Source organism: Pogona vitticeps, chromosome 3 (genome assembly GCF_051106095.1).
Source record: "Pogona vitticeps strain Pit_001003342236 chromosome 3, PviZW2.1, whole genome shotgun sequence".
NCBI classification, from domain to species: domain Eukaryota; kingdom Metazoa; phylum Chordata; class Lepidosauria; order Squamata; family Agamidae; genus Pogona; species Pogona vitticeps.
The window spans coordinates 115539959-116092830 of record NC_135785.1 but is presented as its reverse complement, the minus strand read 5'-3'; the positions used below and the strand labels follow the sequence as shown (position 1 = coordinate 116092830).

General features: G+C 40.8%; 10 protein-coding genes, 2 long non-coding RNA genes and 1 other non-coding gene across 63 annotated transcripts; 6 read left to right on the top strand and 7 right to left on the bottom strand.

The window, feature by feature from the left end:
- Window positions 1–3254: 3254 nt before the first annotated feature.
- Window positions 3255–40650, top strand: PITX3 (paired like homeodomain 3). The gene is made up of 4 exons (XM_020791205.3): window positions 3255–3430; window positions 33887–34013; window positions 37870–38075; window positions 39726–40650. The coding sequence occupies exons 2-4, from the start codon at window positions 33905–33907 to the stop codon at window positions 40269–40271; spliced, it is 861 nt and encodes a 286-aa protein (XP_020646864.2). The 5' UTR covers window positions 3255–3430; window positions 33887–33904; the 3' UTR covers window positions 40272–40650.
- Window positions 40651–48806: 8156 nt separating this feature from the next.
- Window positions 48807–73751, bottom strand: NOLC1 (nucleolar and coiled-body phosphoprotein 1). Of its 4 annotated transcripts, none has more exons than XR_002300349.3 (15): window positions 73594–73751; window positions 72014–72069; window positions 71419–71543; window positions 69065–69186; window positions 67061–67229; window positions 66285–66406; window positions 63123–63276; window positions 61698–61832; window positions 58163–58252; window positions 56552–56671; window positions 52050–52577; window positions 51060–51163; window positions 50688–50768; window positions 50293–50504; window positions 48807–49834 (listed from the first exon to the last, which is right to left on the bottom strand). XR_002300349.3 is itself a non-coding variant. In XM_020791181.3 (14 exons), the coding sequence occupies exons 1-14, from the start codon at window positions 73702–73704 to the stop codon at window positions 50346–50348; spliced, it is 2076 nt and encodes a 691-aa protein (XP_020646840.3). In that variant the 5' UTR covers window positions 73705–73751; the 3' UTR covers window positions 48807–50345. The 4 variants fall into 4 exon arrangements, 2 of the variants coding, with proteins under 2 accessions (XP_020646840.3, XP_020646841.3); XR_013543897.1 differs by having other exon boundaries at window positions 50293–50500; XM_020791181.3 differs by having other exon boundaries at window positions 48807–50504.
- Window positions 73752–90891: 17140 nt separating this feature from the next.
- Window positions 90892–140634, top strand: PIK3AP1 (phosphoinositide-3-kinase adaptor protein 1). Of its 3 annotated transcripts, none has more exons than XM_072994942.2 (17): window positions 90892–92090; window positions 100962–101369; window positions 111495–111634; window positions 113933–114077; window positions 119009–119151; window positions 121823–121952; window positions 122371–122567; window positions 125171–125360; window positions 126253–126330; window positions 127149–127331; window positions 128383–128448; window positions 129951–130153; window positions 133877–133949; window positions 135045–135200; window positions 136572–136642; window positions 138276–138391; window positions 140276–140634. In XM_072994942.2, exons 1-17 carry the CDS (start codon window positions 92006–92008, stop codon window positions 140340–140342), a joined length of 2451 nt encoding a protein of 816 aa, XP_072851043.2. In that variant the 5' UTR covers window positions 90892–92005; the 3' UTR covers window positions 140343–140634. The 3 variants fall into 3 exon arrangements, with proteins under 3 accessions (XP_072851043.2, XP_020646821.3, XP_078247270.1); XM_020791162.3 differs by lacking the exon at window positions 90892–92090 and adding an exon at window positions 92254–92633; XM_078391144.1 differs by lacking the exons at window positions 90892–92090; window positions 100962–101369 and having other exon boundaries at window positions 111495–111639.
- Window positions 140635–143329: 2695 nt separating this feature from the next.
- On the top strand, window positions 143330–166329 carry ORC2 (origin recognition complex subunit 2). 2 transcript variants are annotated; one of them, XM_020791165.3, is made up of 18 exons: window positions 143330–143724; window positions 144384–144487; window positions 146101–146195; window positions 146896–147039; window positions 147282–147368; window positions 148903–148995; window positions 149462–149493; window positions 150817–150874; window positions 151846–152033; window positions 152570–152668; window positions 154571–154680; window positions 155884–156016; window positions 157126–157222; window positions 159471–159617; window positions 161316–161487; window positions 163235–163296; window positions 164692–164810; window positions 165586–166329. In XM_020791165.3, exons 3-18 carry the CDS (start codon window positions 146111–146113, stop codon window positions 165667–165669), a joined length of 1710 nt encoding a protein of 569 aa, XP_020646824.3. In that variant the 5' UTR covers window positions 143330–143724; window positions 144384–144487; window positions 146101–146110; the 3' UTR covers window positions 165670–166329. The 2 variants fall into 2 exon arrangements, with proteins under 2 accessions (XP_020646824.3, XP_072851044.2); XM_072994943.2 differs by having other exon boundaries at window positions 143350–143489.
- A 12344-nt stretch (window positions 166330–178673) lies between these two features.
- Window positions 178674–221448, bottom strand: TM9SF3 (transmembrane 9 superfamily member 3). The gene is made up of 15 exons (XM_072994946.2): window positions 221227–221448; window positions 209573–209768; window positions 205768–205890; window positions 200745–200905; window positions 198191–198268; window positions 197254–197385; window positions 195375–195541; window positions 192564–192658; window positions 188358–188488; window positions 185316–185455; window positions 184293–184361; window positions 184033–184179; window positions 182790–182873; window positions 182599–182675; window positions 178674–181055 (listed from the first exon to the last, which is right to left on the bottom strand). The coding sequence occupies exons 1-15, from the start codon at window positions 221308–221310 to the stop codon at window positions 180988–180990; spliced, it is 1752 nt and encodes a 583-aa protein (XP_072851047.1). The 5' UTR covers window positions 221311–221448; the 3' UTR covers window positions 178674–180987.
- A 6448-nt stretch (window positions 221449–227896) lies between these two features.
- EIF3F (eukaryotic translation initiation factor 3 subunit F) lies at window positions 227897–241446 on the top strand. The gene is made up of 8 exons (XM_072994951.2): window positions 227897–228229; window positions 230471–230541; window positions 232479–232558; window positions 234665–234802; window positions 236170–236261; window positions 239444–239580; window positions 239684–239797; window positions 240529–241446. The coding sequence occupies exons 1-8, from the start codon at window positions 227929–227931 to the stop codon at window positions 240604–240606; spliced, it is 1011 nt and encodes a 336-aa protein (XP_072851052.2). The 5' UTR covers window positions 227897–227928; the 3' UTR covers window positions 240607–241446.
- On the bottom strand, window positions 239454–245395 carry LOC140705850 (uncharacterized). Its single transcript, XR_012085424.2, has 2 exons — window positions 245330–245395; window positions 239454–239606 (listed from the first exon to the last, which is right to left on the bottom strand). It is a non-coding gene; the product is annotated as an uncharacterized LOC140705850 (long non-coding RNA).
- Window positions 245396–245504: 109 nt separating this feature from the next.
- Window positions 245505–270524, top strand: ANXA7 (annexin A7). The gene is made up of 13 exons (XM_020791199.3): window positions 245505–245635; window positions 256135–256189; window positions 258341–258563; window positions 261215–261310; window positions 261734–261777; window positions 262768–262870; window positions 262989–263083; window positions 263718–263831; window positions 264813–264983; window positions 266892–267062; window positions 267477–267552; window positions 269787–269899; window positions 270196–270524. Exons 2-13 carry the CDS (start codon window positions 256136–256138, stop codon window positions 270316–270318), a joined length of 1383 nt encoding a protein of 460 aa, XP_020646858.3. The 5' UTR covers window positions 245505–245635; window position 256135; the 3' UTR covers window positions 270319–270524.
- Window positions 270525–278040: 7516 nt separating this feature from the next.
- PPP3CB (protein phosphatase 3 catalytic subunit beta) lies at window positions 278041–334337 on the bottom strand. 19 transcript variants are annotated; one of them, XM_078391142.1, is made up of 16 exons: window positions 333372–333499; window positions 331234–331399; window positions 315783–315983; window positions 311976–312100; window positions 305813–305924; window positions 297997–298142; window positions 296619–296758; window positions 296459–296482; window positions 296271–296365; window positions 295410–295535; window positions 294654–294731; window positions 293837–293863; window positions 291295–291379; window positions 289600–289697; window positions 284115–284144; window positions 278041–280352 (listed from the first exon to the last, which is right to left on the bottom strand). In XM_078391142.1, the coding sequence occupies exons 3-16, from the start codon at window positions 315808–315810 to the stop codon at window positions 280174–280176; spliced, it is 1293 nt and encodes a 430-aa protein (XP_078247268.1). In that variant the 5' UTR covers window positions 315811–315983; window positions 331234–331399; window positions 333372–333499; the 3' UTR covers window positions 278041–280173. The 19 variants fall into 19 exon arrangements, with proteins under 19 accessions (XP_078247268.1, XP_072851050.1, XP_078247267.1 ...); XM_072994949.2 differs by lacking the exons at window positions 331234–331399; window positions 333372–333499 and adding an exon at window positions 334014–334337 and having other exon boundaries at window positions 296459–296536; XM_078391141.1 differs by lacking the exons at window positions 331234–331399; window positions 333372–333499 and adding an exon at window positions 334014–334337.
- Window positions 334338–354178: 19841 nt separating this feature from the next.
- USP54 (ubiquitin specific peptidase 54) lies at window positions 354179–490301 on the bottom strand. Of its 25 annotated transcripts, none has more exons than XM_078391125.1 (26): window positions 490068–490179; window positions 440043–440236; window positions 434976–435758; window positions 432596–432765; window positions 428405–428497; window positions 420318–420452; window positions 419111–419224; window positions 418923–419005; window positions 418365–418470; window positions 416916–417062; window positions 416566–416715; window positions 414854–415022; window positions 413048–413218; window positions 411708–411839; window positions 411169–411537; window positions 404735–404960; window positions 403919–404058; window positions 396122–396295; window positions 393776–393895; window positions 392507–392693; window positions 388671–390106; window positions 379820–379938; window positions 377258–377395; window positions 367323–367512; window positions 366819–366839; window positions 354179–355587 (listed from the first exon to the last, which is right to left on the bottom strand). In XM_078391125.1, exons 5-26 carry the CDS (start codon window positions 428435–428437, stop codon window positions 354938–354940), a joined length of 5010 nt encoding a protein of 1669 aa, XP_078247251.1. In that variant the 5' UTR covers window positions 428438–428497; window positions 432596–432765; window positions 434976–435758; window positions 440043–440236; window positions 490068–490179; the 3' UTR covers window positions 354179–354937. The 25 variants fall into 25 exon arrangements, 21 of the variants coding, with proteins under 21 accessions (XP_078247251.1, XP_078247252.1, XP_072851053.2 ...); XM_078391126.1 differs by lacking the exon at window positions 490068–490179 and adding an exon at window positions 465765–466115; XM_072994952.2 differs by lacking the exon at window positions 432596–432765 and having other exon boundaries at window positions 490068–490301.
- On the top strand, window positions 385782–389968 carry LOC140705851 (uncharacterized). Its single transcript, XR_013543895.1, has 2 exons — window positions 385782–385912; window positions 389790–389968. It is a non-coding gene; the product is annotated as an uncharacterized LOC140705851 (long non-coding RNA).
- Window positions 478334–478499, bottom strand: LOC140706156 (U1 spliceosomal RNA). The gene has a single exon (XR_012085862.2). It is a non-coding gene; the product is annotated as a U1 spliceosomal RNA (small nuclear RNA).
- A 6403-nt stretch (window positions 490302–496704) lies between the features above and the next one.
- Window positions 496705–539853, bottom strand: MYOZ1 (myozenin 1). 3 transcript variants are annotated; one of them, XM_020791202.3, is made up of 6 exons: window positions 539670–539853; window positions 526645–526737; window positions 520907–521088; window positions 500727–500997; window positions 500050–500215; window positions 496705–497324 (listed from the first exon to the last, which is right to left on the bottom strand). In XM_020791202.3, the coding sequence occupies exons 2-6, from the start codon at window positions 526718–526720 to the stop codon at window positions 497093–497095; spliced, it is 927 nt and encodes a 308-aa protein (XP_020646861.2). In that variant the 5' UTR covers window positions 526721–526737; window positions 539670–539853; the 3' UTR covers window positions 496705–497092. The 3 variants fall into 3 exon arrangements, with proteins under 3 accessions (XP_020646861.2, XP_078247260.1, XP_020646863.2); XM_078391134.1 differs by lacking the exon at window positions 539670–539853 and adding an exon at window positions 528577–528657; XM_020791204.3 differs by lacking the exon at window positions 526645–526737 and having other exon boundaries at window positions 539670–539790.
- Window positions 539854–552872: the final 13019 nt, after the last annotated feature.

Here is a 552872-nt window from a genome sequence, read left to right as displayed (position 1 = left end):
AGCCCTTTCATGGGGAAAAACGTGAGCTATAAATAAAGCAAATAAATAGATAAACCATTTAAACACATTTTAAAGGATGTTTTGTAGTGGTTTGTGGTTTGGATTATTTTTGTTTGTTAAGGTGATGAATAAATATCAGACTAGCCATTGTCCCTTTCATTGCGGAATGTGTGCAGAACAGTCCACTCTCCATTAAGTTTCCCTCTTGCTGCTATATGTGCATGATAGAACCCACCAGCCCTAAGGACAAATGAAGAGCCCCTTTCCAAACATGCTGCAAATCAGAAATCAGAGATTCAGAAATAGGACTCTCTGGCTGTGGAGGCATCACGATCTGTGTTTGCAAACAGGATTCTGGTCTAGTGAGGTTATATAAGAAATTATCCCAATATTTTCACCACATAGGGTATAGCAGGCAGATTTGGTATATTTCTATTCCACCTTTTTCCATATGGAACTTGTCATGGCATGGTGTATATACCAGGAATTATTATGTGGGGAAGAATAAAAGAGAGATTTTGAGTATACTGTATATGCATAACAATAAGCCTCTGAATAGATCCGAGTTTCATGATGGAAAAGACAGAAATATTTAAGAATCTTGTGACACCTTCAGACTAATAATTTTTATTTGGCCTAAAGTTCATGGACTGCATCCCACTTCATCAGATGGGTGGAAGTGAATAAAACTTGTTAATCTTTGAGGTGTGGATGGATTGTTTGTTTTGCTGCGAGACACAACATGGCTACCTCTCTGGAAATCTCCGTATAGGTAAAATGAAAAAAATAAACTGTTCCTTGTACAAATTTCAAAACAAAATGGCTAATACCTTTATTGGACCACTAAAATATACTGTGTGTACAGGTACAGTGTCAGTTTTAAAACAAAAACAAACATTTATATAAATGGTTATGTTATTTTACAACTAAACTTTTTTGTTCTCAAAGTGTCTATTTGTCTGCTTCCCCTCATGTAAACAACCACAGTTTAGACATCAGAAATATATCCTATGATTTAACAAGCCACTCTAGAGAAGATTCTAGGCACCCTAAAGAAAATCACCAGGACCTTTGTTTTGCTTCCAATAATTAATATATGTGATTTTAGTCATTGGGATTATATGGAAAAGATTCAAAAGTGTTATTTAGGGAAGGTCTAAATACCATTTTTGAATTTTCTGCCTTGGTGGTATTCCAGACTATATTGTGATTACGCCATAAAAACAGAATCTGTGGTCACTCATCAGTTATTAATGTTGTATATTCAAACAACTGAACAAGCATATTGAACTGGCATAGCAAATGTACAAATTTCTTTGCTTCACACAAAAAAGGGAATACTCGTATCAATCACACTGCTATCATTACTCCATGGCACTACATTATTCTACCCTCTCTACTTTCAGTTGAATCCTTGGCCCCTTCAGGGAGTCCAAAGCCTACCCATGGCACCCATTTCTTTTGCAGCAGAGCAGTGGCATGAACAGGGTATAATTTGTGAGAGGAAGGATCACTTGTGAACTGCTAGTGTAGTGAAATGACATGTTCAAGAAATGATCATCTTGAAAGGGGATTGTCCTGAAAGCGGAAGAATCCCAGCGGCAGGAATGTGCGACCTGTGGCGATTTAACCTTAGCTCTTTTTTATATCTATATTAGAAAAATATGCATGGAGCACAATGTGAAGGCATCTCTTAGGTGGCAGCCAGTTAGTGGTGCAGATGTTAAAACCCAGGCTGAAAAACTCCCAGTTCTGAACTTGTGGGCATATTGACAAGGAAATTGTATTACTGACATTGCTGGGGGAAGAGCATCATTCATAAAAATGCTTTAAACAAACGAAGGGACAGGCCATGCTATGCTATGCTTGGAATGTAGGATTTGAAATGACCTGACACTGGTTTGGCTAAGCAGACACCACTCTTTTAATTATCTGCACTGGTCCTGGAGGAGAATGTATTCAGGTGTGTTGATCTGACAGGGAGCTTTGGAGCACAGCCCTTATTGCTTTTACATGTGGCCCAATCAACCTCTGACTTACAGCAACCATAATAGGTAGAGTTTTCCAGGTACAGTATGTGAAATATTTCAGGAGTGGTTTTAGCAAGAGAAGAGGACTCCCTGGAAAAGACCCTGATGTTAGTTTAGGAAAGTGGGAAGGCAAGAGGAGAAGGGGACGACCGAGGATGAGATGGCTGGACAGTGTCTGCGAAGCAACCAACATGAATTTGACCCAACTCCGGGAGGCAGTGGAGGATAGGAGGGCCTGGCGTGCTCTGGTCCATGGGGGTCATGAAGAGTCGGACACGACTAAACGACTGAACAACAACAACACACACGCCCCCAATATGTTTCTGTGGCCAAGCAGGGGTTTGAACTCAGGCCGCCAGACTCCTAATCCCTCATTCTAACACCATACAGGCGTTGTATCCTCCGGAAGGGCAAAAAGCTTGGGGAGTAAGAGTCCCTCTGTAGATACAGTATACAAATATTATTTACTGAACATGTTGCGGCATCTGTGCATTCCCTAAGGAACCGGGAAGGAGAAGCCAGCATCCGGCTCCTCGGTCAAACCCGGTTCTCCTTCTGATGGCCCAGGGGTAGCGGGTGGGCTGTTCCTGCACCCTGCAACAAGTCCTTTCCAGGAGGGGAGGCGGGTTCATTCCTCCCAAGTTTCTATCAGGCGCCGAGACGACAAATGGGACTGCCCTTAACCGAGGCCGTGCGGGGCCCCAGGTATCCTCTTCCCATGGACGGAGCAAGAAGGACACCCCTGTTACCGGTTTCGCTCCCACCGCCTAAAAGGCTCTCGGGTGCGGGCGAGAAGACCCTTTTCCCACGTTCCCTAATAAGCTCCAGACGCGTTCAGGTCCCTCGGAAGAAGCCCGTTTCTCTCCTCGGAGAGAGCGGACCCGGCCCTCCCGGACTTTCCCCTTCCCGGGGCAACTTCTTTGCGCCCTCCAACATCTCCCTTCGTTCCTTCCACCCATCCCTCCCCGTCCACTCAGCCCACGGAGCGCCTCTTCCTTTTCCGCAGGCTCGCCTCCTCCCCTCCCTCCTGGCCGGAGCCGGGCAGGCGCTAGGGCCGCCGCGGGCGGGGAAGGGCGGGTCCCGAAGCCCACAGGGTGGGGAGGGGTGGGGGGGCGCTTGGCTGGTGGCGCTGCTGGAAATGGGGCGGGCTGGGAGCGCGCTGCCCGATGGCAGCTGCCTGGGGGCGCCGATGGCCTCATCCATAAAGCCGATGGCCTCAGCCGCGGGGACGCACTCGACGGCGGGCTCGTCCTCCAAGCTGCTGCGGAGCGCCGGCGGCCCAGGAGAGCTCCAGGGGGACGCCGGAGGGGAGTGGAAAGCCGGCAGCCTTGGGGAAGAGGAGGAGGAGGAGGAGGAGAACGGACGGCCCCGGCTCTGCCTCCGCGCGGGCTGCCCTCGATGTAAGTGATCCGCTGCGCCCACGATGGCTGGCTTGGTCCTCCGAGGCTGGGATTAGGAGGGGACGGTCGTCCTTTCCCCCCCCCCAGCTGAAGGGCGCCCCTCCCCACGCGCGCACACACGCACCCGAGCCATCGGCAGAATTTGAGGACGGAGAAAGGGGAGAAAAGAGCGGGACGGGGCGGGCGCTCCTCTCGCTGCGCCCCGCCGTCCGCAGCGGGGTGACTTGCTTGGCTGGTTGGCGCCCGGCGACCCCGGGGACGCGGCCGTGCCTGGAGAGCTGCAGCTCCAGCCCGCGGGAAGGCTTTCACGCCCAGCGGCCTTCGGGTGCCTCGGAAGTCCGAGGGCGAGTCGCCTGGCGACCCGGAGGGCTGCGGCCGGGGCTGGAGGAGCGGGAAGGGGAGCCGGCGGGCGGGCGGGCGAGCTCTCGGGCTGAGCCAAGCGGCATTGGCGGATCGCGACCGGCACGCTGGTTTTCCGTTCCCTCGGCGGGCAAAAAGTCGAGCAGCCGAGGCAGAGAGAGAGAGAGAGAGAGAGACGCGGGAAAGAGTTTGCATTTAAACAAACACGCGCGCGCGCACCCCCAACAGCTGGCTGCCGTCTCTCGGTGTGTTTTGGGGCGGGTGCGCGTGAATCGAGCCTGGAAGAGCAGCAGGGAGAAACAGCTTGAGGTCTGGATAAACAGACGCCGGGTTATTTGTGTAAAGACGGGACTCGCGCGCCTTTAGAAGCAAAAGAGGTCTTCCCAGGCTCCCAGCAATCGCGGAGGGACGATCTCCGACGAAAGCGGCTTCTTGTTGTCTTGCCAATCGTGGATACAACGAGACAGGGCGTTTTGTGGTTATTGTTGTTGAAATCCACGGAGGATTTCAGAGTTTGGTCCTCTAGAGATTACCATAGTTGTCCTGTGAGGGAGAGTAGTTGCGTTGGCGTGATTAGCACATTTACTATCACAAACATTTTAAAAAAAACACCAAATGCCTATTGATGCCAATTTATACATTCAGTTATTTTATTAGTATTTCTTATTATAATGAATTTGAACATAATTGCTTGCGGCAAATCCAAGGCGTTACCAAAACTACGTTTTCATTTAATCGTAATAATATTATTTAGAATTTTATATCCTGTACTTCTTCCTACTGGAAAGCATGTTGAGTGTCTCTACAAAGCATTAATAGAAATCACAATATCGAAATGTTTGGCTTACTTACAAGAATTATAATTTGGCGAGTGACATAGAAGAACGGATTTCGTTCGTTGGGTTTGTGCAGTTTTTTTAGCCGTAATGCCATAGTATGGAAAGTGGGCACCTTGCGGGTTTATAATATATTCGTTACGCCCTCCTAAATGACTCTTTTGCGGAAACGATCTTGATGTTTTGTTTATTCTGCGAAACACACTTTTCTATTCGGCGAACGACACTTTTAACATTTGATTACCGGAACGTTGACATACAGGGTCGCGTCTCTCATGAGGCTTCTTAAAAATTATCAGTTTTTTTCCCTGACAACACTACCTATGGTTGTTTGAGGGACCATAGATTTTGCTAACACAGCGCTAGAATGTATGATTACGGGAATAAGAACTCGACACCGATTCTGGGAGAAGGAAATCCAGGCTGGCCCCGTAGCCGGGAATCCCCCACTTAATTATGGGGAGGGGAGCGAGTCCGTTTTCTAATAATTATCTCTCAGTTCCACAGTCCTTTCTTGTTGCTCAGACCCTTGACCTGAAAAGACAACGTTCACCAAGCTCTTGGAGCAGGATTTCGTTTTTGCAACGCTGTCGAAAGGAGAAAAGCATTCGCCTGCTCTTCTCTGTCCTAACGATCTTCTCCAAGAGGCCGAGATGAGGCCCCGCTTCAATGCGCTTTTGGCGGCCGAGATGACGGCAGCCGCAAGGCAGGGAGAGTCCCGCGCTGAAAACCCGTGATTCTGGTCGCCGTCATCGACCGGGTTCCCTACTTGGGTTCTCTTGTTTTTAAATACCCACGGAGAAGTTGAATCGACGGGCAGATGGTTCTTTCTCGGGTCTTTCCGAAGAGGCGAAGGAAGGATCCTTGTCCGCTCCCGCCCGCTTGTCCAAAAAAGTCCTTGGTCACCAGCTAGCTGTACGGGAGCTTTTTCCGCGGCAGGAGTTGAAGGGGAAGCTGGTCCCGATCCGTAGCGGGGCCCGGTTGAGGATCGATCCGAGGGCGTGGAGATGAGCGCGTTTCCCCTCGGCCGCCACAGCCGCCTCCCGCCTCTGTGGGTCTCCTTCCCGCCCGCCGCCTTCAGGGACGCGTGGCCGGCAAAGCCGTGCCGCCAGACGGGCCAGCGCTCCCCCTCGGAAACCGCTCCCCTTCGGGAGGAAAGCAGCCACCGCTGAAGAGGCCGCCTAGACGAGGAAGCCCGGTGTCCCGGCCCGGTCCCTTCTTGGGGGGGGGGGCAGCGGAGCAGCACCCACTCCTCCGTCGCTCCCGGTGGCAGCCATTCTCTCCCCCCCCCCCGCTCCTCCTCCTCCACGCCGTCGCAGGCGAGCGGTAGCCCCCGGTGGCTGGCGACCCTTTTACTCCGGGGGGGGGGGCTGGCCGGCTTCAGACGATTTCCTCGCCTCCCGACTGCCAGGGGAAGCGGCGCGGTTGTTTCCCCCCCCCCCCCCCCGCGTGTCAGTGCTGTCTTGGACCTTACAGGCGCTCCCCGCTGCACAGCTCGCCTTGGTGGCGGGGAAAGGGTTAAAAAGTTCCCCTTGCTCAGTGGCAAAGCAAGGGGGAAGGAGGGCTGGCGCTCCCTCCTCCTCCCCCCCCCGCGCCCACTCTTTTCCCTAGCAGCTCCCAAAACTCCTGCTTGCCCACCAGCTCGGGATCCGGAGAGGAATCCTGACTCGGATATAGGGCTGAGGTTCTGATTTCTCTGCGCTAGGAAGCCAAAACACCAGCGTGAATGGATTCCGACCGGAAGCTGTTGGCCGGTCTCAGTTTTTCTCCTCTGTCTTGGCGCTTCTGGATGAAAGACAACGCACCTCAGCTAGTGATGAATACACGCTTCCCCAACAGGTGGGCCCCAGCGCCCAATCCAAGGAAAGCCTTTAATGGTTTTCCTGGGCTTAGAACAAACTTCAGGGATCAGGATCAAGGAGGAGTGCCTGGGGAGGACTGCCTGAGCCTCCTCCCCTGTTGTCTATGCCTGCTTTCTATGGAGGGTTTCAATCCTATTTAATCCAGCGAGTAACTCAATGCAGACATGCTTTGAATGAAGACATTTATCAGTTGTGTGAAGTGATGATAAGCTTACCTGCCGGGAGCTCAGTCCATTTCTCTAAATTACCACTTTTGTAAACTAATATTGGAATATTCAAAAAGGAAAAGAAGAGGGGCTATATTAAGGGGGGGGGGAAATGTCACAAAATTGTTAAAAATTAAGCAAGCATTTAATAATTGTAAGCTTAATCATAATATAATTACATTAATCATTATTAATAATAAAGATGCCAAAATATATTATGTGGCAGTATTAAAATAAAACATCAACTTAATACTTAGGTCACACGTGCATTTTTCAGTATCTTATTTTATGTTTTGAAAAACATAATCGCTTTAATACATTCCATATTAGCTTAGAATTTTGCCATAATTATAACCTATAATATTTTCTTAAGAACTCATTAGGTGGCCTGAGACCTGATTTCTCTTAATTACAAGTTGCAATCTAGCCCTAATAAATTATAAAATAAATTTATTTTTATTTCAGTACAGTAGAGTCTGTCTTTGGTACACAGTCTCCAATTGACACAGAGATGAATTCTAGTAACCATTAGTATGGTACACAAAATCATATTATCACAAAGCATATAAAAATTCCATGGAATTATTTATGTGCACTGAAGTGCCAGATTATCTGTGGGTGGAACAAAACACATGAAAGATTCAAAACTGTTTTTTTTTAGGAGATAAAATGGAATAAGTGTGACTTCCTAAATATAATAAAGGAAGGAGAAAGATTTAAATGTGATGAATTAGGGAATCCAAGAATTCTTCCTCTTGACAGACTGGCTTCTGCTCTGATTGTAAATCGTCGCCCTATTCTGTGACATATTTTAGAACCAACTCTTTTAGCAGCAGTGCCGATCAAGAACAGTGGCCCCATAGTATGACTCGCCTTTTCCCTTTTAATAAAAGTGCAATTAAATAATTTTAGACTCAATTTTCTTCTAGTGGGAGGTATCATTGAAAATGTAGGGCTTATAATGCCTTTCACATTAAAACATGCTGACTTAGCCTTGCTCTCTCTCTCTCTCTCTCTCTCTCTCTCTCTCTCTCTCTCTCTCTCTCTCTCTCTCTCTCTCTCTCTCTGTGTCTGTGTGTGTGTGAGAGAGAGAGAGAGAGAAAGAGAAAGAGAGATGGAATAAGGGGCTTCTGATCTTTCTGTGGAGTGATGCCCAGAGCCTCTGCCTTGCTTCGATGGCGCTACTGTTTTTGAAACTGGGCAAGGGGGAGGCTAGATCAGCTATTTTGGGAACATTGTCATCATTTATTTGTTCATCAAAACAAATTATAGAACACCCTTCCTCAGGATACCTGTTTATCCTTCTGCCAGCAGGTGAAAACATTCATTTTTAAACAGATGTTTGGCATCTAAATTTGGACACTTCATGGGATAGCATATACTGTATAACATTCATATACTGTATGTTTTAATAATGCTTTAATGTGTTTTAGTCCGTCATCTCACTTTTGAATGATTTATTCATTATGTTTACTGTATATATCTATTTTAAATGTTGCAAATCACCTTGAGTTCCATACACAGGCAGTATATAGATATGTAAGTAAACAAATAAATAAAGTTTTAAACACTCCACCTTTCCAAAGCTCAGTAAGGCTTCTAACTAGGGGGAGGATTTCTATGACATGTCATATATATTTTTTCCAGTCTATTTTGAACATAAGGGTGGGTTTTTAAGCTGTTTGTGAATAATCTGGTGAGAAAGGCCAGATTACTCATAAACATGTTTGAACTTGCTTATGGGTTCAAATGTAGGTTGCAGAGAAAATGTGAAATGTCATACAAAACCTCCCCCTACTTCTAAAAACTAAAACTACAAAATTAACTTTGGAAAACATTAAATAGCAGTGGCTAGTATCTTATTGCTGGTCCCATTTAGAGTAGATTCTTGTACTCAAAGGCTAATATCCTGTCGGTGCAGCTCCACATGTGTAAGACTATTGATGTAATCATCTGTGGCCTTTTATTTTTAATTACAAGTTTCAAACTCCTACCCCCAGATTCCCAAGTTCCCATGGGATTTCTTTTGACCTGGGGAAGCTTCCAGGGGTTGGTCTCAAGACATGGTAGAGCTCTTAATGTCTAAAAATCTCCACCAGTCTCGAAGGTCATTGCACTTCCTTAGAGCAACTGTATAAAGAATCCTTTCTTCACAATGAATGTCTTCACCTTATGTCGTACATAAGTCTACTTTTCACATCAGGGACTGTTTAGGGTGATATGAAAAGAGACAGTGAATATTGCCAAATGGGTGGCTCTCTCACTAGCATATTTCAAAACCCTGCACAAGCATTTTCTCCTGTTTTCCTTATCTGGTCTTCTCAAGTAAGAAGAAAAGATAGAAGAAGCCGTGGGAAACAAGGGAGAGTTATTAGTGGAAGGCACCATCCTGGGAAGGATGTTAAATTTCAGTGACTGAAGCGGGGCGATGGCATGTTGAAAGCCTCTTCTGGGGATCATTCGGTATCCAAAGTACTTAACGTATTTCAGGAGGAAGACCTAGCACTACAGATTGGGTGATAAAGTAAACCATCATAGTTGCTGCAGGATAGATTGGATCTATTCCTATTTTGTAGACATTGAAGCATCTGAGGCATCTCCAAAGACAGCACCATACAAATTGTGTTGCAGTAGTCTATGTTACAAAAGCATGAGATAGTATGGCAATATCCCTCTTTTCCAAAAGAGATGTAGTCCACATGGTGAAAGATCTCATCACAAGAACTGCACATGACATTGAGTGCTGTCCCTTGTCATCTCTGCTTCATCGACTCGCAACTTTAAGTTTAAATGCTCACATCATCCCAGTCAACCCTCTCCATGAAAGCAAGTAATCTGGTAGCTGACAGGTAAGTATAGGCACCTCTCCCCCCCCCCCCCGATCACCATATGTATATAAGTTGTTTGCTGTGTTGCCAAGAGATTGAATTTACAGGATGTCCAGAGACAGCACTCAGTCTCCTGTCTGGTTATGGACTGTTGATACTGGATCTTTTTTACTCCCACATGCCAGACAAGGCTCATTTTGGTTCCAACAGTGACAAAATCTGTCAATAACTTTTTTGCCATTCCTCCAAAGTATTTCCTTCCCCCCACACTTGTTTCCAGGATGGCAAAGCTCAGTGTTTTGATGCTTCCAAGTTTATTTCTGCCTTTAATTGTCCTCAGAGCACCAGTGGGAAGCCTTTTCTTTTGCCTACCACGTATATAGGAATTTGCTGTGGAGAAACGGATGGATCCATGAGCTTTTCTTGTCCCAAATGCACAGGATTCAATTCATTCCTTGATTCCTCTCTTCTGTTTACTGGCTCTCTTTGCTCTTCGGGGAGTTTAATCTAAATCCAAAGAGGGGGACCAAAATGTCTCAACGCATGCTGCCTCAGCTGTGAATCAGGCTGGGCTTATAGCCACCCAGACTTCCCCACTCCCGTTGTGTTTGTTTTGTTTTTTGGACCTACCACTGACTGCCATTCGTTCTCTTTTTTTATAGTTGTTGACATGAATCCTGGTAAGTCTCATAACCAACCATGAAAAAGAGGGACAGAATATTTGCCCCATCTGGGAGAGTCTTTTAGTCGGGTTCCATATTAGGAAATACTTCCATCTGCCTTGCCCCTATGAAGCCGGTTCTTTCTGGCATAAGCAGTGTAGTGGAGAGTAATCTTTCTGACATCCTTTCAAGCAGTTTTAAAAACAATATCGGAAGCTCTGCGAGTTTCTGTTGTTTCATCTTGGCACAATGCAACAGAGTGACCAGCTCATCATCCACTGAAAGGCATGGGAATTTTGCAGTCTACTGAATGTAAACAGAAGGTTGTACACTATGATCTTTATACCTTCAGTTACTTATCTGTCTATAATCTACCAAAGTTTTGATATTTTTCCCATTAACCTTCAGGGAGAAACAGGAGGAGACAGAAAGTTCACATCTACTTTGGGATTTCAAGGTCCGGAATTTAGTACACTGTGGTCCAAAGTGTCACTGGTGCGCCTTCTCTGTTAAATGCCTCTACAGAATCTATTACAGAATATGATTCACAATTCCTTTGGGAAGATGAATCCTTATGGCAAAGTTCTAATGATGAATCCTTAGGATGAATACTTAGGGTAAAGTGATAGTATGACCATAAAAGGACACTCACTGTCCTTTGGGTCTCCATTCCATGATCACACTTTGCAAGGTTGTCCCCACAGCACTTTTGGGGGGGTCTGTGTGTCTTTCTGTCAATCTGAAGAAGCCCTTTCTGTCAATTCTTCCTGCCCTAACCAAAGATACATCCTTAAATTGCTCATTGGTCCCATCAAACTTCTTCCTCCCTTGTTTAGCATATTTTCTCTTATCAATTATCAGACAGCTTTCTGTGCAGTTATTATGGCACTTGTGTGTTTGAATGGATCACTTTTACCCATGACTTGCAACAACATGTGCTTTAACTGAAATACTCCCTTTGACATCTTCCAAATTTTCCCAGGCATATAAAAGAAATCCTTGTCCACAACAGCAATGGCTAGTGACGGGAGAATCAACAAGAAGGTGTTCTTGTGCTAATCTCCAGAAGCATATAATCTACCAGGGCTACTAATACCTTAGCTGATACCAGATTATTATGTGGAAAAATGCCTCCTTCAAGAATGCTTAGAGCTGCTCCAAGTCACTTTCTCTAGACAAAGAAGGTTAATTTGGAACTGGATTGTAACAGTACAAATCTGGCTTTTGAGCAGGGCTCTTCCTCACTGGGAGAGAAATGTCGCCCTACCTTCTCCCAAGGAGACACATTGCCAGATGTAGCCAGAAGCAGATCTGGCATTCCTTGCCTTATGTTAATTATCTGTGATGTGCAAAGGGCAAGGGCAAGCTAATGCTTTGGCTGCTCAGCTATAGGCTTCTTGTGAACATTCGGTGTCAGACTTGCAGACTGGAACTCATCCAAGCACAAACAGCAAGCAAGTGCCAGGGACAGCCCAGGCACGGACTCCTGTCATCACCGTGGTCTCCAAGACTCGCTGAATGAGAGTGATTTTATCAGTGAAGTGTGCAACATGCCACAATGGTCCATGACATCTTACATATTATTTACCACCTAGAAAACATTCACTTGATGACAGTGGTGGAGGAAAAGAATGCCCCTCTACCAGTCTTCATGGCCTTTTAGATGGCGGTGGTTGACCCTTTTCCCCACCCCCACCCCGTCAAAGGCCACATGCTTTCAAAACTAATCTGCTTGGGGCTTTATTCTGTCGGTAGGCAGGGATAAAGCCAGCAATGGAATGGAGCCAGAATCATTGTGGGAAGAACCACCGTATTCCTCTCTCTCTCTCTTTTTTTTCATGACCTATAGATAACATATTTATCGTAATCTATTTTTGGAAGAAAAATGTAATGTAGATGTTCCCTGTGTAATGTAACTGGGGTTTTTTAGCAGCTAAACTACAGCGTACATACTGAGATCATCTTTGTGTATAAAAAATAACCTATATTTTGCTGAATATTACTCCATCTCCTGAATCTTCAAGAAGAGTGATGCTGAAAGAGGATTGACACATATATCCATTTGTTCAATTCTACTTCAGCCTTAATAACAATCAAGTCACCAACAGCAAGTATTTTGTTGTTGTTGTTTTTACATGTCATCAACCTGCTATAAATTAGTACCATGTTCAGGATGGAGGCTCTAGAGATAACATGATGCACCTCATCCACTGAAGAGCAGATGAAATGGAGGCACAGCCCAGGTAGTTACCTCAGCAGTGGTTCTGATGCCACAGCATCAGCAGAAAAAAAAACAGTTTAAGGACAGAATTGTACTCTCTCCTTATTTTTCTGTTTGAACCATTCTCTGCTTGGTCTGTAAACCAGCAGGAACTCATCTTGCATACCTCCCATGAACATTCATAATTATGCAACAAATTGGATGTTTTTTCTGTCACAACTGCTTTTTTAAAAGTACATTCATTCTCTCTCTCACTCTCTTTCTCTCTCTTTCTCTCTCCCTCTGTATGAAGTAATACATTAAAATATGTCACTCTTACACAAAAGTAGCCAAGGTGTTGGAAACACCTGCATATTGACGCCATGATTTTCTGAATGAAATGTATTACTTGAATCATTTCCAGTCCGATTTTAGGCCTGGTTTGGGGACAAAAATTGTCTCCTTGGTGGGATTTACTCTCTTGAGTTATATCAGGATATGGATAAGGAATGGTATCTTTCTGATTGGTTTGGATCTCTTCAGTACCATAGTATCCTTCTGGCCAGTCTGGCTGAGATGGATATAGACGTATGACGATGCTATTTTTCACTGGTTCCGTTCCCACTTCAAAGGAGGGATCCAAAGGGTATGCTTGGAAGCTATGGTTTGATTTCATGGCCTTTGGCCTGAGCTGTACCACCAAGCTTTGTCTCTTCACTGATACTTTCTGATAACTGTGTGAAACAGTTGAGTGATGTCACCCAGACGTTTGGGCTGAGACATACCAGCATGAGAATGATGCACCACTCTGTTTCTTATCCCGAGCATCTGATCCCAGGGAGGTAGTGGAAATGATAAACTGATACTGTACCTGGAATCATTTCAGCGAAGGGTCATAAGGAGCAACCTGGAAGTTAATCCAGATCAAATACTGGATTAACTACTGCTAGTAAAGAATACTGGGGATCTAGGTAAGGTTTTACAACCTGTCTTAGGTGGGAGTGCACTGCATTTAAAGAAGCAGGTTTACAGCTTGGAGGTACTTTCTGATTTGTCACATTTCCTCATTTTTGACTCGTGGCTAGTTGCGGACTGAGCAGAAGAGGCACCTAACTCTGCTACTTTGCCCTTCAAATCCTTTGTGACAGCTCTTGTTGGCTTTGGGTTTAACAACAATAGTAATAATTGTAACAGAACTGCAGAACTGGAAGGGAACCTAATGCTGATGGTAGCCTTTCAAAACCTACGTAAATGGCTTGGGACTGGTTTATCTTAGGGGCTACTTGCTAAAGGGCAGTTTGTTGCTCAAGGAGGCAAGAGCAGTTTACCCCAGAATTTCTCTGTGAGTCTCCCCCACTCATGCCTGCCAAAAACTAAGCTCAGTATCAGAGGTTCTCGGTGCCATAATGGGAGATTTAGAAAATGAGTGCAGGGATTTTTTTTCATTATGCTACCATGACTCTGGAATCTCCTCCTGATTAAAATTTATCAGGCTTCCTCATGCTTATATGTCATTAGAAATCAAAAGATACTTATTTCAACCACATTTTTATTGTTGTTTGATATGGATCATGATGTCTTCTGCTATTGCTCTTACTAGGTTTTTATTTTGGTTTGCTTTAAGTGTTGATATTTTGTTACTGATTTTTGCAACTGTTGGGCTTGTACTATATAGTTTATGAACATAGTGCATGTTATTCTTGGGACTTTTAGCAGAAGAGCAGGATTTAAACAAATATTCTTATTTTTCTTTAATATTGAAATTATTTTGGTTGTATTTGTCATTACTATATTATTACTTTTATTTCCTGAGGAAGTAAGTTTCTTGAAGCACATAATGAAAGTGTACGCTAGCCACAATGGTTTCAGCTCTGTATTAATATTTCCACCCTAGAAAAGACAGATTGGCCGGGGGAGAAGCAGAGTGCTTTGGAATAAAGTTGGTCATATTTTTGAGGGGCTAAGCAGCAAATTCAATTCAGTTGTGCACAAGGGAGTTTTTATATGTTTGCCAACAACTTCACATAGGTAACAACATTTTATTTACCAGCTGGATTACTGTAATGTGCTCTTTGTGGGACTGCCTTAGGAAGGTGCTCAGAAACCTCAGCAGGTCCAAAACACGGCAGCCAAATTTTTAACTGCGGCTGGTTATAGAGATCGCATAACCCCTCTGTTAGATCAGCTCCATTGGCTGATGATTCCAAGTGCTGCTTCCAGGACATGTCTTCCTTTGTGAGCCTGCCAGGTGTTAAGGTAATCCTGGCAGGCCTTTCTCTTGGTCCCTCCACCCTCACAGGTGGCCTTGGTCTGGTCACAGGAGAGGACCTTCTCTGTCACAGCTCCCAGGCTCTGGAACTCCCTCACAAAGAGTTATCTCTTTAGGCAAGCTTTACCTTGGTGACAACAGGAGACAATAAACAGAATGATTTACAGTATAGTTTGTTGCTTCTAAATCTGTTTTTCATAATGCTTTTACTTAAAATTTTAATATGTTATTGATTCTTCTTTAATGTTTGAATAATTTACTGTTTTTAGTGTTTAATATTGTTTTTTTTAAAGACATAAGCCTCCTTGAGTCATTTTTTAAAGGAAAAGGACAGGGTAAAAATATTTTAAATAAATACATTTCCAGCCCTGTCTTTATCTAAAACATGATCATATAACGTTGACTGGTGTCTATTTGGAGCTATACAGGGTGGCTTTAGAAGACATTGCATCTCTAAAAGGTAAATAGGGATGGTGCCCGGGGAACTAGATTAATGTCACATGGTCGACAGATGGTAATCAATCTCCTGAGAGACATGTATGTGTATATATGTGTGTGTTTTAATGAAACACAGCTATGGAAGGTTCCTGGTCTGATTAAAGAGACTATATAGTTTCCTCAAAGGTGAAAAAGTAGTGTGTATGTGATTTGGGGAGCGATACTGTATTAAAAAATGACCAGAGGGAAAAGAGTTAAGGAATTCCTCCCTTGTGGTTCTTATAGGTAAACTGCCAGTCAGATTCAGATTCAGAAACCTTTATTGGCATACTGCGTACAGTAAAACAGACAAATACAATAAAATACAACTAAAATGTTCAATGGGTAACGGGTGGGAAGGGCCAGCCAAGAGCATATTTAGGGCTCTTCATTCTGCGAGACTGTGCTACGACGTCTCTGCATGATGGCATATACATATCTGCCAGTCATTGTCAGCTCCTTTTTTTGTTTTTTTCCCCTTTTAAGTCAAAATATGGTCTCACACTGTAAAACATCTCTTTTTACCAAAACTCACCTCCATGAATCTACAAAGTTGGGATACTTTCTTCCTGGAAGGGGATCATACTAAGGGCAGAGGGCCTTTTAAGTAACTGAAGCTACTTGGGACTAGTGAGTTCTCACTGCAACTGTTAGGAACCAGAAGTATATGGAAATCTATGACATTCAGAATGAAGCCTGAGAGACATATACCGCTATGCCTACACTAGCAGGGCTGCTATAAAGGGCAACAAGGAGAGAAATAGAAGTGGCCCTTCTAATAGGAAAACTGAGGTGACCACTTCAAGAAGCAGGTCCTGCCATATGTCAATAAGTATTGGAGAGAACTGCATGCCATACAGCCTGCCCTCTCCTCCCCACAAATGAGGCTTCTGCCTCCAGGTATCATAGAGGGTGCTATCCATCACCATTGCGCAAGAGAGTCACCCCAATAAGGATTTGTACATGGAATGAGAGAGACTGCCATCATATTCTTTGTCTCAAGAACCCAAATGTCTTGGGTGGGCTGACCCCTTAAAATGCATATTACATACAGACAACCTATCCTAAATCAGTTGAAAACAGAAATTCTTTCTAAAATCCTTTGAGAACTCACTTATTATCAATTTCATATACTGTATGAGGTAGCCATGAAACACTCTCAATAATCTACGGGGGACAAAATGGGATGAGGTTAAACCACCGGTGGTTGCAAGGGAGTTGTTCTTTGAAAATGCATTATTCTGCCCCCTCAACACCTAAAAAAAGAAGCTATGCAACAATTTTCTTTTCTGTACCAACCCTGCTACAATTTGTTGGGAGCAGTGCCAAAGGAACATACTCACAAAAAGGGATCCTTTCAAAGAGTGGCCTAAACTCCAATGTGACTGTAGAAGACAGACAAGAAAAGGACTTTATAGCTAACAGAGGGTGTGATCAGATGGGCATTTGTCCTGCTATTTGGTCTGCTCTGAGGACGAGCAGGTTTGTTCCTTTTCCTGGTGATCAGATGATTTAACTGCTAGAGCGAACCTGTCAAGGTGTGAAATGTTATGTATATGAAGTGTTAAAATAATGGGGAGGGGGAAGGGTGTATAGAAAAAGTAGTCCTGAAAATGGAAGTGTTCTTAACTTGAGGCTTGAACAATAATTAACTATAGTCATTGCAAAATACTTAGCCAGCTCTCCAGCCAAGCAAAGTCACTGAATATCATAACAATCCTGATAGTTGAACATATTTATGGTACAATGTATAAATATGGAAGTAGAGTTTGCAGGTCTTATAACTATTATATTCTGGTGTTCCAGGACCTTCGTATTAACCAATACAGTATCCTGGTTTTACAGTTCGTTAGTATGACAGCCCTTTAGTCCTCCAAGCTCTGTAAGACTTTTAGTCAACACAGTGACATTACCATCATAGTGGCAGATTGCCGGATTCTAAGTTGCAGATCTTTGGAGTTACAGTTAGATTTTCCTACTAAAAATGTTTCGTGGAACTCCAGACTCCTGGACCTCCAGGCCCCTGTAATAAAGGATTGTTTATAGTGGAAAGAAAAGATAAACACATCAAAGAACTATAAATCTAGGGGGGAAAGACACACACAGAGGAATTCAAACCATCATCACAACTCTATGGGTACCAGACATCAAAGAACAACAATAAAGTTGCAGAGCAGCAGCAGGCTTTATTTTCAGAAGCTAGCAACAGCAATCATCATGGCTTTTCCTCCATAGATTCATACTGGTTTGACTGGGTGACCACTAAGAATTTTTTGTGTGTGCATTATCAATATGCTTAGAGGCTAAAAATGCTTTTTGCTTTAGGTATTCTTGCTTTTAAGAACTTGGATTTTTGGAGAAGTGTTTTATGCTGTTTCAATGTGCCTCTGTTAGGCTATAAACTCCTTTATTTTTGGATTAAATTATTTAAGTTATTGTCTGTTACATTTATAGCTAAAAGCTTCCAGCTGAAATATATTTTTCTGATTTAATTTCTGCTTACAACTTAAGTTTTGTATTTGAACATACAGTCCTTTTGTTTGCAACTTCTCATTGTTGTAACAATTTCAAATGAATAGCAGTCGCATCTGAAGCTTTTCACAAGTTACAAGGATGGATTTTTAAGTATTTGTGCCTGCAGTTTTTCTGTAAGTACACGACTTTTGTATGTTTCCAAAATCTGAAGTATTTTTGTACTTATGGAACATAGAAACTACGTAGAAATAAAGCTCATAGAATTAGACAAGCTGATGTTGCCTGGTATCATTGCAACGTACATGATACTAAAGATGATTTTTTTTTGAGTATTTATTTAAGGACAGGGTAGGGTGTACAAAAAGTAAGGGGGAATAGGGAAAAGGGAAAAAGGGTTAGGGGGATAGGAGAACACAGAGTATACAATCATCCGATCACTTCATATTAGAATAACAAATCAACTTTTTGGTTTTTCACAGTTTGATTACTCTCCTGCTTTCATCTTATAATTTAATTTTAGTTTAATTCTATGTTACTCCAACACTATCTGATAACTGCAGCCATTTATACAATACATCCCATCGGTCAGTTTCCTTTTGAGTTGAACAGTCTTTTAGCCCATCTGACAGGATATCCATTTTTGTCACTTCCCATATTTTCACAATACGTTTCTCTTGTTTCAGTATCTCTGCTTTCTTAAGCTTTTTAACATAATACTTTTTAATTTTTGGAGCTGCATAGGTCACTGGATAACTCTTTATCCCATCTATGTTACCTGGTGTCATGCCCAATAAAGACGGTTCTGAAGTTTGTGCAACTTCATTTAACTGTTGTTTGGCATCTAATGTCCCCTCTTTCATCACTTTCATCAGATCTTCTATTTTGCTAAGACCTTCATTCACTTGCTGAAACCCTGTTATTATTGTCTTTTCCATAGTAATCTGCCATTCCTTTTCTAATTCTTGTACAACTATTTCAAAACTTTGAGATTGAACAGACCAAGTCTCCATTTGTTGTTTTAAATTTCTGGAGGCCATCTCAGGCTTTCCAATGAGTGGGGTTTGTATAGATAGTACTATGTCCTTAACCACAGTGATCACCCCTTGGATATCCTTCAACAGTTTCTACAATTTTCTCAGCAATCCAAACCCATAATCATAAACCTCCCCTTAAATATCCCTCCAATCTTTATCCAAATACTATAATATAAAAATCAACTTTTAATATTCAAATTCAAATAGAACCGTGGCGCAATTATTTCTTCTCCCAAGTCTAGCAAGCTGCTATTATTAGACTCACACGCAGTCCAACAAACCAAACAGTTACAGAGTCTCAGACTGTCCAGTAGTTGCCCTTGAAACCCGTCTTATGATCTTTCCATTAACCCATTGATACTCCTCAGTCCAGTCGACCACGTCTGCTCCTTCTTTCTTCTTCAGAAAACCACCAGATTCTATTATCAAAAGTTCACAGAGTCCAGGAAAGGGAAAGGAAAAACACATCCAAGCCAAACTGCATTCATAAAACTCAAGTCTCTTGAATCCTGTCCGGTGGTATTACCGTCTGAGATTTTTTTTTCCAGAAACACAAAATTTTATTTTTCCATCTCACTCTCTCGGCTTTGAAACCAGTCTGCTGTATTAAGAGTTAGTTAGTTAGTTTCACTTTTGAAGCAGACTGATAAGATAGGCTCGCCGCTGCTTTTCTTCTTTCAGCCAAATATTTTCATTCTTGTTTTCAGCTTAATGGGGCTGTTTCATAAATCAAACGCTTCAACTTACTTAGTTGTTATATATTTTAACATTATATTGGTTGTTCTCTTCTCCCCCGGGTTACTCATGGCTCTGTGGCAATATGGCTCCCACCTCCGATCCGTGCTGGGTGATTTCTTCACAGGGAAGAAGTCCAGGTTTGCATTCCATTCTTCTCCTTCTGCTGCTCACCAGCTGCTTCAGAGAGAATTCTCCTAGACTCTCCTTTGATCCCCATTTCAAAAAGGGGATCCCGGACTGGACGGTTCCAGTTTTTCCAGAGAGCTCTTCTCTGGAACTACTGACAGCACTGCAACAAAGCCCCGCCTCCATCAATACTCAAGATGAATTTTGATATGATTGCAAATGATAGCTGCCTTGAGTCCCCTTATCAGGAAAAAGGAACAAATTAAACTAAATAAACCAACCAACCAACAAAAAATGTGGTTTCATTCTGGAATTAATTAGGATAAATGCTAACTGTGATGAGCACAGGCTTCTGATTTTTCCCTGGAGGTACATACAGTTCTTTAAGACTCTTGGGGAGATGTTCAGGCATCAGAATCCCTGAAATAACAAAAGAACACATAACCAGAATTTTCTTACCTGCACCAGTTTGTGTCTGTGTCAGAAGCTACAACTTTCTTAGTGCAGATTGCTTCATTTTAGTTCATTTCCAGCACATGCAATTGCTGGAAATGAACCAAGGCAGAGACTGCTGCTTTAAATTTGCCTTCTGCTTTGAGTTTCCCAGTACGGTTAAGTGGCTTAAGAAGACAGCAGCCAGTTTGTAATATTGCAAAATTAAATACTTTCTCTGCTCCTCCCTGGACCCAATTTAGTCTGCTCCAATTGAGGCCATGCATGTGGACCAGCCCACAGATGTCCTGAAGCAAGATCATACATTACATACAGCTTATTTTACTGGTCCTGCCTTGTGTTACACTACTACATTTTACCTATAATAAAATTAAGTAACTAGGGAGGTAAACAGAATTTTATGTGTTATTGTATGAACATGTGGTAATTTTATTAGCAAACTGAAGCAGTCTAATAACATGAGTTTACGTCTATGAATTAAGAGTAATCAGTCAACATGCTTGTGGTAATGTAAAAGACAAAAAACTTCTCTGAATTGTTGCAAGAAATCCATTCCAGATAAAAGAAAACAAACCTAGACTTGGGGAACAGAAACCTCTAAAGTTGACTTAAATAGGATAAAGCATGATAGTGATGACGGCCATGGTAGTAGCCTCACAGCCGGCCATCTGCTGCTACACAGCAGTGAAAAGACACTGGGACCTGCTGGGATCCACTTTTTTTTCCAAATCGGGTTTCCGCAAGTAAAATTGCTGTAGCCACCCAAACAACACATAACGTGCAGGGGTCAGCAAGAGCCAAGACTGGGAGCTGTGTTTGTAGTAGAAGATGACTTCAATGAAGTGCTAATAGGCGATTTCCACCTTTTAAAAAAGAGAAAGGTTTCCTAAGTGACCTAGTGAAACTCTGTTCCCGCATTGCCCTGAAAGCCTTGTCTTTTGAAAAAGACACTGTTTGTAGACAAACAGGTGCTTGGCTTGGAGAGAACTTCGCAGATGAGCTCCTCTTTGCTTTCAGATCAGGCAATCACATTGTGTGTAGATGGTGGACAAAAGTGATGCTAGCCCATCCGAGCATATTTAGACCACCCGTCTTAGCTTTTAAAAAAAGAAAGAAAATAAAAGAAAATTCTCCACTAAAAGGAGACGATTCCACAATGAGGTTCCCTGTGGTAAGCATTATGTCATGGAGTTGCCAGCTTTTGTACTGTGAATTCATCTGTGCCTAACCTGTTGCACATTGTAGGGTAAATGGCCAGTGCAGTCACTCCTGAGTTTTATTTCGGACGATCTTGAATGGACTGTAGCCCAGCTGGCACCTGAAAAAGTAGGCTGCAGTTTTTGGCTTTAAACTCCTCTGAAGATCGTCCATTGCCCTTGTAAGCTCTGCTTCTGAATGTTGAGAGGGAGATGAAGCTTTCAGTTACACAGTGCAAAGGGAAAGCTGTCTGTATATGCTCAGAAGAACTCCCATTATCACCTATTATTTCTGCTTAAGAATCCACTGTTTGATCTTGAGTTGGTTTTGGTGTCCCTTACCTATAAAACTGAATCAATGTCCTCTTCATGTTATAAATGCAGCCAGGTAGGTTTGATCTACTGTGTATTACATTATTTACCTGACTGTTTTTTTCACCTGGCTGACATGCTCTGCTTTCATGCACTTTTTGTTGCCTGTTTTCTAGCTGCATGTGACACTTGGGATTATATGGGTCCATCAAGCTTAGCCATGGTACAGATCTGCTAGATTCTGCCACTGGCTTCACCCACATATATCCAAGATTGACCCGGTTTTTCATCTGTGAAACATTTGGAGTTACTAATTTGTGTGCAGGTTCTTTTCTATCAACTTATATGCAGCATTACTTTTAACAGCTCATAATGCTATATTTTCCATTTCTATATAATAGTTATCTGGAAAGGACAGTCAGCTTCATCCAAAATGAATAAACGAGCTGCATTCCATTTAAGTTATACCTTCACTCCTTGGATTATTTCTTAAGGACATTTTCATCAGCAGCTCCACAGAAAAAACAACTAAAAAGCAGAGCGAATAAGCAGCGTTGTGTATTTCTTATATGATATAAAATCCCAGGAGAATCACAACTGTTCTCCCTAATCACAGATTCAGTGTAATGATAATTGCCTCAATCTTTCTCAAACCAACTTTTTGCCCATTCCATTAAGACAACAACAACAATCAAAATGTTACTAAGAAGCTCATTCCAACCTCAGAAAGCTGTCTGGTGATATGTCCAAAAAAGATAAGGCTCAAAAAATTATTTACTAGATCTGAATGTTGTCTCTTTAAGGTACATCTAGGCACATCCAAACTTCTGGCCAAAACAATAAGAACCTCTGCATCCTGATTGACCAACATTATGAAGCAACACTACTTCTTCATTTCCGCATCCTTGCCCACTTTGAGGGCTGCCAATCCATCTGGAGGAGTGCCAGAGGCGTTAGATCATCATCTAAGAGCTCATTAAAATTAAGGTTGAGGGGTATAAGGACTTTGGCAAATTTCTTGTAAAAATCACCCCATGAAACCAGGCATTTTAGCCTTTTCAGAATCCTCTCTCTGATACCTTTTGTATCTCTTGAAGTTCATTAACTATGAGCGCCATCTTAATTTATGTAGAAAGGCTTCTAACTGCATTATGATGAATGACCCCTTTCTTAAGCAGGTCAAAACTAAGTGGCATCTCACAAGTGTCTGGCACATTTATTCATTCATTCATCTCATTCTGACAATTTGATGCAGTTCTGGTTACCTTCCACTATCTGGGTTGGCATTCTTTCTTCTCTTCCAAAGTCCTGTATAACTTTTGCAGCCATGACATTTCGCCGCATGCTTTTGCTACAGCAATGTACACTGTAGATGTCTACAACTTACCCATGAGATAGGTCCCTCCCCAAACATGAATACGAATCCATTAATGGACTTTTAATCTGTGCTATCCCATACCCAGTTTTCATCCTGCCTGGTGGCAGGTAGTCTTAGCTTGCAGTCTATAGTTCCTTTCAAACACGTAGCCATTCTTTTAACATCTGACCAGTCACCCTGTGTTGGTGACCTTAAGTTTTTTACTCAGTATTCCTGCAGCAGTGGCCATGTTAATCTAGTAACTGTAGCCAGGTACAGAAGTTTTCTTGTAGGTGTTCCATGTTTGCTGTTGCTTGGCAAGAATGACTCTCTTTCTTTCAAAAAAAGTATTTTAATGAAGCATTTTCATAGTGTAGGCCTCTTGGAGATGCCATGTCTTGACAAGTTCAATTATCTTCTGCCTCTGATTGAAAAGATATAATCCATCTCCTTCCTTCTCAATTGCGGATGCCTGAATAGTATGTTGTGTTCCACTTTCCCCCCCATTTCTTTGCTAGGGTGGTGTACAATCTTCTTGTACTTCTGATCTGTCTGAGTTGCAACAATCAGAACATCAACACAGGCCAAAATAAGGGTCAGCTGTCCATTTCTGCTTCCAGTCTACAAGCACCGGTCTGCCTCACCTTGTTTGAAGTCATACTGTAGCAGGATCTTGTTCTCCTTTTCATAAGATGCTTCAGTCCATTTAGGTCTCTCTTTAGTTCACATACTAGATTTGTTTGCTTCTGGTTGTTGAAGAATGGTGGTTGTTCCATGTAAAGCTCTTCTGCAACCTCTGCACATAGGAATGAAGTTTTGACACCCCAGTGTTTGGCTTTCATGTGCTTGGAGTCAGATACAGTGTGTGACTACCCTGGAAAACACTTCACAGTTTTCTCTGGGATTAGCATGGGTGAATTTGAAGTATTTTTCAATGATCACTTTACAGTGTAAAGGTTAATGTGAATCAGGCCGTACTTTTATCCTTTCAGATCAAGACCTTTTCCCTCTGCATTGGGGGAGGGGGGCTTCTGCTTTTTTCTCATAGCAACAATTTGGACAGTGTTTTGCCTGTGTGATCATTTGTTCCGTTCTACAGAAGGACCAGAGAGGCACGACGTGGGGCGATTTCTGGTGACATAGTAAATAGAGGCGTGATGTTTCGAGACAGTAGAAACGTCCATTTCTGCAATCTTCCTCTCTAGTTGCCCCCAAATACTTTATCTTTTTAACCAACTACAGTATTGAGTCTAGCACTTCAGCTTCTAAAACAATCCTTAACCTGTATTTCTGCTGGGGGAAAATCAGCATCATTGGAGGTTTTCCAGTAGAGTAAAGCCTTTAGGGTGATCCAAGGCCATCCTTGGTTGCTGAGCACAATGTTTATTTACTGGTCTCAGAAAAGTGTGTATTTGTGGGGGAAAGTTGATGAGCTGCCATCTCTCTCCTGGGCAAAAGACATTCTCATCTAGGCTGAAACTACACCACTGTAATAAAACAGGAAAAGTGTATTTGCTGTGGAGTAGATGCAAACGTTAGGTGCAACCCCACTTGTGACACATGGCCAAGTTGCAGTGCTTTGTTATTCATTTTAATCTGGTATACTGTGGTGTGGGTGGTGCCACTGTCAGCATGGTGGCTGGGAATATCATGTGACAGGAATATTGAGCCCTGCTCCCAGGGTGGATTTGGTTTTTTTTTTAAACATGTTTAAGTGCATCTTCAGATGTGTGGTTTAACTACTGGTTTTAAAAAAGAATTGATCCTCTGCATGTTTGTACAGCGGTATGAAGGGAAAATAATTCAAAGACTTGATGGTAATCGAGGGAAGAATTAGTGGCATGGCAAATGGGTGAGGGGGAAGGGTGGGCAGGCAACTGGCTGGGAAAATGGGGTGGTCCTGTATGACCCAAATCTGTAGTGTAAACCCTAAACAGAAAAGAGACCTTTGGGTAGTGTGGGCGGCATATAAATTAAATAAATAAATAAATAAATAAATAAATAGATTGGGTATCAATGGATGGCTTGGCGGCAGATGCTGCAACAGGAGTTGTGGTGGATTTGATCCAGTTCTTCTGCAGAGTATAGTTTCATCCTTGGGCAACATAACCTGTTGGAACGTTTGGGACTTCAAAATCTCAGGCAGTAGCAATATTAATATCAAACAAAATGTGAATTAAAAAAATGGAAAAGGATACTCAAGGCAGATATTTGATATTGCAAAGTAAAATAAAAGGAGAAGACATTACACTTGTAAATATTTATGCACCCAATGAGAGGAAGAATTTTTGACAATACAGTGGTGCCTCGCACAACGGGCACCTCACAGAGCAATGAATTCGCTCTACAAGGCCGGTTTTGCGATTGCAAATGCGATTGCAAAACGGTGCCCGCATAGGGAGAAAATCACAGAGCAAAGGTCAGTAAGCGGTTCGCTTACGGACCTTCGCTTTGCGACCCGCCGATCAGCTGTTCGGCGGCTACAAAATGGCCGCCGGACGCCCCAAAATGACCACGTGCAGCGTTTTCGCGCCCTCGTTTAATGCGTTCCAATGGGTTTTTACGTTCCATTCAACGATGCTTTCACACAGCGAGGGTTAATCCGGAACGGATTAACTTCGTTGTGCGAGGCACCACTGTATATTGAGAAGGTTGGAAAAATTGAAGAAAGGTTTAGTGATATTAGCAGGAGATTTTAACATGGTAATGAATATGAAGAAGGATAAATCAAAGTTGCGAATTGGGGAAGAGAAAATTAAATGTACAATATTAAATAGATTAATTAATAAAACTGATTTGAAATATGTTTGGAGAGAAAGATTTATACGATCTGAAGAGAAACCAGAGTATTGTTTGGAGAGAATTAAAGGATGAAGAAAGAAAGTTCTCCTTCCACTCACAGGTGCATAACACATATTCAAGAATAGATTATATATTTGTCTCTAAAGATTTACTGCAAAGGGTAAATGATACAGCCATTTAAGTCATCCAAATATCGGATCATGCCAGAGTGAACATGGAATTGATGTTTACATATGATTATAAGGGGGTAGTAAGATGGAAAATTTATACGAATATTTTTCAGTATCCAAACCCGATTGAAAATTTTCAAAAAGACTTAGAAGAGACATGGGAAATAAATTAGAAGCTAGGAGGTCAACCTAAAATAATCTGGGACACTATGGAGTCTGTGGAAAGAGGGTATGCATGTAAAGTGTCTTATATACTTAAAAAAAAGCAGGGGGAAAGAAAACAGGACTTAGGAGATAATATAAAGGAATTAGAAAAAATAGTTATAAGAACTAGAGATAAGAAAGCTATAACAGAATTACAAGCAAAGAGGAAGGAACTGGAAGGGATTCATCTGGAAAAGGTACAAAGAAACTTATTTATTTATTTATTTACTTATTTATTTATTTATTTATTTATTCTATCTATATCCCGCCCATCTGGTCTGTACAACCACTCTGGGCGGCTAACCACTCTGGGCGGCTTAATTTGTCTAAAAAGAGATTTTTTTGAATTTAATAACAGGAACTCTAAGTTATTAGCTAAAGCAACTTCTATAAAAAAAGAATAAAAGTAATATAGGAGTAATACAAGATTTAAATGGAAAAAGATTTAATAAAATGAAGGAGAAATTGGAAGCATTTCAAACATTTTATAAAACTTTATATACTTGTAAAAATCCTTCTATAATGAAAATTGAAGATTACATAAAAATAATTTTAATAAAAAACTGTTAGATGATGATAACAATAAAATGGAACAGTTAATTACTGATAAAGAAATAGAGAATATTATAAATAACTTAAAGATAGGAAAGACCCCCCTGGAACAGATGGATAAGGCCCAGAATATTGATTGTTTTAATTTTGAAACCAGATAAAAATCCAATAAATATGGAAGCATATAGACCCATATCACTGATAAATCAAGATGATAAGATATTCACAAGAATAATGGCAAAGAGATTAAATAATTTTATGCGGAGTTATATTGGAAAAAGATCAAAATGGATTTATACAAGGCAGACAAATGTCAGATTTAATTAGAAGGGTACTTTATTTATTTGTTTGTTTGTTTGTTTGTTTGTTTAGTTATTTAGTTGTTTAGTTATTTAGTTAGTTAGTCATTCTATTTGTACCCCGTCTATCTGGTCAACAGGACCACTCTAGGTGGCTTCCAGACAGGTAAAAATGCAATAACATATACATATAACAAGAAATAAAAATATACAGGAATAGACATTAAACAATAAACAATGAACAATAAGGAGTAAACAACAAGCAAATTCTTCAAGATGGCAAAAATAACAAAGAATATATAAAGAAAGAAAGAGTAAGTGTTGTCTGGAGGGAAGGCATGCTTAAACATCCACGTTTTTAGATGGGTCTTAAAAATACCCAGCGACGGGGCTAAAGAAACTAACTCTAAAGCCGGAGTACTATCATTAGACATATTTAAAGCATTTGATTCAATGGAATGGGAAATGTTAACAATATTAATTAAATATCTAGGGTTTGGACCTAATTTTAGGCAGATACTTCACCAATTATACTTGCAGAATACAGTGGAACCTCTACTTACGAACTTAATCCATCCCAGAAAATGTTCGTTAGTTGAAACGTTTGTAAATAGAAGCAAAACTTCCCATAGGAATGCATTGAAAAACATTTAATCTGTTCTGGCTATTTCTGGTTCTTATCTAGAGGCACCATTCTTAAGTTGAAGCAAACTGGCTGTCCAACGAGACCTTACAAATAGCAGAGAAGAGAAGGGGAACAAAATGTAAGGGAGATAAGAAAAGTTACAGAAAATTGAATGCAGACTTCCAAAGAATAGGAAGGAGAGACAAGACGGCCATCTTAAATGAACATTGCAAAGATATAGAGGAAAATAATAGAAAGGGAGAAACCAGAGATCTGTTCAAGAAAACTGGAGATATTAAAGGAACCTTTGTGCAAAGATGGACATAATAAAGGACAAAAATGGTAAGTACCTTACAGAACCAGAAGACATCAAGAAGAGGTGGCAAGAATATACAGAGGAATTATACCAAAAAGATCTGGATGTCCCAGACAACCCAGATAGTGTGGTTGCTGACCTTGAGCCAGACATCCTGGAGAGTGAAGTCAAGTGGGCCTTTGAAAGCGTGGCTAACAACAAGGCTAGTGGAGGTGATGATATTCTAGTTGAACTATTTAAAATCTTAAAAGATGAGACTGTTAAGGTGCTACAGTCAATATGCCAGCAAGATTGGAAAACTCAGCAGTGGCCAGAGGACGGGAAAAGATCAGTCTACATCACAATCCCAAAGAGGGCAGTGCCAAAGAATGCTCCAACTACCGTACAATTGCACTCATTTCACACACTAGCAAGGTGATGTTCAAAATCCTACAAGGTAGGCTTTAGCAGTATGTGGACTGAGAACTCCCAGAAGTACAAACTGGATTTCAAAGGGGCAGAGGAACTTGAGACCAAATTGCTAACATGCGCTGGATTATGGAGAAAGTCAGAGAGTTCCAGAAAAATATCTACTACTGCTTCATTGACTTTGCAAAAGCCTTTGACTGTGTGGAGCACAACAAACAATGACAGGTTCTTAAACAAATGGGAGTGCCTGACCATCTTATCTATCTCCTGAGAAACCTATATGTGGGACAGGAAGCAACAGTTAGAACTGGATATGGAACAACTGATTGGTTCAGAATTGGGAAAAGATAATTACAAGGCTGTATATTGTCTCCTTGGTTATTTAACTTATATGTAGAATGTATCATGTGAAAGGCAGGACTGGATGAATCCCAAACCGGAATTAAGATTGCCGGACAAATATTGACAACCTCAGATATTCAGATGATACCACTCTGATGGCAGAAAGTGAGGAGGAATTAAAGAACCTCTTAAGGAGGGTGAAAGAGGAGAGTGCAAAAAATGGTCTGAAGCTCAACATAAAAAAACTAAGATCATGGCCACTGGCCCTGTCACCTCCTGGCAAACAGAAGTGGAAGATATGGAGGCAGTGACAGATTTTATTTTCTTGGGCTCAATGATCACTGCAGATGGTGACAGCAGCCACAAAATTAAAATATGCCTGCTTCTTGGGAGGAAAGCGATGACAAACCTGAACAGCATCTTAAAAAGCAGAGACATTATCTCTGCATAGTCAAAGCTATGTTTTTTCCATTAGCGATGTAAGGAAGTGAGAGCTGGACCATAAAGAAGGCTGACTGCTGAAGAATTGATGCTTTTGAATTGTGGTGCTGGAGGAGACTTGAGAGTCCCCTGGACTGCAAAGAGAACAAACCTATCCATTTTGAAGATAATCAATCCTGAGTGCTCACTGGAAGGACAGATCCTGAAGCTGAGGCTCCTATATTTTGGCCATCTCATGAGAAGAGAAGACTCCCTGGAAAAGACCCTGATGCTGGGAAAATGTAAGGCAAGAGGAGAAGGGGATGACAGATTACAAGATGGTTGGACAGTGTCATCGAAGCTACCGGCATGAATTTGACCCAACTCCGGGAGGCAGTGGAGGACAGGAGAGCCTGGCATGCTCTGCTCCATGGGGTCACGAAGAGTCGGACATGACTTAACAACTAAACAACAATAACAACAATAGACATCCAGTGTTAAAAGAGAAGCATGGAAGATTGTATTTTTCCAGCATACCCCTTAGAGGCTTACTGTACAACTTCACCATACCCGGCTGTGCTTCATACCTGTTTTTTACTTGATCCAACAAATAAATCACAAGTGATTGCATTCTCTTCTTTAGTTGACATCATCACCTCTGATTGCTTTTTAAAATTCATAGACTCAATTACAGGAGCTCCTTTAAGGTGCTATCTCTAGGGCTGTCAGCTCTCAGAGTGCCAGCTGGAGATTCATAAACGGAAAACTTTACATCATGGTGCATAACTTTATGTTACTGGATTTTAGCAATCAAGCATTCCCTACCTTGGGACTGCGTCCAGCTGCTGGCACCAGGACCATCATAAATGACATTATTCATGGATTTTTCTGATTCTTCTGTTACTGACTAATTATTTATACCATCTACCCCAATAAAGTTCTAGAAAATAATAAATCATATTAAATGCAAACAAAACAGCATAGAAGTATTCATTTCTATGCTGTTTTGTTTGCATTTAATATGATTTATTATTTTCCAGTTGTGAATTTAAGTTTTGTTTTTGAACTCTGCATGGGCCATATGGCTATTTCAGGAGGTGGGGTGGTTATTCATATTGTAGGGTTCTTGTAAGCACGATTCGTGTCTTCACCTAACTTTTGCCCTCTCAAACTCCATTTAATACCATCTGCAGTATTCAGATGAAACTGCATTGGTGACACAAGCAACTCTTTTCTGTCAACAGTTTTCTCCAGCTCCTGTTGACAGGACTCTTCTTTAAATGCAGAGGAACCTGGGAGGCTTTAAATGTTTAATCTCAAATAAGCCTGAAATACTAAATGTATAATTCGTTTGAAGATGGATATGCAGGTTTTACAAGAACTGTATATTGAAATCTTGGATTTTTCCACAGGCAGATTTCACTTCGGACCTTGGAGACATTCAAGCCTTGCTTCTCTGTGTGAACCAGGAATGGCTAATCTAAACAAAAAAAGATAACTTTTTCTGTATTTTCTGTCATCTCTGGTTTTATCAATTAAAGTGAGAAGAACACATGAAAGGTACTGCAGTTCTTCAACAGGCCACTTCTACCTGATCTGGGCTCTCTAGAACATTTTACAAAATCATAGGCCATTTATCATAATAAGAGACATAAAACTTTTTTATTTATTTGTATACCTATTAATGCTTTTGCAATGGTAGAGCTCAGAGGTTTACAAGAGAAAATTAGGATTCTATAAAACAGAGGAGATGAGAAATGTTCTATTACTTAACAGAAGAATTGAGCATTCAGTCTTAAAAAGTGCTGCGTGAACAACAAGAGATGCAGGATTTATGAATATATATATATATATTAATATCAAAGGTCCCTTGCCTGAAATGCAGGTCACACCTGCTAATCTAAAAGGACAAGGACATGTAAACTGGGAAATATTCCTAAGGATAGGTTGAATCTGGCCTTTAAATAACACGCACCTTGACTAGACCAAAGCAAATGGGAAGCCCGTTCAGATAAGCCAAATGGAACAGGAAGAGAGAGGTGGGTAATGCATGGAGTTTACAGCTTGCCCTGCTAACAGGCTCTCAACTACTTCTGAGCAACAGGCTTGCAGTGGCTGTTTATCTTCTAGTGATTAATGGCCTCCCTTGCTTCCTGTTTTAATTCCATTACTATCCAGAAGTGTAGGAAAATTGCACTGGTGTCTTATCCTCCCCCATTCTTATATACAAGAAATGCATGAACTTTGCTTGAACTTTTGTCACTTTTCTCTTTTGGTGTGCTTCTGGCCCAAGGTTAAAATCAAAACCAATCCGTGGTTGCTGCTCTACTCCTCGGAACATAATTGGACAGACCGGGACATGGATGGCAGCTGTGTACATAGGCATGATAGCACCTTTGTAATTTCCAAGTTCACTTGCAAAGTTACAGAGTGGGAGTCAGCACAGTGCTCTGAATCCTTCCCAGTCAAAAAGGTGGGATCACCAGAAGTCAAGCAAGATATGGCTTTCTGGCTCCCGAGTGTGCTTCTGAAGAAAATAAAGTTGATAAATGGGGAGGCTAGTTTAAGTATCATTCAGTGGTTAAAAAAAAATACTAAGAGGCAGGTGTGTGGGTGAATTTGCAAGCCATGAGAAAAACAGAGATTGATCACAAGAGGAACTAGACATATCTCTCTGTGACCTTTGGTTTTTTGGAAACCGAGGCAACAAAGTAAAGGGGATCTTGAGGCAATCCCTTCAGAGGTAGGGAGATACTGCCTTGCTGTAGCTGGACACTATGTAAAAGGCTTCTTTTAGCAGGTGGGAGGGGGGGGGGAGACTCTGAATCAGAGCAGTGCCCTGTCAATCCCTGTCCAGAGGAAACTGTGCTCTTGGCAGATGCAATCAAATGCAAATAGCTGTCAAAGAGGGGGAAATTATCATCTACAAACACAGAGAAGGAATTCCATCTGCTGCTTCCTTGAGAAGGGGCCTTAATAAATTCAGAGACAGCTAAATTACACACATCTTAATCAAGTCTTAATCCAAGGAATTAATGCGTTGTGCGTTTCTGCATAATTCCAGGAATCACGCAAAAACCATGACAATAGCAAGAGCTGCAGATGGGCTCTCCTTCTTCTTGCACAAAATACGGCATGAAAAGGTACCCGAGCAAACACAGCTCCCTTCACAACATTCCACATACAGGTGCACCCTCTAAAAATGACAGAGCTCTGTGTGTTTGCATGTGAGTGTGTACGACTGTGGGGCATCCTGGTTTGTGCATGTGTGCATGCCGGTATGTGTCACACCACTATGATTGCCTCCACATACTTGGGGAATGGGGAAATTCATGCCACCTAAAAGGAATTCCCCTAAGAAAGCTTGATTTTTCTTAAACAGGGAAAAGCGAAATGTTAGTGCTTTTAAAATGCAATTGTTTAAAACATATGCATTCAGAATTATTTGAACCCATCTACAGAAAGCGTAAAACAAAGGGAGAGATGAAATACATCACTGGTGGTGTAAAGGGAAGATGTTAACTAATTCACAAGCAGATACCATATCTACTCCAAATTTACCTGTGGTCAGAACCAGGAACTTTTCCCCCCATCCACTTTTTCTCTCTCTATGATAATTACTAATTGCCCTACAATTAATAGATCATTTTTGTCCCCTTTGTTGAAAGAAAGAAAGAAAGAAAGAAAGAAAGAAAGAAAGAAAGAAAGAAAGAAAGAAAGAAAGAAAGAAAGAAAGAAAGAAAGAAAGAAAGGAAAAGAAAAGACTAGCCAGAAAAAAATGTGATATTTCTAGAGATGGTGTAGAAATTTATTTCAATTTATTTTGGACTAGAATTTATCCAGTTCACACAGCCTGGAAGTAAGCCCAAGCGCAAGGACAATTTGCAACCAGAAATCTTAACATTTACAAGACTGCACCCTAAGTTTAATAAATGTGTATGTTTTGGGAGAAGACAGGAGGGGTGTGCTCTGGTCCATGGGGTCACGAAGAGTCAGACACAACTAAACGACTGAACAACAACAACAAATGTTTTGGGAAATTGTACAATAAAGAAGCCTCGTGGTGCAGTGCTTAAACTGCAGTGCTGCAGCCAAAACTCTACTCATGACCCTGGTTCACTCCTATGTGGGCAGCTCGAGGCTGATTCAGCCTTCCATCCCCCCAAGGTCATTAAACTGAGTAACCAGCTTGCGGAGGGGGCAATGAAATTGTAAACCACCCAGTGAGTGCTTTAAGTGCTATGGGGTGGCATATAAGCAGCAGCTTTGCTTTGCTTTAAAATACATACTTTTAAAAAATGTACAGAAATATACTGCAGTCAGTCAGAGACAATATATTTAGAAAATGTATAGAAAAGTATGCCTATTTTAGCGAATGTGTACAAAAAGAGCTATGAATTCCCTTACAAGAAAAAGCTACACACCTTGCAATCTATTGAACACCTGATTTAGAAGAGACTTCCGTGTGGAAATTGGAGGGCCTCAACAAACCCAAGTATTGCACAGTCACATGTCTCTCTACAATAGTTCACACACAAGGAATCCCCCCCAATACATTCTCTACACAGCTTGGATTAAGTCCTGGTGAACTCAGAAGAATGACCCTCACTTCCTTTTTAACTTTAAAGTAAGAGTGTGGGTACCAATCTGTACTGGAATAACTGCACGGCATAAAGAAAGTATACACTTGTCCCCCTGCAGTTGTTCCTTCTTAAATTCCTCCATCCAGCAGAGTGTAAAAAAGGGGAAAGGACTCCACCAGTGACAGTCTCAGAATTTCAAAATATTCTGTGTGCTGTCCTGTCCTCACACATTTAACCTACTATGCAGTTTAATTGGAAATAAGTTCCAGTGAGAGTAATTTACTTCCCAGAGATGCCACTTCCTGGTAAGTGCCACTCACACGTCACCCCGTGTATCTCTTCAGCTCTTCTCCAGCAGGCAGATGGAGTTCAACCTGCTCACTGACTCAGAAGGCCACAGCCCTCCTCTCTCCCTCTCAGAGTCTGGGACGCCTCAGCATGAGCACAGCTGCAAAGGGCAAGAACACAGCGGTGAGTAGAACGGTTGTCTTGCTCTAAACACCAGATTATCCTCATGGCACAGCTTCCCAGATGCTTGGCTTGAGGTTAGTTTCTTGTGTCTTGTGGGGCCAAACAGCAAATGCAGCACAAACAAAGTGCCCATGATAACTCTTGAGTTTATTATGAAAGTTTATGGTTCAACATTAAAATTTACATTTTTTTCCAATGTGCCAAATACCTGAAACAATCAAATCAAACAATCCATTGTTTCAAATTCAGTAGCTAAAACCTGTTGCATAGGATAGTAAGTTGATGCTAGAATAACTGTCATAAAAGGTTTGTTAGGAGTTTTAAGCGGCCCCGAATTTGGCGCGGAAACAGGCTGAGTCAGGTTGTCTGAACTACAATGATTTTTATTCAAGTATAACAACGGAGTATCTATAACAACTTCTGTGGGCACGAACAAGTCCCAGTCATTTAACTGTCTGTCCGTTCTACTGTACTGGTCACGAACATAATCTCTTCTCAAACTGGGGTGCCGGTCCAAATCTCTCCTTGTCTGTAGGTCTTCTCAGAGTCGTGCTCCTTACCGCGCATATAGTGCTGCAGCATGGATGGCGGGCCCAATCCCCCTCCGGGGGAGACTTACTGAAGGTGGAATCCGGCCACACCACCTTCTTCCAGGGGCCACGTCCCCTCGGGAACACTACTATTGTCCATTCTGTAGTCTCCTTTATAGCAATTCCCCCTTTATTCAGCACAGAATCAGGCGCCAAACCACCAAACTTCAGGTTGGGGAAGTCCTTCAGTAAGTTACTGACATCCTCCAGCTGCTTCTCTTCTTTCTCTCCCTTTCCAGCTCCTGTTCCCATTTTTATATCCTCCTCCCATACATCTATCCATCTCCTCCTCCCATACATCTATCCATTGCTCCTCCTCTTTCCCTTTCCCCTCTTCTGACAAACACACTTCTATTTTAACTCTTTCCTGGTCTTTCTCCCGCTTTGACACTTCCCTCTCTTCTCCTTCCCCTTCAATGTCTTTTCTTTCTGGAGGAGAGGATGCACTCAAGTCCTCCTGCCCTTCACAATAAGCCATTGAATCAATAGGGATTTGGTGAGTTAACTACTCCATAAGTTCTATTGATTCAGTTCAGCAACAGGATTGCAGTCACTGAATTTTGAAAACAACAAGAACTCCCCTCACACATGAAAAGTTCATTTGCTAGTTTCATGAGAGTTTGCCTCAGACATAGAAAAACAATGTCCAGCATCCTGACCTAAAATATGCCAGCTAATGTAATCAAATTGAGATGAGCATAGCTACCAAGTTTGGCAGCCATTTCCTCCCACATCAGTCAGGCATGAAGGGATCTGCTCACCCCTCAGTTTTCCTGCCCTATCTCCACTTGTCTCAGAGGGATCTGTGTGATCATTGGACAGACAGGTGCTAATGAAGACGGGGTGGAGATATATGCCAGGAAGAATATTTTGCCATCTCATGAATAAATGTAAGCTTGATTTTTCTTGCTAGGCCAAAGAGACATTCTAAGCGCTCGTAATGGAATAAGCAGCCTTTGAAGGACATATTATAGTTGAACTGCAAATAAATGCATAACTGACCTCAGACTTGTTGCTTCCTGAGATGGAGAAGCACCTGGCCTCCTACCTCCTCTGGTGAAGGTGCACAATACCCAAGGATATTTGGTCTCTGAGACAGAAGATCTCCATAGTCCCTAGCAGTAAAAATAAATATTATAATGAACAGGAATCTCTCATCCTAGCCATCTACAATTAAACAAGTGGACTTTGGGATTTATTCAGAGTTAAAATTCACACGTAAAATGGATAATGCCAAAATATATAAATGGTCACATATATAAAGTTACAGCAACCACATTTCTCTAGAGGCAGTTCTAGAATGTGTATGACTAATTTATCTGTATGGTAGTAGATATGTGGAAATGGTGTTCCCAAATTAGGAGGAAAGTATTAAACATTACTGTCAAAATTAGAGAGGAAAAGGATGGTGGCGAGATAATATATTGTGACAGATTTGTTTTAGTACATTTAGAAAAAGTGGATCTATCCATGAAAACCCACTGAAATAAGGGCTTTGCTACACATAAGACTCCTGCTTTTGCATCCAGTTTAGCATGCTTGAAATTAAATTAAAAATCTCCCAATTGCACAAAATACAGCTAAGTGCACATTTTTTTTGGCTGAGAAGTGGGCTTTTATAAACATCCATGTGGGGGTTATTTACTTTACATTGATTCTGGTCTTGCTTTTTAAAAAAATCATTTGGCATGTGTAATTGCTTGTGCTAGAGAAAATAGACTCTGTGGGGGTCTGCAGGTTTTGCCAAGTTTTGGGTGGTAAATATAATGGCAAACTCCAGATATAAACTCTTCCTTCCCTCCCCCCCACCTGCTTATTTATAGCTCTGCATCATTTTAGCACTATGCCATTTGCATAAAAAATTAAATATTAGAAAACATGATTTAGATTTATTTATTTATTTATTTACTTACTTACTTACTTATTTTGATTTATATCCCGCCTATCTGGACTACTCGTCCACTCTAGGCGGCTAGATGAGGCATGACGATTCTTAAGGGACAGAAGAAGTGACCATTGCAGTAGTTGTGGGCCATATTCTAGGCTGCTGATGGTGGCTTTGCTGAATAAAAAGCTGCTGAGTTCGGCATCAGCTGTTTCAGCGTAGGCAAGCTCCACCTAAAGTAAGGCACAAGGTATGGCTGAGGTGAAGAATTGTTCCCAATATGGAAGAAAAACTGGGAAAACCAGGATCCAGAGTGGCAAAATGCCAAGATACCACACAGCTTATAACAACACTAAAAGTTATTCTATGAGGATGCACACACCAGCACAAAAGTCACATGACATTAAATCAATTTCTAATAACCCAAACCAGCTTCTAATTCAACAGTGTACAGTAGTTGTGCCCTGAATCTGTTAGTCTTTAAAGGGTTACAGTCTGTTGCACACACACACACACACACACACACACACACACACACACACACACACACACACACACACACACACACACACACACACACACACACACACACACACACACACACAAAAACCTTTCCTCTTTAATTTTGCCAACATGCTGAGGTGGTCTTAACATGATTACTTCTTTGGAAATAGGTACAAGATACAAAAATGTATGTTGTTCTTCTGTCTATGTGATACAGACCCCCACCCGCCCATTTAATTGTAAAGGAGCTGAAAATGAATGCATGAAATAAATGGGCAGGTGCCCCATCTTATGTGTTTTTACTCACAGATATGTTTGCCTAAATGAATCGGGATGTACTCCCATAAACAGAGTAGTGGTTCCCCACCTTTGATCCCCAGATGTTCTTGGACTGCAACTCCCAGAAGCCTTCCCCCCTAGCTGTGCTGGCTAGGATTTCTGGGAGTTGTAGTCCAAGAAGATCTGGGGACCCAAAGTGGGGAACCACTGCTGTAGTCTTCATAGCCTACTATACTACGGGTAGGGTGGAAGACCGTAGAGCTCTCATTAAGGGGAAGCATCTACCTCCATGTGCTTCTGTCAAAGCATTTGTATATGATGAGATACATAAACACAATTGCTCTGCACTATCAATACATGCATATTTTTACTTAATTTTTTGCCTATTTTTGGACCGCAGCATAAAAAAATGGGTCAATCTGAGTTGTGAACTAGGGCAAATAAATGGCGCATCAGGTGGTAATAGCATAACATTTCCTCACCCGGAGACTTCATGCTTCTTAGGCTGCTTGTGTAAGAAAATGAATGCTTCTTGGCTCTGGAAAAGTTGCCTCACTGAGAACATCTGTAATGCATTATCCTGTGTTTGCTTTCTTAGATACAGAAAAGTCACAGCAGAACCAGACTGATGACTCTAATCCTGAGGATGGCTCTCTGAAAAAGAAACAGCGCAGGCAAAGAACTCACTTCACAAGCCAACAACTCCAGGAACTGGAAGCCACTTTTCAGAGGAACCGCTACCCAGACATGAGTACCCGAGAGGAGATAGCTGTCTGGACCAATTTGACTGAAGCCAGAGTCCGGGTATGGGTATTTAATATTACTGTACCTGGATTTTCTACTGAGCCAGTAAATGAGTGATGGGGTTGAAGGCAACATGAAACTTGAAAAATAAGGCATGGCTGTTTGTGTTAGAATATGGAATTTCACAAATGAGGCTTGCACAATTAGTCACACACGCTGACATTGCCTCTTTCATGCTACTTTTAAAGGTCCAGAATCCTGTCTTCCTAACTGGAGGACAAGCCACATCAGAAGCCAAACAGAACAGAACAGGCCACCCCAGGTGCTTGAATTTTGAACCCTCTACACTTGTACGTTAAGTGCAGAATTTAGAAATAATCCTGTTGGATTAGCTCAGCATAAGCAGGCGATTCTGCAAGTGATTGCTACCTGTGTTGCTAGCTAGCTGTTGTGCTCCTCTCTTTCCTTAGTTCAGAAAGACAACGACACGCCCAAATGCACACTTGCCAGAAGGGAAAGTCTGCAGCATGATTGCCTTTGTGCTTCACTTTTTCCTAACAGGATTTTGGCCAGTGTATTTACATTAATATGTTAATGCTAAATTCTTTACCTTTCATATTAAATGCAAGAAAAGCAAACACCAATTTACCTTTTTAAAACAATGTTTACTATATTGTGTTATGTTTGTATGACCACACTCTTCCTCTCCAGATCAGTTGTCTTATGAAAGGAAAGTCCAATGCTGCAATGAAAAATACTGCATAGGAACCTGGAATGTAAGATCTATGAACCTTGGTAAGCTGGATGTGGTCAAACAGGAGATGGCAAGAACCAACATTGACATCCTGGGCGTTGGACTTTCCTTTCACTTCCAGGCACGTCCACAGCTGAGCGTCCTTTTGGCTTTGGCCCAACCACTTCATTAGCTCTGGAGCTACTTGTACTTGTCCTCTGCTCTTTCTCAGTAGCATGTTGGATGCCTTCTGACCTGAGGGGCCCATCTTCCAGTATCATATCTTTTAGCCTTTTGTTTCTGTTCATGGAGTATTCTTGGCAAAGATACTGGAGTGGCTTTCCAATTCCTACTCCAGGTGGATTGCGTTTAGTCGGAACTTTCCACTATGACCTGTCCATCTTGGGTGTCCCTGCACAGCATAGCACATAACTTCTCTGAGTTACTCAAGCCCCTTTGCCACGACAAGGCAGCAATCCATGAAGGAGTTGTAATGGCTAAAGCCAACCAAATAAACTTGTATTTGATTTGATTTGTGCCCAATATGGACATTGTCACTTAGGGGTGTACTCACTTTTGTTGCCAGCAGTTTAGACATCAATGGCTGTGTGTTGCATTATTTTGAGGGAACAGCACGTTTACACTGTTATACAAGCTGTATTCTCACTGCTTTACATTGTAGCCAAGTGTCATTTCTTCAGTGTTGTCACATGAAAAGATACACTAAAATATTTATGAAATGTGAGGGGGTGTACTCACTTCTGTGATTTACTGTGCATTGGTACCCAAAACAGAAAATTTGGAAAATTTACTTTTCTAGACCATAGCTCCGCAAATCCGTGATCCAGTATGACCACTCAGCAAAAGTTTCCCAGAGCTACTGCCAGCCAAGCAAATAAATCTACCTGTGTTCTCATCCTCTAAAGCTCTACTACTATGCTCTGAATGCTGACTAGAGCCCTTCTCTCCTCTTGCAGGTATGGTTTAAAAACCGAAGAGCCAAGTGGAGGAAACGAGAAAGAAACCAGCAGGCTGAACTTTGTAAGAACAGCTTTGGAGCCCAGTTCAATGGACTGATGCAGCCTTATGATGAGATGTATAGCGGCTATTCGTACAACAACTGGGCTACCAAAGGCCTTGCGGCCAGCACCCTGTCCGCCAAGAGCTTCCCCTTTTTCAATTCCATGAATGTCAACCCTCTCTCTTCACAGCCCATGTTCTCAACACCCAGCTCCATTGGATCCATGCCCATGCCCTCCTCCATGGTTCCCTCAACGGTGACTGGTGTGCCAGGACCAAGCCTCAACAACCTCAACAGTCCTGGCCTCAACTCTGCTGTTTCATCCAGCACTTGCCCGTATGCATCCACCGCCAGCCCCTACATGTACAGGGACACGTGCAACTCCAGCCTGGCGAGCCTGAGGTTGAAAGCTAAGCAGCATGCCAACTTCACCTATCCATCGGTGCAGACCGCAGCCTCCAGCCTGAGTCCCTGCCAGTATGCTGTGGATAGGCCAGTATGAGGAACTAGACCTCCCACCCCCTGCTCATCAGGAACTTGGCTATTAACCCACGAATGCCACCCACTCTGCCAGACCAAATACCTGGAAGATCTATTTAGTTACAATAAAGTTACAAACTTTTGACTCTCTTCTTTTGGTAAAGCATACAAAATTGTTCATGGCAAGTCCATTTGGGAAAGAGGAACTTCTGCCAGGTTTGGAGGGAATTTTCACTCTGGCACTGTCATGTGAGTGGGTGCCAGTCCAAGAACCGGCAACCAGTTCGTGCTACAATACAGAAAGAGACCTAGGGGGAAATGGTACAGCTTCTAACTCCACTCATAGCATCTGTCTGTGCGGTGCTCCTCTTTCTGTGTTATGTGACTTCTGCTCCTTGCCCCTCATGATGTACTCGGGGCAGCCACGTCCTGGATAATGCATATTCAACTAGTGTTTACACTTGATTGTGAAATGCCATTGGTGCAATGTTTTGTCTCTTCTTTCACTTTGAAGAATGTGGCCTTTTGTAGTCAAGAAAATAAGGTTTTGCTCCAGTGTAAAAATAAAGGGTGTATGAAGGCAGGTGCTAGAGACACAACGAGTCATCAGGGGAGTCTGGGGCAGAGTTGAGTGGAGACACCTGCTTGGACAACGCTACAAGCTTTCCTCACGTTAATACTGATTTTCAAGACTTGAGAGGAGGATACCAATATGTGAGCAAGATTACAGAGCTTTGATATAAGGGGGAGGGCACAGCAACACAGGAATCTGAGAGCCCCTAAAGGGCCAAGAGCCTGATCCTCCTGCTTCACTTTCCCAGGATGGCTGCGTCAAAAAGGGCAGGGCTCCTGTGTCTGTAAATAGGGAATTTCAGCAGGTTGTGCTTCTGCAAACAAGTGGCACCTACTGAAATTTCCACTTCTCTACAACGGTTAAATATACGGGAAGCCTGTCTTCTTTTTTCATATGGTCATCCTGTGGGCACCTCTTCAAATAGGGTCAAGGGTCAAGGCACCTCATTCTCTGTTTGATTTCATTTTCTACCGAGGCAGGAGTGAAATATCAATACTTACACACACAACCTTGTAACTTTCCTTCTGCAGTAAATGGCTTCCAAACTCCTAAAATAAATTTCATTCAAAATAAATAAAAAAAGAGGAAATCCTCATTATGCATGTCTATTTATTGGCTGAACAGTATAAAACTATTATTTTGGATGAAAGAGTACTGCTACTTTTTATGAAGGTGGACATTTTTTGCTCCTTAATTACAAATCTGTCTTTCAAGCTTGGAATTCAGTGAATTTAATTTAATTCAGTAGGCCAGTGGTCTCCAACAGTTTTGGCACCGCGGACCAGTTTAGCATACGTGTGGGGTGGGTGAGTCTGTGCATGTGTGTGGGGAGGTGTGTGTGCATGTGCATGGGGGCCATGCGTGCTTTCATGCGTGTGTCTATGCGTGGGCGGTGTGTGTGCATGCATGTGGGACAGCGTGGGTGTGCATCAGGGGCGTTCATGTATGCGTGTGAGCATGTGGGGGCATGTGTGCATGTGTAGGGGGTCCGTCCGTGTGTCTGTGTGTGCAGGGGGGCGAGAGATATGTCTCCATGGCCCAGTCCTGCCAAGGCCATGGCCTCGTACTGGGCCACAGACCGGGGGTTGGGGACCCCTACAGTAGGCTACTTATTGGAATTAACAGAACCAACGTGAACCTAAGAAAATGGGGGGTTTGCACTGACACAATCCTCTGCAAGTGCAGAGAAGAACAGTGTCACATGTATGTCAGCATATACGTTGCTGCTGAGCATGAAATATTTTGTGTTAGTTGCCCAAATACTCCTGATGTCACCCATTATCGGGATAACATTACTTGATATATTTATTAATTGTACAGTGGTGTTTCTGAGCAACAAAAGAAGTGAATGTTATTCTCACTTGTTACACATTTAAGTGAATGTTTGGCAAAGTAGCACCATAGCTTATCACAAGATTCTAAATTTCCATAGTTTGGCAGTCTGCAAGCACACCAACCATGTGCTAAAATACTGGGCTCAAATTTCCACCAGTTACATATCACTTTTCATTTAGAATTTAACATTTGCTTGTACCCTTTTTCAGGTGGTCATACTTCAGTCTCTGGAGTCTGTGGGTTTGAATTAATATGAAGTGCACTGTTCCAATAACCCAAAATATTATGTAGAAAGTATTTTAAAAAGTAGGAAAATGTGTAATTGAATCAACAGAATTAAATAACAAAGGAACACTGAAGTAAGGAAGCTGCAGAATGGTTATTCCTTCAGGAGTGAAGGCCCTTCTTAAGCAACCTTCCCTAACCTGGTGCCCTCTAGGTATTTTAAACTAAAACTCCCATAATCTCTTACCATTAGCCATGCTGGCTGGGGTTCATGGGTACTGAATTCCAAAAAAAAAAAAAATTATGAGAACACCAAGTTGGTGTTAGAGTTCAGTTGTTTTCTGGTTTCCCTCATGACAGGTGACTCTGCAAGCTCTCCAAGCAGAGAATTCTAGAAGCATGGTGACAAAACAGAGAGAGGCCTGGTGAGTCACTATACGTTTCCTCTCATAATTTTATTACATTAAGCTTGACGGGTTGGTATTGAGAGGTCTTCCTGATGTTTAAATATCAACATCAGCATTTCGATGTATGTCTTGAAATATAATTGCTGGGACTTCTACGATATAGCCCCTCTCTTGTCAGTTCAGGATAGATGTAATATCAGCTGTAGGGTCTGATGGCAATTTTTAGAATATATATTTTAATTGCATTTTAGTTATTTTGCCCTTTTATTTTGCCTTTTTATTGTATTTTAAATGCTGTAAGCTGCCCAGAGACCTTCGGGTAGTGTGGGCGGCATATAAGTTAAATAAATAAATAAATAAATAAATAAATAAATAAATAAATAAACAAACAAACAAACAAACAAACAAACAAACAAACAAACAAATAAATAAATAAATAAATAACTGCTCCCCTTTAAAAGTCCTTCATCACGGATTTGTGTGACTCACTGGATTTTAGGAGAGAGAACTAGGTGTCAACAAGCACACTGAAGGCAACAAGCTTTGCTGATAAATTCTTTGCTTATATGAGAAAGTCTCCAATTCAGTCCTTTGTGCCTCTAATTGCAGAATCTCTGCTAGGCTGACCATGTGGCAATGGTCAGCCCAGCAGAGTGCCCAACAATGGGGTAAAAAGGCCAATGATGTTACTTAGGAAATTCTTATGCCTCATTTTGCTCAGTCCATTTCAGCACCAGTCCACTTATTAGACTTATTCCTATTTCTGAGTAATGGGAGTCTGGGCTGACAACCTAGGCTTCAACTGCTGGTTTCAAATCTAGTTCTTAGGATGTTTGACTACACATCCAAACTTGCAACATACTATTATTAGCTACTGAGCATGTTTGAAGACGTTGCTGGGGTTGTCTATTGAATAGAAGGTGGTGGGAGCAGAGTTTGGATGGGATTACAGTGCATGTTTTCTCACCACATGGACGAGTTCTGAATGATCACACACACTGACTTGGTTCCTCCTTGATCATGGTGCCTCTCTTCCATTTAGACATAGCATTGGGACAGCATGGGCAAAAAAAAAAAACTATAGTGACTACACAGTGTCAGTGGTTACACTGTGAAGTTGGCTTCTGCTCAATGTTATCACTACAGTTCAGTTTTGCTCCAGCAGAAGGGGGACACAGCAGTGACCACAATGTGTCCAACAAACAGAAGGAGTAGTGTAAGGGTAGGATAACATCCAGAAGAGTCCTGCTTGGTTGGACCAACGTTGTTTGTTCTGGCATTTTGTTTCCATGGGGCCCATCCAGTTGCCTTTGGGAAGCCCACAGACAGGATGTCCATAGTACCCTTCTACAGTACTTGTATCTCTCAGTGACCATTATTGAGAGGCATAATGCCTGTGCTACTGGAAGCATTATGTAGCTGCCGTGAGGAATAGCTATTGATAGCCATGCTCTCTACTAATTTGTCCAGGGTTGGGGAGAATGTGGTCCTCCAGATGTTACTGGATTGTAATTCCTATTATCCTTCATTACTTGAGTATGTTGGCTAGAGCTGATGGAGCTGCAACCCAACAACAATCTAGAATGCTGCATGCTTCCTGTCCCTAAGTTTGTATTTTGTTTATTGTTCATGTGCCATCAAATTCCTTCTACCTCATGATGAGCCTAGTAGGGTTTCTGAGATGAGAGATGTTCAAAGAATAGTTGCCACACTTCAGTGAGCTTCCATGGTCAAGCAAGGACTTGAACCCAAGTACCCTGAGTCCTGTCTCGAGCTTCGATCAATTGTACCACGCTGAGACTCTTACGTTGTCTAAACACCCTTTTAAAACCATAGCCATTGCTACATCTTCCAATTCTAAATTCCATACTTCAGCAATGGACTATGTCATTTAGAAACTGAATGTTGTATGTCCATTACATCTTCTTTATATGAACGTTAAAATTTGCTCATATACTTGCTACTTTTCCCATTAGGATTTGCTTATATAATTGTTACTAACACCAGCTGGATACCAACTCCTCTGGTTCAACATTGCTTTCTGGAATACAACGAGGGTTAAATCTGTAACACATAGAATGCTGAAAGTCATTGAAATGGTGTGATGCTTCCACAATATCTCCCAGAGTCTATGGACAATGTGTTAGGTAGTTTGCACAAAGTTTTGAGCAGATATGAATGCCACATGCTGGTATCTTTTGATGTTCTCAAAATAATTATTTCTAACCTCACATATAATGCATTTTATTGAAAGAAAAGGCATTACACCCACACAAAAGGCATATATTCTTCTATCAACATGCTAAAGATCTAGCATTCCACTAAGGGAAACCTTCCATCTTCTTAGAAAATGTTCAGAAATCAAGGCCTTTCTATACATTACCAGTTAACTTACATCCAAGTGTCTAGATAACAAAAGGGAAGGGAAACCAGGGTGGCACTAACATGTTTGTAAATCATTCATCAACTTCATTCACATCCTAAATGGACCTACAGAGATACGTACTGTACAAAATAAAACAACCACAAAAAGATGAACAAATGCAAGAGTAAAACATATGACAGAAGGCCTGTCCAGATGGGAATTTGGAACAATCTGGTTTGCACTTAAAAGGTTCTTATCTTCAGTGTGATCTATTTTATCTCTCACTTAAGCGATTCATCCACTCACACTGGAGATGCTTATTTTCCTCTGAGAAAGCTCCACATAATTGTTTAGCTCCCTGGATTTCTCATGTGCAATTTTACCCACTTTACTCATAAGGAGGCAGCAGCACAGCAAACTCGTGCCGGTGGTACCAGTGTGAACAGGAAACGTTGGGATGAAGGTTGTGGACACAGAAGGAAGTGGACCCCCCCACCACCACTTTTTCCTGTCTTTCTCCTCAGCTAGGACTCTGCTGGGCTATGGTGCCTTATGAGGGCGAAGCCCCGGGAGTAAATATAGCCCTCTTTCCTGCCTTTTCTCACAGTCATTATTCACCAGGTCACAGTGGCTTTCCTTAGTTACTTAGTGTTAATTAAAGTAAGTGGCATATCAAAAGATGAACACATCCACTTAGTATGGTATTAGAATTGTGTTGCATCAGTTAGGGAAATATCTTTTTAAAAAGATGAAAATAGAAGGTTTCTCCCTCCTTTCTTTTAATGCCACATCCTACCTATTACACCACAAGGTTGCCACCTCAGATAATTGCTGCCCACAGCAACATTTGTGTGTGAAGCAACCATCTGCACAGGCTACACAAATTAATTAGGAGTGCACTGAATTATACCACAAAGAATACATGCCATAGCCCTGTACCAGAAAGGTGCACAGCACCTCACAGAGGGGCAGGATGGATGTATCTAAGTAGAAACACTGTTGTCATTTGGTTCAGACAAAACCATATCAATCTATATACCACAAATCTTGAATTTCAGGAAAGGGACAGAATAACATGAAAAAGATTGACATTGGCGTCAGGTCACATAAACTGAGGTCTAGAACTCAGACATCTTCATCAAGATCCAGGACCTGTACAGAAGCCCCTTTGTGTCAACAGTGCCCACTGGCTCCAACAGCCACACAGAGGTGCCTGTGGGGAATAGGTGGGGTGAGCAGGCTCCTTGTAACTTTCAGCTTGCCCCATGCTCTTGCTCCTAGCATTGTACAGAGCAGCCTTATCCACAATTTTCGGTAGATTGTTCTCACTTCTTCCTGCCTCTCTAGTCTGTCTTGGGGAGCGAGGAAGAGAAAGAAAGATAATTTTCCTGAACCCTCTTTCACTTGTGAAATCAACTTGGTGTGCCTTTGTACGATGTAGCCCAGATGCAACCACAACTTTTAATTACTCTGTTAGTGCCAAACCACCTCCTTTCCAAGTAGGGAAACTGTAAACTTCTGGACGCTGGCAACAATAGTAATTTTGTCTTCTTGCTTGGATTAACTTGATACAGAACTTAACCCAATGCAAAATAGTTTATAGTACTGTATTAACTTAGCCCATACAAACATATTAAATCAAAGGCTGTGTATACAACAATCCACTTTTATGACACAGGTATCATTACTGCTACACTTATCTCTCAAAGAGCCAAATAAATAAACCCACTACACATCTCGGTGAAGTGAAATCACCTCAACTTTCACCATCCTCATAGCTAGCCAATCAGCATACAACTGAATTATCAGTATCTGATTCCTACATGATTTTTTGTTTTACTTCATCTTTTCTTAGGATAACCAAACAAAAAAGAATACTACACTTTAACACCAAGCTTCTTCTTAGATTAGATTGTGTGAGCATCTGATATGTATATAAACTACAGCTGAGTTGTTGTCACTCCCTTGCTTCTGACAGCACTTTAGGATGGTTCACTGCCAGCCCCAAACCCCACTTAGCAAGCGAAGATGCTGCTGCCTATTGCCGCCACCACCCCACTCCTGAAAGCGGAGGATATGTCAGCTAGCCATTCCTCTGGGCCTGTGAGATACATTAGTTTGCCCTGGCTGTGTATGTTTGTGTGTTTCCCTCCTTGGCAAGTAACACCGGGAATCTTGGAAATGCACTGCTTCCATTGAACTTGTTTCAAATTAAGAGTGTATTCTCCAAAACTGGCACAGCAATTTAAAAAACAATGAAAAAGGAGGAACCCTAATGGTGATACAAACCATGTGACCACGTGCCTTTAATCACTTTAAAGAACACTGCAGTATATTACATAGTATTCCAGTAAGGTAACCCTGCTACAAGTCAACTGTTAGTCAAGATTATGTAAGTGCACTGCAAATCTGCTATATCTAAATGCTTAGCTATCAAAATCCTCATTTCACCTTGGCTCTTCCGCACTACTAAAGATGGACTACATAGGGAGTTAGGCGCAGAATTTACTTGGGGCAGAAGATAAATGGCTGTAGCAATGTACTAATGTTTGAAGTATAGAATGACAGACTGAACTGAGATCTCAACTTCCTTGCTATTAGGGATGTAATTCCATGTACATGCAGTTTACTGGGGCCAAACTGCCAAGACGCACTGCTGCCAAGGTTCAAAGATCTCTTTACACATGTAGTCTCACAACACATGTTTAGATAGGTATCTAGAGAGTACATCCAGTAAGGATACAGCAGACACAAGTATTTGTGTATTTATGTGTAATGAAGGGATCCCAATTTCAGTGCAGAACATACCTCAAGACTGCTGTGTTCCTTGGCTGTAGAAGCAGTGGACAACTGGAAATTGGCTCCTTATCCCCTCTTTGTTCCACATCCATACTCTGTCGCAACATGCATTTTCAAACAGACAGCCAAGAGAAAGCTAGAGAATTCCTCCATCATTCCACTCTGCCATCAATTATTTGGTGCTTAACAGTCCATAACCTAAGGTAGGCTTCACATAAGAAAATAAAGTAGAATGCCTCACCATCCAAAGCTAGCGTGCCAACATATGGGTTGAAAAGTAAATGGATACCCAGTGTGTTGTGGTGGATACCGGAACAGAATGGGACTCATGAGGCCTGGGTTTGACTTCTTGTTTGGCCACGGAAACTCACAGGGGGTGGCAATGGCATTGATAAAACTGCTCCTTAAATACCTCTCTTTGAAAACCTAATTAGGATCGCTGTAAATCAGTTCCCACTTGGCTCGTAATACATATAACAGAGATGGAGAAGTATATTACTGTGAAAATATACCCTAGACTCAGAAGCCAGTGCCTGGATAGCCTTCATTCTACCAAGCGGAAATTAATCCTTCATATATGCATAGCCCAATGAGACAACCCAACAACATTTAACTGAGGGTGAACAATGTGCCTCATTCTACAGAAGGGCAGGGGCAGAGAATAACTGCTAGGCCTTTTCAGCCATGGGTAGTAGAGATCAGTAAGCTCCCAACTCACATTTTCCTTCCTCATCTCATGTAGGTTCATGCAAGATATATTTTGTTTTTAAAAGTATAAGTATTAGTATATATGCATCTAAGCTATGCCCGCCTTGTTTCAGTCACCCTTTTAAGTAAGTCTGGACAAAAATCTGAACGTTTACAAAACATTTTTATTGTAGTAGATGCAATAAAATTTCCAATATTCTCAATTTAAAAATGAAATCTTGACAGCTCCATGTACTTCCTGTGGAACTTTGATACATAACAAGAACAAACCAAGGCTGTAAATAGGACAGACTCTTTGGGACACTTCATAACCTTGTTATTTGAACCCCACATACAGTTGGGACAATGATACAGATTATGGACAAATTCTGCATTATGTAGGAAGGGCAATTTTTAAAACTTTCTCAACAGCAAACTCAACAAACAGTAAAACTGTTATTGGGTTGTACCACTTTATACTACAGATAGGGAAATCACATGATTTAATGTTTCTACCAATTTAAAAATAGTGAAATTCCCCACAACTACCTCTTAGTCTCTTACATTCATATATATATGTGCGTGTAAGGTAGCAGTTTTCATACACACTAGCTTCCTGTAGCAGACTGCCCTTTCTTTAAGCCTCCCTTGCTGCAAGGGATTCTTAGGGAAACAGCTTACTTTTTCAGGCTCAAATGCAGCAAGATTATGCTAGATTTGCATGACTAGATTTGGAAGCTTCTCACAGTAGATCTTCAACAGGTATGAGCCTGGGTAGGAAATGAAGCTACCACACTCCTCTCAAAACAGAACAGACATAAAAACAGAGTTCTTTCTCGTTCTAACTATATACAATACAAATAAAATAGAGTTTGTTATGAGCAACACAAGAGGTCTGCAGAATGACTATACAAGCCCTGTTGCTTCCCTTTGACAGTATCATGCGATTATCAATACAAGGTTACAAAAAAGGCAATGTATTTTGCACTTTCGGATCATCTTGGTCTCTGGAGAGACCGAAAGAACAGTGACACATGTTTACAGATCTCATTGTAAAAGAAAACAAACAAACAAACAAACCCCCAAAAAAACAGATCCAACATTTGGGACGGTTAATGATTCTCAGTTGTAGAAGAGATTTGTCTGGATTCAGGCAAGTTGCTCAGCTCTTGAATGACATGGAAGTTTAAAAACTATCCCAAATGAAGAGAAGATTGGGAGAGAGAGAAAAGAAAGCATAAGAGCAAATAATAGTTTTACTTTAAAAGCATCCACCATAGTATTCCAAATTGTACAAAAAACCCGCAAAATTACTTCCTTAGATTGCAGGCAAGATTAGATTCTTTGCCAAATGCAAAAGAAGATATGTTGGTACATCTAATGTTAAATTTGTTGGAAAAATGAAAAGACTGTTCAGCCTAAACACATATTGTTTTATCAGGTTTGCAGGAGCTATGCTCCTCCCACCTAAAATTAAAGTAAAACGATACATAACTGGAAATGTCCAGAAAATCCCACAGGAACAATCATACATCTCCATTAAAAGTCACATTTTTAAAGTTTTGCCATTTAACTTAACTGGCAACTTTCTGCTCAGATTAATAGTAGAGGTGGCTATGTTAAGTCAATCCTTTGCAGAAATGATATTCACCATTTCATCATTCAAAACGGTGAAGCATGAAATTCTGTTGAAGTAACTGAAACTTAGTCACTCTCAAACTTGATGGAGTTTATCTGCGTAGAGATAGCGCCACCACAGTAACTTCCCCTTTTCTTCTTTGTCTTTTCATGCCGGAAGGATTTGCCCTTGGTAAATTTTAGGACTTCATTTGCTTTCTCACCCCAGTCACCTGCAGCTCCTTTCTGAGACAAAAAAAGACCATTAATGATTAGCAGTCAAGCACAATATTAAACAGCTACTAAAAGGTGTTTATTTGTTTGCTTTTTTGTGAGTCACAGTCTCTTTTAGACAAGCAGTTCCTAGATAGCCTCTTAATTCTTACATTTTGTATAGACTGTTTCATGTACGGTCAAATCTATTCTTACCTTAGCATCAAATGAATTGTCTGCTACCCGTGCATCTACTTTCACCTCTTCTACTTTTACTCTGCGGAAAGGACTAGACTGCTGTTGAAAGAAAATTTGTGTTTTTGTTATTTTCTGCAGCCATCATTGTGACAATGCAAAGCATGAATTCAAAGTATATCTGATTCCTGGCCATACATCCTCTGCCCTAAATAGCAAAAACCTTCCTGGACTAGAGACTGCTTCCAGAGTTTCCAGCAACTAGAACCTCAGACAGAACACCACTCTTATTTACTGTAGCACAAGGATCATCATAGATGAACTCAGAAATGAAATCTTTTTCAGCTCTTGCCAGAAATGTCCATCACTAGATTCTGCTTTTTCATTACTCACCCGCTTTGTCTTGGGGAACGTATGTGGAGTTCTGGGCTTCATCTTATTGCTCGGTGTCTCCAACTCCTGATCACCATCCCTCTTCCGTTTCTTCTTGGTGGGACCTGCCACAATTCCCATACATGTTAGAATACAACACAATCACATCTCAGTCTAGGGAGTGTAAGAAATGCTTTTCAGTGATCTTTGTATCAAGCAACTTTAATGAACATTTGTGACTGTCCAAATGTAGGCAAAATACTTGTGAAAAGCAAATACACACAGAGTATTAATTTTAAAAAGCCATACTTAAGTATAAGCCAGTTTAGAATGAACACCATAGCATGGATTGCCTTTATGAGAATGAGCCCTCTCATCCTCTACTGGAGCATCTAAGAGAATACTACAAGCTTTTGCCTCCATTTTAAATTAACCACAGCTCAATATGGTTTCAACCCCCATTCCCAAAACTGTGGTCAGTCTCAACAATAATCAATGCACAGAAGACAGCTTTCTAAACCCTATTTTGAATGTCAGTGTTCATTAAAAAGAGGAGAAACTACTAAACTTCTTGCAGTTGTACTAGAGGTGTAGGGGCCTGCCCCCAAGGGACTCACAGGGGATAAACAGGACAGGACCTAGTATTCTCCTCTCTTCCCCTCCCCCCCAATTTTATATGCACACCAGTATGCAAGCACACATGCATTCTTCTCCCACCCTGATAATGGTCTCTGGGTATGGTGGAAACATCTCCGCCCACTGTGTTAACATTCCACTGCTATCCCAATCCAATGCTCAGCTGATCAATGACTAGAACAGCTGCATACAAGACAGAGCACTCCTCGGTGTTCATTGTTCAAGTGCTCATTGGACAAGATGTGGTGAATCAGCTACCAAGCAGGACAGGACATGGAGGCATATGGAAGTCGATCGCACATCACCTTTTGTGGTACACTGTCTGAACTGGCTGATACCCTATGTTTAACACTTCCCCAAGGACTAGTCACCTACCTCCATTCACGGTCCCTTCATCAGAACTGCTGCTCTCTGCAACACAAGCTGCTTCAGCTTTTACATTCTTTGATGCTGTCGGTTTGCCTGTTGAGTTCAATGAAGTCTTTGGTTTCTTTTTCTCAGATGAACTGCAGCTTTTCTTGAGTTTCTTTTTCACTCCTCCTGTCTCTTCAAGCTCTTCATCACTGGAGCTATCTGAAGAGCTGCTGCTTTCAGCTGCTGCCTGCTTACTGGCCGGCACACTTTTGCCTCCTCCCACCTTGTTAGCTGGCTTCTGGGCAGGTTTGCTCTGTTCTTCTTCACTGCTTGAGCTACTTGAGTCTGAACTGCTTGATTTAGAGGCAAGGTTACTGGACTTGGCTGGTTTAGCCGTCTTTGTGGTACAGATTTTTTTAGGAGTTTTGTTATTCACAGTGCTGCTATCTGTTTTCTTTGCCGTCGCTACCCCAGGAGTCTTTTTCACTATTTTTGTATCTTGTCTTTTTGCAGACTTCACAGGAGCCTCATTCTCAGAGCTATCAGAATCTTGGGGGTGGGGGGTGGAAATAGAGTTTACAATATAATTGACAAGAACAGTCTATAACACCAGAGACAGCCTGTCTACACTGTTGTCACAGTTTAGATTTAGCCTGGAGAAGACAGTATACATATGAAGTGATACATCAGAACCTCAACATTCTGAATATCTGGAGAACATGAGAAAGAAATCCAGTATTCCAAGAGAGGGATTCAGTGGGAAAGTAATGAAACACTTACTGCAAGACACTTATTTTATACAGAGGAAGGACACCCTTACAGTGAGTTGTCCCTCCCACTCACCCTGATCTTTATTGAGCTGATAGTTCCCTGTAATGGTGAGGACAAGCTGGAACTTCAGGCCTATTTCAAAGGCTCCTCTTGACAATAAATAAGCATGACACAAAACAGATAACAGAAGAACAGAGAATGCTGGGCCAAGAGGATAGTTACCCAGTGCTTCCCCATAAGACCTAAATATGCCACCAAACTCCAACGTCTGGTACCAAGCAACCTAGGTGGAGAAGAATCTCCTTCCTCCCTATGTAAAGGTCTGCAATAAAGTGCCCAAGTTACTTTTTCCTATGAGGCAAAAGGACATCCTTTGAATAGAACTTCCTAAATTCAAGAGTCCCCAGGTAGATCTCAGATGCTGTTGGTCAAGATTTCTATCTGTAGTTAATGATCCCCTACTGGGGAACCACTTGTTGAAGGACCTGGCCTGAAAAAGTGCCTCCACAAATTCAAAATGGCCCAGCCCATAGTGCCTTGTAAACAAAGGCTGTGCCCTCTAAGTAGCTGCCTTGCAAATGTCCAGGAGAGGGACTTGAGTATTGTAGGCTATCAAGGTGGCTGCACTTCCAGTAGAATTTGTGGTTATGCTATCTGAGATTGTTTTGCCAGAGGTTGTATAGCAGATGGCTATGCAAGCCTTAATCCACCTCATCTAGTTAGAGTTTTAAACCCTTTCTTTCCCATGTTTTTAAGTTGAAATGAAATCAACAGAGAATCAGAGCATCTAAAAGCTCTTTTCAAGTAAATCTTCATAACCCTCCACATATCTAAGGTGTGCCATTCCTTTTCTAAAGCGTGTGTGTGGCTTTGGACAGAAGGTAGGTGGGATAAACCTAAGCCTGAAGGAAGGTTGAATTGACCTCTGGGACATGTGAAACATCCAACTAGAATAACCACTGACTCTTGTTTTAATTATATAGCTCTGGCCTGGCTGAAAGAGGATCAAGTTTGGAATCCCTCCTAGCAGAGGTAACTGTGGTCAGGAACAGAACCTTCCACGATAAATGCTTTAAAGACATCTTCAGGAGGAGTTCCAAAAGTGCCACAATAAGGGCTTTGTTGACAATAAGTCTCCAGGAGGGAAACCTAAGGATAGGGGGAGCTTTTAGAGATATACCTCAAAGAATCTTCATAATGTCCTGATCCATGTATAATGAACTGCCATTTTAATGGAGGTAATACTGCCACTAGAGCCACTAAAGTATTTGCAGAAAGACCCTTGTCCATTGCTTTCTACAGAAAATCCAAAATATCTGAAATAGAGGCTTTCTACACCTATCAACCCTTTGTATTGCACCCGCCATGGAAATTCTATGGATGAGATTCCCTGCTGTTATGGGCTTCTCTCCACAAGCAACACTGAGTATGCAATGGCATGAAGCAAAATCAGCCCTTAAACAGAGAATAATGGACATGGAAAGGCAGGTAGATGTTAGTAGATGCCCCAACTTTAGAGTGATAGACACGCACAAATATTGCTTGCTCCCCATGGCCTATTTATCACAGCTTGAGACATAAGTTTAGGAAAGCTTTTACTCTGGCTAGATGTGAGGCCTTTCCCTCAGTGGTGTTGGAAGGCAGATTTAAGAAGATCTTGAGGGAACAGAGATTGTGCCCTTGTGGATCTGGTGAGATAGAATCCATTGAGCATATGATGCTCAGATGTAACAGGCACAACAAGATTCGAGGAAAATATATTACACCTCTCTTAAAAGACATGACCAGCCAATCAGACTCGGACTACTGTAACCAATTGTTAATTGATCAAAACCGGACTACTACAGAACTGGTAGCAAAATTTTGGGTGGCATGCCATAGTAGCCAGGATAGCCAAACTTAGACATTGGTCTTACATTGTTATACTTGCAGCTTTATTGCTTTTTGCTTATTTGATTTGGCTTTTTGCAGTATATGTCAGTACTTGAAGCTCTGCATTTAATTTTGTTTTAAGTATATGGCTTGATGCTGTAACAATAATGTATGTATGTACTGTATGTATGATTCCCTGCTGGATGCTAACATACTTGAGAATATGTTCCTAGAACCCCTTGGTTCAGGATGAATTTCTGTTCAACAACCAAATGAGAAGCTGCAACTATTTCAGGCCAACATGGCAAACTGCCTTGATTGAGAAGGTTCCTGGTGACTGAGGGCTTTAACTTGCTTACACTTACCTCTAGCTGGGTGGGAAACTACGCTCTTCCAAAAAGATGCTAGTATGACCTTCTGCCTTTACCCTTTGGAACACCTTCCCTATCCCTATGGAAGGAAAAGGCATTCAACAGATCCTGAGGCCAGGGGACTGTGAAGGCACCCATGCCCTCTACTCCCACTGACCAGTACTCAGAGGAGTATCTGCTCTGCTCATCTTGTGTTTCACTGGAAATGCAAATAGGTCTTTTAGTGGGCTGACCTGGTCAAGGTCATTCTTGCCAGGTTTACTCTGGAGAATCTATGTCTTGCCAGTTCAGCCAATCTGCCCTGGTGTTCAGTCACCTTTATGAGCTCTGTCTCCAGGGAACAAAGGTGAGACACCAACCCATGTGAGAAGGGAGGCCACCTCTGTCATCAGGGAACATGACCTCATCCCTTGCTTGTTACTGATATACACTTCGACTGTCATGTTGTTCATGTGAATCATTTCCTCCCTAACCCTGAACTATATTTTCCTAACTGCATCAATGGAACTTGCTGATGTTTTAGTACATACACTTGCAAAAACAATTTCTCAGTAAGCAAAGGACAGAAGTGAGGAGATGAAGAACAAGTTTCCTATCAAGGTGGAGACAGGAACTTGACTGAAGTTCTGGGTTGTCCTCACCACCAGAGGGAGCCAGCAGCTTAATAAAGATTGGTTATCAGCTTCTCCTCATTGAAGCGATTGGGAGGGACAAACATTACAAGGATGTCCTTCTTGCCCTGTAAAATGCCTACCTGTTAGGATATTACCCCCTAGATCTCACAAATAGAATGAGCACATCTTGTTGATCAGTTTCCCTAAATGACCCACTGGAATACCTCGTAATTTTAGGACCTTACAGAAGTTTTTAGAGACTTGTCTATTCCGGTATGTATTTAATTTTAATATATTATGCTTCTAATTCAGATTTTCTCTGTAGCTACTCTTTTAACGCTTATATCCTACTTCGTATTTGAATTATTTAATTAATTGTTGTTGTTTTTGGCTTTACTTACATGTTCTGTATTTTTCATTAGGTGTAAACTGCTGTAGGAGGATTTTACCTCAAAACAGGTATTCAGTTATCAAACACTGCAAGGGCATAACAGTCACAATCCAGAAACAAAAATACTGATGACCACTCTAAAATTCTTTTTCAGCATACTATAAGGAGTTTCCGCCGAAAGAAAACTGACCTACCTTTAAACATTTTTGCTTAATTTACACTGTCTCCCTATTTGTGTCCCAGTATGTCTGTCTTAGAATCCACACAACTAAAACAAGTCCCTGAAAAGTGATAATACAGCATTACATAGACACCTTGCTTATACTCTGATCTAACAGCTACTTTTAAATAAAATGTGAGAAATTTACATCAGTTCTGCCTTTTAATTCAGAACTTTTAGTACTAACAGCAAACAGTCAAAGATACTGATTAATTCCTTCTCCTGGTACAGCGACTGGAAATTATCATCACAGAACTGTACTTACGCCTAGCTACTAGCAATACCTGAGCTATCTGAGGAGCTGGTGTCTTTCTTCAATTGAGCTGGTTTGGCAGTACCCTTTGTTGTAGCAGATTTTGCAGCGAGCTTGACTGGTACCTTCTTCTCTTCTTCAGAGCTAGAATCTATGGGGGAAACTTTTTTTTAATGTGTGTGCATATTTGTCCTTGAGCATATGTTCTTCTTAAGCTTATATTGCAAAGCAGGATGTGCCAACAGCCTTCTGACCATATAACCAAACCAACATCACTACAGTATAACACATAACTATAACCTTAAAGTGGGAATTACTAATGGTTTGTTTTTGTTAAAAATATTAAGATGACCAAGAAAATAGGAAAACATAAACAATGTGTTATGCATAGCTTGACATCATTAAAACAGTTCTTTAATTAGCCACTTACCAGAATGGTTAGAGCAAACAGCAACTATGTTTAACTGGGCAGACTAGCAAGTTGCTACATTCATCCCCTAATTTCCTCTATTATAAAAAACAGTCCTACCATAAACAGGATCCTTAGGCCTACAGAGAGAGAAAACTAATTATGTATGTGTAAAAGTGCAGGTAGGCCTACTGTGCTTAAATCTATGAAAACTGTGCTTCAGCCAGGGGACTGGTCCCAATGCTTCTCTTCCTGACAGGAGGAAACAATGAAATGAAAAAAATCTCTCTTCTATGTTTCCACTTAAGAGTGGGTAAACATGGCTCAGAAATGGCATGTCAGGTTACACATGTTACAGGCCTCTACTTTTCCGGACCCAAGCAAGGGAGTCAGAAAAGAACAAGCTGTTTAGATTGCTATTTTATGTTCTATACTTATGCCTTTGCTTCAAGCACATGCCTTAGGGGCACAGCATTAAGCATGCCACTGTAGATCTTTAAAAAATCTGGAAAAGAACATCAGGATAGGAAGTGCTGAAGTACTCTTTCCAAGGCTATATATATTCCTTAAATAAACTAACAAAAACTAGTTCAGATAGCGTAAGGACTACTTCTATACTCCAGATGTATCAGTTGGCAAGCGTCAAAATACTACCTAAGCCTCTCCTATGCTGGCATGATTCCTTTGCCAGTGAAAATTCACAGGCACAACTATGTCAGGGAGTCCAAAATAGGTGTGATGGGCCCTCAGATCCTGATTCTGGCCTAGCATTAGTGGCACAACAACATTCTGAATTCAGAGGTATTCTAAGTTTAAAATCCTCTTGCAATTTCCATGGAAAGCAGATTACTCTTAGTAATGGATACCCAAAAGAAACTCCCACTCAACTCTCTAGAGCAGTGGTCCCCAAACTTGGGCCTCCAGATGTTCTTGGACTACAACTCCCAGAACCCTTCACCAGTACTTCTGCTGGCCAGGATTTCTGGAAGTTAAAGTCCAAGAATATCTGGAGGCTCAAGGTTGGGGACCACCACTCTAGAACATCCAACTACAATATTCAGTAGCATGCAAAGTATTCCCTTTTACCATGTAATTCTGAATTAACTGGATATATTGAGAGCATATTAAAAATAGTCTTTCTCATTACTGCCATGCTACCTGAGACAAACTCTCCCATCAATAAAAGGCTGCAACACCCATGGATCCAGAGACATTTGTATCCAAGACACTCACCTGAATCACTCTCTGAGCTAGTCTCTCCTTTTTGGGTAGGAACAGGAGCAGATTTGGGGGTAGGTGTCTTTTTAGCTACTGGTTCTTCAGCTATAGAAAACATGAAATGCTTTCTTTATATGCTTTTCTCCAAGACACCGTGACAGTTCAAAGCTAGCAAACAGTCTCCAGTTTTACAATCACTACTAAGCAGGAGTCAGGGAGTTTCACATATACACATGAATGCAAGGGCAATAAATCTACCTCCAAGCTGGAAAAGCAGCAGATTTTGCACTTTAGCTTAGAAGGCACTAAGGACTTAACACATGACTCAATTTACATACAAACCAGATATCTAGTTAATTCTAAGCCAGCTTTCCCCCCTGAGCATATCAGTTTATCAGATTACCCAACATATGGAAAAATATGTAAATGAATCAAGACTGAATAAGCTCATCCAGCTAAAGTGATGAACTCTCCTACACAATCCTGAAAAAAAAGATTTTTCCTGTGGATGGGCTCTCTTATTTTCTTGAAACAATAAGATTTATAGTCTAGGCCAGTGGTTCTTAACCTTTGTTACTCGGATGTTTTTGAACTGCAACTCCCAGAAACCCCAGCCAGCACAGTTGGTGGTGAAGGCTTCTGGGAGTTGCAGTCCAAAACTCCTGAGTAACCCAAGGTTAAGAACCAGTGGTCTAGGCATACTTCTCAATTCAGTTTTACTCTTCAGCAACATCTGCAGCCAGAGGTATATATATTTTATTAATTACATGTGACAAGCTACCGTATTTTTCGCACCATAAGACGCACTTTTCCCCCACAAAACAGGGGGGGGGTGGAAAGTCTGTGCGTCTTATGGAGCGAAGAAAACAGATTATATTTTCCTGTTTTCTTCTCCTAAAAAATTGGTGCGTCTTATGGAAAGGTGCGTCTTATGGAGCGAAAAATACGGTAATTGTTTTAAACTGCTATGGTGAATGATCTATATGGGAGACGCAGATGAGACTGTGAATATTGACATCTCAGCAGCATTTCACGTTACTGACAGAATCTTCCTGTATCCATTCAAAATACAGGGTTTGGAGTGTTTCGCTGTAGTGATTTATTTATTATTTATTTTATTTATTAAATTTATATCCCGCCCCTCTAGACCATGTCTACTCGGGGTGGCTGTCTTATTATATTTAAGGGGGTCTATATTAGCAGGTTCTCTTCCTGTCTTATTTTATTTAAGGGGGGAAGTTGCAGGTGACTTTTCTATTTAATCTTTGGATTTTTACCCTTCAGAGTTCCTCAATCTTCTCTTCAAAATGACTGTATAGTTTTAGTAAAGTCACAAATATCCTGGACCACACCTTTTCTCTGCTCTATGCTCAGTTGACAGCAATTTTACATTTGCATTCATGTCTGAAGAAGAGACAATCACCCACCCACCCAATGTAGCTGAACTAGAAAAATAAACCATGATGGCACTTCATCTGGGAAAGACTGATGTGAATTACATGAAAACAGCAATTTGTACATTTTTTAAAATGCAACCCTTTTGTTTTATACTCAGGTGTTGTATGCTTTGTCTGATACACTGGCTTAAGTCCTGCCACACAGTTACACAAACAGCTTAACTATTTAGAGGGAAATTATTGCATCTTAAGGTATCTCTAGACCTTATCTGTTCAGTACAACACTGACCAAAGTATAAAACTGAGGCCCCAATGAAATTATAACATAACTCTGTATACAACAGCTGTTTGCAGAGATTTCTTATTTCACAGCAATTTGCTTCCAAAACTAACAATGTATATTTTTGCACAAGATTTCAGCCACTGAGTGAACCCCTTCCTGAAGAACACAGTCTTGCTAATATAGAGACAGGGTTTTTTTTTATTTCTTGGACTACAGATACCACAATTCCACTTTCTGGGAGTCCTCCCTGATTTACAAATACTTTACATTTAGATGTGGCTCACTGGAGATAAAATGCCATCAATGGAAGCTTTTGAGGCTTAGCTAGGCCTAGCTCCATCCAAGGTTCCTATTTCTGGGCTGGTGCTAGCTGGAAGCTTTCTTTTTGAACAAGAAGCCAGGTGAAGTTAGACCTAGTTAAGCCTCAAAGCCTTCCAGTTTAGGCTTCTTCTCCTACATGAGTCACATTTAGGGGTCTACAAATCCAGTAGAATTACAAAAATCTCATTCCCGATAATTTGGCAACCTTGAAGATCTACTACTATAACGTTTGTCATTGCTTCAAGCAGGCGTCTCTTAATTTCGTGGCTGCTGTCACCACCTGCAGTGATCATGGACCCCAAGAAAGTAAAATCTGTCACTGCATCTATATCTTCTCCTTCTATTTGCCAGGAGGTGATGGGACTAGTGGCCATGATCTTAGTTTTTTTAATGTTGAGCTTCAGACCATTTTAGTGCTCTCCTCTTTCACTCTCATTACAAGGATCCTTAATTCCTCCTCACTTTCTGCCATCAGAGTGGTATCATCTGCATATCTGAGGTTATTGATATTTCTTCTGGTAATCTTAATTCTGGCATGGGATTCATCCAGTCCTGCCTTTCACATGATGTATTCTGCATATAAGTTAAATATGCAGGGAGACAATATACAGCCTTGCCGTACTCCTTTCCCAATTTTGAACCAATCAGTTGTTCCATATCCAGTTCTAACTGTTGCTTCCTGTCCCACGTATAGGTTTCTCAGGAGATAGATAAGGTGGTCAGGCACTCCCATTTCTTTAAGAACTTGCCATAGTTTGCTGTGGTCGAGACAGTCAAAGGCTTTTGCATAGTCAATGAAGCAGAAGTAGATGTTTTTCTGGATCATCTGGCTTTCTCCATAACCCAGCGTATGTTAGCAATTTGGTCTCTAGTTCCTCTGCCCCTTCGAAATACAGCTTGTACTTCTGGGAGTTCTCAGTCCACATACCACTGAAGCCTACCTTGTAGGATTTTGAGCATAACCTTGCTAGCGTGTGAAATGAGCATTTTATTCATCTTTAAAAACTTCCAGTGAACCACAGATCCCATATAAAGAATGCTAGATGGTCACAACTGCATTAATCCACTATTTGCCAACCTTCAGACAGTAGAGGCATGCCCACTAGAGGCCACCGTTCTGTATTTGTGCTGCTAAGTCTGCACCTTCTAAAGGTGTTGCTGCATAAGGAATAAGAATCATACCCGATGCAGATGGTGAAAATGAGAATGGAAGATGTATGGGAAAGGAGCAAAAAGGTCAGAGCAGCAAACCATGAAGATTATAAGGCAGTTTCCTCTATGGGCAGTTGTTCTAGGCTGAGGAAATTTTTTAAATTACTATGTCTTGGGATGTACTTATAGCTCAATACACCCCAGTACATGTTTTGGGAATTACTGCATTGCTTAGTTGTCATTATTTTCAAGTTCCTTTAAAAGAACATTTTAACATTTTAGAAATAAGTAGGTCTTCAACTGGCAGGCTTACCCCTAAGGGAAGGTACATCTCTTAAAAGTAATCCTTCAAATATAAACATCAAGTTAATCATGTATAATTCTTTCAAATACGTACTTGTTTTTTTCTTCTTGAACATTTGTTCCTTTTTGTCAGTTTGCTGCATCTTTTTCTTAGAGGTTTTTACAGCAATCTGTTGTTTGCCTTTTGCTGACTCTAGGGAGACAGGGGGTGGCACAGCACTATATTGCCCTGTAAAGACACAAGTCAGTAAAACTGAATTATATCAATAATCAGGTTTTGTCCTTTTCTACACAAAAAAGTACAAAACTAAGATGAAATTATATACATCTCCATATACAGTGGACCCTCGATTTACAGATGGCTCGACTTACAGACTTTTCGAGTTACAGACTTCTCTGGCCGCAAAATTTAGATTCGACTTACAGCCGGAGAATCGACTTACAGACCAGAAAAAAGCCAAAATGGAACAAAAATAGAATAAAAACTGCCAGTTATGGGATTAATCGGTTTTCAATGCATTATAGGTCAATGGAGATTCGACCTACAGACTTTTCGACTTGCAGCCACCGTTCCAATACACATTAATTCCGTAAGTAGAGGGTCCATTGTATATTTTTTACATCCTTTAACACTTGAAGCCAAGGGGATCCATGTAGCACACAATAAATTGCTTCTGGATTTTATAAATGACATAGATTTTAAAAGGGGATGATGGTGGATTTAAAAAAAATCAAAGATAAAAACATGATGTCCAAAATGTTACATCATGAAATTCAACTAATAAATTTCATGTTTTAAGTTATATATATTTGTGTACCTGGTATACAATCAAGTAGTTTTCACCTTACCGGAACCCCTATGAATCATTCCTTTCCTATGACTAATAGCTCTACTCAGGTTCTATAGCCTAATGGTTACAACTTCTTTTATTGAATCAGAATTATGTGCATCAACACAAAGTAGAACACAGTCCTTGCAATTTCACTCTACAGCTATTCTTCCCTTTTACTTGCATTATTTCAAGTACTGTACCAAGATTCTTTTGGAGAAGGTGGTTTTTGTTTGTATATAGAGAGCGCTGCAGTGGCAGGCAGCTATTAAAGGATAACTAGTGTCTAAAATAAAGAATAAGCAAAGGGATTAAGTTATTTTTCAAATACATTCAAATGTGAAGAAGCCATCACCATCAGAAAACCTCAAGTGATAGCAATTTCTACCTATGTTTCATTAAATAAGAAGCATATGTAATCTGTGCATTGATTGAATTTCTGCAACACCTACCATTAAAAGGTTCTCTAAAATGGTGCTTCCCATTAATTAGTTCTGTTAGCTGAGCTACTAGGCTTCCATGAAATGTTCAAGCAAACACGGTAATTTTTATAGTACCACACTAAGTAACAGCATTTGCTTTCCATCAGCACAAGTCAAGTTTCTGAAGAACAAAATTTTAGACCTCAATTTCAAGGAAAAAAGAGTCGCTATCAGGGCCTCAAACTAAAATATCTTTCAGTAACTCACCTTTCTTGGGCTTTGAGGGTTTCTTTTCATCCTCTGAACTGTCTGAAGAATCCTCACTACTGCTGCTGCTGCTGTCCTTCTTCAGAGTTTTGCCTTTATCCGTGGGTGGTCGAGGAACTTCAGGTTTTGACTGTGGAACTTTCTTTGCCTGGTTCTTATTACAGGAAAAACGATGTCCCAACACCTCACATTCAATAAGGGTGCAGTTTCCAAAGGCTAATAATCTTTCAGTTACTCCTTCCGTACCAAGCTATTCATTACTCAAATACAAGTATCATACCACATAGAAGTCTTCTGGAACACCACCACATAGGATTTAGATCACTGCTGGGGAACCTGTAGCTCTCCAGATGTTGCTATAGCACAACTATCATCATTCCTCAACACTAGCCAGGCTGGCGTAGGCTAACAGGAACTGGAGTTTAAGACTTATACAGACCATAAGAGAAACCAATTTTATGGCTTCTTGAACAATGATATAATGTTACAGAAGCTTTTCAAGCCAGAGCCCACTTTTATACTTTGGTGGGTCAAGTTACCTATTGTGAGTGCAGAGATGGAAACATTTTGTGCATGTATCTGTGTATACACAAAGAATAACAAGCTTCAGCAATGCAAGAAAAGTTGTAGGCATGCCATAATACTTCAAAGTGATACTTGAAGCATTCTGTTTCACAGGTATACTCTCTATGATCATTAAAGCAGGCTAGCATTACTAAGCCACCCTGAAAATACATATTTAAGTATTTACTCAATAAAATGAAAATGTTCATGCTGCAGCAGAGGAGCTGCTGTTCCTTCTATGCTGATTTCAAATGGGATCCACACCTCACTATGTGGGCAAATTTGCAGACTGAGCTCTTTTAAAAGAAGATGAGCTCTGATCAATTACTATATTTTTTCCGTGTATAAGGTGAGAGTTTTTATTTAAATAATTGGACCAAAATTGATGGTCGTCTTATACAGGGCAGGCAGCCGCTTTCCCTGCCTTTTGTGAAGCTACAGAGTAAATCAGCCATGAAAGGGCAGCACACTTGCACCCCTTTGATCGTGAAGCAACCATGAAAGGGTGCCAGGACCAAAGGGGGTGCGCGCATTGCCCTTTCATGGCTGCATTACCCATTTCCTAAGGTCTGCAGAGCTTAGAAAGTGGGAAAGGCAGCCAGGAAAGGGCGGGAGGAGGGGCATGTGCGCGCGCTGCCCTCAAATTTTCTAATTTGGGTGTTAGAAAAGGGTGGGTCGTCTTATACTTGGGGTTATCTTGTAAATGGAAAGATATGGTAGCTTTTTTTTTAAAAGAAAAAAGTTACAGGCTAACAGTTTTATGCTGCAGTCAGTTGCCTGAAAGAAAGCCTTGAGATCAGTATGGTATACTTCACAGAACCAAGTTACTGACTGGTTTTCAGGATCTTTACAAAAAATCTGACCAATTCACTACATATTTGGTACATACCGTGTTTCCCCCAAAATAAGACAGGGTCTTATATTACTGTTTGCTCCAAAAATGCAGTAGGGCTTATTTTCAGGGGATTTTTTATTTTTTTTTCATATAGAACAGTCTGCATTTATTCAAATACAATCACATCATCTTTTTCCAGTTGCTGCACAATGGTAGAGGGTGGGGTTTCACTTAACTAGGGCTTATTTTTGGGGTAGGGCTTATATTACAAGCATCCTGAAAAATCATACTAGGACTTATTTCAGGTTAGGTCTTATTTTGGGGGGAAACAGAGTACTTTTATTTATACATAAATATTTAGCATTCTACTGACCATATATAGTTATGATAGGCACAAAATATTGTTTAATAGGAATCTCTACCCACAACAGCCAAAGCATAACTTTGTTTAAATATACAACATATCAAGATCAAATTAAAATGATCAGCAATAAATTATGATTTCAAATGCGAACTACACCTTAACATATCTGCTTAGGCACAACTCAAATGCCAAGTTAAATGAAATCAATGATCTAACCAAAACTAGACATAAAAGAATAGCATGTATTATACTGCATTTAAGACTAACGATTTCTTTCCACTGTGAGCTTTCATGGATTAATAATGGACTGTAACTTGCAGAAGCTCACACTGAAATGGATTTGTTAAAGTCGCCACAATACTTTTGCTTTGGTTGTTAGTGAAACAGACTAACAGGGCTATCTTTTTGAAAACTGATTGAATCAAGTATTGCAATTTCGGCCATTTTCAATATCTTGGTAAGGTTAACACAACTTGCTCACCTAAGGAACTTTTTCTCCCCCTAAACATTTATAACATAAGCTGCCTCGGGAAGACCATTATCTTCAAATAGGCAAATTAATATACATACAGTGGTCCCTCGCTTAACGATTACCTCATTAAATGACAAATCCACTTGACGAGGTTTTTGCGATCGCTACGATGTTTTAAAGGGAGAAAATCGCTTTATGATGATCGGTTCCCTCCTTCGGGAACTAATTTTTCGCTTAACAATGGTTTAAAAACAGCTGATCGGCGGCTCTCAAAATGGCTCCCCGCTGTTTTTAGGATGGATTTTTCACAAGACAGGCACCGGAAAATGGCCGCCCTATGGAGGATCTTCGCTGGACGATTAGGTATTTAGCCCATTGGAACAAACTGAGCGGTTTTCAATGCGTTTTTCCCGCTTGACGACAATTTCGCTGTACAGCAATTTCACTGGAACGGATTAACGTCGTCAAGCGAGGCACCACTGCATTGGCCAAAATCTCGTTGCTTCCTTATGACTGCAGAAGACAAGTAGCATAACTTGCAGTGTCTTCTTGCTACTAATTAACAAATCCAGTCCCCACTTGGGGTTTCAGGTGTGCAAAAAACCCACTGGACTGGAAGAACTTGACTTTCCAGAGGAAACAGGATTATGCAACAGGATTTTGGCCATTAAAATATCTATCTGTCTGTCTGTGTGTAATGTATGTATGTGTTATTCTGCACACAAAGGAATAGTGTGAGTGTGTGTTATTCTGCATACATTCCTTTGTGTGCAAAATAAATTCTTCTGCTTCTTTAGCCATTCTGCTTCTGAAATACAGTAGCTTTTCATTCCCATGTCTGTAAATCCAAAACAAATGAACTCCAAGCAAAGTAAATACTAAGAACACAAATATAATGGTATTTTCATAGAAGGACCTACTGCTTACCTTCACAGCTACCTTCTTTTCTGCATCAGAATCTTCACTGCTGCTGCTGCTGCTGTCACTGCTGCTACTACTGTCTGCCTTGCCATTGGCAACTTTGGGCACTATCTTCATTTCTTTTGTAGCTAATTATGATAAAAACAAAGAATATTCTGTACAAAGGAGCAACAGAAATAGCTTGGGTCTTTGCTCATATTTGGCATATAGCTCCTAGTACAGCGATCCTCAACCCCTGGGTTCCGTGGGTCAGTGCCGGTCCATGGGCTTTCCAAGACTGGGCCGCGGAGACGGATCTCCGCCCCCCACATGCACGCATGGTGGGTGTGTCGCACTTGGGGGTGTGTGGCATAACACGCCCCCCCCGAGCCTGCCCCACAACCAGTCCGTGGTTCCAAAAAGGCTAGGGACCATTGTCCTAGTAGATCACCTCCAACAGATCACTGCCACATCGAAGGCAAATAGACCCCCCCCCCCAGCATTCACAACTTCTGTTACTTTCCCAAATGTTGACCAGGCAGAAGCCCTAGGAAAAGAAATTTGTGTTGTCCTATTTTAAAAAATGTCTTTTGTGTTTTTTGTTAGTTTTTGTATATTGGAATATTGGGACCAATATGACTGATCTTTAATAGAACAATTTTTAAAAAATAGTCAACTTTGTTTCATTAAACTCTAAATTTAATCAATCTCAGTGAATTCAAAAAGAGACAGAAAATCATGTAAGAAAAGCTTTTTTTTTCACCAACTTTCTCATTTCTGTCTGGCAAAAGTAGGTGAATTACCTGATTTTGAAGATGGTTTTGCTGCTTTTTTAAGTCCCACTGACTTTGGTGGCTGCTTCTTTGGAGCTTCATCTTCTGAGCTACTTGAATCTGAACTAGAACTGCTAGACTTCTTCTGGGGATTTGTTTTTAGATTGGGTGTCTTCTTTATCTTAAGATCCGGTCCCTTCTAAAACACAGCAAACAACACAAGTCATATAACTAGAAGCATTAGTAAGGTTGATTACATTTGTGACCAAGGTAAAACCTAACCCTAGCAGAACATGTTCAGATCTAGCCTTGTATGCCTAATTCACAGCATGTGCTGACCACATCTGTTGGAACCTACCACTGGTGCACTTGAATTGAGAGTGGAACCTAGAATACATTGCCTTCGTATGCTCCTCTTCATTTGCAGAGGAAATGGTAGGCAAACTGCCTTTGACAGAAAGCTTATCCACCATTACTAATCTTCTCAGTGACAAATAGCAAGACTTCCTTAAGCACAGTTTTAAATCTACCATCAAACATCCACCAAAGAAAACCTGGCATTTTAACAATGTATTCATTTAAAATATATTTATCCATCTTTCTTTTTAAAAGAACCCAAGGCAGCTAAGCTGATGTGTACTGGCCATCAACCATTTGTATCTTAACAATGGCATGGTTTCCCCTTGTCTCCTTTAAATATATCCTGTTAGCAAAGCCTTTCCCAAGTGACTACAACCTTTTATTTTTTACATTCCATCTTCTGGTCTTTATCTCACCTCAACAGCCAAAATTATTTACCGTTGTGTTTAAGTTTTGGGTAAAGGACAGGAGTTCCTTATAAGAGCCAAATTACAAATGTAAAAAGCATAAAAAGGCACAGTGTAAGCCCACCTATCCAACCAAGGTCAAGGGGTGGCCCCTCCTCCATTCCAAGATCCACAGACTCAACACACTGAAGTTTAAACAGAAAGGAGCTTATTAACACATGGGGGGAACTTAAACTTGGTAATTGGCAAGTTCCTTGAACCTCCACAAGGAACCAGCCAAGGGGCTATTCGGTGACACTAGCTCCCCTCACTGTCTCTGTCCACTCCACACCTGCAATTAATGACACTGAAGTAGGAAGGTTTCTAGCATTTCTTAATGGCAACTATCACAAGGAGCCAAAATTGGAGGCCCTGAGGAGTGAGCTGGTAGGCCTGTAATAAAGGCAAGCTGCAGAGCTCGTCACTGCCTGGCTCTGAGTCTGGGCCTGCTACCTCTGCTACTGAGGAAGTCATTGGCACTCTCTTCCCCGTTCCCTTCTCCAACATCAAAGTCATGCCAGGGCTGGTTCCCAAGCCCATGACCCAGGTCTTTCTCTTTCTCCTTTTTGTACTCTCAGCTGGGCCAGAACCCACATCAAAAGGTCATCTTTGTATATGTAATCTCACTTGCTTTTTGACTCGGGGAGGGGGCTCTATGTTGTAAGTCCCCTCCAGCTGCTCTTGCAATTTATCCCAGACCCCTTCTTCCCAATCAGACAGGTCCTCCCTCATGCCTGCATCCTCCTCTCCTGTCTGTCGGTCTACCTCTTCCAGGTGTCCTCTTATGGTCCCTATATCCAAACCTCCTTTCCCTCCTTCCCCCTGCCCTGAGGGTTCTTCCTCTTTCCCCCCACCTCCTTCAAGGGGTTAATTCCTCCCCTGCCTTCTTTGTCATCTCTTCCTCCATCTCACTCTGGAATCCTGGGCCCTGCTCTCCTCATTCTCCATGACAGATAGAGCCTAAGCTGCATTTTCCACCCATCAGAATGAAAGCATTTGGGGGCTCAATTACACCTTGCACCCTTAGGCATGGAACAGGGGCAGATGGTCCACTATGGAAGCCCTTTTCAATGTGTTCATGTCATCTTAAGAGACCATCAAACGTGAGCCAGCAGAATGAAATACATTGCTAGCCACCTGTCATGGCCGCTCAAGAAGCTCTTCAATATTTTGTAGATTTCAGACTATCTCTATGTAACCAGACATGTAAAATTGACTATTTACTAACCTTTGTTGGCTTCTTCTTTTCTTGCTCAGAGTCTGAAGAGTCACTGGAGTCATCACTGCTGCTCACTGCACTGCCAGGAGCTGTCTTTACTGGCACTTTTATTACAGTGGCCACTTTACCAGCTAGATGGGGGGGGGGAAGGAAGCAAATAATTAAGACAACTAAGAATAAAACATTAGTTTCTGCATCTTAGCAATAGGCAGCATTTAAGAAAAACTAATACTGCAAAGGAATAAAGAGCAAGCCTAAGAAATCCATTCTTCTCCATTCATCATATTAGTTCAGTCCTGAAAATAAATCAGTGTTCACAGAATATGACCTGAATGTGTCAGTGTTAGTACCGTGTTTCCCCCAAAATAAGACAGGGTCTTATATTAATTTTTGCCCCAAAAATGCATTAGGGCTTATTTTCAGATTTTTTATTTTTTCATGTTCAACAATCTATATTTATTCAAAAACAGACATGTCATCTTCTTCTGGTTGTTACACAATGGTGGAGGGCAGGGTTTCACTTAACTGGGGCTTATTTTTGGAGTAAGACTTATATTACGAGCATCCTAAAAATCATACTAGGGCTTATTTTCAAGTTTGGTCTTATTTTCGGGAAAACAGGGTATTACTGAAGTAAAGCGTTTCAAAAATTTGCCACAGATTTTCTCAAGGAGGCAATTAACACATATAATAGTATGAAGAAATAAAAAGCTACCAACCACACTCCATTAATGTACTATTGTATCCACTTTGTGCCAGCTGATATTAACGAGAGCCATGCCTCCACTTCTCAAGTGGAGGTCTGATGAGCACATGTTAAGCATTTAATTGTTTTCTCTCAACTAAATTCTGGGAGAATTTGTAATGTTAGGGAAGTGCACTTCAATAACTGACAACCCACTTACTATTTGACTGTGGACTGCCAACCATTTTGATATAGGATTACAATTAACACTTAAGGTGTACACACATTACCCTTATAATTCACTAATTAAATCCACTCAATAACTTCTATTTGCACTTGGCTATTCATTGTACATGCTACAAGGAGCACAGGACTACTACCAGAACTGCAAAGACGCTATAGTCCTGCTAAGAAAATACAAGCAACAGTAAATAGTAAAAGTAAAGCATATCAAAGAGATTTATGTAGTGAGGTATGGAAATGAGAGCTGGACCATACAGAGGGCTGACCACCGAAGAATTGATGCTTTTGAACTGTGGTGCTGGAGGAGACTCTTGAGAGTCCCATGGACTGCAAGGAGATCAAACCTATCCATTCTGAAGGAAATCAACCCTGAGTGCTCACTGGAAGGACAGATCCTGAAGCTGAGACTCCAATACTTTGGCCATCTCATGAGAAGAAAATACTCTCTGGAAAAGACTCTGATGTTGGGAAAGTGTGAAGGCAAGGGGGACGACAGAGGACGAGATAGTTGGACGGTATAATCGAAGCTACGAACATGAATTTGACCAAACTCCGTGGAAGACAGGAGGGCCTGGTGTGCTCTGGTCCATGAGGTCATGAAGAGTCAGACACGACTTAATGACTAAACAACAACAACAATCAAAGAGATTGTCACTTTCAACCAGAATTGCTCCATTTTGCACTCAAGTGCAGAATTGTCTGCGGGTAACTAGGCAAAGAAATTTTGGAAAAGCTGGGTTTTTTTTTTTTTACCTTTTAGGCCACACATAGACTGCACAGTAATGTTTAGGCAGCAGAGTGGATAAAAATAAATTATTTTCTAAACAATCTAAATAATCTAAATAAAAAAATGATTCTTGCAGTTTGAAAGAACTGATATTTCAACAAAAGGAACCTGCAGATACCTATATTTAACCAAAACAATGAAGAGTCCCCTGGTATCTTAAAGAATAACATTTTATTTGTCAAGAACTCTCACAGACTGCAAGCACTTCAGCAAACGCATAGACTATCTTTTCAGCAGACAGATAGGACACACAGGATTAGGAAGAATTGAGATGCTGCTGAGAAGAAACATAAATGGCACAGACACAATTATCTTATCAATGGTTTAATAAGCAGTCAAAAGGAGGTAATAAGGACATTGCATAAATTAGCAGATTCACCCATCTGTCAAAAGAACAAACACTGAACACAAGAAAGTGGGAAAAGCTGTTGTCTGCAGGCACTATTTTCAGGCTTCCTGAAGGTTTCTGGTGGGCTTCTGTGAAAAAACAGTATGTATGGATTCCTTGTGTGTTTCAGGGCTTTTCCTAAGTTCCTAGGATCGGAGTGTGACCATAAACTGTCCTTGAGAATACATAAGCAGCACTGAAGTAACCCTTCAAAAGCATGAATACTCTGATCTAAGCCAAAACAAACTAGCAAACCTCACCTTGTTTTCTGGCTAGGGGCTTCTCATCTTCACTAGAGCTGTCAGAACTGGATGAAGATTCTTTCTTTGCCTTCTTTGCAGGAGGACCATTGAGAACAGCCTGCCGCTTTTTCGCTTCAGGTGATCTGTGAAGAAATATGAGGGCCACTATTCTTTATTAAGCTATTGGTGATATTGTTTATTAAATCAAGAGAAGGTGAATGAAAATTAGTAAGTAATTTCCTATTTGAACTTATCCTTGTACCAATTCTAAAAGTTGATTTACTCACTAGGTTTTCCATGGTATCTCTTTCTACAGAGATAATGGATTTAGAGATTTTAAGAGAAGCAACAATTTACCAGAAAAAAGGGTTTTACAGATCCTACTGGATGTGTGCAGTGCCTTGTTCAGAGCTATGAAGAGCCTGTTACAGTTAAGTACTCAGAGTTTAAATAACTGGAATTACTCCCACATGCGTCTCATTAAATATGTATCTCTGCTACACATTTAACACCTTTCTTCCAGCAACTGTATACCTATTAAAATATCAAGTAAGCAATTAAACAAAATTGGAATCAAAATAGGCAATTTTCCTGAATAACTTTCACTACTTACTTGAGCCAGCAGTTGAAGACATCAAGGAGAGAAGCAGCATTGGAATCCTGTTCTGTCTAAAAGGCAAATCCAATACAAAATGCAGAAAACAGTAAGATGGCATTTTCTGGAAGACAGCTTTGACAGTGACTGAATCTCACAGGTTATGGGCAACTAGTTATGCAACGGCTTTGTCAAAAGGTAGCCACCAGGTATGCAGTTATAACATAATTTCAGGTATTTGGTGAGATACTATTGTAAGCTGTTTATAACTATTCAACTAAATGGCTAATACAGACCCTTTTCTCTCTCTGATGATTTAACTAACAGAATATAGAGCAACCTCAACAACAAAAAGTAAACCAACTTGTTTTACCTGAGGCAGAAAGGTTGTCTAGCAGCATAATATAAGAATTAGAACAAAAGATTTCTCCTTAATTCTTCTTTTAAAGTACATTTTTAGTGTTAAAGCCCCATTAACCTGTCCGTTTATTGAATATAACTTCACAAGCCTTCAGGTAAAAAGCATACAATACTACAGAAGAAAAATGAAAATAATGTTACACTATGGTTCAGGCATATTATGTAGAACTGCCACAGCTCTGGCTTGCTGCATATATATAAAAATTTACCTCTCATTCTCCGTGTATCTGTGTGCGTGCATGCATGTGTCTGTGTATTCAAACTTCTGTATCACCCAGAGTGGTCTCTGTAGCCATATGGGTGGTATAGAAGTTGAATAGTTGAATGAATGAATAATAAATAAGTAAATAAATGGAGCATGAGAGGTGCATTTTATATAGAACGAGGTAACAAACCTATCAGACACAGCATGAACACCGAATTCAAAAGTACACCCTCTTTTTGCCACGCACTGTAACCAACTGTTGCTGCCAACATGTTCCCTTTTAGGAACCTCACTAACCTTATGCAAATTCTCATCTCTCCAACCTACATAGTAATCCGTGTGCTCCAACTCTGCCTAAAATCTACTCCTCCTCAGATGAAAGAGCTTTCCACCTTGTGCCACCTCCCTCCTAAAGGTCGTCATGCAAGGCAACTGTGGTTAGGACCTTTCTGATGACCATTCCTTCCTGGTTTATAAAAGCTTAACTCCTCTTCTTACGGCACTACTTCCAGCTCCCATTCCCGCCGGTGTCTCACAGAAATGGCACCAACATCCTCCCTGCCAGCCCGACTGCGTTCTGGCTAGCGCCCCACTTGCGGCTTTCATCCAGCGCCCCCTTTTCTCCCCAGGGCTCCCCTCCTTGCCTTCCTCCACCAGGCCTCCCCTCTCCGTTTAGAAACCCAGCCGCCCCCACCACCACCAACCCCCGCCCGGTACCCCTGAAAAGCCACACAGGCCCAGTTCGCTCATTTTAAGCGGGGCTCTAACGCTGCAGGAGAGAGGCCAAACGGACGCGCTCTCTCTGGGATGAGCTAGACTACAAAGCCCATCAAAACAGAAGGTGCAGTCCAACTCGCATGCCCGGGGAAGGTTGGATCGGACAAAGGCACCCGTGAGGCACCGCAACCGGCGTCCTTCTCCTCGCCCCGCCGCCCCCTCCTCCGCCCGCGAGCCCACCCGGCCGTTGCCTCACCACGCCAGTCGCCTTTCGGAAAGCGCGCGCCGCCTCGTCGAAGCGATTTTCCCTCAGGAACGAGAACACTAACGGGAACAAGTCGCTGGGCACCACGCGGGCCTTCGCCATGTTGCCACCGGAAAAGGAATTTCCCTCCTCCTCCTCGCCCAGTTCTGTGATTCGTGCTTCTCGTTTCAGGAAAACATAGAGCTACACCCAGGAGAGGGAGGGACGGAGGGGTACCGCGTAAGAGGAGTTTTTCTCCTGGGAAGGCATTAATTTTCCAGCGGTGGAAAGTCACCTGCGCGTTAAAAAAAAGTTAGCGACAAGACGTAGCCTTTAAATTTGCAAAGAGATGGACGGGTTAATTCCATTAATTCGGTTCAGGATGTAGAACAAACCCTGTGGCACCTTAAAAAGTGTTTGAAGAAGCAACTCGTAATACAAGAAACGGTTGGGTTGGGTTTTTGTTTTTTTTTTTTACAATGCAATGCAGCCCCGCATGTACTTTCCCCCTTTAATAGCCTGTCTCTCTCTCTCTTTTCTTTCTATCATGTCTCAGACTATTACAGTGATAGATATACTTGTTCTTTTTTTTTCTTCTTCTCTGAGTATAAGGGAAAGCCTTGCCTACTTTTTCATCAGATGCTAGTCGATAGCAGAAGCAATTGCTGTGTGTTGTATCTTCTGCTATCTCCTCTTTTACCTTGATATGCCTGCTCATTCTTTGACTCGGCTTGCTTTATCTTTTTTCTCCTGAAGTTAAGTCATTTTGTTCTGTTTTACCAGAAAACTCTTTTTTGGTATGTATTTTTTCTTGTATATTTAGTAAAGTTTATGTTACATTTTTACATACAAGCTCTGTTTTCTTTTATTAAGCTGTGCATAACAAATGGGTGGTTTTAAGTCTGTTTGATATTTTATAGTATATATAGAGTTACTTTATATATATTGTTTGCTGACTTCTATTTTCATTTACCTCCGTTGCTCACTGAGTATTCTACATGGCTGTGGATACTATGGTGGTCCTTTTTGAGCCAACAGTTCTCAACATTTTATCTGAAATATCTTTAATAGCAAATAATCCAATAGAAACTCCTGTTAAAATCTATTTGGAGCTTCCTGGCGCAGTGGTTAAACTGCAGTACTGCAGTCAAAACTCTTCTCATGACTAGAGTTCAATCCCAGGTACAGTAGCTAGCTGGTGGTCCACTCAGCCTTCCATCCTTCCTAGGTTGCTAAATTGAATCCCCACAAGGTGTAACCTGCATAATTACCGTAAATTGTAAAACCCCCAGAGAGCGCTTTAAGTGCTATGGAGTTATATATAAGCAGCACACTTGCTTTTTAAAACAATTGTACCTTAAAAATAAATAGGTTTATTTCAGCACGGATTTCTTGGATTACAAGCTGCTGCCTCAGACACTCTTTAAGAGGCCACAGAATTTTTGTTTTTATTATACTAGGCTTCTCAACCCCACTCCTCCAAGTACAAGTAACAAAAATTGTTTGTGTTCTTTCCAAAGCAGGTATTATTTCATGTAAATTTATTAACATCTTAAAAATAGCTCTGCTTGGAGCTACATGATGTAGCCACCTTACTCAAGCTAAGCAGATCTGAGTCTGCTCTACACTTGGATGGGAAATTGATTGTAGAGTCCATCCAATATCCCACCATATGCACCAGCTTGAGCTCCCTGATGAAAATTAAGGTAATGTAATACATATGTTAAAAATAACTCGCAGTATTAATATTGGCTTACAACAACCCTGCAATGTTGTCCACTGCTATTGCGAGTTAGAGGTCGGTGAGACTGAAACTCTTGGATTTTTATGCAAAAAAAATCTTCCTCATGAAACACTGCAACAGAAGTTGATCTTACAATTATGTCTTTGGATACATCTGAATCAAAATCCAACACTCAGTTGTGTCCATTAGGCCTTTGTTCCAACGAAGGAGCCGTAACTCAATGGTAGCACCCATGCTTTGCATGCAAAACTTTCTAGGCCCATTCCCTGACATCACCAGGACTGGGACAGAACGGTCTGAAGCCATTACAGTCTTACCAGTTCATTGTAGAGCAAGAAAAGGTAGAAGATACATGTGGATTAACTGGTAGAAATATTTGAATGATTTCTGCAAAGGTTTTTTTACTCCCAATGTTTTAAAGCAGCACGCTTTTAACAACAGTAACAAAATGACATTCAACCTAAACTTGGTTGGGAACATGCTTCTGGCAAGTGTAGCAACAGGATAAAAGTTGTGTTTTACATTTTATTTATTTTATTTTATTTATTTATTTATTTTATATCCCGCTTATCTGATCGGTTAAGACCACTCTAGGCGGCTAAAATGACATTTAAAAGAAAAGGGGCAGGAAGGACAAAGCTTATTTTCTAGCTGGATAGACTTTCAGAAATAATGTTGAGCTTTAACACACTCTATGGGCCTCTTCTTTTAAAAGTAAAATTAAAATAGCAATAGCTATCCCAGCACCACTGCCAAATTTCAGCAATGTGACAGTCAGTTTGGTTAGGGTGAACTAATGCACCCCCTTGCAATCCTAAATTAAACTAATGCCAATTCATTTATATTTTCTCTTCTGTCTGCATAATAACAATAAAATGGTGATGTGAGGTACGAGTGTTTGTATGAGTGAGAGTGCCGTTACAGGCAGAGGGGAAACTATATTTGGCTTAGCATGTTTGAAACTGATTTAAAAATACACAACATACATGGAAGTGTGGGGTTTGTTTGGGAAGTGAGTTTTGGAAAGTGAGGTATTTTACTTGGTTGCAAGAGGGTTGTTTATTTTAAATTGCTTGTGAAATCAATTTATTTTTAATCATTTTGGCATATGTTATTGTTCTGACTTCCATATTGCCCCTTAGTGCTCAGAGCAATCATCTGGTCAGTTTACAACATACAGTGGTGCCTTGCTTGACGACATTAATTCGTTCCAGCGAAATCGCTGTAGAGCGAAAATGTCGTCAAATGAAATAAAAAACCCCACTGAAATGCATTGAAAACCATTCAATGCGTTCCCATGGGCTGAATACCGGCTCGTCCAGTGAAGATCCTCCATACGGCGGCCATTTTCGGTGCCTGTAAAGCAAGGAATCCATCCTAGAAAACAGCCAGGGACCATTTTCTTCAGCCGGTGGCCATTTTGAAACCCGACGATCAGCTATTTGCTGATCATCGTAAAGCGAAAATCGGTTCCCGAAGCAGAGAACCATTCATCGCACAGCGAAAAAAAACCATTTAAAACATTGTTTTGCGATTGCAAAAGCAATCACAAAAACATCAATGTAAAGCAGATTCATCGTAAAGCAGGGTAATCGTCCAGTGGGGCACAACTGTAATTATGTAAACAACAGACCTCTGTCAGTCTAATTTTTATCTTGGGGTCTGCCACTCACTGTGCTTCCTCTCCTCCTTCATCCCCTGTGTGTGTCTCTCTCTCTCCTTTGCAAGCCTAGTGAGAAGGAAGAAGACAGTTTCATGTGGTCAGTTTCAGCCTGGGTTCCCACCTTGGCAAACCTAGGCCATATAAGCCAAATGTCTTCAGTCAGTTTCAGTCCCATCTCTGTTTCCCTCCTTTCCAAGCCTAGTAAATCTAGTCAAAATGTCTTCAGTCAGTTTCAGCCGTAGATTCCATTGCTCCTTTTCTTTCTCTACACCCTGCGGGTATGTGTGTGTCTTCTGTGTGTGCCAGGCTGCAGGGAAACCTTTGTTTTAACTTTGTCTTCTATCAGTCATTCTGTGCTAGCACTATGCCAGATTGCAAAAAATTAAAAGAATATTAAAAATAACACACCAGCAACAGCAGCTTGTGGCTGTGAGAGGCAGCCAGTGCGAGGGTGGGTGAGCACAGGATAAAACTTCAAAATGGAACAGTTCTAAAAGCTCATGTAGCCCACTTGGCAAATAAACAACACATTGCGAAAACAGATTAAAAGGTTTCCCAAGAGGATGCACACAATCTACCCCAAAAACACATGACTTTAAACTGATCCATCACCCAATTTATTTCAATAGTGTAGCTGCACTATTGAAGAGAGATGGTGCAAGAGTTTGCCATTTTTCCAAAGGCAATTGTTCTGCTTTTCTTGATCCCCAACATGGTAGATGTAACAGCCTTCTTATACCTCACAAAGGGGCTATTACGTCACACTCAATCACTCTTCTGTACCACTGCCACTAGCCATTCCCTCAAATGAAGCTTCAGGCCAAAGTATGATTTAAAAATAAAACTAAGGTTTATTGTGTACAACAAAAGGAATGGTAAATCACTTGTATGTAAAGAATAAATCAATCACTATAATAATATAACAATCACACACACACTCTCACAGACTCTCACTATATAGCACAGATCTTATCTCACAGTATCTCTAAACCCTAACCGTCCCTAACTCTAAAGCCCTATCTGCCCCTCTCACACAATTCACTCCCCTTATATACAACAGCTCCAGCCCTTAAGTCCCAGCCTCAGTCACGCCATTGGTAGATGACACACAGCTTCAGCAGTGACGGGCAGGTGATGTCATAGCTGTATGTAACAATACCTCCCCCCTTTAAAAGTTGTTTTGTGGCGTAAAGCTAAGGTGCTTTTCACCCAAAACAACTGGAAACAACATTAAAACAATACATTTTCCCCACATATCAACACTTACCATTATCATATTAAGCACACTCTTACATAACCATATTACTCAAAATATACTTACACATACTAAATCAATTGCATATATATATATATATATATATATATATATATATATATATATATATATATATATATATATATATATATATATATATACATACATACACATAACAATATTCCAATAACCACCTATTTTCATAACATATTAAACACAGTTATTAACTTCAAGAGTCCAAACTTTTTCATCTGTCGTTGTCAGGTCTTCGGGATAAGGTGTCAGCAACACAGTTCATAGTCCCTTTGACCACCTTAACCTCGAAGTCATAGTCCTGTAAAATTAAAGCCCACCTCATTAGCTTGCTGTTTTGGGCCTTCATAGTCTTTAACTACATCAGAGGTGAGTGGCCTGTATACAGAATGAAGTGTCTTCCCCAGATGTAAGGTTTTAATTTCTTGATCGCGTACACGATGGCCCAACATTCTTTTTCTATGGTCGACAGGTGTTTTTCACCTTTCTGAAGTTTCTTGCTTAGGTAGGACACAGGATGCTGGTCTCCGTTGTCATCACACTGGCACAGCACGGCTCCTACCCCAGTGTGACAAGGTTCGTCTTTAGCCGGGGGGGGTTGGGTGGTAAAGGCGGGAAACAGGCGCGGAGGCGAGTTCGAGTCTTGAGAAATAACAACTTTATTAGCATGAACACTTAATTCCACTGGATCGAACGGATCCTTCAAAACTTCATCGTTCAACAGAGTATATTTCTTCGGTCTAACAACTGGCTGGCACATCTCTTCATCTACCAAGGGGCCGGGCCAAACCGCTCGCGATCCGTCAAGGGCCTTAAAGGCGCACTCCTGACGGCGCAGATGGTCCCACAGCAGGGGTGGCGGGCCCAATCCCCCTCCAGGGGTTTCTGTTGGAACTCGGGACCCGGGCGGATAACTCTCCGTCCCCCACCATGGTAGCCCACCGGGAAGACCGAGACCCTCCATTCCAAGGGTTCGTAAGTCCTACCACGACCGCTAGTTGAAGGAGGCTCAGGCAGCAATCCTCCTCCTCCCGGTAAGCTTTGAGCGCCTGGGGTCCCGTCTGCTAGGCTCTTGGCATCCTTCAGCCAATCTGTCTGCACCCCTCTCGTTGTACATCTCCCCAGCTCTCCTTCTCCCAGCCAACTAAACTCCCGCGCAATTTCTCCTTCCCCTTTCACCTCCTCCCACATGATCAAGTCCATCTCGGCTCCGCCCTCATCCACCAAGCACACTTCGGTAGGCCTCCTCTGTAGTTCTTCCTCACTCTCTATTTCTACCAGTATCCCTTCTGTACAGCCACTCGCGTCTTTCGGGCTTTCCTCTTCTGGGGACGGCACACTGGGTCCCACTCCTTCACACGCCCCCCTCTCTGAGTGGGCCGTCCTCCAGGGAAGGTTCTCCTTCTCCCCTTCCTGTCGAGAGAAATAGTCGGCATTAGAGTGTGCCTTCCCCTTCCTATACTGTACCTGAAATGAGAATGGTTGTAAGCTGAGATACCACCTGGTCAGGCGGGCATTGGTATCCTTCATGCGATTAAGCCACTGCAAGGGTGCATGGTCTGTCACTAGTATGAACGGAGCCCCTAACAAATAATACCTCAGGGCGTGTACTGCCCACTTCACTGCCAAGGCTTCTTTCTCAATCGTCGCATACTTTTGTTCCCGATTACTCAACTTTTTACTTAAGTACATTACAGGGTATTCCACCCCATCTCTCCTTTGAGACAACACCGCGCCAATTCCCCTGTCAGAAGCATCTGTTTGTACCCAGAAAGGTAACTTGAAGTCCGGAGCATACCTAGAAGGTAAGGTTGCCAAGATCTCCTTAAGCTGTCTGAACGCATGTTGTTCTGCTGTACCCCACATAATGCCTTTCCCTTTCCGTTTCCGCGTCAAATCTGTGAGAGGAGCTGCCACCTCCGCAAAATTGGGCACAAATTGTCTGTAGTATCCGGCTAGTCCCAAAAATTGTTGGACCTCTTTCTTAGTTTTGGGTACCGTCCACGATACAACTTTGTCTACTTTATCGGACACCGGTTGTATCTTGCCACCTTCCACCTGAAACCCTAAGAATTGTACCCCTCTCCGCGCGATCTTGCACTTATCGGGATTCACTTTCAGCCCAGCCTTCTCGATCTCCCCGAGCACCCTCCTTATGTGTTCCAGATGTTCTTCCCAAGACTTACTATAGATCAAGATATCATCGATGTAAGCCCCCGCGAAATCCTTAACCGGGGCTAAAACTTGATCCATTAACCTTTGGAACGTTGCGGCGGCGCCATGCAACCCGAATGGCATTTTTTTGAACTGGAACAACCCCTGGGGCGTCACAAAGGACGTTTTCTCCTTATCTTCCTCTCTTAAAGGTATCTGCCAATAACCTTTAGTAAGGTCAAGCGAGGTCAGATAGACTGACCCGCCCAATTTTTCCAATAGGTCATCCACTCGGGGCATGGGGTAAGCGTCAAATTTGGAAACTTCGTTCAATTGTCTAAAATCTACACATAGTCGCATCTTCCCGTCAGCCTTTGGCACCATCACCGGGTAGCTACGCCAAGGGCTCCGCGAGGGTTCTATAATGCCCAGCTGTAACATTTCCTCAACTTCCCTACTTATAGCCTCTCTAAGGTGATACGGCCAGGTTCTGTTTCCTGATCTCGTAACAACCCCTGCTGGGGTGTGTATCTCATGTTGTATTAGTTGAGTTTCGCCTGGTACCCCTGAAAACAAATGCTGGAATTCGCCCTCTAGCTGCAATAAGTCTTGTTGTTGTGCCGCAGGTAAGGTCTCATCTATAGGTAACCGGCCCTCTATCTGCCCCCAAGAATCAACTTCTGGCCCGAACTCATGCTCCTCTACTTCCCCCCACAAAGCCTCTCTTTCTTTCCACTCCTTAAGGAGGTTGACGTGAAAGATACCTTTCTTCTTAGTCTTGTCTGGCATATATATCTCATAGTCGACATCTCCTATTTTTTGTACCACCTCATACGGGCCTTGCCAAGTCGCGAACAACTTGGCTTGTTCAGAAGGCATCAACAACAAAACCTTTTGCCCTGGTACAAACTCCCGCACCTTCACTCTTTGATCGTATCTCCTCTTTTGCCCGGCTTGGGCCTGGCCAAGGTTGGCCTTGGCCAGTCCCGCTGCTGTTCTTAGATGCTCCCTCATTTCGATCACTTGTTGAATAGTTATCCGCGCATCGTCTGGACCTTCCTCCCACCTCTCTTTTACCAGGTCCAGAATACCTCTGGGGTTCCACCCATACATTAGTTCGAATGGAGAAAACCCTGTAGAGGATTGTGGTACCTCCCTTATGGCAAACATTAAGGGTGCCACCAACAGGTGCCATCGTCGGGGTTTCTCCATGACCAATTTCCGCAACATGCCCTTTAGGGTCTTGTTGAAACGTTCCACCAAGCCGTTGCTCTGAGGATGATACACGGCGGTGTGAATGGGTTTCACCTCTAGGAGGCGCCACAATTCCTTTAAGGTTTGGCTCATGAAATTCGTGCCTTGGTCGGTGAGTATCTCTTTGGGGAACCCCAGCCTCGTGAATACCTGCATCAACTCCCGCGCTAGCACTTTGGCCGTGGTCGATCTCAGTGGGACCGCTTCGGGATACCGGGTGGCATAATCTATGATCACCAGCATATGAGTGTGTCCCCCTTGTGACTTAAGCAGCGGTCCCACAATGTCTAATCCAATCCTTTGAAAGGGATGATCCATGAGAGGCAATGGGATTAACTCAGCCCCTGTGGGTGGCTTCCTTTGGGTTTTCTGACATTGAGGGCAGGTTGCACAATACTCTTTCACCTCCTTCCGCAATTCAGGCCACCAAAATCGCTGCTCTATCCTTGCCCTCATTTTTTCTTCCGCCAAATGTCCCGCCAAGGGAATATCATGAGCCAATTCCATAACTTTCGATCTCCATTTGGAAGGTACCACCAACCTTCTACTTGCATCCTCATGCACATAATACAACAGATTATTATCCATTTCCCACCCCTTTTGTCCTCTTACAATGGTTCCCGATGGCTGAGCCGCCAACAGGGGCTCCCGCAGCGACGCGTCATCCTGCTGCATGGCTCTCACTTGCTCTCGCGACGTTCTCTGCAAAAAATCGGACTGATCCTTACTATCCTCCTCATCCCCTTGCAGCCCTTCCTTAACCGACCCCACATTGCGGGAGCCCACCCAGTCCCGACCAAGCAACATTTCACGCGTCAGTCCTGGAACGACCCCGATTTTCATGTGTCTCTCGTCGTCCCCTACTTTCACTGTAGCCCACATAGTTTGGTACTTTTTAAGGTCCCCATGGATGCATCGCACCGATAGTCCTCCGTCCTTCTTATCGCCCGGCAGGTCCCTCACCAGGGTCGTCCCGCATCCCGTGTCTATGAGGGCTCTTTTTTTCATCCCATTCACCCAAGCGTCTATTTCCCATCGTTCCGAGGTCGGGCCCTTAGTTTCCACCGCGCGCGTTAATCGCCCCACCCACGAACAATCAATCCCGGGGCAATTTCTTTTCACGTGGCCCGGAACCCCACAGGAATAACAGATGATCCTCCCCTCTTTGTTGTCCTTCCCTACCACTCCCGGGGTGTAGAGGGGGCGTCCGTCCTTGCCCTCTTTCCAGCCTGTGCCCGGCGCGTAAATCCTTTGATCAACTGTAATAGGCCGGACGGGCTTGGGTGCGAATGGCTCGAAACCTTTCCCGCGCGCTCTAGCAGGTCCGCTCATCTCCGTGCCCGCCTTCGCAGTAAGGTTGGAAGTTGAAAGCGAAACTTCTCCTCCTCGTGGTCGCTGCCTCTCCGCCCAGGGGGCGGTCACTTCCTTGTTCGCTTCTTCCGTGTTGCTGAAGTCCTCCAGCAGCGTAATCGCCCTCTCTAGCGTTTTGGGATTGTTCTTCTGCACCCAGTTTTTAGCGTTGGTTCCTAAGGACTGCACGAGCTGTTCAAGCACAACTGCATCCACTAGCTTTTCACCATCGTTTTCGGCTGGCTTCAACCACCTCATTGCATTAGCCCTCATTCTCTGTGCAACCGTACGCGGGTGGGTTCCTGGTTTCCACTTCAACTCCCTCAGTCTCTTCCTATAAGTTTCCTCTGTTAGGTTCAGGGTGCTCAAGATAGCATTTTTCACTGCGTCATACCACGTTGCCTCCTGAACTCCCAAGGTATCAACCACCTCCTGCAACAGGCCGGTGAGACATGGTATGAGCACCAGAGTCCACTGGTCTCGTGGCCACCCCGCAGCCGTGGCCACCCTCTCAAACGTATGCAGGTACGCTTCAGGGTCATCCGTGGCGGTCATCTTCTGTATTCGGATTGGCGCCGGCCCCGCCACCAGGCTGCCCCGTACGCTGGCAAGATTCCTGCCGCCCCTCTCCTCTTCGCTCCCTCTCCCGCGCATCTGCCGGGCCATCAAGATTTGCTGCTCAGTCAGGTTTTCTATAAGTCGAGCTTGTCTCTCCATTGCTTCTCGCAACCGGTCCACCTCTTGGTTTCCCGCCAATTCCGTCCCCCCGGCCCCACGTTGGGCGCCACTGTGACAAGGTTCGTCTTTAGCCGGGGGGGGGTTGGGTGGTAAAGGCGGGAAACAGGCGCGGAGGCGAGTTCGAGTCTTGAGAAATAACAACTTTATTAGCATGAACACTTAATTCCACTGGATCGAACGGATCCTTCAAAACTTCATCGTTCAACAGAGTATATTTCTTCGGTCTAACAACTGGCTGGCACATCTCTTCATCTACCAAGGGGCCGGGCCAAACCGCTCGCGATCCGTCAAGGGCCTTAAAGGCGCACTCCTGACGGCGCAGATGGTCCCACAGCAGGGGTGGCGGGCCCAATCCCCCTCCAGGGGTTTCTGTTGGAACTCGGGACCCGGGCGGATAACTCTCCGTCCCCCACCATGGTAGCCCACCGGGAAGACCGAGACCCTCCATTCCAAGGGTTCGTAAGTCCTACCACGACCGCTAGTTGAAGGAGGCTCAGGCAGCAATCCTCCTCCTCCCGGTAAGCTTTGAGCGCCTGGGGTCCCGTCTGCTAGGCTCTTGGCATCCTTCAGCCAATCTGTCTGCACCCCTCTCGTTGTACATCTCCCCAGCTCTCCTTCTCCCAGCCAACTAAACTCCCGCGCAATTTCTCCTTCCCCTTTCACCTCCTCCCACATGATCAAGTCCATCTCGGCTCCGCCCTCATCCACCAAGCACACTTCGGTAGGCCTCCTCTGTAGTTCTTCCTCACTCTCTATTTCTACCAGTATCCCTTCTGTACAGCCACTCGCGTCTTTCGGGCTTTCCTCTTCTGGGGACGGCACACTGGGTCCCACTCCTTCACACCCAGCGTTGGATGCATCGGTGTAAATGATGAACTCTCGATCGAAGTCTGGAGCACGCAACACAGGGTGGTTGGTTAACGCCTCCTTCAACTTCCCGAACGCCTCCTTGCAGTCACTGGACCATGGGATGCAGTCATCACTCCTTTTCCTCATCAGCTCAGTCAACGGTGCTGCAATCTCGCTGAACCTGGGGATAAATTTTCTATAGTATCCCACTAAACCACTGGCAATGGTGCGGCTAAAAAAAAATTGTAAATAAATAAATAAACCAAGAAAGGATCTAATCTTTTTCTTGGTATTGGGTCTAGGCCAATTACGTATTGCCTCTACCTTGGCTTCTAGGGGTTCGATCACACCTCCCCCTACCATATGACCCAAATATTTCATCTCAGGGCTACCCAGTTGACATTTACTTGCTTTTACTGTCAACCCCACTGCTTTTAACCATTGCAGTACTAAATCTAGGTGACAAAGGTGATCCTGCCAGGTGTTGCTAAAGATCCCTATGTCGTCAATGTAGGCTACTGTAAATGCACTGAGACCTTGCAGAGTTTTGTCCATCAGCCTTTGGAATGTAGCTGGGGAATTCCTAAGGCCAAAACTGAGGACACGAAACTCGAATAAGCCGAAAGGGCTACAAAAAGCGTTTTTTTCTTGATCTCTAGGGTCTATCCGCATTTGCCAAAACCCTTTAGTCAAGTCTAAACAGGAAATGTATCGACAACCCCCAATGATTTCAGTCAGGTTGTCAAGTCTGGGCATGGGGTAAGCATCTGGTTTGGTTACTAGGTTTAATTTTCTGTAATCCACACAGAACCTAATGCTTCCATCCGGTTTGTCCACCAGAACTATTGGAGCAGACCAAGGGCTAGACGATGGCACAATAATATTTTCTTTTAGCATCTCATCCAGCTCCTTGCGCACCTTGTCCACATAAGGTCCGGTTACTCTGTATCGGGTTACTGCCTGTGGGGGTGCATTTCCAGTATCTATTTTATGCATTACTCCCTTGGCTAAACCAGGCTTGTTTGAGAAGACCTGTTGATACTTAGTAAACAACATCTTTATTTCCCTCTGCTGTTCCAGGGTGAGTGCAGGGCTAATCTTCACCTCCCCTGGGTTGAACTTTATTTCCCCCCTTCCTTCCCAGTATGGCAAATCATGTTCTTCTTTATCAGCTGCTTTCATTGCAAAAAGCACTTTCTTTTCCTCTCTGTAGTATGGCTTAATGGCATTTACATGAACTACCCTCCTGCCTAGGTGTTCATCTCCTTCAATAATATAATTAAGATCACTCATTTTTGAAATGATCCTATAAGGTCCTGCCCAGTTCAATTGTAGTTTGTTCCCCTTGATGGGCCTCAACATCAGCACCTCATCTCCAAGGTTAAACTGTCGTTCCCTAGCCTTTTTGTCATACCAAACTTTTTGTTTGACTTTCTGGGCTTGCAGGTTTTCAGCAGCCAACTCTAAATTTCTTTTGAGGTTGTTCATTAACGTGTCTATATATGAGACTACATTTTGTGGATCTTCTTCTACAATCTGTTCCCAATAAGTACAGCCGAAGGCAGTTGCGAGGAAATTCCAACACGCCAATTTCCTTGCCAGCCCTTATAACGAACTAACACTTCGGCTACAGGCAAAAAAACTATTTCTTCCCCTATTCCTTTAATTATCATACTCTCATTTGGTTTGCATGGGACGTGGTGGCGCTGTGGGCTAAACCGCAGAAGCCTGTGCTGCAGGGTCAGAAGACCAAGCAGTCGTAAGATCGAATCCACGTGACGGAGTGAGCGCCCGTCACTTGTCCCAGCTCCCGCCAACCTAGTGGTTCGAAAGCATGCAAATGCGAGTAGATAAATAGGGACCACCTCGGTGGGAAGGTAACAGCGTTCCGTGTCTAAGTCGCACTGGCCATGTGACCACGGAAGATTGTCTTCAGACAAATGCTGGCTCTATGGCTTGGAAATGGGGATGAGCACCGCCCCCTAGAGTCAAACACGACTGGACAAAAATTGTCAAGGGGAACCTTTACCTTTACCTTTACATTTGGTATACAGTGGTGCCTCGCATAACGATGTTAATTGGTTCCGAAAAAAAAGGTTATGTGAAAACATCGTTATGTGAAGCACCGTTTCCCATAGGAATGCATTGCAAACTGGTTAATCCGTTCCAATTGGAACGGATTATCTGGTTTTCTCCCTCCCCCCGCGGCTTGGATCTGACCCACGGTGGCTACCTCAGCCATGGCTGGACTCCCTAGAGTCTGGCCATGGATGGGGTAGCCACAGCAGCTCGGATCCAAGCCGCGGGGGGAGGGCGGTGGGATTGGAATGCCTTTCAGGCATCCTGGACTTGGATCCCACCCGCCGCCGGTTACCCAAGGGTAACCGGCGGCGGGTGGGATCCAAGCCCGGGATGCCTGAAAGGCATCCCAATCCCACCACCCTCCCAGCCTCCCCCCACGGCTTGGATCCAAGCCGTGGGGGGAGGCTGGGTGCAGACACCCCCCCACCCTGCAGCCGCCGCTTGAAGCCTCCCCGTGTCGCTTTCCCCAGCCGTTCTCGGACTTCCAGGCGTCTGAGAACGGCTGGGGTAGGCGGCGTGGGGAGGCTACCGGCATCGGGGACAGGGTGGGGGGGATCGTGAAGGCTTGAAGCCTACCCACGCCGCTTACCCTGGCCGTTTTCGGACTTCCAGAAGTCCGAGAATGGCCTGGGTAAGTGGCGTGGGTAGGCTTCAAGCCTTCCCGATCCCCCCCACCCTGTCCCCGATGCTTGTAGCCTCCCCGCACCGCTTTCCCCAGCCATTCTTGAACTTCCAGAAGTCCGAGAACAGCCAGGGGAGGCAGTGTGGGGAGACTGCCGGCGGCGGGGACAGGGTGGGGGGTGCCTGGAAGGCTTCCAGGCAAAGACCTGGAAGCCTTCAACACCCCCGTACCCTTCCCCCGCCGCCACTGAGAGCCTTCCGAGCTCTCAAAGGGCTTTCTCCAATATCAGAGGGGGCCCTTTGAGAGCTCAGAAGGGAATTGTCGGCAGGGGACGGTGGCTTCGGGGTCCTTCCGAGGCCGCAGCCCACTGCCCACATTTTCCCCCAGCTGAGCGGCGGGGCTTCAAAGCTCCCGCCGCTTAGCTGGGGGAAAATGGTGCCTATGGGGAAAAATCGCAAAGCGATTTTTCCCCATAGGCAAGATCGTAGTGCGATCACAAAAGCGATGGCAAAAAAGCCATCGCTATGCGATTTCTTCATTAAACGGGGCGCTCGTTATACGAGGCACCACTGTAATGTGATCTTGTGGTATGATATCAGGGTGACACAGTGTAACCTGAGAGCACGTGTCTCTTAAAGCTAAATAGTTGTGGTCTAAAATTCCTATATTATCACCAGCTGCTTCAAATAATTGGGGATCAGTTCTTATAAGTAGACAATGTCTAATCTCAGCCACAGGAAGATCAGCTTCACTATTATCAGCTTCTGTTGAGAGCTGTGCTGGCGTTGCTATGGCAACCAACCCCTCCCTTGGGGAAGTTATCTGTCCCTTCTGAATACAGTAAACAGATTTAGTCTTGTTTAAATTCATTTTCTGAGGTAAAATTTCTTTATTTTCTTTAGCTTTATAACATCGGGTCGCAATATGGCCTTTTTCATGGCAAATGAAGCAAATTCTGTTACTCCATGGACCCTTTCCAGCCCCTTTTTCTTTTCCCTCCAAATTCTGGCTTTTGGCTTGGCCCTGTTCTGAAGTCTTTCCCACAAAATGGCCGCCCACTTTCTGCTGGCTTTTAACTTGTCCCTTGGGATATCTATTGTAGTCCTCCCATGTTTTTCTCATACTCTTTCCCTCAGAATACATAGGTTTTCTGATTTGTGAGATGAAATCTGCAATCTCAGCTGCCTGTTTCAAATCTAGAGGTTTCTTGTCTTTGACCAAATATTTAATTTCACCATGTAGAAGGGAATAAAACTGTTCCAATCCTATAATATTTTTAAATTGCTGAATTGTCTGTACTTGCTCCTGCGCTAACCATTTATCCAAATATCTAGCTAAATTGGCACCTAGCTGTGAGTAAGACTCATCAGGCTTCTTGGTTAGTGTTCTGAACTTTTGCCTCAGGTGTTCAGCATTGATGCCATACCTGGCAAACACCAACTTTTTAAATTCAGAATAATCTTTAATCATTTCAATAGGCATTTCAGCGTAAACCTCAGCGAGGCTTCCACTTATTTGAGATCTCAGAATAATCATTTTTTCTGACTCTCTGACTGAAAAATCAGCACACGCTCTTTCAAAAAGAGTTAAAAATGCTTCTGGACAGTCTCCCTGTTTAAAAGTAGGGAATTTCTTTAGATCTGTTTTTGACAACTGCCCTTCTTCGGAGTTGGAATTTCTATTATTGTTATTGTTCTGGTTCATTAATTCCATTCTCCTGATTTCAAAAGCCATCCTCTCTTTCTCTACCTCAAGTTCTCTCTGTCTTATTCTTTCCTCTTTTTCCATTTTTTCTAATTCAAGCTGTTTCATTCTTTCCTCTTTCTCTAATTCTAGCTGTTTCATTCTGTATTCATGTGCTTGTGCTAACTCAAACTTTCTGAGGTCTGTTAAATCTTCTCTAGAGGACCTTTCCTCTTGAGCTGAGGAAAATCTTTCCTCTCCCCCACTAATTTTTTTGTTTGAACTAGCTGCCATTTCAGATGGTCTTGGTTCAGCTTTTCTACTTCAGGTTAAGGGCATTTTATTTCACCAAAGGCTCCTGTTTCAATATTCAAGCCTTGGTTTAAAAGTCACTTTTTTCCTTTGCTATTGGTCTGTGATATAAAGTTGCAGCCTTTTCCAGCACTGTCAGCTAACAACTGTAACTAGGCTTCTGCCCCTTAAGCTGGGCCTCTTGCCAAAGTAAGTTTACTTTTATTATTCTGCCTTTGGCACCAATCTTAAATTCACACAGCTCTACCTAGGTTTAGCTGTTTAAATGGAGTTCCCTCAGCTTTGCTGCACTTGGCCTTTGCTATGTCCCCTCAGAGTTTCCCTAAACTCAGGACACGCTGGCCAAACCACCACAGCCTTTGCTTTGGGCCACTCCACACACACAAAATGGACTCCACAGAGCTTCCCTGTCTCAGTTTTCTCTCTGAAGTTTCAGCGCCCCTCTACTAGTCTTTGCTCCCCTTGAGCCAAAGCCCTAGAAGGTGACCCACGCTCTCCACTTCAGATGACCCTAACTGAAGACCCCTGCTCTGGGCACGTTTTTGCCAAGGCTTTACTGGACTACTCGCATCCCGCCACTGGACACCAATTTTATTTGTAACAGCCTCCTTATACCTCACAAAGGGGCTATTACGTCACACTCAATCACTCTTCTGCCACCAACCATTCCCTCAAATGAAGCTTCAGGCCAAAGTATGATTTAAAAATAAAACTAAGGTTTATTGTGTACAACAAAAGGAATGGTAAATCACTTGTATGTAAAGAATAAATCAATCACTATAATAATATAACAATCACACACACACTCTCACAGACTCTCATTATATAGCACAGATCTTATCTCACAGTATCTCCAAACCCTAACCGTCCCTAACTCTAAAGCCCTATCTGCCCCTCTCACACAATTCACTCCCCTTATATACAACAGCTCCACTCCTTAAGTCCCGCCCTCCGTCACGCCATTGGTAGATGACACACAGCTTCAGCAGTGACGGGCAGGTGATGTCATAGCTGTATGTAACAGTAGACATTCATGAAGAATGTGCTGGGGACCTGTTCATATTTCAGTCATGGCACAAAATGTACGAGGGGGGACTGTTGAGTGGGCCTTTTTCGTAGCCAGCTATAATGTTTACATAGATGAGGGACAAAGAAGAATTAAACATGCTAAATGTTGGCCATTTCAAGGAAACCAGGAATAATTCGGAGAACCTTCTTCACAACACTTTTATAGTCCAAACATTAATTTCCTGAAGTTAACAGCAGAGAAAAGAGCAGTAGAGAAAAAAAAGCAATTCCATTAACTTAAAGCAGGCATCCTCTGTGATGTGGTGCCATCCAAGCTAACTTGGTGAATGGTGTGAGACCTGAGGTGAGGCTATAGAAGCGCTCGCCGGAGTGTCATCCTCCTTTAAGAAAGAAAAGGAGACCCAAACAGAGGTCAGGCACCAGAGAGTAGACACCCGTGAATTGGAATGGGGTTTTGAGAGACTCTCGGTGGCCACTCAGACAGGACTAGAAAAGGTGGGAACAAGGGTGAAGGAGCAACCGTTTGTAGAGGCGGGACATGGGGATATAAAAGGGGAACGGGACACCATACCGGGTGGCTGGGAACTGATATGGGTCGAGGATCCCTGGGCAGGGAGGTGCAAGAAAGTGAGAATGCCTCAGGAGGAGGCTGATTATAGGAGAAGAAGGGGGTTGCCTCCCAAACTGTCTTATTGGGGGAAATCCGAAGCCAGAGAGTGATGGAGACGCTTAAGGGAGGAAAAGGAGGTGGTGGAAAGGGAAGAACGTGAAAGACGAGCATGGCGTCTGGAGGAGGCTCGCCGGAGGAGGTATTTACAGGACCTTGGGACCCCTATGCAGAGGGAACCGACCCCTTTGACCATGAGGGGGGAGATGAAGAGACACTACCCTTGATTGAGGTGGACATAGACAATAAAGACCAGAGTGAGACCAACCCTTTCACCAAAGGACCCTGGTATGATCCAAGTTATAACCCCTTCCTACAAGATTTATGGACACCCTCGTTTGACCCGTTGGCGACGAGAGAAAAGAACAAAGAAAAGTTTATCGTGGATACTTCTTTATTTGATGTTCCAATAAATCCCAGTTGTTTTTCAAAAAACGGAGCATCCTGTATTTGTGTCCAATCAGCCCGAAGTTACACTCGAACCTTCACAAATGGGTAGAAGAAATCATGGAACCTAAAGTCCAACACATTAGATGGCACAAGGTTATGACAGATTAGAAGAAATGTAAACGTGTAGGGGTGTAATTATAGTGACAAAGTCAAGTCCTTCTTACTCTAACTTGCATTCCTGTTCTCCTTAGGAATTCCCCTCTCCTAAATCTTAATTACTAACCACTCATCATATTAGCTGAGAAATGTAATCCTAGATCACAAAATTTTATTCAGGATAACATAAGCCTCCGATCCTATGCAAGCTCATCTGACTGGAATATTGTATTTGAGAATGGGAACAAATTCCACTGAATTCAGTGGGGCTTAAAAAATGTTACACAGGTCAGGATTACACTGCTAGTCCCACTGAACTCAATGAACCCTACTTGTGTAAGGAATAAGCTGTAAGGGACTAACCACCAGCCCAATTCGGATTTCAAATTTAGCTGATCATCCCGCCAACCTAAACTGAACTATTGTCCCGTGATGAGGAACAAATGACACTAAATGATGGGAAGGAAGCAAGGCAAGTAGCGTTGGCGATAGGGATCAGCGGAAGAAACAGATCTGCCTGTATGCCTGGTATGTGTTCATTGAGGAAGAACCTACAACTGCTTGAGGGGGCAATACTAAGGGAAAAGGCTGCTTCCTGCCTGATGACTTGTAAAAATCACCTGCACGGTGGCTTGGTCTGTACAAGAGCTTCTGGAGGGAAGCAGTGACCTGTCCGTCCGGACTCCAGCCATCCGGAGACTGGACGGATCGCTGGGCAGAGGGCTGGTTCCCCTCCCTTCCCCACCCCCGGCCCCGGTGGACTCCGGCGAAGCGCTTCACTTTTGCCTGTCGCAATTGTCGCGGTCAAGGCCACTTTTAGACGGGAGAGGGGAAAGTGGAGGAGCGCGGAAGGAAGTGATCGCCCGCCCTCCGCAAGCTTTCGTCGCCGCCGTCGAAACTGGGCAGCTGGGCTCCTGGGGGAGCGCTTCCGCCGGGCGGCCTGTCCCGCGGCGCCGAGGGGGCGAAGCGGGTCGTCTGCGGAGGAGGGCGGGCCCGCGCCGTCGGTTTCCCCTGCTGGCCGGCAGGCGGTCCAGCTCAGCGGCAGGGCGTCGGGCATGGCGGAGGCTCCAGGTAAGAGCCGAGAGGGGCGCTGGGGACCCTCCCCCCCGAGCTGGGGAGGCCCGCCGTGTGAAGAGGGGCTCAGGCTGCAGAAGTGCTCTTCCTCTTCCTTATTATTACTTCATTAATTAGTACTCAGCGTCTGTCTCCTAGGCTTCTTTTACCTCCCTAACATGGCTGTTTCATCACCCCTCTATCTCTCGTGCGAGGAGCAACTCTTGCGGGTTAATATGTGACCAGCGAAGGCTTCTGACCTGTATGCATATGTATCTGAGCTGGGAGTAAATCTCACTCAGTTTAATAGGGATGATTCCTGAGCAGGACACGACTAGGCTCGGACTGGAAGTGACCTCTGTAATGTTCCCTTAGGGAAGAAACGTGTTATCAGCTCCAGAAGTTCCGACGGACGCCCGGAAAAGCTTGGATGGGCTTCCAAATTTTCTTTTGCCCTGCCACCTGCCTAGTCAAAATGCCCCCCCGGACAGAAACTCCGGACTAAGTCTACAAGGGCATTTCCCCTCACTTCATAGTATCTTTCTGAGGGATCCGATTCCCTGGTTTATTTGCCCTCGTGGGACAACTGAACCCACCACCGGACGGGTAGCTATTTCACTCAGGTTTCAGATACAGTACTAGAGTGTGAAAGGCTACAGCCTTTTGTAACTCAAAAATCAATTAATCCACACAACTTCCATCTTGATACAGTGCACGGCTGTTCAAAAATAAATCCCATTGTATTCATTTGGAATCAGATCCTATCCAGTGTTCAGGATTTTAGTCTTGCATTCTGATGTGGTTCTTGTCTACCCAAAGGCAAGTTACTATGTTCTGTGTGGCTTTCTTTGCGTAGTCAGGTGTGCCTGTTGTCATTGGAACCAGCGGAGTCCGTGGTGCTTGCTTCCACACAGGACTGTAATTGTACAACTTTGATTCTAAGTATATTTATTCAGATGTCAATCGGAAGTTTACATCCCACGAATCTTAGTAGGGCTTAATCTGAATTGAATTGCAATTATGCAGCATGTTCTTGTACATATCTACTCAAAAGTTAGTCCAATTTAGTTTGGTTGGGCTTACTCATAGGTAAGGGTGTTTAGGATTAACCCCCCAGTTCTGGATTTTCTATATATCTTGTGTGGATTGCCATATATATGCAGTGTACTAAAGGTTAGGCAGCTGCATTTATTACATTGTAGTCCCAGTGAGGGTTCTGAATAATCTTTACAGCTCCAAATCAGCAGTTTGGCGCCCTTTCTTGTCTGGGTGTACAGATTGGGTGAAACCCACTGTTAGAAATGTTTGTAGGAAGCAATTAAGCTCAGCAGCATTTGCCAGAGCCCTCTGATTGCATCACTTGCAGTGCTTTCGTGCTGACTGTAACCTCTTTGGAAATTCACTAGATATGTTTGTAGCTCTTCCTGCTGTACCCAGATGTAAGCAGAGCGGTATTTTGTGTGACAGGAGTGGTATCACATATTAACACAACAAAAAATTCAGCCATACCCTGTGCAGGTTTAGCTGCTACTAAAATCACCATGATCAAATGAAACTAATCTGCTAAGGATTGCAGTCTAACAAGAAAGCACAATTGGGTTTCTCTTCCCTTTTTATGTGTGTGCTTCTGAGACGGGTAATGTGTAAAAGGGAACTCATGCACATCTCTTATGGGAAACCACATGAATTGTCCTCACGTGAGCAGAACACTCACATTACCCACATCTGCAAAGAGATGAACTGCAACACAGATGAATGCATTTTTTCATAATGCATTACTTGCAGATCTTGGCATTCAGTGCATCAGATGTATTATGGCAGCTCATGTTTACAGTGTAAAGTAACACAGCACTTGACCAAACTCTGGGAGGCAGTGGAAGACAGGAGGGCCTGGCTTGCTCTTGTCCATGGGGTCACAAAGAGTCAGACATGACTTAATGACTAAACAACAACACAGCACTAAAACATGACTGTACTCCAACAGGTTGAGTGTGAGCTACCTCAGATCCTTCTGTTCATTACATAAATGTAGCTTCTATTGATATTTGCCTCTATTTACTTTTTTTACCCAGTTTGCCAAGCAAAATTATCTTAATTATTGTAAATATAAAGTCTTCCCAGTTGCTCTTTTTTCCCGCCAGTAAAGGACCTGTGCACTTTCCTGGGATGGCAATATTTCTGAGTTCACAGATGGATTTATATTTTGAGAACTGGAGGATTAAACATCTCTATGTTTCATCTGCTAGTTCTGGTATTCCTGTAGGCTAATATTAAAACCCTCAAATAACATCTGCACACCTTTCTCTGTTTCATCTCAGAGGGGCATCATGCAAACAACATGGCTTCACATCAAGGCAGATATTTTTCCTCCCTCCACTCTTGCACTTTGTTGCTTATTCTCAAATTCAAAAATGTAGAGATCTAAAGAGTTTGCTAGCATTTCCCCCCTCCCTCGTTAACCTAATAAAAATTGCCTATGAACTCTCGAGATCTCTACATCTCTTTCTCTTAACTGAGAACAAAGGTAGAGGGCTAAATTAATGAGGGTGTTTTAGCCCTTTATCAATACTCCTGCTTATAGAACTGCTTGTACATCAAGTCGGCAGACCATACAATTGTTCTGAAATAAGTAAAAGGTCTCAGGAGATCTAATTATAGATCTCTGCTATCAGATGTAGATTGGCTTTTGTTCACCTAACACTTTCTGTACTTTTTGGAGTACTGACTGGACTAAGGATAGGAATTTCCCTCAGAATAACTTTATTGGGAGTATATCTCACTGAGTTGGATTAGCCATAGTTGGGAATCCAGTATCCCACTGTGTCTCCCAGAAGGAGAACTAGCCTGAATAACCCTAGGAAAGCTGATCCCAGAGGACCGCCGAGAAGAATGGAATGGTAAATTGCTTCTGAATACTATATACATAGGGGGAAAAAGTTGCCATAAGCCAGATCCAGCAATTGTTATAACACAATGTTTGGAATGGGACTAGAGACCATTGTGTACCACTGCCAGCAGCATTGCAACAGTGTCTAACTTGAAGCCTTTTGTTCTTGCTCTAATGGGTACTAGCAGCTTGCCAACAAAATGTGGCAGGGTGACTTGCCACATTTCAGTGACAAGAGTTGAGGGAGCCTTTGGGGCATAAAAATGACCCACACATGGTTTGTGTGTGACCCATGTGTTGCATGATCTAGTCCAAAGCCCAAATATGTGCATAGGACTTTAGCTGGTGACAACATGACAGCTGCAAATGGGCTTGCAACTGCACAAGCAACTCTGTAGTTTTCTGGGCTAAGTTGAGCTGAACTGGTGTGATGGTCTGGAACATTTGTACAATAAACAATTCCAGCTGTATGGGGAACAAAAGTGTCACCATTTGCTGAACATCTTTTAAGCCAAACACGGTGCAACATAATCAAACTAGGATCCTGCTGCGTGAAGGGGATGAGTGACAGGAGACTGAAAGTACCACAAGGACAGGTGTGCGGGAGGAACTGTTGCTTCCTCATGTGTGATTTTCTTCCTGAAACCTTTTTCTTTAAAGCCATTTTTCTTTCACTGGGAGTTACTTTTGCTTGCGGAGACCTACTCAACAAGGAACAGCTTTCAAAGAGTCATTTCAAAAAAGGAGGGAAGGCACGCTCCCCACTTCTGGCTGTCCAACTTGCACTTCACGCATCCCCCATCAGCTGATATGGAGGGGTTCTTCACTGAATTCGGGTGGGCAGGAACAGCCTGAGACATTTTGCTGCCTATGGCAAAGGCAGGCTGATGTTCCTGTGTACAGAAACGCATTGTGGCTACCTGGCATTGAGCAGTAAGAGATACGCAAATAGAACAATGGCAGAATTGCACAGAGAGGGCCAGGCTGGGCACAGCATTGCTGGCAGGAAAGGAGTAGGCAAGCGAGGCAGCTTATGAGAGTTAGGGGTCCTGAAAAGCCACAGGGGACACATAATAGGATTGCTGGCTCATTGTAAGAGAACTATGTTATCTGTAGTTTATTCTGGTCTTGTGGTAACTATAAGGGACATTTGAGAGCCAATCCAAAGAGCACGTGGGAGGTTAATTCGATGTGGTGAACATTACAATCTGATATGACTTTGGCTGCAAGGTATAAGCAGCACTTTGGCTGCAGGTACATACATACAATAACCATCTTGTGCTGACAGCCCCTGCTATGCTAGCTAGTGAGACACTGCCATGCAATCTCTTTCGTATATCCTTCCTGAAACAATTACCTATCACAACCTCTAGTGATTTCTGTGGTCCAGCACACTAAGGGAGATAAGTGGGGAGAGGGGGCTGCATTTTTGCATTGTCTTTGCATTGGTTGTGCGGTTTCCATAATTTATTACTAAGTCTGTCTGCTGTCATTTCCTTCCCAGTTGCATGTATCATTATAGCATCTTCTTCTGTAGAAATAAATGGAGTAGTTGTTCACAGTCCAAGCTATTTTTACTTTATCACTGGGCCCTGCAAATGGTTCTTCTGTTTCTTAATGATATTGGACTATCAAACTGTTACTGAAGAAGACTGACTTCCAAATCCATGCTGCCATTTCTATCTGCAAAAGGCTAATGCAAGCCTGCTGTTAAGTCTCCTTCCACGAGGGATATAAGTTTTGTGGCAAAGATTCTAATCTTCAGAAACATCTGTGTTGACTGACTGTGATTACAGGGTGTGAGCTTTTGTAAATTGATGGGAGATACAGTGTAATCCCTTAGTGTCTTGTAGATGGAGTGGAGTGGCTATCTGTGGTCTAATGCTAGGCAGACCTAGGCATGCCCTGCTATCTGAAGCCTGAAGAGCTTTCAAACCCCATTCTTCAGTTCAGTGAGCTGTTTTCTCCTAGCGCCCATGAAGGTCTTTTAGGAAGTGTGGTTTCCTGTAGAAGAGAAAGCTGAGAGGTCTTGATAAAATGTTTATTAGTAGCTGTAGTTCCCTGCTCCATCTCATCTGTAATAAGTAGAGCTTAGGAAAGTTCCCTTTTTAGACCGCAATTTAGATGCCCCAATCCAATATGTAGTCTCAAGTAGAGTTGTTGTTGTTTAGTCGTTTAGTCGTGCCTGACTCTTCGTGACCCCATGGACCAGAGCACGCCAGGCCCTCCTGTCTTCCACTGCCTCCTGGACTTGGGTCAAATCCACGTTGCTAGCTTTGATGACACTGTCCAATCATCTCATCCTCTGTCGTCCCCTTTCTCCTCTTGCCCTCACGATTTCCCAACATCAGGGTCTTTTCCAGGGAGTCTTCTCTTCTCATGAGATGGCCAAAGTAGAGTAGACCCACTGAATAAATTGGAGTTTCATACATATTGACTAAGTCAGTCAGTGGGGCTCCTCTAGTGGCATGCTTCCATAAATTTTACATCCTAGAGTTCCCACCGCAGACAGCATCTACATTTCCAGACCTTGCTTTTAGAGTTCATCTTCTTGTGTTCCTAGAGTTCAGTTTCAAGGATGGAGCTGAAGTTGTACTCCAAGAGCACAAACTTTCCAAATCCCAATAAGGTGGAAACAAATGAATGTTTGTGAAGTCTTAGGTGTGTTCAACATATCTTGAATGCCAGGTCTCAGTAGACTATAGCAGATTCAGCAGGAAGACGTCAGCTGCTGGGCTGAAAGTATGATTCATGCTGTACCTTCTTGTCCAGCTTCCCAGAAATCTCAAAGCATGTGAGAGAGTTAATCTGTGAACTGTCAGTATTTTATGCCAAGATTGCTTTTGAGCATAAAGGGGATCAAAGAACAGCTCAACAAAAAAAAAATGAGGAAATGAAAGAACTTCCTGGTTTTGCAAGGCTGATCTCATAATGGTTGATAAAAAAAATGCTAATTGCCTGGTATATTATTAGTAGTTGTTTGCTGTCAAGAAGAATGGAATGGTAAACTACTTCTGATTAATGTCTACCTTGAAAACCCTGAAAATGGTCTCCATAAGTCACAATTGACTTGAGGGCACCTGATTACTATTATTATATTACTAGCAAAAGGCAGAGTTCAAATATTTTACTATCAGAAATTGAGGGAGGCTTCTGTGTCGAGTTTCTTTGGTGTTTCACATACTCTGAAGAAATGTACATTGGAACAATTTGAGCAAAACGATAGGACCTTAATAGATCTTGTTGCATCCCATTCATTCTAGTACTGAGAGAATTGTTGTATTTACTTCTACTTAGAAAAAAAAACCTTGCTGCTAGGATGGAGACAACTTAGAGCAACCTGCCCTTCTTTCAGCACCACAAAAGATAACAGCTGTGGAATAAAATACACTGAATGCAAAAAAAAAAAAAAAAAAATACAGTGAGTAGAAAAAACCCTGCTGGACTGGAAGGGAGGGATGTTTTCCCATTAATGGCTACATTCCTTCAGGGGCAGTATGTGTATTGGGGGACACATAACAACCAGGGGATGGAGCCAGAGCGGGCAAGAACCAGAGGCTGAGGCATACCTTTCTTTCTCTGTCCTTCTGTTAAGATTATGGTCCTATATTCTTCTCTCTTTCTCCTAAAAGACCTGCTGTGTTGAGGATGACCTTAAGATGACTGCCCCATACCCCTTCTCGTACATAAACACTCCATCCATCTTCACACTCTGCTCCTTCCCTATTCTGAAACCTTCAGGTTTGTGCGTCAGTTTTTAGTTTCCAGTTTTGTGCCATGCGCAGAAGAGATATCATTAATTTGAAAAATTAACAGTAGCAAATAGTACACAGGACCATTTGACTTCTTCTCCATCCTCTTCCTGCTACCTTCACTCTCTTCTCCCTTTCCTCCTTGTTTTTACTGCCCTCCGCCCCCCTGCCCCCCATTTTCAAGCCTTCATGTTTTCATGTATTTTTCTTATTTTGGGGCTTGGCTTTTTCACTGTGGTGCAAACATGGTAACATTAAGAAATACACCTACAACTCAAGAAAAAAAACTAACTTCCCAGGAAAAGTAAACAGAAGTAGTGTTAAGGCATGGAGGAATGGAGATTATCCAGCAGAAAAACATCTGTAAGAAAACATAATCAAATCACGCAACCCCACAAAGTGAATGATCATCACTTATCACTGTAATATTAGGGTTCACATGAGCAGATCCTACACAAGAGCAAATTAGAACAAAGTGCAACAAAAATACACCACTGTTGAGGGTGGCACTTAAAAGACACTGAAAAGCAACAGGTTCCACATTGACTGTGTTAACACTAGCTACAGCCTTGCATCATGTGGACACAAGGATGCAGCACCAGGACCATGGGTACAAGGAAAGTTGAAGAAATGCTGATTGTGGCTGGACTCTCTCAATGTTATCCTATTCTTTCCATGTTTCCTTCACTCTTCTGTCAGGCAGAGCATCAAGAGTGGGAGTCCTTGTGTCAAGGAGCACAAGATGCAATAAAGCACAGACCCATCTACTTTTCCCACAAAAGGGGATAGCAGTGTGCTTCATTGGGAGCCACTGCTTCAAGATGCTGTGTAGGTCTTAAATTGGCATTTCTGAACAGAGATCTCACAAGTCACTGGATGGGTGGGTGGGATAGCAGGTCAAGGTGCAGCAGGGTCAAGGAGAGACCATTGCTATGTGCGGCACACAAGCTAGGGGTGGTGTCTGCGTTGGCAGTTCTCTTTTCCCATTTGATGACTAATGTTGAACTCGAGGAGAAGGAAAACTCCAATTTCAAACCTCCACTGTCTTGTGGCTATATCCACTCATGGAAAAGGCTTCAGGAGTTAACCTAGAGGCAAAATCCGGAGCTGGAGTCCTGAAGGCAGCTCGTGTCATTCTGCCAACTCCTGCGATGTTGCTGGAACCAGTTTTATTGGCTCTTGCCTTTCCATTGGACCATTTCAGCAACGTGGAGAGGGGGGATTTGCTGCTTGGGTAACAGCCTATCCTCCATATTACTTTACCCAGGCTTCATGCTCTGGAGAGGACACTTCTCGATACAGAGCATGTTACCATGGTCTCTCGAGACTGAAGGATGCCTATGTGTGTGTTGACCTCAGTAGCATTTCTGCAGCATAGGTATGCCATATTGCACCCTGTTTGCACTGCTGATGAGGAAGCTGATAAATATTTGAAGTGCAGGTGTTGATTAACCCTAGGAAAGCTGATCCTAGGATTAATCAATGCATTGATTAACATTATGCATTAAATAGTGAAATACTGTAGTACTAACAATGATACATACTTTAATAAAAGTTTGATTTGACAAGATTTGAAATTATTTTCACCTGGTCAGGATGTTATCCTTATTCTGTTGATTCTGTTCTGTTGCCAAGCCTGACAACTCAGATGCTGCATCATAATATTCAATTTATGAAACATCTCTGTCTTATTCTATTCCTCTGCAGAAGAACACTCCAGTGCTTGTGATGTGCTGATTGTGCATGGGAAAGACACTGGTGAATGGTGCCATTATCTGCAGAGCCTCTTCCACCCATGCCAAGAAGTCCAGAGCTATCTAGTGGAGAATGGAACTGCCGTTTCCACTGGGGACTTGGACCTCTTTAAGAGCAGCAAGTGTATCATTGTTTTACTGTCACCTGAACTAGTGGAGAACTTCTATATCCCAGCTGTCCTTCAGAGTCTGCAGGATGTTCTTCAGCCACCACACAAAGTGGTGAAGTTTTTCTGTGGTGTCTCAGAAACGGAGACTTATGAAAAGTTCTTCAAAGACTGGCCTCAGTGGGAACAGCTCACTTATGACGATGATTCAGATGCATATGTCACAGCTGTCATGAAGGCTATTTCGGAAAGAGGTGAGCCACCTGGGTAACGTATTTGTTAAAACTTTCTTTTGGTTGTGGGTGTGCCTTTTCTTCATTCATTTATCTCCAATGAGGTGAAAAATGCAAAAACTGTTCTTCTCCTAAATTTTCAATCAGAAGTTCCTCATAATTAAACATTTCCCCTCCTGCAACAGAGGATGTGGCAAATATTGTGTTCAGCCTGCATAATGGGAAATTCTGAGTTTACACTCTGACAACATGTCATATGTTGATACTGCTTCCTGCTTTTCCATATGTGACAAACTTAATTTAGATTTGGATTTGCTAATGAGTTGGTCCTAATGAAGAAAAACTATGAGTGAGGAGGTGGTGCCTGTCTTAATGGACCAGCACTGATAGATAACAAATGCAGTCAATCAACTGATGCTTCATTAGGACTAATTTGCATGTTATTAAATAGGATCATCAAGGCTGCCCAAGGTGCTTTTCTGCTTCAGGTGAACGATAAAATACCATATTATTTTTCACATATAGTAAGAATTGAATCTTAACTACAGCATTAATCATGTGACCATATCCTCCACATATACCTGAGGACAATGAAGTCACCCAGGATATGTGGAGCAGGATGTATAACATCTGTAGCAGTCTCTTCCGGTACCTCACTGCCACTCGCTCAGCATCTGTTACTTGAAGACGCCACTTAACTTTGTATAAAGAGCAAAGCTGGCCCCAAGGAATTTAGTTTCTAGGGTTTATTTGCATGTTTGCTTCTTTGGCACCATTGCGGTCTAGGAATCTTTGGCCTGGATCCAGCTGTGTTGATCACTGATGGAAGCAGTTCTTTTAGTGGAACCAGATGCAGGCAGTTACCTTCCCCAGCAAACCCTCTGTGCACCTTCAAAATCTGCTCTGGAGAACTGAAAAACCATCCAGAGGAGATTTTCAGGTAGCTTGGAAGTGCTGTGGGGAAAACTATTCCTTCTGGTCCCATCTCTTCAGTGGACTGGTATCTGTTTTCTTTTTTCTTTTCTTGGCCTCATGCAGGTCATCTTGTCTAGTTTGTGTATAATCTGATGAACCCTTTTAGAACCTACAAAAAAACAAGCTTTTCCCCTCAGAAAAAATGGGAGGGGTGGGTAGGTTCTGAGTTTTGAATCAAGCTCAAGTCATTAGAACTCACCCCCCTTCCAAAGTCAAGTCCAAGTTGAGTCGCTGGTGTGACTTAAGTCCAACTTGACAGCGAGTATCGCAACTCGAGTCCCCATTCCAGAAAAATGGTGCTGGACATGGGGGTAGGGTGGGGAACGGGAAGGGATTTATTTTTTTAAAATAGTTTCAAAAGTATTGCTCACGTGTATTCAGTTGTTGCAATCGTGCGACCATTGTTTATGCAGGAGATAACCAGATCGACTTATTATGTAAACAGTTTCTGCTTTAAACCAGAAATGTACAATCTGGTCCTACAGCCTACATGAAGTTTTCTTTCCCCGGTGTGGTGATCCACCACCATTGCATTCATATTGTTATTTTTATCCACTTCTGCATCTGGACCAGTAGGGGAGAGGTGGAGAGTACTCATTCTGTGCCCTCCCAGCAAGACGTGTGCTTGTGTGCACAGGTACGCTTGCTCATACTATCCCTTGATTGGAAAAGGCCATGAATCCTGAGAGAAGGAAGATATGTAGATAAAGTTTAAACACTAAGTGGCTTTGGATGAAGTATTTGAGTTGAATATTAATATTCGTCATCACTTCCCTCATCTAAAGAAATACCTTAGGTTACTCATGCAAATGGTATGTGGAATCCTGTTACTATTCTCCTGACACAGCTGCACAGTTCTGCCCATGTCTACCTTGGGGTGTTCCTTGTGAGGTATTTATTTTTCCTCCTTCCTTTTTTTGCCCCCTTGGCTCATAGTAGAAATCTGTAAGTACTGTCGGCTGTATTTGCAAAAGACTTTCAGCTCAGTCATGGTTAATTATTTTTGTGAGAGTTAGTAATTATGGATACATAAGACTTCTGGAGACATTTACGCCTCTTCCCACTCCTCTGATGTTTGTGGAAATTAGATTTGGAACCTTTTATAAAGGCATTCTGAGGCGGTTTATGACAAAAATGAAAACAAAAAAGTTTATGCTACCTTGAAAACAAGGAGATTTATGTCAGGCTCCAACTAGAGAGCAAGAAAAATTAGAATTGATCTGCTGTGAAGTGGCACCTGGGAAGTTAGGTTTCCCTTGGTAAGTTCACTTTAACTGGCCACATAGAAGAGAGAGAGATAAGAAGAAGAAGAAAATGCCAAACAGCCTTGTTTGGAGCTTGTTAATAGAGCTCTCCTCTAGCTATCCAGGAGATTTGCAGAGGACATGGCTACAGGATAACTACCTTAACAAGCTGTAAACAAGGGCCACATAGCAATTTCCTCCTTTCCCCCCCCTCAATGTTTTAACATTGTTCCCTCCCCCCAGATGCAGCACAATTGTCTTCCTCCTGCCATGCAAGCAACATCACTCTGCCATAGCCAGAGCCTTTGCTTGAAAAATAGACAAAAGGGTGGGTATTACATCCCAGTTGAGTGACCCAGGTCTCTGGCTGCAGTGAAGAATGAGTAAATAGGGTGAAGCTGGCTCTGGCTCTCCCTCCTCGTGAGGCAAAAGGCAAGGGGAAAGGTGCTTGAAGGCGATCCCCTTCCAACCAACCACCAGCACCCCTGCACACACTTTTCTGTATCAGTTCAAACAATCAGAGTGCCTGAGCTACTGTGAATGGATTTGCTTTCCAAAAATAAATAAATAAATAAATAAAAAATAAAAGCAGAAGCCCCAGTAGTGGTGGACAAAACTACTGGTATGGGGGGAGAGTCCAAACTCATTTGCATTCACTTTTCTGTTGTGTGGTCCATGGAAAATAATGAGGAGCAGTCCATCCCAATTCCAGAGTGTTTTCTGCATTATATATCAACGTAATTGCACCATCAGTGTGATTAAAATCTACTTCCTCAAACATATCTTGAGAAATATACTAGTATACAACTCACATTAAAATATAGCAGTTAGTCTTTAAGGTGTCACAATGTTTTTGTCTTCTTTATTTTTTTATTTTGCCTGATAGGACAGGCTAACATGGCTACCTCTTCTAAAACTACTAGTAAAATTAATGTTCCTTTGAAAATGTTGTTATACAATACTGCATAGTATCTTAATATTTCGCAAACATTTGTAGGAGTCCGGTTAGCAGTGATGGATGCTTGAGAAATGATCCACCCCATGTGAATCATGGGTACATATAATAGACACTAGACATCTAATCATGTTTGGTAGGAGGTGAAATTGATGAGACAGTTCCAGGCAAACATGTGTAGTATTGGTTTATAAATGTGAATATGAATATCATGGAGTGGCAGAAAGATCAAATGAAGCCTGAATGTCCACCAGAGGCTAGAAAGATTGAACTGAGACTATCATACTTGAGAATATACTGTAATGAGAAGACAAAAATGCTACGAAAAGCGGAAGGCAGTAGGAAAAGAAGATGAACGCACATGAGATTAATTGATTCAATCAAAGAAGCCAGGGCCTTTGCTTTGGAAGAATTCAGCAGAGCTGTTCATGGTAGGACCTTTGGAGGTAATTAATTCCTAGGTTTAACATAAATCACAGGAGACTTGACAATATAGAACAACCTAAGCATGAATGCTCTAAAGGTAAGAGTAGATTAAAGGTACAGATGTAAAGATAGATGTCGGACAAGCTTCCCTCATGGCAAACACTGAGGAATATCCAACTATGGATTTCCATTCCTGAAGGAGTAAATTCCAGAGAAACTGGGAACAGCTTGTTTCACATCTCCACTGAAGCCTTCATGTCCCCCCAAAAACAGATATAGAAGGCTGCAAAACCCTCTAAAGCTGATGATTATGTGACACAGAGAGGAGCAGTGAGGAAGGCAGGTGGGGGGGGCGCGGAGAAATTCCAAACATTTAGAGAACATTTGTTTTTTTGCCTCTAAATCTTAACCGCAGAAGAACAAGGCAAGTGGTAGTGTAAGAATGTGTGGCTTTTGTGGATGGTATATTAAACAGCAATACGTTAACAAAAATTATGGCTCAGGATAACATCTTGTTTTCTGAAACCACAGAAGCCATCAAAGGAACTCCAACTTGTAACTTTCAGATGTCATGATCCTTATCACCAAGTTATTGTTTTTTGCACGTCTATCATCCCCTCCACTGTTAGAGAGTTATGTGTGTTAGAAACAGAACTGTAACTAGAGTGAAGCAACCAAAATCTATACATTAATATAATGGTAGACTGACCGGATGGTTCAGTGAGTTTGATATCTTGCTGCAGAGTCAGAGGTTGGGAATTTGATTCCTCCCTCCCAGAAAAGAACCAGGCTGTGTGGTCTTAGGCAAGGCACACACACACACCAAGTTGTGAATGGTAAACCATTTCTGAGTACTCTTCACCAAGAAAACCCTGGAAAGAGTTGCTGAAAGTTGGAATTGACTTGATGGGGCATAATTGTTATAATGGTGATTGTTAGGAAAATAAGGAAAAACACCTCCTGGCCCTATTAAGCTTTATTTTATCGAAAGCACATAATTCCTCTTTCTTTGGCAAAATCCAAAGAAACAAAACAGAACAATAAAGACAACAGCAGGTGGCACCTTAAAGACTGACCATTATATTTTAATGTAAGTTTTTGTGGACCCGTCCACTTTGTCAGACATTAAGAGACAGAATGAAAGGAAATGAAATGAAATGCATATGAAATATCAGTTTCACATTCTAAATGTTCATTGGTTACATGCAGTAATTGGGCCTAAGTTTGTTTTACAGTCCTGTTGTAAAACCACTTACAGTAAGGAAGACAGAAAACAGACACCAGGTCTGAGCGGAGATGAGAGGTGGGTGGCGGGAAGAGAAAAAGAAGGGGGTTGAAGAAGCAGTAAATCTCAAAAGGGGAAAGAAAGAGTGAAAAGTTAGCAGAGGGATCATGTGTGTTAATGTAGGGGATATAGACAGTTTTTACCTTAGAACGTAGTGATGAGAGATGGGCATGGTAGTAGTGAAGATGTAGTAGTAGTCGGCCTCTTTTTTTGGGAGGCAGACACAATATTCTCCTCCCCCTTTTCCTGGAGGACTTGTTCCCATGCTTCACAACAGAAGCGGTGGAAGAGGCAGCTGCTTGCCCCAGGTGCTAGTTATGGCTCTGATTAGAAAGTGTCTCCAAGTTGTGGTGATTTGTTTCCCCACTGTGCCTCTCTGACAGGGGCTGAACTTGATGCTCTATAGTATACCAATGACAGCGAAACATTTTGAGCCTGAGTGCCCAAACTGGGGGGGGGGGGGGACCCAGTGGGTGGCGGCAGAAGCAAAAGTGGTGGTGCAAGGGGAGATCCTAGCCATGGAGGTGCCTCCAGACTCCAATCCAGATCCGCCTCCAGTCATGCCCAACCCCGCTAGCGCCAGCTGCTCCAGATCCTGGCCCGCTGCCTGTCGGGGCACTAGCATCGCAGCTGCAGCTGCCTCCTCAGGTTTGGCTGATCTGGCAACTTATGGCTTGCGTGCCCACAGAGAGGGCTCTGTGTGCCTGCTGTGGCACGCGTGCCATAGGTTCGCCATCGCTGATAAGTTCCTTCCAGCTCTGCAGTTCTAAGGTGGTGGTGGTGGTGGTGGTGGTGGTGGTGGTGGTGGTTGTTGTTATATAAATGGAGTAATTAAGTTCCCCTGAGGTAAATGGGGCTGCACATGCTATAATTCTCATGATTGTATCTTTGTAGAGAGATAACCTGAGTATCTGGGCTGGACAGATCCTGTAACTGGTGGCTTCATTTTCAGGGGCAACTTTTAACCCACTAGTTATTTTCTGTCTGGATTACTGCAATGAGCTCTATGTGGGGCTGCCTTTGAAGAGTGTTCAGAAACTTCAGCTGATTCAAAATGCATCAGCCAGGTTGCTGACTAGCACTGGTTTCTGGAGCTATATAGCTCACCTCTTCCAGCAGCTTCACTGGCTACTAGTCTGTTTCTAGACCTAATTCAAAGTCGGGTTATGACCTATAAAGCTCTATATCCTTGGTTCCAAGCTATCTGAAAGATCATATTACAGTATATGAGTCTCCTACACTTTTAAAATATTCTGGGGAAGCCTGTCTTTCAGTCCCACCACCCTCACAACTTGTTTGGTGGGGATGCAAGAGAGGGCCTCCTCAGTAGCTGCTCCCAGGCTTTGGAATATATTGCCCCAAGGCTGACCCCCACCTCTTGCCCTTCCATTGTCAGGCAAAGACTTCTCTTTAAGACAGGCTTTTAAGCAGTAGTGGAGGAGTTTGTAGCAACTGCATGATTTTAATTGACTGTAAGCTGCCTTGAATCCCTAGCAGGGTGAAAATGGCAGGTAAATAACAATTTTTTAAAAAGAACAAAACAAAGCTGAATTTGTTAAAGATTTTGAACATCTCTGTTCAATCACTAAACCAAATCTAGAATGCAGCCAAGAAATCAGAAGAAGAATGAGACATGAGAGAGAAGATATGGAATAATTATAGAAGATAATCAAATACTGTTGTTGTTGTTTAGTTGTTAAGTTGTGTCAGACTCTTCGTGACCCCATGGACCAGAGCACGCCAGGCCCTCCTGTCTTCCACTGCCTCCCACAGTTGGGTCAAATTCATGTTGGTAGCTTTGATGACACTGTCCAACCATCTCATCCTCTGTCGTCCCCTTCTCCTCTTGCCTTCACACTTTCCCAACATCAGTGGCTTTTCCAGGGAGTCTTCTCTTCTCATGAGGTGGCCGAAGTATTGGAGCCTCAGCTTCAGGATTTGTCCTTCCAGTGAGCACTCAGGGTTGATTTCCTTCAGAATGGATAGGTTTGTTCTCCTTGCAGTCCAGGGGACTCTTAAGAGTCTCCTCCAGCACCACAATTCAAAAGCATCAATTCTTCGGAGGCCAGTCTTCTTTCAAGTATAAAGATGTATTACTGGAGATCAAGGCCAAGATCATCAACACTATTGTACTTCCAATTATTATGTATGAATGTGAAAGCTAGACACTAAATAATGCTGGCAAGAAAAAGATTATTTGATTCTTTCTAGCTTTCTAACTATTGTGGATACCCCAAAGTACCAGAAAGATAAACAATGGAGTACTAAGTCAAACCAACCCTAAACTTTCTCTGGAAGCAAAAATGGCAAAACATAGGCAGTTGTACTTTCAGCATATCATTAGAAGACAAGCCTTGCTGGATAAATCCAATAACTCTAGGAAAAGTTGGAGGCAGCAAGAAAAGAGAAAGACCAAACATGAGATAGTTTGACTCCATACAGAAACCCACAGGCTCAAGTTTGAAATTGCTAAGCAGGACTTTTGATGCTGGGACATTTTGGAGGTCACTTATTCATATGGTCACCATAAGTCAGCTGCAACTTGACAGCACAAAGCACCCACAACATTTGCAAATAATGAATTTTCTCAAGATAGGACACCTGCAAAAATGTTACAATTCTGGAAAAAAATGCTTTCTGACATTGATCATAATAAGAGGAATCAATGTGAAGCTCAGAGGCAATTAACTCCATGTTTGCCAAATATTTTGATCAAACAGTAATAACCTGCACCCAGTGCTTCCAGCTACTCCTTGTTTAATTTGACTATTATTTATGCTTTGTCAGTGTACTGTATTTTTTCAAATGCACAATATAATTTAGAAGGGGGAGCGAGGTAAATGGAAAGCAGCTCCCTAAAATCAATATAGATATAAGTAAATGAAGGCAAGTGATCTTTCTAGTAAAAGGGGCAAATTGCACAATTTTACAAAGAGTGAATTTTCTCCCACAATGTTTGCCACATCTTTTTTTTTTATTTTTTTGGATTTATGATGTCTTGAAGTATGTGCAGCTCATGCTTAGAGCGCAGAGGGTACCTCCTCCCAAAAGTTTGAGTGAGGTATCCCCTGTCTCAGTTCTCGGGATGTACCAGCTGAAAGGAAACATCAGCATATGTAGTTCTCAGAAATGGTGATAACATTATTATGACATCAGCAATACCACAAAACTAAAAATATAATGAGCTGAAACACTACAGTGAAAGTAGGAACTATTGCAATAAAACTATTATAATAAAAATTGAATAAATATTCTTGTAAAGTCAGAGGAAAATATCCAAAGAGCTTTCTGGGAAGGGCAAAAACACTTTCTGAGCATCTGTGAGCTTGGATGGTGAAATATTTCAGCTTGAATACCTTATTATTAAGGATCATCTGCAAGGATCTGTTATATTGAGCCCTGACTGGTTTTACATCTCAAGGTATATAATATGCATTGTGTATCCTAGTGAGTATCATGGAGGTGTAGAGGACTGCTATAGGGAGGTAACCACAACCACCACCACCCCGCAGTAGATCAGGATTTTAAGCTGCACCAACTCCTTGCATCTTTGTTAGGATGCATTAATTTGCAATGCAATCCCTTTCACTATTAAGCTGTTCTTTGCTTTATATGTAATATTATTTTTCCCTTCTCATATTGGTTTGCACTAAAGCACAAGCATGCAAACACTAAACAAAAAAACAATGAGTAATGTCATACTCCTTTATTTAGGATTGCTGCCGCTGGTGAAGCATGCACGACCTCCTTTTTGTTGGGATGGGGTACTATTGTGAAATGGCAATGGATGCTATGTTATGACAGTGGAGAACCACAGAGTCAGAGCCACTTCTAGCTGCTAGATGGGAAACAAAGCCCCCCAGAGGTTGTTACACAGCTTAGAGATATATTTTGTTCCATGATAATTTGGAATAAAGTCCTCAATATGGTTTTGTAAGTGTTGGCAGGACCAGCAATACAACTCTTCCTCTGCCCCTGCTATGCTATGACTGGTGGGGGGAGGTGTAATCAAATGGTTTTCACATACTGTATGGTTTTCCTTTCTGCTGATTTAAATACATTTTATTATCTGTTCACTCTTATTCAAGGGACTGAACTGGTGCCATTCAACACCTAAATGGCTTTTCTCTGGAATTAAGTACAATAAGGTGTCTATCCTGCAGCGCTTAGAGTTATTTTAAAATTCTTTTGCACACATGGCAAGCACATAGATTTGACGTTAAGGTGACTAAGAGACAGAGGTTTGAGGGAGACGTTCTCAGAAGAGAGGGTGAGATGGGTTATCTGCTGGTATGTTCAAATGACCAGAAAAAGAAAAAGAATCAGCTGAGAATCACATTACTCTTAAATAAGAATTCCCATCAGTAATTCTCATTCTTTAAATTATAAAAAGAATTTCTAATTTTGCACCTCTACTTATATATTTAGCATATGCAATTTTGATGTTTTTCTGTCCTTTTTTTTTGGTGACTGTGTGAAGTAAGATGGGGTGGCCTCCATCATTTAATATCCTGTGAAATACAAATGGATATGGGTAGTTAGGCAGTGCTGTCAAGGATGGGGCAAGAGTTAACTGGTTAGCCACAGCCAGTGGGGAATCACACAGTTTTACTTGCCCTCCTGTGAGGGTTGCTGCAAGAAAAAACAAGAGTCTGTGATCCATGAACACCTTTGACCACACACATTCCCTAATGGGGGGGGGGAGGGCAGTGGCAGGAATGGTGATTGTGGCAACACAAACTCCCCTTCCTGCACATGACTTGGAGGGAGCTCCATTCTCCCCACTTAGTGTTGTGATGATGAGATGTGGCTTATTTAGGTCATGACGTGGAGCCTACTTCTGGCTGCTGATGGGAAGGAAAAGTTCATCAGTGGGCAAAAGAAGTCATGCAGTTGTGTGATGCATTACACAGTGGGGTGAAGGGTGGAGGTGTATATCCATACATGCAAGAGAGACAGGAGGGATGGGAAAAGTTGCTTTCTTGGACTACGACTCCCTGCATACTCTGCCAACCATGGCCTCTGAATGGTTGTTTACGTTTCCCCTTTTCTGAGGAACTGATTCTCTCGTCCCTCCCAATTCATTACTAATGTAATATGCCTCTTACTTGCACAGACTGCCTATCACTTCTGAGTACTTAGCTCATTCAGTTTCAAACACATGTGCAGTTCAACTTCCTTTTAAGGGACTTCCTTAGTTAAGCATTTGACCAGAGCTGAAATGCTTTTGGAGATAACATTACTATTTTTGCTTTGTGTAGATTCTGCTTGTGATTCAGTGACTGCCAAGGTGGACGATGACAGAAACTCACATGGTTCTTGTGATATTACAATGACCCAGCAGGACGGGAACAGACTGGAAAACTTAATTGCACTGCAGCCAGATCGCATATGCTGTGGGGTACAGTATGTCTCTGTTCCTCCCCAGTTTCTATGAGAGGGCAGAATGAAGGGAGGGATGCTGTGCTGTGAAAGCAGCTTAATACTGCCAGGATGATCCATGCTCCCGGCCTATGGCTCCACTGCTAATACAAATTACAATCCTGTGTCATTGTGACTGGAAAAGAAAAATGATTCTTGTCCTCCCTGCCATTCTTTGTTGTTGTCCCCAGGGGTGTCTTACATACATGTGTCCATGTTTATAACAGGACCAGATCACATGGCACATATCTACAACTATGTGTAATGCAGAGAGGAGGGGAAACCCATTGTGGAGCTGGCAGTATCTCACTGTTAGGTGGCAATAGGAGCACCAAGCACTGTTTTCAGAAGGTATTAGCGACTGGGAGTTGTATTGCTGGATTGGATAAAAGTGCTACTATAAGTAACTGCAGCTTCACTTAAAAGTGAGTAAATCCATTCAGTGATGTCCAAGTCTTGGACATCTTTAATTCATATTTACCGTAAGTCAAAAATTATTTGTGATACCTAACAGGATAGCAGGAAGAGATGGGTGACTGCAAGAAAGGAAGGCCACGACCCTCCACCTACAAGACTTGTGCAAGGCTGTTAATGACTGGACCTTTTGGAAACTATTAATTTGTAGGGTATTATATTTAAGGAGTAATTTTCCAGTGCCCCCCAATGTGTTTCCATGGCTATTTGAGGATTTGAACCCAGGCCTCCTGAATCGCAGTCCATTACACTACAGACTACCTTACAGTGAATCCAGACTGGAATGGATCAAGGCAGATTAAATAGTATCCGGATACTAAATTTAAAATTATATTTGCTACAGGAGATAAAATAACGTGATTCATGTAAACTCTAGAAGTTACAAGCCATCCCAAACATTTAAGTGTTAAGAATTATTCCACAGGATTTTGAGTTTTAGACTTTAGCTGACAAAAGGGAAGTGAGTCCTGCAATTATTTGGAAGGAAAGGGGGCTGGGAACATCTCCCTTAATTCTTGCCATTTAAATATGGAATATAGTGCAGTCAAGAAAGTACTCTCCATTGTTGCTAAGGTTGCAAAAGAATAAGATAAAAGGAATCTGTGTGCTGTCTATTTAAGAATGTCCTGTGCTTTAATCAGGAGCTAGTGTGGTGCAATCAATAGAGTGTTGAATCTGAATCCAGACACCCTGAGTTCAAATCCATGCTCCACCGAAGAAACTCATGGGGGGTGGCAATGGTAAACTACTTCTTGAACATTTCATGTAACCTGAAAATCCTATTAAGCTTGCCATATATGGGAAGCAATTTGGTGACACATAGCAACATACTTTAGCCAGTCCACTTCCACATAACGTGGCCATTCTGACAGTGCTATGGTTGCTTTATCTGCTTCAGGTTCTGTGCAAATAACTGGGTCTGAGCCTAAGAATTTTTGGAATAACCACCTTATGAGGAGTTATGCCAACAGTTGCACCTAGTATGACCACTGGCAGTGGAACTGCTAAAATCTGATGGAAAATCCTCTAAAGAGTTTTGGAGCCTAACTTGATTTAATGGTCTGTGGAAAAGGAGCCAACCACCTTGACCTATGAGGCAAAAAAAGCAGAGGTTTTTTAAACAATTAGAATAATGTGACCACAAGGATATATTCATGTGGAGGTTTGTCTCTATTTGGGATTTTTAATTTAGTTTTTATTGTTTGTTTGTTTATTCCAAAGACTGAACTAGAGAATGAGAATTAAGTAAAGAGAGGGTGGTAGGAAAAGGCTTGAAAACTGTGAGCAGCAGGTGACAGTAATTTGAAATGAAATAATTCCAACCCCAAATCCCTTGAAGAACATATACACAACATTTGGCTGGGGCTACAATTATCTATGTTTTCCCCTCCCTCCCTCCCTCCCTCTATTGCTCACTCACTATCTTGCTCTGGCAGGGCTGGACCAATTCCTAGATTCATGGAAGAGATTGCTTCCTTAGTCACCTCTCCACAATATTAATGGATAAATTAGCATTTTTGGATCTAATTTCAGGTTATCTTTAATGTATTTTTCTTCTCCACTCCTTGATATTGAGGTGCGCGCGCGTGCGCACACACGCACACACACACACACGCACACGCACACACACACAGAGTGATAGGCTAGGTGTTGAATTCATAGATTGATGTTACTGTTCTATCATTTATTATAACATTTCTACATTTTGTGCTTCTAACACTGCATGGCACTTCAAGCACATTCTGTGGAGAATACAAGCCTTTCAATATTATTTGGTGTTCAAAATGTGATGTTCTCTTTCTAGGTGCAAACAATGGTTTACTTCATCTTAAAATGTAAGTTGGATAGCCAAGTAAAATTGGAAGTAGAATTTTGTCCTGAGAGGTCTCAGTCAATGCGAGTACCAGCCAGGATGGAGAATGAATATACAGTCTCAGTTTGCACACCTGGTAGGTACCAAAAGTAACATCACTTTATTAAAATCCATCTATGTAGCAGAAATAAAAAAGGGGGGAGGAAAGTTAGCAAATTGAAAGATTGGATAGAGAAGATGAAAGATAAAGAGGAATTAAGAGTAGTATTGGAAGGGGGAAATTGTTTAATTTGATCCAACTTGACCAGTGTACTAAAAATGAGTGGAAAAAATGGGAAATGTAGAAATCTTATGAAATTTGAGAGATGGTTTTATTAAGAGAAAAACAAGATGATAAGTCTTGATAAGACGTTAATAGAAGTGGGAAACCAATATGGTGCTCTTAAGGCATCATAGGAAATGGATTTGGAAAGAGAAAATAAGTACCGAAGTATGGGAAATGTTAGGGATAAAAGGTTATTAAACTGTATGTCAGTAAAAATAAAAGAAAATTATTATCAACAAGTTTGGAAATGATATTTTCAAAGGTAAGATTGAATGGTATGGGTAGTAAATTTTCAAATTTATGTTTGAGATATGATACTTATGTAGGTACTTACTTTCAAATGCAATGAGAATGCAAAAATATAATGAAATTTGGGGAGTTAGTTTTTGAAGAAATTAATGAAATATTGGAGTTAAATGTAGAATTTACCCTCAGAATAGCACTGTTTTCAACATTTCATAAGGAACAATGAAATTGGTAACAAACTTTGTATATGCAGCAAGATTAATTATATTTAAGAACTGGAAATTAAACAATGAATTTCAATTAAATGATTGGTATAAAGTATGAAATATTGCTATTAATGATAAGCTAACATGATATTTTAAGTTTTAAAAGAGTCTGACAAACAAAAATACCTTTAGTAATATTTGGGGAGCTTTTTTTGTTTTAAAGATTTTATGAAGTTTCTAATGCAAGGGATACAGAAAAGGGGTTCAGGGGAAGCAAACTGATTTTACAATTTTTTCCAAATTACTCTATTGACATTTTGGAACTTCCTGTAATTGTTTACTCAGTCTTACAGTTGTTCATTCACTTGTCTGAAGTAGATACCTCAAAGTCAGTGTTCACTACATGAGAATTACGTAGTACATGTTCAGGAAGTCTCCATTAATTATATGTCTTATCCATATCTCTAAAGTTCAGAACCATATACCATCAGTTCATTTCTTTCCTTATGTAACAGAAAGTTTAATAAGAGATATTTAGAGAGCTTTTATTGATTATGTATTAATTAAAGGGAAGGGCCATGTACCTTCAAAAGAATCGGTGCAGTATTGGAAGGGGAATGGGGCATCATAAATGAAATAAATGTAGCATGTCTTCAAAGGGTCCTGGTGGAGTGAGGCACTTTGTGTGTGTATGTATTAAGGGTTTTTTTATTTGTTAGTTTTGTAAAAAATTTGTGTATTTGATTAGTAGAATTGTTCCTCATCTTAGTCATCTTAATTGGTACTAGCCAACATACAAGCAGAAACACCTACTTCCTCATACCACAGCTCCAAAAAAGAAACTAATAGAAGTTATTGATATGAGGCCTCAAATAGATGAGGGGTAGAACGTATAGAGCTAAAACAGTCTGATTAAATGATGTTTCCTGTTTTTGCACTTCTAAATAAAGTATGAAGTGGGTCTCGTGGGTAGATACATAAGCTCCAGATGTGGAGAGAGCACCCGCCACAGGAAGCAGAAGTTCATTTGTACTTCCTGTTTCCCCTGCTCTCCGCTAAAAGTTTCCCACAAAGCAGTATGGGAACTTTTATTTTGTATATGAAGGCGTGTGTGTCTTAAAATAAAATGTTATGTTTCTGTTCGATCACATTGATTTTTATTCAAATTATGGTCTATAAAGTATGTGTATGAAGATTTAATTCACAAATCCTAGATGAAAACAATCTTTTTGTACAGGATTTTGTCTCACTAAATATACCGAGGCAATCCCTTGCATTCATGTGGTGTGCGCCTGGTTTAGTTTTATGCAGATCTTGGTAGTATGGTTTGTCACCATAAAACTGCAGCAGACTCCTATTTAAAGGTATAAGTGCATTGACAAATAATATGAGAATTGCTCCAGAATTGGGACAGTTAAACCTTTAGTGTTTTCTGTTAACTACACAACATACAAGCAAATCAGCCTGGAGTTTTCCACCCCAAACTGTACTCTTTTCCTTTGCCACTGTGGCATCTCTCCCCCCGCCCCCCATGCAAATGCATTTGCATCATTTCAGAAGGTGTGATTGCATGTGTCTATGTAGAAAAGTCCTTGTTTCCCAATTCAATGTCTCAGCCTTTTGGCTTTTACAATTTCTTATCTCCAGTTGCCTCATATTTCTGTCCTATTTCCCTCTTCCCCATCACAGAGAAAATAGAGGAGGTAGATTTCTGTTTTGCAGTCTGAGCCTTTGCAAAGCAGGGATGTGATTTTAATTTTTGTTTTTTAAAAAAGGCTAGGTGCCAGCACTGGAACAAAGCTGTATTACAGCACTTAGAATTAAAAAAAAAAAAAAACCAAAGTGAAAGAAACAGAAGAAGAAACTGACAATCAGCCCCTTTTGGGCACTTGTTAAGGTATCTCTGCTATAGTTATACCTCCTCCAAATCTGGATGGCTACAGCAGAAGCTGCCTTAAAAATTTTCAATCAAGAGTTGATCAGCAATTCCTTCTACTCTCCCTGCCGAGTCCTGTCTGGTCAGCTAAAGCAAATTCAGCTGGGGATACCCAGCTTCCTAGATGCAGATTCACAGTGGATCCATGTGGATTTTTCCAGTGGTATAATTGCATCTTTAGTAATTTGTCAAAACAGACCATTAATAAATCCTTTAATTTTTTTTTTCTTAGATTTCTACCCCACCCATCTAGATCAAAGTAGAGTTCCCCACTGAGTGATTATCGCATTTATGTCACAAGTTCTGAATAAAGCACTAAACCTCTCACAATCTGTTGTAATTATGATTAAAGAAAGCTGGAAACACTGAATAAAATCTCTGAATATTTTTCTAATTATTTCGTTTTTTGGATGTTTTAAAATATACATACTCCACAATTTTGTTTCTTTTCTTCCTGCTGTACTTTTATACATGTGTGATGGGGACTTTTCTTGTAATACATAAAGTGTCATCACAGTTTCTAAAAACAGCAATCAAAAACTGTTTGATTTTGGTCACATGATATCCTGACATTCATTTGTAGAAATGTACTCTCATTTATCCTTCACCTCATGCCTCAAGGAGGATAAAAGTGAACAAACAAAACTGACCCCTGTGTATGCAGCATCCATTTTCCAATATAAGAAAGCAGATCTCCTGTCACAGAGACCCAGGAAAAGGAAGGATGGACAATAGACACTTGGTGATCTCCTGAGCTTGCAGATGAGGGTTGTTTATTCATGATGGCAAGCTTAAGGCAAATATTATATAGACCAGTGGTTCTTAACCTTTGTTACTCGGATGCTTTTGAACTGCAACTCCCAGAAACCCCAGTCAGGACAGCTGGTGGTGAAGGCTTCTGGGAGTTGCAGTCCAAAACTCCTGAGTAATCCAAGGTTAAGAACCAGTGATATAGACCACTATTTCAAGCTCCTCTGTGCTGGAAGCCCACCACATAGCTGTGTTCCACAGAAACAAGATTAATACGAGGTGTATTGACATTGTTACTTACTTGCACAGGTATTCAGTTCAGTTTAATTTAGCGCAGAAACAATGTTACACTATTCACTTCCTCTTCTTTTCTTACCAGAGGCTAGGAGTCATCGTACCTCTTCTGACTTGGAGATGGTAGCTATAAAAATATTTTTGTGTCACTTCCAAACCAGTCTCTGAGGCTCTATTAATTAATTTTCCTCTCATTGTTCTTCCTGTACAGTTTATTCCGTAGGTGTGCTGCCACGAAAGGTGGAACCTGGTGATACAGTTAGTGGAAGGAATTTAAATAGGTTGTCTAGATTAAGAGACAATACAGTATTGACCAGAACTATCAGCTACTGTATTGGGCATAGCTCTGATTTATACAGATCCACCCATTCCATTTAGAATCCTTCTCTCCCAGTCTTATTTACCATTTTGTTCTTCACTGGCTGAAATCACTAAAATCTTGTTGTGCAGATCCACGTGCACAATGCCAAGAACATCAGCAGGAGGGGCCACTAAAAACTGATTAAAGTCTCCCTCTGGAAATTTTGGGGTCTATGGGACTCCATTGCATTGTGTACATGTTGTGGGCATGCAGAAATCACCTTTAATCAGCTGCAATTTGCTCCTGTTGCTAATGTCATCACCACTGCGCATGCCAAGCTGCACAACAGGATTTCAGATATTTTTATTTTATTAAAATCACAGGAAGGATAGGTGTAGTTGCTACATGTGCTGACCCTGTAAATTAAAAAGCAAGCAACCCAATGTGGCTACCTTGTATAGACCATCTAGTCTATATGCCTAGAGTGGTCATATAGACCAGATGGGCAGGATATAAATAAATAAATAAATAAATAAATAAATAAATAAATAAATAAATAAATAAATAAATAAATAAATAAATAAATAAATAAATAAATAAATAAATAAATATAAACAAACAAGCAAACAGAGATTGGTTAATTGAGTTGAAATGGCAAATCTTCCTGGAACTGCTTAACATAAAAAAAAATACAGTACAGGTAATCTTCTCAATATGTCAGTTACACATCTACAAATAGGACCAAATACTGTTAAGCTTAAGACAGGCAAAGCTTGATCTTACAAAGGTTGTTTTGAGGAAACTCCCATCAGCAATAGCCAGCTTACCCAATGGTGTGAGGAGCTACAGGCCAACAGACTCTGAAGGCCAAACTGTGGTTCAGTTTAAAAAACTATTGTACCGTACAGACATTCACAAACAAATGGATTCCCCCCCCCATTGCTTCTTCTGCAGTACTGCGTTTTCTTCTAGTCATTGTCTACTGATTAATCCTTATTTTATATTCCAGATTTATCTCCTGGAATTATATGTGTGCGATTGTTTTCTGGTGATTTAATGATAGCTGAAACAAACATCACCTATTACACTACTATGGAAGAAATTAGCAACTTGCTGACTTCTGCAGCAAATCCAGTGGAATTCATGTGTCAGGTAAAATGTTAAAATGCTTTCTGAGGTGAAACTGAAGAGAAGTTAAGTCAGTGAGTACCCTATGAAGGATAAGTGCGTGCTCATTTTGAGATATGATCTAATCCAGTGTGACAATAAATGTAATTGCTTTGGAGGTGATTTGTGAACAACAGAGGTTTCAGCTTCTGTATAAGATTCAGTGACATTTTTAATAGTTTTAATGAAAATGTAAGCACTTATTTAATCTAGCATCTCGTAAGACATCTTACCTCAAAGTGGGGCAGAAAAAAAACCTGGATGCGTAAATGGGTGGTGGTGGCTGGTTTTGCAAACAAACGCAACCTAGACAAATAATGCTCTTGGTTGATCCACCATGGTTTATAATGTCAAGGGGCAAGGTAGTGGTTATTATATTGGAATTTAGTTGAAGAGACCTACGATTGCATGAGAAAAGGAAAGAAGGGGCACAAATGGCATTAAATTACCAACTTCGCCTTTTCCAATAATCTCTTTTCTCTGCTTCACAAATACATATTTTGTCTTAGTGTCAGAAAAGCTATTGTGTTTTCAGGTCCAAGAGTAGCAGGAATTTGTAAGGCTGATGGGTCTTAAAATCTCATTGAAGACCAAGACACCACCACTCTGAAATACATAGCATTACATCATGGATAGGGAAAATATATATATATATTATTTTTTGGGGAAAAAACCATTATTGGAAAAACCTTGGATACCATGAAACTCAAAGGGAAAAAGTTTGTTTGGAGCTGGAAAAGATATGGTATTATCATCCATGCTAATCAAAATGTCCTGATCCTTCATGCCAAGAACCACTGGCTGTGCCATATTTCTGACTAAGCAGCAGATTTTAGGGAGTTGGACCAGTGATCCCAGAACTGATTGGCTGGGTGGTATTGGCATGTGTGGGAGGGGGAGCTGATTCTGTTTCTTAAATTTTTTTGCTGAATTGCAGAAACAGGTAAATTTGGAAATAGGCTTTCCTATATTTTAACATACAGTGTAGGGGTTTGAAGGAATGGACACATAGTTGAGGAGCTAGTGGTTGGAAGTTTGATTTCCTACTGAGTGTTCCTGGAGGAGAGCCAACCTCTTTAGCCTTGGGGAAGCTGCACAGCCCCAGAATGCACCCAGAAGAAGGGAAGAGTAAACCAGTTCTGAGTACTGTATACCTAGAAAATTCTGGAAAGGGTCACCATAACTTTGAATCAACTCAAAGCAAAAAGCAAAGCAAAGCGTGCTGCTTATATACCACCCCATAGCGCTTCAAGCACTCTCTGGGCGGTTTACAATTTTTAATTATATAGGCTACACATTGCCCCCCCAGCGAGCTGGGTACTCATTTTACCGACCTCGGAAGGATAGAAGGCTGAGTCAACCTTGAGCCGGCTACCTGGGATTTGAACCCGAGGTCGTGAGCACAGTTTTAGCTGCAGTACAGCGGTTTAACCACTGCGCCACGAGGCTCCTGGTGCATTATTATTATTAACTGTGTTAGCAGGCAACAGCATGGTACTAAGGTGACCTGATGGCTAAAAATTAGGAGTAATTACACAGGATGCTCATGGCAGGCTGAAAGGTGAAAAGTCAAAACTGAATGTTCTAGCAATGCATTCAGGATAAAGAAAAATAAAATCTACAGTTCCCCTTGTGTTACTTTAAATGTAACAGTGCTATACATATTTATAATATTTATTATGGCCTCCCTGAGGGATTCTTGTTTGTTTATTTTGGGTTTTCCGAGCTGAAACCCCTTTGTTAAATCGTGATGCCTTTAGACAGACAGCTCAAGCACAATGCAAGGGCTATCTAAAAATATGTCAAAATTAATGCAAAATAAACTAACTATAGCCATTTTTAAGGAATTGTTCTTCAGAGGCCAACATCTTGTTGCTTAGCATAGTAAATTGCACTAGAGTAGACCCATTGAATCGGTGGGGACTTAGTAAGTCAGTAAGTCACATTGAACCAAATGGGTTTACTTTAACTGTGACTTACTGTAGCAGAGTAAATTACAGTTAGCATAGGCCTATTTGAATCAGTGGAACGTACAGAGGAGTTGACTCACTAAATCTCCACTGTTTCAATAGGCTTACACTAGTGTGATTTACAGTACTTTGCTGAGCAACAGGATTTAGGCCATAGTGTGTTGCACATTGTATGCAAAGCTCCTGGCTGAATTTGCAAAAATTCAAACAAAAAAGAGACTATATGTAACTCTTGCCATTGCATCTCTTTGTTTCATGTAGCTTGATTCAGGAAACAGCTAAGAGCTTCTGCTGCACAGTCACAGCTCCCTCACTATCCTGTACTGAGAAGCCATATTGCCAAAGGCAACTTAGGCTGTCCCACATTTATAGTTTACTTTCTTCTGTGAATGTATTTGAAGAGACTATAATCTCATGCAGTGTGTGTAAGAGACAGAGATAGATGTGAAATGGCTCATTTTGCACAGTAGCTAGCACCTCACAATCTGTTTACCCTAGATATTCAGCAGTGCAATTTACTTAAGTTGCTCATGCCTTTTAAGGAGCCTCCCCCCCCTCCCCAGTGCACCTAAACAGTTCCAAAATGGGGATATTCCTGAGATTTTCAGTTGACGGATAACTCGTTGTAATATTCAAAATCATGTCTTAAATATTCCCATTATTAATGGATTTCCTCTGGTATTCAGGCCTTTAAAATAGTACCTTACAACACAGAAACTCTCGACAAAATTCTGACAGAGTCGTTGAAAAAGAACCTCCCTGCAAGTGGTTTACACCTCTTGGGCATCAACCAGCTGGAAGAAGAAAATATTACAAGTGAGTGCTTTTGGGTGGAGATGGAGGAATACTCCATGAATACTAAAATCAGATAAAATTGTATTCTGTGGGAAGGTGTAACATAATCTAAGAATAAAATATGGGAGAAAGTGTGCCTAGCATGCTTGGCTATCTCCTCTGGTATAAGACTCTAGAGTTAAGGTGGGCAACAGATAGCCTGTGGGCCGTATTGTGGTCCCTGGCCATTTTTGCTGTGGTCTGGAACGACAGCTAGTGCAAATGGGATAATAGCATAATGTGATCTCAGCCAGTCTCAGCAGCCTAGTTGCCCAGGTTGAGGATTAACTGAAGTCTCCAGACCATCTTCAAAGGCAGCTTGTGTTCCTTTTGTATTGCTCTGAACACCTGCTGGCAGAGCTGAGGCTGCCAATGGATTGCCCTGTCTTTTTTTGTCTAGGCCAGAGGGATGAAGAGCTGCCAACTCTTATGCATTTTGCTGCAAAATATGGGTTGAAGAATCTCACTGCCCTTTTGCTGACATGCCCTGGAGCCCTGCAGGCCTACAGCGTTGCCAACAAATATGGCCACTATCCTAACAACATTGCAGAGAAGCACGGCTTCAAAGATCTCCGGCAATTTATTGATGAATATGTGGTAAGAGAGATTCCCTCCTGTTCTGTGCTTCCCATGTGGTGGGGACAGAAGGGCAGGGATGTTGGCACGTCTTTCAGACTGAGTCCCAAGTCCGAGTCTTTGGTTTCAAGTCCCAAGTCCAATTCCCTATTAAAAACAAGCTTCCCTCTCCCCAGAAAAAAGGGAGCAGGTGAGTAGGTTCTGAGTGATGAGTAGAGTCGGAGTAATTGGGAAATAAAAAACAGTTGAGTCTGAGTGAAGTTCCCAGTGTGACTTAAGTCTGACTTGACAGCATCCCCATCCCTGCAAAAGGGCTAGAAATGCACAACTGTTGAACTCCATAGGATGGTCCCTGACTTTGAAACAACAGGGTTATATGCTTTGTGGTCTTCATCCTTTCGAAAGTGATGCTAGGCCAGTATTTAAATGCCACCCCCTTCTGCAGGGGATAAAGATGTGTTTCCCCTGAAGGCCCAGCACACATAGATTCCATTTTGACAGTAACATAATAATATAATGAAAGAAAGATCTTAAGAACCATACCCTCAGTTACTCTAGAAAGTCCCTTTAGAATTAGGGCCTTGAGATACCAGCAACTGAGCATATAAACATCATAACTCTTAGAAGTCTAGCAGCTGTAGTCCAAAAAACAAAAACAAACAAAAAACAACCCCTAATTTCCCAAGCCCTAATAAATTTTAATATGAGAAAAATGACTTCTGTGAGTAATGGTTGACATGTCTAGCTTTCCTAGTGTTTATGAGACCAATATACTTTACAGATGCAAAAATCTTTATTTATTTATTTATTAGTAAAATCAATCTATGCTTATTAAACATCGTGATACATTGGTTCAGTTTATATTCATTTGTTAATACAGATTAGGGCCTAATCTCTACACTCTGTTTCTTACCATTGATAGAACAGATTCCATGTTTGAAAATATTCTGAATTTTTCTTCTGTTTAATTTTCAGTGTGTGTCCATTTCCACACAGTCCAAAACCTTCTTAATTATTTCTTCATCTGTAGGTATTCCCTTATTTTTCCAATGTTGTGCCAGTACAATCCTAGCTGCTGTCAAAATATACATTGTTAAAAATACATTTTGTTTATCCAAATTTTCTGTTATTATACCTAATAGAAACAGTTCTGGTTTTATGGACCAGGGACTAGACGCATCGGGGTGGCCCATAATGCAAATACAATCTAGATATGAAAGGGATTAAAAAATGTATGATTTTTATAAAGAACAGACAACGTTTGACCAAATAATGTTAACATCAGATGATAAATTAATTAAGAAAATATATAAATTTCTTTTAAATTGGAAAATGGAGGATGAACAGGTCAAAGAAATGATGGTTCAATGGGCAAATTTTTTGGATATAATATTGACTTTGAAAAATGGCAAACACTGTGGTCTAGAAACTATAAAATGACAATAGCAACATTTTATAAAGAGAATTTATATAAAATGTTTTATAGATGGCATTTAGCATCTGATAGTTTAGCTAAAATATATTCTAACAGGTCAAGTAAATGCTGGAAATGTCATAAAAACTGGAAGTTATCATCTTTGGTGGACATGTGATAAAGCAAATATTTTTTGAAAAAAATACATATGTGGCTTGTTAAAATAATTATAAAATGTAGATTTTAAGCCAGAACTCTTTCTATTAGGTATAATACCAGAAAGTATTGATAAACAAAATGCATATTTAATACTGCATATTTTAACAGCCACAAGGATTATTTTGCACAATACTGGAAAAATGAAGAAACACCTACAGATCAAGAAATAATTAAAAAGATATTGGACTGAAATGGATAGACTGACAGTGAAAATCAAAGGAAAGGAAGATACAGAATATTATCAAATGTGGAACTTGTTTTATCAATGGTTAGAAGCACGTTGTATAGATTAAGAGCTTAATATATATTATAGTTGTATTAACAAATGAACCCAGGTGCCATGATGTTAAATAAGCATAGATGGATTTTAATAATAATAATAATAATAATAATAATAATAATAATAATAATAATAATAATAATAATAATAATAATAATAATAATAATAATAATTTAAAAGAATCAGTTTTGGTTTAAAGTTTATATATATAACATTTTAACAAGCCATGTATGTATTTTAATCCAAAAGTTTTTAACTTTATCACAAGTCCCTCATACATGATAATAAGTACATGCTTTTTGATCGCATTTCCAACATTTATTAGACACATTAGAAAACATTTCAGCTAATCTAGCAGGTGGTAGGTGCCATCTATAAAACATTTTATATAAGTTCTCTTTATAAAATGTTGTCATTGTCATTTTACCCTTTCTATTCCACAGCTTTTCCCATTTCTCTAATTCAATGTTATATCCAAAAAAACTTTGCCCATTGAAATGCAACAGTCTTTTGCAGGTCATTACTTCTCCTCATTCTCTAAGCTTTATTCGTGGCCTTCCTGTCTGTAGGCTGGGTATCGAACCACTGCCTTTGAACCTAGAGTTGGAGAATCATTGTGTAAATTTAGTAGGAACGTGTGTCGGATTGGAGTCAGTGCAAATCACCATCATTGTCTCAGAGAAAAGTCTGTTGTTTGCCTTCCTCTGGTAGGAGACTGCAGACATGCTGAAAAGTCACATAAAAGAGGAGCTGATGCAGGGTAATGAAGATGATTCTGTTTATGAGTCCATGGCTCACCTTTCTACTGATCTGCTGATGAAATGTTCACTGAACCCAGGCTGTGATGAAGAGCTTTATGAATCCATGGCTGGCTTGGCTCCCGGTGCCCCAGAGGACTTGTGTATGTATGCAGTGCTCCTCTTAGATTTCACATTTAAGTTGTGGTACAAGACAGTGTGCATACATTTGTGTTAAGTTGAAATACGTTCCCTGCTACTCTCATTACAAGATGCTAAATGAGGAGACATTTTGGAGAGGGAAAGTGCACAATGGGGGCAGAATGCAGATGAAGTTAATTGCACCTAGTTCCTAGTAAAATAATAAATTAAGTCCCATTGGTTTCATTACTAGCCAAGTGAAACTCATTTGAAAGAACAAGGAATAGGGCCTGTGGGCCCCAAGGTCACACAAATGCAAGAGAGGGTGATACCTTTTATTGGATCAATAAGAAATCAAACAAATAGCAAGCTTTCATGGATGAAACCTGATGCCTCAGCACCCCTCCTTCATGTACAGTGATGCCTCGCTTGACGATTACCTCGTTAGACGAGGAAATTGCTTGACGATTAGTTTTTTAAAATCGCTATTGCGATCGCTAAACAATGACTGAATGGGCTTTTTCCGCTTAATGTTGATCGGTTCCCTGCTTCGGGAACCGATTTTTCACTTAACGACAATCAAAAACAGCTGATCGTTGGGTTTCAAAATGGTCGCCCGCTGTGCAAAATGGCTCCCCGCTGTGCTTTAGGACGGATTCCTCGCATTACAGGCACCGGAAAATGGCCGCCCTATGGAGGATCTTTGCTGGACGCTGAGGTATTTCGCCCATTGGAACGCATTGAACCGGTTTTCAGTGCGTTTCAATGGGCTTTTTCATTTCGCTTGACGAGGATTTTACTTAACAGCGATCTGAACAGAACGAATTATCCTCGTCAAGCAAGGCACCACTGTATAGTGCAGAAAAACTGTCGACAAAAAATGCTGCAAATAATATGTGAATTTTTCCCCCGCAGATGTAGAAATGCTTCAGTCAGATGCCAGCAGCCCCTTTTCACAGACGACGACTTACATGATGCACAGGTTCTTATCAGGTGAGCACATGTGGAGAGAGAGGTCTTAGTGTTAATAACTTAATTTCTGATAGTAGTCAGAAGCAAAGAGACACTGAGGTCATCTGTATGAATCTGGTTCTGAAATGTGTTATCAATCCAGAATGTCCAATCAAAATTGCAGTGCTAGTTCTCCATTCTACCCTCACTTGTCCTTTCATAATGGATGTATAATTTAGTACTCTGTCCAATCCCCATAGGCTGAAATTCTTGAGAGCTCAAGAAATAAAGCAGAAGAGATAAAAGGAGAATAATGTGCTAAGATAAAGTTCATTTATTTCATTTATTTAAAATATTTATATGCAGCAGGACTGGGGCCATGCTGGAACCATGCAACTTTAGTGCATGCAGGATCGGCCCCATCCCTCTGGGGAAGAAAATCATATCTAATAACAAAATTTTATAACTAATATTCTAATTAAGTTTACTGATTTTGACACTTCAGTTGCGTATAAAATTATTATGAGAATGATTTATTTATTTATTTATTTATTTATTTATTTATTTGATTTTTGAAAGTCTAAGCTGCTTTCTCTATTTTACATTCAAATAATATACTTTTTGGTAATACTTAATCAGAGATAAACTTCCTCTCTAACATGGTAATCTTTTTAAAAAAAATTCTGGCAGGATTTATTGTGGTAATGCTTGGGATTTGTTTCACAGTTAATGCATTATTTAACATTTTCTGTTTAACATATTGATTAAATCGGCTTTTTCAACAGTGTTAAAGTTCAATGCACCCAGTTGCCTACAGTAGATCTGCATGGCTTTGCTTTTAGTTTGAATTTGTCCTCTAGGTGTTAGCACAGGTGTGCCAGAACTCAAAGAGGATATATACCATCAATGTGACAAAGAAGAAGTGTACCACACTGTGGAGCAGGACAACTTCCCTCAGGAATTGGTCAATAGGCCTCCTGTTCCTGTCCCAAGACCTGATCCCTCCTCCAAGCCGCAAGACAAAGAGTCATACATTTATAAAGGTAATTGGCAGGCTGAATCAGAATTGAATGACTACTATTGTGCAAAAATTAAGTGTTATAGCCTAGTGTGAGAAAGTTCAACAATCCCATAACAGTAGCTGTTCGAAATATTTGTCTCTTTTCTGAGCTAGGACCAAATGTCAAGGCTCCTTTTTATATAAATTTATCAGTCTTTCATGGGTTTTATAAGTTAGAGGATCAGAGCAACAGTATGATACTTTTCCCTATTCATTACTAGCAACACAAAGAGGAGCTACTAGAGATGGGCACGAGCCATCAGTTTAGTAGTACAAATCAGTTCATTTACTGGCTGAACAGCTACTCAGCTCTTAAAAGGCCTGCTTCCTCCAGCGCAGTGGTCCCCAACCTTGGGCCTCCAGATGTTCTTGGACTTCATATCCCAGAAGCCTTCACCACCACCTCTGCTGGCCAGGATTTCTGGGAGTTCAAGTCCAAGAATATCTGGAGGCCCAAGGTTGGAGACCACTGCTCCAGCGGGTACCCACTCATAAGCAGTGCCTGGAAGAAGCAGGGCAGGGAGGCCAGGTGGGTGCCTGCTGAAGGAGGCAGAAGCACTAAACACCTGTTTGGCCAATAAACAAACCAGCACCAAACTGCCGAACTGATGGTTCATCTCCAGCTCTAGAGCTAACAGTAATGATAAGTGCAGCATTTTTTTTGTCTGGCAATGAAAGTTGGCTGGATTTCCTATGGGTCCAGGTAATTCAAAGCTTCTTGTTGGGGAAGAGTCTTTCTTTAGTTGCATGTATTGAAGACTGGTCTGACTCCCCCAGATTGCCCTATGTCTTTAATAGCTTGTCTCCAGGAAGATTTCTCTATTTATTTGGAACATATAGTTTGATATAATTTTAGGTATTGATATAGCTTCTCTTTTAAATTGGGTATTTCCATTTTGGGGTTACTATGAGTTTTGGTTTAATTCTGCCTTTTACTGTATTCTTTTTAAAATTAAAATTATTTTTGTGTGTGGCTAGTCAAAGAACTATGTTCTGGAGTACATTAAAATGCTATAAATAAATTCTCTGTCTAGTATTTTCAGGAAAAGATCAAGAGAGATCTGGAAATCTCTATGTCTCTGCAAGAAACATTAGGAAAGGTAAGTTATATTACAGGAAGTTTCTCATTGTCTGACAAACCTGGGTGTAGTGACTTCTATTAATGATTAAACCTAGTGATTGTATTAACTTTCAAGTGAGAGAACTCTGCTCCTGTGGTCCAATGAATGTGAGGAGCAGGCTAGCAACCAGGAAAAAAAAAACATATTTGCAGCATACAATGCAAGAATGTGTTCTACAAACTTCCTTTTTTTAGTACATTGAGAAGCAGCAAATTACATCTCTTGCCTCTCCAGTGCATATCCAGGCAAAAGGTGGCCCAAACTATCCTGCCATATAAGGCTTGGAACAAAGCACATCTGTCCTCACTCCCCCATCATCAGAATACCCTACCAGAGGCAAAGGGGGAACTGCAGCAGTGACAAAAGATGGCTTGATTCCCAGGCACCAGCTCTGTATAGAGCTGCAGATGAGAAAGAGGAGGAGGAGCCTCTAGTACCAACCTGCCCTCCATCACCAGAAGCATGCAAACAGAAAGTGGCTGAAGCCCCTGGCATTCCATGCCTGAGAACTGCTTAGAAATAAAGAAAATCCAATCAATAAACATGTAATATGCTTTGGAAATAACAGGAAATCTTTGTTGTGACCTGAACCTTTCTGCCCGTGCCAGTTCAGGACATTTTTACTCGCTTCTCCAACCTTGTTGCTTTATTAAAACAGTTTCAAACGAATACACAGTGAGATAAATGTGGATTCACTCACTGTGAAGTCACACTGGGGAATTTAGATTTACCCAGATCTGTTCCCATTACCTGGCAACACAGATGAGGAAAGTGGCTAAACAGCCTTGTTTGCAGCTTGCTAACATCCTTCTCCTGTAGCCCTGCAGGAGATGCAGTTACAGGAGAACTACATTAATAAGCTGTAAACAAGGGACAAGTAACAATTTCTTAATCTCATTTCCTCCTCTAATTCTCTCTCTCTCTGTGTGTGTGTTTAGGTGCCCCAGTAAAAACATAAGTTTTTGCATCATGTAGTCAAAAACCAAAAGAAATACAGATCAGACTGTCCAAATTCCATAGCAACTGCATTTTTGTCAAGGTAGTTTCAGCCTGAATCCTATAAAAACTTTGACGTTAGATCCGGAAACAGAAGGAAATGTATATAAATATGAAAATTTCCCCAGCTAATTTGTATTTATTTATTTATCAAGAGAAATGTTGTATCTTTAAAGAGCACCATGTAGATTCCATATTTTCAGTAATTCTCCGAAAGCTCTTTAAGATTGATTGACATTTCAACAAGAAAGAAGGCTGCAGCTAAGAAATGGCTTTCTTAAGCTATGTTTCTAGCCAATCTAGAACCTAACCCAGAAAGTCTCTACTCGTATTCTGAATCACAATACCACAAGCATCCTTCATCAGAGACAGACAATATTGGTTAAGCCATGTGACAGAAACACAGAATATGCTTACAACTGCAGAATAAAAATGGATTTTCTTAAGTACTCAGGGTTTTTTTCCCCCCCTCTTGTCTTTTCCAGAGCCAGCAGTTACAGCTTCTATCCAGTCTCAAGCAAGTATATATGACCCATTTGCTGGGATGAAAACCCCTGGCCAAAGGCAGCTGATCACTTTACAGGAGCAAGTGAAACTGGGAATGCTCACAGTAGATGAAGCTGTTTTGTGCTTTAAGGAGTGGCAACTAAACCAGAAAAGGAGATCAGACTCTTTTCACTTTCAGCAGGTTTGTGGTGAAAAAGTGCTTTCATAGGTAAAAGAAATGTAGAGACCTCATACCAAATCTATTTACCAAACCTCTATATATCTTAATGCTTTGTTCAGCACAAGGTTTAATGGACTATAGGTGGTCTATGAAAGCTTCCGCCATATAAAAATTCTAAAACTCATTTATTTATTTATTTATTTATTTATTTATTTATTTATTTATTTATTTATTTATTTATTTATTTATTTACTTACTTACTTACTTACTTACTTACTTACTTACTTACTTACTTACTTACTTACTTACTTACTTATTTACTTGCTTGCTTATTGATTGATTGATTGATTGATTTGATTTGATTTGATTTGATTTGATTTGATTTGATTTGATTTGTACCCCGCCTATCTGGGCCAATGGACCACAAGGCTATTCATAATTTTCACAAATAGATTATAGGCTAACATGGCTGTCCTTTTAACAAACGTTTCCTTTCTCTTTCTGTTACCACTGAGGTGAAAGCTAAAACCACTAGGAAATATGAAATGGAGGGTGCTATTGAAGTCTTCTGCTGTCGGCTTCCCTGTGGGGCATCTGTTGGGTACTATATGAATCCTAGACAAATGGGCTTTTGGTCTGATACAGCACAGCTCTTCTTACATTGTTAGCAATAATATTCTGTCAGTTTTAGCTGTCAAATGTTGAGTCCTTACTGGAATTTTCAAGTGTACACCAAGCCAGGGGGTGTGCATTCACTGCCAACAATGTCAGAAGAGACTCCTTAACTGCCAGTAGAAAATGATGGAATATTTTGACATTTGCCTTCCACTTCCATAGCAAAGCAGTAGAATTTCATCCAGAGAATGATACATACACAAAATGTACACAAAATGATACCAACTAATCATAACAAGTGACTGCAAAAATAATTTGATTTTATTTCACAATGGAAACTGACCTGGCTGGATATCTGTCCAGGAGTTTTTAGAATTTTCTTCTGAGGTTGAAATACAATAAATCTGTGAAGGACTTTGAAAATTGGATACATTTTTTAATCAGTTAGCCCACTTCTCACCTAAACACAAAACAACAGTCATGGCTGTTTTTCAACCAGTTCTTTAGGTACATATTCCTTGGGGCACAAAGCAATCCAAAAGCCTCAAAGAAATTCTTTCGTGTAAGTATCTGCATTATCATCAGGTGCTGTGATGAACCTTTTTTTTGTAAAGATGGTAATTGGTAGTGTCTCATTGACCCAAGTGATCGATTCATACATACTGTGTATGCAAACTGGTGCTTGATCTGACTGTAGCTGTGCATAGAGAGAGGTGGCTTTACTTCATATTTCAGTTTCTGCACTTTGTGGATTCGAAGGAGAAGGAGTCGACATTCTTTCCATCTCTGAAGAACCCTCCTTCGCTCAGCTGATCATTGGTAACATCTGAACTTGGGCTTTGCTGCTGCTACTGTTCTCATTTTTTAAATCTGAAATGTACTTGATGTTCTAAACACAAGATGATGATTCATAAATTTTGTTTTTAGGGAGGAGGCTAGAGGAATAGTTGGTATTAATTGCTACTTTGTGCAACTTGATGTAGAGCAGCAAATGATAGTCAGAAAAGGTGGGATGTGTCTACCTTGAAGCCTACATGGATATAGATTCTGCAGTAAAAAAGTTACAATCGGCACCCCAATTCAAACCATTTCATTTCTCACCCAAAGGTTTACATAAACACCCAGTAGTACCATTTTGCAAAGAAAGATCCACACACTACAGAGTGTGGATCTTCAGAGCAATATAGAACCTCTAATTTTTGCAACAAATACCCATAACTTTTCTTTAACCTTCTCCTTAAATCTATATGTGTTGTGCCCCACTGGTGTGTATAAATGAACATTTGATCAGAATACTTCATGAAAGGAACCCGATTGAGAGATTATTCTCAATACAGATGTCTGCATGTGCCATGCACTGGGCTGCGTGGGGTAGATGCACTCAAAATTCATGTAACTTTGTGATGGAATAAAAATTCAACACCTTTCAGCTCAGAAGACAGTTGCTTGGATGCACACAGTGCATCTAGAAGTCAGATTTCTTCTAGGCTTTAGGACTGTTTTGTGCCCTTGCAATAAATTTGATATTTATTATCAGGAAACAGCCATGAGAAGTCCTTTAAGTGTGGCTGAAAAGTAATTAAGTAATGACAAAAAGAAACTAGCATCCTTTTTCCTGCAAGGCAATGATGGGACATTTTCTGGTATTCTGAATTATGGATGCAGAAAATATGTCCCACATTTATGAATCAGAGGTGGGGTTTTATTTTGACAGATTAAATTTTTAAGGCATCTCTGTGGCACCAGCATTCTCCTCTGTCCTCCTCCTCCAATTCAGTTAAAACCTGACAATGTCCTTCAATTTTGAGGAGGAAATTTCCTCAGCATATGAGTCACTGATTTCCTAGATCCAGACCAACACTATCCACCCTCACATGTGCTACAGAGCTTAAAAGGAAGCACTATACTATAAGCATCTGTGCAAGAGACAAAATGTATCTACAGCTGCCCTTTGAAAATATCAAATTTGAAAGATCTGTGGAAGGTGCTGAACCCTGAGAATGACAAGTGTGAAACCAAAATATCTCAAAGTAAATTTTTCTAAGAAACATTCCAATACTTTTATTTTTCTTACTCTCCTAGAAATAGGAGAGTAAATAGGTGGAGAACCTATTTTCAAAAGTTCTCCACCTGCCTCCCTGCCACCAATACTGCTGTGCTCTAGGCATAACAGGGGAGATATAAAGGTGGCCAGCCTCCCAACAGAGTTGCCGTTGTTTCCAATTGTCGTGACAGAGCAATAATGCCTTAGGGAATGAACAGCAACGTTTTTGGTCTCCACCTCAGAGAAACTGTTGGAAAACTCACATTTCTCTGGAGGAATTTGGTGAAATTGTTTCCCATTTCTGTTCCCAGGAAAAAAGGTGGAGAATTTTCAAAAGCCCATTTGCCCACAACTGTGTTTGGAACACATTCAAAATTGCAGAGACCTTGGAATGTGTATCTGCAACATCAGAGAAACATTGACTGGAGGCCAGAGAAGGGCTGACAATTGGTGGCAGCCCAGTTTCTCCCACCACCTCAAACACCATCCTCTGTTTTGCTTTGGAAATAAACAAACAAAAAGCAGGTGGGGGGAGGATATGTTCTGTGCAGAACAGCACAGGCTGCTTAAAGGGGCCAGTGCTTTCCTTTACAGAGCTCGGATAGCCTGCCTGTTCCTTCTCCAATGGAGTATTTCCATGAGATGTTACACAGTCAGTTGCATGTATTTTTGAACGAAGAAATTCAGCCAATATTCAGTTTGGATGCAGTTTGAAGTTGCCATTTTTATAAGCCATTGTCAATAGTTTACCATATTCTTTCTTGTGTATAGGATGATATTGTTTTCTAAAATATTTAGATTAAAAATTTAGGGTTCTCTTATACATAGAAGTAAGGAGGGGGGAGAGATCAAAGCGCTTTGATCCCCGCTTTTCCCGCTCCACTTTTTGCAAAGAAAGTGGATGGGGAAAGCCCTTTGGAATTGTTTTGGTGAATTGTTTTGATGATTCCTGCCTTCCCTCTCCACTTTCTTCTGAAGAAAGAAATTCTGGGTTAGAAAAGGGGAGGCGTCTTATACGTGGGGGCATATTATACACGGAAAAATACGGTATTCAGGTCCTTGAAAATATCACTTTGCATTTTTAGGAAAACCTTAAAAGACTGCGTGAAAGCATTACTCGACGACAAATGGAGAAGCAAAAGGCCGGCAAGAATCCAGGTAAATATGCAGCAAATATGTGACTAAACTCAAAACTCTGGCAATTGCAAGCTATTCCTTCCTGATGGTCCACAGCTGAGCACAATAGAGTTATGATACTATGCTATTCGTCTGGGCCTGGTTGATACATACACATTTTTAAGAAAAATCTAACTGTAAAGCCGAAGTCTTATTTATTTAAACACCCATTATTTAGATAGCATTGTACTGCAAGATTAAAATAATTTAAAATCAATAGGTAATAAGGACAGCTTGGAGGGGCGGTGGTGGTCTTATTTGTATCTACTCTGGACTACATATACAGGCTTCCAGGAAATTGATTTTTTTCCTTCCTGGAAGTACTATTGGGATTTGTTTGAGAATCAGCAAATTAAAAAGGGCAAGGAGATGAGGAGATTAAAAGGGAGGGGTAGAAAGAGAAGTATTTGGGGGGCAGGTGGAATGTGGGTTTTGAACAATTCATGTTTCCTTCCCTCCGAAATACAGAAGAAGGATGGAGGGAGATGTGTAAAATAATGAACAGCTTTTTTACACTTTTTTGGCATAAGATTTATTGTAGTCACCTACCTAAAATAGCAATTCAACATCTACTTAACTTGTTAAAAATTGCCTCCTCTAAGGTAAACTCATTAACCATTAACAAAAGTGCAAAGGTTTTTCTGCTAATGGTTGTTGTGGATTTTTCAGAGCACAGAGTGCTGTCCTCTGAAGATGCTGGTCACAGAGACTGGCGAAACGTCAGGAAGAACAACCTTCAGAATACGGCCAAAGAGCCCGAAAAGCCCACAACAACCATTAGATCCCGGCCGTGAAAGCCTTTGCGAATATGTTTTTCTGCTAACTTTTCTATCTCTATTCAAAATACACGGGAGTGCTTTATCTCAGGTAGTGTCATACAGCAAAACATATTTGCAGTTTTATCTACAGATTGGCTATTCTGCATATATGCAAATAGGCTATACTGCAGGAATGGGCTATATAAGAAGTTAGGTATAACCTGAAAGTTTAAATTTCTGTGATTTTAAACATTTTGTGCTGAAGATGGTTCCAAAGCATATGCCTTCCTACAATTCAGACATTGTTTTTTCTTCTTAGTCTTAGAAATCACTGTGCCTGTTGGACATTCCCAGAATGTTGCCAAGAAACCAGAATGTGGCATATATGAATTTAGTCCCCGGAAAAATATCTTCCCACCAAGTAAAGAGATCAGGCGAGGAGACTGGAAAACAGAGAGCGCATCAAGCACCACAAGTAAGCCATGAAGCCTTTAGGGAAGAATGAGAAGACTTAGAATCTCAAATGCCCCAGTCGTACTTAGTATTATTCTGCCTCAATGAACCAGTTGCCACGTCGCTGTGTGTGCTCTATTCCTCTTCAAGTGCAGCATTTAATGTGAGGCATGTAATTCAGTATCTAAAGGAGCTGTGCATTGTTTTGTTTTCAAAGAACACCACATTTCTAGCCACAAAAGTTCTGAAGATGAGGAGCACATATGCATGACAGTGTTTGGTAAAACTCTGAAACAAGAGAGGTCTGAATGGGTTTCAAGTGGTCAGGTGAATGGCCTTGAGGCCATTCCACTTTCATGTAGAGAGAATTTAGGGTTTTTTGGTGCTGAATTTTGCATATAATTTTGTATGTTTATAGCAGGCTATGCATACAGTGACTTGTATGTCCCCACATGTATTGAGGTCTCTTATCAACTCCCTCCCTCCCAAATTGTACAGATTTGTTTTCTGTTTTGGTCCTTCTTTGAGCTCCACTCTTCTGTGATAATTTGTGGCTGCCACTGGTTTTCTTTTTAATGCTTTTGTCACATTATTCCTTATTTTAGTGTTCTGTTGTGAGGTTTTATTTTTAATCATTTGTAAATCCCACAGAATGGTGCTTTGGCACTAATGGGGTGGTGAAAGATAGACAGACAGACAGACAGGTGAGTCTGTCCAAACATAGAATAGGTTTTGTAGTTTGGTTAATATTTGGATTATATATTATGTTAATATCATATGATTTAAAATTAATTAATAAGATTACAGAAAATATGTCTTTCCCCTGGGATGACAAACCAAAGGGTGTTACTAGTGGAGGAACCTTTACAGGGAGATCTTCCCCTAATTCAAGAATCACAGTAGGTCTAAAGAGAATGATAATTTTAGGACCAGGAGATAGGACTTACAGGTGATTTCTCAAAGGGGAAACTGAGTTTATTGGTCCCTGTCATGTTCCCGCCTGTCCCTTGGTTGTTTCACCAAGCAAAGGCACAAGCGATGTGTCGTTCAACTGCCACCGGTTGATTACATCAACTTTTTTTCACTATTAATGACAGAGGTCCTGGCAACGTTATCATTTAAGAACCAAGTAGAAATTGTTTATTGTTACAGGTGATAGCAGTCCAGTCAACGTCATTAACTCTCAAATAAACAACCTTTTCTCTTCACTCTCAACCGCCTACTCTCTCTCCCTCCTTTTCTTCACCTCACTTAACTCCTCCCCTCATCAACTCCTATTAGTGCATGCAAATCTCAACATAAATATTAATGAGCAGGGTTAATGCTACACTCCCATTCATAAAATGCTGGAGAATCAGAAGCAAATCGTTGTCTTGTTCTCCCATCTAACCAGGTAGTTCAAGTACGCGTTCCAGCACACGGAGTATACTTAGTCTCAGCAGTGGGATAGATGAAGACAATGAGGTAACTTTATCATTCCTCATACCTTTATTCTACCATAGTTTGACAACTGTTCTGAACTATTTTGATATAAAGATCATTTTTCCAGATTCTATCTGTCTGTGGATTTTGGATTTTTTATCAAATCGTCCACAAAGGGTTAAACTGAATGACTACATCCCTACTGACAAGATACTCAGCACTGGCACTCCACAAGGCTGTGTCCTTAGTCCACTACTGTTCTCCATTTATTCATCGGATTGCACCAATAACCATCCCAGTAATAGGATTATCAAATTTGCAGACGATACTACACTAGTAGGACTTATCTCTGGGGATGATGAGTCTGCGTATCGGGACGAGGTATTACAGCTATCCCGCTGGTGCAAAAAAAACAATCTTTTATTTAACATCCAAAAAACCAAGGAATTCATAGTGGACTATAGGAAAAAAAGAGCAGACATTCAGCCACTGTATATAGATGGAGTTTGTGTGGAACAGGTGGTTGAATGTAAGTTTCTTGGGACTATCATAACAAATGACCTGACTTGGAGTGCAAACACCGCTGCGTTAATCAGGAAGGCACAACAACGGTTGTATTTTCTAAGGATTCTTAGAAAGCAACAATTGACTGAGAGTTTGTTAATCACCTTCTATCGGAGTTCGATTGAGAGCATATTATCCTACTGTCTCTGTGTATGGTTCACGAGCTGCACAGTGGCAGAGAAAAAGGCAATTCAAAGGGTGATTAAGATGGCCCAAAACATCATTGGCTGTTCACTCCCCTCTTTGGAAGAATTGTATAAGAACAGATGTAAGAGGAAGATATCTAACATACTGAAAGACTCCTCTCATCCGGGATATCAGCTCTTTAAACTATTACCATCAGGAAGGAGATTCAGGGTATTGAAAGCAAGGACAAGCAGATTCAAGAACAGTTTTTACCCAAGTGCAGTATTGAGTTTAAATGTGGGGCCATAGGTTTTTGGTGGATTTTAATTGCTGAGAGAAAACGGGGTATCTATATTTGGATGGTGAAAGTTATGTATATTTTAACTTTTTTTTGTAGTGTTGTCCAGTTTTACCTTGGGGAAGAGCACCTCATTTCGTTGCACCCACTTGTGAGCGCAATGACAAATAAATTTCTTATGTCTTATGTCTTATGTCTTATTATTCTGGGTAACTGCTGTACAATGCATAATTGGTTGTTTCTATCCTGCCTAAATTTCTAGCCAGACAGAAACTAGACAGAGCTTGAAAAAGAAATAGAAGGAAGACTTAAGCAGAACTGTTGCTGCTGCAGTAGTTGTATTGCTGCACATTTTGAGAGAACTGAGAGAAAAAAAGGATAACCTTAAAATTGCTGAACTCAAGAAAAGTGCACTTTAACCTTTGCTAGAGGACTAAATCAGTAGTGGGTTGTACCCTGTCCCCCTCAGAAAGAATATTACAGGCAAGGGGAAGACCAGATGCTTTCCAGCTATCCACCTGAGGAGTAACTGCATAGAGCTAGCTTCCCTCCTTATTCCCCAAAAACCAAACATACTTTCAGTCTTGCTTAGGGTTTACAATGTTTATGCCATCTTCAGGAAAAAAAGATTTAACAAAGATAAGACTTCTGTCCAAAAATGACTTCCATATTCAAATCTTTATGTAGGATAATGAGACACCAGAAATGAAGAGAAATTTCAGCCCTGGGACCCAGCAAGTAGACAGTCAACCTACCTTGCCACCTGGAAGACCCCCTAGAATACCTCCTCGAATTGCTAGCAGGTATATTAGCATTACTGTTATTATCATCTTGATGCTGATCATTTACTCATCTAATGCCAGATGTTGCCATAAAAAGATCCAGTAAAAAAAGCAGAGAGTACATTTCTTAATTTTTACATTTCTGAAAAAGATCATTTGTAGTCTTTGGCAATTACATGGACACCACTGTGGAATTAATGGAGGGAAATTCATATTGATGTTCCCTTTCTCCCACCTCTTGCTTCATGTTGTTTGCTTTATTGTGTGTGCTCTAGAGTCCATCTATTCTGTTTTCATTCACTTTATGTATTCACATTTCCACTATCAGTGTGCTAGGAGAGTGCTTCAGTAACATGGCAATTTGCTTTATTTATGTGCTTTACATTATTTCCCATTGACTTCATTTTCCCAGCAGTTCAGTAATGTACCTATTAGCTAATACTACAATCTCCTTGGGTAGGAAATTGTGATTTAATAAGCCATAAAGGGCAAGACTGGAGCATAATAGGCTGCATAAGGCTCCAATCATGCAAAGACAGCTCTAATGGAATTGCATTAATTTTGTGACCGAATAAATATGCCACAACATATCAGTGGTTTTACTCTATTTCTCCCCATCTTGATTGCAAGAGCCAAGAACAAAATAAAAATGTTCTGCTGGATGGCACTGAGGGGGGTGCAGAGGTGGTAGGTGAAGAGAGGTTTCTTCACCTTCATCATTGTCACAGAGCAGCCCCAGTGGTAGGCTCTTTCTTGTGTTCACTCAACACCAGCATTTCTTCATGTCTTCCAACCATCTTTCCAGTTGCTTCATTGTTTTCAGGTTAGGTGTGCCTTCTAGAGTTGCATGGGCTCTGCTCAGTGGAATACATCTTTTGGAAACAATCATGTGAACCATCTATGTTTATCCCTTTATTCAGAGGGCAAGTACAGCTTTGTCAGAAGCATCTGCCATGCCAGAATCCATTAGCCTCTAAGGGCTGAGCTATTCGTGTAACTTTTCTGTCTTTGCCAAGTGGTAATACCACTGAGGGTCTAAATTCAAGTGATTCATTGATAACAAGGAAATACATGGCAAATAGATTATTTTTAGATCACTGTTCACCTCTCAAGAAAACCAGTTGTAAAGTATGCCCTGCTTCATGTTTTGGGGCAATTTCATGTTGGACAGCTGCCTGATTCTTATGGCAACAATGAAGTCCTGAGCCACTGCACACAAGGTCATCCAGGCGTGGACACTGAAGGCATCTGGTACATTCATCCAGGAAGCCCTGAGCATGAGGTTTAAGATGCTTTAATCAGCTCAGGCAGGGCTCAAGGGGTGTTTAAACAGGAAGTGTGTTATGACTGTTGAAGCAATACGTGAGTGAATAATATTGGCTGCCAGTTGCTCTTTCTTTGAGTATGCAGTTTGTAACTTTTACCTGTAATTGTTCGAGTCTACATTTTTATGTAGCTATTGCAAGAGTACTGCTGAAGTTTGTCGACAGGTTTTATGTTTTACTTATAAATAACAAATGAAAAATATACTTCTCCCTGAAAAAATGTGTGGTGTATATGCCTTTAACCATTTTGGGCTTAACTCTATAGTTTGCATCCCAATTTTAAATGAAACTGCTTGTGTGTTTGCTCATGTGCATTCCATATCTGATTTCCTCATTCTTCCCCCCACCTCTGTTACATCCCACCCTACATTGTGCCCACCTTAGAACAAAACCCTATTTCCTTTGTGTTACGCTGTAAAGTACCATGTAGACTGATATTACAAAAACGCCTTAGTTTTTGTCATGCACCAACTGAAGCTGAAACACCAAGACAGCCTCTTGAGCTTTTTCATTTGTGCAGGTGACCCCTTATATACCATTAAAATCATTCTTAATCTGTTTTTCCAATATTTTGTTGCAGGCCTCTGAGTGACAGCTTCCATCCGCCTCCACCTATACCACCAAGAGGTCGCAAAATGGCACGCTAAAACTTGGGGATAATACAAACTTGAATGAGGGAGTGTACGTTTTTATTGTTAAGATTAATTCTTCAGTAGAAGTGACAGAAGCCTCTTCAGCATAAGTTTTTTCCTCACTCAGATGGATAATTTTGGCATAGGATACTTTTTAAACTTAAGTTAAGGTTGAAAGGACAAGAAGTTGGGAGTCTTCCAACAGACAAGGCCTTTTCGAAGAAATGCACTTGTTACATATACGTATGTATATAGAAATACAGGTTCTTCATATGTTGTGAATATTAGTAAAAATTATGTACAAAGATTCAGTTTAAATATAGTTTTTCACGTTCTGTGTACTTTTTGCAGGGAATTTTATGAGGGCTACAAGTAAAAACTAAAATTTATTTTTATTCCATAGTCAGGGACACAGTAATGCTTCTTTGAAGCACACTTTTTTTGAAACATGCACAGGTTTTTTTTAACACACACAAAAATGGAAATCTTTTTTTAAAATGACTTGCAGGATAAGGTTCAAAAAAGTGCTGCTGCTTGAAGCCATCTGACTCTAAACGTTTGTTCTGAAGTAACTGCTGTGCAGGCCACATTTCAACTGGAGCTTGATTACTATACTCTATATGTACCCTACTTTGATAGTGGCAGCTAGATCATTCTGGGTGTTTCTTGATGTTCAACAAAAGATTAGCACTGTTCAGCAAGATGATACATGCAACAATTATGTAAGTGTATATAAGCCAATAACCATTTATTTGCTGGAACTTTTGCCACAGCCTCTCTGCTTTAGCATCTCAAAGCAAAGTGTGCTGCCTATATACTGCCCCATAGTGCTTAAAACACACTCTAGGCCGTTCACAAGGGAATTATGCAGGCTACACATTGTCCCCTCAGCAAACTGGGTACTAATTTTACCAGCCTCGAAAGGCCAGCTACCTGAGATTGAACCTAGGGTTGTTAGCACCATTTTGGACGCACTACAACGGTTTAACCACTAAGCCACAAGGCCCCTCAACTATCCATGGGTGTGTTTGTGGATCTGAATTGGGGTGCCCGCTCCATATGTGTATGAGCCATGCATGATCTAAAACAATTGCTCATTAGACATTTTAAATCATGTGGTAAGCCAACACGTGTAGAAGAGGCCCTTTGTTTCAACACTTATACCCAAAAAGCTGGAGACTGGACCAGAAAACACAGCCTGATTACTTCTCTCATGTGAATTGTATGAGAAGAGAGTACCCCCAAAGGATTTATATCTATGTATCAACATTCCATCTACTTCTGATGTTCAGGCTGAAAAAAACTCCACTGAGCATGCACAAGAGGAACATACTGGTACACTCAAGGGATCTCCAAGGTTTGTGAAACTCTCTAAAGAATATAAAAGATGGGGATGAAGATGGAGGGAAAGAACACAGGTACAACCATCCTCCATCCAGAATAGGATTCCCTCCTGCTCACATCATGCAGCTACTTGAAGGATGACTCTAAAGAGAGGAAGCAAATGCTAAAGAAAAGGGAGAAAGACAGCAAAAAAGAAGTGGGGAATAAAAGCTGCATAGGGAGTGTGAACAGATAAAAAAAGCAGGGTCTCTGATCCCATTCACATTTACCATCAACCACATCTACATTTTTTTCAGGATTTTCCATCACTGACATACGAATGGCGTAGTCTCTGGCTTTGATGAGGAAATGTGTCCTGCAGGTTGAAAATGATCCCCCCGGCCCTGGTCTGGGCACCTTATTGGATAGACAGTTTGAAAGAACTATGCCATCCCATCACCCTATCTGAAAATTCAACATACTGGTTTTAAGCAGGGAGGTTGAGGATGTAGTGATTCAGTAGTGCAGAAAAATGTTCTGCAGAGGCTTGGAACCATTAAAACTATTTGTGATTATGAATTCTTCAGCCTTGATTCACCAACTGAATTTTGTGGTCACTTACTAGAGCAGAAGTATTGCAGTGGATCAGTAGTACATCTTACTTAAAATAAAGGCACTATCCTTTGTTGGACCATTCCTATCCAGCGTGTTTTAAGCGTGTGAGGATGGCATATGTATCTCTGGGGATGTCAGTGGGGAAGAGATGCACACCAGTGATATGTCTATAAGCCTGCATATAAAGGTGCAAGAGGAAGAAAGGAAGGTTTGCGAAGGGCTGTGGGTGGATGGAGGCTGAGGAAAAAAAAGAGAGAAGGGGACATCTGACAGCGCCTCTTTATGGTGGGTGGGAAAAGGACTAAGCGGTTGCCTGTTTACATCCCACTCACGAAAGAGGGTTTCCAAAGGGATACGATGGGCCAAGGATAAGGTGGAGTCCAAAGTAGGGCATTGAAAATATATTTTATCTATTCACCCAATATCTCAATTTTTTAAAAATTCAGAAAATCAAGAGTAGCCAAGGAAACGCGGACGGGACACCTAGTGTCCCTCTCTGTTCATTCCTATGCAACTCCAGATTGCCTTTTATCCAACTCCGGGAGCCGAAGAGTTGAGACGGAACAAAAGATGGGGTTCGAGCACTCTTTCGCCGCTCCCCGAGCCCCGTTAATCGCTCTGACTCGTTGGTTCCCGACCTAGTTCTTGAGTTGCAACCCCCCCAGAAGCCTTCACCACTAGCTGCGCTTGCCAGGTTTGGTTTTGTGTGTTTGTTGTTGTTGTTGTTGTTTGGGGGGGGGGGAGGCGGAGAGCTGCAGTCCATGGTTACCCAAGGCTGGGAACCCCTGGTCTAACTTCTGCCCGCCGCCGCCAAGCCTCCTCCAGCTGCCTCCGTAGCCGCAGCCACCAACGGGCGCAGCCCTCACGGAGTTCCCTCTCTTTCCCAGCTGCTCTCTCTTTCTCTCTCGGGGCAAAAGAAAAGAGGGAAGGCATTAAGAGGAATAAACAGTTATGGCGAAGAAGGAAACGGGTCACGAAGCAGCGCCTCGAGAGGAAGGGGTTGGGACTTCCTTCCCCTGCGGAACCACTTCATGCAGGCGACGTTTTCCTGGGGAGCTCGCTTCGTAGCAGCACCGGCGGCTTTCGTGGTGGCTTTCGGAGATCGTGGTGCCGCCAGGCTCCCCCTGGCCAGCCCCGTGTGAGGGCGCCTGCCGTGCTTCTTCCCTCACCTTCTCTCTTAAGGTTAGGTCTACACACAGCCATAAGACGGAACGGGACAAGAAGGTATTGCTGGACTTTCCACTCTTTAAAGAGCTTCTGAAGTCAGTTGCTCGCCTTCTATAAAGAGTTGGTCCAGACAGAAGGGATCTCGCCAGATGTTTGGATAAACCTTTTATCTTAACCAGGGAAGGGGGAAATTCAGTTCCTTAGGCTGTTTAAAATGAAAAAATAGGGTACTACAAAAGTGACGAATGCGTGGCCCGCTGAAGGATTGCAGTTCTCGCCAGTCCTGGTCCAGGTAAGAGTTGATGGAGGTTAGTTGGTAGGCTGAGTTTCAGCTTGTTGTAGGGTTTGGGGAAAATAATATATGAACTTAGTCACTTGGTCCTGAAAGCATTAGGAGAGTGAAGGTCTTTTTTTTTCCTGTAAAACAAGGTGTACAAAGCTGTACTAGTAATGTCTGCCTACTGGCAAATTTTAGTTGTGTACCTATGCCTGAATAATTTGTGCAAGATGGCAACATGCCTAATTTGGATGAGATTGTTTTCACTGTCTAAAGACTGAAGTCAGATTTGTTGCCCCAGTGAATCAAATGCTCACAGTCTTGTCTATTGGTCTGGGTGTGGTGATGAAAAAAAAAAAAAAACAGATGTGGAACACAGTTTGAATAAATGGGGGAAAATATATCTATGACTTGTTTACGGGCAGTCCTGAACTCCTGCCTCTGTATGACCAGGTCAAGTGGCTTTCTATATACACTGAATAGATTAAAATCTAATACAAGGTAATCAGGAAGTTTTTGGAAAAAAAAAAGGAAGAATACAGTATTTGGTGGTGTGCCATGTTTTACGTTATCCATCACATATGTTTCTAAACAGTTTTTCCTCAGATTCACCCCTCAAGATAATCACATTTGAATTCCCTTTATATTTTGCATTTGTTCACACTTTGTTTCAGATACTAAAGTGTGCAGAGATCCAGGAAAAGATAACTTGGATATACAACTTCCTTGCCTCTTTAGATAAGCAACTATCTATCAGCCATGCTAACATTTACATGAGGTATGTATATGTTTTATTTTAACAGCTGTAGATTGAACCTTAAGGGTAAAAGATGGGTGGGGAAAGGTCAGTGGGATGCAATATCCATCACATTCCACTGATCTGTGACTTAATCTGATGCAGAAGAAAGTAACTTTGGTTTTAATGTAATTGCTGAAGTTGAATTTATCAAGTCAGAAATAATGATTTTAATTTATCAAGTCAGAAATAATGAACTGGCAAGCCTTCTCAGGAGGGAGGAGACAGACACGTACATCATGAATCTCACAGAGCCACTTTCAGTCAGTATCTTTCAGGGTTACTTGGGGATTTTGTGTGTGTGTGTGTGTGTGTGTGTGAGAGAGAGAGAGAGAGAGAGAGAGAGAGAGAGAGAGAGAGGTGAATCTGTTGATCATATATTCTAGGCTACGGAATCATCTTGATATCTACTTGAAATTTTAAATGATATTCCACATAGTGATCTGCCACTATGTGCAAGCAAGCATTTTGTACCACTTTCTGAAAATTTACACTGGTTCAATTTAAATGGTATTATGTCATTGTGATTTTTGCCTCTCTCATTATAGTAATGCAGCTTTGGGGGAATTCAACATTATAGCATAATTATAAACCTGTTTCTTGAAACAAATCTTGCTGAGTTAAGCAAAACTCAGTAGATTAAAATCCTAGGTGCTGTGATGGGTCTTGCAGGGTTTGTTTGTTTTTGGGTCCCCCCCCCCAATTTCCTATGGGTCTTGCAGGGTTTCTTTGCTTTTTTTTCCATTTCTGAAAGGTCTTGCATGGTTTGTTTGCTTTTATTTCCCCCCCTTTCAGCTGGAACGGATTAAGTGCATTTCCAATGGGTCTTGCAGTGTTTTTGTTTTATTTTGGTTTTTTTGATGTTTTTGTGATTTTTCTTCTTCAGCTGGAACGGATTAATTGCATTTCAATGCACTTCTATGGGAAATGGTGCTTCAACTTACGACCATTTCGAGTTACGACCAGAGTTTCAGAACCAATTAAGTTCGTAAATTGACGCACCACTGCAGATTATTTTAAATAAGATTAGTTTTAAAAGTTCGTTTTAGTCCAGTCATGTCTGACTCTAGGGGGCGGTGCTCATCCTGTTTTCAAGCCGTAGAGCCAGCACTTTTCCGAAGACAGTTTCCATTGCCACGTGGCCAGTGTGACTAGGGAACGCTTTTTGAAGCTTGGGTATTATGTAGAGGCCCTGAGCCTAAATTTCACTTTACTAGACTGTTAGTGGGGCTGTACCTTAAATTCAGTGTGGTAGCCAACATGGGTGTTCTGGAGCTGCTATTCTCAACCGTTTTTTGGTCACTGCCATAAACACAATATGAAAGAAATATAGATCGAATGAGGATTGCGTAAGTTGTATAATGAACCTTATAAGGCAGTGTGTGAATACTTATTCCAGTCTGTGACCCCCTTCAAATGTGCCAGGATGCCCCCTCAGGGGGCCATGTGGACCCTGTTGAGAATGACTGTTCTAAATGCTAATAAACCCAGTAGGGATGTGGTAAAGTAGATAGGCCTCTTCTCATTTAAACATGTCCTTTGAAATGTAGGAGCCCTTGCTAGAAATATGAAACATTATTTTGTTTTGGTTTTAGATAAGTTGCTATGAGTAATCCAAAGAGCAGCAACATCTTAGAAGTCAAATTTGTGGCAGATGAAGATGTCATCAAGCACATTTCTGAGGATGCTGGTATGAATTTATTGGCTACAGGAACCCTTATTATTTTTAAAATGTTAAAACAAGGTACCAGATACAGTGGTTTGTTGCACTGAGAAAATGTGTCATATTCTGCAACCTATCTGGTCTTGAAATTTAACCAGGACTCTCAGTACTTCCTGAAGGAGTTGGCTATGTGTTGTAGAGGTTTTTTTTTGTCTTACAGCATTTAAAAATCTTAAAGTTGAAAGTTAATACTAAGGAAAAGTGCATTGATATTTATATCAATCATGCAAAAAATTTAGGACACATTCATCTAGATTGGATGAACAGTGTAGAGATATTTATCTGAAATCTTCATGTAATTTCCGTTGTCTTGCTTTTCAAGAAACTTTGACTATTGACTTCTCACCCAAGCTTCCTTGAAGTAATATATTTTGGTGGTCTGCTTTCAGTAAAAAATATACATAGGGATTAAATTTTTAAAAATTTATAGCTTCCTTAATATTTTGACATCTGTGTCAGTATTTCTTTGAACTGAACTGAATTAAATCTATGTGCAGAAGAATATATAATATATGAAAAGGCTTTAGTTGGGACTTATGTCTGATTGAACGGTTGTGCTGCAAGTACATATGCAGGCGAGAAAAAAAGACACATTGCAGCAGCTACAGGAGGATGGTGTACTATTTTTTAATATTCAAAGCTTAAAGCTTTATTGCTGTGCTTTCAGGTCAAAAAACACGGAAAAACAAAACTCAGCATACACTTGATGTTAAAAGATGGATGAAGAAAACAGAAGACAGCAATGATGACGAGGCCCAAGATATTTTGGAAGAACAGAATTATGTGTCTGTCCTAGGGATAGATGTCCAAGGTATTACGGAGGGAAATGTAACATTTTGGGAACATGTAGTGTCACAGGCATAATAACATAGCAGCTTGCTGTGAAATAATTCTCGTTAAGAATGATTCTAAGGGTGACTCGCTCATTTTCATTTTAAAATTTGAATAGTGTTTAAAATTTAATACAATATAAGCTGTTTGCTCCCTAGCACTGAATTATTATAAACCCTGCCCCTTAAAATTTTGCTTCTGAAGTTGGTATGTGTTTTTTAGGATCTTTGAAGAATGGCTCTGCAGCAGGTGGTGGAGATGTCTTCTCGTTTCAAACTCCAAAACGTTCCAACAAGATGGCAGAAATGGGTATTACTCTTCTCTGCTCTAGTCTTTGTGCTCCTCAACATAGAATGATTGGGATTTATATAATTTGCAACTATTTAGGGGAGTTGTTAGATCAGAGGTCTTTGGCAGGGGCTGGGCGGGATTTTTTAATTAAAAAAAATAAGTGCATTGAGATCGGCTCAATTCTGGGAGAACTGGTACCATCCAGTTCTCATACACTGCATTTTATAGCCATTCAGACAAAGAACCGTAAGTACACAAATCAGAATTAAGCATTCTCATGGGAGAGAGAGAGAGGTGTGTGTGTGTGTACAAATAACTTACCAATTTCCTTAATTTCTCTTACTGTATCAGGCTCCTGATTAATTCACAGCTGACTTTGCATTTTCTTGCTTGATGCATCATGACTTTTGTTCTCTGTCTGTGAACTATATTTTATTTTCTCTTGATCCAGGAAAGTTATCAGAGTACTATTTTCATGCCCTTCTAACAAGTAACAACTCACATGTAGAATGTGCAAGCTATCTTTACCCTCTGCCTCTCAAATCCTGATTATGATCATGGAGATTTTAATAGAGAGAGAGGAAAGTAATGCTGAATTTTATTTCCAATTTCTCCATCACAGCACCAATAGGGGCTTTAAAAATAAATCCTCTTTGATACTGTACATTGAGAGTCTATTGACATCATTGAGTCACAAAATCTTGGGTTATAAGATTAAACTGCAGTCCTGAAAACCACATGATTAACCTGGTGGGCTGTTGTGGGTTATAACATCTACTTCAGGGTGGCAGTCTTCAGCTTTGTGTAGCAAAATGTTTCTAAAACTCACAAGATTTTTTGGAAAAAAAGAATTGTGTTGGAACAAGGTAGATTTTACAATTCAAATGTCAAAACTCTGCTTGGTGTACTTTGACCGTTGGTGTCCTTAAGGAACCCTTTATTTTGAGAGTTTAAACCACTGGGGATTGACCAGGGTACAAAATGGTGTGACTGTATGGAGAGGAAAAGGACTACACCCTGTCCCTGCCATTGTCAAGACACCTTGTTTCTCCACCCTGGGCTAAGCATTTTTTTCCTTGACGGAGGAGCACTCCAAGAACAATTTTGGAGGCTACATTTTGCCCGTACAAGGATAGTTTAACTATATGTGTTAAAATAGCCAGCCTGTCATTAATATCAGTGTTTCCCAACCTGGTAGTCCTGACCCCCATGGGGGTTCCAAAGTGTTTTCTTGGGGTTTGTGAGTTGCCTTATATGTGTTGTAGTCCTTATTAAATAATCCCTTCCTTGGCCTTTTGGAGCAGGATATTAAAGTTAGCATGCATAGGTATGTCTGAGAAACAGGTCTTTTGGGAAGAAGGAAGCCTCTGCTTTCTGGGATGGGATGACTAAAATGCCTTTTTATGCAAAGGTGTTGGGAGGGGTCGTCACAGTTGCTTGGCTATTATAAAAGGGGGCTACGACTTGAAAAAGGTTGGGAACCATCGATTTATATCTTACTAGTATGTTAGGTGCCAGCTTCTTTAACCTGCCATCTCTCTTTGTTTCACAGCCTCTGAGCTAGCTCATCAGGCAGGAAGGAATGTGATACATGACAAGTCGAAGAGTCTTGATGCAGGAGTGGGTGTTTCTAAAAATAGCAAAAGTAAGTTCTGTTAAAACACACTTGGCAAACCAGTTGTTGAACAAATGTTGTTTCAGTGGCTCAGATTAAGGAATTGCTTGCCAGACATTCCAGGAAAGTTATTCTCTGGATCTATAGATTTGCTCAAATCCCTCTGTAGACTTGAGGATGTAAATATGAGATGGGCAGATCAGTTAAGAGATAACGAGGGCTTGTTTGAGAAAGATTAGTATGACAACAATGACAATTTAATCAATTCCAGCACAGCTTCATATACCTAACAATGTCTTGAAAAAATCTGTACTTTTGTTCCAGTTTATTATTGGGGGAGGGCAACATGATGAATTTGTCACCCATCTAGGAAAATGAATATGTTGTCCTAAATTCAAGTTATCTGAAATTTTCTTTGTGCCATGCAAAGGGATTGGGAGGGGATTGTTGTTTTTAGGTGCTGGTTATTTGTGACCCAGTTTTGTTCAATTTTCAGAATATTCTACTTCAGGTAAAGGTGAAGCAGAGGTAAGTGGCAATTCTTCTTAACACAAGTGACCATTGTTGTATTTCAGAAAGAGACAGGATCATAGTTTTTTATATTTAGAATCCCCTGTGTTTTCCAGTCATCTGCATTAAGGAAAAAGACTACATTGGTGCCTCGCTTAGCGATTGCCTCGTTTAACGATGTATTCGCTTAGCGATGAGGTTTTTGGAGAGATTTTGCGCTCCATTTAGCGATGTTCCCTATGGGGAAAATTCGCATAGCAATGTTCGGGACCCTGCCTCGCTTAGCGAAGACAGTTTTAGGTCCCCTGTTTCGCTTAGCGATGTTCCATTTTCGCTATTTTTAAAATGTCTTAAAAGGTTCAAAAACGGGTTTAAATGCTTGGGATCGTTAGTGCACCTTCTAAAACCTTTGCAAACTTAATTTGGCTTTGTTCTGAGTCTTCGTTAATTTTTGGTGAATTCCCCCCCCCCATTGGAAAGCATTGAACTGCAGGTTTGACAGCTGTCAAACCTGCAGTTCAGTGCTTTCCAATGGAGGAGAAAAAAATTCACCAAAAATTAACAAAGTGTCAGACCAAAGCCAAATTAAGTTTGCAGAGGTTTTAGAAGGTGCACTAACGAGCCCAAGCATTTAAAACCGTTTTTGAACCTTTTAAGACACACTTAAAATTGCAAAAACGGACATCGCAAAACCATTGGAATGCATTGAAAAGGTTTCAATGCATTCCAATGGGGGAAACATTGTATCGCTTAGCGATGTTTCCTATGGGGATTTTCGCTTAAGGACGGCAATCCATTCTCATTGGAACGGATTAACCGGTTTTCAATGCATTCCTATGGGAAATGGTGTTTCGCTTAGCGATGTTTTCCCATAGCAATGTGTTTTTTTGAACCAATTAACATCGTTAAGCAAGACACCACTGTATGTTCATCATTGTACAATAATAGCATATGCTTATGGCTGACATTTTTTCAAACCTGTGAAACCTGACATGTATACTAAGGTGGGGTGGTCTAGGATTGTGCGCTTTAGGCCTATTTTATTTTATAAAATGTATTAATTAATTTGAATTAATTTATATTTGTCAGTGTGTTTGAAGCTTTTATTACCATCTTCAACCATGTTCCTTTAGGCATCACAGTGCCTAAAGATATGTTTCAGAATAAATACAACCTGCTGGCTTTACTTGATCTGCAGATCTAATAACAAGAGATTCCACTATTAGATTTCTGAAAACTAAATTTAATTTCTGAGTTTATGTGTAGCTAGATAATTTAGAGTATTTACCCAGAACAGACTTTGTTTCAAAATATGATTAATATTTTTACTCTTTTCAATAGTGTAAAAAGAGTGAATTTGTGTCAAAAACACCTTACAGACTCAGGAAGAGAATTGCAGGTAAGGAGTAATGCTTACAATAAACTGAAGTTTAATACGTATTACAAAGCAAAAAGGGTGCTGCTTATATACCACCCCATAGTGCTTCAAGCACTCTCTGGGCAGTTTACAAGCTACCGTAATTATGCAGGCTATACATTGATGACATTCTATAACATGAGCAATCATTCTTTGCCTCTCCAATTCCAGAATTGGAATATTTCTGTGAAGCAACTTTCTGCCTGGTGCTTTAATACTAAATCTAAAGTATGGAAAAGCAGCACTGTATTGTATGAGGCTCTATACTTCTTCTGTCAGGTTAATCCTCCATTGACTTGATTGTGCCTATCAGTGGTAATCATGGCTATAATGAAGTTTGCAGTTGTGTTGCATTGGCACTTCCAAAATTATGAGTAGATGGATGTTGGAGTGTCTTTTCTGATACTAGCCTAGAAAGCTGCTACCCAGGAAGAAGAGAAATAGATCTTCTTTTGTGATCTGCCTCAAAAGACAAGGTGCAATAGGAAATGCAACTGTCCTATATAGATTGAATTAAGTTGATTAATTCTATTCTGCCTGCCCATTTTTTTGTTTGTTTATAAATCTGCTTCTGTTGTGATTGGATTTTAATTTATTATTTATTACCATAGATTTCTTTATCTATTAAGTCATTTTCCTACACTGACATGGGTAGAAGCTGTTCTGTAGAAAACATCATTGTCTTGGATTTTTAAATTTGGCAAGCCCTTGTTAGGTCTGTCCTCCCAACCTAGATAAGGGGGAAAATAGTATGTTCTGTTGGCAGTTTTGGTAAATGGCATTTCTCTATCCATTATGTCAAGTGTAATGTTTATATTCTTTCCTCCACAGTAAGCAACCAGAAAGTTGCCAGAAGTCTACAAGATAGACTTGGGGGCGATAGCCGCCTTGCTCGGTTTTTTTTCTGGCTGTTTCTGTCCTTGATTGCCTCTTAATAAACCTCTCCTTTTCAGCTTTAAACATGTGCTCTGACAGTGAAAGTGATTATTCTGCTTCCTGCTCTGAAGAAGAGGAGGAGGAGGATAGTTGCAAAGAAGCTACGGAGGGCACTCCTCAGTTTGAAATCCCAAGCAGACCCCAAGCGTCTTCTGCGCCCACCAATAAAGCAACGCAGGCTAAGAGACCGAAGAGAGACGTTCCTGTGAGTACGGATAAAGTTTAATTTGTTACCCTACTGAAATTAAAAAGAAATACTGCATTTTAAAACAGCTATATTGATATTTAAAATAAAAACAGAAACCATTAAGTTTCAGAGTCTGACAGCATGTGTTTAAGATGCGTATTGCAGCCCTGCTAGTCCAAACTAGCTTAACTCTGCAGATAAAGTTGACCCATTCTGATAAAATGCATCTTAAACTAAATAAATGGGGAAATATTAGTGCCTTTTTCCAACCAGAGTTAGTGCACGTGCAAAAGTCGCTTGACTTTTTCATATCCTTGACAATAAGATAGAAGGTAAACAACATGCTAACAGTTCAAGTGCTTGTCTTCAGTTACGCTCCAGTTTACACAGGTCAGTTCTTTTTTCACTTTAAAACCTTCTCTCATCTTTTTCTTCTTGTTATTCTTTGTTCAAATGAAGCCATCAATCAGTTCTCTCCATTACTTCCCCTGTAACATTTTTGCGGGAGAGACTATCTAATTATTCTTATGTATGTGGGTGTTTTTTTTTCTTAGAGCAATTTAGTGGAGGAGTATTTTGAGGCACATAGCAGTTCCAAAGTTGTAACCTCTGACCGGACGCTTCAGAAGCTGGCGAAGAAAAAACTGGATCAGGTATGGTATGTGATCAGAGATGGCTGTATTTCTAGAATTTTCCCTGGACAGCTCTGTCAAGAACCATGTCTGCAATTTTTACTGGGCTCTCTCAAGTTTCTCAGTCTAGTTTAATATTTACATCTCTGTTTACCTTATGGGCAAATGAACTGGCAGTTTTGAAAAGGATGAAAGAAAAAAGATTATCAGTTCAATTAAAAAAGGTGTATTGGGAGAAAAAATGTGCTGTTGTTTGTATTGTCCAGCAACTTGTAAGGTATTTTGAATACATTTTCTGATGGAAAAGATTACTAATGGAGATATTTGATGTTTAGTGTGGTGTTACTTTGTGTAATTCACATAGTATGCCAAACTCTGATTTCTCCCTCTGTTAAATAATTCACCTGACTTATGAATTTGATGCCCAGCTTCAGCAAGGTGGTAATTGTTAGTGAAGAGCATCTGGTTGAAGGATGAGTTTGGCCTCCTTTGCAAGTGGTTTCTGCTCCTCTGAAGGTTGAGTTTTACGGTTTTTACAGACTCAGGGCTTCTGTGGTGTGTAAATATGTAAGTGGCCTCTACAGTGTACGGTCTGTTAATTGCATATACTCCTGGACTGAGAAAAATGTGGTCATTGCTGATAGAACACCTTGCTCTTGGACTGTATGCTGTCCTTGTTCCTTTTGAAGACTAAAAGCTGCGCCAGCTCAATATTCTGTGGTGGGGACAAAGAAGGCGTGTGGTTGGTTTTAGCTCCTCATCCGTTTTTCAGTACAGGTGAAAGAGCTGCTTTTAATTTTTAAAACCTTTAATGGTTTTGAACTTTTGACACCGTAAGGGGTTTTTCCCCACATTATCTGTCTGACCATACATAGGTAAACATTTCTTGAAATTTTCAAGCCATGGGAAAGTGTCCCATGTTTTTCTAAGGGGAGAATAATTAGTTTAGGAAATGGAAATATGTGGACTTGTATCCCCATCAACTCTGATGTTATTTAACAGCATAACATTTATGCAGCTAAATCCAACTATTAGATCCAGGAGAGCGAATCCATTGAATCAGTGGGACCAACAGTAGTGTTGACTGACCAAAGTCTGATGGATTTATGGGTCTACTGTAGTTGGAACTACAATTGAATTCAGGTTGCTATTTATAACTTAGCATATGAAATTATACTATTTGGCCTATGTATGGATTTTACAGAGTATTCTGTGCATGTTTACTGAGAAATGTAAAACCTATTTTAATTGTAGTCTTAGAGGTATAGTTGTCTTAAATTTTGTAGCAAGCAGTTCATTAATCTTCTGATGGAAGAGGGAGAGCGAGATCCAAAACAGTGCAGATGCTGTGCTATTGGTATATCCAAATTACAGTTGACTAGAAGGAGGAAAGCATCTATGGAGCAGAACACTTTGTACTCTCTTTTCATGATCATGATTATCTATCTATCTATCTATCTATCTATCTATCTATCTATCTATCTATCTATCTATCTATCTATCTATCTATCTATCTATCTATCTATCTATCTATCTATCTATCTATCTATCTATCTATCTATCTATCTATCTATCTATCTATCTATCTATTTTTTTTTATTTTTTTTTATTTGTATGTATCCCGCCCATCTGGTCTATGCAACCACTCTGAGCAGTTAGTATCTTTAAAGTACAGAAATGCATCTTGGGTTTCATTATTGTATATACTGTATACACAGGAATTCCTTTTTTTCAGGCTGCAAGATGTTTCATATTCAAATCTTCATATTTACATTTTGATTGAAACCTAATTGTAGAAAGCATTTTGCTCATTTGATGCAATCGATCATGATTAAGAATTTTATTAGTATATCATTAAGTTTATTTATATTTTAACATCTTCTTCAGTCCTGTATAAAAGCTGCTTTCCTTCTCCTGATACAGGAATCTCTACAAAACCTCTTGAACAAAGTACCTGTTGCATTTGCTGCTGAACGTGAAGAGTTAATAAAACAACATAAAATGCTCTTTTATAAATGGATGTTGCAGCTGCAGTAAGTATCCGACAGGTTTCTATCAGAACAAGTTTGCAATAAGGCTTTGTTTTGTTAAAAGACTTCAAAATAGTTCTCATTGCATAAAACTGTTTGTTTTTAATGTGGTTAATTGTTTTTCTGGAGCTGAGGTCTCCAATAACAGAAGCTTCATGTGGATGATAGTCTTAGTGCTTCCTCTCCTTCTTTGTAAATAGAAGGGAAATTACCATCTACAAAGGGGTTTCGAAAGTTTTAATTTTGTGGTCAGTGGTTCTGTGCAACAGAAGAATACATGAGATGAAATACATCCAAGATTGTACTTGCTTGTAAGTAGGCTTGCATTCACTGTCCAGATAAAATGTATAGGAGATAAGAATTGGTGAGGTTATATTCAGAGTATTGCTGCATGTGTCTTTATCCCAATGAAGGCACCACCTTTGAAATCAGGAAGTTAATCACATCATTGCCATCGATTCATGCAGTTCTTCAGTGTGTTTGATGGATAAAAGCATTATTGTTGTGGCCTGCCATTTCTCCCCATTAAATGTAGCCCATCCAGAATAGGAAAGCTGAGAAAAGGGATGATGCCAAATGTTTTTGCTAGTGCACCCTGTGAGGCAATTGGGGATAATATGGGGTTCCTGCACATTTTTCTTCTAATCTTAACTTTCAGTCGATAGATTGGTAGCAAACAAGCAATGTCCAGTAATGTGTTACATTAATGGGTAAGAAATACTGGTTCTGTGTGTAGTGCACATGAAGTAACAGTTAGGATGAGCTTACCTAGGCCTTCTGCTTCCTACCACATTGCTTCTACAGTCCCTCCATTTCTCCTCACTTGACAAGCAGGTCCGTTTCTCAACTGCAGTTTGAGGAAAAATAGATAGGGGATAAAGTTGCCTAAACAAACACTCCTTTCTTCTCCATCATATCTTTCCTTCAATTATTTCTGCCCTCTTTTCTGCTTTTTATGGTGAACATAAAGATGTGAATCCCACATTCGATGCTGAACACATAGCTTTGGCTTTTCAGGCCTAGAAAAGTACTAATAGTTGCTTCTATGTTTTTAAAGATGTCTGTGGTTCTTGTTTAGGACCACATACGTGTTTGCAAGAAAGAGCAAACACATTCAACCATTTGAAGAAGAATATAGCAATATCAAACAGAAATGGCAGGATGTACCAGGCTTGTAAGCTTCAGATTTTTTTTTCTTCCTTGCAGCCTGGGATTCAATATTGTCCTATATGGCTTGGGATCAAAGAGAGACTTGTTGGAGGATTTTCGGATTTCTTTCCTTCAGGATTCTATTCATATCGTTGTGAATGGGTTCTTTCCCAGCATTACTGTGAAATCGGTGAGCAAAAGAAAACAATCAGCATTTTTTTTTTGCAGAAGTCTGTAAACGTTAAGTACATCTTTTGTGGTCATAGATAGCTTTTCTGTTCCATGGCTCAAAACAGAGTTTATTAATTTTCAGCTGTTAATTTTGGAGCACAAAGACAGTCTGTGCTGTAGGTACACATAGACTATATAAGTGGGACTTGCTTGCAAATTCCATTTATATATTAAAGAGCAAGCTATTATTCTATTAACTTGAAACTGAGCCTGATCATCAAAGAGTCATGGGGCACCTTTAAAACTAACATTTATTACAGTATAGAGTGAACAGTTGCGGATTATAGACCCCTTCGAAAAAATGTAATCTTCAGTCAAGATTCTTTTTAACTCAGCAGTTTTTCTCTCTAATTGCCCTTTGAAGTTTCTTGGCTACACAAAGGCATTTCAAGGTCAGTGATAAAGTGGAAGATTGGAGTGTTCTGAAACTGGCTGCTCCCACCCACCCCCCGCAATGTTGGTCGTTCTAATGTCCGATTCATGTTACACAGAATAAAACAGTGTGGAGTGTAGAAACACCTTGCTTAACAGAGGATAGTGTAAAAGACTAGGAGAGGAACAAGTGAATGAGCCCCTGATGTTGTGGGTGACATTGTTAGATCTTTTAATAATATTACAGCAGTAGATGCGGCACGGTACTTTGTAGCAGGATGCTCTCCCTGTGTTTGTGGCCAGGTATCATTAATTACTAATTAAAGACAGACAGGTGTCTGTAAAGAAGTACAAGCCTACTTCCCAAAGCCCATGGGAGGGAATTATCATTACCTAGGATGAGTTGTAACTCATTGATGCGTTTTAATGTAGTTGAACAAAGAGAACAAAGATACACAACACTAATAGACATTCTGTCTTTGTATTTCCATATTTCAAAATGTGTATGTGAAAGGTACTTCTGTGCCTTTGAGTGGGTTTTTTAAATTGCATATTGCTATCATTATAACAATGTTTTAATGTTTTCAAGTTGAGAGAGTAGTCAGGGCTTTGTTTTTAGTCTATGCCTTTTAAGTGCCATACTAGTGCAAAAAAAAAAAAAAAAAAGGATGATGACCTGCCGATTTTCTGTGCCAGATTCTGAATTCTGTAACCGAGGAAGTGCTGGATCATGTGGGTGCTTTTCGCAGTCCCCAGGATCAGTTGGACTGGATCATGAAAAAATTTAGAGAAGGTAAATGTTTAGATGGGCAAACTTGAATAAATCTAGTAATTGGCTGCTTTATGTTTAAATACACACAGCTATTTTCAAATGCATTGATGCTAAGCATGCTTCCTAATAAATTAACTTTGATTGCTGTAAGTCATAGTACTTGCTTCTGTAAACTTTGAGGTACAGTGGTGCCTCGCAAGACGAATTTAATTGGTTCCGCGGTCAATGCCATCTTGTGAAAAATTTGTCTTGCGAGGCCTGTTTTCCCATAGGAATGCATTGAAATTTAATTAATGTGTTCCTATGGGTTGTTTTTTTAAAGTCACTTACCAGGTAGGGAGCTGGGGAAGCACCATCGGAGGACTGGCAGGGGGGTCCCCTCGCCGCGATCGCTGGCTTTGGAGATCCCCCGCCAGGCCTCTGATGGTGCAGGAAAAGCCTCTGAAGTGCTCTGAAGCCGGCACGCGTGGTTGCGGGGCAACCAAACAAGTGTTCTGATGGTGCAGAGAAAGCCATTGGAATACTGGCGGGGCTGCCCCGCAACTGCGCACGCTGGCTTCAGAGCACTTCGGAGGCTTTTCCTGCACCATCCAAGGACTCACGGGGGTGCTGGGCTAGTCTCCGCAAGTGCCGCTCGCCGGCTTTGGGGGTCCGCCCGGGCTTACCTTGCACCATCCCAGGACTCATGGGGGTCCTTCTACGCGGTGATGGCCGTTTGCAGAGGTTTGTCCGGCACCATTTTTGAAGTTCCCGCACTTTCCCCCTGCCTTTGGCAAGCCTCGGAAAGTAAAAAGTCTTTCTTTTTTTTTTTCTTTTTACCTTCCAAGACTTGCCGAAGGCAGGGGGAAAGGGCTGGAACTTCAAAAGTGGTGCCAGGCAAACCTCTGTAAACGCCCATCGCTGCGCAGAGGGACCCCCGCGAGTCCTGGGATGGTGCAAGGTAAGCCCTGGGGGACCCCCAAAGCCGGCGAGCAGCGCTTGCAGAGGCTAGCCCAGCACCCCCCATGGCAAAGCGCTGCTTTCAGAAGCCTCCTGGGGCTTCGTCTTGCAAAACGGCCATAGGAACGATCGTCTTGCGAGGCACAAAAAACCTAGCCAGACCCATTCGTCTAGTGAGTTTTTTGTGCCGCAAGACAATTGTCTAGCGAGGCACCACTGTATTGGCTTGATCGACACATTGTAGCATAATGTAGTAGTAGCCAATGCTTTGCTTTCTACTATTCAGTCTAGTGCACTCTCATGGTTATGCATCATTATTATGTGTATATTTCAGATGTGTCAGTACAAATTAATGTTAAAAGATAAATCATCTGATTACAATGCTGTGCCTGCTGAGCTAGCTGCCAACATGTAAGGAAATAACTTTTCCTTTTAAAATAACTTTTTAAAAGTTCATGCTCTTTCTATGTAAAGATTTTTAAGGAACACATATAAAAGTGATAAGATTGCTATGAAAATATTCCTCTGAAATCAAGAGAAATAGAAATCTATCCTATTAGAAGAAGACAGAATAAAGGAAGGAAGGGAAATTTGGAGTTTTAGTCAGAATCTGTGCTAAATTCCATGGAATAGTATGGGTGCAAGTCTTCAGAGTACAAGCACAACTAATAAAAAAAATTGCCATTCCAAAATGACTCTTTTGAACGCTTTGTTATTAAGGGTCAGAGTCACAAGTTCCATCTTAATTTTGTATTCATGGCCTACCAATTATCCTTCCAGTTGTCCATCTTCCTTCCTGTGCCCTCCTCCCTTTTCTTAGGACTGACAGTTCCAGAGGGTCTCCCAAGGTTCGAGAACACATTTGGGGGCATACAGTGGCCTGCAAAGGTTGGGGGGGGGGAGAGGGAGTGACCCAAACATAAATAAGTTTGAAATGTTATTTTTTTTCCTCAAGTATTTTATGGTGTCTGCTTTGGTTTTAAAACTAACTAACAGGCATGGTGATGCCTGCCATAAATATTATAGTATGAATTAAAGCTAAAAGGCCTTTTAACCTTGATCTGAATGTTCAGAATATTTATGTTGCATTGTTAAGTAACTATGAGTTCTGGAGTCCCGGAAACTTAAGAGTGGATTGGCCTGAATACCTGTGTCTTACTATAAGCTGTTGTTGTGATCTTTGGAAGTAATTAGTAGCGACAGATAATTTGTCAGTTGGACTGTTCCTAGATGACAACTGTCAGCCATTGTTCTCAAATTACACGAGAAAGCCTTCCTTGTCAGCTTAGTTTTTTTAAACCGTTGTTTCTGGCTGCTGTGTGTTTGCCAGATCCCCTCTTGGAGCTCTATTTGCTTATCCATAACTTGGACAGCCAGATGCTGCGAGGAGAAAAAAGCCAGCAAATCATAGGGCAGTTGTCGTCCCTTCCCAACGTCTACCTCATAGCTTCTATTGATCACATTAATGCACCACTCAGTGAGTATTTTTGGACCTTTCAGACCTGTGTATGTATTCATTATGTATTCATCATCTCCCTACCTGGTCCTGCTTCCTCTTCCTCCTGCTGTGCTGCCACCATTGTCAGACAGCGGACCAGCTTTGCGGTTTGGTTTTTCACGTTCATTCTGGATAGGTGGGGGGACTGCCCACTCACCCCTTCCCACTGCCCTGTCACCTTCCTACCTGATCTTGCCGCCACCACCACCACCACAGCCATCATCATGAGAGGTAGCATCTGGCTCCAGGAAGGGAAGCCGGCCTGCTGTCTCTGCCCAGCTAATCAGCAGACACATGCGAAGAGACAGCGGGCTGGCTTTGCTTCCCTGAGCTGGGTGCTGCCTCTGTGCATGCACCCATCTATCAGCTGGGTGGAGGGCACCTGCACAGTTGGCTGTAGGAAGCTGGGCCACTGCTTCCACCCGTGCCCATGCTGTCCAGCTGATAGGTGGGCAGATGTGCAGAGACAGTGGGCCAGCTTGCCTTGCTGAAACATGAACTGGCCTGATTAGTTAGTTTTTCAGTTCCTGCCCAGCTCTACATGCAAGCAGGAGCCTCTTCTCTTTAGACTTTTCAGTGCTTCCCTGAAAAAAGGCAGGGAAGGGGTAAGGTAAACTGGATTGGTGATTCTAGATCACAAAATGACTGAATGGGTGAGTAGTAATTAGTTGCTTAGTGCTTCCAACGCTGTAGAGATGAGCCCAGTTGGGCTTATGTATTCTAGGCATTCTCCAAGGAGCATTAGAAAGTGGTTGTAGAAAATAAGTATTTATTAAAATGGCTTATTAAACAGTGAAGTACTTAAAATAACTACAGTGGGGTCTTGACTTGAGAACTTAATCCATATTGGAAGGCGGTTCTCAAGTCAAAAAGTTCGCAGGTCAAATCTGCATTTCCCATAGGAATGCATTGAAAACCATTTGATCTGTATCTTCTCTTTTCCGTCCATAGAAACTAATGGGAAGCTGCTATTCTGCCTTCGACCACTAGAGGGGGATATATTGTTTCTTTTTTTCTTAGGTCAAGAAAGGTTCAGGGAAGGCAGGGAAAATACAGTCCAGGCAGTACAGTACCAGGCAGTCTGAAGACTGTCTCCCAATCCACTCTCTAAACGCTGAGAGGAGTGAGGAAGCAGTCAGGCACCCTTTTCACTGGCCAACAGTTAACTGAAAGTTCAAATTTTGCACTTTCCCTGCCTCCCATGTGGTTTTTTTTCAGTTCTTAACTCAAATCTAAGTATGTAAGTCAAGTCAATATTTTCCTATGAGAGTGGTTCTTAAGTCAAAATGTTCTTAACTCGAGCCATTCTTAAGTCAAGACCCCACTGTATTCAACTTACGCTTTTAACTTCATAGAGATTGTTACAATAAAGTCATACACACTTTCTCAATTTGTATCGTAGGCCTAATTCAAATAATAAAAATGGAATTGTAAGAAGCAGACTGGAGAATCTACCATGTACCCTTTTTTTTGAAATTACACAGATATTTTCTTTGTGTTAAACAATTCCAGTTAGAAATTTCCCAAGAATGATAAATATTTCAACTCTTAATTCAGAATGGAATCTGATGCAATAATTTTTGGAATTCCAATCCTGCCCTCTGAATTCCAAAATCTATGTCTGAATATTACACTTTTTAATCTTTCTTTACTTTTATTTGTCTTTTGCTCTTGTAGTGTGGGATCAGGCAAAGCAAAGCATGTACAATTGGTTGTGGTATGAAACAACCACATACAGTCCTTATGTAGAAGAAACGTCTTATGAGAACTCACTCTTGGTACAACAGTCTGGATCTTTGGCTTTAAGTTCCCTCACACACGTGCTACGTAGTCTCACTCCAAATGCAAGGTAAGAAAGCCACATTCACTTGATCACAGCAAAAGAGTAGCTTTGTTGTGATCAGGAATCTAGTTTTCAGGTCAAAGGTAATACAGTACATCCATTCTCCCCCCCCCTCCCCCCGGAGTATTTCAGCTGGAGAAAGAAACTTGTTTTCTTTATCACAGATTGGGATGTGCTACCTGAACCCTGTATTTTCCTAACACCACAGAATTACTGTGATCTAATATTTAACACAACACAGGTGAAAATTGCCTAAATACAATAATCAGCCCCAGTTAGAGTCAGTGGCTGAAAGCCTGTTGCATAGCTCCATGTGTGCAGTGGCAATGATGTCATCAGGAGTGGCAGATTGCCACTGTTTAAATGCTTCCTTTTGTGATTTGGGGCTCCATGTGACTTGTTGCATTATATAAGAGTCACATACACCTCAAAATCACCTTTTATCATTGATGATTTGTTTCTGGTGATGATGGCTCCATTGTGCATGTGGAATTACACAACAGGATTTCAACTATTGAATCAGTTGCTGACTAGCATGTCCACAGTTTTGTAAATCTCAGTGATTCATTGTTTCTGCTCTAGATGGGGCTTCACATTAAAGACCCACATCATTCCTTGTAATATTTATGTGTTTTATTTTATTTGTATACTGCACATCTACTGTAGCTACTGAGGCCACTCTGGGCAGTTCACAGCAAAATAAACAGCAAAAGCACATTAATATATGCAAACATAACAACAATATAACTTCAGAATAAACAAATATCAATCAAACTTAAAAAGAAAACATAGAAAACAGTTGATAAAAGCAAGATGGCAGAATTGGTAACTTAAAAGCTAGAAGATTCTCTGCTCTCTGTTGATTTAGTATCTTGAAATGCCTGTTTAAATAACCACATTTTCAAAAGTCTCTTAAAGGTCCCCAGTGAAGGGGTCAGACAGATCTTGGGTTGGAGTTTATTTCAGACACGTGGTGCAACTATAATACTATGGATTGGCTATCTTTAGCCTGGTGGTCGCTATATGTCTGGTCTAGGATTTATGATGGGTGGCTGGGACTGACGGGAACTAAATCTCAAACATCTGGAGAGAACCAGGCTGGAGAATACAGTAATATCTAATATATTTCTTCAAAGATTATATTTTCATCTCCTTTATTGTCTGTCAGAAGAGTTGTTTAGAAATACCTGATACTTCCAGAGCATGAGTACATAAAAATTGTTGACTATGTATGGATAATTGAGAGAGCCAGCGTGGTGTATACATGGTTGATCTAGGGCTTGGAAGACCTGGATTCAAATATCTCTGGGCAGTGGAAGCTCACTGGGGCATGGCAACAGTAAACCTTCCCTTGAACATATCACATACCTTGAAAACCCTCTTATGGCTCCTGTAAGTCAGAAGCAACTTGGTGGCACACAACAACAACAACAGAAATTTAGCAGACCCATATGGGGATGAAACCTGTGCTCAAGAAAGGCATTCCTACTTGGGAAAAGGCTGTTAAAAACCTGGGTATTCAGTAAGGACTAAAAAGAGAACGAAGCAGTATTTCATCAGAAGAAGAGCTACTTTAGTGTTAAGTAGAATCCCAGAAGATTATAGAACAGAAAATAAATCATGTGAAAAGTGGTTGTGTACAGTTCTCAAACCTTTTTATTTTCTGAATTCAAACATGTTTTGTCCTATAATGTTGTTTTCTGGAAATAAGTAAGTTTCTGTCTTACGTTCTGTCGGATCTTTTTCTTCTCAGAGGGATTTTCAGACTTTTGGCAGAGTATCAGTTAGAGAATAAGGACAACCCCTCATGCCCAGGTGAGTAATGTACCAGTTCTTATGATTTCATTTTGATTCTTTTGAGAGGCAAAGCTAATGTGGTGCTGGTACCATGAAAACTGGTGACACTCAAGCAACACTTTTGGTGGAGGGCATAAACTCTTAAGCTTGTGTATTTACTAGTCCCTGTATAAATATACTGAAACTTCTGTTTTGAGGAGAGGCAATTTAGTGTTAAGTAGTATTCTTTTAAAATGTTGTAACACTGGACATGGGCTTTGTGATTTGTACGAACGGTTGCTCTTCTGATTCTTATTAACCTTTCGTTAAAATACAGTGTAACTTTAAAGTGAAAACAAGAACCATACTGGAGCTTGTGTCCAACTGTATAATTTTACTAATGTAAATATTGTGTTAACGTTGTGTATGCTTGCACAACTAATAGCAGTAAGTAGTGGCCCGGAGATAACACAAGCAAATGTCAACTACTCAAAATCAAGCCCAGTTAGCATTATATATGGACATGAATAGATTTGAGAAAGTGGTTGGCTAGGGCTAAGTAAAGTTAATTTAGCTGTATGCATTAATGGAGCATGCACAAAATATTATCCATGATTTTTATGGAGGATATCAGCAAGCAGTACAAGATGCTAGCTGAGAAAGCTATGAATTTCCAGTTATATTCAATATTTCAGAAAATGTCACTCCAGTGGCATAAAGAACTGCTAACAATCCTTCAAGCTAGGTAGGAAGGAGAGATACCAGCAAGCTGGTGGCACTGAATTCCCAAACTACAGATATCGTGTTCTGGAAATTTCACTAATGTGTTAAATAGCATGGGGAAAAAAATGGAGTCCTGAATCACGCCAAAGAACAACAGATGGAACTTCAAATAGAAGTCCTCCATCACTACTTTCTGAACATTCTCAAGGAAAGATTAGAGCCACTGCAAAGCAAAGCCTCCAAATGCTGTCCCAGGAAAGCAAATCAGAAGAATACCATTGGTATTGAAAGCCATCAGGAGGTCCAGCAGACCAAAGAAACACAGATACTTTGAGCTAGATTTACAGTTCTGGCTTTTAAGCAGACTTCTATTTGCACAATCCTTAATTTGTTTTATTTCCAAGTGAAAGGGCAATTCAGAGCACCCAAGGAGGGGGTGAGCATGGGATTAATTCATCAAATTGTGCAGCAGCATTATGTCTAAATGAACAGACAGATCCTTATGGTGAGCAGTGACTCCTAGATGCTCTGAGCTTGACCACGAGTCCCTTGGTTTGCATTCTTAATACATTTTTGTTTTTTAAAAAGTCTTGCTATATGCATTTCATATTAGAGCCTTTGGGGGGGGGGAAAGAATTTTACGTGTTCTCGGCGTCATCAGGAAGTGCTGAGAACATGAAACATTACTTATCTCCTTTCTTCCCTTACTAGGGCTTTCCTTCCATGATTTCTACCAACAGTGCCGGGAGGCCTTTCTGGTCAATAGTGACCTAACTCTTAGAGCTCAGCTCACAGAATTCAGGGATCACAAGCTTATTCGGACCAAGAAGGTACGTTAGGTTACCTTAAATGCAAAGCTAATATGGTCATTTAGTTTGTCATGTCAGAGTTGTTGAAAGAATCTGTAGTAAGGATTTGGATAATCAGTAAATACCAGTAGAATGTCTGTTGGAAAATGGAATCTCATGTATAGGATGAATCGGTTGTTAATCTCCACAGTTTATTGTTATGGTCCTTAGACCAATCACTTGGGGAAAAAATAGACATTTCCAGTTTCCAAAATTCCAAATACTTTATAAAAACATTTGACATTAAAAGACCATTTAAAATCTAGTATCTAGCTACCATAACATTTCAAAATTTCAGGTTCTTCATAAAAAATTGGCATTTAAAACCCAATTTAAAATCTAGTATCTAGTTACTGTACCATGGAATTTCCGAGGCCTGAATATCACCATACAAAATCTGGCTATTGGATAAGTAATCTTGCAGTCTGTATCAAGAAACTATTTTTTCTTTGATCAGTGTATGATGACCTCCTTACAAGATAAAACTCAACATGAGTTTAGGGCTGAACATTTCCCCTCCATTTTTATGTATGGAGAGCCATGAGTCTGCAGTAAAACATTCTGACTTGTATGTAAGTTTTAAATTCAAGCAAAAACCTTGGAAAATCAAAGTTTCAGTTTGTTTTATTGCAGTAATGCATCGTGCACTGTAACCTCTATGAACAAATACTTGTCAGCATACTGGAATTTTAATGTTTAAAAATCCTTTGCCCTTGTTACACCTCTGAACTAATGTACACAATGTGCTTATTTTCAGGGTGCTGATGGAGTGGAATATTTATTTATTCCTGTGGATACTGGAACGCTGACTGACTTTTTGCAGAAAGATAGTGAAGTGTGAAAGCTCGCAGACATCCCACGGCAATGTTCTTGATTGTTACCAGAATACCTCCCACAGTGTACCCAGTTTCCAGATCTCAGGAGTCTGATTTATCTGTAATTACGCAGTAATCAAAACCGTATTTTAGGTCTGTCTGGATCTTCTCAGGTTCCCTGTTTGTATGAGGCCTTCCTGCTGTCTATTATATTAGAGATTAAAATGTTACCTACTGATAGTAATGTGCCTTCGGTTCATAAATCCTCTGGAAATTAGGGCTTACCTGGGGTAGCCTGTGCTTGAAAAGGTGTGTTGATGGCTGCCAGCAGCTTGTTTTTATTTTTTTTAATGCAATGGATGCGTTCTTTCAGTAGAATATATATACAAATTACATAATTGCTCCTGCATACAGGTGAGATGGAAAATAGGGATCTGCCTGTACTGATAAAACATGACTGCCAGACATACATTATATTGTGGTTTGTTTATCAAAATATATTTTAATTGAGAACAAGATTTACCCTTCCAAATATAAGCCATTAAAGTTTAAATAAAAAGTAGCAACTTGTTTCATTAGTAAAACACTGTAAAATGCAAATTTTAAACTAACTTTAGTAACAATTGAGAAGTAAAGATGTGATACTTTTAAAAAAATCTTCTGAATAAAAATGTTTACTTCTGTTATATTTTAGAGATGTATTTGTATGGCTGTATCATGTCATGCCAATAACCAACTGTTTGCTGGTCCACACTATTAGAGAGGAGGCCGGGTAGGTGGGGCTCGTCAGCCCTGGAAGGCAGCCCATCTAGGAGAAGGAAAACTCCGACTTTAAACCTCCACTGCGTTGTGGCTATATCCACTTATGGAAAGGGCTTCAGGAGATAACCTCGAGGCAAAATCCGGAGCCGGAGTCTCGGAGGCAGTTTATGTCATTCCACCAACTCCTGCGACGTCACTGGAACCAGTTGTACTGGCTCTTGCCTTTCCACTGGACTATTTCAGTGATGTGGAGAAGGGGGATTTGCTGCTTGGGTAACAGCCTATCCTCCATATTACTTTACCTAGGCTTCGTGCTCTGGAGAGGACACTCCAGCTTCGCATACAGCGTCGAAACAACATGGGAAGTAGCAGTTACTGGTCAGAAGTCTTTGCTCAATTGGCATAGAGCAGGACGCCAGGGGCTACTTCTGACGGTGGGAGAGGTCATTGCACCTCACTAGGTAGATACCACCCGCCTTAAGCTGGGCAGCCCCCAGCCAGTAAGGTGCTACCTCGCCACGGTCTGTTAACTTCACGGAGTGCATGGGGTTTAGGGTCAAACCCGACAAGCAGATCGATAACCGTGCACCATGCAACAATCATAAGAAAACTTCTGCCCTAAAGCTGGGCACCTGGAATGTACGGACAATGACCCCTGGCTTTCCTGACTATGGCTTTCCTAACGACCTGCAAGAAATAGACGATGTGCGCAAGACAGCTGTCATTGACATGGAACTGAGTAGACTGCAGATGGGCATTGTTGCCCTGCAAGAGACAAGATTGCCAGACTCGGGATCTGTCAAAGAAAAAAACTTCTCATTCTTCTGGCAGGAAAAACCATCAAATGAGTCCAGGGAATATGGTGTTGGCTTTGCAGTCAGAAATACTCTGCTGAGATCCATTGTTCCACCTACTGTGGGGAGTGAAAGAATCCTGTCTCTGCAGCTCCACTCATCAGCAGGACCAGTAACCCTCATTAGTGCATATGCACCAACACTGTCATCCACTCCAGAAGTGAAAGAAATTCTATGATGATCTGGCAGCTACTATCAAAAAAGTCCCTGAAAGAGAGGCACTGTTCATTCTTGGAGACTTTAACGCTAGAGTTGGTGCTGATCATAATTCTTGGCCCACTTGTCCAGGCCGTTTTGGCATTGGAAAGATGAATGAAAATGGCCAACGCTTGCTGGAGCTTTGCTGCCATTATGGTCTTTGCGTCAGCAACACATTCTTTAACACGAAGCTGCAACACAGAGTTTCCTGGAGACATCCAAGATCCAAGCATTGGCATCAGCTCGATTTAATCCTCACTAGACATTCCAGCCTTCCTAGTATTACGATCACACGCAGTTACCAGAGTGCTGATTGTGATACTGATCACTCCCTGGTGTGTAGTAGAGTAAAACTGCGAACAAAGAGAGTATATCACACGAAAAAGGAAGGAAGACCACGTATTGACATCAGGAAGACTCGCGATCAAAGAAAAGTGAAGGAATTTGCCCAAGCACTTGAGGAAGCCCTTCCAGGTCCGGCTAATGCAAATGCACCTGAACTATGAGAACACTTCAAGAACACTGTCTATAACACCGCCTTGTCCACCTTTGGCAAGAAGACCCAAAAGATGGCTGACTGGTTCGAAGCCCATTCAGAGGAGTTAATGCCAGCCATCGAGGTTAAGAGAAGAGCTCTAGCAGCATACAAAGCCTGTCCTAGCGAGTACAACTTGCAAGCTCTTCGAGCTGCTCGCAGCCCAGTCCAACAGGCTGCCAGGAGATGCTCCAACGACTATTGGCTCCAGCTCTGCTCTTATATACAATTAGCAGCGGACACAGGTAACATCAAAGGAATGTATGACGGTATCAAGCAGGCCTTAGGTCCTATACAGAAGAAATCTGCTTCCTTGAAGTCTTCTACAGGTGTGCTCATCCAGGACCAAGCACAGCAGATGGAACGCTGGGTACAGCACTACTCTGAGCTATATTCCAAAGAGAATGTAGTAACCGAGGAAGCATTAAATAACATTAAGCGACTGCCTGTCTTGGAAGAGCTGGACAGCGAACCAACCTTAGCAGAAATAAAAGTGGCCTTGGACTCCCTCGCCTCCGGCAAGGCACCTGGAAAGGATAACATCCCTGCTGAAGTGCTGAAATGCTGTAAGGAGATCATCACCACCGAACTGTATGAAGTCTTTTGTCTCTGCTGGAGGGAAGGTGGAGTACCACAGGACATTAAGGAATGCATATATCGTCACATTGTACAAGAACAAAGGAGACAGGGGCGACTGCAATAACTACCGTGGCATCTCTCTTCTTAGTGTTGTAGGGAAGCTGTTTGCCCGTGTTGTGCTGAAGAGGCTCCAGGTGCTTGCAGACAGAGTCTATCCAGAATCACAGTGCGGTTTTTGAGCTAATAGATCCACCACTGACATGGTATTCTCCCTCCGACAGCTGCAGGAGAAATGCAGGGAACAACAACAGCCACTTAGTGGCCTTCATAGACCTTACAAAAGCATTTGATCTCGTTAGCAGGGATGGCCTTTTTAAAATACTTTCCAAGATTGGATGTCCACCTTGTCTCCTTAACATCATCAGATCTCTCCATGAGGGAATGAAAGGCACTGTAGTTTTTGACGGCTCAACATCAGACCCCTTTGACATCCGAAGCAGAGTGAAACAGGGCTGTGTCCTCGCACCAACACTTTTTGGGATCTTTTTTGCTGTCATGCTGAAGCATGCCTTTGGAACTGCAACCGAGGGTGTCTATCTCCGGACTAGATCAGATGGAAAGCTCTTCAATCTCTCTAGATTGAGAGCGAAGACCAAAGTCCAACTGAAATGCATGCGGGACTTCCTCTTCGCAGATGATGCAGCCATTGTTGCCCACTCTGCTGAAGACCTCCAACAACTCATGAATCGTTTCAGCAAGGCCTGCCAAGACTTTGGACTAACAATCAGCCTGAAGAAAACACAAGTCATGGGCCAGGGCGTGGACTCACCTCCTTCTATTACTATCTCCACACAAGAATTGGAGGTTGTTCATGACTTTGTGTACCTTGGCTCAACCATCTCTGACACCCTCTCTCTGGATGTCGAGCTGGATAAATGCATTGGCAAAGCAGCCACCATGTTCTCTAGACTCACAGAGTATGGCTCAATAAGAAGCTGACGACACATACAAAGATCCAGGTCTATAGAGCCTGTGTCCTAAGCACACTCCTGTACTGCAGTGAGTCCTGGACCCTTTGTGCACGGCAGGAGAGGAAGCTGAACACATTCCATATGCGTTGCCTCCGACGGATTTTTGGTATCACCTGGCAGGACAAAGTCCCAAACAGAGTAGTCCTAGAACGAGCTGGAATTTCCAGCATGAATACATTACTGAAACAGCGACGTCTACGTTGGCTTGGGCACGTCATGAGAATGGCTGATGGTCGGCTTCCAAAGGATCTCCTGTATGGAGAATTAGTGCAGGGAAATCACCCCAGAGGGAGACCATAGCTGCGATACAAGGACATCTGCAAGTGAGATCTGAAGGCCTTAGGAATAGACCTCAAAAGATGGGAAACCTTGACATCTGAGCGTTCAGCCTGGAGGCAGGCACTGCATCACGGCCTCTCCCAATTTGAAGAGACCCTTGCTCAGCAGGCTGAGGCAAAGAGGAAGTCACAAAAGCAGCAAAACCAGGGAGCTGGACAGGGGACAGATTGGATTTGTCTTCAGTTTGGAAGGGATTGTCACTCTCGAATTGGCCTCCTCAGCCACACTAGACGCTGTTCCGAGTCCTCCATACAGAGCACGTTACCATAGTCTTTCGAGACTGAAGGATGCCTAACTAAGCTAGCTGGTTCAGAGGACGTTCATTTTTAAAATGGGGTGGGTCCCCGTCTGAGAACGTGAAAGCAAAATTGCAGGGTGGGCTGAAGCATATGCAATTTACCTAGCTGTTGTTTTAGCAGCTCTGTCCTAGGCAGTTAGGTGCAGCTACGATTAGTGAGGCTTATTCTGAAATGAATGTAGTTAAGAGTTGTAGTCTAAATTAAAAGTATCTCTTGAGAGCCTGAGTAAAATATGATCAAGGAAAGATGGAGTCCAATTCTAAGCATTTCTAGATGCTCACCTTAGAAGCCACAACAACTAGTTACATCAGGAAAACATAATATTTTCATAATAGAGGGAAGATGTGGGCTGTCTGACCATGTAGTTTAGAACATGGTGATGTCCTTACACAAGTTATCTGGAGTCTTAGATGAGCAATGTGATGTCTAAATTTGCAGATGACAGTGTTAATCAGGATGGTATCAGTGTTGCACACCTGAGTGGTACCAAAAGATATACCACAGCCAGACATGAGCCCTGCAAGGTAGAGTATATAGCAGCTATGCAGGGTAGCTGGGATCATATCTGAAAGGGAATTGTTCCTGACAGAGCAGACTGAATCTATTAACATATAATCAAACTTCACTAATGTTCCTAAAGGTGTTAAAATGAACGTGATTAAGCAGCTTACCCCATGTATGATATTACAGAACATTCCCGTTAATTTAGATCCAAAGGATTTTAATTTACCCAAGTTTATGGAAACCCTTGTGTGTTGGAGGCTCCTTCAAGGCCAGAGTACTTTCAGTCATTTGCACTTTGGGAGTAGAAGTCGTTCATAAAGATTCCCCCCCAGGAAAGAGTCCTTTAGCAGCTGGCTTGGGGGAAATTCCAGCAATGGTTCATGCCAGGGAAACTGACACCGGGTGTTGCTCACCAGGAGGTGGACTGGGGAGGGGCAGCACCCTTTTCCCAAACCCCATGGACAATCCCACACTGGAGGTCTGAGCTGTTGTAAGGTCGGGGCAGGGAGAGAGAGCGAGAGAGACAGGCTGCCTGACAAGGGAAGCAACGTGCCGCTGGAGATCTCTGAGCTTATCTGGTTCCAAGGTAGAAGGGTTTCCTCTGACTAGCAGGATCTGAGGTGAAAATGACTCCCGTGAATGAATGGTCATATAAATAAGAACAAGCAACAGAGCCCTTTGAACCACACGTTTGGCTGCTTGGCTTGCCAATCCAGTACTATCTAGGTCCCTCCCAGCGTTGCCTAGTGCTTCTGAGCAGGCTGTTGGGTGGGGTGGGGAAATGGGCAAAGGAGCCAAAATCACTAAATAAATTCATCAGTTCAGTTTGTTTTAGTTCATCACTTTTGACAAACCCAAACCAACCTGAAGCAACAATTTTGATAAACTTCCTGGTTCATTTTATTTTTTGGTTCATGCCCACCTCTATACAGAATCTTATTGATGCTTGTTTAACAGGAAGATGCTCATAAAGTTTTGCTGCACATGTTCACTGCAGTATTCTATAGCCATTGGCCCAAATGTCAGTACCTTAGGAAACTAACAAGTCTGATTCAGGTGAAAGGGACTTACCTCTGGGCAGCCTCACCACACCCATGCCTTTGAACAAATAAGATAGTAGGCACAAGGTGAAAAGAGAGAGAGAAGTCACAGAGAGGTAAAAAGAGAGATGGCACAGAAACAGAACACATGGGGACTAGGGGAGGAGGAGGCCACACAAACTGTGTGTGTGTGTGTGTGTGTGTGTGAGAAACGAAGAGGGAAAGCTGTAAGAGTGGGGAGGGGTGAGAGAGAAAAGACAGAGGGGGGAAAGGGAAACCATAGAATAGGAGAGAGACAAACCAAAGAGGAGGCAAAGAGAGAGCGAACTGCAAGAGAGAGAAGCCACAGAGACAGACAGCAGAATTAGAATGAGAGACAGGCAGGCAGAAGTCACAGACTGGGGAGGCACCAATTAGAAGCCATTGTGATTAAGAGAGAGAGAGAAAGGGGCTGGGGAGGGGGGGAGAGGGGGGGAGGCAGATAGGCAGAAGCCACAGAGAGATTAATAGGCAGGTCAGGGGATACGAGGGAGTGCTGATAAGTATTGAGCCTTTCCCAGAAAAAAAATTAGCTAGGAAGCTGTAACTGCCACACTATTCTACATATTCCCTCAGGAAGTCAATGTACTTGCAACATCTGTCCTGCAGCTTCTTAAGTCCCTGCAAATAAAATTCTTCCGACTGCTGGTGTAACCACTCATTTGCAGCATTAGTTGCCTCCAGAATACTCCCAAATCGTTGTGCCTTTAGGTGTTTTCTGAGTTTGGGGAACAGATAATAGTCAGAAGGAGCCAAGTCGGGAGAATAGGGTGGATGGGGCCATCACTTGAAAGCCTAAGGACGTCAGTTTTGCCATTGTTTCACCTGCAGTGTGTGACAAGGCATTGTCATGCAACAGGATGACACCTTTGGAGAGCCTTCCTCAACGTTTTTCCTTGATTTGCCTCAACTTCGTCAGTAAAGCACAGTAATATGTTACATTGATGGTTGAACCCTGTTCCACCAGCAGAACTCCCTTCTCACCCCAATAGCTGTTGCCATTTCCTTCTGCACAGACCTTTGCACTTGGAACTTCTTTGGCCTGGGGGAACCACTGTGCCTCCATTCCTTAGACTGTTCCTTTGTCTCAGGATCAGAACAGTAGATCCATGTCTCCTCACCAGTTACCAGTTTGCCCAGGAAATCTGACTCATTTCTTACAAAATGTTCCAAAACAGCCACCGATGACTCCTCACATTTCCTCTTTTGTTCGGTTGTCAAACGTTTGGGGATCCACTTTGCTGTCAGGACTCAGGTTCTGGAATTTCCCCTTCATTGATATTCCTTCGTGAATGGCAGAAAGCCAAAAAAAAAAAAAAAAAAAAAAAAAAAAAAAAAAAAAAGGGGGGATCTTCCAGACTATCTTGACTGTGGAAATTGGGGTTGTCATCATGGACTGGCCTTTTGTAATGAAAGAATATTGCAGACCCTCACAAATATTCAGGCAGACCTTTTGCTATATAAAGCTTTTTATAGCAATTCTTTTTCCTGTTGGCAATACAGACACAATATTGCAAGGTAATGTCAGTCCATTTCTTGGCATTTAAATTGTGGATACAGAATGAATACAATGATGATGATAATATGCCAGCAGTTCTGACTTATGGTGAGCCTTTTCAGAGTTTTCCAGGCAAAGAATATTCAGAAGTGATTTACTACTTCTGAGGGCATCCTGGGACTGTGTGGGTTGCCCAAGGCCACAAAGGCCGGCTCTTGTGGGATGCACACTAGAGTCAAACTCCTGACTTCTGGGTCTGCAGCCAGATACCCAACTCAGTAAGCTATCCAATCAGTACTGAAGCAATATATTACTTTAATAAGCTGGAGGACTGAATTATAACACTCAGAGCAAATGAAATTCTTAGATTCTCTCACACACGTATTTTCCAAAGCCAGCTTGGTTCCCACAATGGTTTAATGAAGGCTGGCATAATGTGGCAGACATTATAGCTGGATCCTATGGAAGGACTTTGATACCCAGATAAAAGGAGGTTTTCTAGTCTTTCAAGCCATGGTTATCTTAGTTCACTCCCCCAGTTCTCACAGGTAAGATGACTTAACAGCATCGGATAGCAAGGGACGAGAGCATGAGCATAAAAGAGATCACAATCTTTTGTGTGGAGAACATGTCTATTTGTGCTGTGTCTGAAGAAGCCTCACACCAAAATAAATATCCAAAGTGCCACAATATTTTGCTTTCTCTCATTTGTTTTCCTTCAGTTTTTCAAACATGCGGAGACAGACTAACACAGTTACTTCTCTGTTACTGAAATGCCAAAAGAATAACTTCTGGTATGTTTCCAAGGGGAAACTTGATTCACAGAAAATGCTGCAACTGTTTGCAGCATTTTTAACATTTCCTGCCTCACAGAACTCATTCCAAGTTGGTTTGTATGTAACGAAACCCTTATCAATGACAGAGAATTGTGGATACATTTCAGGATGGGGGAAGGGCACACAAAACATGGGTCAGAACTGCTGGCTTTCACTATAGCTTTGCAAGAGCTGAGAATGCAACCTGGGATACATGCCAAGAATTATACTGCAGCTGCTGGACAAATAGTTAGGGTGGGTTGTACAAGATGTCTTTCAGGAAAGCTTGCTAGCTGTTATTCTTTTTATTGTGGAATCTCTTCAAGGTCTCCAAAGAATGTCCCAAGGGTTTCAAATATATATTCTGGAAAACACTGGCATAGTGGACAATAACTTGCGAAGCATCCTCATGATAGAATGAATCAGTACCCTGTATATCCCTCATATGGCCTTCTTTTTGTTTGTTCTCTGAGCCTAGAAAAATAGAATTATTCTACTGAAATGTAAAACATGGTGAGGTCAACACACATGAATATCAACTTAATTCACACTATCCTTGCCCATGGAAAAATGTCCTCTATCTAGATCATCCTGCAACCAGCAGGGCGTGAAGTGTTCCCCTCATGTCCACCATCAGGTATCCAAAAGCACAGTGACTGTAAACATGGACTGCAGTCACCTTTTTGAAGGGGGCTCCCCCAAAACAACAATGAACCTTCTGCTGGCTCCCAGATTATTAATTTAACATGATGTAACGGAGAGTTAAAAATAGACATCCCCTTGTACTTTACTGTTAATCCAGCCCCAGGTATGGCCACGTCCTTGGTGTGGGATGTCATGAATCCGGTGTCAAGAGGTCTGTTAAAGCTAAGCGTAACAAAACAAAACATAAAACAAAGAAAAAGAAAAAGAAAAGACAATTCATGAGACATACTTCCTTGCCCTTCAAAGCATCAAACACTCTTTGCCAAGTCTATTAAATACCAAGGAGAAATAACCTCAGAACAATTTATACGTTTGACTGTAGGGACTGTGTTCTTTTCTTTGAATGCCTCATTTCTTTTTCTGTAAACAGTGCCATGATGTCCTTGACCAAAAAGCGCTACTTTTGTCTCATCTATCCACAGTACGTTCTCCCAGAAGGATTGCAGGTTTGTCACATAACGTTTTTCATACTCCAGTCTTGCTTTTTTATGCCTTTGTGTCAGCAGTGGTGTCCTGAGTCTCCTACAATAGCTTCCCTTTTCAGATGGTGACTGATAGTGCAAGCTGACACTGTTGTACCATGTGTCTGCAGATCAGCTTGAATTTGTTGGGAAGTTAATCTGGGTTCTGTATCCACCATTTGAACAGCTCTTTATTGTAATGTTTCAGTAATTTTGCTCTTCTGTCCAAATCCAGGGAGGTTCGCTACAGTGCCATGGGCTGTAAACCTCTTGATAATATTGCACACAGTGGACACAGGAACTATAGATCTCTGGAGATGGACTTGTAGCCTTCAGATTCTCGATGTTTTTCCACAATTTTTTTCTCTCAAATCCACAGACAACTCTTTACCGTTAATTCTTTTATCCATGCTCAGTGTCACATACAACACAAAGGTTGAATCAACTTTTCTCCATCTTTGTCGTCGTTTAGTTGTGTCTGACGTGACCCCATGGACCAGAGCGCGCCAGGCCCTCCTGTCTTCCACTGTCTCCCGGAGTTGAGTCAAATTCATGTTGGTAGCTTCGATGACACTGTCCAACCATCTCATCCTCTGTCGTCTCCTTCTCCTCTTGCCTTCACACTTTCCCAACATCAAGGTCTTTTCCAAGGAGTCTTCTCTTCTCATGAGATGGCCAAAGTATTGGAGCCTCAGCTTCAGGGTCTGTCCTTCCAGTGAGCACTCAGGGTTGATCTCCTTCAAAAATGGATAGGTTTATTCTCCTTGCAGTCCAGGGGACTCTTAAGAGTCTCCTCCAGCACCACAATTCAAAGGCATAAATTCTTTGGCGGTCAGCTTTCTTTCTGGTCCAGCTCTCACTTTCATACATCATTATAGGAAAAACCATAGTTTTGACTATGCAGACTTTTGCTGGCAAGGTGATGTCTCTGCTTTTTAAGATGCTGTCTAGGTTTGTCATCGCTTTCCTCTCAAGAAGCAGGCGTCTTTTAATTTTGTGGCTGCTGTCTCCATCTGCAGTGATCATGGAGCCCAAGAAAGTAAAATCTGTCACTGCCTCCATATCTTCCCCTTCTATTTCCCAGGAGGTGATGGGACCAGTGGCCATGATCTTAGTTTTTTTCATGCTGAGCTTCAGACAATTTTTTGCACTCTCCTCTTTCACCCTTATTAAGAAGTTCTTTAAGTCCTCCTCACTTTCTGCCATCAGAATGGTATCATCTGCATATCGGAGGTTGTTGATATGTCTTCCGGCAATCTTAATTCCGCCTTGGGATTCCTCCAGTCTGGCCTTTCACATGATGTATTTTGCATATAAGTTAAATAAGCAGGGGGACAATATACAGCCTTGTTGTACTCCTTTCCCAATTTTGAACGAATCAGTTCTTCCATATCCAGTTCTAACTGTTGCTTCCTGTCCAACATATAGATTTCTCAGGAGATAGATAAGGTGGTCAGGCACTCCCATTTCTTTAAGAACTTGCCATAGTTTGTTGTGGTCCACACAATCAAAGGCTTTTGCATAGTCAATGAAGCAGATTATTTTTCTGGAACTCTCTGGCTTTCTCCATAATCCAGCGCATGTTAGCAATTTGGTCTCTAGTTCCTTTGCCCCTTCGAAATCCACCTTGTACTTCTGGGAGTTCTCGGTCCACATACTTCTGAAGCCTACCTTTCAGCATAACCTTGCTAGCATGTGAAATTGTTGCAATTGTACAGTAGTTGGAGCATTCTTTGGCACTGCCCTTCTTTGGGATGTAGACTGATCTTTTCCAGTCCTCTGGCCACTGTTGAGTTTTCCAAACTTGCTGGCATATTGAGTGTAGTACCTTAACAGATCTTTTAAGATTTTAAATAGTTCAACTGGAATGCCATCACCTCCACTGGCCTTGTTTTGTTAGCCATGCTTTCTAAGACCCACTTGACTTTGCTCTCTTTTGTCTGGCTCAAGGTCAGAACCACACTATCTGGGTTGTCCGGGACATCTAGATCTTTCTGGTATAATTCCTCTGCATATTCTTGCCACCTCTTCTTGATGTCTTCTGTTTGGACAAAATGTTCCTTTAATATCTCCAATTTTATTGAACAGATCCCTGGTTTTTCCCTTTATATTATTTTCCTCTATATCTTTGCACTGTTCAATTAAGAAGGCCCTTTTGTCTCTCCTTGCTATTCTTTGGAAGTCAGCATTCAATTTTCTGTAACTTTTCCTATTTGTAAGGCCTCGTTGGACAGCCACTTTGCTTTCTTGCATTTCCTTTTCTTTGGGATGGTTTTTGTTGCTGCCTCCTGTACAATGTTACCAGCCTCCATCCAATAGTTCTTCAGGTATTCTGTCCACCAAATCTAGCTCCTTAAATCTGTTCTTCACTTCTACCATCTTTACTGCAACCATAATGCATTACTTCTATCACAATTAAACAACTATAAACAACATAATTTCTGATTTATAACCTAATATACATATGGAGCTGCCTTTGAAGAGCTCTCAAAATTTTCACATTGTCCCAGCACACAACAGATGACCAGGTCTAGCAGAAGTCAACACAGCCTGGTGATCTTGAATTTCACTGGCCACCAGGTCATTTCCCAGCACAGTCTGAAGTATCAGTGCCAGCCTTTGAAGTTATACATTCTCTAAAGATGGGCAACGTGTGACCCTCTAAATTTTATTCCTCACCGCTGGCTATGCTAGTTAGGACTGATGAGAGCTATACTTCAACAAAATTGGGAGGACCACTCTTCTCTGGCTTATAACTCAAGTGTTCCAAGGACTTATCTATCTTCCATTGAGAATCTGCATATATATTTAGATAACCTTTAGCGGTTCTTCACTTTGTGGCCCTAGCTTTAAAAGTTAGGGAACTGACAAATAGAAAAATTATTCACTTTTGGCACTTCTTTTATCCAAAGCTCTCCGACTGATTCTTAAAGATACAAGTCAAAATTGTGTTCATTAAATACAATCAATCAACACGAGCACATCAATATTTTCTGAGCTTGTACAAGGGGATGTCCAGTACTACCTTGCCCAAGAGTAAGAGCTCTTATTTTCAGTAGGGCAATCTCTATTTGGCTGATGGCAAGCTAGGGATCACACAGAACTATGACAACAGAACATAATGTTTCACCAAGGGAGCCACAAAATACTAGCCATGCTCTGTGTTGCCAGGTGAATGCATTCTTATTTTCCCTTGACTTTAAAATCCTGCTAATGTTAGTTTTAATTTTGCTACCATGGTTTTCTAGCACATACTTTACTACTATCCAGTTTTTAACATGTTTTATTGTAATTGTCTTTAACATTACCGTTGTAAGCCGTAAGAGTGGCAACACGAAGGGGCTGAATATAAATGCCCACATAAACAAATATATTATGCAAAATCATTTAATTTTCCTATTAACACAGGTATCAGTTTGTCTGTACATGGGATATGATTTATATCTTTTTTCACACAGGGTACAAAGCATAAAAACCCAAGAATGAATAGAAATGTAATATTTCAATAATGACAACAAATTAGATTTCTTAGTAATGTTAACTCCTTCTAAGAAACATTTCCTGTTTGCAAACCTATAAAGAGGTAACAGTCCAATCTTCTCTGCATCACAATGTGCTACAGATAGAGACGCAATTCTGCTGAACAACTATAATCATATTAATATGGCTTGCGCAGTGTTTCAGCTCACTGCAAGCCTCAATAAAAGGAAAAGCAGCAGTACAGCCATAGTCTGTGACAGATTTCACCCACAATTTAGAAATTAAATGACTGGGTTTATAGACTGAACTGTAAATATAACCAAAACCAGAGGACTAAAATCATGTAATATTTCTCTACTGCCTTAGGAAAATAATTGATTGGAGGCATCATATTCCAGATTAAAGGTTCAATTCCTTTACTATGAATTGGATTTATTTCTCTTGCACAATTATTTCTCAATATGAAAACAAATTCCATAGGAGCTTATCTTCCCTCTCTGTCTCTTACACATGCACACACAAACACACATACACACACTACAGAATCAACAAATGCACATCAATTTGAATTCTGGGTAGAATACCTCCTTGGCAGCAAATTTGACTTGGGGTTACATGCTGAAATTTGCCTCAAAACATCTTGAAAACAAAAAGCTCCAAAGGCCTGCTGCAAGTACTCTTCTTCCACTACATACTATATTGTTTCAATGGGAACCTGCTTCTTATAAACATGGCAAATTCTTTCTAGATGGGGAGACGGGGACTGTGGACCCCTCAACGTTGCTGAAGTCTTCTTCCTTTCAGTCCCAGATGCAATGGCCAATAGTCAGGGATGAAGGGAGAAGTATCTGATGGGCCACAGGTTCCCCTGAACAAAGCAGGCTGGAATTAGACTGCAACAATCCTTCTGGTTTTGTTCTCTGAAGAATAAAAGAGTGCTTTATTCAGAAACTGGTATTCAGAGGTCCTACCTTAAAACAAAAATAAACTGCAAATTTATCTACTTTTCCACAATCAGAACATTTGTCTGAAAAGTTTATTTTAAATTTTCTGAACACTTAAAGCAACACTGCTTTAGATATTACACAAGTGTCCAGAGGGAACTAAGCAAAAATTAAACTGTTATAAATTACACGGTTTTGCTTTTTGAAAGAGCTTCAGTCAACAGAAAAACATGACACATACATTGCAAGGAAACCCCCAACATTTCATGCAACAGCAGGCAAGATGTAAAAAGCCACCTAAATTCACACATTTGTACACTGAATCATCAAAAAAAGTATTCTTTAGTAAATCTGTACAACCAAATACATTTGGGAGCTACATCTAAGTTACATCATTCAATGTTTTATACATTTGTTACCCCTTTTAAATTATCAAGTAAACACTCCAAACTGGGAATAGGGAGTATGTGGCTGAGACGGGGGGGAAAGAAAAGAAATAAATCATTGTAGACATTCAGTTATTTTTAATCTAGACCTCCAAATGTGGAATAAAAACAAAATGCATCATCTTCATTTAACATTTTTGCTTGCTAACTGTACAAAAATTGCAGTGCAGAGAATTCTACCTTTGTATATTATTTCTTTGGATGGCTCTCAAATATAGCTGGAAATTCCTTTATGATGAATAAATGGAAAGTTGGTCCTATTAAACTGATATTGCATGCAAATATTTCTGTTCTTAAACAAATATATTTTAGTAGGTGATACTGCAAGTTATCCTGTTACCACCTGGCGTTTCTTTACCCTGTCAAACAGCGCTAAAACTTGGAGAGAATAAATCTTTCCAGAACAGTAATTTAAGTATCAGTAACTAATCAGGAGTTTTAGGAACCACATATTTTACTTTCCTTTTTAATAGAATGGAACAAATGCTTAAATACAGTTTGTCCTCTTCACTGAAGAGAGCTAGTCTATTTCACCTTTATGAGCTAGTTTTTGGGGAGATAAGCATGTACTGTGGTAATGCCTAGGGAGTACAATCCAAGCCTTTGCCGCGAACAGTTGGAGGAAGTCAGTAAGAACTAGGATCAGTGAAAAGAGATGTTTCTTTAAATGATCCGCATGAGAGAGAGAGAGAGAGACCCACAGAGTGCCCAGTGTTAAACGCACAGTTTTCTTCTTGCGCTTTTTTGGTGTGCAAGTTTATATACTCTGCCCCACCCCCCACCCCAAATATGAACTGTTCCAGAGTTCAGTTTCCTTAATCGATTTTCACATTGGTGTAGATTTTTCTGACAAAGGCACTTGTTCCCATATAGCCAATAGCTCCTGCAAAAAGATGACAAATACATACAATTTAGAGTCATTTAACAAAGTTTAATAAAGCAGTAGCTGCTACAAATAAATATTACTCAATTCAGTAGGCCATGCTACTGAATAGAAATGCATAGGACTAAGCTCTATGAAAAGATTTATGCTCTATATTCTTATAAAACGGATGACTTGCGACCGGAGCAAGAGGACAGTCAGCTGAAATTTTGCAAACAGCTCTCTTTGCTCTGTCCATGAGTTACATCTGCCTCACAATTTGCAATTATCTTCCTAAAATTAAACTCAGGACATGTACATATTATGTGCTGCCTTCAACATGAGTTTCTGCTCATTTCCATTTGAAACTTAAGTGTACCTACTCATAAGCTAAAATCTTTTGCTTAGTGTAGTAAGTCACACTAGAGGAGGCCCACTGAATCAATGAGGATTTGGTGAGTGAACTCCTCTGGAAGTTCCATTGATATGAAAGGGCTTACTCCAGTTGCAACTTACTATAGCACGGTAAGTCGCAACTAGAGTAGGTCCATGTGAATCAAGGGAACTTATGGAGGGGATAACTCACCAAATCCTCACTGATTCAGTGGGCTTCCTCTAATGTGACTTACTCTACTACACTAAACACCAGGATGTCAGCCAATGAAACTTATGTTATCTAATATGACTGAAATCATGCATATGCTGAGCACATGGGACATGAAGCACAATGTCAAAGAACTATTCTGGGTATATGTTCAAGACCCATCTATGATTCAACTCCTCCTGAAACTGCTGGTTTGAAGCTCTGGAGGACTCCTCGAGCCTGTGCTTCTTGTGGATGCACAGGGGAGGACGGTGAGAGATATCTTTCAACACTACTAGCTATTCGGGAACATCAACCAGCAAAATGATCCAAATCTCAGATGGGTTTTGCATTTATTTTTCTCTTGGGGCAACACTGCTATCCTTGCTTTTTACATGCATCAGGAACACTGTTTTCAGATGACAGAACATTTTATGAGAAATACCACCCCACAGGAAAAAAACATACAAAACTGTAGAAAGCATCTCCAGATGCCCAGAAGACTAACAGTACTTTTATATAGAGAAGACCAGGTGCATAGCTCTTTATACGTGTCATCTCAGCAAACCAACTAGGGGGAATTTCTTCAACATCTTCTTCAGAGCTGCTGCTTCCACTTGCTAGGATCTCAGCACCAGTACACATAAGTTTTGACAGCTGGCAATGAATTCTGCTCATGCTCAGAGGTATTATGTGCCTATCAGCATACTTTCAGGACTCAAATCCTCATTCTGGATTCTGTTACATCGATCTCTGGGAATGTCCGCTCTCCCTCTAGACAACAAAAAGGCTCGGCTATGCTTTGAACTGGCAGATTGGGCTTTGCAAGCTCGTTATCTCGTCACAATAACACCATGTTTTGCTCACTATGTATTCTCTGACGAAAAGATTATTTAAAATACATTCTGAACTTAAACACTCATTGTACGGTTTACATAGGGTTGCCATTAGTTGGAGGCATAACATCAACAACAAACTTACCACACATTATTCCCAGAGCTGTGCTAAACACTGCCATATATCCAAAGTAAAATGATGTCTGAAATAAACCATACATCCTGGGGAGGAAAAAAAATTGAAGATTTTTGTGTTTGTAAGCTGCCAATTATTGGATCACTTTTATGAAGCTGATTTGTGTTACTTTTAAATGGGAAATGTTAAAGGTTACGTACTTTGTCTTGAAAAAGTAGTAATAAAAGGAATACATGTAAACGTAGATTGCAGTTGAAGCAGCAGACAGAAAACTCGTCCATTGCCTGAAAAACACATCAAAACCTCTTAAACAATTAAGAGAAAAACAGTTTGGCAAATAGTTAAAAGACATTCCATGATAAACACTAAAGCTGTTAAAATTGAGTTGGTTATTTTCTGCCTTGCATTAAAAAATAAACTAGCAGAAATGCTTCCTGCAACTTTCTTGATACTATTCTTCATCCAGAACCCTATTGTTTATTTATGCTGGCATAAATGCAATAGTATAAATCACAGGGAAGAACCAATGTTAGCTATCAAGTCACCACCTGTATATCTAGTCACATACCACTTCACTGGCACTTCCATTCTACGGATGGGCTCTTCTGGAACTACTCCCATTTCCCAGCTCTGTTGCTTTTACGCATCAATAAACCAGAATGTATTTAATGTTGCAGACCCATCATTTAAATAGGAAAACATTTTGTCTGGCCTTGAGTTGGTGAAGACTGAATAGTCAACTAAACAGACACATCGACAACAAAGCTAGGGATAACCTGGCTTAAGTGAACTTTGCCTTGGTAATCTCAAACTAGGTTACTGCAATGTGCTCTACATCGGGACTAACTTTGAAGATGGCTTCCGAAATGTAACTAGACCAGAATGCAGCAACTACAGCTGAGGATAAAGACAAGAGAGTACAACACCTGCTCTTTCCTGGATGCACCGGCTGTTGATAAATTTAAAGGCACTGCTTATAAATTATAAAACCTTACTAGCTTAGGACCGAGAATTTGAAGATTTCTTTTCCCATCACCACCCTGCATATGTTGATTATGAAACCAATACCTGATACCCTTTATGGACAGTGAGTGGCAAGAAGGCCTTTTCTGTTGCACCCTCCAATCAATTACACATTCTCCCCTCTGAGGTCTGTCTACTGCCCAACAGTATCTTCTGTTCAGTGACAGGTTAAGATACTCCTCTATTCCCAAGCATACAATAGCATATGACTGACTCATTTTTAGAAAACTGCCATTATTATGCCCATGAATTCATGGGCAAAATAATGCCAGTTTTCTAAAAATCTCTATGATATGTGGTTTCAGGGGGAAGGCATAGTATATATTAATAGTATACTGACTGTTTTGTTTTTCAACTTTTCCACCCCAAAGCAGGCACATAAGAAACTGAAATAACAACCATCACCTCAACACTACTTACCACCGATAATCTTCTGCATTCAGTAGAAAATATGTACACACGATTGTCACACACACAGTAACAATGCAGAGGATAACGAGTACTAACATCATGAAACCATAGACGTAATAGATTTTATAAGCCCAGAAGGAGGTGAAGATAAAATACCTAAAGATAAAGAAAGTCTTATTTATTGTATTGACCTGTACCTTTAATTATATGAGGTTGGCAAACACATTGCCAATAAACTATCTGTAAATGTCTCTTGGTGAAAGACTCACATTTCAATGAAAATTGATCCAAATGGCAGAATCCCACCCAAGCAAACAATAACAGCTGGTTCCATAAACCTGAAAAGAAACCAGAGTTAGCCTCACTCAAAGAAAAGAAGTGGTAAAAAATCAGTACACTGAAAATTATTTGGAACTCACGGAAAACAACAGAAGGTCATAGCTGATTTAAGGATACACTGGTGGTTAACTAATGTCTTTGATCACTTCACGAAGTTTCGGATTGTGGGAGTCTCAATTCTATCAGCATCTGTCTAAAATGAACTGCAGATGTGCTGCTGAGTTAGCTGTGCTTTGCAAGCGATCAGTGCTCCTCTGGATTAGAGCGCTGGGTTGTCTGCAATCCACTTATGGAGAGTACCACTGTTAGCCCTAAAATATGACTGTGGCTCTAATCTTCCACAATACATTATATTGGGTTCCACACTGCTTCCTCTCACTCAGATATACATCTGGAAGTCTGTCTAACCCTTTGCAGTTAAACTCCCCGGCCCCGAAAAAAAAGAAAGAAGATGAGAATTAACAACCTGAAACTGAGAACAGGCAGAATGCTTGTGCTATTAGTCAGTAGAAGACTGGAATAGGAACTGGGATTCAGTTTGTCCTAGAAGGGGATGTGTTCCCCTCCCTAAAAGATCACGTTTGTAGCCTAGATATACCCCTTGATCCTACACTGACCCTACACCTGGACATTCAGGTGGCGACTGTGGCAAGGAATGTGTTTGTGTTGCTGTTTCATTCACCAGTTTGCAACTGTTCCCGGAGTCTGTCCAATCTGGCAACAGTTATTTACTGCACAGATCCAATAATTTCAAAGCAGCGTACAACAATAATAAAATAAACAATATAAAACAATAACAAAGATCAAATGTTTTGAATCTTAATGTACATTGCTTTGCAGACATTTGTGAAAAAAGTGTAATCCACATATTACTAAGTAAATCAATAATTAGTTTCATGGGCAAATAACTTCATCAGATATACAGATGCAAAGTAGTTCTATATGCATTTTACCATTTTTTCTCAGGGATTGGACGAGGAACAGCATTGACTCGACAGGGGAAGTTTGGCTGACCCGAAAGATTCCGCCCAAGTATTGTTCCAACAAGGTTCAAGGGAAGAATCACGAAGAAGCAGATGCAACATACTGCCACCTGTAAACTCATAGTCACACAAGAAGGACATAAATGCATCTAATGTTAAGCACAAACATCTATTACAGTAATGCCAGCTTATTTTCAGTGAAAGGAACTGCTCTGCCTAATACATAAATAAATATAAAGCCCTAAATGGTTTAGAACCTCGATTATCTGGCAGAATGCCTCCTCCCACCTAGATCTACCCAAATCACTCATTCTGACCAAGAAGGGCAGCTGAGGGGCCTAATGCCAAAGGAGACCCAAAGAGAAAGAACAAGAAACCAGGCCTTCTCAGCAGTGGCCCCTCACCTCTAGAACAGTCTGCCCACAGAGATCTGTCTAGCTCTCTTGCTGGATGTTTTTAAGAGCACACTTAAGACCTGGCTCTTTAGGTAGGCTTTCCCTCCTGTCATCACCTGATTACCTTTGCCACCTTGAATTGTATTATTACTGTTGTCTTTCTTTTATTATATTGTTTTCACCTTTATCCATTATTGTTAGCTGCCCAGAGTAGACTTCAGTCTAGATGGGCAGGGTATGTATGTATGTATGTATGTATGTATAAATAAACAAACAAACAAACAAACAAATAAATAAATAAATAAATAAATAAATAAATAAATAATTTTAATGATAATGACAATATTTATTCTACAAGACAAAACAGTACCTGTCTGGACGTATCTAAACTCTCCTAACCATCAGTCTAATATTATAGCTGGAGTTCACAGGGATTGTAATACACCAACATCTGGAGGGCTAGAGGTTCCCAATCCCTCCTATAAATGGCCTTGCATTTTTACTTAGTCTGGGCACAGCTGTGTTTCTGAGCAGGAATTTCTTAACTGAAGGTCTTTACAGAAAAAATGGAGGGGAGGAGTGACAGCTTGGAACATGTTATTTTTTTTTTATCTACTAGCCTTGGCAGCATGGGCAAGGGCAACAGATAGAACTCCTTGCACCCACTGGGTTGGTCTTTGTGATAAGTATCTGTATCCGCAGGGCCTTAGATGCTCTCTTTCCCATGGAAGATGAAAATATGAATACATTTAAACTACCATAAGGTAGTTAAGTAGCTGGAAAGCTATAAGACACTCTTTTAAAAGATCAAAAAGTGAACTTTGAATTACAAAATAGCATACAAGAGTTTGTAAATGACAATTACATCTAGGGTCATATCAAACAGATAAATGAAAAGAAACTAAACAGTCCTATTGTTATTGAATTACTAAATTTGAGCAACACCTCTGCAAAATGTTATTTTTGCTATGGGTTCTTCTGTGTATGTGTGCTCTTACACAGCACAGCTGCTGGTTAACATCGGAAACTTGCTAGGAAGGGACAATGTTATGGGTGTTTTAGTCCCAGAACTGAAAGGAACTGAGCAAAAATGGGAAAAAGAAGTCTTGCTGGTCAGATTATTAAATAAGCCTCCTGGGCACAGAAAATAAGAGAAAGTATAACTTTGAACAATCCCATTCAATAGAGTCTGCTCCCAAAATGTATTTAGTGCAATCAGTGAGATATCCAGCATGACTATCCCAAGGAAAGAGGCTCATCTTACAGATGCAAATATCCTGTATCTTGGACATTAGAATAGTAATCAGTCCAGGGTGTTGAGCCCCTTCTTAAACAAAATACTGCAAAAAATACTTCCCTAGAAAGTCATTTGGACATTTAGTCATTTCATTGCCCTTTGATACTTAGCTGGTCCTCAGAGAGAATCAAACACCCAACCTCTGGCTCCACAGCCAGACACTTAGACCAGTGAGTTATCATTTCTCTCTTCTAAATTTCTGGTTCTGGCTAGGACCTTTGGTAGTCTGCCCTTTCTTGGGATCTCTACCCAATACTTCCTTTTGCTTTCATCCATTTAGAATGAGAATGCCATCCAGCTTCAAGACAGGCCAAGGAGAGATAATTTCTGTCCCTTCTAAATCTACCTTCAGGAGTATTTCTCCACACATTGCTGTGCTCCTTTTTTCTTTGTGTGGTTATGAAAACACCTGGTCTTTCTTTCTCCCTTGCAGCTACTTAAGCCCAAACTGCTTATTTCAGAATCCTCTCAAGTCTTGTCAATTTGCTGACTTTGAGTTTAATATTCCCTACTGTTTCTGAGGTAAATGTATTTTATTTCCATTCACACAGCTTTATTGTAACCTTTGCTATACTCCATTGCAATTGTGTATGTTTTAATGCTTATTTCTCCAGTAAAATTCCTCTGCTGATTAACTTAATGTGGGCATGTTAAAGCACATATTGCTATGGTTCAAAGATCCCTCACAGGTGAGTCTCAGAATGTATAGGAGTTAAATATGTGCTAAGAACATATGAAGTAACACTATGCAGGATGATCCAAATAACTGAGTTTGAAGTAACGAGAAGTTTTCCCACCCCAAAAATCACTCAGATACATATATAATTCCTATAAAATCTCTTAAATCCATTTAGAACTAAATTTTCAAAATGGATTATTAAACCAAAGTTTCCCACTTTGCTGTTGATCTGTTCTACTTAGAAGCATAGAATCACAGAGCTGGAAGAAAGCACAGGGGCCATTGAGTCCAACACCCTGCCATGCAGGAACTCCATCAAAGCACTCCCGACAGATAGATGGCCATCCAGCCTCTGCTTAAACACCTCCAAAGAAGGAGACTCCACCACACTCCGAAGCAGCCTATTCCACTGCCAACCAGCTCTGACTGTCAGGGAGTTCTTCCTGAGATTCAGGTGGAATCTCTTTTCCTGTAGCTTGAAACCATTGCTCCTTGTCCTACTGTCTGGAGTTTAAAAATTCCAAACACTTTTAGAAACTTAAAAGCTTTGCATTCAAATTACTGCCTATTTTCTGCAGTTGGAGGGTAACAGCAATATAATTTAATTGCTTAAGCATAAAGTGCTAATTAAAAGTACTCACCATTGTCCCAAAGGGAATAGCCCTTGATGCATGATAATAAATTGCAATGAAATTAATGAAGAAGGCTGTGCCACACACCATTGCAGGAATAAGAAATGCCCCAATGAACATCTGCTTTATCCATCGTCTTCCTACAAAGAAGAAGATTCCAGTTCATTTGTGGTTCAGATTACCACAACCCAAAAGACACTGTTTAATGAGATACAATTTAACTGCCAATGTTTATTAGATAAAAGAAGATAGAATACAGCACTGAAAGCTTTAGAACAGTGATTCAAAACCTGGAGTCCCCCGATGTTCTTGGATTACAACTCCCAGAAATCCTGGCCAGCACTGCTAGTGGTGAAGGTTTCTGGGAGTTTCAGTCCAAGGACATCGGGGGAGTCAAGGTTGAGACCACTGCTTTATAACAATATCCTTGCTTCTTAACAAGCTAACAAACAAATCAGTATTTTAGACCTGGACAAAACAGGAAGTGGCACCTTGCTAAAAATCTGAAGCAGAGACTTTTAATATCTAAGGACCATCATGATCAAGGTTCCCTCTATGATGTGCACCTGCTTGCACACAACTCCACCCCCTCCATGAAGCTTTCCTCCTCCTCTGTTTTCAGATCCTTTGGTTCTGGTTGTGACTGAACCCTGCACTTGGGGGGGGGGCAGAGTCATGCGTGCACGCAGGAGTGAAGTCATGCGCAAGAGAGGCAGGCAGAAAACTAAAGGGTACGTTGATAATGATGTATTCCTCAAAAAAGCCCAATAATGTTCCAGTGTGGCTGGGGACGGATTCTAATGAGGAAATATTTTGTTATTTTGAATATAAATTTGGGAATCCTTTTCCTTGCTTGAGGAAAAGTTGGCTGATTTTAAGCAAGACCAAGACTGCAAGACTGATGCAAGTATTCTGTGAAACCATTTCGCATCAGGTCTAGTTTAGACTCTTTAGCAGCATCATAAAATAAGAAGGTCAGTTGTTCAACCCTAATTTTTCCCTCATACACCTAGAGGTAGATCACAACCAAGAATATCAGTAATACAAAGCAGTGTCTTAATTATTAACCTTGGTGCTTTCATATGAAAAGTTGTACCAACTAAAATTTGCTGTGCAACAGTACAGCAAACAAGGGTTGGTACAGTGGTGCCCCGCATAGCGACGGAACTAAAAACCCCATAGGAACGCATTAAACTTCGTTTAATGCGTTCCTATGGGGCCCAAACTCACCCTTATGTGAAGTTCCTCCATAGCGCCGCCATTTTCGTGCCCTCGGTAAGCGAGGAAATCGTGTGAAAATGGTTGTGGTGGCCATTTTGGGCACCCGGTGGCCATTTTGGAACCGCCGATCAGCTGTTTTAGAAACATCGCAATGCGAAGATCGGTAAGCTTACCGATCATCGTAATGCAATGTTTTGCCCATTAAAACATCGCAATGCAATCGCATTAGCGATCTAAAAAATAGATCGCTATGCAGATTCATCGTTAAACGGTGCACTCGTTATGCGAGGCACCACTGTATTGTGTTTCTGAATGTAGCATATGTAACAGAAGTGCACATATACAGAAGTGTGTGCATGAATTTATGAGAGGCCTGCAAAATAGGTATGTATGTGCCTGAGCACCATGAGAGGTGTGTGTACACAAGAAAGAGTTGTTTGATGTACACCAGTGGCTATATATGTGTGTGTTTGTGAGATGCACATCATGCAAGTGTCTGAATGACAGATATACATGACGCACATGTGAGGAAAGCAGATGTGGATGACAAGCAGTTCTGCCTCTTAATTTCTATCAACTAGTTATCGGGAGATTCTGGAAACCACTGAAAAGGTGTCTGGAAAGGGTAAAGCCAAAGAAAGCAAGGCTTAAGAGCTTCATGGTGCAGTGGTTAAACTGCAGTACTGCAGCCAAAACTCTGTTCATGACCCATATTCAATCCCATGTAGTGGCTGGAAGTCGACTCAGCCTTCTATCCTTCTGAGGTCGGCAAAAGGCTGAGTCACTTACAGTGGTGCCCCGCATAACGGGCGCCCCGTTTAACAACAAATCCGAATAGCGATGGCTTTTTTGCGATCGCATTGCGATGTTTTAAATGGTAAAACATCGCTTTGCGATGATCAGTAAGCTGTTTCGCTTACCGATTTTCGCATAGCGATGTTTTTTCTAACAGCTGATCGGTGGTTCCAAAATGGCCACCAGGTAAAAAAAATGGCCGCCCACACTGTTTTCACGCTCTTTCCTCGCTTACTGGGCAGCGAAAATGGCGGCTTCCTGTAACTTGAGCCCATTGTTACGTGTCCTGCACTCTGGGATGATTGAGAACAGATCCTGCACCTCCTCTGTTTGACACCCTTTCATGTATTTGAAAAGTGCTATCATATCTCCTCTCAGTTTTCTTTTCTCAAGTCTAAACATGCTCAGTTCTTCCTCACAGAGCTTGGTTTCCAAGCTTTCTTGTTGCTGTCTTCTGAACTTGTTCCAATTTATCAGGAGCATCCTTCTTGAAATGTGGTGTACTGTTACATTAGTATTAATCTATTCTGTTATAATTATATTCTGAATAATGTGTTTTCTTTACCCATAAAAACCGCTTTTCATGTAAATGTGGAGGGAGGTCGCCTGTTTCTTGGCTATTATAACAGGGGGGCGTAACTTGAAAAAGGTTGGCAAAACACTGTTCTAGACTCAATGACATATCCTATTCAGATGATGTCAGTTACCAGGGAAAGTGATGGGAAAGTCATCATCAGCAGTTTCATCCACTGCACCCCTGGTTCTGGAGAAAACATGACTTACTGTGGCCATTCATGTCACGGGCACATCCAAACTTGTTTACTGTGTGGTGTTCTAATGTGGATCTTTCCTCATAAATAATTTAATTTTAGGGACTCTAGCTGCTCAGGATGATGCTGCCTGGTTGCTTACAGGTCACTAAACAATATAAAGTTGATCCTCCATTTTTCTAGCATGTTGCCAGACTCTGTTTAAAGTGCTATGATTATCTGGCAGAAGCCATATATGGTTTGAGACCAAGTCATCCAAGCTACTGCCTCCATCCATTTGAAGTTGTGCACACCTTAATATCTGCCAGAGGGGCTCAGCTCATGTGCCTCCAAATGAGCCAGACCGAGAGGATACTGAGGATGAGAAGCACCTATTTTCTGCTGGTCTAATCCTTATGGGACACCTTACCATGGGGTGGACACAAGGTTTCCTTTCTGGTTGCTTTTAACTGGATCTTAAAGATTGGGTTATTCCAGGATGCATTTAAATGAATGTGGCCTTGTCATTTAAATTGTTTTTACTGTTTTGGCTACCCTAATTGCTCTAGATTCTTTTAATTCATATTTTAGATTATATTGTTTTAATGTCTTGAACCCCCCCCCCCCCCCCGTGTAGAAATATTTGAAGAAATAAAACCAACCAATAAAAGTTGAATTTGCTGCTGCTTTAGAAATGATGGTTTCAAGCCTTGGACAGACCCTAAAACAGGGTTGCCTGGCATGGCAAAATAGGAAACACTGGAACAATGGGAAAATACTGTAGCATCTCCTCAGTGACAACGTTTTTCAAGTATTGTGGCAAACTTCTTTCCTCTTCTCCAGTGGACTCCACAAGGCCAAACACACTGAACCCTTCCTCAAAGAGTTCTTTGCTGGTTCCAGCAAGTCTGCACAACTTGACCTACAGACAACTAACCCTGCTGGAACAGACAAAAGTGGCTTTGCTTGGGGAGGAGGAGGAGGTATCTGGCAATTATGGCACTCTCGATGAAGCCATGCACTTTGCTACTACATAAAATCTATTTTGGATTCAAGCAGATTAGCAACTTTCTGACATTTTCCCTCTTGTGTAAAATTCCTCTCTTTTTCTCATGGTGAGAGCCTAATTTCTCCGCTTCTCCTTTCTTAAATGTATCAGCAACTGCTAGATTCAAACACATGTCTACAAATTACAAGGTAGAATACTGTAATTATTGTTCTAAGAACTAGCTACAAGTACTATGAACTTCCAGGCAACTTCAATGTCTGATGAAAATAAAATGTAGCCAAAATGTTAATTTACTTTGTAAGTGGAATCCAGACAATTTACAACTGTGCAGATAATCCCAACAAGTCAACAGCAACATCTTGGGCAGGGGAAGGTATTTGTTAAATTCCTTTCTCGTCACCTTCAATATGGTGCAATAAAAATTAGAGTAAAAAAACTCACCTCCTTGTCTGGCATAAAGGCTTCCTCCAAAGTAGCCATTCACTGGGGATGTTGCAGCATAAACAAAAATAGCGGTACTTAGCATTGATCCTCTCCTAAAATGAGAGACATGTATTTTTGGCTATATACACAAATGACTGTCTGAAATTTACTGAACAAAAAAATTACAACAAGCACACCCTAAAATAAACGTTGAATGTTTAGTTTTAGCCAGTGCAAAATACACAAAACTACCTACAGTGAGACATGCACCAGGAGAAAAAAAATACTGAAAATAAGTTTTGCTTGGTAATACAAATACACTGCGTTAGGTCAGAGCCAACTATTATTAGCACGCTTCAAATAACTCAGCTAGCTCATTGCATAAAACATACACACAAACAAAAACCCAAAGAAACCGAAAACCCCTTTACCAAAATATTTCCTAACTACTATACCCTTATAATTTAACACAATTTCTTACAGCAAAGAAGACTGGTATCATGGTCACTGTTAGTACTAGCAGAGCCAGAACCAAACTGTTTTTTTCTCTCTTCATGGTCAACATGACATCATGATGATAGAGCTCATCTAACAGAAATTCCAAAGTCACAGTATTTTTAGACTGCAAGGACCTGGGTAATTTATTCACAAATACATTCTCCTATCATTGTGAGGACCAAATATTTGATCCAGGAGATCTGTAAACAGAGGTCTGAATTCAACTGAAAGTCTAAACTAAAGCCATCTCATTGAATCACTGTATTTACATGATTTGATTCAATGGGTCTACTTTAGTTGAGACTAACAATTGGACTCAGGTCAGAAGATCCTAATGTGGATGGATAGGAGTTGCAGCTGGATCTCTGTAGAGTTTTTCTCTACATACTAAATAGCAGATCAATGGACAGTTTACTTGTGAAAATAAAGATGAAAAGGCTTAATGTCCAGCTTATTAGGGCAGTTCTGATCTGAGCTTGTAATTGTCCTGCTGCTTCCTACTTAGTGCTGTGGGAGATACCATCTACTCTGAATTCCTGTGTCACATCTAGTTCAGCCTTCAAAGTGAAAAAGGATCTGGTAAAATTAAACAAGTAGGCATAATCTGCATTGCTTTGGTACCCATAACCACAATGGGCACAAAAGGTGTGCACTGCACACACCAACTACATGGACTGGAGACACTCTGGCTACCAACAATGCCACTGAAACCTGTGCTGTCTTGGCACAGCTGCAGGTATTGGCAGATAATCTTGCCTCTTTAACCCAGGCTTCTATGTTCAACAAAGCAACTTACTTCTTCCAAGCTGCAAGATGCATTTTTGACTGCAGGCTTTACATTTTAAATTTGCTGCTTATATCTACTGACTAACTGAACTCAGAACTATGTATGTTTCAGTATGCTTTGTTCATAGCTTCTGCATTGAATCTGAAGAGGGGGAGGCTGTTGCTCACATGCAGGCTCTCTACATGAAGAACCCAGATAAATCTGGGTTCTTGCTTGCATGTAGAGCCTACATGTGAGATGCAATCCCCTCCTCTTCAAATTCAGCAAAGAAACCATGAACAAAGCAACAATGGAGGTGATGGAGCTAAGTGGACACCTCTAACCATGCTCACAATGCTGGCAAATAACACCCAAATAAAGAGGCTTTAGTCACAGCGGATGGACTGGGTGTCTTTTTCTCCACTACATCTGTTATCAGCCCTCTTGATTCCAGGGACAAAAAGATGCTTGTGCTGTTTTAAGATTTTTTCTTCCACAAACTGGGGGATGTTTGTATTTTGCACTAAATAGCTTCTATGTATGTTTGAATAGCTAAAATAAAAATCTAATCAGAAAGTCATTTTATTTCCTTTCCCATGCAAGTTGCTTAGTATCTCCCTCATTCCTATATTTGACTTAGAGATTCTAGTGGGAAACGAGATTAGATGTTTTCCCACATGCTAGATTGTTTGTTTATTCTCACTATATAGTTTGGTCTAAAAAGAAATGGAACAAATGATTTTGTTTGGTAGTGAGAGGGGAGAGTCAGTTAAAAGCGGTCCCTTCCCAATAAAAATCTACAGGTTTCAGAATTCCCTTCTCCCACAAATTGAATGGATGCAAAAGGTAAAAATTGACTGTATTTAGAAACACAAAGTCATACATGCCATCCCGCTTTCCAAGTCGGCTAGAGACTTGTTTTCATAGCTGCCTAGAATGTCTTTTTTTCATTGTAAAGAGGCAACAGATAAACTTCTCAAATAGTAAATATAATGTATCAGACTGGCTGAAACTGCTCTGATCAGTAGCAAGTGAAATCAGACCTGACGATTGAGAATCTAAACTGAACACACTGCAGAGGTCAGACAGAGAGCATAAAAATCAGTAACAAATGCCTGATCAGTTCGGCTCAGTGAATTATCTTATCTGGTTCCTTAAACCAAATCATTGCTTTGAAACACATGTGTCTGACAGTAAGTAAAAGTTAAAGAGCTCGCTGGATCGCTCAGTGGTTTAGGTATCTGGATGCAGAGCCAGAGGTTGGGATTTCACTTCTCCACTGTGCCTCCTGCCAGTAGAGCCAGCCTATGTGGTCTTGGGCAAGTTGCACAGTCCCAGAGCACCCCCAGAAGAAGGGAATGGTAAACCACTTCTGAGTATTCTCTATCTGGACATCCCTGAAAAAGGTCATTGTCGTCATCATCATCATCATCAAAGAGATTATAATTGCAGTCTAATTATTTTAAAGCTCAAAAAGAGTCCCAGAAAGAGCTAAATAGATAGGCGGGTTTTTGGATCACAGGCAAGGTTTTTAAATTATGATGAAAACAGGAGACATTACTCACTCTGTATATAAATCCTCCAGCATTGCAACAATGATCACTATGAAAGAAACTGCAAAGATCTGGCAACCAGAACCAATAAGGGATGAGAATATTAAAGGATGGCTAGACGGTCTGAAGACATCTCCATGAACCTGCTTCCATCCATATTCATCGCCCAGATCTCTATCCTGCACAAAACATAATTTGGAGAAAGGTAATCAAAAAGAGGCTGAATTCATTTAAGAAAAAGGAGAAAACAAGACTTATGTCTAGAACAGAAGTTACTACCACTGATATAGAGCAAAACCTGTCAAGTATAACTCCAACACGATCAATTTACTTTTGAGAAACATCATAGACAGTTTGAGAAACATGAAATTCATTTTCTTTGAAAGGAAACATGAAAATAGGCAATCTTGGAAACTTATTTTGGATGCTGGCACTTTGTAATGAGGGTTCTGGACTATTAAGTAACAGGCACAAGCATGACTATACAGAAAACAAGAAAATGTGAAAAGTGTTTATTGCAAACATACATGCATACTCTATTTTTGTTTCTGAAGGTGCTTATGAGTTATCTTCTGGCTACATTCTCTTGCATTTAATAAATCTTAATACTACATTTCTAGGTTTAATTGTTTACATCTGCAAGAAGACCCAAGAAAGACTCTTATCTCTAACCTAGAGAGCTACTCTCTATCAGTGTAGACTGTTTGAGCATATGAACCAAGGTTATACAAGGAAGTTTCATGTGCTGAAAACTTAGTGGCATAGTGTACTGGCATAGTGTAACCAGTTTGATGTACTACTTCCACTGTACTCCAGCCACTGATTTGAAAAACATGAGCTGGAGAGAACTCACTTCTTCCTTTCAAAAGAACTGCAGCTGGCAGTCACACGCAGTTGCAAAGGCAAGAGGAAGAACAATCTGGCTTTACTCTACGTGCACAAATTGAACAATATGCTCGCAAACTGTTCCCTCTCCATCCCAGCAAGAGCAGCAACAAAGGGCAGATTAGCCCAGCCTCGAATTATTTAACTGTCTCTCAGTTTTAAACTGGAAAAAGTCTCAAAAACTATACCAAAGGAAGATATTTTCGTTCAGAAAATGTTGCTTATCTCCAACTGGTAATAGAAAGGAGACTGAAGTACTGTGATTTGTGGTCATTTTTTCCCTTGCAGTTTGGAAATGGGGATGGTGGTTATTAGCTCTCTGGTGGTCTTCAAATGATTGCAGTTGTTTATTCCTGATCTTATATAGTCTGATGTGGCTTTAAGTCAGAGAGAGCTTTAGCTGATGAGATTATGCTTGTGAGCGGCAATTACATCTTGGGGTTCCACCGACAGCCATGTAATAGCTTGATTGTCTACATCAGTATGTGGTGCATAGCAGTGCACTTTGAGTGTCTCAAACTACTAAAATGTGAAGGCCTGCCAAGCTTTTGGGAAAGCTGTCTATTGTAACAACATACTTGTGTTCTTTCATCACAAAAGGATACCAAGGAATTAGCAAACAGTATTCCAAGATGTTTCCCAACAATCTGGGTTATCTTGCATAATAAAATGACATGCAATCAAACCAGAGAGAATGGACGAGCAGCATCTTCAAAACCACACACTCCCCACTCCTAAACCAAATTAAATATAAGGAACACAGAACTCATTAAGTCACTATGAAAACCCATTTTCTTCTATCACATGCAACCTGGGCGATGAGTTATCCACATGTCTCAACCTGCAGCAAGCACATTCAAGCTTTCTCGGTTTGGGTCTTGAAATGGACTGCAAGACGCACTACATTTCAGACTGACTGGAAAAAAAATCTATTTTGGAGATAGTTCCTTGACTGCAAAAATAGTCCACACACTCTTATTTAAAAAAACCTAAGCAAAACATTTACCATATCATCCATTTCTTCTTCTTTACTGTACCGTGCATAATCTTTTCTCAATGTCCTCATTAAAATCATAGAAACCAAGCCCACCAGGAAAATAACCATCATAAAAGAATTGAAGATTGAAAACCAATGAATCTACAATAAAAACAGATTTTTGTTAACAGGTACTATTCACATATGCCACTTATAAGCTGAATAAATCTTGCAACTTAACTATTAAAATATAATAAAAATTCTCTTATGAGGTGAAGGAATCACGATAATGTTTTAAGGGGTGTTGTCAACTCCATTAGAAAGACAATTTTATCCTAGGTAGCAAAAAAATGAATAATGGGGTGGGTCGGAATCATTTGCCAGTGAGGAACTCAAGGGGCCATAAAACCAACTTTGGTGCTACATACAACTTGCATTATCCCCATCCCAGATATACAGCAATGAAACTGAAACAGAACCACAAGGCAACAAGAGGAGGGTATACTTATGGGAACCCCAAGATTTCCAGGAGCATTTGGAAAATATTTATTTATTGATTGATTGATTGATTGATTGATTGATTGATTGATTGATTGATTGATTGATTGATTGTATTTATACCCCGCCTATCTAGTCGCTGAAAACATGAAGGAAGTGAAACACTTAAAAAAACAGCCTAGAGGAACAAGCATGCTCAATAACCTCAGAATCATAGAAGACAGAACTCTTGATTTTTGCAACCTGAAGAGAAGCACTCTTATTACGAGGCTAAAATACATACGTAGCAATATTTTTTCAAGCCTTACACATGGAGCTAGATTTTGAACTCTTGTCTAATGGCCAACCTGCTCCTTCCGTGATCTACATACATTTAAGCTACAGCTTTCATGGGACTTGTCAAAACAGCATCATGAAAATCAAACAAACAAATCCATCAATTTCTATGTAACTGAACAAGGAAACATACTCTGTGTTGAAAGAAAGATGGATCAAGGTATTTATCAAATCTGTCTTCAAATTTCACATCTGATCTTTTCCATTTCACCTGGAGAGAAATTACATTTGACAAATGGTTAATATTTGATCATGAACCTGCATAACAACTGCAGAGGATGGCCAGGTCTGAATGTCACAACAAGCCAGTTTTTCATGGGAATTCTCACTTTGAGCATACAACTGTGTTGGTGCATAGCATTGTTTATTTAGCATGGTATATAAAGGTCACAGGAGTTCCTGTTTTGGCTCATCTCTCCCCTGTTTTACTAGTTTGTTTGGTTCAGTTTGCTTAAATATTCTTTTCACAAGAAGAAGCAAATAGAAGGAGACAGGATGAAGCCTGACAACATCTGGCTTGCTGAGACATCTGCAAACACCTAAGTTCACCACCAAGTATGAAGGAGAAAAAAAAACATGCATTGATGACATGCAAAAACTATATATCACAGGGCAATGAAGAAGTAGCAGGATGCATAACTGTGTTCTTTTTCCTGAAAATAATCTGCTGCTTTGAAGTCTTCATAACTGGCATACACATAACAGGCACAGTTTTATTTCACTGTGGTACCTAGGCTGTGAAAAAACTGCCAATGTGGGTGGTCATTTTTTTTTCAAGCTCTTGTGGCTAATATAAATAAACAGATAAAGCTTTTTTTTAGGAAGGAGATATTAAGAGCCATTGCCTTCAAGTCATTTGTTGTTGAAGGCATAGGGGGAATGAGCTACCACTTTCATGGAATCAAAAATACGACTGAACACAAAACTCCTTCCACTTTTCCTCATCTGATTCAAGTGTATTTCTAGGTCTCCCTCCTGATTCCCTGACCAATCTAATGGTTACACCAGCATATTCAAGGCCGTGGGACTTATCAAGCCACTAAAAAAACAAAAAAACAAAAAAACAAAAAAAAAACCTGGAGAATATCAGCTGCAGACAAAATGTCTTCAGAAGGAAGGAATGAGCTACCAAGAACACGGATAGCAGCCATACGGAAGAGAAGCTTTTTAGAAACATGGAATAGACAAGGTAGCCAGATACAACCCTGAGGGAAAAAAATCTGCCAGCTGAATCTATGAGGAGAAAAACCATGCATGGTGAAATTCTTCCTTCTGTGTCATCTTTACTAATACATGGCCCCTTTCAGCGTCTGGACTCAGGATCTGAATCCCTAAAGAAGTAATAAACCTAGTAGGAACTGAAGGAGAACAAATGCCATAGGTTGAACAGAGCTACAGGCAATATGTATCTACAAGAGGAGCTCAAGGATGCATCTCTAACATTGTGGGACTAATCCAAACAGCATTCCTTAAGCTACTACTGATAGGAAGGGTTAGTAAAAACAGAAAGTTACAACATTTGAATGAGCCACTGAATCAGGAGGACCATATTTCACAAAGTGGTTGTAGATAGAATCAACTTGTTCTGTGCCAAATTTGGAGAAGCACTTTCAAAGCTTTAATTTCTTTTAAATAAATCTTCCCACTCTGCCCTGCCTGTGATCTTCTTTTGCCACAGTTCCATAGCCACAGGAATCCAAAACAACTTTGTGCTTTCTCAAGTATTTAGACTCAGCAGTAAGTCTTTTTGAGGTAAATGGGGCTTACATCTGTGCAAAAGGATATCTCAGGACTGCAGCCTCACCTTCGGATTTAATGTCAGACTTCCTTCTGAGTATACTGGCAGGCAGGATTGCTTGCAGACACATTATCCAGAAGCATGCTCTTATTGGGTTTGGCAATACATACTGTAAGTCCCAAAACAATTGCACTGCAATCTTACATAAGCCTACTTAGAAAAATTCACTATTGAATTTATGTACTATATACTAAAGATTAGGGTATTCGCATTTGTATACAACTGCGAATATCCTCACACAGCTGGAGTTAATGAGGGTCCGGCCCGTCCACTCACATGTCCGCCACTGCCGCCAGCTAGCCTCGCTTATCCTTCCAATCACTCTTGAGCGCCTTTCTCTTCCCAGTTAGCTATCCACTCCTGGCGGAGGGAGGGAGGACAAGTCTCCCTGCAAGGCTGCTGAGCGGCTAGCAGAACGGCGCTCCAGAGCGATTGGAAGGAAGAGAGGGGCTGCCACCACTGCTGGATGTGTGAGTGGGCAGTCTAGCCCCTGGGGCTGGACCCTCGTTAACTCCAGCTGCACGGGGATATTCATATTCATTTACAAATATGAATACCCCCATCTCTAGTATATACTGCAACCCAGAAGCCTTCACCAATAGCTGTGCTGGCTGAGGTTTCTGTGAGTTGCAGTGTAAGAACACTTGGGTTACCCAAGGCTGGGAACCACTGGCCTTGATTTCTTCCACTGTAAATTTGGGTGTACTGTGTGTTGTTAAAAGCATTTTTAAAAGGCAGGTAAATGAATCCTTTAAAAAAAACCTTCTGATTTTTTGAATGTGGGACATTGCTTCTATGGCTACAATTTTAAAAACTGGGAAAGGCTCTGACATTAACTTGCAATATTATGCCAAAACACCTTAGTTATCAACACATGCAAATCACTTACCGAGTAAGACATTTGGATTTTGGTGTTAGGAACCAGTTTAACTTTGCCTTCACTTGTCAGATTCACATCTACAATTCTATTTCCATTATAACCTATTTCAAGTTTTTTGTATGTCCACAGATAGTAATCTTCACCATTTTCATCTGCTTCACCAACAATGCCTGAAAAAGGTACAGGTAGTGGTGGTTAAGTTATATAGTTTGAATATGCTTGCTGCTATTAATCTGTGAACAAATTCTACTCTTTTGCAGCAGAACTGGATTCAACTGCAAGCTTTGGCATCTGAGAATCATCAAGATTGGTTTCAAAAGAACAAATGAAGCTTCTCTGTTGAAAAATGAAAGCTTGCAAGCATATTCTGCATTTTAAAGAACCTGCTGGGCAGGCTCAAAGGTTTAGGCAAAGGTTGAGAGTTCAGTTCCCCACTGTGCCTCCCTGACCGTGGCTGGAGTTGATGATCCACAGGGTTCCTTCCAGCTCTGCAATTCTAAGATTGAGATTATTATTAAAGATACAAAGATCTGCCACAAAATAATCAAATTCTTCCAAAAAACCAAAACTAAACCAAACCCACTGAACCCATAAATTACTGAACTTAAAAGAAATAGAGGATTATGTATTCTGGTTCAACTAATCACATAGAGAGATAAGGAGCTAGAGAGAGTATCAAAAACACTGCTAAGAACACTAGAAATTTAATTCAGACTCCCCATCTTGAGCTTCTTTACATTTTACCAGGTTAGCTGCTTGCTAATTAATTAAATTTGAAGTAAATATGCATATTGTATAACTAAATTTGTTCTTCTAGAATTTGGAATGAAAAACAAAGCGGTTTGTTTTCCCAGAGGAAGAAGTGAATCAACATTCTGCCTAGTTTTACAAGAAGATGTATTTTTTGGCTAGAAGGAAAGGAAAAGGGACAGAACAGAAAATGAGTCTCCTGCTTCATCTCCTATTATGGAGGCCACTTAAAGCAGATTCATTCTTTCTGGAAGCAGCAAAGTGAGAAGTCACCATTTCAGGTGCCTGAGTAACAAGTGACACTAGTATCTTCTTGTGCAGCTCTACAAAAGGCATATGCCAATTTGTCATAAATTAGAAAATCTTCACAGACATTGGCTTAAATCCAGTAGTAGGTCACAACTGAAGTAGGTCCATTGAGTCAGAGGGGATATGGAATCAATGCCTATGTAAGTTTCACAGATTCAGCAGACCTACTCTAGTTGTGATTTATAGCTAGATTTCAGCCATTATCTGTTGCATGGTGAGTCATGAAACTAAGCATTCAACTGATGTTTATAGAGATTCTGTAACTTATGGCAGTTTGCTTTCAAAAGCTACACTTTTTGCATAGCTGTGCCATGAAATTTCGGCCACTAGATCAGTGATTATTTGTAACCTTGCTCAGATCTTGGAGTAGGGGGGAAAGGGCTAAACATGTTAGCTGTTCCTTTAAAAAAATTAAAACTGTATGATGATCACAATGCGGGGGGACTTACATATTACTAATATATTATTTTCTATTTTTAAAAGATTTTAAAATAAAAAATACAAAATATACTGAAATGACAACTTAAAAATTATGTTTTCAAAAGAATTGGCTGAAATCCAGGAGTACGTTACAACTACAGTATGTCCATTGAATCAATGAGGTTATAGAGTTGTAATCCTTAGTGATTCAATGGGCCTACTCTAACTGTGACTTACTACTGGTTTTCAGCCATTATTTATTATATACCAAATCATGTAATAAGGGTTACAGCACAAGAAAGGGTACTATTACACCCTCCTTACCCTAAAAACTAACAGCTACCTCCAAGGTTCAAGCTTGCTTTATATGCCATTTTCACAGTTTTCAGTGAGATTCACCAATAAGAACTAATAAATTTCTGAAGTCTCTAAAACTAGTGTTTTATTTAGAAATTGCAGATATTCTCAGATTTGACCTGAAAACATGTTTCTAAATAAAATGTACATCAGTTGTACATCTCTAACAACACTTAAGGAGGCACATACTTTATAAATCTCAGCTTCAGTAGTGCAAGTTTCAATTATACTATTATAAATATATTTTTGAATACAATTTTCCAGTTACATAAAAACAGCTGTAATTTATATTATCACAAGTCAGGTGACAGTAATAATACAAATATTTCCCTTAAAAGAAATAAAGTATGGTTTATATTCTATTATTTCTGTTAATGGTTTTCTCCATAAGAGAGCTTATTACTCCAGTGGAAATAAAACTGAAAATCATGTACTGTAGTGTGTTTTCTTCCTATATTTGGTGCTTGTTCTGCCAAATAAACAACCCATCTCTAAGAATCATATTCAGAAAAAGTCTGATTATATTATGCTGCGCCTTTTTATGAGCCAGAGTTCATAAAAGAAGCATGGAGGAAGAGCAGAACATTAAGAAAGCACAGCAGCAATGTAGCAATTAGGCAGATTGCCTCCCAGACTTGAGAGAAGGAAGATCACGAGTATTAGGATCATCCATTATTTCAGCAGCACCTCTTTTGGCACATTAAGTTGCCCTAATATCCATCACAGCTTCAGAGGCAAAAAGCAACAACAGCTGTACAGGCTGATGCCACACCAAGCCTAGCACAATAGAAACAACGACCCTTTCTTCCAAGTTTTGGAAACAGGAGAATGGCAAGGATTTGTTCTCAACTGTTCCAGTGGCATACAGAGGGCTCACAAGCTTAGTGGGATGTGTGGTGGAAGCACAGATCTGGATGACTATTAAAAACAGCCAAAATTCTCTCGCCGGGACTACACTGCTAATTACAAGGTTCTGTTGTTGTTTTGCAAAATGTAAAGGATGTCTTTGAGGGTCAAACTGTCATTTGGAAAAGGGACTGGGGAACAAAATTAAAAAGCCAAGGTAATCCCTGACTATCCATCTGGATGCCTCTTAAACAGCAATCATCTAACATTCATGGGAGAAAGAATGCTCCCCACCCAATCCTTTAAAGACTGATACAGGAAATGGGAAACAACTTGTTCATCTGCAAACTTTGCCCTCCAATGCTTCTATGCCTTTAAAATGTGCACTGCAGGTTAGAGTTGGATCCATCATAGTCACAGGAAACACATGTGCCTTTCATCGTGTTAGTCTGACACACCAGCCACAACTTCTGCAGGACACAAACAGCTTGAATGCTGTTATGTAAATATAAATTTAGGCCAGAATGCAACAACTAGATTAGTAATTTGGACTGGTTGCTAGTTTTTCTCTTAATCACAATTCCACATGTCTATGATTACTTAAAATGCCCTAAATGGTCTGGCAGCTTTGTACAACATACGCTGCTCATATTACTGACCCCTTTCACCGTTTAAAGTTAAGTAAGTGGAAAGAAGAGAAAAGGCCCAATTGTAGCAAATCATTTATGAAACTGATCTATAGCTTCAGTGATTAAGTACAAAGATCCACATTTTCAGGTAGGGCTGGGAAAACTCCTGCCTAAAAATATGAAGAACTGTCATCAATCATTGCCAGCAAAACCAAACTAGTTACTAGTTTTACTCATTGCAAGAACAGTCTTCTGTGTTCCCAAATGCCTCAATGGAAAAGTTCATGACACCCAACTGCATTGCCTTTTCAATGCAAGGCAACTGCATTTTTATTTGCTCAACATGGAATGTGAAATGAACAATTACTGTTGTTTGTTACCTACTCCAAATGTGTATTTTCTTCTTTGTTTTAATTGTTATTGTATATTAATAGTATCTCATTGTATGTTGCCATGAAAAGCAAATGCTTTTAGAAATAAAATGAAAACCCTTGCCACTCTATGCAGGACAGTTATGCAATGAAGGGAATGTCTTTAACCTATTGCCCCTTTGATCTATCATAAACTTTTCAAATCTTGCAAGAACAAAAAGACTGACAATTCCATTTTTCCACAGTTGATGTTTAAAAGCAAACTGAGTGAAAGTGAAAATCTTGCTATTCATACATTTGAGCAGTCACGTTTTGGAGGCAACTAGTGGGGTTAGTAGGGTTTCTAACTGAAACCCTACTAACCACAGAGCAGTGGATACCTCTGATGGGGGTAGTACTGTAAGCTGAAAAAAGACCACTCATGCACTGTTTGCAGCAGCACATGTTCTCAGAAATCAGTACATGGTCACTACCTTTTGTGAGAAGAGAGTTTGAGCGGCACATAGATATATAGCTCTGCAGGAGAATGTAGATTAGCCCCATGCTGGAGAATATGGAGATTCCATGCTCCCAATTTCAACAGAACGACCTGGCTCCTTAAGAGGCCAGGCACTTTTGCGCTCAGATTTTATTTTTGCTGGAGACATTCAAAAGAAAGGCATTCAAAATACAAGCTTCATGCCCCCAGAGGCACGCAGGTAATAAAGCAACCCAAGTCTGAGGGTATATTTATTTTGGGTTGGTACGCATTGTTATGTAGGAAGTGCCTAGTTTAAATTTAAATTTAAGTTTAAACATAAATTGCAAGGCTGACTGGTGAAATTTTTGACTGACTGGTGAGACATTATAAAAATTTTAAAGCCCTGCACATGTGTCATTTCCATTAAAACTTAGACAACATCCACTCCAGTATATGGCAGAGCCACAAACAGAGAAAGAAAATATGGTGGGTTTTGGCAATTCCCACTGTCAATTCTTTGAGGTACGTACATATAATAATCTTAGAACTGCAGAGCTGGAAGGGACCCTATGGAACATTGAGTCCAGATTCTGTCAAGGAAGGACAGTTTTGAATTGAACTCCCAGTCTCTGCCTCTGAAGCCAGATACTTAAAAGCACTGAGCCATCCAGTGGAATGAGTAACACCTGATTAAACAGCAGTGATGGAGAATGTATTGTTTACTTATTTCACGCCTTTAACCCAAAACATGGGCTCAAAGTGGACTGATAATAATAGTCTGAGAGCAGGAATGATGGCAGGACAGAGAAAAATAACAAAATATCAAGACTGTATACCGCTTGGTAGAATAGTTTACAATTCTGTATATAATACTGACAAACATTTCTTACCCCATATTGGCAAATCATCTATGTACATCTGATACCAATAGTGATTTTTGATAGCATAAACAAATGCATCTCTTGTTTGTTTATCCAAGTCTATTTCACAGTATGTTGTCTGCATCACATCCTCTGTGAAAATTAAAATAAGGTGTTAATAATGCATGAACTATGAACTGACTGATCTTAATGTCAATCCTTTATATTAGTATCATTTTATCCAAAATAGCCTCCATTCGACCATAGCCTATGTGTCAGCCCATAACCTCCTGTGCCTTTTATGTTTTACCATTGCCAAACACTACTCGCCCCTATAAAAAATTGCCCTGAGCCAGTGCTAATCTACTGATAAGCAACAAATACTTAGCAGTATAAATGTAAACTTCACTATTCTGGTTTTAAATACAATACCATTTCCCCTTCTTCCAAAGCTCACAGGCAGCACAAACTCTTCCTCTCGTCAAAGTCTAACAAGATCATCAAACCAATTCAAACCATACTCAGCCACCCAAGAAGGAAAAATTTCACCCAATATTTTGCTCCCCCCGCCAAAAAATAGAAAGGGGTCATGGAAGATCCAGAAGGGGCGATGCATCAAAGCTAAAGGCAGCGTTGCCTTTGTAAACTTCAAACGATTCTCCATAGACTTGTGAAAAGTTCCCAGGGCCTCTCTTTTGCAGAACATCACACTTTCTCAGAGCTAAGACCAAAAATGCTACCATCGCAGGTCTTTTGGAGGGAAGTGAAAGAGTTCTACTTTCCAAGCTGTAATTAATCAGGTCCTTTGATTGTTAATACTACTTAAACTAGATGCTACGTATATGTGATCTCTATCTTCCAGAAAACTCAGGTCCATCCAACAATATTTATACAGAATGGGCATCTCTGGCATGTCGGCTACTTGAAACATGTAATGTGTACCTCCATTGCAATGTATCTATGTGGGGATACTATCCCTCATTTCAATGAGTATCTTGGGGACAATACATGATTTAATTATGTCAGCCAGAAGCTGAAAAAACAAAGAAAATAGCTCCAATTATCAGGCACCTATCACTATTATTGAACAAAGACAGGGACCTACACTTCCAGTGTTTCTTGATTTATGTGCATTTAGAGTATAGCGACAAAAGGCTATTGATAAAAATGTACAAACACACAGCATTTTTCTTAATTAGATGGGATTCTGTAAACTTAGTTGCAAGCTTCAGCGCCTCCGAAGTCACAAGGACATCTGGTCTGAGTTTGAACTCCAGTAGAGCCATGAGCTCAAGATGCTGCCAGTCTCCCTATGGAAGAGTCCATTTACAGTAATTGCCATTAATGGCATATCTTCATTCAGACAGTACTTTTTGAACCAGATGCCTCTTTTGATACAGCACAGGCATAAGGGGTGCTCTTTTTTTTTTAAAGCTATGTTTCCCCATCCTGCTGTCTTTGCAAGTGTACAGCAGTCAAATTCTACTAGGGCTATTACTACCATTCCTTTCCCTTAACTACTTTCCTTTACTGTGTATGGTTATGAAAATACAGTCGTGCCCCGCTTAAGGATTACCCCACATTACGATGAATCCACTTCACAATGATGTTTTTGCGATCACAAAACGATGGTCTAAATGGGTTTTTTTCGCTTTGCGAAGATTGGTTCCCTGCTTCGGGAACCGATTCTTAGCATTACGACGATCAAAACAGCTGATCGTCAGGTTTTCAAAATGGCCACTGGGTGCTCAAAATGGCTCCCTGCTGTGCTTAGGGATGGATTCCTCGCTATACAGGCACCGACAATGGCTGCCGTATGGAGGATCTTCGCTGGACGGTGAGTTTTTAGCCCACTGGAACACATTAACCGGGTTTTAATGCGTTTCAATGGGTTTTTAAATTTCACTTTATGACGTTTTTGCTTTACAGCGATTTCGCTGGAACGAATTAACGTCGTTAAGCGAGGCACCACTGTAGATAGGTAGGTCTTTGGGACAGCTCCCTAAGGAGTCATTCTTGAAACAGCATTTTTAGCAAAACATTTCTGAGTTTCCAGCTTGCTATTCAGGGTTTAGCTTTGGGTGACTGAATTCAAATTTAGTAATTTAGTAAATGGCGCCTGAAATCAAAAGGTTAGGGTAAACTCTGCCACGCGTCCCACTGGTACGAAGCCTGCTTTTGTCTATCACCCAACTGGGTAGGTCATGACCCATAGGTATGCACAGAAGTTTTCCTGGAGCAGGGAGAGCTGCACAGTATCTGACTGTAATCTGGACATGTACTGCACAGCTACAATGCATCAGTTCACTGTACGTGTGTTCAGATGCACAAGCTTCGTTCCTTTGTGTCATGTTCGGTGATATTTTGAAGCCTACAAAACCCAGCAGAAAATGTTGAGAATTTGTAATAATAACACAGCAGTACATTCTTCCTTCATGAAACAGACATTGTGAACTCCAACAAAGTTTACTTGGAGTGAGGAACACTGTAAAAAAATGTGACATGGAAAAGAGACAGATAAGTACAGCAGTGTTAAGACTGCACCAGTTTTTTTGTGGCACCATTGCGCTTGACAATTTCATACAGCATGTCCACAAAAGTGGCCCAGTGTACCATCATGGTTGCCTTCATCTGAGAAACACTGATGAACATGTTACTGAGAACAGCCAAAAGGACCTTCAGAGAGTGTAATTGGCAGATAGGACACATTGCTATGTTTATGTGGGCCTTGAGATTCCATAGAACGCTAGAAAAAAGCGTTCCCAAAGCAAACAACTCCTTCTCCTATCAGCCAAAATAAATGAATGTTTGCATTAACTGGATTCTAACTTATACAAATGTTCTTTCGGAACTGTATATATTATGTTGGGAAAGAACACCCTGATACTATTAGAAAAGAGGCCAAAGGTAGATCTGGTGTCTAGATAATTAGCAAAACAGTAGGTATATGTTTTGTTTCATTTTCTGACTTGTAAAACAGGTAGAAAGAAGAAGCTGAGAATAACAGAGCAAGAAAAAAGACTGCTGGAATGCAGGTTGAGGAAGACTTCTGCAGTGCCTGGTCAATCACAAGCCACAGCTCATTATCAAGCCTACCTTGTGGCAATTACCGTGATGAAGAGAATTCTTTTCAAAAAAAAAAAAAAAAGGCTGCAGTATGCTGCAATCTGGGTCAAGGAAGGAGAATTTGGACTTTTCACAGCATGCTATAACAAGTTAGCAAGAGATTCCAAAGCTAATGCAATCCCATCAATGAAAGTCTCTAGAACATGGACTGGTCTAGTTAATTTGATGTCTTTAAGTTGTTGTGACTAAAGAAATATATAAGTGTTTTGTTGTGTTCAATTAACCACCTATGTGCTTCACTCTGGATCCTGGGAGTCCTGTATTCTGATTATTCAGCTACAGTTGGGACAGAAATTTTTAGAAGGTGGTGCAATTCTGCAAGGTTATAAATAATTCAGTCTTGAAAATGTGGAAACTAATGAAGCATGCACAGAATTTGAGTAAAAGCAATACTGGAGAAGGATCAACCGGTAAAGAACTGTCTTGCCTAACGTTCCCTCTCGGGTTTTTTTCGCACTGCATGGGAGCCTCGCCGTACATGTACAGAGGGGTGGAGCTTCATCCGAAATTGGGAAGTAAACAAATCAGCTGCCGGCTGCCTGTGTGCAGTACTAATGGAACTCTGTGCATGCCCATGTACCTTAGAGGGAACACTGGTCTTGCCGTAAGTAAACTTCTCAATATAAGGGCAGGATTCCAAAAGAATGTTTTAAGAGTACAACAGTGATATACAATTGTAGGAAATCTTGACAAAAGCTATTTTGCTTACCTTTAAATTTAATGTCCAGACCACTGAATTCTAATTCAACTCCTTGAAGTGCTTCTCCCAGGGTTTCATGGTAGTGACCAATGCTTTTTTTTGATCCACCACAAAAAGGGAGAGAGAAATATTTGTATGTTTCCTGGCGATTGTGATAGGGTCCTACAGTATTCATCCATAAAACAACCTCTTCTTTATCTTGGTACTGAAAAGAAGAACAAAGATTATAAACAGATATCTTCTTTAATACAGAAGAGGTATTAAAGGGGAAATAAACAGGACATCGTTTTAAATCAGAAATGCATACAGTGGCATATCTTGTTGCCTTTGCCCATTTTCTGCTTGTTACAAATTGCTAGTGAAAATTAAGTGGTCAAAGGCAAGCACCTTGGTGGCATCCAACTATTTTGGACTATAATTTCCCTAAATCCTAGTCAGCAGAACCAGTGGTCATGGATTATGGAAGTTATAGTTCTGGTATCTAGATCGTGGGTAGGCAACTTGTGATCAGTCCTAACAAATACAGCCAATGGTTAAAGCTATTAAAGTCCAAAACACTAAATTATATTGATACCCTTTCCCAGCGTTTCATAATAGTGATGAATACTTTTTTTTATCCACTGAAAAAAGCAAGAACATATTTTGGTAGCCGATAAATTGCCTGCCCAAATCTGGAGTGCATTAAGCTGGCTTTTGCAAGTGCAGGTTAACCATGTAGTGTAAGTATAAATGAGGTGATATATTGTTCTTAGAAGACTCCAAAATTCGGCCTTATTTCTAGTATCTTTATAAATTCAGCAACAAGGAATAACCACAAAAGGCACAATCACTATGGGAAATTCACTGTTCTTATCTTTCCTTTGACAAGCCATACACTCAAAAATACTACACTACTTCTCAAATAAGTTTCAATACAATTTAGAGAACTTGAACGTTCATCTAGTCCAGCAGCTCCATTTAATTCTTTTTAATAATAATAATAATAATAATAATAATAATAATAATAATAATAATAATAATAATAATAATAATAATAATAATAATAATAATAATAATAATAATAATAATAATAATAATAATATTTACTGCACCAATCAAAGACCATGGCAAGATAAAACAGTTACAATTAGTTAGGCTGACATAAAATGACAGTAAAAGCAGCATCAATACTTCACTTATGAGATAAATCAATCAGTTATTTAATTCAAGAAGCTACTACAGAATTCCAGACAGATAGCCACTGAGCTTCTGCTTTGGTATCTCCAGCAAATGGGAGTTCACTACCTCCTGAGACAGTGAGTCCCACTGTTAAACATCTCTCAATGTCAGAAGTTTCTTGTAAGGCAGGAGTAAAGGATTATATACTTTTTAAATTGACCTTGAGGCCAAACACCAATCTAGGAAGGATCACAGGGCCTACATTCTGAAAGTGAGCAGGGCCAGCTACAACTCTCAATAATTCTTAAACATTTTTTCCGCCAAGCATAGAAAGCATAGCTCAGTTTTTGCATGTCTGCTTAGGAGTACAGTGGTGCCTCGCAAGATAATGTTAATCTGTTCCGCGGAAATAGCTGTCTTGCGAAACCAACTTTCCCATAGGAATGCATTGAAAATTAATTAATGCATTCCTAGGGGGAAATTTTTTTAAAGGAACTTAAGGGGTAGGGAGCTGGGGAAGCACCATGGGAGGACTGGTGGGCATTTTTCCCTTCCGAGGCTTGACAAAGGCTGGAGGAAGAGGCGGGAACTTTGAAAATGGTTTCAGAAAAACCTCTGCAAACGTCGATCACTGTGCAGAGGGACCCGCGCGAGTCTTCCCATGGTGCAAAGTAAGCCCCGGGGGACCCCCAAAGCAGGGGTGCGTGGTTTCAGGGCACCCCCGCCAGGGTTCTGATGGCTTCCTCTGCACCATCAGAGCCCTGACAGGGGTGTCCCGAAACCACCCACGCCCACTTTAGAGCACTTTGGAGGCTTTTCCTGACGGTGCAGGAAAAGCCTCCAAAGTGCTCTAAAGCAGGCGCAGGTGGTCGTAGAGCAAAAAAGTCCCATTGGAACCATCATTTTGCAATCGCTATAGCGATCACAAAAAAACCATCATAAAGCGGGGTAACCATCTAGCAAGGCACCACTGTATGCCCCAGTGCAACGATTTTTATGCCTTCAAAATGAAGCTTAGTTCCTTTCAATAGATCCTGTCATGTGTATTACTGTTCAAATAAGTCTCCCTCATGCTTTCCTGACACTTTTAAGGCTTTGTATCTAAACACAAATTTACTCTTCAAAGAGAAAAAGCCAATAATTCAAAGCAAAGAGTTATGGTTGAAGGCAATTCCAGGCAATATGAAAATTCTTCAGACAACAGATCACCCCTCCACCACAAAAGTATGGGCGCACCGATTAATTCTTAACTTCAACCCCAAATGAACACAAGAAGTGAGCTCCAGTCTCTGATCTCCCATACAGGAAAAAAACAACAACCCTCTTTTATTCTCAGGTTATGAGCTAGTGTACACTTAATTGTTCTGCCTGCCACTTCACCCTATTTCTCACTCTCTTCCTCTTGCAAACTGTACTGGAACCTGAATATTCTACATCTCTGTCAATGCACAGCATTATCAAGTCACACTCATAATACAGCTGGTCTCAACTCCAATGCTTGGCCTTAAAACACAGTGCCCTGGGAGCTGTCCATAAAGACCAGGATGTACACCAAAGCTACAAGGCAAAAGGTAGGCTACTCTTTAAATAATTCCACTGTTTATTCATTTTTTTGCTACCTCAAAACTGACTGTACTAGGTTTTTTTAAAATTCTATTTGGCTGTTGATTTGAACCTACATGAAATCCAGTTAGCTGCCTTCTTTGTATATATATATCAATATTTAAATAACAGTAGCCCCCTATACCTAAGACTATAACGAGCTTGAACTTACATGTTTGTGACAAATTACAGAAAGTGTACTCACTGTAGGCTAGCTGTAAATAGGGACTACTCTATTCGCAACATAGCTACAAATTGCAACACTTTTTTCTTTGTTTTAATCCAGTGTGCACACCTTTGCCATGGACATGTCAGGGGCTGGTTGTGACAACACATGATGGGAATGTCATACCCCATCCAACTCCCCTTTTACTTTTTTTAAAAAAGGTGCTTATGCACATTGTCAGTTGTGCAATTTTAATTAATTTTAAAGATAAAGGATTCACACATCTGCACATGTAAACAGAGGAAGAAAAGAGAGGTAAAAAAATCAAAGAAACCAGTCAACAAGGTGCCAAAGAGTATTAAACCCAGTTATCTCAATTATGCAAAGTAGTACACATTCCCTTGTTTTACCCAATTAATTCCTGCTTCACTCAGCTGTTGGGAGTTACCGTCTTATGCAGTACACTATTATTTAGGGGGGCCCTAAAGTTTGCAAGTGAACTACACACCATCTTTGGTTATTTAAGAAAGGGGAAAATATTAAGCTCCTGTGATACTCTGACTTTTCTATATACTACTGTTTTTTCAGATGGTTGAATTGGCTGGAGGTTCTTGTGGCCGCAGGTAGCTTCTAATATACACCACAGACAGAAATTGCTACTTTTCCATCACTTTCTCCTCTTCAAAGGAAAATGCCAGTGAAAACTGCCACACTGTAACCTTTTAAAGGACTCCTCAGACAAAGTAAGTTTAGCAAGTTGAGTTACTTTAAAACTGACAGTATATAAAAACGTATTTATGCACACATACGAGGGGGTGCTGATAAGTATTGAGCTTTACCCAGAAAAAAAATTGAGCTAGGATGCTATAAACTGCAGTGTGTATTGGCCAATTTGTCTATATTCAATGGTGCAAAAATCTATTACCTATGATTTTAACTTAACTTTCATTTTCCGGTCGAAAGTAAACATGGCGGCACCTCCAGAAAAGTTCAATGTGGAAGAACATAGGACCATAATCAGGTTCCTGTTTCTCCAAGGGAAAGGTGCAAAGCAGATCCATGATGAAATGTCACAAACTATGGGTGACAGTGGCCCTTAACTGTTAAGCAACAGTTAAACGTTGGGTTGTCAATTTTTAAACTGGCCATTTTGGTGCTGAAAGTGAGAAACCCAGTGGAAGGCCTGTTTCTTTCTCTGTGCCTGCAAATGTGAAAGCCATCCATGACATGATCATGGAGGACCGACGAATATCAGCCAAAAGTATTGCTATATGTCTGAGAATATCACATAAGAGAGTTGGTGCCATTATCCACAATGACTTGGAAATCAGAAAGCTGGCAGCAAAGTGGATCCCCAAACTTTTGACAACCCAACAAAAGAGCAAACTTGTGGAGTCATCGGTGGCTGTTTTGGAACATTTTGCAAGAAATGAGTCAGATTTCTTGGGCAAACTGGTAACTGGTGATGAGACATGGATCTACTGTTCTGATCCTGAGACAAAGGAAGAGTCTAAGGAATGGAGGCACAGTGGTTCCCCCATGCCAAAGAAATTCCGAGTGCAAAGGTCGGTGCAGAAGCAAATGGCAACAGTTTTTTGGGATAAGAAGGGAGTTCTGCTTGTGGCCTACCCTCAACAGGGTTCAACTATCAATGCAATACATTACTGTGCTTTATTGACAAACTTGAGGCAAAACATCAAGGAAAAACATCGAGGAAAGTTCTCCAAAGGTCTTATCCTGTTGCATGAAAACGCCTCATCACACACTGCAGGTGAAACAATGGCAAAACTGACATCCTTAGGCTTTCAAGTGATGCCCCATCCACCCTATTCTCCCGACTTGGCTCCTTCTGACTATTATCTGTTCCCCAAACTCAGAAAACACCTAAAGGCACAATGATTTGGGAGTATTCTGGAGGCAACTAATGCTGCAAATGAGTGGTTACACCAGCAGTCGGAAGAATTTTATTTGCAGGGACTTAAGAAGCTGCAGGACAGATGTTGCAAGTACATTGACTTCCTGGGGGAATATGTAGAATAGTGTGGCAGTTACAGCTTCCTAGCTAATTTTTTTCTGGGAAAGGTTCAATACTTATCAGCACCCCCTCGTACGTAGATCATTTGTGGCACTATTACAGCCTGAAAGAAAAAGAAAAGTTCTTTTTTGCAGTAGTGGTGAGAATGGGGAAAATGACAGTGGCTGAAATTCTGTTATGTAATTATGCGGGATCTAAATGGTGATGACATCACCCAGCAATGTAAATCTTTATTTTAACTCGATGTAATTAATTTATAATTTCCTAGACCCTGCTTCAAGTTCTGAGGCTCCCTGGGGATCCCTTTTGCCCTGAGGAAGGCTTGGGAGCCTCAGGACGGTGGTGTTCCTTTAACATCAGAAAAATCGCTGCCAGATTGCCAGCAGTGGTCCCAATCCAGCAGCAGGATCACTGAAAGAGATTTTGCAGTACTAAATATCAACCTGCTCTGCTCTTCTGCCAAATGGATTTCAATCACTATTTCTAAAGCCACCTGTAGAAATAACAAATAAGCAAGCAAAAAAGCAAAAACCTAACTAATATAACTTTCTCAACATTTTTCTTCAAAGATTTTCCTCACATTTTAGCATCTAAAGTTCCTTTTCTTCCTCTGGCTAGTTCCTCGCTTCCAAGGAGCAAGTGTCATAACACTTTCAAGTAACAATAAATAACAACATTATCCAAAAGTAATAACATTTATTTTACAAAACACCATAAAGATTGGCAGTGTCATTCTTCCCATGTGTGAACAGCAAACCCCATTACTCCTGGCAGAGTAAAATGTTTTCTTGGGTCATTTTGAGAAGATTCCTCCTTCCACTTTGGGCCATTTTTATACTTCTTGGTTTTATTTTAAAAGCATGAGGTATCTATATATGCAATGAGCCTTTTTTTAAAAATGCAGTGTTAGCAACAGAATTTCACAAAGGAGTGTATCTTTGTAATCAATCACAGAACAATTTAAACTGAGTTTCCAAGATTTATTTCTGAGATACTGTGGCTTATTGGTACTGTATTCACACATTTAAAAGCTGGTGTTACACCCAATCGTAAGACAGGCAGAAGATAATTCACAAAACTGAATTTTCAATCGCCTCTTTGGTATAGTCTCCTAGGAGGTTAAGGCCTTAAATTAATGGCCTATGATGTGGGCCAGATGAATGATGAGTAAGAAAGGGAATATATCTCAATCAGTTGAAGGCACTGTCTGTAAATACTGAGGAACTGTTCAGTGATCACATTTTAGATATACTGTAATTAATGGAATCTATTCAACAAATAACCCAATAGTTATGGTTATTTATATCCTACAGATTGTATAACTTCGTTGTGTAGCATTTGTCTTACATGTATCTATTTGTTGTTATGCACCTCTTCAAAAACACAACTCCTGTTAGAACTGTAATAAAATATGGGGGGGGGGATCTGAAAACAGTGCAGTAGCACTTAGGAAACCATACAGCATAGACTGGTAGATTCTAGTACACACTAGATAGTCTACCAAGACACTGGATAGCATCTCTGAGATTCTAGCAGATGGAATGAGTGGTTAAACTTTTGGAAGTCCACACATATATAAAACTCAGGTTTCCTTTTAAAACCAGATTACTTTCAAAAAGAGAATTAATTCACATAATTGTTCCAAGGCTTTGTAAACCATAATTTATTAATTTGTGAATATGTTCCAGGGCCACATGCTCTACCTTCTTCTCACTCTCTCCTCCTGTTGCACACAAGCCTTGATATAAGGACCATGCCTTGTTTTAAGCAGAGTTCACTATTACACCTACACTAGAGAAGCTGACTTAATGTTAGTACAGTATAGTATTACGGGATGTGAAAAAGTGCACAAAACAATGTTGCTGTATCAATCATATCTGAAATACTGAAGACAAGAGTTTCGTAGGATTATGTAATAATGTTTACTTCCAATTGCTTAGATGATCAGTTGGATGGTCAGTAATCCAAGACTTATCTCTGTATCAGGTGGCAACTGCAGCAAAGGATGGTCCTTTACACACACAACACACTAATTCTAATACACAGGAACATTTTGATCAGTCAAGGACACTGTACCAACACTGAATCCAAAATATAAAGAGAGAGTGGGCAATACATAAGGTATTTCAAGGTTCAAACAGACATTACATCACAGCTGAGATTCGAGAAACACAAGGTATTCTGTGGAAGAACACTACTTCAGAAAACCATGGGAACATGGGCAACAATGACAAGAATGTTACTTTTCTTCAATACAAGACAAATAGATATTGATCACCTTACGTTCAAGCATTTGCAAGATTACTGGCAGTTTAAACCACATGTCAAATTGACAAGTACAGGAATGGGATCATTTTCTTCCAGTACACAATTCCTAAATGAAAGGTTCCGTCTAAGGCAGACCTGGGCAAAGTGCGGCCTGAGGGCCACATACGGCCCTCGAGCCGCTCCTGTCTGGCCCGCGGACAGTTTTGAACATCAAAACCATTTATAGCTTTTTGTCTAAAGTTGAGCAGCTGCTTATCTTTAACATACCGCAAAAAAACCTCTTTAGTATTTGTGAAGATTAACAAATTTAAAATAAAAACAATCATAACATCACTGTTTCATTTTATTTTTAAGTAAAGTTGGTCTGGCCTCCGAACACAGTTCAGATTTTTCATGTGCCCCCTTATAGAAATCAATTGCCCACCCCTGCTCTAAGGTGTGCCCCTGTGCACACATGCACAACTCCAACCTTCCACCCAGCATTCCTCTTCCTCCTCTGCACACCCACAGCAAGCATTTAAATCCCCTTTGGTTCTGGTCCCAATGGAACCCTACCTTGGGGGGGGGGAAGAGTTATGTGCCAATGGGGCAGACCGCCAACCAGTGGGACTGAAAATTAGAGGGAACGTTCCTTAGACCTCCAAATTATATGAGACATTTCATTTGAGGACCAACTCGTTTCCTCTGAACTATTATTCTGCAGGAAAGTATGTCTGCTGTATATTCTTTCATTTTTTTATATGCTGCCTTTCTCCCCATAAGAGACTCAAGGCAGCTCACAATAAATTAAAGACTACACAGTAACCACCATTAGAAACACCACAAGAAACAATACAAATATTTAAACATATAACATTCAAACTACCATTAAAAATAAATTACAGTGGTGCCTTGCTTAACAATGATACGTACTGTAATTGGTTCCCAAAAAATCGCTGTTAAGCTATTTCATCGTTAAGCGAAACACGGTTTCCTATAGAAATGCATTGAAAACCAGATAATCCGTTCCAATGGGAACAGACTGCCGTCCTTAAGCAAAAATCGCCATAGGAAACATCGCTAAGCGAAACACGGTTCCCCAACTGAAATGCATTGAAACCTATTCAATGCATCTCAATGGGGGGAAAAAATTACAACAAATTTAAAAAGAGTCGGAACAAAGTCAAATTAGTTTAACAAAGGGTTTATTAAGTGCACTTATGATTTCAAGCATTCTAAACATTTTTAAAACATTTTTAAACATTTAAAAAACAGCTAACATGAGGCTATCAAAACCATCGTTAAGCGAAACAGGGGGACCCAAACTGTCATCACTATGCGAAGCATGGTCCCAAACATCGCTATGCAAAAATTGCCCATAGGAACCATCATTAAACGGAGCGCAAGATCGCTCTGAAAAAATCATCGCTAAGCGATTTCATTGTTAAATGAAGCAATCGCTAAGCAAGGCACCACTGTATTAAACATTTTTAAAATATAAATGGAGCATTCCTTAAAAAACCTCACCACCTATTGTTTAAAATTCTGTCTGAAAAGAAAGGTCTTTGCCTGATGATGGAAAAACAAGAGGGAAGGGTCCAAACTGGCTTCTCAGGACAATGCATTCCCAAGACTGGAAGTAGCCACTGAGAAGGCCTCTCTCACTTCCTCACCAAACAAGCCTGTGAGTGTGTGACACTAAGAGAAAGGTGTCCTCAGTAAATCTTAAAAGCAAGAAGGCTCATATGGGGTGATTCTCACCACTTAGTAGGGTTACCTTCAACAAACAGTGAGTGTGTGAATGGATTATGTTGCATCAGACGATACCACAATACAAAAAGACTGCTATGAATACTACAGCATCCTGAATTACAACCCATCCATTTTACAGTATACAATTGCCTATCCGGCATTCATTTCTCAAATGTGGTATGTTTAAATTTCCCCTTGTCCATTTCCAGCCCTTCTATCCCCTTTTGTCCATTAATTCCACAGCCACCTATCCTGTCAACCAGGCAAAAACTGCTGGTTTTATCTCAGGTTTATTCCTTTGTTTCCTACACTGGAATGTGCTATAATTTATCCTGCTACTTCGTGTACAATACACTCTATTTCATTTTCCTGTCTTCTCCCATATCAATCCCAGAACAAGATCATACGCCTTTCTTTAGATCAGACAATATTCCACCTTATATTCCTACAATGAATTCCTATTCAATCTTACGTCCAATGAATTTCTCACCTGAACTTCTAAAAGCTTTAATCCTTGTCTATTTTTGTTAAGCACCTCTGCTCTTTCAAAATGATCATTTTGAGAAATCTTCCTTCACTGATTCCACATATTCTCCACCTGCTATACCTTCCAGAATGCCTGGATAGTCTTTTCCTGAGACTCCAAATCAATGTATTTTTTTGTTTCTGCTCATAATTAAAAGCAACTAAAAAGAATTTAAAAATTATCAACATATTATTTTCTCATTACCACTGCTCCTCACATTCTTTCACTCCCCTCTTGAAAAGTTGAGTGGCAAGGACTTTGAAGCAGGAACATGTTTCACCTATGTTACTCAGTAGCGTATTTAACATTGGTGCAAACATATTACATCTAGCAATATTTGGCAAACTGGTGTAACCATATAACAAAAAAGATCCTTATCTTTTTTAGTTTCATCGTTTGGTTGCCTCTGAGCTGCTCTATACAGAATCTTAAAATATCAGTATTTCCTGAATGAAATTTAAAAATTGCAACACCCAGCTGAAGGAAGTATGTTTGATAAAAATATTTCTTTTGCTTTTTGTCACGAATTGCTTTTGAAAAGTTTTGTTGATTGTTGTTGCCCTCATAATGATTTTTTCTCTTACTGCTTCACTTTAAACTTGTGAATTTTCATCATGATTTGTCCTGTTTTGCTATGAAACAGTTTGCAGTGTCTTGAACACCTATTTTACAAGACAGCTGGAAGGAAAACAAAATATTTGAGCAGAGAAGCCCCAGGTTCAAATGAATCTGTTAAAAGAAGCTGTCATTTCCTTAGCCAACCCCACCTCTTTCCCATTGGGGACTCCTTTTCCAATCTACTTTTACAAGGCCTATGAGAGAACATACTGTGTTAATTTATGATTTGTGCTATAAAGCTTTATGTATTACTGTCTATTACTCTCATTCACACACATCACCACTGGAAACCAACTACTGTATATCTCTTCCGAAAAGTGAAAGACAACATGTCCAATATCATATGGTGGCTGAAATCCTACTGCTGATTATGCCAGGCAAGCGCTAGGGTGTAAATCCAGCAGAGAAGCAAATTAAGGGGATGCGGCTTCTATTCTTCATTGTGTGATAGGTCACATGACTGGTGTGTGATAAGGAATGCAAATACAGTGGACCCTCGACTTACAGGCAGCTCCACATACAGACTTTTCGAGTTACAGACTTCTCTGACCGCAAAATTTAGGTTCAACTCGCAGCCAGAGAATTGACCTACAGACCGACAAAAAAAACCAAAATGGAACAAAAACGGCCAGTTACGGATTAATCGGTTTTCAATGCATTGTAGGTCAATGGACCCTCGACCTACAGACTTTTCGACCTGCAGTCACCGTTCCAATACGGATTAATTCCGTAAGTCGAGGGTCCACTGTAGGGTCTTCTTATTTAACAGCAATTCCCTGTTGCACTTATACCAGCACAAATAACTGGCCACTAAACACTCCCAAGACTCATAGTTTGGGCTGCAAAAGGTACAGGCTATCACAGGAAAAGAAAAAGCATCTAGCCACCAGAATGCAAAATCAGGCATCAATAGTTCATATGAAAAACTAATTTATTTTTTGTGATTTTCCATAAAACGCTTAGAGAAGCAAGATTTGACGTAATATATTAACAGGCATAACTTTGTTACTTTTCCAAAATTTATCCACTTAAGATTTCATCATCAAATAAACGGTGCGCGGTACCCTCAGGCCAAAGGCGATAGTCCTCTTTGCAATCGAAAACTCAGCAGGACACACAGCTAAGCCGTTTACAGGTAGGATCTGACTGCACGGAACCCTGGCCTTAGTTCTGCCACTCGAGAGCCCCACTTTTCAGCCTTCCCGAGAAAAGTGACTGTGGCATTGCTCAGGGCAACAAGTTTTGGGCACCCCGAAAGAAACAGGGACGGGATCCTCAGCGAGGAACGCTGGTCCCAATCTTACGGGCGAGGAGGGGGGGGGGCAAGGGTTGGTTCGCTCCTCCTTTTCAGCCACGAAGGACAGCCCGAAGGCACGAAACACTCCGAGGTCGCAGCCCCACGCCGACTTCAGAGGCAAAGGGGCCGCCCCTTCGCCAGGCGCCCTGCAACAGGGCGCGCAAGCTACCCACGGGAGCGAAGGGAGGAGGAGGAGGAGGAGGAGGAAGAGGCCGCCTCTCCGCGGGGTCTGAAACCCGCTGTGACGCGCCGCGGCCCTCACCGTGTGCTCATGTTCGTCGGCCCGGCCTTGCAACACCAACGAGGCCACCACGCACCACACAAGTCCGGCCGGCGCCATCCCCATCGCCACCAGCCGCCACCGAAGAAAAGGAGGCGCCGCTTCCGCCGTTCCCGCCACGTCATCCGGGCGCACACCGGAACCGCCGCTACTTACGGCGGCCGACACGACCCAAAAGCCGCGGAACTCGCAGCCAAGGAAGCAAAACGCTCTTCCCCGCGCGACTAAGTGACGAGAGAGGGGAAAGTGTTTTATAGGAGGTGGCTCGGCGGGGGAAAAGGAAGCCAAGGCGTTGTGCGCCTGCGCCCTGGGTGGGATCGGCGCGTGGGGCCGTAGCTACGCGACAGTTCTTTCCGCAGAACAGGACGGTGAAAGCAAAGGGGAAGCGTGCTCTTGCGGGGCGGGAAGCAAGGGGACCCTCTTTTGGTTGCGAGGCACGACATCTGTCGCCCCATCGCCACCTTCCAGACTCTTGGCCATAAGTTAATTACATTATTTATCATGCCTCGCCTCATTCTAAGGGCTGACAAAGGGTCACACTAGTTGTTACCAAATGCAAAACTCATGTGTCCAAAGAATCGTCGGTTCCTGAAAGCCAACATTATTTAAGAGCGGAGAAGGGGACTCTGTGTGTGTGTCAGAGAGAGAAAGAGATTAAACTCTCCGTTGGAAACGAGGACTCCTCACATTACTAACCAGCAGGCACTGTGCAGCTAGTCTATACTGTAGGTATTTGTTTCCCCTTGCTGTAATTTCTTTTTAAAGAAAAGCATTTTGGGAGAAGGTATCATGTCTACACGATGCAGTTGCAACAATTTGATTTGGATTTAACTACCATGACTCCATTTTATGGAATGTTGGGGGAGATGTAGTTTGGTGAGGCACTCGGAATTCTCTGCTATAGTTCAGGGAGCCACTAAGCATCTGTCTGAGTATGGAAGTCTCCCAGTGTCATCAGACTACACACCCAGGATTCAGTGGTGAGGTCTGTTAAAAGAGGAGCTGCATTGCTGCAGCTGAATAATGGAGACACATTTAATATCCTGTAAGATGCCCATCTTTTCTGGTATCAAGCTCACAATGAAGCAAAGCAATGCCTGATACAGGACAACCAAGGGAGCAGAGCTTAGCATCTAAGGCCATCTTTATCCTGATGCCTAGATGTGTTGGACCACAATTCTCATATTCCAGCCAGAAAGAATCAACCTGAGGAATACAAGTCGTGGTCCAATATATCTGGATGAGGTTGGGGAAAACAGTAGTCACATACAGCCACTCCGTGTTCCAACAGGTCCCCTATCATCAAGTGATGGAGGTCCATGTGGTACTAGGCCCACAGTGACCCCCTTTTACACGTAGGAAAATTAAGATATTGAGAGTTGTTAGGCTGGACTACATAGTGAACAACCTAGCCAGTAATGGGAAAGGAAGTTTGGCCTCTGGTTGGTCTTTCTTCCTTTTAGGTTGTAATCTTAACAAAGGAACTTCTGTGAAATTCTGCAGGCATCAAGATTTTCAGGTGTTCTTGAGACTACCATCATCAATGGTGGGTACACATGACTCCAGAGAGGGCTATCTCCAGAGAGGGCTATCTCTTCTTCTTTTTTAGGTTTTAGGTAGCAGTTTTGAGATTAGAGGTAGTTCTTGGTTTGAAGTTGTAAACCTCTGCTGCTGTCTAATAATTCCTGTGTTTGAAATTTGTAAATCTATCAATACTTATATTAAAAACCCAGTTATCTGTTACAGGTATAAAATACCGTCGTTGTCTCCCTAGACAGACTCTGACCTCTGCTTCAAAAATAACTCTTAGCATTCCTGCAATACCCAAATCTACCTAGATTATCACCCTTGGTAGGAACTGAAAATTAGCAACTTGAAAGTCCTATTCCTCTGTTAACAAACCATTTTCACTTTGTCAATCAACCATATCCTCAGCTGAACATGACTCTTGCCACTATGTAATAAATATAGGGAGTACCACATGTTTTTTTTCTCCCCTGGTCTGAAGAAGTGAATTTCGATTCGTGAAAGCTCATACAGAAATAAAACTGTTTGGCTTTAAAGGGCTGCAGTATTTTGTCTCCCCCCTCCCTTTTGCCAACATTCTGAGACACGTTAACACAGCTATTTCTTTGGAAATTCCGAAACTTGGGCCCCTTTCTTGGATGCACACCTTAATGTGGTGAAGGGTTTGAGTGTGTCAGTGAAGCTGAGAGCAGTGCTGTCAGGAGGCTCCATTATAAGACTCAATTACAAGCGAGACTGCATTGCAAATCAACCAAGGTGGAATGGCAACAGCTGAGCCTCCAGACTAAGATGCATCCATCTTTATCAAGGCACCCACTGGGCAGTAGCGGAAAGTGACACTGCCAGAGTAGCAACAGCCACAAAACTCAAGCTAATTTTTGTTAGTACTTCGCAGTAGATGGCAATGGTAAATCCCTGCCAAACTTTCCTTACCAGGAAAACCCTATGATGAGACAAGACTAAAATGAAACAAGAGATAATGCTAAAAGATGAGGCTTCCAGGTTGGAAAGCAATCAACTGCTGGGGAATTGCAAATGACAAGAATGGATAGCACTGTTGCTAATGACGTGACTAGATTAAAGCCAAAAGGAAGTCTAACAGCTGATGTGCACAGAGATGAAAGGGAGGTCTGATGTTACACAACACATACACTTGGAACATAGAACATGAGAAGTATGCATTAAGGTAAACTGGAAACTGTAAAATCTACAAATGGAATGTATAAACATTACAGTGCTTGGTGTCGGTGAACTAAAGTGGACTGGAATGGGATATTTTCAGTTAAACAACTACAAAGTACTGTATTCTAGAAGTGACAAACCCAGAAAGAAAGGAGTGGCTCTAATGCTGAGGCTGATGTAGCACATGTAGTTAGGGCTATAATGCAAGGTCTGATTGAATAATATCCATCGGACTACTGAGAAAATCGATCAATATAACCATTATTCAAGTCTATACTCTAACTACCGATGCTGAAGAAGATGAAGTTGAAAGCTTTTATGCAAGAATCCAGGAGAAAACTGACCATCAAAACAAGACATGCTTATAATCATAAGTGACTGGAATGCAGAAGGAACAAAGTGGAACCAAATATTGTTGGAAAATTTGGGCTAAGGGATAAAAATGAAGCAGAAGAACAACTCATAGATTTATGCAAATATATGCTTCCAACAACTGAACAGACAGCTGTGCACATGGACATCATCAGATGGTGAATACAGAAATCAAATAGTTTATGTAACTGGAAGCAGATGATGGAGAAGCTGTATTTTATCTGCCAAAAATAAGATCAGCATCATGAACTGTTAATATCCAATGTAAGAGTAAAGCTAAAAAAGAACACTAAAAGAATTGTAGTGCCAAAATATACCGTATTTTTCGCACCATAAGACGCACTTTTTTCCCACAAAACATGGGGGTGGAAAGTCTGTGCGTCTTATACAGCGAAGAAAACAGATTATATTTTCCTGTTTTCTTCTCCTAAAAATTTGGTGCGTCTTATGGAAAGGTGCGTCTTATGGAGCGAAAAATACGGGTAATCTAAACAACATTCCTGATGAATTTAAAGTTCACATAGGGAACATATTTGCATTATTAAACTCAATTGACCATGAACCAGAAGAAATGTGCATTTAAACTAGAGATATTATTAGAGAAGAATCAAAAAGGACAATTCTTGCAGTAAAAAGAAAAGAAAGGAGATGCCAAGGAATGTGGTAACTATAGGACAGTGACGGCGAACCTTTTTGACCTAGAGTGCCCAAACAAACAAACAAACAAAAAACCACAACCCAGCAGGTGGCAGCGGTGGAAGTGGAGGCAGAAGGGGGAATCCTGAGCATGGAGGTACCTTCAGACCCCACTCCGGATCCGCCTCCAGTCGTGCCCAACCCTGCCATTGGCCAGCCCACCGCCGCCAGCACCAGCTGCTCCAGATCCTGGCCCTCCGCCTGTCAGGGCACTAGCACTGCGGCTGCAGCCACCTCCTCAGGTTTGGCTGCCGGGATAGCGATCCAGCAACTTATGGCTCAAGTGCCCACAGAAAGGGCTCAGTGTGCCAACTGTGGCACGCATGCCGTAGGTTCACCATTGTTGCTATAGGATCATTGCTTTAATTCCCCATGCAAGCAAACTGATGCTCAAGGTGTTCTACCTTATTTGGAGCAAGACATGACTAATGTTCAAGCTGGATTCGAAATAAAAGAGGCATTTAGGATCATATTGCAAATATCAGTTGGCTATTTGTAAGGAAGTTCTTCTCTAGCCGGGGGGGCGCTGGTGGTGAAGGCGGGAAAAAGAGTCGGAGGCTCTTCATAAAATCCAACATTAGAAAGTTTATTGTTTACAAAACTTAGTTCCTTCGGATCAAACGGATCCTGTAACATACGGTCATCTAACAAATGGTACCTCTTCGCGCGCACATCAGAGGGTATCTCGTGATCACCTAGTAAGGGGCCGGTCCGAATCTCTCTCGATCGGTCATTGGGCGGAGGGGGGCACTCTGAACGGCACAAACCGTTCCGCAACAAGGGTGCCTCGCCCAGTCTCCCTCCAGGGGCTTCTTCTGGTATTCGGGTCCAGGGCGTATTACCCTCCTCCCACCAGGATAATTGCGATGGTGTACCGTTACCAGCCATTCCAAAGGCTCATAAGACTTTTCTGATCCCCTGGGAAAGTTCGGATCTGGCAACAAACCTCCTCCCGTAGCCAGATTGGGGAAACCGGCCGCAACTCCTACTGGAGTTTCAAACCCGAGCATGGGTTCAGTCTGGACCCCTCGAGTCTTGTTCCTCTCTGGGTTTGCATCTGTGCAGATTCTAAAAGCCCGCGCGTTTTCTCCCCCTTTTATCTCCTCCCACACTATTAAATCTAACTCCTCCCCTCCTTCCTCCACAAGGCACACCTCCGTTGGTTTTTCAGACACCACTTCCGTCTGCTCAATGTTAATTAGTAGTCCTACTGCACATTCGGCCTCCTCTACAACAGGACTTTCTACGGAGGATGGCGCACTCCTCATTCCTCCTTCACACTATTGGAGCAAACCAAAGAATTTCAGAATATCAGTCTATGCTAAAGGCAAAGTCTTTGTGTGGATCATGAAAAACCATGTGTTGTTCTGAAAGAAATGGGTGTGCCTCCGCGCTTCATTGTCCTGATGCATATCTTGTATTGCGGACAAGAAGCTACCTTTAGGACAGAATATGGAGGGACAAAATGTTTCCTATAGGCCAGTCTTTCCCAATCTTGGGTAACCCAGATGTTCTTGGACTGCAGTTCCCAGAAGCCTTCACCATCAGAAGTGCTAGCTGAGATTTCTGGGAGTTGCTGTCCAAGAACACCTGAATTACCCAAGACTGAGAACCACTGCTGTGGGTAGAGGTGTCAGACAAGAATGCATTTTATCCCCTTATTTGTTCAATCTGTATGAAGAACGTATACGGAAATCCAGACTAGATTTAGATGAAGGAGGATTGGTGAAAAAAAATATCAATAATGTTGTAAACCATCCCAAGTGGTCTTGGCAGCCAGATGGGCGGTATACAAGTCTAAATAAATAAATAAAGACATGCAGATAACACCATCTTACAGGCATAAAGTAGTAATGACTTGAAACTACTTTTAGTGAAAGTGAAAGAAAACGCGAAAGCAGGACTGCAGTTGAATATTAAGACAAAAAATCATAACTGCAGAAAGACTACATAACTTTAATGTTGACAGTGAAGAAATTTAAATAGAGATTTTGTATATCTTGGTTCAATCATCAACCCAAAGGGATCTGCAGCCAAGAAATCAAAAGTCTGAGACTAGGAAAGGCAGCAATGAAGGAATTAGAAAATATAATTAAGTGTAAGGATGCATCACTAGAAACAAAGACCAATATGATTAATGCTCTTGTATTTACGATCACCGTGTATCAGTGTAAAAGCCAGAGAATAAAGTAAGCTGATAGAAGGGGGGGGAATGATTTGTTTGAAATACAGTATGGTGCTGGACGAGATCTTTGCAAATACCCTGAATTAGATCTTAGGTCAAATCAAGCCTGAACTGTCTCTGGAGGCAAAAAATGCTGAAACTGGGCCTATCCTACTTTGGACACATCATGAGAAGGCAAGATTCTCTGGAAGAGACAATAACGGTGGGAAAAGCTGAAGGCAGCAGGAAAAGAGGAAGACCGAACACGAGATGGATTGACTTGCTAAGGCACCCACAGGCGTGAGTTTCCCGACCTGAGCAAGGCTGCTGAGGAGAGAAGACACTTTGGAGATCGCTCATTCATAGGGTCCCCAATTAAGACGAGGGCGACTGGACAGAAACTAACAGCCACAACAAACGTAGGCATCTTAAAATGTAGTAAGCGTTCGGTTCACAGACTGAACTTCGTTTCGAAACTTCGTGCAGGAAGGAACTACAAACGTCTCCCTTAACTCGACACCGCCGTTTTCTATGGAAAGCGCTCTCTCCCGAGAAAGGGGACGAATTCGGACGGGGCGAAGGCAAGGCTGCGAGACGTTCTATCGTTTGCAGCTCTATGAGCCAGTTCTCTCTAAGCAGGAAGGCGGCTCAAAAGAGGAGGGACTAGAGAGGAAGAGGGCGCCACGTGACTCCTCGGGCCTATCAGCGCCTCCAGCCCCGACGCCCTTCCTTTTGCCGACAAGATGGCGACCGCGGCGGCCAACGCGCCTCAAGCGATTGCGGCGCCGTCGCCGTCGCCCTCCTCTCCACCGGCGACGTCGGTGAACGCCCCTTCTCCCACCGCCCCTTCGCCGGCGCCCACCGCGGCTCCGGCCCCGGCTCCCGCGCCGACTGCGCCGCCCCCTCCTCCTCCCCCGACCCCGCTGGCGGCACCTTTTCCCGGCGGCCGCATGGTGAAGCTGCATCCGGTGGTGCTCGCCTCCATCGTGGACAGTTTTGAGAGGCGCAACGAGGGAGCGGCGAGGGTCATCGGCACGTTGCTCGGTGAGGCCCTTTCTTTCTCGCGGCCCTGGGGGCGGGCAGTGCCCCCCCCCGTTTCCAACACCTAACGTGCCCTCTCCGTCGAAGAGGGAAGGGCGCGAGTGTGGCTCGAACGACTCGCCGCGTCTCCTCTCCTCCCCCTCTTCCTCCATCTCCGTCGTAAGTGCAGCTCCCTGTGGGCTTTCTGGGACTGAGGAAGGCGACTCTGTTAGGACTCTGCGTTCCCCCTTCAGTAAAAACCCTTCCCAGTTAGGGGTGGGAGGGACATTCCCAGCCAGCCCTACCGGCTGTGGTGGCCTGGGAATTGGCGTTCACAGAAAGCGAAGATTCCTGTCAGTTTTTCTTATTGTAGAGCAGCGGTTCCCAACCCTGGGTAACCCAGCTGCCCTTGGACTAAAACTCCCCAAACTCTTCACCACTAGCTCTGCTGGCCAGGATTCCTGGGAGTTGTAGTCCAAGAACCACTGCTAGGACTGCGGGGTTTGAAGGGACCCTATGGATCAGGACTTTACAAGACTGCCTAGTTGAAAACACCTCATTTCTTAGGATTTGCATGGTACTTGCTAAAAGCCGGGAAGGCGAATTCTTTAAAGTGGGTAAATGCATGCGATAAATGTGATATGCTTGTAATAAATGTGATAGGAATCTGGGCTTTGTTCGGTAGTTCTCCCTTACTTCATCATTTCAATGTCTTCACAGGGCACGACATCAGTTATGCATTTATCTCACCCCTCCTTTGTAAATATAGGGCGAACATTCAAGATTATCTCTGTGAAATAGGCTAAGAAGTAGTAACTTGTCTGAGGCTGCCTGTGTAAACTCTTAAGGCTAAGCAGGGGTTTCAAATCTGTCTGTCTGGTCCAGTTCCTCCAGTTCTGTAAAGTAAATAGGTGTGTTACTGAAAGATCTTGAAGCAGAATGGGGAAGGAAGAGTTCATCATCTACCGCAGGGGTCTCCAAACTATGGCCTGTGGGCCACATCCAGCCTGACTTGCCTTTTTATCTGGCCTGGCGCACGGGCAGGAGTACAAGTGTGGGCATGTATGCGTGTCTTCCTTTGGCCCTCAAAAATGTGGAACATATATGATGTGGCCCTCACACTGAAAAGTTTGGAGACCCCCTTGATCTAGTGTGTTCAGGAGAGAGGCAACACCGAAACCAGAGAGTGCCTGATGTGTAATTCTGTCACTAGCCATTACATTGTGCTACTTCTTGGATGTCTTCAAGACTAGGGTGTCTAGATGCAGATGAGGCCTAGACGTACATTGAGTAAACTATATAAGAGAATTTTGACAGAATAGAATTTATAATACAAAGCCTTAAATTGCAATTTCTATAAATTTCGTTCTGAATAATTTATTGAGCCTATGAAAAATCTCCTGGGGCATTAGGCCAGCCTACTCAAATTCATGGTGAAAAGTGATCTCATGAGTTGGTGCAAATTAAACCATTAAATCCATCTTGGCAAATGCCTAGGTAGAATTCTCTGCAGACTGTTGAAGAACCAGTAGTGAAAGTAGAGGAATAATTTGGACAGTTCTAATTTCTCAACAAGCTGAATGTAATAGATATTCCGATTAGGTACTAGTTAGATTTGTATTTAAACTACAGTAGGACCCCCATATCCACACGATCAGTTTCTGCTGGTTCATTTACCCACAGTCTGAAAATATTAAAAATATCTTTAAACCCCATTAAAAACTATTTTCACATGTACTACCATAACTGGTCACTAGAGGGAGCCGGAGATCGTGCTGTGAATACTTGTTACTGATGTCTACATACCATGTTTTTCTGAAAATAAGACAGGTTCTTATATTACTTTTTGCTCCAGAAAACACATTAGGCCATATTTTCAGGTGATGTTGTTGGTTTTTTTCATGTACAACAATCTGCATTTATGCACATACAGTAATGTTGTCATCTTCTGGTTGCTGCACAATGGTGGAGAGCGGGGTTTCACTTAACTGGCTTATTTTTGGTGTAGGGCTTATATTATGAGCATCCTGAAAAATCCTACGAGGGCTTCTTTTCAGGGTAGGTCTTATTTTCAGCTTTTCAGGGTAGCATGGTCTCATTTTTTCCCCCTTTTACCATGCTATAGAGCGAAAGAGAGAGAGTTTGCTGTTACTGGTTTTCAGTATCCATGGGAGCTTAGAACCAATCCCAACCTGATATGGGGGTCTTACTGTACAGTATATTTTCATATGATCCTTGCAAAACATATTGTCTTTAATTTCACAGGCACAGTGGACAAACATTCGGTGGAAGTCACCAATTGCTTTTCAGTCCCTCACAATGAGTCTGAAGATGAAGTGAGTGACAGCTTCTTTTCCAACCTATATTTTGTCATTACTCTGTCTCCTTAATGCTAAACTCAGTGGAAGAATGGAATGGAAGAGTGGAACAAATTTGGATGAAGCGATATTTGCATTGAATCTTGTGATTCTTTGAAAAAGAAATAATCTTGAAAATGTAATAATTTTAAAAAGTTAAAAATTGGCAACCAAACAAGTGCTTAACATGAAGCTGTAATAACTGCATTGTCTCCATATTGCCAGAAACAGCAGTACTGTGTTAATATTGCTGGGATCTTACAGTACATTCACTGATACGTACTGTACTAGAAATGTTTAAAAGTCAGATTAAATACTATTTTGCAGACTTGACCAGTGCTGTCCTAACAGTGTTTAATGACTGGAAAAGTGAAGGCTTTTTAAAGCTTTGTTAACATTGTATGAGTAAGATACTCCTTGTTGTAAGCCTGCTTGACTGGAATTACTGCCCATTGTTCTTTCTTGAAGTCATGTGTCAGGTTGGTGGTAAAGTGCTGCCATTGAGGCCTGTCTCAGGGAAAAACAAGTTGTCCCTTCTGTGTCTTGTCTTGGCAGTAGTTCTTCTTCAAAGGACAGTTCTCATAATTTTTACATTAGCAAAATGCTTGTTATTTTCATCCACAGGAATTTCTCATACTGTAGGTATATTTTTATATCTTGTCATTAGGCAAAAGAAGCCCATTGTATGTTTAAAAAAGGACTTTTTCATGAATAAATTTTTGTATTGGAATTTCATCGTCAAAAAAAATTGAGGCAAAACAAAATGTGTTGCTAGTTATTACCAGTACCATTAAAAGGTAAAAGTTCCCCTTGACAAATTGTCCAGTCATGTCCGACTTTAGGGGGCGGTGCTCATCCCCGTTTCCAAGCGATAGAGCCAGCATTTCTGTGGTCACATGGCCAGCGTGATTAGACACAACTGGCTAACAAATGTTTGTTAGCCGCCTAGAGTGGTCCAGTGATCCAGATAGGCGGGGTATAAATCAAATAAATAAATAAAATTTGAGGACCTCTGTGAAATTAAAAGGCTTTGGAACACCTCATCTAAAAACCTACCACAGTGCATTTCAGATAAAATAACTGATTTGAATTGGTTTGGGTGATAGAATACATGATTCGCTACCTTTGGAGATATCCATTCTATACATAGATCAAGTAAAGAATGTTCCCCTTTGGGGACTAATTGGAAACAGTTTCCTAAACTTCAAACCCCTTTTAAAAATAAATTTGTAATTACACAAAACTGGATGAAAATATTAATTCTCTCATCTCCATTAACCTCATTTCTTACCTACACTTCTCACCCCCCATCTGATTGGGACAAGCACAAAGATGTTCAATCTAAGGAATAGAAAAGTAAGTTTCTTTATTAGTTACGTTATCTTTTTTATTAATCAAACTCCAAAAAATAATGAAATTAATAAAGAACTGGCTAGAAAGTTCAAGTGATACAGTTGACGGCATTACCAGCCATTCAAAGAAAGGTGTCTAGATAGATTCTTCCATTTGGAGCTTTCATAAAATTAGCGCTGGAGCAGAAAGTGCATCTAGCTTCCAACTATATAGCATATTGATTTTGGTATCAGATTTTATGTATTTATTTATTCAGTGTTTATGCCACCCAGTTTGTGCCAGGCACTAATATGATACCCAGAAGCTGTTAAATGTGCTTCGGGAAGGTGATCTGGAAACTAGCATTGATAGTGCCATGTGGAAGAAATCAGTATTTCAGAACATATCAGCCAAACTAAGAGAATACCATTTCAGATTAATACAGAGTGGCCTAATTTGCTCCTGCCACCTCAGCCCCTTCTGTGCTGCCATGGGCACATGCTCAGAGACAGCTGTGGACTCCTGGCAGGGAAGCTGGGCTTACATTTTTTTTTACATGTTCTTATATCTTTCTTGATTGTCAGGTGGCAGTTGACATGGAATTTGCCAAGAATATGTATGAGCTGCACAAGAAAGTTTCTCCCAGTGAGATTATTCTGGGATGGTAAGTCATTTTTCTTCAGTAAGTTTGTCTGCTGAGCAAGCTGAAAATTCATTTATATATTTATGCATTCATTCATTCAATTTAAATACCACCCATGTAGCCATTGCTACTCTGGGCAGTGTACAACAAAAACACAAAACATAAATTATATAATTGGGTTCCAACAACACAGGTAATTAATACAAACATTTGTCTCTCTTTGAAACAGTAATGACAGCTGAATCAAGGAACTTTAGTTAATTTACCAGCAGAAGCTTTCTGATTCTTGAACAAAAAGGAGAGAGAGATGGATTGCTCAAGCTTGAGGTTCACACAAACTTTTTCTTCTAAAAACAATAGTTTGTCATTGGCTCTGAATAGCAAATGGCAAATGATCTAAAAATTAAAGATGGCTGTATTGCAAAGAGTTTCTTAGTGAAGTATTTTCCTAGTTGGAAGCTTCAAAATTAAAAAGGGATAGTACTTAAAACTGTCTTTGACTTGTTAATAAAAAGATAAGTGTGTTGTGTGCATTGTAAGTATTTGTACCTGCTTCATGGGCTTCATTTTATACTACATAGATTGTGCCTATTTTTGTTCATTATAATTATAATCATGTGCTGTCAGTCCATTCTGCCTTTCCAGGGTTTTCTTGGTGCAGAGTACTCAGAAGTGGCCCTTCTTTCTTCTGGGGGCACCCTGGGATTTCGCAGCTTGTCCAAGGCCATATAGGCTGACTCTACTTGCAGGAGGCACAGTAGGAAATCAAATTCCTAATGTCTGGCTCCACAGCCAGATACCTAAACCACTGAGTTATCTAGCCAGCTATTGTTTAGTATAGGCATGATGAACAGATGGGAAGAAAAAAAAGAATCATAGCTGGAGATTAATCATTTGAGAGCCTGTGCTTTTTCTAAAGCCAAAACAGTATTTTTGCAAGGGATTTTCAGATTTTATAAAAATGAACTGCGAAAGTACCTCTGCTATTTTTGTTTTATCAGTGAAGTATTTATTTATTTATTTTAAATATTTTTTACCATGCTTTTCTCCTTAAAGGGACCCAAGGAGCCTTACATTAAAAGACAGTATTTAACAACAGTGATTGTATAAATAATAAAAAGGCTTAAACAAATACCGTACTAAAAAAGGTAAACAAAAGCAACACTAAAACACATTCAAAGCAGTAAGGTACAATGGTCCATTTAAAAATCACAGTCAGGCAGGCAGTCTTTAAGGGAAAGCTTGCATGAAGAGAAAAGTCTTCACCTGCTTGCAGAAAAACAGCAGAGATGAGGACAGCCTGGCCTCCAGAGTCTGGGAGCAGCAACAGAGAAGGCCCTCTCTCATGTCCTCACCACACACCTGTGAAGGTGGCAGGACTGAGTGAAAGGCCTCTCATGATGATCTTAATACAAGGAGGCTCATGAAAGGAGATCCAGTTCTTGAGATAGCTTGGGCCCAAGTCAGCAACAAAATTTTGATCATTGTGGTCAGCTTAAGTTACCTGTCTAAGTTTTTCTGAAGATAAAATGGGTGGGGAGGGGACCATGGTCTCCTTGAGGAAAGGTGGAATATAGATATATTCTGAGTAGAGAAGTTTTTAATTTAATAGTGCTGTACACCTTGAAAACCTGCACAGCCTTATCTCTGCAGAAGTTAGTCTTTGTTCCCTCAAAATATGGAAGTACGTGCAGTAAGGAATTGCCATACATACAGTGTTAAAAGAGAGAGCAAAGCAAAAAAGAGTAAATTTTGCACAATAGTTTTCATTAATAGGGAAACAAACAGTATAGTGAGTCCTTACATGGCTTTTGAAGATCACAGGTTGTTTATTCATCAGAGATTTGCAGACAATCTAGATACATGAAGTTTAGGGTTTTTTGTGAGGAAATATTGTTAATTTGTTCATCTTTTTGGTAATTATTCTGTTGGAATTGGTTTATTTAAACACCTTATATTTCTTTAAAATACTTCACTGACTAGCTCAATGGATGTCAAATCTTGTATTTTTGATCATAATTTTTTACCGTCCTACTGGTAAAGCAGTCATTTGTGCACAGTAATTTTTAGTAGTTCTGTGTTGAATCAGTAGAATTCCATGTGTATGTAATAATTCTTTTTTTAAAGGTATGCAACGGGACATGACATCACAGAGCACTCTGTCTTGATTCATGAATATTACAGCAGGGAAGCACATAATCCAATTCACCTCACTGTGGATAGCAGTCTCCAGAATGGGTGTATGAGTATTAAAGCATATGTCAGGTACCTTTTTAAAAACCTGTTATTCTGCATAGATGTTTAAAAAACAGATTGCAAAACACAGGGGTGTCATAAGTAAAATACAGAACTAATTTTTATTTGTCCATTTCTTTGTAGAAATTCATCTCCTAAAGCAGTTTCCAAAATAAAAACACAAATGTTGATAGTAAATCACAAAAATTATCTAATTAATCAATTATTATTTTGAAAAATCTTAGTAACAAATGAAGTATTTTCTGGTTGTTGGTTTTTCGGGCTTTTTGGCCGTGTTCTGAAGGTTGTTCTTCAACAATCTTCAGAACATGGCCAAAGAGCCTCAAAAACCCACAACAACCATTAGATCCCGGCCGTGAAAGCCTTCGCAAATACATTGAAGTATTTTCTCTTATGCCTACAAACATTCTGTATTCAAGAAAGGGCTTGAATAATGTTTTGGTGAGCATGCATGAAAAACAGCTTACCATCCTTTCTTAATCATTTTAGTTGTGTAGGTGAAAATCATTTTCAGGAAATATAGTCTTTGCTCTCTTTCCCCTGCATTTTATGAAGAAGTGACCATCATGATTTCACCTGTGCTCCTGTTTTATTTACCATGATTGCCTTTTAAAATAGTTATTTATGCATCATCAAGGTCAGAAGCACCCTCTTTATATAAATCACTTGCCAGTTCTTGCATTTACTTATAGTACAAGAATAGTCAAGTGAGAGGTGTGTAAGGTGGATACTTTGGAAATGGGGAGGTGTGAGGAGCATTATGCTGACCTGAAGATGGGTCTGCCACATTTTATGTTAACCCTCCTTGAGTGTACATCTCTCTTACTATGTTAGCCCTCCTCAGTGTACATCTCTCATTATTATATTGTTATTATAGCTATTTTGATTGTTTATTGCCTTATTGAATGATAATTGCTTACTGTATGTTTTTATCATTGTAATTATGTTATGGTTGTATTTTAACTGTTTTTGACTATTGGAATGCATTCTGGTATAGAGCACAATAATAATAATAATAATAATAATAATAATAATAATAATAATAATAATAATTATTATTATTATTATTATTATTATTATTATTATTATTATTATTATTATTATTATTATTATTATTATTATTATTATTATTATTATTATTATTATTATTATTATTATACCCTCAGTGTGACCTTCTGTTTAGGCACTTGCTTTTTTTATATAATTCATTTTCTAATTCAGTTTTTATAATTTTCCTAGCAGTGAGATACATGGAGGGCATTTTTGTATTTTATGGTGCTTCTCATGATCAGTGTGCTGATAATGCTTCCTGTATAGAAATAGCTCAAGACCTGTTTGGGAGAGTTATACTGAAAAATAATCTCTTTTTCCTGTAGTACTGCAATGGGAGTCCCTGGTAAAACTATGGGAGTAATGTTTACTCCTCTCACTGTGAAGTATACCTACTATGACACAGAACGGATAGGTGGTAAGCACTCTTTATATGCATTGTTAGAATGATGACTGCAGTCTGTGTCAGTCCTTCTGAGTTCCTGTCCTACTCTGTTGCACCCAATAAAATGGAACCTAATGGGAGGCTAGACAGGCAGGAAGGGCCTGTGTATTCCGTAAGTGCCACCTTTCAGAGGCCTGAAATTTTAAAAGTGCTGTAGCCTAGACATAGTGGAGAGGAAGCTGATGCTGATATTCATGTGTGATGGCATGGTATCCTTGTGTGTGCTTTTTATTTTTTTTGCTTGTATGGGTGAGATACCTATGCCAGTGATAGTTATGGAGTACGGTACTTGTGGCTGCCTAAATTGCAACCATAGAAGAGCAACCAGAGTCCTCACCTCCATCTAAGGGAGAAAAGCCTGACAAATTGCCAAGAACTGCTGGACTTAACATTTAAGTGCAACTTTCCTGGCAAAAACCCATCTTGCCATGTACTTTTGGACTTTAAGTTTCAAACTTTAAGTTCTTCACACTGGAAGTTTCTCCTGCCAGGTGATACCAAAGATGCATCAGAGACTACACATATGGAGCGTGTTCAGCTTCCTCTCCTGCTATGCACAAAGGGTCCAGGACTTACTGCAGTACAGGAGTGTGCTGAGGACACAGGCTCTATAGACCTGGATCTTGGTGTATGCTGTCAGCTTTTTATTAAGCCATACTCTCTTTGTGAGTCTAGGGAACATGATAGCTGCTTTGCCAGTGCGTTTATCCAGCTCTATATCTAGGGAGAAAGTGTCAGAGATCATTGAGCCAAGGTACACAAAGTCATGAACAACCTCCAATTCTTGTTTGGAGATGGTAATAGAGGGAGGTGAGTCCTCGCCCTGGCCCATGACATGTGTTTTCTTCAGGCTGATTGTTAATCCAAAGTCTTGGCAGGTCTTGCTAAAATGATTCGTGAGTTGTTAGAGGTCTTCAGCAGAGTGTGCAACAACAGCTGCATCATTGGCAAAGAGGAAGTCCCACACACATTTCAGTCTTCGCTCTCAATCTAGAGAGATTACAGAGCTTTCCATCTGATCTAGTCCATAGATAGACACCTTCTGTTGCAGTTCCAAAGGCCTGCTTCAGCATGACAGCAAAAAAGATCCCAAACAGGGTCGGCGCGAGGACACAGCCTTGTTTCACTCCGTTTCGGATGTCAAAGGGATCTGATGTTGAGCCATCAAAAACTACAGTACCCTTCATTTCCTCATGAAAGGACCTGATGATGTTAAGGAGTCGAGGTGGACATCCAATCTTGGGAAGGATTTTAAAAAGGCCTTCCCTGCTAACCAAATCAAAGGCCTTTGTGATATCTCTGAAGGCCATAAGAAATGGCTGTAGTTGTTCCCTACATTTCTCCTGCAGTTGTCGGAGGGAGAATATCATGTCAGTGGTGGATCTATCAGCTCGAAATCCATTGTGATTGTGGATAGACTCTGTCTGCAAGCACCTGGAGCCTCTTCAACACAACACGGGCAAGCAGCTTCCCTACAATGTTAAGAAGAGAGATGCCACAGTAGTTCTTGCAGTCACCCCGTCTCCTTTGTTCTTATACAATGTGACGATGTTTGCATCCTTCATGTCCTGTGGCACTCCACCTTCCCTCCCGCAAAGACAAAAGATTTCATACAGCTTGGTGGTGATGATCTCTTTACAGCACTTCAGCAGGGATGTTATCCTTCCCAGGTGCCTTGCCGGAGGCGAGGGAATCCAAGGCCACTTTTATTTCTGCTAAAGTTCGTTCATTGTCCCAACTCTTCCAAGATAAGCAGGCACTTGATGTTATTTAGTGCCTCTTCAGTTACTACATTCTCTCTGGAAGTAGAGTAGCTCAGAGTAGTGCTGCACCCAGCGTTCCATCTGCTGTGCTCGGTCCTGGATGATCACACCTGTAGCAGACTTCAAGGGAGCAGATTTCTTCTGTATTGGATCTAAAGGCTACTTGATACCATCATACATTCCCTTGATGTTACCTATGTCTGCTGCTATCTGTATCTGAGAGCAGAGCTGAAGCCAATAATTGTTGGAACTTCTCCTGACAGTCTGTTGGACTTTGCTATGAGCAAGTCGAAGAGCCTGCAAGTTGTACTCACCAGGACAGGCTTTGTATTCTGCTAGAGCTCTCTTCTTATCCTCGATGGCTGGCATCAGCTCCTCCAAATGGGCTCCAAACCAGTCTGCCATCTTTTTGGACTTCTTGCCAAATCTGGACAGGGCGATGTTATAAACAGCGTTCTTGAAATGTTCCCATCATTCAGGTGCATTTGCATCAGCCGGGCCTGGAAGAGTTTCCTCAAGCACTTGGGCAAATTCCTCCCCTTTTCTTTGATCATGAGTCTTGCTGATGTCAATACATGGTCTTCCTTCCTTTTTCATGTGATACAGTCTTTTTGTTTGCAGTTTTACTCTACTACCCACCAGGGAGTGATTAGTATCACAATCAGCACTCTGGTAACTACCTGTGATCATAATACTAGGAAGGCTAGAGCATCTAGTGAGGATCAAATTGAGCTGATGCCAATGCTTCGATCTTGGATGTCTCCGGGAAACTGTGTTGAAGCTTCGAATTAAAGAACATGTTGCTGACACAGAGACCATAATAACAGCAAAACTCCAGCAAGCGTTGGCCATTTTCGTTCATCTTCCCAATGCCAAAATGGCCTAGACAAGTAGGCCAAGAATTGTGATCAGCACCAACACTAGCGTTAAAGTCTCCAAGAATGAACAGTGGCTCTCTGTCGGGGATTTTTTGATAGTAGCTGCCAGATCATCGTAAAATTTTTCTTTGACTTTGGTTTAAAAAAACCAAACAAATTGCTACATGAATTTCTGTAATTAGAACAATTGGCAATATATAACACAGTGGCATCAAAGAGTAGGGAGGGGAGATTGTAATGTAAAACTGACCATGTTGAGGAGGGAGGGGAGATTGTAATGTAAAACTGACTGTGAGCAATGAAGACCCATCATTCTTCTAGTTTCAGTGCTTATATCTGTATTTGGCAATTGCTTTTCAAGATATTCCACCACTGATACCAGTTTACAAGATTGTAAAACACAGGAAAGTACATTAGAAGCAATGTTCTGAGCTCTTCTTGGTTCTTTATAATGTTTATTTTAAGTGACTGGTAACCATAGCTCTGTTCTAACATCCTTATTTTGTGCTCTCAGTTGATCTAGTCAAGAAAACATGCTTCAGTCCGAATAGAGTGATTAGTTTGTCCAGTGACCTTCAACAAGTGGGAGCAGCTTCTGTTCGGATTCAGGACACTCTGAACACAGTGCTTCAATATGCAGAAGATGTGCTGGTGAGTGCGTTGGTATTATAGTTTTCCTGGAAAAAAAATCATTTAATTGCCTTTCTTTCATTATAAATGTTAAGTATGATCACTGCCTGTCTTTTTTTTCTAGTCTGGTAAAGTGACTGCTGACAATACTGTTGGTCGCTTCCTGATGGACCTCATTAACCAAGTTCCAAAGATCTCACCAGAGGACTTTGAGACAATGCTGAACAGCAACATCAATGTAAGTCCTTAGGCTTGTGTTACTGAGCAGGGCTGGCAATGGAGTGGAACGAGCCAAGGCTGGTAGTGGTGGGGAGCTAGAAAACACAAACACCTCACCCTTATTCTTCACCTCCACACCACCCTTTCCCCCAATTTTATAGATGGTGACTGCAGCTGGGATCCTCCCTGGCCATCCACAAAGAGGATGATGCTGAACTAGCTCGACTGTCTCATCAGCTCTCACACTAGATGCTAGAGTGTCATCTAGCAGTGCTCAGAGAGCCAAAGCACTCCCTTTCTGAGGGGAGTCTAAAGAGAATCTTAGCAGTAACAGCTGCAAAGACATCTGTGTCATTCATTGAACTACAGGCAGATCTTGCCCCCAAGAAATGCCTGTGTACTGTCTCAGATTGTTCCATTTAAGGATGCTGCAGATTGCAGTCTAGGGAATGCAAAATTACTGAACATTCATTTCACTGTAAGGTAGAACTCCAGTGTAAAATAGAAAACTGAAGAAAATGAAGTTCTGAATTATTAAGGCACTTCTTGGGCTATATTGCATCCTCTTGGTATGGTATAAATATAGAGAGCCAAGATGTGTAGGTAGTTGTTCAGTACACTACAGCTTGACATTTTTAAATTTTTGCACCTAGTGGACCTATTTATAAATGGATTATACTGCTAATTAAGTTTTACTTATTAAATGTAGTTATGTGGTATGTTATCTTATGCATGCCCCTTTTTTCTCAGGACCTGCTGATGGTGACTTACTTGGCAAATCTCACCCAGTCGCAGATTGCACTCAATGAAAAAATCATAAACCTCTAATGCATTTGTAATCAACTTGTGACAGCATCAAGCAAGTAGAGTGGTGACTGTGTAATCCCAGTGGTGTTGCTGGACTGGAAAGCCTTCTCATCCTTTCCCAGCACAAGGAAATCTGGCCTTGAAATGGACTCACAGACTTGAAGACCATACTAGTAAAGATCAATCTAGTAACTATCAGACTGTTCAGTCACATTCACATACCACTAGCACAACCATATGTTTATTTTAACGATGCTTGCATGTTAATAAACTAAACAAGTAAAATACCATCTTTTTTTAAATTTATGATTTATGTATCATCTTAGGAGAAGTTCAGTAATACGCTACCTGCAATACTGTATTTTCTTTCAATCCATGCTACTAAATGTCTAATATTCTTTCAGTGCTACAGAACTATGATTGGACTTTGGAAGGCCACAGGAAAAAGAGACCAGTGTGCAGTGACAAAATGTTAAGGCTGTAAAGAAGTATGTGGCATTCGTTGCTTTTCCTGCAGCATAGCAGCTGCTGACTGAGATCTCACTATAGCATTCAGCCTTTGTGGAATCAGGCACATTGATAAGATTCCATGCAGGCAGCAATGGGGCATGGTCAGAACAAGAACGGGATGCAACTTGATCCATTCAGGAGGACTGTTTAATGCGTTGGCAGTGAACCTTTACTCTAAGGTTGAAATTGGATATAAAAGCACATCAGTTGACAAAGTGTTGTAGACTGAAAGCCAGCAGGGCTGGGGATGCATAGCTAATGTGTCACATGTACAATTGCCTTGTGGACCAAAATTATGGGTCAATGCTTTACAGATGTTGGAATGTTCCATTAAAAAACTAATTCAATCCATTACTTCCCACCTTGGAGTGCCAAGAAACTATTATCATTACAGCTGCTTTCTATGTACAGCTAATGCATTGAATTGGTAATTATCAACTTACTATCTTTGTGTCTTTATATTTGACAAAAATACAGAGAAATATTCCTCCCAGTGGCTTATTCCAATACTGCATCCTGAAAATATGTTTGAAAATACAGATGAAAATACAAAGCATATACTTTGAACAGAAATGCAGAAAAAGGGTCCTGTTTATATATAGCCATGCAATTTTTGTTTTGGTCGAAATTTCCTAACTTGCAAATAACTGTTCTGGTTTTTAAGCTGTCTAGAAGTTGTTTCTGTGGTGGGTTAGTTTGTGTCAGACTCTAAGCAAAAAGCCATGGCAGGATTGAAACTTCAGTTGACTGGACTGGCCCAAGACATGTAGTTGCCTGAAGTGAAGCAGCAGATGGCACCACACCCTCCCACTCTTAAGTCAGCCACATTATTTTGGTACAAGGTTTAGAATCGCTGTAGCACTTCTTCCCGTCTCTAGCATTAAAAGAAAGGACAAACTAATAATTTGCTCCCTTTTTCATGAGAACCAAAATCTTCTGTCTGAGGTATAGAAGTAATGTCCACCTTGACTCACCTTCCAACAACTGAATATAAAGATAAAACCTGATTCATAGCATAGGATGTGTTGGAGGGTATTCCTGGAATTTCCTTCCCTTAGCTTTTGGGGGGACTCCCCCACCTGCAAGGTGGCAGCAGGGCAACACCTCTGGCCCAGTTATAGTGCTGTCATTGGGCTTAATTTTTTTTAATGGGCGCAGTTCTGTCACAGACTAGATTCTGGTACCTTGCTACACTGCTGCCTAGGTTTGGATAGCTCACAGATTCTATCATCACTGTTAGCAGAACTGCCTACAGATGTGAAGGTTATCTACCACCCTTGGATCTCCCCAATAAGTGAGGCTTGCCCTGGATTATTGTTGTTAGCCCAGTAATGCAGGTGGTGTCTGTTGGCTGGATTTTGGCAGCTACCTTTTTAATATTCCACAGTTTTTTAAAATGGCTATCACTGTGAGGTATTCTGTGAAGTTAAAAGGGTGACAACCCAAACACTAAGTGCTGCTTAGAGTGGCTCCACAGCTGTGCAAGCTCACCAGGACCCACTGCCAAGAGAAGTTTCTCAAAAATGGAGCACATCACTCAGCATCCCCTCCACCTCTGCCAAATAGGGAGCTATCCTTGGATGTTCTGTTACTGGGTTACTGAGAGTTTAATCTGTGGCTGCTGATTCATAGTAATAGTCTTAATGCAATGGTTCCCAACCTTGGCTCCCCAGATATCCTTGGACTAAAACTCCCAGAAACATTTACCTCTAGCTGTGCTGGATACAATTTTTGGGAGTTACAGTACTAGAACATCGGGAGACTCAAGGTTGGGAACAACGGCCTTAATGCAATAGCCTTCTTCAAGCTTTTAAAAGCTCCACCACTGACCTCCCTGTGTTGAAAAGTCCAAAGGGAAATGGTTACCATGTCTGGCTGAAAGTGGTTAACCATGCTCTGCATGATTGGGAACTCTATGCAGAATACCGAATAGAACTATTGAGCCTTCAGAATCCTCAGATGGTTTCAAATAATATTTGGAGCTCTTTGTTTTAGGCTGATAAAAGTTCACATCTCTGTAACAAGGCTCTCTGTTTCTTTAGAGAAAACGAAGAGATAAAGGGATATCTTGTTTGTGAGGCTGTTTGCAAGTGTATATGACAGTGAATCAAATAACTACCCACTGCCTAGCCTGTTAATATTAAAAGCTTGCTTGGACTCTCGTCTCTTTAGCTAGCACTCAATAGAACTAATACCTGTTCTCAAGCCACTGTAAGCTTTCAGTTGAATAGTGAAACCTGGCAATCAGCTTTTAGAGGATCTCACCATGAATATAGATTTGTGCTCAGTGTGCCTTGGTGTGTTCTGACTGTATTACAAATTAAAATTTCAGTTTTTCAACAAAAACATGGAGGAAAAAATCTCAACCTCTTCTGAAAGGAGGTGTGGCAAGACAAAAAGGCACAATTGATGGTTGATTGTTAATTTTATCTTACAAAATTGACCCATATTGTGGCTTCACTAATATTTTTCATATTAAGATTTTTGAGTTAGGTGAGATGTGTGTGTTTTGCTTTCAACAAAATTTATTTGGGCTTGGCTTTAGTAATGCATTCCAACCTCTCTTGTACTTTGATCTGGTGTTCTAGTGATGAGCAAGGCTATTTTACGCATTACATGTTTCCCACTTCCATGGGCAGTGGAATATTTAAACGAGAACAATGTGTAAATCTGGTTTCCTCTAGAATAAGCACACATTGGAGAGACAATAAGCATGCACTGAAGGTGTTTGATGGTAATTTTCTTGTTGACAAATATATAAACAGTGGAGGCAAAGAAGCACCCCAACAAGTTTGCAAATTTGCTACTGCATATCAGATCAGACCAGAGCCCATAAGGGACTTTCAGCTGCATCGGAGGCCCAATAATAAATGGCTATGTATAACACCATCTGTCTCCTACTGTTAGTTGTGTGTATCACTTCTAAACTGATGTATATATCAGGATTAAGACACTTTTACCCAACAATTGCCTTCCACTGATATGATAGCAACAACAGCAAAATTAACTCTGTTCAGCAAAAGTTCCATAAAGCATATGGTACACATCTTTATTTAATTTGGAGGAATTACTGGTTTATATCGCCTTCAGCATTTGATGATGGGCCCCACAAAGCCAGGCTACAAATTAAACTCTTTTGGGCTAGCTGATCCTAACAAACTGCTTTTAAAGACACCTTCACATACAATTTATTGCATCAAAAAAGGAAGTTATCAGAGCATGCTGCAAGTCTGCCTCTATCCAGGAGCAGTTATAGTTAGCGTATCAGGCTTCAGTAACAGAATATAATCTGAGCCATTGTAATCACCTGTTTCTCTAGGGACCATGATCCAAGATGTCCCCAGTGTATGTTCCCTGATCCTTTAGGCCAGGAATCGGGAGCCAAGAGAAGAACTCCCGATACGAGTTTGTGCTTATAGCTCAATGTGTTTAGCTTAGATGAAGCTGCTTTCAGTTAGTACAATAATTGGTCCATTGACCTCAGCAGTGTCCCCACAGTTTGGCAGAGGATGTGTGATGTCAGAGACATTTTTCTAAGCCGTTTGGTGATGCCTGATTGCATCAAGGGTCTTCTGGATTATAACAACGTCCTCTTCCACTCAGCAAGACCCTGCCTGAAGCTTCTTGGGACAAGTATACACATACATTTTCATTAACTGATTACTTAATATTAAGTAGTAGCTCAATGTGTGAATGTGGATGAATGAGTTTCTGTTAGTTGGAGACAGATTTCATAGCCTGTGTCACTTCCAGTCCAAGATTTTTCAGTTAAGTTCTTTCCAATTTGAGCTAGTAGTGACCGAGTGTTCAGTACTAAACTGCTGGTTTTAGGATGTGTGAGTGCTCCCCTCAAGTGAGGTACCAGCACGGTTCTGTTCACTACATTCCTACGGCATTTGGGATTTTTTCCTTTGCCCTTCCTACAGCTCTGGCAACAAAATGATGCCACAGCAACTTTATAACATTACATACTAAAAGGGTTTTCTAATCATCCACGGTTACTAGGTGTGCTTTCCCAAAGACTTCTCGGCCCATCCTGCACGTCGGAAGCGAGACCAACGACATTCAGAGTGGTTTCCGTTCCGCATGAGGAGGACCGGTAGTGCCTCTTTTGAGAAGCAGGAACCGCGTCTGTGGTTTTCGCCGTGTTTGAAACTCGCTTGGCAAACTTGACTTTACAGGGGAGCCCTTCCAAGGCTGAACTCATTACTAACGACCCCCCCCGAGTGCATACATGTTAGACCCGCAGGATGACGTGATTATTAGCCTCGGTGCGAAAGAGCAGGTGGAAGCCCCCGGGAACGCAACGCGGGGCTGGCCCTTCCCTCCTCTTCCTCCCGCGTCCATTTCCTCCTAGTCCCAAAAAAGGCGGGCGGAGCGAAAGCATCCCCGGCCTCGGGGCCCCGGGGAGGGGAGAGGAGGGGCAGGGCTTTGCTCGCCTCGCCTCGCCCTGCCCGGGCAACAGCTCCATTTTGCTGACGCTGCTGCGTGTCGTTGGGGTGGCCGGAGGGGAAACCTGCGTTTATTGGCCGCGTTTCAAGTGAGTAAGGGGCGAAAGGGGGGGGCGCCTCTGGGGGAAAGGAGGAGCGTCGGACTCCTTTTCTGCAGCCGGAGGAGAACTCGGTTATTGTAGTAGCTGACGTCTGTTCCCTTGACCCCCCAGTCCACCCCACCTTGTCTATCGCAGATATTTCCCGGGGGGGGGGGCGGCGGAATACATGGTACCTACAGGAACCCAAATTCCATCTCTTCCTGACAGGGGGGGGGGGGTTCGCTGAAGTGCTCACACACTCCTCGCAGGACAAGGCGGGTGGGCAGGGGGTATATCTGCCCCCCACCTTTCCCCCTCCTCCCCATACTTCCCCTGTCGAGTTGCTGGAGGTCCCTTTCTTTTAAAGTCATTAACTAAACGGGTTAGTTCGTTCTGGATACCAAACGACGACGCCCTTGTCCTTCCTGGGGTGGATCAGTTCAGCGCGACGACTGCACCGCCCGCCGTGTGCAACGCCGTCGGTAGAGAGGCGAGTTAGCCTGACCTTAATCGTGTGTGTTCAGTGCAAATCCCAAGGGTCCTTGGTTGTTGTTGTTGTTGTTGTCCTCGTCGTTGCCAGCTTTAGAAGAGTTCGCCTCTCCCTCGCAGACCGCACAGTGGAGAGAGGCGCTGAATGGTGTATTAAATGACAAGGGGGGGTCTCCGGGAGGGATCTCTTTCCTCATCCTCATGTCCGGTATCTTTCCCCCTTTGCAACCTGGCCTACGTCCTGGGGGGATCGTGGAGTGTGTGTGTGTGGGGGGGAGGGGGACTGATCTATGGCAGAGGGAAGGCGCTGCCTCAGGCGGCCGATGCTGTAAGGCAGCACGGGGAGAGCGGCACGCCTCATACATTTCCTCCTCCACCCCCTAAGTCGCCTCCTGGCCTCAGGTGCACTAGAGGAGGACACGGTCCCATCCACCGCCCTAATAGTTAACCTCTGTGGGTGGAATGGAAGGGACCAGTTTCTCCTTGGCCTCTGGCAGTGCTACGCCTTGGACTAACTCTGCTGCAGGACTGACACTTTGCTAAACCGCCTCCTCCTGAAGCACAGGCAAAGATGCCAAGCTTACTTACCTGATTAAACTGGCCCTGTAGGGGTTGGAAGTGAAGCCAAATTCCCAGTTGAATCTTCTCCTGATAATTCCAGTTGCATATCTCAAAGGACGGTTAAAACACGTTACTGGAGAGCTATCAACATCTTTTGGATTTACAGATGTATGATGACATAGTTTTCCTTCAGATTTTATAGTACTTCAAATTGGTAAAGAGGCAGTTCTTCACTAAAACTTTTAGCAGAACACATTTTAAAATGTTTATTTTAAGGTAGAAATGTATGCAATTAGCTAAAATATATTTATACATATGTATCTTTGAGAAACTGTGCTAAAATGCATATTTACTTACAAATTTTTATTTAGATATTGTGCAGATTTAACCCTTATGTACTAGGATTAAAAAAAAACTTGCACTGAGTGACCCCATTGGGATTGCAATTTTATACGTAGGACAGGAAGCAACAGTTAGAACTGGATATGGAAGAACTGATTGGTTCAAAATTGGGAAAGGAGTACGACAAGGGTGTACATTGTCTCCCAGCTTATTTAACTTATATGCAGAATACATCGTGCAAAAGACTGGACTGGAGGAATCCCAAACTGAAATTAAGATCTCTGGAAGAAATATCAACAATCCCCGATATGCAGATGATACCGCTCTGATGGCAGAGAGTGAGGAGGAATTAAAGAACCTCATAACGAGGGTGAAAGAGGAAAGTGCAAAAAATGTTCTGAAACTCAACATCAAAAAAACTAAGATCATGGCCACTTGTCCCATCATCTCCTGGCAAATAGAAGGGGAAGATATGGAGGCAGTGACAAATTTTACTTTCTTGAGCTCCATGATCACTGCAGATGATGACAGCAGCCACGAAATTAAAAGATGCCTACTTCTTGGGAAGAAAGCGATGACAAACCCTGACAGCATCTTAAAAAGCAGAGACATCACCTTGCCAACAAAGGTCCGCATAGTCAAAGCTATGTTTTTTCCAGTAGTGCTGTATGGAAGTGAGAGCTGGACTATAAAGAAAGCTGACCGCCAAAGAATTGATGCTTTTGAATTGTGGTGCTGGAGGAGGCTCGTGAGAGTCCCCTGGTATCACATTCCCAGGGGTTTCAAGAGCAGAGTCTGATAAGCCAATCCTATGTCAGAAGTTCAGAGAATGCAGAGCCAATATCCAAATGCCAAAGCCAACTCACACAATGTAGTCCAGGGTCAGAGTCCAAAGCCAAAGGTCCAAAGAACAAGGTTCAAGGTAGTCAGGAGCATGGATGCAAGCCAGAGGTTTGACTTGTTGCTTCCACGAACTTCCAGCCGTCTGGGAGCTGCTTATATAGTAAAAACAGTCCTTGAACTGCTGGAAGCCTTTTCATCCTGTCAGAACTCAGGCTTAGTTGACCAGATGTTTCTGCGGGCAGCCTTCAGGCAATCCTCTGACCTTTTCATCATAAATCTTCACTGAAGCCCGGCCCTCACCCTGTCTACTGGGGGAGGAGAATTTGGGGGTGATTCAGCTGTTTGTGTTTCTAATCACTCAGCATTCTCCTCAGCTACAGTTAACCCCTCAGGTTCTGGATCTCCGGTTGCACTCATGACACCTGGACTGCAAGGAGAACAAACCTATCAGTTCTAAAGGGAATCAACCCCGAGTGCTCACTGGAAGGACAGATCGTTAAGCTGAGACTCCAATACTTTGGCCATGTCACGAGAAGAGAAGACTCCCTGGAAAAGACCCTGATGTTAGGAAAGTGTGAATGCAAGAGGAGGAGGGGATGACAGAGGATGAGATGGATGGACAGTGTCATTGAAGCTACCAACATGAATTTAATCAAACTCCGGGAGGCAGTGGAAGACAGGAGGGCCTGGTGTGCTCTGATCCATGGGGTCACAAAGAGTCGGACATGACTAAACAACAACAAATACCAGGGCTAACAACACAGTTAGGCATACAGAGTGCTAGTACTTGGCTGCAGAGCCAGGAGTGGGGAGTTTGGTTCTCCCAGTGTGCCTTGGAGGAGGAGGAGCTTGGTCTTGGGCAAACTACAAGTTCCTAGGATGCCTCCAGGGGAAGAGAACCAGTGAATGATTTCTGAGTATGTATTATTGAAGGCTTTCATAGCTGGGATCTGAGTACTCTATATTTAGAGACTCCTGGTAAAGGTCACCATAACTGACACCTATTACTATTTACCATGTACTTTTATTCTCGTGTGGACGTTCCAACAAAACATCACTCTAGGGAGCTAAAACATTCTGTCCTAGTGCATGAAAGTTAAAAAAACATTGCATATAAATGAGGAAATTAAACAGAACCAGTCTGAGAGGAAGCAAATGCAAAATTAACAAAGACTGAGAATAGACTGAGCTTGCTAGAAAAAAATCATTCATAGTGTGTGTGTGTGACACAATTCTTTTTGATACATTTATTGTAGGCACATGTCTAAACATGTAAAATGTGAGTAACAAATAGCGTTCTGGCAGCTTAAAGACTAGCTGGTCTAACAAGTTTTATTTGACGTAACCTGTGAATTGCAGCCCACTTTGTCAGATACAGCTGATGGGAAGGGTTGCGGTCTGTAGTGAGCTTATGTGAAATAAAAGTTGTTAATCTTTAAGATGTGGGTATAACAAGAATATTTGTTGGTTTTGCTGCAACAGAATAACACAGCTGCTCATCTAGAAAATCTGTGTAAGATATAAATATGGCAACTGCTTGTGTCAGCCACAAAATTACTGTAATATGTACAGTAACCCTAATTAAACAGGTTCGTTCTATAGGCTGTTGTTGACCCCTTTTGGGCTAGTCAACAAGTCCCGTTCTTTTTCTGTTGTCTTTCTGCATTCCTTTAGGCTGCGTTCTTTCCTCTGTGCTACATATTTCTATTAAACTTCATATTATTGGTGGGCCAATCTGCGGTACTGCATGGAAGATCAGATGTTCAGAGAAAGAAAGAAGGAACAAATGAATGAATGAGCTTAAAATTAGTTGCTTAGAGACCCTGGATTGGGCGGAGGCAGTGCTGCTAGGGAAAAACTTGGATTAACTATGCCTTCTGCTCTGTTTTCCCTTCACACATTCATCCCTTTAGCCTTATTGTTGAAAGAAAAGTTAAGAACTGTCACTGCCCTTGTCTGTCTTGTCCAGCAGGACTAAGAATAGCTTGGGGGTGTATGGTTTTGACTTGTAAACCACCATGAGAAGAAAAGGATTAAGCCACTCCGATCCAGTTATTCCAGTAGTTCGTCCATTTGTTTCATTATAAAGTATCATTGGGTTTTCTTTTATTTCTGCATGGTTTACTAGGGAGCAGACTCTGGAAGGGAGAGAGAAAGTGCGGAACATACCTGTTAATGAATAAACAGCTAATGACTAAAACTTTGTCTGTAGTGACTCTTGGGGGAATGAAGTAATTAACTGACCTGGTATGAACAAGAGAGAGTAGTAAAAGAACCATCAGTACCCAAATAAACTTTTCAGAAGTTCGCTATAGAAAAGAAAAAGGAAACTGTGCACTGTGAGAAGGTCAATAACAAAAGTGGACGGCACAGATTTGATTTGGCTTTCAAACTGGTCTTATTTTCTTGTCTCCTATCCCTTTTTGCTTTCTGGGTGTGCCAGCAAACTCAGGAGAGAAGTGTGTCTTGCATTGTTCTGAGTTTAGAAGCAAGTAGAAGCAATGTGAAATACCCCAAAGCTCAGAGGGATGAGAACTGACTGATTTAATGTTGTGACCAGCTTTGGAGTAACTGTTTTGTTTGCCACATGTTTTCCTTTGAGGCTGTGCTCTGAGAAACTCTTGGAGTAGAATGCCTATTTCAAAACTCCATATAACAAGACTTCTCCTTTCCTCTCCCACATCTGAGGAAGAAAACTTTTTTTTAAAGTTGCAGTGAATTATGACGACCTATAGAATGGATCCGGATGTAAAAATACTTAGAGTAATCCTGTTGCTTGCTACAGGTCTGCTCTAATTAAGCCTAGATGCAGCCCATTTTTCAATCTCTTCGCTTAATTTGTTCCCAAAGGTTACACTGAAGAGTATGAAAGTATTCATAGCTCTGGCCACTTGAAAACTTGGTTTGGTGTTTTTGTTTGTTTGTTGTTGCTACTGTTTTGAGATGTGGAAAGAAAATGTTTTTAAAGCATTAAAATTCATTTGGCCTGCATAAGGTCCTAGAGTGAAGGGTTAGTTGTAATCAAATACAGAGAAGTTTAGGAAGGCAGAGCTTTTTCAGTCAAAGTTTCTCTTACAAACTGATTTCAACTTTGCTCCAGTCTAATACTCTGTTGACTCTTTTCCCATCCTGCTTCATATTGTGTAACTGCCTTTCTGAAGGGTGTGGTCTTCCATTTTATTTTCAGGATACTCTGACGCATGCAATGATTAGGGAGTGACTCAGTGTGCTCCTGTGAAAAATAGCTTGCTACTTCCTAGTGAAAAAATTAATTGCAAGTTAATTTCTGTCAAAGTAATGGGTTGTATAAAATCCTGATAATTTCATTGATATTCCAGATGCTTACTGTGATCACAGCTTTTCATCTCAAGTGTGTCTTGATTCTTTTTATATGTGGACGTGCAAGAAGAACATGCATATTCTACCTTTCTGCTCAAGAAGAAGCAATAAACTTACTCTCGCATTCCAGTGTTCTGATACATTAGTGGGAAAATGATAATATAATTGACAAACCCTTCTTAGAGATTTCAGCTGTGTATGAGTTCCTGTGTTCAGCTTTTTGCTGTAGCATTTTGCATGAAAAAATGACGAGGGCTGAATGTGGGGATGCAAACTAGCCTAGCTGTCCATGCTCCTTCTCACCCAGAAGTGAGTCAGACCAGACTCTGCAGAGGAAGCTGGAAGCACATTTGGCTAAGTGTACCTAAGTGATCATCCTCATTAGCCATTTAACCCCTCACCATATTTTCAGACATATTGTTACATAGACATAATTGTACCTGCAATAGTCTATTACAGCAGTGAGGGAGAGCAGACGGCTGAGCAGATGTGTGAAATTCCTGGTTCCATCCTGGGCATCTGTGATTAAAGAGCAGGAAAGCTGTAGAAGAATTTCTGCCAAAGAAGAACTGCACAGTTAGATGAGCCAGTGGTTTGAGCTTAAGGAGTTTCCAAAGGGTCAGCCATGTTAGTGTGTTGCAGCAAAAGCAGCAGAGTCCTGTGATGCCTGAAAGACTAATTATAGCATGAGTTTTAGATAAGAACATAAGAAGAGCCCTGCTGGATCAGGCCAAGGGCCCATCTAGTCCAGCTTACTGTATCTCACAGTGGCCCCACCAGATGCCTCTGGGAGCACACGAGACAACAAGATACCTGTAACAGGCAACCCTGACCCCACCTGTCCGTCACGGCTGGGCAGTGGATCATCAGCCAATGGGGTGACGGAGGGTGGAGCTGGAGGGGGAGGAGTTGGAAGAAAAGTGGTGTGAAGAGAGTGTGAGAGATGAGATCTGGAGTGTGAGAGAGAAAGAGCTTGTTTAGAGGCCTGTGTGCCTACGTATTCAGTGACAGAAAGTCTGTGATTGATTAAATAAGATACAGTGATTGACATCTTGATTAGCTAATTGTGATTTACATATTTTATTTTGTTATCTCAATAAACCTGTTTTGTTTTGAAGGAAACCTTTGTCCTTCTTATATAGTCATACAATTGGTGGCAGCGAGTGTGAAGTAGTGTGGTGGGCATTCTTCAGTGACATCAGAGTGGCCTGCTACGTTACAATACCCTTTCCCTCCATCTGGCATTTGGAGATACCTTCCTTTTCAGCCTGGAGATTATACGTCCCCATAGTGTCTTGTAACCTGCAATGGACTTTTCCTCCAGGAATCTGTCTCATCCCCTTTTTAAAAGTATCTAGGCCAGATGCCATCACCTCATCCTGTGGCAAGGGGTTCCACAGACTAACAACATGCTGGGTAAAGAAATATTTTCTTTTGTCTGTTCTCACTCTCCCAACACTCCATTGGAGTAGATGTCCCCTGGTTCTGGTATTGTGTGAGAGGGAAAAGAACTTCCCTCTATCCACTTCATCCATTCCCTGCATAATTTTATACGTCTCAATCATGTGGCCCTCTGGTGCATTTTCTCTAGACTAAAGAGCCCCAAACACTGTAGCCTTTCCCCATAAGGGAGGTGCCCCATCTCAGTCATAATTTTAGTCACTCTCTTCTGCATCTTTTCCAGATCCACTATGTCTTTCTTGAGGTGCAATGACAAAAACCCAGTACTCCAGGTGCAGCCTTACCAGCATTTTGTACAGTGCCATTATAATGTTGGGTGTTTTATTTCAATCCCATTTTTAATGATACTGAGCATGGAATTGCCCTTCTTCAGTGCCACCACACACTGGGTTGACACTTTCATCGAGCTGTCCACCAGCACACCAAGATTACTTTCCTGACAGCTTAGAACCCATTAGCTGCTTTCATGAATAATCCACAGATGCATAATTCAGAGTAATATGTATATGATAACATAAACAAGTATGTTGTACTGTTACCCATAAGTTGCTACCGGCTACATTTCCACTTTGTAAATTTTTTCATAGTTTTGTCTGTTCAAGGTTTCTGGTGGTTGAACAAGTCCCTAAGAGCCCTACAGAACTTTATAGACCTTTAAGGAAAAATCAGAAGCCTGTGTTCATCACAGTTAGCATTTATCCCAATTAAGGGATAATTAACAATTTTATCAATATTCATCTGAGCATCAAGGTGCAAGTCTTTCCATTCTTGCAATGATTCCAGGTAGAGATGGGCATGAACCTCGGTTTGGAGGTTTGTGTGCCAGTTCGTATGCATGACACCACAGGTGCTGCACATTCCTTTCCTCTGTTTCCCCATCTGGGATCCCCCACTCACTAGCTGGTGCGCGGTCCTCTCTTCCTCCTCTTCAGCTGTTTGACCAGTCTCCAGCAGGAGCATGGCCTTCCCCGCCCCACCTCCCTGGCTGATTGCCCACTCAGACAAGGAGGCAGGACAGGCAAACCCGTGGTGCTGCTGGGAATTGGTTGAACAGCCAAGGAGGGGGAGGAGAGGTGCACACTCTGGCTTGTGAGTGGGTCATTGGCTGGGGAGGTGGGGGAAGGGAATGCGCAAACCAAGGTTCACGCCAATCTCTAATGACAGGCAGCATCAGCTTGTTTAATTCTACAAGCTTTATTTCTCTACTTCCAGCTATGAAGAAAACTCTGGGCACAAATGCTTAAAAATATATGAAAACTAAACTTCATTCAATCTTCAATCCAAAATACAGTAAAATATCTTTTGAGAGTTAAAAAAAATGAGCAAGAGTACTGTATCTCAGTTACATTATTAAAATGCAAGCGCCTATAGCCTAAAAAGGCACGTTGAAATAGCAAAAAGCAGAAAATACTGTACTTCTCCAAAACTCCAAAGTTTTTATATAATAACTTTCGTCGTCGTTTAGTCGTGTCCGACTCTTCATGACCCCATGGACCAGAGCACGCCAGGCCTTCCTGTCTTCCACTGCCTCCCAGAGTTTGGTCAAATTCATGTTGGTAGCTTCGGTGACACTGTCCAACCATCTCGTCCTCTGTCTTCCCCTTCTCCTCTTGCCTTCACACTTTGCTAACATCAGGGTCTTTTCCAGGGAGTCTTCTCTTCTCATGAGATGGCCAAAGTACTGGAGCCTCAGCTTCAGGATCTGTCCTTCCAGTGAGCACTCAGGGTTGATTTCCTTTATATAACTTTATATAACTTCTGTATATAATAACTTTCTTAGCCTCTAAGCATATTATGAACACACACAAAATAATTCTGAATGCTGTCCCTGCCAAAGCAATTTGAATTTATGGAGAAAAATCCACGTTGACTGTGTTGCTGGCTTTTGGAAATAAAGCTGCTACATGAATGTTGCTTTTACATGCCTAGTGCCCAAAGTGGTGAGTTGTGATGATTTTATGAATTCGTGTAGATGTGTCTTATCTTTCTAAATGTATATTTTAACTTCTCGCCAATCTGTAAACAATCTCCTTTCCAGAGATCTTGAGCTCCAAGAATTTTTTTAAAGGGAATTTTAATTGCTATCATGCCTACTGTAACTCCAGAGTTTTGTAACTTAATATCTGGCATGCTGTCAGAATAACAGTAAGGTCATTGTTATGACTAAGCTTGGAATAAGAAAGATTGTAGCATTAAAGATCTGGAATCCTAGAATCGTGGAAAGCAAGAACACTGTAATTATAGAGAGTGAAAACCATAAGACCTGCAAACTCCCTCTCCATATTTACACATTGCAACATAAATATATTCAGTTTTCAAAAGTGCTATGGTACAGTGACCTTGCTCGACTGGAGAGCTACCTAATTGTTTTGAAATGACTATGGTAAACTGTGATTGTGAAGCCAAATTATGTAAACTGTGAACCCTCTATTTTAAAGCAATTTTATTTTCAGGGCTACTTTTTCTATACCTCCTTTTAATTTTTTTAAACACTCTAGACACAAAATTTCAAACTTTGACAATCTTCCACCTAATATCAGTACAACTGGTGCAAACACAGCCGTCCAGATACTTTTTTTAAAAAAAAAGACAGAAATGAATGAGACTGGCTTGCAAGCATATTCAGAATCCATGTAACATATTTTGATAAATTAAATCTTAGTTGGATGCTTTCTGCATAAGTGGCATTATGTTTTCCTAGATTGTTTTCAGCTGGTTGTATATATTTTACTTTTCTTTGAACAGCAGATATTTTTAAGGGGGAGGGAAGCAGCTGCAATCATATTCATGGTGAGAGTGGTTTTAGAACTTATGACCGTATTGAAATGCTTGTTTAGCATGAACCGTATTAGACCTTAATTCTGAAGCTCAGATCAGAATATTTTAAGAGTGTTCTCCGGTGCCTTATGAAATACACAGAGCACATCTCACCATTTTGTTTTTAGACCTTGTTTTGAACCGGCCATCTGAAAGTACTCTCAGATCAGTGCCTTATATTTTGTCCTCTTTAGATTTCTTTTTTTTTTCCTTACAGATTCAGGGCCCTTCAAATGCCTTCCACTTTACTTGCTAGCAATTTCTGTCTACCATAGGACCAGGGCAGGCATATATATTTTTGACACGGTCTATTATATTATGCCTGGCATCATAGATGTGTAGTGTTCTGCTTGAGGCCCTGTTCTTTACAGATTATTTATTTATTTATTTATTTATTTGATTTGTATCCCGCCCATCTGGTAGGTCAGTACCACTCTGAGCGGCTAACATAAAATACACAATTATAACAGCATAAATCCAAAAATATCGAATGTCAATTAACAAAACATGATAAATCATAAATAATAAGTAAAAAAGAAGAGAAAAGTAAATTAAATTATAGCCATCCTTTGGTCCTTTGAGAAGTAGACACTCAACTCACGAAAATGCTGACCACTCAGCTAAAGCTCACAAATGCTTTTTCTCTTCCCTTATAGGATGTCATATCCAGGATACCCTCCTTCAGGCTACCCTGCTTTTCCTGGTTATCCTGTAAGTAGCAGTTTATCTGTTATATGGCATTTCCTGAGTTCGCTCTGTTTGCAGGACCAGTTGATGCTACCCAGGGTAGAGCTAACGTTGACAGGAATGGGCTTGATGGCTTCTGATGACTTCTTTGGAGCAGTTCAATTTGAACCTCAACTCTCTTGTATAATTATTCTATAAATGCTGTTTGTGTGTGGTGGTCTTGTTCTAGTATCTAGTAATTAGGAAGCACAAGCATGCAGTGTGGTTATGGGAAGGAGTATAACTGTTTGATTTGTGTAATATCCATTGTGCTGTCATTTTCAGATAATAGCATTGCCTCTTAAGCTGTTCCTTAAGAAATTGTTTTCTTTTTCCTGTTCTATTTCATTGAGGATGAAAATAAGGGGGGGGGGGAGAGTTGTATTTATCACATTTAACTCATGGAGAGAGGGTGGAGGAGGATGTAAACAAATAATAAGATAATAAAGTACACTTACAAATGATATGGTGTATTGTTTGTCTTTGGCCCTCCCTTCCTGCAATGTGTGCACACAACATTTATCTTAGGGCAAGAAATGGTGAAGATAAGAAACAGCTCTTGGTTGGAAGCAGCTGGGCATCAACAATATCCCCCTTCACCACCAAGTATAGTTTTTAAATGGGCAAAGACGAGATAATTGCCCATTATAAAACAATTCATGCCAATTTATATGTTAATCTATAACACAGGGTATAAATGGGATAAATAGAAGTAGCCTCCAATGGAAAACAGTGATAGATGTTTACATTGTTTTGTTTTTGTTTTTTTAACATCCACAATGTTGCAATCATCCATGTTTTGGTAGTCCCAGGGAGAACCATGGTAGTTCTTTGGACCAGTTTCTTTTGGATTCAGTCAGCTCACAATGATCTCAAATTGCTAGTGCTTCTTCTCATCAGGAATGCTGGAAGTGGCAAATTATTCCATAGAATTCCTATACTGGAATAAGGCATCTGTGTTGCAAAGGAGAAAAAGGCTCACTGACACTGGCTGTGTAAACCAAATCGTAACTGTCCATCCATTCCTTTGGTAATTCTGTGGGGTGCACACACATCAAACCAGCATATGAACACACCCCTGAGAATCATGGCAGGGGTGCTTTGCTTACCAGAGAGGAATAGACAGAAAGTAATAATTTGGCTTACGCTGCCTACAGGATTTCAGCCATCCCTTTTCTTCAAAATGCTCATTTATAAACTAGATTTGTTTTCTTGTGGGATTTTTTCTTTTGCCTTTAAAATTTCTATAGTGTATTTATGTTTTGTTGTTGCTATTGTTGAAAGTATTTGCATATTGTACGTCAGCATTCCACGCCCCTCAAAGTGACACAGGTTCTGCACACTGCATATCCTTTCAGCGTATTTTATTGCTAAAGTCTATGGCAGGACTGGAAGCTGCTGCAGCACAAACATGTTATAAGGATCAAAAATGGTCCGCTTTGGGTCCCTTCCTATTCCTTTGTCAGTTGTAACGTTTGGGAAAAGAACCTGAAGTATAGCTGGAAGTGTGGGTCTGATTGACTTGGCCCTAAGGAGACAGTGTGCCTACTAAGGGCAAGACCTGGAGTCCTGACTCAGGACTTCTTACCAACCTAAATTAACCAGAATCAAAATCTGGCTGTCTGCAACATTCAATAAGTCTCTGTGAGTTATTGCTGAAGCTAAAGCTGACATTTACCATAGTTGAAAAGCAAGTGGTAATTTGACGCATGTTCTTAGTAGTCTTTTGAGTACACACCCTGAGTTCCAGATGACTCGCAAAAGGTATGTACCATTTAGAGAATTTGTGGAAATGGTCGCAGTTATCTACACCAGTGGTCCCCAACCTTGGGCCTCCAGATGTTCTTGGACTACAGCTTCCAGAAGCTTTCACCACCACCTCTGCTGGCCAGGATTTCTGGGAGTTGAAGTCCAAGAACATCTGGAGGCCCAAGGTTGGGGACCCCTGATCTATACAATAGCAGTAACTTGGTAATAGGGTTTAATTATTGTTGTGTGAAGTCCAGTCACTCCTGAATTAGAGCAATGCTAACAAAGTAAGAACTTGGTATGGCTTAGTTCGCTCAGTCTTGTGAGGGTTTAATCTAGAATTTCCTTCTCAGATGGACTGACTTTTGAATGACTCCTTTGGTTTAGCCTACAGGACAAGAATCTGCTTATCCGCCTGCTGGCCAGTATCCTTACCCTGCTGGGCCTGGGGGCTTCCCACCGATGGGAGGTGGTGCCTATCCTGCAGCTCCACCAGCTGGTGGGTTCCCAGGAACGACAGGATACCCGCCCGCCTCTGGTGGGTATCCCCCTGCACCCGGAGGATACCCTGGAGCTCCTCAACCTGGTGGGATGCCAGGTTTTCCTGGAGGTAAGAGAGAACCCCCTCGGCTGCTTCTCTCTGCTGTGATTGAGAATGCCTGCATTAGGGAGTTGAAGAAACATAGCTAGGAAGCCTTGTTGCTTCTGCACCACCAAAACCGAGCAAGGTGGCAAAGCAAGGGGGGGGGAATGGCCTCTGCTTTTTAAAAAAAATTATCACCAGTCACTGAAACAATTCCTTTGTTATATTAAAAAGGGTCTCAGTGCCATTAGCTTGTGTATGAAGCACACTCTTGTCCTGTCCAGCTTTTCATTGCCACAACACCCAACTAGAACACGGAGCAGAATGTGAGACAGCACTTGAATTATATGACATTCTGTCTCTACCAGTTAGTGAGACCACCCCTTGTCAACTGTGTAAAAAACTTTTAAGAGGCTACCATTATACTGCAAAAGGAAGTGAAGATATCCCTTGCTTAGTGGTTGTCATAATGTAATACAGTATATTGTGCCTTAGCTATTGGAGGAAGGAATGCATGACAAGGAACGAGTTGCTTGCTCTTTATACCTACAGTAGGTACTTCCTAGCCCTTCCTAAACAAACCACTTCTGCATTAAACCAAAGTGCTTGGAGGGCATGCGCCTTGTCTGGCATTTGGTTGACACTCCCAAATACATTAACCACCTTGGTGTTTACTTCCCAAGCACCTTGCTTTAATCCAGCAGTGACTGACCCTGAGGTGAAAAACGGGGCTTTGCTGCTGCTGTGTCACCGGATTTGCTGCTAATGCCCCACAGTGGCATGGTGGCAAGGTACAGCCCTCTGATATGTTTCAGGGGGCAGCACTGCCCCTACCCCAAGCGGGTGCCCTTTCGTGATCTGTATGAAACTGGTGGAAGAGGCCATTAAGAGACCTGGAGTGCAGTGTCATCAGTACGTTGATGCTACAACATGCTGATGACACCCAGCTATAATTCTCTGTTACATCTCAGTCAGGAATGGCCGTGCAGATCTGGGACCAGTATCACCTTGCAGTGGTAGGCTGGGTGGGAGTCAGTAATAGTGAGACTGAATTCTGTGGCTCCTGTGCTCAGATGCTTCCTGGGATAGGGAATTGGGTTTGTTTGTTTTCTGCTCTGGATGGGATTGCAGTCTCTCTGAAAATAGATATATAGCCTAGGAGTATGGATAAATCTGTCACTGTCACCAGTTCTAGCTGGTTTGCCAGGTTTGACCATGTCATGGGCGGGGATAGTTTTGAGTCTGGTGGCCCAGGCATTAGTAAACTGAAGCCTGGACTGACGTAGTGAATACTATGTGGGCCTACCCTTGGAAATGGCCGCTGCAGCCATATAGAGCAGCTACGAGGCTCTTTGCAGAGTCTTATTATAACAACAGGTTACAATGGCACCAGCTTCTAATAAGCTAGCAGGCCAGGTGTAACAACGTCATCATTTTAAGGATTTCTTCACCTCTTACGTCGCTGCCTGATCATGGCACTCCTCTGGAGGAACTCTTCCGAGGGCTGTCCGTTTTCCTAAGATTCACTTTATGAGTGCTAGCAATAGAACATTCAATACTGCAGCAGCAGTTGACTGGAACACTCGCTCAGTTAACAGTAAGAGAGTTGCTATACCCGTTGACTCTTAGTTATTGTTGACTTATGCACTACCCCATAGTACAGTGGACCCTCAACACACAGACGGCTCCACTTACAGACTTTTCGAGTTACAGACTTCTCTGGCCGCAAAATTTAGGTTTGACTTGCAGCCGGAGAATCGACCTACAGACCAGAAAAAAAACCCAAAATGGAACAAAAACGGCCGGTTACGGGATTAATCGGTTTTCAATGCATTGTAGGTCAATGGAGCCTCGACCTACAGACTTTTTGACCTGCAGCCACCGTTCCAATACGGATTAATTCCGTAAGTTGAGGGTCCACTGTATTAGAATACTTTCTGGGTGGTTTACAATGTAATTATGCAAACAAGAGTTTGCCCAGCCTCATTTTATTGACCTTGGAAGGCCGAGTCAGTCTTGGACCAGCTACCTGAATCTGTTGGGTTCAAACTCAAGTTGCGAGCAGGGGCTTGACTGCAGTACTGGTGTCTCCTTAAGATTAACTTCTTTGCTCAGGCTTTTCCTGAAGTGTAACCAAAGCAGTTACAGTTTTGTTGCTGATCAGTAAGAAATTTATTGTTGCATTGTGTTGTTGTTGTTGTTCTTGGAGTTGTTGTTCTGTTTACTTCTTTGATAATTCTGCAAGGGAGAGGTGCATACGTTTGGTAACCATATAAATTACATTCTAGGAAGCCGCCTTATTTGTTCTATCTCAAACTGATGAAACTGGTCTGGATGATGCTGTAACACTTTCAGAATAATATGTCTCTATAGCAATGAAGGTTTCAACGTGTGCTCCTTTCCCCTTAGGGGAAAACAAACAGTGGCATGGAATATGTGGGAATGGTGTAAGCCTTGTAATGCTATTTTAATGAGTGTACACTAGCGTTCTCGGTATTCTGAAATTAGCGCAGCATTTTGCAGATGTTAAATTAATATATCAAAAATATTTTCAGATACAACTTATCACAAAACATATATGATACATTTTGTGACAAGTTGTATCTGAAAATATTTTTCATCCATTTGCATTACATTAGAGGTGTACTCTTCTTTTTTTAAAAAATCTTTTCCCCCAGGTGCTGGCTTTGGCGTACCCTCAAATGGGTCTGGATTTGGATATCCACAGCCTTTATCTCAAAATTATGGTGCAGGTGGACCAGCACAAATACCAGGTATATACTGTTATATTCCTAAGATATGTTATTTGGTGTCTTTGGTTGTGAAGACAATGAAGCACTGAGTAATTTTGGCTTGCTATCAATAAAGCTTCCCTTCGAAGGGATACATCTAAAATAGGGACTAAGGCCTATGGAAACCCTACACAGTTCTAAGAGGGTAGTATGTCTGCTGTGGTCCTGGCTCCTTTATAATCTTGGAGGCAATCATGGGTACCTTGTAATGTATATGTTTAATTCCCCACCCCCAAGAAGATAGAAGCTGATCGTGGTTATCCTGCTTCGAACCAGTAGACATGTACCCTAGTGACACTGCAGTTATGTTATTCAAAAGGAAAACGATGGGTGTTAGTGCAAAAAGTGGGCCTGATGCTAACTGTGACAACCTTGCCTCAGTGTTATCTCTCTCTTTTTGTTTAGTTGGTTATCCTGGTGGACAGGCGCCTTCTCCAGCAGCTTCTCAGGTACGTTATTCTTGTGCCTATGATAAAACTGGATTGTGTTGTCAGTTCGGTTTGGGGCAAAATGTGAATTGTTCTGTCAGAAAGAAATCTAAAGGCCAGTCCTGCAAATCTCTAGGAATGGCCACACACTTGCCAAATGCGTAACAGACAGTTTGGGAAGTCAAGGAATATGCCCTAGCTATCACTGCCCACCTCAGTCTGAATGCACAGCAGTAGCCCGTTTGAAGGTACACCAAAATCAAGGGAAACTTGCAGCATTTGAATTTCAGGCACACGAAGTACAGTATACTGGTGTTGCTTTTGTGATAAAAACCCGCAGTGGCAGTATCATCAGTTTTAAATTTAAAAAGGGTAGGTTTACATTCAACATTAGAAAAAGGTTCCAAAATTATTAAGGGCATTTTAGGAATAGTGCAACCAACCCATGAAGGCTGTAGACCCTAACTTGTGTGTACATGTGTGTGTGTGGGGGGGAGTATCTATGAAAACGTGTTGAGGATTTGGGAGACTGTTACATCTCAAAAGCTTGCAGGAGTTGCAACATAATACTAATACCGAGTATGCTGACGAAACATGTTTACAGGGTGGGTCCTGCAGTGCTTACCACCTCTAGGACCTGGATCCTAGAAAACCATAATAAAAGTCCTAAGTTACAAAACACTCTTAGCTGTTCAGAGTCTACATGCTTGAACACTCTTCAGTACCAGCCATTCCCAGCCCATGCCCACAACAGACCCAGACCAGCTGGAACTTCCCCTCTCCAGCTTTCATCATAATTCTCTATCAAACACATTGACCCAATTCTGTCAGCCTTTAGGCAAGCTCAGTATTTACAAAATAATTGTGATCAGCAAGAATATTTCGGCATCTGGGCTGTGTGTCGGAAGTTCTTCATCTCTCTAAGTTACCGGACCCCCTAAATCTCACTGTCAAAATTGAATAAGCACTTAATGTGAAGCTTCTGCTGATGATGAAATTTCTCACTCTCAGCCTGCAGCAGTGATTCAAGCTACAGAAGGGACAATTCGACCAGCTGCTAACTTTGATGCAGGGAGAGATGCTGAAATTCTCCGCAAGGCTATGAAGGGTTTTGGTAAGAGTGGTTACTATTTCGTGTTTTATGTACTCTTTATGTATAAACAATATTGAGTCCAGAAGTCATTTTTTTTCCTTCCTTAGGTGGGATGACAATCTGCCTTTTTTCTCCCTAGGGACGGACGAACAGGCAATCATTGATGTTGTGGCCCACCGGTCTAATGATCAGAGGCAACAAATTAAGGCTGCCTTCAAGACCATGTATGGCAAGGTATGACTGCTGCTTCTTTCTTAGTTGTTGGAGACAGTGGCTAATCCGCAGCAGCCCAGCAGGTCCTTTATCCCGTCTAAGGAAAGTGAGCTCTGTAAGATCACTCCTCTGTTTGACTTCCTTCCTTTCTGTTCGCTTGTCAGCGAGATTGTCTTCAAGCTGATGCTCTGCGGAGGTTCTCTAAAATGCTTTTTATTTATGTGAATGGGGGAGGCTTTTTGACCTAATGGATTGACATCAGCCAAGTTGAGGTACTAGAATAAGAATGTCAGAGTCTCAAAGCTTCAGATGTGTGACATAGTTGTTCTTCAATCTTCTTCCTGTTTTGATGCTAGAAAAAATGCATATTGATTTTACTGTGAAAAGTAAAAAATTAAAAATTTGCATGATTCCTGAACTGAGCTTTCTTGATTTTTCTCTGAAGAAAATACGTTTCACTAAATACCAGTTAGCTAGGAGTTGTACCATAGGCAAATTGTGTATATATTTGTGCATACCTGCTTTGTTAGAGGGGTGGATATTTGTGTTTTTGGATTACATCTCTGGGAGTTATAATCCAAAACCTGAAATATGCTCATCTCTGCTTGCTTACATGAGTATATATTTTCTGATAATCATTTCATTAATCAAACAGGACTTAATTAAAGACCTGAAGTCAGAGCTAAGTGGAAATATGGAAGAGCTTATCATTGCATTATTCATGCCACGTACTTATTATGATGCCTGGAGTTTACGGCATGCAATGAAGGTATGAATTTACACGATGAAAAATATAATTTCATGTGCTGAAGAAGTGGATCTTCTACTTCATGAAAACTTGCTCTGAAATAACTCTTTCATTCCTAAGAAGACCATAATACTTTTATTTTTGTTGTTGTTATAAATACTGAAACTGACTCACACAGTCACAGCAAGATTACCAGCGTGCGGTAACAGATAGTCAGTGACTGACAAGCCTATACGGTTCATATTTCAGAGATGCACCAGTCTGATTTTGCTTCTTATGTATAAGCTATGGTCGATATTGGTAATTTAGACTCTACTCATCCTTGAGTTCCATTCCCCAGTCTGTACAGGTCATACTAAAGAGCCTTGTAGTCTCTTTAGTATGACTTGTATCTTTATCTACCAGCATTTTCCAAATTTGAGCAACTCATCCTTTATTCCCACTCCAGGATTCATAAGGTACCATTTCAAAGGACAGATCTGGGTGAGGAGAGAGATAGGTAAAGGAAGGAGAACAAGTCTTAAGTCTCTGTGGTAGAATTTTTTCTTCCCCATGACATTATGAGCGAAATGCAACTTCTCAGGTTTTCTGCATTGCTTTCCTAGCTCGTTTTCTAGATCAGAGGTCCCCAATTCCTGGTCCGCAGCCTGGTGACGGTCCGTGGCCTAAGCCGGACTGGGCTGCAGAGATGACCTCCCCCCCATCCCCGCATGCACCCCCCCCCCACAGCCCATGTGCTTGAGTCCACATGAGCGTTCCCCCACCCCTTTGTGGATGCACACACATGCCCCCTGAGCGCCATGCCACTCTTTGTGCATGCGCGCGAGCGCTGCGCAGCCCTTTGCACATGTGCATGAGCGCCTGCAAAGCGCTCCCCGCTCCTTTGCGCATGCACACGAGCACAGGGGGTGCCCCGTCTTCCCCAGCTGGTTTGTGGGGCCAAAAATGTTGGGGACTGCTGTTCTAGATAATACATTCATTGTTTTGTTTTTTTGCACACAGGGTGCTGGCACTCAGGAGAATGTTCTGATTGAGATCCTTTGCACAAGAACAAATCAAGAAATTCGTGATATAGTCTATTGTTACAAGACTGAATTTGGAAGAGACATTGAACAAGATATTCGGTCTGATACATCAGGTCACTTTGAACGATTACTTGTATCTATGTGTCAGGTGAGATGAACAACCACCTTCCACCACAGTCTTTCCTATGCATTACCAAGCACTTAATGAATTCTCTTTAATCAAGGCAACGTGTTACGACAGAGCCTTGCTGTTGATTTTGCTCTGTGCAGGAGCACCACTGCATTTCTACCTGTATCATTCTTGTATGGATGTAGAGTTTGTGTGAGCCTTATCTTCCATGGGGCTGCTGTACACACAGCCAGAATAGTATTACAAAACTGGACTCCTTCTGGAACATGGATATGTCCCTTTCCTGAAGCACTTGTGATAACACTAGTTGTAGAAACATTCCCAAACAGAATACTTATTTCAGTTCTTCTGTTTCACCAAATCAAGCAACCAGACAATGGCTCCACACCAGTTCCTGTATCTCAGGTTGGTCCTGTCCCATTAGCCTATGCTGGCATGGCCAATAGTGAAAGATATTGGATGTTGCAGTCCAGCAATGTCTGAAGGACTGTACCTTCCCATCTCCCCACCCCCATTCAATCTGGTATCTACATGAAGGCTAATGAGAAATGGCAAGACCTGGTTTCTGCCTTTGTGTACGTGAGTATGCACCGTATCAATGGAGGGAAAGCTGGTGTAACTTTTCATTGTGGGAGAATCTAGAAAGACAGTATCTATGAGTTGTGTTGCAGTGGGATCTTTTTCCAAATGATTGGTTGCACTTTTAAAAAGCCCACTAACCAGCCTTCTCTGGATGGTGTATAGTGGCTGGTGGGTTGCAGGCTAATCTATTGCCAGTGCACCAGTCTAGCTCTGGATCCCCAGTAGAGAAGAAAGATGATTATTAAGTTAAAAAGCAGAATTGGGTGGGTAGTACATTTAAATATATTTTTTAAAAATAAAAAAAATCTTGAGCCCTTCAGAAATCTTAACAAGGCTGAGTGTTGCAAACCTTTGAGAAGACAGAGAAGAAGAAATTCATCCTAGCTAGATATTATACCCATTAGAGATGTATTTCTTTAAATTCTGGAACTGAGACTGCAGGGTTGTAGAATCCCTCTGAGGTGTGGTTTTAATTGGGGAATTGAAAATCAATTTCTTCTCTCCCCTTCTATAGAGAGTTTATAATCACTTTCTGTTCCATGTCCATCTATTGTCTTTAACAACTGAATTATTGCCTTCTCATCAAAGCACACAGCCTCTGTATTGGCATGGAAGAAAATTACAAAGTAAGGTGGCACTCTCCATATTGTCCAAGCTGGAGATTAAATTTTAGATAGGGCTTGTTCCCTGTGTTTTCCTGGGGGGTGACCAGAACTGTGGCATGAATCCTGAGGGCAGCCACTCCCAATCCTGATCTGAAGCTTGTAGCCTGTGGTGGTCCATGGACTTAGATAAAAGCCATCAGTTGAAGCCAAATATGGTGTTGGAAAAATGTCTGGACTAAATCATTACAGCCACTGGATACCACTTAAAAGTGTTGTGGCTCCATCATAGGGACTTGTAGTTTGGTCAGGCACCCAGAATTTTCTGCTGCTGTTCCTTGGAGGGCGCTAGAGTTCTTTAGCAGAGAATTTAAAGTATCTCACCAGAGCCAAATCGATTAAAATGGTATCAAACTAGTGTGACTGTATAGTGTGGATACACTCCCCATGTTTACAAGAAGACGTAGTAGAAGTCCCTTCTCTGGTTATAGATTGCCTTCTCAGTGGCTATTTGTGATATTCTCCTTTGGAAATGAAAAAGAAGCTGTGGGATTTGTGGCTTCTCACACACCCCAAGCAGTTTTGGATTGTGGTGAATGGTAAGAAAGTAAGTGTCAGATTTATGAAATGACAAATTTACAGATTACAGTGTCTGTGTATTCTTTACCATTCACTTCTGAATGCTGTGTCAATGTTAGCTTCACATACGGTGAAGGTAATCCTTGCTCCTTTTTCTTTACAGGGTAATCGGGATGAGAATCAAACTGTAGATTACCAAAAAGCTCAACAAGATGCCCAACGACTTTACCAAGCAGGTGAAGGGAAACTGGGAACAGATGAATCTTGCTTTAATATGGTCCTGGCCTCTCGAAGCTTTCCCCAGCTGAAAGCTACAGTGGATGCATATTCCCAGGTAAGAACAGTAGACATGTTGATTTGTTTATTTACGTATTTAAAATATTTGTAACCCCCCCTTCCTCCTCAAGAGGACCCAAAGTACCTTAAAATATTAAAAACAAACAATATAACACTGGGAGGGAAGGGAGAAATGAAGAAACAGCAGCTCAACTCTTAGTCACTGAGAAAAGCCTGTCATGGTGTTTGTATGTCTGCAGAGGGATAGCAAAGAGGGAGCCAGGCTAAACTCCTGTGGGAGGGAGTTCCACAGCTTGGGAGCAGTGATGGAGAAGGCCAGCTCTCGTGTCCTCACCAAACACACCTGCTTCTGTTAGTATTAAGTAAATGTCGTGTGAACAGAACTGAGATAGATTGGTCTCAACTACTTCTTTGACAAAAGATTTAACATTTCTCTAACATCTTTTTGCAGGTTGCCAACCGTGATTTATTAAGCAGCATTAGCCGGGAGTTCTCAGGAAATGTTGAACGTGGCTTGAAGGCTATCTGTAAGAGACTTTTCCATCATTTTAATCTTCACTGAGGGTCTTTTAATAATTAAATTTCCCAGCACTTCTGTGCTTATCCAGATGGAACATTGGTTCTCTCCCCCATCCTTGTGCTGGTTTGAGACCAAATCTGACCCAGGGTTGCTGTCCACATACTGTACATTATTGAAAACTGCTTCGCTTTAAGAAAGCAGCTCCTCTTCAAGAAGTGGTTTTCAAACATTTCAGAAATCTTGGAAGAAATACTTAAAATGATTGTGCTGGATTTTTGATTGCTGGCTTAATGGATTATGTGAAATTATAAGCCTCTGGGGGGAGCCCTTGGCTGCAGACGTCAGCTGCCACCCCATTTCAGAAAACATTTGAAAACAGCTATTTAAAAAAACCCTTGAAGAACCCCTTGAAGTATGACATTGTTTACTAGTTTTTTTGGTCTTTCATTGCTGTTTTAGTAATTTATCACTAAATTGAAAGCTTCTGAGCTGCAAAACCTTTGGCACCTGAATTCCACCCCAGTATATAGTAGTCCCAGAAGAAGGGAAAGGTAAACCACTTCTGAATATTCTCTGGCTAGAAAACCCTGGAAAAGGGTCACCATAAGTCGGAATTGATGTGGTGGCACACAAATTATTATATGTAGTGAAATAATAACAGAACCAATACAATACCCACAGGAAATGCTTTTTAAAACCTAAATGCCAGAGTCATTGTTATTCTTTCATTTAAGGCCTGTATTGCCTGGATAGCAGGAAAATACTGTTGTTGCTATTAGTGCCTAGTTCGGTACATATAGGAGAACAAATGCTCTGTCTGGGTGAGCCTTACAATAACAAGATGCTACAGGAATTGCTGAAGAACAAATCCAGTGGCCAGAAGATGGGGTTGTGGGGTTTCAGTACACTTTAGCTTCCCATGTGAATAGAACAAGGGCTTAAAAAAAGGATTTGCTCCCTTTGTGTGAACACATTTTGCAGAACAGAGATTGAGCTTATCTTGGCTAAAGCTCTGTTGCTTAGTGTAGTAAGTCATACTAGAGCAGGCCCAGCTGAATCAATCTAATTTACAGAGGAGTTGACTCAGCAAATCCCCACTGAATCAGTGAGCCTACTCTAATGTGACCTACCACACTAACAGGATTTCAGTCTGTGTCCTTCATGTTGGTAGAGAAGCAGTGATTCTTTTTTTCCCTCAGTGGAAGGCAACTTCTTTGAAGAAAGCTTTGGTAGACATTTTTCAGTTCTTTTCTGAAACTGGGTACTGAAGATCTAGCAGTCTGTGATAGCAGTTCTTCTCTGATTTTTGGAATATGGAATTGAGCCCTAATGGGAACCTATCAGGACAGTCCAGTGGGGGGGGGGAATCCATTGCTCAGCAGACAAGCAGAATTCATAAACTAATGTTTCTGTTCTCCCTACTTGTTGCCTCCCAGTAATCCAAATAATAGGGCATAACAGAGTAATGATTCAGATACCCAAAGAGGAAAGCATAGCATTGTAAACTTCTTACCAAATGCTACCTTTGCAGAAACACAGAGTGATCTGATCATGGTAAAAAAAAATGGAGGGGACGGCTAAGCAGTGGCAAGGCTATAAGACGTCACAAAGTTATTGCTTAAGTTCTCTGTATGGTCATAGCCTTGGCTGTCATGACCCCAACTCAGCAGCTTCTTGGTCTGACCATATGGCATAGCTATGCAGCTGCAACTTGGTGGTTTCACAAAACAGCCTGGCCCAGCATCTCTGTACTGCTAATTCTGCACTACCTCACTCATGCCTCCCAACTTTGTAGGGAATACTCCCTGTGGCCTCCTTCACACCATGATTAGCATTCCCCACAAAATGCATGGTCACCTTAATCAAGTAGGGAGCATGACACTGCTATTACAATGTCAGCAATATGGAGCAGGTTGGGTGGGATTTGTCATCAACAGAGTACTTAAGTGTCTAAGGTTTAGCTGAAATACAGTCCCTAACATTCCTCTGTTCACTGTCATACTGGGATCTCCTGCCTGCATAGATATAGGCCCTATCTGAAATGGTTTGCACTAGTGACGTCACAGCCGTCTTTGAGAGACAGAGATTAGAGAAACCATGGATTTTTGTAGAGGGGCATAATGGTGGTAAGAATAAGATAAGGGGGAAGTGTGATTTTGCAAAGTTAGATCCTGGCGTGCTGCTTGAATCTGGTGGGTTTTTTGAATGCCAAAATGGAAATAATTTCGTCCTTTCTTGCAGTGCAATGTGCCCTGAACCGCCCAGCCTTTTTTGCAGAGAGGCTTTATCATGCTATGAAAGGAGCTGGCACGGATGACTCAACCCTTGTTAGGATTGTAGTCACCCGCAGTGAGGTAAGAACTCTGTGTGTAATTAAAAGGCCCCGTAATTGATCTCCCTTTCGTTTCTTGTTCCTCTTTGATGGTGAAACAGTTTCTACATTAAGTGGTTAGCTTGCTCTGTTTACTTGCTTTTATGTAGATTTTGGGTAAATGCACCACTCTTTGGTACTACATATATTTTATTTATGCCTTCCTTTTCTTCTGTTTTTGGGGCCTAAAGCAGCTAGCTCTATAAAGTGGTGTCATAATAGATGGGCATTAGAATTAATAGCTTTTGAAAACTCTGAATTTATTTCCTTTTGGTATAGATCGACCTTGTACAGATCAAATACGTGTTTGCCCAGATGTTCCAGAAGACTTTGGCCACAATGATATCCAGTGACACAAGTGGGGACTACAGGCGCTTGCTCTTGGCCATCGTTGGCCAGTAGGAAGCCCTCTCAAACAAAGAAAATAGAATGAGAACTGCTTGGGCAAAGAACCAACTGTCACTACATGCAGTGTATGAGTATAAGTTAGAAACTGCAAATAAATTTGCCTTGATTGACTTTGAAGAGCTTTTCTTCTGCACATATACTTGCCTTAAATTTGGCACATCATGTACTTTATAATGTAAAATAAAGTATCAGCTATCTAATCTGTTGTGAAGTGCTTTTATTTTTTGGCTGCAAGTACTGTAGTCAAATAGCTTGTAAGCTAGAATTCTCACTTGGAAACATTACGAATCCTAATGTATGCATACCTCCTCAGACGGAAGTCCCACTAAGTTCAATTGTGCTTTCCGTGTTGAAAACTACTAATGAAGAACACATTCTTTAGACTTCAATTCTGGTACAGCCAAGACTTTATGTAAAACAAAGAGAAAGAGCTTGGGCTTGCTTGCAAGTTGTTGGCAGCCGGCTAAAAGAAGCAAGAATATCAGCTTTCTGGCATCACTGTTTACCATCAGGTGAGATTTTTACAACTAATTGCTTATGTACCCCTGGAGAAAACAATTCCTATATATGGAAAAAAAGAACCGCTGTCTATCTCAGTAACTTACAAAGTGGCAAAAAATCTGGTGAGAGGGATAGCTGATGGAAAGAAAATAACTTTTTAAAATATACTTTAAGGATATTACAATTTGGCGACATAAAGCTTAAGAAACTTTCCTGTAAGTTATACTTGATAAATTTGGACTTTGTTTTGACTACTTGAAGTCGTTTGGCATGGAGCCCAGGAGGGGTGACCTTGAGTACTCTGCTGTTGCTTAAAGCCTGAGAATCGGTTTATTTCTTTTTGATTTTTTCTATGCCTGGCTGGATAAATTAATCCTAAAGTGGACCTTTAAAAAACTCTGCCTTGGGTATTCGTAAACCTGTGGAATTAGGCCATCAGGCCGCGGATACAAATATTGCACCCTGGTATTTTGGGGGTTCGAATTTGGTTCAGGCCTGTTTAGCCAAAGCGGACTTTTTGAAATGACTCTGGAAACTTTGAATATCTGTTTATAAACATTTGGGCAGCTGGAACAGGATGACACAACAAGGACAATTTTGGGATGAAATAAAATCTACATTTCAAACAATACTAGAAATAGTGAGATCCCATTATCAAGAGGCAAAACTATACAATCAACATCAGAAGAATTACAGTCCGCAAGCAACAGGGAACAACGAAGAAGGAAATGAGAGTATTCCAGATGATGTATGCCAATCAAAACAGGAGCTGGAGGAAATTAATCTAAGAGAAACGTCAGTCTTGGATCAGAGGAGAGTACTAAGGGAAGATAAAGGGATAAAAACAGCAAAATTAACACACACACAAAAAGCCTGGAAGATCCATTGAAGATAGACCAAGTACATAAAGAGTTAGTGGACATAAATCAGATGTACAAAATGGTTTCAGAGGACATGAAAGATGGCAGAATGCTTAGAGACACAGAAATACTAAATGAGAAAAGAGAAATCAGAGAGGGAATTACCTAGAAAAATGAAAAAGGGAAAACAAGGAAGGGCCCCTTAATATTGAAAATATGTGTATATATTTAACATCGGGAACTGTAAAAGGGTGTATTCTGTATATTAAAAAGGAGAATTAAATGAAATAAGGGAGCCCTAATCAGGGTAAAGATGTAATATGGTGGTTTTTTATTTTAGGTAAACTAAACTAGATATAAAGCTGGGTCATGGATCTGGAACCACTTTCAATAAGAATGTTATTAGAAGACTTTGAGAATATTATATAATATGAGAGTAATATTATGATAGTAGTCATATTATATACTAAAATTTGTACATGAATGGTTTGAATGTTTGAAAGATGTTTGGAATTTGGGGCGACAACCAGGAAGACACTGAGATGTAAAAAACAAATAATTGTAAGCAAAGCATGTAACACGATGTTTTACAAGCACAAAACAATGTAGATAGATTGAAAAACTAATGTTTATTAAAAAAAAAAAAAGAAGTCATACCCAAGATTTCTGAAATTCTTGTGCTGGGGTTCCATGGCAGTAAAGTTCAAAAGTGACTTCCATACCTCAGAAAGCTGTATACTGTAGATGAAGGGAAATGCAGACAAGCGGATGGGTGAGGGGGCATGATGTGTGGCCGTAGCAATCAAAAGACTTAAGTGAACCTCAAGAATAAAGGAACCACAAAAAAAAATAACTGAACAGACAAGAGCGGATCCTCCACTCCAACTGATGGAAGAAGGACATAAAAGCAAACTTCATCTTGTGTCCACTACACCGTGGGAAAAACTGGGAGGAGAGAGGTAGCTGTTCCAAGGACAAGACCACAATTTCTATCACAAACTGTTTGTGTGAAAATCCTTTACTGTGGTGATCACTTGCGTGTATCTGTGTGGACCTAACTATGAAAATGTACAACTTGATAACTCTCACTAGAAATCAAAACGGATGCATTTACTGAATATGTATGAGTATAACCAAATTTCAAGCTTACAGCAATTTCCCCTTGTTTATTGTGGCGTTCACCCTTCATGGCCCCTGCTTGTCTCCCCAAACGCAGAGCTCACAAAGGGAAACCAAAACACCACTTGACACGCTGCCACCAGTTGATCTCATCAACGTACTTTACTTAGGAAAGATGAAGGTCCATTCAGTACTGACTAATAAAACAGGTTTATTGATTACAGATGGTTTCTAGGATAATTCATAAGCACATTCTTTCCATTTTACCAAGCATCAATATTAATCTTCTGTATTAAATACCACAGGCTAATAATCACTCCTCAGACTAATCACTCCTTAAACCCCAAACTATCTTTCTCTCAGATTCCTAACACAGACCGACTCTCTGACTTAACTGACTCCTCCTCTCAGGCTCCACCTTTTTTAACATCTCTCTCGGCTCCACCGCTCAACCACATTAGCATAGAACATGAATAATACATGACTTATTACCTCACAAAGAGTGAATGCTACTGTTACGGTAGCGATGATGTCATCCGCCTGTCATTGCTGTGGCTGGAGTTCATCTGCCTATAGCATGATGGGAGGTGGGACTTCAGAGGGTGGAGCCATGGTATTTAAGGGGGGAGTGAATGAGGTGTGAGTCAGATAGGGTTTGGACAGGGACCTGATAGGGACTTAGGGTGTTAGGGCTTGTACATGTCGTGAAGTACTGTGCTATATATAGAGAAGGTCTGAAAGAGTGTGTGTGTGTGATACTTTATATTGATTGCCTTATTATTTCTTTGATACAGTGATTTACCATTTCTTCTGTTATTATAAATAAACACAAGTTTTTATTTTTAAAAATCATATATTTGGTCTGAAGTCTCAGATGAAGGAATGGTTGGTGGCAGCGTGAATAAAGTGTATGTGAGAGTGACGTGACTGCTCCTTTGTGACGTGAGAGGAGGATGTCACAGCTACATATACAAATGAGGAGAGCTAAATAATTCTTAAGGTTATCTAAACATTTGACTTGGGGAATCTTTGTTGGTTTCCTGGCCAGGGTGGGGGGAATCTGTTTTCAAATGCTGATTGGATGGGGTGGGAAAAAAGCTTAATATATAGCCAGGCTTCATTTTTTTCAAGGTGATAACAGTTACCACTATAATGGGCATATAAGCCTTGATATTATTTTTTCTCCATGGCTCCATTAATCTTAGGAGACTGACATCATTATTATGTGAAGAGTGACATTTTAGGCATGAACAATCCTTTTAAGGTATGTACATGCAACATGTGTGATAAAAGGATTTCAGATAAACACATGCATTAGTAGTTCAGCAAAGATGTGAATCTCATATTTAGGCTGTACAGATGAGGTACTGGAATATAGAACAGCTTCAAAATTAAGGGCTAATGTGTACCAAATTTTAAACACAGCAACATGTGCTGCTTTAGGGTTGGGTAATTTTGCACTGTAGTGGTTTTTGTAACTGGCCTGCTATAGTGGCCACTAAAAGGGTGCAGATAAAGAACAGGTTGCTTCTGTAATTGATTTTTTTAAGTGGTTAATTCTGTAGATGAACTGTTGAATCCACTCACAGCACACTAATGAATAACGGGTCAAAGCCCACTGATAAACATAGGCTAGTCTTCATGTTATTTTTCAATGTGAGCATTCATTGATACATCCACTTCTTCTGACATATTAGGAGGAGGTGACTTGTCACTAAACTGCAATGGATAGAATGGAGAATTCAACCAAGACATCTGTCTGACTCAAGCTTTGCGGCAATAGTGCCTGGTGAATGTAGAGGGTTTTCAGGCAGCTGCCCAAAAGATGGCATCCCATTCATCTAAGCCAGGAGGAGGAATTAAAGAACCTCTTAATGAGGCTGAAAGGAGAGTGCAAAAAAAATGGTCTGAAGCTCAACATAAAAAAAACTAAGATCATGGCCACAGGTCCCATCACCTCCTGGCAAATAGAAGGGGAACATATGGAGGCAGTGACAGATTTGACTTTCTTGGGCTCCATGATCACTGCAGATGGCGACAGCAGCCACAAAATTAAAAGACGCCTGCTTCTTGGGAGGAAAGCGATGACAAACCTCGACAGCATCTTAAAAAGCAGAGACATCACCTTGCCAACAAAGGTCCGCATAGTCAAAGCTATGGGTCTTCCAGTAGTGATGTATGGAAGTGGGAGCTGGACCATAAAGAAGGCTGACCGCTGTGGCGTTCGCCCCTCGTGCCCCCTTGCTTGACCATCAAGATTCAGAGAACTCGAAAGCAAACAATTCCCTCTTTTACACTGCTGCCACCAGGTGATCACTAAATCACCATTACTTCAGGAAGATGGAGATTCAGTTCTACACTTCAAAGTCTTTTAAATATAACTTTTGTTTATTGATTACAGAAATTGATAGTGTTTCATGAATACCTTCTATAGGTAAATTTGTTAACAACAATATTCTATTTGATAATACACTACTAGCTAATCACCTCTCAGATTTCCCCAGACTCCACACTCTATCTGCTTCTCCACTCTCTCACGGTACTCATAATCTCTTTGACTGACTCTCTCTCAGGCTCCGCCTCTTATCACTTCTCTCGGCTCCGCGTCTCAGCAACATGAATATGTATGAACAATTAACATAACAAACATGAACCATTGACATAATAAAGGGGAATGCTACATCAAAGCTACCAACATGAATTTGATTGGGGGGGAGGAGCGAAAACAGGGGAATTCCAGAGCTCTGGATTCTCCTGGGTTTACTCCGAGACAGAGGACCCCCCGGAGAAGGAGGGGGCGAGTTCCCACGGGAGAGTGGGGCTTGTTTGCAAGTGGGGGCTTCGGAACCACCGAATCGCAGATGGCAGTCTGTTTTTTGGAAGAGTTCCTGTCCTGCAGTGCGACCTGTCTCGTGAAGTCACCATTTATGGTGAGTTAGCTGTTTGGAGGGGGAGGCATTGAGATTTATGATCTGACTGCAGAACGAAGATAAATGGACTACTGTTAAACCACAGCAAGTAATAAGTATAAATCTATTATTGGTAACCTAATGAGAAGGAGGTCTCAAGCGGCATTAACTTGTTGATGCCTTGAAGACCGAAGTTTTCTTCACCTATGCCACAGTGCGGAAACGAAACCAACTGCTTTTCTTCTTTCTCCCTTCTGAACCCTCCCCCTAGAGAAATTGGCTTCTTAGAACCCTAAATAACTCCACACAACTTAACCTAAGTGATTCTTAATCACGCCATTACAAGACTTTAAGTGTGGATTAGTCAATAAATCACTTGGGGAATTGGAGCAATTAACCTGTCGATGACTACAGCCATGGAAGGAGGGGGAGAATCACCATCGGAACTCATGACGTACTATCTTAAGGAACTTCTTCAAGAATTCCAACTGAACATCATTAACCATTTTAAGAGGCAAATTGACCAGATTAGAATAGATCTGGACATGACTCCTGCTCAGCAAGAAGAGATCAACAGCAAAGATAAAGAACTTAGACAAACTCTCGGGGAACAGCTTCTGACGCGGGAGAGGGAGGTCGCTTCCCAGCAGGACGGAACCATTAAGAAGCAGCTGCTGTTGTCGGAGACAGGCGAGGAGGAGACATTCCTTTTTTTCCAAAAGATGCCAAAAAAAGATGAAAGGGGGGGGCGGGGGAGTATGTATATCAAGATTGTTTTGATAAGAGGAAATGCAAAGAGAGGGAATTGGGCGAAGCTGCGGGCAGAACTTCACGACCAGGGACCATACATTACCCTACTCCAAAATCGTATCACTGACTGTATTGGGGGGAAACTAGTTAATTGTTTTGAGGATGTTTTGGAGAAATAGATGGCATTTTAAAACTGGAAAATACTTTGTATAATACTCTGTATAATGATGACTAAAAGGCCAATCCCAGTTTCACGACACTGGAGTTGATAAATAAAAACTAGAAAGGAGGAAGTTACTTGCTGAACAAATAACAGAAATCAATTGATTGAAGATATAGAAGCAAATTTGGCCAGATATGAATTTTGGAGACTAGATGATGATGAATAACAATATTAGGTGTTTTCCTTGGAGGCACATATATGGGAATATCAAATATGTATGAACTATAAGAGTGCTTAGGCTTACAATGATGAAGAGTCAGATGGATGGTATGCAGATGAGGGAATTTATAATACCTTTTTTATAGAATTAGGATGTTTAGACACTCTATTAGATATATAAAATAGGGATGTGGAATATAGAATGTGCAGATGCACATGGATATATTATTTCTGTAGTCAGAAGTTTATACAATAGTTAAGCTGGTATGGGAAATGCCTCCCCACTGTATGTTTTGTTAGTCCTGTATGTTTTGTTAGTTTCTTTGTGCCATTGATTTGTAGGTACTTCTAGTTTGTTATTTTGTTCCTTTTTTGTATTTGTCTTTGTAGGTATGTATGTCATAAAAAATAATAAAATGTTTTTAAAAAAAGCTACCAACATGAATTTGACCCAAGTCCAGGAGGCAGTGGAAGACAGGAGGGCCTGGCGTGCTCTGGTCCGACTCACAAAGAGTTGGACATGACTTAACAACTAAACAACAACTTTCTAAATGGGTACTTGAACCTTAGTTTAGATTATGGATTTTAAAAAATGCTATAGAGATCAAATGTATCATTCTGCAAAGTAGAAAAAAATTTATCTGAAAAGTCAGTTTTACCATACATCAAAACAGATCAGGCTTTTAGATCTACCTGTCACAGAGCAAATTAAGATGTCATTTGGAAACACCTGAGTAGGTCTTTGTATCAAACCCAGTGTAATCCTCTGCAGCTTCTACATTTTAGTTATGCCTAATCTTCACTCACCACCACCCTGTTTCTTAACCACAAGTTGTAAATGAATTTTATAAATCCTCCCTTCTGCTCCTCTTTCCCCATTATTTCCTTATTTGGTATTGTGTTTGTATGCCTGGTATGAAATTTATAATAGACATGATGAAGGGTAAAAATGCAAGGGAAGAATGAAAGGTTATAATGGTATTTATTCTCACTATGTAGCAACTTTTTTAAAAATTAATAAACTGCATAACAACATGAAAAATGATTCAAGTCACTAGTAGACATAAAGGATAGCAATTGATTAGTAAAAAATAAATGAAGTCTTATGACTATCTTTCTGACAAAATGGTGGTTTTTTTTGTAAACTTGATCCAGGGATATTAGGCAAAAAAAAAAAGACATACATTGTAGCACCTTAGACTAACCATTATATTTTAATATGAGTTTTCATGGATCAAATCCACTCCCTCAGACATAAGAGTGAGATTACATGGCAATATTTTATACATTTATACATGGCACCAAAATAAATATAAGTTTCAAATTGTGTGAGTCATTGTATTTCACACCAGTTAATGACTTTTGTTTGATATTCTGATCTTTTCCACTGAAACTTTGTACTGTAAAGGTGGTTAATGAAATCCTTGGCATAGAATATCAATAGCAGAAACAATATGATTGTTAATTGTACATGGCCGGAATTAAGGAGACTCGCATTTTAAATCTGGTAATGACATAAGACCTCTGTTCGATATTCAGTTCCTTTCTAGGAGGTTCTGTAAACAGTGACAGTAGTGGATGAATTACCCCAGGCAATAGACTACAGCAAGAACAACATGGTAATAAGTTAAGAATCTATGATTACCTTTGACGTTTTTAAGGTGGATCTGGTACTTGGGACAGAAATACAGCTGGGAGACACAGCAGGTGCAGTACAATTACTGTAGTTTTATATTTGGTAGTGCCCCAAGAAACCTTGGCTGATACTGAATTCACTGAAATGGGTGCCAGCATGTGTATCAGAAGTCTAGTATATATGTAGATCAAATATCTATTAGACATATTTTCTATCACCATCATTATGTCATCTCATTATTCAAAGAAAGCCAACACCACCATCAGTTGTGGCCCATGCACAAGAGTTTATTGTGCACTCCTTTTTATAAAATATTTGGATGGTTAAAATAATGCATGAAATTGTTAAGAGTAGACAGGGTTGCATACAAATTGTACTTCGTGGTCAACAGATGAAATACATTGGCATAATCTTAAATTGTTTCCTATGGGATGAAAAAGGATAAGGAAAATATCAAGTGAATTCCAGCAAAGGTGCAGATGAAAGTGGCACTTCTTGTTAAATCAGCACCTGATATCAGTTTTTATTTAGACCATTCCAGGAGCTGTTGAAAACTAAACTTGCTTCTTGATCTTATATTTCTGCTACCAGCTTAATTCCCAGATTAATGAAGCAATTTATGTACGCACAAAATTTCCTTTCCTTTCCTTCCCTTTCCCTTCCTTTCTACAGAATAAAAAGAACATACCTGTACCCACTCAGTCCAATAATTATTAGCTATTTAAGCAACTTTAATACAATGCATTAAAATATCTGTAACAGCTGCATAGGCTATACATCGTCCTTCCTGTACAATTTAAATCCATATATTAAATATTTGCAAAATGAAAACATGCATACACAAAATACAAAGCCAAGCTTTACAGATTTGATATGAATTAAATTTACTATACACACAATGTACAAAGTTCATTTAGAAGTAACTTAAAATTAACTATGCTTATACTGCTACACTTCTTTAAACATTCAAGTGTGGGAAAAGTCTCAGAAAGCTGGACAAAAGAAATTCTACATTAAAATATTTTCAAAAGTTATGTTCAAGTAATAAACATTTCTATATAGACATTTCCTGATAAGTTTTAACTAAAATATGTTGAACATTATACAGAAGTAGCAACATTACACCTGATACCAGCATTTAACGTAGTCACTAAGATTTTTGGCATTTCCCTCATTTATTTAAAACATTTGTCTGCAGCCTCAGATTCTATTATAAGACCACTGTAAAACAGACCATTGTAAAACTTACTCATTTCAAGACAGTTCATAAGACCATTAAATAAATAGGGGCACATCTGAAGGTCTGAATGAAAACTAAAAACAAAAATACTGCCACCTAAGTCTACTCTGAAGAAACAATCCCATTCTGTAAACGTAAGAAGTGTTGACAATGATTTAGAAAAAGAAAAAGGTTACATGCTAACCCACACTGATAACAACTGGATCTTGTCTCTGTAGCTCTCTACATATACCAGCTTTGACAACACACTATTTATATCCAAGTTATCATTTTCAGGAGCATGATCCTTATCTCCAAAGCATTCTGGCTTCTCTTCTTGTAAGATCAGGCAATGTTTTTGCTTTGCTTGGAGAACGTGGCTCTTTCTGGGATGTTTTGGCTATTGTCCTATCAAGAAGCAGTCCTGTAGGAATTCTCAGGCAAGACAAAAATTAAGAAAGCAAATGTGGCGGTCACTGTGCATTGTTCCTGCCAGTCCCATTGTTTCCATTGGCATTTGTTGTATTCACACAATTAATGCTACCTTGCTGAAGGGCATCTTTCCTTGGTGGCATTCTCTCATTGATCCTATCCAGACCTTTTGCCTCTTCAAAACTGCAGATTTTATGTTGCGGAGAGAATCCTCGTATTGCTTAACAAAATGCAAATTTGACAAGTCAGTAACAGGAAGAAATGTTGGACATTCTAAGTAACTTCTAATAACTAAATTTAAAACAATAGATTTTAGAAGACCAGTAAGTTAAATTGAATACTATGTTATGTCATTACTCTCGTCTTTCTAAAGTCCTCTAGGGAGCCCTCAGGTAGAAACGGATGTACAGGTGGCTCACGCTCACCTTTGCTAACTTTTCTTCTACACTATACAAGTTAATAGAATGCTACTATTAATAGCAATTGCAGTACAGACTCACTTGGCTGCTGCTGGGCATTCCTAAGCAGTCAAATAATGAGAAGACAAACATCATAATCAAAATCTAGAGCTGAGAGAATGCAATATATATGGCCATTAAAAACATAGAAATAACTAAAACAGTTTCAAATGTCACTCAGGAACCATGATTTTTAAACCAGGAGAATGGCTAAGCTTTTAGACACATAAGTAGCAGGCAAGAGCCCATTTTGTTATCAACACTGCTAAGGAAGCTCTTCAGTTTTGCAGAAAAATAGGATATATTATTCATACAACAACAAAAGCTATCAAGCTGGGGAAATTGCAAAGCTAGCACCATGTCACACCACCAATGTGTTCTTTGAAACAGCAATCTCATCTTCTATGGTTATGTAACACTTGAGTAGCAATCTTTAAAAGTATCATTCTAGTCTCTATGTGCTTATGGCCTGGTCACCCAAGCAAGTTTCTCTGAAGATTTTTAAAGAGGCAGCTGGATGGATTAGTCATGGTTAGGTATAGTTCAGTTTTTCAGATTGCTTCATATTACACAACAACTGTTGAAAGAAACTCTGTATAGTGTACTTAACAGAATATACAATGTGAAACTCAATACAATAAACATATTGTGTCTTTCTAATATAAAGAATATAGTTATTTATAACTCCACCATCAAGTAATATATAATAGTTCAGAACATCTGTAAAGTATTGTATACATATCAATTCGTATATACTACTACATACTACACATTAAGAATCCAAGGTTAACAATAAAGCATACATGGTGTTTTAATATATCAAGTGTTCATGTTTAGTTCCTGATAAAGCTTGAAATAACGGCAGTCTCAATGAGCTCCAAGCTTCTTATTTTCCACGTGGCACCTCACTCGTTCCACGGCCTTTATCAAGACTCTGTCCAGTGTGCAAAAAAATATCTGGAACTAAAATACACTATTAACATTTTTTATAAAACTTTGGATTCCTAATTTGTAGTATGTGGTAGTATACTGTATACATATTGATATGTATACAATACTTTACAGATGTTCTGAACTATTTGTTATATATTACTTGATGGTGGAGTTATAAATAATTACTTTCTTAATATCAGACACAATACATTTACTGCATTAAGTTTCACATTGTTGTATATTGTTAAGTACATTACACAGAGTTTCTTTCAACAGTTGTAGTTTTAGTCCTTCCTCTCTGTTACATCATATTACAGAACAAGCAGGTATACATTTAACTAGTAGCACACACTACTACTTTGCAGATGAGTCTACACAAGTTACTGTACTATAACATTCTACAGTGGCTCCTGCTCACACATGGGCTTCTGTTGCTAGTAATACCTCTATGGTTCTGAAAAACAGTAAGACAAATTTGAATCTCCTCTTTGAATTTTTATTGACTGATGGCCTGGGAGCAATTTTTGCCACCAGTGATAAGGCCAGCGGCTCCTGAAAAGACCATCTCCCTATTTTTCCACATAATATAATACAGTGTATGTGCCTTTTTTCCCCACCTACTCCCCCCGGCCACATCATGAAACATAATTTGAGGACCTACAGTCAGAGTGCCTAATACATCCTGCCATAAAATACATATAATTCAAAGTATGTGTAGCAGGACAGAAGCAAGAATTTCAAACACGTTGCTTGTTGTAATGTGTGAAGCCACTGTAAGATTTCTAATATACCTGATAATGACTTTCCATTCTCACTTCAAAAATTGTTCTTGGGCACAACCCCTCTTTGGCAAATGGCTCTGGAGACATGAAGCAAGTTGCCCAGGAGCCTCCCTTTTAGGAACTATTGCATGACACTAGATTTGGGAGGTTCTTTTCCAATTTTTTCTTTCAAACAGAGAGAAGCCAGTGGCATAGGAAAGAAGACTTAGCTTCGGTTCCTCCAAAATGGTCCTCCAATATAACCAAACTGTGCTAAGGCATCTTCCTTCTATTTAATTATTCGCTAGTTGACAGGGTTTGCTTACAGTGACTAAAATCCTGTTGCTTTGCGCTAGAGTAGGCTCTCTGAATCAGTGGGGATTTGGTTAGGCAACTCCTCCATAAGTTCCACTGATTACTATTCTAAGCAACCAGATTTCAACCAATACATGAAGTAGAACAGAACTCTTGTTTGCCCTTGTACATTCTAGGGTGCAGACCCCATGTTCATCTCTCTGTGGCTGTTGTACCTGCTCTGAGGTCACAGAAGACAAGGGTTGCCTTTATCTTGCATATCTTCTGACACAGCATCTATGCTATCATAGTTGCAGCTTCAGCTTTTTGGCTTAATTGGTAGTGGTAATGGGAAATAATTTGATTATGAATCAAGGTTCCAAGAGCTACTCCAAGAAACCTAATTATGGAAGCACTGCCTAAACACTGTAGGTTTTTGAGTCATAGCTCTGTGCAATGCTACAGTAGGATCTCTTAATAAATGTTTGCAGGCCATAAGGTAAGGAAAAGTAAGATAAACTCCTGATCATAATGTAAATTAAATCAAAATCAAAGTGTATTTATGACTGTTACTCTGCAAATAATACATTGTTTTAGAGCTACAGTAAAAGGAGAATACTGTGTACAGCATCTGAGAAGTACTGGAAGATCAATGTTTGGATGGACAGAATCCAAGGAAGCATTTTATACACCCAAGGACACTACAACAGACTGTACCCACAACACGTAATAATCTACTTTTGCTACTGAGCACAGCTGAAAAAGTACTTGGCGTGGTGTGGCAGCCTGATGTTTCAAAGTAAAAAGCTTCTGACTCAGGCAACCCTGTCCCTGGAGATGTTTAAGAAACTATTTCGATAAGCCAATGATGATTTTTTTTTTTTTTACTTTGCCAGGCCCTGAGTATGTAACAAATACAGCACAAATCAAGACCCCACTTAATAAAAAGGAACAGTTCACTATTCAATAATAATAACTCTTTGCACTACCAGATATTATGGAAAGTAATGAAAAGGCACATGTCCCAATCCAGACACCCGAGCCAGCAAATCTCTGTGCATAGTGGAAGGGACAGGGGGCTTGCATTACTTCCTCGTTGCCTTATGTGACCATGCCTTGAACCTGCTCCTGAAACACAGGGTAGAGAAGATTTGCTGATAAGCCATTGTCAAGCATATTAGAAAGTCTGCTTTGTGTCTTCAAGCTCATGCACATGCTTGAATGGAGCCTGATGGATTTGTGACATGTAAAAGCCATTATGATCATCAAAAGTATGCAAAACAACAACAATGTGTAAGCACAATATGCTATTATACTGACAAAGAAAAACCTATTTTTCACAGCTGAAAGATGAAAACTGTATACAGTAAACACACATCATGACAAAGTAAAATGTTGCATGTAACAAATGAATCAGTGTTGATTCATCTTAGGTTGTGCAAGTTGAAACTAAGAACATGACCCACAGAGCTAACTGTGCAATTCCCTCCCAGACACCGCTGTTCCCGGCCAGTAGCAAAGTCACTGAGACCATACCTTTTTCAGCCTCAATTGCCTCTACTGTGGCTGTACAGAAGTGAGTAGATGCATGCAAAATGAACAAGAAAGATGAAGAGTGTAATATCACATAGCAGAAAAAGTTTTATTACTAGCTTGTTTTATGAAGTTGTTTTAAAATTAAATTAATTTCTTGTGCTTTTTTGGCTTTATGATTATCATGAAATAAATTTTAGTTAAGACAATCTCTCAACAGCATGGTAAAAACTTTAGAGCACAGTACTATACTATTTGTTGGAGTTTACCTATGTTGTTGTACTTCATGCTACCAAAACTGATAGTTTAAGAAAGAAAAGTTTCTTATTCTCATCAACGTGATCACCATCATAAGTAATTGCTTGTTTACATACAACGATGATGAAATACCAAAATGTAACCATTTTACATACAAGCTATAAAGACACAATTTTATGTTTATAGTTTGGTTGCAGCTGGTTAATGGGAAATGGCCAAAATCACAAGATTTTTAGATGGGGCAAAAGGAGTGGTCAATTTTAATGAATAAAGATTTGAAGATAGCAGATTTCTTAAAGAAACTGGAGTATAACATCCCCTTAAAAAGCTCACCCACTGAGCCATTTCTCTCTTGTGAATTATATGTGTAAGTTGGACCATCACAGCTTCATTTCTTTTTAATCAAATGTTCTGTCAACTAAATATTTACCCCACATTCTTGGTTAAGAAGAAATATTTAGAATTTCAGAGACCAGCATAACCCACAGAAGAATAAACATATACAAACGTTACCACTGTTTATTCATTTCTAGAAGAAGGGGTTTGAAGAGAATATCCCTCTTCTTTTTTTCTATATTATCAGTAGCATGGAAGCTTAAAATAAGGCTGCTTTATATTTTGTATACTTAGAAAACTTTTAATTTGTATTTTCCTTTATGAATATGTTTGAACAATACAAACAAAATTTTAAAAGAATGAAAGTACGAAGTCTGAGGTTTTCCATGTGAGAACTCACAACAAAACTAAATAAATTATAAATGTAGTATTCAGTATGTAAGAAAACTCTCACAAATGCTTAGAAAGCTAAGATCTTGCCAGGGATGGATTAATTAGAGCAGTTATATTTCAGGGACTCTCTTTTGATTAGATATCCTATCCAAAATAGCTGCAGAAAGAAAGAACTTGGCATGTTCTTCAGATTTACCTTTAAAAATGCTTATTTTCCAATAGTATTTCACAGGGGGAACACATTTGGTATACTAGACATCTCGTTATTGTTTGGAAAACAAGGAGATGTATACCAGATAATTATCCAAGGCAAATTTAAGTTCAAGGTATTATGAACTATGCAAGAGAGCATAGTTATCTTGGCCAAAGAGAGAACGATACTCCTCTCTATCAATATCTCTTCTATGAGGAATTAGGGGCATGCACTTTATATTTTCTTTATTTTTTTTCATCCATCCTTCTATTGCACTCTCAGTTGTCACAAAGATTTAATGTAAGGGAACAGTCAATACAAAATATATTTTAAGAGTTCCCTCAGTATGGTAACTATAGCCTGTCCTAGACGATCACCAGCACATATACAGTGAAACTGGGCAGAGTACTTGTGACATAAGCAAAATGTCACAGAGTAAGCCATAATGTTAATCTCTTGCATGCAGAGCCTGTTATCATGTTACCAGGGTATTATCATACATCATAATCAGACCTATCCATGCATTGATAGATCATTTTGCATTGTATGAAAGCAAAAACACATATCTATTGCAATAGGATAAATTTAACAGCAAATGTAAGGCAAACTAAATTAGGTCAGGCAAGGCTAGTCCACAAATTCTGTTGCTTAGCAAAAATCTAAAATAAAAGTCATCAAATAAATGGGATTTCTATGAATATTCACTTAACAAGTCTACTTCTTTCAGTGGATCTATTCTAGCTGGGACTAACAACTGGATTTAGTTCACCATTTTAGAATACTGTATGTCATTTCTCAGATGGAACGCACAAACAACAACATCACTCTCTATGATAAATGTATCCTCTATAAGAAATGGGGAAAAATAATACTGTTTTATACCTCAATGGCATCTTATTACCATAATTGTTCTTCTTCTGCAGTTTAAAGGATTATTTACTCAATCACCATGAAAATGCAAGTTAATATGATGAATCTAACCTATGGGACTAAATGCAGTTGTTATTCCCAACAAGCATGGACCCACTGACTCAATGGGATTTTTAAAAGACAACACTCGCAGAAGTCCCACTGATTCAATAAACAAACTCTGGTTGGGGAATTAACAATAGCAGATAATTATGAAGAAGTTTTAGACTGGCAGTTTGACATATCAAGTTAATAATCATATTATTTGGCCCTGACATATCAAGTTAATAATCATAATCTTTGGCCCCTGTATTGTTACTATTTTGTAAATTATACAGATATGGATATGTTTCAAAATGTATGTATAAATTGTAAACTGTAAGCAGTCTGCTAATGTCCAAAATCCTGTTGCTTAGTGTAGTAAATCACACTAGAGTAAGTCCACTAAATCAATGGGGACTTCATAAGTCCTCTGTAAGTTTCATTGATTCAAATGAGTGTATTCTAAATTAAGACTTTCCATGCTAAATTAAGCAACATGATTTTGGTCAGTGTGTCATTGTTGTATCAAGGTTGTACTGAGAAAGATTAGGGAACAGCACAACTGAATGAAATGAAACTTATTTCAGTTTCTTCACAAATACCCAGCCCCAAGGGCCACAACATCAAATTGTTTATGAAGGAATTGGTCATCTAGGAATAAATGGGACTATCTGGAAAAATTCTACTTCACAATAAAATTGTATTGAGATATCATGATAAACTAATTTTTATTGTTATACAAATATGTTTCGGCAAGCACTGAGACTGCACATTTCCTCTGTCCTTACAGGTGCCAAGGCAGAGATGGTAAATATTTACTACCATTTTTTAATTATTTATATTCGATAATGTGGCTTTTCAAGTAAAAAAAAAATCTGGAAATTAAGTTACAAATTTACAAAGCTCACCTTCAAACATCTTACTACCATGAAGGATGCAAGACAAACTATCACTAAGTGCGTAAGATGATTAAATCCTGAGCAACAACAGCAGCACAAAGGATTGTGCAATGACTGAACAGAAGGCTGCCATTGTGATTACAGTACTAGTCATATATCTTATTCTAAGCATGTACTGACTGCAACTGATATGATTCAGTTTGCTTCAGGTCAGGTACAAACAAGAGTGAACAGCATAATTAGGCTCAGTAAAACTCACCTATAGCTCTTCTCAAAAACCAAAACACAAAACAAAAATATTGTGATGTACTATTTCATCTAATATACATTATTCTGAAAAATTAATTTAACTAAAGTACAGGAATGTTAGACTATGAGGTGTTGGGTGTCCACTTCCAGCCACTGCATGTTTAAGATATAACCATCTTTTTTTTAAAGTATAAAGACAATAGTGCTCCATATGAAGTTATCTGATGGATCTCAATGACAACTTTAGTTCTAGACAACAGCTTGGTACTGTTTCTAAAGAAGGCAAAACGACACCTACATGATGGTTTTGACTATTTCTCGAATTCACACTTATTGCCACCATATCCCTGTTATGAGTGATAAAGATTTGTGTGTATAATGTTATTAACGCTATCAGCATGATACCCAGGTAGGTAATCTTAGAAATAGCCTAAAATGCTATTGTATTTTAGAACATTGATTTGTTATAACTTTGTCCTTTGAGGCTCCCTCTGACAGTGAAAATAAGTATTAAAGTTCTAAAGTTATGGCCATTGTAAAAACTAAAGTATTGATTTATACCTCTGACAACAAACACCCGTAGGCTTGTTTTCAGATATGTACAAGACATCACTGTAGAGTGTGTTAAAATCTTACGGATTAAGCTCAGATTCACTACAACCTATGCTCAGAGAAACCCACAATATGTAAACGGGATACTGAATGTAGAAACCAAAAGAAACATAGAGGGTGAGGGTTTGGATAACACAAGTAACATATACACCATTTGCTATTGTAAACATTCACATATCAGATACACATATAAGGACATATAATATTTTAACTTATAGACATTATATGTCCCCTCAAAAGGATAATGAAAATAAAATGTAACTGTCAAAACATTTAAAAAGTTGCTAATTCAAACAAAAGCTGTTATAAACTGAAAATGTAGCAAAAAACTTTCACGATTTTATGTACATTTGAGTTTCTAAAAAGGTGATTATATTAAGTGGCAAAAGTAGCTATTTTTGACAGACAGAAGAAAAATTCAGTAGAGTGACGAACAACAATTAAACTACACTAAAATATTACTGAAACTGCCAAGTATAAACTATCAGCACAAAAAACTATAGGGTCTTCTGTAAAGAAAGGACAAGAATGCTATGAAGCTCACTTTCTGTCTTGACATCCCTCACACAAAAGTGAACTCTGTATTCAAAAAGCATTAAAAATAATAATTTCACAATATTCTTCTGGCAACAACGAATCAATAAACTTTTATAAAGTATTCAATGAGCCAGATTACAGGTATGTTTGTATATAGTTCTTTTTATTTCCATGCAAAAAAAGCACATTTAAACACCCTTTGATTCTGACTTATTTACAAGATTTTCATTTAGTCCCTTTATTCTCAATGGATTTATAACAGTTTCCAGATATTTTTCAGTTACATTGGCAATCAAAATGCATGGTGTGCAGCAGCAAATGTAGCCAACCTCAAAAACAAGGTGCCACAAAGTTGCTTGAACATAAAGAGAGACACATGTCTGAGATAGTGATTTAATTTTATACACACTTATACAGACGTACAGAGATACCTAGAGAAAGACAGACAGGTTTAAGAAAGCAGCTTCATCTGCAGAGGAAGGAAACAGCAACTTACATGGACAATTCAGGGAGGTCAGTAGTATTACACAGAACATTTGACAAACAACATGAAGGAACAAACTTTGGCATCAATCACCAGGGTACAAAACAAAGCACATTTTGCATCCATTGGAATGCAGAACTACACTTGGAAATATGTGGCTGTAAATATTAACTTCTAAAAGGCAACTGACATTTACTAAACTTATTTAACATCTGCAAGAAAACTGTCTGTAGAGATATTGGATAATATCACATTCCTTATCTGATGCAGCAGAAATGACTGTGATTTTCTTTTTTTTACTTTTTTCTTTTTTTTACCTAATTATTCTACTAATGAAAGCTCAAAGACTGCCAATCTAGCATGACTACAATTATTTGCTTTTTGTTTTATACCCTGGTTAAATACTAATTTTTACATTGCCTGATCCACACATGAAGTTAATGCTTTTTCATCAACCACTAAGACAGGAACTGAAAAGCATAAGAAATTCCCTGCATGCATTGTGTGTGGTGTTAGCGAAGGAGTGAGATGTGCCCCATTCCATCTGAGGCACAGCAAGTTGCATAACATCATTACCACTTTGCAAGGTCTGGCGTCCTCCAGCCAACACGCCACTAGGTAACATTCCAGTGGGAGTCAAACCCTTAAGTGTCAATACACTCTCACTCTCCTCCCTAGATACAAGAGACAAAGAAAAACATATGTTAATATACATAATACATGCTAATATATTTCCACATAAGTCAAGTAGACATATCAGGAAAGAAGGACTTTTTGGCATATTTACTCCAGAGACTTTGATTGTTTGAACAATACATTTCATTTTCATCTCTGGAGAGGTGAGCTGCAAGGGTGGGTTGCTTTGCCAGCCGAGGAAAGAGTGCCAAGGATACAGAACCAGATGTCTCGGGAAGTGGGGGAAGCAAGAAGGGTTGGTGAGCTACAGATGGGGAAGGTGGCTGCCCAAGGACACCACCACCACCACCACCATAATCATCACCATAATCATCATCCCTTTATTGGCATATTAAAATAAAATAAAATAGAGAACAAATAAATAAAATCTAGTTAGTCAAAGTACATGGAACAGGATACATGAACAAGTGTAAAACCAATAATTAAATGAGACCTAATTAACTAGATTCGGGTAGCATCCTTCTTCTCTGGATAATCCATTTCAAGAAAATTGCCACTTTCTCTGATACGTCAGCATTAACACCTGAAAGAACACACCTTATTTTCTACAGATCTGCCCAACCATCCCTCTTCTTAAGGAATCTCTCCAAGAAAACAGAGCGAAGGTCCTCTGCCTAGTGCCCAAGGACACATAAATGGCCAGTCCTGTACTGCTGCAAAACTCGTGTATATAAATAAACCAGAGCAGGAAAAAACCACTGTAAAGCTTAGTGTTGTGTGTTAGAAGTGGAGTCACTACAGATTTGACCAGGTTTTTCTTGATAGCATAGTTTTGGCTAGGACTATAAAAAAAAATACATTTTACATTTAGAGAGATCACAGAACGGAATGAACCTAAAATTCATCATTCCAGTCCCTGACCTAATAAAGAAATCATGGCTCATGCACGAAATAAGATGTGTACACATTATTTTGGACTAAAGAAGCATCCCAACTGCAGCTCTTCCTAAATATGTACCTTATTTTGAACTCCTGCTTGAAATTTAGGACCTGTGTATCATGCTTTATTTCTTACTTCCATTCCAAAGACTTCAGAGCAGCATTTTACCACTGCAAAAAGTCCTGCCTGTTGGGAACTAACAAATGACACCTCAGCAAGCTTCCTTACTAAATAGGCATTAGTTCCTATATTTCAATCCAGCATGCTAGTCATTATGGTTCCCTGTGTACTTAAAAACAGAACTCCTCCAGTGCTAATTCCACTTTCTAATGAATTTGGAATTGTAACAAAGCACCAATGTGTGAAGGTCACAGTGCTTTTCACACAAATACATCCCATTATTTTCTGACCAAATAATAATACTGTGTAATGGAGGGTAAGCAGCATTTCTCCCACATCCTCATGACTACATTCATTAATAATTTCCAACTGGCTTCAGAAAATAAATTATATCTTTTCTCCCCATGTTGTTATGGCCATGAAAATGTACTTCAGAAACCTCCAGCTCATACGTAGAGGTTTGGGCATTTCAGATACTGAAATTCCTACAGCTGCATTTAATTACAAGAGTAGGAACAGTAGTAATTCATATGCTCTTCATATAATTAAATTAAACAAAGCAAGAACATTATTACCTGAGAACAGAGAAGACTCTTGCCATCTTCCCAATCGCACGGATTTTGTTTCTGATTATTTCTTTTCGTGCTGCAGCTGTACCTACTTTCAATGCAATAAGAGACTCTCAAGCTCATGAAAAACATAGGAACTAAATACAAAGCAATCCATGAACAAAGGTCTGAAAACAGAATAGCAATCTTTCCCCCTACAGTGCAGTATTATTAAAGCTATCTAATCACAGGCAAATTGCCTTTTGTATACAGAACAATATTAATCTTCACAAGTGAAAAAACTTCCAACAATTCTCAACACTAAAGGATGAATATTACACCAATCTGAAACATGTCGTTCCACAAGACATGTTGATGTTAAATAATAATTTTGAAGTAGTTTCTGTCATTTACAAGAGTTAATGGATACCTAGTTCTAAATTACATGCAAGAACAGAATTCAAGGCAGTTTTGAGTTGCACAAGCACAATGCAAAAGCTGTTGCCTAGTTAAGGAGAAGAGAAAGATATACCACTGCTTCTGCTTGCACAACTGAAAAAACCAAATGAATTCTGGCAGTACCCCCTTTTTCTGCTGCTAATGTTAGGCTAGATTTACACCCAAGTTCAACAAACGCTAGGAACTACTTGCTGACTGTTTTGTTCTCTGTTTATTCTTTAATGATCTCTGAATCAAGTTAAGAAAACAATCCAACCCAAATGAGAAAAACCAAAGAGTAAATAACAAATGTATAGCACACAGAAAAGAATCAGTATCTAAATTATTCAGGTAACTGGTAATCTAAATACAATCCACATCAACAAGCTTTTCAAGAACAGAGCAAAATTTCTGCTCTCTTCTATCTCTCCCTACTCCAACATGTTTTATATTCTCCACTGGGCTCATCAAATTTAGCTGCCATTTCTGCGTGGCAATAGTAGCTTTGGGGAAGGAAGCTCAGTTTGCCCCTGAGCACACTGCCTCCCTCGCACCCCAAATGTATGCCCTTGTTCAAGTAGAGTAGAGAACCCTTTTTAAATAGTTTGGAAAAAAGGTAACTTGTGGGACAGTTGAACTACACTGCCCATTCTACAGGGCAATTTAGTCTCATTGAGGTCTCCATCCAGCTCATACGCACAGTCTACAGTTATCTCCAATTAGTGAATAAAAACAATAGAAAAAAGTCTATTTATAACCCAAAAAGCTGCTACACAGAGATGAGGTCTCTTCTGCAACTTGTGAAAGTGTTGCACAGAACTTTAGTGTGCATCTCAGGACGATGTTGGAGAAGAACTGAACTATAGTTCAGCCCACTGAACTATTGAACTGGGGCTGAATCTGATCAGGCATGTCTAGGATTGAGGTGCACTTAATAAAGAAATGGCTAATATTGAAGTTACTTCAGCAATTGACTTCAATTTTGATTACATGAAATTTCTTACAATAAACACAATGTGTTCTTAATGTATATGAAGCCTTCATATAGTATAAAAATTAGGATAGGATTTTTGGAATTCAAGGATTCCTGGTCTGAACTCCGCAGACTGAATTAAGGGACCAGGAGTCCTCAAACAGGCAGGAGGCTGAGCATCCCCCTCATCTCCATCCATTCCCATGTCACTTCTTCAAAGTTAGATAAGGGCCCTGCTCTGTACTGTGGGAGCTGGAAGGATTTCCTGTGACTCACAAAGATGCATGAGGAAACAAATCCCAGCAGATACTAACTCCTTACAGAGCATATGGAGACAGCCTCTGTTGGTAGTGGTGCAGGAATGGCATGGAGGTGAGGGGGCTGCTTTACCTCCTGCTAGTTTGAGGGCTCCCAGTTCTATAATTTGACCTGCAGGGTTCCCACTGAATTATGGGTTATGAGTCCCTGAATTCCAAAAATCCCATCCTTAATAAAAATACATCATAAGTTCAAACTACACATGAAACCAAACTGGATGATTTTCCCCCAATCCCCTTCTTTCCTCAACTCTTTCTCTTTCTACTTCCCAACCAAGGATGGACAAGATACTTTCTTTCCCAACACTTAAAATGTTTCTGCCTACAGAGCAAATGCTATCATCAGAAAAAGACTGCACTAAAAGCAAATGTATCATTAAAGTTATTTGAACGTGTATATAGATACGAATAGAAGTATTAATTTGAAATTAGCACAATAGAGATGCAAGACTTTTTCATGTAAAAGAGACCAAAATTACTGTACAAACAGCAACTGGGACATAACTTAGGTCATAATTCATGCACACTATTAAAATATAAAATGATTATGCAAAATCATTAAAAGGTTCGATAACTGAAAGCTTCTTTACACATGCAAAATTAAAAATAATGTGTTAGAAACAGGCAAAATATGAAATTCTACCAAAAGCAAGGAGATAGAAAAAGGGAGGAAACTCATCATGCACAAAGGGAGAGATGCTGAAAAGTGTTGCAGAAAGACTGGCAATAAAACAAATACTACACATTTATATAAATATAATATATAAATGTGTTCTCTACTTGGATAACCATAACCAAAGAGGTCATACTTCAAAACATTATTACTCTGATTGATTTGTACCTTTTTTATTGCCATATATGAGTCGCTCTTCAGATGGAGAGTTCAGAAAAAAGAAAGTGAATGATGGAAGAAAAGGTGAGTGAGGCAAACTAAAAGGAAGATTTTTTACATTGGCAATGATAATAAAGAATGAAAGTTGAAGAGAAAAAGGAAGGGAGGGAATGGTAAACTGGCACTCATAAAATACTGCATACTACTCAGTGCATTATCAGTGTGGGAAACATTTGGGATGTCTTACACAGTATTCAGCGTGCTTGCTGGTGAAATGATAGAAAGTTTAGGCAGGACACAGACCCTATCAGCACTAATACTCAAACAAAAGTGTACTGAGAAGTCAAGAACAAGGAGGACGAGGTACCACAGAAAGTTATTTATTGGATTTTACATTTGATTTGAATAAATAATAACTAAATAAAGAAGAAAAATGTGGAACAGGCTACTGCTACATTATCTGTGTCTTGTTATTCTATAGCAGCCTTACCAATATGATGTTCTCCATACATTATGGGACTATCATCATCAATGACCACTAACCATATTGGCTAGGCCTAGTTTTCAACCCAAACATCTGGAGAGTTTACCATTTTGGGAAAGATTTCTAAACAATACAATATCTTAAACTGAAAGAGACTTCTAACGTAAATGCAAATAGATTTAAATGTTCATGTCTTAATAGCTGAGAATCCTTTATATTAAGAAGACTTCTATATTAAATTTTTAGTATCTGTAATAAAAAAGATATCCTTAGTTTCCATCTTCTTGAAGAAAAAATGTAAATAAATTACAGTATTATCATAAGCCACAGAAGTAGCCCTACCGTCAAATTGATCTTCGCCCTCTGTCATTAGTTCATCATCTGAGCAAATACTCAAAACATTCACCAGCATTTCTGTTACTAAATTAAAAAAAAAAAAGCTTATTACAGGCTGCACAGTTTAAAGTGTTTTACTAGTCACAAAATCAAAAGATTAGCTTTAAATAGTTATTGGAGTGTATGGGAAAGGAACAGAACATGTTACAAAAGGTAAATTATGTTTCAGTTTTTCATCATAATCCATTTAATGTAAGAACAGGAGTGCTGGTTCTGATCAAAGGCCCATCTGATCCAGTGCTATCTTTCAAACAGTGGCAATTTGGAAAGCTTATAAACAGTGAATGAAAGTGTCAGTTTCTCCCTGTATGTGGATAGCACCAATGTATTAATGATGACTGATTACTCTAGCACTCAATAATAAAAGCTGGAAAAAGTTTCTGCTTGATGTATTTATCAACTGGTAAAATCAACAACGCAATGTACAATGTGTGATGTACAATGCCAATATTCAACACATCAAGAAGCTGCCCAGGGACTCCTATAGTCTTGCTCCTTTCTTGAGACAGCAAAACCCAAGTGGCTATCAAACACCTGGCAAACCCTCATATGTAGGCTGCATTTGAGTTGGAGTCCTACAAGTTTTGCAGTCTTGGCTATATGGCACAGAGAAGACATCAACAGAAATCATACGTATGATTATTTGAGGGTAATTATGACCACAACACTGGGCAGGTGAATACCATTCATAATATCATATACCTTTCTCTCCAACAAATGGCAATGACCAGGTGAAGACATCCATAAAATTTGGCAACCAATAAGGATGTGGTGAGCAATTGAACTGCCGAATATTCATAACATTATTTTCATATTTCAATACAGCAGCTGCAAAACAATTACATATATCAGGTGGATTCTTCTCTAATTTCCTATAGTATATTACATACACCCAGAAATTCCGTTTATATTGAACAAGCTCTAATTAATGAAATATGAACCAAATAGTCCCTCATTAAGACATAATACACAATTATGCAAATTCTAATAACTTCATTAGTTCAGATCTTCCAATCCTATTTGAAAGTGCCAGGAATTTGTAAGCATTACTAAAACTAGCAAACAACAATCAGTTTCCTTCCTCCAAGTAAGATTACTGCATTCTCTTTCAAAGCAGAAACTGGACAATGATCAGAAAAAACTCCATTAACTATTACGACGGGCTATGTTGGCTAAGGCTGTGGAGAGATGTAAGGCAAAAACATCTGGCTAATGAAGTGCCCAGCCCTGCATTGAAGAGTAGATCTCCCAATTTTACAAAATCAAATTGTATCAAATAATTATGAAAGGAATGCTTTGTAATTATTCACTCACCTACCACAGTTACTTAGTTTTTATGTATATCAGACAAAAAACCCAAAAACAAGAACTAAAAAGCTAGAGACAAAAACACTGTGGTACCTTAAAAATTAACTGCTATATTTTAATGTGAGCTTTTGTGGACCCCGTCCACTTCCTCAGACCCTTTTATGAATACACTGTCTGAAGATGAACTGATTGTTTTACTTTTGGGCCATTTAGTTTGAAAGAATCTTTATAAATTTTCTTAGCAATTACCCTTACCTTTATTATTGTAAACATCCAAATAATTGGGTGCTGAAAAAATTGTTATTAATGATGGGAACCCTGTTGTTTGACTTTTTCTGTACATTCTGTAACTGTAAAATAAGAACAGTGAAGTTTGCATCACAAGTGAAGCGATTATTCAAAATTTGAACTTCTAAATATTTATCATAAGAGAAGATACTTACCCTGCATCTTGTGCTTCATGAGCTCTGATAATAGATAACAAATTATTATTCTGCAAAAATTCACAAACTGCAGGATAGCTGTGAAACAAAATGTCTGTAAGCATAACTGAAATTGATTTCAATTATTAATTTATCAAGAAGATCCTAATTTATTTTTTACCTATAAAAATAAGAACATCCTCTGACTGTATTGTGACTGAAATGTTCCTGAGATTTTTCATTTCCAAAGTCTTCAGAGGGATCAGACCACAATAAATCACACATTGGTCCAAACGCTGGAGGCTCTTTGAATCGATCTAGCTGTTTAAAAGAGAAGCACCATAGTGATTTTCCTTTTCAATATGTCAATTTTTCCTTTCTCTCTTTCTCATACATAGTTACATTAAATCACCAAGGAAAAGTAGAAATAATGAATTTAATTAGGAGAGATTTGAACTGAAGACACATTTCCTGGCTACATAACACTTGTTCAGTTCAGTTCAGTAAAAATCAGGAAAAGGAGGTGTGTCCCCAAGTTATATGTATATAAATCCCAAAGCTTCATGGCTGCTGTTGGGGGCCAGGTATAGCTTCTTAGATGGAAATACCTATAGTCCACTAGAGGGCCTGGGGAGGGGAGGGTGCGGCTTCAGTCCTCTCTTCAACTACTGTTTTGGAATTTTTCACTCATCTCTCTAAATAAAGGGCGACCAAGCATTCTGATCCCCCTCCTCTCTCCCTTCCGCCTTCTTCTGAAACTCAAACAGTTTCCATTTGGATAGGGACAGCAGGATAACCAGAAGCATTCAGTTGTGTACTCCAAGAATCTTCAGTTGTGTACCCCAAGAAACTTTCTTTGCACATACCTCACAGTATTAAATCTTCTTCTACCAAGAATACATTTTTTCCTCCACAAGACTCCCTCTTCCATATGCTCTCCATTTATATGGCTTCTTTTCCGCCACTTTTAAAATTGTTATTCTATCAGTTTATTGTTTTGAAAAAGCATTTAAAATATTTACATACAACCGTACACTTCATATGAGAATTCAGAAAAGTTTAGACCTAATCCTGCCCAAGAATTCATCATTTCTAGATTACCTGCTATTTATTGGGGCAGTCCACATTTTAAATTCATCTATTTATTTATTTCACATATTTCTACCATGCCTTTCAAGAGGCCTAATTTCACAGGGCAGCTTATATGGAGATGAAGAAATATTTGGAACACCTAGATTATTTTTTACTTATTTATGAGCCTTTCTGTCAATTCATGAATGCTTATTTTCCAAAACTGACTATAATTCATTTTACTTCTCAAAAACCAAACACATCAGAGAATCAGGCTACAATCCCATACACACTTATTGAAGGAGCCCCAATAAACTCAGTATGACTCTCTTCTGGGTAGATACTGTACTTATAGGACTATAGAGTAACTTTCTATTTGATGTTTAATAAATGACAATAAAGAATTAGGTTAGCGTGCAAAATGAACACATCAAAGTACCTATACAAATCCCTGCATGCTCCTATCCCTTGATAATAAAAATACTCACCCTCCTAATATCATCAATTGTATTTATTTCTGGAGATAGGCCACCATGGACACAAAGAAACTGTTGGTTCAGAAGTGCAGCAAGAGGGAGGCAATCAAAAGCTTCCATGCAAGCATCATAGACTCTTTCAGAATATTTTATTTTACCTATAGAGGAGTAAAACCCAAATATTTTAATTATATATATTAGACTGAAAAGGCAGGCTTACATTGTAAAAGTAACTGAGCATCACAGTTTGATTTTTTTTAAAAAAACTCTCTTGAAGAACATATTTTGCTTGATAAATATAAGCTGAAATGAATCCAACAAGGTAACACTGTAATAATATGAAACGGATGTTGCTGCTTCATAAACCAGTGCTACAAATATGTTCACCAAAATTACCAGTTTGCTAAAAAAATTCTAACCACCTGGTCAAAAAATTCCTGACTTTCAATCATCTTAAAATTCCATCTCCTATGTCACAATTCCTATTTCTCTATCAAAATGTTAGTGCATGTGTGTGTTTGGAGATAGAAAGTACTAGAAACCCTTTTAGGATCTGAATATAAGGGCTTGGACAAGACTGTGTATGGTCAGTAACCCTCTCTGTCACATGAACTGGCAGTGATAAAGGATTAAAAATGTGACACACTTTTCTTACACATGTAAAAGAAGACACCACACCTTATGATCACTTAATTGAACAGTTAAGGTTTTGGAAGGATGTCTTTTAGTGTGAAAAAGAGCTGAATTTTTAGATGTGAAGGTGAGAAATTACTTTTAGATTATGAGTGCTTAGTACTAAGTGTTACATACAGCACTGATGTTACCTGTCTGTCATGGGTTTGGAGGGAAAGTTCCATCCTATGGGGAGTGGAAGGCGGGACATCAGGAGGAGGGGCTGTACTGTATATATATGTGATGCGTGTGTGGAGAAGTTTAGACGCTGAGAGGAGACGAAGCAGCAGCTGGGAAGAAGAAGCTGGTGTGGGAGTCTGTGTGTCAGACAGGGTACTACTGTGTGTCAGAGTACCAACCTGATAGGTTCAGGTGTCTGTTGGTTAGCCAGAACTGATAGGTTCAGGGTCTGTGCTTCAAGTTAAGGGTTCTGTGTGAACCAAACTGTGTGCATGTATGAATGAGACTAAGCCACGTTACTATATCTTATTCACCTGATCATTTTATTTTCCTGTGTGTTGTTTTAAATAAACCTTATTCTTTTATTTATTAAAAATCCATCCCTGGTCTGTGTGACTTCTTATAGGGAATGGTTGGTGGCAGCTTAGTTAACGTGTGGCAGATCCCAGTAGGTCTGGGTTTGTCACATTGATTGGTGGCAGCGGTGGGATACGACTGGTCCAGTTGTCCAGTGGTCCAGCAAAGCCTTGGCAAGTGTGCCCAGAGCAAGGGGGGTCTAGTCAGGGACAATCTGAGAGCGCGTAGGTAATCTTCTAGGTGTGCCTCACAGGGGGGTGCACTAGTAGAAGAACGTGTAACCTCAGATTGGGGGCTAGATTAGGGAGCTCTGAGGCAACCTGTTTTTGGCGGGAAAAAAGCTGAGGCAAAACTGTAAAGTAACAGTGATTTAGCCTGCCTGCTGCGAGGCCTAGCAGAGGGGGGTAGACTCTAGCTCGCAACTGTTGCAAGTTAGTGCTGAAGGACAGCAGCAATCTATAGAGAAAGCTGGTTCTGAGGCAAAAAAAAAATAAAAAAAAGTGGTCGCTTTATTTTGAGGCTTGACTTTTGAAAGCAGCCTGTTCTGGGGGGGGGATTATGCCCTTGACTCGAAGCCAAATGGCAGAAATGGGTGAAGTGAAAGACCCCCAGGTTGACCAAGGTTCTGAGGATGAATTTGGCTCAGTGCAGGGTGACACCACGGGAGAACAGAACCCAGAACTCAGGAAAATGCTCATAGCCCAACAGCATGAACTGAGGATGAGGCAATTTGAAATAGAGGCCAGAGAAACAGCTGAAATCTGTCAGGCAGAGGCAGATGCCAAGAAAAGGGGAATGGCCATGAGGATAAAAGAGATGGAACTGAAACACCAAATTAGAATGGTACAATTGGAATTGGATTTCCTAAATAAGTTTATTAACAATTTATCAGTTGAAGAAATGTCAAAGAAGGAAAAGTATGAGGCTCAGGTCAGACAAAGTGAGCAAGATCTTGAAAAATATACTCAGCAAAAAGACATTAAATTAAAAGAAATCAGAGATAAGACTGAAGAAAAAGTAAAAGAGATAAAAGCTAGGGCTGAGGAAGAAATTTTACAGATCAGGGCTCAGTTTGAGGCTAAGCGAAAGGAGCTGGATTTGAGAATAAAAGGGAAGAAATTGCAGCAAGGGGGAGGGGCCCATGGTGAAGGGAAGCCCTCAGACATGAAACCAAGACCTCAGATTTTGGAGGGAAAACCAAAACAAGATGAGAAAGACTCAAAATATAGCAGAAAATGTTATTTCTGTCAGGGAAAGGGCCATCTAATCTCAGAGTGTGAGAAATTAAAGCAGCTAAAAGGAATTGTGCCTCAGGATTCGAGTGGAACCAAGCCAAAAGCTGTGTTCTGTGTCCAGAAAGAGCAAGGCTCATTGTCACTGAGGGAGCCTGTTGCCATGGCTACTCAATCTGGAACAAGTACATCTGCTGATCAGGCTGAGGAAAATGGTCCTCTTGGGGAGGTCAAGCGATGCTTGCTCGTGAGAACAGATTCTCAGTTGTTTGAAACAGCAGGGGTGGACGTAGGAATACTTAGCCATCAGTATCGGGGGCTGCGGGACACTTGTTCCCAGGTGACCCTGTGCCATCCAGATATTATTCCTAGGGAGTATGTAATCCCAAATGAGAGCATGAAGGTGGCAGGGATTGAGGGGCAGGTAATCTCACTGCCAGTAGCGGAGGTACCTGTGAACTTTCAAGGCTGGAGGGGAGTTTGGCGGCTAGCGATTTCATCGACTCTGCCAGCAGCCGTGCTCGTGGGAAATGACCTGGCTGAACATGTGAAAAGGGTGCTAGTGATTACACGTTCACAAGCCACCACGGGGACAGTTCAGGGGGGTAATGATGAGCCAGAGACGGAAGCAGGTGGGGGGAGTTCAGAAGCTGTGGTGGAAACCTTAACCACAGACAGCAGATTTGGACAAGAGCAAAAGGCAGACGCCACTCTCCAAAAGTGTTTTGAACAGGTGACTGACGCCCAGCTAACACCTGAAACCCCAGTGAGATTTCTGGAGAAAAAGGGGATTTTATATAGAGAGACCCTGAGGAATATCTCAAAAGGGGGAGATGGGATCAGAAGTCAGCTGGTGGTGCCTGAAAAGTATCGCCCCATGATCTTACAAAGGGGGCACTCTGACATGTTTGCTGCGCACTTGGGGGTGAACAAAACACAGCAGAGAATCACGCAGAATTTCTACTGGCCTGACATAGGGAAGCAGATCAGGGAGTTCTGTAAACAATGTGATGTGTGTCAAAGGCAGGGGAATAGCCGTGACAGGACCAAAGCAAAGTTGTGCCCTTTGCCTGTGATTGACACTCCGTTCAAATGCATAGGGGTGGATATTGTGGGACCTTTGCCCAAGGCCACAAAGAGGGGGAACAGGTTCATTCTCACCATTGTGGACCATGCCACGAGGTACCCTGAAGCCATACCCTTGACTAACATTGAAACTAACACAGTGGCAGATGCCTTGGTGGGGTATATGTCCAGGATGGGATTTGCCTCAGAAATAATCACAGATTTGGGAGCATCGTTCACATCGAAGCTCATGAAACGCTTATGGCAAATCTGTGGAATTAAGCACAAGGAAACCACTGCCTATCATCCTGAAAGTAATGGGTTAACTGAGAAGTTCAATGGGACTCTAATGCGCATGATTAGGTCTTACTTGGCAGAGAATCCAAACAATTGGGACCAGAAGCTGCAATCCCTTTTGTTTGCTTATCGATCAGTGCCACAAGCCAGTACCGGGTTCAGTCCATTTGAACTTTTATTTGGGAGAAGGGTGAAAGGGCCCCTTGATTTGATCAAACAAAATTGGGAGCAGATCACCCAGGATGACCCACAAGACGTTGTGACATATATAGACTCTTTAAGGAAGGACCTAAAGAGAAACCTAGAGCTAGCAGCAGAGACCCTGCAAGCTCAAAAGGTCAGAAAGAAAGTTTGGGATGACCAGAAAGCCGGGGAGAGGCACTTTAACCCAGGGGAGGGAGTGCTTTGGCCTAGGCTCTGCAAAGAAAACAAACTGCAGCTGGGTAGCCCAGAAGTAAAGTGCTTGGGTCACATGGTAGGGGGAGGAGTGATAAAACCCCTGGAGGCCAAAATAGAAGCAGTTCGTGATTGGCCCAGACCCAACACCAAGAAAAAAGTCAAATCATTTCTTGGGTTGGTGGGCTACTACAGAAAGTTCATCCCGAGGTTTAGCGAGATTGCGGCTCCGCTGACCGATCTGACGAGGAAGAAGGCTGATGACCGCATCCCGTGGACCAGCGACTGTGAGGCGGCGTTCCAGAGGTTGAAGGAGGCGTTAATCAACTATCCAGTGCTGCGTGCTCCAGACTTCGACCGGGAGTTCATCATCTACACCGATGCGTCTAACAGCGGGGTAGGAGCAGTTCTGTGCCAGGAGGATGAGAATGGTGACCAGCATCCAGTGTCCTACCTGAGTAGGAAACTTCAAAAAGGTGAGAGACATTTGGCAACCGTGGAGAAGGAGTGTTTGGCCATAGTCTACGCGATCCAGAAGGCCAAGCCTTACATCTGGGGAAGACATTTTACTCTGTGCACTGACCATTCACCACTGCAATGGTTAAAGACAATGAAAACCCACAATAGTAAACTTATGAGGTGGGCTTTAAACTTACAAGACTATGACTTTGAAGTGAAGGTGGTCAGAGGGTCAGTGAACTGTGTTGCTGACGCCTTGTCAAGAAGACCTGAAGAATGAAGACGGCGAAAGAAACATGGACTATGTATATATATTGATGACAAAAAGTTAAATGTACCTGTTTTTTGAATTTGGTTTGTATGAATAAAGGTAAATTGATGTAATGTATATGGTAAATGTTTAAATGCCTAATTGCTATGGTTAACTTAGAATGTAAGTATAAGTAAGTATGATATGGTATGTATAACTGTTGTTGTGTGTTTTATCCAGGTTGTTTTTTGGGAAAAAGCACCTTAGCTTTCCCCCTACAAAACAACTTATAAAGAGGGGAGGTGTTACATACAGCACTGATGTTACCTGTCTGTCATGGGTTTGGAGGGAAAGTTCCATCCTATGGGGAGTGGAAGGCGGGACATCAGGAGGAGGGGCTGTACTGTATATATATGTGATGCGTGTGTGGAGAAGTTTAGACGCTGAGAGGAGACGAAGCAGCAGCTGGGAAGAAGAAGCTGGTGTGGGAGTCTGTGTGTCAGACAGGGTACTACTGTGTGTCAGAGTACCAACCTGATAGGTTCAGGTGTCTGTTGGTTAGCCAGAACTGATAGGTTCAGGGTCTGTGCTTCAAGTTAAGGGTTCTGTGTGAACCAAACTGTGTGCATGTATGAATGAGATTAAGCCACGTTACTATATCTTATTCACCTGATCATTTTATTTTCCTGTGTGTTGTTTTAAATAAACCTTATTCTTTTATTTATTAAAAATCCATCCCTGGTCTGTGTGACTTCTTATAGGGAATGGTTGGTGGCAGCTTAGTTAACGTGTGGCAGATCCCAGCAGGTCTGGGTTTGTCACACTAAGATCATGATTGACAGCTTTTTGTGACTGATTTGTAAAATATCTGATCTGTTACCGTATGTTGGGTGCCATGCCATACATTGTACTGTAACACATTTTTACCTTGTAACAAGTCTGTTTAAAAATCCCCCAACAATAGCACTTAAGAATTTGAAATATTTTTTCCAAACACTGTCAGTAATTTCCTATTACACTGTCAAAATGAGTATTTTTCCTCATTTTCCTGATTTTGCATAAAGATTTTGTTTCCAACTCAGGTAATACTGTACTACTGAGTGCTGCCCATGCTGTCAGAATTTAAAGAGAGTTGCCGCCTAGAGTGGTCGCAAGACCAGATGAGCGGGATACAAATAAAATAAATAAATAAATATAAATAAAGTCAAACCATAGGTCAGCCTATCTCTGGCACATGCTAGTGAATAATGCCTTCTGTATATGTATTTTGCAGTCTTTCAGACATGTATACTTCTGCTTATAATAAGGAAGGATATGAGTCTGAAACTTCTAAAAACATTATTATCATTTTAGTCCAGGAAAGATAATAAAGCACATGTTCATTACAATGAAAGCAAAACAAGGCTATTCATGAACACAAGTATTTCTGCTTGGGAGACCTGTTCCTGGCATATGCAGAACTGTATAAGGAACTCTGCAAAGAGAAGCAAAAATGGTGATGGGTTATTTGAATTATATACATGTGTGTTGCTTAGCCTATGAGAAGGGTGCCACAAAAGCTACACCTGTGATGTAAATATTATTTGCTCTATGTGTATATTGTTTTAGTACATTTTTGCAGCTAAAAGCATAAAGCAGAAGCTTTTACTTTAGGAATTGCATTAATTTTAAATAAATATGCATCTGCAAGTTGCTCATAGACCTCAAAATATAACCTTCTCTGTCCAATAAAATAAGATGGCATCAGAGTAATTCTGTTAAGGGCATACCAATAAAGTATGAGAATGGGAGAGAGGAAAATATATATATATTCCTTCCCCTTCCAATTTTCCATTTTGCTCAAGCATAGGTTTTTATTCTGAGAAATCATTGAGAGATAATACAACAGCCACCTTCAAATATCTGAAGAACTGTGATGCAAAAATGGAGAAAGCTTATTTTCTGCTACTCCAAGGGATAATATATGAACCAAAAGATTCAAATTACAATTCTGACTATACATCGGAAAGAATATCCTGATAGTAAGAACTATTCAACAGTGAAACCAACTGATGAGGAAGATGGAGGACTCTGCTTTACTGGAAGTTTTCAAACAAAACCTGGATAGCCACCTTTCAGGAATACTTTAGTTGTGGATTTCCTTAATTAGTAGATGCTTAGCATCTCTTCCAACTCTACAATTCTAATTTCCAAGGTCTGAAGAGGAGGAGAATCAGCAAATTATGTGAAATGTGAAAACAATATATTAATTTCTTCAAAAAGAAACAAAGCAAAGTTAGTTGGCTGATTATACATTCACATGTGCAAAATACACATACAGATCCAGGATCCACCAGCTATAAGAAAGCATGGAACATGTGGTCAATTCTTATTATCTGTAGCTGTTGAAAAATGCATTTGACCCATGATCAGAATACTGTTTTAAACTCACAGCAGTTGCTGCTGCTCGTAATAGGAAAGACACATCTCTAGATTTCAACACAAGAGTAAGTCAATAGGATATCTGTGAATCTAGTAGCAAAGCTCTTTGCCATCCTGGGCAAAAGACAATGAAAAGATTAATCAGAAAAAAATAAATTTCTACCTATTATACTGCTATCTCTTTTCTAGTACTTCTGTGGGCAAGTATGCAAGGCAGCCTGGAGCTCAGTTCTAGTTAAGTATTACACTTTATGGAATTAGGACCTAGTTAACATTCTAATACAATCAGCATAAACACTAAAAAGAAACAGGCAATAACTAGGGACAGAATCCTGCTGGAAACATCATGTGTACCTGTGCTCAATCATTCATGCAATGGGCAGCTCACCAATGGGAGAAAACATCTTGTGCAATCACCACTGAGTTCACTCCTTTTTCTAACAAGATTCTGGCCCAGATATCTGGGAAGCAAACATTCCGTTCCATTAATAATACTTACATTCCTGCTTAAAAGTAAAATATTCTGTAAGATGCCTGCATTCGTGGTTGCCTCTCAGAAGAAACAATGTGTTTGGGTACAGAATCTTCAGTACCCACAAATATAGTACACACTGTTGAAAAAAAAAGAATACCTAGTCATATGTGATTAAATATAACATCATTTTTTAAAAAATTATTAGCAGTGAAAATAACAAGTTCAAGTAAATTGTTAGCAGCCATTTCACATTATCTAGTTCTAATTTTATTTTTTCTTCAATCTATTATTTTAGAATATTAATTCGAGAATATGGCAACTTACAATAATATCCAAATTAAAGCAACATATATTAATATTTTATTTAAAATACTCAATGTAACATTAAACAATGGCTGACAAAGATAATATCAAAACAACATACAACCCAATGAACAAGAGAAAATACCAACATGGTAAGGCTATAGAATAAAAAACCATCAATTTTGTGAAAACTTGAGGTAGACAAGTAGTTTTTAATGATCACCTTGCAGAGGCACCATACAGTTGTGTTCAAAATTATTCAACCCCCAATGCTGTAAAGGGGTTTAGGGACTATAGTGTACATTTGGAATTGTATTCAGAATGAAATCCTACAAGGACGTTTTAAAGAACCAAATGCAACTAAAATAACATCAATTGTTTATGTAATACAGTAGTAAATGTTTCTTTTGTGGTTTCTTCATTGCCACAATTATTCAACCCCTTAAAGACTACCACTCTGAAGAAGAGAGGTTCATTCAGGTGTTTTCGATCAGGTATTGAAAACACCTGTGGATGTCACCGAGCACCAATCAAGCATAATAAGCACCAATTAGGCAGCTTTAAAATGACTGTGATACTCAGCTCCTTCTAGACATTTACTGGTGTGGTTACAAACATGGTGAAGTCAAGAGAATGGTCCAGGAAGACAAGAGAAGAGGTGATTTGTCTTCACAGGAAGGGCAATGGCTATAAGAAGATTGCAAAGAAGTTAAACATACCAAGAGACACCATAGGAAGCATCATTCGCAAATTCAAGGCAAAGGGCACTGTTGAAATGCTACCTGGTCGTGGAAGAAAGAAGATGCTGACTTCGACTGCTGTGCGCTACCTAAAGCATAGAGTGGTGAAAAGTCCCCGTGTGACTGCTGAGGAACTGAAAAAAGATTTGTCAGATGTGGGTATAGAAGTTTCAGCTCAGACAATAAGGCGCACACTGCGTAATGAAGGTCTCCATGCCAGAACCCCCAGGCGCACCCCCTTGCTGTCTCCCAAGAATAAGAAGAGTCGACTGCAGTATGCCAAAAGTCATGTGGGCAAACCACAAAAGTTGTGGGATAGTGTTCTGTGGACTGATGAAACAAAATTAGAACTGTTTGGGCCCATGGATCAACGCTATGTTTGGAGGAGGAAGAACAAGGCATATGACGAAAAGAACACCTTGCCTACTGTGAAGCATGGCGGAGGGTCAATAATGCTTTGGGGCTGTTTTGCTTCTGCAGGTACAGGGAAGCTTCAGCGTGTACAAGGTACCATGAATTCTCTTCAGTACCAGGAGATATTGGATGAAAATGTGATGCAGTCCGTCACACACCTGAGGCTTGGGAGACGTTGGACCTTTCAACAGGACAATGATCCCAAGCATACCTCCAAATCCACTAGAGCATGGTTGCAGAGGAAAGGCTGGAACATTTTGGAGTGGCCATCGCAGTCACCAGACTTAAATCCGATTGAGAACCTCTGGTGGGACTTAAAGAAAGCAGTTGCAGTGCGCAAGCCTAAGAATTTGACTGAACTGGAGGCTTTTGCCCATGAAGAATGGGCTAAGATACCCGTAGATCGCTGCAAGACACTTGTGTCAAGCTATGCTTCACGTTTAAAAGCTGTTATAACTGTAAAAGGATGTTGTACTAAGTACTAAGATTGAATGTCACTTGGGGGTTGAATAAAAACTAATAATGATGTGAGCACAGAAAAGACATTTGTGGTTATTTCATTATAAACTTAAGGTTATATTTCTCTGACCTACAAGTGCCTCTTTCATGTAAATGTAAGCAAGATGACTGAATGATCAAAATCAATGTCAAAATGGCCAAAACATTCAATTTCAGTGGGGGTTGAATAATTTTGAACACAACTGTATATTGTACCATATAATTTTTCCCCACAAATATGGGGCAACTGCCAAAAAAAATCCTCTCTGTGGCCATCTACATAACTGCTTTCATAGATAGGTCTTAGAGGTAGGTCTTAATGCAATTCACCTTTCTTTGGGTTAACAAATGTTCTCTTGACTTCATTTATCAAATAAGTAGTTTTCCCTCTCTCCAGGGAATTGTTTATCTAAAACTAGCGATAGTGACTGTGAAAGGAATGACATATTAAAAGACAAATAGAGATCCCAAACCCAGATGTGTTTTCAAATCATTCCATTCAGTTGAGAGCTAGCAGATGGGCACAGTGTGTCTTACCATCATGTCTTATTTGTGTCCTCCCCCGGGCCATTCAGAAATTTGTTGGGAGAGTGTATAAAAGTGGGAGCAGAAGTTACAATGAGTATTGGCAGACAGAGAGAAGGGTTTAGCAGAAAATACACATTGCCTCACTCCTGCATTTGTTGCCTAACTCCTTCATTCATAAGTAGTTCTATAGTGACCAAGGGAGAGTTCAGACATAGTTTGGTTGGCTGAAAGCCACAATGTCAACTATATCTTCAGTTATAAATTCCATACAAAAATTCTCATGCAAGGGGTACAGAAAATTACCATATTTTGGTTAGGCCCTTGTTATATTAATATTACAAAACTAGCCACAATGATTCCGAAAAACAGGCACAGCCCAGTTTTTTAATCATCTAATGGCACAGTCTAAGAACCACCAGGGGGACCTGGCCATTGGTATATTCATCCTATTTCTCTAAAGTAAATTAAGCCACCATTGTTTCAGTTAAGATAAGGTGCTGCTTACAATAGAAAGGGGCAACTGCCTTTAATCTAGTTGTGTGGAACTGGAATCCTTGACTTCCTGTAATTGCAGCTTTCAGTTCATTTACAGATATTCTTCCTGCACCAATGCACAAGCAAGCAACATATATCTCAGAGAATACATCCCACTTGTAAGACAGGACATCTATAATGCTGATCTGGTTCAGCAGCTGACCATTGTGTGTTGTTGTTGTTGTTTAGTTAAGTCGTGTCTGATTCTTTGTGAGCCCATGGACCAGAGCATGCAAGGCCCTCCTGTCTTCCACTGCCTCCCGGAGTTTGGTCAAATTCATGCTGGTATCTTTGATGACACTGTCCAACTATCTCGTCCTCTAATGTCCCCTTCTTCTCTTGCCTTCACACTTTCCCAACATCAGGGTCTTTTCCAGGGAGTCTTCTCTTCTCATGAGATGGCCAAAGTATTTGAACCTCAGCTTCAGGATCTGTCCTTCCAGTGAGCACTCAGGGTTGATTTCCTTCAGAATGGATAGGTTTGTTCTCTTTGCTGTCCAGGGGACTTTGCAAGAGTCTCCTCCAGCACCACAATTCAAAAGTAACAATTCTTCGGTGGTCAGGCTTCTTTATGGTTCAGCTCTCACTTCCATACATTGCTACTGGAAAAACTATAGCTTTGGCTATGCGGACTTTTCTTGGCAAGGTGATGTCTCTGCTTTTTAAGATGCTGTCGAGATTTGACATCACATTCCTCCCAAAAAGCAGGCGTTTTTTAATTTTGTGGCTGCTTTCGCCATCTGCAGTGATCATGGAGCCCAAGAAAGTAAAATCTGTCACTGCCTCCATATCTTCCCCTTCTATTTGCCAGGAGGTGACGGGACCAGTGGCCATGATCTTAGTTTGTTTGATGTTGAGCTTCAGACAATTTTTTGCACTCTCCTCTTTCATCCTCATTAGGGGGTTCTTTAATTCCTCCTTACTTTCTGCCATCAGATTGGTATCATCTGCATATCTGAGGTTGCTGATATTTCTTCTAGCAATCTTAATTCCAGCTTTCGCATGATGTATTCTGCATATAAGTTAAATAAGCAGGGAGACAATATACAGCCTTGTTGTACTCCTTTCCCAATTTTGAACCAATCAGTTATTCCACATCCAGTTCTAACTGTTGCTTCCTATCACACATATAGATTATTAAGGAGACAGATAAGGTGGTCAGGCACTCCCATTTCTCTAAGAACTTGCTATAGTTTGTTGTGGTCCATACAGTCAAAGGCTTTTGTGTAGTCCATGAAGCACAGACCTGGGCAAAGTACAGCCCGAGGGCCACATACGGCCCTCGAGCCGCTCCTGTCCCGCCCACGCACAGTTTTGAACATCAAAACCATTTATAGCTTTTTGTCTAAAGTTGATAAGTTGCTTATCTTTAATATACAGCAAAAAACCTATTTAGTATTTGTGAAGATTAGCAAGTTTAAAATAAAAACAATCATAACATCACTGTTTCATTTTATTTTTAAGTAAAGTTGGTTCGGCCCCCGAACACAGTTCAGATTTTTCATGTGGCCCCCGCATAGAAATTAACTGCCCACCCCTGAGTAGTAGATGTTTTTCTGGAACTCTCTGGCTTTCTCCATAATCCAGCGCATGTTAGCAATTTGGTCTCCAGTTCCTCTGCCTCTTCAAAATCCAGCTTGTACTTCTGGGATTTCTCGGTCCACATACTGCTGAAGCCTACCTTGTAGGATTTTGAGCATCACCTTGCTAGGGTGTGAAATGAGTGCAATTGTACGGTAGTTGGAGCATTCTTTGGCACTGCCCTTCTTTGGGATTGGGATGTAGACTGATCTTTTCCAATCCTCTGGCGACTGCTGAGTTTTCCAAACTTGCAGGCATATTGAGTGTAGCACCTTAACAGTGTCATCTTTTAAGTTTTTAAATAGTTCTACTGGAATGCCATCACCTCCACTGGCCTTGTTGTTAGCCATGCTTTCTAAGGCCCACTTGACTTCACTCTCCAGGATGTCTGGCTCAAGGTCAGGACCCCACACTATCTGGGTGTTCCAGGACATCCAGATCTTTCTGGTATAATTCCTCTGTGTATTCTTACCACCTTGATGTCTTCTACTTCTGTTAGCTCCCTCCCATTTTTGTCCTTTATCATGGCCATCTTTGCACAAAATGTTCCTTTAATATCTCCAATTTTCTTGAAGAGATCTCTGGTTTCTCCCTTTCTATTATTTTCCTCTATATCTTTGCACTGTTCATTTAAGAAGGCCCTCTTGTCTCTCCTTGCTATTCTTTGGAAGTCTGCATTCCGTTTTCTGTAAATTTCCCTATCTCCCTTGCATTTTCTTTCCCTTCTCTTCTCTTCTATTTGTAAGGCCTCGTTGGACAGCCACTTTGCTTTCTTGCATTTCCTTTTCTTTGGGATGGTTTTTGTTGCTGCCTCCTGTACAATGTTACGAGCCTCCATCCATAGTTCTTCAGGTACTCTGTTCACCAAGTCTAGTTCCTTAAATCTGTTCTTTACTTCCACTGTGTATTCATAAGGGATTTGGTTTAGATTATATCTGACTAGCCCAGGGTTTTTTCCTCCTTTCTTCAGTTTAAGCTTGAATTTTGCTATAAGAAGCTGATGATCAGAGCCACAATCAGCTCCAGGTCATGTTTTTGCTGCTTGTATAGAGCTTCTCCATCTTTGGCTGCAGAGAATATAATCAATCTGATTTCGGTATTGCCCATCTTGTCCATGTGTAGTTTCGCCTCTTGTGTTGTTGGAAAAGAGTGTTTGTGATGACCAGCTTGTTGTCTTGACAAAACTCTATTAGCCTTTGCCCTGCTTCGTTTTGAAATCCAAGGCCAAACTTACACGCATGGAAGACAAACAGCGTCTTCTCTTATTTGTGCAAGATACAAGGAAATTAAGAAACAGTGGAAGGCTCTCCTATTGCTCAGAAAGGAATCTTGCCTTTTCTTAACTGTTTTGAAAATGTCCAGAGGGCTGCACAGATTAGCTATGTGATATCTTATATATGAGCCAGCATTCTGGTGGGAAACTGGGGTGTAGGAAGGAGAGCAAATGGAAAAACATTGGCACTCTGAATGGAACCCCTCGGATTCAGTGTTTCCTCCAGTGCACCCGGAAATGTAAATATTACCACAGTGGACACACACTTCCTCCCTCTCATATTGAGATTAAAATCAGGAAACACAGTTTCAATTACCTCTATGCTAAAATATCCTCTGTCTACATAATCACCAAGGAACAGGTATCTTGTATTAGCAGGTGATCCTCCCACTTCAAATAGCTTCATTAGGTCAAAGAATTGGCCATGAATGTCACCACACACTGCAATGAAAACTGTGTTAATCAAAGAATCATAGTAAACATCTAGTTTCTGAAAATAAGTCAAATTTGGCACAACATTCTGTCAACCAGAATTTCAGAAAAAGAACCCACTCACAAGCCTTACAGTTTTAGATAACAAAGACTTTCCAACTGAGATTAGTTAGAAGAACCTGCATATTTCATGACATCTCTTTTTTAGGATCTAACCAAATTTTAATTAACAAGATTGGTAATGTCAACAAAATTGTTTATGTGCTAGTGACATAAAAATTGTTTAGTGTAGCTCACAATGTTTCCTGAATAGTCCAGTAGCTTTTAAATGTTTTCCCTAAAGGAAAACCAAAGCAACTGAAACTTTCCTAAGCATAAATATTGTACGGCTACAAGCAAACCTTCTCTTTATCTCCCCACAAACAAATCCCATTTTCTAGTTTTCCATTTCTCCCTTTTCCACAGCTTTTGCTTCTGATGTCTTTAATATCTTTCTTTTTCCTAATTTCATTCTGTTGACTTTCCAGCTACACTCTGCTGATTCTCCATGCAACTTCCAACTTCCCTTCTTTATTTCCATAAAAAAGTATGGAGTACAGTATTTATATGCCGGTAATATACAGCTTTGGAGGCATTCACCTCTGGCACACAAATATTTCATCCATGTATACCCACCACAATTGATTTTGTGAAATAATGTCCCAAATGTCCCAAAAGCAAGTTTGCTTCCCCACTGACCTTGTTAACTTCTCTGATTCTACAATCAAGTCTAAATCTGTGATTCTTGCTCTCCATTAATGGTAGGGGAGATAAAATCAGAACCCATTAGAAGGCTAAGTTAATGTACCTATTTGAGTGTGACTATACAGTGAAGTTACTCCCAGCTGCAGCAAGCTTAACAAGGTCACTTGAAAATACAGTCTGAGATTTAGAACAATCCTTTGGTGTTTGGGGACAAGGAGTCACAGAGTCACACTGCACATCAAAGCAACCCTACTCAGCTCATTCCTCTCTCCCAGCCTCCATGCCCCTTCATCCTCTCCTGTTTTCTTCTTTGTGAGGAGAGGGTTTTTTTTTCTTATTATTATTTACTCGTAAGTGACATACCACTGCATTGGCTTGCCACCAAAGTGAAACAGCACTGGATTGTAAAGAAAAGAAAAATAAATAAATAAATCCTCTCCTATTTCCTCTTCTGTCTCCTCCTCTGTGAGGAGTGGAGGAAAGCTGGACTTTACTTATTTATTTATATTAATTTTTATGTGATATATCACTGCATTGGCTTGCCAACAAAGTGAAACAGGAAGGAAGGGAGGGAGGGAAAGAGGGAGGGAGGAATTGTTTGAGTATTTATTTATTTATTTATTTATTTATTTATTTATTTATTTATTTATTCATTCATTCATTCATTCATTCATTCATTCATTCATTCATTCATTCATTTATTTATATCTTACTATTATCATCCAAACAGGAATCCAGGATTATCTACCTCTTGGTTTAAAATTTAACGCCATAGTCTGAAGTAATAACATATTAAAAGGAAAAAAAAACAAAAAACAAAAAACAAAAAACAGTACCACATTTCGTGTCATATTTTAGCCCTTACTCATCTATTAGCTTTCCAAATTCCACTGTCATCTAATATGGTAAACCTTAATCTATGAAAAATGATAATGCCTTTTATCTCCCTCCTACCAACTGCTGCATGCTTCAAAATTGGTAAGACTCTGGAAAATATTAGAGAAAGTCTCGGTGTACTCAGATGGCTTGACAAGGTCTTGTCAGAGAAACTGATATATAAAATGAAGCAGCAAAAGGGAATGTAAAAGTGATATATTTGCTTTTGTGTCGTATCTGCTCATTTTATTTGCAAACACAGATTCTCTACCATATGGCCCACTTTCATATCATATGAAATTCTAGAGGAATTTCTTCTGACTTGTTTCTCTCAAAGACTAGACTTTTGTCTGACTCCCATGTTGCTTTTTTTAAAAAATAAAATTTATTATTTTACAAAAATACAAAACAATCAATAAATCCTAGAAATATCCACAGTGGTTTATCATGTATATAATCATGGCCCGAGTCAGACATGACTGGACTTAATTGCCAAGGGGAGCCTTTACTTTTAATCATGAATCGTGTTGTTTCTTCATGCAAGTAAAGTTTTACCTCTATGAATGACAGATACAGATAATCTTCCCCTTCCAGCTCTCCTCTTTTGAAATATACTGTTCTTCATAAAAAAAAAAACATTAAACACCCAAGGTGCCACAAGTATGAGTACAGCAAGGATTTGAGCTGGGTTACTTGCACAATTGAACATTTCTGTTTGAAAAGTTGCAAGTAGGAATGAAGTAATCGTAGCCCTGCTCAAAGGCTGCTGTAAACACGGTCTGCATTTCTTTCAGTTCTGTGAGTGCCTCCCTCCCTCTTTGTCCCTTGCTCCAAGGTCAGGAGAAGTGTTAGATACCTTACCCCATGAAGGAACCCAAAATGCAATCCCTGGTGGAAAAAACTGTATTGTACATCATTTCCACCGAGAAATAGGCATGCTCATGTCACTGCTGTGAATGCTCCCTCCTCTTTCCTTGCTTCCAGATCCATTAATTTCCCTGTTCTGCTCCAAAATAAGGCTACAAGAGATGACAGGTGCTCGTCAGCTACCAGCAGTCTCTTTTTGCCTTCTCTGAGGCAGAAAGAACATCTGTAACACTCATTTAACACTGAAGATCCTGTTCCAAATGGCACTTAAAATGTTTTTTCATCCAAAATATAAGGCATCTCTGTCATCTTCTCCTATCTTGTAGAACAGGTAAAAAAGGAAATGGCAGCTGAGAGTGACTTGTGACAAACAGCACTGACAACTCACACAGAACTCAAGAATCCATGAGCATTCAAGTGGTCAAAATATGCAAGTTTGAAAGGATAACTAAGGGCTGAAAAAAGAGATGAAACTCTTTATAAGAAGTCCAGCATGTTTCAAACTTACTTGTCATTCATGAGGAAATTTATAAAAATAGATAATAAAAATTTTAATGCCATAATCCAAAATATTTAGTTCATAACATAAACAGAAGAAGCCAATTCCTGCCATATGACTGAAACGTCTCACAAATACCCAGCCAAGTATTAAAGAAAGTGTTAATTTGTTCAGGTTTTTTAAAAATGTGAACAATATTCCCTGGGGAACATATTAAGAAAAAAAAATCATAAAACATTTGATTTTTAATTTGCACCAGTCCTTTTTCAACTTGTTGAAAAACAGAAAACATGATCTAAGATACAAGGTTTCTTCAGGATACCATGGTACATATCATGATGGGAATAAATCTACTGCTAACATATTCCCAAATCACCCTCCTCCAATGCAGTTATGAAGAGACCTAAAATGTATTTTTTACTTCACATTAATAATAATCTGTTGTTCTCCCTCCACCTAACGAACCTCCAATCTTCTCTTTCTCTTTGAATTAGCACAGGACAAAGGAAAGGTGGCATAGGAGCCTGAGATTCACTGCAACTTGATAGGATTAAAATGGTCTAAGATTTGATTGGGGTGCATGACACAATACACAATCATTTCATTAATGAAAAAAATATATAAAGCTTCCATCGCTTAGTATGAATTCTTTTAGCACTAAGGAACTGCTACTGAAATACTTTTCCAAAGCAAAAAAGGATGTACCTGTAATAGGAGCTTCCACTTCAATCATGGTTTTCTCTCTTCTTAGAATTGCAGCACCTTCATTGATGATTCTAAGTGCAATTTCTTCATCTACCCGGCCTTCTTTTATTAGGTGATTCTTCAAAATATCAACCCGAGGTTTTCCAGTTGTATCAAACACTTCTTCTGATGTTAATCGATGAGTTGGTGGAAAGGGGACAGCTGAAAATGGAGAATATAAGTGTGATTTGCAATTTTTTTTAAAAAAATGTCTCAAGCACAATTTTGACCCAATGCTCTTTTTTTAAAAAGGGTGGTTAGATCAAATGTACAGTATATTTAAACTAGTAAAATGAAGGACTGGATATATGAGCAAGGAGGGATGCTTTTTAATTTATACTGCATTCCTTAAGAGTACAAGAAACATAATTTGTAACATTAATTTTTTAATTATTCCCATTACTCATTATAGTGCTTAAAAATAATCTTATTATCAATAATTGATATGTTACAGAACAAAAACAGAAGTGTGTAATAATTTCATTAAGATACCCAGTGTGTTGTAGTGGATAGAATGATGGACTGGGACTCGGGAGACCTGGGTTCGAATTCCAACTCAGTCGTGGAAGTTCACTGGGGGTGTAGAACTGGTCAAACTACTCCTTAAACATCTCACTTACCTTGAAAGCTTTATTAGGGTAGCAAAAAGTCACTTCCAACTTGCTAGCACATAACAACAAACAAATTTACTAGGCCCACTAAGATGGCACAGATACTTTCAAGTTCTCTAGAACTCTCCATCAGGCTGGACAGTTCAAAAGTCAGGGGACTAGGGAACAAACAAAAAGACCAAAAATCTAGTCAGGTTTAGTGGCTGTTGTCTTTATGGGCAAGTGATTTAAAAAGATGAGATTTCATATTCAGTGAGAAACAAAGATGTTTCAGAGAGAGACAGTTGCCATTTCCACTGCACTACATAACTTCAGGAGCTTCCTTCCGGGATCTAACCTTGTTTGGTTTTATAAATTAATAATTTCCTCCAAGGACTGAACTTTTTGTAATCAGAGATTAAATCAGTTACCTGGTTCTGTTCTAGCAGGAAACTGCATTTTAAATAGGCCAAGACATTGACAAGGGAAGGAGGGAACATGCAGACACATGGCTTTTTCTCAGAAAGGTAAATCATGAACTTTTTATGACTGAGCTGGGCTTGTGTGTTTCTTCATCAAGTGCACAGGAGCTGTAATATAACAAAGTCTCGAGGACAATGGAATACCCCATTTTATCTGAATTGGACTCTTCTGTGAATGGTTTATTTTTGTAGTTTGCATTGCTCAGAGTGAAAATCAACTACAGTACTATGCCCCCAAACTACAGCCCCCCTCCACTTTCATTTTGGAAGACTTCACATATGTTGCTGTGGCACACATTTCTGTGTCTGAAAATCCACATTATTTTTGTTGCAGTTTTCTTCAGAGTTACATCCCTCCCATGATTCTCCTAAACATCTCAGAGCCAAAATGAGAGCACAGTATCTTATTTTAACCCAAAGAAGCCTGTTGGCTGTGAGTTTTAGCAAAGGAACAGGTAAGGGAGAAAGGGAAGGAGAAATTAGCCCTTACTGCCCTGCCCTGTCTTTTTCTGCAAAAATTATTTAGCACATTGTTCTACTAGATCCACTTTTGAAAGTCAAAGTACTGTATTCTTCATGGACAGGAATACCTAATATCAGCTTTGGGTGATAGCTAGTCTGTGACAAGGATAAGCTGGCCACTGTGATCAGTCACTCATAAGACTGATTCACTATGATGTGCTCTATGTGAGGCTGCTGCTACAGCTGGTTCAAAAGCTGCAGCAAATGCAGAATACAGCAGTCAGGTTATTAACTAGATCACCTTACTATATATACCAGGGGGTCTCAAACATGCAGCCCGGGGGCCATTTGTGGCCCGCCAGATGATAGTTTGTGGCCCTCACCTTGCCTGCCCCCCGAAGCGCCCACGTGTCCTCTGCTGTAAAGAGTAAAAAAAGCCTTGCCTCGCTCGCCTGCTCTCTCCCAAGACAGCGCCTCTTGCACCCTCCATCCGGAACTGCAGCCTGCCACCCAGCTCACCTGTCTGCCAGCTGGCAAGCTGCAGTTCCAGATGGAGGATGCAAGAGGCGCTGTCTTGGGAGAGAGCCGCCAAGCGAGGCATACTGCCGACCCTTTTCCCTGAGTGCCCGAGCTGCCGCCGAGCGATGCCTGAGAGCGGAACTTGCTCCCGGCCTGTCCTTGAAGAGCGCCTCCAAGTTACCAACAGCAGCTGCCGCCGCTGCTAGGGAAGTGGCTCTCTGGTTCTCTTTCTCTCTCGGCACCCCCAGCACCAGCCTGGCCAGCGGCCACCTCAGCACCCAGCGGTGCTTCCTCCTCCTCCTCTTCGTCCTACTTCAGCCGCCTCAGCTCTGGAGGCTGCCTGGGCTGGCCTCGCAAAGTTTGCTCCTCTGTCATGGTGGGGGTAGCTGCTGCTGCTGAGTGCGTCTTTTTTGAGGGGGGCCCTCAGAGAAAGGTTGCCAGACCTCTGTGTGTATGTGTGTTTGTGTGCGTGCGTGCGCGCATGTGCACCTGTGGCGGCCCTGCCCCGTTCTGTTTAATTTTGCGGGCCCTGGTGGGGGCTTTTCTCCTTTGGCAAGGCAAATTCTGTGAGGGTTTTAAAATTTTTTTATGTCATGCCCTCCCCCCCTCCCGGCTAGGCGGTCGCCAGCGCTCCCTCCCTTCCCCACTTCTTTGTCCTCCTGCTGCTGGTGCTAGTGAAGAAGGAGCTGGAGGAGGTCGTGGCCGGCAACGAGGGCTCGCACGCCCCTCCTCCTCCTCCTCGGAGCCCCAGGTGGGCTAAGGAAACTCCTGGGCGGCTTCCTTGGGCTCTTGCTCTGCTTGGCGGAAAATCTGATGCGGCCCAGCCTCACCCAGCCTCTGCCTCCAGCAGCCCCCAGGTAAATTGAGTTTGAGATCCCTGATATATACATTGCATCTATGTTAAAGTATCTACACTAGCTCCCAATCTGTTATTAAGCTACGTTTAAGAGACTGGTATTATTTAGCTCAGTGGTTTAGGTATCTGGCCGTGGAGCCAGTGGTTAGGAGTTCAATTCCCCACTGTGCCTCCTGGGAGAAGAGCCAGTCCTGTTAAGTCACTGACAAGCTGCACAGTCTCAAAATGCCTCCAGAAGGGAATGGCAAACCACTTCCATGTATTCTCTATCTAGAAAACCCCAGAAAGGGTCACAAAGTCAAAATCATGCATTCATTACTATTACTGTATTATTATACAAAGCCTTTTAAAACCCAGGACCAACATGTTGCAAGGGACCTCTCTATCTATTGTTCTAGAGGCAAATTCAGAAATGCGGGATCTCTTAATGATATAGCCACACCCCACCAATTTACAGCCACGTTTCCTTCTAAGATTAAACAATCTTCTAGATTTATACCATAAAAATGAATTCTCAGACTCTTATTTTATTTGCAGTTGTTTTGAACAACACATGTTGAACAAGGGTGGGTTTTTTAAGCTCAGGAATTCTTAACTCCATGTGGGAGTGGCTAGAGAGGTTGGTATAGGGAGAGACATTCCTGGAGGTAACCTAGTCCTCAGTTTCAAGGAAGCAAGACATAGTCAGCCATAATTAACTACAATTGTTGATTCCACTGAAACAAGTAATTGCAACTGACTGCTAAAGTAATCTTGTCTTCGTGACTATACTGGGATGGTGGCAACACACACGGCCTGGAACCTGCTCTGGCTTGGTTCTGTAGCACAGTGATTTAAGAAAAATTGCTTTATACAGTTCACATATTAGAGAATATGACATTCTTCAGAAAACTCCCTGCCAATGTACAATTTTCATGTGTTGTATGCATGTATTAAATTATGGTTTTACCTTAAAAGTGCTAACTTAAGAATCTCCAATTTAGATATGATCTGGCTTTAAGCAGATATTAAATATACTGTATTTTGAAAGTAATCCCACTTGCATAAGGCAGTACCTATATCAAATGATTGCCATATATATCAAAATACTTAATGCTATACTCTTACGTATACTTCTATGGTGGAGGGAAGCAAGTAAACATGAAGAGGAGTGGGAAAAATCATCATGGTACCTGCTATACAATTAGAGATATACAATCACACCCAAAGTAAATTGGGTGTGCTTGTGGGTTATGATAATCCCACACTGTTCTCTATATATATACAATGAGAATGACAGATACACAGGACCGATTCAAACAGGCTGGTGAGTTTTTTGAATCTATGACTTCATGTCATATCTTCACCATCCATTAATGAAGAACAAGATCTAATTTAAAATGGAAAATAAAGAATTATGTGCAGAGCATGTATTAATTCAAACCTGGAAAAGCAAATCAAATCACTTAGGAGTGTCACATATCATCACAGTTTTTCTACTACTGTATTCTGATCACCAAGATGTGAGGTTCAATTCTCATAAACAGTAGATAAGACAGTTAACCTATGTCTGAGCTCTACTATGTCATTGTAGGCAACAACAGCCATGACAAAATACATTCTCTCTCTTTCGCAGACATATACTTTCTGAAGAATAAAAAGCTAGCATATTTAGAAGGTCATGTCCTGAAGAAACATTTCTCCCTCATGCATAGCTTTATATGTTCACCTACTTTTTAAAGGGATGTTGAGGACATTCAGCTAGTTCGATCTGGATGCAGGTTTATTTATTAAAATAATTTTACAAAATCTTTAATTGGACTTTTACAATATTTTAAAAATACAGAGGCATCAAGATAGGCATCCTTCAGTCTCGAGAGACTATGGTAATGTGCTCTGTATGGAGAACTTGGAACAGTGTCTAGTGTGGCTGAAGAGGCCAATTCGAGAGTGACAGTCCCTTCCACACTGAAGACAAATCCAATCTGTCCCCTGTCCGGCTCCCTGCTTTTGCTGCTTTTGTGACTTCCTCTTTGCCTCGGCCTGCTGGGCAAGGGTCTCTTCGAATTGGGAGAGGCAGTGATGCAGTGCCTGCCTCCAGGCTGAACACTCAGATGTCAGGTTTTACCACCTGTTGAGATCTATTCCTAAGGCCTTCAGATCTTGCTTGCAGATGTCCTTGTATCGCAGTTGTGGTCTCCTTCTGGGGCGCTTTCCCTGCACTAATTCTCCATACAGGAGATCCTTTGGAATCCGACCATCAGCCATTCTCACGACGTGCCCGAGCCAACGTAGACGTCGCTGCTTCAGTAATGTATTCATGCTGAAAATTCCAGCTTGTTCTAGGACTACACTGTTTGGTACTTTGTCCTGCCAGGTGATACCAAAAATCCGTCGGAGGCAACGCATATGGAAGGTGTTCAGCTTCCTCTCCTGCCGGGCACAAAGGGTCCAGGACTCGCTGCAGTACAGGTGTGTGCTCAGGACACAGGCTCTATAGACCTGGATCTTGGTATGTGTCGTCAGCTTCTTATTGAGCCATACTCTCTTTGTGAGTCTAGAGAACATGGTGGCTGCTTTGCCAATGCATTTATCCAGCTCGACATCCAGAGAGAGGGTGTCAGAGATGGTTGAGCCAAGGTACACAAAGTCATGAACAACCTCCAATTCTTGTGTGGAGATGGTAATAGAAGGAGGTGAGTCCACGCCCTGGCCCATGACTTGTGTTTTCTTCAGGCTGATTGTTAGTCCAAAGTCTTGGCAAGCCTTGCTGAAACGATTCATGAGTTGTTGGAGGTCTTCGGCAGAATGGGCAACAATGGCTGCATCATCTGCGAAGAGGAAGTCCCCCATGCATTTCAGTTGGACTTTGGTCTTTGCTCTCAATCTAGAGAGATTAAAGAGCTTTCCGTCTGATCTAGTCCGGAGATAGACGCCCTCGGTTGCAGTTCCAAAGGCATGCTTCAGCATGACAGCAAAAAAGATCCCAAAAAGTGTTGGTGCGAAGACACAGCCCTGTTTCACTCCGCTTCGGATGTCAAAGGGGTCTGATGTTGAGCCGTCAAAAACTACAGTGCCTTTCATTCCCTCATGGAAAGATCTGATGATGTTGAGGAGACGAGGTGGACAACCAATCTTGGGAAGTATTTTAAAAAGGCCATCCCTGCTAACGAGATCAAATGCTTTTGTAAGGTCTATGAAGGCCACAAGGAGTGGCTGTTGTTGTTCCCTGCATTTCTCCTGCAGCTGTCTGAGGGAGAATACCATGTCAGTGGTGGATCTATTGGCTTGAAATCCACACTGTGATTCTGGAAAGACTGTCTGCAAGCACCTGGAGCCTCTTCAGCACAACGTGAGCAAGCAGCTTCCCTACCACGCTAAGAAGAGAGATGCCACGGTAGTTATTGCAGTCGCCCCTGTCTCCTTTGTTCTTGTACAATGTGACAATGTTTGCATCCTTCATGTCCTGTGGTACTCCACCTTCCCTCCAGCAGAGACGAAAGACTTCATACAGTTCGGTGGTGATGATCTCCTTACAGCATTTCAGCACTTCAGCAGGGATGTTATCCTTTCCAGGTGCCTTGCCGGAGGCGAGGGAATCCAAGGCCGCATATATTTCTACTAGGGTTGGTTCGCTGTCTAGCTCTTCCAAGACAGGCAGGCACTCAATGTTATTTAATGCTTTTTCGGTTACTACATTCTCTCTGGAATATAGCACGGAGTAGTGCTGTACCCAGCGTTCCATCTGCTGTACTCGGTCCTGGATGAGCACACCTGTAGCAGACTTCAAGGGAGCAGATTTCTTCTGTATTGGACCTAAGGCTTGTTTGATACCGTCATACATTCCTTTGATGTTACCTGTGTCCGCTGCTAACTGTATCTGAGAGCAGAGCTGGAGCCAATAATCGTTGGAGCATCTCCTGGCTGCCTGTTGGACTTGGCTGCGAGCAGCTCGAAGAGCTTGCAAGTTGTACTCGCTAGGACAGGCTTTGTATGCTGCTAGAGCTCTTCTCTTATCCTCGATGGCTGGCATTAACTCCTCTGAATGGGCTTCGAACCATTCAGCCATCTTTTTGGTCTTCTTGCCAAAGCTGGATAAGGCGGTGTTATAGACAGTGTTCTTGAAGTGTTCCCATCGTTCAGGTGCATTTGCATTAGCCGGACCTGGAAGGGCTTCCTCAAGTGCTTGGGCAAAATCCTTCACTTTTCTTTGATCGCAAGTCTTGCTGATGTCAATACGTGGTCTTCCTTCCTTTTTCGTGTGATATACTCTCTTTGTTCGCAGTTTTACTCTACTACCTACCAGGGAGTGATCAGTATCACAATCAGCACTCTGGTAACTGCGTGTGATCGTAAAACTAGGAAGGCTGGAACGTCTAGTGAGGATTAGATCGAGCTGATGCCAATGCTTTGATTTTGGATGTCTCCAGGAAATTCTGTGTTGCAGCTTCGTGTTAAAGAATGTGTTGCTGGCACAAAGACCATAACAGCAGCAAAACTCCAGCAAGCGTTGGCCATTTTCATTCATCTTTCCGATGCCAAAACGGCCTAGACAAGTGGGCCAGGAGTTGTGATCAGCCCCAACTCTAACGTTAAAGTCTCCAAGAATGAACAGTGCCTCTCTTTCAGGGACTTTTTGATAGTAGCTGCCAGATTGTCATAGAATTTGTCTTTCACTTCTGGAGTGGATGACAGTGTTGGTGCATATGCACTAATGAGGGTTACTGGTCCTGCTGATGAGTGGAGCTGCAGAGACAGGATTCTTTCACTCCCCACAGTAGGTGGAACAATGTATCTCAGAAGAGTATTTCTGACTGCAAAGCCAACACCATATTCCCTGGTCTCATTCGATGGTTTTCCCTGCCAGAAGAATGAGAAGTTTTTTTCTTTGACAGATCCCGAGTCTGGCAGTCTTGTCTCTTGCAGGGCAACAATGTCCATCTGCAGTCTACTCAGTTCCATGTCAATGACAGCTGTCTTGCGCACATCGTCTATTTCTTGCAGGTCGTTAGGAAAGCCGTAGTCAGGGAAGCCAGGGGTCATTGTCCGTACATTCCAGGTGCCCAGCTTTAGGGCAGAAGTTTTCTTACGATTGTTGCATGGTGCACGGTTATCAATCTGCTTGTCGGGTTTGACCCTAAACCCCACGCACCCCGTGAAGTTAACAGACCGTGGCGAGGTAGCACCTTACTGGCTGGGGGCTGCCCAGCTTAAGGCGGGCGGTATCTACCTAGTGAGGTGCAATGACCTCTCCCACCGTCAGAAATAGCCCCTGGCGTCCTGCTCTACGCCAATTGACCAAAGACTTATAACCGGTAACTGCTACTTCCCGTGTTATTTCGACGCTGTATGCGAAGCTGGAGTGTCCTCTCCAGAGCACGAAGCCTGGGTAAAATAATATGCAGGATAGGCTGTTATCCAAGCAGAAAATCCCCCCTCTCCACGTCGCTGAAATGGTCCAGTGGAAAGGCAAGAGCCAATACAACTGGCTCCAGCAACGTCGCAGGAGTTGGCAGAATGACACAAAATGCCTCCGGGACTCCGGCTCCGGATTTTGCCTCGAGGTTATCTCCTGAAGCCCTTTCCATAAGTGGATATAGCCACAAGGCAGTGGAGGTTTAAAGTTGGAGTTTTCCTTCTCCTAGATGGGCTGCCTTCCATGGCTGACGAGCCCCACCTACCCGGCCTGCTCTCTAATAGTGTGGAAGTATGCAATGTTGATTGGTTTTCTTATTTACCAAGTTAGGGTAAGAAATAGGATTAGAGAGTTTCATGCGCCATTAAACATGCTCTCTTGCTCATACTCCTTTAAAGCTAAAACCTCTGCCCTCCCTCAGGCCACTCATACTTACCATATTAGTATTTGAGAATTTTGCGCGCCGTTAGGCACGCGGTCCAGGAAAATCCCAAAATCAAGGCACCAGGCTCACCCCCTCTTGGGCCATGTGATGATTGAAACAAAAACAGCACATTCCTTAGCAAAATATTCATGGAGGCCTTTATTTATTTATTTAATGTACTGTACGTTTATGTCAAGGCTCCACCTTGCCCGAAGAGATGTAATCATTTTCTGCCTGTGATGTCAGATATGGTGGACAACATGCTTGATCAGTGTCATGCCGCCGCCACCACCTCCCTTGACCCTTGCCCAGCCTGGCTAATCAAAGCAGCCAGGCCTGTAACAACTGAATGGACCACTGCAATAATTAATGGGTCTCTCCAGGAGGGCAAGGCTCCCCTTGCTCCCAAGGATACACTCATTAGGCCCAATAGGAAGAAACCAAGTTTGGCAGCTGATGACACTGGCAATTATAGGCCTGCCACCAATGTTTCCTTCCTTAGCAAAGTGGCAGAGAGGGTGGTGGCCGATCAGCTTCAGGCCCTTCTAGATGAAACCAATGCCCAGGATCTGTTCCAGTCGGGGTTCAGGCTGCACCACGGTATGTAAATGCCATTGGCCGCTGTGGCGTTCACACCTTGTGCCCCTTGCTTGACTGTCAAGCCTCAGAGCACACGAAGGCAAACAATCCCCTCTTTTACACTGCTGCCACCAGGTGATCACTAAATCACCATTACTTCAGGAAGATTCAGGTCCACACTTCAAGGTCTTTTAAATAGAACTCTTCTTTATTGATTACAGAAACTCAAATTAATTCATGAAGATCTTCTGTAGGTAAATTTATTATTAACAACCACCTTCTATTTAATAATACACTCCTAACTCTAATCACACCTCAGAATTCCCCAAACTCCACACTCTAACTACTTCTCTCTCACACACACTCTGATTCTTACTGACTGCTCCTCTGACTCAGGCTCCGCCTCTTATAAGATCTCACTCAGCTCCACCTCTCAGAAACATGAATATGCATGAACAATTACATAACAAAACATGAACCATTGACATAATAAAGGGGAATGCTACAGTCGCCCTGTTTGATGACCTGTTGAGGGAGGCTGACAGGGGCAAAACGTCTCTGCTGGTCCTCAATATCTCAGCCACCTTTGATACCGTCAACCATGGTATCCTCCTGGGGAGGCTCTCCGAGTTGGGAATCAGTGGTCTGGGCTTAACTGGCTCTGATCCTTCCTGAAGGACCGTCCTCAGAGAGTACAGCTCAGGGAGAGTGTACTGACCCCATGGAGTCTCAATTGTGGGGTTCCGCAGGGTTTGATTATTTCCCCAATGCTGTTTAATATCTACATAAGGCCGCTGGGTGGGGTCATCAGGGGGTCTGGGTCTTTGTGCCATCAGTACAATGATGACACCCAGCTCTACATCTCCTTTTCCCTAACAACAACAGATGCCATTTCATCCCTTCAGCGCTGCCTGGAGGCTGTACTGCGATGGATGCAGGAGAATGGACTGAGGCTGAACCCAGACAAGACAGAGGTCCTGAGGGTGGGTGGTCCCTCCATTGGTGGTTTGGGAAACTCCCCCTCTTTTTTGGGGGGTGACTTTCACCGTGAAGAGTGAGGTTCGCAGCTTGGGGGTCCATCTGGATCCACCACTTACCATGGAAACCCAGGTGGTGTCAGTGGTGTGTTCCGCCTATTTCTATCTCTGGCGGATTACCCAGCTGCATCCCTATCTTGACGTTGGGGCGCTTACCACTCTGGTCCATGCGCTTGTAGTCTGGAGATTAGACTAATGCGCTCTACATGGGGCTACCTTTGAGATTGATGTGGAAGCTTCAAATGGTGCAGAATGCTGCAGCCAGACTTCTCACTGGGGTGAGAAAATATCAACATATTTTCCCCACTCTAGCTGCCCTGCAGTGGCTGCCCGTTCGTTTCCGCATTGATATCAAACGGTTTAGGACCTTGATATCTAGCAGAATGCCTCCTCCCACCTAAATCTACCCGAATCACTTGTTCTAGCCAGGACGGGCGGCTGAGAGGCCTAACACCAAGGGAGGCCTGGAGAGAAAGAACAAGAAACAGGGCCTTTTCGGCAGTGGTCCCTTGCCTCTGGAACAGTCTGCTCACAGATATCTGCCTGGTTCCCTCACTGGGTGTTTTTAAGAGCAAACCTAAGACCTGGCTCTTTAAGCAGGCTTCCCCTCCTGTCATCACTTAATTACTCTTTGCCATCTTGAATTATATCATTAATGTTGTCTTTATTTTATTATATTGCTTTTATTTTTATGTCTCATTGTTAGCCGCCCAGAGTAGATTTCGGTCTAGATGGGCAGGGTATAAATTGAATAAATAAACAAACAAACAAATAAATAAAATATTTGCTCTCATATCACTTTACAACTTTTTAAAAATTACAATATAAACCAAAATTAAAATTACTGAAAGGCATAAAAGATTTTTGAAAACTGCTTAAAATGTCTGGGTGAATAATAAGTTTTTATTTGCTGCCTAAAAAGAATGGAATGTTAGCATCAGGTGGCTATTTCGTAATGTTAACATCAAGAAGCCAGTTTATAATCTGTGTACCACTACCAAAAAGAGTCTTCCTTTCATCTCCAACCCATTTGTGTGAGGAAAAGATCTTAATGTGGTCCATTTTTTAATTGATGCAGAGCACTGAGTTACCAAGAGCTATGATTCACTTGTTTTGGTTTAATATTATCCTAAATCAGGGGTGTCCAACCTTTCACCTTCCCTGGGCCACATTAGAAGATAAAAACTTGGTTTGGGCCGCACATAAATTTGGTTTGGGCCACATGGGGGGCAGCCCTAGCTGTCCTCCGCAGCTCCACTCCAAGCACGCTTACCGGCAGCTGCGATCTCAGACAGCAGAGACTGCCAGCTTCAACTCTGGTGGCTTTATGGGGCCGGGAGGGGGTCCACCTATTGACGGGGATGGCACAATGCAGTCACACAGTCCCCCTCTCCCCTCCCCTCCCACTCCTTCCTTCCCTCTCCCCCCCCCCCCACCATTGTGACGTGCCCCAGCCGCATTCCGGCCGCAAGCGCCAGCAGTGTAACTTGAAACTTGGAATTTCTTTAAAAATAAAAAATTGCACTGGGCCGCATTATGAGCCAACCTGGGCCGCATGTGGCCCTCGGGCTGCAGATTGGACAAGCCTGTCCTAAATCAACTCAGTTTTACAACTGTGGCAGTTATGCAAATAGAAAAGTAAACATGTATTTCTCATGGTAACAACTAATTGTTGTATGACTGCTTTCACACTACACCTTAAAGTCTCACCTTAAAGTTAGTTAGTTAGTTGCTGTTTAGTCAGAACTGACTTATAATGACCCTAACAGGGCTTTCCTCTTCTTAGATGCACAGCTTAATGTAGGGGGGTGTGTGTGTGAGTGCATCAGAGAAGCTGAAAACAATGATGTCAGGAGGCTAGACTCCACTGTAAGCCTGGACTCCTAGCAGGATTACCAAAAGTGGAATGGATACATCTGAGATACTAGACTAAGATGCATCCACCCTCATCAGGAGTAACAGCTGCATCAGCAGACAAGAAAGGACAGTTCCAATGGTGACAGGGTAGAAAAAAGGTTTGGAAGGCAGCTTCTGGGTCGCAGTTAACACTGGTGGAAGACCTTTCACACACAATGGCACTGTCACCCAAGCTAACCTTTGTTAGTATGTGCAGAAAGCAATGCTAAGTGACCTGTTGAAACTTTCTTCCCTCAAAAACCCGATGATGTGACAGTGTTAGAAGATGGGACTCCCTGGTTGGAAAGCACTCAATCAGCTACTAGGGCAAAAGCAAATGACAAGTACAGACAGCACAGTTGCTAATGATGTGACTAGATTAAAGCCAAAAAGAAGTCTAGTAGCTGATGTGCACAGAGATGAAAGGAAAGTCTGATATTGCACAACACATACAATTAAAACATAGAACATGAGAAGTATACAACAAAGTAAACTGGAAAACAGAAATCAAGAAATGGAATGTTTAAACATTGCAGTACCTGGTGTCAGTGAACTAAAATGGACTGGAGTTGGACATTTTCAGTAAGACAACTATAAAGTGTTCTGTTATGGAAATGACAAACTCAGAACAAATTGAGTAACTCTAATACAGATGTAAGATACAGCATAAGCAGTTAGGGCTATAATGCAAGGTCTGACTGAATTATATCCAACAGACTCCGGAGAAAACTGATCAACATAACTAACACTCAAAAAGCGTGCTGCTCCAGTCTATGCTTCTACTATCATTGCTGAAGAAGATGAAATTGAAAACTTTTATGTAAGCATCCAGAAGGAAACTGATCACCAAAACAAGACATGCTTATCATTATAGATGACTGGAACACAAATGCAGGAAATTAAGCAGAACCAAATGTTGTTGGAAAATTTGGTCTAGCGGTCAGAAACTAAGCAGGAGAATGATTCATAGAATTCTGTGAAGTCAACAGTCTGTTTATTGCAAAAACATGCTTCAAGCAACCAGACAATTGTACTCATGGACATCACCAGATGGCCAATAAAGAATTCAAATTCTGTACCATATTTTTCTGTTTATAAGATGACCCAATGTATAAGATAACCCCCCTTTTCTAACCCCCAAATTAGAAAATTTGCATGATCGCACCCCTTTGGTCCTGAAGCAGCCATGAAAGGGCTTCAGGATCAAAGGGGTGCGGTCCTGCTGCCCTTTAACGACTGCTTTACCCTGTGGCTTCGCAAAAGGCAGGGAAAGCGGCTGCCTTCCGTGTATAAAACAACCCTCATTTTTTGTCTATTTATTTAAGTTAAAAAGTGTCATTATATACATGGAAAAATATGGTAGATTATGTAATTGGAAGCAGGTAATGGAGAAGCTGCATTCTCTCTGCCAAAACAAGACAAGGAGTAAATTGTGGTACTGATCATGAACTGTCAATATCAAATATGAAAGGTGAAAAAGAGCTCTAAAAGAACCCTACTGCCAAAATATAAACAACATTCCTGATGAATTTAAAGCTCATATGGAGAAGAGATTTGCAGTACTAAACTCAACTGACTGTGAACTAGAACCAGATTTTTTTTTAAAGAGAAAAATGTAAAAAGACAATTCCTCTAGTAAAAACAAAAGAAAAACTTAGCTGGATGAAAGAGGTAACACTTAAAATTGTTAAGGACAGGAGAGAAGCAATAGTAAACTGGGACAGGAGTCAGAACCTTCAATGCAGTTTTCCAGTGAATGTCATGTAGAGACAAAGAGAACTACTACAACAACCAGTGCAAACAAACAGAGAACAGCAAAAAGGAAAGAACAAGAGACCTTTTCCAGAAGATCTAAGAAATCGGAGATAAATTTTAACCTAGATTAGGAAAGCTGAAAGAGCACACCATCAGATCAGGAGAAAATAAAGAAAAGGTGGAAACAATATACTGAAGACCCATATGGAAGAGATAACAGTATGGAAAACAAAACCATGGCACATACTGGAAATGCTGAAAATACAAAACAATCCTCAAGAAAGGGGAAGCCAAGGAGTACAGTGGCTATAGGACCTTTCCTCTAATTTCCCATGCAAGCAAAGATGCTCAAGATGTTGCAACAAACAGCTTTACCTTATTTGGAGCAAGAAATGTCTAATGTTCAAACTGTATTCCAAAAAGAAAGAAGCACTCAAGAACATAGTGCAAATATCTGCTGGCTACTAGAGAGCACCAAAGTATTTCAGAAGATCAGTCTGTGCTTTATAGACTACAGCAAAACCATTGAATGTATGGATCATGAGAAATTATGGGTTGTTCTAAAAGAAACAGGAGTGACTCAGCGCTTGGTGATCCTGATGTACAGTATAACTTGTAGTGTTTGGAAAAGAAGCTACCATTAGGACAGAATACAGTGGTACCTCGCTAAACGACGACCCCGCTAAACGACGAATCCGCATGACTTTTTGCGATCGCTATAGCGATTCGCAAAACAGTCATTCCAGTGGGGGATTTTTGTTGGATATCGATTAGGTCCGTGCTTCATGAACCGTTTGTTCGCAAGACAACGATTTTTTTCAGCTCCACAAAATGGCTGCCCTGTGTTTTCCGGACCTATGCTTTGCAGGGCAGCCATTTTTACAGCTGATCGGCGGTTGCAAAATGGCTTCCCAATGGGCGATCTTCGTTGAATAATGAGGTATTTTCCCCATTGGAACGCATTAAACCGGGTTTCAATGCATTCCAATGGGGAAAGGGTTTTCGCATGACAACGATTTCACTAAACAGCGATTTTCCCGGGACGGATTATTGTCGTCATGCGGGGCACCACTGCATGGCTATGGCTTCCTTTAGGCAAATAAGTGAGACAAAGGTGCATTTTATCCTCTTATCTGTTCAGTTTGTATGCAAAACATATAATGCAGAAAGCCATACTAGATTCAGATGAAGAAGGAGAGAAAATTAGTGGAAGAAACATCAACAATTTAAGATATGCAGATTACACCATATTACGGGAAGAAAGCAACAATAACTTGAAACAACTTATAGTGAAATTGAAGAAAGTACCAAAGCAGGACTGCAGTTGATCATTAAGACAAAAACCATGACTAGAGAAGGACTATACAACTTTAAGGTTGATGACGAAGAAATTGAAATCATAAAATATTTTGCATACCTTGATTCAAAAATCAATCCAAATTGAGATTGCAGCCAAGAAATCAGAAGACTGAAACTCAGAAGGGCAGCAATCAAGTTTATAGATCATCAAGTTTATATGTAAGGGACCAAGGCCAAGATCATTCACACTTCGTATTTCTGATCACTATGTATGGGTGTAAAACCTGGACAGTGAAGAAGGGCGACAGGAAAAAAAACTGATTTGTTTTGAAATAGGGTGGTGGAGGACAGCCTTGCAGATACCCTGGGCTGGCCAAAATATCAACCAGTGGGTCCTAGATCAAACCAAGCCTGAGCTATTTCTGGAGGCAAAAATGTTGTAACTTAGGCTGTCCCACTTTGGGCACATCATGAGAAGGCAGGATGAAATATTTTTACCCCACCTTTCTCCTTAAGAAGGACTCAAGGCTGCTTACATTATTAAAAGCTAGAAACAGAAAGTTACCAGTTCAGCGCCCTGCAGTGAGTTTCCATGGCGAAGTGGGAATTCGAACCCTGGTCTCCAGAATCCTAGTCCACCATTCTATCCACTATAACACACTGAGTACCCAAAGCATCAACTACAACTGAGGAAAATACTATTCCACTTAAAGTTTATGTTATTTTAATTATAGTTATTAGTTCTATTTTGTGGCTTTGCCCCAGAATAGCAAGTCTGAAATTAGGATCTATAACCTACAAACGACTAAGACAATGGGCAAGGAAGCCTGAGATATCACCGTCTACTCACCTGACATCAGGAACAGCACTATTACCTCTGATCTAAGCTGAGCTATCAGGGAGGAAATTATTCCAGGGAATTAGGCCTCATTTTCATCTAACACAGATTTCTACTAGATAAAAAATGAAAAAGGTATATTACTTAAATTCTAATAATGGAGCAAGACAGTAGGATTGTCAAAGGGAGAAATATTTTCACCTCTGTAGGTTCCTGACTATGGAAAGCCAAACTCCCCTTCTTGCTGGGCTGATTCTGACAGCCTAGCAGCAGTTGGTTTCAAGTAACCTGGTTATGAGGGGGCAGGCAGGGAGCCAAAAGGGCTGTTGGGCATTTGCTCCTTCTCTCCCAGGTCATTCAGATTTCCAACAAGGCACCTTCCAGCAAGTAAAGGATAAACATGCAGCTGGAGTTTCAACAGCATACTTTATGCTCTTAATGTGAACAAGCAGCTATAATAAGGTATTGGGGACTTAGAAAGAAAATGTTCCAACATGGGTCTGCTGTCTAGTAGTGTAAGTAGCATAGAGCTGAATACCATGAGTTCTGCCTCCTTTGCCAAAAGGTGGAGGGATATATTTTCCTGTTAGGAACTGAAGTCCTGTCTCCTGTTTCCATGCCCTCATCACTGAATCAGCAGTGAGGTAGTTTTATTACTCTGTTCCATGAAAACTGAGTGTCTTTGGGCACCTTTACAACTCATGTTTTAACTGGCACATGTTTTTGCGGACTTAAGGTCACTGCAGCATACGCACACAACGTACCACAAGTTCCTTTATTATTTATAATGGCAACTACAGTATTTTTGTTTCACAGGACATACTTGGTTTCTATTATGTGATCTCCTTAAGGATGGGCAAGGTTCGGGAGGCATTCAGTAAATATTTCAGTGAAACTTTTGAGTATTTTCTCCTTCGGTCCCTGGACAACCCAGCCTCAAACCTCTGCCCACCTGCGATGTACCAGTGCAGCGTTTTAAGACCTTGTACAAGCAAGCCCCTCTTCCACAGCCTTCTTCAGGAAATTGTCAAAATCGACAAAAGGGTGATCCCTTTTACAGAAGGGCCATAACCGCGCCCTACACGTTGCTTGTTCATCATCCTGTCAAATGGGCCACCCCATCCAAATCTCCGCGGGCGCCGTCGAAGACCACCTCAGGGCGTCCACACAGCATGCTCTTCCCTCCCACACAGACCCCCCAGGCGGCGGTAAGAAACCGACGAGCAGGTGCTGAGAAGAAGGAAAGAGGCGCCCACCCCGGTCCTCAGCACGGACAAGCCCCCGCCGCGCTGCCCCAGGCAAAGAGGACCCGGCGGGCGGGCGGGCGAAGCGCAGGAGCGCCCAGCCCCGCCAGCCCAGCCCAGCCCAGCCCCAGGAGGCGGGCCCAGCGAGGCGGCAGGGCCCGGCCTGTCACTCACCCTTGACGGCCCGTTCACAGGTCCCCTGAAGCGTCCCCAGAAGCGCCCGCGTCCCCTCCTTCCCGGACATAGCCGGGCGGGCAGCAAGAGCGGCGAGCGCTCCGTCGCTTCTTTCCCGGGCCCGCCTAGTTCTTTCCTTCCGCCTCCGCCAGGGCCGGGCTAGCGCGAGGGGGCGGCAGAAGACTAGAGATGGCCGCCAGAAGCCCTGGCCCAAAGGAACATGGCGGCGGCGGCGGCGGAGGAGGCGGCGGGCTAGCCACTGAGGGGGGACAGTCCGTCTCTGGACCGGCATGCATTGCGCTCGCAACCCCCCCCCCCCCCCGCCGCCGCCACGAGGCGGCTTTTAAGGGACCGCCTCAAAACTCTTCAGCTTTATTCTCAGCGCTTTCGTGAGGCAGCGTGGGAAGAGCCGCCGCGGTGGAGAAGAGTTAAGAGGAGCATCAGCATCCTGTGTAGTACAAGAATAAATGCTTCTCACTATTTTTCTCTGAAAAACTTTAACCGCCGCCCCCCACTCCAGGGCAAGAGAGCTCGGAGGTCACCAAAAATCCCTCTCTCTGTTCTGTTAAAATGTACATTTTTATCATTGCGAAACAGTGCAAAGCAGCTGAAAAAAACAACAACAGTTAAATGTATACGCACCGTTGTAATAGTTTTAACCTGCTGGTGCAAGCCGTTGGGCAGAAAAGGACACCATTTTCAGAACGACTCGGAGCCTCCCTTTCCTGGAAGAGATGTGCTGCATCACCAGCCCCAAATCCTGTTGTTAATTGTTGCACAGTAGTTTATTTGTTTTCTGACGGAAGGGAAATGGCGTATCTCGAAGTGGCAAATTGCTACGAATAATTGAATCTTCCCCTTGGATTCCTGGGTGCATGCGAAGGCACCCGACTGGGGCTTCTTAACTAGCAGCAACTTGCCACTGCAAGTTATGCAGTTCCCCTCCTACTAGCATACCCGTGCAACAGATTTTTGGCCAGAGTGACCTGGATCACACAGAGCACGAAAGTGGTTGCTCCCTCCCTTTGTTGTTTATCCACAACACCAGATCTTTAGAACCATGGACTGTGAACATAAAGGTTTCATATGGCGGTTGCAGTGGCCTTTGACTGACGTCTCCCATTAGCTTATTTTAGCCCTTTTTTAAAGTCATCTAAAGCTGGAGAACTAAAGAACTTAAATTAAATACAGTATAGAGTGCTGCAGAGCCACATTTTTTTACGTGTAAGAAAGTGGACCCATTTGTTCATTTCCTAAATCTCCCTCTTCCTACTTCCAGTGAAGATTAAACAAAGAGGAATAAAATCAAATCTCTACTATAGGAGTTGTGATTTTTGTAACTTTACTTGCCCTTTTGTCACTTCTGTTAATTCATGCCTCTTGAAAAAAAAAGCCTTGAGTTTGCTCATTTTTCATACACTGCTCAATTTCAGAGTAGAACTGTAGCTAGGAAAGTCTGCTGCTGAATAACTGTTGCACAGAAAATTGTGATCAGGCACAGAAAGAAAAATCCAGAAATATATTCTGAACAATCAAGTCTAGAATATTTTTATCTCATAACAAAATGTTAGGTCTAACACTTGGAAAAACTGTTACTATTTATTTGGCTTAGTAGTTCTAAGAACGCTTGTCCAATACAATTCTCCCAAATTCTGGTTCTATGGCAGGAAATAGTAAACTTTCAAGCAGCATAACAGAATTTAGTGTAATGTGTGGCTGTATCTTTAAGGCAGAAGTTTGCCAAACTTATGTTCTATCAGATGCTGCTGGGTTACATTTTTCACTGGGTCTAGCCAGCATAGGTAAAGGTTAAGGTCAGTCATGTCCGACTCTAGGGGGTGGTGCTCATCCCCGTTTCCAAGCCGTAGAGCCAGCGTTTCTCCGAAGACAGTTTCCGTTGTCACGTGGCCAGCGCGGCTATACACGGAACGCTGTTTACCTTCCCACTGAGGTGGTACCTATTTATCTACTCACATTTGCATGCTTTCAAACTGCTAGGTTGGCGAGGAGCTGGGACAAAGTGACGGGAGCTCACTCCGCCGTGTGGATTCGATCTTACGACTGCTGGTCTTCTGACCCTGCAGCACACAAAAGTTTCTGTGATTTAGCCCGCAGCACCACCACGTGCCCAGCATAATCAGTGGCAAAAGCTGGTGATGAGAGTTGCCATCTAACTATATCTGGAAAGGCATGGATAAAGCAATCCATGAGCACTTTTTTTATAGGTTTCAGGAAGCCATGATTAATGATGCTACAGCATCAGGAGAGAGAGAATGATTGCTACTCATTTTTCTTCATCTCTTATATTTAAGTCCTACTGATGCGTCTTTCTGAAGTGATTATGAAATACTATAGAGGGACTTTGACTCTTCATATATTTTTGCCTAGACTCTCCACCAGTGCTACTCCACTTGGCCAACAGCAAGGGATTGTGGGAGCTATAGACCAAAATATCTGAAGAGATTCTGGCCCCAGAATGGTGCAGCTGTGGTGTTTCTCTCTTACTGGTTCTCTTTTGTAGTTTTTAGGGTGCAAAGTTGTTTTAGTTAAATACCTAAATAGCCAGCCACAAAAAAATAGTTTTAATGGAAATAGATTGGCTCCCTTACAATCCAGTGCATTAATATACAAATACGAATACCCCCACACAGGTGGACGTAACGAGGGTCCGTTACGTCCCTCGTTCCGACCACCCACTCATCCGTCCACTGCTAGCGCCAGCTCCACTCTCCCTTCCAATTGTCCGGAGTTTCTGATTGACTCTCCGCTCCTGGCAGTAGGAGGGAAGATGAGTCTCCCTGCCAGGCTGTTGAGTAGATAGCCAACCGCGAGCTCCAGAGCAATTGGAAGGGAGAGCAGAGCTGATGCCAGCAGTGGATGGGTGAGTGGACGGTCTGGCCCCAGAGGGCCGGACCCTCGTCAGGTCCACTTGTGCAAGGGTATTCGTATATGAATACCCCCATCTCTATTAAAGAGGCCTCAAGTCCTCCGGCTACATTTAACACTGAATGGGAGGAGGTTAAAACTAGTTTGAGTTGCTTGCATGACACAGCTGAACCATTGACAGATTATCTTGGGATGCATAGCACTTCTATTCAGTCTGATGATGATCTTCAAACTCAAGCTTCTGTATTAACAGGACACACCAGTCTACTAGGAGATTCAAAGCAGCAGATGGATTGTGAACAAGTTAACATGATTTCTTTGGGTTCTGAAGATAATGAGGGGTATGATATATATGACCATTGCCAATACCACAAATTATATCTAAGTCTGAGACTTCATTAACATGAGATGAGGATTCGGTGCTTCAGTCTGCTCCTCCAAAAGATATGCCCAAATCTGCTTTACTTCAACAGAATGTAATACAATCTTCTTCTACTCAGGGTATCCTAATGCTTCTTCCTGATACAGCTATCAGAAATGATGGTCTGATGGATACACAGAAGCTATCAGATTGGCACACTGAACAACAGGAATGTGTGTCTGTTTTTTCATGGAACATTGCAGGATGGAACTCAAAGAATAGGGATACTGTACCTCTTTCTCTCCTAATATGACATTTCAATGTTACAAGAGACATGGGCTTTAGATGCAGTTAGACATGGGATATTCATATTCATATCCCTGAGGATACAAATATGAATATCAGCACCACAGGTACCATGGAAATCCAGTCCCTCTCCCCCAAACTGGTCCACTCATGGCTCACCGTTTGTTGTGCATGGCTGTCATCCTCATTGTTGCGCCAATCATGTAACCAGCCTGGCTGGTTCTTCCCCACCTCCCTATGCAGCGGAACACTCCAGCAAGGAGACAGGATGCTCAGCTGATGCTACAATGAGGATGATGGCCATGTGCACCACTTGGTGGCCCATGAGTGGATGAGCCAGTTTGGGGGGGAGGGACTGAATTTCCATGGCACCTGTGGTGTTGATATTCGTATTTGTATCTCTTAGGATATGACTATGAATGTCCCATATCTAGATGCAAGAGAACTGAATGGTTTTACTGTCCACCAGCTACGTGGCACCCCTAGTGACAAGAAGGGTAGACCAAGATGGGGCCTACTGACACTTGCTTCTAACAAACTCCATATGTCACTGAGTGAGCTCCCTACTTACTATCAGTTTGCAATAGCAGTGATAAAGGAGTTCAATCAATGCTCAATGCTGTTTATAAATACAATATATATCTTCCCCACAGTGACTGCATGCTCAGAGTAAATCTATTTGGCAAGGATAAGAAATTGACATTGAAAACCTTATAACAAAATGATCGATTTCTTAAATAGTTATCAGGGGCAACTTCAATGCTAGATTGGGGGCAAATTATACTGCTCTTTATGGTACCCATCACATTTGTGCCCCAGAAAGACCACCTTCCAGCCCATTAAATGTGCACTGCTCTAAAGATAATACTATTAATTATGCAGGCCTCAGTTTGGTTCAGAAGATTAATTGATTTGATTTATGCCTACTAAATGGAAATATTATTGAAGATATTCTAGGAGAATTAATATTCTGATTACAATCCAGGATGAGTACTATTGATCATGTAATTGTTAGCCACAATCTGTTAGGCTCTTGTTTTAATCAGGAAATAGCAGACCTAATAGTGATCATCTCCTTTAAATTTGTAGCTGAGGCATTTGAGCACCATGTCTATATTGAGGATGTTCTAAAATCCAATCCCAAGGCAATAGTTAGTAATACTAGGATCAGATGGTTAGAGATGCAAGAGGGATTCATTAAATAATGAATACTGATTATTACTCTATGATTCATACCATCCTGCAAGAGGTCCAAATAGTAGTAGTATTCAGCAGTGTGTGTTATTGATAAAAGAGCTACAGTGGTGCCTCACTTAACGGCAATAATCCGTTCCAGGAAAATCGCTGTTAAGCGAAAACGTCGTAAAGTGAAAATAAAAAGCCCATGGAAACGCATTGAAAACCATTCAATGCGTTCCAATGGGCTAAAAACTCACCGTCCAGCGAAGATCCACCATACCGCCATTTTCGGTGCCTGTATAGCGAGGAATCCATCCCTAAACACAGCAGGAAGCCATTTTAATTACCCGGCGGCCATTTTGAAACCGCTGATCAGCTGTTAAAAAAACATTGTTTTGCGAACAATTGGTTCCCGAAGCAGGGAACCGATCATCGCAAAGCGAAAAAAACCTATTTAGACCATCGTTTTGCGATCACAAAAGAGATCACAAAAACATCATCGTGAAGCGGATTCATCATAAAGCGGGGCAATCGTAAAGTGGGACACAACTGTAATCGAGTCATTTACAGTAAAAAGTCTAAAGAATAAATTAGCAATTTTAGATCAACAGATGTTTCATTAGGAGTATAAGGATGCTAAGAGAGTCCTTATATCTAAATGTAAGCTTAATAAAGAAAATCCTGCAGAAATTCATGTAAAAGACCTATTGCTATCTAAAGAACAATACTATAACTAGTCAAGGCAAAAAGGAATGGTGCACAACAAGAAGCATGGGAAAAGTTTATTAATATAGTTGCATGGGTTGAAAGATAAGAATATTTTTTGGTGTCTCACAGCAACAGTTACAAACACCTGTTCAGCACAGGCAGATTATCACATTCCTTCTGGAGTGTGGTAGGCCCATTTCTGTGAATTATACACAATTTAATAGAGTTGGGGGTATTCATATACGAATACCCCCGCACAGCTGGACGTAACAAGGGCCTAAAACCAATTGAGGTTTGAGGCTCTGATGGTATTCCTCCAGAGGTAATGAAGAGAAACACTCAATGGTGGGGTACAATACTGGTGAATATTTTTACATATGTAGACCAGAGTGGTGACATGCCATCTAATTGTAGTATGGTTATTATCATCTCAATCTACAAAAAGGACAGTAAGGACAATCCACCAAATTATAATTCAGTTCTTTTGTTGTCTATAATTAGTAAACTCTATGCTATATACTTTTATTGGAAACGTCAACGCTGGATGGAATCTGAAAATATTTTGGCTGATGGACAGGTGGGCTTTTGATCAGAAAGATCCACCTTGGATCAGATCCTGATCTTGCAGTATTCAGTGGAAAAATATAGGAGTAAATCTGCTTGCATCCTTTATTGCTCTTAAATCTGCTTTTGACTCAATTTCCTGACCAATTAATTGACCATATCTGTATTTTAAACAATTGTGACGGCTTTTAGCTAATAAAATAAACTTGAACTGAACTGAACTGACTCAATTTCCAGAGACATCTGGAGGGCCAACATTTTTCTACCCTTATAATACACCAAAATCTGTCTGCCCTTTGATACAATAGAATCAGTCACAAGAACTTAATTCCTAGTATTTTATACAGGGAAGAGCAAAACCCATCTGTTGGGATTAAAGGGGTGATAGAGTTACCAGGTGTACCATTGCAGAGGAAACCAAGAAACCTCTGATCCCAAAAAAAAGCAAAAACAACTTAACAACATAATAAGGATTAATTACAGCGTTCCGTGTCTAAGTCGCACTGGCCATGTGACTACGGAAGATTGTCTTCGGACAAACGCTGGCTCTATGGCTTGGAAACGGGGATGAGCACCGCCCCCTAGAGTCGAACACGACTGGACAAAATTGTCAAGGGGAACCTTTACCTTTACTCACCTGTAATTGTATTTCTTTGAATGGTTTTCCATGAATTCACATCTTCGAGAGCTTTCAGGCCCTCTATGTCCACAGCAAAAAAACAAACAAACAAAAAACAAGATTTTAATTGGTGGAACAAAAGTGGGGAGGTGGGTAGGTTGTGTGAATCATAGCTGACCATTCAAAGAACTACAGTTACAGGTGAGTAAAACCAGTCTTTCTTCATTGTGGTCTCTATGATTCACACAATTAGGTGACTAGCAAGCTCATTTACTACCGGTGAGTTAGTACTGAATACAGAACTGTTCTACCAAAAGAAGCATCCCTCTGACCCCTCAAGTTGAGTCTATAATGATTTAAAAATGTCAGATGTTGGCATCATGTTGCTACACTGCAAATGTTTGTTATTTCAACCCATCTCATGAAGGATCTTGAAGAAGCTATTGATCTTGTTGAATGACCCTTGATGTCCGATGGCAAAGTTTATTTCACAATATCAGAAGTCAGTCTTATTTTATCAACCACCCATTTGAAGAAACACTGTGAAGATCCCGAATAATCTTTTTAGGTCCTTGATAGCAGGATAGTCTATATGTTTTTCTAAACTCTTTTTTTTCTTGATAAATAAAAGGCTAGAGCCCTTTTCATATCTAAGGTATGCAGTGTATTTTCTAAGTTTAAGTTGATAATATCAGTGGTTGAGACATGAAATGGCAAAACTACCTTTGAAATAAAAGATGTGTCTGTGTACAGTGTCGCTTCATCTCTGCTAAATTGAGTGTATTGAGGATCACATCTCAGTGCACAAGTTTCTTTAGCTCTTCTTGCAGAAGTTATAGCAGTCAGGAATGCCATTTTGAAATTCATTAGCCACAGATCTGTTGCCATGGGGACTTTTCATTAGTTGTATCAGCACCAAAGACCAGGCCAATATTGTCTGATTTTGTATTGGAAGCCGCCTAGAGTGGTCTGGTAGTCCAGATAGGCGGGGTATAAATCAAATAAATAAACAAATAAATAATAAATATGCTGTAAGAATCTTTACAAATGGGCAAGTATTTCTCAGTTTACGAATTTATTTAGAGTTGGATTTCTGAATAATATTGATGATGGGTGATTTTCAGGTTGATGTGCTACTATTGCAGCTAAATAGACTTTCAAATATGAAATTGACAATCCTAATTGCTTTAGTTAAACCAGCAATGTAAGAGTAATCTGCAATGAAACTGGCATGTTAGTTTCGTTAACTCATGGTGCAAATTCTGTGAATTATTTCCATTTGTATTTGTGCAATCATTTAGTGCATAGGTTCCCAAACTTTTTTGCCCCATAGACCACTTGCTGACTTATTTGTTTTCCGTAGACCCCCTGCCTACCTAATACTGCATTTTTCTAAACCTATTAACTTCAAACGTGTTTTAAGGTTTTTTTGAAAGAGTACACAGCTAATGATGTTAATAAGAGGGATGAACCTGATGTTCTGATAAAAGATTTTCAATATTTAGTTTGAAATTAGTTAGGTATAATCTTAAATCTCCACATTCAGTGATTTGCAATCAATGACCTTTTTTTGCAAGAAGATTGGAAACCGCGTAAAACCCCTTTCCACAAGGTATGAAGATGGAAACGCTATCAAAAACTTTCTTGTGATAGTCCATAATGCAGGATAAACAACAGGTACAGTGATGCAAGACGAATGCCTCATGCAACAAAAAACTCGCAAGACTAAAGCGTTTTGCGATTTTTTGATGACTCGCAAGACAAATTTTTCTATGCCCATGCTTCGCAAGATGAATTTTTTCCTTTTTTGTTTTAAATCGCACAACCGTTAGTACCGTGTATTCGCGAAGGCGTGTTAGTACCGTGCTTCGCAAGACGAAAATTTTGCAATAAGACACAATTCACAAGATGATTTAATTTCATCTTGCGAGGCATCACTGTATATCATTCTGAAGCCAGAATTGCTGATACCCCTTCTTGAACTCTACCTTTAGTTCTTCATTAGTGCTTATTCTGGCCAGTTCTTCTTGCAATATGAAATACAACTCTTCAATCTCACTGTATGGATTGATAATCCACTGTGGTATTTCCATAGTCAACACATAATCAAATCTGGTTTTAAAGTCCGTGTGAAGGACATGTAAATGTTGAACATAGACCAAGACGTCATCATCGTGGACGTTTGTCAACGACAAGTTGGGGAACTGGGAAAATTTGAGTCATCCAATATTTTGCTTCATCAGATTCATTCTGGCAAGAAAAGATGCAATGATAGACTTTGTTTTTATTAGATTTAGATTGTCACCTTGCAACTGCAAGTTAATCTCATTAAATGTACTAAACAAATCTGTTAAGTAAGCAATGTCTGGTTTCCATTTGATTACATTTTCTTTCAAAATAGGATCTTTAGCATCCAAAAACTCTAAAATAATCTCAAAAAGTGAAAAAAATATTATCAGACATAAGTCTTTTGACAGCCAGCGTACTTCAGTGTGAAGGAGTAATCAATGAAAGTCCTTGTCTTTTTCATCACACAATTGCGCAAGTAACCTAGGCTTCAACGTGTTGCTGCAAATCTTGTTTACTGCATTTATGATGAATTGAAGAGACTGGTGCTAACTAGCACTCAGATTTTTAGCTACTAAATGTTGTCGGTGAACAACGCAGTGAATTGCAAACAACTCTGGTACATTTTGTTTTAAATGGCTCATAAAACCTCGATAGCACCCAAACATAGCTGGTGCTCCATCTGCTGCTGCCAAAATTATATTTGATAAAGGGACCGCTTTTTCAATGAAATAATCTTTCAAAACTTTGAATGCTGATTCACCTTTATTATTGGCTGTCAAAGTTCTCGCAAATAGCAGATCTTCGTGGATTTCTTGACCCATAACAAAATGAACATATGCCAATAATAGTGCTTCATTCCCAGGTAACGTAGACTCATCCAGTTGAATAGAAAAATGGTTCGTTTGCAGATAATTACTCAATACGCTTTCAACATCATGGCTCATTTCATCAATACATCTTTGAACAGTATTGTTGCTCAAAGGAATTCTTTTCAGTATATCCTATGCAGACTTGTGTAGAACAGTTTTTAAAACCTATTCAACGGCTGGCAAAATCAGCTGTCCCCCGATAGTATGAGACTTTCCAGATTTTGCTATGAGTAGTAAGATATTGTAAGAAGCTCACAATCCATCGTTATCTCTTTTTGACATTGAAGCAAACATACTGTTTGCCCTGGTTCTCTTCTGAAGTTTTTCTTTCAGTGTTTTAAAGTATGTCAGATATTTCGTTCTCTCATCAGAGTGACACCTTCTCAAATGATCCTCTAGCTTGGATGGCTTCATAGCATCATTACTTAAAACTCTGTTGCACAAAAGGCACATGGGCAGATGTTAGTCCGACAGTGATGCAGTGAAGCCGAACTTCAAATAATCAATGCTATACTGCCTACATTTCTTTTTAGCTTCAGCCATGTTGGGTAGAAGTTAACTGTGAATAAAATTGAAGTTATTTAAATATGCTAAGACAGAGCAATTCAAACTTGATTTGTATTCAGACAGCACGCAAATATTTTTAAAACAGTTTTTGGTAATACTGAAAATATTTTTTTACAACACCATAATGGAAAACTTCACACGCATTTGATAGAGTTTGGTAAATTGATTTTTTCAGTATCCATACTGTAATATACTAGTAAAACATTTCTAAATATTTTAAGGGGAGCTGGAGGTGGTTAAAATTGAAAAATTACCAATTTTTAGTTTTTGATCTTAAAAATTAAATCAAACTTTGTGCTTTCTGGAAAACTTTGTTTCATTGTTCTATCCGCCCTAGAAATTGAATTATTACAGTTTTTATAGTTGCCTGCAGCATGCATTTGTATACAAGGCATGCCTGGGGCGAAAGTGGGTGTTGCCAGTGAGTGCTTTTGACATCATCTTGTGAGTACATTGGATTTTCTGTTTCTGGACTAGATTATATCCTATTCTTAAACACATTTTCTGTGTTAAGGTTGCTTATTCTGTTTTTCTTTGTGAAAAATGACGTACTGAGAACAAAAAATAGTCTTGTGTTTGTATGGTTTCGTTTTACTGAATAGGTGTATAGTTGGCAACAGTTATACTTCGAGCATGAAGACTGCTTGTAGTGACAATGCCAAAATTTAATTGTCATGTTTTCAAGAAGAGAAAGAATGTAGGAAAATGAAAATATTTGGTACAAAAGATGAAATTCTTAAAAAGCCATATTTTTATGTTAAAATGGTTTTTAATAAAAAATCATACCAAACTAAGTCAGAAATATTAATAATGCTGCATTAAAATCTTATAAACTAAGCAATATACATGTTGTAGAAGTTTCAGGTGTTTATCACTAATAGTTTCTGAATAAATGTACCTTAAAGTTTCTTATTTTAACATGGAGAGCATAGGCACCTCCGTCTCCCCTTAAAAATACTTTTTAAAATGTTGAAATGTCCACAAAAATATGTATACCGCTCTATGCAATCGTAACAACTACAAAATATGTGTAAAATTTTGTACTTACTTTTCTTAGGCACTCCTAAAGAAGATGATTTTGATTCACTTGACTTTTACCTATTTTCTATCTATATTTTTGAATGTAGACGTTGTCTAGAGGGGCGGGGTAAAAATCGAATAAATAAATAAAATAAATGTATTTTAAGCCACTTTTCTTCTGAAAACTCAGAAAGCAACTGAACGCCTCTAACACTCCTATTTATCAATTATGAATCAAACAAGTCCATGTAAAGCTTTGATACAAGTCTAAACAAGTACGTACGCGCGTGATGTGTGTGCCCATATAGCTCAGTAATGAGAAATGACAAAATGTCTTCTATCCCATTTACAGCACATCAACATTTACCGTAAAATTTTACCAATAATTTTACGAACTTACACATGACTGTAGCACACCACAATACAGATAGTACATAATACCTAATTAAATAATATTATGAAATATTATGTACACAGAATCTGTGTTTGGTGTAATTACGGATCGCCTAAATACTTATTATGATCTGCCTAGTGGGATCTGCTCAGGTTAGACCCCCATTTACATCTCGTGCACCCCCAATTTTTTTTTTCTCTCTGACGTGGATCCCCTGCAAGTCAAAAGACCACTTTGGGAACTTATGGTTTAGTGTATAGTTTTCTTGCTTGCTTCAAAATGTGCGTTATTTATGAGTTATCCTCTATACAGTTAACAGGTGTTGAACTGATCCCTTCTGACATGTTAGAAGATTGTGGCACAATAGTAATTTTATTCTGTCTTTTGCCATCAGCAGCAGTGTAGTGAACTTAGGCTGGTGAGGCCAGCACGGAGTTATTAAAATTACATCTGATTTCTCCTGACCAACCTTCACTATTGGCAGATGAAAAAATGGCAATGGGAAAAACATATACATTAAGCGATTGTAAACACATCTTTCAGATAATTTTTCCCTTTATTTGCCCACAAACAATACATTTTATCCTTCTTGTTGATGTAAGAACACATCTAGTTCTGCCACTTCCTATCTGTTTGTCAGTATTCCAAAGACTTGAGACAATTCTCATCCGTGTGTCTGTGTTAGAGTTCTGCTCAACAGTACTATTTATTGTTTCCAGTGACATGTATCACTATTGGGGGGTGGGTGGGAAGTGCTTTAGAATGCACCGTTCCCAGTGAAGTGTTGATAGTTATAAAAAGACTAACTCATTTTGTTCCTTCTTGATTTTAAAATAATACATAGCTTTTGTGTTGTCTATTGTTATTTGTATCACTTTTCCAGCTATCATGTTTTCAAATGCTTTCATTGCTTTGAATACTGTATTGCCAGAACCTCTAGAAAACTGATACAATGTTCCTTCTCTCATGGTGCCGAAGTTGCACATACCTTTCTCTTCAAGAAACATGCTCACCATCATGTTTTGCTTGCATCTGTTGCTATATGGTTGAAGTTGATGAAAAGGAATTCCTATCTCAGGATATTCCCTTCTTGTCCACCACTTCAGCTGTCTTGTCAAATGTAATGACAGAACAAATCTTTGAAGTGTGACTCTCCTTTTTGTTGCTGTACCCCATGAGTTAATACGCTTGTAACGGTCTCATTTTCAGCCTGGCATGACCTATCTTGGTAAGCCTAATAGTCTCTGAATTGATTGTATTGTTGCTGTTGGTGAAACACACTTTCTTATTGCTGTGTGTATAATTTTGTTTGTCTCTTTTCTCAGATAAGCTCTCGCTGTAACTTAATTGAGGACTACATCTATGTACTGAATTATCTGACAAGATATTAGATGACATTTTTTCACATTTATTTTCAGTCTGAGAAAGAATTCGAAGAATAAAATTAACATTTTCTGCAACAGTGTTCTGATGGTTTTCTACTAGTAACCAATTGTCTATGTTTGGAAAATTAAAATCCCTCTTTGTAAGGTAAGCTGGTACTGGTGCCATACATTTTGTGAAAACTCTTGGAGCCATTGATAGATCAAAAGGAAGCAATTGCAATTGGCAAATCTTTTGACTTACTGCAAAATGAAAGAAACAGTAATGTTCTTATCTTATTGTAATATGGAAATACGAATCCTTTAGGTCTATTGCTGTACACCATTCTCCCTGCTTCAGTAATGCTAAACTGACTGTGCTGAACTGCCAGACTGGTGGTTTGTGCCTATCTCAAATGTAAACCACCATTTTTTCCAGCACTATAAAATACCAGGAATAATAGCCATGGTCCTTTTATTTTCTTGGTACTAGTACTGGTACTATAGCACATTTTTCTAGCAATATTGCTACCTTTTAAATGAGAATATTTTATTGTTTGGTGACTTGAGCATGTCTTGGAGGAAGAAGTCTTTTGATGAACTTTATTTTGTAACCATGGGTCACAGTGGTTAAGAATTGGAGCTGACAGTTCACCAGGTGTTTATATACTGTATGGTTTTAATGTTTGTTGAATTGTAAGTTAATGAAATAGTTTTCAGTAATGAAAGATTGGGGAGTGACTGTCAGTATTGGTGTTGATTAAGTGTGCTGTTTGTTTTTTAATATATTGATTTTCTTTGAAGATGTTGACTGTATTTACTGTATCTACTTTGAGGATTATATACTTGCAATGTCTTAAACCAATCTGATGGCAATTTATTTGATATTTATAATCCTCCAGTATGCTTGTGTGACGTTCACCTCCTTGAGGCACCTACGTTTTGTGCCCTCACAAAGCCTCCAGTCATGTTTTCCTTTCACTACTACCAGTGGATTACCTCAGTCCACAAAATAATGACATTTGATCAGACACTTGTATTGTGTATGCATACAAAACTTATTTATTAAAGTGAATCCAATTTATTAATCACAGAAGTTCTTCAGATGTACATACTATTCTCTTGCCATATAATTTCCACCTTCTCTATCTATTAATCTTAACCAGTCCCTAACTATATCTCTATCTCTTCTAACTCTCACTTTGACTCTAACTCTCTCTCACCAACCCACTCTGACTGACTCCTCCTCTCAAGCTCCGCCTTTTAACCTCTCTTGGCTCCGCCTCTCAACATTAGCATAGACATGAATAATACATGACTTATACCTAACAAAGGGTGAACGCTACAGCTTGATATTGTTGTTTTTTGTTATGTATTTAAACCTCTTTTTTTTGCTGCTGTTTTCTTTTTGTAGAGGTCCTCCGTAGACTTTTTTTTAATTGAAGAGCCATCAAAAGGGAAGTCCTCTACACCAAGATCTGGAGTCTTCTGATGTTCCTGTTGTTCTGAGTCTTAGGTGCCTCCTTAATGTCACAGATGCTGCCATATTTTTAACTCTACAATTGGCCACAATATGTGCTGAATGTATTGATGTGCTCCTAAAGAGTAGGCCTCTTGTTGGGATGAAGTTGCAAGTGATTTCTTATCTTCTGGAAAGCTAGAACTTATAGACTGATTTTTCCCTAAAATGAACTGATGGTAAACTTCCATGGCTACCTGATAGTTTGAAATTTTCATATGTAGAGCTGCTGCTGCTGAATCAACCTTTGTGCCTAAAAGTTCTAGTTTCTTTCCTTCTCCATTGGCTAATGTAGTTTGTAACCTTCCTGTGTTCTTTACCTGAGTTGTTTCTACAATACCTGAGTTTCACACTGGGTGTTTAAACAAAATATTGACACCTTTTTGCACTCTGTACAGAATTTCTATGCATCTTGATGGTGGTATTATAGATCGTTTTTGCCAGAACTGGTTTATTGTTAAAGTTTCTTACACTGACATATTTACAGATATGTTTGATTTTTTTTTTCTGCAGTCATTCAAACACAAACTTTACTAGAGAATTTGGCTGCATAGTGAGCTCAGTTAATTTGCTATATGAACAGCCTCTGCGAAGAAGAGTACTGCAGCAAGCCTTTTCATCCTCTGGTAGGGTCTAGGTAGGCCTCTGGAGAGTCTGCCTGATGGATGATGCTGATGGAAAGAAAACCAACCACTGCAAGGAATTATTTGACTGAGACAGGTCTCTCCCAGAAGAAATTACATCACTTGGGATCTGTTGTTACTTGCAGTGATTTCATAATTTATGGAATGTTTCCTTAAACTGCTTGAGAGAGAAATGTTCCAATAGTCTTTTTTGAAGTGATTCTAAATGCCATCTCGGGAATTATTATTTCAGTTCCACTTTCTTTGCACTTCTGTCTCAGAAAAGCAGGAGATTGAGTTGCCTAAATTTTCCAAAGACCAGGAAGTCAAACGTGCTGTTTACATGGGCTTTGTTGCCACAGCTTTGAAGTGTGTCTCTCATCTCTGGTCTCATCCTACATTTCGTCCCCTGCCATTAGGCACAGAATTGTCCAGAGTTCCCATTTTATAGCTAACCTGAGGTAAATAGACATTTGAACAACACATAGCTAGCTTATGGGACCATTTGGAATGGAGGAGGACTGTTCTAATTTTGCATCCCAATCATTCAATAGATTTCAATGCTTGTGCTTTCAATTTTCATTGAAATATATATTAACCTTTCATAGCAATAAAACAGCAAGGCATTTTGAAATGATCTAAAATCAGAATAGAAAGACTTCAGGCTGCTTAAAAAGGTTTCTTTTTTGGAAAACTGATTTTTGGGAAAAAAAATTTTTTCCTCTATGAGGATTTTGTTTAGTGGAGACGACCTCCAGGTTGCTCCCTGCTAGTTTCTGCTTTCTATTCTGATTTTAGATCATTCTAGAATGCCTTGCTGTTTTATTGCTATGAAAGGTTAAGTCTTTCTACATTTGCAGGCTCTCTGAGAATCCTTTGTTTAGGATTATTATCAGTACTCTGTCCGTTTTTTTTTTCCTGCCAGTTTATATAGGTCTCACAAAAGACTCCGCTGATTTCCCAGGGCTTTGAACTTTCTGAGAGAGACAGGCCCTATCCTTAATGATGTGAAGTTTAGGAATAAAATGTGTTCTCAAAGGCTTTGATGGCCAGGATCTGATGGTTGTGGGTGTCTTGAGCTGTTTGGCCGTGTTCTGGAACAGAGCCAAACAGCCTGAAAAACCCACTACAACCATAGGGAATAAAATGCTAATCAAATTTGGCCAGTGTCCTTCCATAAACCTCTTTGTGATACTTTTCAGCCAAGGTAATTGATCTGAAAAGATGATCCACTTCCTTTGCTACTCCTAGTTTCCTTATAAAACAGGGAAATATTTACTTTCAGTTTGGCCATTTCTGAAGGCTCGCTGAAGTTGAAGCTTTCTGGGGCTGAAAACTTAGTAATGGCAAGCAGTTCTTGATTAACTAACATTCAGACTTTTCAAACCATGCCAGCTTGTTTAAAAGAAACAGACATCCAGAAGATCAGCCTAACAGATCAACTTTATTGATAAGCAAAGTCTAAACACAGTGTAGTGGACTGCCTTAAGTTGGACGAAGTGCCTCCTCTGGTTGGAATAGGAATATAGCAGTATAACATATCACAATACCTTTGAAGAGCTGCTACTGTCCTCACACACACCACTTCCTGTTTGTCCAGTCATCCATAACTATTTATTTAGAATGATAGCCTGGCCTTTCTATAGGAAGAGATAACAGTGACAGAAACTGGCTTGGGAAATCTGTTACTCAATCTCTCTGAAATCAAACGGAGAACTTTATTTTCTAAATGATTTTGTTATCATATCACTGAAACATCAACTGACTTTTAACTGCGACACACTCTAAAAGGAAACAGAAAATTAAAAGACATGGACGGAAATCACTTTCTCATCCCCCTGTCCTCCCTCGATGGCATATATAATATACCAGAGGTCTAAGAAGATTTTTCTCAAAGAGAATGCTAAATAGAGGCAGTTGGAGAGAATTCTGGGTGTAGATATACAAGACAGGGGAACCCACCCCCCAAGTGGCCTTGCTGTGATCTGCGAATAGTGGATTATAAATTAAAACTGCCCTTGGCCAAATTTGGATTTACAATTGGATGTGTTAAGTGAGAGTTTGGGCCTGGACTGATCCATTTAACACAAAGACAGGCGGTAACTTCAGGATTGAAAGAGGATGTGGAACAGACTATTCAGAAGGAAGACCACTTCATCAAAGCAGTGGGAGCAGCAGAAAAAGAGACTTTAGAATCAAGATTGAAGAAAAATAATGGGCTTTTATGAGAGGAAAGTCCAAGTGAATGAGCTGTGGATTTATACTAATGAGAAGATTATCCAAAAAATGTATATTTGTTTGCTAGAAGAGAATTCAGAAAAAGAAAGTGTGAAAGCAGCGATGATGGAAGGGGTACAAAATCTTGGCTATAATTTAGACATATATGATTGGATTTGAATGTGGAATGATAATTATAGATGGATTAAATCAGTAAATTTGAGAGAAAATGTTTTAAATATGTTCTATAGATGGCACTTCAAAACTGGCAAAAGGGGTGTTGGAGATTAGAAATTCAGGTTAAAAATATTCTCAGCAACTTCAGACTCTTTTGTATAGGTGGTGGATAAGTGACAGTAAAAAGATTTTGGAGATAGATAAAAAAGATGTTATATAAGAAATTACATAAGTCTATATAACCTTTAAACTACAAATGCTCCTGCTGAATATAATATCAGAAATTGTTGATTTGAAATATATATATATAGCAAACATATGTGGTTATAAATATTTGTAGTTACAAGGTTGATCTGGGCTTAAAATGGGATAGCTTGTTAGAGATATTATCTGAGAATTTGAGAAGTTATGTTAATGAAAACTGAAATTTTTTTTATGATTGAGCCCCAAAATAAACATGAGTAGAGAATATAACATAGGTTAAAGATTTTAGTACTATAACATAGTTATGAAGTCAAGATTATATATTAGATATTGTACTATGGTAAACACTTCCCTGCATGTATGTTTTGTTTGTTGTCTGTTATATAATAATAATAAAAAAGGAAAGCTATGCATTAATTGTACATGTTGTTGCCAAACTTCATTCATATATTTATGTGAACTGAAATCTCAGCATACTTAAATGAGCTATAAATTTAGGAAGCTGTGTCACAAAAGTGTGTAATTATCAGCATGGTGAAAATATTGTTAATTTTTAAAAAGAGAACAGCAGAATGCAGTCTATAGCTTTAATGTGGAAGTTAAGAAGCCAACAATCTACCATTCAGTCTTATAACTTGTGTGTGGGAAGCAAACAATGAATTTATTGTTAAACTAGAAAACCTCTGACAATATTATCCGGAAGAATGATGTAGCAATGTGCCATGGCCTTGCTGGGTTCAAGCAAGCAGGGAGGCAAGGAACAGCAACATCAACAACGCCCAGATTGTTCCTACCAACTTGGAAGTCCTGCAATGTATATACTGTATTTTGTAAAACAAAAGCAACCTATTACTTCTGTCTACTTTCACATGAGAGGTTGAGGAATACTACTCCTGTGATTTCTTCCCATTTTTTCATACACAAACCTCATTCTCTTTCCAGAAATCACACACAAAACACTCTAGATAGGGGTTAGGAAACATGCAGGACACTTGTGGGAAGAATTCACTTTTTTTCCCTTAACATGAAAATCAGATTGAGATGTGGTTTCCCACTAAACCAGGGTTTTAGGAAAAATCTGGTAAAATTGATTTTTTAAATACATGTATAAGTGAACTTCAGGTCACTTCCTATTTCCTCTGGAGAAGTGAGTACAGCCCTCTGAGGATAATAGGGCTAGGGGAAAAAAGCCCCCCGAGCTTGCTCACCTCTGATATAGGAAGTAATGATTGCATGGAAGTTAGTAGCCTGGCTCCACCTGACTTTTCAATTAACATTAAAGTTCAGTGCGGCTTAGTTTCAACAAACAGCCCCTATCTATTTTTGTGCCCCAGCAGCTTTGGAACATGATTAATGATTTCATTAAACTCATGTGTGTGTTCTGTGCTATCGAGTCAGAACTGACTTCGTCGTTTAGTCGTGTCCGACTCTTCATGACCCCATGGACCAGAGCATGCCAGGCCCTCCTGTCTTCCACTGCCTCCCGGAGTTGGGTCAAATTCATGTTGGTTGCTTCGCAACCAACATGAAACTGACTTACAGTGACCCTAAAAGGGCTTTCAAGGTGAGATATTTAAGGAGTGGTCTTACCTGTTCCACTCCCCCAGTGAGCTTCCATGACCAAGTGGAGATTTGAACCCTCTTCTCCAAAGTCTTTGTTTGTTACTCTATCCACTACATGACACTGGAAATCCTATTAAACTCACAGGCTATAAGAATTACCATGCTTATTTACTCCAAATGGTGATAACCACCCATTTTTAGATTTGCTCTAGGAACTATCATAGCAAAATTGAGGATTGAAGTCAGGGCTCTCAAACCATAATCTAGCACTCTTATCATTATGCCACACTGGTGAATTTCTGTAAAGATTCTTCACCCAGTGGCCCTTGCAGAAGCAGCATAATTCCTGCCTAAAGTTGTAAAATCCTATCTGTGTTCAGAACTGCTCCACATATAGGAACAAGACAATAAACTATGTTTATTACTGGACAATATTTCAGTTTCACAATGTGGAGCTTGGGTGTGCTTTTACTATTAGGAATGTGCATGAAAAATTACAGTATGTACTCATATTGCTTTCTTTATTAAAGTATTATTTCCTTAGCTGATCATAAAAGCAATGCATGTTCTACTATTTATTTATTAGGTATACTTATTTATTTCCTTGCATTAATTTGCATTCTGTCTCTGCTGATAGTTGTGGGAATGACCTTCATGTGCCTCTGTGATGGTAACTTTCTATGAATGCTTAGATGTTATATTATTACTACCAACAGGATTCCTCTAGAGAGAAAACCTCAGTCCATTTTTAATTTTGGAATCAATCTAATTCATTCATTCTTTTATTAATTCTTAAAAATTGCACACCTTTAGCCACTTCACAGCCATCTTTATACTGTATTTGCATGCCAGACCACTTACTTACTGCACAGTCCTGGAGCTAATTTTCTAGCATGTATCACAGCCATAGGTCAAGATAACTGATCTGAAATCTCACTCTGCTGGAGTACAGTACTTTGCAAGACAAATACCATCTTGTCTCTCTGTTGACTAATGCTAAAATATTTTGTCAGCTCCACACATCCTTACTTTAGAATGGTTTCATTATATGTGGCATTAAATGTTTTATTATCTGTCATTTACAAAATATGCATTTTATTAGAAGACATCAAGTGATACTTCTACTAATGCTGCACAATAACAGAATGTTCTAGAAAAGAAGCCTAGAAATTTTTAAAATCCTCAAGGTTACCAATAAAGATACTGTAATGGCTTCTGATAAAAGTCACTTGGCTATTAATAGCAGCAACTGCTATAAGGAAATTTCCTGGTTCTGTGCTTACTATTATGGATGTGTTCACAAGTAAGAAGTTTTTCAGATATGCTGTGTTTTAAAGAAGTTGAAGAGAACAATGTGAATTAAATAACATGCTTCCACGTCCCACTCTTTTTAAACACAAAAGGTTTGTTTTAGTAGCACTGAAACATAGATTTTTTGGGTAGATCCAGACAAGGAAGGAGTCAAATGATAAAACATTTAATGCCATGGACAAAGATCTATGTGTACAGATGTGAGAGCTAAGTAGCATGCAAGAACTGTGCAACCAGTTTTGGGATCATTGTGTTTGAAAGACAAAATAATTCATACACCACTCAATAATTATAACTATTTCATAAATTTATTTGAAAAATACTTACAAAGGCAAGTATGTTGAGCCTAAAATAGTTAAAAGTGAGTCTGTGTTTACAGTGTTATAACTAAGTGTGCAGTCTTAACAGTCTTTGCAATCTGAAGCACTGTTAGTCTGTTTTGAAAAAGTGGGAGATGGTCCGGTTTATACATGAGCTATACCTTCTTTCTACTTTCTCACTAGCACCTACAGTGGTTATCTGTGCCTAACATCTCATTACAAAGAAAGATACATTTGCCTCATTTAATCCATAAGCACGGACAAATTTTTAACCTGGGAGAACACAGAAAGTTCATTAATGGTCTCCCTCTACCATCTAACAGAAAATAACTGAAAAACTGAACAGTAGATTGGTGTATGGGTTTACTAGTGCCACTGTACATTACTTAGTCCTTTAAAATGCAGCTTGTGGTCAACAACAGAGGTCTTTTCAATCCATATACAAATCTCAATCTCCTTACATTATTAGTGAGCTTTAAACCCATTTCCTGTGGAAACAGGCTGCAAATGGAGTCACTGAAAAGTTTCTGGTAGACGTGATTCAGCAGTACAGAAACAGAAACACAGTGCAATCAGCTTCCACTAATTTTATAGCTACTTTTCAAGACAAGACTGGCACAGACACTGACTGAAACGAATCTTGCTGTCCTGTCATCATCTATACTTTAGGAGCAACAGCTTAGACAACCTGTTCATATAGGAGCAATCAGGTCTGAAAGGCTGACACCTCACCAGCCACTGTTGTGCACCGAAGCAGCAGCTGTGCAACCCAACATCTTACGGTGCATCTCAGAAGTGGATGAGTAAGTCCCATCCATTGTGCACACAGGCAAAATGCGCCTTACTCCAAGCTGAGGGACATAGGTATTTTGCCGCCAGTCTTCTTCTGGTGGCATATCTACCCTCCTAGGACCTGGAGGCTTAGCCTGCGGGGGAGGCACAGGACAACCTTGCGAGCTATCTATGTCTTTGGAAGCCCCATGTGATGACATACAGACGGTACTGTAACCAATGCTTTGTGACGGCCTACTGTCAGTGGCACCAGCCTCACGCTTTCCTTGCTGAAAGGGCTGCTGGAATAAATGTTCCTCTGATCCCCTGGTTTTCTGAGCAGCAAATCCCCAATGTTTTGCTTGTTTGTCTGGTAGTGTTGCTGTTTGTCTGGCAGTGTGACTCATCTGCGGCCAGTGGCCAGAGGCGCTTGCGGCTTCTTCAGTTCCTAAATGCTTATTAAGAAGTTTCTGTCCTTGAGAAGACAGGCCCTGTTGCTTGTAAGTGAGGCTCCCATAACTCAAGGCCACCCCTGGGTTTTCTTCACTTTGGAAAGTTTCACCCCTGTCAGACACAGCCAGAACTTTTTGGATGTTCTTCTGATTTCCTGGGGAAAAGAACAGAATATAATACTGTTTTCTTCATTCAAAGCGGAGTGATAAAAGCACTTATGTACAAGAAGTGCATTTAGGAATTTACTATCAAAGTGTCTAAACCCTGATGTTGAACACCACCTACATTCTTGCCTAAGCTCATTGTGTTTAATTAAACAACTGCAGAAGTGGTCCAAGACTAGTATTCAAGGATCAGAACTCAGGAATTGTAGTTAACTAAATCAACAGTTTTTTGTCATTCATTTTTATATAAAAGCACATATCTGAAGAATGCCAGGGACTAGTCAAGTATGGCAGTAGTGGGAGGGAATATAATTCATGAATTGCTCTAAATCAGTCTCCTGGGTGACATCAGATACGTCATACTTAAAATTAATTAATGGCTTATTCATTATAGGACTGGATCACATTTTTAGCTACAATTTGTGTGGCTGGTTTTCATACCAATGGATCCTGTCCTTTCTGACATGTCCTTGTCTTAAAAGGATACTCATTCAACAGTCTTCTTTCAATCACAATAAGGACAGATTACTTACCTGTAGCTATAGTTCTTTGAGTAGTAATCTATGAATTCATGCATATAGGTGTTTCTGCACCTGTGTGAAACCTACCAGAACATTCTAGAGCTTAAGCAGAGAGCTGTTAGAATAGCTTCCCCTGCTGTGCATGCCCCAATACCCAGAGATCATCTCTCCCCCAAACTGCCGCTATGTAAGAAAAAACAGCATAGCAGACTGAGGGGAGGATTGGTGGGTTGTATGAATTCTTGGATAACCACTTGAAGAGCTAGTTACAAGTAAGTAACCTGTTCTCCTTCTTTATGATCTCTGTGAATCACACATATGGGTGGCTGACAAGCTCACTTACCAGCTGGCGGGATGACACACCAATAGAGATGAGATCACCACTCTGTTGAACATGACATTGAGCTTAGTCCTGATGCCCAACCCACAGTGTCTGATTAATGTCAAGGGTTGAGACCATATAGCAGCCTTGCAGATGAATCTGAGCTGGATCCCTCTAAGGAAGGCCGCTGAAGGTGGCAACAGCTCTAGTTGAGTGATCCTTCAAAGGTCCAAGGAGTGGTTTATTTGCTAGCTAATTGTGTTGACAAGCCACTTAGATAAAAACTGGGGCATTATCTGGGTCCCCATCCTGGAACCCTCATAACTGACAAATTGTTTGTTAGTGTTTCAGATAGATTTAGTCCTTGAGGTATAACATGCTAAGGCTTGTCGAATGTCCAATGTGTGCAATGCCTTCTCTGGCTCTGAAAAGGGAGAGGGGAAAAACAGTTGGAAGAACAATGAGCTGACTGAGGTGGAAGTAAGAAACTGCTATGGGTAAGAAGTGCAAGTCAGGAGAAAATGTCACTTTATCCCTGGGAAACTAAAACTTAAAAAAGAAAAAAAAAGAAAAAAGGAGGGTCATGTCAGAAGCAATACATTTCACTTGCCCGATGTGCTGACATAATGGTTAGTAAGAGAACAATTTTATATACAAATGGCCTCAGGTCTGTTGTGGCCATTGGTTCAAAGGATGGCTTCTATAGTTGACTGAGAGCCAAAGAAAGTGACCACTGAGGGGATGACATCCTGACATTTGGGAAGAGGTTCTGCAGACCTTAGAGAAACTTCTTCAAAATTGGATTCCTAAAATATTGGGATGCACTGGAACAGTGTGGTTTCCCTGAGATGGTGTTGGTGTTAAGACCACTTAGATGAGGGAACTGGTATCTTGGATAAAGGATGGTGGCATTTGTATGATGCCAACATCAAGTTGAAGTGGGAGGCAAAGAAATCACAGGGTCAGAGCATCAACTCCAGGTTGGTTCTGATGCTCTTGGTGTTCAAGTTTCCTTTGCTTTAGAAGGTGGTTGCCTGCCTCTTAGGAGTATGAGCTGTTCATATTAAAGCCCAGAAAGTTGACTTGATTGGCTGTGGTAATGCTTCAAAGCTATTAAGGCATTGGAGAGAACAAAGGCATACACCTGAAAGGGCTGGTCTGTTTGTCCATGTCTGTTCCAGGGAAGTTAAAAGAAGGGTGATGGACAAAGCTACTTAGGATCAGGATAATACCCCTGGCAGGGGACAAACAATGAACTTGGGTTGTCTCCTCCTCCAGTGCTGAGCCAAGAAATACAAGGTCATCCCATTCCTTGTCTGAGGATGGCATAATATCTGAGTGTACTTCCTAAGAGTCATTTGGAGCTTTAGATTGCTCGTTGGATTGCCCATTTAGGTGGTCATGCTTCTGCTTTAATTTTTTTGGCAGGAGCTAGATCTGAGTCAACAAGCTTCTTTCGGGCTAGCACTGACAATGACTGTGATGTTGAAGTCACTATTCCCCTTAAAGTGGACCACACAGTTGAAGAGGCTGTCAATGTTGAAAGTACATTTTCTGAACCAAGAGGTGGTAATTGTTTCCCCTTAAACTTTGTTAGCAGCTGACTGATTTGGCCTGTTGTGGTAGGCTCAAAATGAAATGGTTCCATTGCAGACTGTTTAGATGCTATGTCTGAAGCAGATACCATTGGGACCAAATGGGGTTGGTGGGATAACAAATCAAGTGTCTGCAGGGATCTCTCCTGAAAATGGAGCTTTAGACGAGATTGTTGGTTCTTAATTGCCACCCTCGTAAACTTGCAACAATATTAGCTAGATTGTGTCTTGTGCCCCTCATCAAAGCAGTAGAAATATTTCAAATGTCATTCAGTGAGGGGAATTTTCTTCGCTGCATACTACACACTTCTTGTTTCCTCAGTGATGCCTAAAGGGAACTGAGGGACACCTGCTGGGCGCTGGGACACACGCAATAGGGCAGATATTCTAATGTCTCTCTGCTTAAGCTCTAGAATATTCTGATGAGTTTCACACAGGTAGGTTCAGAAACACCCATATATGAGATTCATGGAGACCATGAAGAAGAAAGACGACCATAGCTAGGAGGTATGCCATAGGAAAGTTAGGGTAGTTGAGATGACAGTTCTGCCCCTCCTCCTTCTGGAGTGATATAGCTACAAGGATAAGCCATGCCATATCCTTCTCTTCTGCTTGAGGGGTCTGAACTATTCTGGATATAGGGTAGCTATAAGCAAAAACAGTTTTCCCCCCTCCAGCAAAAAGGACAAGGAATCACACATCGTTCCGCTTAGTTACTTCTGAATGGACAAATAAAGGCTAAACTCCTGAAGGTTAGTGTAATAAGTTGCATTAGAGTGGGTCCAATGAATCAGTGGGGATTTGGTGAATTAACTCCTCCATATGTTCCACTGATTCAAATGCACTTACTTTAGTTGGGACTTGCTAAGATAAACAACAGGATTTCAGCCTGTGGTCAAAGCATTTGTGAAATTGTGAGAGAGGGGGTGTTCCCACCTGGAGAGGTGTTCCAAGTTTCCAAGCTCTGTTACTGAGCTGGATGAGTTAATCTTTTGTTGCTTGCTCTCCTCCTACCCAGGTGAGCAAAAATGTATCTCTCACCACAAGATTTAAAATGAGATTTAAATAAGTAGATATTTATTCTCTACTTTTACTACTCAGTACACATGCATAGTATAATATACGGATTCAAAGGCTGGAATCCAAGGAAAAAAACAGAGAACAGAAAGTCAAGTGCCTACTTATAAACATTTTTCAACATATAATCAACATAGCAATCTTTTCTGTTTAATGATACAATTTATATTACATCAATGTAATAAACTGTAACAAAATACTATAGGTTTAACTTGGAGAGAGCAAATTTAAGAGATGAGATATCTTCATTTTGTCAACCTCTTGAGTAACTAAGGAGTAGGGGGAACATTTCTATGACATGTCATATTTTTTCTGCAACCTATGTTTGAGCTTATGAGTGGGGTTTGAACATTTTTATGAGTAATCTGGTGAGAAGGGCCATATTACTCATAAAGATGTTTAAACTTCCTCATGGGTTCAAATGTAGGTTGCAGAAAAAATGTGAAATGTCATAGAAATAGGTTACTTACCTGTAACCATGGTTCTTTTAGTGGATCTGTGAATTCACACAAATGGGTCTATCCTGTGCCTGCGCAGGACGTTCGGAAGATTCTAGAGCTGAGGAAAAAGAGACAATTAGTCCCCCCTGCAGGGTATGAGCTCCGCCTCCTCAATCTTCCTTTCAGTTTTCCCTTAGTCCGCAGTTACCGTATGCAGTAGATAATTAGAACGGTACCGTGAAGGATAGTGGGGAGGAAGGGAGAGATGTGTGAATTCACAGAGGTCCACTAGAAGAACATGGTTATAGGTAGGTAACCTAACTTTCTTTGTAGTGGCCTCTGTGAATGCACACAAATGGGTGATTAGCAAGCTTAATCACTGGATGGAGGACCATCATGGTAATAGAGATGACAGGATCACCCTTCCAAATGCGGCATCATTTTTGGCTCTGACATTGAGGCAGTAGTGCTTGGCAAATGTCAGAGGGTTGGATCAAGTAGCTGCTTTGCAGATGTTTTGTATCTGGATGCCTCGATGCAAAGCGGTCAATGTAGAGACAGCTTGGGTAGAATGTGCTTTGAGATGGTCAGGTACCGACTTGCCTGCAAGTTGATAAGCCAACTGAATCAATTGCATTACCCATCTTGATATTGTTTGCGAAGAGGCAGGTGTACCTTTGTTGGTGCCATGATAGCACAGGAAGAGACGTGGGGAACGTCTAAAGGTCTTGGTCCTGTGAAGGTAGAAGGCAATGTCTCTTCCCACATCCAGTGTATGGAGTTTACGCTCAACCGGTGTGGATGGAGACAGAAATAGTGATGGAAGTATGATGGGTTGGTTTACGTGGAATTCTGACACCACCTTGGGTAGGAAGGACACATCCAGGTACAGGGTGACTTTCTCAGGGTGCATCTGGAGATAAGGAGAGTCCAATCTAAGAGAGCCAGCTCACTAGCTCTCCTAGCCGATGTAATTGCCACAAGGAATAACGTCTTAAGAGAGAGTAACTTTTCGTTACAGGTTGCCATTGGTTCGAATGGCGGCTTTGTGAGCGCCTCGAGAACGAGATGGAGCGACCATTGAGGTACAATTTTCTGTGATGGGGGGGTGAATATTCTTTAAGCCCCTAGGGAATCTCTTGAGTGTGGGGTGGGAGAAAAGTTTAGTGGAGCTAGATCCGAGGGGTTGGTGAGCTACTATTGCTGAGATGCAAACTTTAATGGTGGAATGCGCCAGAGTCCAAGGCTAAAGAGATACATGACAGAGGTAATTAGAGTTGAGAAGGATAATGGTACTGGGGTAAGTCCCTTAGATTCAGTGAATTTCAAAAAGGATTTCCATTTGATGCGATATAGGCGAGAGCTGGATGGTTTCTGAGCCTGGTCCAAGATTGCACAGAATTCAGGGTTATCTTCCACGCCGTCAGGTGTAGGGATCGGACATCGGGATGGAGAATGGCCCTGTCATTCTGGGAGAAGAGAGACGGTATCGCAAGTAAGTGGAACAGTTCGTGTGTTATCTCCCTGAGGTGGGCGAACTACAGTTGTCATGGCCACCACTGGCCGATGAGAATCGCATCTGTTCGGTACTGGATAATCCTGGTTATTGTTTTGAGCAACACTGGTAGCGGAGGGAAGAGGTAGGTGTGTTCTCCGGACCATGATATCATGAATGCATCCCCGAGAGATGACATGTCTATGCCTGCTCTTGAACAATACATGGGTCACTTGACACTGAGATGGGAAGCAAAGAGTTTGAGTCTGGTGTGGGGAACCACTGATGGTGTGGAAGTCATGAGACCCAGCAAGTGTTGAATGTCAAAAGCGGTGACGGTCCCGAGAGGTTGGAAATATGTAGTGCTCTCCGGATTTTTGCTATTCTTTCGGGTGGTAAGAATGCTCTTGCCTGACGGGCGTCCAGTTGCACTCCTATGTAGTTCACGAATTGTGATGGTACCAGGCGGGATTCCCCCCCCCCCCCAATTTATCTGTAGGCCTAATTTGTGCAGGACATGAAGAGTAGTTGCTGTGGCTGTGATGGCATCTTGGTAGGTCCTGGCGACCAGGAGCCAGTCATTGATGTACGGAAAGAGCTTTATTCCCTTGGTACAGAGGTAAGCCACGACTGGGGCCATGCATTTTGTAAATGTCCTGGGGGCTGTCGAGAGCAAACTGGTAAGTGGTGTGCTGGAACTGGAACGGGAGGAATCTTTGATGGGATGGTTGAACTGAAATATGAAAATAAGCATCCTTCAGGTCGATGGTAGTAAACCAGTTTCCCTGTGATAGAAGAGGGAGAATGGAATCGAGAGTTAGCGTACGGATTTTTTTGGGTAAAGTATGAATTCGTTGAGCTGTCGGAGGTCCATGGTGGGTCTGATACCCCCATCCTTCTTAGGGACTGCAAAGTATCAAGAGAAGAAACCCTTGTTAGAGTCAGAAGGTGGAACTATGACTATTGCCCCTTTCCTGAGGACAGCTGAAATTTCCTCTTGTAAAGGTAAGGAGAAGGGGGTGGGCTTGGAGTTTGATGGTGGGGGTTGCGAAAATTCTAATGTGTACCCCCGTTCAATGATGGCCAAACCCCATTTGTCTGTTGTAATCTTCCTCCATTGGGGAAGGAATGGGTGGAGTCTGGTAGAATTACCAGGGCAATTAAGAATAGGGCTTACCCCTACGTTAGGATTTGTGAAAAGGCTGTCTGGAGACCAGATATTGCTGCTGCTTGGGTTGCATCGTATTGGGTTGAATCGGCTGGTAGGCCTGCTCATGTTGCTGTTGCTTGCTGTACTGAAAGGACTGGTACTGAGGGAGTTGGTAGAGCAATTTCTTGTAAGATGATTTCTGATACTGATAGGGCTGGTATGGGATGTAAGACTTAGCTGTCTTCCTCATTTTATGAATGTTCTCCATTATGTCATCTGTTTTAGAGTTGAACAGCCCCACAGCATCGAAGGGAAGGTCTTTGATTTTGGTCTTGGTATCATCTAGGATGTTCACTGCCCTAAGCCAGATATGTCGTCTGAGTGCTATTGAGGTAAGCAGAGATTTGGAGGCAGTGTCAGCAGTATGCTTCGCCATCTGTCTTTGCTGCTTATCGAGGGTATTGGCCTCTGCATAGATATTAAGAGCTTCAGTCTTTAATGGTTCTGAAAGGGTTTGAAGTGTGGGAAGAATTCTGTCCCACAGATGTTTTGGTAAGCACCCACTGCAGCCTGGTCGTTTGAAACTCTGATTAGAAGTGCCGCCAATGAGTAAAATTTTATCCCAAAGGAGTCGATTTTTCTGCCCTCTCTATTCACAGGTGTGGTAGAAGACCTGCTGCAAGATTTGTATTGAGTAGCCTCGACCACGATGGTTAGGTATCGGATGTTTAACCAGAAAATCCGAATCCAATCCAAGAGTTTTGTAGCTGTGTTCAATCTTTCGTGGGATTTGGAGAGTTGAAGGCGACCTATCCCAAGAGTTTTTAACCACAGTAAGGAGTGCTGGTAGAAGGCTTAAACTAGGAGGCATTCTGTCCTGCTCCATATCATGGAAGACTAAGTCCATTTCTTGTTGTGGAATCTGCGCATCAAGTTTCAATGTCTTAGCCATGCGCAAGATAAGTTGCGCATATGACGTATAGTCCTCTAAAGGTGACTGCGGAAGATTGCCAGTGGCACCTGCATCAGGAGCCTCGGATTAATCAGATGAGGATGAGTTGGCACCATAAGACAACTGAGAAGTCAATGGTGGTGGCCGCGGTACCGGGGCTGGCAGTATAGGGTCAGCATCTGATTGGGTAGATACAGAGAAAGGTTCCGTATCATGATCATGAGGACCGGAGTAAAGCGTGGTGGCCTGTACTGAGGATCGGCTCCTGTGAAGCTTGAGTCGCTTAGGAGATGTGGAAGGCACCAGCATCATCACTCTCTTTTGGGATGGTGCAGCTTGCGGGGTGGAAAGACCCCCTTGGTATTGCAACGATGTTTGCATTGGAGGGGCTACGGAAGGGTACCAGGGTGGTAGCAGGTAGCCGGACCCTCTGTATTGGTCATGGTAGCCATAGCCTTGGGATGGATAGGGATGGTACCAGTCAGGATATTGATCACCATACTGTATTGAGGCAGACCCTCTGGATGGTAATATTGCTCTTCAAGCCCGGAAGGCTGGTACGGAGAGGCATGTTTGTGTTTCTCCTTTCTTTTTCTAGGAGTGCACGGAGGAGCCCATCCTGAGGATCGAGGGCTGAAAGGGGCTGTGGCCGGGCTGGACAGTGCAACAGCCCCAAATTGGCCCGAACTTGGAGACATGCTCAGAATGTCATGAGCTTGTTGGGCTGGAGATATGGCACGTTCCTCCCTGTCGGAAAGCCAAATATCATCCCTCGAAGAATCCTGCACTGGTATAGGAGGTATGGAAAGAGGTGCAGCAGCCGGTTTGGCTAAGTCCTTTTGCCTCTTAGGCTTCTCTTTGTCCTTTTTCTTACTTGCAGGATTAATCGGCCACGGTTGAGCCTTGGTAGAAGCTGGCTTGGGCGGTTTTTTAGAGTTCCTGGATTTAGCAGGTAAAGAAGTCATGCTGGATAAAGAGTGGTCAATGGGGCTAGTAGCTGATTTAGCAGCCTTCTGTCGAGGAGGGTTTGAAGAAGGGAGGGTTGTAACCTCCATGGTAGGATTTAGATCTCTCTCGTAGAGAAAGGATCTCAGTTGCTGGAATTGTAGCTTAATAGCCTGCTTGGAAAAACTCCTGCACCTGGTGCACGACTGGGTGTGATGGGGTTCCCCCAGACAAAATAAACAGAGGTCGTGCCTGTCTGTAAGTGGAATTTGCCTAAGACAAACGGAGCACTTCTTAAAGCCCCACGGGGCCATAAAACAAAAGAAAATAAAAAGGGGGGAAAACCGTTGGGGATAGGGGAAAACAATAGAAGAAAAAGGAGCTGGGGTTTCTATTGTTGAACAAGTATGATAATAGAAAAACAGAAAAAAATGCAAAAGATAGATTTAGCAAAGACTAAATTCACTTTAGCCTTTGCTAAAGAATGGGAGGGACCTAACAGAAGCAGAAGACATCAAGAAGAGGTGGCAAGAATACACAGCGGAATTAAATCAGAAAGATTTGGATATCCCGGACAACCCAGGCAATGTAGTTGCTGACCTTGAGCCAGACATCCTGGAGAGTGAAGTCAAGTGGGCCTTAGAAAGCTTGGCTAACAACAAGGCCAGTGGAGGTGATGACATTCCAGTTGAACTATTTAAAATCTTAAAAGATGATGCTGTTGAGGTGCTACATTCAATATGCCAGCAAGTATGGAAAACTCAACAGTGGCCAGAGGACTGGAAAAGATCAGTCTACATACCAATCCCCAAGAAGGGCATTGCCAAAGAATGCTCCAACTACCGTACAATTGCACTCATTTCACACGCTAGCAAGGTTATGCTCAAAATCCTGCAAGGTAGGCTTCAGCAGTATGTGGACCGAGAACTCCCGGAAGTACAAGCTGGATTCCGAAGGGGCAGAGGAACTAGAGACCAAATTGCAAACATGCGCTGGATTATAGAGAAAGCCAGAGAGTTCCAGAAAAAACATCTACTTCTGCTTCATTGACTATGCAAAAGCCTTTGACTATGTGGACCACAGCAAACTATGGCAAGTCCTTAAAGAAACGGGAGTGCCTCAACACCTTATTTATCTCCTGAGAAACTTATATGTGGGACAAGAAGCAACAGTTAGAACTGGATATGGAACAACTGATTGGTTCAAAATTGGGAAAGGAGTACGACAAGGCTGTATATTGTCCCCCGGCTTATTTAACTTATATGCAGAATACATCATGCGGAAGGCTGGACTGGAGGAATCCCAAACCAGAATTAATATTGCCGGAAGAAATATCCAACAACCTCTGATATGCAGATGATACCACTCTGATGGCAGAAAGTGAGGAGGAATTAAAGAACCTTGTAATGAGGGTGAAAGAGGAGAGTGCAAAAAACAGCCTGAAACTCAACATCAAAAAAACTAAGATCATAGCCACTGGTCCCATCACCTCCTGGCAAATAGAAGGGGAAGATATGGAGGCAGTAACAGATTTTACTTTCTTGGGCTCCATGATCACTGCAGATGGAGACAGCAGCCCCGAAATTAAAAGACGCCTGCTTCTTGGGAGGAAAGCAATGACAAACCTTGACAGCATCTTAAAAAGCAGAGACATCACCTTGCCAACAAAAGTCTGAATAGTCAAAGCTATGGTTTTTCCTGTAGTGTTGTATGGAAGTGAGAGCTGGACCATAAAGAAAGCTGACCGCCGAAGAATTGATGCCTTTGAATTGTGGTGCTGGAGGAGGCTCTTGAGAGTCCCCTGGACTGCAAGGAGAACAAACCTATCAATTCTAAAGGAAACCAACCCTGAGTGCTCACTGGAAGGACAGATCCTGAAGCTGAGGCTCCAATACTTTGGCCATCTCATGAGAAGAGAAGACTCCTTGGAAAAGACCTTGATGTTAGGAAAGTGTGACAGCAAGAGGAGCAGGGGACGACAGAGGATGAGATGGCTGGACAGTGTCTGCGAAGCAACCAACATGAATTTGACCCAACTACGGGAAGCAATGGAAGATAGGAGAGCCTGGCGTGCTCTGGTCCATGGGGTCACAAAGAGTCGGACACGACTAAACGACTAAATGTCTGAAATTCACTTTCCTTAGCACTTTAGTTCCTAACGTCTTACTCGAACGGTGGAAAAGAGGAAACTGAAAGGAAGGTTGAGGAGGCGGAGCTCATACCCTGCCGGCGGGGGGGAACTGATTATTTCTTTTTCCTCAGCTCTAGAATCTTCCGAATGTCCTGCACAGGGGCAGGATAAACCCATTTGTGTGCATTCACAGAGGCCACTAAGAAGAACCTCCCCCTACTAATAAGTAACACATCAATAGGGAAGGCATCTTAGTTTTTATAAACTGAACAGGCAGAAACAGCTGAAAGTACAAATCCTGCTTTTTACCCCAAATACAAGAATGACCAGTGCTAGAGGCTAAATTTAACCTCTACCTCAATCCAGCTCCTGAATGTGTATCTTTACTTTCTTCCATGTGAGTGAATGACCATCATTCATTTCTATGTGATAAAGCAAGGCACTTGGGAACAATAATGAGTTAGAACAAAAAATAACTGTCCCTCACATTGCGTAGCCAACTATTTACAAATCAACTCCTTTGGGGAGGGGAAAGAAAGAGGGCAGCATTTCCTGCTGAAGGCAGCTCCAGCATTCTTCTAAATAGGAAATACCTTGTGCAATCCAGACAGGAGCTGAAATAAAAAGCAGGTGGGGACAGGTTTGGAAATGCCAGCATTACCTCTTGTTTATCTATAGCAATGAGTTGGGTGATAGATCAGATAACAGGAAATGGGAATGGGTAAGGCAGATTGGGAGAAAAATATCCGAAATTCTCCATATGTCAAGAAAAAGCATCTTCTCACAAAACTTTTTAAAAGAAAGAGTAGACATAGCCATTTCAAGACATGCCACTCAATTTATAGCAAGACTAGTCAATTTTGTTAGGTTAATAAAGACTAAAAGCCCAATCCCTTATTTGATACCCCCACTTTATACAGCACTGGTCATGCAGAGCACTGTGTAACACAACATATGGAGAAACAGATATTTAATTTCTCAGACAGCTGAACGGATGAAAACACCACAATATCAGACAAGCACAGGCTAGAAAGCAGTGCTACAACAAGCGAGAGCACCACGTATTTAATCTCCCATGTGAGGACTACAATGATTACCTGAGTGTCTGTGTGTCTTGCCCACCATGCTGGGCACTGGTGCATCATGGGAGAGGTGCTGCAGTTGGGTTGAAAAGTGCCGGGGATCAAAGGGTAACACAGTAGGAGGATTGTGAGGGAAAGTGAGGGAGGTGGTGCTGGAAGAACGGTGTCTGGCTTCCAATGGCATTTTCCTCTCACTGGACACTTCCTTTTGATAGAAGGGAAGAGGGAAACAGAATAAAAAAGTTGATTAAAAAAGGAATGGGACGAACACAGGAGTGGTCAAACAGGTGGGAGAGTATACAAATGAGAAAACTGATAAGGATATCAGAGCAAGGTACTTCCCATGAACAGAAATAGTATGCACCTGTGGCCACTGCATTTTCCTGAACCCTTTTAAAAAATATCAAGATTGAAAGAACATTATATTACTATTTTAGCTCAGAGATTTGTAATTTCTACTGTAATTTAAGTTGCATATAGATGTGCAAATGAATAAAATAATTGAAATCAACCTTTAAAAAAACTGCACCATATCTAAAGCTACACAATCAATATCATAGTTTTAAATTGATGCAGATGACAGAATGAGATAAATAGAAGATTACCATAAAAGGTACCAGGAAAACAGAAATCAACATCAAAGAAAGCAGAAGTGGAGGCACAGCAACGCATTAACAGAGGCACATAATTTTTCAGGTTGGGAAACTCATATAACAAGGTCTCTGAATAGGCTGTAGGTAAGTAAGCAGACCATAGCGATATGAAAGTAGTGTAGTATATGTTCAGCAATATGAAATAATTGAACCATGAAGAGCAGGGGGGTGAGAAAAATTTTATCATAAGAAACTCCAGGCTTCTCTTTACAAAAGATAAATAATGACTGAATATATGAAGTGTGATTATTACATATAATCAATATCCGCACGAAGATTTAATGCATATAAACTAGTTATTTATATCCCACTTTTCACCTAGAGAGTCTCTTTGAACATCTTTCAGATTAATTGAAACAACACAGGCTCTGCCATTAGGATTACAAGCTAAAAAAGACATAATACAGGAAGAAAAGGGGATATGAAGACAAGAAATACAAATCAGATCTTGGAAAAATCTACTTTTTTGGGAGTATGACTTTCACAAACCTCCAGGCAACATGGCCACTGGTCATGCTAGGAAGGAAAATATAAAAGTATATTAAACATGATTTCTGGGTCTACATGACTTGTACACAATATGACAAAGTTGTATGCACCCTGAAATCATCAAAAGAAGCCTATAATCAGTGGCAATTGCCATTCACGATGACATTGTTGCTATTGAAAGGAGCTACACAATAGGATTTCAACCATTTTCTAATTCCTCACCTTGTAACAAGATTTTTAGCATAACTTTCTGACCTTGCACTCTCGGGAATCAGTTAAATAAGCCAATAGCTGAACACTAAGATCTGCCAAATATGTAAATGAAACATATTGACAAAATAAGGAAAACTACAAAGGAATTTGGTGAGAATCCCAACTGATACCCTTGTAAATATTATGAAATTACTCCCGGTTATAGTAAAAAGACCATATGTGCATCTTATCAATAAATGCAGATACACTGGCCTCAAAGTGCCGCGATAGTCACTTTTCATATATGTCACCAGAAGCCCCTCTGTGCAAGGCTGTTTTTGAAGGAATCTTCAGCTAGTGCAAAGTGCTGCTGCTTGGTTCTTAGTAAGATGTTAAATGAAAAACGTCCAAGAAGCTGTTGCTGGATGTTTCTTATGCGCAGTCCCTTAAAGATTTCCCTTCCAGCCCAAATCCTATAGGCTTCCTAATCTGTGGTATAATATTGCATGTTTCTTATTTATTCAAATTCCATTTGTCACAGTATCTCAGTTCCAAACATTAATTGTGGCTCAAAAAAATTGTTCCCTATTGTACAGTGCTCAGCTCTGTAGTTTTCCTTGATGACAGACCCATACTAGCCTTCTGCTGCTTGTCCCATCTAAAGCAAGTGGCCATAAGACAGAAAATCAAGGTATGAATGGATAAGGAGACAGGTATCTCATCAACCTGTGCATGAACAAATATGACCAGAAAAGCTTGAAGACCCCATGTAGTTGTTTTGTTTTCAATTAACCAAATTTTATTGTAAAATCAGTTATACAAAATGCACATCAAATGGTAAGAAATATAAAAACAGGCAAAAGGAAAAATATTTCATGTTTTGATAACCATATAAAACAGAAAGACTCTCCATACACTAACACCATTTAAGCAATCATTACATGTGATAATAGTTAACTCATTCTCAGCTGTGCCAATAATTGAGTAGTTACAACAGTACCATCCACACAAGAGGGAAGTATCAGTAGGCCTGGAAGAACTCCAAAATTCACACTTCTCCCTTGAACTGCATGGGTCTAAGCAGCAAATTTTTTCCTCATTCCATTGGGAAAGGCGGAGGAGGGATCATGCCTTTTTCCCCGCTCTGAGAGAGGCTTTTTCTGTTCTTTAGCTTGGTACCTCTTAAAAGGTAGCAAAAGGGCAGATCATTATTATTATACTCTTATGTAATCCATATAATATATACCGTGTTTCCCCAAAAATAAGACAGGGACTTATATTAATTTTTACTCCAAAAAACACATTAGGGCTTATTTTCAGGGATGTTTTTTTTTCATGTACAACAATCTACATTTATTCAAATACAGCATGTCATCTTCTTCTGGTTGCTGCACAATAGTGGAGGGTGGGGTTTCACTTAACTGGAGCTTATTTTGGGGGTAGAGCTTATATTACGAGCATCCTGAAAAATCATACTAGGGCTTATTTTCAGGTTAGGTCTTATTTTTGGGGAAACAGGGTAATATTATAGTATGTTTTCTGGGAGGGCATATGAGTATTATATAGATTTTGACTACATGGTCATTTTGACTACAAGTCTGGCGCTCTAACCCCAGCATTGTTGAACCGAGAAGTGTACTAAGCATAAAAAGGTAAAGGTAAAGGTTCCCCTTGACAATTTTTGTCCAGTCGTGTTCGACTCTAGGGGGCGGTGCTCATCCCCGTTTCCAAGCCATAGAGCCAGCATTTTGTCCGAAGACAATCTTCCGTGGTCACATGGCCAGTGCAACTTAGACACGGAACGCTGTTTACCTTCCCACCAAGGTGGTCCCTATTTATCTACTTGCATTTGCATGCTTTTGAACTGCTAGGTTGGCAGGAGCTGGGACAAGCGACAGGAGCTCACTCCATCGCGTGGATTCGATCTTACAACTGCTGGTCTTCTGACTCTGCAGCACAGGCTTCTGCGGTTTAGCCCACAGCACCACCACGTACTAAGCATAACAAAACAATAAAAAGAATTCTAATGGGGAGCCAGATTGCTGGAGTTCAGGAGGGGGCAGCAGCAGCGTGAGATAGGCATCTACTAATGGGCCACCTCTTTACCCACTTTTCAATTCTGTTGAGAATTAGATTTTAAGCCTTTGATTTTAAATATTTTAATCAATGCTCTAATATATTTCATGTAATATATTTATATTTTAATGTTTTAATGTTTGTTTGAAATAATTATTAATTTGCTCTATGTCACTTTTTGAGATATTGTTAAATATGAGAAACAATGTAGAATGAAATTCAATTCTTTAAAAAAACCCTCCGTTTATGAATGTGGGATAGTGTGCTTCTATAACTATAATTCAAAAAGCCTGGAAATGCCCCAAATATTGCTGTACAGTATCATGCCTGCATTGCCAGCAGGAAAAAGGATGCAAGCTGTACCCAGCAAAGGGAAGCCTGAATGTTGACAACTCCAATGGCAGCAGTCCAGGTGGTCTACAGCAGTGGTCCTCAACCTTGGGCTTCCAGACGTTCTTGGACTTCAACTCCCAGAAATCCTGGCCAGAAGAGGTGGTGGTGTAGGCTTCTGGGAGTTGTAGTCCAAGAACATCTGGAGGCCCAAGGTTGGGGACCACTGGTCTACAGGATGCACCTTCTGCTCACTACTATTCACAAAGCGACACCATAGAAGAGCAAATAGCAGACGCTGACTCCTTTTTTCATCAGTTAACCACTTCTTACCTAAACACAAAGCAATTGTTAGGGCTGCTTTTCAATAAGTGTGAATGGTAGTAAGCAGAAAAGGGTATCCTGTAGACCAGTAGTTCCCAACCTTTTCTGGACTGTGGACCGGTTGGGGGTGTGGGGCACCCCCCATGCTTGTGGGTGGGCGGGCTGTGCACGCCTGGGTGGCAGGGCACCCATGTGTGCGGGCTGTGTGTGTGTGTGTGGGAGTTGTGCGGGGGGAGGGCAGGAGATCTGTCTCCACGGCCTGGTCCTGCCAAGTCCATGGACCGACACCGGGCTGCAGACCAGGGGTTGGGGACCCCTGCTGTAGACCAGCGGTCCCCAACCTTGGGCCTCCAGACGTTCTTGGACTTCAGCTCCCAGAAGTCCTGGCCAGCAGAGGTGGTGGTGAGTTTCTGGGAGTTGTAGTCCAAGAACATCTGGAGGGCCAAGGTTGGGGACCACTGCTGTAGACCATCTGGACTCCTGCCTTTGGTGTTGTCAACATTCTAGCTGCCCTCTGCTATGTAAAGCTTGGCATCTTTTTTCATACTGGTAATGTGGGTACAATATTGTGCAGCGCTATTGGGCCATTTCCTGATATTCTGAATTGTGGATTCAAGAAGCACACTCATAAACCAAAGATTTTTTTAAAGAACTGAATGCCTTCACTTTTTAAAACAGAAATTTAAATATACATACACAACATGCAAATTCCAACAGTAACTTCCCTCATACAGAATTATTCAGTGTTACAGGGCCCCAGAAGATGTGCACATGATCTATACTACGGCTTCTGGGAGAGGATAAAAGCAGAAACAGCTGGGATGTAGCTATAGTTTTTCTTGCCAAAATACTCTGAAAGTTTTGGGGTTTTTTGGACTTAATGAAATGGTGAAACAAAAGTGTGAGCAAGTGCATCGCATAAAACTGAGAAATATACATAACCTTTAACCTCTCAGGTAAATTAATGTTGTGCCTGCATTGCAGAATGCAGACTTAATCCTTTTTTGAATATAAAAAACAACAGGTTGGCCCAACCATTCTCTTTCAAGATAAAACAAGATTGGTCTTTTCAATTTATATGAGCTATTTAAAATCTGGCAATGTTTAGGCCCACCTACTTATGACGAGAAGACCACATTTAAAAAACTCCTAGTCCAAATTTTCCCAAATTTGGCACAGAGCAAGAGCAGGCTGTCTTGCTACATCTGTGTCCAATTTGGTGTTGATTTGAAGTCCAGTTTCAAATTATAATTCTTTGTTTTGGCCTGACCCGATTTTTAGAATTGCTTTGTTGAATGCTGATTTCCTCTGCTGCGCAATAACATAGTTATTTACTATCAACAATATTAAAGCAGTATGCCAAACTCTGTCATACTCTCTGGTTTTCCAGTATACATTTAAAGTCTTGCCTGCACCATGATCAAGTTGTTAAATATATCAAAAAACAACAGGGAGATTTTAAGAACAGTTTGTAAACTGAATTCTTGTATATTAACTTTTTTCATATACAACATGGACTAAATTTACCATGTACATAATCTACTATTTCACAGGACCAATACATTCACATAACTAATTTTACAGGACTATCACTTTCAGCACCTGTTTTGCCTAACTTCATTCCACTCTACATAGACAGTGATGGACCCATGTGTTGCCTGAACTAGTATGTTGTATATATAAAAGATGACACATTTAATTAAAGAGAAGTCTTTGGCTGAAAGAATCAAACGAGAAGATTAGTGTCTGACTCAGATCTATAGGATTCTTAAGGAAATATACAACTCAATAGCCAGAATCCTGTTGGCGTTAAGTTATGCTGTGCATCTCGAGTGATGTCATCAGCCACAAATGTCCAGTGAAGTCATCAGTGCAGCAACATTACATTATGGCTGTTTCAGGAAATTACGATTCTTATTCCGCTCCTCCACCCCCTACCCTGCTCCAGAGATCCTTAGTACCCCCTTTGACCTGCGGCAGCTTTTTGGGAGGAGCAATGATTTAAAGCCAGAAAATTGTCACTGGCAATCCTGTTTAGGTACTGTAGAAGAAGTTAAGGTAAACTACAGATATCAAATTTCTTAATAACATTGTTAAAGTGGCATCCATCCACCACAACCTGTTATTTAGAGGAACACAGTGTACATCCATGACAATAAAAAGGTTTGAGTGTTGGCTTAAAGGTTTTTCTAAAATTGAGCTAAAATATATGACCCATTAGCAGAATTATCCAGGTGTACACATGTTCTTGAGAGACCAAATTGCTAACATGCGCTGGATTATGGAGAAAGCCAGAGAGTTCCAGAAAAACATCTACTTCTGCTTCATTGACTATGCAAAAGCCTTTGACTGTGTGGACCACAACAAACTATGACAAGTTCTTAAATAAATGGGAATGCCTGACCACCTTATCTATCTCCTGAGAAATCTACTGTATATGTGGGACAGGAAGCAACAATTAGAACTGGATATGGAACAACTGATTGGTTCAAAATTGGGAAAAGAGTACGACAAGGCTGTATACTGTCTCCATGCTTATTTAACTTATATGCAGAACACATCATGTGAAAGCCAGGACTGGATGAATCCCAAACTGGAATTAAGATTGCCAGAAGAAATATCAACAACCTCCGATATGCAGATGATACCACTCTGATGCCAGAAAGTGAGGAGGAATTAAAGAACCTCTTAATGAGGGTGAAAGAGGAGAGTGCAAAAAATGGTCTGAAGCTCAACATCAAAAAAACTAAGATCATGGCCACTGGTCCCATCACCTCCTGGCAAATAGAAGGGGAAAATATGGAGGCAGTGACAGATTTTACTTTCTTGGGCTCCATGATCACTGCAGATGGAGACAGCAGCCATCTGCAGTGACCATAAAATTAAAAGATGCCTGCTTCTTGGGAGGAAAGTGATGACAAACCTAGACAGCATCTTAAAAACCAGAGACATCACCTTGCCAACAAAGGTCCGCATAGTCAAAGCTATGGTTTTTCCAGTAGCGATGTATGGAAAAGAGAGCTGGACCATAAAGAAGGCTGACTGCCGAAGAATTGATGCTTTTGAATTGTGGTGCTGGAGGAGACTCTTGAGAGTCCCCTGGACTGCAAAGAGAACAAACCTATCCATTCTGAAGGAAATCAAGCGTGAGTGCTCACTGGAAAGACAGATCCTGGAGCTGAGGCGCCAATACTTTCGCCATCTCATGAGAAATGAAGACTCCCTGGAAAAGACCCTGATGTTGGGAAAGTGTGAAGGCAAGAGGAGAAGGGGACGACAGAGGATGAGATGGTTGGACAGTGTCACTGAAGCTACCAACATGAATTTGACCCAACTCCGGGAAGTATTGAAAGATTGGAGGGCCTGGCGTGCTCTGGTCCATGGGGTCACGAAGAGTTGGACACGACTTAACGACTAAACAACAACACATGTTCATGCTCTCTTTAAGGTGCCCTGGTTGCATTAACCTCACCTACACTTTCCTTTAATTCTACCCCAACTGCTGCAGTTGTCTCTACTTAAATTGGTGCTGTGAGTGCGAGTTTCCTCTCCTGCCTCTTCCCTTCTCAGCACAGTGTGCAAACTGCCATAACCTCTTCCAGCTCAGCTAATGACAGAGGTGGGTAGCAAGGAGAGAACATGATGCAGAGTGACAATTCTCAGACTGAGTCCTGGGTGTGCTGGGGAAGGAGGATGCCGAGGATGGTGACACAGATGGTGCTATCTGGTGGTGGAAAGGGTGAAAAAAAAAGATGTATCACCAGCTTTCTTTATTTCATTCCTTGTTGTGTCCTTCTCCCTGTTGCCTTGAAATACCATCTGATAAAAAATGTTGCAGGCTACATTTGCATGGAAAAGCAGTCAGAAGTGTGAAGAGAGTAGCTTCAAACCTGTGCGCTGATCTGAAACAACAGGTGGACACTGCTAGAAGCAAGATACTTGTTTTAACAAAGCATGAATGGCTGGGTGCAGACAGTAGAGGAAGCTGTACGGTGAGAATCTGCACTATGCTTGAGCAAGACTGCTTTTACTTAAAGGGATTAGAAAGGGCGTTGTCATGTTATTTTCTGACCACAAGATGACAGGGTGATTATCTGTACTGCTCTAGATTTTTTTTCTGAGGTGGGGGGAACTAACCTTGCCCATAACAATAAAGAATTCTTAGTATTATGCATTTCTATGCTAACACTGCAGTCCTAATATGATCTAATGCCCAGAAGTAAGCCATTACCTCCAAGATACTTATTGCAAAGTTCATTGGTGCAGAACTGGAGACTAGGTTACCTCTTGGGTATAAGCTCTGCATGGGGCTTACTTTAAGGTACATTGACATTAGCTTGTTCTGTATAAAACCTGAGAAAGCAAAAAAGAAGTGGAGGCAGGAGAAAGAGTTGTTTTGGACTTCTGTGGCTGCAGAACATTCCAAATAAGCTCTCCATCTCTCCTTGTGGCTCTTCTCTCCTCCTCTGCCTTGCTTTCTTTCTCTGCTGCTTCTTTCTCTCTCTTTCTCTTTTCAACTTCTTCCCACATTCGGGTTGCTCTGAATACTGTATTTGATTTCTTCACAGACACATACTTCTGTGATAAAGCTGAAGCCCCAATCTACTATTTTGCCCAGAAAGAATTCCTATGCACCTATATGATACAAATTAGTTTCCTGAAGCGCTGGCAAGCTGTTTGAGCAACGCCTAGACAATACTATAATAATGAGGTGAAGTCACCTTATGGGAATGTTCCTATATTAAACAAACATTTTAAAGGTCCTGTATCTCCTAGAATGACAGGACAGATCAACTTAACATTTAAAAACAAAAAGGGCAGATTACTAAAATAACTTAGTTTAAAAGTATTTGTCCAACCACCTCCAAATTTGGCTAAAGGCAAGTCTATACTGTCTACAGCCACTGTGCCAAATGTGGTCCTGATTCATGAGGTAATTTAAAAGTTAAAACTTTGTGTTGGGACTAAGCTCTCCGATAAGTAATGGCTTGCAGAATGCTATTTTGACTGGTCAGGCAATCTCAGAGGTACACTCCTGTGTACCTGTAAATCATCTGTTTAAGAAGGGGAGTATCTGTCCAGTGATACTGGCAAATAAAAATGGAATACTAGGTTTTGCTAAAGAAAAAACTAATCAAAGTGATTAAGGGCAGTGTGGTGAACAGGCTCTACATTGGTGCTGGGGAAAACGGGTATGAAAGCTGAAAGGTTGACCAAGTGAGATGGTAATTGTCACACACCTACCTGGGAATAAATTTCACTGAGAAAAATAAATAAATAAATAAATAAATAAATAAATAAATAAATAAATAAATAAATAAATAAATAAATAAATAAAAATTGAGTTCTAACTCAACAGATGGATTAAAATAGTCAAAGTAACTCAGATAAATAAGCAAACATGTATACTTAAAGCATTTACAGCTAATGAAGATGATAAGTCTATGTTGCACCAAATACTGTACAGCAGTAACATTTGACCATAACCTTTAAATTTTGGCCATAATGCTGAATTTCACTGATTTCAATCTTTAAGCTTAGACAAGTGTCTCCTTGGGGAAGGCAGCAAGAGAAAATAAAAAATAAAAAATGGAGGGGATGTGCTACAAAACCAGTAAAAAGATTTTAAACAAATTGGTACCTTAAACACACGATTGGTATATTTAACATACACATTTGGTGCACTGCACCCCAATTGTCCAACATCCCAAGGGCATAAGTAGGAATGAACTTTCTATCAAATGAGAGAAAACTTTACGAACTGCTCATGACAGAAGCTGTTAAAATGTTTCTTCATTTTCTTCTTGAGGACTTTAAAACAATACTGAATGAATGAAAAGGGGAAAAGCCAACTCAAGAACACTCCTCTTTGACTCTTCTACTTACAAAGCTGTGGGAAGAAACAAGTGTCTCTTCCTTGTTTGCGATGACTGTCCCACTGAGACTACGTGCAATACGACGGATGTTCTCTGCGCTGTACATCTCTTCTTCTGGCTCCTTGCCATGGTTTTTTGTGTATGGTACCTACAGACATATTGTGAGATTCAGAAGGATATCCGTATAGAAAATGGGCATATAACACTATTAGCCAAAGGACCAGTACACCACCTTTATTTATATATTTAAAAAAACAAGACTTAAAGAACAAATTGAGTCCATTTACATTTCTTTAGCCTAACGGAACAAAAGTATTAAAGACTGTGATTGACCATTACCCTCAACCGTAGGAGCTGCTTTTTACCTTGAAACATATATCAGATTTCTAGATAAAATACTTTGACAAAATTTAGTAAAATTTTCTTCTACACTTGCATTTACTTTGTATGTTTCTTCCAGAATAAGGCTCATCAAACTTTTGTTTAAAAATTTATGTTATAGACTCTTGCCTTTATCCTAAAAAGTTGTGCTAATAAACATAATTAAATTAAATGAAATGGAAAACGTTTGAAATCATAATAATCAATGGCCAAAATCCTGTTGCTTAGTGTAGTATATCGCACTATAGGTTCATTGAATCAGTGGGGATTTGGTTAGCAATCTCCTCTCCAAGTTCCCTTCAAATAGGTCTAATCTAACTGCGATTTAGGGTTTGGCTACATGGCTCATTTGGAGTGGGCTGGTGTGGGCTTAGTAGGCTCACTTAAGGTCAGGTACAGATCCAGGATGCCATGTGATCCAAATGGTATATGCATCTCAAGCAGCCCTATGTGGTCTGCCACCTTTAAGAGTGTGTGTGTTTAGGGGGGAAGAAGCCAATCTGCTGACTCTGCTGCTGTTGCCAGCAGATCTGCCAGCTGAGCAGAGCAAGCCCCAACCCTGATGATTCTAGGGAGCTGAGATGGCTGCAGAGTCAGTGCCGAACGGTGTGGTTAAGATGTATTTTAATGAGCATTTTTCTAATACGCCAAGGAACAAACAGCTTCCTTAAACCTCCTTTTAGATTTGCTACACCAATCAACAGCATTTTGGCCAATGACTATGAGAACATTTTTAAAGCTGCTTTAAAGAGTTGGGTCTTCCCTTTTTTCCCCTAAAAGCAGTGAGAGTAGTGTGTAATCTACAATGTGCAATGGGAAAACACATGAGAAATCTCTTTCCTAGTAGACCTCTGCAGGTTATGATTTTCTCCAGAGGTGCTCTCTTGGGAAGAGAGCACTCCTTGGAAAAGACTTTGATGTTGGGAAAGTGTGAAGGCAAGAGGAGAAGGGGACGACCGAGGTCATGAGATGGTTGGACAGTGTCATCGAAGCAACCAACATGAATTTGACACAACTCCGGGAGGCGGTGGAAGATAGGAGGGCCTGGCGTGCTCTGGTCCATGGGGTCACGAAGAGTCGGACACGACTAAACGACTGAACAAACAAAAGCTCTCTTGGGACTATTTACATAAGCTTTATAACACTTGGTTTTTAAGGATGCAAGTAGATGTGATATGGAGGATCAGTTCAATTAGTTCAGTTTACTAATATGGTCAACATGATAGACACTTTACGACTGTCACAATAAATTAAAACATTTCATTTATTAGATAAACAGACAATATTAAAAATAGATTAATCATATAAATTTATATAACATTTCCTGTCACAGATTAAAATATTGTTAAAAATTTAAAATGTTGCATAGAATATCTTTACAGAGCTTACAAAAAGGTGCAAAAAAAACTTGCACAAAGAACTAGAGACTGCACAGTGACGCCTAAAAAATACTTCCTAGCAATCTCAACACCAGGGCTGCTCAGAGTGAATCCTGATTTTAACAAAAAGTGATTTGCAGTAATGGAGAATATTGCTGATTCATTTTTCTAATGAACAACTGTTTGTTTCCTTTGGCAGATAATGGTGGGGCAGAGACATTCACCACTATTACCACGTACTCCAGTCCTGGTCAAATTCCACCCACATAGCTGTGACTGATTTTCTAAAAAACCTAGTGGAGATGCTCCTCATAGATCTTTCATGTCACATAAAGTTTAGTCCTAAGATATTGGGTATCTTAATAGGAGTTGGGGAAACTCTTTGGATGTTCAAATTACTCCCTTATATGTCATGCAGCACAATTTATTTATCTGAGCAAACTCATGGTAAGCTATGGAGAGGTAAATATCCTAGACCGTCCTGCTGCTAGTTATGCATTTAAGTTGTAGTTATTTGCGACACCAGAGATGGAAATCCAGAAGTGGGTTAATTGTTTTACGCTGCTGAAAAACCAATAAGACCCCTAATATATGTGTTTGCCTACAGTATCATCAGGATCTACCAATAAGATAATCTCTCCCACCCTACCATAAAGGTTAACTATTCTCAAATTATTTTATCTGTTATATAAACATTACTCATTAGTTGCTCATGTTTAGCCTACAAGTTTTATAACCTTAATTCTGTATAACCTCTCCTTGTCTACCATGAAGAATCATTTCAGCCCATTTTTTAAACATGTCATTATTACCTTAGAGACTGGAGATGCTATAGTTCCATAGATGTTGCGTTCAATTTCTGCAGTTGGTGTTTTTGAAAGACCCATGCCAGCTATACTGTGCATCTTCCTTGTAGTCAAGTTTCCAGATGCTGTGGTGGGGGTCAGAATGGGGGGAAGAAATAGAATTAAAGAGAAGTTCAAAGTATATATTTGTGGCATATAAAGAGATTACGTACCTGTAACTCTGGCTCTTAGAGTGGTCATCTGTAAATGCACACTAATCGGTTTATGAGCCTGCACAAAGAAGCCTCGGAATATTCTAGAGCTTAAGCACATGGTGCTGGGACCTCCCACACGCTACCCTTAACCCCGTCACAGAGTGCCTCAGTTCTGTAGAACAGTCTGCAGCTGCCCAGTATGCACAGGCATACGTGATGGACAGACGGGAAGATGGGAGGGAAGTGTCAATTCACAGATGACCACTTGAAGAACTAGAGTTACAGGTAAGTAACCTCTTTTTCTTCTTTGCGGTCTCTGTGAATGCACACTAATGGGTGACTAGCAAGCTGACTTATCTGGAGGAGGGGCAACACGAGAACACAGAGGCCAGAACAGCACGGCCAACGGAGGCTTCAGCCTTGGCACAGACATTGAGATGATAATGGGCCGCCAAAGTAGACGGCGTAGCCCATGTGGCTGCCTTGCAGATGTCAGACAGGTCTACACCTCCTAGAAATACTGTAGAGGAAGCCACAGCTCTGGTTGATTGGGCCCTCACAGTGTGTGGCAAGGGCGTCTAGGCCAGCTCAAACACCAGTTGAATAGTCAAAACAATCTACCTAGAGATCATTTGGGATGTGACTGGTGCTCCCCTGGAATGACTTTGATAGTTGATACAACAGCCTATTTGAATTGTGGAAGGACAAGGAGCGAGACACGTAGTAGGACAGTGCTCGCTTGACATCCGGGGAGTGCAAAGAACATTAGAGATGTGAAGTTGGTGCAGGGAAAAATGTAGGGAGCACAATAGGCTGGCTTAAATGAAAATAGGTGGCCACCTTGGGCACAGAGGAAAAGTCTGGGTAGAGTATCACCTTGTCTGGGTGGAAATGAAGGAAAGGAGGGTCCACTCGAAGAGCAGCCAGCTCCCCTGCCCTATGAGCCAAGGTAACGGCCAGGAGGAAGGCAGTCTTCAGAGAGAGCAGTTGTTCAGATGCTGTAGCCAGGGGTTCAAACAGAGGCCTCATGAGGCAGTTAAGTATAAGCTAAAGGGACCACTGTGGGGTAGGAGGCTTGTATGCTGGGCGCATGTTCCTGAAGCCACATAAGAACTGCTTGAGAGTAGGATGGCGGAACAAAGCTACTGCTTCTGAAGAGTGTGGTTGATGAGCCACTATTGCTGACATATAAACTTTCAGTATAGAATGCGAAAGGCCCCATTGGAAGAGATGGAGGAACTGGAGGATTACATCGAGGGATGTCGGCTGCACAAGTAAGTGACGTAAGGATGCGAATGTACGAAAAACTTTCCACTTGTAGGAGTATGTCCGTGTGATAGAGCACTTCCCCACATGGCTTAAAATGTTGGCTACAGTGGGGGTAGCCTCCACACCGTTAGCTGAAGGGAGTCTAAGTCCAGATGAAACGTCCTGCCATGATGCAAGGCCAGTAAGTGGGTAATTGCCAGGAGATGGAGATGCTCCCCTGCCCTCTGCTGCAGGGTGGAGAACTACAGTTGGCAGGGCCACCACGGGGCAATCATGACAGCGTCTGCATTGTCCTGGCAGACCTTGATGATTGACTTCTGGATGAGTGGAATTGGTGGAAACATGTACAGAAGGCCGATGGACCAGCTGGTCATGAAGGCACCCCCCTGGGAATGACAGCTGATCCCTGCTCAAGAGCAATAACAACTGCACTTCTTGTTGTCTGCAGAGGCAAACACATCCAGCTGTGGTCTGCTCTAATGACGTCAGAGAAGACGAAAGATCTTGTTGTCGAGTGTCCACTTATGGCTGCAAGATTGGAGCCTGCTGAGATGGTCTGCTAGGGTATTCCCCTCTGATGCCACATGAACTGCCACAGGGTAAACGTGGCAGGTACAACACCATTCCCAGAGCTGGATGGCCAGATAAAGAAGGGTGAGGGAATGAGTGCCACCTTTTTTGTTGATACAGAACACGGCCGTTGTGTTGTCCAAAGCCACCTGAACCACACAGCCTGCAATTAGCTGTTTGAATGCTTGAGAAGCTTTAACAACTGCAAGCAGCTCCAGGAAATTGATGTTAAGTTGAACCTCGCTCGGAGACCATTAGCCGTGAACAACCGTGTATCCCCAGCCAGTTGGGCTGGCATCCATGGTCAGTTGGATCGACAGAGCAAGAGGGCTGAACAACCTTCCCACCAAGAGGGTCGAAGGAAGACCCCACCAGGTAAACTGGGATGCCAGCTCAACAGTAACCTCTAGCAGCTTGGATGGAGGTTTGAGCAGTGCATTGAAGAGGGAGAGGTACCATGCCTGTAGGGATATCATTTTCAGGCATGCATGCTGGACCATAGCTGTGGTAGATGCCATGAGGCCCAATAGACGCTGAGTATGTTGGGCCAACACCATAGCTCCCAGGAGAAAATATTTTAACATGAGCTGGATTTTTGCTATCCTGTCCTCCGGCAGGTAAGCTCGGCCCAGCGTGGAGTTGAGGACCCCTCCAATGTAAATTACCTGTTGAGTAAGTTGTAAGGTGGAGTTCTTCAGATTGACTTGGAGATCTAGGGCTGATAGAAGAGAGAGTTGTTGCCATGTCAAGACAGTGCCACCAGCAGCCAGTCGTCCAGGTAAGGGAAAATAGTGATGCCTCAAAGGTGAAGATATGCTGCCACAGGGGCCAAACATTTCATGAACACTCGTGGGGCGGTTGACAGCCCAAATGGAAGGGCCTTGAATTTGTAAGCTACTCCTTTGACAGAGAATCTGAGAAAGCGGCGATGGTCCCGATGGATGCTGATGTGAAAATAGGTGTCTTTGTGAACCAATCATTTTGTCTGAGCATCTGGATGGTATCCTTGAGGGAAATCATACGGAATCGCTGAGGAGTGATATAAAAGTTGAGGTGATGTAGGTCCAAGATGGGGCAAAGTCCCCCGTCCTTCTTTAGAATTGTGAGGAGAATAAAAGACGAGTGTCACGTCTGGGTCGTGTACCTGCACAATGGCATCCTTCTGAAGCAAAGAGCATACTTCATCTTCTAGAGGAGGAGAGGGATTGGTGGTTTTGAGCAACCCTGTGACAGGAAGAGCATCACGGTCGATGGCATAGCCCCTGACTATGATGGTGGGGACCCAGGAGTCCGAAGTGATGCCCTGCCAGATATTGAAGAACAGAGGAGTGGATGACTGCTGGTAGATTAAAGAGGTCAAAGATTCTGTCTAGCCTTATGGTCATGGTGACACACCTGTTGTTGGGGACACTGTCTGCCCGCCTGCTGGTGAAGGGGTGCAGGTGGAAATCCTGAGGGCTGAGGTCTCTGTCGGTCCTGAGAACGTCCTGAGGACAGCGCCAGACATTCCAAGGATGGTACTCTGGTGTGGAATACGACCTAGCCATCTTCTTCAACTTCAACAAGTTGTCAAGGATCTCGTCCATCTTCTCATCAAACAGACCCAGGCCATCAGAGGGAAGGTTCTCAATCCCTGACCTCGCATCCTCCGAAATGCCCGCAGACTGTAGCCAGGCATGGTGGCGCAAGGTAACTGCCGTGGCTACCTGTTTAGAGGCAGCATCGACAACATCTCACGCTGCTGTGTGCTCTTGCTGTGCCAGCCCCAACGCTTCTTGGTGGCATGAGAAGCCCAAGGTTCTGATCTCCTCTGGAGCAGCCTCGAGGGCAGGCAAAGCCCTATTCCATAGGTGCCGATGGTACGCACCCATGGCAGCAGTATAATTGGCCACTCTCACCACAAAGGAAGCCAAAGAATATATTTGACGGCCAATAACATTGAGCTTTCTACCCTCCCTGTTATCTGGTGTCATCGCAGAGCGATTTCTGGCTTTGTTTTGTGTGGCGTTGATGACAAAAGAGTTAGGCACGGGATGCTTTGATAGAAAGTCCATGTTCTCCCCATGAATTTTATAAAGATTTTCCACCCTCCTGGGGATCTGATGAGCTGTAGACAGCTTCGCTCACGACTCTCTCATTAGTTTCAACAGAAATGAAATAACAGTGAGGTGGAGGGAGGACTTTGGTCCTGCGTAATGTCCTCATATACAGTGGTGCCTCGCATAGCGAACGCTTCGCTATGCGATGAAACCGCACAACGATGGGTCCCGGGCCATCGCTGGAGCATTTGCTCAGCGATGGCCCCTATGGGCTTTTTTCGCTATGTGATGATCGCGCGGACGCGATCAAAGCATAGCGAACAGCTGATCGGCGGTTCCAAAATGGCCACCGCTAAAACAAAATGGCGACTGCTGTTTTGCCTCGCTAACGAGGCATCCAAAATGGCCGCCGCAATGGAGAAAACTCGCAGAATGGTGAGTTTTAAGTCCATAGGAACGTATTAAATCAGTTTTAATACGTTCCTATGGACTTTTTTGTTTCACTTAACGATGGATTCGCTGAGCGAGGGTTAATCCGGAACGGATTAACCTCGCTAAGCGAGGCACCACTGTACTTTATTTCCTCTGATGCAGGCTAATCAACTGCCAAGTCCATCACCTTTGCAATTCTCAATATCAACTGAGAATATGAGGTGTAGTCCTTGGATGGAGAGGGAGGGTGACTCTCTGCCATGTCTGAATCTGGGGTGGGAACATTTGGCGGTGACTCCTTTTGCCCATCGATTTCAGAGGCCTCCAAATCGGTATCGAGGCCAAGGGGAATGTGGTCTGGGGAGGATGAGAGATCATTGCACAAAGGTGCTGGATGATAGCTCCCAGTCTTGACATTTCTCCTCCCTTCTCCCTCTTATCTAGGAGCCGGCTGATCTGGAGACGGATGGTGTCTTGGGCCCCAGTTGGAGCGGGAAGCTCCTTGTGGCGCCACTTTAACTCACAGGCAAGCAGGAATCATCAACAGTCCAAGTCAGTCCAGGAGGTCCAACGAAGTAAGTTTTCTGAAACAGAATAAAGAGAAGCTCCAAAGCTGAGGTGCTGCAAGAAAGGAATTGAGGCACTTGTGCCGGGGGTGGGATTAAGGGAAGCATGTGGGAGCTCCTGGCACCATGTGCTTAAGCTCTAGAATATTCCGAGGTTTCTCTGCACAGGCGTACTAAACCCATTAGTGTGCATTAACAGAGACCACGAAGAAGAATCAGGTGTTTCCTGCCAGTTGACTAGAAGAAAAACTTTTAGCTCTGCAGGGCTTCAATATCAGTCCAATAAATGAATGTTTTACCAGATACAATTTTTAAGTTTCAGAACCAATTAAGTTATCATCTGAAAATAAATAGTTCACTTTTGCTATATGTATTATGAGTATTAGCCAAATATTTATATCTTACTTCCACTCTACCTTTCATAGTAACTCCCTCAAGTTTATTGTATTTTCAACTTCATTTCCTGTCTGAAAAATGAGGGACAAGGCTCCCAGCTGGGTGACTATGATAACTTTCTTGCTTTAGGTTGTTTAAATACCATAATTTTACAGTTAGCATTTCTGTCAGTATTAAATGAAGAAAGATGCGAGCATTCAATACAGGCGTACCTCGGTTTACGAATTTAATGAATTCTCTGGGACGTTATGTAATGCGAAAAATTTGTAACACGAAATGAAGTTTGCCACAGGAACGGGGGCAGCACTAAAAACCTCCAAACACAATGCAGCCTGGGGAAACTTGCTTCGTATTGTGGGGAAAAAATCGTAAACCAAGGCATTATTTTCAATAGATTTCCGTTTGTAAACCGAAAATTACGTTAACTGAGGTGTTCGTAAACCGAGGTACTACTGTAGTCAAATAATCCATGGCTGTGTGAATCACAATCAGCAACACTATCTCTCTCTCTCTCTCTCTCTCTCTGTGTGTGTGTATGTGTGTGTGTGAGAGAGAGAGAGGGAAAGAGAGAATTGATGAATGAACTGATTTGGCTGACCAGCCAGCACAGCATGACAACACTTTAGCCAACAGGTAAGAATGTTTCAAATTTTGGGAAAAGGGAATTTTTCTGCTTTGTAGCTAAATTGAAGTACAGTGGTGCCTCGCATAGTGACGTTAATCGGTGCAGCAAAAATTGCTGCAAAGCAATTTCGTCGCTATGCAATTTAAAAAAGCCCATAGGAATGTATTGAAACCCCTTCAATGCATTCCTATGGGCTTAAAACTGACCTTTAAGCGAAGATCCTCCATATGGCGGCCATTTTCGCTGCCCGGAAAGTGAGGAATCCGTCCCTAAACACAGCGGGCAGCCATTATTTTTTACCCGGTGGCCATTTTGGAACTGCCGATCAGCTGGGCGAAAATAATCGCTTTGCGATAATCGGTAAGCGAAACAGGATACTGATCATCGCAAAGCGATTTTCCCCATTTAAAACATCGCAAAAAGTTCGTCAGTATGCGATTCATCTTTAAACGGGGTGCCCGTTAAGCGAGGCACCACTGTATAAATGAAAGCAGTGGGGATGCCCGAATAAACAGATGGGTGAATGGATGAATGATCGGATATGAGCTTGGGGTTTCTGTGTCAATGGCTGCCCATACGAATGGCTGCTTATGAGAGTGGCCCCCTATGAAAAGAGCTCCCTTTCTCCCAGAGTGTAGAATATTATTAATCATTAGCTCAAAAATCTAATCCATTTATGTTAATGTTGGATGGGGGCACATTTTTAACATTTTGTTATGTGGATAACTAATATTTAAAGATTATATTAATGTTGAAACCACAAACTTAACAGTGACAATAACGTGTCATACTTGTATATATTATTTACTCATTCTTCAAATACTAGATTTTTGTCTGGATTGGAAAAGGTCAATAAGGAATTATGTGTTTAGCCAGCTCATGGACATTACAATACTGAAAATGGGGGCTTTGCGATGATCGCTTCCCTGCGATCATCGCAAAGCAAAATTTCCCCATAGGGGCCATCGCAAAGCGATCGCTCTTGCGATGGCAAAAAGTCCATCGCAAAGCGATTTCATTGCTATACAGAGTGATCGCTATGCGAGGCACCACTGTATTTAGAACAGCAAATAAAATCAACACTAAAAATACATTTAAAAGCTACAAAGTACAACAATTCATTAAAAAAACCCTCTCAGACTGCTAGTCACTAAGGAGAAGCCTGCCTGAAGAGAAAGGTCTTTGCCTGCTTCCAGAAGAATAGCAGAGATAGGCCAGCCTGTCCTCCTGTGGGAGGGAGTTCCAAAGTCTGGGACCAGCAACAGAGAAGGCCTTCTCTTGTGTCCCCACCAAATGCACCTGTGAAGGTGGTCCAACTGAGACAAAGGCATCCCCTAATGATCTTAACACCCAGGCAGGTTCATAAAGGAAGACACAGTCCTTGAGATAACTTGGTCCCTATTAGAGATGGAGGTATTTGTATACGAATATCCCCCACAGGTGCAGATAATGAGGGTCTGGCCCCAGGGGCCTCTTGCCATTCCGCTGCTGCCATGAGCTCCGTGGTGCCTTCCTGTCGTGCTCCATTGCTTGCGATGGATTAACCACTCCTGGCAGAAGGCAGGATGATGAGACTCTCTGCCAGGTCGCAGAGTGGCTAATCCATCGCAAGCAATGGAGAGATAGGAAGGCACCATGGAGCTTGCAGCAGCGGTGGAATCATGAGTAGTCAGTCTGGCCCTAGGGGGCCAGACCCTCGTTATCTGCACCTGTGGGGGGGAATTTGTATTCGTATATGAATACCCCCATCTCTAGTCTCAATCCATTTAGAGGTTTACATGTTAGATCCAGCACTTTGAATTTTTCCTGGAAACAAATCTGCAGCCACTGGAGTTGCTGTAACAGGGAGGGTTATTTGATCCCTGTAACCAGTCCCAGTTAACTGGCTACAGCATTTTGGACCTGCTGAAGTTTCTGAACATTTTCCAAAGGCAGTCTCATGTAGAGTGCATTGCAGTAATCTAGCCATGATGTAACTAAGGCATGTGCCACTGGGGCCAGATCAGACCTCTCCAGGAATTGGTGCAGCTGGTTTCAGCCCCCATTTCATCGGAGAAGGAATTTCTGTCTATTTCTACTTTTAGAATTTAAGGAATTTGTAAGTCTGTCAACTTCAAATATAAACCTCAGAATATATCCTTTACATAAATTAAACAATTTCATCATGGTTAATAAGAACGGAGAACTACTTTAAACTATTTATTATTAAGTTTATTAAAAATATTCTTTGTCATGAGGATCCAAGCATCAAATGTGATGCTCTTGCATAAAAGAAAAATAGATATGACTTCAAGCATTAGGCAAAAGAGGGTATTTGCAGAAGTCTTAGCTTCTGCATGGAAATTTGAGAGCCCTGCATACTGAGAGAACTTGCACCGAAATTGAAAAATAAAGTACCTCAACATCAAAGTATTTTGGTTAAGAGGAAAACGACAAGAACATTTTCTTGGTGATACAGATTTACAGGTATTGTATGTGCAATCCTTCACCCCCCAAAATTAAAAGTGTTCCAAATGTTAGATAATAAAAATGCATTGCTAGTTGGTGCTACAGTACATTTTTCTCCACATTTTATGCACATGTATTGGCCTGATACAAGCAAAAACTACTAAGCTGCTGGTTTTAATCTAATAAGGAATGGAATATTTGCAGATTATTAGTGAATGGAGCCCCTACCTCTTTCAAAAGTATTTTTGTACAAAATAAGGTTGCACAAAGTATCAGAGTCAACCACCAGCACACACATAGAATTTACAGTAATTTTACCTGTCTTGCCCAAGAGGTGCCAGGAATTGTCCAGTCTTCCCAATACAGCCTGACTTGTCTTGTGTGCCTGTAAGCTAGCCTGATATAGAGACTCCAGCTCAGATATCTCCTGCTCAGTGTCTTGATTCCACTGTGGGTGCTTCTGCATTGGATCCTCTCCGAAAATGATTTGACTGGACACAGGTGACTTTTTGGCAGGTGCCATGAGCCAAGTGCTATTCTTGCAATCCACTGAAGAACTATAATACCTTTTAACATTGTCTACCCAGCTATCCACAGGCATAGATGCAACTGAGCCAGCAGGTTTTCTGTCATTTATCAATTTCACTTCTGCCTCACGATTGAACTCTCCTAGGTAGAAATGAGGATCCATGGAGCTTTGCTTTGTTTTTTTGCATGGCTCTTTGTTGTATGATCCAGAACTCTTAGATGTCATACTGTGTGTATCAAAACAATCTTCAGAACTCAATGCATCTCTAGAACTCAGATATGAGTTCACCTTTCCAACAGACCATGTTCCATTCTCTTGTTGTCCAACAACTGGCTGTCTATAACCAAGGAATGGAGGACCACTGCAGGATTCCTGCAGTAATGTTGGATTATTCTGATCATGGCAGACAGCTCCTTTCCTTTCTTTCCCATGAGTGCCTTCCTTCTGAGAGCCCTCCTGCAGCCGCTGAAATTGTTCTGCAAGGGAGCGAACATGTCCCTTGCTACAAATCATCTCAGGTTTCAGAAAATCCCCATTTACAAATTCTTTCTGTGGGTGATGCAAACTCTCATGACTACTGGCTTGGAGGTACCTATTAGTAGTCTGTAATGGATCTGGAGGACAATGTGGCAAAGGGGAGAGAGAAGCCAGTGTTACTATATGATTAGTCTCCTGCTGGGCAATATTAGGCCACTCTGTAAAACTTGATGGCGTGAAGCATGGGTTATGTAAGCCTTTTTTATCAGATGGCTCCTGAATTGGATATGAAGAGGGAAAGAGTGTAGGCAAAGAACCAGAGTTTACCATGTTAATTTTGGTTTTGCAATATGGTGTGAGAGAAGCTGTTACATTATGTACTTCCTCAAGCTTACCACTATTGCTGCAGCATTTGTCTTTTACACTAACAGGAAAAACTCCTTCAAGCTGTACATCACAGTTGATTTCGTTTTCACTTTGAATGGATCTGTCACCCACCCCATGTACAGAGTTAAAAGGGGGAGCTTGATCGTTGAAACCAGCAGAAGCAGCTTGAAAGGTCACAGAAGTTTGGTGAGAGGGCCTGCTTTCAGAAGGGGGCGAAAGAAAAGACTTGGGATACGATGACTGCATTTCATGAAGGGAAGCAGGTGGATGGAAGTAAGAACTGGACCCAAGTTCTGCTTCTCTGCTGGGTTCCAGTACCATCTTCTGACTCAACAGTACTTGGAGCGGGACAGCCTGTTCACTGAAATACACAAAGATATAGTCAATTACTATTGCTTCCCAAATGGAAAACAGATTGTATGCCTAATTTGAAACCTATTTGAGTTTATCTTTAATAAGTCATGTTATTAAGTCATCCTTTTCCAGAATATTTTGATAAGTTGGAGTGAGTGTGGGAAAAAACATTGCACATTTTGGGGTAACGTATAGCCTTTCAGAGATGAGTACCATTCATGGTGAGCATTGTGAACCACAAACAGAACCCACAACAAAGACAGAGAACATGCAATCTGTCTTATGAATTCTGAGAGTAAGAGAATGTCTTATTTAAATATCAGGAAGACCAAGGTTTGAGTTACAGACATTATCTCCCATAATATGTTAACTTGTTTAGGACTGTTTTCATATTTCAAGGTTAAAGTCTTCTCATGCGCAAATGTAGAAGAAAAGTTCAAAACTTAATGCAGAAGACCAACCAATAATGGAGTAAATTCTTAAAAATGAGAAACAATGACCACAGTAATGTGTAGAGATGTGCAAGCCTGTGGAAGAACCCCCAAGGAAAAAACTGTTCCCAGTCCCACCTTGATATGCAGTTCTTTTTTTCTGATTGCTTTTGTCAGAGTTTTCATGTCTCTAATACTGTTTGCCAGCTGATTTACTCTTAGAATTGGTATATTATGTTTATACTCTTTTAAATTTGTTCTTTTAAAAACTTTAACATAAGTAGTTCTTAAAAATAAACACATCAAGTGATATTGAGGCAGTTAGGATATGTCACATTTTTAAAACATATCGCAATTCTATTTTCAGAATTTTACCTACACTTACACTGACTACACTAATTTATCCTACAAACGTGAGTAAACATATAGACTATTTAGTATATTACATTTTATTGTTCTGGAGAGAAAGCTAGAATTATGAACTATAACCAAGGCAAAATATTGGTATTTGATTTCTTCATCTTTTCCCCACAAGTGATTTCATCTATGCTAAATCATCACGATTCATGCATATCTGGATTAATAGTGGACCAATATTGCATGATCTAGGACTGTGCAGACATTACAGTACTCTAGCAGTACGTGTGAGTGAGAGCAGAGGGGATCAAAAACATTCAGGAGACCAGATTCACTGAATACTGGTTTAGACAAAGGAGAAAAAAAATCGAATGGTTGTTGTGGGTTTTTCGGGCTCTTTGGCCATGTTCTGAAGGTTGTACTTCCTAACGTTTCGCCAGTCTCTGTGGCCGGCATCTTCAGAGGACAGCACTCTGTGTCCAGTGCTGTCCTCTGAAGATGCCAGCCACAGAGACTGGTGAAACGTTAGGAAATACAACCTTCAGAACACGGCCAAAGAGCCCGAAAAACCCACAACAACCATTAGATTCCGGCCGTGAAAGCCTTCGCGAATATATAGGAAAAAAATCCATATTTTATTTTGTTAGTCCCCTCTCCTATCTGGAATTAATAGACTTTTTTAAATTTGCTGTTACCAGACAAATATTTTTAAGTTGTCCAGTGCCTGTAACTGAAAGGTAACAATTTGTTCAGTGTTGATGAATACATTGAATTTTTTTGTATGTGTGCATTTAAAAGCTTTTTGCAGACCATGAAGACAGGAAATCCCTCATTCTGAACACATTTTTGTTTGCTTGTTTTCAGATTTTCAGAATGATGCTAATAACTGATTGGATAAGAGGCCTGTGGTTAGGTTGCTGTGCTACATGTACTCCGTGGGCAACTACTACTACAACTGAAATTTTATTGCTGGAAAATGTGTTTTTCCTAATAGTCAGAACACACATTGAAATTTCTTGTGTGCTTCTGCTGGCTAAGCACTATAGACACTTACTGGCTAATATACATTACATTATTAATGAGAAGTGACAGTCAATCTCCATTTATGTACTTGTCATTCAAAGACTTGGAGGTATGAGGTGTGATTGCTCACCAATATGATCAGTAGAATGGAACTGCTGAAGTAGCCTTTAAAATTTCGCACAGAAGACCACAGTGAACACTGGCAAGATTACTGCCTTTCCTATAGCATTCCACAAACACATTGGATTTTTAAGGGTTTTTTAAAAAGCAGATGTACACTCTTAATCACTAGCACCCGAGTAATATTTCCATGGTTATTGGTCTTGTCCAGTAAACAATTCCCTCATTATAATGTCACTTTGCTCAAATCTGATCACATAAATAGGATCTATGTAAACAACTGTGTAGTTTCTAGCACTCTTTCTACACCCAAAATTAAAATCAGGTCTCATCATCTGGAGAGGTCCACAATATCCTAAGAAACTCAGGGCATGAATTACATAAGCGGTTTTACACAAACGGGAACATATAGCTCAATCTTGCTTTCCAGATCAGGCCCAATTGAGATCTGGAGTACTGCAGTATGCTCAGTCTACCTTGTAGAATGGGTCAAGTTGCCCCCCGCTGGCGGGTGGCAGATGGGCGGCGGCTGTGCTGGCTGCTGTTGCTGCATGCGATCCTGGAGACTCCGCTCTTTTCGGATGCAGATTTGCAGCTTCTTATCGATTAGAGCTCTGCTGTGAGTGCTAGAGCTGGCATCATGCATGGCAAGTCTTAGTTTAGCTAAAAAGCAAAAGAAAACATAGCAGAAACCAAAAAAAAACCTGGAGGAGGGGAGAAAAACAAAAGATGCAACAAAACCATAAAAAAAAGAACATGCAAATACTGCCACTGAAGAGTTCACAAGGATGCATCTGTTCCCATCAATGTACATTCAGGTTAGCTATGTGTCCAAACAGGTTAATTAAAACTGAAATAACATGAAATTGAACAATTTTAAAAATTATATTTTTAGGAGACACCCTCTTCTTTGTTTCATGGGTCACTCTAACCCTCATCCAACTGACTGATTGTTTCAGTGTTCATCTTTAGTCCCAGATATTATAACCATATTCTCTGTACTAAATAATCTCATCAGTATATGAAATTCAAGAAATAGCCAGTTGGGACACTTACAAGCTCAGCCTTTATGAAGTCTGTATTTTGCCTTGTTTTCTTTACTCTATAAGAGCAGACTTCTACAAATGAATCCAGTTTGTCTGCAACCTTGCTAACCAGGAAGAAGCAAATGGAGGGTGGGGAAGGAGAGTCAGCCAATCAAAAATATAACGTATCAAAATAAAGAAATGCAGCAGCATGTATTCCCAGAAGTCACAGCACACATTTTAAACTCATCAGAACATTGATGCCCTCTCTTCCTTATCTTCCTGGTATTTCAAAGAGTACAGCAGTTGAAGGGTGATGGGGCAACTACATGCTGTACTTTTGGAATGAAAACCCTTTGATAAATGAGTCTTTGATCTGAGGAACTTATGTGCTGGCTGGGTGGGAGGCTTAGAAGGCAGGAGCGAGCATAATCAAGTGGCCAGAAGAGTTGGCATCAAGAAGAATGCAACTGTCCTGTCCATTGCCTTACTGCAAAAAGGCAAACTATCTAGAAAAAGGTGAGGAAACAATGAAATTATATTGCAGGAATCGTAGTATTCTGACAGGAAGTACCTCCAAACACTATTAAGACCCAGACACACATTGTATTCACAGCTGCAAGTTTGTAGTAACCATCAGTTCTATCATTGTATATGATGATATTAGATATTAGTAAAGGTAAAAAGCGCAGTAAGCAGAAGCAATTAATAATTACTTACATATCGCTTCATTACAGAGAGCCAAAGCTGCAGCACAGTCTCCCTTCTGCTCGTGATGCAGTGACTCTTCAAAGACTGCATCTGCTTCCTGCACAGACCTCTCAAAGCCATCAGTCCTCCCTGCAAATGGCAGTACTCTATTTTCAGGTTTTCTTTCTCCATTCACCTAGCCAAAAAAACCCCTCCCTAACGCAGAGCAACTCAGCATTTCAAAGACCAGACCCCCCCCCCCCCAAACCCTTACGTTTATTTACAGCAAATGCAAAGAAACCTGTGGGTCAAATACAGAGATAATAACAGGTCTGTAAAGAATGAGGGCATCCAGCATTTGGAACAAGATGTCATTAATATACTGATGGCACCCAACTTTCACTATCTTTTTCAGCCAGCAAATAGAGAATTTATTAAACGGATGTCTGGAAAGGGTGCCCTGGTAACATCCAAAGGAGCTGAATGCAATGAATTTTATATGGGGCTACCTTAGAACACTTCTCAGAAACAATTACAGATGATAAAAAATAATAATCTGAACAAGATGATTAAAACATATCACTTTTGAAACAGCTTCTTTTAGCCCCATGTGCCCATCTGAACATGGTTTCAACTGCTTTAATCTTTAAAGCCAACAGAAAAGTTTCTGAAGGATGGCCTTCTTCCACATGAATCTAACTACACATTAAGGTCTCAAAGGGTACCCCACAGCCCCACCATCAAAGGTGAGGTAGATGGTGACTGAAGAAAACCTTTGCAATTAAAACAATCATACTGTGGAACAACTTACTTATTTAGCAGAGATATATCCTTATTTTTTACTACAGTCCCCAACACAGGTTTTACTGCCCATGAAATACAATTGAGTTAACCCAGAATAGTCATGATTTTGAGGGTTAGTGAAATCATGACATCGTTTTATTTTGACCACTGAATTCAATTTAAATTGGTTTCAATCATATAACTTCTTTTACATTGTTTTGAAGTTATTTCACTTTTTGTGTAGCACCTTGACATATATTCTAATAGGACATACCTGTTTTAAATGAATGAATGAATGAATGAATGAATGAATAAATAAATAAATAAATAAATAAATAAATAAAAAACCCATAATCTCAATGTAATCAATGGGACTTCCATAAATTTTAATTTACAAAGTTCCCGTTTATTCAACAGGTTTACTCTAGTTGGCACCAACAGTTTGACTTAAGGCCAAAGCATTATTTTTAGTAGATTTTAGTTGCAATTTTATCTCAGTGTTGCTTTGTTGTTTTCTTGTTTTTTCAGTTGGTTTGTTATTAATGTTTTTAACTCTGTTTCAGCAAACTGCTTTGAGAAACTCTGGATGCTTCTGGATGAACAACAACTACTGTAGTGCTACCAGCCAGAAGCAATGTGTAGCTAGTTCCTGTTCCCCAACATAACAAATCTTTTTGAGGGAGAGGAAACATGAACAGTTATGCAAGGACAAAATTATGTCTACCATCCACTTCATAATATTCTCTCAAGGAGGTAGACAGACTTCACAGTAAAAAATTAACAGAGTACCTTTTGTTTTAAAAATGGCTTAAAATGACATGAACAAAATATATTAAAAAACAAAAAACCTCCTAGCATTATGATCATATAATATTATTATAATGTCATATAATATTAGAATATTATTCTAATATTATTTTCTGTAGTCTACACCAAAATGTATTCCAACGACTTGTAATCACACAAGGAATGATATGAATTAAATTAAATTAACTTTACCTAGTAGACCTTCCTCATTCATAAATGATCATTTTTTAAAGAAAAAAAAATCTCAAGCCTGTGTCTGTGGCAAGAAGAGAAAAACACTTCAAATAAGAGCTGCCACAAACCAAAGCACAAGCACTGATGACCATATTTGAGAATAATTCAAGTAATTCTCCCACATGTTATAATTCTCCCATGTTATAACTTGGGCTCTCCAGTTTAGATTTCTCAGCATTACAGCTTCTTTTAATTTACCTAGATTATTATTGGAAGCAGTCCCAATTTAATCATATCTTATTTATTTGCAATGTAAGCTGTACTGAATATTTTTGGAGATTGACAGCAGGGACAGTAATAAAATCAAATCAGTAATAAACATAACTTCTTAATGTACCCAAGCATACCTAGTCAAAACAAATTATCATCTCTGCTATCTTTGTAGCATCAAGAACAAAAAGGCATGAAATGCTCTTAGCCAAAAAAACCAAAAAAAAAAAAAAACCAAAAACCAAGAGTATTTCATAATTCAGAAGCTATCCTTCCAAACACAGACCAATCAACCAAAAATGTTGACCTCTGCACAAGATGGATATTCTGCCCACACATTACCCTGGTTTTGCAGTTCATCCAAGTCCATGAACCTGCTTGGACGGGGATTAAAGCCCATCGCAGCCTCTAATTCCTTCTCCCGCTTTCTTCGGAGTTCTTGCTCTTGGGCCCTCCTTGCTACTTCTTCTTGTAATTCATCAAGTTCACTCTTGGAAGAAACAAGGATCTCTTCACCTTTGGGGTGGGGTGGGACAGCAAAAAACTTTAGTGAACACACTACCGCCTTTTAAAACCATATTTTTGTCCAGCACCAGGTCAGTTTTCTTAAACCCATTACAGCTAACAAAGTTTGTGTCAAGCAATGGCCTCCAATAAACAGAGGTCAAGGAGGTTGTTACTGTTCACATCAGTGCCTCACCTGTCTGCTAAGCATGAAACTAATGCTCTGTTTTCTGCCTTTTTCTTGAAATGCAGCAGGGCAGACAGCTCATAGGAACTAAGAGCAAGAGGATCCTAACGTATCAGGCCATATGCATTCACTGTAGCTGAAGTTCATTGACCTGAAAGTCCTCCCTATGCAGTATGCAGCTCTTGGAAATTCTACATACATTCCAATGCCTTATTTATTCATTTCAAGATGTACAAGCTTCCTTTTAGGTTAAAGCCTTAAAAAACAACACGCAACACTGCTATTAAGGTCTGAAAATGACAAACCATAATAACAATCATAAAACAATAACAAAAACAATTACAGTATAACATAAGAATTGACAATTAAAATACTGTATTTATTTATTCCTTGCAGCCCTAGTCAAGCAAGTCAGAAACAGGGCAATCTACAACCTTGATGGGAAACTTGATTCAGTGGTGAAGTATCTTTACCTGAAAACCAATCAATATGTAAAAGCACTATCCTGTTTCTACAATTTTTGCATAGAGTAATTCATAGAAACTAATGGGCCAAATTTTTACAAAAGCTGAAGGCATATATGAATTGATCTGGAACCTTCAGAACTCATGAAGGGATTATTTCATCACAAAACACAGCAGAGAGTTGAGAAAGTGTGTTGATAGGTCAGTATGCTAATATACTGCTGCCCTAATCTTGCCTTCAAAGGTAGCATTATCTAAGACTGCAGTATTATGACTGGGTGAGAGTCTGGTCATGTTATTTGCGCAGCTGAGAAAAATCACGTTTTACCAGGTAATTGTAAAAACGGTGGCAATTCAAACAAACAAATCAAACATACAAATTGTGATTCAGATCAGCACCAAATTTGGTACCGTGAGAGAAGGCAGTCTGCTTCTGCTCTATGCCAAATTTGAGGACAGTTGAGCAAAGGATTTTTGAGTTACGATATTTTAAAAAGTAACACTGTTTTTACCCTGTGCAGAACCAAGCTACCTGAAATTCAGGCAAATTTAAAACAGATCAAATATAAGACAAAATTTGCATACCTGGGGAAAATATCCCTGAATCTATTTTTTTATTTCACAGAAATTAACCCATTCTTGGCTCAAACTAATTAATTTAGCAATTAGTGCTTTTTAAGCCAGAAAAAGGGATTGATTGCCAGCTCTATTATAAAACAGCAACATACTAAAGCAATTGAATGTTTGACCCTGCCACAGCAACTGTGAAATAAAGCAATTAACTCCTTCCTGGCCAAACATTTTTAACTCTTTCCTCTGGAAATATTTGAAAAGATATTTCGAAAAGAATAATATTCAGCAACTCACTCATTTTAAACTGTGAAATTACTGGTTCTTCTCCATATTTCTCACTCTTATAAAGTTACTGACTTCCAAAATGTTCTGTCATTGAGAGCTCTATTCAGATCTTGCAAACTAACAACAGCTTTGGTTAGATTCGCCTCTCTTTCTGCTGCCCCCACCCCTTCCTAACAATAAGGGTCTCTTCCATTAAGTTCTGCCCAGATCTTAGAACATCTATGGTTCCTTTACTGAGTCAACATATCTCATGTTAAATCTTCCTCTTCATCTAGTGATCCACCCCACTTTTCCCAGCAATATAGTCTATTCTGGTCACTTCTATATTTCCATTATATGTGCATGGTTGGATAGGCTCAAGTTACTCATTCAGGCTTGACTTGATTAAGCACCCACTTTTTTGCTTTTCTGACTGTCTTTAGTATCTGTACCAACACCACATTTCAAATGAGTAGACGTAAAAATCGAATGAATGAATGAATGAATGAATGAATGAATGAATGAATGAATGAATGAATGAATGAATGAATGAATGAATAAATAAATAAATAAATAAATAAATGAGTTGAGTTTTTCCCCCTGTCTTTTTTCACGATCTTCCTTTCACATAGTATGGATGATTTTGACCTTGGTTTCCAGCAATATTCTTTGCTAACTCCAAACTCTTCCTTTTTATATTTCAAAAAGCAAAGTGACATCTTTTGGAAAACATGCATACAATATGTCCATAGAGCTTTTGATCCAATATAGCTTTTCTTCCTCAGCTTGCCTAACTTAAACAAAGGGATTGGAAGTGGGATCATAGCTTTCTAGTCTGCATTCTGTGGAGTGGGCATGGCAACATTAGTTTAACTGAGAGGTTAAAAGGTGTCTATGTTTCTTCACTGTACTGTATATGTTGTACCTACTTACACCTGTGCTTCATCATTTCATTAAGTCCAAAACAGCCCTTCAAAATATTTTGGCACAGAGGGACTTCAATAATGTGACCATTAGCTTGTGGAGTGTCTCAGGGTTCCATGATCCCCCATACTATTTCACATATATATGAAAAATCTGAAAGAAGATGTCCAGAATTTTGTGGTCTGGTACTGCCAGGGAGCTGATGACATCCAACCAACTCCATCTGTTTTTTAAGATATTCCAGGAGGCCCTTGTTTCAGTATCTCAGGCCATCACTTAAGCTTTATTTTATCTTATTTTATGGTTGTTTTATTTTGGATTTAAACTGGCCAAAGTACTTCCTAGCACTAATCAGGCAGTATATAAATCCAATAAATAAATAAAACTAACTTCTTAGTGATTAATTATCTGGTAATAATAATTTGACATGACTTAACAGTGACAATATTCAGAAGTGGTTTCTTCTGAAACCACTGAAGTTAGGGAAATAGTAGATCTCTATATCTGCTTCTTTCTATCATATCTTGTTCCACTCCTGGCCACATACCTGTGGCATAACTGCGCATAATGCTATACCTTTGGATGCTTATGCACGTAAATGTACCGTGTTTCCCTGAAAATAAGACAGGGTCTTATATTACTTTCTGCTCCAAAAAAAGCATTAGGGCTTACTTTCAGGGGATGTCTTATTTTTTTCATGTACAACAATCTAAATTTATTCAAATATAGTAATGTCATTTTCTTCTGGTTGCTGCACAATAGTGGAGGGCGGGGTTTCGCTTAACTGGGGCTTATTTTTGGGGTAGAGCTTATTTTTGGGGTACGGCTTATATTATGAGCATCCTGAAAAATCATACTAGGGCTTAGTTTCAGGTTAGGTCTTATTTTCGGGGAAACAGGGTAGCTGCGCTGAGTGTATGGAAAGTAACAGTTGGGAAGCAACTTCATGGTTCATCCTGTTATTCAGCTGACTTCAGCTTCGTGATTACTGGAAACCATGATTTGTCGTGATGTTTGAAAGAGACTTTGGAGAAATGTTATATACTTTCTGGAATATAACTTCCAGAATTCCCCTGTCAGCATGGGAGTTACGATCCAAAAAATACGGTAACTTTTCTAAGCTCTGGTTTGAATTGAGCTTTTCCTTCTTCCACAGGAAAAATAATACTTCTGGTTCAGTTAGAATGATCTAAGCCCAAACACTGCCAAAAATTCACAAAAGGGAGCATTCCACCAGCCTGCAGAGTAGAGATGGGTACAAACCACTGTTCAGTTCAGCCTAGTTCAGTGTGGTACCCGCACAACTGTTCCGTAGTGCACCACGCTTCCCTCCCTTGCCTCCTGTGTGCAATAACCCAGTCACCAGATGCAGCATGCTTCCCTTCTCTGAGCAATCATCCACTCAGATGGGGAGGCGGGGCAGGGAAATCTGTGGTGCTGCCGGTGAGCGGACAATTACACTAAGAAGGCAGAGAAGATAAGCACACTACAGCTGGTGAGTGGGCAATCATGCAGGGAAGGTAAGCATGCTGCAGCCAGTGAATGGGCAATCACATAAAGGAAGTCAGGCAGGAAAGCCTGAAGTGCCCGTGAAACACCTGTGTAGGCTATGTGCTAACCTGTGGATTGTGCTGATCTCTACTGCAGAGCAAAAAGGACAAGAAGCTGGACCATTTTATTGCCTCTACTGAGGGACCAGCTACCTTTGCTCGTTGTTGTTGTTGTTGTTGTTGTTGTTGTTGTTGTTGTTGTTGTTGTTGTTGTTGTTGTTGTTGTTGTTGTTGTTGTTGTTGTTGTTGTTGTTGTTGTTGTTATATGCTGCATTTCTCCCAACAAGGCTCACAACAATAAAATTCACACATTTTAAAACCATAATCTTAAGTATTAAAAGATAAATTAAATAATAAAGGATTTTAAATTAAATAAAATTAAAAGATTAAAAATTATTTGGAAAATTATGGTAAGATCATGGAAAATTATTTGGAAAGATCATGGAAAGATTAAAATTATTTGCTAAAATGGGGTTCAGGGATTCAGTTGTGATGGCGAAAAGCCTGCCTGAAGAGATGGGTTTTTAGCTTTTTTCGGAAGGATAACAGGGAAGGGGCAATCCTGATCTCCCAAGGGAGAGTGTTACATAGCCTGGGAGCTGCCACAGAGAAGGCCCTCTCCCATGTCCCCATCAGCTGTGCTTGTGCTGGCAATGGGACCAAGAGGAAGGTCTCCTCTGCTGATCCTAATTGCTGAGAAGGCACATATAGGGAGATACGGTCCTTCAGGTATCCTGGACCAAAGCTGTATAGGGCTTTATAGGTAATGACCAGCACTTTGAACTGGGCCCACAAACAGACTGGTAGCAAGTGCAGTTCTTGTAACAGGTGTGTTATATGCTCCTGTAGCTGGCCCCAGTCACTAGTCTGGCTGCAGAGTTTTGTACCAGCTGAAGTTTCCAAACCATCTTCAAAGGCAGCCCCACATAGAGCGTAGTACAGTACAGTGGTGCCTCGTTTAATGAGCGCCCCGTTTAATGAAAAAATTGCATAGCGTTCTCGGACGCCTGGAAGTCCGAGAACAGCCTGGGTAAGCGGCGCGGGTAGGCTTCAAGCTTCCCGATCCACCCCCACCCTGTCCCCGATGCTTGAAGCCTCCCCACGCCGCTTACACAGGCCGTTCTCGGACTTCCAGGCGTCTGAGAACGGCCGGGGTAGGCGGCGCGGGGAGGCTACCGGCATCGGGGAGAGGGTGGGGGTGGATCGGGAAGGCTTGAAGCCTACCTGCGCCGCTTACCCAGGCTGTTCTCGGACTTCTGGAAGTCCGAGAACGGCCTGGGTAAGCGGCGCGGGGAGGCTTCAAGCTTCCCGATGCACCCCCCACCCTGTCTCCGATGCCGGTAGCCTCCCCGCGCCGCCTACCCAGGCTGTTCTTGGACACCTAGGTGTCCGAGAACGGCCGGGCTAGGCAGCACAAGGAGGCTTTAAGCGGCGGGGACAGGGTGGGTGGGGGATCGGGAAGCTTGAAGCCTACCCACGCCGCTTACCCAGGCCGTTCTCAGACTTCTGGAACGGCCTGGGTAAGCGGCGCGGGTAGGCTTCAAGCTTCCCGATCCCCCACCCACCCTGTCCCCGCCACTTAAAGGGTAACCGGCGGTTGGTGGGATCCAAGCCCGGGATGCCTGAAAGGCATCCCAATCCCACCACCCTCCCCCCGCAGCTTGGATCCGAGCCGCGGCAGCTACCCCAGCCATGGCCGGACTCTAGGGAGTCCAGCCATGGCTGAGGTAGCCGCCGTGGGTCAGATCCAAGCCGCGGGGGGAGGGAAAAAAACGGATAATCTGTTCCAATTGGAACGGATTAACCAGTTTTCAATGCATTCCTATGGGAAATGGTGCTTCACATAACGATGTTTTCACATAACGGGTTTTTTTTCCGGAACCAATTAACATCGTTATGCAAGGCACCACTGTAATCCAAACAGGATGTAACTAAGGCATGTGTCACTGTAGCCAGATCTGACATCTCAAGGAACAGGCGCAGCTGGCACACCATCTTTAGCTGTGCAAATGCACTCCTGGCCACCACTGAGACCTGATGAAACCAGGAGTACACCCAAGCTGTGGACCTGCGTTTTCAGGGGGAGTGTAACCTCATCCAGCACAGGTAATATCCCTGTTCCCTCATCTGCCTTCTGACTAACCAGGAGCATCTCTGTCTTGTCTGGATTAAGTTTCACTTTGCCCTCATCCAGCCCATTACTGATGCCAAGCACTGGTTTAGAGTCAAGACAGCTTCCCCGGAATTAGGTGGAAAGGAGAGATGGAGTTGAGTGTCATCCGCATTACTGGGGACACCGAACCCCAAAATTCTGGAAAACCTCTCCCAGCAGTTTCATGTAGATATTAAAAAGCATGGGTGACAAAAGAGAACCCTGAGGAACACAACAGGCCAATGGCCAGGATGTTGAGCAGGAGTCACCCAGCACCACCTTCTGAGTTCTCCCCTCCAGGAAGGACTGGAGCCACTGTAAAACAGTGCCTCCGAGTCCCATCTGAGAGTGACAACCCAGAAGGATACCATGGTCGATGGTATCGAAAGCCGCTGAGAGGTCCAGTAGAACCAACAGGGACACACTCCCCCTGTCCAATTCCTGTCGTAGGTCATCCACCAAGGCAACCAAAGCAGATTGAAATGGGTCTAGATAATCTACTTCCTCCAGGAATCCCTGAAGCTGAGAAATCACCACATGCCCCAGTACCTTGCCCAGGAATGGGATGTTTGACACTGGCCAGTAGTTATCTAATACACTGGGATCCAGGGAGGGCGTCTTCATTCTAAGATATGACAGATTTAACTCTTCTGAATTATTTACTGCTGTTCCATATGATCTCCGTACCTACCCAAATGAAACTAATTTTTTTTCTACTTTCAACCTACCCTCTTTCAGTTTCAAAGCACACATAGCGTCTAAGTGTTCTGAACAATCCGTACTGTAGTGTATTACAACAATTGCAGTCTTGCTATTGCAGTGGCCATGTGGTCTATTATCAAGGAATGTATAATCAGGTCTGTCAACAGCCAATGGTAGACTCTACATCTAGTGATGAAAACAACAATGGCAAGTCTGCACTCTCTATGACTCACCATGTCAAACACAGCCTGCCAAGCCTGTTAAAAACCTGTTTTTGCTGTCTGAATAGCTTGCAGGAGCAGGTGTGTCAAGCACTTGGCAGGCCATAACATGTGTTTGGCGGTCTGAGTTCAGCTTGGTGTGTCAAAATGAGTTGCAAAACCTGACCAGGCATGCTCTAAGGAAAATCAAATCCTGAAACCTTTACAGATGGTTGAAAATAATTAGGCTTGTTTATGTTACATAATTTGCTCTGTATCTTATAGCCACAAGGAAAACTAAGCATATCACTGAGGCTTCACAATCTGCCAGAAATTGTACATCTCTCTTTTTCTCACACACAGTTATGCAACTGGATTTTGCCTCATGTTTATAACTATAAGGGCTAGAACTCTGTTTTCCAAAGAAAAGCCAAGGCATTCACAATATTGAACTGAGGAACCAATACTAAGTGAATGTGTTAGAAGTACATTCAAGAATAATCACAGATCTTCACTTGTGTAGTAACAACGGTGTTTTGTTTCCATAAACACAAAAAAGTCAGAAGACATCATCCAAATAATATTGCAAGTATTTTGGGGAAAGGAAAGCATATCTTACCGTTTCCAACAGAGTGCTTGTTTTTTGCCCAGGATGAAGCAGAAGACGCCGACTCTACTTCCAAGATGCTGCTGCTATGTGATTTGGGAATATGACGCCAAGCAGGAACAAAACATCCAGATCGTTTCATATGAGAATCTCTTTAAACATAAGATAAAAGAATTGAAATTCCTACAATCCTTCCAGGACTCCTTGAATGTTACATTATGAGGTCTAGTTCTCCAAACCAGTGCTAGCTCACGGTTTTGCACAGACTAATATGAGCACACAATATATTTCTTTGAAGCAACATATATTATTGTATGTAAATTGTATCAATCTTATTTGGGCACAAAAACTTTTGCTATCACCGGTAATGTGCTCTTTACGTGTTTTAAGAAATCAGTATTTGCACAAAACCACTTTTGGGTCCAATTTCTACACGGTTACAATTTCTACTATTGTTCTCACATGACACGAAGTAATTTCCAACTTACAAAGACCCTATAGATTACTGTAATCACCTTCAAAAGGTCTTGTCATTAACAGTCCTGCTCATGTCATTCAAACTAAATGTTGTGGCTTCCTTTATTGAGTCTATCCATATAATCTTTGGTCTTTCTCTTTTTCTACTGCCTTTAACGTATCCTATTTCAGTGGCGTTTGTCCTATCATAATACATTAAAAATATAATTCAATTCTTTAAAAAAATCACCTCTCCATATAAGAATCCAAGGTGGTTAAGAAAGCATTGAAGTCATGATTACCAAGAGAAATATGTAAAGTGAAATTTAGAGGACTACAGCAGCAGCGAATATGTATTTGCATGAAACTTACCGAGATGTGCTAGAGCTCTCAGACAGAGGCATATCCATACTGACTGGACTGTTGCTGTTGCGTTCACTGCTTTCATAGCCAGATTCCATCCTCTGGATCAGACGAGGATGTTGATCCATCTTATGGAGTGCACCCCGGCCTAGAGACCAATGCTTGTACCTGTTTGATTGGCTTGGTCTTGTCTGTAAGATTGGCTCCTTTAGGTCATCTTCTGTAAATTCTTTAGCTGATAAGATTTTTTTAAAAAAAGATAGGTTACAGAAAAGTCAAATTTCATTCTATTACATCTATATATTTCAGCTTCCCAAAGACATAATTGTCTACTTGTAACTGATGTTCTCCAGGTGATTATCTTTGCACTAATACTGGTAGGGCTTATCCTTTAGAGATCCTTAGTCAGGGAATTCATTCCATAGCCATCCCAGAAAAATGAGTAATCCATGTTTAATGAAGTGGTATTTCCATTCAGTTCTTTCTAACTCCACAAGCACAATCAGGGATACACCAGGGTTAGGGAAGGTTGTGCATTTGCACAGAGCACCACTTGAAGAACATCACTTACAACTACCAACTTGTGTTTCTTCGTATTCTCTGTGATGTCACTAGCAAGAGACTAGCAATATGTTATACCTGGAGTGGGTGCTGTAGCTTCATGTAGAGACTCTTCAGAACCAATCTTCCAAAACTGGCATCTGCTCTGGAGCACACATCCATAATGTTTGATAAAAGTCAATGGAATCAATCAGGTTTCTGCTCTGCATAACAGCATAACAGGAGGTAGCTATACCTCTTTTGGAATGAGCCTTGACAACCAAAGAGCTGACCAGATAGCTCATAACAGTGATTTCTGGCAATAATAATTGATTCAGACAGAGGCTACATGGGGATGGGACACATGTGACCCAAACATTTCCCTGGCAATCCCACTCCACTCAGATCAAAAATTCTTCTACAGGGTAGGGTATGTGTGGCAATTTTGTTATATTCTGAGGGGGAGCAACACCCATCAAGATTTTAAAGCACTAGAGGGTGTAGTAACCCCTCAGTTTTTGTAAGAAAAATTGGAATTGTGGCTTGTGGGAATGGATATGGCCCTTCCAGTCTATGGAATGGTATTTTTGGTCCCAGAATCTCTGGAGAATATCCACTGCTGTGTTTTAACAACACCCATAATCCCTTAATAAGATCGAAATGAGCATACTTCAGTCCTGATGGCACAAGGCTGTCTAAATTAAGAAAAGTAACTTGTGCCCAATGAACATTTAGGATGTGGAGGGCTTGTTCTCATTCATTCATCAGATTTGACAAAGGGATAATCTCCTAGTGGAGATGTATGGAGATATTTGGTGGGCAAGTATGCAATATTGCAACAGAAGATCTGCTTATCACAACATACATTTTAAGTCAAGACACAATGCAGAATTACCAACTTGGGGTAGATATGAAGGTAATCAGCAAGCCTTTTTCTTTTTTCTTATTAGAACAACAAATCCGAAGTCTATATTCTCAGAGTAATCAACAGTACTGTAATTTACTGTTTAAATATAAATTTAAATGTATGCATTGTTGTCGGTCTTGATTGCATATGTTTTGTAAACAACTGTTAACCAGCATACAAACCCAATAAACATATAAGCATAATTTTAAAAGAAAAGCAATCTTCAGGAACAACAGGAGTGTGTCATCAACACCTGGATGGATGAACTGGGTTGAATATGTTCAAGCTTTGTTCACCTGGGTATACCAGCAGAGCATGGGTGAGGGAGAAATGCAGTTGTATATGAGATTTTCTCCCTTACCATGGAGGTGCTGGGTTTGAATGTTTGTACTTGATGATGGACCTCAAAAAAAGTTAGGGATCCAGTTCACTCTCTGCTTCATGGCACTTCAATGATGGAATACTCAACAGTCTATCTTATTCCCCATGCTACTTAAAAATCTATATAAAGCTGCTGGGTGAGATTACGAAGAGATTTGGAGTGAAGTCAGCAATAAGTAGATGACAATCAGCAATATTCCTCCATATAATTTGATTTGGAAGATGCTCAGTAGACAGCCAAATAAGAAAAATAAGCTGAGGCTGAAAACTAGTAAGAGGAAAGCTTGGTCAGGAATGGGATGAATCACTGCTGCACTCCATTTAAAAGACCAGGTTCATGGCTTCTCAACGCTATCTTGAGGGCCAAGCAGCCTGGATGCCTTTGATTAATTGATCAGCTGTGATCATTCCTGGCCAGGAGCAGTCTGACTACAACTCTGCGTAGGCATTCTTCAGTCTTGAGAGACAATGGTAACGTGCTCTGAATAAAGTATTGGAACAGCATCTAGTGTGGCTGAGAAGGCCAATTTGAGAGTGAAAATCCCTTCCACACTGAAGACAAATACAATCTGTCCCCTGTCCAGCTCCCTGATTTTGCTGGTTTCAGGACTGTGTCTTTGCCTCGGCCTGCTGAACAAGTGTCTCTTCATATTGGGAGAGGCCATGATGCACCACCTGCCTCCAGGCTGAATGCTCAGATGTCAAAGTTTCCCATCTGTTGAGGTCCATTCCTAAGGTCTCCAGATCTCACTTACACATATCCTTGTATCGCAGCTGTGGTCTCCCTCTGGGGCACTTTCCACAGGAGATACAGGAGATCTTTTGGAATCCGACCATCAGCCAGTCTCACAACATGCCCGAGCTAATGCAGACGTCACTGTTTCAGTAATGTATACATGCTAAAAATTCCAGCTCATTCTAGGACTACTCTATTTGGATATTTGTCCTGTCAGGTGATACCAAAAATACGTCGGAGGCAACGCATATGGAACGTGTTTAGCTTTCTCTCCTGTACCTTCTCAATTAAATTACAGTATTGTAATATTTTGTGTGCAGGGATGCCCTTGAAAATGACTTGACCATTTCAGCTAAGTGCAGAATGCACCAATCGGAATTGTTAACCCATAGAACTGTGTGAGTCTGGACCCGGCACTCACCATGGAGACTCAGGTGGCATTGGTGGTCCGTACCGCCTTTTCCCATCTTTGGTGGATAGCCCAGCTGTGACTCTATCTCAACACGGGGGCGCTCACTACCTTGGTACATGCGCTTGTAATCTCAAGATTAGACCACTGTAATGTGTTCTATGTGGGGCTACCTTTGAGGTTTATGCGGAAACTCCAAGTGGTGCAGAATGCGGCGGCCAGACTCCTTAGCGGAGCGAGAAAATACAGTACCATCATATTTCTCCTATTCTGGCCGCATTGCACTGGCTGCCCATTTGGTTCCGCATTGACTTCAAAGTTATAATGCTTACGTATAAAGCCCTAAACGGTTTAGGACCTCGACATCTGGCGGAACGCCTACTCCCACCAAGATCTACCCGTACCACTCGAGCGAGTCAGGAGGTGAGGCTGAGGAGCTTGACACCGAGGGAGGCCTGGAAGGAAAAAACAAGAAACTGGGCCTTCTCGGCGGTAGCTCCTCGCCTCGGGAACAATCTGCCTCTGGAGATTTGTGTGGCTCCTTCATTTGGGTATTTTAAAAAATCAACTAAAAACATGGATGTTCAGGCAGGCCTTCCCTCCAGTTAATATCTGATTTCTTTCTTTTCTCTTTCTTGTTTATTTTTTTTATTTTTTCTTCTCCATCTGAAGTACTGGTCATTTAATGGAATAATTACTTTTGTTATATTTGCTTGTTATTTTATGTGTCTGTAAGCCACCTAGAGTGGTCGCAAGACCAGATAGGCAGGATACAAGTAGAATAAACAAATAAACAAACGAATGAATGAATGCATTTAAAAAAAAGAGCTGCACTGGCAACCTATTTCCTTCAGAAGCTGATACAAAATGTTGGTAATACTCCAAACAGCAAACATGAGTATTCTTTTAAGATTATTTAAGATTATCTTTTAAGATTATTCTTTTAAGATTATCAGAAGGGGCTCTTCTCCAACCGCTATGAGCATATTATGTTACAACAATGCTGTAAGTAGCCATTCTTAAACAAAATAACTACCAAGACAGGTTCCAGTATAAATTATCTGAACAAGCGGTTCAACTATATCTCCTGCAGTTTGAACAGCAACAAAGACTTTTATCACAGTAAAAACATTTCCAGACGGACGGTCAGCAATCTGAAGACATTGTGCAGCCATTCCATCTTCTTGTTACTGTATTTCCCATGGCAGGGGGGGAAAAAGTCAGAAGCAGCAGTGCTAAAATAAAGGAGTGTTTATGGATAGACAACACCATTGTTCGGAGCCCCAGTAAAATTCAGTGAATGAGCCACAGTGGTGGTATGGGAAAGACATCTGGAACCACCCCAGTCCTTAAAGCAAAAACGTAGGACTTTAAATGTGTCAGAAACATTTTAGATGTAGACAGGATTTCAGAGGAAGTGTGGCTGCCTTTCAGCACCTGGTTCTTCTGCTTCTTGGATGATTAAGACAGACTGGTTTTAACTGTCTCAATGCTTGAGGTTGCAAGTGCCTCCCTGAAGAAATCAAGGTCACCTGCTTTTCTTCAAAAAGCAGTGGCATATCATTTCTTGGAAAAGCAGGGCCTTCTCAGTGTTCAGAGTAGCGCTAGAGAATGCTCTCCCTAGAAAGGATCACTTATCCCTCAGTATAAAAGAAGGGACTCATCAAAAGATGTCAACACCCAAGCAAGCTAATGTGGGAGAATACCCTACTTCTGACAAGCAGGAGTCATGCCAGATGGGGATTTATGGGTGATGTCCTGGCTTTGAGGCAATCACCTGGCATGCACTGAAGGCTGGTTGGGTTGTTTCATCTGCATCTGTCTTTGTATTAGACTTGTCCTCACTGGCAACCCATTTTGATCTGATGATCTGTAGCTTAAGTTTTGATTAAAGATGGGGGTATTCGTATATCCCCCCACAAGTGTAGATAACGAGGGTCCAGCCCCCTGGGGCTAGACTGACCACTCACCATTCCACCGCTGCTGTGGGCTCCGGGCTCCCTTCCTATCGCTCTGGAGCTCATGATGGATTAGCCACTCTTTGACCTGGCAGAGAGGCTCATCATCCTGCCTCCTGTGTGGAGTGGCTAATCTGTCCTGAGCTCCAGAGCGATAGGAAGGGAGCCCGGAGCCCGCAGCAGCAACGGAATGTTGAGAGTTCGGTCTGGCCCCAGGGGGCTGGACCCTTGCTATCTGTACCCGGGGGGGGGGGGGATATTCGTATTTGTAAATGAATATGAATACCCCCATCTCTAGTTTTGATGCTATAGCTATTTTATGTTATTTTATTTTTGTTTTTATTATATGCAATTGCATTTGTTAGAACTCAGTTGCTATAGGCCATTTTCTGTCCAAGTACTCTATATTGTTTTCTGAAATAGTGAAAAGTTGATGCCCTTTGAAGCTGTATGGAGACTGCATTCAATTTTAAATTGCCATGTTTTATGGTTACAGCAATCCATTAGTATGAATATTTATTAGGAACCATTTAAATAATAAATGGAAAAGTTTGAATTGAAAACTAGTTAAACTGGTTTTTCCCTGTAGAGTCACAAATTGAAAAGGAAAATCAATCTACCTTGTCTCTTTCTCCTTCATATCTTTAGACAGCTGTCTGTTCTAATGTTACAAATCACTTTTCAGTGCCTTCCATTTTTTTTACAGAGCCATCCAGTAGTCTACCATCACTTCATTAGGCAGTTTCATCTATCCATTCTAAATCCAATATCTCTCCTTCCACTTACATATTAAATATGTAAAGTATTTGGAGAGAAGCCATCCCCACTACTCCTTGTACAGGTTTCTGATTTTTAAAAATGGCTCCCTCCTCCTCAGAATTCATTAGAAGCAGCAAAATTAGCCAGTATTTTCATCTCCCAGTTCTACTCAACAATGTTGAGTTTTGGGATTGACTATTTTATCTACATTCTACTTTTTGCACAAGGACCCAGGGCAGCTTGGCCTGGCTTGAAGAATAACTTGTTTTAAAGAGTGGATTTCAGTCAAATAACTACAGGTTTCTTCTCAGTATGACAAACCCTGTTTAAGCACTAGCTAGTTCTGTCAGCTTATGTCCCAATCAATCTCACCATTCAACACAGACAAAGGGATAAGTAGGTGCCTCTATTCCTTTTCTATTCCTAGTGTTGTATTCTAAGGTACTGTGCTACAGAGGAAAGAAATATGGCCATATTGTGTTGCATAAAGAAGTAAGGAGGACTGCCAAAAAGAAGGAAGCTCTTAGGTGCCTCTCTTGCCATGTTTTTCAGAATTAAACAAACAGAACAGCATAAAAGAAAATTCAGGTTTCCTTACAGTTTTCAAATCTACATTTGTCCCAGTAGAGGTAAACGGACTAGTCATGCACATTATACCAGCATCTAAATTTGTAAATATTTTTGCATAACAATTAACAGAGAAAGCATGCATTTCACATTTCATCCCAACCCACACTTGTCCCACATTTTTACCTGCATCTTCAGAGAAAGGGCTGAGTTGTGTGTAGCCACACTGTTTTCTCTTTTCTTTACTGAAGATGCTATCTATGTTCAGTGACTCCCTCTTGGGTCTCCAAGCCGGACGGGACTTGCTAGAAGAACTTGATTTGGATTCACTACTGGTACTCTCCATTTCCCAGTCTCGAGCCTGAGCAGGCAGAGCTCTGGGAAGTGACTGCACTTCAGCCTGATCTTTTCCTCTTCGTGGGGAGCTCTGGTTTGTCTGTGACGGTCTGTTGTGGATCATGTTGCTAACAGTTTCTCTAAATTCCCTTAGTCTGCTGGTGCTGCTCATTGTCTTAGGGGCAGTTCTGGGGGCTTGTTTCTCCTTCAGTGTTTCCCCTGCAGTTTAAAAATGGAAGGGGGAGGAAGCATGAGCAACACAAATTTCTTCTTTTCAAATTAACAGCATCTCTTGCATAATCTTTTTCAACTAATACAGCCAGAAAAGAGACCTTGCCCTTATCCCAAATTGGAGACATACACAGATTTAGGAACTAAACTATTCTTGCCTTCACTGTGATATCCTGATGGTTGTGAGTCATCACCCTTTTTACGAGATTTGCTTGAACTCCTCTTGCGATCTGTTAGGGAGCCCTTTTTGGAAATATGCCTCTGATTACATTCACTGTCAGTCAGGTGTCCTGAAAGAACGGAATACATATCACATGGAAATACCATTTCAAGTGGCTGTTCAGCTTTCTAAGAACAAACAACTTGTCCACTACTTCAAATGTCACATATATAAAAATAAAGTTTAATGTTGGAGATTGAGTGAATTAACTCACTTTGAATAATTTGTACCTAGAATGAAGTAAGCAAATCAGAAAGCAGCTAATGCTCAAGAGACTGTGGTTAATTAAGTAGTTAATCCACAGGAGCTAGAGGCAATGCATTGCATCTTGGCTCAAAATGCTCCAGGGCCAGCATCTCACCAGATATAAATACTAACTCTCACCAGATGAGATGGCTATCTTCTATTTACTCTTTTTAGAAATATACTCTTGTGTCCCTTATTGGTATTCTGCCACAGCTATAAAGAATATTTTGGCATTTCTATGGGCAGACTTCATCTACAGGGACTACTATCTCACATTTTAAGAAATTCAGCATATTATGTAAGATACTAAAGGGGGGGGGGAACCAAGCCTGAAATGGTTAAATGTATACTTAACAATATGAGTAATATGCAAATGAGTAACCTTTCAGCAAGCCCTCTTGGGTTCTTGCAACCGAAAACCTTGAAGCAAAGTCTTAGTCTTTACATCAGCAAAACAGGAGAATAAATCTTGATGCTACTGATACAGTAAAAGTACTACCGAACCATGAACTGCCATCCCTCTACAGTTCTCCTCACAGCTACAAGATTTGAGCAAGGGATGAGAGATAGCTTGGTGAGACATCCATACTGAATTATTTGGGGTTATATTTGCTTTTGAGCAGGAGTTTCCACATAGAAGTCATTACTGTGATGTTCACACTAAGTAGAATTGCATTCAGTCCATGGCTTGATCCCATGAGATTTTCTGCCCAATTTCTAAGGCCCTCTGTTAAGTAATCAACTTGGTCTTTGTAAGATTGGTCTGTCCATTCCCATTAGCCTAGACTAGAAGAGGGAGGGACAGAGGAATAAAGACAAAAGAGTAAAATCACCTATATTTGGCTGTGGTCTCACCCAATGCTGGCTTTCACCAAATGGACCTCTAGAATGTGACCCTTGATAGATTATTGCAAGTAGAATAAGGCACTTGACAGGAAAAAAAACGCATTGCCTGCCATTGGCTAGGTGATTCTTGGAGTTATAGGTGGGAAAGCAACTTTTCTACTCTTCCCAAATGAAGAAAAAGATTACCTGTGTCTCTGCTGCTTTGTGAAGCTGCATCATTTTCCACATTGTAAATGACAGTGCCTTGAGAATCAGAAGAGAAGTGACTAACCACAGATTCATGATGGGAGTGTTTATGGGCATAGCTGTCTGTAGAGGAGTCTGTCCTAGTGTCACTTGTGATAGAAGGCTCACGCCCTGTTAAAAGGAAATCCTGGGAGAATTAGAACTAGAAATGAGGAAAGTACTAAGATAAAAAAGACAAGATAGAAAACAGAAGATCAATAAAACAACAGCAACAAGAATCTCTCTGCATATCAGATTCTTGCACAAAAAGTTCTTTTTGTTATCAATCAAATCCCTTCTCCTCCAAAATCCTACTGAAAATATATTGCATGTAACATAACTGCACAAGCAGTGCTTGCATTTTGACAGCCGTATGTCACATGGTCAGGCATACGACCAAATGCGCAACAAATTTCCAACCTTGCAAGGCTTGTCAGAGCACACACCACTGGCAAGATTATACACACAGCTCATGAAATTTCTAGTTTATGCTGTGCTAGCAGCATGATTCTATCCAAGGAGAACTGTATTCATCTTGAAAAATAACTTAATTAAACAAAACCAGCTTAATAGTTTTTTAATACAACCTACTCTACATCAGTCAAATGTAAAGTTCTTACAGACATCTGTAAGACACTCACCTTGGCAAATATGCATGAATTATGTTACCAAAAAGTGACCAAACCTGTCTTTGAGACCTTCCTTGCTCACATGGATAATGCTGAAGAAAACTGGCATGTTTACTCAACATAAATTCTAGTTCTCAACATATTAAAGATGACATTAAATATTATGTGGGATAAACTTTCAAATTAAGACAAGAGACAGAATTAATAGTTATTTACCTCTCATATGCACTATGGGCTAAATCCAAAGTTTGTACCAAATAGTATAGTTTCATTGGAATGCATGGGACATGTTAAATAACAAGTAACATTAAGTTACATGTACTTGCTCTAATTGGGGGAGAGCCAGCATGGTGTAATGGATAGAGTGACAGACCACGACTGAAAGAGATCTGGGTTCAAATCTCCTCTCAGGCATGGAAACACATTGGAGGGTGGAGCTGCCAAAACCACTCCTTAAGTATCTCACAAACCTTGAAAGTTCTATTAGTATCACCGTAATTATTATTATTTATTTGATTTATACCCCGCTCATCTGGTCAAATCGATGGGTGCAACTCAACTTCACATAAGAACAAGAACAAACTCCAGTTGGGATGAAAATTTGATGTTGTTATTCTAGTGTACTGAGTAACAAACCAAGTCTACAAACAAAAGGGGTGGAAGCTCCCTTCTTTGTGAAGAACATGAGTTAATGGGAAGTAATATTTTCCCATTTTTTTTAAGGGGAGGCGTGAACCATCAGTAGCATATATAGTAACATTCCAGTGACAAAGGGCATGCATACGAATGGGGGAGATCTCCTACAAAACCTTCCTACCAAATGCAACAACAGCAGACAAAATACCCCAAACCACACAGCACATTTGCTTTGTAACTTGTGAATTCAGAATATTGGAAGCAAGTGATTAAGGAAGCTTGTTCACCAATTTAATTTACTCTGCTGTTAGTCATGAGGACAGAAAAAGGTGTTGCAGAACACCGAAACTCAGTCTTCTGACCACTAGGATTTTATTGTCATTCCTGTGGTTTCCAATAGGCATTGTTCACTGCTGGTACTAACAATCTAGGCATGATTCATCTTGAGTACTGACAAAAATACAGAAAAAAACTCAGAAATGGAAGAGTTCAAAAATATTACCTGAGTCTTCACTATCATAGTATGTCCTGCTATATTGCTGCAGATCTACTTGTGTGGGCACGTCTTGTGTTGATACGGGAGTTCCTCTTGGATCTGCATAAAGCAGTAGCAATGGCTGATAATGCCCTTTAATGCACTTGGTCACAACATCTTTCCATTTGGGGCCTATCTGAAATTTTTGCAAAAAGTAAAAAAAAAAATCTTAGAAGCTACTAACTGATTTAACTTAAAGTGATGATTTATTTTACACTTTGCTGGTCATCCTAGGTTTAGGTTGAACTTACATTGCATTGTAGCATTTAAAATAATACTTGTTTTTCTTTTATGAAGGACTATTTAATGCTCCATGGAAAAATTAAAATAAATAATTCACATCTGAAAAAGTTTTTTCATTGCATGCCCTGCAATGCAAATTCAGTTAGCTATATTTGTTGTACTGGTGGAAAGATTCCATTGGTTACAACCTTTTACAGTGGTACCTTGGTTAACGTAATTTTTGGTTTACAAATGAAAATCCATTGAAAATAATGCCTCAGTTTACGAATTTTTTTCACAATATGAAGCACGTTTCCCCAGGATGCATTGCACCTGGGAGGTTTATAGAGCCCCCCCCCATGCATGCTGGCGTCTGTGGATAGCATGTGGCATTGAGTGTGGAGGTGTTGGAGCGGTTTTTGCACCGAGTTTTAGAGACATTCTGGAATTTTTTTGCAGCGGTTTTGGAACTTTCTGGGTCTCAAACAGTGGAAAGGTAGGGAGCTGAGCTTTGTTGTTTGCATGCCTTTTACTGTGTGTTCTGCCTTTAAAGTACACTTTATAAAGAGCTTTGAACAGACCTCCGGAACGGATTAATTGGTTTTTAATGCGTTCCTATGGGAAACCACGTTTCTGTTTACAAAATTTTTGCAACATGAAACGTCCTGGAGAAAGCATTAAATGTTTAAGCTGAGGTACCACTGTATTGACAATTATTATAAATTAGTACTACCAATGGATCCCATTCCCTCCTACCCCACCCCCCAAAATGCTCAAGAAGCTAGGTGTAAGGAGAAAAACAACCTCATGCTTCTAAGATGAAACAATTAATATGCATCAGAATGAATGTGCTGAAACAGATTTTCACAGCATGTAGTTCATTAACAACACCTTAAAAACGTAATATTATCTGCTGCTGAAATACCATCACCACCTTTGTACGCAGAGAATTCCAAACATCACTTTTCCACAAACAGCTATTAAGGCAAACATCTCAAAAAGCAGGATTAAAACACATGGCCACACCCGTACCCACACTTTTGTTAAAATATATATATAATTGGCCAAAATTATGTTGCCCAAGTCACACTTGCAGAACGGTGATAACATCAGAAGTAGAGGGAGTTTTTTAGTAATTGATAACATCCTCCTTCTGTCTTACAACTTGTCTGATTTGCGAGGAATCCATTCCATTGCGTGGAAGCTGTGGAACAGGAAGAGGAAATTTTCAATTACTGGAAAACATTCCCTTCAAGTAATGTCATCTGATGGCCAAAATGTCTAGCACTTCGAGTTGCAAAAAAAGAAGGTTATGTTGTAAAAAGTGATGAGCTGAAATATGAGCACTCATTTTAAAATTATGTAAAAACTTTTAGGGGACAGAGAGACAGATATAGCTACATTGTCACTTGTCAACATTTTACTAATGTTTTTACTAATGTTTCTGCTTTTCTTACCTCTTTGACATGGGCATCATCAAAGTACATCCATTTGCGAATCTTTGTTTGGAAGAAGAAAGTGGAATAATGTTTTCCATAGTAACAGATCATTCCAACCAAATACAGTTCACACTGTTTTGCTCTGTCATCAGTTACTCTGAAGAAAAGCTTTAGAAGAGGAGAGAATAATCACAATACTGCACATTTTAAAGCTGAAAGCTATTGAAGACCACCTCTTTAAGCTTAAGACAATGCCCTGTTTATGTATTTTTTATTCCCATTAACTCGAAAAAGAAAGAGGAAATTGAAAAACAGTGATATAAACATATATAGGAGAGGCACATATTGCTGTAAGATATAAAACTCACATCTCCTAGTTTAAGGCAGGTGCCCAAGCTGTGAATGACATCCTCAGCCAGATCTGAGTGATCTGAGTCCCACACCAGTCCAATGGTGATAATCTGGGGAGAGTTCATTAGCACGCGGCGAATACGAATTTTTTCCCCACAGTTGCTCTGGAAACATTCAAAAGGAAACTCTAATTGAATACCTAAAACTGAATGAAATACAACTTCCAATTGAACAGTATGCTCCCAAACCACCTCCTAGCTTCTTAACTTTAGACAGAAATATCTTGAAATGTAACTGACTCAAATAGCAGAAATAAGCATGAATGCAGAAGGCACAGAATAAACTCTTCCAAATATTTACAGCCTATGAAGGAAATTATTTCAGTATACTGAAATTATGCAAGAAAGATGTAAAGATAGCAGTAGGAAAATTAATATGGTTAAAGCTATGACATTTTATGGTTCTCTTTTTGAAACAAGCCTAGCCTCTTTTATTTCATTATTAGTATAATACATTCTTAGGCTTTTTAATCAGTAAATTTCTTTAAAATATGTGTATTCTCTTTTCTGATTAACATACTTGAACACTGCTCCACAATGGACATATGCAAGAACACTTCAAAAGCACCAATAATGTAATTTTGCATAGGGGTAGATTAATCAAGGCAGCAGTAAGAGGGTCAAAATATTTTTTCAAAATTAATCTATGCTTCCCTCTTGTTTGAAATTCTCGGAAGATCTTTCCCAAATAAATAAAGGGAGACCCATAATAAAACTTAAACATTCCTATTAAGGGCTAAGAACAGGCATTTTCATTTTCTTTAATATTTCACAGTGTTTATGTTATAGTCAAACATGATTATGTGAGGGAACTATTATTGCACATTCAGGGAGTGAATGAGAATGGAAGATTTATTGCTCTCCTATTTCACTGGCTATGCTGCAACAAATCAGCGAAAGCCTTCCATTCTGCTTGGTCAAGTGGCTGTTGATGTGAAGAACTACTGAAGATATACAGCAAGAATGCAAGAGATACCAGAAACAAGGCTGTAGCCTTTGTTGGCCTAATTTTTAAGACAGAGACTTTCTGATAAAGGAAAGTCAATGACTGTGCATATTTATTGTGCTCTCTTTCCAGTTTGCCAAGTAGTACGGCATATAAGCAAATTTAAATAAATAATGATACCTGGGAAGAAAGAAGTAAAAAAATCTCATCCAAACATATAGTATAACTGACAATTCTTAGAGAAATAGAAAGTGGCCCTAACTCTTCAACATATATATGACTGGAGCTAAGATCTCCCCAGTTAAGCCAAACTTCAGAGCTATCTACCGATAAGTATTCCTGCTATTTTAAATATGTTGATGAACTGAATACTAAAAGGGTCTGAATTCAGATACAAATTTCAATAAAGTTTCCCCTAATCAGTCTACAGCTTCAATTTAAGGCAAAGAATATATACAAACCGGGCAGTTTCTCAAGTCACCCATGGTACTGGCATTTTGCAGCAACTCTCCAAACATATCCGGAGTGGGTTTCTCTCGTCGTTCAAGCATACAAATTGCCTGATTGCTTTAAGTTAAAAAAAAAAAAAAAAAACCAGAACATTGTTACAAACGAAATTATACTTGCAGCTTAAAGAGCACTTCAATCAAAACAATTGCTGAAATTCTGTTACTTTTTTGTGCATGGGGAAGGCAAACAATGTAATATTCATCCACTTCTAGCCAGCAATTAATGGGCCCATGCTGGGATTCTAGAGTATGCACCAGGGCAGCAGGAGTCCCTAAGAATCACAGCAACAATTAATTAATTGCTGGCTAGGAGTAAGTAAATGTTACACCTGCATCATGTAACGAGCTCATTTGTAAAAAAATTAATAAATGAGGGGTTAGGTATAAATTATGTCTGGAACCTGCTAATGATTTTTGAGAGCATCCCCTATTCAGTTATGCAGCCATAGAGAGAAATGACTAGAACAAAGAGGTTTTTGTTTTCTCATGCAAAAAAAATCACAAACTTACCAGAGTGAAGTGGTTGAGATATAATGCACCATCTGGATAAAGGGCAATGGGTCAGAGGTAGCACCACAACTGGTACAGACACACTAAAAATAAAATAAAATACTTTTAAATCAAAAAGATGCACATTTCCACATCTGTTATTTTTTCATCACATGACTAAATTAGGGTGGAATGGATTGGTGTCATACCTGCTCAAATAAGGTCATTGCAAACTTCTGGTGGGAAATGCAGTGTGGGGCAGTACAGATGTCTTCTTTAGACTCATCTGCAATGTGGAAATGAATCCTCATTAAGAGGTTTTCCTATATCCAGGAAGAGATCAAAGGAAAATAACAGTAATTAGAAAATTAATGAAAAATGGCATTTTAGGCTCAGGTGAGTTTTTTTAAAATACTGTCAAAATAGTGGGCTGACATAGACTGACAACCATAGTATAGCTATCCACTTACTGACCTTGTACAGCCTTACTACGTTCTGTTCAATGATTTCTAAATCAACTACAATACTGGCTTAGCATCTGGTAAAGGAGACCAATAAAGATACTAAGTTTTCATAAGGATTCAGCCTTAACTATCACTAATTTTGAACACTTATCCCAGCTCATCAGTTTGTGACACTTAAAATCATCACATATTGTGAGAAAACATGTTTGCTTATGCCAGGCATGCCATCTTCTCTTAATAAAATGAACATGCAGACACCCTGTAACAGGCTATAGAATTTACTCTAAATTTATGTAGAAAGTACACTGCCCAGATCACCCAAGAAATCCAATGGCTTTGCAAAGTAAGTTGCACTAGGGTAGGCGCATTGGTAATAGAATCAAAGCCTTGGAAGGGGCCTGTAAGGTCCAAACCCCTGCTCAACCCAGGAATCCAAGATAAAGGATATGTGGCAGACAGCTGTCTAACTGTCTCTTGGATGCCTCCAGTGCTAGAGCACTAACTGGTGAGTCAACTCCACTGTATGTTCTATTGATTCAAATGGGCACTGGAACAATTTAAATTAATAGAAAGTTTCCTATCACTCACTTTCAGGTTCTGAGGCTCCCTAGGGCTTCCTTTAGCCCTGTGGAAGCCTTTGGAAGGGTGGGGCAGGGAGCCTTTAATAGTAAAGAAACTGCTGAGAGATCCCTACTGCTGGGATTGGCACTGCCAGCAGTGATCTGGCAGAGATTTTTACTACTGGCAGAGATTTTTACTACTGGAACAAGTTGAACATTGTTCTTTTCCTTCCTTCTGTCTTCACCCAAATATACATTTTAACTCATATGAATAAGGAACAATATTTTCTTTGCTGAAAGCTACTGTACTGTATCCGACACCATTTAGCAAGGTGAGGCATTTTTACTTATTTTGAAAGGACATGCGACCATTCCACAGATGTCACACTCACAAAGCATTCAGCAGCATCATCCATTATGCCCAGTTGGAAACGCTGCTCATCTTGAAAAGTCTTTGCAAGTGCACTACGAAGAGCATCAGAAGGTAACACTTTCTCACTGCTGCACTGGAACTGGTTAAAGATACCCTAAGGAGGGTGAAAAGAGATAAAAGTTTGTTTTTATTACAAAATGATTACAGAATTTCCAATGACTCCTGCCAGAGGCACAGAATATAAATTACATTGATCATATTCTCTGAAATGGATGGCTATACTTGCTGTTGCTTACAATATGTCACACTAGAGTAGGCCCACTGAACTTGAGATTTCTAAGTTCCACAGATTCAAATAAGCCTGCTCTAGTTGTGACTTACTTAAGCACAGTAAGTCACAACTATAGGAGCGCTATTTGAATTAATGGAACTAATAGGAAAGTTGACCCACTGGGCTTACTTAAGCGAATCTTAGTATTCGAAATGGACATGAATGGCTGATTCAGCCTGGTTTGTTTATTGTCACAACAGGTGTTCATTGGGTCGCACCCTACCCCCTCCAGTGGGTGCCTGCTCGGAAGCAGCATTCTAGCTTCCCTGCCCCACCTCCTCTGAGAGCTACTTCTGAGTGGATGCCAAACTGTCAGACACACGTTGTGATGGGAAATGAACTAGGCCGAATCACCAAACAAACAGTTTGTGTCCATCTCCACTTCGTAAAGAATCCTCATGAATTCCAATGTCCCTTTAATGGAAGGCATTGCCAGTTTTCCAAATGTGTGCATGTCTGTCTCTCTCTCCTGTCCCTGTCTGTCTGTCTCTCCCAGTAGCAGTAATCAATAGATCTGATTTTTTAAAAATCCCATGTATTTTTGTGTATACAGAAAACAATGGTAAAAATTGCAAACAACTAAAAAATTGAATTTTTTTACAACTGTGCAGATAACTATGTTACAGAATACCTATAACGTAGATAAACTTAAGTAAAAAGGTTTATATAAGAGGACCTGAGGAAAAAGAATAATGCAAAATATGTCAGTTAGGGTAAAGGAAAACTGTTATAAAGTAATATGGAGATGGCATCCAACACCAATGAACTTGAATGCATTGAATAAACAGTTATCACCAATACGCTGGAGATGAAAAAAAGAAAGGGGGAACATACTATCATATGTGGTGGGCATGTGAAGAGAGACAGAAGGAATGGATGATTATATTTAATAAGATTTAAGAAATTATCGAGACGGATATACAAAGATGTCCAATGTTAGGTTGTTAAATATATTTGGAAACAGTCAGATAGGGGAAAGTTTGAACTGACTTATTATGTTAACAGCAGCTAGATTGATATTTGCAAGGAACTGGAAAAATAATAATTGATATTGGAAAAATGGTATAGACAGGGCTTGAAAAATGCACTTGTCCACTTCTCTGTGACAAGTGAAAAATGCTGCTCGACAAGTCACAGCTCCCTCCCTCCCTGCCTCCTTCCCCTCAACCTGTCTCTTTCTCTCTAATCCTGCAGTCCTCCCCCCTCCCATTGCAAAAGGAAAACTGCCCTCTTTTTGCAAGAAGAGAGTTTGAGCAGCACATAGAGATATAGCTCTGCAGGAGAATGTAGAATAAAGCAAAGCAAAGTGTGCTGCTTATATACCGCCCCATAGTGCTTCAAGCACTCTCTGGGCGGTTTACAAGTTAATTATGCAGGCTACACATTGCCCTCGCCCCCAGCAAGCTGGGTACTCATTTTACCGACCTCGGAAGGATAGAAGGCTGAGTCAACCTTGAGCCGGCTATCTGGGATTGAACCCCAGGTCATGAGCACAGTTTTGGCTGCAGTACAGCAGTTTAACCACTGCGCCACGAATAGTCTCATGCTGGAGAATATGGAGATTCCCTGCTCCCAATTTCAAATGAACGAGGACACATCCTGGAGTGGGAGGGAACCATGGCTCCTTAAGAGGCCGGGTGCTTTTGCTTTCAGTTTTATTTTTGCTGGAGACATTCAAAAGAAAGGCATTCAAAATACAAGTTTCATGACCCCATAGGCATTCAGGTAATAAAGCAACCCAAGTCTGAGGGCATAAATCAGTGATTCCCAATGTTGGGTCAACCCAGGTGTCCTTGGATTGGTTCTTGTGCTGGCCAACTGCTGGTGAAGACCTCTGGGAATTGCAGTCCAAGAACACCTGGGAGGACCCTGGATTGGGAATCAGCACAGCTGGTGGTGAAAGCTTCTGGGAATTCCAGTCCAAAAACACTTGGGGGGGGTCCTAGATTGGGAATCAGCACAGTTGGTGGTGAAGGCTTCTGGGAATTGCAGTCCAAGACAGGAAAAGATGGGAAATTTAAATTCCCCCACCCTCAATGAAGCAAACCAAAAAACAAAAGCAAAAGGAAAAGACAAAGAACAATGAAAAAATCTTTTTAAAGGCATACAAGCGACAAAGACAGCTCCCTACCTTTCCATACCACTGGAGAACTGCACCAAAATCTACTTATTAATTAATTAATTATTTAACTGAAAATATTTATATACCTCCTTTCTTCCCCTAAGAAGACACAGGCAAATACCGTGTACGTAATACAATTTAGTTTGGGTTTGTATGCATTGTTGCGTAGAAATAAAAGTGAACAAGTGCCTAGTTTAAATTTGTTAAAATAAACTGCAAGGCTATAGTCCGGTCATGCTGACTGGTGAAATTTTTGACTGACTGGTGAGACATTCTAAAAATTTTCAAGCCCTGGGTATAGAGATGTGGAATCTAGCTATATATGATAAATTAGCTTGTGGATTGAAAGTTAGAAAATAATTATTGAAAGAACATAGGTTAAATGGGATCTGGAACCCTTATATAGAATATGTATTATACCCCAACACAAGAATTATATTTTTGGAAAGAGACGAGGCATATGATATAAATTAAGATGAAACATATAGATGAGAATATGTAGATTATACTCCCAATGGTGGTGGGTTACACTATATATTTGAGTTACGATTCTATTTGCCATTTACATTTTTGTTATATTTTGTTATATTTTAAAAAATTGTATCATGTATTCCCCTTTTGCAAGATAAATATCATTTTTTAAAAAATATATCTTCTCTGTTCTATCTATAATGTATATATTCTCCTTATATAAATGGCGGGTCAAAAGTTTAATAGCAACAACAGTAATAATAGCAGAAAGATACATGGAAAACATTGGTTGTGGCTGTGGGAACCTTAAAAACCAAAATAGACCTTTTAGCTGTTGACAATAAAGGGTGTGTGTAAAAAGAGACATGTTTTTCTTTTTTCTTTTCACAACATGGACTTCCTCACCAAAACCGGAACAGCATTTTATAAATAAATAATAAATACATTTTTAATCCTTATTACTAACCTAAACAGTTTGTGTCTTGTCTGCCTTGTCTTTGACCTCGGAAGACACCCTTTCTAATCAGAAAATTAATCCTGATTTTAATTCATATGGGAAACTACAAATACATCTGAAGATGTACATATATTTCTGCAGCATACGAAGTATATGGCAAATAAAAAACTCTTAACACCTTTGCTTCTAATGGACCACATGATTCTCTGTTCTTTTGTTGCAACAGATTAACTCAGCTACTCTCCTGAAAATGTCTAATACAGAAACACTAGTAGAATCTAAAAATCAATGCTGCATTCTTCTCAACCAAGAACAAAATACTCTTGTGTCCTACATCCTGGCACTATAATCTCTGAAAGGCAAACAAACTCTCTGTTGCATGCTTAGCACCATAGGCCAATTTCCTCCCTCCCTTTCCCTGAGCAGAGAAAAACCAACTCAAAAAATAGTACAAACATTAGATGAAATGGAAGAAAAATTCAAGGACTACGCACAGCCGATCTAAACTCCTAGGTTCACTCTAGGATAATAGTGCCTTCCACAAAGACAGCCTTCTGTTCCCTCATCAGGCTATTAAGCATTTATTTTACATATATATGAAATCTTTCTCCCTCTCTCTTTCCTTCCAGTCCTTTTGAATAGTATTTGTAATGTTTGGGTTCCGGTGATCTCACCTCAAAGACAATCCATGTTCTGCTGATTTCTATCCATATTGAAGGGAATCAACCCAGAAATGGCGGACAGTACTGTACATTACTGTGGGGTAGCACAAACTTGTGAAGCTTAAAAAAAGTTAAGATACTGCTTTTTTGTCCTTTCTACTCAGTGCAAATAATGCACTTAACAAACACCACCACTGGCTTCAGTTTGGGTCCCGCTTCAACTTGGTGCCCATGTCAAAAGTCCAACTTATCAGCCCCCTAGGCCTGGCCCTTGACAACAGCATCAGAAAACTGTTCTCTTGTTTAAGCGCTGCTGCTTTCTACAACCTCTAAATAGCTTGCCTGAAATAAAGGAGAAACTTTGATACACAAATCACTACCAGCTACAACTGTATGCCACAGCTACGGCTGAAGTTTGTTAACATAAATTGCAATATGTGCATGAATTTCTTTGGATAATGAGCTAATGTTAAATTGAATTTAACATTTTATTTACTGACACACACTGTAGATTCATTTACATGGACAGAAGAATGTAACACTGTGGAACACAGCATCAATACTTCAGTAGAGTACTATATTTTTAAGAGTCAGTATGTCCTCGTGGACAGAGTGCTGGACTAGAACTCAGGAGACTTAGGCATTGTGCCTTTTCAGTAAGATCTCAGCAATGATAAAAGCCAGAAACATGAAAACTTGCACAGACATTTAACTTAAATAAGTCTTTACTTAAAGAACAGGCTGGCTTATGTCTCCAATTGCTTGGAAGGCTAGGAGATTATGGCATTTGCAACCCATCACTGAAATGGCAAAAACAGCAAACACAAGATTTTGCTCAGATATTACTGAGCTCCAATCTATATAACTGGGGAGTTTATACCTCAACTGGTGATGTTGCTTGAGGAATTTTGGGAGTTATAATCCAAATTACTGAAGCTACAAAATTTATGTTAAATACTCATGATTTCACAGAAGAACAACCTGGATAGGTGATATACTAGTGGCCAAGTCAGCTGGGGAATTCAGGCAATTTTAGCCTGAAGAAACAAACTACAGGGATTCAGTTCTCCTGCTTCAAAAGATCTCAAAAATGATAAGAGCTACAAACATGAAATTTTTGCTTAAGTACTACTTACATACCATCTTAAATTAAATTGTGTGCGTGGTATCTCAAATGACCACATTGTGGCTGGCTGATTCTGGGAGGTGTAAGTTCTCCAACGACAACTCTCAGATATACTAAATAGTATGAAGTAGAAACACAATAACTGTACTATGCGCCAACTTAAATAAAAGAATATTGTTTTCCCAATAGCAGTAACTGGATAGGTTGTTGTGGTTTTTTCGGGCTCTTTGGCCGTGTTCTGAAGATTGTTCTTCCTAACGTTTTGCCAGTCTCTGTGGCCGGCATCTTCAGAGGACAGCACAGAGAACTGGTGAAACGTTAGGAAGAACAACCTTCAGAACATGGCCAAAGAGCCCGAAAAACCCACAATAACCATTAGATCCCAGCCGTGAAAGCCTTCGTGAATACAATAACTGGATAGGTTAGCTCTTAATTGGCCTTTGCTACCTAGGGAAATCTGAAACTAAAAATCCAAGTAATTTATTTCTGCAGATTCTGGGAATTGTAATCCTCTTACCTTGCAAGATCTCCAAACAGTAAGAAGTAGAAACATCAATCTGTTACAGATACTACTGAGATGAATTTGATACAAGTACCACTGCAATTTACATAGAGGCTGGAGGATTCTGGCAGTTCTATGTTTACTAAACTAGTTACTCAGATAATACTGATGTCTATACTTAAATAAGTGGATAAATTAACATATTGATTAGTCATGCAACTAATGGGATTCTGAGAACTGTAGTGCTGGAAAATTAGTTGGATAAGTCTGATTGTAGTCTTCTTAAACTGAAATATATCCATAACACTTTGGAATACTCCACCCTCTATATTCTTCTACAACTATCTTCAATGCAGCACACTCGTTGAGTGAAATGAATCTGTAGTACAGGTGCAACAAATGGGTTTCTACAAGCAAAATGGGACCCCTAGGATAGAGAGCAGTACAAAAGGAACAACAGGGAAGAGACAGGAGGCACTGTGATTATGGGTGGGACTGAAGGGTTTCAAAAACTAGTGCAAAACAAAGGCTGCACATGCTTGCTGTCCTCCTGCTGCCAGACAAAATTCTTGGCAAGAGAAAACAGTGCACAGTCACCAACAAGACCCAGTATGCAGGATTTTTACTTGGCCTGGCCACAGCTCACATCCCATTTTTGACCCATGGCAAGTCATCCAATGATTTGGAGGCTGGAGGGGAGTGGGAGATGTTCATGCCCTAACCTTTTACACTGAGCACACTAAAGATGTTATGTGAGAAGATTCAGAGTAGGTCCAATGCTGTCTTCTAAAAACTCTTTAAATGTAGCACCATTGTCCTTTTTTCTTCAGTGACCAGATGAAGAATTCCCATAGAAAGAAAGGAGAAGAAAAAAACTTCCTTCTCATTCTGTCCTACCTCTTGCTTCCCTTTGTGGTTTTTAGTTGTTATCAATATTATGAAATACATAATGTTAAAATAGTATAATATGACATTAAGTGTCTAATTAAAAACCTCCACAAAATGTCAGCTTCTGTGAACTACTTAAAAGGCCAGCAAAAGTGTTCCCAAGCTTCTGCACAGAGCACTTCCCAAAGAATATAAAATTAAACTTTAACCTAAAAAAAGACCTTATATTCATAAAATAAACATTATTAAATATTTGCAGCTTTACTGCTCCTTCCCACCAATTCACAGAGCTATTGAATAACTGTATATACAGCAAATAATTAGTCTTACTCCAACTTAAATAATTTTAAATAAGCTTTTCCACCTTCCTGAAATAATGCCAGAATATGGCATTAAAAAAGAGCATTGTTGGATCAACAATTCCAAATAGCACACAGTGGCTAACTAGATGCCCATTAGGAACCTTCAGTTAGAATAAGTATAGCATCACCTTCCCATTCATAATTCCAAGTAATTGGTATTCAGGAGCCTACCATCTCTGATCACTGGAGCAATATAGAGCTGCAAGAAACAGCTAGGGGTCCCTTTGTTCTCCATGAATCTGGGATATCCTCATTGCCACCTTGTCCGGTCAAAATTTTAAAACAAATAATTGAGGCAAGTCTCTTATGAGGGTGTTATACAGATGGGATTCACCAAAGAAGAGACCTCTTTTTTAGGCCCCCTTTTTTTATCTACCTGCCTCCTCTCACTTGATAGTTGCAGATAAAGAAAATTATATTATATTATTAAGGTAGGGCCCTATAGGAGGAGACACATCCTTCCAATAGACTGGCCAGAAGACATAGAGAGCCTTAAAGGTTAAAACTAGCACTTCACCCTCAGAAGCTGACTAGCAGCCAATTCTGCTTTCAAAGTACAGGTGCAATATATTGGTGAGTCCCAGTTAATAATCTAGCTTTTTAATTGAAGGACAGGGCTGTATTATTTATAGGTCTGACTAAACTGAAGCCTAGGGGCCTGCAGGGACTAGGGGTCCGTCAATTGACAAGGCTCAAGTTGTCAGCAGTAGTGGGGTGAAAGACTGAAGTGGGGGACGGGGCAGGAAATACCTGAAAGCCTAGGGGCCCGGCCATAGGTTAATATGGCCCCGTGTCCATACCATTTTCAAAGACAGCTCCGTATAAAATGCATTACAACAGTTCAAACTGAAATTATGATCCAAATGGAAGGTTACCAGAAATGTAACAAAAGTTGCAATGCTATATCTGTCCAAGTTAAGGTATTGGCTGATATTCCACAAATTTTTGCTTTATGTGCTGTTAAAAGATAAAAGATACTCTGAGCCAACACCAACACCTGTGCCTCTGGTGACTATGTTGGATCCATGGTTTTCTCTCTCCCAGTTGCATATATTTTTGTGAAGGAGGAGTCTAATATTTTCCATAAACTACTCACTATGTTGATTGGGAAGTGGTTCCCTGCCCTAAGGGGCAGGGGACCACTCCTCAGTACAGTAAGAAAGTATTGTGAACTGCAGTACTTACTTTGAGGGCACAAAATATACAGGAATCTCCCATGCATTTGTGTGTTGTAAGTTGTCGAAAACTGCGCCGGAAGATATCAAGATGCCAGAGGACCTGTTAAAAAAATGGAATGACAAATTACAGTTTTTATCAATTAAATAGTTGCCTTTGGCATGAAGTTTTATCCACGTTTACTCACATTTTCAAGGAACCCCAAAAGGCTGCTGAACTCAAGCTTTTTCTTTTTCACGAGGACCTGTCCTACTTGACACTGGTGAAAACTGAACCTGACACTCTTGCCAAGAAAGCATGCACTCTACCACTGAGCTACAGTCCTTCCTCTATTACAGCACGTATTTTCATCACTTTACTCTGCAGGATACCCAGTGTGATGTACCGAACAAAGTGAGAGACTAGGACTCTGGAGACCAAGGTTTGAACCCCCGCTCAGCCATGAAAACTCACTGGGGTAGTATTTATTTATTAATTGATTTGATTTGATTTGTACCCCGGCCATCTGGTCTATACGACCACTCTAGGCAGCTTCCTGTACAGTCATGGCCCACTTAATGATCACCCCGTATAACAACGAATCCGCTTCATGACGATGTTTTTGCGATCGCAATTGCGATCGTAAAACGATGTTTTAAGTGGGTTTTTTTCGCTTTGCGAAGATCAGTTCCATGCTTTGGGAACCGATTCTTTGCATTATGATGATCAAAACAGCTGATCGTCGGGTTTTCAAAATGGCCACCGGGTGCTCAAAATGGCTCCCCGCTGTGTTTTTGGACGGATTCCTCGCTGTACTGGCACTGAAAATGGTCGCCCCTATGGAGGATCTTCGCTGGACGGTGAGTTTTTCAGCCCATTGGAATGCATTGAACGGTTTTCAATACGTTTCAATGGGCTTTTTTATTTCGCTTTATGATGTTTTCGCTCTACAGCGATTTCGCTGGAACGAATTAACGTCGTTAAGCAAGGCACCACTGTACAGGTAAAACCACTCCTTAAATATGTCAGGGCCTGATCACACGAGGCATATGTTCCTCACTTCTAACTATACTTTCCATATCTCTGTTGTACTGAATTACTGTTACGTGGTATATATACCTGGATAAACATTCCCATTTGTTTTAATGTTACCAATTCATTTCCTATTTGAACTGTTATGGCTGGCTACACTGCGGAACCGATTTATTTTCTGTCATGTCTCCTGGGGCAGTGCAGCCCTTTACTTTATATTTTCTTAAAGTAAAAAATTAAAGCTGCTAACCCATTCCTCCCTCCCTCCACCAGCAAAGGCCAGGCATACCCGTTGGTGCCCCTGTACTGAGCCCCATGGGGCGGGCACGCTTCTTTGAGGGGGTGCTCCTTCTTCATTTTCCATGGCAGGACTGATGTTTACACATGCAATACCAGTAAAGAATGTTCCAATACATCATCAGAACAAAATAACACAACCCTCTCAGCAAAGGGGAAATAAACCGCAGTTCAACCGGTGGCCAGGGAAATAATTTGATAATGGCTGTGCATTATGTGACTGAAAATTTATGTAACAATTTAACTGGGGTATAATTAGGGAACATTTGCCTTATGTGATCAGGTCCTCACTTACTTTGAAAGCCCTGTTAGCATCACTATAAATCAGTTCCAAGATGACAGAACGTAACAACGCAACCCTGCAGATGGAAAACTAAAAGTCTTGCCAAGAGTTATGACTCTGTATTTCAGATACGCTCAAATTGCTGCTTTATTGTAAACATCTAGTACTGAAGGATGTCATCTTCATAAAGTCACAGAATCAGAATTGTGGAGATGGAAGGGACCCCAAATGTCATCAGGTCCAGTTCTCTGCAAAAAGCAGAAAATCCAGTGATAAAGCAACTGTGACAGGTGACCATTTAATCTCTGATTAAAAACCTCAAATTCTTATAGTCAAGAATTTCTGCCTAACGTTTAATAAAAATCGCTTCTATGGTAATTTGCATCCATTGTGTCGAGTCCTATCTTCTGGGGCTGGAGAAGCCAAGCTTGCTTTACTTTCCTCATGACAGCCTTAAAGCATTTGGAGTTGGCTATCATGTCATCTCTCAGTTATCTCTTCTCTAAGCTAAACAAGCCCAGAGCCCTCATCAATGGTTCTTCACAGAGCTGAAGTTACCAGATCTTGTATCATCTGGTCACCCTTCTCTGGACATGTTCTAGGTTCTCAATATCCTTCTTAGACTGGGGCTCCCAGAACTGAACACAGTATTCCAGGTGAGGCCTGACCAAAGCCGAGTAGAGTGGTACTATTATTTTCCTTGAACTTGACACTCTACTTCTATTGGTACAGTCTAATATAGCACTGGGTTGTGGTTTTTTGCTCCTACATCTCATAGGAATTGCTTGGGACTGTGGCTTCAGCACCTTGTTTTAAGAAATTTTCATATAACAGGGACTCCCTTTTCTTTGAGTATTTATGACCGCTGGATCTCACCTGATATTTAAAATGTTGAAATCAGCTTTCCTAAAGAGTGCATGTTATAGTCTTTCTCAACAAAGGCAATATGACACACACACACACACAGGGTCTGTTGAACATTGGAAGGGAGCCACAGACTGGAAACAATTCTTCACAGACCACCGTAGAAGGTGCATTATGCAACTTCTACGATCCTGATTCAGCTTATATTTCTTTTCTATTGTGTTTATGGCCATGGCCCAAAAAAAAAGAAAAGAAAAGAAAAGAAAAGAAAAGAAAAAAAGATTGAGAATGTCTATTATCTCCTTTCCCTTTCTTCAGAATAACAAACCCCAAGAGGGTATGATCACTTCCATCCCAAGTACCCACTATTTCCACTTTATTGACCAGATCCTCCCTACTAGTCAGGACCAGATCGGACAGTTGATTTTCTTGCCACTTCTTCCATCTTCTAGAAGATGAAGTTTTCTACAAGGTAAGTGAGGAATTTGGTGGCTCTTACACTTTTGGTAAATTTGAACTTCCAGTAGATATCAGGATAGACGGAATCTTCCATTATTATTATGTCTCTTCTATTTGAATATTTGTATACACACACACACACACACACACACACACACACAGAGAGAGAGAGAGAGAGAGAGAGAGAGAGAGAGAGAGAGAGAGAGAGAGAGAGAGAGAGAGAATATATGAGGGCATCAGATGCAGATCAGTGGTACCCAACCTTCGGTCCCCATATGTTTTTGGACTACAGCTACCAGAAATCCTGGCCAGCACAGCTAGTGGTGAAAGCTTCTGAGAGTTTTAGTTCAATAACACCTGGGAACCCAAGGTTGAGAACCACTGATGTAGACTGTCAGCATGGTTAGAAGGTCTGTAGTAGACCACCCCCCAGCGATTTCACTGTTTTTTATTTCTTCTTTGATTTTTACCCAGATGATCTCAACAGTCCTTCCATGATCCAACGTATGGATCTATTCGAGGTGGTACTTATATCTAACATACAATGCTATTCCTCTTCCTTTCCTGTTTTGCCTTTTCTTTTTAAATATGTTATCCCCTTCAGTCTCTACATTGCAGTCGTGAGCCTCATTCCACCAGGTTTTAATAGGTTTCAGCACTAGAGATGGGGGTATTCATATTTGTATACTAATATGAATATCCCCACACAGCTGGAGTTAACAAGGGTCTGCCCCTGGGGCAGCAGCGACCTCACTCATCCTTCCAATCACTCCTGGAGCCCTGCTCTCTTCCTGCTTGGCTAGCTATTCCAGGCAAGGGGACGGAGGGCAAGTACTGTATCCTTGCATGGCTGCCGAGTGGCTAGCTGAGCAGGAAGATAGCGGGGCTCCGGGAGTGACTGGAAGGATGAGGCCACCGTCAGCAGACACCTGAGCGGACAGTCTGACCTGAGGGGGCGGTCTCTTGCTAACTCCAGCTGCACAGGGATACAGTATTTGTGTAAGAATACAAATACCCCCATTTCTGTTTAGTACCTATTAAATCATATTCGCCTTCCTGTGCTAAAAGTTCAAGCACTGTTTCATATGCTCTAGATAGAAATGTCTGAAACAGAAGTTGATCCTCTTCAATGCTGATCTTTCCCCACTATTGGTGAGTCCTTGTACCACCATCCCAGTTTCTGATGCATCAGTGACATTCTTATCCTAGTAGTCTACTCCTTTAACACAGGAATATTATCACTTGCTCTGGCAGAGATCAGTTTAAAGCTCTCCTGACCAGCTTACCAAGAGTTCATAAAACTGTTTTCCCCAACTCTCAAAAGGTGCAACTCATCATTTGACAGGAGTCCTTCTTCATGGAAGCGCAAACCAAGAAACCAAAATTTTCAAGTTGACATAATCTGAGCAACCACTTGTTGGCTTCCAGTATTCTTGTCTCTCTTCCTGGGCCATACCTTTGACAAGAAAGAGTGATAGAACAACAATAGAGATGTTCCGAGGTCCTTCAGCGTCAGACTCAGTGCCTTGTAGTCACTTGCAATATGCTGAAAGATGTTTGATAGTATTTGATTCCCATGTGAATCAGAAGAAAGGAATTATGGTAACTGGTTTGATAATCCTGGCAAGATGTAAACATGGGTCTTTGTCCCGGAGAGGCAGCTGACTTCCCAAAACACATGGTCAGGTTCACAAATGCTTCCTCTGTCCCTTTCACGAGAGAGTATCCTACTACCGCTACACACCTCTTTCTTCTTTGAGCACTAGCACAAATCCTTCCATCCATACTACCATCCATGGCCACTTTCCTGCTCTCTGCTGCCTGCTGACCCTGTTTTAGCAATTCAAAATCACTGACTGCAAAGAGGGCCTGGAATTGCTGTCCTTGCTGCAGGAACCAAATCACTGCCTGCAGGAGAGCTAGGGACTCCTGTTCCTTTTCCTGCAGCCCAGAATCACCTTCTGTGGAAAGGGTCTCTGAGGGCCTGTTTCTTCACAGTTTATTTTTAGAAATAATATTCAATACTTGTAAGTTTAAAAATGCAACTACAACTATAAATAAAATAACTCAGTGTCCTGGACATGTGCTAACAGAGTTAACAAAGACAGCCTACATTCCTCTCACTGAGGGAAGGTAAACTAACATCTCTTTTCTTCTTGGCTATTGATCAAGATCCAGTTCTCTAAAACGAGGAATCATTATCAACTTGTTTATACCAAACAGGGCACTTCCAGATGAGACCTCCATTATGTAATCGCCCCATCTAATTAATGGCATTCTACGGATCCCATTGCCTCCCACTTAAAATCCTCCTGCATTTCCCACTGCTTTTCGTATCTTTTTGATTTGCAGCTGGGGGGAGGGGAAATATAATAGCACCATGATGTCTTTTGATTCCCAGTGTTAGAAGGCATCCATCTGGAAGTACTCAGTTTCCTCAAAGCATCCAAAGGAGAGAACATGGAAAAAGAAAAACTGATAATAAGTGTAATAAGTGTTTGTTTGTTTTAATGTGCTCAGCTGAACCTTACAAGGAGGGTTAAAAAACCTAGCTTGGCTGCCAAAACATACCATGTTTACAATATTCAATTCCAGCGAGGAGATTTAATTGTTTATCATTTTATACGCAATGATTGACCATGTTGTACTTCTTGCTCAACAGTTCTCTATGAAACATGCATTCTTCACTAATGTCTCCTCAGGAATAGCATATCAAAATTGGTATGACACCATCCACAGGTCTGAAGCAAGTAACAGCCTCTCCTAGTTCTGTTCCCAAACAACAGGAGCACACATCTCTGATGAAACTTTCCAGTTACTCTATGTGCTTCTACCAACAACCTCAAAACATAGCAGATAAAACCAACAAAAAGTCTATCCCAGGTCTTCTCTGATGTTGCTGAGTCTTGAACAAACAATTAGATCAAATGTTTCACAATTCCTTTTTTAAGTGTAGCACAATACATATCACTTAACTCCTACTAAGCATAATATTCAGTTAATCCAAAATGTTATAAACAAATTACCTGACATTAACTCACGTTAACGATAATAAAAATAAACGCTTACCTCTCATTAGTGAGCACAACTTTCACAATATAGCTTGTTTGAAAACTCTATATCTAGACTACCCTGACCCAATTTCACATCTAACTCTATTGCCAACAGTCTTGTCCTCTTACATGATTTCCAAGTAATATATGCTACCATTCTGAAACACAAATATATGAACTTATACAAGAAGCTTTCCTTACAAAACCAAATATGGAAAAATGCAGCAAAAAAATAAAATAAAATGTAAAAAACACACACAGTAGTATAAACTTGCCTAAATGTCTTCTTGTTCTAACTTAGCCTACACGAAACATTTAGAGATGGCACTGTTTTAAACTCCCTGAGTTACTTTCAAAATGGCACCATTTTTATGGCAGACTAGGTCTTGCTAGGGCTTAGATCCAAGACAGGGAACATTTTCTTGTACTGTACGTGGGATTCTTACAACTGAATTGCAAGTACTGTAAATTAATTCATAGGGGCCAATAGATTTGTACTCTTATTCTGTTGTTTACATGCTCTCAAAGAAGCACCTTAGCAATAACAATGGGGAAAAATGAAATGAAAAATTATACACAGAAAACATACATACATTTTTTTCAAATGTCTTACCTGTAATGCACTATTCAAGAAGCAGCTATTCTGTCCTGGCTCATTGCTGAGACCTTTACTTGGTGCTATAGATGTTGTATTACGTGGAGTGAACATTCCTTGTACAGCACCTCGTCCAACTGAAAAGTAATTTCTTTTCCAAGACATGTTTCACATTTAGATTTGTAGTGTTTTAGAACTCCTTTTGATTTAAACAATGTTTTTCCCTTATACAAAAACAGAACTTGGTGGCACAATGTTAAGAGCGAAATCTCTTCCCAAGTTGCTTACTTGTACTTCATGAAGTTATACGCAGATTGTATTTCTTTTTAAATCCAGTTATACGGCCGTAGAACTAGAGCTTATGTAAAAGAATACCTGTTCTAGTATCTCAAAAGACAAAAGCAAATTAAAAGAAACCATGATGTTTCAAGTGCTGTGCCACCATTTCATTTAAAAATATAGTGATGCAGTAGAACATATCTGCAAATATTATAATGCTACAGTTCAAAAAAGGCTGAAAATAATCACTTGCTCCTTCATATTCTTCTCAGACAGATGAATAAAACCCAGCAAGAAAAACAACAGGGAAACAAGACCCCAAGCACTTGCAGCTAGTTGTCAATAGGTTCCCACAGGAATACTGATGCAGGAAAGTTTCCTTCGTGTAAGCTGAACAAAGGAAGGATTCAAGAATAACATCCTTTAATTTGAGCAGAAAATGTCTTCTTGAAATTCTTTTAACTTCCTGTGCTGACCTTGAGTAGTTTCTTCTACTGTTTCTTCTCTTGCAAGTGCAGCGAGCTGTGCCGGAAAGTTTGAGAGGAAGAGAGAGAAAGAGAGAGAAAAATAATCAAAGGATTGCGTCAGTTAATTACTCATTTGGTTTTGTTCTCTTCTGCCAAGTTCATTTGTTGCCTCACCTCCTACCAGAAACACAGGAACACAGTCAAATGCAGCAAAACAAAATCGCTACCAAAGTCAAACCACTGTAGTCAAGAAGAATTTGCATAACTGAGCATATAGATACTCTTAAAACTTGCAGCTTGAGTTGACTGGTGCAATAAGTGTAATATTTTTAGTATTAATATTAGCTCATGCTAGAAATATCTCATCAAAAGTTCAAACTATTCATTTACCAGACATACGTAGTGAATTGTAACATACAAGTTATATTCAGTACAGTAAACGAACGAATTACAGGTAAGGTTTCTAAAGCATTACTTATCATGGAAAAGACAGTAAGTTTATTTCTTTTGGAGTTTTAATATACTGTATTTTCAAATATTACTTGCTACCTAGAGGCAACCATGCGTGTTTAAAAAAGAAGATGGTACATCTGCAGGAACACTGCAATCAAAACAAGAAAGAACAACTGTTTAGGGAATTATGATTGAAAGGAGTATATGGGACATGCATGATCTTTACAAAAGAATCAGTTTATATCTCTATGCAAAAGAATTACTGTAATGGACATCTCTACTCAAATGGACATAAATCTAACATCAGAAATGGGAACACACACAAAACGGTTTCAGAACATTACAATCTACCTGGACACGTCATGTGATCTGAAAGTGTTTAAATAACAACAACAACATTACAGAACTAGACTTGAAAGAGAAATAGCTGAGATAAGTTATAGATGGATACTGGGGATCTACTGAAAAGTATTAAACATCAACCAAGCTTTCTAACTCATCATCAATTGAGAAATCCTACACTGATTGACAGTTTGTCACTTGTGCCTACTATGCTATTGTTTCCTTGAAAATTGGCAGAGCGATAACTGTAATTATTCATAGAATGGTAGTCCCATTCCTTTACTAGCAAACTATTGTCATTTTGTCCATTATCTGTATCCTCACCTACTCATCGGACTGTGTATAAATGTAAGTCTTACAGTTTCCTTCTAATATCTGAGGAAGTAGACTTGATCCATGAAAGCTCATATTAAAGCAATCTTTAAGGTAGCACAACATTTTTGTTTCTTTTTTCTCTCTGTCTGATATTGCTGGTATTCATTTTATGGTAAAGTGTTTTTTTAAGAGCTATCAAATTACATAATTTATAATTTTAGAGCAGAGGGTGCTACTGTTTGCCTTATTTAAGGGCATCTGAAGAGCCATATTTTAACTTCCACTTTAAAATAAAGGGCCTGCTTAAAGGATCCTTGCACATTTTCTGGAACGGAGAAGAGTAGAAGGATGCAGCAAAACATGAAGTCACATCATTCCATCTCAGTGAACAGTGAACATCATTTTATCTGTGAGGATTCTCACTATCCAGGTGAGATTATCTGGAAATTGAGTCATGTCAACTGGACTTCTTTCTTGTTAGGCTGAAACTTTTAGTTACTCATCCAAGTAGTTTCTTGAAGAGATGTGAATATAAACAAGAAAGCGTATGGGCACGTTCAAGAACAATGCACAGGTGTGTTATAACGGAATGTCTTATGTTCACAAGTTACAATCACAATCCATGTGCAATTCCCAGTGTTCCTTTCAAAAAGTCCTGCTATTTGCATTCAGCTACTGACTGACTCCAGGTGCTGAGATCCGCCCCCCCCCCCCACCGCTGCTCAACATGCTTGGAGTCTTTCATTCAATTGTTCATAGTTCAATAGTTTAGGTATCTGGCTGTGGAGCCAGGACTTGAGAGTTTGATTCTTCACTGTGCCTCCCTGACAGGGGCTGGACTTGATGATCCACAGGGTCCCTTCCAGCTCTATATCTCTAAGATTATTATGGTTATTATTATTAAGGTTCCTCAGCTCCTCACACCTATTTTTTGCCACATCCCTAACTATACTTCTCTATCTCTTGGTTTATAAGTGGGAATTCATTTTTGAGCTGCATACTAGATGGAAGATTCTGCCCAAGTCTCTTTTTGCTCATACAGGAGTTGGAATATCTTCCTGCAAACTGTCAAAGCAAAATGATATGTCTCTGTTTATCTGTTCACAGGACTGGAGGCTGCTGATAGGAATTAGATGGAGTTGGTTCTTAAACTTCCTAAGAAATATCTTTGAATTATTTCCTTTTAGAATGCAGAAAACATTCGAGTAGGAACATAGATGGAAGTCAAGTGTGAGCTTGAGTCAAAGGGAATTTTTACCTTTCTGCAGATTAGATTATACAAATATTAATTAAATCTCAACATCTCTACAAAGTACAAAAGCATAATTCAGATTTTGTAGAGCAGACATTCCTTCTTCCCAGTGTCTTAACTATTTGTCAACATTTCCTTAGGGAATGTAGGTACAAAGACTAAGGACAAACCAGTTCTCCAACATTCCTAAACACAGAATGGCATAAAAGAATGATTATAAAGCAGTTTCTAACACCAGCATCATTTTTTGCTCAAGCTCAAAGCCAAATTAAGAAACACTTAGTACAACAAACTGATTGCTGTTCATTCACCAACCTTAAAACTTAGCCATGTTAATTAAAGGTGTGCTAAAAGGGAGAATGCTTCAAACAGGCATGGAATGATACATAGAAATAAGGTAACCAGAAACTAAATTGGCAGAATATGTTAATTTCACCACCAATACTCAACATTTCCACAAGACTTAAACTTTGAGCTTTGCATTTTAAGAGGAACAGAGGAAAGATAGAGGCCAGAAGTTAAATATAGTCTGTCCTTTTATTGTGATAATTAATTTTATTGTAAGAGCTCTAGAAAAGCAACAGAAAATACAATCACATATTTAGAATGAAGAAGTGAAAACTACAAACGCAATTACATATTTAGAATGAACAAGTTAACGACATATCTAATTGCTTTAAATTAAGAGACAGAAAGAAAGGAAACAGCATCATATTAAAATATCAGATAAAACCAGAACTCTTTTTCATTAGAAAGATGCATATATGTATATATAAAGTTAGTATCCAGCTGTGCCTTTGCCAAACAAAAGAGCTTCTGCTGGGACAAGCTGCAAGAGCCAAACATAACTCATCCGCCTCCCTAGCGCAATCCATGGGGTCATTAGGTGGAAAAAATTGTGAAGGATGACAGTGCGTGCCAACTTTACCACCAGAATTAAGATCTGTAATAATTAATTATTAGCCTAATAAGACTGCGTCCTTATGCTTGTCTGCTTTTCCCCAAGCCCACAAAAAAAAATGTAAATAGCAAAAGCCTGCCAGAGTGTAAGGGAAGGGAAGCTAATGGGGGCGGGGGGGGGAGAGAGGTGAACCAGGAACTGGAAACAGCTGAACCCTAATCAAGGTGTGTATTTGCCTAAGTCTCTCCAAACCCACTTTTTGTTGTTGTTGTTTGGTCGTTCAGTCATATCCGACTCTTTGTGACCCCATGGACCAGAGCACGCCAGGCCCTCCTGTCTTAAATTTAAATAGCAAAAATCTGCCAGAGGCAACACCTTTGTGCCTGCCTCTGCATCATGCAAAGTGTGGTGCTAAGTCTGTACTTAGTGTTGCATCTAGAGTACTCGCAGGAGGAGCCACATGGTAAAAGATTTGGGTGCTGAGCCCAGAATCTCGTGGAGGACCCTTGTTACAACTTTTTTTACTTTCCACTGGGACTCTGTTCTTCCTACTACTGCAATAAAACATCTTAGGAGGCAACAATGAAGTGTTTTACTACCATGTTTTCCCCCAAATAAGACCTAACCTGAAAATAAGCCCTAGTAGGATTTTTCAGGATGCTCGTAATATAAGCCCTACCCCCAAAATAAGCCATAGTTAAGTGAAACCCCACCCTCCACCATTGTGCAGCAACCAGAAGAGGAGGACAGGACTGCATTTGAATAACTGTATATGGTTGTACATGGGAAAAAAAAACATTCCCTGAAAATAAGCCCTAATGCATTTTTGGAGCAAAAATTAATATAAGACCCTGTCTTATTTTTGGGGAAACATGGTAGATGATATTCACAGCAAAGAGAAACAGTAAGAAAAAAAAGAGTAATTAATGTTGAAAAACCTCAAAGCTGAAGAGGTGATCCTATTAATATCCACCATCTTCAAGGCAGCTAAGATGACAAAATCACAACTATAGAACTATACAACTTTAACATTGTCAATGAAGATATTCAAATATGTAGTTAGCAATTTTGTATACCTTGGTTCAATGATCAATCCAAAGGGAGGCCTTGGCCAAGAAATCGGAAGACGATTGAGACTTAGGAGGGCAGCAATGAAGGAATTAGGAAAGATCATCAAGTGTAAGGATGTGTCAGCTGGCGACCAAGATCATCCACACTCTTGTATTTCCAATCATCATGTATGGGTGTGAAAGCTGGTCAGTAAAGCAAGCTGACAAGGAAAAAAAAATTCATTTGAAATATGGTGCTGAAGGAGAGCTTTGAAAATACCCTGGACTGCCAGAAAGAAGAACAAGTGGGCTCTAGATCAGATCAAGCCTGAACTATTTCTGGAGGCAAAAATGTTGATGCTGCAGCAAAATCAGATATCAACTTCTTTTGGCTTCTCTTCTTGAGCTGGTTGTACCTCAACTGTTTCACTGCAGAGCCTGAAATCACCATCCCCACGTCCCTTCATTTCTCTTTTTGTGCCATGTGTTTTAGACTGTAATGCAAAGGCAGCATCTTTTCTTTCTTTCTTTCTTTCTTTCTTTCTTTCTTTCTTTCTTTCTTTCTTTCTTTCTTTCTTTCTTTCTTTCTTTCTTTCTTTCTTTCTTTCTTTCTTTCTTTCTTTCTTTCTTTCTTTCTTTCTTAATGATCTGTAAGCTACTCTGGGAATATTTTTGTCTGAAAAGGGGTTAAAATGGTTTTTAGTACATAAATTAACAGAGCAATAGAACCCCACGGGGACAGATGTGACTGAGTCACCACACTCTGCCAGCACCCACTCTTCCTCTGCCCAATGCTCTAGGAGTTAAGAGTAGCTTTATTTATTTATTTATTTTTATTAGATTTTTATCCCGCCCTTCTAGACATTGTCTACTCAGGGCAGCTTACAATAAAATTATTCATAAAAGAGTTAAAACAACAATTAAATCAACAATAAAGTATTAATCAAGATGGGAAAATATAAACAAAAGACTAAGTAAGAAATAAAAGTCAAGTATTGACAGGAGGGAAGGCCTGCCTAAAGAGCCAAGTTTTTAATTGGCTCTTAAAAACACCCAGCGAGGGAGTCAGACGAATCACTGATGGGAGGTTATTCCAGAGCCGAGGGGCCACTGCTGAGAAGGCCCGGTTTCTTGCTTTTTTTCTATGGGCCTCTCTCAGCATTAGGCCCCTCAGCCGTCTTTCCTGGCTATAACAAGTGACTCGAGTAGATCTAGGTGGGAGAAGGCGTTCTGCTATATACCGAGGTCCTAAACTGTTTAGGGCTTTATATGTCATCATTAACACTTTGAAACCAATGCGGAAATGAATGGGCAGCCAATGCAAGGCAGCCAGAGTGGAAGAGATATGCTGGTGTTTTCTCGTCCCACTAAGTAATCCGGCTTCCGCATTCTGCACCATTTGAAGCTTCCGCATCAATCTCAAAGGTAGCCCCATGTAGAGAGCATTACAGTGGTCTAATCTCGAGATTACAAGCGCATGAACCAGAGTGGTGAGCCCCTGCCATCAAGATAGAGATGCAGCTGATGACCATGACATTTAAAACAGCAAGAGAGCATAGACAGAGTCCCTACCCCAGTCTTCTGAAGATGCCAGCCACAAAGACTGGCGAAACGTCAAGAACAACAACCTTCAGAACACAGCCGAAGAGCCCAAAAAACCCAAAACAACCATCAGATCCCAGCCGTGAAAGCCTTCGAGAATACATTAACTAGAATCAACTTATTTTAAAAATGAAACAATCTTGAGGTCCACTAGGGTCTCCTTACCATGCATACCTAGCCTAGTTCAAGGCACCCAGTCATGGGAGGTATGAAAGTAGCACTGTTCCTTTGGAGTATTGTGTGCCAAGTCCTCAACACTACTCTATGTCAAAATCAAACTGAACAGTTAGCATATATTGTGTGTTCTCTAGTATAATAAATTTCAATTTTTTAAGGTTTTGTCTGTAGTTAGAAAGAAATTGCCAACAGATTTTTAAAAGCACAATTCTGTTTCCTGGAATTTTAAACATGCTTTCAAATAAGTAGGCCCCTTTCAACACCATGAAATATACTTCAAAGTGAACAAGCACTAGAGCACATTGAAAGCAAGGAAAGAATGAAACACAATTTCATATCTATTTTCGAGTGAATTAGTTTGGTTGATCAACTCTTAACTGTATATATTACACAGTGACAATCTATCTCACAGAAAATGCAGCAATACAAAATCTCAGATATACTGTATGAACATTTTTATTTTTATATCGATATCTGTGTGTGATAAAAAAAACTTTACAAGCAAAAGCTTACACATTTACATACTCTCACTAGTGAAATACATACTGTATTAATCCCAAAGCCTATCTAGTTGAACATGGGCAGGGTATCGAGAGATCCAGAATATGGATACTATCATTACTAAAATCTGCCTGTGTGTTTTGTAGTGTAGAGGTAATAACTCATACTGGATTTATAGTAACTAAGGACCAGGAACTAAGTCTTTATGCACTCTGAATGTCTTGTTAGAATATTTGTGCTATTGTTCCTCTCATTTTCAAAAACAAACACAAAGTATATTTCTATTATAGTGATATTACTTCTTAAACTAGGACAGGAAATAAAGTATGTATTCAAACAGCTTCAGTTAAATTCTGCTGCTCCCCGGGCAACAGAGCTGACAGCAATGTCAGTGATTATACAACCATTCACATAGCTTTCTAAAACAGAAACGAGGCAGGCAGACCCAATGAGATGGAAACTCAGAAATGACCTTGCAATCTTTACATACTCACTTTAAAGACTTGGGCTACAAATCTATATGCATTCACCTAACAGAAAGCCCTAATGAACTCATTTGGGTTTACTTCTGAATAGATAAGAATAGAATTGCCTTGTTAGTTTTCAGGTATATATGCTGTCCTCAATACTCGGCTCTTCCTCCAACTTTCCCCTCCTGAATAGGCTTATACTGAATGTGGATTAATAGTGATGATAAAGCTAAAGGTTTCCACTGACATTTAGTCCAGTCGTGTCCAAATCTAGGGCGCGTTGTTCATCCCTGTCTCCAAGCCGCAGAGCCAGCGTTTGTCCATAGACAGTTTCCATGGTCACGTGGCCAGCGCGACTAGACATGGAACACCGTTACCTTCCCACCGTGGTGGTACCTATTTATCTATTCACATTTACATGCTTTACATGCTAGGTTGGCAGGAGCTGGGGCAAGCGATGGGAGCTCACTCCGTCGCGTGGATTTAGTCTTACGACTACTGGTCTTCTGACCTTGCAGCACAGAGGGTTCTGCGGTTTAACCCGCAGCGCCACCACATCCCTAAGAGATGATAGCCCAGTTCTAATCTGTATGAGTGCATAAAGGTGGATAAGTGGAGAATGGCACCAATAGCAGCTCACCTCCATTGTTTGCATGTCAGTGGGTGAGTGGTTAGTAAGAGAAGGAAGCCTGTTAAATTAATAAGTAACAGAGATATGCAAGACAGAGAAGAAGACTGGTGGACAAAAGAACAATTAACCATACATAGCAAATAAACTGACATGACTGCCCTCTGAAATCTGAGGGGATTGGCCAGTCTCAAATTCTGCTGCAGTCTGCCAAACATCTTGTAAATAAAAACTGTCATCCTGCATTTTGATTAGAACATGTTATTGCATTTTGATTAGAACATGTTATTGGTTGGTAGAAATAAAAAGGCTTCCAAAAACAAATATAATCAATTGTGGTTGAAAGAATTTATTTGTGAGACTTAAGAATACTCAAGCAACCTATCAGATGTTTGCTTGGACCATGCTCCTCACAACTTACTGATTGACTGCATTAATATTTAACTGAGAAATAGGGATGTTTTAACTACTGTATCTTGAAGTAGGCAGTCATACAATTCCTCATAAAAATGTTGGGTCTCTGAATTAGGATGACCTCAGTTATTCCTGGCCAACGTAAAAAGAGGACAACATAAAAATCTTGACAGTAGAACGTATAGCTGCATGTATAGTAATATCCATTTATAAACCATCTAATATACCATTCTGCTTTAAGAGGCCGTCTAATATGGTAAGATCAATTCTATATCAGATCTACTCAGCTATCCAACCGCAAACTACACCATTGTGTAGGAAGGATAATTTTTTAAAAAACTGGGAAAAGTTTACAACAATGCTAAATGCAGCTGTGCTTCAGTCTGGCTGCCAATCAGGGACCCACAATCAATCTGTAACTTCCATTTTGGATGGAGGCAGGAGAACATCCCAGGTCTCTCTCTGGAAACAGACCTATCTTCTTAATCTGATTTTAACTCTTGCAGAAACAAAAAGAACACACTGTACATTAACACACTGTACACTATAACAGAGTTTGACATGGTAAGAAGCAGCCAGAAAGCTTGGAGATGAGTAAAAAGACTAAAGAACAATCCAAACAAAAGAACGTTGTATGCAAATATAACCCCCAAATAGCAAACCAACTGTTCCTGGGAGGGAAGACCAAACAATGTACAGTATAATAAAATAAAACATTAAAGGGATATTCATTCCAATGAACTTTGCACTGCCTTCATACTAGCCAAACTAGAGGAAGCCATAGAAAATGTAGGAAGGAATGACTCTTTCAGTCCCAATAACTGCCTGACAAGCAAACAAATTCCAAAAACATGGCAGAAGATTAAAACAATCACTATACTGAAACCAGGCAAAGAACCATCAGATTCCAAAAGTTCCTGCCAATCTCCCTATTATGCCACTTATACAAAGTATTTAAATGAATATTAAATCATCTAGCTCCTAAAACTGAACCTCTTCTAATTATAGAACAAGCAGGCTTTAGACATAACAAAAGCTGCACAGCTCAAATCTTAAATCTAAATCTTAAATTTAACCCAGCATATAGAAAATGGTTTTGAAACATACGAAATAACTGAAGCAGCGTTTGTCAACCTTACAGCGGTATATGACACTATCCACCATCAACAGCTGCTCAAAAACCTCTACCTACTAAAGATGGTGAACTAACAGAAATGGTCACCATTAGAGATGGGGATATTCATATTCACATACGAATATCCCCACACAGGTGGAAATAACAAGAGTCAAGCCCACTCACGATTTCGCCACTGATGCGAGCTCGCTGGACCTTCCTATCGCACCATTGTCCGCAATCAATGACCCAGTCCTGCCAGGAGGCAGGATGACAAGCCTCTCTACTAGGTTGGAGAGTGGATAATCCATTGCAGAGAACAGTGCAACAGGAAGCCTCCGTCGAGCCGGCAGCAGAGGTGAAATTGTGAGTGGACAGGCCGGCCCCAATGGGCCGGACCCTCGTTATTTCCACCTTTGCGGGAATATTCATATTCATATACGAATACCCCAATCTCCAGTCACCATTATACTTCAACCACAGATTCTTTGTCGAATTTCAAGGGAAGCACAGGTGATGGAGAAATCAAAGGAAAAATATCCCACAGAGTAGCCTCCTGGCACCATTACTTTTTAACATTTACACAAATTATCAACTGACACTCCCTACTCCAGGAGTTCCAACTATGCCTTGACAATCCAGGGGAAAAACTTTCAGGCCACCAAGCACCAGCTAACCTCTGCGTTAGAAGATCATATTATAAAAACAACTATCCTGTTTCGTCAAAAATAAGACCTAACCTGAAAATAGGACCTACTATGATTTTTCAGGATGCTCATAATATAAGTCGTACCCCCCAAAATAAGTCCCATTTAAGTGAAACCCCACCCTCCACCATTGTGCAGCAACCAGAAGATGAAAAGATTGTACTGTATTTGAATAAATTTAGATTGTTGTACATGAAAAAAAATCCCCTGAAAATAAGCCCTAATGTGTTTTTTGGAGCAAAAATTAATATAAGACCCTGTCTTATTTTCGAGGATACACTGTAGCTGAAACCAAACCCTTTAAGAACATAGGGCTGTGCCTTCCACTTAAAGAAGCAGAGAAGAAGCTCCATGTTAGCTGAGAAGCTAAGATTTTAGAATATTGCCCTACCAAAGTATTTGGGATTCACTCTGAATTGAACCCTGTTAGGTCAACACCAACTAGAAACTTACTGCCAGAAACAACATACAGTGGTGCCCCGTATAGCGACGTTAATCCGTTCCAGGATTAACATCGCTATACGGAAACATCGTAAAGCGAAATAAAAAAGCCCATTGAAATGCATTAAAACCTGGTTAATGCGTTCCAATGGACTAAAAACTGGCAGGGACAGGGTGGGTGGGGGATCCCGAAGGCTTCCAGGCAAAAGCCTGGAAGCCTTCGGGACCCCTCCACCCTGTCCCCGCCACCCCGCGCTGCCTTCCCTAGCCGAGATCTGACTCCCAGGAGCCCGATCCAGGCTGGGGAAAGCGGCGGGGGGTGGCTGCCAGCGAAGGGGACAGGGTGGGTGGGGGGACCCCTCCACCCTGTCCCCGCCGCCCCGCGCTGCCGAGCCCAGGATGCCTGACAGGCATCGGGTCTCCCCACCTTCCCCCCGCGGCTTGGATCCGGCTTGGATCTGACCCGCGGGGGCTAACCCGGGCATGGCTGGACTCTTGGGAGTCCAGCCATGGCAGGGCTAGCCCCCGCGGGTCCGATCCAAGGCGCGGGGGGAGGGTGGGAGAGCGGGGGGATCCGGATGCCTTTCAGGCATCCCTGGCTTGGATCCCACCCGCCGCCGGTTACCCAAGGCTGGGTAACCGGCGGCGGGTGGGATCCAAGCCCAGGATGCCTGACAGGCATCCGATCTCCCCACCTTCCCCCCGCGGCTTGGATCGGACCCGCGGGGGCTAGCCCTGCCATGGCTGGACTCTTGGGAGTCCAGCCGTGGCAGGGCTAGCCCCCGCGGGTCCGATCCAAGGCGCGGGGGGAGGGTGGGAGAGCGGGGGGATCCGGATGCCTTTCAGGCATCCCGGGCTCGGATCCCACCCACCGCCGGTTACCCAAGGCTGGGTAACCGGCGGCGGGTGGGATCCGAGCCCAGGATGCCTGACAGGCATCGGATCCCCCCACCCTCCCTCCGCGGTGGCCTCAGAAGGACCCTTCGGAAGGGTCCTTCGAAGGCCACCGCAGGCATTTTCCCCCAGCTGAGTGGTGGGAGCGCTCCTTTGGAGGCTCCCGCCGCTCAGCTGGGGGAAAATGGTGCCTATGGGGAAAACATCGCAAAGCGATTTTTCCCCATAGGCACCTTCGTTATACGATCGCAAAAGCGATGGCATTTTTGCCATCGCTATGCGAATTCGTCATTAAACAGGGCACTCGTTATACGAGGCACCACTGTACTTAGGTAACTGGCTGGATCAGACTGTGACACACATCCACAAACAATAAGACCAGCAGCTTTGTCTCTGTGTTCACAGCAGAATATGCTAGTGCTGTATAGTATAAGCTCTTAATGAATCATGCAGGATTATTACTGGTTGCCTGAAAATTACACCAAATGAAAAAGTCTATTACAGTGGTGCCTCGCATAGCGAATGCCTCGTTTAGCGATGAATTCGCATAGCGATGGGGTTTTCCGGGGAAAATACTGCCTCGCATAGTGATGTTTCCTATGGAGGAAACTCGCATAGTGATGTTTGGGGCCATGCTTCACATAGCGAATGCTGTCAATGGTCCCGTTTCGCTTAGCGATGTTTGCAAAAAGAGCGGGAAAACTGGCTGTGTTGCAATGCTAATTTCTTAGCGATGTTTGCAAAAAGAGCGGGAAAACTGGCTGTGTTGCAATGCTACTTTCTTGTTTTCCTCAAATCCTAACTGCCAGTACCCAGGATGCATTGTGCCTGTGCGGGGAAGGTATAAAACCCCTTGCCCATGCATCCTGGGTTTACTCTCCCATGTGCACTTCCAAGGTTGGCATTTGTCACTTTGGACTGTGTTTTGGGGGTGCATCCTGTGCTTGAGCAAGAGAAGGTAAGCTTGCATTTCTGAAATGCTAGATGTTTTTTGCAAGGGGGATTTTGGGTCTGTGCATTTGTGTGGGATTTTTGTGTTTTAAATGTTTTCTTTCTGCCATGTGGGGATGTTGGGTCTGGCTGGCTCTGGCTTTGGTTATGGGGGGGGTTAATTGGGGGAATTGCAGGGGTTTTTTTGCTGGGGGTTTCTGTGCATTTGTGTGGGATTTTTGTGTTTTAAATGTTTTCTTTCTGCCATGTGGGGATGTTGGGTCTGGCTGGCTCTGGCTTTGGTTATGGGGGGGTTAATTGGGGGAATTGCAGGGGTTTTTTTGCTGGGGGTTTCTGTGCATTTGTGTGGGATTTTTCTGTTTTAAATGTTTTCTTTCTGCCATGTGGGGATGTTGGGTCTGGCTGGCTCTGGCTTTGGTTATGGGGGGGTTAATTGGGGGAATTGCAGGGGTTTTTTTGCTGGGGGTTTCTGTGCTGGGACTGCTGTTTCTGGTGGAGTTATGCTTGCCTGAGCCTGGGATTGGGGTCCTCAACTGAAAAGCCATTTTACAACTTTTTTTCTCTGTGCTTGGCTGCCCATGGGGTGGGGGGTGCTGGGGTCCAAGGGTGCTGGAGCCACACTGGGACTGCTGTTTCTGGTGCAGTTATGCTTGCCTGAGCCTGGGATTGGGGTCCTCAACTGAAAAGCCATTTTACAACTTTTTTTCTCTGTGCTTGGCTGCCCATGGGGTGGGGGGTGCTGGGGTCCAAGGGTGCTGGAGCCACACTGGGACTGCTGTTTCTGGTGGAGTTATGCTTGCCTGAGCCTGGGATTGGGGTCCTCAACTGAAAAGCCATTTTACAACTTTTTTTCTCTGTGCCTGGCTGCCCATGGGGTGGGGGGTGCTGGGGTCCAAGGGTGCTGGAGCCACACTGGGACTGCTGCTTCTTATTCCAATTTTGAATGTTTTTCCTGTAGGTGTGGTGTGGTGTGGTGTGTTGTTGTGAGTCCTTTGGTGGCTGTTTGATCCTGAGGTAGGTAATGTTTCTTTTTTCTCCTTTGTTTGTGGTGGAGGGTGTTGTAAGGGTCAGTTTAATTGTTCTGAATTTTTCTTTGCTTAGGCCTTGCCTTCAGGTGTGCTGTAGCCTTTCCAGGCTTTTCCAAACGATCCGTTTGATCCTGAGGTAGGTAAGGGTTTATTTCTCCCCCCCCCCCAGGTTGTGGTGCGTGTGTGTGTGCCAAAACTGCCACTTGCCTGTCCAGGGCAGTTTTGGCCAGATGTGGGAAGGTGAGGCAGATGTACATCACTGACTGTTTTTTTTTTCCATTTAACGTAGCTACAGCGTTGGACATGGGTCCAAAGAAGACTGCTTCTGCCCAGGTTGGCAAGCCGACCAGGGAGAAGGTCACACTTGAAATGAAGGAGATCATTCGTAAATACGATGGGGGGAGACGCATTGCGGACCTCGCCCGGGAGTACGGGCGCAATGCATCGACCATCGGCACCATCGTGGCCAAGCGTGACAAGATCCTTTCAATGGATGCCGCCAAGGGTGTCACAAGGATCGCCAGGAACCGTCGAGCTGTCCTGGAGGAGGTGGAGAAGCTCCTGGTGATCTGGATGGAGGAGAAGCAGCGTGGAGGGGACACGGTCACTGAGGCTGTGATCTGTGAAAAGGCCAGGTCCTTGTACGCCGACCTCATGGCAGAGCAGCCAGGCTGGTTTGAACGATTCAAGGCAAGATCTGGCATCCACAGTGTGGTTAGACACGGAGAGGCAGCGAGCTCAGACACCACTGCTGCAGAGGACTTTGCTGTGGAGTTCCTCGAGGTCGTAACCACAGAGGGCTACCTTCCAGAGCAGGTTTTCAACTGTGATGAGACCGGCCTGTTCTGGAAGCGGATGCCCAAAAGGACCTTCCTCACCCAAGAGGAGAGCAAGCTGCCTGGCCACAAGCCGATGAAGGACCGCCTGACCCTCCTCTTCTGTGCCAACGCCAGCGGGGACCTGAAGATCAAGCCATTGCTTGTCTACCACTCTGAAAATCCACGTGCTTTTAAGAAGCACAAGGTAGACAAAGCACGGCTGAAGGTGATGTGGCGTTCAAACTCCAAGGCTTGGGTGACACGGGTACTCTTTGTGGACTGGGTCAATCACGCTTTTGGCCCAGCTGTGAAGCGGTACCTGTTGGACCGTGACCTGCCTCTGAAGGCCCTGCTCCTAATGGACAACGCTCCTGCTCATCCTCCAGGCCTTGAGGATGACTTGTTGGAGGAGTTCTCCTTCATCCGGATCATGTTTCTCCCTCCAAACACCACCCCGCTACTCCAGCCCATGGATCAGCAGGTGATCGCAAACTTCAAGAAGCGCTACACCATGGAGCTGTTCCGGCGCTGTTTTGAGGTGACTGATACCACCAGCCTCACCCTCCGTGACTTCTGGCGTGATGAGTTTGACATCGTCATCTGCCTGAAGATGATCGCCAGGGCCTGGGACGGTATCACCCAGCGGAACCTGAACTCTGTGTGGCGCCCACTCTGGCCAGGCTGTGTGGCTCCTGGTCCTTCAGCACCTGCACCTGAGTCCACAGTGATGCAGGACATTGTGGACTTAGGGAGGGACATGGGCCTCGATGTCACTGAGGACGACATTGCAGAGCTGGTTGAGGGTCATGACCAGGAGCTGACCACACAGGAGCTGGTGGATTTTCAGGCGGAGGCGAGGGAGGAGCACGAGGAAGAAGAGCAAGAGCATGCAGAGCTGTCGACCAGGGACCTTAAGAAGTTTTTGACCAGCTGGAATTATGTGCAGACTATAGCACAGCGGTATCACGAGGACACGAATCTGGCACAGAACTTATCGAATTCCTATGACGAAAGGATCGTGTCCCCTTTCCGAGGAATTCTGAAAAGGCGGCAAAGGCAGCTGACAATGGACAGGTTCCTCACAAAGAGACGAATGCAGGAAGAGGAACCTGCTCCTTCCACCAGTGCTGCTGAGTTTGCTTCAACGTGGAGCATTTCTTCTTCCTCCCCCTCATCAACCCCCTAAAAGAGTGCTGCATTGATTTGGGGTGGTTAGGGTGGTTTAGACGATTCCACCTCAATTGTTGATGTTAAAGCTGAAATGTTTACTGTAGTTTTTTGCTTCTTCACTGCAAGAAGGTTTTCTGTAGTGTACTGATGCACTTTCAAAAAAGTTTGTTGTGAAATGTTATGCTTCTTCACTGCAAGAAGGGTTTCTGTAGTGTACTGATGCACTTTCAAAAAAGTTTGTTGTGAAATGTTATGCTTCTTCACTGCAAGAAGGGTTTCTGTAGTGTACTGATGCACTTTCAAAAAAGTTTGTTGTGAAATGTTACGCTTCTTCACTGCAAGAAGAGTTTCTCTGCTGAAAGAGTTATGCAGATGTTCAATCACCTCGATTTCTGAGTCTAAAAAGTTGTCTTATGCTATAAAGTTTATGATGTTTAATGTGCACTTAATAAACCCTTTGTTATCCTGATTTGACTTTGTTCTGAGTCTTTTTTTAATTTGTTATAAGTTCTAAATGCTTGGGGTGGTCAGTGCAGGTTGTAAAACCTGTGCAGACTTAAACTTGGCTTGGTTGTGACTCTTAGTTAATTTTGGTTGAATTTTTCCCTCCCCCATAGAAATCCATGGAGCCCAAATTTTGACAGCTCCATTGTTTCCTATTGGGGAGAAAAAAAATCACCCTAAATTAACGAAAAGTCACATCTAAGCCTGTGGCAACCCCAGACCTACTGGAGTATGCCACACTATAAATATGCTGCCACCAACCATTCCCTATAAGGAGTCACACAGACCAGGAATGGATTTTAACAAACAAAAGAACAAGGTTTATTTAAATAACAAACAGGGTAAATAAAAAGATCAAGTAAATAAGATACTGTAACGTGGCATAGTCCCAACCATATACATATAACAGTTTGGTTCACACAGAACACTTTAAAGTAAAGCACAGACCCTGAACCTATCAGTTCTGGCTACCCATAAAGAAACCTGAACCTATCAGGTATGTACTAACTGACACACAGTTGTACTCAGTCTGACACACAGACTCCCACTCCTCTTCTCCACATCAGCTCCAAATATATATACAGTACAGCTCCTCCCCCTGATGTCCCGCCTTCCACTCCCCATAGGATGGAACTTTCCCTCCAAACCCATGACAGACAGGTACCATCAGTGCTGTATGTAACAAAGCCAAATTACATTTGCACCCGTTTTAGAAGGTGCAGAAACTATTCCAAGCATTTAAACCCATTTTTGCCCCTTGTATGACACATTTAAAATTGCAAAAATTGACTTCGCAAAGCCATTGAAATGTATTGAGTCAAGCTTCAATACATTCCAATGGAGGAAACATTGTTTCGCTTAGCGATGTTTCCTATGGGTTTTTTCACGTAACGACGGCAATCCGTTCCAATTGGAACGGATTAACCGGTTTCCAATGCATTCCTATGGAAAATGGTGTTTTGCATAGCGATGGTTTCACATAGCGATGTTTTTTTTGGAACAAATTAACATTGCTATGCGAGGCACCACTGTATTTGCCTGGCACTGCCCCCTGGACATACTCTGAGAAATGCTAGCAAATAATGAACAAAATAAGGTAATACAGCACCAAATCCATCTACTTCAAGGCCACCAACTCTGGTTCTTAACCAGGGGTGCGTACACCCCTGAGGGTGCAAGAAAGTATTTCTAGAGGTACGAGTGGTAACAATTGTTTTCTTAACTTCTAGATTTATAAAATAAAATGTAAAGCTGTCTCTATATAAATAAGGTAAAGGTAAAGGTTCCCCTTGACATTTTTAGTCCAGTTGTGTCCGACTCTAGGGGGCAGCGCTCATCCCGCTTTTCAAGCCATAGAGCCAGCACCTGTCCGAAGACAGTTGCCATGTGGCCAGCGTGACTAGGGAACGCCGTTTTACCTTCCCACTGAGATGATACCTATTTATCTACTCGCATTTGCATGCTTTCGAACTGCTAGGTTGGCGAGGAGCTGGGACAAAGCGACGGGAGCTCACTCCGTTGCGTTGATTCGATCTTACGACTGCTTGGTCTTCTGACCCTGCAGCACAGGCTTCTGCGGTTTAGCCCACAGCACCACCACATCCCTACTATATAAATACTGTACTGTATACTCATGGTTGATGTGACTACATATGTACAGTACTGTACTGGCAAATCCTATGACCAGATGCTACAACGATATGATCCCCACTATTATCCATCCTACTTTTGTCACTGCACGTGCACTCACCAGTACAATGAGAAATTGCTCAAAATGTGTACTTAATTGTGCACAAATATTAATGAAGCAGGCCAACATACAAACAAACACCAATTTTCTTTGTTGTCCGTAAGAATAATAATTACTTTTTATTTACATGTTATTTTATCATTTACTTAAAATGTATAGTTAAAATAATGTGTGAATATTATTTTATTATTTGTAGCAACCCTTGCCATGTCGAGAAGATGCCAATGGAGGGAAAATTATTTTGCTTATAAATTCACTCATACAACAGAGAAAGACGGTACCCAATGGCCACAATGCATTTTATGTTGCAAGATATTTTAAAACTAGAATCCCAAACTGTCTAAATTGTTAGAACATTTCAACAATCAGCATAGTGGTGAAGCTGCAGGACATACACTTAACATCTTGGAGTTTAAGAAGGCACAATTTGATACCAATGGCACTATCACAAAATCTGACTTTGCAGCAGTTCAGAAGCCTTCTGTTAGAAGCTTCTTATCAGATGGCATATCTGTCCTAGGAGGGAAAGTCTCATACAATAGCTGAGGAATTGGTAAAATCATGTGCATTGGAAACAGTATTTGGTTCTGAAGCACATAGAAAATTCAACAGATTCCACTATCAAATGATGTGATTTGATTGTGCATTCAAGATACCAGTCAGGATATTTTACTGCAAGTAGTACAAGATATTAATACTCTAAAAGTGGGTATTCAATTGGATAAGTCAACTGATGTTGATAATTTTACTCAGCTATTAGTATTTGTGCAATAAATAAAGGAAAATAATTTTTATTTTGTGAGCAACTGGAGTTGACGGCAAAGGAAACTTATGTTTTCAATCTAATTAAAGACTCTTTTTTGAAACAACTAATAAAAGCATCAGTTTGCACTGATGTTAGGCAAAAATTCTGAATTTTTTATATATATAAAGAAGAAAATACCAATGGTTACAATAACACATTGCATGTTGCACCGCCATGCCCTTGCATCAAAAATTTTGCTGGAGAAGTTAAAACAACAGCCACTGCAGTTAATGTAGTTAATTATATCCCAGGACGGACACTTAATCATCGTATTTTTTGTGTTTTTTTTAAAATAAATTGGTGCTGACTATACTGTGCTTTTTTATCACACTGACATAAGGTGGTTCTCCAAAAGATATTTTCCAAATAAGGTTTTTGAAATGCGTGAGAAAATTATTCAGTTTCTTACTAACCAAAATTGTAATTTAGTTACAGACTTTGAAGAAGTGATGCAATACTTTGACTGGCCTACTTAGCAGATATATTCACTCACCTGAATGAATTAAATATATCTATGCAAGGATATGGTAAGAACATAACAGCTACTGAAAAACGATCTGCTTTTATTGAAAAACTAAAAATTTTACCTTATCTTGTAATATATTTGCAACAATTGAGTGCATATTTTCAGGGATATTTTTCCACAGAAGATATTGTCAAAGAGGAGAGATGGATACTGGATCCATTTCTTTTTGACCTTAATTCTATAGACAATGGTAATTTAATAAAAGACAATCTTATTGAAATATGAGCCAATGCACGTATTCAAATGGAATTTGAAAAACTGGACTTAGAACAATTCTGGTGTGCTCAGTTAGAACCATTTTCACAACTGGCGAAGGCAGCATTGCATACACTTCTACTATTTGCTACCACCTATCTGTGTGAATATGATTTTCATCACTTTTACATATAAAAAAACAGAAATCACTCAACTGCAAGTGACAACATACATGTAGCTCTTTCAAAAAAGAAACCCCACTTTTAAAATATTATGAATAAACAAGAACAAATTAGCAACTCAAAATTGATACATTATTTTAATCTTATGTCAATACATATACATGCATCTGTTTTGCAGTAAATACATTGTTTTGCAACAAATGTAATTTTCTAACAAATAAATTGGAACACATTTTTAAGGAGGTGCAAAACATATTTTAAGATTCAGTGGGGTGCCAACCACTAAAAAGGTTAAGAACCTCTGCCTTAACCAATGGCTAAAATTTAGGAAAGGTTTTCTGCACGCCTCAAGCTCTAAATATTAAACCAGGGGATGTGGTGGCGCTGTGGGTTAAACCGCAGAATCCTCTGTGCTGCAAGGTCAGAAGGCCAGCAGTTGTAAGATCGAATCCACGCAACAGAGTGAGCTCCCGTCGCTTGTCCCAGCTCCTGCCAACCTAGCAGTTCAAAAGCATGTAAATGTGAGTAAATAAATACGCACTACCTTAGTGGGAAGGTAACGGCATTCCGTGTCTAGTCGCACTGGCCACGTGACCATGGAAACTGTCTATGGACAAACACTGGCTCTATGGCTTGGAGACGGGGATGAGCACCGTGCTCTAGAATCGGACACGACTGGACTAAATGTCAAGGGGAACCTTTACCTTACCTTACCTCACAAATCTCTCTGAGACTAACTCTGATGTGGCTGACAACAAAGACTCTAACTGCTCGTCAGCTCACCCTCTGCTCCTTAGTAGCAAGAACCCTAGAGCTCATTTGGAACAACTTAACCTCTCTTCATACCAAGTTAGATCACCTAATCCATTTGCATAAAAATCATGGGATTATTGCAGACTGGGAAAAATCTTGCACACCAGCGTCTTCTTCCCAGACTCATTCTTCCCAGAAAGTTGTTGCCTGCTGCACCCTCAACTCAAGGCCTGATCCTGCTTGGCATTTGATACTACAGCCACGCAGGGCTTGACTAACAATCTGCAGTCTTAAGGGCCAGACTCCGCCTTGGAATTCTAAACCTTTAGTGTCAAGACACCTAAAGACTCTCTTAGCAATCAAGCAGGTTGATTTGGAGTCAATAGAGCTGCTGAATAACGCTAACCAAGCAAAAAGGCTTTGCTAACCTTCAGCAGCCCTAAAATACCACAACTCCTTCTAAGCAGAAAATCTTTCCTCTGCTCCAAAGGTGTCTTTCCTACAAGAGTTTTCCTTCTATTAAACCAGAAGAAGCTAGCTTAAATTTGCAGGGAGCAAAAACAACACACTTTGCTGAACAGACAAATGCTGAAGAGTGCCTTCCATTAGGATAAGATTCTGGTTGGCCCATCAGAAAGTCACTTAATAGGCTTCAAAGTAAAATAGGATAGAATATAATAAAATGGAACACCTTGGATACAGGACAAATTTTATGTGATTGTGGAAAAATGCAATGAATGCAGCTTTTATGTGCATGCAATTTATGCCCCCAAAGTATACTTAAAAATATGTGCCCATTTCTTGAGAGGTCTGAATCAGCCACAGTGATATATGCCCTAGTTACATCTGGGCTGGATTCCTATACTGTAATATGTTCTACCTGGGAATGTCTTTGGAAAGTGTTTGGAAACATCAAAGGGTCCAAAATGCTGCAGCCAGATTGCTGATGGGCTGGTTACAGGAAACATATTACTCGCCTGTTACAGCAGCTTCAGTGACTGCCTATCCATTTTCAGACACAATTTGAAGTGTTGGTTTTAAACTATAAAGCCCTAAAGAGGGCCTTCTCTGTTGCTTCTCCCAGACTCTGGAACTCCCACAGAAAACTAGGCTGGTCCGATCTTTGCTGTCATTCCGCAAGCAGGAAAGATGTTTCTCTTCAGGCAAGCTTTTCTTTAGTGACTGGCAGCCTGAGACGGTTTTTTAAAATGGATTATTCTGCTCTGTTTTTAGTATTGATTTTACTGGTGGTTTTTAATATAATTCTTGTTTAATATTTGTGTACTCACAGAAGGTGTCTATCTCCGGACTAGATCAGACGGGAAGCTCTTTAATCTCTCTAGACTGAGAGCAAAGACCGAAGTCCAACTGTAATGCATGTGGGACTTCCTCTTTGCCGATGATTCAGCCATTGTTGCCCACTCTGCTGAAGACCTCCAACAACTCATAAATTGTTTTAGCATGGCCTGCCAAGACTTTGGACTAACTATCAGCCTGAAGAAAACACAAGTTATGTGCCAGGGCGTGGACTCACCTTCCTCTATTACCAACTCCACACGAGAATTGGAGGTTGTTCATGAATTTGTGTACCTTGGCTCAACAATCTCTGACACTCTCTCCCTAGATGTCGAGCTGGATAAATGCATTGGGAAAGCAGCTACCATGTTCTCTAGACTCACAAAGAGAGTATGGCTTAATAAGAAGTTGACCGCATACACCAAAATCCAGGTCTATAGAGCCTGTGTCCTGATCACACTCCTATACTGCAGCGAGTCCTGGACCTTTTGTGCACGGCAGGAGAGGAAGTTTAACACCTTCCATATGCGTTGTCTCCGACGCATTTTTGGTATCACCTGGCAGGACAAAGTTCCAAATAGAGTAGTCCTAGAACGAGCTGGAATTTTCAGCATGTATACATTACTGAAACAGCGCCGTCTACGTTGGCTTGGGCACGTCGTGAGAATGGCTGATGGTTGGATTCCAAAAGACCTCCTGTATGGAGAATTAGTGCAGGGAAGCCGCCCCCGAGGGAGACCACAGCTGCGATACAAGGACATCTGTAAGCGGGATCTGAAGGCCTTAGGAATGGACCTCAACAGATAGGAAACCTTGACGTCTGAGCATTCAGCCTGGAGGCAGGCGGTGCATCACAGCCTCTCCCAATTTGAAGAGACACTTGTACAGCAGGCCGAGGCAAAGAGGCAGTCCCGAAACCAGCCAAACCAGGGAGCTGGACAGGGGACAGATTGTATTTGTCTTCAATGTGGAAGAGATTGTCACTCTCGAATTGGCCTTCTCAGCCACACAAGACACTGTTCCAAGACCTCCATACAGAGTACGTTAGGATGCCTACTACTCACTGAAGGATGCCTACTACTCACTGTTTTAAGCTTTTAAATGTTGTCTTTTGATTGTTGTAAGCCATCTTGGGGCCTTTTAAGGAGAAAGGCAGGGTAAAAATATTTTAAATAAATAAGTAAGATCTAGTAAATGGCTGAGACAATGCTACTGAAGTAGCCTGCTCCTGATAAAAATAGTCTAATCATTTTAACATTTTAAATTTGTTTGAACTTTATCTATATTTCATATACATCCATAATTTTAAATTGTGCAACACTCTGATACAAATGAAGATATTATTCTTCCAGTTAACTGTGTAAAACAAATCTGAATGCATTACAGTTCAGTGGCTCAGTTTCTGCCTGACTGCTGTTTTACAAGGTGTGCCTAGGAGGTTTCTGCTACCAGTTCAAACAATATCATTTTTACACACCTTCTGTACAATTCTGAACTCAAGTTCATTTTTCCTGAAATGACATTGCATCAGGTCACAGCTATATGTAACTGTTTTCTGGAGATGTACAGGAGCTGGTGAAAGATCTGTCAACGTTGGGTACAAATCAAGTTCCTTCCATACTACTCATTAACACACCTGCTTGAAATGTATTTTCTAGTCCATACCTGTACATGTTAACACACCCATCTTCCTAGTCCACACCTGTATCTATTTAATACACACGTTAATACACCCTTCATTACTTCAGATAGTGGAGGCACTTGTTTGGACCAAACAAATTATGAAGAACTAACCACTTTTTCGGAAAATACTCCTATTTTTTCAGAGAATATTGACAGATACATACCCACTGTTTTTTGGGCAAAGTACTACATAGAATTTATAGAACTCTTTCACTAGTATCAGCAGAGAAAGCCTTAGAAAGAGCTTGAAGAAACACCAGACACAAATGCTTGTTTCTGAAATTAACTATTGACTGTCATTGTGCATATATTAAACCAAAGTCCATAAACCATGGAAATAGTGTCACAACCAAGAATGACATGTCCAAATAATACTAATTCAGGTATTTCTACACTAAGTTGATGCTGAATACCTTTAATGCTCTAATTATCTCTCTGTGTCTCTTTCTTTCTTTAGAAAGAAATACAATGCCTTGCTTGATGAGATGGCATGAAAACAAATCACGACAAATAAACTGATGTCATCTCCCACTAGGGATGTATCAGTAGAATGGACTAGCTTGACAGCTGTTCCAACAATAAAAACATCAGCAGTCCTACTAGCTTGAAGAACTAAAAATCCTTTGTCCTTCTGATGCATTGTAAGTGTACCAATGAATCACAGTTCCTTCAATGTGCATGAAAGGAATTCTTGTTTGTTGATCTTCAGTTTAATTTCATTAGTGATAGTAATTTCTCAACCAAATGTGATTTGCCAGTATGTATCATGTCCTCGATGGTACATTCACTGAATATCAGACATTATATGTTCACTAACACTTGTAGCTCTCAGCAGTGATATTTGCATTCACAGTTGGAATATTATTCCATGAAGAATGAATATGATTTGTTATTATGTCAATAGATACTATATAGAACCAGGTGCCTGGTAAAGACTAGTGCGTGTTCACAGACTTTTAATGTATAATGATTTTTAAACTTTTCCTTTAGATATCTTTTGAGAATGTTTCCACCATTTCAAAATGATCTTTAACATTGCTATTTATATATATTTATCTCTATTCTGAAGTAAGACGTACTGAGTTCTGGGAGATATACTGTCAGAAATGTATGTATGGGACTCTAATTGTATTTGACTACTTTTTTCACTAATTCCAGTATTTATTGTAAACATCTCTGAAAATGTTTATAGAGAGGAAAGACTTTGAGAGTAACCACCTGCTTTATCAAACATAATCACACAATTATAAAGGCAACTCTACTCTCTAAAGAATTTGAGATTAGCTTTCGGAAATCACATCACATACTAGATTTATGTGAAATTCTACATTTGCAGAATTGCATAGTCAAAATGCCCCCCCAAAGGCTATAATAATGGTATAATCTGAGGAGTTTTTGGCTGTCTATGATAACCTTGTTTTTATCTAAACAATGTTCATTTCTTTTACTTATCTGAAGACTACCAGTGGGACTGAAAGAAGCAGAGATCCGTATAGACCTCAGCCAGAACTACTGGCACAACTTTGGGGCTTCAGTAAGAAAGACAGGTCAGAGAGATGAATACTGTACTTGGGTCCGCAATCAGTTTCTAAAGGCCGCCTCGTTGGTCTTTTTGTGAGTAGAAATGTGTTATCTGAGGAAGAGAGGGAGAGTATTTTCCAGCCAATCATCTAAATTATTTAGTAGTCTGTTGAGGGGTTTGTCTGGTTCCTCTTGGCCCATTTTCAAACGATCTCTTAATGTTGTTCTAAAATTGGCTTTTTAGAGGATATATTTAATCCAACTGAAAAAAAATAAATTATGTTGGTATTTAGTCTGTTGGAATAAATTTCAGCTGCATATTTTGCCATGTTATGATGTCAGAGTAAATATTTCCTGTTGCATACCAAATCACATGACTTCTTAAATTGCTGCAGTTTGCAGCTGAGATTTATGCCAATGTAGGTATGCTGATGAGCCTTACTGATAGGATTTGTACATTGTTTTGGAAGTCCTGGAAAGCAAAAAATAAGCCAGAAGTTAGGTGAGAAAAATCTAGCGGGCAGTTTTGTTAATGAATACATGCTTATACTAACTAAGAAGAATCTGAGACCCAGATCCAGAAAGATTACTGCTATCATTGGCATACCATCATAGGACATATGCCAATGACTACTAAGACTCAGGCACCCCTCTGCCCTGGATACTGTAAGTATTGCATCACTGTATCATGTCTTCCCCTGCCCCCCAATTTCAAGTTACTTTTAGGCATCACCTTGAATTTTACTTCAGGACACAGGTTATTCTGGGGATAGGCAGTGAATACAATAATGTTTTCATGGTGGTGTCATTTTTTTCTTCTCCAGTGAAGGTGGGGCGGCCCTTCGTGCTTGCCCTCTCCAATGCACACGCATTTGCGCTTGCCCTCTCCGATGCACACGCACAGTGGTTGGGGAGCGTGCGTGCCTATGGCGCACGCATGTTCCCTCACCACTTTGCGCATGCGCAGGAGCACCTGCCCACCCACGACAGCGGCAGAAGCATGGGAGTCTTTTTAACTTTTATTTTATTTTACCTGGCTCTTGCCCACCCAGCCCCGTCACCACAGCTGCTGCCAGGAGGAGAGCAGCCGGAGCACCCGGCCCTTGCTCTCCATCCCGGCTCTTCTCCACCCCCCGCCGCTGCCGCCGGGCCGCAAAGGCAGCCCTCCCGCTCCCCCCCACGCACTCCGCTCCCCACAGCTGCTTTGTGCACGCGGGGGCTTGCATGAAGGGGTGAGGAAGCGCTCACGCCAGTGCTGACACGCATGCGTGCAAAGCAGCTGTGGGGAGGGGAGCGGGTGCGAGGGGGAGGTCTGTCTTCGCAGCCTGGTCAGGCTCAAGCCACGGACCGGCAGTGGGCCGCAGACCAGGGGTTGATGACCTCTGCACTAGAGGCTTGAAGGCAGCGCTATTTGTAGCATGTGCTTAACAGAGATGGGCAGAAACAAGCAAGGAATTGTAGTGGAAGAAGAGACATTTGAAGTACAGTGGGGTCTTGACTTAAGAACGGCTTGAGTTAAGAACATTTTGACTTAAGAACCACTCTCATAGGAAAATATTGACTTGACTTACATACTTAGATTTGAGTTAAGAACTGAAAAAAAAACACGTGGGAGGCAGGGAAAATGCAAAATTTGAACTTTCAGTTAACTGTTGGCCAGTGAAAAGGGTGTCTGTCTGCTTCCTCACTCCTCCCAGCATTTAGAGAGTGGATTGGGAGACAGTCTTCAGACTGCCTGGTACTGTACTGCCTGGACTGTATTTTCCCTGCCTTCCCTGAACCTTTCTTGACCTAAGAAAAAAAGAAACAAAATATCCCCCTCTAGTGGTCGAAGGCGGAATAGCAGCTTCCCATTAGTTTCTATGGACGGAAAAGAGCAGATACGGATCAAATGGTTTTCAATGCATTCCTATGGGAAATGCAGATTTGACCTGAGAACTTTTTGACTTGAGAACCGCCTTCCAATACGGATTAAGTTCTCAAGTCAAGACCCCACTGTAACTTGAAACAGGACTTTCAAAGTGGTAGCTTGTATGTCAGAATTGAAATGGTGAAGTATTTTAAGTCCTGTGTAGTTCAATCTTGTCTTGTGTTGTTTCACTTCTTGTCTTACATAATCATTCTGTCTCATTTTTTCTTACAAAGCTGTTTCTGACAGTACACTGTTATCTGTGTATCAAGTAAGAGAGGAATCACCAGAGAAAAACATAAATGTGCTGGAACAATTTTCTCCAGTTATGGGGAGATAATGTCAGAAGCCTAGTATAACACAATATATTATATGTCTTAGCTCATAAATCCTACGAGGCAACAAATGGTCTAATCCACATCAAGCAAAGGTTTCTCAACTGAAAAGTTATATTTGAGAAGTGACAAAGAACTCCATTTTCAACCCAAACACATAAATTACAGCCAGTGTGTATGACTTTAATACAGACAGAAATACAGCTCACAAATCAGCATTTGAGAACTGCCAGCTGTATTTAGACAAGCGGAAACAAGCAGCAGTATATTATAATTACTTTACATCATCTCTGTGCAAGGATATCTGCTGGACTGAAGGTTGAGGAGACAACTTTCATCCTTTTTGTTTTCCCTACTACATGTCGGTTACAGAGCCAGAAACTGACCAAGCAACTTCAGGAGCATCTTTAGTTTGTGGTCATTATTTTTATTCTGCTGCCTTGGCAATTAATAAATCTCAAGGTGGTCATCCACCCCTCCCAAAATAAAGCTGTAGTACATAGGACTCTCTACATATTGCTGGGGTTTGAATGTGTATGGATGGAAACCTAGTCTGATTGACTGGTATGCTGACTGGCTGTAGAGATACAGTCAGAGATGCAGAGAATGTCTGCATGAGAAAGGAATTCAGTTCAGTTTTATTTGAGTTCAGTTTAGAGAGAAATCTAAGAGCTGCAAGGTACTTAGTTAAGAACTGTGCTGAGAAAGATCTGATTTTGTGGAAGTATGTTTTCATTAGGACTTGTCCCAAAGCAAGCAGTCATCCATTTCTCTATACTATAAAGAACTCTGTTTAAACAATAAAGAAATAAGTAAATATTATTTTGGCTGTACAGTATAATAAAACTTAAAAGTGTGCAATATTAAACCTTATTATTTTAAAAACAATCTTTTAAAAAAATTACAAATATGGTTTATTTTTGGAAACAGGTGTCACAAAATACCACTGTCAAGCAATGGTGTTTAGGGTGGCTGCCATTTGATGTCTTCACACACTAGGTACAGGAAGGTATGGTAATCACCACATAACAGTACAACCTTTGACATGTCTTACTACAGAATTTTTTTAAAGTGGAGATGGTCAAATAGAAACTTCTTCTATTTTACCGGGTTTTCATTATGCTCGCTAAATTTATTTTCTGGTTTAAAGTCAAGCAATCCAACTTTCCCATTTTTGCTCAGAGAATTCTACAATAACTAGATACTTATAAAAAGATTGTTCTCCAAATATCTCTGACTATCTCACATGTTCCACTGCATAACTGTTTGAACAATCATAAGAATCATATTCATCCTCATACCATATGGATGATTTATCTTGAATAAAATGCTCAACTCCTTCACTTTCAACAACACAGTCCAGAACTATCTCAGGGGTTCTTAACCTTTTCTTTACTACAGAAACTCTTTAAATATATTTTGTTGCCACTAAGACTTAACTCAAGATTGAAAACCCTAAAGTGAATCAACTATTTAAAGTTTCTCATGAGGGTTCTCATTGACAAAACATTCATTGCCTTAATGGTGACGCTTTTCAAGATGACTGGAAGAAGCTTCACTTTACTTTGAAAAGGATGCACCCTCAGTCAACAGCATCAGGTATTTTACATTTCAAATTCTGAGGCTCAGCCAAAATGTACTGTTATAAAGTTCACTATAATAATATTGAAAAATCACTTTACCTGACAATAACCAAATGGTTCAACCCCCAGCAATATGTAGCAGAAATCAAAGAAGAAACACCATCACAAAGTCCATTTGAACACTCACTCACACTGACACTGACTGACTCTGACTCTCTCTTCCTATGGCTTCTGAAAGACTGCACAGTAGCAGGAGATGTCACATGCTGTCACTCATTAACTTGCATGTTCTCAGTGTGCAGAAATATCAGTTATTTGCTCTTGAAAAGTTGCTTTCATAACCAATTTTTACTTTTGTTTGTTTTTAATGGAGGCAGTAGGTTAGAAAAGTCAGGTTTTACAGAAACAAGCAAAGGAAATAAAGATTTTGTTCTATACTTTCTTTTCTCTCTTGCTTTCTTTCATTTATTCATTCTTTCTTTCCATTTCTTCAAGCCTTCACAGACCCCTCTGTAAAGACACTATGACCCCCTGAGGAACTGCAGACCACAGGTTAAGCACCTATGCACCATCCTTATCAGCAGCCACAGAAACCAGACCATAGATGTGGAAGTCATATTTTTCTTCTTCTAATTACTATGCTATCAGAACAGTTCATCAAATTCCCTTCAGATCAACAGTCAGAAACCTTCAGCAAAACTCTTCTATCCAAGGAATCAGGTAACAAGGATGAATTATTCACCTCCTGTTTTCTCATGTGCTGTTCAAACTGAACAGCTCACACAGGAACACAACTCAGCTACTCCTTGATACTCTAGGCCTGTTTCTGCCTGTATGTCAGTATTTTATTGCATATGACAACTTTTCTTATCAAAAATATACAAAAATCCTCCTGTGAAACAGCAAACAAATGAGGTCCGTGTTTCCACCCAATCATGCATCTCTCTCTATAAACCCAAGTGACAATAATCCTTCAGTCAAAAGTAAACATTTCACTCCCTTCTGAAACATAAATAATCAAAGTGAACAGAATCTAGTAAAGCTACATCTTACAACTCTAACATTTCTAAATGCTGCTTTAATGTAACTTTGGTTTTACATTGCATTTCTATGCTTCTTAGCAATGAAAACCTTAAATTCTTAGCTTCCATATTTAGAAGTGTAATAAGTCTGCTGAGGCCTACTCGTTCCTCAAGGAGAAGGGAGTCGCATGAGTGGCTAACAAATCAGTATGAGATTTACTATTAGTTAACAGCATATTAAAAAACTCTCTCTTCATCTTTCCTTTCATGTAGAAAAATTTAGCATTGCACTACATTACCATCACATTACAACAATTATATCTGGATCTTAAAACAGGGTTATAAATAGAGATTTTTCACATAGAGATATAAACAATTAACAACTAACTTTATCTTGCATGCATGATTTATGATTGCAAGCCTGAAATTAAAAACCAAGATTCAGCAAGCAGTGGCTTGGGACTGAGAACATTTATCATTGACTATTATAAATGCTACAGCACTGCCTCCATGTATAGGAGGAAAAATGCATCAGTAAACCATACAGCATGCTTATTTCTAAGAAGAAAGGACACACACAATGTGATTAGAATAAACCTCTGAAATGTTGCACTGGATATTAGTCCCATTAAAAAGAAAATCTTTTTCAAACCAAGCTGTATCTTTCCTCAGAGCTCTGTTAAAAATCATGGTGTTCGTATCACCTTCACATAGCAATTGGTTCCTGAAAACGGCAGATAGATTACTTCAGCAACATTTTTAATACTTACAAGCTGCCTGTGTTCTATCCATGTTTTATTTTTCCCAGCTAGATATCTGCAATTAGGAAATCATTCCCTCTTCTGCATCTGTGTCTCCCAAGCAGGTCTACTTAGAAAGATGACATCATTGCTACAGACATGCACCTGATTCTCAGGGAACTGCCCCTCCTCCAACAAGCAGGTCATTTTTTTTAAAGTGACAGTCAGAGACCGCCCTTGCCAGTGTGTTCTCAGCACTGCAGAACACACTCCCATAATCATTCAATTTCTGCATTTTTCCTGCTCTGCTTCGTCCAGCCAGAATTTAAATTGCTCTCTCAGCAGAAACAACAGCAAAGACATTTGATTTATTGCTGAAATGCAGGTCAGAATTCACAACTCCTCCAAAATGAACAATAATCAAAAGCAGCAGTACTTAATTGCATTATTCTGCTCCAAACATGCCCAAGATATAACACACAAGGCATAAACACAAGACGTGTTCCTTCTCATACAATTGCTACACAAGTGTCCTTTCTCAACCCTACTATCATTATTGCAGCATATCCCTATCCTACTAACATTGTTGAAATTTATAAATACGAAAAACAGCCACAATTCAGCAAACAAACAAAACCAATAAACCAGATTTCCATTTTCTTGAGACAGCTGACCACGGCAGGGTATATGTAGCCTTGCTAGGCTTCCAGAAAACACCCGAAAACTAAAAATCCAAGATCCTTCCTCTGAGCAAACCACCCAAATTGGAAGCAATGGCCGTCTGCCTGCAGGATGGGGAAGATGACGGTGGACTACCTCCTTCCAGCCAATACATTGCTAGATATAGTATATATTGTTACTGTATCACAGCATTTCTTCTTTCAGGACACCTTAATTTTTGTATGAAAACAACTGCCATGGATAGGGGAAAGACTATCGAATAGTGACAGCAATTTGGCCTGGAAGAAAAGAGGTGGAGGTATGAACAGACCTGAAACAATAGCACACTCCTACTATACTTCATGTTGGACTGGCTTCTGCTAATCAGTGGGGCTAAGAAGGGATGAAATCCAGTCTTGATTAACAGTCGTAGCCCAGCCTGCCTCCTGAGAAATGTTAGTCCAGGTGAGGGAGAGGGCAAAGACAATAGGCACAAAGAAAAAGGGAGAGGGAGGAAAAAGAAATCACCATGATTTAAATGGGGTTACCTCCAGAACTACAGAATTATAGGGACGTGGTGGCGCTGCGGTTAAACCGCAGAAGCCTCTGTGCTGCAGGGTCAGAAGACCAGCTGTTGTAAGATTGAATCCATGCGCCAGAGTGAGCTCCAGCCACTTTGTCCCAGCTCCTCACCAACCTAGCAGTTCGAAAGCATGCAAATGTGAGTAGATAAATAGGTACCCCCTCGGTGGGAAGGTGACAGCATTCCGTGCCTAAGTCACGCTAGCCACGTGACAACGGAAACTGTCTTCGGACAAATACTGCCTCTATGGCTTGGAGACAGGCATAAGCACCGGCCCCTAGGGTCGGACACGACTGACTAAATGTCAAGGGGAACCTTTACCTTTACCTTTTATCCCCAGAACTAGTTGTATACCTCAGTCAGTTGGAGTACCTCGGGTTGGGACTTTCATTCCCCACTGTTTCTCCTGAAAGCAGACAGCCTGTGTAATCTTGGGGAAATTGAGTAGTCTCATGAGTGCCTCTGGGACTGGAAAACAACTTCTCAGTACTTTATACCTAGGCAACTCTGACAAGGGTCACTTGATAGTACAGTACATTCTTCTTATTGTTTTCCCAGAACATATTCTGCCTTGCCTTGTTCACTATGCATAATCCACTTTTTATTATAGACAGATACTACAAATCTTTCAATAGCAGTTTTATTAGGGGGGATACATGTTGGAACTTCTTTCAGCAGAAATGATTTCAAATACTTTAATTTCCTTTTTTTCTTGTGTTGTAGTATAGAACGTTAGAGAATACTTGACTAAAACTGAAAGTAGGTTTGCTGGTCTTTCACTTTTTTTTAACATAGCATGTTGTAAGGTCCAAAGGATCTTTTCTACTAGATATCAGGCACAGTGTCACTGTATTGGTACAAGTACAGTATGTTTATTTGGCAGGCATGTACATTTCTAGTAAGATGCACAATCTTAATTTTTTTTAAAAAAATCAGCAGCTCCTGTGTTGGTAATACCAGCTACATAAATGGCAACTGCTCAGACATTCATTTCAATGATTTTTAGTGCAATTATTTCAATGTGGTGAGCACCACGTATGATCAAAAATATCTTCACCATGACTATTACAAATGTTCCACCAGGTTATTTAACCGAAGTACTTGGTCTAGTACAGGAACAGGAACACACTGTGGATATATGAGTGGTATATAAATACATGAAATACATGAAATGTATTAAATACATTTGTTGAACTGTAACTTTATCTACAGTTATTGAATGCTTTGTTGTGGGAGCATAATGTGTACTTTCCAGAAGAGGTATTAATACACTAAGCACAGGTAGTGCAAATGCTGGTTGCAAATAAGCTGTCCATGAGATAAGAGTCACATTTGTTGAGCTCTAGGTTCTTATATACCTCGCCCCAATTTTTAATCTCTTTTCTAATTTAGTGAATAGACTAGGAACTTTGGGTCTTAGGGTCCTGTTTTAGAAGATACAATTGGACTGGCTTTTGTCAAGGAAGCTGGATGTAGATACTAGCATTTGAAGCAAGCAGTGAGTACAGTGGTACCTCGATTTACGAACATCTCTACTTACAAACATTTCAAGTTACGACCAGCTCCGGCTGCAAAATTTTGCTTTTACTTGTGACCGGAGTGTCCACTTATGAACAGAAAAAGGCAAGGGGAAAAGGCGAGAAATTCTAACTGCTGACTGTAGGTGGCAACAAGGCTGCTTCTTTGCAGCTCTTTCACTCCAGCAGTTAGAGAGTGTGCGTTGTCATTGGAGGCTTGGGATTTCCTGCTTCTGAGAGCCTGTGTGAGTGTGTTTGTAGGGAGGCTTCACGCTGCCTTGTAAGGTAAGGTGCTCTTTTCAGCATTTTAAAAACTGTTCTGGATGTTTTTGCAACGTGGATTTCAGCTTGGGGGTTATGTTTCTGTGCTGTGATGGGTCTTGGGGGGTTGTTTTTTGGGTTTTCCCCCCATTTCTGATGGGTCCTGGGGGGTTTGCTTGCTTTGGGAGATTCCCCATTTCCAATAGGCCTTGGGGGGTCCTTTGTTTTTTGGCTTCCGCCCATTTCTAATGGATCCTGGGGGTTTTGGTTGCTTTTGGGGGGATTCCCTATTTCTGGTGGGTCCTGCATGCTTCCCTTGCTTTTTCCTTTGTTTCCTTTGAATTTCCGATCTGGCCCCTTTGTTCTCTGTGCATTTCCGATCTGCTCCGTTTGTTTTCTGTGCATTTCCAATGGGTCTTGCATGCTTGATTGCTTTTCTCCCCCCCCCCCCTTTGGCCAGAAGGGATTAATCACGTTTCCAATGAGTCTTGCAGTGATTTTTTTTTGGTGATTTTTTTCTTTGGCCGGAACAGATTAATAGCATTCCAATGCATTCCTATGGGAAATGGTGCTTCGAGTTATGACCATTTCGAGTTACGTCCATCTTCTGGAAGGGATTATGTTCATAAGTGGAGGCAGCACTGTAATGTCTTTCTTCTTCTGCATATGCTTACCAGTGACTGAGCCATCAGCCATTTCTTGAATTTCCACTATTACCAACTACATTAAGGAAATGCAGAAACCAAGAAACTGAGCTAAAGTTACATCCTACATTACCAACAGAAGCATAGCAGATAGTTTGTTTGCTCTGTCTGTAGGAGTGGCAACTACTACAATCACAGAAAACAGAGGGTAAGAACAAGATTTCACTTCTTGCTTCTTCACATATGCTTAAGATGGTATTTAAATACCATTAACAATTTATTTACAAAGGTACACCGTTAACAGAGTTTATTTGACTGTATTTCTTCTATGGTCTGCTGGAAATATATGATCCATTCAATAGTGAACTAATGTAGACTTCCAGAATTATGTCCCCAAATATATTTGCTAATTCATTATGATCTGCTAGGTGAGTTCTGGAGTCCAGGACACTAAAGGCTTCCCTGGTTACAGTACTCCAGTAAAAGAATGATCTCCCCTTGGAGGTCTGCTTGGCATTGACATTACCCTTCTCTTGGTACCAAGTTACAATCTGGCTACTTACTGAGGTATCTGGAACCTAGAGAGATTACAGCTTGGTTTTAAATCTCCTGGACTACAGATTTTATTTTTATTTTTTTGACATTATTCTACATTACTTGAAAAAGTAATGTAATGGATTTTATCCTGAGATCTAATAAATAAAAGTTTCTAAACACAGGATGAAAAGGACTTGGCTGCACTAGGAAACAGAAAAGCATAAACAGGATGGAATAGAAATAAACTCATGCTTATCCAGAGTAATTTCTATATTTCAGATTCAGCAGTGAAGACAATCTTATCATTCTTTCTCGGGGGTACCGCTTAATGCAAATCATATCAAAAATGCTAGTGCTCTACTAAAAAGCATTAAGTACAAGGAATCCAGGTATCCATGATCCTCCCAGTCTTTCACACTGCCCATTCCCCACAAAAAACTACATTCAATTTACCACTACATATTGGAATCTAACTGCAGGCATCGTGGCAAGGAAATATTATTCCTTGGCATTCTAAACAAAGCCAAATATTTATTCCAAAATAGTTGTATGAAAAGAAGACAAATTTACCTTCCATTCCCTTGCACTACAGTATTTACAACAAAAATCTAGATGCTGCCCTTTCTTACTACACCTTGTAAACATACGATAAATTAATGATTCTGCTTATTTTCAGCTTTGGTCCTAAAAAAGAAAGTGTTATTTTGACACTGAGCCCTAGGACATGTAATTTAGAACAACATTGACTTCTCAATTACAATCAAGGGATAAACAATACATTTCAGTCAATTCTATTAACATTGCACATCATGGAAAGAAAAAGTCTTCTTGGCAGATGACAACTACATGAATTGCTGCAAAATTATGAGATTATTGCCTATCATGAGTAAGTCTCACACTATCTGTACAAACCTACTGGTTGAAAATAACAGGTAAAGAAGCAGCATCATTAAGCCAGTGTGCAGAGAAAATTAACAAGCCAAGACTCGGCTGAAAAAAGAAGCCTAATTCTGTACTGAGTACACACAATAATCTAACCTCAACAGTGCCTATTAAATTGTACAGAATTCACAACAAATGTTACAGCTAAAAAGGTCTCCAGATTTTTCCTTCCAATAAAGGACAGCAGAAAAGTTGTCCAAACAGGAATGATTATACTATTAAGTGGAAATCATTGTGAGATGAACTATTTCAAATGGTAAATAACCTAACAAAATCATTAATTTTCTGATATAACTGTAAAACTTATCTAAATAATAATTATTTAAAAACATGAACATTAAAAATCTTCATCTAGTTTATAAATATTAAAATGTACAATACAGAAAATCATGATTTAAACTGAGTCTTACTGACTAAGCTGTGACTGAAATCAATTTCATTTAAATCAAATCCACCCTGCTAATGAAATGTGAAAAAGATTTGAACATCAAGTTAAATTAAAAAAAAAAAAATTCTGATAATTAAGAAAGCAAATGAATCAATATTATAATGCCATCATATACAAATCTATGGGACAGCCACACTTAGAATGATGTGTACTCCTCTCTTTGCTCCATTTATAAAAGTGTTTTGTAGAATCTGACAGCATGCAGAAGACAACCACCTGGCAGATACCCTTTGATTTGTATTCCTGCACTGAGCAGGGGGTTGGACTCAGTGGCCTTATATGCCCCTTCCAACTTCATGTTTCTATGAAAAGGGCAACTGTTATTCAACAAGTTGAAGTCAGAGCCAAAACAAAACATTTGCCCCTTCTGTGTTGCATGAGGATGCAAGATATCTGGCTTCAAATTCCTGATGGCCATGGGAACTCCCTGGATAACCACCAGTCCTTGAACACCGCACAGGGCTCAACCATACATGGGAAAATAACTCCAGTTATACAGATTATTTTAATCTCTCCCTTGTATCAATACATTTTTTTCAGTGGTAACATGGTATATATATTGGCGGGAGTATTTACATTGTTTTGCACTGCGTCTTTACATTTCTTTCTATTTGAATCGTTATAACAGGCTGCACTGCTCTTTAATTTTGAATTGTTTCATTTTCTCTACCATTTGTTTAGGCATTCAGGCCTCCATTTGTCCATTTTTCAAATTACAAAAATGATATATTGATAAAGCAGTATGAGTTTTCTCCTCCTCCCCTTTCCTCTTCCCTCCTTTACTCACTCATCCCTTTTGCTTACTTCCCTGCATACCTCTTCAGTTCTTGTCTTTCATTTTTCTTTCTCCCTTTGAACTGTGTGGGGAAGAGGAAGCAGGTTTTAAAAGACTTGTGAAGTATTGTGAAGAGCAGGGTTTTAAAAAGAGAGGAGACACTTGCTTTAGTTTAATTTGAAACATGGTGGATAAAAAGCAATGTGTTTTCAAAAAATCCATTTAAATTGTAACTTAAATTTTAAAAATGATAACGTTTTAAAAATTTAAATCATGATTTATATTGTGATTTAAACTGATTTAAATCAAAGCCACCCTAATTTGAAATGTCAGTGAATACAAACAGTTCTACTGACAAATAGTGCCAATAAAAAGCTATAGACAGCACTATTAAATTATGTCCATTTAAGAAATTACAGCAAAGTAGGTATATAATTGTCCACATTTATTTGTCTGCTGAACTTGAAAAAAATAATTTCCATTTTTAAATTTCTCTTCTGAACAGAAATAAGATCTGATTTGGTTCCAGTAAATTGGGTTGAACATTAAATAAAGCAGAACAGTTTAAAACAGCTTTTTACCTCAGTGGCAACATTATTGTATCAGTCATACAGGTTGCTGCAACTGATATTAATATTATTTTATTCAAGCTTATATTAATTTTTAATTTTTTATTTAGTATCTTTAGAGAAATTCATCACAAGAACTATGAATTTATTTCACAAGTAATGACAGCAGTGGGCTCCCTGTTAATGGTTTTAAGATAATGCTGGACTTGGCCATATGGTTGGGTTTATGCAGTGATCCCCAAGGACTTCTTACAGAAATCTTCACTATTTAAGAAACTGTTGCTATATTTAACCTTCAATCTACTCAAATTCAGAACGGATAGCCTCAAAGTGTTGTTAAAAGCACATAAAGCATGTTGCTTACACCAGACTCCATTTGTGATTTGAGATGAAGCAGCATATGGATGATTTAAGGGACTGGAAACAAGATGCTTTCCCATGGTTTAACTCAAGACAAAGTTTTCTTTGAGGAGGGAAAAACTGTTAACAGCTATAAGCAATGAACTGTTATCCTCACCGGAAATAAACTCTTAATACTTTCATAATAACCTTCTCATTTGTTGGGGAAACTGACCACTTCCAAATTTCACAAAACTGTTGTTTTCACCCCAGACCAACAAGTGTCAAAGATTACATTAAGAAAAACAAAAATAGAACTATCTTAAAAGATAATGGGAGATTTCGATATTTGTTTTTTAATCAGTTACCTATATAAGAAATCAAGCTTGTTTGGAAGGTTTCAGGCTATCTCCAATTCGGCCACAGATGAAATCCTGACCCTCTTAGCTCTAGCAAAGTTTATACATAATGTGCTGTGACATCATTATCTTCCAGCTGACAAATCAGTTTGGACAATTATACAGTTTACACACCTACTTGGACATACAGTAAGGACACAGATCATAAGCAAGAAGAGGGAGTTTCACAAACAAAAATAATCATATTTTATTTTTATGTTTAATGTTCTGCGTTTTTAGTCCCACAGACCTCCCAACCCAAGACAATTTATAAATTAAAACAATGACACATCATAATCAGCAAAGCCTTGGAGCATCAATTAAAAATGATACCATGTTAAAACTAGGTAAAAAACAAACTGTAGATCCCATTAGCCCATCCAAAGGTCTCCCTAAAACTGGGTTAGACAATTTTGACAGGTCTGAGATCAAATTGTTGCTTCTGGATCTCCTGTGGACACCAGACCTGAAAATAGTTCGAAAAGTTCAAGAAAATGAGGGAAATTCCCACCCCAAAATAAAACCATAAATATACAGACTGCTACTTCTAGTTTGATTGAATTGACTGAATTGTTCCCTACTTATGCCAAAGTTAGATCGTAGCATAAATATGGAGTTACATGATGCACAGCCATTAATGATTCATTTTACCAGTAGCAGTGTAACTGCGGTTCAGTTGCTGGGAAGCTTCTGTTTTTGTTGCTCCGGTGTTTCAATAGATTCATTAGCAGTACAGTATGTGGCATGTGTGTACAATTCTATCAATACTTTTTCAAAGCAAATTCACTTGGGAAGTAACACAGCCCTGGATGGGGAAGCTGAGTCCATTGAGTGCAATGTATTGCTTCCAGAGGCACCAGCACAACATAGGAAATTCTACCCATCAAGAAACACAACCCAACATATCAATATATGTTTTTTAAAAAATAAAGTGAAGGGACTGCAGTGCCACTTAAAACAAGATAGAAAATAAATTGGTAACACAGCATAGCCAACCATAACTATTCAAATGGAAGAAAATGAACTGCTAACATTAAAACACATTGGGACATTCATTCAGGTATATATACCATGTGACCGCGATGCATTACAACAAAGATATGAAAAATTTCGTTAGAAGTGGGTAATATTTCCCTGGAGTGACTGTGACCTTAATTAACAGAATGGTTGATTTAACTGAAACCCCTCCCGCTTGTACTGTGTTAATTGAATCAATCTACCATTTGAAATGCTATTTGACTGACATAATATTTTTCTTGTTTAAACTATTTGAACTATTTAAGTCATTCACTAGAGCATCTAGAATAAAAGTAAGACAATTCAGAAAATAAAGAAATCAAAAAATCCATGAATTTTATTTATATGTTTAAAGCAATGTGAAATTATTATTAGAAAGAATAAGAATAAACATGAAAGAATAACTGCTTTTTAAAACACCTGTATTCTTAAAAGATAATCTTGTAAGATACCTAACCATAAAGATAAATAAACATTTGAAATAAGCTTTATAAGCATAACTATGATCCATTTTATAAAGTATCTTCCTCTGTAACTGATTAAGGGAAAAATTAAGTGTTTTTTTAAAAAAAAAAAAAAATAGGCCAGCCACAATACTCACCACACTGCTGAAATCAAACTTTTCCCCTCCTTCTTTCTTGTTAAAGTAAAATAACAATCCGCTTAAAACAAATTACAGGGAAGTTTAAAAATTACTTTAAAATAGTTTCCCAATATTTCAATATAGTAGTAACAGGAATGAATATAAGCCCAGAGACACTAATTGTTGAAATATACTCAAGCAATGTTACTAAATTACCTTACAGAAGTTAAAGAAAGAAGTGCCATACAAGTGATTATCAATTTACTAACATTAGCTGGGATTGTTCTGGCAAAACAGTGACAGATTTCTGAGACCTGTAACACCTGTCTTCCTCTCTGATAGAAGTGATAACTAGAGAAAAACACAGACTGATGATCTTACACTGCGTACAGGAAAGCATAAGAAGAGGGGACAGCAGGTGCCATGATGAGATCTGAGCTGGTAACAAATGGTTAAGAAAGGTGTTCTGGAGTTCTAGTTAGAAGATCAATGAAAACAACAACTCAGTGAATGGCTGCTAATAAAAAGCAAATTCCATTTTGAGACTTATTAGAGTAACTGAAAAGGGATCTGCCAATGCTCTTATATAAATCTATGGTGTAACCATGTTGAGAATACTGTACTGTGTACCGCTGGGGTTCTCATACCTGGATACTAGTGTAGAAAAAGGCACAGAAAATGCTACTAAAACAATAAAAAACCCTATAACAACTTCCCTGGGAAGAAAATTAACAACTTTAGGGGTTGTTTAACTTTGGGGGGGGGGGGGAAGGTAAAGGTTTTTAATCATCCTGATAATGACGGTTTTTGGAAACTGAAGATTTTCTCCATCACATGGCCTCCAACAACTTTCCCACAATGAAAGAGATGCCAAGGGAACCTTGGGATCTTCGGCAACGGGAGTGTTAATGGGAAATTTTTACTTTTGAAAAACTACTGTAACAGGTAATGTCATGAGTCTAAATTCTGCTGCTGGATTTCAGCCAATATTATATAAATCATGTGGAGTGTAAGAAAGTGGATAGGGAGAAAGTTTTTCTCCTAGTCTCACAATACCCACTCTCATTTCAATTCTTCCCAGAATATTTAGATTTCAGTTTTATATTCTTTCAGTGTAGCAAGATTAGTTACAAAGAAATTCATTTATAGCTACTCAAAATTCTCTTCCAATAGGGAGTCTCCTTACTGCAATTAACCACACAAACCATACATTGCATTAATCACATGATGGATTTTACATGGGGTGTGTGTGTGTGTGTGTGTGTGTGTGTGTGTGTGTACGCGTGTGTAAAAAACATGCTAGAACAACAGAATTTTGTATATCTTGTTTGCTCAACCACAGCCAGTTATTCGTGACATATGATTAATATAGCACAATCTTATGCACATTTAATCAGAAATAAATTCCAGTGTTTGTTGGGGGAAAGCTATTAGATGAAGAGCCTGGCGGAAAAAAAAGAAAAAGTCAACTGTGCCAACTGAATATGCTACTCACATAGAGGCAATGTGAAGCACTTATGTGAATTATATCCGATGGTAAGAGTTAATACACAGCTATGCCAAAGAAAGTTATTTAAAGGAATAAGTATGTATTCAATTCCAATAACTTTTTTTCATCCATTCATATCCCAACTTTCCTCCAAGGAAATCAAGGCAGTGTACATCATCCCCTTCCTTAGATTTGCAGTGAATGCAATCTGCTCACAACAATTAATGCATATTATTTTGACTTTGTAATTAGAACACAGAAAGTTGGATGCATTCATGGTCTTGTACTGTTTGACTACAACATTGGTAGCCGCCTAGAGTGGCCTTGTAGGCCAGATGGGCGGGGTATAAATCAAATCAAATCAATCAATCAATCAAACAATCAATAAAATATACACATCACTAAAGCAATGTGTGGAGCAGAATGTTCGATGGACCATCAGTTACTCATCTCCAAAAGAAGCATTCAGATGAAACAGCCAAAATATCCACAAATAAAACAGCCATAAAAGATGTTAAACGTCTACAAACTTAGTAAAAAGGGATGCAGCTTGATACCAGAGACAAAATTAAATGCTAGTATAGATCAAATTTCAGCTGAAAGCAGGTGTTGACAATCACTGGAAAACTCTGTATCTGCCACTACCAGAGAAACTCTTGGACTTTAGAAATGTGTCCATCAGGATTAGTTTGATGAGAATAATGAGGACATCACAAAACTTCCTGAACAAAAACATCCACTACATAAATTACATCAACAAATCACTTGCCAATAAAGCTGATTTCAACAAAATTTGTCATAAGAGATGCAGAACTCATGACTCATCAGGAAGGTAGAAGACAATCAGGACTTTGCTGATTGTAGAGAAACCAAGAAATTCTTTAAAGCGGACTAAACCATCTACAGTCCCAACTTGCGCACAATCCTCTTCTTCAACCCTAACTGCTCAATATTCATCATGGAGAAGTCACAGATTTGGCAGAGACGGGCTGTGTATTTTCAAAATGTGTTGTACAGACCATCTGAAATTAGTGATGAGTTAATTAGCAGGCTGCTACAAGTGTCAATCAACTATTTCACAGACCTCTGCCCATGCAATCTCAGTCTCTGGAAGAAATTCTCCAAAGAAAAAGTCTCAAGAGTAGATGCAATTCCAGTGCATTTTATACAGGTACCATGTTTCCCTGAAAATAAGACAAGGTCTCATATTAATTTTTCCTCCAAAAAACACATTAGGGCTTATTTTCAAGGGATATTTTATTTTACAGTCATGTCATCTTCTAGTTGCTGCACAATGGTGGAGGGTGGGGTTTCACTTAACTATAATATGCAAGCTTATGTTGTTGACAACAGTATCCTCTTTGATCCTCTTCCTGTTACAAATACAGTGGTGCCTCACTAGACGATTGCCTCGCAAAACGAGGAATTCGCTAGACAATGACTTTTTTGAGCAATGTTGTGCTTCACAAAACGATTGTTCCTATGGGCAATTTTCACCAGACGATGTTTGGGTCCTTGCCTCGCAAGACAGGGTTTTTTTTAACACCCTGTTTCGCAAGACAGTTTTCCCCCCAATTGGAACACATTAATTACATAAGACCTACTTAAAAAAGTGGGGGAGAAAGTGTATGCTGCTGGCTTTCCAGGAAAAACAGCAGCATGCACTTTCTCCCCCACTTTCTGGGATAAAAAACGTAGGTCTTATGTAATTAATGTGCTTCAATAGGGGGGGACCCATCTTGCAAACCATCACCACTGGGGCTATGGCTGCAAATTTAAATAGTAGAGAATGGTAAAAACAGCCAGGAACCAAAGGGTAAAGAGACTGTAAAAAAACAAAAACAAATCACAAACATAATGTCCCCATTAACACAAATTATGTAGTTAAGTTCCCCACATTTGGGGAAATCACAGGGGTCAACAGCACACCCAAAATGCAATGGATGAGCCTCTCCCTAGGAAAACTATTTTTACAAAATGGTATTTCCCCTACAATGACGTGGTGGCGCTGTGGGCTAAACCGCAGAAGCCTGTGCTGCAGTGTCAGAAGACCAAGCAGTCGTAAGATCGAATCCACGCGACGGAGTGAGCGCCCGTTGCTTGTCCCAGCTCCCGCCAACCTAGCGGTTCGAAAGCATGCAAATGCGAGTAGATAAATAGGTACCATCTCGGTGGGAAGGTAAACAGCGTTCCGTGTCTAAATCACACTGGCCATGTGACCACGGAAAGATTGTCTTCGGACAAACGCTGGCTCTATGGCTTGAAGAGCGGGATGAGCGCCGCCCCCTAAAGTTGGACACGACTGGACAAAAATTGTCAAGGGGAACCTTTAACTTTACCTATTTCCCCTACAAGGTATGAGTTAGAATGGCCCTTGCATCTCCTACCCCCTTCTGTCCCCTAACCCCCCAAGGTACCTGTGCACTAGAGGATTGTGGGAGGAACACCTAGCCCAATGGGGGTCCCGCAGGGCCCAAAACACTGAGGAGCTCTCTTGGTCTCTGGCAGGACTGGGGCTGTGCAGCCCTGTACTGAGTGGGAGGTGCAGCCAGGGGGTCACCATGACTTGGGGGGTCAAGGGACAGAAGGGGGTTTGACTCCTTTTACCTTCTTTTTCTCTCCAGCAGCAAAGAAACTATTTCTTTGTTGCTGGAGAGAAAAAGAGGGGGAAGGCTATCTGAGAACCACTGAATTTCCAAAGGCAGTCTGCAGGCCCTAACAAAAATCTCATTTTGCAGTGTATGACAGCTTATTTGCTGATGACTGTGCTCTTCATGCAACCACATCTTTGGATACTGTATCTAGTCCTGAACTATTCGCCTCCACCTGTAACAATTTCAGCCTGTATATAAATACAGTACTGGTAAGACTGTGGTGATGTACCAATGTGCTCCAGGTATATCTACTGAGGAACCTATTTGAAAGGTATGAACATCTCCTTACTGCTGTGTTGCCAGCTCATGTTGCCAGCACTTTCTCCTGCTGCATTCCCACAGATAATAAAGTACTGTAATGTCAGATAATAAAGTACTGTAATGTCAGGAGCCTCTAAAGCCAGCATGGCCTTTAATTCTCTGTTGAACTGACATGGAATGAATGTTTCTGTTGCACTGAAGATGTACTGTTGTTTTATCCCCTCTATGGAATAGAGATTTAAACCATCTAACAATGCCATGCAAGAAAGCTCAGTCATTTTCATCTTATCTATCATTAGAGAATTCTCAACATAAAATAACAGGTAAAGTCTGTAACACTGAAGTCTTGAAGCAAAACAGGTAAGAAGCATTTTTGCTGTCTTAAAACAATAACTTCAGAGGGCTGACAATGTCATCAGGATGTCAAACAACAATATCCCAAAATATATTTTCTATGAGATCTTGTTGCAGGTGCTGAATTGCAGAGTGGACAAAAGGAAGAATTCAAGGATGAGCTGAAGATAATATTGAAAGAATTTAATGCTGACCATGTCCATTGGGATCCTCTCACTCAAGACCAAAATGAAATGTCATCAAACAAAGGTCTAACGAACTTGAAATTAAAAAAAATCAATCACACAAAGAAAGACATGAGAAAGCAAGGGGGCAAAATTTTGACAACTGAAAGAGCCTAGGATCAGCTAACCTGCCCCCACTGTTTTTGTATCATCCAGGTTCATATTGGGCTATAGTTGCATGCTAGTTAGTTACATGGATATGCATGTAACTAGCCGAATACAGTGGTGCCTCGCTTAGCGTCTTAGTGACGCTATTTTTGCGATCGCAAAATCGATCACTTTGCGATGGTCCCTATGGGGATTTTTCACTTTGCGATGATCGCGGGGAAGCGATCATGGCAAAGTGACCTTTTTTGCACAGCTGATCGGTGATTACAAAATGGCCGCCCACTGTGTTGCCTCGTTTTAGAGGCACCGAAAATGGCCACCCCCATGGAGGATTTTTCTTACAGGTGAGTTTTTAAGCCCACAGTAACGCATTAAACGTGTTTTAATGCATTTCTATGGGCTTTTAAAAATCACTTAGCGATGAAATCGCTTAGCAACGTTTTTTCCTGCACGGATTAATGTCACTAAGCGAGGCACCACTGTATGTGCTACATACTACTGCTCAAACTAACTAGCCCAATATGTCCACACAATACTAGTTACCATGTTTCCTCGAAAATAAGACAGGGTCTTATATTAATTTTTGCTCCAAAAAATACATTAGGGCTTATTTTCAGGGGATGTTTTATTTTACAGTCATATCATCTTCTGGTTGCTGCACAATGCTGCAAAAAGGTGGAGGGCGGGGTTTCACTTAACTAGGGCTTATTTTTGGGGTACGGCTTATATTACGAGCATCCTGAAAAATCATACTAGGACTTATTTTCAGGTTAGGTCTTATTTTTGGGAAAACAGGGTAGTTAGAGCAGTAATACTTAGCACATATTGGGCTAGCACATATTGCGCTACTAGCCCAATGTGTGCTATGTGTTATTGTTCAAACTAACTAGCCCAATATGTCAATTTGCTACTGCTCAAATTTAAATGCTCACTTCTCTTTTTTACCCCTAAAGGGGGGAAAATCTTAAGCCACTGACTCCACTGAAATCAGGAAAACATACTAGAAAAAAATTTGAGCAAATATATCATAATTTGTGGAACAGGAGGTATTACAACACATCTTCCTTGGGTGAATGTGTAGGAGCAAACATAATCTTAGATATAGCTGAATCCACCCACAGGAGAGCTCGTTTCACTCTATGTCTGTACTATGAAATGATGTTTTACAGCTTAACAGCTTATTGAACAGCTTTGCAAATAAAGTATAAAAATGTTTTGACACTTGTACATCAAAATTCTTCACACCTAAGTCAATTTATTTCCTTCTAGCAGCACCTTGATCCCACTTGTCAGTCACTTTAACATGCCATTTTGTGTGTCCCATATTCCTTTTTCTTTTTTACTATCCTACAAAGATAATCTAACATACACATTTTTATTGACTATTGCTTAAAAAGTCTGCTAATTACTTTGATTAAATCCACCAAACTACAGTCTGTACAAAGTATCCTTAACAATAACTGAGGTGGTCTCACCTGGGTCAGTATGTTGAGGCATCACCATGGGCTACTTAAAGTGGAGGGTTTTTTTTTCTTCTCATGACATGCCCGAGCCAGTGTAGACGTCGCTGTTTCAGTAATGTATACATGCTTAAATTCCAGCTCATTTTAGGACTACTCTATTTGGAACTTTGTCCAACCAGGTGATACCAAAAATGCATCTGAGACAAAACATAGGGAACATGTTCAACTTTCTCTTCTGCCTCTACTCACAGGAGGCACATCAAACTCCCATCCTCTCTGGCTGTGCAGCCAGATACTTAAACCACAGAGCTATCTAGTCTTTTTATAACATCATACCTGAATTCTATAATGGCATTCAAATATATTTTCAAATTAAAAGTGTATCCACTGGGGCACCTCATGCCCAGTTATATGTCCTTTATCCCCTTCCATCCATGACTAGAAGTCAATGCCCAAAGGGAAAAAAGAAGGTAGATGCAGTTGCTGAGAATTAGAGGAACTGCTGAGCAATAAACATCTAATGTTCTGCTACCTAGGTGTAGTCCCCTAACTAAATCTACACCACTGGTTCCCAACCTTGGGTAACCCATATGTTCTTGGACTGCAACTCCCAGAAGCCTTCACCACTAGCTCTGCTGGCCAAGGTTTCTGGGAGTTGCAGTCCAAGTAGTTACCCAAGATGGGAACCAATGATTCTAGGGAGATACTACAATCAATAGTATCAAAAGCCATAGAGAAGTTCAAGAGCATTAGTGTGGTCACAAATACCCTGCCCCTCCTGAAGTACAGATAATAAATCCATTAGGACAATGAATGCAGCTTTAATATCAAAATCAGACACAAGGTGGAGTTGTGTAGCAGAACCATATGATATGGTTGTTTGTTCCAACAGGCTTTGGGGGCCAACTGTTGCTCTTTGTGAACTGAGGACACACCTAAAACTCTTCTGCACCTGCACACTACAAGGAAATGTTGACAGTGACAAGTGATTTGTCTCAGGGAAATCAGAGTTGTAATTTCTCATTTCACCATTGCTAAGCTTTTGAGTAAACCCAGACACCTACTGAACACAATTTGAAGGCTCCTGTCAAACAGAATGTAAATAGCTATTATTTATATCTCTGCCATCTTTGGTTAGGAACCTGCTGAAGTTTCTCATACATTCTAAGGCAGTACCTTCAAAATTTCATAAACCCAATGTACATTGTTAACTTTTTAATATCCTTTTATCCAGATCATTTACCATTCTAAACACTCCATTTATATCCAACCACTAGCCTCACAGACACCTTGAACTCTATGCATAACACCAAATAATTCAATACATAGGACACAACTAGATGCACTTACGTTGGGCTAATTATCAGCTTTCATCCCAAGCATACCACAAAATCAACTGACTGCAGCCAAGTCTTTAGATACAATCGCATCTGCTGAGACCCATTAGAGACTCTAAACTCATAGATCTACAAAAGGCATTTCTCAGACTGTGATACCCACCCAATATAATTAGCAAACAAATTAAATGGGTAAGAGAAATACTCAGAAGCAACCTACTGCAAAAAAGATCCAAAAGAGAAAATGACCAAACACCATTAGTTCTCACCTTCAGCCTACAACTGACAGCATTCACAGGTGTAAAAACATAAGAAGAGAGCTGCTGGATCAGGCCAAGGGCCCATCTAGTCCAGCTTCCTGCATCTCACAGTAGCCCACCAGATGCCTCTGGGAGCACATGAGACAACTAGATACCCCTCCAATGCATCTGACATTTGGAGATATCTTCCTTCTAAGCTTGGAGATTGTACTTCCCCATCGTGGCTCTTCATAGTGGAGAGTTCTGACTAAATGCGATCCACCTGGAGCAGGAAGTGGCAAACCACTCCAGTATCTTTGCCAAGAACACCCCATGATCAGAAACAAAAGGCTAAAAGATATGACACTGGAAAATGGGCCCCTTAGGTCAGAAGGCGTCCAACATGTTACTGAGGAAGAGCGGAGGACAAAGACAAGTAGCTCCAGAGCTAATGAAGTGGTTGGGCCAAAGCTGAAAGGACGCTCAGCTGCGGACGCACCTGGAAAGTCCATCGCTGCAAAGAAAAATACTGCATAGGAACCTAGAATGTAAGATCTATGAACTTTGGTAAGCTGGATGGGGTCAAACAGGAGATGCCAAGAATTAATATTGACATCCTGGGCGTTAGTGAACTAAAATGGATGGTAATGGGCTAATTCAATTCAGACGATTATCATATCTACTATTGTGGGCAAGAATCACGTAGAAGAAATGGAGTAGCCCTCATAGTCAACAAAAGAGTGGGAAAAGCTGGAGTGGGATACAATCTCAAAAATGATAGAATGATTTCAATATGAATCCAAGGCAGACCTTTCAACATCACAGTAATCCAAGTTTATGCACCAACTACCGATGCTGAAGAGGCTGAAATTGACCAATTCTATGAAGACTTACAACACCTTCTAGAACTGAAACCAAAGAAAGATGTTCTTTTCATTATAGGGGATTGGAATGCTAAAGTAGGGAGTCAAGAGATAAAAGGAAAAACAGATATGTTTGGCCTTGGAATTTAAAAATGAAGCAGGGCAAAGGCTAATAGAGTTTTGTCAAGAGAACAATCTGGTCATTACAAACACTCTTTTCCAACAACACAAGAGGCAACTCTACACATGGACATCACCAGATGGGCAATACCGAAATCAGATTGATTATGTTCTCTGCAGCCAAAGATGGAGAAGCTCTATACAGTCAGCAAAAACAAGACCTGGAGCTCATTGTGGCTCTGATCATCAGCTTCTTATAGCAAAATTCAAGCTTAACCTGAAGAAAGGAGGAAAAACCACTGGGCTAGTCAGGTATAATCTAAACCAAATCCCTTATGAATACACAGTGGAAGTGAAGAACAGATTTAAGGAACTAGACTTGGTGAACTAAGTGCCTGAAGAACAGGATGGAGGCTTGTAACATTGTACAGGAGCCAGCAACAAAAAACATCCTAAAGAAAAGGAAATGCAAGAAAGCAAAGTGGCTGTCCAACAAGGCCTTACAAATAGCAGAGAAGAGAAGGGAAACAAAATGCAAGGGAGATAGGGAAAGTTACAGGAAATTGAATGTAGACTTCCAAAGAATAGCAAGGAGAGATAAGAGGGCCTTCTTAAATGAACAGTGCAGAGAAATAAGAGGAAAAGAATAGAAAGGGAAAAACCAGAAATCTGTTCAAGAAAATTGGAGATATTAAAGGAACATTTTGTGCAAAGATGGACATGATAAAGGACAAAAATGGGAGGGACCTAACAGAAGCAAAAGGCATCAAGAAGAGGTGGCAAGAATACACAGAGGAATTATACCAGAAAGATTTGGATGCCCTGGACAACCCAAATAGTGTGGCTGCTAACCTTGAGCCAGACATCCTGGAGAGTGAAGTCAAGTGGCCTCAGAAAGCATGGCTAACAACAAGGCCAGTGGAGGTGATGGCATTCCAGTGGAACTATTTAAAATCTTAAAAGACGATGTTGTTAAGGTGCTACACTCAATATGCCAACAAGTTTGGAAAACTCAGCAGTGGCCAGAGGACTGGAAAAGATCAGTCTACATCCCAATCCCAAAGAACGGCAGTGCCAAAAATTGCACCACCTACCGTACAATTCCACTCATTTCACACACTAGAAAGTTTATGCTCCAAACCATACAAGGTAATCTTCAGCAGTATGTGGACCGAGAACTCCCAGAAGTACAAGCTGGATTTCGAAGGGGCAGAGGAATTAGAGACCAAATTGCTAACATGCACTGGATTGTGGAGAAAGCCAGAGAGTTCCAGAAAAACATCTACTTCTGCTTCATTGACTACGCAAAAGTCTTTGACTGTGTGGACCACAACAAACTATGGCAAGTTCTTAAAGAAATGGGAGTGCCTGATCACCTTATCTATCTCTTGAGAAGTCTATATACGGGACAGGAAGCAACAGTTAGAACTGGATATGGAAGAACTGATTGGTTCAAAATTGGTAAAGGAGTATGACAAGGCTGTATATTGTCCTCCTGCTTATTTAACTCATATGCAGAATACATCATGCAAAAGGCAGGACTGGATGAATCCCAAGCCAGAATTAAGATTGCTGGACAACTTCAGATATGCAGATGATACCACTTTGATGGCAGAAAGTGAGGAGGAATTAAAGAATCTCTTAATAAGGGTGAAAGAGGACAGTGTAAAAAAAATGGTCTGAAGCTCAACATCAAACAAACTAAGATCAGGGCCACTGGTCTCATCACCTCCTGGCAAATAGAAGGGGAAGATATGGAGGCAGGGACAGATTTTACTTTCTTGGGTTCCATGATCACTGCAAATGGTGACAGCAGCCATGAAATTAAAAGATGCCTGCTTCTTAGGAGGAAAGCGATGACAAACCTAGACAGCATCTTAAAAAGCAGAGACATCACCTTGCCAACAAAGTTCCACGTAGTCAAAGCTATGGTTTTTCCAGTAAGATTTATGTGATCTGAAGAGAAACCACAGTATATGGCAGTATATGATCAGAGAAGAGCATTTATGTTAGCTCGCCTCAATATCTTCCCTTCAGCGGTTCATGCAGGCCGATTCGCTAAGATCCCCCGTACAAATAGGCTCTGCTTTTTCTGTCATACCCTCCCAGATTCCCTGGACCATATTTTATTTCATTGCCCGGCGCATTCATCTCTGAGAAAGCTGTTTCTCGAACCGTGGCTTTCTCTTTTGCCCAACTCCCTATCCTTTTTCCTGAATGATTCTTGCCCGTGGATTACATCTGCCGTTGCAAGATATCTTTTGGAAATTTCCAATTTAACCCATTACCTATGATACTATTTGTTGAGTGTATCTCCTATTTTACGTTTACTCTGATCATCGCTTGGCTTGTACCTATGTTTTGTTGTTGTCCGTTTATATGCCAATAAAGGTTTCGAAATCGGTTTTTCCAGTAGCGATATATGGAAGTGAGAGCTGGACCATAAAGAAAGCTGACCGCCGAAGAACTGATGCTTTTGAATTGTGGTGCTGGAGGAGACCCTTGAGAGTCCCCTGGACTGCAAGGAGAACAAACCTATCAATTCTAAAGGAAATCAACCCTGAGTGCTCACTGGAAGGACAGATCCTGAAGCTGAGGCTCCAGTACTTTGGCCATCTCATGAGAAGACTCCCTGGAAAAGACCCTAATGTTGGGAAAGTGTGAAGAGAAGAAGGGGACGACAGAGGACGAGATGTTTGGGCAGTGTCATCGAAGCTACCAACATGACTTTGACCAAACTCCAGAAGGCAGTGGAAGACAGGAGGGCCTGGTGTGCTCTGGTCCATGGGGTCACGAAGAGTTGGACACAACTTAACAACTAAACAACAACAAACCATGACTCGTAACCTGCAATAGTTTTCCTCCAGAAATCTGTCCAATCCCCTTTTAAAGGCATCTAAGCCAGATGCCATCACCACATCCTGTGACAAGGAGTTCCACAGACTAACAATGTGTTGGTTAAATACTGTATTTTATTTTGTCTGTTCTCACTCTCCCAACACTCAATCGAAGTCCTCTGGTTCTAGTACTGTGTGAGAGGGAAAAGAGCTTCCCTCTATCCACTTTATCCATCCCCTGCATAATTTTGTACATCTCAATCAAGTCCTCCCTCAGGCGCCTTTTTTTCTAGACTAAAGAGCTCCAAACACTGTAGACCTTCCTCATAAGGGAGGTGCCCCAGCCCAGTCATCATTTTAGTCCCTCTCTTCTGCACCTTTTCCAGTTCCACTATGTCTTTTTAAGGTGTCATAAACAATTTACAATCAATTGCTGACAAAAATACTTCACCTTCCCAAGCCCTCGGTGGCAAGTCTGTACTTGCTTGTAAACTCCTAGATTTCATGCAATTATTGACACACAACACTGACACAAAGATGGGAACTAAACAGTGGTACAAATCCAGATGTCGCTCTGTCCCCACATCTGCTCTGGAAGCAAAATTACAGGCCTCAGTAATGTCATACATGACATTAGAGGTGTGTTTACTTCTTCCTCTGCTAACATAACCTGTGCCATCATTGGCAAGCAATGCTTTTCTGCAGTTTGCATAGGAAAAATAGGATCTCTACACAAAAAATGGACATAAAACTATCAGAAATGACAACACAGAAAAAACTGTTTTAGAACATTTCACTCTTCCTGGACAGTTTCTGAAAATGGCTGTTTTAGAAAAAAATCACTACCAAACTAGACTTGAAGATAAACAGCTGAGATGAGGTGTAAACAGATGCTGAAGCCTCACTCAACATGAGTAAGCATCAATCACGGATTTTAATTCATTGCCAATTGCAAAATCCTACACCACCTCCCAGTTTGTGCCACTTGTGCAAATAATGTTATTGCTACTTTGTAGACTAATAACTAAAGTTATTCACAGTCACATAATCCAGTTTCATCACTAGAGAACCACAGTCATTTTGTCCATTATCCTCACCTGGTCCCGGGGCTAACATGACTGTCATATAGAGTCTCACTCCAATGCCTGAGGAAGTAGATTTGATCCATGAAAACTCACATTAAAAATACTGCAGCTCATCTTTAAGGTGCCACAACAATTTTATCTCTTGTGTTTTGGATTTTTTTGCTTATTTTGTTTTCTTTTGTTTTTGTCTGAAATCAACAGGACTTACAATCAAGTAAGTATGGAATGGTTTACAGTCTTCACTCATGGCTCACAAATCAGGGTGGATAAAAATCAATTATATTTGAAAAAAATCAAATTGATTTAAATCACGATTTAAATTTAAATCTACCCTGTCACAAATTATATAATTTGATAGCAGTAGTACACCACAACAAAGAATTTCAGAAGATCAGTCTATGTTTTACATACTATAGTGAAGCCTTTGACTGTGTGAATCATGAGAAACTATGAGTTGTTCTGAATCAAATGGGTGTGCCTCGGCACTTTATTGTTCTGATGCAAACATGCATTAAACACAAGAAAATGTTAGGACAGAATATGGAGAGACAGAATGGTTTCCTATAGGCAAAGGTGTAAGACAAGGGTGCATTTTATCCTCTTATCTGTTCAATCTGTACGTAGAACATATCATACGTAGATTCAGATGAAGGAGGTATTAAAAATGATGGAAGAAATATCAAGAATTTATGTTACTCAGATCACACAATCCTACTGGCAATGAAGCAGTAATGACTTGAAATGACTGCAAGGGAAAGTGAAAGAAGAACGTGTCAAAGCAGGATTGTAGTTGAACATTAAGAGGTAAAAATCATAAATTAGTGTTGACAATGAAGAAACTGAAATAGTCAGAAACTGTGTATACGTTGGTTCAATCATCAATCTACATGGAGACTGCAGCCAAGAAATCAGAAGGAGACTGAAACTGAGGCTGTCCTGTTTTAGGGCACATCATGAGAAGGCAAGATGCTCTGGAAAAGACAACAATGCTGGATAAGGTGGAAGATGGTAGGAAAAGAGGAGACCAAATATGAGATGGACTGATTAAGGAAGCCACAGGCATGAGTTTACAAGAGCTGAGTTCAGCTGTTGAAGACAGGACAATCTGAGGATTGCTCACCTGCAGGGTCACCACAAAACAGAAGGAACTTGACAGCACCTAATAACAATGGTACACCACAAAGCAGGGGACTAGAAAAGTGAGAGGAAAGCAGAGCAGCACAGTCTTTTTGGATGGAACAAGGCACTCAGTTCTGACACATTAAAATTAACAGATGTAGGATGGCATAAGTTGTAGACCATAGCAGACTTTATCCAATGAAATGTTGCCTGGTTAACAAAAAACATATGAAGGTCAAGATTTAAAAATACATATATATTAATAATGGGACCCAAAGGCCCTATAACATATGGGGCAGCAATAGGGTCCACACAGCTTGAGTTTATGCATACAAACGTACTCACGTGATAACAAACAAATTGTCAAATTCGTAACGTTTTATGCATCTAAGGACGGGGCCTCTGGACCTCAAAAAGCTGTCCTATAAATAACTGCCCCATTGTTTCTAAGGGTTCCTCCTTTCTAGCAATGCTGCTTCAACACCTGTAGCATCTAAGATACCGACAACCCCACACGAGGCCTAACTGAAAATAATCACACTTGCGAGTAGATTCTGGTTCAGGATTGAATAGGAGGTCAGGGTCGAGGTTGAAAAGACGGGGGGGAAAGAGGAATATGAACGCCTCACAAAATGAGCGGAAAAGAGAGAGGAATTCCCCCCATCTTGAGGGAGGAAGAGAGTGTGAGAGAATGTGAACGGGGAGAAAAGGGCGGGAGAAAAAAAGGGGGGGCATTTGCTCCTACTAACGCCTCAAGCCCTTTACGCAGCCAGGTCCGCCCCTCCTCCTGTCGGCATGAGCGCAAACCGAGTCTCTGAGGCTCGGAGATCAGAATCCGGCCCAGCCCGCAGCGACGCCTCGTCAGGTCTACGCCAAACACTGAACGAGAGTCCGCTAACTTACTCACCCTCCAGCCCGCCAATTCCTGTCAGGAACACCCCGCAAGAGCATCGCATCCTCCTCGACTCTTCTTTCTCCCCCTCCCTTCCCGTTTCGCTGCTATAGCTACGGGGAGCCAAGGCAACCGCATCTCGCGATAACTGAGACGTGACCTTCGAGGACGCGAGACTCTCTCTCACTCTCTCCCCTGTCTCTCTTAGGCCGCCCTGCCTGTCGTGACTTCTGAGCGGAGGTGGCGGGATGTGAAGTTGGCGAGAACGCCCCCGGGGGGGGGGGGTTCTTCTGGGTTTACGGGAAGCTGGTCGGGGGTGGGGCCGGCAGGGATGCGCTTTTTGCGTGAGATTGCTTGGAAGGGGCGTGTGGTCTGTGGTGTCCCCAGTATATCGGAGGGAAGAACGTTATCAAATTAGACAATAGGGCTTCCTCTTGTACCATCCTAGGGACTAGAGACCCAGATCCCTTCAGGCTATACAGTAGAGGGAAATATTTCAGGGATTCGCTGCAACGAAAGACGGGCCTGCATTGGACATAAAAAATCTGTGTTACGTTATATTTTTTTATTATACTACAAAGTTACTACACTACAGGGTTTTTTTTAAGTAACCCGGAACTCTCGAGGAGGCTTAAGTGGCGCAAAAATACGGAGACTGGAGAATCCTTCAAAAATTGGCCAAATGTAACGACCGTTCTTCTTTGGTAGACTTGGCTTGCAAGCGGGATGGAAGGTTGCGGATTCATGAGACGAACGTTGCTCGCGATGCTTCATAGTTTCTCACCTCCGTAGGCAAAAGACCGTCTGTTATAAATAACAGTATATAAATACAAATACAAAGAAGGGGGTTACGGGACACCACGTGGATACGAATCCTGGAGTATTCAACCACTTTACTCCTCATTGAGGATGGCCATGCTTTTTTTTTATGAGAGTATCATTAAAAACGCTGTCAATTATTATATAGCAGGCTGATAAGCATGGCTTTCTCCATGTGGAAAATAATTTTGTTTCTCTTTTGTTTTGAAGGATGGGCCAAGTATTGTTTGAGGTTTTCCAAAACCAAATATGGGGACATACTGGCCTCTTGTCAGATTGCTGTGAAGAATATTTTCAGAATTGAAGCTTGGCACTTGGGAATGAAATCATCTTTTGAATTATCACCTATTCACTAGAGCCAGGTTTACTCCCAGCCCTAGCATCTAGGGCAGTGAAGGCCATGTTTTTCCCTCCACATACTCTGGATAACAGCTCCCATGAGCCTCAGTTTTTGTGGCCTATGCTCAAGGGTTAGAGAAGTGGTCATCTGTCTATCTGTCCCTCTGTTTCCATTTCCATTTCCCATCCACTTAGAGAAACTATAGCTGTCTTAAGACTATTCTGCGCTTATGTTCATATCACTGAGAATGGGACAATTTGCACAGAATAGAGCACTTAAGCAGTCGTAACTTCTTTCACCCTTTGTGACAATCCTGCCTTTACAATATACAGTTTTTATTAAGGTATTATATATTATCAAATATATTCTTATACATTAGAATTGCTTAATCATCAGAACAGCTGGAATATCAAGATTTGCTGCATTGAAACCCGATTAATCCATTCTGGCTGTTTTTTGTTCTTATGTCGAGGCATGGTTTGTAAGTCGGAACTAATGCAAAACCGGTTAAGGGTAGATGGGACTCGTCAGCCTTGGAAGGCAGCCCATCTAGGAGAAGGAAAACTCCGATTTCAAACCTCCACTGCCTTGTGGCTATATCCACCAATGGAAAAGGCTTCAGGAGTAAAGCTCGAGGCAAAATCCGGAGCCGGAGTCCTGGAAGCAGTTCGTGTTGTTCTGCCAACTCCTGTGACGTCGCTGGAACCAGTTGTATTGGCTCTTGCCTTTCTGTTGGACTATTTCAGCAACATGGAGAGGGGGAATTTGCTGCTTGCTTGGGTAACAGCCTATCCTCCACATTAATTTCCGAGGCTTCGTGCTCTGGAGAGGACACTCCAGCTTTGCATACAGTGTCAAAACAACACAGAAAGGGATTGTCAATCTCGAATTGGCCTTCTCAGCCACACTAGATGCTGTTCCAAGTCCTCCATACAGAGCACGCTACCATAGTCTCTTGAGACTGAAGGATGCCTATCTCTATCTGTGCCCAGACAACAACCACCACTCACACAGACCAGTGGCACATCAAGAGGGGCAAAAGGGTAAGGGTTCAAGATGAAGCACAGCAGGTAGGCAGCAATCTGAGATGGAGGACTCTTAGGAGCAGAGCACAAAATAATCCTACAAGAAACTATTGAAGCAAAAAGCACTCCTCAGCTGTTTTATGGATTAAAAATTCCTACCCATACCACCCATCTAGACTGGCCAATAACAATCCTTGCGACATGAATGAAAAATTTCTCAGGCAATTTAATAGATTAGATAGATAGAAGGCTGCCAAAATTACATGAAAAAGTGAACATGAAATAAACATGAAACTTTAATATACCCCCTTTATACACAAAAGCCACTGAAAGAACACAAAATACTCAAAAGGCAGCCTCTTTTATGTTGACATGAAAGGCCCATTCCTAGTTGCAGTCTGAAAAGGACTCGTCTTTGCATTTTAATTTCATATACTCCATCTTTTTCATATAGTGTTCTATTTATGTTTATGGCATTTCTGTGTTTCTCTTAACCCCACTGTGTTAAATAAGTAGAGCAGAAGGGGTTAAACAGCAGCCTTTGGTTGACCTTTCCTCACTTCCTAACAGCATGTCAAGATGGATTGCAACTTTAAAACCAAGATAAAGTATGAAGCACTGACCATATACTGTATTTGTCTGAGCCTGAATTCTATTATGTTATTAATTCTGGGGAAATTTCTTCACATATCTCCATCCATTTTGATTTCTCCTGCTGCAGCTTGTAAGTCCATTACAGCCGAATTTATCTGTGCATGTAATTATACTGTAAGACCCATCTTATTTCAAGCTGATGTTTAAAAACAAGTTTCCCCCCTTTGTTTGTAGTAACAATGTTCACAGATGTCCCCTTGCAAAATTAAAGGCACTTACTGTTGGTTGTGAAAAGTGTTCTTGGACAATGTTGCATGCTGCCCCTTGCAAAATTTTGGAAAGTTTTGATTCCTGTCCAGCCCCTAGGACTACTGTGTCACTTCCCAAGGATTGTCTTGTTCCCCAGTTTTCAGGTGAATCCTGAGTAGAGTAAAATCATGGGACAATTTCACTTTCAAACTTTTTCCATTCATAAGTTTGGGGGGGGGGGAATGTGCAGCTGGATCACAGATTTAGATTGAAGGGAAGTTAATTGTAAATTCTCTATGTATTTAATTCCTAGAGATATGAGCAGGTCTCCAATATGTCCAAATATAGAATTGCTCCGGATAATAACATTTTATTCAGTGTTTCAGTGTTCATTAAATTCTAGCATTGGAAGAAGCACGATGATTGCAAGTAAACTCTAGAGATGCTTTCCTTAGTCAGAGAATGAATTAGGAAGATATTTGTGTGGTTTCCACCTGACTTATGCAGGTGGTTTGATAGGTTACAATCTGTTCTGTTATTCCCCTCCCCTTCTCTCTCTCTCTCTCTCTCTCTCTCTCTGTGACTTACTAGTGTACAGAGCATAATGGTAGCCTATAGGGGGTAGCCCAAGATTAATTCATATAATTTTGGTTTATTCTGAACTTCAGTAAAGCAGTAATTCTCTGGGGTCATCTTTGGAATACATTTTAAAAGCAGTACTAAGGAACCATTTAAAAAACAAGGGAAAAGACACATTAGAAAAATGCAAGAGAATTAGCATATCTTTCCAAAGATTTGACTTTTTATTTGCTTCTCATCTTTACATGTGTGCATGAACCCCTTAAGGAACAGTAGGTGTTGAGAAGGAGATGCTTTAAGGTTCTCTGGAGGATCCAAAATAAATAAGGCAAACATTTAGGAAGAGAAAGTCATATGTCTGCACTTGCCTCAGGATTGTTGGAAGATGCTCTGTTTACAATACAATGTGGAAGTGATTACTCATCCAGTAGAGACTGTCGAATTCGACTTTGGCACTGTGTTAATATTCAGTGTAATTGAATTTGTGTGGCATCTGTGAGCAGTCTGGCTTCTTCTGCTAAAATCCTTGCAGAGCCTGTGAGTATCCATACATTTACCAAAAGAAAGACATTTGTTTTCTTTACTATACTCCTTTTCCATATAGTTAATGATTTTCATGGCGCGCAATATTTCTCATCTATGAGCAGGGATGGCCCACCCAAAATATTACACTGCCAGAGGCAGAGCAACAAATGTTACCTTCTATCCACCTAAATTAAAATGCATAGTGTCAGCCAAATTATGTTGGCATAGAGGCCGGCTGTTTTCATCAACATCTCTTTGTTGCTACCTGATGTTCAGGCTAGCTCTGCAGACTGGGCAGAGTCATCAAAGGTCGTTATGCAAAATACAGCATTTGGGGGTGATACATTCTCAGACCAAGGTAATGTAACTTTTCTCAGGGTCTATCCTACCTCCACTAGCGGTATAAGACCAGCCCAATTGTCTGTTAGTCAAAAGGCTGCATTTCAATACTGTTTGCACCAGTTCAGATTGTTAAATGTCCCACTATCCCTGCCAACCACTGTGATTTTTGTGAATGAAGTGAATGGGGCTATTCCAAAAAATGTTGCTGTCTGAGGAAACCCCTCCTTACATTCCAAATACAAAAGCCAATGGTACTGTCAATTAAATCTTACTTCAACAATGGCAATGGAGAGGAAAAGTGAGAGGAAAAGACTAGTTACTCTGGTGTATTTGGACAATATGCTCACTAATTCTCCCCCTGGACAATTAGCTAGCTGAAATCATGTTTCCTGAAGACCTCATGACTTTGCTACAAAGTCTTTGCTCTTATCTTGTGGCAGCAAACTGAAAAACTTTCTTGAGTGCCTTCTCACAGGCCTTTCTCCCAACCCCATTCCTGCAAAACCTTTGGTATTTTTAATCTATTGTAGCACTTTCTTCAAGAAAGCTGTACTTCACTACGGTGAAGGTAAAATATTTTCAAGATGTATTTCTGAATACACAACCAGATCACCACCTATAACCAAACACGAACACCCTGGACTGTGTTCTGAGGACAACAACCACAAATCGAGGACAGCATCTCCCTCTAACCACTAGTTAATATTGTTAAGTAGGCTACACTTGGCTTACCTAGTGTGCAGACAAAATTTTATCCCAACTTCTCTAACCAGGGCATTGACAGATTCATGTGTATCCACAAGTAGTGACATCTTTTATCAACTTACCTTTTAATTCTGTATTCATTTCATACACCATCTAACAATGGCTCATAATCTGTGTAAGCTCTGTTCTAACACTGATATGAAAACATTTTTTTTAAAGATAAGTGGTTTGGAGACATGGGGTGCTTGGTTGAGGGGAACTGACTCTCCTACAAGCACCTCTTTGCTTCATATCAGACAGTCACATGGCCAGAAAGTGGACAAAAGCAACGTCAAAACCAATCGGAACAAATTCTATTGTTGGCTGAACAAAAAATACACTTCCCAACTCAGAAAAGACCATTTCACCAAGGGCTTTCCTGCACTGAGCTTTACGTTATGTAGTCACCATATAGGAATGGGATATTCGTATTCATAAATGAATATGAATATCCCGGACCCAGGTGGCCAGGATCCCCAGTCCTGGCTCCCCAAACTGACCCATCCAGTTATGGGTCACTGTGCAGCATACACAAATGGCAGCCTACTCTTCACACCAATGTCAGATGAAGTCTGGCTACTCAGCAGCTAAGTGGGGAGACTCATCATCCCACCCCCTGGCTGTGGTGGCCAGAAGAGCAGGAAGGTAGAGGCAGCGCCAACTGGGCTTCTTCTGACATTGGCACGACGAGCAGGATGCTGGCTGTGTGTGCTGTATGGTGACCCATAAGTGGCCGAGTTGGTTTGGGGAGGCGTGGCTGGGGATCCAAGCCACCCACATCTGGGATTTTTGCATTCATATGAGAATACAGATATCCCATCTCTGATCACCAAGTTTTAATTTGGAATTCATCAGTGCCCAATCCGATGTCAAGTACAAAGTAAATGGACAGTGTAGCCACCCACTTAGATGAGCTGATTAATCCAAGTAGCAACATAAAAAGCCTTTGTCCCTGTTCAGTCACTGGGGATCACTTTCACCTTTTTTTATTAGATCATGTTCAACTTTTTTTCCATTAAAATCTGTCTTTGAAATTATTTTGTTCAAAGATGGCCATGCTGTAAATTGGTTCATTTTGTATTTTGTTCTTATGTATTTGGAGGGGAACTACATAAGCCCTGTTAAGTAAATGAGCTGAGTAACACAGTTGTATAAGATACGGACATTTTTCAAAAGGAATCTCACATGTCTCTGTGTGTGTAATTGAGCCAATTCTAGGTGCTAGCTTATATGTGGTAGAGCCATTGATACCTTTGCTAATCTTCAGTCATGGCAACAGTTGAATCACAGTTGCCAGGAATTTCCCCAAAGCAGCCTAAGCAATTACACAATTTGGTCCAATTGTCTTGGAAAACTGAGTTCTATTCAAAAGGCAGAAGTTAAATGTTTTAAAGTAATAAGTTGTGACCAAAACAAAACGGAGGAGAAATACCTCTTTCTTTCTTTCTAGATGCTTTATTTCACATTGCCAAATGACAGAACAAGATCAAACTCAGTGCAGAGCAGGCAGGCAGTGTATAATATCTTTAATGATCATACAGCTGTCTCTTTGATGTTGTCTTGGAGGGCACATACATAAGCCATTCTCTCTCTCTTTCTCTCTCTCTCTCTCCCAGTCCCTCTCCCCCCCCTTCATATTTCAGTGTTTTTTCTTTTACCTCTGGTATAGATAAATACCACAACAAAAATATGTTAGAACCCCATGGGAATTTGGCTGTTTTAAGGACAAAGATGACGGTGGAATCCTTGCATTTTTAGCTCCTTGTAACACCTTGTAACAGACTTGCAAATGGATAGATAGGTCAGAAAGGAAAGAGGAGGTTTTATAATTCTTCTGTTTCACCTGCCAGAGGCACATTCACTTCTATGTTGTATTCAGCAGGCTCTCCAGACCCCTGCCAAGGTACGGGGGTCCTGTTGAAAGAGGGTCTGTTGGTGATTTCTTGATTGTACACAATGACAGGTTCAGGAACCAATGGGCCAGCATCAAATTCAGGCAATTGGAAGGTCATCAGCTTGGATGCCTTCTCATATCCCCCATAAGGCATTGCAGTCCTAGGGGAAAGGAGGCAGTGGCAGTCAAGCTTTATGGAAATAATAGCATCACCACTTGAGACAATTATCATATCAGTTCATCAAGTGGGCAAACCTATAATACTTTGACAAATCAACAAGCCTTGTACTGTGCTATTGTAGGAGATCCTTACACTTATACCCCCCTCCCCAAACTGAAATGTGTGAAGGGATACAGAAAGATCTAGCTTTAGAGTTGTCTGTGGACAGATGATGGTTTAAGCATCCTTTCCATTCCCCCTTCCAAAAAGATAATTTCAGATAACCACAGTTCAAAACACCTACCCCCAAAGAGAGGAGCATAAGTTAATAAATAGATTGTTCTGTAAGAAATGTGTAGGGCTTAGGTGCATATATTTCATCCTTTTCTTTAAGGATATGCAGAAAATATATAAAAATAATGATTAATTATCTAGAATGTATAATACAATTCTTATATGGTGTATGATTGTAATGTTAACCAATACAAACTTTTTCAAAAGGGAAAGTGCATGTGACATACAGTGGGGTCTTGACTTAAGAACGGCTCGAGTTAAGAACATTTTGACTTAAGAACCACTCTCATAGGAAAATATTGACTTGACTTACATACTTAGATTTGAGATAAGAACTGAAAAAAAAAACACGTGGGAGGCAGGGAAAATGCAAAATTTGAACTTTCAGTTAACTGTTGGCCAGTGAAAAGGGTGCCTGTCTGCTTCCTCACTCCTCCCAGCATTTAGAGAGTGGACTGGGAGACAGTCTTCAGACTGCCTGGTACTGTACTGCCTGGACTGTATTTTCCCTGCCTTCCCTGAACCTTTCTTGACCTAAGAAAAAAAGAAACAAAATATCCCCCTCTAGTGGTCGAAGGCGGAATAGCAGCTTCCCATTAGTTTCTATGGACGGAAAAGACCAGATACGGATCAAATGGTTTTCAATGCATTCCTATGGGAAATGCAGATTTGACCTGAGAACTTTTTGACTTGAGAACCGCCTTCCAATACGGATTAAGTTCTCAAGTCAAGACCCCACTGTATAACCTGACAACTCCATCATTGATGCTTTCTAAACGACTCACTCTTACAGGAGTTCACCGTTGCCTTGCCCTAATTCGGACTGAATGTAAGAATCTGCTTCAATATTCCCACGCAGCCTAGCAATGTTATAATATGCTAGTGTTTGCACAACTTACGAATCCTGATATGTTTCTATTGAACCAGCCTCTGCAATGAATATTATCTATCCCACAACACAATAGACACTGTGATTAAAAAAAAAAAAAAAGAATTATTCAGGTGTTTCAAGGCTACTGCACCTTTAATTAGAACTATCATTATTGTGACTCTTGCCTCTAATGGCTTCCTGTTCAGCTAAGCATGGGCTTTGTGACGTATTATGGCTGAATTACATCTTAGTGTTGGAAATAAATAAAAACCAGGAATTAAAGGCCCTTCACTGAAAACAAGGAATTGACTAATTCTATGGCACTGACATGCTATTTGTTGTTAATGCTGCATTGTGCTAAACCAGAAGCAACTGAAGTCTGAAGCTTTGGATAAGAAGCTTTGAATTAAAGTGTCAGGGCACATTTCCCAAGCTGTACTTTCTCCTGAGTGAACAGTACGGAAGAGTCTAGAGTAGACCATGGGGACTACTACTGCAAGATATTGAATACTATATTAACTGCCATGTGAAGTCATGGCTTTCATACACTATTGCTTCCATTTGGGAGAAATAATGCCCCACAGTGCAAAGGGCCTAGTGTGCAAATAACCTAGATTTTTCCATGTTTTATTGCCATACACATTCACTTCACTCCCCCTGACATATTTTGGCATATATATTTCCACAGTGACTCCCAATTTTCCACCATTCTTCCTACACATTCTGACCATAATTCTTATCAGTCTGGGCATTTTCCCGTTCAGCATTCAAAACAATGCAAAGCAGAGCACAATTCTGTAAATGTCTACTCGAGTAAACCCTAATATAATTTCTTTTATGCAGTCAAAGCATAGCTGAAGGTGTTTAAAAGAAGAGATTATTAGAAGTTTCAATGCCCTGTTTAAAGGACAGCATATTTTACAGTGGAAGTGCTCTTAAATAGTCCTTATCTCCACCTGGAAATTCAGAACAGTTTCCCTTGCTTTAGTAGTTAAGGTTCAACCTAGTCACCAAAGCTGCTAATTGCAACCGCCAGCCATGCAGATAATTTGTATGGCAGTTAAAAGTAGGTCAGTTCTGCACAATCCGCAACTCACATGCAGCTTGTGATCTGTGGGTTGTGCCCCCTTAGTTGAAAATGAAAATGTGATTGGAAGGAAGGAAACGGTACAGGAATTGATCGATGTGCCTTGGTTAGGAAACAATGTTCAGTCCAGGGACACAATGCCTCTTTGTATTTCTTCAGGCTGAGTAGAGAACAGGGATTCAGCAGCAGTGAGGAACTGACAAGGGTATTAGGGTCTAATATTTTGCCACTGGCTCTTGTAGGTCATACCAAAACTTTGGAAAAACTAGTTTTCAGACAACAGACACCAGAATCCCCCATCCAGTAGCCACAGTGGCTGGGGATTCTGAAAGTTGTAGTCAACAACATAACAACATTTCCAAGCTGTGACTACTACCCATACTCAGCTCATTTCATCCCATTTAAGGAAATGGAATCTCTTCCCTAATATGCAGATTTCTTATTTCCCAGGTAATTAGCTTAAATTTCTCTTACCTATTGAAAGATTTATAAGCGCGAAGGTCTGCTTTGTTGCCGTAAGACAAGAGGTCAATTCTGAATTGACTTTTCTCTTGGGGTGTAAGGCCCAGAGCCCGTTCCCAAGGAGAGATGTAGGTCTTAAAAATGGAGACGTGTTTCCCACTCCCACCTTTGTTATCACCTAAAATACGGAGGAAGAGAAGAAAATTTAGGGCAAGTGAGAAGAAGGAAATGAAAACAAATGCAAAAACTTGGGCAAGGCTTTTGAAGTTCCTTCTGTACTTGATAGTTTGCTACTCCATGTAAAAATCGGTGATGCAAATGTGGGTCTCTCAACCATAACCATTTTTAAATGGTCTGCTTTGTATGAATACATACTAATCGGTACTGAGAGACAGCATTGTTTCTGAGGAAATCTTTAGAAATTTTAGAAGACATTATTCAGATGCCATCAAAAGAATTAAATCATTTGTGGTATGTGCATGTGGTCCTTTGCTCAGACAAGTCGCCCTAAAATTACACTTTTAAACTCTTGACTGGGCATCCTTCTTTTATGAAATATTTTGCAATTTAAGATTGCTTCTTGTTCAGTTGGAACACATTAAACAGTCTTTGGAAGATGACAGTCTAGATACAGATTTGTTCCTTTGTTGGCTCTTTAATTGGTGCATTAAATGTGGGCAGATACTTGCCTTTTCCACCGGTGGTGTCATGTCCTTCACTATCCACGCCTCCCCCTGTGCCAGCGGATCCCTCAGTGTGGCCAGCTCCACTTCCCCCTGATCCAGTCCCTCCAGGTCCACCTTTGCTTCCAGGCTTTGGAGGAGGGGCAGGAGGATAATGCAGTTTATCGGATCCATATCGCCCTACAGTTACACCGCTCACCATTCTCCCTCCAATCTGGGAATATCCATGAGAATCAACTCCATAGTGTCCAGATGGGATGAATCTTTGAAAATGATCCTGAGGTGTGGGGGGAGGGGAAAATGAGAGAGGGAGAGGGAATGCAGGAATAAGACTAAGAATAGCTTCCAAACCCCTTCACCAAACAAAATTCGTAGAATAGACTGAGGTTAGGAGATGAGAAGCAATGTCTTAAACACAAATACATTGGTTTGCTGGCCTCCAAGAATATCAGTGAGAGGCGATGCTAGTACAGATGTCAACATTTTGACTTGCAGGAGCATCTCTCCCGAATGTCATCTGCCCAACCCACCAGATCCTCCCAGGCTATGCTCTTCCATGAGAGAGGAATGCAAGTCACTTACAAGACCTTCTTCACCATGACACCGACCTTGTGGAACCAGCTCCTGGAGGAGCTATGATTAGCCCCCTCCCTGTTTGCCATTCAGGAAGCAACATAAAACATGGCTTTTCAGGAAGGCCTTCCACACCAGTCCTAGTTCACTATATGTCTCTTCTCCTTCCATGGTAAAAAAAATTGCTGCAAGTACCCTTTGGTTTTAGGCTGTTAATGGTTTAAAAGTTTTTAATCTGTTATTAATTTATTTATGTTTTTACATATATATTTTTTTGTAAATCACCCAGAATAGTGTGTCACACTAACAAGGCAGTATATAAATCAAATAAGAAACAAACAAACAAACAAACATCTTTGCCAGATTTATATAAGGCAACTTGTGATCTATGGATCACATGCAGCCCCTCCTCTGGTCATTTTTGTGCCCCCAAGGGCACCACAGAGCGCCATCTGAAAAACAATAATTTGATGTTGTTGGCCCCCAAAATAAGAATGGTGAAACCAAAAATATTCTAGACTTCCTGTTTATCTTTTTTTACTCCCCAAACTCAACATTCCTGCCCCAATATAAAATCTGAAAATGAGGTGAGTAGGATGATACTGTGATTACAGACGGGGGGGGGGGGCTAAATCCAGTATTCCTATGGCCTAAGTCCCCACTGCTCATCATTAGAACTCTCCCCCCCCCCACCCAGATCTGAGAATTCAAGTAACTCAGATGGCAGGAGGGAAATGAAAAGGGGAAAACAAGAGCACAGGCTTTACGGACAGAATATCCCAGATTCAATACTTGACATCTAGTTTTTTTAAAAAAAAAACCACTGATAGTATTTGATATTCTTTGTCTGAAGCGATGGAAAACTGCTGCCAGCCAGAGTAGATAACAATAGGCACAGTCCTAACAAGCCAAAATGGCTGAAGTCTGGTTGAGCTAGCACTGAGCAAGCTGAGGCTATGTTGTATAATTTGTGAGTCACTATGGGTCCCGTAATTGGGAGCAAGTCAGAACAGAAAACAATTAAACAAACAAACAAATAATCCAACCCCCTCCTCTCCAAGGATGCTGGACTTAGAATTACTTAGGACTACTCTGGACATGGTGGCGCTGCGGGTTAAACCGCAGAAGCTTCTGTGCTGCAAGGTCAGAAGACCAGCCGTCGTAAGATTAAATCCATGTGATGGAGTGAGCTCCTGTAGCTTGTCCTAGCTCCTGCCAACCTAGCAGTTCGAAAGCATGTAAATGTGAGTAGATAAATAGGTACCACCACGGTGGGAAGGTAACGGTGTTCCTTGTCTAGTTGCGCTGGCCACATGACCACGGAAACTGCCTACGGACAAACACTGGCTGTACGACTTGGAGACGGGGATGAGCACCGCCCCCTAGAGTTGGACACGACTGGACTACATGTCAAGGGGAATTTTTACCTTTACCTTTACTCTGCCCCTGGCCCAGCTTTGTGCCAAACAGTGGCAATGAGTCTTGGCTAAGAGGGGTTTGGACCTGACAGCTCCTTTTCTGCTTTTCCTCATCTCTGCTCCCTTTTCATCTCTTCTGCTAGCATAGCAGTTCTGCTGGCAGGTCTGAGATCAGCCACTACAAAGGCACTTTACGAGAAGCTTTTTTCTGCTCATTCCAGTCACACCACAGCCAGCATAGTGTTCTGTTTGGATTGCACTGAAAGTGGACAAATGATCCTATTAGAGTTAGGAACACAGGTTCCTGTATTCTGACATGCCTAGGGAAAGATTGTGAAGGTGTAGGCTGAAAGAGGGGTGCTTAGCTTCCTTCACTCATGTGTTTGGTCCGCTGTTAAAACTGACCTGTCCTAGTTTATATGGGGAATCAACAATATCTGTTTCTTCTTCTTACCCTGTCTGAATATGCCATAATTCCTTGCAGAGGCAGGAAGGCAATTCAGTGAATTTAATAAGAATGATAACTAATTGTCTCCAACACATTAGTAACATACAACCCCAAATATTTCTTATATCCCATTTAATTACCTTGTTTCTCTGAAAATAAGACCTAACCTGAAAATAAGCCGTAGTATGATTTTTCAACAAGGCTGTATATTGCCTCCCTGCTTCTTTAACTTATATGCAGAATACATCATGCAAAAGGCAGGACTGGATGAATCCCAAGCCAGAATTAAGATTGCCAGAAGAAATATCAACAACCTCAGATATGCAGAAGATACCACTCTGATGGCAGAAAGTGAGGAAGAGTTAAGGAACCTCTTACTGAGGGTGAAAGAGGAGAGCACAAAAATGGTCTGAAGCTCAACATCAAAAAGAGGAAGGTCATGGCCACTGGTCCCATCACCTCCTGGCAAATAGAAGGGGAATATATGGAGGCAGGGACAGATTTTACTTTCTTGGGCTCCATGATCACTGCAGATGGAGACAGCAGCCACGAAATTATAAGACGCCTGCTTCTTGGGAGAAAAGCGATGACAAACCTCGACAGCATCTTAAAAAGCAGAGACATCACCCTTGCCAACAAAAGTCCTAATAGTCAAAACTATGGTTTTCCCTGTAGTGATGTACGGAAGTGAGAGCTGGACCATAAAGAAAGCTGACCGCCGAAGAACTGATGCTTTTGAATTGTGGTGTTGGAGGAGGCTCTTGAGAGTCCCCTGGACGGCAAGGAGAATAAACCTATCCATTCTAAAGGAAATCAACCCTGAGTGCTCACTGGAAGGACAGATCCTGAAGCTGAGGCTCCAAAACTTTGGCCATCTCATGAGAAGAGAAGACTCCCTGGAAAAGACCCTGATGTGAAGGCAAGAGGAGAAGGGGATGACAGAGGACGAGATGTTTGGACAGTGTCATAGAAGCTACCAACATGTAATTGAAGCTACCAACATGCCTGCCTCCGGGAGGCAGTGGAAGACAGGAGGGCCTGGCATGCTCTGGTCCATGGGGTCACGAAGAGTCCAACACGACTTAACAACTAAACAACAATAATTTTTGGGATGCTCACAATATAACCCAATATAAGCTTGCAAATGATCGGCCACATCACTCATGCCATTCATATTCATGAGCTGATTTTCATGAACCTATGAGAGGACTGGAGACGTAGAATCAGCAGCTACATGAGGCTTGGGGGAGGAGTCAGATAGTGCTGGTGAGTCAGAGAGAGAGTTAACAGATACTGAGAGAGATAGAGCTGGTTAGGAAATTAGGTAGAGAAGGTGGTAATGATATAGGAAGAGAAAAGAAATATGTACTAAGAGGACTGTTGATGATTTGCTTATGTATAATGTGTATCTGAGAAACTTCTGTTATTATTCATTCTGCTTCACTTCAATAAATAAATTCCGTTTCTGTTCACAAGTCAAGTGTTCGGACAAATGCCATTTATATTGTGGATTGAGGTAATCCCCTGGTGGCAGTGAGAAGAAAACCCAATGTGAGCCTTTGTGAGGGAAAGACAAGCAGGGGCCACAAGGGCGAACATTACAGTCTGTGTCCAGAGGTGGGATACAAAATAATCCAGTAAAGCCAATGTTTAAAAGTGAATTTTCTGGAGATGTGGGTACCTTTTAGTCAGAGGTCTGTGGTGAAGAAGTGGGTGACCTGCTAGAGCTTTTGTGGAAAAGCTTAGTGGCGGGGCTTCTGAACGCAGATCTGGGGGAAACTAAAGATAGGGAACTGACTCTAAAGGAAATTTTTTTTACCTCAGAATTTGAAAGACCCTGTGGACTAGCTTGAAATCCAAGGATCTGAGAGATAAGGGAACACTGATGGATAAAAAGTGGAAGGCAGTGTCAGTGAAGATCTGAGATGATAGGAAAATAAAAGCAGAGGCTTGAGAAATAAAATTATTTTGGTGTCTGAGAGCAGGAATAGCTCAGACATAGAGAGACACAGTAACTAAATGGTTGTTAGCTGGAGAACAGCCAGAGAGAGCTGCTGATTGAAGTGCAACAACATAGTTCCTAGAATTAACAGCAGTAAAAGTGTTTTAAAAAGAGGCCTGACTAACTCAGCAATAGAAAGTCCCTCTTATCAAGGAAGTACATACTTATGCCACCCAAAAGAACTAAAAAGCCAGTAATGGAAGAAATTGATCCTCAAGAGGTTGAGGGGAATGGGAATGGGAATGGAAATTGAGACCCTCAAATACCTGAGGAACCCGAGGAACCCTCAAGGGAAATTATTCAAAGCTCCCTAGATCTGGAAAAATAGAAACTAGAACAGGAGTATAGATTCAGACAAAAAGCCATGGAATTAGAAACTAGAGAACAAGCCAGAGCTGAAGAGAAAGCTAAGGAGCTAGAGCTCAAGGAACTAGAAATCAAAGCCAGGGCTGAAGAGAAAGCTCAGGAACTACAGCTCAAAGCTGAGCAAGAGTCCAGACAAATGGAATTAAGACAAAGAGAAATGGCATTTTACCAAGAAAATAGACAAAAGGAAATGGAATTTCAAATACAGTTGAAAAAAAGTTAGAATTAGCTTCTCAGAATAATAATAATAATAATAATAATAATAATAATAATAATAATAATAATAATAATAATAATAATAATAATAATAATAATAATAATAATAATAATAATAATAATAATAATAATAATAATAATAATAACAACAACTCTAGTGAGGGAAATTTCTCAAAGATTGATCTAAAGAAATTTCCCCAATATAGGAAAGGAGATTGCCCTGAATATTCCTGATTTCATTTGAGAGAGTGTGCCGGGACTTTGAGATTAAGGAAGATGAAAGGATGATAGTTTTGAGATCACAAAAAGTGGAGATTTAGCTGAGCTTTATTCTCATATGCCTCTGGAGCAAGCTAGAGATTTTGAGGCATATAGAAAGATGGTATATTCTAGATTTGGCATAAATTCAGGACACCTTAGAAGAAAATTTCGTTCCCTTACCAAAAAGCCTGAAGAATCTTATGCCCAAATGTAAGATAAATTAATTTAATATTTGGACAAATGGATGGAATGTGAGAAAGTCACTTCTCTAGACCAAATGAAAAATGTAATTGGTTTAGAACAATTTTATTCAGTGTTGCCAGGGGAATTGCGTTATTCAGTCAAGGACAAAAATCCTAAAAGTGTATTACAGACATCTGAATCCGCTGATTCCATCAGTGAGATTAGAGATGCTAGATTTTCTGAGGTAAAAATTAGTAGAAAAGTGTGGGATGACAGGAGGAGAGGGGCCCCACCCAGTAGAGATTACCTCAGAAGTACCTAAAATACTGGAAGCCATTTTAGAGACCATCCACAGAGCAGAGTCACCTGAAACATAATAGCTCTGAGGGAAAGCTTAACAAGGCCCTTTATTTTGAACCCAAGGCCAGGAAACAATGTCATGCATGTGGAGAGAAAGGTCATTTTTGGGCTCAGAGTGAAACTCAAAAGACTAGGGCTGTTAGCCAACATAAAGGTAGAAATTCCAGTCAGCCTAAGAAGGTGTTTTGTGTACAGCATAATGGAACAGCTAGTACTGCAGTTGAAGCTAGCCATGGAGCTGTTGCCATAGCAACACAAGTAACAGAAGAGTCAGAGAGCCAAGATCTCCCAGAGGCCAGGGTTGTTCAGTGCTTTCTGATAGAATGTAATCAGAATCTTCTTCTACATAGATCCAGTTATGTTATCTATGTGAATAATAATAAGTATCTAGCACTCAAAGATTCTTGTTCACAAGTTACAGTATGTCACCCTGATATAGTCCCTAAGGTAAATATAATAGACCATGAAAATATTTCTATTAAAGGGATTAGTTCTGAAATAGTGGTGCTGCCCATGGCAAAAATACCCATGGGATATAAGGGATGGTGAGGAATTTGGAAGGTGGCCATATCCGATCAAATTCCTGCCCCGTGTTTAATAGGTCTGGATTTAGCTGAGCATGTGCAGAGTGTTTTTGTGACAACTTGTTCTCAGGGAAGGCAAATGGAAGCCACTGAGGGAAATGATGGAAATCTTCCTGAGATGAGAAAAGTGAGAGAGACAGCTGATCTGGTTATTCTGAGAATCTCCAATAATCTATCTTTCATCAAAGAACAAAAGGAAGACCCTACCTGAAATGAATGCTTTGCAGAAGTTAAGGAAATTCCACTGACCCCTGAAAATCTTGAACTATGTCCCGGTTTAGAGGAAAACTCTGAGATAGTAGAAATGGCTGAGGTGGTCATATCGAAAAATTCTAACAATACTTCCTTTATTTTAGAGCAGAAGAGAGATACCACCCTGATTCTGTGTTTAGAGAAAGCCAAACAATCTCCCTTCGCGTTATCTCCTGAACACCCAGAGAGGTTCATAGTTGATAAACACCTGTTACATAGGTAAGGTAAAGGTAAAGGTTCCCCTTGACAATTTGTCCAGTCATCTCCAACTCTAGGGGGTGGTGCTCATCTCCGTTTCCAACCCATAGAGCTAGTGTTTGTCCAAAGACAATCTTCCGTTGTCATGTGGCCAGCGTGTCTAGACACGGAACACCATTACTTTCCCATTGTGGTGGTACCTATTTATTTACTCGCATTTTGCATTGTGCATGCTTTTGAACTGCTAGGTTGGCGGGAGCTGGGACAAGTGACAGGGGCTCATTCCGTCATGTGGATTCACTCTTACGACTGCAGGTCTTAACCCGCAGCACCACCACGTCCCTGTTATATAGGGAAGTTTTATTAGCACCTCATAGGAGTGCAGATGGACATCTCAAACAGCTAATTGTTCCTGTAAAATATAGGGAAAAGTCCTTAGAAGTAACAATGCCACTTGTGTCATCGAAGCTACCAGCATGAATTTGACCAAACTCCAGGAGGCAGTGGAAGACAGGAAGGACTGGCGTGCTCTGGTCCATGTGGTCACGAAGAGTCGGACACAATTTAATGACTAAACAACAGCAATGATTTTTCAGGATGCTTGCAATATAAGGCCTACCCCAACAATAAGCCCCAGTTAAGTGAAACCCCACCCTCCACCTTTGTGCAGCAACTAGAAGAAGATGACATGACTATAAAATAAAACATCCCCTGTAAATAAGCCCTGATGCAGTTTTGGAGCAAAATTTAATATAAGACCCTGTCTTATTTTTGGGGAAACACGGTATTACTCTTCTGGAATGCCCAGAATTCCAAATAGCCTCCTGATGACAAAAAAGCTAACAGTGAGAAAGGCAGCTCCAGAGTTTTTCCTCCAATAATCTGGCAATAAAGTAAAATATAAAGTCTAGTTGTGCCTTCAAGTGCATTGCCTGAATAGCTTGAAATTATTGAACTGGAAATTGGTATCCAGTTCTTTTATATCAATACCTCACCTACAATAACTTCTTAACTTTTGTTTTACTTATTTCTTATACAGGAAGAGCATGTGTTTTGCTGGCATAACATCCTTTATACTTACCTTAGTAACTCTCTTTTAAAACTTAAACTTAAACTGAGATCTTGGAGACAGCAAGAGAGCTCTGCTGAAGATCTCGGAGAGCCCACTTCTAGCCATCCACTTTCCTTCTTTGCTCTTCACAATACTCCCCAATAGATAAACTTTTGTACCTAAAAGTTTTTATACCATGCATTTCATGCATGCCACAATAGAGATAGGCATGAACCGCTGGTTCAGCCAATCACAGCTGAACTGTGTGGTTCAGCATCCCTTCTCATCAGGCGGGCACCCATTGGAGACAGTGCCCGGAGGAGGCAGGGCAGGGAAGCCGGGTGCTGTGTCCAAGTGGGTGCCCACTGGAGTGGCAGGGGCACTGAGACCTGGATCAGTAGTGCGGACACCAGCTGAAGTGGCACAAACTGTTAAATCGGCAGTTCGTGACCATTTCTGTGCCAGAATAAATATGTTAATTCTTAAGGTGCCACAGAATCCTTTGCTGTGATTATCACTGTACCTTGCTGTTAAAGCCCATCCACCCTCAATCAGGTATATATGCTCCTCTAACACAAGATCATACTTCATCCATCTAATAGCATAAGAGTGCAATCCACAAGAAGTTATTGCATGGTAAAATTTCTAGTCTTTAAGATGCCACAGGACTGTTCTAGCAATTCTACATGAAGTTTTTCATACATCCTTCACCTCTCTCAATAACTGTGTTTTCAGTGCTGCTTTGGGTACTCTTCCAACTCCTAACACTAGGTCGATATGGTAAGAGGGTAACTCAATCACATTACCAGTAATTTGGTAACTATACTGATAATTTGGTTACATTATCAGGATATCTGAGAAGTAATAAACTAACTCCACTGACGTGCATGTTTTTATTCAAACAAGCTTGAGAGGACTCATTGGCTGCTTAGAGAGAGACGTCCAACGGGCAGTGTAGTACTTTGCTTTGTTTTCCCTCGTGGGAACTTGGTTTAAACATGGTAGTTTGTTTTTAACGTGGTAATTTGTTCAATTGCATTTCAGCTTTATATTATATTCAGTATTACTGTGTTTTTAATGTAGAACACTTTTAATCATTTAATTAACCACTTAGATCCTGTATTGGAGAAAAGCAGGATATAAAATCAATTTAAAGGTGTACTTGGGACTTATAAGGAGAGCTTGGCTCCAGAACAAAGCTTGTGAGCTTTACAGATATTAAATTATTGGTTGTTTACCTTCAGTTTTACTTTCTAATCCCCTCCTCTTATATATGTGGGGATTAGATATATATACTGTATATCTTTTAAATCTTTTAACAAATATTACCATTCATATATTTCTGTAAACTTTTCTCTCCCACCCTCCCTTTTCCATTCCCCTTGGCTCACCGACTCTTTATGCTTATAACAGCATACAGGAAAACATTTGTTGGAAGCTTCTGTGGCCATAATCCAGATGTGAGGATGAACAGCATGTATAAAACATGTGCAGCAACCACTGTCAATACAGGGGCACACAAAGCTTTTTGGGTAAACTGAGATGCACAGAAGCCAACACCACTTTGTGTCCTAGTCTTAGAAATAGTACCAAACCCCTTGGCCCATGTTCCTAGAAAATTCCAAGCTTGACCAAAGATGCAGAAATTTAAAAGCTTGCTTCTGGGCTTAAATTTGTTCTGCCAACCCCTGTGAGTTTTATATAGGATATGGGCAAGACATTAGTGAAAGGTCATAACTGTGCCTCACATGAAAGACAATACTTTTTCCAAGAAAACTTCTCCAACACAGTCTTATCAATTAAAAAAGAAAAGAAAAGAAAGAAGAGGAAATGTCCTGAAGATAGACTGATCAGCAGGATGCTCTATGTACCTCTTCATTTAAAAGTATAAACTTTACAATATTTTTGCAGGTTTGTTTCCATGTATTGCTTCTGTGTGTCTATAATTTCAATAAATCATTGTGACTTCAGCCAACCATCCTAGTATGTGTGTGAGCTATCTAAATTATGTCCATAATATCTTTATCTATAAATATTAGGTCAATAGATTTTTTTAAAAAAAGTATAGCTCCCAAATCCCACAGCTAGCAGGGCTCATCCGCTGAGCTAACTTTGAGATCCTGGGAGCTGTACTGTACTTCCAAGAGTAGCTTTCCTTACCTTTGATATTCAGCAGAAAATACTAATGGAACAGGCAATCAGTGCAAATAATAAAAGTGATGCAAACGTTGTTCTGTTGATCAAGAATATATAATTACAGATAAATACTGAAAGGAAGCCTAGTGAATCCCCATGTTGTTGCTTTTCACTGGTTAAGCACCTTCCTTGTCTATTACATGGAGTGCTGTTGAGCGGGAAGATTTCCAGGCTGTAAACAGACTTCCAATGCCAGCTGTTCAGTCAGCTAAATATAGGAGAGAAGCAGCGAAGCCCACCAGGCTGAGTGTAGAATTATCTAACACTCCCCTTATTGCATTCTGTTGCCGTCGCCAGGGCTTCGCGGCAGGTCACCCAATCTGCAGTCTGGGCACAGAGCCACCAGCAAACTAAACTGTGAGAGAGCTCTGGGGAATCTCCCTCCTCTTGCAGTTCCCCCTCAAACACACACACTTTGCCTGCATGAATTTCCCATTTGAAGAACAAGGAAGATAAATTTCCTTTGAGCATTATGAAATTCACTGGAGACTCCAGTGCCTTACAGGGAGGCTCTCTGGCCATCTTCTGTCTTGATGCAGAGCAGGGAACATTGGAGTGGCTAGAAGGTGAACTGCAATCAGGGGCTGGTTTCCAAGGGCAGACAGTTTGTCATCTTGAAGGGCAAATATGTGGTCGTGGTGCTGCCTACCTCTGCAGGTGGATTCTCCCTCCACCCTCCTTGGTCACATAGGATTTCTTTAAGCTAAATGGGCTACACGCCCAAGCCCTCAGCAGCATTTTGGACTGTTCTTCATCCACATCTGCTCTCTAGTTTGCCACAGCTGATGTGCCTGCGGCAGTCTCAGAGCAATGCCCTTTGCAAAACTCCTAGCCGACATGTGCCCAAATCTGCATTGACCCAGCAACCATAAGAGTTCGCCCAAGCACTCAGTCTCTACGGGTGATGGTAACAAGGCCACAACATTTATCATGGGAATGCTACACTCATTCAGGACACTCCATTTAGGGAACATTCAGTGAAATATATTCAGCACATTTCAGCTGTAACAACCTCAGGCAGAATTAGCTTCCACCTGTGGGTTTTTTTTTTAACTTTCTTCCCCCAAACCTTGCTAAAATATAGAGCCCAAATAAATATTGAAGGAATGGCTCCTTATATTCCTTTTTATTGACCTGTACAGCAGTTTTTATATGCTTCTGCCTTCAAGCTTGGTACTATTCTTGGATGAAATCAGCTTGATCTTTACACAACTTCACATTCCTTATATCTCAAGCACTAAGTGTCTCTTCAGAAACTGCATCATATGTACAATGCACATTTCCTTTGTAGAGCTCAGGGCAGCTTAACGGGTTTCTACCTTTATCATTTGCTCTCAACCTATTTTATTTCAATATTGTGAAGTACTGTAAAATAGGTTGAGAGCGGGTGATTGGCTGCCAAGCCAGTGAACTAGTGGACGTCGTTGCTGAGTGGGATTTGAATGTGGATTTCCCTAGTCCAAATCCAACAAATCTATCTGCTGTACTAAAAGTTCACTTCTCCTGAACAACTTCCCCCATCAAGATTTACATCCAATGCACCTAATTTTCTTATCAGTTACTTACTGAAATTAACTTTCTTGAAGTTAATTTTTATTGTCTACCTACTTATTTTTTTATTTCTTTAGTGTAATTCATGCAGTCATTTCTTGATTTCATTTCAGAGTTCTATGTTAGAAACTAATTCTTCCTTTCTGATAGGTATCAAATCTAAATGACTCCATAACGCTGAGTTTCTATCACCATATTTTGGAACAAAACATTGCCTACTCCCACATTTTCAGGATTCTGGATGACATTTCATACTCACTTTCTTCTTCTTAAAAGTATCTCAGGAGGGATAGCATGGCAGCATGAACAGTCAAGGTGTACTTTACTACTTTAAATTAGTTGAAATCTCCAGGGCTCAATAAATTGCATCCAAAAGTGTTGAAAGAACTGGATGTAGAACTCTCAGAACCATTATCTATTATTTTATTAAAATCATGGAGGATTGGTGAAATACCGGATGATTGGAGGAGAGCTAACATTGTCCCTATCTTCAAAAAGGGCATAAAGGAAGAACCAGGGGACTACAGACTGGTCAGTCTAACATCAAACTCAGAGAAAATTCTGGAGCATATTATGAATCAATCACTCTGCAAGTGCCTTGAAAACAATGCAGTAATAACTAGAAGCCAACATGGATTTGTCAAGAACAAATCCTTCCAGATTAATCTTATCTAATTTTTTGATTGGATAACCTCTCTGGTAGATTATGGGAATGCTGTTGATGGAATATACCTTGACTTCCGCAAAGCTTTTGACAAAGTGTTCCATGATATTCTAGTTAGCAAGCTAACTAGGAGTGGGTTGGATAGAACAAGTGTCAGGTGGTTACAGAATCGTACTCGAAAGAGTGCTTATCCATGGTGCTTTCTCAGAATGGGAGAAGGTCACAAGTAGGGTTACACAAGACTCAGTCCTAGGCCTGGTGCTCTTCAACATTTTTTTGATAACTTAGATGAGGGAGTGCAGGGAATATTTATCAAATTTATGGATGCACAAAATTGGATGGAATAGCTAATACCTTGGAAGACAGAAACAGCCGCCTAGAGTGGTCCTCGCTTGACCAGATAGGCGGGATATAAATAAATAAATAAATAAATAAATAAATAAATAAATAAATAAATAAATAAATAAAATTTGTGATAGCACTGGGCTGAAAACAACAGAATGAATTTGACAGGGATAAATTCTACACCTTGGGGGCAGAAAACCAAAGGCACAATTTCAAGATGGGGGATACTATGAGTGAGTAATACTATGAGTGAATAATACTACAAGTCAGAAGGATCTTGGAATTGTTATAGATCACAAGCTGAATACAGCCACATGTGATGTGGCTGTAAAACAGATGAATGCTATTTTAGTATGCATTAAGAGAAGTATAGTCTCCAAATTCTGTGAGGTACTAGTCCCCCTCTATTCAGCACTGGCTAGACCTCGTCTAGAGTACTGTGTCCAGTTCTGGACACCATACTTTAAGAAAGATGCCAACAGACTGGAGCAAGTTCAAAAGAGGGCAACAAGGATGATCAGGAGACTGGAAACCAACCTCAATGAGGAAAGCTGGGCATGTTTAGCCTTGAGAAAAGAAGACAAGAAGACTGAGGGATGATATGATAGCACTCATATACTTGAAAGGTAGTCATACAGAGGAGGCACAGGATCTGTTCTTGATCATCCCTACAAGTAATAATAGGCTCAAGCTACAGGAAGCCAGATTTAGGCTGAATACCGGGGGGGGGGGGGAGGCTATCCTTGATTAAACCAGGCTAAAGGACACCAATAAATCCTCTGTCTTGGATCCAACAGGTGGTGCAAATTTTGGTCTTCACAGATTATTGCACTAATAATGTTTAAAGGCATCTAAGCTACTAGCCATCACCACAAAATTCATAAATTAATTATGTATTGTGTGAATAATCATATAAGCATTCAGATTATTTATTCCCACTTCAATCTACTCCTCATCAACTGAATTGATGACTCTGAGTTTTAACCAGTAGCTAACACATCATAGTGTATGAGGTGTGGAAAAAATATTTCTAATTTATTCTCTCCACCCTGTTCATCATCTTAAATACATTTATAATGCCCACCATTCAACTTTTTATAAAATGCATTGTATGAAGTACTGATATTTAATTAGCTAAGATAAACAGAAGCACTATAGAAAATATGCTTTCTTGAAAGTCACTTCTCAACAATTATTCCTGGAGGTACAATTAGTGCCCATATGAACTAATACCAGTGGAAAACAAGCTGTGACAGTTTTCCCAGAAGGTTTTTTCTGAAAGAACATTTGTTCTCTTAATTAGATTCCAGTTAAGTACACACACACATGCATATATAAGCTCCAGAAAGGAAAGCAGATTGTGTGCCAATGATATTAATAATTTTCTACCGTTCACACAATGTTCACTTTGTCCCATTAGAACAGTGACAAACACAGAAATTTTCTGTACTTTTTTGTCCCTCCTGCACACTTCTTATCAGGAAGTGGGATTACACTGCATTTTACCTAGTGGCTTGTGCTAGAGTTGGCACAGTTAAATTTCATGTATTTTCTATCCACTACATGATGTTCAGCTAATCATAAGTAAGCCTGTTCTTCTTTCATGAGCATTTGTTGCTTTTTTTGCTCAGCCAGCAGGGGTTAGTGTGTGCAAGTTTTTTTTTAATTTTATTTTATTTTAATTTTTGTTCTTTTGGTAGCAGCTCTGCTCACATTGTGCTCCCCCCCCCCCCAGTTTCTAGTGTATGCGATTGTCTGTACAGGTTCAAAGAGGCAGTGATGGATGTGTCTTTTTTTTCTTCAAAAAAAGTGGCAAGTTATATAATGTTGAATTGATATAACAATGTGTGAAATTGCAGCATTTACCTGACATAGTACAATACTGGAAAAGCATAATAAAATGATATTCAGAGGAGAGACAGGTGCTTACTTGAGAGGGAAATTCCTGTTCTACTGGCATATCTTTCAGTGTGGTGCAGTGTACGAGTACAGTGGGAAGTTCCTCCTCAAGTGAGTGCCTCTTGTCTCTCCTCCAAATAACCTTTTGTTAAGCTTTTCTAGTATAGCACCAAGATTAGTACTGCAATTTCACAAGTTGTTATATCAATTCAGTGCTATATCACTTGAGAAAAACCTTTTTTAGAAAGTGGCGGGGAAGGGGACAGTGTTAATGACAGAGGAGAGTGGGTGACCTATGATCCCAGTGAGAACTGTCGAGGTGTAAGAGGCAATGTGAAATCTTACATTGAAAACTGCCCAGGATAATTAAATATTCTGTGTGAATGACAACAGGGATTTGACTGATACAGGAAACTACTAACTGACTGAAATAAATCCAGGATCATCTCTCCATTTAGATGCACTCTTAGTTTATTGCAGGAGCTGAATTTAGTGCTATGGCACTTCTCACTGTTAAGGTTCAGATCAGAGTTTTCTAGTCAAAAGCTTTCCATTAGACTTATTGATTAAGAGCAAAAGCAACCAAGAAAAAAATAACTCCAGAGCTCTCGTAGATAATAGGCTTTAAAAAAAAGAAGTTCAATGCCTTTCGTTGAAAAAAGTTCAAACTTAATACACACCACAGAGAGAGAGAGAGAGAGAGAGAGAGAGAGAGAGAGAGAGAGAGAGAGAGAGAGGGGCTGCAGAAAGGAAGGTTCAGAACGGAATGCTTTTAAAAAAATATTTTGTGAAGGGTTTCAAGAGAAGAGCACATAGTGACATAACTACACATGAAGCAGCATACCACTGCAGGTTCACTGAAATATAAGCAGGTGTCTCTTTCCTCCATGAAAAGTTAAAGCTCTATGGTAAACCAGGGACAAATGTTGCAATATTGAAAACAAATTTGTGTAGACATGACTAGCAAGTATATGGGAAAATATGAGGGATGAATAGAGATACACTGTCAAATGCTGATAGATGACTAGGTGGATGTTTATACAGTCAATTAAAATTAAAGTTAAGAAGAGAAGTTTTAATAAAAGGAGAAGAGGTGAAGTATTTTTAAATAAGTGTTAGTTAAGCAAACACAAGTGGCAGTGTTGGGTCCAGTGTGGACAATCCAAGTGATGAGACTGATTGTTTTTTTTTGTTTTGTTTTGTTCTGTTTTTTAGGTACTAATGACGACTCTGAACACTTGGGAAAACTGTATTCATTGTAGCGGAACACAAGATTAAATGCATACCGAAACAAAAAACAGACCCTAGCTGGTGCAAGCATAGACCAAGTGCATTTTACAATGCAAGCATTTTTGTTGTTCTTGTTAGTATTATCCATCCCCAGAACACTTCCACCCATGAGGCAGAAACAACCCCGCCCAGACAGAGGAGCTCTATGTCTTCTACATTGTAGGCTGAAGTCCAAGGTGTTCCACTTCATCTTTGCTCTACACCAGCATGGATTAACCACCAAATAGCCTGGCTAAAGGACACCGTCCACTCCAGGGCAGGATAAGCATTTTGTTTCAGTGAGAAGTAAATTTATATGCACTTCAGCACCTCCATGTGGAACAGCCAATAGCAGCAAATTTCCTGATGCCCCAAGGCACCCTGCCCCTTTTCAGTTCCAGCATGTCTTCAAGAGAAAGGCAATGTAAACTGATCCGCCTTGGGCAGATGGAACAGAGAGGCATCTCAAGGCCCTGACGTCACTGAGGCAGCGAGGGGTGCTTCTGAGCTGAGAGGATGCCTTCTTGATCTCCTTTTGGTGTGTCCAAAAGGGAATGATTGAGTCCACCATGTGTGTTTCTATTTCCACCTCCCTGATGAAGAACTTCCCAAAATGCTTACTGTCTATGTTATTAACAACATGTCTGGAGTTACAGTCACTCTCCTCAGCTACCTCAGGACTCTTCAAGAAGTATCTTTTATTTGATGGGGGAAGGAAGACATTAATAAAATAATGAATAAAATGACCAGCAGTGAAAATTGAATGTTTGCTGATGTATCATGGATATCTTATGACTAGCTTCTGTGACACTACTGATGATAGCCAGTTGTTTCCAGTGACTGAAATGTCGTATTAAGTTGCAACAAAAGTAGGCCCATTGAATCAATAAGTTGTGAAAGTTTTTCTATAAAGCTCTTTTGTTCAGCTAGCAGGGATTCGTTTGTTTGTTTGTTGTTTTGTAGTGACTCTGCTTGCCTCAGACCAAAAAGGCAGTGACGCATGTGTCCTAGGGAGACATTGATGGCAGGGCATCTTTTTCTTTTTTTAAATTTTGTGGCAAATTACATAGGGATGAATTCATACAATGGCTTGTAAACTTGTAAAAGATCAAATTAAAATTTGTTATGATATTTTCCAGCCATTATCATTCAATCAAATACATGTTTACTTAGAAATAAATTGCATTATGTGGGGTAGGATTTGTTTTTATGCAAACATTAATAGCATTCCAGCATGAGCCCTTCTCATCTATGGATGAAAGTAACTTCCACTGCTGAATCCTGATTCCAGAATAAATGTTAAGTACAACCAATTGTGGATGAAAAGAGGAGACCATGTGTGGTACCCGTCAGTATCACTGACAGCTTCTGCCTATATAATGTGTAGCCTATATAATTAAAAATTGTAAACTGCCCGGAGAGTGCTTGTAGCACTATGGGGCGGTATATAAGTCCAATAAATAAATAAATAAATAAATAAATAAATAAATAAATAAATAAATAAATAAATAAATAAATAAATAAATAAATAGTGTCAACAGACTGTGGAGTGGAAACCAGGCTCCTTGCTTCCCTTTGTGAAAGCTGGCAGTGGAGTTGCTGAGGGCCTGCTTTAATATTCCCACTGCACATAGCTAAAAGTTGATATTCCCATTGCCATTTCAGCAGGGGCAAAGCCTGGCCATGTTGGCAGGAGGATTCTGGGAGCTGTAGTATAGAAAAGTAACTTTTCCAAGTTCTGAGTAGAGGTCAGGCAATACTGAGTGTCAGTTGGAGTCTACCTCCATCGTCATATGACATTTCTAGATCTGGCCTAGTTCCTAAGCCCTAAGTGATGCTCCCTACTATAAGTGCCCACTTCTTTTTAGACTAATATCCCTCACAAATGGGTCGCAATGTTAGGCTCATTTTTCCAGGTTAAGCTGGAGTTGTTTATGTGGTAGCTTCTGATGTCTAGAAGTCATTTTCAGAAGGAGCACAGATGGGTAGAGGCAGATATATTCCATGTATGTTTACAGTGTGTAACTGTAAAACAAAAAAAAACTACAAGATAGCTAACAAAGGAAATGGAAAGCTGAATTTCACAGCTATGTAAAAGAGGATGCACAGTTGGATGTGAATGAGCAGTGGCAGGGCGCAGGTACTGTTCACTTTTGAATCCTTCATGCTGCTTTGAACTTTATGAGGGGTGCAGTTCTGGATCTTCTGTGCATAGTTGTTTATTTTCCAGAGTAAACATATATCACAAAAGTGCTGTAAGTCTCCTGTGTTTCCACCTCATGAGGAAATAGGTCCTGTAGTAGCTGCCTCTAGAACTTCCAGGTACTTGAAGAAGAGGCTGAAACCGGTTTCTTCTTGCTATTTCCTGCACCAGGCCTGTGAAGGAGAGGGCCTGGTGACTTCTTTTCTGCCTCTGTTCTTCAGATGAGCTGCAAAAGGCCCTTGTTCCATTTTATCACCACAAGTTCATGGGTATGGGATGTTATCACTGTGATAAACATAGTGTCGCCACTATTGATCTCATCATATAGAATGGCCATATGGTGGTTGTTGTCCAAGTCCCCAGTACTGCCATCAGTTTTGAGGCCTTTGTATTGATGGTTTCCAGTGGCTGAAATCTTCTTGCACAGTCATGCAAAAAGCATACAGTACGTGTTACAGGTAAATTGCCATGATTTTAGAAATCTCTGTAGACATTGTCTGTTGTATGCCGAATCACACAACTAAGCAATAGAGTTTCACCTCTAAATGATGCCTCTCACATAATTGCACAACAGGATTTTAGCTAATGTATGTGGCGAATGTCTGTTTCTGCATTAACTTCAGGATGGGAATGTATCATCTCCTGCCAGATCTAAGGAAAGTAAGACTTGTGTCTTTAAATTACACAGGTAGATAGCACAGAGATGCAGCATCTGCTCTTGAACAAGAAAGATCTATGGGCTGCCAAAGGAAGCCCATTTCCTCCCTGCTCTGAGGTTAGAACAGCAAAAGAGCTTGGCACCATGAGCGATAGATGAATGGCCATGTAAGGATGCTGCTGCTCCATCTAATGCCTTCAGATGCATGGGAAAGTGTAGAAATGTATGTCTCTTTGTATTCTTACACAGAACTTACCATTTTTTTTCTCAGAAAAAAGAAACACACAGAAGTTCTCTTACAGTATTTGTTTTCATGTTCTTTCATTGATTACACAAAGAAAGTCTCTAAAACCTGAATTATTTTTATTAATTAAAGAGAGATACATGTCAGTTGTTACTTTTGTGTTCCCTTTTTTTGTGTGGAATCTTTCTTTCACCCTTTGTATACCAATTTGCCTAATAATTTTTTCATCCAATAGCATTATAAAGACATAGTAACCTTTCTTTCACCATTTGAATGTCAAATTGCCTGGTACGTTTTTCATCCAATAGTGTTGTGACGGCTATTGCAAAGGCATGGTGGTATGCCCAACGAAGGTTATCAGCAGCCAAACATGTCCAGGAGAACAAGAGAGTTTAGAATATCTGTAGAAGGACATGGAAACCAGTGAGGAGCACTATTGTGGAATAGTTCCTTGTGGGATTAATGTCCTGAGTTCTGCTGTTGGATTATTTTTGTTGCAGCCTGGGCCCAGCCTGCCAGCTACTGCCTGCTGCAGGACTTAATGAAGAGAAGAGAAGGCATCAAATGGTAATGTGTAGAAGAAGAAATCTCCTCATATTTTTGTCATGTTGTTTTTGGGTACTTTCATTGTATATTTTGCCTTTATTTACCTGCTTGGTTTTCTTGGTTTTTGAGAGAGGGGACTTTGTGTGTGTATTTTCTTCTGCTGTCCCCCTCTGTTTGATTGATTTTTTTAAAAAAAATATTCGGTTAATTCACTGTGTATTTATTTATTCTGTTAAAGATGTATATGGGGGGTTTGGTCATCTTTATTTCTGAAATTCAGTTGCCAGTTTTGAAGTAGATTGTTTCCCTTTTGCCTGCCTCCTGCTTTTTGGAGTAGTTTTAAAGAGTTCTTTAGGCTTTTGAAGTGATAAAATACGAATGGGAAACCCGAAACAAAAGAACCTGAAAGTGTATTTCCCTTTCACATAAAATGAAAAGACTGGTGTACAAAAAATACAAAAACAAAAGAAGCACCCCTTCAAATAGCTCCAAACAAAAGAAATACCAAAAAAATGTGGTGCGTATGTGTATTCATTAAAGCCATATTGCCCTTTCTCAGTGCATTAATCAATAGCTCTCTGGCTATGCATTTTCTTTCTAAGAGAGACTTCACATAGCCATCTACCCAACCCTTGTTCCCTGGATTCAGACCAGGCATATGATATCTATCCAGTCTATTTCTACACTTGCCATACCTACCACAGAATTGTCGATGAAAACATCTGGGTTGTTCTCGTATATGAACTTCTCCACCCTCAGCTGGCGAAGTTTGAACATCTTGGATCCCCTGTTGGTAAGTAGAGAGAGTTCTTCCAGCATCACATCCCTGGGCACGCTGATCTTCTTGCCCAGGTTCAGCTTCGACCCTTCTTGTGGCATGGCTGAAAGTTTGCAGTAAAAGTTAAGTTACACATACAGGGGAAAAATATCCATTTCTTAATTCAGTTCTTCCATTCTTCGATACTAAAGCAACCAAAAGAGTTCAAGAAGCTTTCCCCATAGAACATAACTGCTGGAATTTGCTTTGTCTGGAGCGAAATGTATATGCGTAATCATTTAATGAGGAGGAGGAATTAAAATGCTGTGTGTGCGTGTTTGAGGGTGAGTAGGAATTTACAAGAATAATCAGCACGTGCTGGAGGAATTCTCTCTCTTGCCTTCTTTGAATGAAGACACCTCCATTTGACACCAAATTGCTTTGATCTTGGTGAAATATGGGGTTGGGGCAAAAATGCCACCTAACTGACCTTTTCTGACTGGTGAAGGACTTCCTGCAGTCTGGCCCACAACAGCAGCTGATTGAGCCAAAAGTAGCCTGATGTGATTGCACTTTGATATGTTCTACAGATAAAACATCTTGACTCCAGTGACCTGGACTCCATAGCAGTAAAACTGCCTGATCAGGTTGTTATGGATTCAATGGTTGTTGTGGGTTTTTTGGGCTCTTTGGCCGTGTTCTGAAGGTTGTTCTTCCTAACGTTTCACCAGTCTCTGTGGCTGGCATCTTCAGAGGACAGCACTCTGTGCTCTGGTGTGGTTTGCTTGGGAGTGGAGTATTTATGGCTGTGAGATAGGCTTTTGTCCTTTTTCAGGAGATGGGTGATTAGTGTGTCTTGTTGTGGGTGTATTGTCACAGCCATAAATACTCCACTCCCAAGCAAACTACACCAGAGCACAGAGTGCTGTCCTCTGAAGATGCTGGCCACAGAGACTGGTGAAACGTTAGGAAGAACAACCTTCAGAATACAGCCAAAGAGCCCGAAAAACCCACAACAACCATTAGATCCTGGCCGTGAAAGCCTTAGTGAATACATTGTTATGGATTCCTTTCAGACTGTGTTGCCTGAGGACATGGAAAGGGTGCTTGAAAGCTTGAGGTCTACTACAAATGCTCTTAACACTTGCTGTTCCTGGATAATAAACATTATGGAGAAGACTCTTCTGAGAGAGCGCAGTCTTATTTGCCTTACAAGAGTCAATGTTATAATAACTTTTAAGGATACTTATTTGAAGCTAATAGGTTTGAACAATGGCTGTCTGTTACTGAATTTGCCTCCAATGGAAGCAATTAAAGCAAGTTGTGGTGTCTCAACTGCAAGTGGTTATATACAGCCAACTATAGTCAACTGTGACTATATTTTAAAAAGGCAGACCCAGTCTTGATTACTTATGTGCTGTATTAGTTAATCAGACCAAACCAATGTTATGGTATCTATATAGATGTGCTTTCAAAATCAGTTTGAAAAAAGGTGTTTTAAAGTTAATTAATAATAGATGAAAAAAGGCTTCCCATTTCATAACAACAATATTTGTCACCATTTTGCTTCTATGCTCAAACTAAAGAGCTATTTAAACTTTGAAGTCCTTACCAGTTTATAATGATATTACTGATTCTTGACTGCTAAGGGCTTTAAAATTTAAACAGCTCTTTAGTGACAGACTAAAGTGGCTTTTAAAGTGAACCAACCAAATAGCTACAGCCTTGAACACAACTATCATATGACAAATCACCAACAAAGCCTCTGTAGAATCCCTTCATCTATAATGACAAACTATGAGCACATCCAGACAAGCATATAGTTTACTATTTGGATCGCTTTTGTTGCTTTTTGGTTTGAATCAAATCACAGCATCCACACGTGTTTTGACTTAAAGCAATCCATCCCACCTCTTTTTTGAGCAGTCCCACTCTTTTTTGACACAGCACTAGGATTACAGATTTTTGGCATGATTGGGAGGTTCCTAATTGTCCTTTTCTGTAGTTCAGGCTACAGAACAGGTTAGCTCACACTAAGCTATACTTGTGGATGTTGTTATCTGAGCTGACAACCCTGTAACATATTTGAAGGGGTGTGGCATTGAAAAGCATGATGGAGAACCCACTCTCCTTTGTTTTAATCTACTATGCAGTTTTACATTTTTTAAAAAATATTTTTCCTATTGATGTAGTGCTATTGTAGATAAATGAGATACATTGGCAGCATTATGTGTACTATGCTAAGTAGATGCATTGCTGTTTCACCATGTCACTTTAACAAAACAAAACAAAAAGGAAAGTTGGCTGAATGATGTCTGTAGGAAAAGGCAGGGAAGAGGGCGGGAAAGGGGATGCCATTAATCAATAGGGGGACAAATTGGAGCAGTATAAAGATCTGTCTGGACCCTACTCATGGGAAGTTTAAGAAGTTTAACTTGAAGTATGAACCAGAAAAACAAAAAGTTGCCACTATAGCAAAAGTAGTTTTTAATCATCTTCAAACACCTTGCACTTAGAAAAAATAGGTGACAATTGTTTTTTTTTACTGTTCTTTCCTCCAAAATGTATATTATTTTCTAATTGTGGATGACTGGGGAGAAATGCTCTGGATCTGGTGCAGGAGTGTGAGTGCAGAAAACAAAGAAGCAAGATAAGGTATAGACCAGCAAGGGACCATCTGGAACAGCTTACACCAAGAGGAAGATACTCTGAGCAGTCAGAACAATTGGGTACCAAATAATTAATTTAGTGGGAAGCAGAAAAGGAGGTGGATGGGCTAGGTCTGGATCACAGTTATAAGAACAATGGACATGGCACAAAGAGAGAAGAAAAGATGGGGAAAGGACAAAAGGTTGCATAAAGAGGATGTGGAGAGGGAGAGCTAGAAAGGAGTATAATTACAACCATAGAAATCACCTTATGCCAAGGTCAAGAAGACTCAAGAAGACGCTACATGTAGAGGAATCAGTCATGAGGATTGCTGCACAATTTTGATTTGTTGCTGTTGTTGTTAAATTCCTCTGGCTGTGCAGCAGAAATTCAGGGATTCACAGAGCAAAATTAGCTTCAATTCCACCCCTTTTAAATCTAATCATTCTGAGACATTATTAGGATAAAAAAGGTTTCATTTATTTACAGTGAACAGATAACAGCAAGCTAAAACATGACTGCTTTGAGCAACAGGCCTCAGACTAACAGATTAAAGGAGCAGGAAACAGCTCTGGGCAGAGAGGAGGAGGTGTCTTTGAAATCAGAGGCAGCAGGGAACTATTGGTCAATGCTGCATACATTGACAATCAGCCCAACCCAGACATGTCTCTCCCAGCCACAGCATGCAAGGATGCAAAAAAAAAAAAACTTCAACAAGGATACATTATCCACAGTGGGAGAATTACCTATACAACGTGGAGTTACAATTGGCTAGCCTTGAGGCACCATTCATGCTTTTTACAACTTTTAGCTGCTTTGTGTTTTTAATACCTCCACTAGTGGGTTTCGCTCACCTTGACATACAATTTTTATAGCCAGCACTGTGCAAATGAATAGTTCTCTCCTAATCTTTCAGTACTGTTTAGATTCCATCAGTAGAATTAGCACCGTTTTGGAGAAGCAGTAACACCAGCAAGTGTATCAGGCTAGCTCACAGGCTTAATTTACTTGATGATGTGTTTTGTCTTCCGTATCTTGTTTGACAGAGTGATAATCTGTACCCTGACCATGTCTACCTGCTGTATTGAACTGGATGTATACACTAGATAATCAGATCATCAACACTAAATATTTGCATTGAAGTGAACATTATTCATAGTAGCTGTTCAGGTCACATCCTATGCTGATAGGCTGTTTCTACAAGCACCATGCAGCAATGCTCCAAGCAATGTTGATGCAGTATTTTCAGTCAAGATGCATCTATTTGCAGAATACAGAAGTAACTAGACACAAGTAACATACATACCTGTAACTAGTTGTTTTTAGGTAACAGGTAATGTAACTAGTAGCTACAAAGTTACTTGTTGGATATAACTAGTAATACATAAGTTACATAAATGTAACAAGTAACATCTACTTACTTCCAAAAGTTACTTTTAAAGGACATTTCAGAAGCATTTTGACAGGAGTTTTCAGAGGTTTTGCCATTCTGTTATATCAGTCCTAAGTAGGAAGGAAAGTATTCTTTGGTTTTATCTTCTCTATTTCTATATATAAATATTTGTCACATATACCCTCCCCCCCCAAAAAAAAGACCTAACCTGAAAATAAGCCCTAATATGTTTTTTGGAGCAAAAATTAATATAAGATCTTGTCTTATTTTTGGTGAAACATAGTAATATCAGAGGTGGCCACTAGAGGGAACAAGACAGTATTTCCTATTGGTAACAATACAAGCCACTGTCTTTTAGACAAAGCATTGATAATATGCAACACAAAGAATTCCTTGTGGGGCCTGGGCAATAATAACACAAATGGCATTGTGCCGGGTGAAAAGTAATGAATAATGCATTAAGTTCCTTTTAAACTGTAACATTCTGAGTTCTGACCATTCATTCCCTACTCAGAATCAGGGCTTTAAGAGTGGCTTCTGCAGGTTGCTTTTACAAGGAAAATCCTACATCTACGAGCAACAAGTGAAAGAATCAGAGGCTCAGAACATAGCCACATTTTCTGTCCAAAACAAAATTGGCAAAACAAAATGATTGAAGTACTATTTTTACATCTTTCCTTTCTCGGTGTAAATCTGCAATAATATACTTTGCTCCTGTAGGCCTGCTGGAAATCAAACAGTTAACGCCAGAGAGAACGAGATGAGGGCATGCATATTATGGTGGAGCTTACTGGGTGGTTCAGTGTGGGTCAAGTACAGTGGACCCTCTACTTACGGAATTAATCTGTATTGGAACAGTGGCTGCAGGTCGAAAAGTCTGTAGGTCAAGTCTCCATTGACCTACAATGTATTGAAAACCGATTAATCCCGTAACCGGCCATTTTTGTTCAATTTTTGTTCCATTTTGGTTTTTTTCTGGTCTGTAGGTCGATTCTCCGGCTGCAAGTCGAACCTAAATTTTGTGGCCAGAGAAGTCTGTAATTCAAAAAGTCTTTAAGTCGAGCCATCTGTAAGTCAAGGGTCCACTGTATCTGGCTTGTAGACTGAGAAGTTGGGATTTTTAAGGAAATGGTAAACCACTTCTGAGTCTCTTCTACCAGGAAAGTGTTGCCATTAAGTCAGAATCAACGTGAAGCGCGCACACACACAAACATTTTGATGGTGAGAATTGAGACTGAGGAAAAAAGGACTCAGAAACCCCTTTCACCCCAACACCACCCCCATCTATGCACAGCTGTCTTCTGCTTTAGATTTCAACCTTTGTAACTGCATTCTGGAAAATGGACTAACTACACGTGACAGATTATAACATGCAGTTTGGCCCTTTGGTTACCAGCTTTCTGGAAATACTGGACAATAAGAACCTGACGTTTTTCTATAGCGGCCATAGCCTGACTAATGTCTTCCTACACTATCTCTGTGCTTTGTTAGCATCTGTAGATTTATCGTATAGGAGAGCTTGTCAGGCTGGCTGTCCTTCATCATGGAGATGGCTTTAAAAAGACCAGATATCCTGAGAAGGAAATGTTAGGAGAGGAGTATGTGTCTTATGTGCATACATGCATGCATATATCTTACCTTCTTGGGTTAGTTCTAAAATGAGTTTAGTAGGCTTTCTCTTCTTGTGGGGAGGTGGGGTTCCTGCAAGAGGCATGCTGTTCGAGGGATTTTCTGTATGAGAATGGAATGGTGGAAATAAATTCTAGTTTTCATCACATATCAAGCTATTATCTCCCTTTTTTATTATAGAGCACACAAATGTTCATTCTTCATTCCTTTCCCTTTTGGTATACCTAGAATAGGTGCCAACCCACTTCATCTCTCCAGGCAATACAGTATAATCCACATAAATGTTGACAGAACCATTCCGCCTTTCTCTCAAACAAAGCAAGGCCCTGACTAACTCCAGGCCTACTAAGAATTGACCACCACATGGTCCATAGACTGCACTGTGATAGCAAGTGCCTTTTTTCCATTCTGGCTGTATATTTTGTAGTTTTCACCATGATCCAATCTTTCCCAGTTATCACTAGTTGCAATTGTCCAGTTTGATGAACATGGGTGGGGTTTGTTGAAGTTCATCTGTGATGAGGTAAAACACCACAATGGCTTTAGAATGGTCACATTTTTAAAAATCCAATGACCAGACATTTTTAAATTTACGGTATGTTAGATTTTGCTTATTCTGATTGTTAGAATGTTTTTTTGTTTTTGTTTTTAAAAGCCTGTATGGGGATAGTTTTATTTTTAAAATATGCTGTAGCTCAAATATATCATTATGGAATAGGGATTATAATTCTAATTTTAGTTTTAGAACTTTTGAAAGTGGACATTGCTGTTTAATCCATGTTGAGAGGGCCCAGTTGTATCTGAAGAAGCTACGTCTCTAGTTTAGTTACAGATGTGAAGAATCCTTGCTAGTGTGTCATTTTCATCATGCCATGCCATTTCCCTTTGTAAACCAATGTACACAAAGTTCAAGCGCAAAAGGGCAGGATGACTGCTCACAAACATGCAAGCAACCCAATAATTTTTATTTTTCATTTTTAATCATCCATGCAACAAGGCAGCGGTAGGCTTAATTTTTGCACACTTCCAAAAATATACCAACCCCCTCCCCCAAATTCTCTCTCAGACTGAGTAAAACATTTATCATCTTGCAGGGAGGAGGGGGAAAGGGTTATTTCTTGTTCACATGTAGGAACAAATAAACTCATGATTTATATTTATTGACTGAGCCAACAATCAAACTAAAATCTATTGTCTAGATAGATTAGAATCCCCTGGACTGCAAGGAGAACAAACCTATCAGTTCTAAAGGAAATCAACCCTGAGTGCTCACTGGAAGGACAGATCCTGAAGCTGAGGCTCCAGTACTGTGGCCATCTAATGAGAAGAAAAGACTCCCTGGAAAAGACCCTGATGTTGGGAAAGTGTGATGGCAAGAGGAGAAGGGGACGACCGAGGATGAGATGGCTGGACAGTGTCTGTGAAGCAACCAGCATGAACCTGACACAACTCTGGGAGGCAGTAGAAGACAGGAGGGCCTGGCGTGCTCTGGTCCATGGGGTCACGAAGAGTCGGACACGACTAAACGACTAAACACAAACACAGATAGATTAGAGGTGATGTCTCTGTCATGAAACAGTTAATGCTGAAGTTACCCTTGGAATCTCATGTGAAGGTGCACAGGAAAGCTGAGAGAGAGATAGAAGGTGGTCAGAGGAATGCAATGAAGAGTAAAAAGCAAGACCAGAGAAGAAGATCCTTGCCAGAAGCAACTGAACAGTCTGTGGAAGAATTACAACAGGGTCAACGGTTCTGTAAGGAAACAATTCCCTCTCCATTCTTTCAGGAGAAAACTAAAAGCCAGGCACAGTGAGACCCTGTGACTCTATTCTTTTTCTACTTTCCCTACATCCTTTCCTCTTGCATTATTTTGTTTTGGTTGCATTGCTCTCTACCTGCCTATATGTTTATGTGTGGGACTAGAATAGGCTGGAAACTCACCCCCTGGTGGAGATGTTGTGCGCAAGCAGACCTGACTCCTTCCACCAACTCAAGGATCTGAGCCCAGATCTCTCTGTTGGAGCAGAATAGCTGTCAAAAGAAGATGTTGGCATAAGTGGCATAAGAAAACAGATTGTTTATATTTTTGAAATTGGTGAAATGTGCAGTTTGCACAAGTGACCCATGAAGGGCAATAGCGAGAGAAACAGATAGCTAAAATTCTCTCTTGTGTTCTTTTTTTATTGTCCGCTCTGTGCTTCCACGCCAATGGCTTGTTCTCACTCAGGCTTGTCTTCATTTCTTCTTCCCATACATCTTGTCTTCTCTATCATAGCCATGTGGCCAATGGGAGGTAGACCCCATCTTGTTTCTCTTCCATATATGTTGTTTGCTGTAATAAAACTTATCTCCTTGGAAGACAGCATTTTAGTGATGAATCCAAACAGTGAAAATGCAAAGACAATACAAAATGGTGACCCATGGGAACCCCAGTTATATCCAGTTGGGTTGGGAACACAAAGTCACTTACACATTTTTCTACTTCCAATACCTGTTTCTCAACAATACATTCACAAGCTGATAAAAATAATCTTTCATCGATTTCTGGGAGTGATTGGTCATTTCCTGAGCCAGCCATATCAAGAAACCATTGCATATCTCTGACCGGCGAGGTTTTGCAGGGCCTCTTACATTCTGCAGTGTTCCTTTGTGATGACAGTTCCATGAGAGTCCAAGTTGTGGTCTTGCACAAAATAAGAAATATTTCCAATTTCTTCTACTGCTTCTCTGGACCAGAGCCAGAGATAACAATTTGATGAACTCTTTGAGAATGATGGAGACTAAGAACATTTCTGGCAGGAACCCTACAGACATGATCAAGAGGGCTTTAAAGTAACTCCAGATGAGTGTAAAAAGTCATTGCAGACAAATGTTTGAACGAGAAAGGAGGAGGGGAGACTGAGGAATTGGAGTCTAGTGATTTGTAGATGAATTCATCATGGAAACATGCAACACCAATGGCTAAATGCTAATACAAAGAGCATGGGAAACAAACAGGTTGTGCTCGAAGCCCTGAAATGAGGTGGTAGGTAAGACTTGATGGAACACAACAACTGAAGGAAAAGCTTTGTTCACAAGTAATAGACCCAACAGGAAATGAAGTGGCATTATAAGCATTGTACTTCAATAATGTGTGTGTAATTCATGATTAGGAAAATGGAGGTACTTAGTTATTGGTGCCCACTTGGGATGAGAGAGCAGAGGACAAGGCAGCTAATGATAGATGGAGCCATAGGGCCACAGTAGGCAAAGTAAGGTCGAAACCTACCCCACGGAAAAGACCAATAAGCCTGAAAAGCTTGGTGGTGGTGGAGAAGGAGAATCTTCACCAAAATAGCAGGGTTTTAAAGATCTATAGCAATGCACAGGAAACACAGACTGAGAAACTGACCTCCAGATTGTTAATCTTAAAAAAATATAGAGAGAGGATTATCTACACAACAGCCTTAAAGCATTTCTTTAGAGCAAGGAGCCAAATACAAGGGTACCAGACTAAAAATCAGAACTAAAATAAAATAAAGCGAAATGTAATAAAACAAAATGTAATAAAATAATCTCAGGCTCACTGCAGCAACCAAGTCTCGTATAAATGAGCAAAGATAAAAATTTTATCCTCTGTGGTTTCATTGAATACTCCCAGCCATTTGTTGTTACTTCTACTCAAAAGCAAACACAAGCCGTTGCAACTTTATAACATACGGATGTCTAAATTAATGAGCCCTCAATTACCTCTAAGTACCAAATGAACATCTTTGTCAATAATGATACATCCACTTCAAGATTACAAGACAGATGTCCCTGGCTTTTGAGGGCCTACAGGCATGTCAGGCAACTGGAGCAATGTAGAGACAACCAACACCTGGAGGTAAATCTGGGAGATGAATGGAAGAGTCTGGGAGGAACAACCCAGAAGGCCTCAGGCACAGGTATCATTCTACACATTTCTTCCACATCTCCCCTTATTCCCTTTACCGCTCCTCTTTGTCATAGGTAAGTTGCTCCAGTCCATCATTTTGATTCCCTTTTCTGCATGTTCTTCAGCCTGACATTTTGGTGTGTATGCCAATAGTCTAAATGTGGAGTGGCACTATAGATTTATACAGTATAAGGGTTGTCTATTGTGCTGGCCAATTTACTGATTTCTCTTCTAATTATGCCCAGCAAAACCCTTGGCTTTTTAAATAACAGCCACTGAATGTGTTAACATCATCAAGCTGCCTAGCATAGTCCCAAGACTGATTTTTTTTGCTGCCAGTTCACATTCCAACAGTATGTATGTGAGATTGGAATGTTATTTTATTTTAATTTTTTTGCTCCAATATGTATCATTTTTCATTTGTTTACATTTAAGTTTTCCATTATTTTGTTCTTACCACTCTAAATAATTTAGTGTCGTGAGCCTATGTGGCACTTCACGCTACTCACCTTTAACTCTAGGGCTTGCACAAAGAGATGATCTACACCTCAAGTGTGGTAGATAATACACGTTACACATTTGCTTTGAAGAGCACCTGGTCTGGATTCATATTCACTCCAACACAACTCCACAGCTTTTGCTATTAATTGAGTGTGCTGGAGAGGAGCATGTTTTATGAGACTTTTTTTTTTTTGCAGGAGAAGGCATACTATGGCCCTCCAAAATTTGCTAGGCTCCAATGTTCAGCATTCTTTACATTGCCCGTGCTGGCTACAGCTGATGGAAGCTGTGGTCCACCCATATTTAGATAACTCAATTTTATCCGTTCTGTTGGTAGGACCATCTTTGCATTCACTTAATAGATTTATTAGGTATTCCTCCCTTTGCTTGATGTATGAATTTTATGCTTTAATTGCTTTTAGTCAAGTGTATTCTGGCACTCATCTGTCTGGATAGCTCACTGGCTTAGGTATTTTACTGCAGAGCCAGAACTTGGAAGTTTGATTCCCCACTATGCCTCTTGGGAGAAGAGCCAGCCAGTGTGGCTGTGGATGAGCTGCACAATCCCAGGACACACCCAGAAGAAAAGAATGGTAAACCATTTCTGTGTATTCTCTACCTAAACAACCCTGGAAAGTATCGCCATTAGTCAGAATTGACTTGATGACACACAAAGATTGTTATTCTTCTGACACTCAGTTTATTTCAACTAGAGTGGTCGGAAGACCAGATGGGCGGGGTATAAATTAAATAAATAAATAAATAGATAAATAAATAGATAAATAAATAAATAGAATATAAAAAACTGTTTATGTGTTAAGCCTGCCAAACAAACAGATGTAAAAGCATATCTGCTGGTGACAAAATTCATAATGAGTTCTCTGCCTACCTTGAGCATCCTATCCCTTTAAAACAATTCAGTTTCATGCCTTAGTTTTGTGGTTCTTTCTCATGCACTCACTTTCTCCCTCTGTTCCACACACAATTCCTCTTTTTACTCTTTCAACAACTTAAAAAGCAATTAAAAGGAGACAATAACATAGTCTCAGTATCATTAATATCCACCTCAGTGACAGGGAACCAGAAACAACTGTAACAAAGCTGATGGAGCTGATCAATCTTGGAAACATATGTCCACATGTGGGAAAGAGACAGTGCCTCTGGAGATAGACACACATGCTCATTTCTTTCCCCATCCATCCCTGGAAGGGATGTTGATTATGTCCATAAAACATCCAGACAGTTTGGTACATCTGATGCCCTCTCTGGTGTTTAAAACTGCTAGGGGTGAAGAACAGAAGAAAGAGGAGTGTAGGCAAGGCTTTCTTCCTTTGTATTCACGAAGGCTTTCACGGCTGGGATCTAATGGTTGTTGTGGGCTTTTCGGGCTCTTTGGCTGTGTTCTGAAGGTTGTTCTTCCTAACATTTCGCCAGTCTCTGTGGCCAGCATCTTCAGATGTCCTTTGAAGATGCCGGCCACAGAAACTGGCAAAACGTTAGGAAGAGCAACCTTCAGAACACAGCGAAAGAGCCCGAAAAACCCACAACAACCACTTTCTTCCTTTCTCTGCAGATACAAACTTGTCCTCAGCAGAGCTATAGGAGAATAGGAAGCAGCTGTGAGTAGTGGGAAAGCAACTGAATGTTTTTGTTTGGGAGTCAAGCTGGGAGCTCCCAGTGTTAGGGCAGGGCATGTGGGCAGACATGGGCAGGGCTTTGCCCCTCTTGCTCTAATGAGCAGGTAACCTCTGGAAGCCCTATTGGAACCATAAGGTAAAGATGGCAGAAGAAGCAATGTGTACATTATTGTTGTGGTATAATTGGATAGCCAAACCAACAGAATGACAGGAATGGTGCTCTCTTGAGAAAGATGGCAAAATCTGAGGTACAGCAGCAGTGGGTGATTTCAATTTTCCTGTCATCCGTTGAAAGCCTGATTCTGTTCAAAATAGACTATCCAAGTTATTTTTTACTTTTCTTGCTGACATGTTAATCGCTCAAAAGAAGGAAGAAGGAACAGAGTGCTCTGCTCTTCTGAACTTAGTCTTGACCAACACGGAGAACAGGTAAATAAGATAAAAGTGGAGGGAACCTTGAGAGAAGCTGGCCATATAATTCCTTAATTTATGGGAGTGAGGACTCTAGGGCTTTTCTGAGCTTTGTCAGACTTATACTGTGTCTTAGATTTTAGATAAGCCCATTTTAAAAAGTTGGGTAGAATCCCACGGCTCATATATTGAAGGCAAAAACAATTTAGGAGCAATCAGATATCCTAAATAATGAAAAATGAAAAAACACATCCACACACTATTCACATTAAAAGGGGAAAATGGTAATACAGTATTTAAATATGCCTGTGTGACTGCATAGGGAGTTCTCTTGTGATCTGAAAACTAAAAACATGTAGAGGAGGTGGAAGGAAGCGAGAAGGAAGAGTACAGTAGAATTGTCCATACTATAAAAATGGTGTCATGAAGATGAAGACACAGAATAACCTGAGATTTATAAAGGACACTAAAAATGGCAACAAACGTTTCTTTGGCTACATGAAGGGAAAATGAAGAAGACGGATTGATAAATCCATGGATTTAGGGAATATGGTGAATTGTTAACAAATGATGGAGAGAAAATTGAACTAAGTTCTCTTTTTGCCTCAGCCATCTCCCACAAAGGTGGTCATGTTTTATATGAGACAAGGAGAGTAAATGATATAAAGAAAGATTTACGGCCCACAGTAGCTATGGCCATGATAAGAAAATATCGCAATTTTAAACTGGTTCAGGGCTCCAGGGCCAGAAGGTTTCTATCACTACGTGTTGATAGAACTTTCAGATAATATTTCAGAACTCCTATCTATAAGCCTTTGAGCATTCCTTCAAAACTGATTGGGTGCTGGAAGACTGGAGACTAGCAAATTTTAGAATTCCCACACTAATCTACTATTTACAGTTAAAAGTCTTGGTGGCTGCATTTTATTAAACAGAAATTTTCATCAACAGAAAGAACTACATGGAATATTAACATCTAGTTCAACCCCACCCACCCATGTTGTAAGACTGGCTGTGGCCTATGGGAATAGCTATATAAACCTGCTGACTTGGAAGATGCTACACATCCTTGTTCTCTTTTCATACGCAACAGTACATGCTAGCATTTGTTAGTTTGTGTGTTATTTCAAAAATGTATTAGGTGCATGTTGCAATCTTTGTATTCAAAACAATACCAAAAAAAAGCCATATGTACAGCTATTGTAAAATTCATTCTGATCTAACCTGATTATCAATTCTGGCAATATTCCATGACACTGAGAATATTTCCCCACATATTTATTTTTAAATCTGCTTCCTATTGTTAGAGACATCATTCAGAAAGTTCTTCTACTCTGTGTGCCACTAAATATTGTGCAGTTCTATAGATACCATTGGTTGACGGGACAACTCAGTGGTTTAGTATCTGGTTGCAGAGCCAGACATTGGGAGTTCGATTCCCCACTGTGCCTCCTGTGATTACAGCCAGCCTGTGTGGCCTTGGGCAGGTTGCACAGTCCCTGGATGCCCCCACAAGAGGGGAATGGTAAGCCATTTCTGAATATTCTCTGCCTGGAAAACCCCAAAAAGAATCGCTATAAAACAGAATTAACTGATTTAATTAACTTGATTGCATATGGTTATTATTATTTAAATTAACTTGATTGCATATGGTTATTATTATTTATTATAGACACCATTAAATCGCTCTTGGGTTTGTGTAGAGTTACCCCCTGACAGGTCTTTCATGATTCTCGCTCTGTATAGACCGTTATTGTTTTGTTTCATTGAAAGGATATTAAAATGGTTCTTTATTCACTTTTACTACATAGCACATGATTTATTAAATGTGCATTTGTTCTTTCTTCATCAGATGTGTTCTTTCTTAATTAAAGATATTGAATTCTTTTGGTCAATTCATCTCAATTTGGAACATGTTCATTGTTCTGTCCTGTGCCCTTCCAGGTCCATCAGAACTGATCTAGAGTTCATCACTTATTATAATGTTATATTACTGTCCAAATTGCTCCCTCAGCTGCTGTCAAATGCTAAGAACTGGGGAACTAAGACACAACAGGAGCTCTACATTGAACATATAAAACTTGAATTCAAAAGCACAGACAAAAATATGTAAATAAAAATCCTAGATTGTAAACTCATAATGATGTGGGACTTTTAGGTTGCAATTTTGTGGCTGCTGAGTTTGGAGTAAGTGTGTGAGCAGATGGCAATATAGCTCCCATTTTGGACAGCTTGTGATACCTCCTGGGTTGAGCTCTTTTCTCATGACCAGACAACGTACAGGAAATCGCAAACCAGCCTGTTCCTGCTCTGGGTCCAAATTCAGAGCTTTTTGGTCCAGCAGCAACCCCACCCCACCCCATTTTTGGAGCTGTGCTGGAGTGATCAAGACTGGACAGCATGGGCACGGAAAAGAGACTGCCTCCAGTGAAACAACTCCTTCCGTGGCAAACCTATATCCGTCTGATTGCACTCCGAGTGCCGCTGAACCCAAGCTTTCCATTTTCAACATGTTCCCAGTCTCCAATTTTAATTGCTCTTTGCAAAGATTTTTTGTACGGTTTTGTTCTCTCGTTTCAAAGAAAGATCCTGGTGTTTTATTATACATCTCTCTAAGGGCCTACTAGGCTGAGTGTGTGATTTGATAAACTGATAAATAAATGCCCTCTCTGCTGCTTTCCAGGAAAAGGATTCCAAAGCCCTCTTGAGATTTGAATTATGGGCAGTATAGTCCACTCTACAGGGCCATCCTGATGCCACCTGGCATCCACCAACTTCCCTGCTCCATCCTACTAAATGTGCCTACCTGTGTAGCAAAAACCTGTGCATGCCCCCAATCCACCCATCCCACCTGCTGCATTGATATATACTGCATGAGCTTCAGAGCCTGGACCTCTAGTGAAGGGCTGGGCGGCCACAGTTGCAGTCCTATACTCAGCAGCAAGCCTGATTGTTTCTAATGGAATCTACCCACACTGAACTCAGAGGGGATTTCTTCTGAGTAGACATTTATTCCTTTCTTTCTCGTCTTTAAGATGCTGACATTCTTTCGGTCCACTCAGAACTTCATATTAGTTGTTATCCTTTTTTTAATTTTCATGATAATCCCATAGGGTTCGTTAGATACAGTGCCTTGACCAGTGTGTTGCAATGCTAACCAGGGACTTTAATCCTCTCAGTCTTCCTGTCCAAGAGCCAGATTGGATTTGCTCCAGGAAACCAGTGATCAGAATCCCCTGTACTCTTATTTGTTCACTTTTAACGGGTTGCACGAGCTGCTGATCGGGAAAGAAGCATTGGGGAAAGAAGGTGCTTTTTAAAATCATTGCCTCCGATACTTGTTTGTGTTTCAGATTTATTTCACAGAGTTCTCTCTGCAAAGGCTGCTATTTTTCCATCGTTCATTAATTCACAACGCTTTTTCATATCATAAAACATAATGCCCAGCTTTATTCTGCTTTAATAAGGATATTGCCTGAAATACTGCCACTTAGTGTAGTAAGTCACAACTAGAGTAGTCCATCGAATCAAAGGAACTTATAGAGGAGTTGAGTCACCAAATCTGCCCGGATACAATGGGTCTACTTTAGCTGCAGCTTGCTACTAGAGTCCAGCCACTGTTGCTGCTTAGGCTCTTCTTGATTAAAATCTACTGTAAAAAAGTGTCCACAACTAGTTTAGCATTAATACATAGATAAGCAGACCTGTTATCTGCCTTACTGTTCCAATGCAGGAATAGGAGGTATTTTTAGGGAAAGCTACCCTGGAACTTCCAGACTTTGCTTTCTTACCTAACAGCCTAAATTTAGCATCCAGCACATCTCTCTGACATTTCACTGGTACCCCACACTTCTACAGGCCCCTTAGCTCTGATCCCTATAAGGCTGTCATAATATCTGAAGACACTGGCCAGCTTCATTACTTGGATGCAATCCTCATGGTGTTTCTCCCGGCCACCACAAACTAAGCTTTCCGCAATTTTTCCATGTTCCTATCCTGTAAGAGACTGTGTCCACTCCTCTCGGTTGTGAGAGGCTAATACACTGCCGGGCTATGTGGGTGCTGTGTACAGCGGTGTTTCCTCCATTTGAACTTTTAAAAAAAGTCACTGCCCAGTTTCCATGAGCATTACAAAAGCACAGGTAAGTTTCTCAGAATTTCCTCAGTGTCTAATGAGGTTCTCTGTTTTCATTTCATCTTCTGGATCATCCAGACTGAGTTCTATGTACAGTACTGTACTGTGTTTTGCCTTTGAAACACCACCAGATACTCAAAACAGCAGATACTGTCGATATGGATCTATGCAAAAATGAGCGATGACCACACAAGGCAGATAAATGTTGTAATCCATTCTGCAGACTGAAAATTACTTAGACTACTGCCATTCTGAGCAGTTTAAAATTCAGTTTTAGACAGTTTTAGAATTAGAATATTATCTTCTCAAAAACATACTGTGTAGGACAATCTCATTCCTCTTATTTTTTTTAATGAGTGTGCACCAGAAAGATAGTAGATAATTAAATGGGAAGCTTGACATTCCATATTCAGCCTTATGTATCAAGTTGCCCTATAAGGGGGGGCAGCAGAATACCTGAGTATTCCTTTGGTCTCCAAGTAATTTCTGTTAAAGGAATTAAACAGATCCATTTGCTATCCAGAATCAAGGCTAAGCCTGTGAATGTATTTGAAAGTGAACTGCTGAGCTTGAAGTTATACATCCCAAATTATGTGTAAGGAATCCAGTAGCTTTATGTCAACCATCCAGCCACAGCAAAATAGGCAGGAGTTCTCTTACAGAAGGCACAGAAGTGGAATTTAGACATCCTGGGCACCAATTACTCCTTCATATTACAGTAGAACGAAAAATCAGCTGTTGGGACACCTAAATTCTGTTTTTGCCATCTGCTGTCCAGGCTCTGATTAGAAGCACAGAATTGCGGGCATTAAACTGAGAGGATTTGAGAAGTGTATCAATTACAAACAAGATTTTCCTTTCATTATCCTTAGATTTCAAGGGCAGAGGACAGCATTATTCTTGTCTCATAGAACAAATGCAAAATTTCTCCCAGTAATTCCTGATTCAAACCCAAGGGTTCAGACTAGGTTATATCTCCTCAATCCAAAATTATTACAGTATTTTTCAATCCACTGGGTGATGCTTAAGAGATGAGACAGAAAGTCTGACCTTTACTATTATCACTCAGCCTAAAGGAGGTCCCTATTGTTCAACAACAAAAGGCTAATGAAAGGCAACATTTCGCCTGTTCCATCTTTCCCTTCTTCACAGATTTTTGCATTTAAAACAAAGACAAACCTATGGCTAATTCAGGCAGGATTCAGGCAGGACTACTGTATGACTAAAGCCTTGCTTGAAACCACTTTTGGATCTGAGTTATTTCTTGACTTTCAGCATTTCCTTTCCAGTCAAGTACAACAGTGAGGTGCAGAGGGCCTTTTGTTAGCTGTGTACCTGTAAGTCAGGGGCTGGAGGTGTGCCAGCCAAATACATGAAGTCTTTCACTGGATGCTGGCTGGATGTTCTTCTTATAGAAAAGAAGACCAGAAGTGGCAGGCAGAAGAGTGAAATACACCCGATTGCCTGGGAAATGGGAGGGAACTTCTGTTCTTCTACTATTGGGATAAGGTAGTCCGGAGGAGTATGTGTGATATACAAAAGTAAGTCCAAGGGGGAAAGATCTGATCTATTTTGATATCGAGTCAGGCCAAGAAAGGAACAGAGAAGAGTTGGCAGCCTTCCAAACTGGCCTGGAGAGCAACATGCCAGAGCTTTGAGTAGATCACGTCAAGAAAAGGGGACTTAAGGGTTCAGGGTAACATGAATTGATCCCATCCCTGGCATCTCTGTGGGGCTTTGTTTCAGTGCTCAGTTTAATGGGTAGTTATTTCAATTAGGATGGTATGTCCTCACCCTGAGGAGAAAAGTGATCCTAGGCACACAAGTCTACAGAGACAAGTGCTTCTTTCTACTACACCTGACTTCTCGCAGGATCAAACTATAGGCTATTTAGAAACATAGCTAGGAGCAATGGCTTCTTTCTTTTTTACATACTATAGATGAAGCACTGGCAACCTGATCTGGATTTGGACCCTGACATGAAGGGAGGGGAGGAAGAAGAGAGTTTCAATCCGTTGCCCCTACTGTAATCCCAAACAGGGGATGTGGTCCATGCAACATATTTTTTGCTTGCGGAAAAGTGCTCTGTTGACACAAACGGACAGGCTTTGGGCAATCAAAATGACAATACAGGGCTCCACAATTTAGGTCAAAGAGCTAAAGCTACTCTACCATAAACATGAAGGTCCTGATCTAGTTTAGGTCTCTTCTTCCTACTTTGGTGTAAAAAAAGGAGAGAAAAGCCAGAGGAGTATATGGCTATGTACTTGATGTCTAGTTGGCCCTCAACCAACTTTGTCAGATACTCCTCTGTTCCACCAACAGGCAATCTGCTGTTGTGCAATGCAGACTTCAGACATTTTGTCCCTTTCCTTTCTCTCTTAAACTCCTCTGAGCTATCCATCCTGACCCATCATTGCATGAAGAGACTCACCTTCGGCTCACATACACAGGGCACTCCACAGAGCCTTGCAGCAATGGGAACGGGGGGGTTGCCTTCTCTGGTCCTTGGGTCGGAGGGTTTTGCAGAAGGCTCAATAGCTCTTGAACCTCAGGGTATCCAGGGCCCACACGCTCCCTGCTCAGGGTCTGCACAGCACAAAGTGCTGATGTGGAGTGCTGCGAATTTGACTCTTGGAGACTTTGCTCACACAGGCATCCTGGAGTTATTAATAGTCAATGGGATCTCAGAGTCCAAGGGTCTCAGATAGCACCAGCCCAGGCAAGACTGGTGGAAGGGGGGGAGAATGCTCCTCAGCACTCTCACAGCAGCTACCTTAACCTGGGGCCAAGTGCCAAGAAAGAACCAGCTCAGTATCACCCTCTCGTTCCACAGACACCTAATGGTGGTCCCTTATCTGTGAAAGCTTCCCAGCCAGATATAAGTTATTTGGGTTCTGTGTGCTCAAATCGTGCGTGCTAATACTACCCTAGGCCAGTGAGGAGCAGTGGTGTCAGGGCATGCCGTTTGAGAGACGTTTAAAGTTGTATGAGATAAATGGGCACAGAAAGGTTCCGAGTGTACGAGGAAGACAGAGGAGGAGGATTAGCATAATGAACATCTCATAGTCACACCATCTGTTACTTACTTTGTCGCCAAAAGGATACTGATGTAGCTTGTGTGTGAAGTAAGAAGAAAACAGACAGTTTACGTTTCAGTTTGCATACCTTTTCCTATTTTTGTTTTTAAAATTATCTTAAACTACATACCTCTTCACAGCGAGAGCATCTTAAATGTATGTTTTCTGTAGGAAACAAAGAGATGCTGAGAGATACTAGACAGGTGGGGCAGAAGTGCCAAAGTTATAATGGTGTGGAGCTGAAAGTGAGATGCAGTCATATAGATGCCATGCCTTTAGTCAGGGATAGGCAGAAGGATCTGTCAGTTTTGACTTTTCCTGTCTTTTCATTCTTAAACCTCGGGTTCTTTCTGCCCCAGAGATGTGACTAGCAAATACTGTTGAATTCTTAAAAACAAACAAACAAACAAACAAACAAACAAACAAACACAAACAAACAAACAAACAAACAAACAAACAAACAAACTGAACTGAACTTTTTAATCCTTCTGCACTAGCCAAAAGTGGTAGGCACTGCTTTTCCCAGCATGGATAAAAGACTGTGTTGTAGGTGCTTGCTACAGTGGTGTTAAAGATGAAGAGCTTCTCAGGATTAGGGGTGGGGTGGGGAGTGATCATCCTAATTCAGTATAAACATGATTGAATAAACAGAAATTCAAACACAGATTTTGAAGAATCCAATACTCAGAGTCATGGCCCTGGATAGAGGAAATGGCTCAGTCTTGGTTTCTCCCACATTCATAAAAAAAAATGTAAACTCTTAAGGTTGTTCATTTCAAATTTAAGAAATTTCTATGTTTCAGAAAATTCATATTAAAACCAAACTGAAACAAAATTCTCCTCAATTTTTAGTCTTTAGGATCAAAGGCAATTCCACTCAGTATCACCAAGGCAGACCAATGGCACCCCCTGATCTAGAAGAATCACAGAATGGTCTGTGGGAATGGGGTTTAATCAACTGTGAGACAGGGCAGAAGAAGTTTCTGACAGGTCAAGGTCAGGCTGGGAGTTTGCCCGACCAAAAAAAGTGTCTCGTGTCATGCTTGACTGCAAAGTTTTGTTCTTGACTCTCAAGCCCCAGTTCTTTACCCTACAGCTCCTTCAGTGGTGACCATGGACTAGCTCTGAATGCATGAGTAAGGGTGAAGCTACCTTTGGAGCATGCTCCTTACTGTTCATATCATATACAAAATTTATATCTAAACCGTAATTTTGCACAGTTTATTATGGTTAAATCAGGTGGTATTTAATTCTCTTTGAAAAACGAGTACGTTTTAGATCATTGCAGTTCTCTGTTGTGGTAGTATTACTGTTGCTATGAAAAAAACTGAAAAAGGAATTGTGAAAACCCAATTCTTTGGAAATGAATGAATGTTTGGAATATTCATTATATTCTGAAGTCAGGAACAAGAGTGATTGATGCACCATTGTTAAAAGAAGGGCCATCTTTATTTGCCTTAAGAACACTTGATTCTGATGGAATGTGATACAGAAAATGGTGCCAGCCTTTCCAGTTGTGAGGCTGGTTTTTGCCTCACAACTGTTCTTGCCTCCACTCTACCCCTCACCCAACTATGGCTCTGTGGAAGTCCTCTTGGTTTACATTGCAGAAGAGTCACATTCATGTCCCTAACATCATTTTCTGAGTTCAGCTTCTAGCTTCCCTCTTTATGAAAGGTGATATGGTAACTCTCTGCCCTGCATATGAATCTGTGTTCTGCTCTGTCCAGCAGAGGCTATTTTCACTCTCCTTGTCTATATATACAAATCTCAAGGGAACATACGTTATAGACCTTGTGCATGCTGGTTAAGTCTACAGCACTTAGTGCATTGTGTGTGTGTGTGTGTATTTGTTTCAGGTTACAGAACATGCCTAATTATTAGCGATACTGGATTTGACGCAACTGGCAAAATGGCTTTACAAAAAGGTACGCAGGGCACAATTCTTGACTCCTCCTTGTACATCTAAAGACATATATTGGCACACCCGGTCCTAGTCATCTGTGTCAGCTTACATTCTAGCAGGATCTAATTAAGGTCACGGCTAACAAAGCGACAGTGGTTGTCAGTGAATCTTATCCTGAGCATATAGCTCCTGATGCTGTTTGTTCCTGGAACAGTCCTTAAGCCCATCAGCTGAGCATTTTAAAAGGAAGTTCTCAGGAACAAAGGAAAAGAGTGTATTTACACACAAACAGCTTGGTTTGATACGGAATAGTTTGATATTTTGTATTTACACACAAATAGCACAGTTTGATATAGGAGAATAGTCTGATATTCTTACCGCTTAAGTTAATGTTTAAGTATATTGGTGCGACAGAATAATGGCTGATCTTAATGCACAGATGATGTATTGGACCTGCAGGATTTAAAGCTACAGCTGTCAAGCTCTGAATTTTGTCAAGAGGATATGTGAATATTAAGAGGATGCCATCTGAATTATGTATTGTACTTATGCCCTATCTTTTTCTCCATGCAGGATAAGACATTTGTTACTATTTTTTAAATATAACAGAATATGTATTTCACATCCTCTGAATGTGCAATCCACTGGAGCAGGAGGGAAAACAAAGGAATTTGATCAAACAACTGCAAAATGCTCCAATAATTGGCAGGATAACAGAAGACTCTGACACTGATCCAAGGCACTGCTGGCAAGACATCTTGGTAGGGAAACAAGAAAGCAGGTGTGCTTAAATATGCAAAGGAATGAATTTCTACAGGGAATGTGTCCTATGAGTTTTCTCCTGAGTTTTTAATAAGTTGTGTTATTAATACAAAGGCTGTCACTTCATTCATTCTCAGTGATTTATCAACGAACTACTATAGAAATTTTACTTATTTGATGAATGGTTGGTCTTCACAACTTCCAAACACCAATGAATTAGTAGCTGCTCAAAAAGATGTAATAAATATTTGCTTTGTATTATATACCATGGCTTAGTTTATATCTATATTGTTCAGAGTAAGAAAGGAACTGTTAATTATGACTAAGGACTAAGAATTCAATCAATTAGCTAGTCCAATTAGAGTTGTATCAGAAGCATTCCACATTTGCATTCTTCGGGGAGGCTCCTTCTGTGTTCCTCAGTAGACTCACTGAATCTGTGGGAATTATCTATACATTAACTTATTAATAATAAGTCCTATTCATACATTGCACCCACCTTAATTGGAACTAACAACAAATTCAGCTTTATGAGTGTAGAACATAATGAATTGTTTAAGCATTATTAGCATATGGCATGGAATCATGAACTTTATCATGAGCTATTGTAAGAAAGTTAGGAATATTTGAAATTTATTACAGGCTGCTAAAGATTTCCAGGACTGAAAAGGTGACCAATGAAGAAGCACTACATGGAGTGAATACGTGAATTACATGTAGTTGCACTCTTTATCAGTGCAAACAGAAGGCAGGGGAAAAGGAGTAGGGTTTACTCCCTTGCCAAAACTCCCCTCTGCACATCATCAACGTTGCCACCAGGACCTGCTCAGAAACTGTCTCAAAGGACTGACAAAAGCCAAAAGCAGGGCAAAATAATGCTACCGGACATGCTACCAAAACAACAACAACAAAAACCCAAACAAAACAAAAAGCTGTGCAACCAAGCAAAGTATACCACATATTCATGTTGAAAGATTGGATCTATTTGTGGTTAGCATTAACATTGTCTAGTCAACATAATAAACATCAAAAGCAACACTGAGGAACATAGCATAAACAGCTACCCATTTAGTCGCTACCCCTAAATACCCATTTAGTCGCTACCAGATAACAAATTGTATTTATTTATTTTAAATAATGTTTATTAGTATAACAAAATATAACAAAAATGTAAATGACAAATAGAACCATAACTCAAATATATAACCCACCACCATTGGGAATATAAATTTATAGATACGTATTCTCATCAATATGTTTCATCTTAATGATTCTTGTGCTGGGGTATAACCTTTATGTTTTGCAAATACATATTCTATACAGGGTTCCAGATCCCATTAAAACTATGTTCTTTCAATAATTCTTTTCTAAATTTCAATTCACAAGTTAATTTATTGTGTATAGCCAGATTCCCCATCTCTATACCATTCTACCAATATAAATTGATTATTATTATTTCCAATTCCTTGCAAATATCAATCTAGATGTTGTTAACACAATAACAATTAGTTCAATTTTTACCCTATCTAATTGACTGTTTTGAAATATATTTAACAATGCTAACATTGGACATCTTTGTATATCTGTCCCGATAATTCCTTTAGTCTCATTAAATATAATCATCCATTCCTTCTGTCTCTCTTCACATGCCCATCACATATGATAATATGTTCCACTTTCTTTTTTACATCTCCAACATAAAGATTATAACTCCTTAATCAATGTATTCAGTTTCATTGGTGTTAAATACCATCTCCACATTACTTCATAACAGTTTCCCTTTACCCTAACTGACATATTTTTCATTATTCTTTTTCCCCAATTTCCTTCCATACGTCTTCATTAATTTCTTTATTTAAATCTCCTTGCCATATCTCTTTCAGAACTATCATTTTATATTTGTCCTCTACTTACACCTTATATATTACACTTATCCCTTTTCTTTGAATATTATCATCCATCTCTTCCTTCTTTTCAATAATTTCTTCAAATTTAGATGACTAAAGATAGCAAATTTTATAAATAAAATGCCACCCAGGAAGTATCCAAAGTACAAGGCATTATGAAGGAAGATGAAAGATTTATTAATGTTGTGTCAGCTGATGTAGTGAGAAGAATATTTGTTCAAATATGTACAAAAGAAAGGAACAGAGAATTTGCATGAAGGCCCATGAAGATAGCTAAGTCTAATGAGATATGCCTGGTTAGGAGATAGAGACAGCTTTGGTTGCTTTGGTGGGTGACCTGCACTGGAAACTGGATGGGGGAGTATGTCCCTGTTGGTTCTGCTGGAACTCTCAGTAGCTGTTCATACAATTGATACCCTTCTGGGCCATCTCTCTCTGATGGAACTTGGAGGAGAAAACTCAGAAAGTAGTGTTGGAGGACTCCTGTTTGACTCCCTAGCTGTTGGCCTGTGGTGTCCCTTACGGTTCTGTTTTGTTCCCTGTGCTATTTAGCATCTACATGAAATCACTGAGAGAGACTGTCCAGCGTTTTGAGATTAGATATCACCAGTAAGTCACTGATGCCCAATTCCGTCTCTTCTTTCCATCTAAATCTGAGGAAGCTGTTTTAGTTTTGAATTGATGTCTGGTGTCAGTAATGGATTGCTAACATGTGCTGGATTATGGAGAAACCCAGAGAGTTCCAGAAGAACACCTACTTCTGCTTCATTGACTATGCAAAAACCTTTAACTGTGTGGACCAAAGCAAACTATGGCAAGTCCTTAAAGAAATGGGAGTGCCTGACCACCTTATCTATCTCCTGAGAAACCTATATGTGGGACAGGAAGCAACAGTTAGAACTGGATATGGAACAACTGATTGGTTCAACATTGGGAAAGGAGTACGACAAGGCTGTATATTGTCCCCCGGCTTATTTAATTTATATGCAGAATACATCATGCGGAAGGCTGGACTGGAGGAATCCCAAACTGGAATTAAGATTGCCGGAAGAAATATCAACAACCTCCGATATGCAGATAATACCACTCTGATGGCAGAAAGTGAGGAGGAATTAAAGAACCTCTTAATGAGGGTTAAAGAGGAGAGTGCAAAAATGGTCTGAAACTCAACATCAAAAAAACTAAGATCATGGCCGCTGGTCCCATCACCTCCTGGGAAATAGAAGGGGAAGATATGGAGGCAGGGACAGATTTTACTTTCTTGGGCTCCATGATCACTGCAGATGGAGACAGCAGCCACGAAATTATAAGACGCCTGCTTCTTGGGAGGAAAGTGATGACAAACCTCGACAGCATCTTAAAAAGCAGAGACATCACCCTTGCCAACAAAAGTCAAAGCTATGGTTTTTCCTGTAGTGATGTATGGAAGTGAGAGCTGGACCATAAAGAAAGCTGACCACCAAAGAATTTATGCCTTTGAATTGTGGTGCTGGGGGAGACTCTTGAGAGTCCCCTGGACTGCAAGGAGAACAAACCTATCAATTCTAAAGGAAATCAAACCTGAGTGCTCACTGGAAGGACAGATCCTAAAGCTGAGGCTCTAGTACTTTGACCATCTCATGAGAAGAGAAGACTCCTTGGAAAAGACCTTGATGTTAGGAAAGTGTGATGGCAAGAGGAGAAGGGGACAACAGAGGATGAGATGGTTGGACAGTGTCATTGAAGCAACCAACATGAATTTGACACAACTCCGGGAGGCAGTTGAAGATAGGAGGGCCTGATGTGCTCTGGTCCATGGGGTCACGAATAATCAGACATGACTAAACGACTAAACGACAATGATGTCAGTAATGGACTGGATGAGGGCAAACACTGAAACTTAATCCTAACAAGATGGAGATGGCTCCGATCAATCAAGATGCAGATGAGGGAACAGGGATCTAGCTTTTCCTGAATGGTGTTCCATTTCCCCTGAAAACTCAGGTTTGCAGCCAATTCAAAGCACTGCTTTTATAAAGCACTGGCCATGACTTATAAAATACTATATGACTTGGGCCCAGGCCATCTGAAGGACTGTAATTCCCCCATGAAATTTGGAAGTTGAATTATGGCAACTGGACTTCTTTCTTATTAGGTTGAAACGTTTTGCTATTCATCCAAGTAGCTTCTTCAGTCTTCCCCCATGAGATATTCTCACTGCTCAGATCTTCAAAGGAGGCCTTTCACTCTCTTTTAAAAATTATTATTATTATAATTTATAAAATCCATCCATGCTTATTTAACATCATGTCACCTGGATTCCGTTTATAATCATTTGTTAATACAACTAAAATACATGTTAAGCTCTTAATTTATACATTGTGCTTCTAACTACTGATAAAACAGGTTCCATGTTTGATAATATTCTGTAACTTCCTTTCCTTTGATTTTCAGTTTTAGTCTATCCATTTCAGTGCAATCCAATATCATTTAATTATTTCTTGATCTGTGGGTGTTTCCCTCTAAATACAAAAGTATTTTGTTTTTCAGACTAATCCATTCTTTCAGCCACATTAAGACAGATGATTTGTAATATAAGGTCCAGTCAGGTAAACCAATGCCTCCTTTTTCCTTGGATTCTTGGAGCATTTTCAATTTGATTCTGGCTTTCTTCCCTTGTCAAATAAATTTTAATATCGCCTTGTTTAGATCATCAAAATATTTCTTATCAATGGAAAGAGTAGCTTTGGCAAGATGTTCATTTTGATTGTTGCAATTCTTCCTAATAGTGATAGTTGTAGATTTTTCCATTTTTCAAGGTCTATTTTTATTTGGTTAAGTAGTTTTATATAATTACCTTCTTTTATAGTTACACATCTGGCACTTAGATATCTTCCAAGGTACTTAACTTTTTTAACTATTTGTAGGTCTGATGTCTCTGAGAGTTGATTTTTTTGTTTGGCTGTTAAATTTTTCACTATAACTTTAGTTTTTTCTTTGTTTATCTTCAATCCTGCAACTTCTCCGAATTCATCAATTTTCTCCAGTAGTCTCAATGTTGTTTCCAACGGATCTTCCAAAATAAACACCAAGTCATCTGCAAATGCTTGTAATTTGTATTTCTCGTCCTTTATTTTGGTGCCTTTGATTTCTGGATCATTCCTCACATTCCTATTTAATACTCCCAAAGTTAATATGAATAACAATGGAGAGAGCAGACATCCCTGTCTAGTGCCTTTTTTATATTAATATTATCAGTCAATTCACCATTTACAATTACTTTAGCTATTTGTTCATTATAGATTTTCTCAATTACATTTATAAAGTTTTTGCCAAAATCCATAGCTTTTATTTGCTGTATCATAAATTGCCAATTCATATTATCAAAGGCTTTTTGGGCAGCCAGAAAGATTAATGCCATTTGTTTCTCTCTGTGCACCTCATAATATTCTAATATGTCTAACATTATCCTTAGGTTGTACATTAGTTGTCTTTTTGGCAAAAATCCATTTTGGTCTGAATGGATGAACACCATTAAATTTTTTCCCAATCTTTCCGCTATAATTACTGTAAAGATTTTATAGTCCATATTCAATAATGATATTGGTCTAAAACATTTATATTTGTAGAGGACGTATCTTCTTTTAGTATTAGGGTGATATAGGCCTCTAGCCTTGTTGGGTATTTTAGCTTCTAATAGAACTTTGTTGCAGACCTCTATCATTGGTAGGCTTAATATATCTTGGAAGGATAATATATCTTGGAAGGACCTGGGGTCTTATCATTTTTTTGTTTTTTAATGGCTTATATTACCTCCATCATTGTTATTTTCTCATTTAGGAGATTTTTAATGTTTTCTGGTACTTTAGAGAGGTTTGCCTTTTTGACATATTGTATAGGTTTTTCAAGGGAAAATTCTTGGGTATCATACAGATTGGCATAATATTCTTTAGTTATTTTTTATTTTCTCTTTTTTATATTAGAGGTCTCCATTTTCATCTTGTAGCTTCCTTATTGATCTTTTTTGTTTTTCTTTTTTCAATCTATAGGATAGCCACCTTCTGGGTTTGTTGGCATTCTCAAAGAAATTTTGTTTAGCCCTTTTAACTTCTAGAGCTAATTCTTCTGATGCTATTAAGTTTAATTTATGTTTCACTATCTCCATCTGGTTTTTAAGAATTTTCTTCTGCGGTTCTTTTTATAGTTCTAGCTCCAGTTTTTTAAAATTCTACCTTCAGTTTTGTAAGTTGTTGGTTTTTTTTCTTTGTTCCTTTCGGCTATATATGATATGGGTAATCCTCTGAAATATGCTTTAGCTGTATCCCAAATCATTTGGAGGGATGTTTCCTCTTTTTTTATTTTCTTTGAAGAAGAATTCCATTTCTTTTTTGGTTCTTTCCACAAATTCTTTATCCTTCAATATTCCCTGCTTTAAGGTCCATCTTGTCTTTTCTTTTTTCTCTTTTTCACCACATTTTCATTTGATTATGGTCTGCCCAAATATTGGTTTCTAGTTCTACTTCCTGTATTTCGGTTTTTAATTCTGAGGATAGCCAGATCATATCTATTCTCGACCAGGTCCTTTCTCGACCTGGTTGAGTAAAAGGTAAATTGAGAGCTTTTAGTATTTGTTTCTCTCCATATATCTTGCAATCCTTTGCTTTGTTTTGCTGCCGCTTTCCTTTCTCCAGCTAGGGGATGGCTTAGAGTATTCTTTTCTTTCAAGGGGTTATTTTGGCCAGAGTGTTGATAGAATTAGTAAAACAAAAAGAAAAATAGTCTCACCCAGGTTGATTACGCGATGTAAACATCCAGAACTTAGTGCTTCATTCTCCGGCAGCCGATGGCTTGGAGAAGCCGCAAGCGAGCAGACGGCTTGTTTTTCTCATGCTGGTTTGAGGAGTTTCCTGAATCAAACAAAGACAATTGCCATTATCTTCATGATCTACAGGTATCTCCCCCTCACTCGTCACTTCTCTGGGGTAACTTAAGCCCCTTGGGGCTCCCTAGCAGGCCAAAAAGCAGTCTCGGTTAGCAGAGCTCTGCCTCCCTGGGATTGTATTGTCAGGATGTTGAGCTGGAAGTTGCCTTTCTCTTACTCTCATTGCCCTCACAGCTGCGCTTAATGGGGACATGAGGGAAGGCCTTCTCTGTGGCTGCTCCCAGTTTGTGGAATGCTTTACCTTAAGAGGTTAGTTTGGCACTGTTTCTTTTATCCTTTGGCAATTGATAAGTATATTTTTAGGATGGCTTTTAAGAATGGAAGTGGGCAAGACTGAGTCCCTTCTGAATGCTGGCAATGTTTCTTTAAAGTGTGTCTTTAAATCTTTTTAGATCCTTAGGTTTAAATTAGCACATATTTAATTATTTTTAAAAACTTGTAATTTACTGTGTTTTTGGTCTAACTTGTTTTAATTCATTTGTGAGTCTCCTCTCCAGAAGAAAGGTGGCATGAAAATACTACAGACAAACAAACAAAACAAAACAAAACAAACAATAAAGAATATAATCTAAAAAGATTATGGTGGTGGTGGTGGTGGTGGTGGTGATGATGATGATGATGATGATGATGATGATGATGATCATCATCATCATCATCATCATCATCATCATCATCATCATCATCATCATCATCATAATGTGCCATCAAATGCAAAAATAGGTGATATCTTTCTAGACCACTTAAAAACCATCATACAATAAAGTGAGCTTTCATGGATTAAAACACTACTTCCTCAGGTTTGTCCCAGTGTAAAGAACTTAAAAGTCCAAGACTTAAAGTCCAGCAGTTCTTGGCAAGATGTGTTTCACCAGGCTTGTCTCTTAGATGGAAGTCAAAAGTCTGGTTGTTGCTTCATGGTTACAGCTTAGGCAGCTGTGGAATGAGTGTAACAACCCAGTCAATTCTGACTTATACTGTTCCTTTCCAAAGTTTCCTAGATAGAGAATACTCAGAAGTGGTTTACCATTCTCTGGGACTGTGCAGCTTGCCCAAGGCTACAAAGGCTGGCTCTTCTCCCAGGAGGCACTGTGGGGAATTGAACTCCTACATACATAGGCATCCTTCAGTCTCGAGAGACTATGGTAACATGCTCTGAATCGAGGAGTGTCCTCTCCAGAGCATGAAGCCTGGGTAAAGTAATATGAAGGATAGGCTGTTACCCAAGCAGCAGATCCCCCCCCTCCACATTGCTGAAATGGTCCAATGGAAAGGCAAGAGCCAATGCAACAGCGCAGAACTCCTAACCTCTATTAAAACACTGAGCTATCCAGCCAATCTAAAAGAGAGAGAAGAAAAATTAGATAGTTTTTAAATTTGAAGGTTATAAAACAGAAAGACAAGTAAAAACAAGATAAACTGTAGTTTCTCAAAAGATACAAGTGAGAAGGCATTTATTTCTCTGAATGAAAAGATAAAAGGATCCGGAAAATACACTTTTATTACAGAAACAGATGATGAAAAACAGTGTCAAAGGAAATAAAAGCAATTATTAGGAACTCAACTTTCAATCAAATGGAAATACATACTGGAAGAATTCACATTCAAAAGAAAATGCTAGCTGATAATTTTTGAAAGTGGTACTATTAAACTTTTAAAATTTTAATGCTGACTTGAATAATATTAGTGGTCCTAATATTTTAATACACATTTTTAAATGGATCGTATCCTACTTTATTTTTTCTATTTTCCAAATGGACCACATTTCTTTAGGATATGCTCTTGGCTTGTCTACATATTAAACAAATGTAACCTTTCTTCATTACAGACCTATCTATGGATAAAGTATCCAATGAATAGATCGGGTATGCAATATAAAGTATCCAATATAAATTTCTCAGTCCTTGCTTCCAGGCTCTGGAACTTCTTTTTCTGCAAGGCTGAGCTGGCCTCCTTGCCGTTATACCTTCTGTCCAGAGAGAAGTCTTTGGCATCTAACCTTATCTTTCCATTCCTGTTTGGACAGGGTTTGGGCCTCTAAATGAGGTTTTATGGCTGAAAGAGGTTGTGGGTTCTTTTTATTTCTTCTTTTTTCGCTGTGTTTTACATTGTGCCTTTAATCCATTTAATTCCTTTAAATCTATTCCCATATTTTTTATCTGAATTTAACTGATACTTGCCACCCTGAGTCAGATACAAATTTAACAAATATTTTATACACTCATACACACACATCCACCAGTACACACCCCTTTAGTTATTTATTTATTTTCGTTGGGATAGATTTAGTGGCCCATCTATTTATCACTGCTGTTGTTGTTACTGTCGTTGTTGTTGCTATTTTGACTTATATACCATCTCGTAGTGCTACAGCACCCTCCGAGTGGTTTCAAACATAATTATGTAAGGAACACTTCCCACCCCCACCCCCCAGTGAGCTGGGTACTCATTTTACCAACTTCAGAAGGATGGAAGGCTGAGTCAACCTTGAGCTGGCTACCTGAACCCATTGGGATCAAATTGAGGTCATGCACCACAAGGGTTTGTGTTGATATGTAACCATTGGCAATAGTATTAGTTTTAGCTTTAAGAGTAAGAGACAAAACTTGCAGTTACAACCTTCAGAGTGTAAGGGATCATATTTTCATATGCCTGGATTGGAATGACAGATGCTGTTCCAAGTATGTGTTCTAGGGATGCCGGGATGCCTGGTGACCCATAAAGGTAAGAAGGCACACCCTATCTCATTATGTTCTCCTTAAAATAGAGGGGGGAAATGGTGCTTGCTTCAGGAGGCTGCAGTGAGGGCTGGTCTATTAGGGAAAAGGAGGCATGACTTCAACTCAGTATCAGCACATTCTTGCCTACCTTCTTAACAGAAGCAACAAATCCTGCCCATGTATGTTTGTGTACTTCTTGGCTGCAGGTGTGAATGACCACCCACTTTTGTCCCAGTGCTCCCCATATGTGCTGTGCTTTCCACCACCTAGCACAGACATTATGGACATTAGCCACCAGGGAAATGCTCACATATCAGCTTTCAGGAATGCAACCATTATATTTT

Coding starts and splice junctions, on each gene's coding strand:
- PITX3 (XM_020791205.3), top strand. CDS start 33,905: ATGGAGTTCAACCTGCTCACTGACTCAGAAGGCCACAGCCCTCCTCTC. Junction 34,014..37,869: donor CAAAGGGCAAGAACACAGCG/GTGAGTAGAACG, acceptor TTGCTTTCTTAG/ATACAGAAAAGTCACAGCAG. Junction 38,076..39,725: donor TGACTGAAGCCAGAGTCCGG/GTATGGGTATTT, acceptor CTCCTCTTGCAG/GTATGGTTTAAAAACCGAAG.
- NOLC1 (XM_020791181.3), bottom strand. CDS start 73,704: ATGGCGAAGGCCCGCGTGGTGCCCAGCGACTTGTTCCCGTTAGTGTTC. Junction 67,230..69,064: donor AAAAGAAGAAGCCAACAAAG/GTTAGTAAATAG, acceptor GCTGTGTTTTAG/AAGGGACCGGATCTTAAGAT. Junction 56,672..58,162: donor TAGCTCAGAGAGTGATTCAG/GTGAGTGTCTTG, acceptor TTTCCCCCATAG/ATTCTAGCTCTGAAGAAGAG.
- PIK3AP1 (XM_072994942.2), top strand. CDS start 92,006: ATGACACTAAATGATGGGAAGGAAGCAAGGCAAGTAGCGTTGGCGATA. Junction 101,370..111,494: donor GAAGGCTATTTCGGAAAGAG/GTGAGCCACCTG, acceptor TGCTTTGTGTAG/ATTCTGCTTGTGATTCAGTG. Junction 125,361..126,252: donor CGGTGCCCCAGAGGACTTGT/GTATGTATGCAG, acceptor TTTCCCCCGCAG/ATGTAGAAATGCTTCAGTCA.
- ORC2 (XM_020791165.3), top strand. CDS start 146,111: ATGAGTAATCCAAAGAGCAGCAACATCTTAGAAGTCAAATTTGTGGCA. Junction 146,196..146,895: donor GCACATTTCTGAGGATGCTG/GTATGAATTTAT, acceptor CTGTGCTTTCAG/GTCAAAAAACACGGAAAAAC. Junction 164,811..165,585: donor AGCTTATTCGGACCAAGAAG/GTACGTTAGGTT, acceptor GCTTATTTTCAG/GGTGCTGATGGAGTGGAATA.
- TM9SF3 (XM_072994946.2), bottom strand. CDS start 221,310: ATGGGGATGGCGCCGGCCGGACTTGTGTGGTGCGTGGTGGCCTCGTTG. Junction 209,769..221,226: donor CCGACGAACATGAGCACACG/GTGAGGGCCGCG, acceptor TCTTCTTTTCAG/TACCAAGATAAAGAAGAGGT. Junction 200,906..205,767: donor AGATGATTTGCCAATATGGG/GTAAGAAATGTT, acceptor TACCTTTTTCAG/GCATTGTTGGTGAAGCAGAT.
- EIF3F (XM_072994951.2), top strand. CDS start 227,929: ATGGCGACCGCGGCGGCCAACGCGCCTCAAGCGATTGCGGCGCCGTCG. Junction 228,230..230,470: donor GGTCATCGGCACGTTGCTCG/GTGAGGCCCTTT, acceptor TTAATTTCACAG/GCACAGTGGACAAACATTCG. Junction 239,581..239,683: donor AATATGCAGAAGATGTGCTG/GTGAGTGCGTTG, acceptor TTTTTTTTCTAG/TCTGGTAAAGTGACTGCTGA.
- ANXA7 (XM_020791199.3), top strand. CDS start 256,136: ATGTCATATCCAGGATACCCTCCTTCAGGCTACCCTGCTTTTCCTGGT. Junction 263,084..263,717: donor TCAAGACCATGTATGGCAAG/GTATGACTGCTG, acceptor TTAATCAAACAG/GACTTAATTAAAGACCTGAA. Junction 267,553..269,786: donor ACGTGGCTTGAAGGCTATCT/GTAAGAGACTTT, acceptor CCTTTCTTGCAG/TGCAATGTGCCCTGAACCGC.
- PPP3CB (XM_020791173.3), bottom strand. CDS start 333,441: ATGTCCGGGAAGGAGGGGACGCGGGCGCTTCTGGGGACGCTTCAGGGG. Junction 295,536..296,270: donor GGATGTTTACAATAATAAAG/GTAAGGGTAATT, acceptor ATTGTTTTGCAG/CTGCTGTATTGAAATATGAA. Junction 293,864..294,653: donor GGGCGAAGATCAATTTGACG/GTAGGGCTACTT, acceptor CTCCATCTGAAG/AGCGACTCATATATGGCAAT.
- USP54 (XM_072994952.2), bottom strand. CDS start 435,122: ATGTCTTGGAAAAGAAATTACTTTTCAGTTGGACGAGGTGCTGTACAA. Junction 428,498..434,975: donor TCTTGAATAGTGCATTACAG/GTAAGACATTTG, acceptor TTTTTTTAACAG/GTCCTCTGGCATCTTGATAT. Junction 419,225..420,317: donor ATGATGCTGCTGAATGCTTT/GTGAGTGTGACA, acceptor TCCTGGATATAG/GAAAACCTCTTAATGAGGAT.
- MYOZ1 (XM_020791202.3), bottom strand. CDS start 526,720: ATGCCTCTTGCAGGAACCCCACCTCCCCACAAGAAGAGAAAGCCTACT. Junction 521,089..526,644: donor TTTAGAACTAACCCAAGAAG/GTAAGATATATG, acceptor GCAAACTTTCAG/CCATGCCACAAGAAGGGTCG. Junction 500,998..520,906: donor TTTTCATCGACAATTCTGTG/GTAGGTATGGCA, acceptor CCCACACCTCAG/GATCATTTTCAAAGATTCAT.